The sequence below is a fragment of the Anas platyrhynchos genome, chromosome 2, assembly GCF_047663525.1.
Source record: "Anas platyrhynchos isolate ZD024472 breed Pekin duck chromosome 2, IASCAAS_PekinDuck_T2T, whole genome shotgun sequence".
Taxonomy (NCBI): Eukaryota; Metazoa; Chordata; class Aves; order Anseriformes; family Anatidae; genus Anas; species Anas platyrhynchos.
This window is the reverse complement of record NC_092588.1, coordinates 77,318,649-77,845,172: the sequence shown is the minus strand read 5'-3', so window position 1 is coordinate 77,845,172 and position 526,524 is coordinate 77,318,649. Positions and strand designations below refer to the sequence as shown.

The window sequence follows — 526,524 nt, the reverse complement described above, 5'->3', positions numbered from 1 at the left end:
ACGGCACAATACACCCAGTCGTCTCCTTGTCAAGGCAAGGTTAAAACTCCCCCCGTAGCTGCAGCCCAACAGCACTGCCAGTGCCACGTCTCTCGGCTCCAGAAGCAGAGCTCAGCATGCCATGGATATCCTGTGTTTCCAATGGAAACATTTTCTTCAGCGGCTTCTCTTGCTCACAGCTAAACTCCAGATCAGTTACCCTGACGTAATGAGGGAAGAGTCCATGGCCCGAGGACATAACGCCAGGAAACAAATGAGGAAAAACAATTTTCTTTGGTCCCATTGTACAAAATTGATAGCGGGGATCCTGTTCCCCAGGTGTTCCTCAAAAACTGCTTTTCCCTGCCCATTCTCCTTCAGTGACCCTTGCTTTAAGTATTAGCTCTCAGCAATATGGGATTATATTATCATGAACAGGCATGAAAAACAACTGTGTCTGAAGACCTCTTTCCAAAGACTCTCTCTTTGAATTCCTTCCCCTTGACGCCAATATGTCTGCTGTCCCCACCATTACCTCCAGAGCTCATCAGGAACTGAAGGCTGGAAATCAGCTCAGATGCTGTAGATGCCACTGCTCCCTGTTGGGTTCATGTGAGAGACCAGTCCAGGCGAATTTACCTCTGTGAAGAGTACAGAGACTGGGAAGGCTGCAGAGTGAAATTCTCCTTCTTTGTGGAACTGGTATAGCAACAAGCACTGCCCACCCAAGCTTTCTCCAAGCAGTGATTAGCTTCCGAAGACAAAACCACGCTATCTTCAGTAGTCAACAGCCCCTTTACAAGGATAAACTGAAGTCTGAATTTCTCCTTCCTATGGGTGGTTTCACTGACTACTTATGACAGTGGAAAATCAAGAACATTCATGGTTTCTCCTCAGGTTGCTCTCCATGACTAGGAACAGCTCTACACAGCCACCACATGCCCACCTTGCTCCCTGTCTCTGAAAGCCCCCTCTGCCACGTGTCCCATGCAGTGCCTGGACAATTGCTAGGTAGTTTGCGTGTGTCAGGATCCCTGCCCCCGAGGGGCCAAACAGGAGGGTCACCCTGGTCCTAGGATTATGACCCAAATTCAAGACTGAGATTGCAAATCTGATTTTGGACTGCTGGTTCCAGTGTTCTGATTTTAGATTTTTGCCTCAGGTTTGCTTGCTCTCTCTATTTTGTTTAATCTTTATTTTGGTTAAAAACAGTCAGCATTTCACTGCTTTTATAGACTACACTTGTGATCTGGAAATGAAAAGGCTTGGTAATAAATCTTCTAGGACATACTTCTGCACAGAATGCACTGCTAGGACATACTTCTAAAACACAGGGTAATGCATGCTTTCACACATTCTTGATTCATAGCAAAGTAATTAAATAAAGCACTATCCATTCATTTCAATGGAAATACTTAAAAATACCATTTCAGTTTAAAACATCATTGGTCATTTTCACACAACCACCGCTCTTCAACACAGTACCATTTAATCTCTGCCATGTAATTACAAATACTAGAGGTTTTGTGTTTTTTTTTTTCTATACGTTATTTTCTCCATCATCAAGAACACCGCTGCAAGCAGCACCTCATGGGAAACACAGTAAAGAATGTAAACCTTCTTGATTGCAGCTGCAGGCTCAGTTATGTCAGCAATGCTGCTCAAAATTATAGGTCACTCAGGATCCCACAGCATCAACCTGCCATTAATACGTACACGAGCTGATTTCAACAGGCTTGATGAGGCTGCCATCTTCACAGCCCCTGCAAGTCGTGCAGAAAGGACCTGATGCCTCCAGATTGGATCTCAGATCCAGTTGGATCAGATCCAGAGCTGCGTGCAAGATGTGAGCACATCCAAACAGGTGCCCAGAAATTGTGCCCAGTACTCCCAGAAGCTGAAGCAGCACCAGTGCATGAAGCAGGAAAGGGGCATGGGTGGGGGGGGGGAAGCGTTCTTTGACAGAAGACAAGGGATGACAACTTTTGGCACAGCTGATATGCAAAATAAATGAGGACAAAAGATGGTCCCTGGAGCTCTGTAGGGAAGATGACACGGCCTATTAAGTGCAAACCAAACAGTCCCATTTCTGCGATTTCTATTACACTTACTATGTAACAGGGAGATGGGGATTTGGGCTGGTAAGTGGCTTAGGAAAAATTACAGATTTCATTGACAGAAAAAATCCAGCCATACTAGATCGAATGAGTCTGTATGTGTCCTTACCTCTGAGGCACAGGTTTCAAGTGAGATTGCCAAGCAAGAAAACATTCAAGTCTGAGAGTTCTTGCTTGGCTCTCAAGATTATTCAGTCAAAATTTTTCCTAAATTAATAACGTGTTTGCATGACCAGAGTGTGCCATATGAAATAACCTTCCTTCAAACCCAGGCAAAAATTTCTTCTTGTCCAAAATGGAATTTGTCTAGGAGTCTCAAGTATAATAATAATGTATCAGGAATTAAGCTGAGAGGTTGCAAACAGTAAAATTACCTGTTCGAACATATGAAAATATACATGACTCCATCCTCAGGAGATCTTGCTTTCTTTTATTTCTTTTTAAATTGTTAATGTACAGGACTAGAATGATGGGCTTTCTATTTCTGGATGTTAAGCATATTGGGTTCCAAGAGCAATTAAAAGATGACTAATACATTTGTTCCCTTCTTCCTTTGCTCGTTGATATTGCTATGGTTTAATTTTCCAATTTGTCTACTTTTCAAGGTGGTTCTTTAACCTCTCCTAGGGTGTGCATTGGCTTTTCTTACCATATTCCCAGCAACCTGGCTCCACATGCAGAGGTTTGAGGATATTCAAAGAAGCAGAACAGAGCCAGCTGGAGGCCAATGGCTCTGTTGTGCTTGTCAATAGCTCATCTAGGCTAGTGAAAGCAGAGGGATTTTATTTTTTTTTTTCTAGTTCCTTCTCCCACCACAGAACTACCTTCAGGAAACTTCGCTACTTGGCTCTGGTATAGTCATTTCCCAAAGTGGATCTGCGTGTATAAACCTAACAAAAAACAATAAATAAGGGAAGCAATGACAGTCTTGAGCAATTTGGGGACTATTGGCTGCTGTGAACTCGGAGGAAGGAGAAAGTAAGTTTTACTCATTTTTCTTGGTGCTAGACTGACAGATGAAGACTATCCATAAAGACTGTTGGGGAACTCCTAATATATCAACTGGCTCTCATGTAAGTTGAATATTCCTACCTGGGTGCATCCTGAAATCCACGTGCTTCACCACAGGAGGAGTGGAAAATAGCCCTCTAAGTTCAAGAGTGTCTGATCATACATATAAATCAGTTTGTTTTTGCCAGGTAAAGAGATTTACCCCAAACAAGGAATCGCTCCAGATTGACTTAAAAGATCTAAGGCAGGCTATATATTCGTGTTGCTCCAAGGCTGATGATGTTTTGTACGATCCCATCTCCTGCTGAGCCTCTCCCTGCACTCCCTTGTACAGTGTGCGTATTCAATGGTGTTTGTTAGAACAAGACTCCTGGGAATAGAAATTGGAAGACATCCAGATATCTCAAGCTTGCAGGCTCTTTGCATCATGTCCTCTGTAAAACAAGCTTCCTTTATGGGGACGAAATAGGCAGTCCATTGACGTCTGTGTCTCAGGACAGAAAGAACACCACCACACAGCAGGCTTCACAACGGTAGCAAGCCCTGACAAATACAGCAACTCGCAGGAGGTACTATAGACCACTGGTGTCATTTTCCCATGGAGACTGTGGACACCCTCCTTGTTTCAAGAAGGAGGGCAAGAAGCAGCCACTTATGAGCCATATGATGAGGCAGCCCCTCCACTAACACAACCGTCACAATTTGGTAAGAATGGGACTTACAGTCCCCAGCATCACTGTAGGAAACAGCCTTCTTGAACACCAAGATCTCACTGTATCACTTCACCAGCTTAGTGGAAAAAGCCAAACAGTAAACTCTCAAGATGACTTTCAGGCTTAAGATCATAGCTATGAGCATGACTGTTCTGGAGAGAGGCTCAGGGTAGCTGTGCAGTTCCCTGCAGAGTGCCAGAACAAGCCAAATATATAGACATGATGGAACAGTGTAAAGTGTGATCCAGGCATTTAAGCTACCAGGCTGAAAATTCAGGCTCTACATCCACACGTGAGCACCAATGGCAAAAGCTGGGTTTTCAGTAGCAGTGAGAACTGCACATATCTCCTTAAATCAGCGATCTGTGCCATAGGAAAAATTAAGGCACATGAAACCAGCCTCCAAAGCACATGGTTCAGCTTACAGTATTTGAGATACTGTTGTTCTGAGAGGTGAAATAATTAACCTTCAGAGTTCAGCTACAGAAATTATTGTAAGAAATAGTCACCTATATGTGCAAAATTGAACAAGTTACTAGTGGCAACATTGGACACATAATAAAGCGTTTTTGAGAGTGAACCTCTCTTTTTTTTGTTTGTTGTTGTTCTTAGAATGAACCAAATTACAGATATAAAGGTTTATTTCTTAACAAAAACAAAACAAAACAAACAAACAACAACAACAAAAAAAAACAGAAACAAAATAACTAAGTTCCATTTTTATAGTGGCGTGACTCAATATCCTGAAGCTTAAATGAATAAGAAAGCCTTTGGAAATAACCAATTGATCATCAAAATACATTCTAAAAGTTGGTGTTTCAAAATCTTATAAATTCAGCTCAGCTATTGATTGAATTTGACCCCAGATTCTGAATAATTCTATTCTAAAATTTTTAGTTAATCTGCTGCTCACCAGAAGTGCTTTGTTCCTTTCTAATTATGAGTTCAGCTGGCAAGATTAACAGGTTCTGATTGAAACTAGTCTGTACTTAATCATATTGCATGTTTGAGCATCGGTTTCCTTAGGATGCTGAAGTTAAATTAAAAATCTTTCAGGCATGATTTCTCAATAATCAATCTTCTAGAAAAGGAGAATGCATCCACACCAAATTAGAAGGAAAGAAAGAAAGAAAAAAAAATGCAAAACCAAGCTGGGAGAGCAGCAGTTACAAAACACTGCGTGAATCAGCAGCATTATAGCTTCCTGAGGAAAAGAAGATGTATTGTCACATTTTCTAGCTCCTTTATAACTCCTAGTAATTTAGTGACCTCTCCAGCAAATTTCAATATGTTTGTTACTATTTCAAGGTCAGGGGAAGGGTGCAAACAGGTGGAGGTGTTGTAAGTAACCCCACATAGAGAAGAGAAGGCTGCAGTGCAGGCTTCTCCCTTGGTATATGAGGGAGAACCCCCCAAAGGAAGATGAACCGCAGAGATGCTGACCTGTGAATACAAAACCTTTGAAAACCAGGCACGACCAGCTCCTCGGTATGTAGATTTTTGTTCTACTTTCTGAAATATTTTCTAAAGACCAGAAAAAAAAAATCAAAAACACAAACTGCTGTCTATTTGCAGATGCCCAGGTTCAGCATGCTCAGCACTAGTTTGCACAGAGGCAGTCCCCTTCTGCAGGGGGGTCTCAACAGGTTCATGGCTCAACGTACCACAAAGCAATGGATGTAGCCTATAGATCACAACTGTTAGTCTTTTTACCTACAAGAAGTATCCAGAAGAGTATCCAGACCCTCCTGTGCCACCCTGTCCCCGACTGCCCATCACTCAACAAGTCTCCCACAGCAGAACCAGGCTCACAGCCTGAAGGAGCATGCGTTGTCATCAGCCTCCACAGCTCAGCAGATTTGCTCCATGCTTGTGCCCATTCCCCAGACAGTTACACCAGTCAAAGAGCACCATACTCAGGAGGCACCACAAGCAGAGTATTCACACCCCGCTCCTTGCTAAAATACAGATGAATAAAGGAGGTAGAGTTGCAGAAAAATGGTCTAGCTAGCCACAAGCAATTACCACCGGCAGTTTAAAGAAATAAAATAAAATAAAAAGGAAAAAGCAAATAGGCAAGCAACCAGTACGTGCCCTGTTTGGAGGACATTTTGAATGCAAGTGGAGAAGGCTGCAGCAGTAACAATGGGCTGCGGGAAGCAGCATATATGCGGTGTTTAACTCTGCACCTCCCAGGCAGCCTGTGGAGCGGTGCAGGAAGAGCAGCACATCTCCAGCCCTGTGGCTTGACACCAGGAAACGCAAGTCCTGATAACAGTTCAAGATGAAGATATCGTAACCTAGCTGGAAACATTCCCTTAACTCCCTGCCAAGGAAAATGGTCGAGCCCAGGCTATTAAGCTGCAATAGCTACCTACCCACTTTATTAGTGTGCACGGAATTTGTTTTGTTTGAATGACTCCCGGGGGAACAAAGTGCGGAAACAGGCATTACACTTGTTGCATATTTACCACTGAACTCATTCAGCTCCATTACAAGCAGGGGAAGATTTCAAAGCCTTTGCTGACGAGTCGGAAAGTTTACTGAGAAGACCTTATTCATAGATAAAAGCTGGCATTAGGTCAGCATTTCCTTTTTTTTTTTTTTCTCCATTTTTTTTTTAAATGGAAGAACTATTGAAGGCTTTGGAGAAAATCTTACATAATAAGATTCCATACCTTTCACTAACATCCGTATAAAACTTCAGTTAATGTTAATGTTAATTTATTGCCTTTTCCCCCGTAATTCCCAAATTAAATTTGTTTACCTAATGACATGTACGAAACTCTAAGCTTTACGTTCCCTCCCCTTTGTGTGCACCTTCATGCGCTAAGATTTCATATCCCACAAGTGAATAGCTCATAGTGCAGTGCTTCTCCTCTTCCAACCTGATAAGGACAGTTCCACAGAATAAATTAAAACCTATTAGTTGCAACACTCAGTGTGCAGTTTCCCATACTGTATCAAATTGTTGCTAAAACTAGAGCATTAGGGAGGTCTCAACATTCACATTTTACCACTGAGTCCTTAAGACCATTGAAAAGCCCTATAGCTGTCTGAGGCAAGCCTGACACCTGGTTACCACATCTTCTGGACTTTCAAGATCATCAGACTTGTCCAGTCTGCAAAAAGGCCTCAGCTTGGACCCATTGGGCACAATGCTTCCAAAACCTCGTAACGTGGAGAGGTTCAGAGTCACTTTGCTGGGAAATTAATAGCCGAGCAAATCAGTTGTGAGTCAGGATGTGCTCGAAACAACGGTAATTGAAATTTCAGAGGCAGCCTAAACCTCTCAGCACCTTCCTCTCGGATGCAGCACTTGGGTTACAGGGTCAGCAGCCTGGCTCCTGTCCAGAGGGCCTCTTGCTGTGCTCCCGTAGCCCTTGGCAGAGCACCAGCCCCAACAGGCATTAGCACCTGCCCTCCTTGCATCAATTCCTGGGGACCAGGAACGGGTATCGCACTTTCGGACACATTCAAGAACAATTTTGCTACCTTCCCCTCTGCTTTCTCTCCCCAAGCATGGTTCAGGCTGCACTCCACCTAGCTCAGGTAGTTAAACAAGGCCATTAAATGCACACACTTCAGTTTTAAAGAGTGGGGACAACAAGCCACTTGGAAAAGAAACCATTAATTCCAATTAGAACAACTGCAAACTCCTGTGCTTCTTTTATGTCCTGGGCCTGTTCTAGATCCATGCAAACAGCCAGACCTGCAACCCCAAGTTCTTAAAAAGTGGGGGAAAGAAACCTATGTGAGAGTGCAAGGCAATAGAAAATAAAACCTTTTTGAAATTAAGTCTTACCTTGCACTGATCTCTGTGCTTTTACATTAAATGACAGTAAATAGATTAAACACACAGAGCCCTCCACTCTAATTTTTATGACATCGGTAAAGCTAAACCCAGGAATAAAAAAGCAAGTAAATACTTTTAAGACGTGCACTCGCATTTCCAGACTTACTGTCACTGGACTTTCCCCTTTCTTACCAAGAATAAACAGAGCCTCTGAAACCCCATGACCACACGGGGTGACTAACAACGATAGCACGATAGTGTGAGCCTCCTGAGGCTGCCTCCAGAAAGAAAATGAACAAGCTCCATAGCAATCCTGCCAATCTGCTCCATCTTTCTCCTTGGCACTTTCAAGCTAAAGGGTTGATAAAATTTGAAACTGGGTTTACAGCTTTGGAATGGTCTCATTATTTACCAACGGGGGTGAGGGAAAAAAAAAAATTCTCCTAAGCCATAGCTTCTCCCTTTCACTTCAGAAATTGCATCTCTGCTCTTTGTTTCCCACATTCACAGGCAAAGAGCATCCACTTTCTGCAGTGTTGTACGTGTAGCTTTTTGTGCCTTTTATCCCTGCCCCATTGGGCAGCTGCCTGTGTGGCTGGCCTCGTTTCCCCACTCTGAGAGGCGCTGATAAGACGTTTTGCTCCTCCAGCAGCAGCTATCAGCACTCAGAGGGTAAGAGTAGCCACACATGTCCAGAAACCAGTTTCAAAACTGGAGCTGGAGGGAGTGGTTTGTCCCCCCTCCTCTCATTTCCAAGCAGGATATGAAAAAAAAAAAAAAAAAAAAAAAAAAAAAAAAAAAAAAAGCACCTGACTTGATGGACTAAAGCCAGGTTTTCTGGTCAGATTATTTTCTATTAGTGAACAATGACCATTTATGCTAAAGATAGAAAGCAAACACTGCAGAGAAGCAGATGAGGCCGGGGAGGAACAGCTAGGGCAGCCTTGAAAGGAGCCCATGGAGAAAAGTCCCCGCTGAATACCTCACCATGAGCCTGCAGATGGGCTTTGGAAAGAACCGCTTGCTGGACAAGTGGTCTGGTGTCTTCCAGGAGGAACAAGAAGTTTGTAGGAAGTATTGCCGTGGGCATCAAAAAACATAAAAGGCAAAAAAATAAGCACAAACATAATACCCTCCCAAATATATTTAACTATAAATGAAACTAGATTTTACTCAGAAATGGGGTTTCCCAGTTCCCGTTAAAAGCTAATGTTTCAGTAACCAAGAAAGGATTAAAGAAACACAGAACAATTCTAGAGAAGATTAAAGAAGTAAAGCAAGCCAAATGCTCTTCCTTCTCTTTGGGTCAGCCCAAGCAAAGACTGCACCATGTACCACTGTTAATTTAAGTGGGCAAGACACATCCCAGAGTGCATTACACAACAAACCCAATTTTCATTATTAATTAAAGGCAAGTGTGGCTATTTTAAAGGTGGAGGGACACCACACATGGTGGGAAATAACTGAAGGATGCTCCGTTCAGAAAGCAACTAACCTTGTGCCAGAGGAATGATGCACTTATACCCTCAAATCCCCACCACCTCACAGAGGACTGAATGTTACGTAAACTGCTGAGAAGACTTCCTTGTCCTTACCAGTAGCTCCACGTATTTGCTAAATATTTGTTTAAAGGTATTTGCTGGGAGCCCTATCAGTGGGAGCCAGGCAGCAGCGGGCAGGTGACTTCCCTCCCTGGGTGCCTGCAGTCAGCTCCCTGCCCTGTGGGAAGGACGGGTGATAACTGGAGGCAGACTTGTTGAAGGGCAAGTCTAGCACAGGAGAAGGCAACCAGAGGGCAGGGTTTATTCCCCGCACCTTTTGATTAACTTTGTCTTGAATACAAGGCACTGAAATCTAGTTTTCCAGAGCAAGGAGGAGTGGGGAGGCCTGTGAAATCCACTGAAAGCTCAGGAAAGTTTGGAGCGATAGAGAACAAGCAGAAAAATATATCCTTGCAACAGAAGGGGAGCTTCTGAAAGGCCTGAGGAAACCAATATTTCAAGTGTGACCATTTACCTACATCCTTGTGCAATCACTTCTGTAGATGAGGAAGAAAATCGCCTCAGGCAGGCTCTCTGCAGCTGCTGGCACCAGGTCAGGAGGGTGCCACCACAGGTCTGTGAGGGACAGCTATTTTCCCCAGCCCCTTGGTGTCACCCTTTATGCCTCACCCTACAGTGAGGCTTTGCAAAACCCCACAGAGATGATTACCACATATACCAATACTTTGTAGGGCCAGCTAAACCCATGCTATTCCCATTCTTCTGCTGTTTTAGAGCAAAGCAGAGCTGCATCCCAGCCCAGGAGGAAGTTTTACAGGGAGCATGGGGCACAGTCCTTCTAGAGCCAAGTCCCCCCCAGGCATCTGGTCACTAGACCCCAAAGGAGGAACAGAGTGTTAATTCCCACCCCCACAGCTCCCTGCTGCTTTCCCTACTGTATTATCTGTACAAAGCTGCACAGAGGAAAAAGCAGTCTGTTCGTAACTCATTTGGGAGTGAAAGATTAAAAAAAAAAAAAAAGAAAATAGTGACACTGTTACACACACTCACAGAGACACCTTTGTATGCAAAAGCGAGGGAGCCAGCAGAGATATCTCCAGCAGCTTAAAGCAGTCGAGCAAGCTAGGATGGAATTAGTAACAAAATCGTTGGGATGCAAGCTAATTGCACTGCCCAAAGATGGACCCACTGCAAAATGGTGCTGGTGTGTTTTCAAACACCCACCGTCCTTGAGCTTTATTTTATCCCTTCAGCTGAGGCAGAGTAGATGTTTCTCCTTCAGTGCTATGTTAAGATTAGTGGGATATCCCCGGTGGTTTGAATTAGACAGTTCCTAGCAGAGCTGGAAAGGAGTTGGTTAACAGCAAGCTTCACTGCCTTGTATCCTTGATGCTCTCACCACACTCTGGTTCCTCTGCTTCCTCTCCAGCCCTTCCTGTGCTGCATGGGCTTTGAGCCTCAGTGCTAGCAAAGTAGGAATAAATAAAGACCAGCCTGCAGAGCAGCAAAATGCAGGCGGATGAGCCAGCCAGCACCCCTCCCACATGCACCACAAGCCATCAGATGGGTGAAGCTAATGAGGTCCCACTGAGGTCAAGAGTTGCCCAGCAAAAGAGGGAAGCAGGGTGAGTCCCTAACCACAGCTGGTGTGACGATGGTCAGATGCTTTTTAACCAGGCTGTTGTAGCTCACCCAGCTCCCACCCCTCCTACAAATGAGGTTATAAATACCTATTTCATTGGCTGTGCCATAGAAGCAAGTTCCGTGTTTAGTGGAGAGTAAAATTAATCACTGTGTGAACAAGTAACTGAACTGTGATCAGACCTTCGGTTATCAGCTGTCTTTAATAGACAGGTGCTCAGCAATGAAGAGCTTGGCTTCCTCCAGGGCAAGCAGGGCGTGTTGCAGAGCCATATTGCCCAAGCTGAGGCTGCCCGGCCCCATTTTGCTGCAAAAACAGCAGGAGTAACATTTCACATGTGTATGCTGCCATCCTGCACCAGATGTCAATGCTTATTTTTTTTTATAGGCTTCCACCGCAATGGATCCCAGAGGCCAAATATAGGAAGGTTTCCTACAGCTAGCTATATACCTATCTCAATGTTTATTATGCTAATGACCCTGTTCTCATATTAGCCAGTGTAATCTATGAAACATTCAAAATAAAGCCTCCAAATGCCCTGGAAACTAAGACATATGATTAAGGCATGATAAGGGCAGAAGCTTTTCAGTGATCTACTGCCCCCATTGCGATCAGAGCTCAGTCAGCTTGTTAGGTTACCTTAATACATTTTTACTTTCTTTTTTTTTTTTAGTAAAGCTTATGCATTTGAAATTGTGCATAAAAACCCTTACAAGATGTGCTCTGAAAGCATTGCAAAAGGTAGTGAAAAGACTGAATTACTGTTCCTGTACTAGTCACTGGTCAGGTTCCTCATTAGACATGGGAGCAAACAGAAAATCAAGCAGACCATGAGGTAAGATGCCAAGGTATGTTCTGCAGAAAGACATTCTTTACTGAGACACTTCAGTGTCTGGAAGTTTCTGGCTATTGACAGGCAAAGCATTTGAGCAATCAGCTCAGCCATTTGTGCAGCAAGCCCTCAGCACCCCTCCGCATCATTGAGATTGCCACCTGCAGAATTGCAGCATTTCATCCATAATTCAGCAGCTGCTGCTAGCCCTCATTCACATAGATCACCTGGACATAAATAAGTAAAATGCCATATATACAAACCTGTGACAGAGGAGAGTGATAAAGGCTAACGAGTAAGCAGGCTTCTTGCATCCTGTTGTACTATAGTCAGACTCTGACCATTTCACCAGAAGCCATTAGGCTTAGATCCAGATCTCAGACAATTTTTATTCAATTACATATCAGAGAAGCAATTTCCCCTTTCTCAGCTAAAGTTTACCTGGACAAATGTCCCCTCCTCAACCTATTCCAATGAGTGTTTTTAGGATACTTAAATAGGCCAGCAATAGTTTCCAGAAAAAGCATTTGCAGAGAGTACGATGTTCCACCCCCTACAGCTGCCTGCAAGAATCCCCATAACCCACCTGTAGCTTTACCTCTTATCTCAGAACCAACATAACAAACAAGGATCAGAACTTATCACAGCGCTGCTGCCCATCCAACACAGATCTCTGGATCTGTAGGCTTTCTAAGCAACCTTGATATCAAGCTAGGCAGAGAATAGAAGTAGTAAAAAGTCATAGAATTGTTTAGGTTGAAAAAGACCTCTAAGATCATCTGGTTCAACCTTTAACCCAGCACTGCCAAGCCCACCATTAAATCACATCACTAAGCTCTACATCTACCTCTTTTGAAGGCCTCCATGGATGGTGACTTAACCACTGGGCAGCCTGTTCCAATAACTCACAGCCCTTTCAGTAAAGAATTTTTTCCTAATATCCAATCTAAACCTCCCCTGGAACAATTTGAGGCCATTTCCCCTCATCTTATCCCTTGGTGTTTGGGAATAGAGATTGATCTCCACCTCTCTATCACCTCTTTTAAGGTAGTTGTTAGGAGCAATAAGGTGTCCCCTGAGCCTCCTTTTTCCTAGAAGAAACAACCCCAGTTCCCTCAGCTGCTCCTCACAGGACTTGTGTCCAGGCCCTTCACCTGCTTCATAGCCCTTTTCCGGACATACTCCAGGGCCTTGATGTCCTTCTTGTAGTGAGGGGCCCAAAACTGAACACAGTACTCAAGGTGCAGCCTCACCAGGGCTGAGCACAGGGGGACAATCACCTCCCTGGTCCTGCTGGCCACACTGTTTCTGATACAAGCCAGGATGCTGTTGGCCTTCTTGGCCACCTGAGCACATTGCTGGCTCGTATTCAGCTGGCTATCAACCAGCACCCCCAGGTTCCTTTCCGAAGGGCAGCTTTCCAGCCACTATTTCCTCAGCCTGTAACGTTGCACAGGGAAACAGTATACATCCTGCTAAGAGCCTTCCTTGTTAACCAAGGCAATAATCACAGCTAGACTTTGTCATCTTCATTCCTGACCTGCTGCCAGCATCTCAGCATTGTGCTGTGCCAGGCAGATAAAACGACTCCACATTCTCACATTGCCTGCTAATCCAGGGAAAGTCTTCTGGATGCTACCCTACTCCAGAGAAAGACACTGCATAATGCTAACATGCAGTTTGGTGCATTGCAAAGTTCTCACTTTCTTCCTTAGAATCAGGAGCACTCGTGGTCATGCTACTAGCCAAGATATAGCCATACCCATGACATACCCATGAAGTTCTTACCTGAAAAGAACAACAAAACAAAACAAAACAAAACAAACAAACAAAACAAACAACAACAACAAAAAAAAAAAAAAAAAAAAAAAAAAAAAAAAAAAAACACAAACCAAAACCACCATCAACACAGCCAAACAAAAAATAGATATGCACACTAGTTTGATTACATAACCACATTCGAGTGGTACATTAATTAAGATTTTGTTTCCTTTTTGGTTAAGGGAAAAAAGACATGCTTTTATTTCTAGCAGGAGGTATAATTGTCACTTGACCACACAAGATTATAAGAAAAAGAAGTGGTCAGGAGTACTCTGAAACAAGCTTCTTTATTGTACATTGTGTAAGCAATTGCAAAGTAGCTTAGATACCAAAGGCTTTTGGAAAAGAATTCTAGAGCAAAAGCAAATTATAAATGCTGCTGACTGCGTTTTGGACATCTCAAAACTTTATGATCAGATTTGATTTATTTATGCAGAAAATAGCATGCTTAAGAGATACATATTTTCATTACTCACAGGACATAATACAGCAGCAAATATTCAACCACCCCTAGAGTGCTGATGATGCTCTTAGTCATACACACATTTTTTACAGTACAAATTGTCAGTACTTCTTTAAGGTACTCCAGGAAATTAAAGCATCTTTGAGTTCCACATCAGAGCATGGAGTTTCTAAGGCAACAAAATAAAAGTAAGATATTTCAGAAATCATTAGTTCAGCAAAACTGATCCAGGTACTTTAAAAAAAGGAGTTCATTACAGCAGAGGGAAGTCAAGAAGAACCTTTACTCAAGCTGGAAAGCCATGCTCACTTATCTAATTTTCAGCTTACCATAAAGCAATGGAGATTTTTAAGAAGCAGCTTATAGCCAGGCTATAAACGTAGACACATTTGAACACTTGTACACTCTATCAAGTTTGAAAAGTAATTTCAAACTTGATAGAGTGTACAAGTATATCTGAGGACCACTGCATCTCTATAGTACTAGCAATCTGGATAATATATTCTTCAAAAATCAGCAATAGATTTAAATGTTTTTTCCTTTCAGAAACAGAGGATGCTGCTGGATGTTCACCTTCACCTTGGCTGCTTTCCATTAACATTTTCCTCCTGAACCAAGAGATTCCTTTCAAATTATTTGATTGTGGATTCATTTTCTGTGAAGCCTTCAAAATAGCACCTGTCTTAACTTCAGACAAATTTTACAGTGGATGAGATTATCTCCAAGTTTCGCTTATCCGTGAATGCTTTGATCACACTGATTGAGTTGATGACTTTGGACCTAGAAGTTTGTTACTCATCATATAAGACAGAGACTTCTTACTCAAATCTAAGAGGAAGCTACCTGGAGGTCAGCAGAGCCCTGAAAAGGACACATCTTATGTCTGCCCAGCACCTACTTCAGCTTCTTTCCATCCATCAGGATCTAACACAGCAGGAAGCTCAGCCCACTGGCCAAGTCAAAACTCCTCCCAAACACAAAGCCTCAGCAAGAATCACCAGGAGCATGACTTCCTTATCAGCACACAATCCCACAGTGGAGGCTTTTCTCCCAGGCTGCAGGAGGTGGCCAATAAAGGACCACCGTAATCAGCTGCCTAGCAAAGGCTTAGCTGGAGAGTCCCCAGATTTTTCCTTCATGATCACCCATTACATAGTTTCACTTGGCTGCTCCTTCAGCTTCTGCCAAGCTCTTACCATCAGCATCTTCATCTCCTCTTCAGAGCTCTTCCAGGAGCAAATGGTTCTCTCATCCCTGCCTTACACTTTCTTTTAGAAAAAAAGAGAAACAAAAGCCCCATGTTTTAACTCTCCTGGTTCTTTTATCTTGTTACAGCTGCCTTCCTTAACTGTACAAGACTCATGGACTCCTACCAAGCTTTTTAATTATCACCCTCTTTCCTGCCCTATAGGTCTTTCACAGCCTATTCTTGTGGCAAAATTGCACAGTCTACTCTGAGCCTGTGGCATGTGCAAGGGGATGCAAGCCGGGAATCTGCTCTTCCTCTGAAAAATCTGGGTTTAGGTCATGGACAAAAAGAAACCATAGCTGGCTGTTTTTAAAATACAGCAGGTAAAGCTACAAGTCAACATAAAAACCACTGGCTATAGTGGGCAATATGGCAGCTAGACTGCATGCATCTCCAAGCATGTTAGGAGAGAGAGAATATTTAGTTGTGGGTAGTATCTGCCAAACCCTACTCTCCTTCAGGTGTCTATCAGGAGCAGCACAGTTTCAGCCAATTTTGTCTTGGACAGAAGAATAGATCAGCAGTGCTGCTGAATCTCAAACTGCCCCAGGAGCTTGTTTTGGTTTTGCCCTGGATTGGCCAAGATGCAAGGAGACTTCCAGACACAAAGACAGGAATCCACCAGGAAGGATCTCTTCAGCTCATAGCTTTCACTACCTGTTTGCATAACATTTCTGCTGCTGAGAATGGAAGAAACCATGGGTGATCAGAAATCCTGCCATAATGAGGCAGCTCCACAGAAGCCAGTGGGATGGTACCAGAATTAAATTATCGCAGAATCTAACTCACTGACATGTTTCTATGTGCCTTTCTGGCTACCATAACCAAACTCTTGCTCTGTTTTCTAGAGATTGTTGTCACTGGATTTTACAAAAACATTAAAAAAATAAAAACCATACCCTGGTTGCAATTTCTGCGCCAGAAACCCTTTATGATAAGTTGTAGCGATGTCTTTTTTTACTTTAAGAAGAAATTTTTAAGAAGAAATTTTATAAGTCATAATTAGGGTGATATGTACTCCCTAGATGCTTTAAAGTTTCCAGAATTAATTCTGTTTCAGCTAACGTTAAATACTCAAAGGCTTCCCATGAAAAAGCACTTGGTATTACAAGGAAAAAAAAAAAAAAAGAAAAAAGCAACAACAAAAAACAAAACACAACACTTCAAAGAAGAAAGCAGGAAACAAAGAAACACAAGAAACAAGCTGGCTTAATGTCTTGATTCCAGGTTTGCTTGTTTGCTTTTGTGGAAATAAACACTTCAAGCTAAAATGAGGCTTCAGTAACAGCCCTCTGTATCTGCAATCCTTCACCCCTTTGGAGATGATTGCAACCTACCACCTCTTCCATCACTGCCTGACCTTGAGCTTGGGTCCTCTGAACAGATTGCTGACTGCCTGACGAAAGGATGAAATGTGGTAGGGGAACCAGGGCAAGGACCGCTGCCTGAGAAATGCCTGCTCACCAGCGACCTGGAACAATCGCTGCACAGGCAGGTGCATGTCAGGATTTGCAACGAGATAATAAAAACAAGCTGGAAAATTGTCCTTAGCTTTTGTGTACACGTTGCAAAGCTTTTGTTCATCCCGGGGTAAAAGCTGTGGGTCTGTTTCTCATTCCAAAGGAATTAGCAGTCTTACTTTTCCAGTTTGCTCTGCCAGGACACAACCGGCGTAGGAAACGGCACAGACCTACCTGCTCAAACGTCCCTGAAGAAGTTCCTCTGCAGCTTGGCAGGCTCGTTTCCCAGGAACACCCACTGAGTATCTGCTTACCCTGTCACAGGGTCAGGAAAACAACAGTATGAGATGTCAGACAGAGCTTGTCAGGGCTCGTTGGCTTAGGAAGGGTTTCACTAATTCTCTTGGGCATCAACACCGCACCTGGTAGAGGCTAGTTTAAGTGGTGGAAGCATCAGCAGGGAGAAGGGGAGACAAGGCATTTGCCATCATTATTGCCTGAAGAAAATTCTCCTAATAGCTGACACTTTCACAGCTTGGCTGTGGGGAAGACACCAGATTTCTTACCTTGACAGAAGTAAGTAGGAAAGCTGTATTAAGAGGAAACCCACACAGAAATATTAGGAGAGACATGTGTGTCTCATGAAGAGCACAACCTCCCAAAATGCCATCTTTGCAGGAGTCAGTTGGCTCAAAGTGATCATCTGATGTCAGTTTAGTCTACATTTGGTTCTCCCTGGACACATTTCCATAACATCACAAGGCAGCTGGCACTAATTGGCACCTTGGTCAGTCAGGAAAGAAGCAGTGAATAGGGATGTGAGGAAGCAGGGCAGTCTCCAGCTGGGAGGAAGCCAGTGCTGTTTTATCCCAGTCAAGGAGCAGGTCCACCGGATTTAATTGGACTCTACATTTTAGACAATACTTGATCAAAAAAATAAAAATATAAAATGCAGAGGCTGATTTCTAGTACTACCTGTACTGACATGGTATTCAAGCTTAACTTTTAAAACATCAGAGAGTAACACTGCTGATTTACCCACCACGGATAAATGTCCTTTGTGAAGCACAAGGAAGGCAGCTAATTAGAAAGCCAAAAATGATTCCTGCTATGGAAATACTTTTTTTTTTTTTTTTTTTAGTATTACCAAAATGACAAGAAGCTACATATCTAAGGAAAGATACCCGATTTGAACATAGCCTTCAGTTTTATTTTTCCAAGAAGCAAGAAGTTATTAATATCATATGAAGGCTAAAAAGAGATTTGAAAATAATGGTTTAAAGTAGACCGTGCTCTCTCTGCTATGGTAAGCCAAGTCACGGTACAGGTACAGGAGCCAAAGGGCAGAAAATTAGAAAGCAGTATGGGTGTATTTTAGGAAGAAATTAGCCTGACATTCAGGAAAGCAAAGAAGGAGCTACAGCTCCACCAAACACTGATCACTCGCCCTATAACACTGGTCTCTGCGTATTGTAAAGTTCTCTTTCTCATGCCTCAGACTACATCCTGCATCACTTATTACTTAATGAATCCCTGAGGGGTTTAGATATTTAATATTGCAACATGAGAAGAAGTCTTAGACACAAAAAATTAAAGCAATAGTGCCTAGGCTTTAACTGAAGAATTAATCACAACAGGCCAGATTCCCTCTGGAAGCAGAGCTCTGCTCAGTGCATGAGGAAAAGGGGCAACACCTCCAAATTCAACAGAAAGCTCAGCCCAAGCCTGGCAAGAGCAGAAGCAGTCCAGGGAGCGCTCTGATTTATGCCGTTGGCCCAAATTCCTGCAAGGCCACCGTGGGCAGAGGATCAATCATGCCCACGCCATTCCCTGACTCACAGCAACAAAGCAGAAGTGAGAAATGGATCCAGGAGTTTGCTAGAAGAAATTTCCAGGCTAGCAGGAGATTTACCACCACCAGTCACTTGTAACTGGAACCTTGCCCGTGATCTACATGAGGAGGGAGCTGGCCTCTGTGTTGGACAGAGATATAGCTGTGTTGGCAAGTGCTCCTAGAGCAGACACAGCAGTGGAGTGGCTTTGCTGGTAGGCTTTGCCTCGGTTCTGCTGGTGGAACGAGCCAAACTGACAGCAAGGGGCCACTTTGGGGGCTTCTGCCAACAACAAAATGTCGATAAATAGAAAGAGAAAAAAAAAAAAAAGAAAAAAGAAAACTTGCCTCCTTATATACTGCTTTTGTCCATGTTAGAACAGCTCTAAACAGCACTAGTAGGCAAGAACTTGGTGGGCAATGCAAGTCTGTCCCTGAGGACATGTCCCACACTGCCTTGGTAAGAACTGAACCTCCACAAGGTCTCTTGGGGCTGCATGAGTGAGGCCTGAGAGGACATGAAGGGGTCACAACGATGGCTCTCTGGGCAAGGAGGGGTCTACCAGCCTGGGGCAGCACTGGCATTGCCAGTGAGAGCTCCCATGTTCTGGGCAGCTTCAGATTTGGCAGGTGTAGGTTGACAGTCAAGATACAAATGATATCATTATCTGATTTTCTTCGGCTTCCTGAAGAAGTACACATTTAAAACAGCATCACAATGAGGGCCTATCACACCATGGTTCATCTGAAATTGTTATCTCTAAAGCATATGTCACAATATCAGGGTGGAAATAAATTTAGCAGCGCTTCACTGTCAGCAGAACGGGGCACCACCGAAGAATGTTAACAAAAAGCAGATAAGAGAAAACTTCCCGGGAGGGAGTAGTGGAAGCGTTGTAATAGCAGCATGCAAAGCTTTGGGAATGGTAAGTTTGCCTGGCATGCCCATAGGACAACGTGGCAACACACGAGGCATGGGGCATCTCCACACATCATGGTTGTTAGCTTGAGGACCTTAACTCCACAAGGTGCGTCGAGCTATCTTCGACTATAAAGATAGTCATCAATAATTATAGGAGATGAGCAGGCACCGCCTGTTTCTCTTAAGCCCCACAGTGGGCTGGATCTCAGATCAGTTTCCATCAGTCAAACCAGCATCAGATGACATTTTTGATTTACACCATCTGTTGCAGAGAGCCCAATCTGCCTCTCCAGCTCTAAAAGCATAATGACAAAACCTAAAGTTCAAAGCCTTTTTAATGGGAGCGTATGAAAGAAAGCAGTAGTCAAATTTCATCAAAGCATCCGGCGGAGCAGAGATTTCACTCCTGCCTGTGGATGCAAGCAAATAATACTGCCCACATTTCATTAATAACTACCGGCTGCCCACCACCACCAGGTCACACTACCCAGGACAAAGATGCAGGACATCCCCACAGCATCAGGCAGCTGCTCCATCTACTGGATTAAACCCTCAGCTAAAGCAGCTTGGCTCTACCCACACATTCTGAACATAGGCCTTGGTGTCAGTCAATGAATCACAGCTATGAATAATATTAAGTAAGCCCCGGGGAGGTCATGAGTACTACAGAGGTCTCAGCGTTGTGGGCAAGCTTAGTCATTAGAAAGGGGAATAAGGAGGAAAAATGGTAAGGCCACGAGCAGGCTGGCTGGCCGCCAGTTATTCTTGGTTCAGTCAGGCACTTGAAAGTTAATTTGGGAAATAATGTGACTGAAGTCAAACTGCAAGCGAAGTTCCTTAAAACACAAACAAATTAGCATCGATGTGACTGTTTCTAGGTTTCTAGGGTACGCAGAATGTCAAGTGACTGATGATCCTTGCAACAAAGGAAATCAGTATTTGCTGAAACAGGCAGGCACTTCATGGAGTTGTGCTTTTGACAGAGCTGAGTGCTAGCACCTTCAGTCTTCCACATTGATAGACACAGTAACCCAGAAGGGAAAAGGTGTTTTTTTTTCCCCACCCCTGTATTTCTCTGCACCTTGTGCAGTCATTTTTACAAGAGCAAACTAAAGGCTATCAGGGTGAAATAGGATTATTTTTTTTCCACTCATGTTGTGCAGCTCTAAATGGCTGCACAAAAATGTAGAATAAAATGCTTTAGCCTTAGCTTAATAAAAAGTTCCATGATGAGATGGACAGAGTCCTTTATTTAAAATGACCCTCATACTTGGGCGCTGGGTGGGATAATTCAGATGATATGCTGTGTGTGTGATTTCATTTGTGTCTTTTCCTCCCAGGACAGATCACATTTCTTCCTGTAAAACCTCAAAAACCCAATGTGATAGGAACAGAGGTTGGGACAAGGCAGACTAATAATGAAAGTGCCGCCAGAGTAATGCATCTGAGTCATAACTTCATCAGCTGAGGCAAACTCTTCTATCAAAAAGTTTATGTAGATCACGCTAATGTGTACAAAGGTTACTGAGTCAGTATCACCGTTATGAAAACAAGCTTATTGAGGAGGAAAGATCTTGTTTTGGGAACAGATCAACAGATTCACATGTTATTCCCTGTTGTGATGGAAAGGCTTTGTGTGATGCTAGGTTAGCTGTCATTTCCCCATCTGAGATGGTTATTGTATTTTAAGTACAATGCCAGTGTCACAGCAAGATCACTTAGCATCCTGAGACAGAAGGTTCTGCATAAACTTAAAATATCATTATTCTTAAATGATTTACAGCACCCACAAACAAAACTATAATCTTTATCCACTATGATACTTTTTATACCATGGGAGATGTCACTGGAAGGAATCCTCAGAACATGAAATGGAAAAAAAAAAAAAAAGATGGCCTTCCTAAAAACTACTCTAAGTGGAATTATCTTTTGGATCCTAGATGCCCCTTTTTTTTCCTTTTCATCTGCTACTTTTCCTCTTTAGTGGGACACAGATCCTATCCTCCTTTATGCTATTTGGGTCAGAAGCTGGCATAAAGGACTAAACATAGGAGTAGGTCTTTCCTCACAAGTATCTGCTCTGGTGATTTGAGAACACAAGCTCACCAGCCGCAGGGGATCCTGTGCTGGCCATGTCACTACTCTCATTCCTAACTCCTGAATCATGGTGGGAGCAATGAGATTAGCCAAACGGACCAGAGATGATTCATACAGCTCCTGTACCTGCAGAGGCACATACCCATGCACCATTTTCCCTAACCCTTGTCCTTCTGCTCCCTTTTTCCCTCTTGTTTTTAAGATTTCCTTAATTGTGTCTGGTCCAAGCAGGCTGCAAGTGCTGACCCTCCATGTGTGTTTGTGGGTCTCTGGGCTGTCTCACAACAAATTATAATCGCTAAGAACCTTGCAGAAGCACAGCTTTTTCCTTGCTAGGGAAAAACTCCTCCCTATCTGAACAGTGAGTAGTTTGGGGCACTACTCAGCCACAAATCCAAGTCAAGCCAAGCAGATTTTACTCCTACTACCTCAATGAGTGACAGAGATGTCTATCAGAAGATATTTGAGAGGCAACTATTTCAAAACACAAAGGTTACACATGCACAGAGCTTTTTTGACATAAATAAAATGTCATTGCAGTCCTTTGCTCCATGCAATGATAAATATCACTCAAGATTATTAACTTTGCTGTATTGCCGTCGGTATAGGAGAAAATCCAGGGCGTTTCCATGTAAAACATGATGCACTGCCAGCGTCCTGCAGCCAGGGATTGCTTTGTTTCTGCTGGATTTCATAATTAAAGTAAGGAGAAGATAAAGGACTTTCCTTTGAGGCTTGCAAGCTCCTAATGAGCGTTGCAGAGAGAGATAGAGTCTGCTGCCTTTCTTGAACAAACAGTCTCTGTCTGTGCAATGTGTACACAGCTCAGTGAATTTACTGAGAGTGAGCTGGGAATACATCACACTGCTTCCCACCCAGTGCACTAACTCCTCAAACTGAAGCCCACCCTACCACACAGTAATTTAGGAAGAAGAGCCAAGCCAACGTGCTGCAGTTATAAGAAAGGCATTTTCACTTACTGTAGGTGAAGATAATATTGCTCACTGAGAGCAACTTTAAAAAAGAAAACAAAAACACTGCCAAACATAAGCCAGAAGGCTCCGAAACCCTCATAGCACAGGCAGATTGAGGGCAAGCTACCCTGACTCTCGCTCCTTCCTTGACCTAGGAGAAATTAATCTTTATGCCCAATACATCATCGAGCTCCTTGCTGAGAGGGCTGCCAAAGGTGCCGGTAGTGCTGATCACTGCATGATACGGATGTCTAACCATCTAGAAGAGCTCTCAGCACTTTGTGCTAGCTGAGGAGACAGCTGGGCACACAGTTGGTGCTGTGAAGTGCAATCCTGAGGTGCAGGAGCCCAGTAAGCTGTGTTTTGGGTGCTGAGCATGAGCAGACCAAGGGTGGGTGCAGTCCCAGGGCCAGGCTCGTGAGCTTGTATCAGGGAGCAGGCTGGGATGTTCTCTGCAGACAGGTATTTTGTGCCCATTTAACCACACCTTGTTTACACTTGCACACGTCAGTAAACAGCTGTTCCCTCTGCCATTAACATTCAAGACACTGTTGTGAAACCAATGCATCTGGGCACCTAAGGACGTTATCTGAGTTATCGTCTCCAAAGATGCTACAGGTTATGCAACCTGTGCTCTCATTATCACCATCTTAAAGCATTTGCTTATGTCTCCTGTCTTACCACAGCTCTCCTTGAAATGTTATCAACATTGAGAAAACACCACTGTGCGTGGCACAACCCTCACGATCTCAGGTGGGGACAGTGGAGTAGAACAGTGCACACACAGGCTGCTATTTCTTAGGCTGGGGTTTAAAAATCATTAATGCTGAACCTGTGCCCAGTAAAGTCTGTTCCAGATTAGACACACTCACACATTTGTCAGAAGGACATGGTGCACACAGTATCAAATTCTTACACATTATTCTTACACATATAGCTGGACCCAGAAGCATCCATCCAGGTGGTACAGATAAACAATAATTGATCTACCAGAGCCTGCTGAAAAGTAGGTGATGCACTGACATGTTTTCAAGAAACCTGAACTGACAGAAAGTAATTATAGCCTCGGGTGGTTGTAACGTTTTTGATCTGGTTTAAGGAATATCTTTGAGTATTTCCAGTGACAGCAGAGGAAATGATGACCTGCTGAGGCACAGACACAGCTCTTCTAGCAAAGCAGATCTAGGTATAAGCACGGGTATCTGATGCTTCTTCCCAGTTACTGGCTTGCAACCCTCCCTGATTCACCACAAAACCTCCCTGCCCCAAGGACTGGTTTACAGAAAATAGTTCCCACTAGTTTAACTACAGTCCGTTATTAAACTGATTCAGTTAATCCTTCAGAGACTCCTTTGGGGACACAGCTAAATTCATTTATAGCAGTTATGGCTTAGAGCAATTTACCTTTCAGTTGGTAAGTTAATTGTGATATCAATTTATAACTTAACTTGATAGTTTATTAGCTTGAAACTAAGACATCAGCTATCAGTCAACGTACTGTGTTTCCAATTGTGCTTTCAGGTGATGTTTTCAACAACTGATTATGGTTAAGTTAGTTAAAATATTTGTGCAGGTCAGCCCCAAATCCCCTGTCCCAATTACATGCTCTTTGCTTTCAAGCATTGAGCAACACACAAGTGAACGACCCGCCTGTCCTCTGGGAACAAACAGGTAGCACAAACAGGGCTCAGCCCAGTTTTAAACAACAGGTCAACAGGCAGGAAACATGTTGAGGAGTCAGAGAGGAATGGTGTCAGTGAAACATTTGACTTACAGGCTTTCCTTCCAGCCCACAGCTCCTCAGAGACCCCCAGCTTTAGTTAGGGCATTAGCAAGCACTGGGTTTCACGTGCATACTTTTTACTATGCTCATCCCAGCCACTAATTAGGGCCTTATCTGTGTGGTGCAACTATCCCCTAGGACAAGGCTATTAGCTGCTCTTAGGATACACAGACAGGCTCATGTTTTCAAAAGCTTGGAGCAGGCAACACTGAAAATGTATGGAAACAAAAGAGGTTCAACCAGGAGCAAGTTCTGCTGTTACAGTAATTGTCCCAAGTGGGCTTTTCTCCTGACCAGCACCTTCAGATCAATTAGGTGTGAAAACTAAATATATCAGTAGAATTAAGTTAATAACATTAATGAAGTATTTGTTCATATTTCTGGGGTGGGAAAGGAACAGCAGGGAGAAAAGTCTCTATGCCATCATCCCAAAAATAGGAGGCATTGAACAGCCCTGCTTGCTTTCACCAGATGATGACCTGCTGCAGACTCAGCAGGTGAAGCACTGGCAGCCCATTTTGGGGGTCAGGTGCCCCAGGCCATGCAGACACCACTGGGCCCAAGCTGCTGCAGGGCAGTGGGATCACTGCTTACACCCCACAGCTGCAGCTAGGACATGGGGCAAGGAGCCAAGCAGCTCTTGGAGCAGCTTTTTCTTACAGCCCTGTTCCTCCCTGGTTCAGGCAGGAAGTGAGGACTAGGTGATTAAAGCAGACAGAGACAGGGCAGGGCTACAGAGCACAGCACTGCACCATGCACTGAAGTCCTCACTTTTGTTTTGGCTTCGTTTCTTCTCAGAGCTGAAGTTAGCTTCTCTTTTCTTTGGGTTGACACCTTCCCAGTGTTTTTTGGACAGCCTGTGTCATCTGAGCAGAGGTCATCAGCTTCACTGGTGGTTTTTGCCTTCCAGTGCATTAGCACTTCTTGACATGGCAGTTTCAAGAGAGCAACTGATACGAACCTATTACTTTTTTAAAAAAATAAAGCTTTCACTATGCTGCTCAATAGCAATAAGTTGTCTATAAAATAGGAAGAGATCCTTATCATCTACCCACAAAATGCCCGCCTGTGTTTCTTCTTCTTTATCTGGTTCAAGGCAGGAAGGAAGGAACTGCCTGGACAAAACCCACTCCTTTCTCAGGCCAGCTACTCCCACATGGCACTCAACGTCTCTACACAGTCATGTTCACTGTAATGCTGAAGGCCTGAGGGATGGTCCCATTCCCATCCGTATTGGCCATCAAATGCCTCTCAAAGTCAATCCAGACAAAGAAGCAAGCCACCCTTCTTCAAACTCATCTGGCAGCTTTTCAGTGGGAGCATGTGAGATGTCTCAAGGCTGGGGCTGGACTTGTTTTCAAGCTTTGCAACCATTTCTTTCACCCATGACTTGTCAGAGTATAAATACTCAAACAATCCCCACAAATGAGCCTCCACACTCTTGCCCTCTAATTATATCCACAGCGTTCCCTTTTGCATCCAAACCCTCCCACATCCTTAAGCAAACACGCTGACACCCAGGCAAGCCTTACACAGCACTGTGGAGAAATCCCTCCCCATGCTGAGCTTCTCTTCTGCGGCCAAAGTCTGCTGGGCACGCCTCAGTGCTACAACCCCACTCACAGCTGGCTAATATTAGGGCTGTGTACTCTGCTGGTACAAAATTATTAAGCCAGTGGCAGATGAGCCTCAGCTTTGTTGTCTCTATCACACCCTTTGCCCACCCTGTGGAGGCTGCTGTCACCAGCCATGCACCGCTGTGCTAGTTTTTCTGAGACAGGAAGCATCTCAGCTCCTTCCCACCCACTGTACTCACATGAGCAATGTAACCCAAATAAACTGGGTGGATAAGAATGGAGGGAGAAGAGGTGATCCTGATGCAAGGCACTTGGGCACACTTACATAGTAAAAAGCAAGCAACTCTGTGCTGAACTCGATGGTGCAAACCACTTTAAGACAGAACAGGAGGAAGGAGAAAGGGCATTGCTCTCCATGCAAATGGGCTGGTAGAAGAGCTGTTTGCAAGGACTTTGTGTGCTAGTCCCCAGAGGAAAGCCACCAAGCAGGGCTAGTAAGACTCTCAGTGGTTTTCCACTGGAGACAGACAACATTTTTGCTGAAACGCTGTCAGAGCATCTGACCAGCTTTGAGCAATTCTTGCAGCCTAGCCCATGAGACTAGGATTTACAGAGTCTTATCTTTACCTTTTGAACAAATAGCAAGAGGCAGCCCCTGAGCAGTTCGGTATCCTGCAGGGCTGCTTGGTACCCACATTTGTTAGGTACAAAGAATATAAAGCATCAGGGAAAGCAGCAAGCAGCAAAAACTTCTTCCTGAGGCTCCAAAATGGAGACAAAACAACTGACGCTGCTGGAAGGGTATTTCACACTGGGGGGCAGCAGGGCTGGAGGGTGCAGGTAATGCTGAGCTGTGTGGGGCAAGGCACAGGACACAGTGTGATGCTTTGAGCTGTGCTCTGAGGGCATTGTCCACCATAGTACCCTATTAGCAGCACCATGGGATTACCAAAACACCATTTCAGGCCCAGTGGCCTTTCACGCAAAGGTTGGTTTCTGTCATGAAGAGAGGTGGCCTTGGTTTCCAACCCTATAAAAAAAATAATGACCACTAATAATCCAAAACCAGCACATGTGATGGGTTTTGCAGTTCAGAAGATCTTAGTTTACTGTATTAAAGATTCAAACTAAGTGCAAACAAAGGGAACATGGCTATTATAGTTACAGCCTCATGAGCTTGCAGGAGGCCTGGTTCGAGGTCTGTTTTCCTCTGTCAAAGAAGTTGCTGCCTTTAACCCAAAGAAGAAAAAAAACATTATTCCTTACCCAAAGAAAGTCTCAGCTGCCACCCAGTGGAATTAGCAATCTCTGCATTATACCAGTGGCTCCTATTGCTACCTCCTCACTCCTCCCAGGCTACAAAGTTTTACTGCCCAGCAGTAAGGCTTGGCTTGTTTGCAGTACCGCTTACCCAGAGATCATTGAGCACAATGACGTCTCACCGCTTCCATTTGTCACAGGGGAAACTGAGGCACAAGAGCCAAATGGTCTCCCCAGTCACACAGCAGGCCAGGAACAGAGCTAAGGCTACACCACACCTCTCCCTAATGGATATCCTAAACACAGGTGGATGCTGAGACAAAAAGGATCCTGCTACATCAGAGTTTGAAGCAGAGGGGACACTGCAGAGCAAGGGGTTACACAGTGGGGTTTGGAAATGGGGTTAAGGTTGTCACTTAACTTAGGCCACTAGTTGAGCAATTTATCTTTGTGGTCTTCTACATTTTCTTGTAAGTAAAACAAGCAAGCAGTCTGGTTTAAGAGATGCCTGCAGGGATGTTGCCAGCTGTCACCAGTTATTTTTCACTCTAGGAGAGCATGCTCCATTACTGCAAGAAAGATTTTGACATATGGTAGGCTCTAGAGGGGAAAGACAGAGCTGTCTGTACAGCTGGCAGTGCAATTCTCTGCAATAAGTGAGGAGCCAGGAAGTCTGAGGTACGAAGAGTGACGAGGAAGTGCTAGATAGAGGCATGCACAGCCCTAACCAAAATGTGAGCAGGAGCTGTCCTCGCACCAGGCTTTGACCCCTTTATGTGCAATGGGAACATGACCTACCTTTCAGGTCTTACAGGGGGCCTCAAGTCCCACAACCCCTCCTCTGTCCACACACAGCACAAACTTTAAGCCTCTGTGAGCCTTTTCAGTGAAGGAAAACTAGAATAGCTGGAATATTTCCTCCCCATCCTACGCAAGTACATTTCTGAGCTGCAGCCCTGTGTATAGCAGGGACAAGACCCAGTAAGCGCCACGCATGGGGATGGGTGGAAGGATCCTAGAAATTGGCAGTGGCAGCATGAGGGGCATTTATTTCTGAAAACAGTGTGTATGCATGCACATGCATATCTATGTTGCTTGGAAGATGAAGAATGCCAGATTCATGGGAGACCCAGATTCTGACAAAGGCAGCTCTCAGCTATTTGCAAAGCTTGACCTCCTCTGACCTAAAGTACAATGGCAGATATATATAAGCAGGTTATTTCTCAGAAGAGGAACACTTTGTGCCTTCTGCTATCCTCCTAAACAGCACTCGGCAAACAATCATCATCAGTAAGAAGTACATAGCTTTTCTAGAAGCCTATGCCCTCCTTGAATAGCTGGGTTTGAAAGGTGCATGTCCAAAGCCTCACCAGATAGCTCAGCACAAAGCGCAGCAACCTTTGGGATTTTAGGGATTCAAGGGAGAATGCCCAGCAGCCAGCAGTTCAGGCTACTCCAGGTCAAATGGGAGCTTTGTCTTTCAAGCCACTTGCTAGTTTGCTGAGCCTTTATTCCCTTTAAAAGAAAAGATGCAGTGGATACTGAACAGGAGATGAACACATGCACTCAGCTGTTTGTGAAGGCCCCCTGTTTTTTGGTTGGGTGGTGTTTTTTTGTTTTGTTTTGTTTTTTGTTTTTGTTTGTTTGGTTGGTTTTTTTTTTTTTTTTTTTTTTGGCAATTTCACTCTGCTATTGAAATTTCACAACACTGGAAGCCCACTTCAAACCAAAAGCCAACAGTGACCCAGAACCACAGAGTAATCCCAGATGCAGCACAATTCTCTGTTTGAGGGCATCATCAAGTTACCCCCCAAATCTCCCTTGTTAGACTTACCAAATTGAAACAATTTCAGAGGAGGGTTATCAAGCTTTATATTTTAAAGATGGAAGTGACCTACTTAGCTTCTCATCTTACCTATGGAAGAAAAGGCACTTTCTGCTGCTGTGTGAGAGGATTTTAAAACAGTTTCCATAGAAAACCTCCCTGAATAGTGTTTACAGCAGCAGCAAGCCTCCCCTGGCATTATCTACTTAACCTCATGCACTGCTGCATCAAATCCACAACTAGTGCAAATCATCGGTTGATCGACTGCACTAGTCAGGGGCTAAAGGATGTTGATTAGCAAGAAGAAAAAGATCTGCCATTAGAAATCCAGATAGTCTCACACAGACAGATCTAGGCACAGACGATTCCAAGCAGAGCAACTACATGAAAGTCCCAAGATCACTGGAGGAAAAAAAAAGAAATGTGTAAACAGAAGCCTTATTTACCAGGATAATTTTGTTATTTAATCAGTTGCTCTGGATGCACAGAAAATTAAATCTGAAGGATGTACTTTGCCAGGCAATTGCATCATGATGGACACCACAACCAGGAACACAGGCTGCCAAATCTTGCATCTAGAGCCATATAAGACAGAGCTAGGCTTATTCGCTTTCTAAGCAGGCCTTGATGGGTTAGATACTGTCATACTCTGAATAAGCAGTCGCAGCAGACCGTATGTACATAGTGCTATCTGCCTCTCCCTTGGGAGCGTGCATCTTTGGCTATCCAGTTGTGCTTCCATGTGCAATTTCTCCCAGAGCCCATGGAATGACTTTTGTACCTTTCAGTGTCCAAAGTGCACTGATATGCTCACATGTCAAAGCTTTGCATACTGACATTGATGTTGCCTTGGCTTTCCTGGCATGCTTGGCCTCCTTGTTTGTTTGTTTGTTTTGGAGTCCTTCTCCATCCCCAAGCTGCTGTGTGGGGCACTGAATTGTGTTAAGGGCACCCACTTTAAGAGCTTTTCTTTAGGACCCTGTGGACTGTCCTGCTCCATGCAGCAAACAGCACACGCTACACAGGCCTCAGGGAACCCTCTCCATCAATCCTGCTGCTCATGTCTGCATCCTGACAAGCTCCTTACCCTGGTGCTCGTTGAGTGTCCACCAAACACAGCCATTCTGAACCAAAACAGTTCAAGGTTAATGAACAGAAGGAGAGTGGGGTTCCCAAAATAACATCCTGTAACATAGTTATGAAGTGAAATTACTTGAAGTCTCAGGCAATTACAACTTCAGAGTGCTGCTACCAGAAAGTTCAGCTATGCACCAACATTACACTCTTATTTCTCTTCTGCATTAACCACATTATAATGTGAATACAACTACAGGTCTTCCCTAGGACTTTTTCCTTTCTCTCGAGGAAAATATGTATTAATATACATGTACATTGTCAGTCACTTCATGATTTAAACATCTGTTTTGTTTTACATGCCATGAGACAAGGTTTTTTATTTTCAACATTTTTCTCATGATCTACAAACATGTCAAGACGACAAAAGAAAGTTCATGTACCTTAGCATACCATTCAGCTGTTCCTAGCACTAACTATACACACTGATATTTGAATGAAAGTTATAGGTAATGTTGGTAAAAGATTTTGTAAGTGTATTTAAGACAACCAAATAGTTACACGTAATATGCTCTTCAAGTAATAGCTTAGCTTCAAACAAGATACTTCAAGTGTTTCACTGTCTCCGTGACAATTACCCCATTGGGAACATCCGCTCTTCCCCACTGATTAGATGGGAATTTGAGGCGTCTAGCTTTTCTCCTCTCCAATATCTTCTTGTTAGGCATGCAAAATATGCAGCTTAATATGTCCAGTATGAGTCCAGCTTCTCTGCAGTCAGAAGAAGCACCCAAGGGTTGGAAAATGCATCTCAGCTTTGCCAATGCACAAGAGACCCAGCTGTGCTGCTTCAGAGACTGCAACAGCAGGCGTCCCATGGAGGCTGGCTGCTGGGTACAGACCATGTCACTGTGGACATGATATATGAGGAATTTAATTCTGAGTGGAGCCTTGTTCAAAAGACATCTGGACAGAAGTCTGTGAGGATTTGCCTGCCCCTCCTTCTATTTTTAACCTGCTAGTCAGTGGGGAACAACAAATGAGAGCATTTCAAATGCAAGAGACAGCTGGGAAAGGATTTAGAAAACTCAGTAGTAGGTACCAGGAAATGATAGTTGGTGTTTGTTCACAATATTTTGTTTAGTACAGAGGAGTCATTCTAAGATAAAGAAAAACAGAGTTACTCTTTGGAAGCTTTTATTCCAGATAATGCTTCAGTCCTTTGAAGTTATGATATCTTGGCCATGAAGAAGGATTGCTTTGTATTAGAGCCAGTACAACGCGATGGTTTCTGCCTCAAAGAACTTATGCTTAATGAGTCATTAGCCTATTGAACAGACAGGCTGAAAACAAGAGTGCCGGAATAGGGAATTATTTGTTTTGCTGTTGAAAATGAGTGTAGTAATCAAATATCCAGCCAAAATTAGCAGCAGCTCCAGCTCTCAAGCCTGTGTGAAGGTTTCTGGTAAGGTTAAGAAAGTTGATTCTAAAGAAAGGCTTGGTTCAACAACTACAGCAGGGTGGCTTGTTTCTGGAGCCTGGGGGTATTCCTCACACTTCAGAGGAAGAATTCTTCCCTGTAGTGCTCTGCCCTCCTTGTAAAGCACCTGTACTCTGGTTCGCTTCCTTGTAGACAAGATCATCATTCCTACACCTGCCTCCTCCACTTTGGGTCAGTTGAGGCTTTAAAACACACAGATTCCAGCACACAGGGATTACAGCTGTCACTGACTTCTCTGCCTGCAGAGAGGTAGGAGCAGTCTTCTCAAACTACATCTCCTTTTTGCTCACCTTTGCATCATCTTGCAGCAGTCTCACTCACCAGAGGTTGTAAACCTCTCTGTTAGTCACTCAGTTCAACATTGCTCTTCGTTGTTATTCAAATAAATTTAGCAATGAAGTTGTAGTCCTCATCAGTGTAAAAGCACAGTTTCTGCAAAGATTTTCTCATGATTATAACTTGTCACCTAAACTCAGTTATTGCCTGGGTATGTGAGGCTTTGGAGTGCAGCAAAAAATCAACATACAATCATGATCTATTGGAAAGCCTGATGAATGCTTACAAGATACCTCTTACGGGTAGCCAAAATAATGTCACATTTACAAGATGGAAAGAGCTGAAACAAGAAGGATGACTTCATTGGTTGCTTCAAGCAACACGATCACTTCTCTTGCAACTCACACTACATTCACAGCCAATTAAAGCTACCACAGAGAGATTCCTTTCAAATGTTACCAGTCTAAGCTAATAAAGAGCAAACGACAGAACTACAGAAACAGGCTTGCTGTTTGACGAACAGCAAGGATTTCTCAACCTTTTCCAATGTTTAGGACAGGCAAGTAGTAACAGTAGAACAGCTGGGACCACCGCAGTGATTCACTAAGTTTATTTGTAAACTTCAATGCATAGACAGAGAAGCTTGATTTCTTCCTGTGGCACCAAGTGGCATTGGCCATTGCTTGACATCATTTACAGCTGTGTTCTTATCATTACCCAGGATATCTGTGCTGTTTTGCCAATGAAGCAGCAGCAAGACAGCAACGCAACACAGCAGTCAACAAAATTGCTCCTCTGAAAAGCCACTTACAGACACCTGAAACACTTGTTAACAAATAAGACTGAACCAGCTAAAGCATTTTGAATTTGGAAAGTCATATAGGATTTCATACACTGAAATACCATTGACCCACCTCATTCAGGACCATGGGAAGGACAGAGAAAGTAAAAGTCAACTCAAACCTCAAGGTCTTGTAGGTAATTTTCAGTGCAAAGTGAGAGGCAGCCAAGGAACAAAATGGCTGGGACAGAACTAATTGATTTTAGTTCCAGCCCAGTATTTAGAACCAAATTCTCTAGTTCTTCATTTAAAGTATAAAGGTTCTTCAGCATATGGGAAGGTTGGTGAAAAGTCAAATACATGTGTACAACTGCCTACATATATTTGACTCAACTGTTTATATTTGAGACTCTGAAGAATCATTCCTTCAGCCATGCTAGAAAATGCCAGTCCTAAGCACGTATTTTCCCTAGGAACAGCATTATGCTGATAAGAATGACATGGTGGACTCTTTCCAGATTGCCATACTGTAATTATTAGGGAATAATTGCAAACAAGAATGAAATGTAATCACAATATTGACTATATCACCTAATATGTTTCAAATTATACTCCTCAAACAGCTGCAATAATAATGTATTAGCTAGGAAGTAATTCAATATCATAAGAGTCCTCTTTTACAGGGAAAAATAGTAGGACAGCCATAATAAAAGTGAGAAAATAGAGCTCACGGAGCACAAGGTCCTACCTCTTTTGCACTCCGGAGATACCTCTCTGACTTTTTAAATGCAGCCATTTGTGCTGCTCAGTACCATTACCACCACCCCACAGGAGCCACACCTTGAAAAAATCAGCTTTTTCCCATTCAGTTTTGGCACCACATTAATGTGTTTGAAATCATTAAGAACTAAGCAGAAAAGCAAGGAACAAGGAACTGAGCTGACAGAAATACCTGAAAACATCAAAAACAGTCAATCACAGGTTACCAGGACACAGATATTAAACTGAAGCAAGTGTTCACTATACCCAAAACTGGGAAAAGTGAACAGTCTTTTGGGGATGCTCCTAAACCAGATGGGTTTTCCCACAAATACTCAAGGGACACAGCAGGACTGAAGACCCATGCTATCTTCCCAATGAAAACGTGGCAGCCCATCACATTTTTCTTTGAGGTAGGAATCAATCTGTGTACTCAAGCATGCACTTCTGACAAGACGAGGAGCTTTAGGGCAGACCAGGGTGTGAGACCATCACTAGTACTATGACTAGAGGGAGGACTCAAGCAAAAGCATTCTCACAGGGTGAGCACAGAAAAACTGAGGAACAAGCTAGGATGGGAAATACATCCACTGAGTAAATAGATTTTTACAGCTAGGCAGTAATGGTGGCGCTTATTTTATATGTTTAGTGAGCTACCGTCCTGAAAAGGGGTGTCTATCACATTCAGGAAGTCAGATCATAAATCAGACCTGGAATTCCTCACTCAAGTGACCAAAGCATGATCACTTATGTTTTTCTGCCAGACAGCCACATTAGGCTCAAAGCCCTCCAAACTAAGAAATGCAGGTTGCAATATTGTTATTTAGTAGGTTTTAGTAAAAGGCTGTCTGACATGAATACGGAAGGCATTAATATTTACAGCTGACTGGGAGCAAGCTTCTTGCCAGTTAGTGTCATTCATCTACTGAACACCAAAAGCTTGTCTCTCAAGTCACTACAGCTCATCTTTCTCTCCTTTAAACTTCGCTGCCTGTCTTGCTGTGACCTATTTTCTAGGGAACATATACTCACCTAATGCTTGAAGATCAAATCAAAACTAGCTACGCTTCCTTTGAACAGAGATACATCCTTTGCATTTGAAGTACACTGTATCTGCCTCCTTCCTGGCACTTGCTTCTAAATGGAAACACTAAATCTGATGGGAAGCCTAACTAATCTGAGAATCAGTCATCCTTATTATCAAAAGTACTTCTGGATTACAGCAACAAAAGCTCATTATTTTCTCAAACTAGGCTGGGATACCTCTACAAGTAACTCAATTGAAACCTCTTATCCGTAACACCGAAGAAAAAGCAGATGGGAATAGCTCTGCTATCTGACTTTCGATAAATTTGTACCTGGTTCTAACTGTGCGGATTTACTTGCTACTTCTAAAGCCCACTAGACCCTCACCAAGCACATTAACTTAATTGGTAAGTCGAACCCAGCTGGAAGAAATACCTTTGGGTCTCTTCCTACAACCAGCTCAGCACAAGACATGCTCAGCTCTGCTTCAGCACCTAGTAACTGCTCAGTCTTTCCACACCTTAAGGAATTTCACAGGTGTTCACTTTCCTTGCCCAGCAGCAGTCCATGGCCTACCCAACATATATTCTCCTCTCTGTATATAGCCTGGAATTACCAAGAGCTCATTTCATTTAACAGAGCACATTTCCCTCACTGATAGCTGTGTCTGGCCTGTGCCTTAGCAGGCCTGTCTCCACTATCTCCCCTCAAATACTAGAAATACTTTGCGTATGTTTTTTTCCTGGGCTTTATGCCCATAGAACTCCGGTTCCCCAAATACATGAAGTTATTTCAAAAATGCTCTCTCCCCAACAACAACGAAAAAAAGGCAGTGCATTACTACAGAGAGTCAGGGCAAGGCTAGATACTGCAGAAGGCTCCTTTAATGCCTTGTGTCATGGGCCATGAATCATTTCTAAAGCTCTTCTGGAGTTAATGGTCATCGTTCCGCTTGCTTCACTAGGAGCTGGATCAGGACCTTGGCTTTCATCCAAGAGCCCCTGCACTTTAAACGGCATAGCATTTATCTGCTGCAACTGGAAAAAGGCTGAGCTGACCCTGCAAAGATTTATAGCCAAGCTTCTGGGGAAAGAGGTAGGCACATTGATACAACAAGAGCAGTCACATTTTCTCCTTCTATCAGCTAGATATTTTTAAGCTCCAGAGGTTATTTTATACACTTAGATCTTTTGCAGCTTTTGAAGCTGCATTTTTTTTTTTTTTTAAATGTTTCAATTAGAAAGAAAAGGAAATAATTTTGTCTTTTTTTTTTTAAATGGGGTTTTGGTTCTCTTTTGACTTAGTCAATTTTTATTTATATTTACACATGTCTGTAAAAGCTAAAAGTGAGTTTGAGAAAAAATCTTTAAAAGTACATTTAAAGTATTTTTAAATTAACTTTTTTTTTTCAGTGCTAGAAGAAAAGTCAGAACTTTAGACTCTGTCAGCTTGAAAAGATGATATTCCTTTAAGACAGCACATTGCCAGATCCCCAAATCATCTCTTTGTTTGTCCAGTGTCCGAAGAGACTTGGCCTCAATGAGAAGTGTGCTGGATTTGATCAGCAACTAAGAAAGTCCTGAGAACAAGTTCCTTTTCCCCAACTGTTCCCCTTCATGCTTTTCTGCGCACATCATCTTAAGACAGACTGACCCAAGGGACTTGCTCTCCAAAAGTGATCATCAAGGTTACATGTCGTGTTTGTACAAAGCCGGATTCGCAGCTTCTGCCCTAGTGAAAATGCAGCACTGTGATCTGAAACAACTGCACGTGCTCTAGTGCTGATTTTTCACAGATTTCCTTCTATTCCACTACATGCACCTTAAGAAATGCTTTCTCTAAAAAATAATGATAATAAAAGGCTTTTTTTTCTTTTTGTATAATTTCAATGCATACCAGGTCACAGCTTGATAACCTTGATGTGATGACTTTAACATACAGCTACAGACATCCGGAGTATCCTTCTGCAAGACTGTCTTGACCTTTCAGTGCTTCAGCAACCAGCTTTCAAATGAATTATACAGATACTCATATTCAAAATATACAGCATGGGGCAGAGGGCTGACTGTCAGGAGTGAAAATTGACAGAGTGAAGTCACACTTGCTGTGTTTTGCAGTTTTGCCTTGAGATAACCAAAAGACCTTCTAACAACATGATCCTGTATAGCCAGGAGCTCAGAGTCCAGCTTATGAGTGAGAAACTCAAGTACTGCAGGTTCCTTTGCGTGGTCACTCCTGAAATGGAAGAAGTTTGATTCTGGAATAACAACTCAGTTTTAAAGCACAGGACTTCTCCAGAATAGAGTCATTTGTGTTCTGGGGGAAGGTGCAAGTCAGAAGAAAGAAGATAGCTGAAGGAAACTCATCAGCCTACCTTAATAATAACCAAACTCATTGCAGCAGAATAGCACTAAGGCCAGTCAACAGCCCCTCATGCAGCCAGGCATGTGTCCCAGCTTTCAAAAGCACATTGCTGTTTGCACACCATTTTAGTCCAATACAAATACTTGTCTCTAAGCTGCTTTTGGAAAAGCAGATGTGCGCTCCTTAGTCATGTAGGTATTACAGAAGTTTCTACTCTGCTCATATTAATTAAGAGGAGAATAACACTCATTAGAGATCCTAATTAGTACTAGAGTTGGCAGAGAGTTGGTGTATCATAAACATACAATGTTTAATGAGTACGTGGCAGATGTTAGTCATCTCATTTAACACACAGCTGGCAGAGGTTCCTCTCACAACAGAGTAGGATGGTAAAGAAGAACCAGCCACAGATATTGCTGTCCTTTGCAGAACCATTTCTGGGGCACTAGCTGACCCATTTCTTTTTTCCCTAGTTATCTGTTCCTAGAGGTTCACCTTGATCATTGTGGGCTAGCACAGCCCCACATACTGCCAAAGCTGCTGCATGTCTTTCAAAGATGAAGGCAAAGTATTAAGAGGTTTTCTGGATGAAATAAAACAGGTAAAACCCCACAGAGCCAGCCAAATGCCAGTAAGGAGCCACACATACAATTACTGCAGTACACAGTACAGCAGTCCCTATTCTCCCCAAATTTGGGGGAATTTATAGGGTCGTGTCCTATTGCTGCCAGCAGTGTGGGAAACAACCACTGCAGACATCTCTATCAGATCATTAAGACTTCTCTATCAACAAATCACATATTAATGCCATCAATAAATTACTGCCAAGGAATAGCCCCATCAAGCAGCTGCTGCCTCTCTGGGAGAGCCTCACAGCTGTAGGTGGCTGTTGTGGTGGCCGAGCACCAGCAGCAAGCTGCGCCCAGCCTCATGCTCAGCTGAAACTCATCCATCACTGCAAGTAGTTGCTTGACTCTTTAGCACTAACAGCATTACAAGACTACGATATTAAATATGAATAACTTATGCTGTTAAGCCACCACCTGCTAGAAATAGCAAGGAATTCATTTCAGTAATTTCATTGGAATATGAAAGTCTGGAAGTATTTTGCTTCAGGATGTGAATGTTTATTGCCATTTGCAGTGTTTTACTGCTTGGTAAGCTCCCCTAAATGGTTAGCTGCTCCTTCCATCAAAAACTCATTTTATTTTTCTTAAGTACTGCAGAGCTGTAGGAATTGCAAACAAGACATCTGCAACCTGGGCTTTATAAAAAGTCAGAAAATACATTTAAAAGAAATGGGGAAGCTTTTGGGGTGTATTTAGCCCAAAGGCTCATTTTAACAGTAGTTGAATGAGGGATTTTTTTTTTTTTTTAACAATTAATGAAAATTAAATACATTAGCACAAAGCATTTGATAATCTTGCTTGTAGCACCAGCTAGTCCCCTGAGTGCTTTTATCATCATCCATGAGATGCAGCTGCACTCACCTTGGAAATGTTTTTTGAGCAAGCATCAACTAACAGCCCTGCATTAACATGGTGAATAGCTACAGTTCAACCTTGTGGAGGAGGAAAACAAGAGAAGTCATTGCTAAGCCTAACTTCTCATGTACAGCTTTTCTTCATTTATCTGCTCTTTCTTTTCCTTTCCTCTTCACTGTAGACAGGTCTTGCAGGAGAACATGAACCAAAGTTGGCTTATTGTTGCCTAAAGTTGCTAGTTAGCACTCCTGCTAAACACATTTCAGTAAAGGCTAGATTATTTATTCCCCTAGCTCCTCTCTCCTGGCTACACATGCATACAGAGGCTCTGCACTGGCCTCTTCAGAAAGGCCTGCTAATTCACCCTCTGCTTTTGTAGTCTAGGCTCCCTAAAATTTTGTTGCAGAGGCTTCTTCAGTGACAATCAGGTGAAGAAGGCTTGCTTCAGGTTTACAGCAACCAGTTAATGTGTGAAAACAGCTTCTTCACACTAATACTTTTGTGCATAGTAACAAACAGGTTTAAAACATGCCATACTCCCTTAGATGTGGCCAACACTTTCTGGGTTCAAAAAACCAAGCACTGTACAGAGAGCCCCCAGTACTTGCCAGTGCAACAAAGGACAGTAAAAGCAAGGAGAAAACCATTGCATCCCTCTCCAAATCCTACATTTTACGCTTGCATTCAGTTCTTTCCTCCAAATAAAATGCAATAATAATCCTGGACAAAAAAGAGAAAGCACTTTTCCTTACACAGCAAAATAGCACAACTTAGTTTAATAGTGTATTTTGCAACACAGACGGTTTCCTGCCCTCCAATACTCGAGCCACGACAGAAATAACAGTGCTTCCAGCAATCTGAAAAGACCTAATGGTAAAGGAGAGCACTACATTTCACAGCAAGACAAGAGGGTTGAGAATAACATCAATTTTCCTCTATTTCCCATTGGCTTTTACCTAGGGTGGAATGGCCATTACAGCTACAAAGCACATTTCCCCTGTCCCGGATGTGCTGGTTTGTGCATTTGCTCTCTGCAGATTTCTCACTCCAAGAGCAGCTGTGTCCTCGTAACCATGGAAACTGCTCGTGGCAAATTCCCTCAAAACACGAAAGTAGAAGGATAGAAAGGAACAAAAATTTTAAGAAGGCTGTACACGAAGAGCAAGACAGCAGCTTATCTTCATAGAACATTCCCGGTGGCTTGGGGATCATGTGAGAGAGAAAGCCATGGTTTCTTGAAGGTGGAGGGCTGGCTGCTCACCTTCCTAACTGGACAAAATAGAGGACTTCATCCAAGGTTGCTCTGTAGCACTACAGTTGTACTCTCTGAAGACTTGCACCTATGTAGAGTCAAAGCTTTTCTGAACTTCTGGGGGAATCAAAGGACTCAACACTGAATTTTCATGGCAGTGCAAGACAACCTTATGCCATGCCTAGGACAGAAGTACATCAAATTTAAAGGAGTAACTTGGATCATCTTCAAAAGGAAAAAAATAAAGGCATGCACCTGTGTAAAACTGTAACAAAAAAAGCAAGTCACATCTGAGTAGACCTTGGTCCTCCTAGTTCAGGGTTCTTTCTCCAACTGGGCTTGTAAATAGGGAAGAATAAATACCCTTCATGCAGCCCTTCCACCCTAATACTCCCTACCTGTAACTCCCCCATGTAACTCTTCAGGCTTTCTCCTGCTCCAGTACATCTTGACAGGAGAGGACCTGAACTGCACAGAGGAGGGTGAGCCTTGGAGTCATACAATGGCTTTAAAAAAATTCTCTATTCTCTTTCCTAGAAGTAATAACGTTTAATCTTCTTTCCCATTACTACTGAGCACTGAGCTGTTGGAGCTATGTATTATAAACCCCCCAGTGTCACCCATAAGTGACGAAAATGATACCATAGCTCCATATTTTATACATGAGGCCAGGATTACTTTTATCCTGGAGTTACATTTACCTGCATTGAATTTCATCTTTTATTATTACTGTCTCAAACACAGCAGGTCCTTCTCTGTGCCTCAGTCTAACTCTGAGTCCCTCCAGATCACTTGGGTGAATACCACCAGACAGACCTAGACATTGGATAGTTTTTTGTTTTCTTTGTTTGTACACCTCAGCCCGCTCCATGATTAATTCAGACTTCAGCCTGATCATTTCCTGAGTCACTGATTAAAAGAACAGAGAATTTCTCTGGTTTCCTCTACAGCTATTGGAAAAATAATTGTTTCTCCGCAGCAGCCTTGTACACATGGCTCTCAGATAACCCCACCAACTTTCTGGTGGAGTTTTTGTTAGGTAGCCTTGATTCCTCCTCCTCCCAGAGGTTTCACAGCTGCTGCTCAAGGCCAGCTCTGACACCGTGCAGCTGTGTGACCTTGGGCCTGACTGCTGGGAACAGAGCTGGGAGAAGTCTTGCTGGGAGCCCCTGCTCTTTCCCTTGGTAAATGCATCTAAGATGTTCTGTCAGTCCCCTCCTGAGCTATGCTGTAGGTGTCCCCGTGCCCACCTTTGCTCCTCACCAGCCCATCCCTGACCCAATGACTTGACTTCCCAGCCCCAGGCCTCATCACCACCATGGGCTTGCCTGACCAGCTGGACTCCTGCCTAGCCCAGGTCACTGCCACCCAACCTGCTCTGCTCTCTGTGCCTGGGCACCGTGGGACTGGGACCCAGCCACGAGGGAGCAGTCCTGCCAACCTTGCTTCACCTTCATTCCCAGCTCCCCTTGCCCTGAGGGGCAGCCTCAGCCCCACTGCTCCCTGACAGACAGGCTGAGGAATCAGGAAGACTGATTCTTCCAGCCAATCTTCAAGTCTGGAGCATAATATATTATAATAATATTTTTCAAATCCAAGAGAACTAAGCATGAGTTGTTTTTGAAGAGAAGTGAAGACTCCAGTTTGTTCCACTGCTAGCTGAGGAGGCAGGACAGCTGTGTCCCCACATTTCCTGTGCATGACCTTCATCTTGTCACTTAGATGCTCCCTGAGAGTCTCTCTTGCTCTAGAAAGGGATAAAGTTTCCTCCTGAGAGCAAAGGAACCCTGCTTCTTCCCTCACTGTACCAAAATGTCAACAGTGACGGCCCTGGCTGGGAGGCTCTGGAAGTTTGCCATTTTCCTTAGTAAGCTACCAGGCTTCACATACAGAGCAGGGACAAGACTGACTACAGAAGAGAAGTTGGTCCTCCTCTGTGTATTAATACAAATAACGCACTAGCACTAGGATATAAAATTGGGCATCAGGTATCATTCCCAAGCCTTGTCCAAATATATTTAGAAACTCAAAGAAAGAAGGTTTTCATATAGAAGCAGCAAGAATAATCTTTACTAGAAAGTATAACAATTTAAATTGCTTGCATTGGTATAGCTAGTTTGAGCCTCAGCTAGCAGGATTTCCTTTTTAAATGGGTATTTTAGCAACAATTTTACAATGCCAAGCTGTAAAGATGAAGACCTGTACTTTTCTTCTCACTAAGCTTCAGAAAATTACTCCTGCAATATTGCTTTCCAAAAAGAGTGCTAACACAATTTTGATAGCTGTGTGTTGAGGTACAGGCACAGAAAGTGAGAAATAAAATTCAATTTAAGATCTATAGTGCATGCTTAAGCACGTTGCAAATCTAAACTTCTACAGGGTGCTAAGGGCACCTTGGAAAGGCAGGAGGTCAAAACCACCAAGCTTCTTGGCATAGAAGCCACACAAGATATTAAAATATCTATTCATACCTATTCTGCTCTGTAGCACTGCAGTTACATATATCATACCTATTCATTATACATTTGCATTTTCCAAACTGGCTAAAATGCTTATTTTAAATCAGATTTCAGTCTCACATCTAAGTTTAAGAAACACTGGTACTAACGGAATAAAATGAAAACAAGCATGTTAATTTCCTCACCTTGAACATTTAACATCAGTTCTGCATTTGACCGTCCCTACCTGGGTGCAGGGAGATCCATGAAGCATCTGCACAGAGCATGTAAAAAAGATTGCTAATAGCAATAATTGCAACAGGTCACAGGACACACTTCAGTTCTGCAGCTGAAATGGAACAAGGACTTTGAATTTTGGTCCAAAAGTCTCCCAGAACAGGCTTGACATTTCTTAGGCAACCGATCATAGCCAAAGGAAAGATGTTCCTGCCTCTCCTGTGCAGACTGTCCTCCCAGCACAGCAATCTGGTGATTGTCTCGGCTGCCAGACAGAAGCGGGTGCACTGTCACACCGGGCCCTAGGGAATCAGGGCTGCTCATTGTACATCACATCCTTTCCCCAAGGCCTTAGTCATTCAAAAGGTTTAAAGTTGCAGTGGACCTAGAGAGAAAATGAGACCTCCCCTTAGATATGCGGGGTGGCAAGTAAAAGGGGGGCGTCTACAGCAGGTGACTGAACAGCAGCCCCTGCTTGAGCCCTGTCCTAACACTCACGCTGAGGTGGAAGAGCTTGGCTATCTAAATACCACACAGCAATGGGCAGGGCAGGGGCACGTGAATCCTGATCTCAGCAGCAATTAAATTTCACCACTTTGTGAAGTGTGTGAGCAGCAAGGTGGAAAGGTAATGAGATAGGAATAATTCACTTGGTGGAAACAGCCTATGGACTAGAAAGCCAGCTGCAGGTTTCAATTGTTCAGGATAACATTTCCTTCACATGCATGCCCCATAAGCTTCCCTTAACCAGAAATTCAACGTTCCTAAGTACCATCAGTGTCTCTGTTCCCAAGCTGTAGCTGTGGTCCCTGCAGCAGCCATAAGCAGAAGGCAGCTATTTTTAGCCCAGCAGCCTGGAGTCCCATTTCACGGGTGTTATGTCTGAGTATGCTTCACAGACCAAAAGGGTAACACTGCTGTACGCAGGCAGGATATTTTCCCTCTTCGGGTAATTAGATGTGTTAAGGGAGGTTCCTGATGAGCACATCTAACTGCATATAAAGCACAAAAGATATCTATCTCCCTTTGCAGCTATTAGTGAATCACCATTTCGATGCCTAGTAAGCTTGCACATTAAACTCTAATTGCTTCCTGCTTCCCTCATTAACCTGAATTACTCTACCTACCCATAAAAATCCTGCTCTTCCAGGAGGTACTGCAGTGCCTGACAGTCTCGGATCAGTCTAAATCCCTGAATCTGGATCTGCAATCTCAGAGCTGTCAAAAGCAATAATTCCATCTTCTCTATTTATCACAGCCATGTAACTCTTCGGCAACTCTCTTGACTCACCGAAGTATATTTCTCTGCCCTGTTGCTTGCTTCATAAAAATCCTGGCTGGCATTGTGGGTCTATGGAAAATAATGTCTGTTTTCCATATAAACATTTAAAAAAGCTTAAGCCAAAATCTGGTTAGTTCACTATATATAGCTGTAGTATCAGTTACTATATCCCTCAGCTGGAGATCTTGCTCCTGTTTTGCTAACACCTGCTTACACGTATTTGCCAGCTTTTTCTCTCCTCAGTCATGTATCTAACCACCCATCCTCCACATCTGGCTTTCCTCCTTCATTATTTCTCAGGTTGTTAAGCACGGAGGAGACAAATCTAATTGGAAGTCTTCTTACAGCCTGCGAACTGCAGATCTCTGCATTGCAATACAAGATGGGTTAAACGCCCTTACTGCCTCCTGGATATGGGGAATGGGACTCCCAGCCCCCCCAACCAGTTCACAGCCAAACCCTGGGACGTTATAATGTTTTCCCGACTGTGCTCCAGTAGCGATGAAGTAGGAAGGAGACCAGAATTGTTTATTCCAAGAGTTCCCTAGCTTGCACATTGAAGATAACCAGCAGTCAGTGATTACGCAGCCTCTGCGGTAATGTCCCATCAGAAGAGAAACAGAAGCAAAGTTCCCAGTAACCAAGCATCGACCTCAAAGACAGTAAATTGATTACGTCTAGAAGCTACATGTGAACATACTTCATCATTTTAGACTAAAATGTGAAGAGCCACTGCTGTGGTTTAACCCAGCAGGCAGTTATGAATCATATAGCTGTTCCTTCACCCCATTGCCCCCATCTGGGTGTAAGAGAGAAACGAGGAAAAAAAAAAAAGTACAACTCATGGGTTGAAATAAAAACAGTTTAACAGGACAGAAAAGGAAGGGAATATACTGCTAATAATAGAATACACAAAGCAAGAGATGCACAATGCACTTGCCCATCACCTGCTGACCAATGTCCAGCCAGTCCCCAAGCAGCAGCACCCCCCTGCCCACCCATCTCCCCCCAGTTTTATTGCTCACCATGACACCACACGGTGCAGGACGTCCCTTTGGCCAGACTGGGTCAGCTGGCCTGGTTCCCTTCTCTCCCAGCTTCTTGTGCAGCCCCTGCCTCCTCCTGGCAGGGCAGCTTGAGAAGCTGAAAAGCACTTGACACAGTGCAAGCACTGCTCTGCAATAACTAAAACGTTACTGTGTAATTAACATTATCCTCATCCTAAACCCAAAACACAACACTGTAACCAGCTACTAGGAAGAAAATTAACTCTATCCCAGCTGAAACCAGGACAGTCATTAATTCTTTATAAGTATCAGCATCATATCAGCGTTCTCTAGAAGTTAAGCCAACAAGGAGTTGTATTCTCCAGACAAAACAAACTACACTATAAGCTTATATATCACACAAAGAAATATTCCCAAGTATCCATTTCTTTAGACATCCCTAGAAAGCACTCCCCTATAACAGAACAGTTGACATCTGTATCAGCACAGGCTTGTAAAGATGAGGTTTACCAGAGCAAGCAGATCCAGGGAACTCACTGCTGGGTGCAGCAAGGGGTCTCAGCAGCCCTCCAGCAGGCACCAGGATGCGCACCAGCCAACCCAGATGGCAGCCTAAGAGCTTCTAGGAGCCAGACTGAAGGTCCACACTCTTACAGAACAGCCCAGGAAGAAGCTAAAGGCTTCTTAAAGGGCTGTACTGAAGGAGAGCTGTGGTGAGAGGGTGTGGCGGTGCAAGCGGTCAGGGCAATCAAAGCCAATTAGTGCCCTCAGGGCCCTGGCACCTGCCTCTGTGTGCATTCCTAACCTGTGAGTATGAAATGGAGCACACCGTGAAAGATAGATACATGGGGGACTAAGTGAAACAGAAGCTGGAATAGATAGATCCTATGAGCTGTGCAGTGCTTTTTAAAGGACAAACACCACAGATTTTGTTGCTGCAAAATGTCTGTTTCTGCAACATTCAGCACACTCATTTTATAGTAGGGCTCCTGATCAGACACACAAAGCTCCTTCCAACAAGACCAACGAGGACCAATACCATTCCTTGCAGGGTAACTGGTGAGGAACAGCAATTTAGCACCCAGATAACACCCGTACAAGGGAACCCAAGTCCACTCTCACTCTGACAAAGACGACTTACTGCAGCCTCAAGACTCAAACGATCCCTGGAGATCTCTGCTTGCATTACAATCCTTCCCTTATTTCTGCATCCCTCTCTTCCCAAGCCATCCATGTGCCCCCTTGTGCCCCCTCCACACACACCCACTGCTTTCTTTTATATCTGAAGGTCACTTCAAGACCGCTGAATGCAGCATGTGGTATCTCTGCGTGCCCAGCCACCGTAGCCAGCTCCCTTGAGACAAAAAGAAACTTGACAAATTTCTGTAGGCTTCTGTGTTGGGAAGAGCTTATGTTCATGCAGAAGTCATGGATCCTGTTCAACTCAATTTTAATATCTACAAGGGAAAATAATGGACAATGGTTGTTTTGCTGGTGCTGGTGGTATTTTTTGTCTGTTTTGTTGTTTTCATTTTAGGTAATGAATTTGGCTTCTGGTACATGCAATTACTTCTCTCTCCAGTCTGATTAGTACAAGGTGATACAGCTAAGCAAGAGGTCATGATTACCAATGGATGGTTTCCAAACTAAACTGCAAAGATAAATGAAGCTTATCTACCAATGGAAATTACCGAAGCTGTTTACAGCCCCCCATGATGCTAGAGGCATTTTAAGGTTACAAGAGCTTTGTATGGAGGACCAGTGCCTCCAAGCAGTTGAGAGCCTCCTGTGAGATGCCAAGGGAGCCAAAGGAGGCTCAGCATCTCGCAGTCCTTATAAACCCATACTGCAATTGTGGCCAAACATTGTTTTTTTTTTGCCAGGCTGTGTCAAAAGTAGCTGCAACAGAACACACAAAGCCTCACATAGAGCTCCAACTTATGCTGTAAGAGATTTTAGAGAATAATCCTGTTTGTTTCTTTGGTTTTGTTTTGTTTTGTTTTAACTTAATTTGAAAACACATGCACAAAGCCGATGCCAGGATGGTTTTACTCAAGATTCAATGTGTATTTGGGTTTTCTTCTTGCATCATCTGTCTTCTATCAACTATTTTCTTTATCTAAAAGCCTCTGAAAACTGTTTAACAGACTCTGCACACTAGAAGCTGGGTGCTGAAGCTGGTGCCTGCAGCCTGGGCAGGAGCTGGGTCTAATCCAGCCCTTTCTGTCAGCAGTGGGCCCTTGTACAGCTGAGAGCTCATCTAGAAGCCATCAGCTTTTCAGTTCAGAGATGCAGTGAACATCACCAGGCAGCAGAAAATGAATTTTACTCCTGTGCAGCGTTTGAAAAAGCATCTTTAGAGATGAAGAAGCTTTTCTTTACAATCTCATCTGAGCAGGTTCCCATAAAAGCAGCCTTTCAAGTGAAGAATGGCACCTGAAACCTCAGTAGCACCTCCCATCCTGTGGTGCATGGTATCTGTCTGCTAGCACTGGGACAAAGACTAAGCACTGCAAAAGTCTGTCCTAGTCATCTCTTGCTGATGTGGAAGTTTGAACTGTTCTCTCTCTCACCAGAGCATGTGGGGTTATACACTTCAACTGTAAGAAGCACAGGCGTAATGTTAATGGGGCCTAGGAGAACCTAAGAAAGTCTGAATTCATACAATTCAATAGTAAATGCATCTGAGCAAGCTCCACAGCTTCACTGTTGCTCTACTCTTTTAGGTGAATGCGAATTCTCCAACTATTAGATAGAGATATATTGTATATAATATTACCTTGATGTTCTTCCCTTACCTAAATCCCCCAATGTATGTATCACTAACAGTGTTAATTATAATGAGAATGGTTTTAGAGCCTGAAGAAATTACACTGAAAATGGGAATGCTTTGTCTGCTATAAAACTTGGGAACAGCACTTCAGGGTGTGAATATTTCCATAAGGAAGCAATTATATTGATGAAAGCTGACTGGTAAAATAGTCTGAATAATTTGTGTATGTGTGAGGAAGGGAATTCAGAGATAGCTGACTGGTACAGGAATGAACATTACTATGGGATGCAATGGGAAAACATTCACATATACATTTTTAAAGAGCTTGGTGCTGAGCTACAGACTATTCCTGCTACAAAAGAATCCAGTCTTGGAATCCAGTGCTGGCCTTTTTAAAGGTATTTGCTACGACAAATAACAAAAAGACTGATGGACACTATGTAGTGCAGTGTGATATCTTTTATCTTCCCTTTTCATTCTTGAGATCTAAAAAACTCTCAAGATTTGGCAACATTACAATGCCAGTGTATTTCATGACCTGAAAAATAAAACCCAAATGAGTTTGTCATCACTGCTCTTCCCAGAAGATGTGTACCTCCTGGTCCTTCAGTAACTAGTAGCATACTTCACCTTTACTCTGCTCATGCAGCTAACAGCAAGAACTGGTACACATTATTCCCTTATAGCACGTGAAAGGAAGAAGCCAAAGCTGCTGAGAAAATAAAGACTGGCTTTTTAACAACACAGCTTACGTAGGAAGTGGCTTTGCGTTGTGGAGAGGGGTTCGGAGATTAAGTCCTTGTGTCATCATTTCTGTCAGAATCATCAGAAGCTAACTAATGACCCATGCCAAAAATTACATTTTCATCATTAGATTTCTGAAGCTACAGACCACTGAAATGAATGGCAGCACTTTGCATCCCAGCAGATATTTTCTGCAGGGTTGTGCAGGCTGGGCAGAGAGGGTTTTATACCTGCTGCAATGGGAGCACAGGGGAGGGGTCTTGTTTACAAACTGAAGAGAAAGTTTTATTTCAGCTACTCTTTTCTTAAGTGATGACAGTCTAGTTTTTGGAGCACGGTACTGCAGCAAGAACTGAATTCTGCGCCATAATCCGTGTCTGAATACACATTTAACCACTTGTTGCAATGGAAAATAATACATGCATTTCTGAAAAATCTCTGAAAATTTTCTGAAAATCCTGGCATCCAGCATTTTAGGGAAGGACTGCAAGGAATGTTTCTGCAGGCTGATTATGAAATTGTTTTCCTAGCACTGGCTGCAAACAAACCCCAACATGTGAGGTATGAGCTCTTCCCCCAGTCACAAAACATGGCTGGTTCAGGCCTTGCAGCCCCGTTCCTACACCCACAACGTGAGGGAAAACCTCTGCAAAGCAGCTGTAACTGCCCGGTCCCAGCAGCCAAGAGAGCCCAACATACGCAGCTGATTTGGTGAGAAGTTTCTTTCCACTTACTGCGGAAGTCACTGCACCACAACACTAGGGTTGTACTTCAGTGACAGCTTTTGCCCGTGTATTTGCACTTTCCGTACCTCCAGAGACTCGTTTATATACAACCATATAAACTGGCAGTGTAGCCTTGCAGACAAAAACATGTTAACTCACCACAACCATGGCCACAAGTCATTTAAACTCCACCGTTTTACTCCTTTTCATCAGGATTGCCCCATGGAAATGGCCACTTCCCACCCAGTTATTAGGAATCAAGGATGGGTAAAGCCTGCCTGTGCTCCAAAACCCTCCCCTGCCCCTGCCTGGGGATCAGCTCAAGTCCCCTGGGGATCAGCTCAAAGTCCCCACCACCACTGGCCAAGGAGCAAGGCAGAAGCTCTGGTGCGACCACCCAGCCATGAGCTCCACAGACACGGCCCATGTGGATGTCAGGTGGCAATGAGCTCCTCCTGCCTGATGGGATCCAGGAAGGAGTGACAGCAGCATGGTGACAATCAACCCTGGACAGAAATTAAGGAACAGCTAAGCACAGATGTCAGGATGAATTCCTGTTTCTCAAGACTTTTTTTTATCCTCCTAGAGAAGCAACTACAAGTCAAGAATCTTTCAGCCACCAAGGTGAAAGCAGCAGCAGCTAAGAAATTGTTGTTTGCTTTTTGTTGTTGTTGTTACTTGTGTTTTTTAAGCTTTTCACTTCTTTGAGATAAATTCTCTTCTGTGAGAGATTTTGTTGTGACACAAATCTGCTGACTTAAAAATGCCCCAAAAGGGCTCTGTAAAACAGAAAAATATCCCTGTAAATCCTCCACAGCTGCCCCAACGAACAATTGCAAGGATATTTTGTGGTGATTCCTAAAGAAGAACCACATCTTACCCAGGGAGTAAGTACCTAGGACTATACTTTTATTTGCTCCTCAGTACTTGATGGCTCAGCTGAGGCAGGTCCCACAGGCCCAGACCTCTTCTCACACTTGTGTTACGCAGAGGACATTGCCTGGAAAGCCAACAGGAGTGGCCCAAGCACCACACGAAGGGCTGGCAGGACACAGCAGAACACGTGCCTACTCTACAGGGCTCAATTGCGGGTGAACGCTGTGCCAGGCTGGCCCCATAGAGTAATTCAGAGCATTTTAAGACGTGAGCTGAAGGACAGCTGGCCTGGAATAGAATCCTGCAGAAATGTAGAAAGCTCTGAAGACTGTACCGTAACATACACATACAAGAAAGCTTCACTCGAAACGTAAATGAAATTTTCTAAATTTCTACTATTGCATTCAAGTAAAGTCTTAGTAGTCTTTTAACAAAACCTTGTGTACACATAATCTGCATCTTGGACTGTAAATGCAAATTTGTTTTTATTCCTCAAAGATGATATTGGTTCTACATCATCACCGATCTATTCTGAACCTATGAATTGACCATATGCATAATTCATACTCTGAACTTTTAAGTTGTAGAGAACTGGTCTGCAGGAGAAAATTGCAGTGGTTTAACCAAATTAGTGTTGTTTCTTCTTTTTACATCACTCTCAGAACACAGTAATATATGCAATGATTTATATTGCTTTGATTTACCGAATAGCTAGATTTTAATTAAGTGAAATCAATTAGGTAATCACCTCTGGAAAATAATTGATTAAAATGTCTTTTGAAAAATACAAGTTAAACAGTGCAACTTCTGTTTGTAAAGAATTTCCTTTGTCCTACACTTCCCCTTCCTTGAAGACTTCAATGTCCATGCAGCTTAGCTGTTTTTCATGAGGAATGTGGTTGTACCTTTTAAAAATTAGCAATACTTTATTTTTATAACATATAACTTAACTACTTATCTTTTCCAAAGCACTTTATCACTGAGTTAAAAATTCGTAGGAACATTCAAACAAACCAGGGGAAAATATTGCATCAAAAGCCAATGACACTGCGGTGCTTTAAAAAACATTACTCTAGAAAAAACTCAGGCATAAGGCAACAAAGCAGAATTACCCAAAGCACCATGGTAGGCTGAGAGCTGGACCAGAAATTGAAATCAAATATTTCAACTCCCAATCCAACATATTTATTTACCAGATGCTAACCCACCATGGTTAACTGAAAGCACTGACAGAAGAGTTAAAAATAATGAGATTAAAAACAAACAAAAACCCCACTATTTGAATTCAAGAGGCTGTGCAGAAAGCCTTTGGATGAGTGAGGACATGCACCTTTCTATTCTAGAAGTGTTATGTACAAGAATCTGCTTTATCTTTAAAAACTGTGAGTGCCAGACTTGATTTACCTTATAGTTGTAACGATGCAGCATTCCTCCACTAAACTTAGTGGCATTGAACAACATTTGAGATCAACAGTTACGCTAAGAGGTTGCACATGTATTGTTCATAATGCTGAGATGGCACATACTCATGGAGCAGCATAGAAAGAGTTCCCAAAACTCAGCATTTTTCCAAAACTGCTAGAGAAAGAATGAAAATTTGGCATGACTGTGAGAGAATCCCCAGAGAACAAGAAGGGGAGAAAAAAAAAGTAGCCACCATTTAAAGCTGCAGAAATTTTACTGAAGGCGAGTTATATTTTATTTCATTAAAATATATTTTGAAAACATACTGTGTAAAAGAATTAGGGTTCTCAATAATTTATTATTTACATTAGCAAATGCTGTTTGACTGTTATTCTACAGATAGAAATGAGAAGTCTGCAGAAGGAATTGTACCAACTTCTTCAGGACCACACAAGCCCCATTACAACGAAACACATCCAAAACACACTCCTCCCCGTTTCAATCCTTTCAAATTCACGTTTGCAATCAGATCACAAGAAGCCCAATGACAGGTCACGCTGGCGAGTGTTGAACACTGACAATGAGAGCTGGGAGTTCACAGCACTCCCCAAGAGAGAGCCCCCGAAGAGGTTTTAACCTTGCACTACTCAGTAGCCAAGATGCTGTAGGGTCCAATCCCTCTCTTGCTCCCACTGTCTTAATGCCACTGAAACCAAGAGCATTACGTGACAGGGCCTGCACCAGGCCCCCAGGCATATCCCAGAAAGCTAGACAGACTCCTCGAGCTCCACCGGCCCAGGAGAGGGTGTATGTCCTACCACTGTAGACACACTGTAGCTTATCATTCTTTTTCAGTCCAAACACGTTATAAATCTCATTGGCTTCCTCCCCATCCTCTGGGGAGAAAGATGCATAGGAAATTATCTCTCTGATGTAAACAACTGTAAGCACCATTCACATTTTCTGGTCCCCGTGACAAAATTCAGATCCAAGTGCCTGTCATAGCCTTGACCATTCTTAGCAGGGCAGCTCAGCTTTTCCATCAGCTTTCCGAATCTCTGACATCATCCAGGTACCCAAACATTGTGTGCAGTCCATTGCAATGCCAGCTGCTGTCTGCTTTACTCCTGGAAAGAGGGTAAGAGTAGTCATCTCTTCAGGGATTTTATAAAAACCCACGATTAAAAGAAATAAAGCAGTCAGCTCATGTGTCCTGTGTCCTGGAGGCACTCAATGGTATTTCTGACATCTCATGTAAGGCACCAGTCATCCAGTAGCTGAGCAAAAAGTGACCTGCAAAGCCTCCATTTAGCAGCCGCAGGGGGAACTGACAAAATTCAGCTGGTTTGCTTGCCTTCTCACTTACATAGCATAAAAAGTGTGGTCGAGACATCTGGTAGAATCCTGAAAGAGGAAGCCTCAACTTGCACTGCAAGCCAAGGAGCACGGGTGACAGCACACCACAGCACAAGTTTTCATGGCTGTATCAGTCACAGTTGCCACAGACATTGCAGAGATTTCCTCAAGCCCCAGGAAGCCTCTGCTGCCTTGCTTTCATGGAAAACGAGTTTGTTGTCAGCAGTGAAGCAGTTATCTCCTCACATGATGTCTCTGCAAGACACACTGGAAGGCCAGACTCCGAAGCCAGCTTTGTGGTGTACTTGCTGCAACTTCTCTGCTGTTGGTCCTGTCTGCACAGCCATGTTCACAGAGCTGCAATGCTGGAGAGAGCAGAGAATTCACCTGCGGACGAAGAGGTTGGCTGGATGCTGGCTGACTGCAACACTGAACAGCCTCAGTCCAGAATATCAGTCTCAAATGGGACCAGGTGGTAGTACGTCAAGTTGGTGACATAAGCCGTTGGGTCATCACTGTCTTCTAGCTCTGAGGTAAAGTCACTCACACTCTCAAACCTAAGGAGAAACCAAACCAAAAGGCATTAAGTCTTTAATATTTATTTTAAAAAGTCAAAGGAATCTGAAGAAAAGTACTGGGGGAAGAGATGGCTAGAATATCTGAAGACTGATCCCTGGAAATTTTGAGAAAATTTGAGAAAAGACATTTGTGAGGAGGTCATTTGGAATAAGGGCTGCAGGCAAGAATGCCTCTGCTGGCATCTCAGGTTAAATTTCTGAGTAAATATAATGCACAGACTTCTGGACTTCCTTTACACCTGAGAAATGTTACTGTAATAGTCTTTCTAATGCTGGTTTGCAGCTTCAGCTTTGCAAAGCTCAGTTTGCAAGGCAGAGATCTAGAGTCCCAACCCTTTTCTGAATGAAATCATCAGTATCTCCGTCTCTCAGCAGCTTGAAATTTAAACTTACTCTAGAAGCTGTCAAACAAGGTCCATGCAGATCAACCATGAATCATTAAGTTACAGTTTCAGCCTACATATTGTGCTAGTGTGGAGAGACCAGAAATGGCATCTTCTGCCACTTAAGTAAACCCAGATCCAGCACTTACTAAAGAGGGTTGAGACAGAAATGAAAAACTTTGCTCTCCATGTCCTTCATTACAAAGAAAACCTGCTTCTTTGTAACCTGTGGAAACGAATGGGCAAAAGAGCTTACTTTCAGTAAAACAGGATGGCTATTCCCTTCTAAAACTGTGCCAAAACACAGCCACACAGCACACTAGGAGAGCAAGTTCCACATCTCTTTGGACAGCAGTCTTCAGTGGAAGGGACTTTTACACTCCGTTCCTATGACACTGACTCTTCACAGCACTTGTCATGGTAGTACCTGAACTTATCTCATGACACCCGGTGACCGTGTTGAGTTGGAGGTGACCTGGATCAAAACCATTATTAATTGATTTTAATTTCCTAGGGCTCCTCTCCTACTAATGAATGAATGATTTCATGGGATGTAGCATTTCTTATCAGGCAATTCTGAATACCTTTGAAACTGGATTTTTATGAGTCTAGAAGAGCTTTCACTGTGGTATGGGATGAGCTCCATAGAAAGTACTCAGAACTTCTCCCATCCACCTCCTCCTCAACACAGCCCTGTGTTGATGAATCAAACACAGGACAGTGAGAACCATGGTGCACACGCAAATCATCCCATCCTCTCTGATTTTCAAAGCTACTTGTGATGAAGGAAGGAAGCAGCAAGTGAACTCTGGTAAAGTGAGTCATGAAACTGAGGTCCACATTCTTCCATTTTGTTCTCAGAGCATTTGGCAGCAACACGAAATGCCTCTGTTCCCACACAAAAGTGGAACAGACACTGCCTTTGTATGCAGACTGACCTTGTACCTATGAAGTGAAAGGCGATGCGTCCTTTCTCTCCATTTGGCTTTTCTATAAGGACAAATGTTTAGGACAAACAGGAAACAATGACTAAAGCATCCTTCCCACAGAGCCTTGGTATCCTCCCCATAGCATGAGATCTAGATTTTGATAAGCTGAGGATATCTGAATACAGAGATTCCCAAATCTGGTTTAATTTGCTTGGTATTTTCCTTCTCACTTCCTACCTCCTGTGTTACAACTCGAATTTCTGCAAAGATCACTCAGCACCTCATGCCTACTGACAACCAGAAGGCATCAACTTGTTAAAACCTACACTTTCCTCAGTGACACACATTCCAGTTCCAAGGAGGCTGCGATTTCTGCACTAAGAAAACATTTTACTTCTTCCCAGATAGCCTAGCAGTTAAGAGCAAGTCACTTCAGACCAAGGATTAAATCTCATCTTAGTTCAGGCCAGGGACCTGAAGAACTGTCAGATTTCTTTTTCGTACACTGTCTCTTTAGTATTTTGAAAGAACATGCATTCATTCGATAGAGTGAAAAAATGGAAACTAAAAAATTGCACAAGATGGAAAAATAATTTCTAACCTAGCTCTGACTATCGGGATGTGTCCCTTTAGGGGACATATTTTCTAACTTTTTTTTTTTTAGGCTGGCATACTTCAGCTCTCCGAATAACAGGTAAACAGAGAAAGCTTTAAAATGATTTGTTTTAAAACTGCATCATACATCAACTACTTAAACTCCTGCAGTTAAGTAGGACAACTGCAGATTTCATTCTAACTTCAAACTAGAAAGCCCTAGGACTCAGATATCCCTGAAACTCAGATATTTCAGAAGACACAAACAGGCATGGTGGGATAAAGAAACAGATAACATCTCCTACTTCCATCTCTTCCCCAAAACTCACTTTCTTTGGAAGCATCATGGGTTATTGGATAGCAGTGTCCATACATCCTGGAATATATGGACATGGACAGCTCTGTCTTTTCCACACTCCTGTCTGGTCATTCTCAACTCTTAATGATGAGGACCACCACTTTTTGAACTGAAAATCACACATTTTCTCCTGCAGTGCTGTCACTATGCTCTTTACTTACAAGCACATAAAAATTACACTGAACACTGAAGGTTTATACGTTCATTCCTCTACTCCCACCAGGCTGTTTGTTAGCTTCATGTGTGTGAAGGTGCGCAGAACAAATTTGACTTAGTTTCCTACAATTATTTCACAGGTGATGTTGTGTTATCTTACAGATCACCAGTGCTCCAGAAACAACAGGTTATAAAACACCAGTGAGGCAGACAGAATGACAAAGCCAGAAGAGGAGGCAAGAAGGCTATTCATATTCTTCTTTCCCTTTCTTATCAATTAAAGAAAACTAGACCATTACAACATGAAGAGCCCACAGATTTTGTGGTTCTTCAACCCTACCAATAAGGTTCTACAAGCAGCACACAAGGTACAAAGCTGTGGCATTCACATGCTGTGGGTAGGCAGAAAGGATTCCTTGCTGCTGGAAAGAAAAAATGGGCACAGGGTTCTGCAAAGCTCTTTTCCTGACAAGAGCAGGATTTTGCTTTCCTGGAAACATTTGGCATCTAACTTGACCAGCTCCCACTTACACGGGTTGCGTTGCCACCCGTGAAAGCCTCTCCCACGGACAGTAATATGCTTATGATGACAGCAGCACCATCCTAAAAATACACATCTGTCACTGGAATGAGTTTGCCAGAAAGGCAGCATGTCCAGCTCCAAAGCCTTTGCTGCCTGCTGCTGGCTGGAAAGACAGAAGTGCAAACAGTCCTCGCAGGGAAAGGTTCTCTCTCTAACAAAATCAGAGCTCGTATGTGCTTATTTACCACCTTTTCTTTGCGGTCTGCAGAGTACTGAAAGAAGCTTATATAAGAGGACTGTTTTATGGCACCTGGAGACCAAACGCACTGGGTTCACCACATTTTGCAGTAGTACGGTGTACTGGCAACTAAAAAATGGTGAAAGAAGAAAGCAAGTACTTCAGAACAACACAGTAAGCAACTCCAACTTGCAAAAACACTAGTTTCTTCTGTAAAAAGTTTCATCGTTTTCAGCTGATGGGCTGCTTGGTAGGTAGCACTGTAGGCAGTCCAGCAGCTGACCAGTGCAGCAGGGCCTCAGCAAACGAATGCTACCTGATGAAGATCCAAGTGCTTCTATCCAAAAAACACAAGTTTGCTTTGCAAAATGTCTGATTCAAGCACATCTGCAGCCAAAACCCACATGGAGTTTAATGTTGCTGAAAGGAAAAAGTTCCCATTTGAGGATATACAAGTCCACAAGGAATTAACTCTAATTTCAGAACAGAAAACATGGGTCCCATAAATCCAATTTTACAGAGACCAAAAGGGAACTGAATAGGATTCCGAAAGATTTTAAAACTTCCTTTCTGGGCTACTAACCTACACTTAAAGCACAACATAGAAAACCTTTTCTTTAAAAAAATTATCAATTTTTACAAAAGAGCTGTTCTACACAAATGCCATTACCTCCTAACTACTACTTTCCAGCTTCAATATACAGCTACAGGAAGAGCAAATTTAGGGTACCATGCACAACAGACATTTAACATTTATTAACTTCTTCATTTCTGATATAACTTCCTTCAGGAAGTTAAGATACAAATCCACAAAGCCAGGCTGTTATCCTGGATTTGTTTCTTCTATCACAGTTTCTGGGAAAACAAACAAATCATCCAGTTTTTACTATATTTTAGTATTTAGTACTATATACTGGCTTTAGTATCTTCTGACCTTCTATATAGGACAAACAAGGGGATGACAAGTAGATGACAGCAATTTCCAAACCCATACTACTAAGTTTTGCTTAGTCCAGAGCACATTTTTCAAATCAAGACTAATTTTATTTTTTTATTTTTTAAATAAAAACATTTTGAAACAGTAAAAATGGAAAGCCTTTTGCTGCCTTTTGGTAATCTGCTCCAATTATTTATCACTCTCAGCACTAAAACAAGATCCACTGTGAACTGTCAACATTAATTTCCAGACACTGGCCACATAGAATTATCTCCAGCATATCATTTCAACCTCATTAATATAAGCTTATGAGCTTAATGCTGTTAGCAAGGTCTAGGTTCAAAACAGTAAGTGATAAAACCCTGGTTCTTTTAAAAGTTAATAGAAAGGCTTTAAAAAAATTACAGTGGAGCCAGAGATACATTTCAGCCCCTGACAAAATCTCGTCAAGCTCTAAATCCTTCTGCAGACTGGCAATGATCACATTTCAAACGTGGCAAGACAGCTTTGTATTCAAAGATAAAGCCTCTATAAGGCATTTAGCACTCTGTTTCCATCATTTTGACTGCTCTAATGAAAATGTAGGTCAATGTTTCTCATTAAAAATATTTAAAAGCTTCATTACCTGCAGCTCATTGAAATATCAATCGCTTTCCATGACAGAAGTTTCTAGGAGCCTATTGCCATCGGTGCCCATCTGTCATTATAGTCACTGACTTTATATGTACGTGCAAACCTTTCTGGTTACTGGTCTCTGACCCCAGAATACCCACATGCTCTAACAAGCAAAATTTACAAATAAGGCTAATCTAACTTCACCCCTTCTTAATGAAATACACATTTCACCAACTCAGAGCACGTGGCAGCACCTGAGCAGCTGCCCAGCTTCCTTTTTTCAGGGATGTGTTCCCCCTCCTCTAAGGATGGTGTTTTGCTTCCCAAATATTTGGGATATTTCATCAGTAAGGATTCTCCAGCTTCCAAATCTGGGATCGAGCCAGCTCCTTCACAGTCATGCAAGAAAGAAAAAGCTCCTCTGTTCTCACCTGTCAAGGTCCCTATGACAGTCACAGCTTTTTGATACACAGAGGATTGAGCTCCCTGGGGTCAATAATTCTTAGACAGCCATTTTATACATTTTAATGTAAAGAGCTGTGAAGCCTTAGCAACCATGCCTAGTAATCTTTAACCAGTTGGAATGACAACTGCACTAGTCTTGCTCCCATACAGAAAATATTTTGCTGGCAAGGGGATAGAGGGAAAGAAACAGCCAAAAACTGAGAGTTTATCTCAAATTTGACAGCACGACTCATGGATAAACCACACTTACAAGTGTTCTGCTGAGTCTACGTCCAGGTGCTTCTCTTTTCCATTGGGTATACTGTGGTCGATGACTATTGTTTCAGTGTTTGCTAAACAAAATCCATTTGATCGCATGATTTCTGTCAGGGGAAGAAAGAAAAACAAGATGAGAGTCCAAAAAAAAAAAATAGGAAGCTGGAAAACAACTGCATGTCATATGTAGTTGACATGATTATGAAATGGGATATGCACATGACACTGAAAATCTGCACAGGAAAGCAGAAACAAAGAGTTTGTTTCATAGCTTCTAACACCTACAAACTGCCAGCATTTAAGTAGTTTTATTCACGTAAACAACTCCTAATAAAGAGAATTTCAAGCAAAACCCAGTTTCAGTCCCACTAATGCCAGTGGCAAAATCTGCATCATTTTTTAGAAGAGTGGTAGCCCATCTATATAGCTGCAATCTACCACTTCTCATAATGATATTTTTCCTGGACAGATTTCCAAGTCTTAAACCAGTTAAGCAGAAAAGAAAAAAATACATAAAAACAATAAAAACCCCACAACAGGAGATAAACAGGAAATTAAAAGTTACCCTCCAAATTAATTCAATCAGCATCTTTAAGTCATGTAAAACAATATCATCTGCTATACTGCCCACAACTCTGCTTACTCTCTGCTTACTTGTTTCTTACTGTGTAAGAAGCTCCAGTCCAGAAGAGCTAAAATTTACAGCTAATTCCACTGACTTACCACCAAGGATAGAGCTACTAACTAAAGAGTAGTATTTGATGCCAATGAGAAGTTAATCCACATCCGTATTAGACAGAAAGGCAAACTAGACAAATCACAAGGATTTTTCTTCTGGTCACACAATCTTAGATGAAGCTAGGGCCAACACAAAAGGAAAATGCTCTCTATTTAAATCAGCACCAGCTTAAGCAGGATGACTGATGATTTGCTTCAAAGTAAGAGGACCTTTTGTTATATCCTTGAGTTATCAGTACAAGCAAAATGAAATTCTTCTGTGGCAGTAAATATGGTAGAGAGAAGAGAGATGTACAGGGAATAATGCCTAAGACCTTGCCTCAAAAGCACCAATTTCAACTACACAGCTCAAGCAATGAGCAGGAGAGGGGAGCAGAGAGGAGGTAATTTTTAAGTGTACATTTGCATATTACTACCTAAAGGTAAAGCCAGAACTCACTTCCATATTTTGAGAAAGTAATCTTCAACTTTCAGTCTGTATTTTATTGCAACCCACTTCAGCAGAATACGTTTGGGGTGGTATAAACACTGAAAAGCAGCAGAATCACCTTCAGTCATGACTCATCTCGAGCCAACATCATACTGCAGAATAAAATTTACATCATAAAATCAAATTGAGCTTTCATCAAAGGACGGGGGCTTTCTTTCTTCCCCATCACCTACCACCCTGAACCAGACCATGTGGGGAACAGCTTGGTTGTTCACAGAGCACAAAACGCGGTTGCCTGTTTTTCTGGGTCTGCAGCTGTGCAGAAAGCTGCACTATGGCCAACACGAATACCGCACAGTTTTTTCCTAGTGTCCTTGACATGACCTAAAAGTTACAGCATTTCATTGCAATGCAAACTGCTTCGGACGTTAACATTTACTGCCATCTACTGACAGCACTTCCAGACACTGAAGCCATTCCCAGTGCACAACACTCAGATGAGGCAGAGTGCAATTTATTATCAGATTTCCGCCTATGTTTTAAAAATTTATTTGCAGCAGCCAGTTAAACGATAAAAAAATTACCACATGATGCTTTTGAATAGCCATATAGGTCTTTCTACAATCTTCCTCCAATTAATTAGGTATGACTCGACTACGAAAATTAATTTAGGATTAAAACAAAACATGTTAGTGTCCAGCTAACATGGTTTCCACAGCTCCTTCACACGCAGAAGGCCTCCCTGTACTGCGAGCCTGTCCCTCAGCCAGACACCCTCCCTGTGAATTTAGATTCATCTCCACCATCTTCTCTGTTGTACCCAAGCGTGGCATTCTCAGACATGCACAGTATGTGTGCCCCAAGGGGGTACACACCTTCACAACAATTAAAGGAAATATTTCCAAACAAGAAAAAAAAAATAATCAAAAACCAAAGCAAACAAACAAACAAAAACAATCAAGCCAGAGCAACAGAGCAGTTTTTAACCAATGCAATTCCAAATACACCTGTTCTCGATATTTACCTGTTTGCAAAAGGAACAAGGTTTAAAAGCGTGGCTGCTCTCAGTGGTACATTTTTAAAGCATATAGTTCAGGGATCCTTCATTTCATAATGGGCAGGTGCTAGGAGCCACTTTGCAGCCTCTGTTCTCATGGAGTAGAAACATATTCCGGACAAAAATGGTGAATATGCTCTCACGAGCCAATGTCCAGGTGTTCAGAAGCAAAGCACATAGCAAAGCCTAGGATGACTGATGTTAGGAAACATGCACATGAGGAATTTCACCTGTGTTTTCCATATCAGCTCAAGACATCATCCAAACCTCCCTGCTCTGAGACAGAGTGTGAGACGCACTTGTTGGCTCCCATCTCTCATGCCCAGGGAGCCATACCCACATCACCCCCTTGGCTGTACGACCCCAGAGGCTCTTCTCGACAAGCTCGGTCCTGTCCTGCACTGCAGCCTAGCCCAGGGGGCCCTTCAAGAAGGCACCAGCCCAGACAGGCTGGCAAAACCACGCTTTTCACCGAGGCTCTGTGTTACATGGCACTTTTCTAAATAGTTGTTGGTAGGTTCACAAGCGATTTACCAATTTATTAAGAGAATATTTAACCCATGACTAGTCTGTTTATAACCAGAGCTCAGGATCAGTTACAAAAAAAAAAAAATCTAAACAGTTTATGAGATCAGTCCTTAAGATGCAGTGTTCACATCCTTAGCATGCTGACACACTGACTAGTCATTAACTAATACATGGTTAGTACCTGCGGAAACCGATGTATTTAATATTAAACATCTTAGGCACCTTGGAGGACTATGCAGTATTTCACTCTTATTTCACCCACCAAAATAAACTCTTCTGGTGACAATAAAACTGCCACCTTGTGGGACAGGTCACAGACTGCAGCCTTCAAAAGAGAAGTCTGCAGTTCCCGCTAGGCTCAAAGGAAGCTTTTCATTGTAGTAATACAAAACCATGTAAGCCAAAAATCCACAGACCTTTTAACAACAGTCAGTAGCAGATTTCAGGGGGGGCAGACTGAAAGGATGGGCAAGTATAGAAGTGATACTCGTCTTCAGTTTACCATCCGGGCTTATAAACTTGCTGTCTCCAACTGTGACAGGTCTCAATGCACTTTTGCTCCATTTTCTTAATTCTTTTTTAAAGTCATTTATGCTTTCAGCTCCATGATATCCTATGACAATTACTTGCATTCTTTAACCGTGTTCCAGATGAAAGCAACATAATATTATAACCTTTCTTTTGTTTGTCTAAAGCCTGTTATCTACCAACCTACAGTTCTTGTTTGGTGACAAACACAGGGTAATCAACCTCCTTCCATTCACAGCTTTGTAGGCTTCCATTACATTCCTGCTGTCATGTCTTCTCAAAGTTAAAACGTATTTATTTATTTAACCTTGTCTGTAGAGAAGCTGTCCAATTATTTGAGCCCCTGTTCTTTATTTGTATGTTTTAAAATTTAATTATGTCCTGTCTGAAATAGAGAGACCAGAGCACACTGTATTCAAGATGTGGTGTTTTTTCTTCATTCTTACCTAATAATTCTGAATATTCTCACTGTCTTTTTTGCTAGCCTCTGAGCAGTGAGCTTACATTTTTACAGAACTGCGTAAAGAGCTCAAAGTCTCCTTCCTAAGTGGTAACAGCACTATCATATGCGACAATAGTGAGGACTGCCTTTTCTTCATGTTGTTTCTCTGAACTCAGCTTTCAGTTTCACCTGTCATTTTATTGCCTAGTATGTCAAGGTTAATTATATGTTCTATGTTATAAAGCAGACTATGGAGAACTATCTTTTGAATTGCTGATGGAGAAAGAACAAAGGGAACAGCAAATGCAGTCATTTTCATTCTTTAATTCCTGTCTTGACTGTAGGAAGCAAACAACTCTTACCTGATATTTTAACTGGACTTTGAAAGCTTGGCTGAATTTTATGGACGTTGTCATTCTTTAGAACTTGGTCCAAAGGAGATCTCTCGAAGAACGTGAGGACTACTTCAGACCTTGAATACTAAAAAAGAGAAAGACGTCCATTATTTTACCAGTAGTTTGCTTTGTTCCCCTTTTCCCTTTCCATCACACTGCCTGGAGATGTCATCACATGGTTCAGGCACTCAGCACTTCTGCAAGACACTCAACTTGTTGCTTCTTTTACAGTTTGGCAAAAACCATTGCTTTCTAATCGGCATGAGAGTGTGTGTCACCATCAAGGAGGAGTCAAGCCAGGCTAAGTGTGGAACTTGACTTACTCACCTTCCATGGCATGTTTATAATAGTCTTCAGAAGCTTTTCCACTTCATTGAGTCTGGCTTCTATGTCATGGGCTTCTTTTATTGTGATGAGCCCTAGAAACAAAACAAACAGATTGTGAGCATAGGCAAAAGCACATTTTCATGTGTACACACACTTCAGCACCCAAAAGCAGCTGCTCAAGAAGATGTGGAAAGACCTCAAATATTATGCCTTCCAGAAATAAGCCTTTTAACCCACACTGATCACAAAATGTGTACCCAAACTAAGGTGGGTGTAGTTACTAGCACAGTTGCAGGCCTGACACCAGTTCAGCTGTTTATGATCACATTTAGGAGCTGCAAGACAAGCAGAAGCAGAACCGCCTACTCCTTCACCCACAGTTTCACTACACAGCATTCCCAGCAATGATAATCAAAATGCCTGTTTTCTTCTTCCCAGAACCGTGATTCATCCTTTCTCTGTCAATAAAAGTTGAAAGAAAGCCCAAAGAAGCCAAAAAATGCAACCCACAGATCAGAGGAAAAGACTAAACACAAGCTAAACAAAAGCCTTCGAGAGCACTCTTGTATTTCCATGAATGCAAACACCAATGAACAGTCCAGGGAAGATTTCTCAGTGCCATGTTCTCCAAGTGCAAAACAACTGTTTGCCTTTCTTTTTTTTTCCCCCTAAATCATTGAATTATCACAGAGCTGCAGGAGGGATTAAAGAGGAATTTTTGCATTCTAGTGTCCTGAATGACGCATTACAATACTTCTAATTTTGAATTGCTCAATACAGGGATCTTCAAGTGTAATACTGTAGAAATTTCATATTTATAATCTGCAGAGCATACGTAACTTCTGTCTTTCCTGGCAAACTCAGGGAAATCTAGCACATCATATGCATGTACAGGAAAAATGAGGAGAAGCAAACCCCAATACCTCACATCCCTCTAACAGCCTTTTTATTTCTGGTCTTTGTAACTCACTTGTTCTAACCTAATCATCATTTTGCTTCTACGTTTGCACCGCTTTTCCAAAGAACAAGATACATATGTGGAATGAAATACCTAAGAGACTACTAAATTCAACAAGATTCACTGGTTTAAGAAAAAAGTAAAATATTTTTAAAAAGGAGCAAAAGAAGACCCAATAAATCAAAGCCATCTAAATAAAAAAACATCCAAAAGGCAAGCTGTTAGAAATGACCTCAATATATTGACATTGTAAGCACTAAGCTTTCTAAATACAGTCTTCTACATGTATCTCCACCTCTGTATTTAAAAGACGAGAAAGAGCTGTTAAATACACACAATCTCAAGCCAACATTCACGAAATGTTTCTGTCTGCATCAGTCCATGTTGCGTTACCAGTGTGACGTGACCACATACAAACTTTCCAGACAAAAAAAGCGTGACTTGGAAACTGCCAGCTCTCCTCAGATTACAGCGCTAAATAAAACAGAGATTGTCTCCGGAGCAGCCAGGTTTACTTGAAAGTCTTTCTATTGCTCAATAGTCCCTCATTTTGGCATTTTTGTCAGTGTCACTGCCACTTCTTCCTCTGGCACAGCTCTCTCCCTCTCCTGACTGCAGAGCGGTGCACACCCACAGGCATGTAAGCATGGCAGCGGCACATCCTGCTTTGGCTGGTGTATACCACGGCGGAGCAGCTTTGCATGGGAACTCTCTGAAAGGCTGTAAACACAAATTAACTCATCTGCATGGGTCCACAGACTGCGTATTAGCAGGGCTGTGCTTGACGCCTCAGACCTGAATTGCAGACCAGCACCCTTCATCTTCCTAACTGCTGGGTGTGAGCGGGCCTGGGAGGATCCGTGTCGCCCCTTCTCAAGTATGTTCCCAGCCCACATCTGACAGAAGCTCAAACCTTTCAAAAATAAAAAATTAATCTTTTTCATCCTCCTGAAAAAAGTCTGCCAACGGCCACACAGCTCAGGAGCCCATGTGTGGTGTTCAAGCCATGCTGTCCCCCTGCCACGGCCCACGTCAGAGAGAGCTGAGGGACACAGGCCCCCTTGCCACCAACCCACCGGGGATGTGCTCTCAAATCCGCCCTTGTCCTCAGAGCCTTCCCCAAATAAGCACTTGTTGGTGAAATGAGTATTTTGCCAGGAGAAGAGATGCTTTGAAACAAATGAAGATACTCATCAAATCAAGAGCAGCCAAAATAAAAAGAGAGAGAAAAAAAAAGAAAAAGTCCACCCCACCAACAGCACTGCACATTCCTACTCAGAGGGCAACCAGCCAAGCAGTGAGATTTTCTCTCATTAGTAAGCAGGCGAAGCATCTGCAGCTCTGCACAGCCTTTTAAAGCTTCAGTGAGGGAAGTTGGAGAAGACCAGCAGCCTGTGGCACTCTCGCAGCTCACCCAGTAGGAGGTTTTACAGCTTCTTGCCTTCCCCAGGGATTTCCAGCCCCTGTGTACTCCTTGCTCGAGCTGCTGGAGAGGCACCAGGCATGCAAACCCACGGAAACTGGCACGGCCGACTTCTGACACAGTAAGAGCTGTGCCTTACCGACGCTTTTAATATCAAAACCAAAAGGCAGACAGCGTAGGAAGGAGAGCAAGAGATACATCTGCCTGGACAGATGCCTCTGTGTGTGCTTAAGGACTACGGATGCACAGCTCTGCTGTGTAGAGCTGCTGACCTTACACGATCAGTCGCAGGGAACTGAGCTTGGCAGGGCTACAGCTTTCCTTTCCATACGTCTGCAGACACCGAACACACAGAAACCACTTGACTCGCTATATATATATGTTGAGCCCTGTAATTTCTTCTGCAACAGCTACCAAGTTTCACCAGGCCCTCATTTATCATAATTCTGAAAGTCTCTGTTTTTAAGAGTTAACAGATGCCCTGGCGGCTTTCAGTTCGTCACGGGCTGCGATCCCACACCCTGAGGGATTGCTTACAGCCCAACATCTGCACTACCCTGAGCAAGACACTGCCTGCCCACACAGCCGGCAGGGACGGAGGCCTCAATCCCTCCTTTTGCTCCCTTCCAGCACTCGCTGACTGCTTGCTGTCATCAGCCACAACACACGTGCCTGGGTAACAGCATCGTGGGTTTCTGAGGTGAAGTCTCCAGCGGCAGTGCTGGTTCAAGGCGTTTTCACCCTCCCCTGCAACTCATTTCCTCTCCCACGCTGCTGCAGCACACCGCTGCCTCTGCTTTGCCAGCACAATTAAGGGAATACCTTCAGCCAGCCCTGTCAAAGACTTCACCTCAGGAAATCCCAGCCTGTACAGGAGATGTAAGAGCCTGCGGGCCAGGATGCCCGCTGCAAGCTCCTTTCCCCCCCAGGCACCACACAGCCAACTCGAGCAGGAATTGGGATTCATGTAAAGAAAGGCCACAGTTGCACCGGAGCTTTCCATCTCTAGCCCTCACTAACAGCTTGATTAAGCACAGAGGCTGCCCTTTGAGTGGGGCTTTCTCCCCTGACTGCCTTATTTTTTCCGTTCTGAGGCTTTGACAAGGCAGAGGAAAAGAAAAAAAGGCCAGAAACTGGTCTAGGATCTCCAGACGCTGGAAACGTCTGAACAAACAGACACAACGCACGTGCCAGCTGCCTTCGTAGACAGTCCAGCACCTCCAGCTCTCGTTAATCCTGACACGAACACACCACAAGCTGGATGCATCTGGAGCACACTGCACTCACTGCACACACACTGGCCACGTATGCAGCGTCCATTCAGCAGCTACAGCATGTCCTGATGCCTTTGTCCCTCTGCCCATAGAGCTGAGAGACGTGCCTATCTTTCCATCAGGGACTTTCTGACCCCGAGAACCTTTCTTCAGGCAGCTCGCCCTGAAATAAAGAGAAAACATTAATAAAGCTACCAGTAGCCTGGAACCGGTTGTGCTTTCTTCCACTTGTTCAGTCATGCAACAGAGCTGAGCTGAAGGCTAGGAAATCTCTTAGTGAGGTCATGGCGAAACGCTGTTCTCATGCCTTTCCCTCTGCCCTGGCTGCTGTCTGACTGCTAATTGAAAACATGTGCAAACTCCTCCCAGGAAAACTTTGCTCTCTGTCTTCTTACCCATACTGTGCTTGGACAATTAACTATCATTTCAAGTGATTTAAATACTATAAACACCTATGTTTATACTATGTTTATAGGGCTTGAGGTGAATTGGAGCCCTGCTGGCTCCTTTTTTTTTTTTTTTTTTTTTTAAACCACAAAGCCTTTTGCTGCCAAACACCACAAACCTCTAAGATTTTTTTTTCACCCTGCACACAAGGGAGCCCACACGCTGGGTCACGGGAGGGACAATACAGACACACTGTGTGACCAAGGGTGGCACTTGCCTGTACCTGGGATATTTGGTTTTAGCAGTGTGCTGCTGTGCACACAACCCCTGGAACTAGCAAGCTGATTTTAAGGGAGGAGACGATCATTTTGACATCTCCCATGCCCCTTTCCTGAGCAAGAACCCCACACAGAGTCCTGAAGACGGGGTGAACAGGATTAGCCCAGTTTGAGACCAAGCACATGTAATAACAACACACCTCTGGAAAAACAGCACAAACAGCAGCTTGGGCCTGCAGCATCCTTCCTGCTCAGGGACCCTGGTGCCAGAGCAGCTGCAGGAGACTCAGGGAGCAAGCATGCAGCTGCTGTGTCCCTGGCACGCTGGGTCACAGCGTGGGAGAGAGGCCCGGAGCTGAAAATGAGCAGGAAACGAGTTCAGCTGAGGAGGAGAGCGAACTGGGAGCCAGTTAAAGATGTCAACACACAAGCCTTGATAGCCTGTTCTATTACTGCCATATGAGCCACCAAACCTGCAACTAATGATATTTTGACAGCCACATTTAACCCACTGCATGGCTTGTAATGAAATCACGATGTGGTCCTGACAGCTGATGCCCACGATGACTGCTTTGTCTCAGCAGTCCTCTAGTGAGTGAGTTCATGCCTAAATCAAATTTGCCTCATGCGCCATCCCTCAATGATGACACGAAGTCATCTGTTTGTCTGCAGACGTGTTGCTGTGTACAAGTTGCTAGGTCCGTGATCTCAAACTGTGGGCAAACCCTGTCCCTCCAGGCTGAAGGACTCCACTTGAGGCTTTTGGTCAGGAGAGGAGCAAAGAATGTCCAAGAGATCTCCTGCTTTCTCAAAATTAGTTCAACAAGTATAGGAGACTGAGCAAGGACAGAGGCCAAGGTGTACTTTTTGGAGATGTGTGCAGGATGGAATGATGACAGTACAAATGCCATGTATTTCGGTATCTACATGAAGATTAAACCTTTGCACTGAGCCCTCCTCACCCAATCCCCTCTCAGTCCCCTGCGGGAAAAACTGCAGAACGGATATGAAAGTGAAAAAAGGAGTAGAAGATAAATAGAGGCAGAAGTCTTACTGTGTTTTGCTAAATCCACACTGCAATAAAGATTTATGGCCTATAGGTGCTGATCCTGAGCCCACCCTTATCTCTTTGCACAGGTCAGTGAGCAGCAATTACGGATCCCAGATCTTTAGGGAAGATGCATAAGCTGTCTCACACAGATGACTGCCACTCTGCTAGGAAGATAGGAAAGAGCTTGTTTCACACAACTTCTCAATAATTCTGCAGAAATAACACCACAGGAATCCCTTCAGTCCAAAGGCTTGATAAGACCCGGAGAAGGGCAGATAATTAAGGCCAATCAGGGATATCAGCTCTCCAATTACCAGAGACCAGGATAGCCACTCTTCTGTTCTCTGCTGGTTATTTATGATGTCTTCTGGGGCATCTGGTTCTCATCACAACAGACAGGATCCCAGAGCTAGCTGTGGCTCTAGTCTTAGTCCAGCAGCACTGGCAGCTCCTCTTTGATGCTTCTTCCCTAATTATTCTGCACCCTTCTCTTGGGGCAGATGCACTTGCCCCTTCCTCTCGTGAGGAAATCCATCCATATTGTATGACAGGAGTCAACTACAGTCTCTAAAACCTTTACAAAAGGTTTACTATTCATGGAGTATCACTGACATGATACATATTGTTGGCATTGTTCATGGAGCAGTCAAAAGGACATGGTGGAGTTCAAAAGAGGGGTGCAGGGGGCTGGACGTCTGCAGTTTGTTGCACATTTGCTGCTCTTAATCCGGATTGCTGAGGAACAAAATAGGGACAGTGCTTCTGAGAGATGATTTCAGAAAATGCAAGTAAGCCACTCCATGCTTTTCTAAGTCTTACTAGGTAGCAATGAGCACATTGACATTGATATGAATCTGTCAGACACTGAAAGACATAGAGCTTTCAAAGCACTGCCTGCACTGTGTGCTTTTAGCTCTAACGCTGAGCACTTCTTTGGCAATTCATGTATTGCAGGTGTGAAAATACGGATGGCACAAAGTACTATTCAAACAGCTGTCTGGCTGAAATCGATCCTCAGGATCACTTGAGGACCCTGGCACACCCAAGCAAAGCACAGGAGGCGGGTTAAAAGCAAGTTAAAAGTCCAGACCTCCAGCTGACGGGTTTTCCACACGTTTTCCACACGTGTGTGTGTGTGTGTTAGACATGGAGAAACGGTACCTCCCAGTGACTGAGCTCAGCACAGACCTTCCCCGCAGAGCTCCCTGCCTGGATGCTTGATGAGCCACAAGAAACGAGATGTCAAAGAAGCACAAGATAAAAGTGAACAAAGCAGTCAGCACCTGATGAAAAACGCAAGCTCCTACAACCATTTTCAGTGCCAGCTCCTTATCAGGTGAGAACTGTCACGAGAAAACAACCTCATTTCCATTCCTTCCCACCAAAATCCTCCCAGACACATTGCCTGGTTGCCTCAGTCTGCCACAAAAAGGCAACTTGTGCCCAGCTTTGTTGCAACACAGCAAGCTTCATTTATCTCCATCATTACCGATGAACCATGAAATTCAGCCAATAAAAAAAAAAATTAAAAAAAAATGCAGAAGCCCCAAACTTAATTTCAGTCATAGAGCACTGCTAGAGCCTGATAACCGAGAGCAGCATCCTTTGTCTGCCAGACAGAAGCTCAGAGCAAGCTCCGCTAATGAACTGTTGACAATGTCAACAATGGAAAGAGCACAATAGATGCAGTGTATTTATCTGCATTGTCACCGCACCGAAACAGCTGCCGTCTGTGGAAAACCACTGTGCTGCTTGTGCAGAGCTCCCTCTTTGCATAAATCACCCTCCCAGACGGCCTTGTAAACAACAACAGCACAATGCAGCACATAGAAAACTGTACGTTAAAATCACAACGTTTACAGCGAAAAGCTTGGGCAAAGTCCCTGGGACAGGTCCTTCGAACCGCAGCCCTGGAGGAGCCTCCCATGTGCTTCCCGGACACAGAAAACAGCTGATCATCTGCTTCCCACATGAGGCAACCCCGCCGCAGGGCAGGCACAAGCCTCAGAGCTTGAGCTCAGCGTTAGTCACCCAGGAAGGACTGCCCAGGGGCTGCTACGGGTGACGAGTGAAGTCCTCTGTGCTACCAGGCGAGCTACAGGCGCAGAGTTTCCACAGGAAGCCTCCACGGCTGCTGGACGGCTTGTACGGCTGGACAAAGGTTGAGTGCCAGCACAGCAGAAGATAACCGAGAAGTTCCGGAGAGCTTTTCCAGGTAAACACCGCTGGCAGCAATCTGGTGAAGGTGAAGAAAAGGGAGTGCAGCTGGAGGAAAGCAAGCGGAGAAGCAGACACAATAACAAAAAGGAGAGCGAGGGGAAAAAAGGCCACAACAGAGCAGAATGAGTCAGAGGAGGGATGGAAAGAAGAAAGGGGAGGGAATGAGCACTTTGGAAAGGAAGTCCATCTAGGAAGAAAAAAACATGCAACACTGAAAAGCATTTCTGACTTGACAGCTCAGAGTATCAGAGCTGCACCAGGCATGGGGCAAACAGCCACACTGGAAGAGCATCTGGGCTTCTGTACCAATCACGAAAGCAACAGAGCAGTGGTATGGGGCAGCACAGCCCCATATGGGGCAGAGCAGGGCTGCCAGAGAACACCCTGCCACTCCAAAGGCAAACCAAACCCAAACTCTGAAAGGTTGCTAATGAGCTCACAGGTAGATGACTGCACTGACGTTGGATCAGGTTCCAGGATAAATCTTAACCAAGAATCCTTAGAAGTAAGAGGTAGAGAAAACAGAAGGGAAAAATAAAGAAGTGCTTTTCTAGACTTATACTTCGCTTCCAGCACCTACTGGGTCTGTTGCAACGACTTCTAAATCACCAACATAAAGCCAGCTCCTAAGTCCAGGGGCTGTCTTTCTCATCCAGTGATTTGAATACAAACATTGTTTATTCTGCATACAGAAAGGCACAGACAGATTAGTAACATCAAGAGTGAACTAGCCTGTGTTTGTCTGTGAGCCTCTCTGTGCATTTGCCTACAGCAAGGGCTGGGCACGCTTCAGACACAAATAAGATACTAGCAAGTTACTGGTAACATCACAGTGAATCACGTTAAGTCACCCTGCAGGTATGCACATATCTAACCTTGTTTACTAGCTCGCTAGTAAGACGCCTCGTGTTGCTGAACATCCTTGGCCCTCAGCATCATAACATGCTCCAGATGCAGGCACGGAGCGCGCCGTGCCATGTGCTGTTATTAGTTATCAAAGGCAAGACCAGGCTGCGTGTATGCCCTGCTCCCCCACGGGGACCTCCTCTTTTCTCCTGCCAAAGCAGGGGTGAGACGAACAGCGCACGCCGAAAGCAGTGCCTCCCATCTCCTCCTCTGCAACCACAAAGCACCCTGAGGGTCTAAGTACGAGCAGGGAGAGATTGTGGAGGGCAAGGAAAGGGGCAGGGGAGGAGAAATGGAAGGAGAAGGCAGGTTGTGCTGTTTGCTCTGGCTGAGCAAGAAAAAGAGCACACTGCTGCTCGGTGTTAGCTGTTTGCTGAAACCAGCTATAACGGTGACAACCAACTCTTCCTAAAATTGCTCACATTAAGAAAAATATATAAATTCTTCCAAAAAGAAGTCAGTAACATCAAATAGCTCAACCTTGCACTCCTCAAGCACATCCCCGTACTGTAACACACCGCAGCATGACCAAGCTGCGGGATAATTCTAGTTCTTCTAATGCTCCTTAAGCAAATCTGTAGGAGCGCTGCATTCTTTCACTGCAATGCAAATTTGGTTTGCAGCATTTAACCACTTCCTCCAGATAAAAGGCACGGCTAATATTCAGATTCTTTCGGAAAGCCCAAGATAAATACACCAACAAACACACATACATATGCATATACATCTGTATGCATATAAACACACACAGATCTATATGACCGAATGCTAACACGCACGAGGCTGTATCTCTGTCAGGTGTTTTTGCTGGGTTAAACACATCGAGCTTTACCACTGCTTTTAAACAGGACATGAAGAAACCGTGCTTACCCCAGAAGTTTTCTCAAGAGCGGACATGCGCCACGCAGCCTGTGCTTAGAGCCAAGTCTCTGCATCAGTGTCACTCAGTTAAATGAGATTTTTATGTTTCGGCTTCATGACGTTACACAAGGCTGTGGGCACTCAGTTTAAAATGCCGGCGTGATGAAGTGTTCTCCCGGCAGAGAAACACACTTGGCAAAGTAATTTTCTTCAGCCCAGGAGCAGCTTAATTTTAAAGAGTACTACTGAAATTGTGAGGCGCGCCGTGACTGCTTACAAACTATTCTGGGTTTTGATTCCGTCTCCGCTGCAGATTTAACCTCCACCTCCTTGCCAAGCCAAATAGATCACAATCTGCTTACATTAGCCTTCAATTTTTCAAACCCTGGCCTGGTGCTTTGGCTCATTCCAGGTCTGTTCCCGAGATAGGGGCAAACGGAGGTTGCTGGCTCCGGGTCTCGGGCAGGATCTGAGGATGTTTCCCTTTTTCCAGCTGTTCGTGGACCAACATCGCGTGTCACCTGGCCCTGCCGAGCACACCCCAAGCACTGACTGTAACCCCACCTGGCTGCACCTGCCCTGACGATGCTTTGGCGATGCACGAACCCACCTCAGCACTCCACAAAAGCCTCACTGCGCTTCGAGGCTCTTGCAGGAGGCGCCGAGGGACGAATTTAACGAGGGGCCGGAGCCCGGGACCCCCAGGGCCCGATCCTGCCTGCCCCCAGCTCCCCAGCGGGGCCCCATCCCCAGCGCCCGCCGCCTGCAGAGGGCACCCGGCCCCCGCGAGTGGCGGTGGTGCCCGGCCGGGAGGCGACACCACGGCCCCGGGATGCCACCGGCACCGGGGGGGGGGACACGACCCGGCCGGGGGGAGCCCTCCGGCTGAAACCCGGGGATAAAAGCAGGCAGCAAACGGAGGGCACCCCGCGGGTTAACAAGCGGGGGCTGAGCAGGGGGAGCCCCCGCGGGGCCGCTCCAGCCGCTGCCGAAACGGGAAGGGAGAAGGAAAATGGCTCGGGCCGCGGCTGCTGGGACTGCCCTGAGCTGCGCTGCACGAAGTTAGGGCAGCAACTGCGCTCGCTCCCAGCGCCGCGAGAGTCCACTGCCAAGCGCCGCTGACGGCATTTTTTTTCTCTCTCTTTTTTTTTTCATATTTTTCCTTTTCCTTTTTTTTCCTTTTTCTCTTTTTTCTTTTTTTTTTTTCTTTTTTTTCCTTTTCCTTTTTTTTCCTTTTCCTTTTTTTTTTCCTTTTCCTTTTTTTTTTCCTTTTCCTTTTTTTTTTCCCTTTTCCTTTTTTTTTTTTTTCTTTTTCCCACCCCCTTGCCGACAAGCTGGGGGGCTTCCCCCTTAGCCCCTCTCCCCCCAGCACCCCCAAGGGTGCCAACACCGACCCCCGCGGGGGAGGACCGCTCGTTTCCTGCCACGAAACCACCCCAAAAAACAGCCCAACCGAGACACGCACAACCCGGCAGGAGCTGCCGACCGCAGAGCGCCGCTCCCCAGCCCCGTCCCGTCCCCTCGCCCCCCTCGGAGCTGGAAGGGAGAGAGGGGGACACCCCCACCGCATCCCCCCCCCTTCAAACCTTGCAGCAGCGGGGAGCGGGACAGCTCGGGCCGGTCCTCGGGGAAGGAGTCGAGGAGGCGCTTGAAGAGGCGCCCCAGGTCGGAGTAGCTGCGGTGCAGGTAGAGGACGTTGCGGTCCGACCACTCGGTGCGGATCTCGTAAAACTCCTCCTCGTCGCCCCGGCGGCTGATGACGAGCCGGCGGATGCCGTTCACCCAGCAGCCCCGCACGTACATGTTCACCAGCGAGGTGCCCTCGAACACGGCCGAGGCCATCCCGCCGCCGGCGGAGGGCGAAGCCAGCCGCCCCGCCCGCCGCGCCCCACTTAAGGGGAGGAGGAGGAAGAGGAGGAGGAGGAGGAGGAGGAGGAGGATGGGGGGTGCCACCCGGCGCACCCCTGGGGCGGAGGAGCAGGGCGGCCCGGCCCCTTCCCCGCCGCCGCCAGGGGGGGAGGCTCCGGGCAGGGAGGTGGGAGCGGGGCTGCGGCCCCCCAAATCCCCCCAAAACCCTCCCAAATCCCCCCGTCTCCCCGCCGCCCCCGAAGGCCCCGCGGAGGGCGGCGGGATCCTCCTCTTCCTCCCCGGGACGGTTTCGCAGACGCCACAGACGTGACGAGGAATTTGGTTTTCCCCTCCCAGTGACCCTAGAAGTCTTTTTTGTTTTTCCTCTCCCTCTTTTTTATTTATTTATTTTTTTTTCTTCAAACTTCCAGGCCAGCTGAGGAAGGAAGCCTCCGGCTGCTGCATGCGAGGCTGCGGGCACCCAGCACCCCACAGGGCTCCCCTGTGCCGTGGGGAGCCCGAAAGGAGACATCCGTGGGGAAAGGGAAGCCCATGACACGGAGAAAGGCAGCAAGGACTCTTGGCAGCCCCATGAGCCAGCATCCCCATTTGAGACCCAGCTGTGCTGCCCGTGATGGGAAGCCCACCCTTGCACATGGGTGCCCCCAAGCAGTGCGTAATGCACCCCGGGGGTGCCTGTGGGGTCGTACAGCAAGGGAACATGGGGGGGAGACACCCGGCTGCCAGAAAATGCCTGGAGGCTGCGAAAAGGACGTGCACATTCCTGGAGGTGTAGGGAATGACAGCGCGGTGATGTGGGGTGCGTCATCTGGACGGGCCTCTGCGTGCGGGGCCTGCATCAGGGAGCACCCTGCGGGACGGGATCGGGGTGAGGTGGGCGACGTGGAAAGTCTCATATGTAAGGAACACAAACAGCAGAGCCCTGCTTCTCCACACAGAGACACACGTGCCTGCTCGCCGCAGCCTCGCTCCACAGTGAGGCCCATCCACCTCACCTTGGCTCACCACAAAAGGGTTTTCGCAGCCCTGTAGGGCTAGACACCCTTCGTGCCGCGGGTATGGGCTGCCCAGAATGTGCAATGTGGTTCCGCAGGAAAGGAATCGCCGCAAATCTTTGTCCCGCAGGAGGATCTCGGCACAGTGCTTTTTGTTCAGGACGGGCTTTTGTGATCTCTCCTCTTGTCCCAGCGCTTGGTGGTCTCCCCAGCTCTTCCATGGAAAAAACAAAACAAGAAAATAAAATGCCTTCTCTTCTGACAGTTGCTGTGGCAACCTGAAATAGCCACGTATCTGAGGGAAGTGAAACTTTTAGGAAGAGAGCTGTAAGACTATACCCCCCCCCCCCTTTCTGAAAGATGTCAGCCTTGAGTTGCTTCTAACTATTCGCATGCTTGACTTCTGCTCATTCCTACTGGTATTTTTTGCCTTTGTTATAGAATGAGTTTTGCTGTTGTCAGCCTGCCCACGAAGTGTGTGCAACTCCCAGACCTCCGAGGCTCTCAGCACCTCACCAAAGCTCTGGCCTCAGCTTGATTCCTCAGTTAAGAGGTCTTGCAGACCCACTTTTGCTGGGTTATGGGTGATGTGCAGTGTCCTGTAGGCTTGAGTCATTAAACGTTTGGTTCCATTTTTCTTTCAGTCTGACTGGTGGCACCCTTCCAACTTTATTAAAAAGTTCAGATCGCGCTAAACCCTATGTGACTGTCACTGCCTGCTTATGACAAAATAAGTCTATGCCAACATTTTTACATCCAAAAGGCTTGAAGTTGACATACTGGTGCCAGATCCTGATTTTTAGGATTATGAAAAGTTGAAGTATTCCTATAACTAATGCTGTACATGTAGAATTTGTAGGATCGGTTCCTTATTCCCCCAAGAGTACGATACTATTCCAGAAAAAGCAGTCTTGATCCCGTAAGTTTAGAAGCACAACATCCCCTTTTCGGAGTGAAAGGGTAAGCTGTGGTGCAGCTTCGAACTTGCCACTGAGCACTTCTGGTGGCTGCCTCGTTGCCTGTGGGCGAGTCCACAGCCCACTGGAATTTAATCTGCTTCTCACCTCAGGTGGCAGGGCACGCGTATAACATATCTGTCCTCTTGTCAACCCGGTACGTGTAGCAGTGTAATGCCGGCCAGGCACTAAATCTGGGCAGAACTGCTGCTCAGGAAGGTTGGCTTAGTAATAATCATCTGTTACTGTGTGGCGCTGGGAAAGTTTCGCCGGGAAATGCTCACACACAGAAAATAGATGTTTGCATTAGAATAGCAGTGTGCTGAGCAGGAAGGCAGCTCTTGCAAGATTTTCTGCACTCTGGAATGTAAAATGGATGAGGATGGATAGTCACAAGGGACACAGACATCTTGCAGATGAAAGTATCTCCTATTATCAGCACCTTCTATTGTTGCTATACTAATTGTATCTGTCATGCACTTTTAAAAGTACATAGAGGGCAGTCATTTGCATTTGACTAGTTTTTCATGTGCATGCAGCATGGGCAGAGGCACTGCGCAGCAGCTGCTCTTCAGCAGAAAACGGGGAATATGGATTTGCCCTTTTTTAAAGACAGGCTTTTATTGAAAGCCATTTTATTCCTTTTGTGTGTGACACTTTGGGTTACTATTTTCCATATTTAAGTTTGGAGACATAAGTGGAAATTGCACCTGACAGAAGAAAGATGCTGGTTGAGTATGTATTTTATTCCTTTGCATTTTTTGTGCTCTTATTGTTTCATTGGAGTCGTAAAATACTAGCAGGACGCATGTATTCTCCTGGGCCATTTATTAGCTTCATTTCTACCTACAAGTTTTTCAGTCTTGCGTTTGGTTTCACAAGCTGGTAATCAATTTCATTCATTTAAAATACATGCAGAGCACCTACCATATACTGTTAATCACCTTGCCGAGGTGACCCAGGCTCTTTGGAGATTAATCTGGCCAAAATTTCACCCCCAAGTCTTCAACAGATGCAAAATGATGCAACAAAATGGCCTGAATTTGTGAAGAGGCCGGCATCAAATCACAGTGTTTAAGAAGCCCAGGAGCAGGTAACTCTTCCCTCTTACATTTACACAGTGAACTATGGCTGGAAACACAAATGAAGATGATTGAGTCTGTGGTTCTAACCTCATACCATGCTGGGACATCTGCCAGCCCTGCTTTTTCAGGTTTCTTCATCCATGTAGTGGTAGTGATAGGGATACTAGCCTTCTGTCACATACAAAAGGCTATGGGGACTTCTGGTAGCGGTCCCCACACCACCTACCTTTTCTCCATGTGTCCTACACCCTCCAGTCCATTGCAGCACTTCCTTTGCCCTTACTTGTTATAGTCTCCACTAATTATTGACTCCAAGACTGCATCTGTATTTGGGTGGAACTTCATGTAAACATCCAAGAAGATCTCTCTCTGTTATTGTTTGAAAGTCATTAGGGTTTCCTTTTGCCATTATACCTTCAACCCCCTTAGCTGAGAGGCATGGTGATTCACCCTCTTTCTGTCCACATCCATAATCTATATAATTCACAGGATAGGGAACAGGCTTTTTGTGCTACACAGATAGATAAAGTCCTAATTTTTTTGGCAGTAGACTTTACAGCAAGCAATAAGGACCATCCACTACTGCAAAACATGGTGTAAGGAAAGCAGTTTTCACCTTAAGGAAAAAACACACTGTCTGAACCAGTGTCTTTTGTGAGTGCACCCCCTGAAGCTGGCAGGTTTCACTACCTTGGTTTAGCTCATTAGCCTCCCTACAAGGAAACACATTGCAGAAATAGCAGCAGCCACCAAGCAGGCAACGCACATCCCCACCTGCCAGGTGATCTGGGTGAAGCACGCAGTATTGTGGCATGGAGCAAGAAGAACCAGCCAGGAGCAGAGAGGGGAGGTATTTCCTTCAGCTGGCACTGCCACCACAACTCAAGCACTGGAAAATGCCAATTTGAGAAAGGAGTCTGCGTGGCTTTGGTTCATCACGCTGGAAACAGTCAGAGGCAGGAGGGGGAGAATGCCTGCCTTGGGGGGAGAGGCTCTCTGGTCAAGTCTTCCCTTGCTCAAAGAAGCTGACTTTCTTCGTCCTTGTAAATAAGACAAAATTGCACCCCGGGTGCCTGGCTCCATTAAGCATTTCTCTAACTGGAACAAGTGTTCAAGACCCCAACATTTCAACAAGCTGCTTAACACATCAAAAAGCAGGAACAGTTCCCAAGCCTGGAGTCACCAAAGAGCTCTTGCCTGGGGAATTTATAAAGCTGTTCCTGCTGGGAAAACATGGACTGCCTGGACTCCGCAGCGGAAGATGAAGTCACACTTCCAGCATCGGATTTGTTAGCGCGGGAGACCAGAACCTTTGCAAAGATGCTCAGCTCATTTTGCTCTGTTACCAGCGTAGGATTGGAATAAATAAACTATTCAGCTATTCCCTTTGCTCGGCAGTACCAAAGCAATCTGGAAAGCAAGAGGGACTGGAGCTTTATCCACTTACATGAACTGTGAAAAGATGATGAGCTTTGAAAAGCAGCCCACACCTCTGTAATGCTTGCAAACAGTGAGGAGTGGGCCCCCTTCTCCTCTCCCATGATGCACACCCTTCTGTTAAATTACTTTTTTTTTTAATGTGCAATCTGAAGGCCAGGCAGCTCCTTGTGTTTTAGTCTTTAGCTCGCATGACAAGATGGTCCCTTGGTCCCTTCTGAACACCTCTGGCGGGAGGGAGCCCCTGAATAAATGAGCTACTGACTGAAGCATCCTTTCATGCTCCTGTGGGGCGGTTCGACTGCACGAGGGTTGAACGCGCAGCCAGAGCACTGCTGGGGCTCTGTATTCGCACTTTGTTCTTCTCCTCTCTCCCCCAGGCTGATCCTGTGAAGTACTGAGCCCTCCTGGAGCCAGTGGGAGTTAAAAAACATTCAATATCCTTCCAGCTTTGGCTACTTCATAATATAGCCATTAATGTATGCACAGCCTATTTTTAGAGCCTGTTACATGTTTTCTGGGTAAAAAAAACTGCTTGAAAGACCCTTTCCTCTCCCCCAACGTTGACATTGAATTTGATTTAATAGAAGAGCCTGAAATTCTTTCCATTAAAAAGTGTATTATAAATGCTCACGGAGCTGTAACTGCAGTTGAAAGCTAGGTATATTCCTGCCAAGGGGTAAACTTGCTTCATCTAATAGGGGAATATTTCTAGGGGAACAATTTACCCTTTATGAGCCTTCTTCCTAGAGACAACATAGAAAATATGCCTTCACTATGTTTCGAGCAGAACAAAATAAATTAAATACACCTGCAGGTACACTAACAAAAAGCACCAGCATAAAAATAGCCAAGACAAAATTTATCTGCGTTTTCAGTCTCTCAGCCTAATGCAATCAACCAACTGGGCAATGCAAGGTCTGCAGCACTGGGATTTGGTATGGGTTGTAATGATCCCTTGTATGGCCTAAGACTGCAAATTCGTTTTGCACATCGGAATAGAAAGCCCTAAAGTGTTCAGCAATGACAAGCATTATTATTCTGAGCCTGCAGAAGGGGAGACAGCCACAGAGCAGAGAAAGCAGCTTGCCTAAGCCCGCAAAAAGAGGTTGTCCTAGAGGTTAAAATATTTGTAGCACTTGGCACATGGGCTTGTATGCAACCCTTAGAGAACATACTGTTTTGCAGGGGAAAAAAAAAAAAAAGCACGTTGCATATGTCCACTAGACTCATAAATGCAAAAGTGAACCATTTACACATACTAAGAAGGCATGGGTTTTTGTTGTTCTCCTTTTTTTTTTTTTTTTTAACCATGAATTAGCTCTAATGTTTTTCCTTTTTTTTTTTTTTTTCTCTTTGTAGTGAAGAAAAATTATCCAGTTTAAAAATGGTGTGCTGAGGATAACAAATTCAAGCTGGGCATTTTTTTGCTACTGTTGTTAGTAACTGGAACAAATTCTTCCTTTGCTCTCCCTGCACCACCCTAGGATAAGTAATTGGCCTTGTTTTAGATGCTGAAACCTCTGGCTGTATCCGAACTGGTGATAAGTCTCACTGAAAACATACGAGCCATCCAGCTGAACTGCAGTACCCTGCTCTTGTACTTAAAATTAAGGGCACGTTAAGTGCTTAGCTATGTGAATATGGAGCCCTTCAACACCTGCCCATGGCAAGGAGAAGCTCTCAATGACAGAAATGCACGAGGAAGTTGCAGCAAAAGGAATGCTGAGTATGAAAGAAATGCAGGATTGGACCCTGAGCCTGACGAACAGGTATGACTGAATTGCATTCATTCACGTAGCTGCATCCGTAAGATACAGCTCATCAGTGTTTATGCTTCAAATGCTTCAAGTCAAAATAAGCGTGAGTGATTTGATGTGTCTACATGGCGTAATTAGAGATGTAAACAACGGCTGCCGTTGCAGAAACTAGAGCAATATGCTAAGTAACTACCTGAGTTATTTCAGTCGAGCTATATTCTGCATCATTAGTGTAATTACAGGAATAAAATTCAAGCCCATCATACCTTCGGTAGTTCAGCTTGTGTATAACAACCTGTTCTTCAGTTTTTGTGATGTTTCTTTCCCTATCACCAGGGTGGCCCATGCTCTCCCCAATTTTTAGCTGTCTAAACCACAAAGGAAAGATCCACTAATGAAAACAAGGTTAATTATGCTTTCATCAGAATGTTTTCAGAAGGGATTCCTTCTGAGAAACACTAGACTGGGGACTCCATTCATTCTGCTCCCTTCTGCCACAAAAAATAAAGTAAAACCACACAATGAATGTCTCTATTTATGTTTCAGAGTCCTTTTCATGCCAAATGTGTCTATGTGAATGTACCAAACATAAATGGAGCATTAATAATATACGACTATTTTTCCTTTTTCCTTTTTTTTTTTTTCCTCCTATATTGCTCAGCACTCTATTTTTCTAACTCTTCCTGAGAGCAAGAAGGAAACCATTTCCCTGCCCCCTACTTCTTTGTTTCTTTTTCTTCTTATTCAGGAAGGGGCTTGTAGTGAATCCGCTAGGACTATTGTGCTATATTCATCGCTGTTACTTAGTGCAGCTCATGTGCGAGTCGAGGCTCTTTTCTCTATGAGAAAAGATATTTCCCTTTATAGCACTGTAAGTCAATTACTGTGTTGGCCTTATGTATTTTTCCCTTTGAACCAGACATATGATAAGTACTATCCCTAAAGCCCTTTTATTATTTATCATGTTATAAAAAACAGAGTACCTTGAACATGTGTATGGTTCCTGTATATGCTACACTCACTGAAGAAGGTTGTAGCACCTTCTTATAAGCAAAGGGCAAGATCTAATGGACAACTCTTGGTATTCTCAATATAAGGAGGTTAAGAAAGCACCTACAAAATTTTTGTCCTTGCAGAGGTCAGTGATGTTTTGTTCCTTAATAAATAAAATCATTAACTTTGACCAAAGGTTGACTCTCAACTGAACACACTGCGAAGCCTCAAAGGAACATGAAGAATGATGCAAGAGGCACACCGTGGTTTTAGTACAGATGGTTTTTGGAAGAACAACCTCTACCCATGCTAAAGGCCTTTGGCTTTGATTGTACAATTGCTCCAAGCATAAAAAAAACATAGGCTTTCAACACTAAAGGTATTTTGTTTGTTTTATTTTGAAGAAAGTGGAATGGAAAGCCAGTGGGAATTGTTCCCATACAATTCAGGTATACAGCTCACTGCACTCCAGCTTAAGTTTCCAGCACAGTCAGGCTCAAATTAGGCCAGTTAAAAACCTACAGAAGCCTCCTGGTTTTCAGCACAAAATATTGTTATGTCCCAGGGGACAGAACCAACGGACTGTACCATGGTGCACCGATCCAACTTATTTTGTGTGACAGGAAGGGTCTGTACAGTCCTTGTCAAAAGCACAAGTCCTTGGTTGCCCCTGCAAGCAGAGGCTATGCTAATGCAATATCCTACTGCAAGATTACTGTAATTCCACTGCCTGTCTACTTTGGGCCTTTCCAGTACAGTTTTAGAAGTTTTTTATGAGCCCAATGCAGTCCTTAGTCCAAGACCATCTCTTCAGTCGCTTCAGTGAAACTAGAACAAATATAAATTAATTGTATTAGAAGTTTGCAGTTGTGCATACAATCATTAACCACAGGAAACATCTGGAAATTAAGAGAGTTCAAGGAGCTCTCCCCAAGCAGGACTAGGTTTTAATGGTAACAGTTCAAAAAAACGTGACAAAAAAATTAAAGACGCTGTATAATGGGTAAGCAAAGAACGATGTCATACAGATGTCTCATGGAAAATACATATCATTAATAAGCAAAATTTTAAAAAATAACAAAAGAAGAAATTGAAAATATATAAAGCTGAAAGCAAAAGGTTTTCTGAAGAAATCTAGTAGGGAATTTAGCAATGAGGTCTGAAAGTCTTTCTTAACTTCAGTTCAGGGACTGAGTCAAAGAGTTCTTTGCAACCTCTGTAGATGGATGGGAACCTCTACATGAACAGAGGTTCAGTGCTGCAGGAAGACCATCATGGTGCCAGACACTTCTTTTATCCCAGACTACAGCAGCTTACACAGTATCATGATTTAAATGATTTAATTATGTACATAAATAAATGGGATAATAAAGCTGTATCTTACTGTAAATATGGCATAAATTGCATCTTCTGGCTGGTTTGTGGATCACTCTGATTCTTCAGTTGTTGCCTGGAAAAAAAAAATAAGGCTTGTTTTTCTTTTCTACTGCTTAGGTTTCTCTGTTTGCTAATTCTCCATATGCATAACTGAAGCAGAGGTGACAAAAACTGCCTGGAATGGTTACTTGTTGCTGCTAAACCAGGACTCACATTTTTTTCCTTCTAATATTTAGTGAACATCCTATGCTAGTTCTTCTGTTATCTCAAAGTAACTGCTATACTTAGGCCTACTAAAAAAAGTTAAGATTAAATGAGAGGTATATACAATTAGCTAGATGTTTCTTCTCCAAATGAGATGTAAATTCCACTATTAAGTGCAATTTTCCTTGAAATGCATACTTTCGGAAACCCATTTGACAGTGTAGATTCCCAGTGCACGCTTTGTTTCAAAAAAGTAATGGCTCTGTGAGGATTCTCTTTGCCTTTCAATTGCTTTTCCATAACATCTGTGATCCAAACAACACAATACTGCTTGTGGAGTGCACCTCCCAAACAAAACAATCTAAAATAAAAGCACTGCTAACATTTTAATAATAGTGTTTGCTCACAGGGTCACAAATGCGAAGAAAGATTTTTTTGTTGTTGTTGCTGCAAGAATTTTCTAATCATTCAGCCTGCAGGACTGTATGGGAATAGAGGAGGAAACAGCCTTCAGGAGGACTGTATGCAATGGAAAATGCCTTCTCCCTCAGCCATAAAGATATTCCCCTCAAGAACTGGAAGCTTCTCTGCATCCAAGAATTTTAGAGTGACATAACTGCACAAGCCCAGCTTCATCAGTGCAAATCTCCAGGAAGCTCTGATTGCACTGATGTACAGGCATGTGTCAGCACAATTAAACACAGGTGCCAAGTAAGCCCATGCAGAAGTAGGCACAGAATCAGAGTTTTATCACAAAATGCTTCAGTGGGGCCACAAAAGTTTTCTTTTCCTTCCTAAAAAGTAGGGGCCAGGAAGGATCTCAGGAAGACAGAGGCATCTGCATAGATGAAAAAGAGATGAGAGACCATGGAAAGACCTGCAGGGAATAAGAAAACTGACAGTCTAAACCCTCAAAAGCACAGCAGCTTTCTTGTCTTTTTAGCTGCACAGAAAAATCAATGCTAGGGCCCTATCCTGAAAGGAAACAAGAAACACAAAGGCAGAGCAGCATAACTATCTGCCATCTGCTTGGGGGGAGCTGTCAGTCGCATGATTTGCAATAGGTGCTGGACTGAAGCAAGCCTGTCCTTCTGGCAGGTGGGGCAGCCACAAGCTTTTGCCCTCACCTTGTCTCGGCTCACAAAAAATACGTTCTTTCAAGCAAGAAATTGAACATCTTCCCTCTTTAGAATGGCTTGATTCCCACCACATGCCAGAAAATAAATAAATAAATAAAAGTTTCCAAAGTAGTTAGGAACATAAGTACATATATATATATATGTATATATTATATAGTCAGCCCCTTGCACAGCAGCTGAGTAAAACAAGTGAAACTCTTCCAACTTCCTCTTCTCCCCAGTTTTCATCTTATAAAGGCATGCGTGGGGGGAAAGACTCAACTGCCTCCTAATTGTTCCCCGGCTTCCTGTCAGAAAAATCCAGGCCTAAATCCCAGGAAACTTGTCATTCCCTGTCTGAGGCAGAGCTCAGAAGAACAATAGCTGGCTACAATCAACAGCAGCAGAGACTTAAACGTTTGCATTGCATTACACTACTGAGAAGTGCCACTGTATAACAGCAGCACAGGACACTTACAGTAGACATGTATTAGTAAGTCTAAGTACTGAAAATCACCAACTAATTTATCTTTCAGCTTCTCTGATGATTGCTAGTAAGAATTATCTCCCTTTAAAAAGCACCACCACCAGCAAACAGATGGATAGAATAAAAAGGTCTACAAAGAAATTCATCATAGCACAGCGCAAAACCATGGCACAGTGCGGTTTAAAAAAGCTGCGCTCACTATTCCCAAAGCCATCATTTCTCATCTTCATTTCAGCTCCAAGGACTGATGATGCCATAATGCCTAAGATGGTGAAAAGAGGGTGGCCCTTGAGTCATTATTCTCCATATCCTTCTCAGTGCTATCTCACAGCTTCTAAATTTATTAGATTAGCAGTTTCTTTTGAGATAAGCCCAAAACTTGTTTATACTGAGGCACTAAAAGTAGTTTTCCAAAGCCATATTTGGTACTCAAATGAGTTGGCCTGATATCCCCAGAAAAAGCAACCCTTCTCTGTCTCCTGGAGCAATGGGAGTTGTCCAGCGTGGCAGACAGGGCCTGTACATCTAGCCCCTCAAATGGTTGTTACTGGCAGGCAAGAGGCCATAGAATATGACTGAGGGAGATAAATATCAGAGTACCTCATAGGCTCTATCCTTCCAGAAAGTCGCCATTGTTTTGAGCTTACTTTCCACCACTGTCAGCATAAAAGTATTAAAAATGCATAATTTATTGCAGATTGCTTCAATATAGCTGAAAAGATCATCCCTGTAAAGGTCTCCCTCTTCAAATCCTGCACAGATTTCCTCTAACAGCGAAGGACATTAAAAAAAATAGAAGAAAGAAGTAGGAGATTTGAGACTAACTTATTTGAGAAAAAGGTGAAGTGTCATCTCTTATTTTTCTCTCGTGTTGCCGACACTCACTTGAGTCTCTCACTCTACACTGGGAACATCCAAGATGTCACCCATTTGGAAACTTGAAAAAACAATTCTGAGAACAATGAACAGGACTGGAGGCCCAAATCCCGTTTGATTGTCTGGCTTTAACACAGAACTGCACATAGAATCAGGCCATTCTGCAAGAAAGCATGATGTACAAACATGGTTGTATAAGCATCAGTGGATTCCTTGGGGAGATCCAGTCAAAACACAGCACATCAGGTAAATTAAGGGGTCAAGCAGAACACATTCTCTGTTCTGGTCAGAACTGGGAGGTTTAATGATCTAACTCTCTCAAAAGCAGACTGCTTACTAGAAGCATCTCTGCATATGAATGTCTAGTCTACCCACAGGCAATCAAGCTTGACCAAGTCATACAGCTTAAAAATGTCAAGATCACCAAGGAAATTCTGTGGGGAAAAAAAAAAAAAAGAAAAAAAGAATAAAACCCTTATTGTCCTATTACCACAAGGCTTTCTTTCTTCCAGTGTTAAAGTAATTCATTTTGTACAGATTTAACAAACTAAATCTTAAAGTCCCTCCTAAACCAGACTTGGATTCAAGCTACGCCATGCATTGGTGTAACCAATATCAGAATTCAGATTTCCATTCTTTGTCATTCCATACCAGGCAGGTTCCCTTCTCCCTCAGAATAAAGCGTAGGTGTTAGTTACAGAATTAAGGATTCATCTCTATGTAAGCAATGAGAAGTGCATACTTTACAGTACTTTTTGCCTCATTAAGAATACCATGGTATTTCTGAAGAGTGATGGTGACTCTTAGAACTAGTGACCATTTTAGAGATGGAAGTGCCACTACGTTGCTTTGCTTTCCCTAATAGGATCCTGAGCATGCAGTAGAAACTCCCTGTGTGTGTCTCAGTCTCCCATGGAGATCATTAACAGAGATCATTATAATTTTCAATAGAAGCACGTCACCACCCTTCTCTTCTCAAGGACAGGAAAGACCACTGGAAGGAACTCATCACAGTTATTAGGCCACAGGCTTCTTATGCTCAGAAAGGGCCACTGAGCTCTTAACTCCTTGAAGAAAGGGTCCACAGAAAGCTACAGGGAAGGAAAAGTGGAGGCTGGGGCTGCCTGGCCAGAAGCTGTGCTGCTGTGAAGGCCCTGGGGGTGGTGGTGGGCTGTGAGCTGGGCAGAAGGCCCAGCATGGCAGCCAGGAAGGCCCACAGCATCCCAGGCTGCACCAAGAGCACCCCAGGCAGCAGATCGAGGGCAATAGTTATTGCCATTTTCTTGGCACTAAATTAGACTGGAATATGCATTCAGTTCTGGCCCTCAGGACAAGAAGGAGGATGATCGTGTAGGGCAAGTCCAGGTGACTGGGGCACAGGCCAGTGAGGAGAGGCTGAGGCACCAGGGCTTGTTCAGCCTGGAGAAGAGACGGCTTCAGGGACCTGACAGCAGGCATCCAGCATCTCTGAGAAAAGATGAGAAGGGAGATGCACAGCAGAGAGACAGTAGCCACAAATTGAAAAGGGTAGAAGGGGGAAAATTCCCCACCGTGACAGTCAGACAGCAGCTCAGTTTGCCCAGACAGGCTGTGCAATCTCTGTCCTTGGAGGTTTTCAGGACCTGACTGGACAAAGTCCTGAGCAACCCAGTCTGATCTTATCACTAATCCTGCTTTGGGAAGGAGGTGGGACTAGAGACCTGCTGAGGTCCTTTCTAACTTAAATCATTTTATAGAAAATTACAAAGCAATAAAAGATGCAAGATATCTACACAAACAAGTAAAAATCCGCCCCTTTTCACAGTAGATCTGCAAAGTTTTAGGAAGCAGGACTTTTCAGATGTGAGGTATAAAAACAAAACCAAATAACCTCCCTCTTTCTCAGTCTGTAATATTGAGCTATTACATTAAAATCTACTCCAGATATCGTTATCTGACTTGTAAACTTTGTTCTGACTAGTCGCTTCAGAGATTAATGCATTTGGGATTCAGAAGAAAGAAATCCCTCCTTTCTTCTGGCAGGTATTCATAGCAAAGCAAAGAAGGGAGTGTATTATTAAAGCTTAACTGCTGTTTAAGCTTTTGAAATAGGACTTTTGCCTGTTTCTTCCAAGAAAATCCCTTCTCCCTTGCCCTACAAACATAAAAAACAGACTAAATCCACCAGTGTCATCCAGAGAGATTCTTATCCTGTTTACACTGGCCTGAGTCTGAATAGTTCCCCAAGAAAGAAATTCATCTCAATATACACCACTGTAACTGAGAAATGCATGACCTAATGAATTTCATCATAAACAACCATACCAGAAAGAAGAAAAAAAAAAGCAGGCTAGGTGTTTTTTAAGAAGGCTGAAAAGGCATTGAAAGAAAGCAAATAGTGAATATCATTCTTTGTTGGCACAAGGCAAAAGTAGGAAGCTGCATAACACTCTCAGCTCCTAAACCTGCACTACATGTAAGCCAAAGGGGTCCACAGCAAAAGGGTTCTGGTGGGACCTGAGCCAGGGAAGCCTGCTCCACAGGGACTTCTGAAGTCCTCTCAGCTACACAAGAATAGGCATGAAATGTCCAAAGTGCTTATTGCATGTCCCATCAAAGGGCCAGACAAGGTACTGCCTTCTTAGAGAAATGAAAGGAGTCAGAAACCACTTGCAAGTCATACTGTTGCATTAACTCGTTTGACATTGAAAACCATGGGCCTGGTTTAATTCTTCATAATGACCTAGACTGATGATGACCAACTTGAGAAAGATGTTCAGGATCTGGTTCCACATGAAGAAAAGTTTTTAACTGGATCTGGGGTGTATTATAGGTTTTTGATCTAGAAAGAATGTCTTTATGGCAACTTCTAGGGTGAAAAGTAAGCTCTGTCTGAAAACCTACCTCATTTAATCCTTTGAAATGCTATACTCTGTTTACAAATTAATTTCTGCTCCTCTTGGGTAATGCATGTTTAAATACTCCTTCATATACATTTGTATTTTAAAAAGGATTCCAGAATGAATCCCTCCCCCTTGCAAGAAAAAATGCTTTGAGGAATTTGTAGGAGGATTAGAGCTTTAACAACATGTACAATAAAATATTAAAATCATATAATGCCCTTTAACAAACCAGTCTTTCAAAAAGTGGCATTTTCATTTGTTCTGGTCTTTGGAAGTTCTGTGGTAGAAAGCCCTGCCCATGAATTTTCTCTGCTTTGAAGTCCTAGCACTTTTGCAAAATAGGAAAAATTGAATTTGGAACATTGGGACTATAATTAAATGCCATCATTCAAAATAAGGGGGAATAAAAAGCACATGCTTCCTTGAGTCTTAAAGCTGTAATGGCCATGATCATAAAGAAGCTGGTAAAGCCTCAGGATAAAATTCGAGCTTTGCTGAAGTTGACAAGGGCTCTACTACAATATTTCACCCTTGGGATTTCACTTCGAGGACTTGAACCTGGCCTTGTGTGGATTTAGGTCTTCTAGTTTTAAAGATGGCATCGAATTATGCACAACTCCCACAGTTCAAATGAAAAAGACCAGGTGTAAAATTCTTCTTTTCCTCTGCCTCACACACATAAAAGGAAATGTTCAAGTCTTTAACTCAGTAAATAATACAGAAATTTTTGATAAATAGAAAATAAATTTCTGTATAAGAAGTTTGCAAGGTGTTTTTGGTTTTTTGTTTGTTTGCTTGCTTGTTTTTTATAGAAAGGATATATATATATGTTTTACTTCAGAGCAAATGTGGTATTTTTCACTCCAACCAAAGTTATGAACTGGGCTAATGAAGAAACTTATTATACATGTGGACTGCATTCTTTTCAGAAGAGTGCTGTTTTTCTCTAACATACTGCTCTAGACAGGGAAAGATATTCCAGAAACAGAGCTAGTGTTGAGGGAAGAAGGCCAATGATCAAAAAAGACTGTGTAAAACAAAGATTAAGAATATTAATTTTTATGTATTATAAGATCCTTGGAAATGTAAGAAATTATTAGCACTCAGCAGGTTTGATTCTTTCCTTCCTTGGAATTTTTCCAGCATGAATTTTTGGAGTTCCTACTATCAATCAGTGACAGAAAGAAAGATAAAGAGTAACATTTAAAAAGGGAAATCCCGTTGTCCAGTTTTGCTTGTCTGCAATAAACGTATTGCACAAAAAAGGAAGACAAAGGAAATTGAAAGATACTGTGTCTCTTGTAGTGGTGGGAAGCAGAAGAAAACTAAGTGTATTTGCTGGCAACCCCTTGTATACCATCCTGAAGCATGATGTAATAGCAGCTCTAAACTGCTTTTAAGAACAATTTCACCTTCGCTATACTGAATCATGAAGGGTGAAAACTTTCATGAATGGTGCCTTGTTCCAGCATACCATATAGGCATGCATAGTGATGCACTGAAGATCAGTGATCCAGGTCAGACATGATAAGTATTTACCACCAGCTTCAAAAGGAAGCACATTTTAACACTACTGCTATCTAGTCTTATCACCTGTATTTTGTTAACCATTCATACCCTGCTTGCAAATTATGTTTTGCGTCATGCTTGTAACCCTGTAATTCTGCTTGTATCAGGCCATCTGCCCCAGATTGTTACCACGACCTGCCCAGAAGTAACACGGTTTTGGAAAAGCTTTCTTAGAAGTCTCCCAGGTCATTCCCTTCCATCTCTCCTCGGTTTTGATGCAGGACTGTAACTACAGCCCAAGTGCACCTCCTGGCACATGGCATGCTGTGTAATACAGTACACTGCACTTGATGTATAATTTACCTACTGTTTTGCAACAGGTAATATTATGTTGTTGCTATGTTCTGTTGTGCCCCAAGAAAACCTCGGCAAAATATTACAAACATTTCAATATTAGATTTATTCTTAAAGTTGTTCTCCATGGGTAGTTATCATGCCCCATAATTTTCTTTCATTTTAAAATACTTTCAAGGAATTAGAACCCAAATGTCCTTGTTGTACCCAAAGAGAATTAAATGTACTGGAAATACTAATGCCTATAACATCATCTTCTCTTTTGCCATGTTTATGGTCATTCCCTGCCCTTTGATACACAAGGATTCATTCCCATGAAAGCAAAACTGGGATGGTATTGAAGGAAAGATTCTCTTGCAGTGCTTTAAATGACACATAACTATTATGGTCAATGACTGTGAGTAACAAGGTAGTCATTTAAGTGGCAATAAACCCTATTTTTGGTCAATCTTAACTCTTACGTGGCCATTTAGACTAATAAATGAAGTAAGATCTTTCCCAGATATCTGTTCCCCCCCCAAAAAAAGAGACAGAATTTTTTAGATAGGCACACTATAGTATTATTATAGTGAATAACACGCCAGAAGTGTGGTCCAAAAGATGCTAGGGAAGAACAGTATCTACTGCATACTTCATGTTGTTGTTTTCACTAAGATTATGAGGATTTACTATTTGTTTTGTTGTAGTGTAAGACATTCCAAGAAATAATAAAAAGATCAGCGTCTAAAAAAGACAGAAAAAGACTATTCTTATTTGGTGTGCCTAATTTAAAATAAGCAAACAACAACAAAAATGCTTGAGCGTGCTCTTTCCTAATCTTTCTGACATCACTGGATTTTGGCAGCTTGTGTGTTTTTTAAATCCTGTCTGAAAAAAAAAAAAAAAAAAAAAAAAAAAAAGGCACTTTCCTAATTGGAACCTAAATAGTTCAGAAGGCAAAACTGCTTCCTTGGAGTCCCCTCAAACCTCCACCGTGATGTGTCCCCTGCAAATACAACCGCAAAAACAATTTTTAGATTATTGGAACAGGACAGCATTCTGCTTTTATACACCTCAAGTATTGAGCATAATCAGCCTATTTGTCCTGCTTAATTTAGTCAGTCATAAATGCTGGAGTGGAGGATGACATCTGACTCACTTCCACAGTAGAATCATAGAATCATAGAATCATAGAATATCCTGAGTTGGAAGGGACCCTTAAGGATCATCAAGTCCAACTCTTGACACCGCACAGGTCTACCCAAGTTCAGACCATGTGACTAAGTGCACAGTCCAATCTCTTCTTAAATTCAGTCAGGCTCGGTGCAGTGACCACTTCCCTGGGGAGCCTGTTCCAGTGTGCAACCACTCTCTCTGTGAAGAACCCCTTCCTGATGTCCAGCCTAAACTTCCCCTGCCTCAGCTTAACTCCATTCCCGCGGGTCCTGTCGCTGGTGTTAATGGAGAAAAGGTCTCCTGCCTCTCGACACCCCCTTACGAGGAAGTTGTAGACTGCGATGAGGTCTCCCCTCAGCCTCCTCTTCTCCAGGCTGAACAGGCCCAGTGCCCTCAGCCGTTCCTCGTACGTCTTCCCCTCCAGGCCTTTCACCATCTTCGTAGCCCTCCTCTGGACACTCTCCAACAGTTTCATGTCCTTTTTATACTGTGGTGCCCAGAACTGCACACAGTACTCGAGGTGAGGCCGCACCAGCGCAGAGTAGAGCGGGACAATCACCTCCCTCGACCTACTAGCGATGCCGTGCTTGATGCACCCCAGGACACGGTTGGCCCTCCTGGCTGCCAGGGCACACTGCTGGCTCATATTCAACTTGCTGTCTACCACGACCCCCAGATCCCTCTCTTCTAGGCTGCTCTCCAGCGTTTCATCGCCCAGTCTGTACGTGCAGCCAGGGTTTCCCCGTCCCAGGTGCAGGACCCGGCACTTGCTCTTATTGAACTTCATGCGGTTGGCGATCGCCCAGCTCTCCAACCTATCCAGATCCCTCTGCAAGGCCTTTCCACCCTCATTTGAGTCCACAACTCCTCCAAGTTTGGTGTCATCAGCAAACTTGCTCAAAATGCCTTCTATTCCTACATCCAGATCGTTTATAAAAATATTGAAAAGTACCGGCCCTAAAATGGAGCCTTGAGGGACCCCACTGGTGACCGCCCGCCAGCCTGACGCAGCCCCATTCACCATAACCCTTTGGGCCCTGCCCGTTAGCCAATTGCTCACCCATCGTATGATGTTTTTATTTAGCTGTATGCTGGACATTTTGTCCAGTAGGATCCTATGGGAAACCGTGTCAAAAGCCTTGCTGAAGTCCAAAAAAATCACATCAGCTGGTTTCCCTTGGTCCACCATACGGGTGATCTTATCATAAAAGGAAATCAGGTTAGTTAGGCAGGACCTACCCTTCACAAACCCATGCTGGCTGGGACCAATGACTGCTTTGTCCCCCAGGTGCGCCTCAATACGTTCGAGAACCATCTTCTCCATGATTTTACCAGGCACTGACGTGAGACTGACAGGCCTGTAATTGCTAGGGTCTTCTTTCTGACCCTTCTTGAAAATCGGCACAACATTTGCCAGCTTCCAGTCTACCGGGACCTCTCCAGACTCCCAGGATCGTTGAAAAATAATTGAGAGAGGTTCCGCGATGACGTCCGCCAGCTCCTTCAGCACCCGGGGATGAATCCCATCCGGACCCATGGACTTGTAGGGATCCAGGTGGAGTAGCAGATCCCGCACACGTTCAGGGTCGGTCGGGAGTTTGTCATCCCCACCGTCCCGGTCCTCCAGCTCGGGGCACCCTGGGTCCCGAAGCCCATCATCGGCATTGAAGACAGAGGCAAAGAAGGCGTTAAGCGTCTCTGCTTTGCCTATGTCATCGTCTGTGAGAAGACCTTCCCTGTCAAGGAGCGGCCCTATGTATTCTTTAGTTCTCCTTTTTCCATTCACATATCTAAAAAAACCCTTTTTATTTTCTCTCACAGACACAGCCAGCTTCAACTCTAGGTGTGCTTTAGCCACACGAATTTTCTTCCTACAGACACGAGCAGCATCCCTGTATTCTTTCCATGTCACCCGGCCCTCCTTCCAGTAGCGAAACACTCTCTGTTTCCGCCTAATCTCCATTAGAATGTTCCTGGTCAGCCACGCCGGCCTCCTGCCCCGCCTGCCTGACTTGCGATATTTAGGAATCGCCTGATCTTGTGCTTCTAGGAGGCATCGCTTAAAGAGTGACCAGCACTGGTGGACATCAAGGCCTTCAAGAGCAGCTTCCCAGGGGACCTTGCTGACTAGTTCCCCGAGCAGCCTGAAGTCCGCCTTCCCCATATCTAGGGATGAGGTTTTGGTGGCACTTTTCCTTCTGTCACCGTAAATTTTGAACTCAACCACTTCATGGTCGCTATGACCGAGGCGGCCACCAATCACCACATCTCCCACCAGACCCTCTCTGTTTTCTAGCAACAGGTCTAGGAGGGCACCTTTCCTAGTTGGCTCCGTTAGCACCTGCACCAAAAAGTTATCATCTAGGTGCTTCATGAACCTCCTGGACTTGCTCGTGTCAGCCGTGTGGCACTCCCAGTTAACGTCTGGCAAGTTGAAGTCCCCCATAAGGACAAGGGGAGTTAATCTCGAGGCCTCTCTTAGTTCTGTAAAGAATAAGTTATCGGCGCTATCGTCCTGGCCAGGCGGTCTGTAATAGACTCCCACAACGACATCCCCTTTATTCGTTCGTCCCTTGATCCTTACCCAGAGGCTCTCAACTTTGCCATCGCCGACCTGAAGTTCCACACAGTCCAGCCCCTGCTTCACATACATCGCCACCCCACCACCTCGCCTACCCTGCCTGTCCCTCCTGAAGAGCCTGTAACCGTCTATCGCAACACCCCAGTCACAGGACTCATCCCACCAGGTTTCGCTTATGCCGATGATGTCGTAGTTGCGGGACTGGGCCAGGACTTCTAGCTCATCCATTTTATTCCTCATACTGCGTGCGTTTGTGTAGAAGCATTTCAGGTGCGTCTCCTTACACTCAGCACCTTGTGGATCGAACCGAAGGACCTCACTGGCACACAGCCCCTCTGATTCTAGCGTACCATCCCTTAGGTCTTCACCGGCGTGCCTGGTTTTAGCCCCTTCCCCCTTCGACTCTAGTTTAAAGCCCTATCTATCAGCCCTGCCAACTCCTGACCCAAGATCCTTACCCCTCTCCGAGAGAGGCCCATCCCATCCGGTGCCATCAGGCCCGGTGTAGCATAGACCTTCCCGTGATCAAAGAACCCAATTACCCAAGTAATTAATTGTGATTTCATAAAAGCATCGTTATGTTATTTATTCTGGCAGAGGAAGTTGAAATAGATAAATAATAGTTAGCAATTACACATATACCAACTATAGTCATGCTGTGTACTGGTAAAGCCCTTCAAGGAATCATACAACATCTCATTAAATATGATGATGGAAGATACATAGAAAGCATACGTAAAAAGGTAGTTTAGCAGAGACTAGCATTCCTACTTGCTAGGAACAAGTATAAGCTATAATTTGAGTACAACACTGACAGACACTCCAGAAGGTTAATTCAGAATAAAACACTGAACTAGAATAAAGAAGATCGACCTCCTATTCTCCCCAGGAACAGAGTTTCTCCCGAAACTTTTAACAAATCTCTTCTAATTTGTATTCTGTGTGAAATGGTTTTCTCTAGTCTAAGAAACTCCAGTGCTTCAGTATTTTCCTTATTTTATATCAGTGCCAAAGACTCTTCTCTGGGTTAGCAGAGACCAAGCCTGAGTGCCCTGATTCAGATCAAGAACTTATATGTGATCTTCTGAACTTCAGGATATTTTGTGCAGGTACAAATGACCAGTTTGGCTACAACATTTGCCTTTGATAATTGTATTCCTTAATGAAAAATCTCATCCCAATAACAGATTCTCACCTCTAACATTTTAGAAGCATTGATAGTCAGAAGTCACTCTTCAGTTCAATTTCTCCAGATGTAGGCAACATTTCTTCTGGTGTCTTTACAATGCACAGCACCATGAAGGAGGCATTCAGTTGTGCTCAGTCAAAACACACCAGATGTCAGCATGTTCAGGAATACAGCCTCACTTATGCTGTCTGCAGAGCAGAGCCAAGTTTAGGACACTACGGTCCTGAATGATCCTAAATATGCCGATATGCAGCAGATCATTAATCTTCGTAAAACTGTGAGACCAAACACATCTGTCAAACCAAACTGCAAACTGGATCAGGTAAAAGAAGAAATCCTGTGTTTGTAAAGAAGGTGGCTTCACCTTTCTGGTTTCATAGCATGACTCCACAAGCAATTGCATCTGGCTCCTGTTTGGAACAGGAGGACAGCAGAAACAAACCACGCTCTAATTTAGCGGCTTCATTGCTGAGACGGATCCTGTATTTAATTTTGTTTTAGTCAGCAGTGAATCTCCCATTTACTTTATCAGATCTAAAGTTTATACGTGTTTGCTTCTATTTGTCACTTCAAAAGCTCAGTTTGTCATAACTGGTTCCTACTCCGAGTTTCCCCTTAAGCACTTCAAATGCTCTCTGTCTAGACATTACTTCTATGTAGCAGGTCAGAATTATTTTCTCAGTTGTGCTCAGCTCTGGGCAATAACACCCTCCTGTGTGGTAAACTCTACAGAGCCCTACCCCTTCAAAACCAGAAAGGACAATAAGGCAGTATTTTCCTCACACAGAAGTAGCACCCACTTACCCCACGCAGATGTTGCAGACCCAAAGAAGAGCGTTTAAGGATGAGTTTTCGCTGAAACTCTTCCCACTTTCATTTGCCTGCTTTTACATTTTGAGATGGGTTACAAAAAGAAGCAGAAAAACGAGTTTCTGTATTTGGTCGGTTGGTTTGAAATCCATTTTCTCCTCATTTTCACATCCAAAATACTTTCCAGGAAAAGAACATAACAAGTAATAGACAGAAAGCAACACCAGCTTCCATTTTCTCCACCAGGAATTAGAAAGAACCCTATGAAGAAATTATGAGCTCTCTATACACACATACACACTAACTCTTTCATCTTCTCCATTTGAAATCTAGGACATTTAAGAGCATTTTACTACCCGAAATATATTTCCCTTCATGATTTTATTCATCTTTGCAGAAAATGAAGCCTATTTTCAGTCGGCAGTCCGTAACAGCATAAACATTTTAAGAGCTCCCTTGGCAGAACACCTTATCAGAAGTTGCTCTATGGGAATCAGACGTGGCATTTCCAGGCATTTCCTACCCGGCTGCGTGAACAGCTCCATAAAGGAAGAGATTCAACTTTGCCCATTCTTTATTTTTTTCCCCCAATAAATTTAACAGAAAGGTTGAAACTTCAGGGGTTGATATGTCTTCAGCCAAGGTTAGCAGGGGCCTTCTGCCATCAGCAGCAGTGATGTAAGTCCACCCTCACAGAGCGTGACGGTTACCAGCTCTGGAAAGGAGGCTGGAACATCTTCAAAGTCAGACTCAGCCTTGAACTCTGAAAATCGAGTGGATTCCATGTATCCATGGAATTGCATTAAAGCCCCGTGTTGGATGACTGGATGTGGCCCATGTACATCAGTAAAACTATTCTCAAGTCAAATCTTGGTTACTGGGGACAACAGAGGTATTTGGGTGCACCAGGAGTGCAGCACAGAACCAATCTGGGCATGCTGAGACATAATGAATGCCTCTGCGAGGGGGAGAGGAAAAATAAATACTTCACACATATATAAGCCAGACTTTTATCATTTGAAAAGAGTTCTTTTAAGGACACTCTCCAAGGACAGGTTTGCGAGTTTTTTGATAGCTGCTATGTCACTTCCTTCTTGTCCAGCAAAAGATGAATTAATGCATTTTGACAAACTCATACAACTCAGATAATTCACAGCCAGCCATCACATACCATACAATTTAAACCAGCATGAAAATAAAATAATACGAAAGGGTTGGAGTTAAGAACAACCTTTTACAAGTTCAGCTCAAACTTGCTGCCACCAGAGATGGTTGGTGCTCTGGGGCTTTCAATGGAGGCAGACGTAGCTTGCAGCTCTGGACACTTGATCCAAAATGAGCTCATTTTCAGGTCAGTAGTTCTGAAAATCTAAGTTTAACAGTAGAGGACATGACCACTATATCACCTTGTAAAGCCATAGTTATAAGCATATAAGCATAGTTATAAGCTTAAGCTATGTTTTTGATAGGAAATACTGGACAATATCTCCACTGGGCTTACTGGTGTATGCATTTGGAAGTCTGAACAAGGGAGAAAGATAAGGAAGATCTCTTTTACTGATGTATATTGGCCTACTGCCTCTGGGGAGTTCTGCAAGCTGAAAAACTGCAAATCACATCAACTGCAAACCTGGACTGGGTAATTTCCATAATGCAAAGAGTCAGCAAAGCTTACAACGTAGGAAAGAGGAGACTCATAGGAAACAAGACTTGAAAGGTTAAAACAAAACTATTAAAAAGGTATTTTTGGTACCTGAACATTCAGCTACACTTTTATAGCAAACATAAATGGAATAGTTTAGTTATAGGATATCAGAGGAAGAGCATGGAGATGCCTTCTCTGAAAACTCTACTATCAGTGAAGCATTTATTCTAATACATTCAGCACTTCTTTTTCAAACCTGTTATCCATATGCATTACATCCTTATTGCTGCTTTAAAACTAAAAGGGTCTCCATGAAGGGCTCAGATATCTTAAGTAATGGAGACTGATCAAAGTGAGAGCTACTAACGCACAATGGTCTACAGAACCAAGCTTCAAATGCTGGAGACATCCAGCTTCAAGCTGGAGGCATCTATGGGCAGAAACCTGTTGATTTGGGTTGGAGTGGGTTTAAGGTTCCCTGCTGAGCATATACAAGATGGTGTGAAACAGAACTGGTGGTACCTTGTTGGCAGGCTGGGCCACACCTGCAGTGTACAGATGCCAGAATGGCAGGCATTAATACTCCACTCTGCCACTGCTCCCTCCCAGGTGGTTTCCTGATGCAATGGAAAAGATGACGCTCTGAGAGGTTAAATGGGGTCAAGAACAACTGGGACCACTACAAGCCCCTGGCAGGATGGAGCTGGGAAGAGAAGAAAGGAGAAGCAAAAGGGAAAACATACATGGTCTCCCCACATTGAAAGTATGGAGGAGACTGATATATATATATATATTTTTTTTTTTTTTTTTTTTTTTTTTCCATGAGACTAGAAAGCATCAGCACTCACAAGCCCTGGTAGGCAGCTGTGGGACGAGCACTCTGAAAAAGAGGACGGTAAGACTTACAGAAAGTTTGCAGTTGCAAGAACTACTGGAATGCAAAAATTCCCCTGAGTGCAATGAAATACAGCCTATAGGAGCAACAAAGCGTGTAACCTTGCAGTTCAAATGAAAACCAAGTTATGTCAGTTCTTAGTAGGTGACCTCTCAGATGTATGTACACATACATAACAAGATGAGACAGTTGTGTGCAAAGGAAGAGCCAGCACTGGTGATTGAATATAAAATGACAAGCCTTTTCAAAATAATGGGTTTGTTTCAGATATGGTTTATCTTAACAGGCTTTTAAGGCAAACTGTTGCAGTCTGACTGGTCTCACCAAGGCCACAGAGCTGTAGAGATGGAAATCAAGGATTAACTCTGAATGTGGTTCTAGGTCAGTTTTGACAAAAACTTCCAGACAACTCTTCAGAGGTGGCAACAGCCACTCTGCAAAAAAATCCAGACCTGTGTCAAGGTTCCTATCAAGTTAGACTCCAGCTTCAAGAAACAGACCATCTTCTTAGAGTTTCAGGTCCTATTTTGAATGATCAGTTGCATCTGGGGATTGACATCTGGAAAATACACACATATATGCAACCGGGAAGAAGTACAGTGCACAACTTGACCTTCTCTCCAGGGGAAAAGAAAATAGCAAGACGCAAGAAAAATAAGAGATAGTATGCAAAATAGGGAGGAAGTAATTGCAATAAATGTATCAGCCCATGAACAGCACTTTCCAGTTTAGAGGCAAGAGAAGTGCAGTCATGACCAAGATTTAAGGCATGACACAATGTCAGAGAGGTTAATTGCCAAGAAGAAAAACACCAGATGTGAAACCCCAGCTCACAAAGCCACTTGAGTTTTGCCACTGATTTCAGTGCAGCCAGGCCTTGCTGCAGGTTTCTTTAGGGCAAGCTACAGTAATTTCCTCGTGCTGCAAAGGAAAACGTGGAATTTCCTCTTTCCTTTGCCTGAGACATTTTCAAGTTTACTGAATAAGGCACAATGAGGACTTTGCATAAACCAGGGTAAAGCACAGCCTTTGTGTAACTTCCTCTGAATTTGCTGGAACAGTATTTACACCAGGTCTCACTGGTAACCTCAGTGGATGTCTTGCTCGTGTTGACAGTCCCTCACAGAGTTTGTTTCTGCCACAGTGTATTATCTGGAAATCTCACGTCTCCATTAAAGACTGGTTTCCAAACATCTCCTACGTCAAATTCATTATGCAGCACTACAGTGTAGGACAAATGAAGACAGCACATTTCATTACAATGACTACATTTTACAGAATATGGCACAGGCATTAATATCTAGGACTGCTGCATCTCCTCTCCCGAACCCACCCCAAATTTACATTTACCTGACGTGGAAGCTCTCGAAGTAGAGCCCAACAGATGGCACAAAAATAGCTGTGTTCACTTCAAGCCGCGACTCCATGCATTTAGAAGTTGCAGCTACCTTTCTGCGACTGTAAAATGAAGGAGACTTTTAGAAAAGGAAGAATTATTGGTATAGTCCCACTGCCCTTCTGAGCCCTCTTTGGTTCCTCTTCACCCACAGCAGGTACCCCACTTCTCTTCTGAGCTGCATGCTCACTCCCTTTGGAGAAAGTCAGACACGAATTCCTGTCTTTGTATCTCCAACCCCAAATGGTTGCCTTTCAAGACAACCTCGAAAGTCCACAGCAAGTCCTTCTCTCTGTCTCTGGGCTTAATTCCATTTTGGTCCTCCATGGTCTGAAATAGCCTTTCTGCTCTCCCCAGGCAATGTAATCTCTTTAATAAATCTCCACCAGGGAAACATTTCTTGCACAACTTCCTGGCGCTTTCCTGCCCTGAGGCAGAAAATGAAAGAGAAACTTGCACGTTTTGCCCAGGATTGTAGTTTGGAGCCCCTACAACAGGATTAGTGCCCACACCACCACTGCGTTTGTTGTACTAGCTTTTCCTCTTGGTATGCTTTACATTGCTCCAGGGGTCTTTCCCTTCCCCTCCTCCTCTGGCTTGCAGCCAGCTCTCTTGGATAATTTCACAATTATCACCCCTGGGGAGCTGTGACATTTCTCTTAAGGAAGTTCCACAAAGAAAGCAAAAAGAACTGTGCACTGCACGGCCTTGCATTCAGCAGGCTTTGACATATGGCCTCTGACATGAGCCTCTGATCAGGCACTCGAGATCACATCCTTCCCAAATCCTTTGCTGTAGGCTTGTTCAGGTGGTTCCTGTCTTGTGGAAGATGAAAACAAGATATCAGCCTGCTGACATCCTCGTGGTCCATCTATAAACACTTCCAAATCAATACAGTTAACACTTGGGTAGTATAAACTTGTGTAAAGATGTTTATGTAGCATCCAGATTTTTGATGAAACAAATCTAGAAACACACGTGAGCACTAAATTCTGGAGAAATCCTGTTTTATTTTGTATTCATTCCTCCTTTGGGTTCCTCTCTGCTGTCTCTCCTGTTCTGTGTGATTTCAAATCTTTCTTATTTCTAGGAAATGCTCTCATCCACAGCTCCTGTCCTCCAGCCTTAGGGGTTTTTCTGTTTTGCAGAGCCACTGTGGGCCAGAGGAGGCAGGTGCTTCTTCTGGCAGTGCAGGAGCCATTGTATTTTCAGTAGTGATTCAGCCCAAAGTGAAGCCCACAAGCTAGGACTGGCACTGACAGCATTTGTAGTCATGGTATTGTACAGCCACATCATTTTTGATCTGTCCTCTCCACGGTGAATAACCTGCATGGGGGAACAGTGAGGTGTTGCAGCACTCAGTTTTCTTTTGTTTGTTTTCTTGCCAGTTTTAACACCTTTAACTTCTGAGGACACTTTCCTTGCGGCTCTGGATTCTAACCACAAATTCCATATTTTCTGTGCAAGAAAATCAACAACTATTCTTTGCTCCTGAACAGCTAAAAAGAGCCCAAACATTCCTTTCCCAATACAGACAGATCGATATTTCCACAAAATACTGATTAAGGAGTAGCATCCAAATTGTTCTAGGCAGAAATGAAATCTAGAAGAAATTTCTCATTGTGTCACCCACAGCTTCCTAACTCACGCACATCAGTGAAGGTACAGAACTAGAAGGAGTTTCCACAGCCACTCTCATTAGGAAAATCTTAATATGATTTTCATATCGTGATGTGAAATTGCATCTCAGTAACAAAACACACAATTAACTTTACACTATGGGTTATCAGAAGACCTACAAACTGCTTGTTTGTACTATAGTAAGGAAGAGTCAGAACTGCATTTGGGACTGCTGTCTTGGCTGAGTCTTTAAATGTGCTGATTTTTTACTTCTCTGGCTAATTTTATTTTTTGTTCAAGACCACTAACCTTTGAGGAAAGGAGTTTGGCTACCACTGTATTATTTACTGCAGTGTCTGCAGAGCATCATACAGTGTTGGCAAATATAATGCTACAGTGACAACAGCAATCCTGTAATTGAAAGAGAGTCACGAGGGACAACTATAATAAAAATCAGCAGCACAGACCTCTGGGTCAGCCAAGCTGAATTTCTTCAGCTTACAAGGACTTCAGGAAACTCTGAGGAAAGAATTTTGAGAGGTGCTTGGTTTTAATTTCTCTGCATTGCCTGGAAGCCAGCTAAATCACTGCTAACTGGTGCTGGGAAACCCATGTGATGCATAGTCAGCTTTTTTAAAATCTGATCTCTTCAATCCTCTGATTTTTATTTATTTATTTATTTATTTATTATTTTTTGCTTGCTGTGTCTCTCATTTGGAGTTCATATAAGTTTTAAAGAACCACAACCCTCACTTGAGGCTTGCAAGTGAAGAGAAGCAGCATGATCATGTCGCTCTTTTTTGGGCAACAGCTGTCAAGTGAAGAAAAATAACTTCTGTTCTTAAATATTTTTCTCTGCTTACTGTTTTAAATCAACATCAGTGACTCAGAGCCAAGTAAATAGTGTAGAAGGTCTATTAGGATGCAGCACTCGTGCCACAATTCTTATAAAAAAAAAAAAAAAAAAGAAAAAAAAAAGAAATCAGAAAAGACTGTCTCCAGTCAGTATTACTGCTATGCAATCAACAGCAGGGAGTCAAAGTGCCTGCTTCTTACCTGGAGGCTGAGATAATCATATCGTGTGATCTTCTTGGCATCTGCCAGCTCAATGAAATAATAACCCAGAGCTGCTCTTGCACTCTTCCATGATCTCACAGGTTTAGCCGCCAAGTAAGCTCTTGTTTTGACTCACGAGGAATAGTGTTGGTGCCAGTCTCCTTCCTCTGCTCCGACCATGAAGCAAAGGGAAAACACTAAGGTCTAAATGCATCAATCATTAGAGACCGCCAGGGTTTCCTTTCACTTTAGACTGCAACGCTCAGAGTTAAAGAATTTTATTGCTATCATGTCAACATGCAAAGCCTTTGGTCTGTGAAATCATTCATCCTCCCAGAATTTCCTCTCCTGGATTTATGTCCTTCAGCCAAGCCAATCCTCCAAGTATTTCACAATGTTGCAATTATCAGTGCCTCTTAGCATCAAAGTAAGCACACAATGAGGAAGCCTGTGCAGGTAACCACAGGAATGGCTCAGGACTCAGGAGAGCCAAGTTTGATGAGCAGCGCTGAGTGACATTACCTCCTGGAGGGGTTCAGCTGCCTTCCCAGCCTGTTGTAAACACGTCTTCCCCGCTGGCAAAAAGGAGGAGTCATCAGTAAGTGTTACCTCCTCTTGCTGCTATTTGCGAGCCTAATATAAACTTTGAGGCAACTTCATAATTTGCACCAAGAACTTAATTAACTCCAAGTGGATCCAATTACAGCAGGGAGGATTGAGCACAAAAGCAGAGGAAAGCACCACAGTCCTGTTTTTATTTATTTATCTATCTATCTATTTATTTATTTTAGAAGTAATTAGGTAAGGTGTCCATGGCGTTAAGAGGCCTAAATGTAATTTTCAGGTCTGGAGGACAAAGTCTCAATGACATGCAAGGGGATTTCAGTCAAGTCACAGCTTGAAGTGAACTTTAGTTGTCCACATCACACAGGCCTTGCAAAAACTGGTAAGACACCCAATAACAAGTAAACTCTGAGCATGAACTCAGCACTATTAACCTTAGCAATCTGCCCTTTCTTTATTTTCTAAGGGATTCTCCCTTTTATTTGTCCATGGTAAGGGGAACAATTATCTGATTATCCACCAGATCCACTTGGATATGAAACATAAAGGCAGAGTGGTCTTTTCAAATAGTGAGCCAACTAGTTACAATACAGAATATTTACTTTGGAGCTACAAGTGTTTGGAAAGGAAATGTGATTTATCTTCATGTATCCTTTAAATATCTTTACATATCCCTGTTGTCCCCAAAGACTCCTTGGAAAGCATTCCTTTATGTGTCTGGATGAAAGAAAAAGGGGGTGCATGAGAAATAATTTAGTCACTTAGGTGAGCAGATTATTCAATAAAACATTAAAAAGTCAGTAATGTCAGGAGAGTTCTGCAAGATAAACAAAGCATGGCTGTTTTAAGAAAATGGGTGTAGTTAGAAAACAAAAACATATTCTTTCAAATATGAAAAAATGGCCAAAGCATGTGATTTATAATAGATGAGTCTCAAAACTCTTTCAAGAAACCATCTCAGACTACAGAAAATTTGCTACCTCTGTGGAGGAATTTGGTCCCAGTTTCCAGAGGCACTGCTTCCACAAGAGGCATGATTTCAGGGCTCTTCTACAGCAGATCATAGATAAAGAGCAAGAAGTATGATAAAATATCCCCCCACAAGTTTCCCAGTGACTGTATGAAACATTGGAGGACTGCCCACAGTTTGTCAGTGGAAGCCTGAAGCCCCTTCGAGGCCTCTTATACAAAAGCCCTGCTAAAACCAAGTATAAAAACACATCCTTTGCAAAATGCTGGGCCATGAGAAATGCAGGCTGTTCCCTCCAAGGAACACCCTCAGCCATGGGCATTCACAAGGTACAGGCTGTAATTGGGAAAACACATAATGCAGGACTGCAAGAAGCACAAGGACCAGGTAATAAGATATAGCTACAGTTTCATATAAAGGCCTGGGCTTTTTTCAAAGCATCCTATTCCTTCAAGCATATGCTGAAGCCCTGAATAAAGGCCATTTGAGGCAGTGAAGCAGATCCTGCTAATGGAAATGCCACGAGGAAGAGGTATCACATGCCTTGGGAAGGATTAATTTCAACAGAAAAATGACAGCAAAAGCCAAACAATACCCATAAAAAGCGAAACTGGCAGAATACAGCTTGTTTCCCTGGGAAATAAACTTTTCATGAATGCTTAGAAGGCTTCATGTATTTCCCCAGCTCTGAAACAGTTGCTTTCTGTCAGGCACAAAGACCAGACCAAAATGATTGCCTCCATGTAACTCTGTTCCTGTCCCAAACAAATTATGGCAAAGTTATTCTGGGTAGGGAATTTGCTATAAAACGTAGCCCATCCACGTGAAGTTGGGTTCATTTGCAGACCCCAAGCATTTCTAGGGGTTAGATAAGACTGACTCACAACCTAGATGCAACCCCAAACAGGTGAGTTAACTTGAATTTGCTCTAATTATAACAGTTCCGGAAAAAGGCTGAGGGATACCACTGACTGTACATCCAAGGGAATGTCAGATTTGAGGTGAGAATTGTTGTGAGCAACCTGCTGCTGGGCAAGAAGGGATGGCACTAACCTAGGATGCCTTTACCCGTAGTCAGTAGGCAAAACAAACTGGGGCATGCTTCAGAATGACGAAGATCAGTCTATCATAGCCATGTTGTGAAGAAAAATTACTTAAAAAGTTAAAGCACATGACAAAAGGTCAGTATTGTTATAACAGTCGTGGCTGCACTGGGGATGCTGGTTTTGCAGGCTCGGAAGTCCCGCAGTGTAATTTCTATAGGAAGCATTGAATGTTACAGTGCCTGGAGAGAAAGCCAGTTGGATCAAACCAAGGCAAGTATGTGACAGTCAGGAGCTTCACTGAAATTTCCAACTCACCGCCTTTCAGATCCCTCTTATGTAAACTGGGGATGAAGTTTCTGTAGCTCATAGAAGTGTTTTGAGAACAAGCTAAGGTTTACGAAATCCTTGGGAAGCAGAGTGGTCAGAATATTATTTTATTAAATTCATCTTCTCACTTCCTGGGAATTGTTTTGTAACAAGACCTCAAACGCTCTTTTAACAACTGTTTCTTTACATTCACGTGGCTGTTCAATACGGATGCGTGTATGAATTTGTGCTGGTGAAGAAAGTTGAAAAGCTGTAGCCAGATCTTCATCTAGCCCATTATACGGCCACTCTTTCAGGCAGAGATCTTGATGCACTCATATTCCTCTGTTATTTTAATCCACAGCCCAGACTGTGCCTGCTGACAGCACTATAGCATAGGCACATAAGGGAAGTAAAATTGTTCTCTGAATGTTCCTGTTAAAAAATTTCAGAACAAGCATGAAGTAATGAAACAAAGAAAAAAATATCTGTGTGTTTGCCCACAAAAGAATTTTTCCTGGTTCTCTTAAAAGCGTTTCCATGGGATTGAAGAAACTCAGGCTTGGGGCATCTGAGCTGGTCGTCCACCCTCCATGTTTAAGCAGATGTCACACATCACCCATACAAAGCAAAAATGTACTTTCTAGGAATACAGAGGGTGTCTAACAGGGTTGTTGGAATGAAACTGAAGCTACTAGGAGGTAGCAAAAAGTCTATAATGAATTTACAGCCTAAAACCCAGACCATAGGAAATACTTTAAAGTCACATGTTACTGTCTGAGAGACAGGGGCAAAGCTCACTCATCTGGCTTAAGGGTCATGTAGCTAATGTTTCCTGAATTTTTGATGCCAACGATACACCCAAATAGAACATTTTTTTCCTCTCCCACACACAAGCTAATTAAAAATAGCCATGGTGTTACAGGACATCTGTAATTGGCCTTGTGTGGAAGCTTTGTATTCCGATGGTAATTACAATTATTCTCTTATTGCAGCCGACTTCAGCTTCACTAAATCAGCCATTTATTTTCTCAGCTGCCAGGGCGATGGGTGAAAACACAGGAACCATTCAACTTCTATCCTCCTCTTTCACACTGCTGTTTACAGGAAACATCCACATATTCTTCAGTTTTCATAACACATTTTACTCCTTTAACTCGGAACAGATTTCCTCCAATAATGTACACATTCAAGGCAAAATCCAGCTCTTTTTGGATGGCAGGCTTCAAATGCAAAATAACTATTTGCTGCCTTTTTTTTTTTTCCCCTTTAGTTATGTCTCCTCCTTCAAAGTGCTGTTAGAGCAAATCCCAAAATGTAACTCGTAACACCACTGAAAACGTCCAGCTTCCACATCAAGACCTAGTCATAAATACAGCTCAGACCTTCAGCCTGTGTCAGAACTAGGCTGTTTCACACAAGTTTCATAATAACTGGAATAGCTCTGCTTTTAGGGACTTCCCCTGAAACAGATTTTGCAGACAGAGTTCTAAGTTTGGTGTCAGTGTGAGCCCACAGAGTTCTTTAGAAATAGCCTTATTTACCACTCCTTACAGAAAAGAAAAAAACAACACTGAGACTCTTTGGAAATCCAGTCACTTGTAGGCAAAGTGTGAGATTTTTAAAGCAAAGAACCAAGACAATTGTTCCTGGGAATTTCACAGTGGCTGATTTTGCTGGAGACGAAAAAAGCATGAAGCAGGTATAGGAACCTGAATTCCTCTTCAGAAAAAGGTGACTAAAGCAGAGGAATGATGATGATGATGCTTGCTCACACCTGGATCTGGGCACGTAGTATGTTTAAAATAGTCAAAATATTTACATATATATGACATGCTATATTTATGACTATAATAACAAATATTCATGAAGTTTCTTGGGGGAGAGAAGTGACCTACACATTTGGAACAAAAATCATAGAACAGTTTAAGCTAAAAGAAAGAGAGAAAAAATAGGATAGTCAAAATCATTATTTGGACACCTTCAAATAACACTTTTTTCTACTTTGAAACCTGACCACATGAGATTTTGAAAGGGAATTAAGGGAGGTTCAAACTAATTTAAATGCCTCACCAAAACTTGGATGCTGCCAGAATATTGTATCCAATCAAAACAGTTTTTTCGCTAGCTTACTTTCCCAGGAAAAAAGGAAACAAATTGCTCTCCGCATAGGAAAACATGCCATGTGCAGCATGTGCAAGAGTCACCAGTTAATGTCACATCTTGTGACCTGACGTGACTAACCCACATAAGGTCTGGTGGTTTCTGACTGGCTGCGGCTGCTGTGGGAGCGCTCACTGGTCCTCCTGTGCAAGCTCTTGGAGCTGTAAGGGAAGCATCTTAACTCCCCTCCCACACACAAATCCGCCGGCTGCTGCAGTGTTTCCCTGTATAGCCTTATGCCAACCTGGACTGCTGTAACCTGAACATGCGCCTTCATTGACAAACTATAAGGCTTTCATTAAGGCTGTTTTAAACACTTGTCATTCCTGAGATTGCCTCCTAGTGAATCACCCATTTATTTTTGTTCCCCTGAGCCAGCCGTGCCCGCTGCAGCGGCACTGGAACTGCTAGTAGGAAAAGGACTCCTCGAGACATTCACCTCTTCTCGAAAAAAAAAAAGACATTTGCTACTCTCCTTTTCCTTCCCCTCACTAAACCACATCTTAAAGGCAAAAGAGGAAGTGCAGTGCCTGGGGCCGCTCCTGGGCACAGGGCAGAGAGGCTGTGGTGCCAGCGGGTGAGGACGGTGGGGACCAGCACCACAACTTCCTCACTAAGCCTTCCTCCTGCAAGAGCATCCTCTCCCCACAGAGGCTGCCTCTGCGATGGCAGGGCCTCGGCACCAACCAGTTTCCTAAAATACGTTTGGCAGGCAGGGCCTGAGAGCTTCAGTGGCCAAAATAAACACACTTATGACTACTGCAGGCCACCCACGGGCCATCATGGCCACACCTCTTGCACCTGCACTTGTGCCTTCCTGCTGAAGAGTTATGTTTTTAGCTGTGCCATCATTATTGCTGCCTGCTGCTGCTCTCCCTCCTTCCTCCTGACGTGGTCTTGTGGCTCTGCCCCTCACACTGCTACCCGACCTGCCCAGCCCCTCTGCTGTGGCTGTTTCCCTTCCAGCAGCATAGGGCTGGGCAGCTCGAGGCTGCTTCGCTTTATGCACTGCTTGTGCCTACTGCAAATGAGCACATTTAGGGAGGAATGACATACCTGATGGGCAGGCTTAGTGCCTACACCTCCTTCTTCTGTACCTTTTCCCACACCACGCTCCCCCAGGGCAATATGCAGAGCCTGGAAGAGTGACAGGGGTTAAAGTAGCAGTGGTTGCAGCAGCGTGCACATCCCCATCCCACACTGGCACACTGTCTTAGCGCTCCATGCTTTGGCTTTGCTCTCTCTAAAACAGAGCTGAACACCTCATGCTGCAGAGGCTAAAACAGGGCTCTTTCAGTCATTTCAATAAGAAAACCCTAATGCAGAAAACAGAACCAAAGTGGGGTTGTAAAATATGTTTGAGCTTGTTTTACAAAATAGTTTTTCACCAGCTTGTCACAAGGCGTGTTTTCTTAGATACTATGTCAGTAAAACATCATTACTAACAGCACATATACGCATGTTCCTTAAAAACTGTACACACTGGACTAGAGTAAGCAACTAATGCAATAACAGTGCTGGGACCCCATACATTTATGCAAATCAAGTTTAAAAAAAGAAAATATTTTAACATGAACATATACTTGATTTTGTTTCCACCAACATATGACCCAGTTTTAATTTTTTCATTGGGATATGTAAGAACCAGGCACTGCCATAGATTTTTGTGCTGTTCTTTTATTGTAGCAGCTGCAGAGAGGCCCATTGTCCTAGGCACTGTCTACTGAGCTACAGCAATGTGCTGGATTTCACCGACTCTTATCAGCAGTGCTACTGAGTGGTCCTTAAGCCAAAGCCACTTTGAAAGGAAACTATGTCACTGCAAACATGCTGCTTTAGCATCTCAAGATTTTCCAGCTAATCTCTTACGTGGTACAGAAGCACAGTCTCAAGAACCCAGGGATAAAGGATATCTGTCTGCGATGAGTGTCTGGCGGCTTCCTTTTCATTATCCTGGAAAATAAATAATTCTTTGCTAGCTTTGTGCTTGCAGAGTACACAGGAATTGTCACCTAGGCATAATCCCTACTTTCAAGAAGGAAAAATAAGAAAATCCGGCCAAGCAAACCTGCGCTGGCAATCGGCTAAGAAATATGAAGAAGATTAGACACTCCTTGCAGTTTCTGTGCTTTTTGCAGATGCACAATCGCCCATTTTGATGGGCTTTTTCTTCAATACTTTCGGCTATATCCCTTGCTACAATTTACATATCCGCATCTCCCACTTGACTCGTCGCTACCCGTACACCTTGCAAGACCACATCCAGTGTTATTTTGCAGGCCAGCCAAAAAAACAAACCGCTTCTGCCTCTGAGTATTGCTCCGCAGTGCTTCTAGCAGCAAGGGCTGAGTTTTTCGAGGCCCGGGACGGGATGCCGAAGCACTGATGTCATTTGCCTGAACCGCCAGGCCCTTCTTTTCCTGTTTCCCTTCGCTCAACAAACTCCTGAATCATTCCGGCTCCACCATGTGACTCAGAGCTTGTTCCATAAATAATTGGAAGTAGGAGAGAGCTGAGAGCAATAAAAACAGAACCTGAAAGTACTGGAACGAGACTCGTTGCCTTGGCGTTGTGTTGTGTTGTGATTTTTTTATTTTTTTTTCCCATAAGGAAATCTGCTCTTTAAAAAGGAAAAACGATGACAAGTCATGGGCTTTATTTAGCAGGAGTTAGTAATACATGCTTTGTTCCCTGTTACAGGCCAAGCTGATGTCACCACCAGCAGCTGGCTGATAAGTATTTTTCAGTATAGCTTCGTATACTCCTTGAACCCTCATACTGAAGTTGGGATGAGAGGATCCCAAGATGATTTGGATGAATAAAAGCCAGAGGAAAAAAGTTCCTCTGACGGCTCCATTTTGTCCATTTGCAGGTATTTATTAGGCACCAGATATCTCATTTGGAATTGCAGGAAGGCCTTGCAATCCCCTAGTGCATTCCAGCCAATACTTGGCAAATATTAATTACATTAACCTTCAAAAACTCCTGTGAAGTAAATCTGAATCTTCACCTTTCTTATCCCTATTTTAAAGACCAGACAACAAGACAAGGGCAAGAATAGCTATTTATGCTGACAGCCAATAAATCTGGACTTAAAGATGAGTAAAATAAAAGGACTGGTGTTTCACAACTGCCACATGATGCATATTAAACTAAAAAGGTTATGCATGGTTAGTATAAATTACAAGTATAAAGGTTAGTATAAACTAGAGGTTAGGTGAATTGATGAACTACATATAAAATTGTATTACCTAAGCACAAGGAGCAAGGAGAGGTACCACAGAGTTCTGACAGACTGTAAAATATTGCGATATTGCAAGGAAGCAAGCAAGGAAACAAACTGCATTCAGGGCCAAATATCTCACCGACCATTTAACATGGTGTGCTCCAAAACAAGAACAATTTGGACCTGTGAGAGATTTAGCTGGCCTATTTTCCCCTGTACACCGCTGATCTAGACAGTAGTGGTGATGGAAGGTTACTACACATTTGGGGCAGACTGGGAGCATTGAGATGCCCCATGCCACAAACATTCTCCAACTCACTAACGTCACGGTTTTATTGATTATACTTTGCTATTACTCCCATAGCCCAAATTGGCCAATGCTATTTTCTTGGAGCACTGATTTGTGTGGGCACTGTTTCTACCAGATGGGTCATGTCTGAATGTATCATGTAACCTGTTCTGATCTCTGCTATCTTACTAGTTTCTGTGTTGCACTAATGGATTAACTGACCCACAGCCCATGGCACACTTACAATACGCATGCTCATGAAAACAGTTTCAAGACTGGCAGGGCTGTGTTTGCACCGCAGAATTGCCAAAAATTGTGCAAAACAGCTGTACCTGTGGACCACTATACCTGAGGTTCCCCTTTTCCTTTGAACATCTCCAAACCATCCCTTTCATTATTAGCTTGTCCATGATTGCAGCTCTGTTGCCAATTATTACAGGCTCCAGAGCAAAACAGGAATTAATGTCAGAGCATCACTGGTAAATCTCTGCTAGGAAAGAGTTCTCCTTGAAGTGATCACAAGAAACAAATATATCAAAATAATAATGGAGCAAGAAAAATACAGTAAAAACTCTCTACAATATGTACTTATTCATCACAGAGGTCTTTTCTTCAACGATTTTGCCACTGAGAGCTTTAAGCCATTTCTTCCACCATCAGCCCCCAAGCAAAATTCAGGGAAACTGTCATACAGGTCTGTTGTGTCTCATTTGCTCACGGCTTGGTCATTACTTGTGAGTCAGAGCAGCTCCATTCTCCACAGAAAGGCTCTCGTCTTCACATCTTCTAAGTCCAGGTTTTCTGCCAAACTGTGGCACTGACACCCTCTGGGTGTAATTCAGCCAATTTTCTCATCCACTTCAAGGAGCCGTGACTCCACATTAAAAGGGTAATTTCTTCCCACAGCTTCAGGAACATCAAATGAAATTGGACTGCCACTTACCGGAACCCATCTGTCTTCTTTTTAGGGCTACCCAAATCTCCAGAGTATACGATCTGCTTTCTTTTAATTTTTTTTAGCCTCTGTCAACTTACCTTTTTACCTCTGTTTTTCTTCCGCAACACAAAATAATCTGTCTTGTCATCATCTATGGCTGGAAATTCACCAGCACAGTTTGATCTGCAGGGGAAGAGGTAATCCCAAATTTCCCTTGTGTGGAATATTTCAGGTGCACAGAAGAATTGCTTTCTTGAGGATGCTGCTGCTTGGACCCTATAGCAATTCTGCTTGCTGAAAACCATTCAGGAAAAAAATATCAGTGCTAGAGCAGGTAGGAATATCTGTTCAAATACCCAGAAGTATCTGTTCACAGTGCATTCTGCGATAGGTTTCTTCACACCAGTTTTACTCCTCCTCTACAACTGTACTGGCCGACTCTGCAGAGCAGCTTCTTTGCCCCTGAAAAGCTAACCCAAAGAAGATGGGCTAAAAAAGGTTTATCTCCCATACAAGTCTTTATGGGACCCAGCTCTTGGATCTGACTTCATTAGAATGAGGTGGGTCAGGACCAAAAAATCCTCTCAGCTTGGCTTTGGTGTCTGACTTGCAGGTAAGTGCTGTCCTCAAAATGTATCAGGCCCATCTCTAGAAGGATTAGCATTTTTTACCCAAGGCAAGAGTCAAACCAGGAGATACTGCAATCCATAGGAGAAGACAATTTAAAATTATGAAGAGGACCTACTGCTTAGGAAGGAAGAAATCTGCTGGGTGTGTGTCTCACTGTCATCACAGTATTATCTCCAAGATAGTTTTTCAACGCATTAATGGTAGGAAGACAAAACTAGTAGGGACCTGCCAGGTCATTCAGTCTAGCCCACTAATAAAAGCACCACGCCAGCCTTTCCCATTTGTAACCACAGCAAGTTCTGTCTTAAAAGCAGTCACGAATCCCATTTGTGGGACTACTGTTTGAATGCCTAGAAACCATATTCTAATTTCAAGCCTGAATTTATTCCTGGTCATTTGTATTCTGAAGCATCCATGGCTCCTTTTCTCCTCTCTGGTATTTACCCACCTGATACATTTCCAGACAGCAAACATATCCCATTTCTGCTTTTGTTTTGCAAGGTTAAACAAATCTTTCCCTTCAATTTCCTACCGTAAAGCGGAATCCTTGTCTGTCTGATCTTTCTCACTGCCGTATTCTGCATCTACCAGTTCCAATTCACCTTTCTTCAATGAGAGTGATCAGAACTATTTGTGGTACTGAAGTTAAAATTCATTAACTCAAAACAGGAAGAAAAGGGATCACTTTGGAAGACCAGCTTAAAACTTGTAAAAAAAAATACCACAAGTTAGAACTAAACTCTTTCACTCCTTGCATTTGTGGAGAAAGACTTGAAGAACAGCATTTTGTGGCTTCTTTTTAAAAAAAAAAAAAAAAAGATTAGATGGTCTAATGGTGATCACTGCTACTATCCTGTATCATTGTGTTATAATTTGATCCCAGTCTCAAAAGTAAGTTGGCAGAGGATAAATTGTAAGTTTTGTGAGATATCTACTGTGTCATGGTAACATTGCTCCTGTTCCTGAATGTGGGGGTAAAAGCTTGAGGCAACAAGCACTCAAGCAGAAGTCTACTTACTGATTTCAGTTTCAGAGAAGTGATTCCAAATTTCCAAGTCAATGAACCTTAAGTCCACAAAATTTCCTTTCTTTAGACAGCAGTAGAGTGTGGTGCATGGCCTACCAAACAGCTGTAAGACCCTATACATCCTTGCAGCCCCAGTGTTTGCCACCTGCTGAAATATATTCAATATAAGTCCTCACGTGACTCTTGTGACCAGCTGAAACTACTTTCTGTAGCCTTCTGCCCACAGAGGGTACCCTGGAGCAAAGTCTAGGGGATGCTTCCCTAGGAGCATCCTTGGACACACACATAAGCTTTCAATTAAAGTTTTTGAAAGACTATGGACATATTTTCTCAGGCCAGATGTAAAAATGCCCTCATACTGAAAATCAAAAGGCTCAACCTGGCAGCTATTCTAGTGACTTTGTTCCTGCAGTCCCAGGAGGGATTCCCACCAGTTGTGAAGGCAGCGTAATGTAACCACAGCAGATACTGTCAGTTTGCCACAGTAGGAGTCCTTCCAGGGAGAACGTGTGTCACCTTCTGGTACCATCCTGTCTTGCACGGATGCGTTCTGCAAGCAGGGAAAGAGGAAAGCCAAGAGATTCCCACCACCATCTGCTTTCTGTCCTTTACACCTGAAAATTTATGTTATGAGCAAATGAAAGAAATTTATGCAGGCACGGGATCCATAGCGCCAACAACATCCTCAGAGTATTGGCCTGACCTTCTCTGTAGGCTGTTTTTGAAGCCATCAAAAATCAGAGGGATTTCTTCTATGCTTTTAACAGAAATGTTCATAAAAGAAAAATATGTCATAATTGACTCAAGCCATTGCTCCACTTCTGCACTTGTTATTTCCTCCTTCTGAAGAATAGCTCTTGTCCTTGTTTGACCAGGTTCATTCCGATTGTACATATTTTGCAGATTAGATATATGCAGGCATAAGCTAGTGTTCTACTCATATACAACAGAGAGGAACAACTCCTTTGGGCTTTAACTTTTCCAACTTGCAGCCTTTCCAAGGCCTGTAGTGCATGCTCAGTTGGGTTGACATGACAATGGGAACAAGAGTTGTTTGTTTCTAGCTTTGTCATTTGGAGATATTTGTAACATATGTCTTGTTTATAGCACAAAAGATTTTCAAGGCGTCGCATGAGGATCAATGAAACACTTTCGCCAGAATTGGCTGAAGTCACCGAGAATTCACTGTCTCAGAGAAGGCTTTGGCTCTCATGCCTGCCCTATTTTCTTGCAAGAGACTCTGTACACATATTTATTGATGGGTGAGAATCGTTACAGAAGCAGAAAACAAATTTGGTTTTAAATTTTCTCACTAGCACTTTCTTGACCTAAGGCCCAACATACTGGGTATTGCCAGAGAGAAAAACATTAAAGTAGCTGTAAGTACAAAAGTTCTGGCAAAGGGATTGAAGCCAACTCAAAAGGCTGAGCCTTTACCTCAAGAAGTCTCTAGCAAGCAAGTACTGGGAGAAGATAGGGGTCATCTGACAGCACTTGATGTCTCAGGAATAGGTCCTTAGCTGGAGTTTAAACCTTCATTTCTCATCACAAAGATTTGTTAGCTCATCTGCCTTAGACCATAAAACTCTGCGAGTAAATTCAAGCCCGCTCACCATGTGCCTATGAAATTCCAGCACGGTTACCTATGCTAATAAGCAGTGAGCGAGTTCCCTGGCATGAAAGTAGCCTGCTCCAACTAGCGCTTCCCCAAGCAACTTCTGGACCTGTTCTGGTAGCTGGAGTGTGCCAGGAACCACACCCAAGCAGCACTTTGCTTGCAGCCACCTAGCACAGGCGAACCCTGTGCACCAGCGTCGATGCAGGCTGCTCCTCGCCAGTTGGCCCCAACAGCTGGGAACATTCCCGTGCACATTTAGTTTACTGGTATAAACCCAGCCTAAGTCCTTTTACGAAATGACAAGGTCAAATTGTCACTGAAAAGCTGTTACACATATGGTTTTAATAGTGTACAATTTTGCAAGTGTCTGGCATTTTCTGGGCTCGCTACACTAAATAGCGTGCTCCAGTTATATACACTGATGAATTTTATGGTGAACAGTGGAGCTGCTGTGTTGCAGGACTCCAGAGAGGCTGTGATGATCCAGGTCCTGTAGAATGACTAGGGTGAAAGAACCTAAAAAAAGAAGACTTTCTGAGGTGAAGTTTGACCGTGACCTAAGCTGCTATCACTAAACCTTTTCTACATGTGGCAATCTCATGACAATTTTCTGCTGTGTCATTGCAATTGCCTCCCACGGCTAGGCACGATCTGAAACAATTCCACATATGCAGCTGTGTTTTGCAGATCCCCAGGGGTGGAGAGTTTACAAGTCCTCTAAAAGAATACATTCTGGTGGTTGGCCACCTTCACAGGAAAATATTATCTTCATATGAAAACAGAATTTCCCATGTTCCTTCATTTGTTGCCTCTTGTCCTGTCATGGTCCACCCCTGAGAAGAGTCTGGCCCCATCTTCTCTCTATTGTATAGGTAGCTGTAGATAGCACTAAGGTCTCTCTTCAGCCTTCTCTTCCCCAGGAGGTGACAGACCCAGCTTTCTCAGCCTTTTCTCACACATCTTGTGCTTCAAGCACCTCACCATTTTTGTGTCCCTCCATTGAACTCGCTCCAGTATATCAACGTTCTTCTTGTACTGGAGAGGCCAAAACTGGACATAGTATTCCAGATGTTGCCTCACAAGTTTCCCTGCCCTTCTCACGGACTGAGGGGAGTCTGAGCAACCTGTAACACCCTGGATCCTCTTCCTGAAGGCAGGGGAGATGTTTGCCTTTTCCCAGTCATCAGGAACCTACCTCAATTGCTACAACTTTTCGAAAAGCATAGAGAGCAGCCACACAGTGACATCAGCTGGCTCCATTCTCACCTTGTGGTGCATCCTGCGTGGTCCTATGTACTTCCATACGTCAGTTTGGCTTAGTACTCCCTACCATATCTACAGAAAGTAAGAACATTCGCATTCCCGCAGACTCCGCTAGTAGGCTCAGGGAACCCGTAAGCATGAAATTAGATGATTTTGGTTTCTGTGCCTTTTAGACATCTATCTCGTCAGTCACATGCACTGAAACTGTAAGAGCAAACAAAGACATTATTCTACTCTTTATGCCCAAATGGGCCAAATTCAGATTGCACTGCAACTCTAATTCTTGCTCTTCTCAGTTTCCAAGGGCAAGACTTTGGAGATACTTTTTTCAATGTGTGATTTAGCATGTATTTGTAACCTGCTGTAGAATTCAACATCGAAAACAAAAAACTCGACAGCTAAAGGCCAACCCCTTACTCTCTCAAATTAGATACATGGATGAGCAAAGCCCAAACATTTTTTTCCTCTTCATGTTTATATCTATGTATATGATGCCAGCTGTGTAGATGAACACCAATAAATGCTAATCAAAATATGCAGCATTCTTTACAGGGGACTTTATGAGATATGATTTGGCCTTTAAAGCACTTGGTCTGGGCCTTTCATAATAAGGACAGCTGAGCTCCGTTCAGTTCACCATGATTGATGATAATTCTGATTGCTCTCATTAGCAGACTTCCTATAGCAGTAACAATCAGAATAAAACACCACTACAGCTTCATTAGGAGAGCCTACATACCATTTAATAAAACACGAGCCCATCAAACCTATGTGTCACAAGGGCAACTCTCCCTGTTAAAACACTTTGTTGGGTCAGGGCAGGAGACTACACCATTCACTGAGCATTTAGGCCAGCATAGGCAGATCCCATCGCCTGAGTAGTCCACTAAGCAAGGCATCAAGGATTAACAGGATTAATTACAGGACTTTTTATTTCTAACAAAGGTTCAAAACCTTGTGACAGAAGATATACTGTACCCTGGCTACTACTGAATTCAGTCTTGAACAGACTGTCAATATGAACTTTGTTATTCGGTCTGCATCTTTTGCTGTGACTCATATTGTGACACATTTGTCAGGGGAATACTCATATATACAGAAATACAAGCAGAGGGCAAGCAGGCACAGTATAATAAAGGAAGGTCAAATTATGGTTCCATTAACCTTGAGAGCATCTTTTTAAAAGGAGATGGAAAAACAAAACAACAAACAACCAAAACTAACCTCCAGCTAAAAATAGGAGCTCTTCAGCTGAGCTCTTTTGTACTAGAGCAAATATTTATAGATTGCTCAGAAATCCTGAATAATGGGGGTTATAATGGAGACTGACAGCTTCTTAGCTAAAATAGTGCTAACGGGTACCATGATGAGGCTTCTCTACCCTTTACCACAGGGGCCATTGTGCAAGAAAACTGCGGTCTCAAAAACCATGTATAATTCATGCTACATAATTAACAACTCCTCAGAGTAAAGCAAATGATCGTTCCAGGAGCTTAACAGCAAAGCAACTTAGTAAATAAATAAATAAAACCTACAGCTTTCAGATTTCTGTCACATCCATCAGGGAACTCTCAGAATAAACTGCAGAGAAAGATCTGTTAAAAGCAAAACAGAACAAAACAAATCCAAAAGCACGTTTTTGACTGGTATCCATCTGCAATTGGAAGTGATGAGGAATTTGGGGTAAAGGGACAGAGCAACCAAATTTTTTAAACTGTGTGTTTTCATTTAAGAATTACCAGTGTTCGTTTTCAAACTTTCCACTGGAAAATAAATGGCTCATTGTAATGCCAAAAAACTGTCAAGAAAAGAGCAAGAGTCCTGCAAAGTTCTTTGTCCAATCCAGCGGGGGAGCTCTCTCTGGTGACAACAGATAACCCAGAGCATGTTTACTCAGATGCTAGATTCTGTGGAGAAACGATGGATTCCATTTACTACTAGTGGCAATAATGAACAATCTCCTTTCCATTATTTACAGTCCCATCCTGTCTCTTTTTAGGGCATGGGATTTTGCAGGGGCCAGCTGGGTGGTCGAGGTTGCAGTGTCAGTCCAAGAGACTGAGATGTTTGGCTCTACAGCTTGGATTTGTCTAACTATAGAGATGGGGCAGAGCACCAGGGACCAAAACCAAAGCAAAACCTGGACATCTCTGGTACTCAGCATGCCCACGCTCTGCATTTGGGGCATCTGTTCACCTCCACAGCAGAACCGGAGCCTGTGACACAGAAGTATTAACAGCTACCAACATGCAAGGTCTGTATTAATCCCTATGACTTCTATACATCTGTGTCCAAGTGATTTTCCTTATGACTCAATCACTAATATAATTCTGGAACCTTTTATTCTGGCGACTCCAAAGCATTCTTTTTCTCTTAAGAAAGTGTTAGCATTTCTTTGGGGTGTGGCATATAACTTGGAGATAAATTTTGGCTGAGGGCTAAGGCTAACTAAGGAAGAGTAGGAATGACATTTTGCAAGAGACGAACTTTCTTCATTTATCTCAGTAATTACTGTGAACACCTGAGATTTTTAATTTTGAAACAACATAATCTAAAATACACCTTTAAATGCTCTAATAGACATTGCAAAGTACTGATCTTTACACTACCAGATTTAGAAAAGTTCAGTGAAAGAACTGGCTTTAAAGCAGTACATAAACAATGACTCTTATTTTGTTTCAGATAGCTGGAGGGGGTGGCCAAGTAACAGTTCAAAAACAGAAAAAAAAAAAATATTCCGGCTTTTCTTATTTTGCTGATAAAATAGATCATCCTCTTGGGTGAACACTTCACAGTAATGATTGCTTAAAGAACTTGTTAACTTTAAACACAACACCTCTTTGATTTTGCATATCTCTAGATTTTCTCCGAGCGCCAGTCACAGCAACAATGCATGCCAGCTACTGTCCCTTTCCTCACAAGTGGCTGCCTTCCAACAACCTTGGCTATATATAACTTCTTGAGTGCTTGAGGAATTTAGGGAATGAAAAGTCTCCAGCAGATTAAGTTGTACAGGTCTGTAGTAGAAGCTTGAGACCTATCCCTGCATTTCTTAATTGATAGTAAGTCAGGAATATACATTTTGCTGGGCCCTGTATAGTACATTACACCTACAAACCACCCAGACCATGGATTCTGGATGTCTCCTCCATCAGCTCCCATCCCCTTCACAGCTATTCATTTCTATTACTGCACCACCCCCTTACTGGAGCCATGACACTTCTTGAATAAAAATTCATATTTAACAAACGTCAGGTGGTATCTCTTTGCTTGTAGCAGTTATTCAGGATGTGGTAATACAGCCCACCTGTGAACAGCATAATGTGAACTGGTCAGGGAACTGATCCAGGTTTTACATCAAGATATTTTTAATCCGAATAAATTCCCTGATCTGATTCACCTGTACAATGAATGAAGAATGAAATAAAAAGGAGGAGACAGGTGGCCCCAAAGCAGACGCTAGCAGCAAGAGAAACATCTGTAGATACATTAAACTCTCTTCCTATGTACACAAGTGTCTACCAATCAGTTTTATGCCAAAATTGATGCCTTTATCTCACCTACTGATGGAGCATTTTGACATCCCCGTAGGCAACAAATTAGATGTAAGAGCAGCTTCCCACACAAGAACCAGGAAGAGCGTTCGAAGAGTTTATCCTTGCATAACCAGTGGCAGCAGGTTCAGATGAAAACAGGTTGATCAGGAGGAGGGCTCCATCATCTCTCGTGCTCAGCATGTGCTAGCAGAGGCCAGGCAGTGGTTAAGTCAATGTGGAAGGACTCCAGGGCATATCTCAGGATGCTGCATATCAACTCTGTTCAAGTGGACGATTCTCACTGCCCAAGTTGAGACTGCTTGTATAGCAGAGAGAGGAATGGAGAGAGGAAAGAAAGCTCCCTCATGGATGCACTCTTGGTCACTCTCTGGAGGTCCCACTGGCTGGATATGATGCCTGCAATTTTAATTTAGGCTTTTAAGCTAGGTGAACAAAGCCAGCCAAGGTGAATGTTCCGTATATGTCTCTGTACTTACTTCTGTCACTTTGAGGGCCAAAGGATATTAACAGAGCTTTTAACATTGCAAATTGCTCAAATCCCAGAAAAGCTATAACAAATGTGCACTCACAAAAGCCATTCGAACAGCGGTATGTAACAAATTGTTCTGAAGAAGAAAATCTTCATTTAGCAGTTGAAAAGTACATTTATTTTTGTAAACCATTCTCTTACTGCAGTTTCATGTAACTTTGCTGGACATCTGAAATTTTATCTGGACACTCTTGCATACACAAGAACAATTACCACCTTTTTTTGTTTTGGTCTTTATATCTGGTGGTGTACAGAGTTCATCTGGATCCCAGTGTGCATTTTTTGCCTTGCATCCCTCTGTTATGACTGCAAATGTAGCAGGTGCACCAGCAGGTGCCTCTCAGGCCATCTAGGGGAGTGTTACAATTTCAAAATACTTTTCCCTTTTTTGCTCAAATTTCCCATCCATTGAACAGAGTGACGACATGTATCTCTGGTCTTCGTTCCCTGTAAATATACTCTTCTTTTTCTTCAAAGATGCAGTAGGAAAACCAGCTTCTTAAATAGCTGGGCAAGGCCAACAGTTTTAGCAACTATGATTACTGGACATGTTTGGTTTTTATACAACAATTATATATTTTCATCTTGTTAGCACAATCTTGGTAATGAATAACCCAGACTATTCTTGTTTTGTATGATACTGTTCTCCTAAATTTCCACCGCATTACAGTTTCATGCACACATGCACATACACTCCAATACAAAATTTGCTGCTGTGATCCCACAAGCTAAAAAGCATTACAGCCAGTGCTGGCACCAGCAGAAGAGGGAAGGAAGTACAGCATATTTTTGAACAATGATGCTAAGCAAGCTATTAATTAGAATTTGTTATGTTCAGCTCATTCCAGAGCACTGTACTGAAGGCACAGTACAAATCTGCCCTTTCTAAAATATTTTCTCCTGTAAGACTCACATTCATGCAGAAGGCAGATGTGCATCTGTGGTTTGCAGCCTTTCAATAAATAAGTTGCCCTCGCAACAAAAATTTAACAACCCAGAGAAAGCAACAGATGAACTCAGTTTCTAAAAAGGCAAAAGAAATTTTCCTGATACGAGGATGTCACACATAAATGTACTTGAACAGAACATCTGTTGTGTATAATCTGATGGTAGTCTAGTTTTTGTACTGCACAAAGAGATCCCAAAACACGGGCAGATGTGTGGTTAAAGGATGGTCCCCATCCTGTGCTACACTCTCCCCTAGATGGAACAAAACCTCACTCCTACCAGAGCGCTGTCTCACTGTCAGCACGCATTTGGACAGCCTACGACCCTACGGCTTGTTTTATGGAGTACCAGCCTTGTAGCGGCCAACCTGAGCCTTTGTCCTTGTGAAATCATGCCAAAAGCTGCTCGGGCCAGGGACAGATGTCCTTTGTTCCCGAACAGATGCGGCCTTGCTTTTGTGCCCTTTCTTTCATGGCCTCCTGGCTGGGGCTGCAGCGGCACCCTGTCCCCTAATGCGCCGTGTCTGACATCTGCCGTGGCGGCACGGGGACATCCTCGTCGTGGATGTGGAGCAGCTGCCCCAGTCACAAAGGCGACTGAAGGGTCTCAGCTCTCTAAAAGCAGGACAAAATGCCTGAATTCACATCCCTAGGCCGGCTGTTTCGTGGACTTCTCTATTTTCCTCAAGCATTGACACAGGCTTCATACCTGTCCCCCAGCACTAAGCATCTCCCAGAGATTATCCTCAATACATTACTTCTTTCAGGCAGACTAATCTCGCCCGTTGTCTGGACTTGCACAATACAGCCTTCAAACAAGAAGTGCAAATAAGGACATTTGTATGTTTTCTCCTCACCCCTCCTACATGAACAGCCAAGAGACCAAGAGGGAATGGAGTCTTAGATCTTGGATTTGCTTTATACACTGCAATTGAATTGCTACCCAAAATGCAGTAACAAGACAGGAGAAGGATTCCTTGGGTGACATCTGGCTCCACAGACATGTCCTCAGAGATATTCTTTGAATTTCAGGGCAAATTGCTTCCTCCTCAGACAAAGGCTTTTCTATCTTTTCTAGCTGAATCGTTGCAGAGGTCTTTCCTCAGCTCGCCACTTGACTCTGGTTTTCAGACACAACCTCTTTCTTTGAGAAGCACTCAGAAAAACCTTCAGTGCTGCTGGCATTGACACCCTGTGGGAAAACCTGTCAGTGCCAAGGAAGAGGAGGCGATGTTTATTATATGCAACAATTGGGTGGCTCTCTGCCAACAAGAAATGAAGTCCAAGGGTCACATATGCTCTTGCTCTGCTCCCTATTCTGAATGAGCCCCAAGGATCCCCAGAAGGCAGCTGTTGCTATAGCCTTGTGCTGCAGGTTTTTTGTTGGTGTTTCGAGGACTGTTTTTTAAGTTATTTTGCTGGCCACAATTTACATCTGTTTCTCCCCAAGTTGATGGATGGTCAATTAACTAGAGTTTGGAGAAATCAGCAAGTTTTTGTTTGCAATCATGAATGCAAATCTTTCTCTGCCTTCAGTCTGAGCTGATTTGCAAAGACAAACAACTGAGATAAATACAGTTACAACACTGCTTGGTTCAGAATCAACAGAATATTCAGCTCTGGGAGCACTGCATGATTTTTAGGTAAAAGCATAGATCAGTCCAAATTTACTTCATGTTTGAAAGAGATCCATCGCCAGATGGGCCTGCCTTTGAGCCAGGGGCTGATACTGTTAGACTGTGCTTCCTTCCCGGGAGCAGCAGCAGCAGCTTCAGGGGAAATATTCAGAGGGTAAAAGCTGAACCATGAGCAGGAGCCTCCCACTTTAGTCTTCTGGGTTAACTCCGCTTCCTCGGCTTCTGCTTTGCATGATCAAGGGAAAACAGCCTCCAAATAGTTCCCTGATTATTCACCTGACTCCCCTACTCTTCAGCCCATGCTGTTCATCTTCAGCTTTGCCAACATGCCTGTTGGGACGGCCAAACTGGAAGACTGGTAAGGGGAAGGGTCCAGCTTAAAGGAAGGGAACAAAGAGTTATAACCCAGTCTGGTTTCCTGATCCCACTCAGAGTGGGATCCCAAGCCACTGTGTTAGCATGCCTGAGAGGGGCATCTGGAAAGGAGAATGGGAAGTAAGGGCAGGCAGAGAAGGATCAAGCACAACACCTTGCCAAGCCACGACCTGACAGGGACCCAGGCCCTGTAAGCCAGTACTGCTGCCGGAGCACCCCTCTGATCATGCCACACCACAGCGCAGCCTAAGAAGCTGTTCAAAATTCCTGCAGGCCTTCAAAAGAAGATATAGCGTCTGTAGCTTTGGTGCAGAAATAAAAACAGAGGGTATGTTTCATTGCCTGTCACCTTTTATGATTAGATAATGATCTAGAGTCCACTGAATTCATTTGAAAGGCTGTTACTGAGTGCACTGCTTCGGATCCAGACTTCAGATCAAATATTTTAAAGACTTTATCAGTTCTTCCACTGGATGCAAAGCACTGAGAAGGGAGCATGAGAAAAGACACAAAAAAGGAGAAGGGAACACAGAGACAGAAACAGCTGTACACCATTGAAACAGAATGTTACTACGAGATATAGTTTATAATAATTAGTTGATCAACATGCTACGCAAGGATTTTTTTCCATTTTGAACCAGTAGATGCACAGATGGGGTCTATAATAGAACTGGCATGTCTCTGGATTTTTTTTTAAGGCTGCATAATTTTACAGCCGCTACAAACATTTGTGAGTGTTGATATAGTGCTAAGAGTACTCAAACTTCAGAGAATTGACATTGTCAGACTGGCTTCCCGCCCACCAGGTGACATTGAAATTGCAGTAGGCCTTGTCTGGAGCCACAGTAGTGGCTATGGCCAGATTGTGTAGATCCACAAACTGCTCCTAAGTAGTGGTAATAGCAGTACTAATAGCAGTAGTAGCAATGTGACTGGAAGTCATTCAAGAAATGTAATTTTCCCTGTGTTTTCAGCCAGAGGCACAGTGACAGGTAGGTTCATGAGGATCAAGCAACAGATCTGCTTTTGAGGTAGAATTAGAAATGAGCTCTTCCAGCTCCAGTTGCAGTACTTCTGCCATATACGATACAGTTTCCATGTGAAAGAGAACATCAATGCATTATACCCATGTAGACCACAACAACAAACGATGTTCAAGAGCATTCCCAAGCACCCCAATGTGCTCCTCTCCACCTGTTAATTTCTCAAATGTCCTCTCTGTCCCAAATTTACCCCTTCCAGCCACACTCTCTTCAAACCATCGTCAGACACAGACCAGCAGTTGGGATGGTCTCGGGACCTTCTCCAGAAGGTGCTTCACCCATGACGAGCCTCTTCTGGAGGTGATGATAGCCACCTTGCCCAAAGGTGGCCTACTGCTTGGGCTGCTCCCAGGCACGCTGCACTTACTGGGTCTTCTCAGTGCCAGTTCTCAGGCATACAAAGCAGCCACATTTCTATGGCAAGTTCGAGGAGGGATCATTGCCTCTTCCTCATTCATCTCTGCCAGTGAGAACTGAAGAAAATGAATCAAGCAACACCATCAGGAAGAAAAAGCCTCAGAAAAGGAAATCTATGTCAAGAAATGTGTATTCTGAGCCTCTCCAAGGACAGTATACAGAATACATTTTGTTCTGGGATTTCCACAAGGGAGCAATTAACTCCTGGAGATTAGCAAATAAATATGTGTCAAGATTTTAAAACCTGGATGTGTTAGAAAAGATCAGCACTAGCAGAAGTCACACAAACATGCCTTCAAAATCCATCTAAGTGCTATCAGCTGAGCCGATCTCCACTAGTTCACACTAAGTACAAGGGGTCCCCTAAGCAACTCAACACCCTTGAAATACCTCCTTAAAGAGTACAGCTATAGCAGAAAAGACTAACTTTAAGCTATGCCTCTATCAGAGACACACACATTAAAATATTACACTGAAAGAAGCTATTCCAGCATTTGGGCACTCCTAGGGTTGGTCTAACTATTCTGCACAAGTATTGGAGGATGAGTCCTGATCCCTTAGAAAGAACCCAGTTATATGCCACTGCAGTCATATTTGTGAGTGTTTTTAAAGAAAGACCCTTATAATGCTAATCTGAGCTCAGTGGTTAAGCAATAAAACTGCAGTTTTATTGGCCTTTATTACCGCACAGGTCTTAAAATCTCTGACATGTAATATGGCATCTAAAAGTGACACTTGACACTGGCTTTTAAAAGCACAGCTATCTTAGACAGGAAAAAAATAGAGTAAAAAAATAGTAATAATCGAGGCAACCACAATCCAATAATCTAGTAATCAAGAGCATATCTGATGGGCCTCCTGTTTTGGATGGGCTCTACTACAAACAATTACCGACATCAGTGAATCAACAGCCCTAAGAGCTGAGACTAGTACTGCCAGCCACTGCACAGTCCAGCATCAGGATGAACGTCTCTGATCCAGAATATGTTGCAAATTATGAGACATCAGGTAAAAAAGAAAAAAAAAAGTGAAAAGAAAACAACAACAAAAACCACAACAACAGAAATCAAGCACTTGAGCAGCTAGCATAGAAAATGCAATGCCATGCTAGTCGAGGCACTCTTTTTTTCCAGTATGTTTGTCATTCACATTATTGCCTCCTCAACAGCTGGTAGCTGAATTCCCATCACACAAAAGCTTTTTGGAGAGAAATCCCTCAGAGACAGCCGACTTTCCCATTTTTTCTTCTTAATTTCTTTAGCTCTGGAATGCCCACCCACAGTTTTGGCAGCCTATTGCAGCTCTCTATTCAGTATAAGTTCTTTTCTTGCTCAGCTATTTACGGCTCCCAAATACTGCAAAATGTCTGCAGGGCTCTTATTAAAAATAAATAAATAAATAAATAATAAAAAAAAATCTTATCTTAGTAGTGAGACCAAATTTGGATATCCAGAAATATTTCCATATACATCCTTTTTTTTTTTTTTTTTTTTTTTTTAACTCTCTGTCCTGAGTGCCTTCAAAATCATTTCCTACAATGGCTAAACACAAAAAAAAATACCATCACCTATAGCATCAATTCTCATTTTCAGGTTGTGAACCACCATTTATCCACAGTGCTTTTCCTCAAGAGATGCTTGAGTGGTCCTTAGAGGGAAAGGGTTGCAGACATACTAATGTTGTTATAGTACAGACTAAAAGGACTCTATGACCATCTTTTGGCATTATAAAGTGCTTTTGTAGAGTGTGGGAGTTCTTACTTATGGAACAAAGCCCCGTGATAACTCATGAGAACACTTCATAGTTCCATGAAAGGATATAACCAGAAATAACAGCTGTATTTGTATTCTAGGTTACATTCTTCAGGTTATTCATGAACCTTAGACTTCAATAAGCCTTAATAGTTTATATATATATATGTATGTATATATATATAATTTATTTTAGTTTAAAAATATTTTATAATAAATCATAATATTTTTATGTCTCATCATTATACTGCCACCTCAAAGCATCTTATGGCACAGTTGTCTCATAGCCCTGGAAAACATTGTCTTCATTGCAATGCCAATTTATTGCACTTAACGCAATTGTAAAACAGCACATATGTCTGCTAAATATTTTTCTTAGTGAAGTAATAAATCTCCTGTAGCACAAACAATAAAATCTTTTTAATAGAGTGTATTTATCTTTTGACATTTTATTATATTGACTTGTGAAAAATAGAAGCAATATCCTCATTATTTATATAGTCAAAGTTGAAGGATGCTCGGACCACTTCCTTCCAGGAAGAAAGGATGCTGAATATTTGATATATGTGATTAGCTGCAGTGACCTCTTTTAGCATTCTGTGTTGTTAAAAATCATTGAACCTTGCAGAGGAAGAGGAACAGGGTGTTTAAGAGCTGACACTCATTTAAGATAGTTTCACAAAGTCATTAAGTTTCTTGAAGGAAACAGGTAACTTAAACTGATAGGGAATTTTTATCACAACATAGGTAAAAGTCACCAAACAAAGCAGAGGGTCATGAGAAACTGCTCGGGGTTTGAAGTCTCTGCCTGACTGAGGCTCTCTGGCTATTATTTTAGAAAATACATTTGTAAGAAAGAGGCAACAGAAACATCTCTGGATGTCAGATTTTAAGACTACAATAATGTTGAATTTCCTCCAGCTCAGCCCCTCAGCAGATCTGCTGGCTGCTAGAAACAGTGCAGAAATAGACTCACAACCCACCCAGCTCCAGAGACATCGCTTTAATGACAGATGAGTTGCGGGCTCCTTCCATCCAGACCCTAACAAAGCAAGAGTGGACGGTGCTCTTTGGGATTTTGGCTTGGGCTCTCATCCAATCTGAACAAGTCAGGCAAGAAGAGACTAATGCTGACACCAGCGCAAGTGAAAAGGCTGGGATCGTAATTCAGTATTAACTAAAGCACCTTGCTCCTTTCCTGCACTGCCCTGTTGAGCTGGAGCTCACTGCCTTTCCCCAGCACCCGGCAGTTCATGGCCCCTCAGGGAGGCACATCCCAGCTCAGCTGTTGCTGGGGCAGACTGTGAAAATCACCCTCATGGGATGCACCAGTGTCACTGCACCAAGTACTTCTACAGTGAGTTTCCCCTTTTGGAAGAGTTTTGCTGTAAGGCAGAGCAAGGGCGTAGGAAGAGTGCACGAGGCAAGCTGCAGCTGTGGCTGTGCCTCCCCTTCCCTCCCCTCCTGCCCACACAACAGCTTCATTGTCACAAGCAACAGCAAGGTGCAGGACACCATTTGTGCTGATCCCCATGTGTGACATGGCTAATTTTGACCTCTCATAGAGATATCGCATTCTTAGGTATATTTAGCTAGGTCGAAGACCCTATGCCCACTTGAAAAAAACAGTATTGATTATAAATAAATGATAATACATCATTTATAGCAATACTCAGAATCAATGCTGTCTTGCATTGCTATGGCTACCAGCTACCCAAGATTTACATTGAAGCACACTAGAAGATGAATTTTAGCATCATCCCACCACTTATGGGATATTTTACTATGTATTCCTAGGGTAACCAAAAGCCAACAACTGCATTCATGGAGTCCAGTACTGGCCAGATGTACCCATGCCACAATACATAAAGGTATTTATTAGCCCAGTGACATAGAATATTGTATGAATCATACAGCACGGGCAGAGACAGAGCCTCCCAGAGCTACAAATGGTCCAGCTGAGAGCAGAGCAAGGCTAACGTGACATCCCTACCCACATACCCAAACTGCTGTTTGCCAGTAGGCCTTGAATAGCTGTCAAGCTCTCCCCTTCCCCTTGAGAGTGCCTTCCACAGGCGTGCTGTTACGGCCAGCAGCAGCGGCCTCACGCTGCAGAGGATGAGGAGGTACGGGTAGGCAGAGAAGCTGGCCAGCAGCTCACCCACCGAGACAAAAACAGCAGCCAGATGCCTCAAGCTGTGGGGCCATGTCCAGCCGATTCAGCCACGTCCAATGAGCATCTTGCTAAAATATGGGGGATGCTGCCTCAGAGGGGCTTCCTGCACAAGTAGGGACATTAGGTGCCAATCCTGTCCACTCAGGACCTTTCTCAAGCACTGTGCTCCTTTCAGAAGGATTTACTGAAAAGATTTATAATTCATCAGCCTTTGCGGCTTGCAGCATTAACTACCGCAGTTCTCGAAACCACAAAATAAATTGAATACAGATGAGCAGAAGTGGAGCCACAGACAATGAAAGAGCCCAGCAGCGGAAGAAAAGCGTTAAATAGAAAAGAGCAATTTAGAGACATTCAAATCCTGTCAGTGCCCACTAAAGAATGACAGCAGCGGCCCTCTTTGGGGGACGAGAACTGTGCCTGGAATAGCATTTCACGAGGCAGGAGGTTCACAAATCTGATTCTGTTTGGAGACCTTTAATTGGATTTGTGGGGTAGGGAATCCAAGGGCACAGGTCACAACACCATCCTGTTTTCTGGAAGAAAGCCCCTTTTCAAAAGCTGCACATACAGACCACAATTTGCTTCATGTTTGTATTCCCCAACACCTTACAGTAAGTGAAGGCCTGTTTTCGCCCTTGGCTAAAAGAAACAACAACGATGCAGGAGACATTGTGGGGAGAGTACTGTGAGGTATGAAACAGCAATGACCCAGGCCTGGCTGATAGGTCTGCACGGACAGAACAGGGAACTATTATGGCAGCACCATTATATACCACTACCCTGTCCATACTGCTCCACTTTTGTTTGCTCCTAGCTTTTCTTGGAAAGGAAGAGGTTTTAAGAGCATCACAGAAAATTCATCTGGTTTTTCTTTTTTGTTTGTTTGTTTTTTTTTGTTTTTGCACAGCACGTTGTAGCCAACCTATGACTCCTGCATGGCAATAGATGTACAACAATTTGTTTTGAAGTCAACTTTTGAATTTTTCAAAGCAGAAAAAACATTTCCCTCTCCTGCCGGGAGCAAAGCTACATATTGCTGATCACAGTGACTCTGCACAGTGATCACTTCCAGAGACAATAAAACAAACTGTACTTCAGCATTTGCTGACCATAAGGCTGTAAGAGTTTCAGCCATAAGCAAGCTGCACAGTTTCTGTCACAGATGTGTAAATTCCAGCTGCAAACTCTTAATGAACAGTTATTCATTTACCTCTTCCTGTTACACTTCTCAAATCCTTTGAGCAGGAGAATTACTTCTTCACTTCTACAGCTGACCCAAATCCAAATGGCTTCAGAGCTCTGAACACGCACGTAACCTTCAAAGTCTTATCTAACCACCCGAGTCCTTCTCACATGTCAAGAAAGGATCTGAGTCCTGAGACAGAAGCTGTACATTTTTGGAGATCCATTTCCACTACAGCCAGACGTGGCAGAAAGCACTCTGCACCAGAACCAGGCTTATGAACCTCCCTTCGCTTCTGCCTCAGAAGCCTGCAAAGTTTTTGTTAATTTCTACACTGAAGAACTTTTACAAAAATCTCACCTCCTTTCCATCTCTCACTTTCCTCCTTGAAATAAATTGGCTAGCTCATGGCCACCTTCTGTGGATGTACTGTGTTTTTCTTCCAGTTTTTTGCCTTACAAAACATCCACATTATTTTCCACATATACAGCAGCAGTCCCAGACTTCTACTAATGACAGAGATCTGACCCAGGACCCTTAGCTTGGTTACCTCCAAATGTATAAAATTTAATCAATTTTCTCTCCAGAAGACACAACTAACGTGGCTGCCCCCATCCTCCTGCACCTTGTAACTCAGGCCTCCACGTCTGGGAGGAGCTCCTTCCCAGCAACGGCATCAGGCTCCTGTGCAAAAGAAGCTTCAGGAGTCCATTATGTACCACACGAGCCCCGGTGGATGGCTGGGACTACAGTGGAATTTCAGTTTTTCCCTCTGCCACATCGTAAAGCCATTGCCTACTCCTAAATGTATGGTACTTGCAAGCTGCTTTTGCCAGGGGTTAAATCCAAGTTACTGACATACCACAAAGACTTCTCTGTGCAACAGTGCCAGAAATGTCTAGGAATTCTGCTTGGCTTCATCTGTATCTCGCTGGATGTTGTACGTGTTATATTTTCATACATTAAGGATTTCTATAGAATTTGTCATTAGCCATAATGGTTTCCAGGAGAATCGCTGGCTCAGCTTTAAGAGTGAATAGCTTCATCCCTAGTTTAGCACTTCTGTCAGGCTCGGATCAAATCCAGACACTCTTTCAATTTTTCTTTTAGTGGATCATCTACACTTAATCTTAGCCTCTGACAAACAGGATTAAGAAAACTCTCTATTTTTGTTCAAGGTCCCAAACCCATATATAAACACTGTAATTTACTGCATAATGGCAGCTCTTTCAAGACATAAGTATAAGTAGCAATAACAATCGTGCCTTTTTTGAGAAGCTCTTGTTTCCAGAGGTGAAAAACACACAGCTGAAGCAGTATGTGGGTGACCTTCACATGTCTGAACTTCACAATGCCCTGAAAATCCTGCTGCTGAACAGGAGGATCAACACGGTCCCTTCTCACCCAGAAAATTGAATGAGATTAGATAGAACAGCAACAATTTCTCACCTGAACCATCCTGCAAAAGACATTTGCTTAATTGCTTTGCAGATTTCAGAGGTCAAATTCATCCACTGAGTTGCAGGAGGCATGTTAGGGTTCAGTTTGATTTCAGTGCAGTGAAAAGCTTTTGAGTACAGAGTGTGTGCAGAGGTATTGAGATGAAATCACAGACTAGGGAAGGCTTAATTTGCTAAGATATTTCAACAGCAATAGAATAAATTCCTAAGAGTCTACTACATTCTGTGATATGAGCTGGTGAAAAAAATATATATTTTCCATGAAAACTTCAAAAAAGAGGAGGTAGGGGTTTCTGAAGTGAAATGGTTTCTGTTTTTAATTTAACAAACAAAAGGATTTTCTGCTGTAAAGACTTTTGAATGAAACATTTTTCTTTTTAGTGAAAAACCCCTTTGTGGCCAAAACCAAAATTCTAGCTAAGAGAGGGGAATAAAAGGGTTCTGAACAATTTCTGCAAATATTCTAAGTGCAGCTTTGCCTTCTGATACAGCCATGGCAGGATAGAAAACTATATAAACTGTATGTTTTAAAAAGGCATACGTTTAAATTTCACTGTCCTTATTTCCTTTGTTGCTGAGCTTGCAGAAGAAAAGATAGAGAGGAGGAAAAACTTGTGAAGCTTTTCTGTGCTCCTTGTGTGCTTGCTTAGTCTGCATCTCCCCACTCAGGCCCTGACATGGGCTGCAGCAGCTCCAAAGGGATTCACACACATGGCACTGTTGTGTTTTTCCTTCCACAGTGAAGCAAGGACAGTGTGTATAAGCCAGTTTTCCTTTATTCCCTCACTGTTCCTGCAAAGAGCTACAAATAGAAACTGTTTACCTGAGCACTGTGTTGGAAGGGTGAACACAGACCTAATAGGAAAGGAGAAGGGGATAAGGGCAATATTTTTTTGTTTGCTTGAAAGGTCAGTGAACTTTGAAATACAGAAAGTATTTGTTATAATGATTTATTTAGTACTTGAGTACTTTAACCTAAGAAACTTTAAACAAATGAAGAGTTTTATACGGGGGGTAATAAGCCTCTAAATAATATTCGAGCAGGGAGTATTTCAGTGAGCCACATAGGAATGAGCATAATAAGAGTTAAATTGTTCCTGGTCCAATAGGAGATTTTTCTTAAAATGAATGCAATGAAAGCACCCTCCCCTGAGTATCATTTGTTACTCTGGAGCCAAAATCCTCTCTTATTTACACATAAATCTAGGGGCCTTATTTGCAGGGTACCAGTTGCCTTTGACTCACTTCCCAAGGCACGCTGCCTCCATCACCCCAGGTACAACACAACATCTGGTGTCAGGCTGTGGCTCTCAGTGGATGTGTTCCAGAGATGTATCGGGATAACCACGATCAGAACTTAATTTTCATACTTAGTGCTAATGAAAGCCCGATGTTGTGGAGGTTTATGTATCAGTGGAGGCCAGCAACATCTGAACAGGGGTAGTTTAAATTACCATGTACAACAGCGTTCAGACTCCTTTCACAACAATAAAAAAAAAAAAAAGCCATTTGAATCTGACTCAAGGAAGGCAAGGTTATTACTCATATCCCAAGGAGATACGGTATGTGTGATGAACTGGAAATGCTATTAAAGAACAGATTCCTGTTCTGATAGGCCATGTAAGTGCTGTTTTCACTGGTACACTGTTAATTACACATTCACTCTTTCACGTAATGAAAAGGAGTCTCATGTAGTGTCTACAAAAGCGGTTTGCAGATTTGCATAGAATGAAACCAGCAGTGACAAATGTCAGCAGTACCATATACTGATGCCATGAATAATGCATAACACAGAAATGTGAATCTATAAGTAGAGAAATAATCAAAACTGAGGATCTTCCCCCCACACACACTCTCTCCAGGCTTATAAGGTCTAATTTTCTAAGCACTTCAAACTCAAATGGTTTCAAGGGTTCTGTTTCAGACAGAGAAAACTGACGAATGGCCACGGCGGCTTCCACTTTTTGATCATCCATTCAGGTCTGGTCAGTCAAACATTACCTGTTGGCTTATGTATCTGCCCAAGGCACTACCTGGGGCTCTGCTTGGCTGTTCCCAGCAGAGGCCAGGATTTACCTGCCCGCTTCCCTCCCCCAGCAGGGTTTTCATAAGAACGGTGGGGCTGATCAGAGGAAATGTGGAGATTCACCACTCTGCTGCATTACTTTTGCTCCCAAGATTTTCTGTGTCTGCTGAAAGCCTCCTGAAAGGCAGCTTTGGAGCAGTAGCTGAGGGTGGAGAAGCAACCCCTGTGTTTAGCCTTACTGTATCCCCAAACACTACCAGCTAGGTTACTGAGCTGCACTTTCTGACAGCCTGGCTGGGCAGATGGTACCCAAAAACTGCCAGAGCAGAAATTAATGCTTCCCCGCTGGCTACAGGAAGCACTGCAACTGCCTGAGATGAGGGTTTGCTTTGATAATCATTTGCTTAAATAAGCAGATGCCCACAGACTTCAGAAGGCATCAGCACATGCTCCTACAGTGGAGCCAGCATAACCAGCCCCTGGGGGAGAAACAGAAACACCCCAGATGTCTGCAAGAGGGACACTGAGGAATGCCAGGAGAGTGAATGTCACAGCCAGTCTGCAAGGATTTCAAGGAAGAGACCCCAGGCTGAGCAGTTCTGTAAAACACCTTCCTCTGTTGTGACTAGCATTTAAACTGGAATTTGAATAAAATCTGACCTGGATGAGGCAACACTGATGTAATTCTCCACTGTGTAGATTCTTCACTAATTCTCAGACTAACACACCAACAGGACGGTCACCACCTCTCTCCAGCCATATCAATTCTAGAATAGGAGGGAAATATCATTTAGTTCACAGCCAAAGCATTTACTTCATGGCAAGTTGTACACATTTTATTCAGCAGCATCTTACACAGCTGGATATCTCCACCATTTATCTTCTTCACTACACAGTTTGTGTATATATGTGCAAGCATTACGTAGTTTTTAATTCACACTCTTAAGTACCACCTGTCTGTTTTCCTACATAGAAACCCACATTAAGAGTCCCAACAGGATTTTTAATCACGTTTCCTGTGCATTATGCACTCAGATAGACTACTTAATCATTTGATCATGTGCTGTTTAATCCATGTAAACCTGCTCTTGTTCCCTCTACAGAAAAGATGGTGTCTGGAAATGCAGTAACACTGTAAGACAAACTGTGATCTTTGTGGTTCTGGCTGTGACTATACACTTGAGGTGAAAAGTCCCTTGCAAATTCTTTCTCACTGTTTGCTGCACAGTTTTGCATCATTTTGTCCAGTCAGAACAATTCTTTCCGTAGAATTAAAATGAGTGCTTCAATTGGAAAAGACTGAATTGCAAAACCTCAAAGGGAGCAGAATTAAATTTACAGGGGTGACATGCTTTGAGGCATTTCTAGCCATTTAAGAACTCTGCAACCTTACTGTCCTTCCAGTGACTTCAGTGACTTTTCATTTATTTGTTTATTTTTAATCAAGAAAACTCCAGGAAGGAGGGCAGGTTGTTTCTAATACAGAAATCTAATCATGTGAAGTGAGAGTATTGGGTCTGGAAAGCCAAATACCTTTGCCCAAAGCAGATAAACAGTGATACAGGGTCTTTGGCAGCATGAGACAGGACTCTCCAGGAACCTTGTTTTCTTCCAGAAGCATCATCACAGATCACATAGCTTTTATATATAAAAATGCAACACTCTCATGCATGCATGTGCAAACACAATGGAGTACTGAGAGACTGCCTATTCAGTGGGCATTGCCATACAATTTATGTACGCATGCATAGGCAAAGCTAATGAAACACAGAGACAACTTGGTTTATTCTATGACTAATAATAGTATATGCACAAAGAAACAGATTTTTAAGAGACTGTTAATTCAATCTTCTGAAAACTTGTTTCTTCCCAGCCCCAAAGACATACCAGTAACCTAGAGATAGTATTTCAGTAAAAAATCAAGCCTATGCTTAATTTCAGGCTTATGCCAATGTTCTGCTAATCCAGTTACAATCAGAAGCTAACAATACAGGTGGCACTTCAGAATGCTTTCCTTACTCATAGCACCAGTTTCTGTCAAACACATTTCCATAGTCTCTTGCTGAGGCCAAATATCAGTATAAAAAAAGCTGAAAAGCTTTTTTTCTTCTGGAGATGAAAATCAAACATTTTTTTTCTTTATCCTTGAAAAACTGCTAAACTTCCAGGGGGAAAGAAAAAAACCTGTTGATGTACCAAGACCAACCGGGACAACTATGAGCCAGAGAAGGAAATGCTGGATCAGAATATCTGAAGAGCATGAAATGATACTTAGCAACCAGCTAAGGACTTGCATCATCTCAGATGCCAAAACAAACTGGCCCAGACCAGAATACTCTTTTCCCATATTTCATCAAATAACACTTTTACCATTCCTAGTTTTCAAATGGAAACTCTGCATTCCCTCCCCATCGCATATTTTTACATAAATAAGGAATAGCAAGGAACAAAAATATTGCAGCAAATCTACACTAAACCCAGAGAAAATGTAATTTAATAGACACTGCATAGTGTTAAGGGTATTGAAGCATTTCATCTTTTTGCATAGTTCTAGCACCATGCTCTGCAGCATTACGTATTGGGCACACGGCTGCAAGGGAAGAAGAGTGAAGCAAAAGACTCGCATATTTTGAGATGCTTTTCACTTCAGAGGTTGGGATTTAATACTGTACAGCTCATTTTCAATCACTGTAAGTTGTCAACCATCCTTCTTTTATCATCTTACCTGCAATGGGGTCCCAGACTGAAGGGACACAGGCCCTTCCAAAGAGGTAAATGGTCTGGCAGCAGAGGCGCCTTCACCATTCTGCTACCACTGATGGTGTATTTATGCATGCACCTCATTTGGCAGCTGCTCGATGTTTACTTTGGAATTGGTGCTTTCCCAGTAAGATTGGTACAAGATCAGCATAAATAACCAAAGAAGGACAGAGTGGAAATGAAATCCCAAATACTCAAAACTACCCTTACATTGCATCTCCTTACTTAAAACCTCAACATGGGCAGATAAACTGAGCTGAGAGCAGATACATGAGCAAAATTACAACAGCTCATTGGGTCCCTCCAGCCTTTGCTGTCTGTAGAGAGGCAAGCGTGTTTCACTCCCAAAAGCTATGGATCAGAAAACCTGAGCTTGAATCAGAACTACTTTAAATCCCACTGGGCCAAGGTGGTACTTCATACTGCATTTTAGGTCAGGAAGTAACTCATTTGTAACATGCTACTTAACATTTCTTGAGAAGACCAGAAGAACAGGCTGGCTAACAAGAAGTGAGAGCTGGGAAAATCAATGACAGTTAAGATTGCTGGAGCCCTACACTGCTAAGTCTTCTCCTGCACTGTTTTGCCTTGGGTTATGAATGAGCTACCAGGGGCCGTTCAAGAGCTGGCTGCATTGTATCTACCTCCAGCTTGCATTATCCATTTCTCAGACTAATGAGAATGACAGAGTTCCCCCAACCAAAGTAGTTCAAGACTATGTTATGCCTCTTAAGAAATATGTACTTCTAAATGCTGCAGGAATAGCTCAACCATCTGGACAGATTTTGTACCTTCAAAGCCAGTAAACTGGAGTGACCCACCTCGACTTTCTTTAGGGGTACTTTCCAATTCCAGCTCACCTGGAATTGGAAAGGTGTTTTTTCATCATGTTCAGTTGTTTCAGGTGTTATTTCATCATGTCAGCATAAGCTTTGCCAGTTCTTTTTAAAAAGCACTTCTGGCTGCTAGTTTTAAATCGTGTATTATCTTTCACTTGATGAAGTAAAATTTATCATCTTCACATAAAACTCCCCTTTCTGTGCTAGGTAGCTAGTTACTCCTGCTGTGTAGTGTACATTTTCTGAGTTAACCCCTTTTGTAAGTCCCTCCATAAATGACAAGGAAGAGAGCAAGTCTGGTGAAGAGGACTTACCAGGCTGCCATCTGGAAATCAGATTTTAGAGATACCAACAGTAAAGAAAGAGTCCTGCAACTTGCATAGTTACTTGAATTTCTATAAATCTATATCAAAAGCCCCCTTCTCTTTTGGAGAGTTAAGTTCCCAGGCTGTTGGTCTCAAGGGGTGAGGAGCTGGTTGACTGTTTTTTCATGCCAGGAGCGATGAAAACTGAACCCTGTACATTTAAACACTTTCCGTTGTTCGTGAGTAAACTGTGAGCTAAAGCCATAATTGTGATGCAGGCCAAATCACATAATACTTTCAAAATTACGTTCATTTCTCCAGGGTTTACTAAAGGTAGCATGACAAGCACATTGATCCAATGGTAATATTCAGGTTCAAGTCTGGAGTTTTCAAATACCAAAGCCCTTTTCACAGTAAGTGTGTGGAGTTGTGACATTTTCTACAAAGCCCATCTAACAACGTCAGAATTTGTATTTTTAAAGCGTAGAGAGCTTCCTCACGCTCTGGAGGTCTGCTTGTTCATCCCGTGATAAGACTGCAGAACAGTTCAGTGATGCCAACCTGATCAGTGACACAGCAGATGGCAAACTGTAGCGAATTCTCCACAACAAACTTTTCAAAAGTGCTGTCCCTTTGCTCCCACAAGAGACACTACAGCAGAAAACAGAAAGCTTGAAGAGCAAAAGCAGGATTTATCCCCCAAAGGTTATCTCCTTAAGAGATGCACGGGGGCAGTTCTAGACAATATTATTTTTACACATAGCTGAGATGACAGTTTTGATCAGTAAGAGAAGCTCATAATTATCCTACTGCTTACCTCATATCTTAGCTGGCACTCTTTCCTATGGAGGATTTGGACATGTAGTGTATGATCAGTGGGAGTTTGCCTGGAGAAAGTTTACTTTTCTTGTCTGCTTTTACTGGATGATATTGGAGAACGCTCTCCCCATCCTTGGATCAGGCCCTGCAACCATTTACCGTACTGCACTAAAAGTGATTAGTGAGCCTCGTTTTCCATCCTTTTGCATTCATGTCATTAAAAATGGGTTTAAGTGTCCCAGATGTGCTGCAGAGCAACCAAGCCGCAAGGTTTCTGCAGCTGTCTGTCAGAACCAGCACTGCTCCCACCGCAGCTCTTCCCAGCAGTGTTGACGGCAGCAATTTTCCTGGTGGTGCTTTGCTTCACTAGTTCTCAGCCCATTTCAAACCACATACACCAAAACTTCTTTCTCTTGCGTTTTGGCTCTAGAGATTTTCCCACTCTTCTGGTATTTTTCTCTCCAATATCTTAATCTGGCAACACGTTCAGGGAGATGCCTTAAGAAGTCAATATGAAGGGGCGGAATTGATAAAACTAGCTTACTCAATAGGATATTAAAAATCGAAAGGCTGCTTTACTAATCACGTTTCAGTAGAAACCTGTTTCAAATTCTACTAGTAAATGGCTACAGTCATCAAATACATGGCTGAGCTGAGCAGCAGGAATCATTACGAGCTATCTAATAAGAATTTATGCTGCACTGACTGGAAGGCAACAAATCCCAGACACATGCAGGCCATGCTTGGAGGGGAGGGATGGGAATCCTTCCAGGCACATAAACCAGAGATTAATGCAAGTCCTAGTGTACACACTGGAACAAATCTGTCCCAGTCTCCCCATTCTGCCATCAGTACCAGTGACTAGATTGTCCAAAACTACAACAAATTACAGAAAAGAGAAGTTTAAGCTCCCTAAGAATTTCTGTGCTGGAAGCATTACTGCAAATCATACTGCAAAAATAAAATCAATAGCTAGAAAAAAATAGCTTTTCTTTCTTTTTTTTTTTTTTTTCTTTTTCCCTCTGAGAGCAGCTTGATTATTTAACATTATTACTAACTCAGTTTATTCCCAATTTCTGGTATCCTCTTTTATTTTTAAACAGGCAAAAACTTACCATTATTTTTTCCTGACCCGGGGAAAAACTTCATCAATACAGAAAGTGAGGGAGAAAAGAGCTCTGTGAGATGTGGAGCACCTGCTGTTCCCAGGGAGAGATGTGGTTCTGGGACTAGGTCCATGGATGGGCTCCAAAAACTCTGGGATTTAGATTGCAGGATAATCATCTATACCCAGATGATATGCAGTATTGCTTTTCGTTTTATTTTATAACATTGTTCAAACTCAAACACTACATCATGCTTTTACCCTGCAAAACCCTGCATTTCTACTTCCCTTGGAATTATATACATCATATATTTTGGTAACTCCTGGCAAAAAGAGCAGGAAAAAAAAAAAAAAAAAAGGAAAAGAAAAGAAAAGAAAATGTCTTAATGAGCAAAACAAATACTTTCTGAAATGTATTTTTCTTCCATGTTGTGCTTGCAAGGAGGGGCTGCAATTACTGCTTCACTACTGCCATGATGCACAGGCTGTTTTTGGCACCTTTAACCTGTCTTCCACAGTTTGCTGAAAAGCTCAGATTCCGCGTTTGCCTAAAGCCTGCTAATTATTCACTGGTGTGATAAAAAAGGCAGGCCTCAAAGGCACTTATCTGATCTATGTTAATAGTACCTGTTGCTGGAGTAACTGTTTCAGCCATATGCAGCCATCAGTGCATCCCCAGAGTGGATGTAACTTTGAACAGCAGGACCACAGCATTTGCCAACCCTCCTGAAAGTCACCCTATAACTACGTAATAGCTATACTGGTGTAACTGCATTAGGACTGGGAGATTTTCCTGGCCCAGCTCCACTGGGCCAAAGATCACAGTTTTTCACGTCCCTGGCTGGTTTTGCTGTGCCAACAGAAATCTGCAGCATAGGTCTGGCCACAGATCTACACGCAGTGTGGTTCTCCAAAGGGATCTTATTCAATGTCAAACAGCACAGCTATATTTACAGCATAGAAGGAGATTTATAAACTACTGTGCTAACCTGACACCATCCCCTACTAGAAAGGGAATCTCAGGTTCTGTAGAAGACACTTCACTTGAGACCATCACCCTCTTTGCTTTTACCAGTGCAGAATCAGCACAAGCCCACTAATTTCTTTTGATAGGACACCAACTTACCCCAGTGCAAGAGGAGAAGACAACTGGGCTCTACATTTGATGCTGCTGCAGTGTTTGGTGCTAGTGATGCTGAATTCTGAGCAACTTTCCTTCTGAGGTGATGCGGTTGGGTGGCTTTCAGCTAGAACATCTACACTAGAAGATACATATTTTTTCTACTTAAACTGTCCAAGCGTCTAGGGTTTTTGCCTCATGTTAATGAAGACAAATTACTTTGCAGTTGCCATGTGATCTAGAAAAATGAATTAAAGATTATGAGGGGAATTTGCATCAACATTTCTTTCACTGTCATGATTTGTACCAGCTGGAAACCTGACCTCAGAAATCCATGCTGATGTACATGTACGCAGTGCAAATCAAAAAGCACAACACAACGCTATCTCTCACAGTCTCCCAGCAGCACTGCTTTTGTCATGCTAACTTGGAAGACACTGCACTGACAAAGTTTGGAGTGTGTTCCCAATTGGAGTATGCTCCCAATTTTTTTTTAGGTGCCACTGCATGGAGATGTGTTTAAATTGTTCTCTCTCTTTCTGGATGGCAGCCAGTACAACACACAAATTTGGGCAGGTTCGATGCAGCCAATGTTCTGGCTAACAGTGTGGAAGCATTTCATAGAAGAAAATAAAAAAAAAAAATGAAATGACTTACTGCTAATGGCTTACTCCCTTTTGCTTTTTAGCAAATGACATCATAACAAGCCCAGGAGCGTGTAAGTCAGAAGCCAAGGCCAAAGAACCTGTGTGGTTTACCTTCTCTTTGAAGTGCACATGCATTTCATTTCACTACCCCGCATGGAGAGCGCAGCACTAGAGCTGACAATACTGTGTCCTGAAAAGAACAAAGAAAGATCCTGAGGGTGCCACTGATGAAGGATGTAGAGCTGCACTTCCCTCACAGAGCAATTTGCTTCAGCATTTGTCTGTGTTGTCATTGTCTCACCCATGGCTGAGTCACAGCAGAGCTCTCCAGGGTTGCGATGGAAAGAGCTGAGCATTCAGCTTTTCTCTGCCCTCCATAAGCTTTATCCGTTTTCATCCCTGTTCTGATTTATTTGGAGCACAACACAAAAAGACAGTGGGGTTTGTAAAATGGGTAAGATAATAGAGAGCAAGTTTTCAATGTCCAGGAACAAAGGCAGACTGCACTACACTTGGGAATATTTGTGAAACAGATGAAACAGCCAGAATATTCTCAAGAAACTATGTTAGACTCAAAAAGTTGACTTAATAGTTATATTCCTGTTTCTGACACTGTGCCTCTATCCCACCACTACCAGCAGTGTTCTAGCTCAGACTTTATAGTTTTAGAAAAGTGACAAATTAGTTGCCACCTGCTGACATTTAAACTTACATAGGGCTACAATTCCAAGTAACTGTCTTAAGACTTGTGTTTCTGCTCAGGCAAGAGTCTCACAAAAGCACAGAGGCTGGCAGAATATGTCCTCCGTGATGAGTCTCTTACATTTCTTCTTCACTCATCTTTTACCAGCTGAACAGTAGAAGAATAACACCACTTGTGTCCAGCCCTTGCTACCTAAGTAAACTGGGGTTGTGGTTAGTAGCAGGGCATAGGGACAGATGGACATCGGAAAATTAATTTAGGGCAGAAGAGAATCAAAGCTCTGAGCAACTTTCCGATAAGGCACAAAACCAACAACTCTCAGAATGGAATTTATTTGAATAGTTGAAAATCATTTAACTCTTGTGAGAATGGGATGAGACTCAGTGATACAAGAGATCTTCTGCAGTCCTGTATTTCAAAAGTGATTGTTTTGTGATGATTTTACATGTTGATTTAGAACTTAACTGCATATATAGTTAAAGTATAATACCGATGTCTATTCCTTTACATCAGCCGTGTTTTCCTAGTTACGTCTTGCTCTAGCATGTGGCGAGCAGGAATAGACATTGGCTTCACTTCTGAATGACTTTTAAAGGATAGAGGAAGAATACATTTCTTCCATGTAGGACTCCTGCCAGCAGTTCTGGAAGCTGGAGTTGTTGTCCTTATGCTTAGCAATACAGCTATACAACACCACTTCATTTCACTCTACGGAGCATATGGTCTGTCTAGCATGTACTTGAACCACTGCCACTTCATTCCAGCCTGGCTGCTCTGTAACAACAATAGAATATGGGTTTCAACCCATCCTTTTTTCCAGTAGCATCTTTTCTAACCCATGCTACTCATCTCCCAGCTACAAACACAGTTGCAAATAACTAGGAAGCTCAGGAGAAAAATGGCCTGCCAGGACTTAATCACTTGAGGCATATGGGTAAAATGTTTCCAAAAAAAAACCCACCTTAGTACACTGTGTATAATTAATGTTTAGCCATAAAGTGAAATGGTTAACTTAAATCTATTGATCAACCTCAGAGATCAAGGATTAAGCCTATCACTGTGTCTCTGTGGTACAGTTGCTGCGTTGTCAGCAAGAGGGTAAAGAAGTGAATGGGATGACACCCTCATGAGCCAGAAAGGGAAAACCAAACAAAACTGGTGCAACTATTTACACAAGAGAAGCATAATAAAATGACCTCTCTGGATAAAACTGATGGAAAATATAAGCTTAACCGCATTTGTTTATTACTGTATTTTTTTTAACAAAATCTTATTACTTCAGAGGGCATTTTAAGAGAGCAAAATTTGGTCAAACAAATGCTCTGCTGATGGTTTTCAATCTCTTGTGGTGCTAACTTTGCCAGCAAAATTAACATTGTGGAACAGTCCTGTTCCTTTTTTATGCAGGGCAATGAATCCATCAGAATTACTAATGACATGAGAAAAAATCCACTGTAGAAAGAAACAGTTGGCAGTAATGAATTTAAATTCATCTTCATAGTGAGAAAAAAGGAAATGTGTTGTGATAGGCTGACATCTTAATGAATGCACACTTCGAGTTTGACTGCTTGACTTTGAGTAGGGCGTTTGAGGATCTCCAAGGAACAGCATGATTCGACACATGCTTGCTGGTGAATGCAGGAGTTGTAAAAGGAAAACTTAAGATTTTAAAAAGCAGTTTCATAAATTAGCTGCTTTACAGCTTGTACTGTACTAGCATCTTCACAGTCACACTGGAGGAAAAAAAAAAAAAAAAAAAAAAAACTTTTTGGTGTTGCCATTCTTAGATTATCATATGTTTTTACTGTGCAAAGCAGAGAGGAAACAGGATATTGTCCTCTTTCTGCAGGTTCTGTGCCAGCCAGAAAACACGCTATAGACTGACTCTGACAAGGAATTTATGAACAGTTTTTTGACCGCACTGATTGCAATTACAAAATGAAAAGAAGAGCCGGAGTAATAGGACGGCTAGAGAAAACGCACTTCCACTGGGGCTCAGAGCACTTGACTTATCAAAAAGGAAATAAAGAATGATCTGATTACAGTGTGCAGACACACCTTCACGATGAAAAATAGCTGGTCCCAGGGGGCTGTCTAACCTAGCGCAGAAATGCACTGCAAGAATCAATAGTAAGAAATTAAAGTTAAAAATAGCTATGTAAATTCAGAAATAAAATAGGCAACATTTTAGCTATAAGACATCACTAAGACTGATTACGAACAGAAACAGCAGATTCCTTTTTTTTGTTTTTGGGTGATATAACCTTTTCTTAAAACACAAGCCATCCCTTGTCTGACACAAGTGGGCACAGAGAAGTTCTGTGGAAGGGACTGCAGAGAAGAGGCAAGGTAGGAGATCTGACACAGGCCCTGTCTGTGCTTCTTGGGGCCAACCACCCTTTGAAATCAGTCACCACCAACCCCCTCGCTCTACAGTTTTGCCAAGTTTCCTATGAAAATAAAGCACCACTTTGTGCTCCACACAGATGTGGGTCTGTCCACTGCCTCTTACTAAGCAATTCTGGAGCCCAGTGGCCAATTTGAAGTAACTTCAACAGAAAGGTAAGGGTGCTGCAAAATACTAAATTGCTAAACAATTTGTGAAAATAGACAAAAGCGAGAGGATCTCATTTTCCCCACAGAGGAACTGGCCACAGCATTAGGCACCAGAGAATCCATTTTTAGTAGTGAAACATGTGGTGGGTAACGCTGCTTTCCTTACTCATTCGAATGCCACATTCGCCATTAGGTTGCAGGGACTGCTCTTTTTTAAATGCCATTGCAATTATCAGACAGATCCCCCCCAAAGGAAGATTTTTAATATGACTTTTGGCTACAGATGGCATTTCATTTGACAGAAAATCTAACCTGGAAAAAGATCCCTTTGCAGATCCTTCTGCAATATCAGGTGTGCAGAGAGCAGAGGCCCTGGCTGTTCGAGTGCTCCCAGCTGTGGCCACATCTAGGAAGCTCCCATCAAAGTGGGATTAATTACACTCAGAGAATAACTTCTGCTTCCATTGGCCCTAGGATGAATCCAAATGCTTAATTTTAGACGGAACACGCGATTTCTTTGGCTACTAAAGTTTAGATGGATCACACACCTGGCTCCAGGAGAGCTGGAAACCTATACCAGATCAGTTGGGAAGATTCAATGGCAGGCAGAGTGCAGCCTTTTAGGAGGGTGGGGAGGAAAGGCATTGCCTACAGACATGGTGCATGAAACCCTGGCTTCAATCTCGGTAACTTGACATTTAACTATAACTGTCATCTACAGGAAGGGAGGTACAACAGAAGAAACATCATGCAATGTCCATCCATAAGAGGCAGGTATTTACCTGAAAGAAAAATGCCCCAACTCTTCAACAGGACATGTCTGCCTCTTTTATTAGGAGACAGATTGTATTAAATGACCTGTTTCTGCCTGTTCCTCGAGTTGTGACTAAGGCAGGATTAATTGTATCCTGTGAAAGGTGTACTGCATTGCTCATTTGCTGTTAAGGAAACAGAAATTAAAGCTGCCACCTGAAAATGGAGTTGCTGCATCTCCACGCAGGGGTTGGCATGGGAAGAAAAGGCATTCCAATCATCAAGACATCATTTCCGAAATTCAGACAACAAACATCTCAAGACAGTCATACCAACTAACGCTGAGGAAGTGATGTTTTCTGAGTGTCAAATGCTTACGTTATTCAGTTGTTTTTTCCTTGTATTTGTGTGTGAACAAATAGCAACAATAAACTGTAACACAGCTATTTACGATTGCAAGGCATTTTCTAATCCTGTCACACTGACCCTGGACACACCCACGCCTAAAATTTTGAGGAGAGGCAAAGAGACACTGTGTCAAGCAAGTGAATCAGTAGCAGCCCTCTGAGCAATCCCATTCCAGCCCATTGCTAGCACACAGAGCCTCACACGTAGGGCCAATGGGGATACACAGACAGGACAGCAAGCCCCAGCCTCTTACCAACACATATTGGCAGGAAGTAGTAAAATTCCAGCCAAAGTATTCCTCATGACACAAAAGAGGAGAGCTACAGATTCCTTTCCCCAGGGATAAGAGTTACTAATAATCATAGCAATGCACTCTGTTCTCCTGCTAGACTTGAATCGACAAGGCTCTGAGCCCCACCTATAAAGGGCAAAATTCCTCGGCTCCTGCTAGCAGCTATTAGGCAGTGCAATTCTGAGCACAGCAAACGAACACCGATTGGGTGCAGTCAGCACTTTTTGCAGCAGATTAGGGGCATACCTTTGAATATGCCTGGTTAGGAAAACAAATAGAGCTTCCCTGGGCTCTAGTGGCTTGTCCCTGTTGGCTGGGTATTGCTCACTGGGTGTGGAGCTATCAAGGAAACGACCCAAAAGAATGCTGAGTGTCAGTGTATGGCAGGGAACTTTCACCTACCCCTCCTCTGCTGGTTTGTCTGGTGATTTGTCTTCGTATGTCGTCTCTTGTCACGTGTTTTCTGTATCTAAGGCTCTACTGACAGCTGCCTGTTGTGAAAATAATCAATACACTGTACATGAGGGAAAATAATCCATAAACTTTTTTGGGATACTTTTCTACGTAGACTGCTGCTGTGTTTGCAGCCAATTTGTTTCTGTTGGCCTTTTATATTTCCTGTTATACACAGAATACCCTTCAAGAGAATGTCAAGTTAAAAACATAGCATTTAGATTTCCAATACACTCAAGAAATTATCCAAGACATTTCAAGAAATGCAATTCAAGAAAGTACAGCGTATGTATCTCTAAGCCCTGTTTAGGAATGATCAAGAATGCATTACCTTGCGTTATGCTTTAACTACTGGTCCTCTGAGAAATTTCAGGTTGAAGCAATTCCATCTGAGTCACATTTCTCCCTCCTAAATTTTAATTTTATTGGCTATCCTGAATTTGTTTTCAAGAAGAATCTTCTTGGGGAGGGAGGGAAGGAAGTTAATCTTTCTTCTCTATTTTTCCTGTTGTCCTAAAAGGGACAGATATGTTTGAAAAGGCTGATGCATGAGACAGAACTATTTTTCCAGATTGCCCCAAGAGGTTGTGGAGCCTCCATCATTAGAGATATTCCAAAGCTGTCTGGACATGGTCCTGGGCAACTGGCTCTAGGTGGGCCTGCCTGAGCAGAGGGATTGGGCCAGATGACCTCCAGAGGTCCTGTCCAACCTCAGTGAGTCTGTGATTCTCTAGCTCCTGCCCTGACTTGCTTTGCAACCTCAAGTGAAAGAAAAAATTAAAAAAACCAACAACTCTTCTGCCTGATGATACTGCCATCACCTCTAAAGGAAGGGTCCTGACCATAATGCTAGAACACCTGAAACCACTGCTTCAAAGAGACTAATTCAGTAACTGTTAGCCAACATGAGACTGTAAACACCGCATAATGATGAGAACTAATTCCTGTTCTGTCTAACATGGAAGATCTAAAAATTCTCAGGAATAGAAATTAGATCCCTGATATCTTCATGCATGTGTATAACGCTTTTGCTGCAGTACTTTATAAGCCCATTTCCAAAGGGCTTTCGTCTTCTGCACTCTCATAGGAAACACAGAATACGAACCACTGTTCTCCTGTGCAAAGAAGTGATCTGAACTGCCATCTGGTATCTAAACACTAGTATCTACACATTAAAGTAGGGCTCCTCGGACTTTCCCTGGTTGTTGTTGTTTTGTCAGAGCAAATTCCAGTCAACTTAAGTCCTTAACTTAAAGGTTCCCTCCTCAGGGTCAACATCTGGATTGGACTCTGAGGTAACCCAGCTCTCCTATAGCTCAATTCATACCAAAGCTAGGACATGGGGTTGCTGTGGGCACTCCAAGCTTAGGGTCTAGTGTTCCTACAACATTTCCTGGAATCAGCCTTCAGTTACTATTGGAAGGAATCCATGTCACTTAGGAGTGCTACAAATTTAGGCCTTATTTAAATCCTCAATTATTCCTGGTAGAAACACTCTTAAGTTCATGTTTCTCAGGCTTGTCCACAAACAGCAGGAGATTGAGATTGCCCAAACTGGACAGTAATAAAATAACATTGGCACTGAACTGGTATTATGGGCCACCCTAATCTGCCTCCCCTTTTTTCTACAGTTTTGCAAGTTGAGGAAGGAGAAGGGGGGCTCACTCACTATTCAAATATATATATATATATATGAAATTAAGAAGAAAAAAGAATCTGCAAAATTCCTCTTAACACCGTTAAATCAGTTTAAAACAAGATTGGTAATGACATGTACATAGAAATGATCCAAATTAAATAAAAAAAAATCAATCTAGCCGAAAGCAATCTAATAGCCTTCACACAGACCGGTATTCCCACATTTATGCACCACTCAGGTAACTGTCAGGCATCTTCACTAAACCTGGTAGGATGTTCTGTTCAGAACAGGCCTTAAGGTGTGGTTTTAAATCAATTTAATTAAAACAGTAGAAAAAGTTGTGTTCATCCTCTGAGATGTGATTAGTGTTCCAGCCATGTATGAGCCTCACCACAGAAGCTATGCATACAAGCCTAAACCTGCGGCTAACATCAGGCACAATGTGATTAATCCCAGATTAATCTGGCAAGAAATAAGCATGTTTATTATCTGTTGTATAATTCATCCCCTACTAATACTTAAATTTATTTTCAACTGATCCAATGCATGATCCTATTATTATTGACCAAGGAAAATGTGTACCTAGTCTTGTAATTGCCTTAGCAAAGTGTTTTAGGCAACTTTCATAATATATGGTGACAGAAATTCCCAGATGGTTAGCTAGATATGGCATTTGTCTCGATTTGTACATAGGAACTCATTAGCACAGGTAGTACTAACAGAAACAACCAACCACAAATTTGGGGAATGTGTTGTATGTTCAGTTCAGTACGCAAACAGAATCTGCCCCTAATGGATTACACAGAAATCAACAAGCTTGTAGAGACAGGTATTGCTATGTGCAGTTTCCAATTAAAATATGCATTATTTATAGCAGTAGAAGCCTTGCCTCACTGTAACAAGACAAAGAGTCCTTTGTCAACTCTGCTACAACCCCTAACCTATGCTGAGACTGCACTCTGTGGAACAAGCGTTCTATGCAATGTCTGCCCTGACAGCAAAGGGAAAGAGAAGGAAACAGAAAGCAGGGGACAATTCTTTCAGGAAAAAGCACATTTCATTTAACAGCTTCATAACAGTTGCACAGAAAACTTTCTTCTCTTTCCCCTTGTACTCACATAAGCTAAAGCTCAAAAAAAACACACACAACACTTAGCTTTACTGGTTTACACAGAAAGAAAGCAAAACATACTAACCTAGGTTATTCCTAGACGAATTGTGCTTAGAGCCAGAAGTGGACTCATAGGATCTGTAATACACGTTAATTGAACTAGAAACTGATTTCTAAGCTAATGAAATTGTTACTATTTTATATTAATAAGTGATAGGTTTACATTATAGACACTTCAGAATTCCATTAATAGCTATTCCTGAGTTATTAGGGTGTGTGGACTTTTGATAAAAGGCCAGGATTCCAAGATACCTTACACAAACAAGAAACATGTCAAGATTACTACTTTTTGTATCTGAATTTTGTCCCCTTTCCAGAGAACAAGGAGGTACTTCTGACAGATTGTGTCATATGCTTATTAAAGATCACTTACAAGGACACACCAAAATATTTCACTTCACTGCAGACTAAGTGTACTGCCTGAGGCTAGTATAAAGAACAGATTAGAATTTGGTTCTATAAATCATACCTTGTACATATAAAAACTGCTGTCAGCAGTCATTCTCTTCAGTACACTAATGATGAATATTTCTGCCCACTTACAATAGGCTAATAAATATATATATAAAAAAAATGAAGTGCTTATTTTACATTCATGATCCAAGCTCAATTAATTTCCCAAGCCTATTATACAACTACACAAATAACAGAGGCAAAAAAAAAAAAAAAAAAAGAGAGAAAAAGAAAAAAAATCAGCACATTAGAAATTCTAGTGGGCATGCAACTGCACCATGCTCAGCCTGCAGCTCTGCTGCTCCAAGCTGTACCCTTGCCTGTTTTCAAATACTAGGGTTGAACTTGGTGCCTACATGAAAGATGCAAAAAAACAGACAGAATGCTGCCAGAAGTAATGTCTAGTAATTTGGTAAGTGGTATAGTCCACCCTTCACAATATTACTGAATGAATTCCCTAGAAAAGTAGGCACTGTATTGCTTACACCACAATTGTCAAGGTGACATTAAAATGAAAGCTCAGTCCACTTAACTATTAGAAGTCCCCTTGTGCTTTTTGCAAGATTGCAACTGTTGATCTGAACTTTGGCTGAATTCCAGTTTGGTTAATTAAATTCCACACATCTACATCCACACATCTACTTCTAAATGCTATTAAATAATGAACATGCTAAGTCAATGTCCTCTGGGTCTAACATCAGCAAGGATCGAAATAGTTCCCTGGTGCAAAGTTAGGGAAAAGCTTCTGAAATACTTCTGAATAAAGAACAGATATTTTTGTAAATGAGTGCTTAACCATTCAAGTAAATTCAAGTTAAAGAACTATCAGAATATTAGAGCATTTTGAGTGGTTTGTACAAAGTAAATTGTACTAAAGAGAAGTAAAAACTTCTCATTAGTAATTATGTATGTGTTTAGTTGCAATGTCCAACTATTACAACTCTAGATGAAGAGGAACCAAGTGTCTGTGTCAGGTATGTGTTTCCAAGCTTTTCTTTTTCTGTTCTGACTTCATGCCAGGAAGATGTGCATCAGTTTTTAACAATATCAACATTTTTCTTTGGAAAAAAAAAAAAATATATATATATATCTTTTTACATGTCTCCTACCATTTGCCAATAGCTATTCTTCACATAACTCCTTTTACTAATATCTTGCTGTAAATCAAGGAAACTAAAACTTACCTGAAGAGAAATTTCTACCCTGTCGAACTAGTGTACTCTATGTTTAAGAGAACAGTATAGGCACACTTCAGTCAGTGTTTGCTTCTGTCTAGTAGGAATTGTGATGTTATATATATATATTTTTTTATTTTTAGTAAGAGTTACTTTTCCTGAATAGCATTCATAGCTAATAAGAAACTCTACAAAACCACCATAGTCAAAGTATGTGGACTCTTAGAGTAAAACCAGTCCTCTAACAGCCTAAAGTTGGAAAATATTTTCTTTCTAACTTGATATTCTTTAAAGTGAGCAATTTCAATGTGGTTGAATTAGGCACAGATGTATTTAGCCACTGAATTTTCAAGTCAGGTTTATTTGATGTCATATTTCAATAGTTTATATTTTTACTTTAACTTGGACTAGTTCATAATAGGTATATTTTGTTTAAAAAAAAATCCAGGAAACAATTTACTGACTTATGAGTATTACTGTGTCAACAGATTTTCTTGAATCCTTTAATGTTTTATATAAAGAGACCAATATTAAAAATGAGAGATGTAGCACAGAAACAACCTGTAGGGTTCACTGTTAGTTCAGGCACATTTCAACACATTCTGCCTTCAAATGTCAAACTCTTCATTTGTAATCAAGCAGAATATATCAGGAAGATGTAACCAGAATGAAAAACCAACATATTCACCCTTTACAGAACACAAATCTCCATGTTCCTTTCAGCAAATTAGAGTTACAACCTGTATCGTAACATGCACACATGTTTGGGGGATGACCATCTTAAGCATCTTATTTTAATATGTTCACCCATGCTTCTAATTGCCACAAGAAGACTGTTTCTTCTCTTCTTCCAGATCATCCCTGGCTTTCAGCACAAAAGTCTGACAATGCCAACAGCTTCTTTATTTGCTGGGATGCTCTGGTGGAAGCTTAAGCATGAAGAACCTAACATTCCATAAGAAGTGAGTTGAGGTGGTCTGGGAACTGATTAATGAGGTTCCTGCACCCAGATGATATTTCTTAATGTGTTTTCAGAGAAGTTGTTTGTCAGGGAAAGAATACCAGCAAAAACTACAGCCAAATGTCTCACCAGTGCTATGTTGGTGTACATGAGAAGGTCCAACCTTGTCTTCTGAATCCTGTAAAAAATTAAAAATATATCAGTCATTAGTGCCAACTGTGAGCATTGCACAAACACAGGCAGTCAGTCTCCAGTTCCAAAATAGCTGAACAGTAGGTTAGGAGTGAGTCATCCCTAAAAAGATTGCATGGCTCTGTCCAGTGACAGAGCTAGCCTAGAACGCGGCTCTCCTGACTTCTAGGCCAAAGATTTCAGCTCCAGCGTGCTCTTTTCCTATAAAAACGAGGGTTTCCAGACCTAAAATATGTCATTTTAAATGAGAAAAATGATCTCTTTCACCAGATCTTTTGCCTACCACTGCAAAAAGTTAGTGTAGTGTGCACCATATTTTCAGCAAGATTTCTATTTTAGTTTCAGTTGTGTACCTGTGGATACCTATATTCTTTGAAATTAAAACCTCTGTACAGACGTTAGAAACAAAAACTCCTAGAGGCACAAGTCTGCCAATTTATTCTTTTGTCTTAATAGAACATGTATGCATTTCTATAGTGAGGATACAATTACTCCGGTTTGCAGCTACACAGAGCATAGCTGCATGCATTTTCACATGGGCGTGCATCTATCTGCATGTAATTCCAGCTCAACATAATGAACACGGCTAATCAGTCTGAATATAGTTTTGACCTTGCACTTGCCATCCCGTTCTATCAATTTTGTGTTACAAAAAGGGGGCAAATCTCAAAATAAAGAATTTAACCATAACACAAATTGTGTCAAGGATTCATTCTGTATTAAATTGTGAGGTCTGCTACATACTTACTATGTGTCTAAACCAGTGGGATTATCTCCTGGTCCTAATCCAAACCTTTGTTCTTTTAGACTGGTGTAATGCCAAATCTAGGATCCAAAGCTTGGTTTTCGCACTTCCTCTGTACTAGGCCAGCCTAGGATGTAACTGTGTACAGACTGTAAGAGAATCCAGACTGAGACACGTGGGTTACTCTCAGCATTTGCTACCAAACAGCAACCAGTCAGAATTCAAAGCTTATAAATTTGTAATGTAAGAGTCTTTGAATTTAAGTCCCTAGCCCCCAGCATATGTTAAGGATCTGTTTACTTTGGCAACAGCCACAGACAGTGCTATGAGCTAGGAATCAAAACCTACAGTAGGATTCATCCCACATAATGTTATCTAACAGGCATATTATCTTCCAGGTTCCCTCTGTACAATTAACTACAGGCAGGCAGTAAGTAGCGCTACTGGGGTGAATCAGCCCACACATTTAAGCGTCTATTATGAAATTAGGATGTCTTGTGTGAATACCCATCATTTTCCATTGATTATAGAAGGGGAACTACAGAGATGTCAGATTAAACAAGCAATGAAGTAGACTAAAATTAATTCTTAGACTTGGAAATGCACCCTACTAGCTTAAAAAAAATCATGGTTTGTGCTGCAAATATTTACCAGTTTTCTATATACGGGGTTGTAGTACTTAAGCAGCGGTGTTATTTATGTGGATGGAACAAGCAAAAGACTGTGGACTTAACTCTCCTCTTCCTCTCACACATAACAGAAGTGTAATTGGTTAATCTGGCACATGAGAAAATGTTTTACAGCACAGACAAAAAAAAGCTTTGGCTTTCAAGTTACAGTTTATGGAAAAGATTAAATATTTTCCCAGACATTCTTATTAAATCATCACAGAACTCTTTAAATCTCTATCTGCATTATCATCAGGAACACATAATTTTCAGGAAATCCTGTTGCAGCCTTTGACAGCAAAACTACCGAAAACGTGAACCTGTCGGATTCTGTGCCATCAGAAGAAGTCATCTGACTTCAGTCGCTGAGTAATGCAGATATCTCATGCTAATTGACTTTTCTTCTTCCAGATCACTTTGAGCTTTTAATATGACAAAAGCCTTAAAGTAAAAGCACTCAACATGTTGTAAACAGCTCAGATTCATACACATATGATTCTGTGAACATTTCCAGTCTAGAGTTCATTACACAAACATTCACAGATTCATATCAATAAATTTTAAAAATAAATTTTGGTGTAATCCTGAATTTTGATGAAGAGTTGCCACTTGAGATTTCACTGTACTGGCATCTATATGATTACTGAAAAGAAACGTCTCTGCTAAACACAGAGCACAAATAGTATTAGCTCATGAGAGCGTGAATAATGAAATTCTTTTCTAATTGAGTATCAGTAAATAATGCATTTTTATTCTCAAACTAAACCAAAATACTACAGAAAAGTGTCATCTCTTAACATTTTCAGATTTCATTAATGCGGTTATGCCATCCTTAGCTTTGCTTACATTCAGATTTGCTTGCTCATGATTTGTTTCTACCTTTTACACCTCACTTTTGAATACAGCCCACTGAATCAGTCAATGGGTTCTATGTGGGTGTAAATCATATGCCTGGGGACTGGTAAAGAGTTGTTGGCTTTAGGTGCTCAGTGTTTGTTTTCTACTTCTTTTGTATTCCTCCATATTATTGAATTCCTCCTACAATTCCCAAAATAAAGGGTGTTACAGTGTACTGCCCTTAAAATCTTAAGGCTATCACAGACCTGACAGAGATAACTTAGAACAAAACAAAGCCTTAACTATATTTACCCAATTGAAGCAAACTGTTTCCCAAGTGTCAATTTCAAACATCCAAACTAATTAGGTCTAGAACACTATGCAAGCATTTACACTTACCATTTTGCAGACAGGAACTAAAATATTTTACATTAATATGTATTTTACAGAAAAGAAAATAGTACTTTCAGGCAGTGTTATCATTTACTCTTACAGACACCGATTAAAACATTTATGTCCTGATCCTATGGACTTTCATAATGTTACAAGTTTTTAGCTTATTAAAGAACAATTCTATTAACCTTAATAAAAACAGTCCCACAGCAAAAGTTAAGCATGCAAGCATCTACATTATGACGACTAAAGTGCATCCAAGCAGGCTGGTGGAAGGGAACACGTTAATTTGCAAGCAACAAAGTCTTTGATTCCTGTAAGTAGGGCTGACTTACTACAAATACATGAAAAAGTATATTGCAAAAGAGACAATACTATGACATATTACAGAGTTGTTTAATAAAATAAAATAAAATAAAATAAAATAAAATAAAATAAAATAAAATAAAATAAAATAAAATAAAATAAAATAAAATAAAATAAAATAAAATAAATAAAATAAAATGATTTTTAGCAGTACCAGACTTAAAATGACAGTCTGCTGTTATGCTTAGCTCTATCCAATAACTAATGTTTATCTGATAGGGAAGGAAACCGGATTTCTCGTGCCTACCAGAAAAAAATGAATGAATAAAGAGGTTACCAGTGTTCTACTCTATAGTCTGTGGAGTTCATCACTGACATTCCTCTCAGTTATCCCAACTACTGTTTTCTCCTGTACATATAATAGGACATACTTGCCATCTTCTTTCCTAAGAATAAAAAAACATCTGCAAACAAGTAACTGGGACAGACCATTTGATTTTTCAAATTCCCTTCATTTTTTAATACAAATATTGCGTAATGTTTACAAGTCTGCATTTCTACCCAGCTGCCACAAAAGTTAGGAAAAGGCCTTTTTTCCTGTTATTTCATTACTCAGTTGCTGAAAAACTCTCAGCAAAGAAGGAATTTTCTTTCAGCTCAAGGTATCCTATCACTTCTGATATATGCATTTCCCAGTTTTACTTCTGGCATTAGAAGACTCTTCAAAAGTAGCACTAGTTTTATAATCAGAATTACAATTATTATGACAGATAACAGAGTAAACCAAGTTTTCCTCCACAGAAGTAACAAACAAAAACTTATCAAGCCCTCTCCAACCACTGTGTGCTTCAAAAAGCAACTTGTGTGACTTGTGGACATTAGCTTATCCTAGTTTAAACCTCTGGAGTTAAAAAACAGAGTAAACAGTACATCCTTTAGCGTACAGAGTTTAAACACACAAAAATGTAACATTTAAACAGTCTCTAAGGCTGCTAAGCACACACTTTCAACGTGTACTTCAGCTACACTAAGACTAGCTAATGCTCCCACTCAGCACATGATGCACTCTGCCAACACTGCAAAATGAAATGTGTTAGCACTGTCAGAAATGTGATCATTTCCTCAATTGGCAGGGTGGGAGCGTGGAATCAAAACACTACGAGCAAAGCTGCAGACAAAAGCAAAGCTGCAGACAAAATCAGTGTGAAGAAGCAGAATTGTACACACCTAGCACGGTAAATTAAGACACGTGGCCACTGAATGAATACACACAGACACCGTCACCTTCTTCGATCAGGTACTTTTGTATTTGTCACATTACTGTTCCACACATCTTCCAGAATGGTCTATCTAGTAGTTATGGACAGAAAGAGCTATAAAGAAGGGACAGAAAGGAATTCCTTTAAACAAAAAAGCCCTCATAGAGCCAAGCTCCCTACAGGAATATATGTAAATGCTTGACTTGCTTTTATTAATGGGTAGGAGTGCATACCTTAAAGTCTTTCCTAAGAAAATAAACACCACCAACCAAAAAAAAAACAAAAACAAAAAAAAAACCACTGTATATTTTCAAAACTAGTCTGACAGAGTGGTTATTTACACTTACCAACTTTATGAACAGAGTAGACATTCGCAAGGCATCTCACTAGTGTGTGTCCGTAAATGCTGCCACTTCACCACTTTCATCAATGGAGTTGTAAGGGCAGATTTCATATTTGAAAGGCTTCTGGCCTACAGAAAGCAAACGTGAAGAATGTAGCACCTTCTATGGGAACTCAGAGAAGGGGGAGGAAAATGAAATAAAATAATAATAATAATAATAAATCAGTGGATTAGCATTTACAGCACATCCTCAAACCCACAGCTCATCTTTCACGTGAACTCACTGCTAATGAATCGTGATCTTACATAAAAGTCTCTGCAGTTAAAGGTTATGGCCAGTGTTATCAGCAGGAGACCTACCGCATTTAAATTTGGCTTCCACCGTAAGTGTAATCAAGAAAAACTGGCTAGACCCATTTCCAAATTTAGTTTTGATCTTTTCTTCTGAATCAAAGTTCGGCGCGCTGACTTTCAGCCTACTCTGTCACGGAAAACCTCCACAAAACAAACAAACCAAAGAAGCACAAAACACAAAGCCACCCCTCGGAATGGCAGCAGAACAGGAAGGTTTCAAGAGGCAAAAGGAAATGACATTAAGGGAAAGTCATTTTGAACTTAATGAAGAAAACACACAAAGAATTTTCTCGAAAGATAGCAAGGACAACCATTTAGGTCACAGATGCAAAGATAAACTATGAATTTCAATAACAAAAGCATTGCAAGGTACATTCTTAAAGAACTGCCCTCCTCTTTCATCTGCACACACACTAGCAATTTCCAATTCACAATATTTATGTTCGTATTTTTCTGAGGTAACGGAATTCCGAAATACTATTCTTACAGTGTAAAACCTGAAATGCACCTAAACAGAAAGAAAGCACAGATTTTAAAAAAAAGGAAATAGAATTGCAGAATTACAAAATGGTTTATGTTGGAAAGACCATTTGGTCCACCCCCAAATAGGCAAATTTATCAAGCACAAAGCAAGTAAATAATTTCAAGTTAAAAAAAAAAAAAAAGTGAACATATTTTAAGAACTGAAGTCCTAACCACAACCCTGGTACAGTAATAATTCTCAAGACAGCATTTTAAGGCAACATTATGACAAGTAACTCCAGTTACTTGTACAGTTTATCTAGCATACAGCACTTCAGTTTTATTAGTGTTATCTATTAAGAATTAACGCAGAGGATATAACATTGTGTACTCATTACAGGGTCAGTAACATACGGAGATTTATTTTTATTTTTTGTTTACTCCCAATTGTCAATGGAGAAGCAAACAGGAAAAGGCCGAGGACATTTTCAGCAGCAATTGTCAATAGCCTGATGTCCGGATAACAGACCAGTTTTTCCACAGGTAACAAGCAGCTTCCCAAAAGTCGTTACATGCATTTGCAGAAAATTACATAGCAAGTCAGTGGCAGAACAAGAGATAGGGAACTGTTCTGGGTTTGCAATCCTTCTCCTAGACAGTGATTTTATTCATTTTTTTGGCAGCAGTTTCATTTATTGAGGATGGTTTGGGTCACGTGTCTACTCATGCACCTGAATATCTTTAACAGTGCTAGGCCACAGCATCTAGTCAACTTCCCAGCTGTCATCAATTATCTCACCTTTAGATATCACGGTCTTTTCCCTCTACCTTTTGAAGCCAGTTGCCTTCCACACAGGCTAAGAATACTGAGCAGAGCACAGGCCTGCCTTTCGAGAGGTGGCATACTCGCTGCCGCATCGACGTGGAGCCATCTGTCCCAGCAGCGTGCGACGTCTGGCAGCCTCCTTCACGCCTCCGCTACCTGCCAGCCAGCTGCCTGCCCTCCCCTCCTGCCGTGCTGCCAGCGCTGCAAGAGGGAGCAGCGCCCATGTTACCCAAGTCAAGGCATGCCGTACTCCTGCCAAACCCCTGCAAGAGCGTTTCGGTCCTTAAACCTGCCAAAAAGTTCATCTTCTTGACGTGGGTGAAAGTGGATGTCTCCTATTTGTTATGCTATGGGATGAGTTCTCCACAGGCGGATTTATCTCAATATTCTCACAAGCAGGTAATTGCCTCTCCACTGTCCTGCCCACCCACTCACTTTACAGAGCAGATTTCAGAAGGCCATTAATGCAACACGTTCCTGTGCTATTCTTCCCATTAAACTTACTTACAGATCTCACAAAATGCTCAGCTCAAAAATGGAGAAAGACTTCACTTTTTGAATACCTGCAAGATGGAGCAAAAGCTCCAAGCAGTGATAGAAAGTATGTTCTGTGCAAACTCAGGATTTCTAAATACAAATGCCTTCATTTTGGCGTGATGACAGACTTGATATAACCGTGGTAATACAAAGTGTATGTAAACAAACTACTTGACTGAGATAGGAAAAAAGCAAACACAGCATCAGTCAGGCAGAGGCTGGGCCTTCCAACAGGCCCAATGCTGAACTTTGAAACAGAACTCTCAAGTAGGAAACACACCAGAAAATGAAAGGGAATATAGCCAAGGCAAGCAAGAATCAATCTATAATGTTAAAAAGAATCTTGAAATACACAAAAATGTGCAAGTTGATTTCAAAAGTTTTGCAAAGGCATTCCCATTCTTTTCTGCTTACAGTGCACCAATAGAGAATAAGAAATCACCATCTCATTCAAGTCCACATCCCTCCGAACTAGCAAGGACGCCTTCCTCAGTTAATGTGCCAGGGATACAAGCTGTTCTTGTCTTTGTTATACCTATACCTTGTCACAAGTGTCTTCCGAATATAGATCCTAAACCAGGATTTCCTAAAGTAAACCCATATTCAGGGAAGCAACACAAACATATCCTTAAGGGATAGGCCACAGAAATAATTTAGTTAAAAATTTGCTCGTTTTGTTAAATCAGGATCTGATTTTGTTTGTTTGTTTCATATTCAACATAAGAGGAAGAAATACCAGTTGATAAAAAATAAAAAATACCCCTTTTCTTGAGAGATCCTTTCCACAGCATAAAAGAAGCACTCAGTTTTTGCCTTAAACAGCACTCAACATTTGACTGTACAGTTGTTTTTTTTTTCCTTAAGTAGTTTAAGTGGTAAAATAAAAAAGACACACATGTAATCCACCTGTACAAATTCATATATGCTGTATCAGAGAGGCCTTAAGACTTGTTTAGGACTCATAGTGCAGGTAGTGAAAGGCTTTGATGCCAGCATGTATTCCCATGTGTCCCTGCAAAACTAACTTTGAGAACACTTCCTGACAGAAAGGAAATGAACCTTGTCAGAGTTGGAAAATCGTCATCTATTTTTCCTGTATAAGTGGTCTGAAGGGATGATATTTCTAAGCTAGTGTGTTAATTCAGGTTTTTGATTATTATCACGAGTATTTGAGCTTATAACTTATATAGGAAATACTGATATAATTACGGGAGGGATGAGAGCATAAAGATTCCTATCAGACCTGTCCACAGTCAAGTAATTCAGTTATTATTTTATGATCTTTCAACTAGTTATTTATATTCCCAGAATGACATAGCTTCCTGTGTTGAAGGAATTCACTAGCAGCCAATACTGTACAGCGCAGCAGGATCTCATTGAATTGTTGTATTTTCCTGTTTGAATGGTCTGCCTACACTTCTTAGAATTTTTTTCTCTGCGTGAAAAATACAGACCCTACCTTCTCTATGGCATGACCTGTTACACTTTCAGACCTGCAAGTAGAATTTCTCCAAATGGAAAAATAATGTGTGTCAGCATTACGTGTGCTTGTAAACAGAGGATTCCTAGGAAACAAAATCATAAAACATTTACAGATCATAGCTCTACTGTTCCAAATTCCTCGATTTGCCAGATTCTTCCCCACACCATGCTTGTAATACCTCAAAACCATTTAACTCTATGCCTCAAGCATTTAAAGTTCCTCAAAGCTCAGCAAAAATACAGGAAGCACTGGTTGTTCACAAATTCAAGTCTGTAATGCACATCTATAAAACAATAATTTCAAAGGGAGAAATATAAGCAGAGAACAACTTTAAAATCCCTGTCCTGTGGAACAGGACAGGTTTGAAAGGTGCTTACACCTCTATCCAGATTATTGATGAACATAGCAAAATGAAACAACTCCCTTTCAAATCATAGCTGTAAATAATTAACTACCAAGTAAACACTAATTCTGACTACATGCACTACATTCAAGTTATATGTAATAAACAGGATTACTCATCCTTTAAACACTCCATAATGAAAACACAGTTATTTTCATGACACATTTGTGAAGGCCATTGAAGTCCTGCCATCTTACAAACAAAGTATTTTAGAAAACAATGAAATTAGTTTATATTATGCTCAAGACTTCTACTGGTAAAAGTATTTCTGCTAATTCAAAAGAAAGACTGAATCATACGGCTGTTATTTTATGTAATAGGATTCAAAACAAGAAAGATGCAAAAGGGGACTTGGCTTAATCCCCAATTATTTGTGTAGCTTAATACTTTCTTGCACCAGAGAAATAAAGCTTCACACCAGAGAAATAAAGCTTACATTGCTTAAAGAATAAAAGCCCTTAATTTGCATGAGGGAACTAAAGTACTTAGGGGAATTGTTGAAGTGTTTGATACATAGAAGGTGTGAAAGCTAAAACAATAATCTCAGTAAAACCAAGGGCCTATATGGAAAAGTCTGGGATTTAAACAGTGGGCTTCAAGATGAAAGCCAACTCTGAAAGGCGAGCAGTACAATTCTGAATAACTCTTTGCATTAATTTTTCCCCTCTTCCCTAAACATTTGTGTTCTCTCATGGGGAAAGGCTATCACAAAAAGGCTTTCACATTGTGAAAGATCTAGATTCTCAGCTCCTACAGGATAGACAGAACTTCTTTTAGCACTATGAAACAGAGACCAAAAATGCAAAGGCTGATTTCTGTAATATCTTTGTGAATCTAACACAAGCACGGTAGTTTTAATGTATATAATGTGCAGATTAGCAGACTGGGAAAACATTCTTTGTTACCATTTCTATTCATTGAAATCAGAATTAAAAGTGTACTTTTATGCATTCAAAGGATGTCTTTTACGGTGACATAGCAGAACAACCTTTCCCTATTAGTGGATTAAATGCTTTGTAGAAGAGTAGAGCTATTTGGATTTTCTAGCTATTTCAGTCACTCCTTAACAAGTTTAAGCAGAGATGCCTTAACAAAAGGAACAGCTTTAAATACAGACTTTGGAATTCTGATGTTGTGGACAGTGCCCATCACATGCAGTGTTTATGGTGCAAACTACCCACAGATACCGGTGTGTCCTTTTTTCTTTCATGAGAAAAGGACTGTGTTACTAGGAGATCTTCATGGGCTAAGGACCAAAAGTCCAAACGAACCTGGAACTGTAGTATGGCTTTTTCAACCTTTCATCCTTGAGATCTCAATAAGCCTTATTTGAAACATTGGGCAAGTCGGGCACATTAAGAGCAACGGGGTTTTATATTTTTGGAACAGAATGGATTATCATGAGTATACTTCATCAGATTTTTAGGCTCGATAAAGACCCCCCACACACACATTATGACACTTAGAAAATTAACAAAACAGTCAGGCAAGACTGTCAAGAATCAGTTTCATTCTTCCCAGTTAGCCTTTGAACACTGATTATAGGTAGCTGATCATCACACAAGCCACTATAATTTTCCTTTTATAAGAACTAGCAGATAAAACTCAGCAACTGAAGAGGTTAGACTGCCCTCTCTCTGCCATTTTTTGCTAACTACTTCTTCTGTAATGTAAATAGAATTATGGCCACGCACTTTCAAGAAAGTCAAGACATTAGGTATGCCAACATTTTCCCATATAGTCAGAAAACACCATATTCCAAACTGGTAATATGGTATGTCTCCGTAAAGTTTTAGGTTATAAAAACTGTACTTCATGGCTGCAAGAAGGCAATAAAATTTGGTTATACTGTTCAGTAGCTCTACTGTTCCCTGTGAATTGAAGCCTTTAACTTGCATACACCGTTGGAAGAAAAGAAGAGCCATCCTCTTACTGCATCAATATGTGAATTAAAATTATCTCTACATTTAATGTACTCTCAGCCTTATTTTCTGATGGGAGAAAAACGGCCAAGTGAGCATTATTTTGAATTGTAACGTTATCTTAATTTAACTTGAATGTAGAAAATACCAGATATTTGAAAAACGTGAGCAAGACTTTGGTGACTAACTTATAATGACATGGAGTATGTCATGGGGTTCGGTTGTTCTACTATCTTGTCCTTTAAAATATACACACACCCAATGTCATAGTCAAAAATCTTAAGCCTTCACATGGAGCTACCTTTTTTTCCTAAAATTGTATAAATTCAAATTAGATTTTACTAAGTAAACTCTATTGTCTAAAACTGAAAAGAATGAAGACATCTAATTCATGTATTACAGCTATCCTTGTATCTCATGAGTTAGGCAGAAATTATAATTTTAAACTGGATCTCCGACAAGAGTAGGTAGCCTAAGATGAGGTAGGTATACAGTCAAAGAGGAACACTGAAAAAGCCCTTGAAAAAAGCCAGGGTTATGTTGCTCTTTTGCTGCCCCCTTGTGGAAAACAAAACAAACATAACAAGAAGACAGGAAAATAGCTGGTCCCTGCACACCGTTACCTCCATTTCTCAGCCGACTCAGCCTTGGGACAGCAGATCTTTTTCATTTTAAAGGCTTTGGATTATTTTTTTAAGTTTTAATTTTGAAGCATCAATAAACACTAAAATAGATTTCCCAAACGAGCTGTTAATTTAGGCATAATGAGAGACAACTCTAGGAAGCAGGGAAATTGAGGCTGCTTGCTTTGGCACTCCAGAGCTGTGCACAGCAGCACATTCTGCGCATTCAGAGGCGCAGCCAGCACAGCAGGATTATCTGTATGCTATTCTGCCATCAGCGATTTAACCTAAGCTCCTGAGCACAGCACTGAATTGGCTGCAGTTCACAACAGATTCTGCTGTACGGGAGCTGCCACAGATTCTCAGGCGAATCTTTAGGGGAAAGCCTGTGGCTGTCTTCTTATCTTTCATCACGGATACTTAGCAGTTCTGCTAGCATGCCTTTCAAAGAGGCTGTAAGAAAGAAACAGGGTTAACTCGAAGCTTGTTTTGCTGGACAGATAGAACAGCAAAACTCATGTGAGAATGAGGTATGAAAAACTCAAGTAAATTCCTTATTTGCTGTATTTGGAAGGATTGTTCGGGGATAGTTCCAGAGACCCCTTCTGCAAACACACTTTTTACTTCTGAAACAGAGGTGTTACACATACGTCAGATAACACCACATTTCGTACATAACCTTACACTAAATCTGAGTTGCCGTAGTCCACTTGTTAAAACCAACAGTTGTAATGATGTAAGAATGCTTAACCTTGTACAAATATACTTCTCAAACACTTCAAAATTGAGACAAGTTATGTCAAAATACCTCACTGTGAATGTAAGAGCAACTTGTCTGACTGCTCTGTTTGCACAACTTGTTATGGCTGGAATGTGCTTTGACTATGACAAGGCTTGTTAACAGACTGCTTAATTAAAAAAAAGATGCCTATGTGAAAGGTACATCATCAGCATGTCAGTCTATTCTGTATCTATTAGCAATGCTGCTAATTCATTAAAAGTAATCAGGCCTTTGACTATCCAAGCCCAAATTCTTTTTCTTTTTTATTATACCAATTTCAGTAAGCAATTAAAACATGTATTTATTTCTTTCCACGTGAGCAATAATGACTTCAAAACAGGAAATCCAGATTCGTTACAGACAGTTATTTCAGTCCTACCAAACAGCAGGGTAAAGAAGCTATTTGGGAAAAATCCGTGAAAATGTGAATTATTTAGATTACTGTACATAACTTTAAAAGTCAGAAAGTGGTTTGTCTAGTTAAACAGTAGGTGTGTATTGTGAAAAAGTTTTCTAGTAATATAACAGGCATATAATGTATGGTCACACATCACAAATAAAACAACCTCAAAACCAAACTCACATACATAGAAGAAGCCTGCAGAAACAGAACGTTCATTAAGTCCTTTACCTAAGTAGTAGGAAAACTATCACTAGAATATTGTGTGATGTTAAGTCATAGACAGGTAGCTACCAAAGGATCTTTTCTGAACAACATCAAAGCTTTCAAATACTTTCTTAAGTTCTCTTCAGAAGAGAGGATGCACTTGAGATCAGACAAAGTCTTAGTGTGAACTCATAGCTGCAGATAAATAGAACTCTGCATTAAGTGACAGAAGTGATTATTCAGTAACTATGCCTATTACAAATGTACCATTGACTGCAGAGAAAGCTGTACATTGTCACAATTTTTTTCATCCAGTTTGTGTGCAGGACTCTGAAAAGCCTCACATGTGCACAAGAGTACACATCTCTTGGCACTTCAATGAGCACATCTCAGTGGTCTTTCTTACTGCTTGAATAAAATGCAAGCTTTAGAAACACCTTTCAAACAACTCCTGCTTGCTTTATTCAAAAAGACTGGTACCATCACAAAAAAGTAGAAAACACGATTATTTGGATAGGGTACCTTATTTTCATTCAGGCAAAAAATCTTTGTTGTAAAAATAGGTGAGTAAGGAAATAAGTGTGCCACGTTATCAATTGTTCCAGGCTGGATGCGTCTCTGGGCAGCCTGCTCTAGTGGTTGGCAACACTGCCCAGAGCAGGGGGGTGGAAACTAGATGACCATTAAGGTCATTTTCAACCCAGGCCATTCTGTGATTCTTTGATTCATTCATTCTATGATTCTGCAGTAAAGATCTACAGAATTAACTGGAGTATATCAAGCAGAATAGAGAGTTTTGCTATAATACAGGCCATACCTACTGCAGGTACTGCATGCAAATTCACTTGAATTCTTCTTTCCAGTTGCTTTTGTGTTGGACCACATGGAATTATCTTCAGCCTTCATCTCTTCCTCTCTTTAATTTGTGTTTTCTAATGGATTTGTTTGCGATGTCCATTCATCTGATGTCTGGTTTTGAATACTTGACCACAAATTGAACACAAAAAGGCTGGAGAAGTTTTGTGGTTTTTCACATGTTCTTTCAGCTCTGCTCTAGATTATCAAGAAAGAACTAAGTTAAGTAAACTAATTCAAAAAGAAACCCAAAAATACAGTATCAACTGATATTTTACATTACCATCAATGACTGAAAAGACTTAATTTCAGGTAAGATACTTTCAAAAGTATCTTCAAAAGACAGTTTTAAAGGGACTTTTGAAATACTGTAACCTTCATAAATCAGTCCACTAAGAGAAAACAAAAACAACCAAACAAAAAAAACCCTTCTAGGTTACGTTTGTGAAACAAACACACAAACACACACAGAAGGGGAGAAAAAAAAAAAGCTTCCCAGAAGAGCCGAAGAGCTAGACAAGCCATTTGATTTTTAACTGTAGGGCAGAATTAGATCTAAGTTGCTGATGTTGAGGAAGTAAATGGTCTATTTTATGTTTGCACATATAAATAGTAGATGACTTCCAGGAATGTTTAACTGCCATTCACACACACCCTGAAAGAACAGACTGTCATTCTGTATGCACACTTCCTTCACAGAATTGCTACAGTGCTGCTCTGCACAAAGAGAAAAAGGAGGTGAAATAAGCACAAGTGATAATGACAAAATAAAAACACTCGGAAAGTTTCTGCTGTCTTTGACACGCTTGTTGCCACAATAAACATCCTTGCTTTTTTAAAAATGAGAAAGTAAGAGAAGAGAGCCACGATTTTCAAGAATCTCATTTGATCTGAATCCATTGGGTTTATCAAATTAAATGTTTTTATCGTACAAAAGCTGTATCTAAAAATGCACATTTAAAAAACTTGTGCTTTCTAGGTCTCCTCAATTGTGAACATTTATAGATCAAAAAACAACAGCAAAAACTTTAACATGTCATATGTCTTCTTTGAGATTGTATACGCAAGTAAGCATTGGGAACAAACGCTTACCTCACCCTCTATGCAGCGTATGCCAGCTCCGTGCTCCAGCAGGGTTTGGTGATCAATACATCATCAACCAACGCAGTGTGTATGTTAGGATGTCCTGATGGAGGCAAACCCGGCAACCCTAGAGGGTCTAGACATCACAGGACCTAAGGAACAAATCCGTGCATGTAACAATGTGCTTTGTGGTCTCACAGGCTGGTCAGCAAGAGCCTACAGCACATCTTGGGAAAGCCAATGGATTTTTGGTAACTTATTTTAATACGTTAAGGCAGATTCCCAACATATCTCCCTCAACACTAAATAAATCGAATATTAAAACACAATAAAACCCCCAGCTCATTAAGTTTGTTAAGCCAAGAAATAAAATAATTAGGAAGTGCCATAATCAAAGTTGCCTTGGTAACCTTAATTTCATTGCTTTCTGCCTATACACTCAACACTCACTAAAAAAAACTACTAAAGCACTATTCATTCTTGCACTGAATTTGGGAAGGATAACAAAAAAGAAAGAAAGATTGTATGCAGGCAGGCAACTGAAGATTTTTAAAATGTACCTACACACCCACGCAGAAGATGAGTATCTGACTTTGGAGCTTTTACTGTGAGTTTTTGCTTTTAAACAAACAAACAAAAAACCAACCAACCAAACAAACTTCTTGGTATGGCTCAGGCTTTACTTTTTGAAACAACGCACTTAAGAAGTTCCTGATTTCACAATGGGGATCACAGAATCACAGAATCACCTAGGCTGGAAGAGACCTCCAAGATCACTGAGTCTAACCTCTGACCTAACACTAACCAGTCCTCCACTAAACCATATCACTAAGCTCTACATCTTTGGGTCCGCTGGCATTGCTGAAACCCTTACACACACTAGAAACCTCTGATGTTTGAATTAATCGCTGATAATTGCAATCTTACCCTCTTCTATTAATGCTGGTCCACTTATTTGAGACTCAAAATCCTTTCCCTCAACTTCAGGCTACCCTGTATCCTAAGGCACTTTCATTCTCCAAGACTTGCCACTTGTTTTTATTTTACACTCTATGTGCTGTGCCCAGTCCCAGTTGCAGTTTCTGTGTTTGCAAAATTGTGCTCAAGTTCACCTACCCATCTCATCCTGACCTCTAGCAACTTCTCACAGGTTTTACAACTCCACCGGTCTTCAGTATCCAGCTTTTTTAAAATGCTCTCTATGAATTAATTCAAAACATTTGGGACCAAAGAAAATCGTCAAGTTTTCTTAGTCCTCCCTCCTTAAAGGACAAAGCACAATTAGCTTCCTACAGTAAAGTATCTTCACTGCTCCTTGCACTTCCCAGAGGCTGTGAAGAGGCCAAACCAAGACAGGTTTTTGCATCAGGAGCATGCCTTTCAGCTCTTCTGATGGAAGATACCACCTGAAAAATGCTTAGAGCATTCCTGCAAGCCATGGGTCATTAGGGCTTTTCAAATAAAAGCCACACTCTTACTGCTTCCACTTTAAAACATTATGAACAATAATTTTTTGAGGAATTACCTTTCTTTAACATAATGTTGAGGAACATTTATCAGCATGAGGAGGAGCTGTTGTTAGATGCATAGCCTCTACCACTATTACAATTGAAATTAAACAGTCAGATTTGAGGGTGTGAAGATTCTGCAAGAACGCCCAGCTCCCTCAGCAAGGGACAAAGCTGGAGGGTGTCCTCAGAAAGTCGCTTTGTGATTTAAGAAATGCAGAAGTTACCTATATTTGATGGAACTAAATCAAATATATATATTGATTGATAGGCTGCTAAATAGTTCCTCGTCAGATTCACCCAGCTTCAGGTAACCTCATTAATCGAAGACAGCAGTCAGAAATCGGAGAAGCAGGGACAGGTTTCTCCACACAGCCCTGGTCCAAACACCACAGGTCTGGGAAGCTGCAGGCTGAGTTCGGAGGAGCTGGAGCTGCTAATGGTACAAACTGCAACGTGTGCTTCTGGCATCGTTCAGTGCACAAGAGGAATCAGAGAGAGACCAAACTCTTTGCCAACATGGATCTAATTCGTGGTTTTAACAAAGCTGGCCTTCATTCACAAGCATCCAAATTCTGATGATGTTCCAGTCAAACTGTCACCGAGTTAAAATCAGAAAAGTTTCACACGTGAAGCACCCCTCAGCTTTGACATTTTATACAGCATGGTCATCTCTCCACACAAGTGAAGGATCCAGTCAGAATTATGAGATAACACAGAGCCTTTTTTGTATAAAGCTTTCAAACCAATCTTACCTGTTGCAGATTGGAAGAAAGCTCTCACAGAGTAAGATGAAGCAGACCGAAGATAAATTTGCTGCTATTAACTCATTATTTCTTATAAACTAACAGGCAATCAAGCAATTGCTTAACCAAGCAATTATCAATTGCCAAAAATGATTAGTTTTGGAAATTACCAAAACAAGTCAATCAGGAAATCAAATCAGCAGAAAGAAATGCAAAAAGGCAAATATTTCATGGTGCCCTGCATCTCAATTCCCTGTATCTTCCTGCGCTCTCTTCTTTCACTTCTGTGTACTAAACAGTTGGTCCACATTAAACACGTGTTAACATAAATGTTTCAAACTTAACTCCTGCGTAGTTTTAAAGTGTTTTGTGGTGTTTTTTGTTGGTGGTGGTGTTGTTTTTCTGAGCTGTATGAGGCTGAATTTGCAAAAGGATGACAAGCAGCTCTCAAAGATTTCACGCCACAATTAAACATGAGTTAGCAAAAGACACCACTGTAGCAGAGTTGTTTTGATGTGAATTATGGAACGCCTGAAAAACCCTGAAGGAACAGATACTTAAGAAACAAGCAAAATACCCACGTTTCAAAGGACTATTTTTAGTGGTGAGATGCAATATGCTTCACATGCCCATTTTCTTCAAAGTGCATCTGCTGACAGTCTAAATTTGGTCTCCAGAAAGAACTTGATTGGAGGTTGTGGGTTTTGCATAGAGGATTTCTGTTTCATGGTAAGTGGAATCGAGACCACTAACTGTTTCCTGTAAAGCTTTTAATATAAAATCATTGAATTTCATAGCAAGTTCTAGACTCTCTTTTAAAATTCAAAGACCAAAAATGGTGACGGGCAGCAGCATGATTAGTCTCAGGCCTTTTGCCTCTTCATCCCTAGTACAGACAGCAGACTATCGCTATACACCTTGTGTAAGTTTTGACAATTACTTTTATTTAAATGGGAGGCTAAAATTAAGAAAACTTTCTGCGTATGTTAACAGTGAATGGTTACAACTCTCAGAATTCATTGCTCCTTGAACATAATGGAAATTGTGAAACAAGTAACCCAGAAGACATCACCCCAGGATGTCCTCTCACTACAGCTGCAAGGGAGGTGGATTTTTGATCTCTTTTTCACACAGACTGGAAGGAAGTTATCCTTTAAAAGATACAACTGTCGATACAAAACAGCTCTCCTTTGACCTAAGAAAGTATTGTTTACATAGGTACTCATGAACCTTTCCACCCTTATAACCATTTCTGTTTTGAAACACTGTGGCAGAAGTGAGAGGGGCTGTCACAATTCCAGCTCTATCCTACACCCTTCTTCCCAACCCCTTAGAGAGTGGACTGCAGTCTTGCTGCCTGCTTAGTTACATATAACTAAATGGAGACACTGTGCTGTTGTGAGCAAAGAAGAACAATACTCATTCTGCTTTTAGCTCTAAAAATGACTTAAAAAAAAAAAAAAAAAAAAAAAGTTACTTTTCCTGCAGAAATTCTGCTACAACCTTCCCTGGAAATTTTAAGCACTGCCATTTTAAGCAGTTAAGTTTCAGAACGACCCTACCTTTCCCAAAGATAAACAAGAAGACTTCAAAATTAGACTGCCGAGCACACTCTAACCTAAAGCCTCCAAACCCAACACCACAATGCAGATGCAAAGTCTGGCGTGGCTACGAACACAGGAAGCCCTGTTATTCCACATTCCCCACAAGCAGAGGGTTTGCTTAATCCGACGGCTGCCACAAACTCCGAGCACTCCTGTGAGCCACCACCTCGTTTCATAAAGACTTGCAGTGCCTTGGCAGCGGCCTTACTGAGCGATCAGAACTGAGCCAGCAGTTTAACCCGGGCAGCAAGAATTTGGTCTGTATGAGCAGCAGCAGCCAAGGCAGCCTTGCTAAACATAAATAAGAAAATCTGCAGTCACCGCAGATCACCTGCAACACTGAGCAGTTAAATGGACACCCATGGATGCAGATTTTGCACAAGTTTACCCAGTGTCTTGAAGGTAAGCACTAAACGCACCGCTTTATTGAGAGGAAAGCACCTGCAATTAGTAACAGAAACAATTTAAAGTTTTTCATCCCTTGCTCAATTAAAGAACACTTGGTCTGATGACAACTCTTGTCATCAATGTAAAAAACATCAGAGGAATACTGGCATCCTGTCCTTTTCTAATTTACGAGATCCAGATTAAGTTACTCATTTATAAAGGGAGATAATATTTACCTATTAGTTGTTTCACACAATTTAGCAATAAAAAAACATTAATCTTGATAATTTCCCAGTAACGTTACAGACCCATTAAAAAACAAATAATCTACAAATTACGGCAATGTGACAGTCAACTAGTCCTAGAAACTTTCAGAATCTACACTATAAAGTGAGCTAGGAATTTGGAAAATGAAGGAGTATCACCAAAAAGTGGACATTTACAACACCTTTTAGAATTTTTGCAATTATTTCTTCCATTTTTTTCAACCAGTATTAAAATGTTTTGCCTTGGTTTCTCATGAAAGCATTTGCACTTCACACTCAAACTCTGTAATAAATTTACACATGACCAAATTAAGTCATGTGCACTGACAACTTTATAGCTGAGGCAATTGAATTAGAATTAAAAATGTACTTGACTTACTGATAAAATCACATTGGATACATTGAATGTAGACTACTAACAGCAAGCTACACGAAGACATCTTCTCATTCTCAAATGATGATAATGATGAACACTTTTCGTGCTGAAAGAGATGAGGATTCCTCTGGTGGTGTTTTGTGCGCTTTCCAGGTACTCTATGATATTAAAAACACTTTCACAGATGAAGCACTAGTAGGTTACTTTTATGTGCTTGTATGATTTTAATAGATTTTCTGTTAAGACCCACCGTCAAGTGACTACAATCCACGTCATGATGCCTTTCCTGGATTTTATGAGCATCTTTTGACTTCAGTACTACACTGCATGTGTTGCAGAAATGCTGTGTTGTCTCAGAATTCAGATTTAAGGTGCAAACTTCTTTCATAGGAAGAGCTTACCATGTTATTATCACGCCTAGCTTTCTTCTGATTTTGGTAATTTTCAGGCCCCGTTTCATCTTCAGGTTTGTTTTTTTTACCTCCTCAACTACAGTCAGAGTTCTGGATGTAAACACAACACTGGCCAAAAGTTGTAACAGACTGTGCTTTTTTACCTTTGCTGTTTCTGGATTTGCTGAAGTCCGTGATATATGAAAGAGAACCAGGCACTGCAGGCCAGGGCTCCTCAAGCTGAAAATGGCCTGTTTCTTCTCCACAAAGGTGTTCATTATGAGTGAGCGGCATGAAAATTATTGCTCAGACTCCCTGGGCTCATGTCACATCAGTGAGGGTTTGCATTTTGACGCATCTGACACATGGGTAATAGATGGATGATTTTACATGATTTTCTTTGCTTTATTTTCTTGGTTAACTTCATCTCCTATGCTGTACGACTCATTTGCATCTGGGTCTGTTTTAGGACGGACTGAAGTGTGACACGCTGCATCTTTTTCATGTACATGAGCCAGGCCCATCCTGATCTTACTTTTGATGCTGATTGTGAAGAAACATCTCCAGGCCAGCAGTCTGGGCTTGAAGACCCTCAGAGCGAGCAGCATACAGCCGGGATGTTTCGTTTCCCTCTGGGAGATGTGGGTTCACTGGTGGGGCACACTGGCATCCTTCTCAGAAGGGGTGGTCAGGGATTGGGATGGGTTGCCCAGGGAGGTGGTGGGGTTACTGTCCATGGAGGTGTTCAAGGAGAGGCTGGACGTGGTGCTTGGGGACACGGTTTAGTGGTGACATTGGTGGTAGGGGATGGTTGCACCAGGTGATCTTGGAGGGCTTTTCTAACCTCAATGGCTCTGTGATTCACCGTCGGACCTTTCTGTCAGGCATACCTACAGAAGACAGAACAACGCAGTTCAAGTAGTTAAACTCCACATCAGGCCACAACACCCAGACCCCAACTCTCTGAAGACAACCCCAAGAACGCATTTCCCCTCCGTGAAGCTCCCCCCGCACCCTCATTCCCGCACCATCCCCCCCCCCACACCGACCTCACGGGGCCGCCGGGCGCCGCCCCCGGCTGCTGGGGGGCAGGGGCGGCGCTGCGGGGCCCGCTCCCCGCCCACAGCCCCGGCTGCGGCTTCCGCCCGCCGCCGCCGCCGCCGCCATCGCCTCGGCTGCCGGCCCCAAGCCCCGGCCCCATCCCCGGCCCCGGCTCCTCCCGGCCGTGCAGGGCGCGCGTGCGCGGCGGCGGCGCAGGAGTTGGGACGTTCAAAATGGCCGCCGCGGCCGAGCCCCAGCTGCTGCGGGCGCCCGAGTAAGGGGGCGGCGGGGGGGGGGGAGGAGGAGGGAGGGGAGGAAGAAGAAGAAGAAGGGGACGGGGGTGAGGGGAGCGCTGGTGGATGGAGGAGGGAGAAGGGAGAAGGGAGGCGGCGTGGAGGGAGAGGGGTTGCTAAGAGGCGGCCGGCGGGGCACGGCGACCGCGAGGAGGAGGAGAAGGAGGAAGAGGAGGAGGAGGAGAGGGAGGAAGGCGCGGGGCCGGCACCGCGTGGGCCGCGGGCTCGGAGGGCGCTGAGGCGAGCCTTCCTCCCGCCTCGGCCTGCCCTCCTCCTCCTCCTCCTCGTGTGGCCCCACGAGGTGCTTCCGTGCCTGGTTTCTGCCCTCTGAGGATTTTATTTTTTTTTAATGTTTTTATTTTTTTTTCCCCGGTTAATTCCGGGAGTAAAGGACGCGAGTGTAGGGGTGTAAAACAAAAAATAAAAACAAGGGCGCTCGGAGAGGCAAAGCGAGGAAATGAGGCGGTGAGAGGGAGCCCGAAGGTAGGAAAAATGGGCGCCGCCTCCTCGCAGAGCTTCCTGAACTCCCTCTGGTGCCGGGGCTGTCACACGAATAAGTCCTGACCCCTCTCAGTTTGAAGCTTCTGGCCCCAAAATGTGCAGCTACCTCTCTGCCTCCTGCTTTGTGAGGTGTCCCTAAAAGCTTTCCCAGCTCCGAGCTGTTCACATGCAGTGAAAGTTTGTGCGTGTTCCCACGGCACTGCTTGAGGGAAATCCTGCATGTGAACTGACCGAAATACCTCACGCTGACAGAACTTACCAATAATTGAGTGTTTAGGCGCAAAAGCGAAGAAAACGGGCGGTCATATTAGCAATCTGGTGGCCAGAGATGCTGCCGTGGGGGTGCACCCCGTCTGGGGCCTCTGCTACCAGCTGGCTTTTGCAGAAAGTGAGGCAAAGATCTTACATAACGCGGTGATACATTTGATTAAAAAAAACTTCCTCCTGGCTTTTGGTGTCACCTTATCTGGAGCAGCTTGAACAGATTGTTTTTTTTGTTGCTGTTCCTTAATATTTCTATAATGTACTGGAAGGACATCAGTGTGTTAACGGGGTACTCTCACAACTTCCTGTAGCCAGCTTAAAGAAATCCTAAAAGATGCACGGTTACCTCGGTACTCCCCTTGCCACCTTTCTCTTCCCTTTTGCTAACTCATTGCACTGATGCTATGTGGATTGCAAATCCAAACTGAGAAAGTTTTAAATTTAACCCTTTTTTCTTTTTTTGGTATTTTTTTGTGCCTAATGTGACATTGAATGAACTCATCACGCAGTTTGTCCTCTTTCTTTTGGATATTCTCTTGTCACAACGGTGTCAAGTGACAGGAGGGGGCAGTTAAGAGGAATACCCTGCTTTGCAGTAAGCAGTAGTAGTGGTGGAGATATAAAAGAGAAAACATACAGTGTTCAGACTTAAGTTTCTATTGGAAACTCCAGTATTTTTTTTATCTCCCAGTCCGTCCCCTTGGAAAGTGAAGGAGAACACTTCAGAGCAATAAAGGGTTAATGGTCTTAGCAAATTATTTTGGTGAATATCGCCAAAAAGTTGGGTTTGTTTTCCAGTACTTGAATTTGCACCAACTCAGGTAGGAGAGAATCCTGTACTGTGCTGTTTATGCATCCTGTTCTTAGTTAGGAAAACACTGATCTCATTTATAGTGAGGTGCTGTCCTTTAGATGTCTTAGAATATTTCTGATACACTTAAACTACTGGATTGCTGGGCATACGACCCTAGCGGAGTTCAGAGGATGTCTGTACCTTTCTGTGCATATCCCACCACTGCTCCAGGCCATCGTGGTCAGAGAACTTCTTGTCTGTGAGTGAGCCTGAGAAAGATCTGTATTTAAATGACTGAAGTGTTGGTAAATTCCAAAACTAGTGCAGGTGGGGTGAGTTTGTGGAAAGGTTAATTTAGCTGGCACCTGTGCTGTGATTTGGCCATAGATTTCAGAAGGCAAATATCCATTGTAGCAGAGCTGATAACTTAATTGATGTTCTGAAGAAGGTATTTGCTAAACACTGTGCAAGTCTATTGATAATCCAGTTTTGGCTTCTAAGGAAGGTAACACATGGAATGCCTGACATGTCAGGGCTGGATAATGTAACTTTTGAAGGTGTTGTACTAATTAAATTGCACATTGCTTTTACTAGCTAATTGAATTGAGGTTTTTTTAGACACTACCATTCTAATTTTAATAACCTGCTGTATACTTATTTTCTATTTTTTTTGTCCAATGCCATCCTGCAGGTCTAAAGATAACTGCTTTTTTTTTCCTCATGAAGCCGATAGTCTTCTATATACGGTTGGAAGGCTTTTCTGAAATTAAACTTCCTTAATTTCTTCTGTCCTTGATAGTGTTCCCTGCTTTACAAATATAAATAGATCATAAAAACAGTTTTTTATTTTCCGACAGGTGCATACACATACAGAAAGGAGTAACAAGAGAATCAGTCTGCCCTGCCTGAAGTTTTGCACAATGGTTTACTTAGGTGGTCAGAATCATCCCTTGGTATAAGTTTTGATCTTGGAAGCAAAACCGTGGCCTGCCATTTGAAAGTACTTTTAAAAGGCATAGCTTGAGTTAGGCATGTGAGTAGAGCAGCAAATAAGAAAGATGATTTGCTGTACCTTCTTTCTGTGGTGTTTTTTGTTTTGTTTTGTTTTTTCAGTCAGCTGTCTGTTCATGATGAATCTGCTGTTATAACCTCGTTACAATGGCTGTATGCTTTTAATTCTCTCAAAAGCAGATAAAACCTACTTCTATCATAAAAGGCTAGCAAAGTAACATGAGATAAAGTAAAGGACTTAAGTGAGTTGCTAATACTAATCTGTATTTATTTTTGCAGGGCTGAGGATACTAATGTGTCGGAGAAAAGTACAAATGAAGAAAATGGGGAAGTATCGGAGGCAGACCAACCTCAGAACAAGCACAACCGACACAAAAAAAAGAAACACAAACATCGAAGTAAACACAAGAAACATAAACATTCTTCAGAAGAAGATAAGGACAAAAAACACAAACACAGACACAAACATAAGAAACATAAACGGAAAGAGGTAGCCGATGCCTCTGACAAAGAAGATGGACCAGCTAAAAGAACTAAAATTGATTTTCTAGCTCCTCTGGAAGACTTGGAGAAACAAAGAGCATTATTGAAAGCTGAACTTGAAAATGAATTAATGGAAGGAAAAGTCCAGTCTGGTATGGGATTAATATTACAAGGTTATGAGTCAGGATCTGAAGAAGAGGGGGAAATTAATGAAAAAGCGCGGAATGGGACGAGGCCTGCAACAAAGTCAAGCACCAAGGGGAAACTAGAACCTGTGGAAAATAAAGCTAGTTCCAAGAAAGGAAATAAGAGTGAATCAAAAGAAAGGACTAGGCACAGGTCTGACAAAAAGAAAAGCAAGGTAGGAGTTGACGGAATCAAAGAGAAGACAACTAGAAGCAAGTCAAAAGAAAGGAGAAAATCCAAAAGCCCTTACAAAAGAAGTAAGTCTCAAGATCAGACAAGGAAATCAAGATCTCCGATGCTTAAAAGGCGATCTCAGGAGAAAAATAGGAAGTCTAAATCTCCCCCAGAAGACAGAAATAAGGCTGATGATAAAAGTAAATCAAGAGATCGCAGAAAGTCTCCGGTTGTAAATGAAAGCAAAAGTCGAGATCGTGGCAGAAAATCCAAATCTCCAATAGAACTCAGAAGCAAATCCAAAGATAGACGATCACGGTCCAAAGATAGAAAATCTAGGCGATCAGAGACTGACAAAGAAAAAAAGCCAATTAAATCTCCTTCTAAAGATGCTTCTTCAGGGAAAGAAAACAGGTCCCCTAGAAGACCTGGCCGAAGCCCAAAAGGAAGAAGCTTATCTCCCAAACCACGTGAAAAGTCGAGAAGAAGCAGATCCCCTCTCTTTAATGATCGTAGATCTAAACAGAGTAAATCCCCCTCTCGAACCCGGTCTCCAGGTAGAAGACTGAGGAGTAGATCAGTAGAAAGGAAAAGACGAGAATCAGAAAGGAGGCGTCTGTCTTCTCCCAGGTAACTTGAAGATGTCATGAACCGTTGCAAAAATGCCTTATGGGGTGAACTGTCTTCTAGTTTGGTGTTTCTCTTTTATTTTGAAAATAGTTATTAAAAGGGGAATCCGATTGTATGTTACAAGTTTCCTTTGTATGTGGTTCAGGTTTCAAAAATATTCCCCCCCCCAGACATGCAGACTCGGTGTTGGTTGTTAATATACCGAGTTACTTGCTGCTCACACCAGTACTGTGAGCAAGTTTTATAGTTCAGGTTTGGCCTTTTATCACTCTGTTCCATTCAGATTTGAATTTCCAATTTGTGTTTTAGTTAATAGGTTTGTTTTCAGGAATTCCTGAGAAGAGAGCTCTCTCTCTTCCCTCTACTCTTAAATGTCAGTGGTGACTGACAGTGGGTAATTAACACCACCACACCCCCCCCAAAGTAGACATACTGTCAGCACGATGTAAACAAATCTTTAGTATCAAGATGTCCTTCTTAGTTGTTTTTTTCTTAAGTATTTTGTCACTCGTTTGCTATAGGTACAGTAGCGTTTCTCTGTATTGATCTGTGTTACTGCTGAGACTGAGCTCATGTATCATTGCTGTATTCTGCATACACCCAACTGAGGGAGGACAGGCAGAAACCTTTTTAGTGCACGTTTAGCATTTGTTTTAAAAGGTGGTTTAGCCTCTGAAAAGAAGTTACCTTGAGATCTGGTGTAAACCATCAGGTAATAATTCCTAGTATCTCCGTCTCTGAAGCCAACACGGCCTGGATGGTAAGTTTCCAGAGAACAACAAAAATGTATATTCTTCTGGAAGATAACTCGTTAAATGCAAAAACAATTCAGCAGGCAAAAGCGTTCAGCATCGCTTTTGGATGATGAATAAGTTTTAAATAGTTATAAACTTTTTAACATGGATTTTAGCTTCACACATTCAGAGAACTAAGAAGTATGAACTCACACCTTGGAACCGCTCAGATATAACTTGGTAATTAGCATCACGTAAGTGTGAAAGTCATTCTGCCTGCATCACCAGGGTTACTCTAGTTTCAAGTATGGGTGTCTTCCACAGGCACGGTTACCAGCTTGCTTTGGCTGTGCTGTTGATAAGCAATAGTGCAGGTGCTTTGGAGAATGGCCCTAGTGGTGTTAACCAGATTGAATGAGTATTGTAAATGCAACCAGTTTATCTGACTGCTTCTCGGTGAATGGGCATGCCGTTAAGCTTCTTTGATGTGGTATTTGTCTGTCTTAGCGTTTTACATCTTTCACTTTTCATTTCTAATGACAGCTGGCAGTGTAGCCAGTTTGAATTAGTTGTCTCAACACTGCTTCAAGTGATGCATGTGTCTAGAATTGTGCTGTCAAGTTTATAGAAAGGTAACTTTGGTAATGCTGTCATGAGTAGGGGACTACTGAGAAATACATGTACTTTCTGCTGGAAGTATTTGCAAATCATCAGGAGATGTTTTTGCGGAAAGTCTTGAGCCAACACTTCTATGTTGGAGTATTAACTACCTGTAACTACACAGGCTGCCAGAGAAATTCATCTTTGACAAGCATTTCTAACCACAGATTGCCAGTAACTTTATTTTTCCTGTTTGTTTCCAGCGTTCTAGTCATGTAAGATGCTTAGTTCTATGACTGAAATTCTTTTTCTTACAGATATTTTGATATTTTGGCAGTACAACCACTTTGTTAATTAGGAAGCCTAGAACTGTCAGTTTATCCTCTGATTATTATTTTTTGGTAATACTGTTCACAAGAACACAGCCTAAATTAAATGGGATAAAGAGATCAATCAGCCTGCTCCATCGTTGGATTCTTGCAGAAACTGGCAGAACTTCTGTATGCCCTTAACTTTTTGTGTCTCACCATTCACTCCTATGCATCAGTTCTATATATGTGTCCCTTACACATAGCTAGGGTATTTGAACCTGAAATAATAGTTGCAAAAAATAAAAAATCATTACAGAATGGGTAGAATTAATCTTTCAGACCCGAGAGACTTTGTTCGTTGATGGCGTACAGCAATAACTTGTCCTGATTCAATTTAAAAGAAAATTAAACGAAATAGAATAGCAATGGTTTATTTGAACAATGGCATAGAAATATTTCCAAGAGTTTATGTTGCAGCCTTGTCAGAATAGCTGTCAAATACTTTTTTAGCATTCATTCTTTACAATTTTGGGTCAAGGAATACAATTAAGCTTTTAAATATAGTTGGCTCATCAAGGATGTTTTTCTTTCTTAAATAATTGTGCGTCTATGTAGACAAGAATGAACAAATTTTGAACAGTACATGGCGTCAAACTTCTTTAAATTTGAGAAGGGTTAAGTGAGAATTGTAGTTTCCAGCTGCTGTACTAGAACGTGTGAAATGCTGAAACAGTCCAGTTCTAGTGCCCAAATTGAGGAAGACGTGGAAGTCATTGCTGTGGAGTAGCTTTGTGCTAAATTTAAACTGTATTGTGAAGTTTCTGAGAATTTCAATAATTAGTTTTTGGATTTTCTTTGCTGCTTAAATACAGCTTCTGATAAACATGAGAACAGGCCACTATTTAAGTAAGACCCAAATACGAGCTCTGTTTTAAAACCTTTCTCAGCTTTGTCATAGCAATTGGGCTTTGTTTCCAGAATTGTCCTAAACTAGACCTGTGTATGGGCAAGTATTTCCCAGCGTGGGAAGAAACCTGCAAGGAGGGCAGCCAGCTCTGCAATGCATTTTTATCCATTTTCTGCCCTCAGAAGCCTGTCTGGTGGACCCTCAGCTGCAGTGAGATACGTAAAGCGAGCTTTTAGAAGGAATTGCAGGTTTGTTTTTTTCACTTTGCTCCTAATTTTACTACTGTTCTCTCTCTTTACTTTTAGAACGCGGACCAGAGATGATATTTTGTCCAGACGTGAAAGATCAAAAGATATCAGCCCACCCAGCAGATGGTCTCCATCCAGAAGAAGGTCTCGGTCACCCATTAGAAGGAGGTCTCGGTCACCTCTTCGGCGTAGCCGATCACCAAGAAGGCGGAGTAGGTCTCCTCGGAGGAGGTAAAGATACCACAGTTCCATTTTGTTTCTTAAAATGGGAATTAAAAAACACTGAGCATCTCCTGAGAAGAAAAAAGATTTATGCATTTTCAGTCCACATTTATGTCCTAGCGTAGTTGAATTAATTTTGTGCTCCACAAATTGATTTGTTACTTGGAGTTGCTGTGTATCTTTGTTTCTTGAATTGATTTTCCTCCCTTTCTTTTAAAAATCAAGAAAACAAAACCAAAAAAATAACCCTCTTACTGTTACTAGGGATAGAGGCCGAAGAAGTAGATCTCGCCTTCGAAGGAGGTCCAGGTCACGTGGTGGCCATAGACGAAGGAGTAGAAGCAAAGTTAAAGAAGACAAATTTAAAGGTAGTCTTTCTGAGGGTATGAAAGTTGAACAGGAATCTTCATCGGATGAAAAGTAAGTTTTAAGATCTAACTTAAGCTTCTTATCTGAAAATACAGATCTCATTACATGGAGAATGAATTGATGTTTTTATTTCATGCTGTAGTCTCTGGCTTGTCACCTAAAACCTTAATCATATGTTTTAGTACTTATAATCTTGTCAAATGACTGAGATGCCCTAGAGTATCAAAATCTGTTGTCTAGTGGGCAGGCCAGAGGGAATGATACGTGGTTTGGTTGCTAAATTCAACTTGATTAATATCTTGTGAAAATCATTTGGTCTGTGTGTATCTCAGCTTATTGCTTGAAAAACTGTTAACAGCTGAAAGGATTGCCACTAGCAAATTGTTTTTGTACTCACTAAATACCTAATTAATCCAACTGAATAAGAATATGCATTCATAACAATCAGGTTTGCAGTTACAAATAAAATACTGAGTCCCAGTGAGATAACAAAAGGCACCTTTTCTCAGTAAGGAGATGTATTAAATCCTAGTGTGTGAGGTTACACCTTTGCTTTCTGAGTTAGCTGAATAGCCTTTGTTTAATATTTTATCGTGTGTTTTCTACACTAAAAACTGCATTTGATAAAATTCAGTATGTAATCTTATCTTTATAATGTTATATAAAAAGTAATTATATTTTTATAGTCTTGAAGATTTTGATTTGGAAGAAGAAGATGAAGAAGCAGAGATAAGACAAAGAAGGTTACAGCGGGAAGCAATTGTTCAGGTATGTGGTTGTATTATCACGTGGGTTCCCCCTTCATGAAAGTAAATAATGTATTTAGTTGTACATGTGAATTTATTCCCATGAAGGTCTTGCTCCTTGTAAGAAGGTGGCAGTAGTAACAGGTATGACGATGTTGAGTCCCCTGAAAGGGAGCTGAGGCCAAGCCAAGGGGTTGTAATTCTAAACCACAAGTTGGGTGTCTTTTTTTTTTTTTTTTAAGGATGGGATTTAGCACATGGTTAGAATGCAGTAGGCAAAATGCTTTAGCATATTTATTTGTAAAAATATTGCTCATAATTAGTGCTGTTTAAAATAAGGTCTATGTTACAATAGTCACATTTTGAGTTTTATGCAATGCTCATTGTAAAAATTCTTTAGAACTATGATTATTTTTTTTCTTAAGGACTCTCTTTCACTCTGTGTGCCGAAGTGGTTTCAGAATAAATCTGGAAGCATTGACTTTTTGTCAAGCCCAAGGAAATCCGTTGATTTTCACTAAATTCAACTTTTACAGAAATATAAAAGCCTGAAAAGACAACTTTTTAGCTTGATTTTTTGGCTTCAGCAGTAGTGCATTTAGCAGAATGAGTTTTCACAAACTGTATCCAGTTCTACAAATCTGTTGCCGTTAGAGATGTAGGTGATTATGAAAGCTTAACTTTAGCACAAAGCGTTCAGAATGAACATAAAAAATAATTGTGATAAACTGTGATGCTGAGATTAATAATTCTGTTTGTTTAGAAATACAAGGGCCAGGGCCAGCCAGAAGACAGTAATATATCTGTGCCATCTGAACCAAGCAGTCCTCAAAGTAGTACGCGTAGTCGCTCAAATTCGCCAGATGACATCCTAGAAAGGGTAGCTGCTGATGTTAAAGAGTACGAACGGGAAAACGTGGACACGTTTGAGGCATCAGTGAAAGCCAAGCACAACCTCATGACGGTTGAACAGAACAATGGTAAGAATCTGAAATACCGCTGTATAAAACTGTGTGTGAATGCTCAGCTCATAAGCAGAATGCTGCAAAAGAGCCATCGCTTGGTTTCTTTTTACACCTTCATAGAATTCAGCCTGTAGTGTTTGGAAAAACTGCCTTTTTTTTTGTCCTTTGAAATGGGATTGCTGTAAATCTTCCAAGCAGTCAAAGGTGTGTCTCTAGTTGCCACACAAATATACTTGGGCTAGTTTAACTACTCAGGTAATGGCAGCATTATGCTGTTTAACCTGCAAAACCCTTCAGGAGATAGTTGGACAGTTTAGCTTGCATTTTGTATCATGTACTAGATACATCTTTGGGAAATAAATAAGCTGTGTCCTAGTGGATGGTGCCTTGCAGTAGTAAAGCTGCATTTCTCTGGGACTGGTATCATGACAAACTGCTCTGTAGTTTGTCCTGGTGTTCCCTTGAGCAGTATGTTTTCAGATTATTCTTGTGCAGTGGAGGTGGAAGGAACCATACTAAGCACCTTCCCTCTGTTAAGCATAGCACAAGTTGAAACTGAGTCTTTTCTATGTGTACAGTCAATAGTACCTTGTTCCTTTTTTTATGAGATATATGTTTTCTCATTTTGTCCACTAATGTACAGGGAAATACAGCTGTTAACTACACAGACATTTTTAAGATACAAGAGATTTTTTTTAAAAAACTGATCGAATACGCACATGATGTCAAGGATTTCTTTTATGTTGGTAGGATTCTGGATCAGGGGTGGCTATAACAACAGCAGGAAACAGTGGATCATCTGTTTTTTGTCAGAGCTATTTTTGATTTATATCCTGCCCTCCTATAGAGGCATGATAGTAAGTCGCTAAGGAACTAGTTAGTAACTCATTGTAGCCCAGTGAAAACATCAGCAACTCAAACGAAGAAAACTTAAGGCAGTTGCTGGAAGGATCTACACCTGGAAACAATGGTGTCAGCATGATGGATGAGCAATTGTGATGCTTTCAGATTTCAGTCCAGATACTTTGTAGGAAAGTCTGTAGGCATTATGAGAACTGAAGAATACCGAGGTAAAGGGTTTATTTTTCTCCATTGCTTGATATCCTAAACGGAGTATGTGTAATTCACTATGGTCTTGAAGGAATGCTATCATAATTTGTGTTGCAAAATAGTTTGAAGGTTATTTACATTCACTAATGTGTGCTTAATTTGTATTTCTTTGTTTTTATCTTGTCAACCAAGTAAAATGTCTTTGGGACTTTAAAGATGATTAAAAGGTGAGAAAGGGATAATCTTGCCCACATTAAGATTCTCTTATGTTTCTCTCTTAAACATAATTAACTTTGTCCTTAACTGTAAGCTACATGAGATCCTTTTTGACATGGTTGAAGAAAGCACTAACCGAAGAAAGGATTTCTGGGCTTTTCAACTTTTACTAAAATACTTTGTGATTAGCAGAAACCCCTGAACTTGTGTATTAAAAACATGTCAATTTTTTAATACATATACACACTGTCCTTGTCTGTAGGGATCATGTACAGTATTTATTCTTTCTTTCTTTCTGTTATGTGAGTTGCTTGAAAGCTGTCATACTTAATTTTTCAAGGAGGTGTAAATTTTTTGAGTGCTTTGAAGAACTTAACCAATCTGAGTTTTGTATTTCTAGGATATAAAATGGTATTTGTTAGTAAAGCCACTTGTTTGCCACCATATCGATTTTGAGATTATATTGTAAGAATATCAAGTCAAAAATTGTATTGGTAACAATTATAAGTTTGTCATCTCTTTCATGTTGAGTAACCTAAATTTCCTTTTAAGGTTCAGCTCAGAAGAAACTGCTAGCTCCTGATATGTTCACAGAATCAGATGATATGTTTGCTGCATACTTTGATGTAGGTAATTCTTGGAGATGAAATGTATCGTTTTTTCCCTGCTTGATTTTTGTTGAGGAGTTGCTGTTGCTTGAGGTTTGTGGGAATGCTGATTTGTACAAGCACGTGTAACTGAGTGGATAATGTGTTCTTTTGATCAGCTGAGGCAGACAAAGTGGTTGTTAGTTAATATTTCAGTGGGGGGTGGAAAAAAAACACACACACAAAAAACCTGCTGAAATTAAGAGGATTTTTGCCAGAATAAACAGGGATATAATCTGCTGTTTAAATGGGGCCTATGATTGCACACAGTAACAAACTTATTTATACATTACTCTTTTATGTTCATGTTAGCATGCTGCAGTGTTCTTTCTTCAGGGAAGTGTATTTTTTGCAGAGATTTGTGTAGATTTGATTAGAAAGTGTCTGTGTAGTGTGTTTTGATTTGCTAATGATGCTGTACTCTGTTGGAGTAATGTAGTGGCTTGTTCTTGGATGAAGAGTTGCATTTCCTGTTTTTACTTTTTGCACTATTCCAGCAGCTTTTCTGTAAATGTGCTGAAGTGGCATGCAAATCTTGCCAGTCCAGCGAATAGTTTTGATACTAGTTGTTGCTGATATGCAACAACTTGAAATATGTACAGGTAACATTTTTTTTCTTAACTCAGATTCTCCAGTTAAACTTGTTTTATGGCAGACATAGTCTGTAAGTTTTGACAGAAGTATTGGTGACAGAAGGCTGCCTTTGTATCACTATAACATACAAAAACAAACAAAAAAAAAACAGAACACTTAAACCTGGAAAAAGATAAATACTTAAAGAACAATGGAGGTTTTGTTCTTTTAAAAACTTCAAAATTGCAAGGAGGGATTTAAATAGCTTGTAAGTAACCAGTTCCCCCTCTAAAAAACTGTTGCGCAATTGAAGATGTTTTGTACTACCCATTTGGATTTTTGATAATATATTGCCAAATCTGTTAAAAGATCTCAACAGCAATTGTAATAATTGTATGGTCATAAGTATAATAGTATGGATTCTGTGAAGTGGCACTGAATGAACAGAAATTCAAGGCTTAAACTATTAAAATTACCCCTCAAATTGCTAAACTTTACTGCAAACATACTGAATGCAGTGTCTTATTCAGATGACCCAAAATGTGTGTTCTAATTTGATTTGTGTAGAATCTCTGTAGGTAATAGTTGAAACTTGGCCAATTTCTCATCTTTAATAATAGTTCTGTTGGTTGTCCCCACCCCCTTTCCTTGCAACAGTCTTCAAATGCTTGTATTTAAATAGCCTTTTGTGTTCAGTAGTTTCTCTCTCCTACAAGGTAAGTGTGTTTGTAGTGTGGGGAAGAGCACTGTTTCAGTAGGATAAAAGTGCCTAATCACATCGACCTAGTTTGTATTAGTATATATTAAGGAAAAATATATGAGTGTGCAATCAGAGCTGTTAATTTTGTTCTTTCTGTTTCAGAGTGCTCGTTTAAGGGCAGCTGGGTTTGGAAAAGACTTCAAAGAAAACCCAAATCTCAGGGATAACTGGACTGATGCCGAAGGCTATTACCGTAAGTTTTATTTGTTGATTTCCGACTATAGATAAGAGAAGGATGCTAAATGAAAAAGATCCTCATGTCAGTGTACTGAAACATTCTAACGGAAATGTTCTGCTGTGCCTTCACTGAGTGTGGCATGCCCACAGTAGTTTTCTGGTCTTGCACACTTGTGTAGCATCGAGTTACTCATACATTAAATAAATAAATAAAAAATCAAAGTAAAACTAAAACCTGTCCATAGTTAGAGCCATGAGATCACCCTCACAAAGTAAGGGGTGCTTGCCAGGATCTGAAACAAAGAGAACAAGCATCCAAGAGAATACAGATAGCAGTTGTGGTAGTTGTCATCTGCAACTCAAAATGGAGATAATTAAGTGGGCATGTTTCACTTCACTAGTCAGTATTGAAGTGTGAAGGCCAAAATATTCGTATAATGGATTAAATAAGCATGCAGGTTTTAACCTCAGGATTGCAAATATTCCAGGCTTTGAAGCACAGTTCGTTCTCTGTAGTTTCCACAAAGCTGGGTGATATAAAACATTGTATGTTTTGTATGTTAGGTAATTTAAAATTGTACCATTTTGTCCTCTTTATGAATTATACAGAATCGTTTATTTTTCATAAAATGTTTTATGATGCATGTCACTCACAACTCTTACTTTAAATTACTTGATTTTATCCTTCAGGTGTTAATATAGGTGAAGTTCTAGATAAACGTTACAATGTCTATGGTTACACTGGTCAGGGAGTCTTCAGTAACGTAGTACGAGCCAGGGACATGGCAAGAGCAAACCAAGAAGTAGCGGTTAAAATCATCAGGAACAATGAACTTATGTAAGTAATGTTTTTGCTTAATAATGCCGTAATAAAGCACGTGAGACTGCTGGAAGTTTTTCCCAATGTGATTTGAATCTTCCTTTGTTTCAAGTGAAGTAACAGATTACAGCTGTGATTCCAGCCTGTTCTGCTAATATGAGCCATGTAATTGGAAGCGCTTGAGGACTGTATATCTGCACTTTACAGCTATCACAGGAGCAGGGTACTTGAATTTTCATCAGGCACTATCTCATTTGCAAAGCTGCAGGGTATGGTGGCAAGAAAGAAGCTTACAGTTGTTCATGTGGTCTGCCCAGCCCTAAGATTTCTGAGATGGGAGCTGTAGACTGTCAAATGTTGCTTTGATGGACCAAATCCATTTGGAAAATTGTGGGTTGGATACTAATCAGTCATTTCTAACTTACAAGAAGACCTCTAAGTTAATTATCTTTGCATATTCTTTGTCTGCGTGCATGCATATAAGACAGTGATGGAACGCTGCCTGTAGGACAAAAATTACTGGAGGTCTTTTAGAATGAGTGAACATTAACTAGGGTGATGAATTAAACTGCATTATGTTATATGAAGACTTGTCTCTAATAGTCACTTTCAGCATCTGCTACAGTATTGTTGTGATCATGTGTTGTCTTCTTCCATTATGAGCAACTTAAATGAAAATCTTTTCCACTTTTTATGCATTTTATGTTGGAAGTTTTAAAAGTTGTCTTGCTGTCTGTATAACTGGGGTATTTTGAGCTATATGAATACTATCTAGAAATGTTTAAGAAAAAAGGTAATAAGCTATTTGTTTGGTATGTTAAGGTAATTCGGTTTGTGTATGTACTTGAGTGTAGTCAGTTTAGTTTAAAACTTTTTAAATAGTGTATGTAGTTAAGTAGTTTTTGTTTGAAATAGTGTCATATTACAGGACACAACTAGGAGGGCAGAGGAAAGGATAAGTAGGTTAAAAAGTCACGGGTGATCAAAGAATTGAATGGGTAGACAATGACAGCAAACCACTGCTGTTGTTTTTAAGCAGTGCTACATTATGTAATCACGAGACGCTTCTCATTTTCTGCCCATTAAAACAATGCAAGTAAATCTGTAGATTAAGCAAGGTACTAGAATCTCATTTCGTTTTCTAATTCTGATTTTTTGTTTTCAGGCAAAAAACTGGCCTAAAAGAACTGGAATTTTTGAAGAAGCTCAATGATGCAGATCCTGATGACAAGTTTCATTGTCTAAGGTTGTTCAGGCACTTCTACCACAAACAACATCTCTGTCTGGTATTTGAGCCACTGAGGTAAGGTGACAAATGGGTGGGGTTCTCTGTAAAAGTGAGGTAGTACTAAGTGATCTTTAACTTGGCTATTGTTCTAATTTTGACACCTTGTTCTATTGCCAACATTGAAGAACACTAAGAACCATAATCTGGAGGCACACACTCACAGTCTGCTGAACTAGTTCAGGTTTACATAGTGTCATTGTGAACTTTATGCCTGGTCAATATTTGAAACAGAATAATGCATTATTAAAGATGGTTCATCTCGCCGGTGCTCCTCTTAACTGCTTTTTATGAAAGCTAAGACAAATTTTTGACTAATTCTTTACAAATTTGGGTTGAAAATGCATTGCCGGAGAGGTTGAGTATATGTATGTTCTATGAAGAATGCATATACAACAACCCAAGAAAGAAAATAAGTGGTTCGCATGCTCACTTCTTCAAATAATTAGGCTTCTTTGACAGGTTGATTGTAAACACTCTTTTTTCATAGATATACATGCAGTAATTCCCATTTTTACTTCGATATTGTTTGTATCCATTATTTTTCTGTCATATTTTAATTCTTGCTATAGATATTTGAGGTGAAGATGAGTCATTTGCTGAAGCAATACAAGTTTATTGAAACGTCTACTTTTTTTCATTAATAAGCCATGTGGCAAACTACTATCTTGTGATGTACTGTTTCTTCGTAGCACACTTGTACAGTGTTTCAATCCAGTGATGGCTTTGTCCAGGAATAGTGCTCTTTTTATGTGCTGTTCATCATCAAAACACTGCGTCATCAACTTCTATCTCTTGCATATTTTCGTTTTCATTCATTTCTCAAGAAACTCGGTACAGGGGCAGTACAGTTGTTAAGAAAATGCTGTTCATGTGCAAAGTAATCCTCTCAAATTAATCTGGATTAAAAATATATTCTGAAGTGATGTCAGTCCAGTCTAGTAAGTAGAAATTACGCAGTACAGGATGGATCTGATTGCTCAGCATCTTAGTTTATTGCTGTAGAAAATAGCAAGGTATATATCTGAAGTTGAATGTAACTTTCCCCAAAAATGTCTGAAGTTAACTAGCTTCTTCATGTTCGTCATCTTAGATTTTGAAGGCAAGTATATTTTCCTTGCTAAGTTCTTTACTGTTCTTTCTCTTTCTTACAATAGTATGAATTTACGAGAGGTGTTGAAAAAGTATGGGAAAGATGTTGGTCTCCATATTAAAGCTGTGCGTTCCTACAGCCAACAGTTGTTCCTGGCTTTAAAACTTCTTAAAAGATGCAATATCCTACATGCAGATATTAAACCAGATAATATTTTGGTAAGTAATGCGTAATCAAAACCTATTTTACACGGACAGTATAAAATCAAGATGTGAAATGAATACCATTTTGTTCATTTGGGTTAAGTAAAAATTTACTTCACCTGAAAAGGTTAAGAAAACCTTTTGAAATAAATTGTTATGCTTTGAAATGAAATGCTATCATGGTATAAATAAGTTAGTAAGAAGTATAATGCAGCATCTAAATAACATCTTTCAGGCAATCTTTCTCAAACTAACCTGCATTCATTGTATCTTTTTAGAAAGTAGATCTTCCAAAGACAGCATCCTTTCTTAGGAAAAATCTTGGGACTTCTTTCATCAGTAGTTAAGTGTTCTTGCTTTCTGCAAAATCAAAATAATTTGGTTAAGCTTGGAAGTAGATTCTTCTGTTCGTGTGAATGAGATGATTGGGAAAAGTCTTTCATGTCCTCTTCTTTTTTTCCTATTAAACATTGTGGTTAGCAGTGTAACAGGTACATCAGAAGAATCAAGTGTGTTGACTTTAATTTTCTCGTTGGTCACCCATGTGACAAACACAGAATTTTATTTTATTTAAAATGGTCAGTTCTTGCCATCTCTGCAGTAAAGTTTACTGATTGAACGTGAGATATGCGAACAGCACTCTGTTTTATGAATGGTGCTCTGGATACCAGAGGTGGAAGTCTGAACTGTTACAATTGGATTATCTAGAATTAAATCCATGGCCAGCAATATTTTTCCATACTTTGTGGAGAATGGGATAACTGCATGTCGTTGGTGGCCTCCTGACACCTTACTGAGCATTTGTAGTCATTTCCAGAAAGCTTTTTTTATCACCAGCTGTGAAATAATGTTTAACAGATTTAAATACTAATATAGTGGCTGACTTTACCGAGTAGATACTTGAATGTGATGATTAGGCAGCAAGGAATATGACTGCATTTGTTTTAATAATAAGTGTACCCATTGTTATGGAAAATAGTAGTACTTACCTGAATAACATGCTGGCCTTGACAATTTTACATATAAAAATTGTTTCCTACGACTACACGTTCAATTTCTATGGGGTTCTCTCTGTATCTTAAAAATGTATGCATTCTGTTCTGAAGTGTACTATTTTTCATTTCATTGCATTTATATTTATATTAGGAAGTTCTAATACTCCTTTGGTATGGCTTAATTGGGAATCTGTCAGGGAAAAAGGGATTTCCATTGTGTGCATTGCCATTTCAAAACTAAACTTTTGATACCCAGAAGACTTGCTTTCATGTAGGTAATAATAAAGGATTGATTAAGTAAGGTGACCCAAATAAATAGTCTATTTCTTATTATTTAAACTCCAATATGGAATTACCTGGGAAAAAAATGGAGATAAATATCCATATATATATATATATATAAATAAATAAATACATAACAAGTGATTTGTTCACTAATGACTACAGAGTTTAGAAAGATGTTTCTCTTGTAACCAGCTTAATGTGCATGTTGCGTTCATTAGGGATAGGGTGGTGCAATTAAGCACATTCAGGTTTTTAAACAACTTTTGATTGCCCTTCATGTGGCGTGTCTTGTCTCAAGTCGCACTGCAGAAGTGTCTTGCTTACCTCCTTAGTGATTGACATGCCTTTGCATCCTGGGCTGATCTTAAGTAGGATATTGTCTGCCTGTTCAGAAGATGCTAACTTTAATTCTCTAGGAACATGAATAATATTTAGAGGATTATTGAGGGATTACCTTTTCAAATAACTTTTGTACAGTTCAGATGAAGTGAAGTGAAGCTGGTGCCCTAATACCTTGGGAGAGTTGTCTGGGCACTGTGGCAAATGATGTACCTTATTTAATAACTATTTAGAAAGTACTGCGATAATGGTATGTGGGATTTTATTGTTCTTTGCATTATTTCTTAAATAGTTGCTAATTTAAGTGATGTTCACTCAGTAATCCTTCGCATGCCATTCAGTGTCATGCCATGATTGTCCAAAGCTATGAGAGTTTATTTCTGACTCTCTCAGCAGATGTCACTATTAGTGTGCTCTGTGAAGAAGTCTTAAAACAAGCAGACAAAAAAAATTGGGAATATTTTCTGTTTAGTTTTTGATCATTTTACAGATGGAAGCTGCTAAGTAATGTGTAAATACACAAAATTGATGCAGAAATAATGAAGTAACTTTGGAAAAAAAAGCAACATGGTAAGAGAAAAAATATATGAAACTGACCTTTTTAATGTTTCTTAGGATCTGAAGACATTAACTGTCACTTTTGGTTTAAGAAGGTTTGATGGTTTCCTTAGAATACAGAGAAGAAAGATTGAAATACAGGAAGAAACTGCAATTTAAAGGCTGAATGTTTTTCTTATCTCTGACTTAAATGTATTGTTACTTTCACGGTACTGTTGCCAACTTTGTCTACAACTAGTGCTAACATGTATTTATGTCTAACTTTTCAGGTGAATGAGTCTAAAACGATATTAAAGCTTTGTGATTTTGGATCAGCTTCACATGTCGCAGATAACGATATCACGCCATATCTAGTTAGTAGATTTTACCGAGCTCCCGAAATCAGTAAGTAAATTTGGATTGGTTACACTTATTTTAAGCAGCAGTAGTATATACCAGTAGTAGGAAATGAGAATTTGACTTGAGTTTACTTTCTGCTTGGTCTGAGCAAAACACCACTCTGGAAGTATGATGGCAGTCAAAAAATTCAGACTTGAAAGCATATGTGACTCTTCGTATGTGTTGGTGGTCAGCTCAGTGAGGACAGGGAGAAGTCATTCTGATTTGTTGTAGTTCTGTTTTAATTCAGAGGTACTGTTTGGACTTAGCGGTTTTTGACTGACTTAAGGTATAGTGATTAGTTTGGGTGTAAGGTAAAAGCCTGTCTTTCTAAAATTGGGAAGCATAATGAAAAGGCTTGCATCCTGCATTTATGATAATTAAGGTTCTTATTCCTAAGAGGAGAAGCACCAATATTGTTTCCAAACCAGATACTTTTTTCATCTGTCTGCTATTATATCCTTAAAGCTGCTTTTATGGAATTAACTTACATTGGTCTGTTTCAGTTATAGGAAAAATCTATGACTATGGTATAGATATGTGGTCTGTAGGCTGCACATTGTATGAACTTTATACAGGAAAAATCCTCTTTCCTGGCAAAACCAATAACCACATGTTGAAACTAGCCATGGATCTCAAAGGAAAGATGCCAAACAAGGTACGGAAAATAAGTATATGACTCTTAATTAATATCTAAAACTGCTGTTATGAACAGCAGAACATATTTTCTATTTCCTGCCTGAATTCTGCTTCTTATCATATACATCTTCTCTTAACAGCAAGTAAATATCAGACATCCTCTGACTGTATAATTTATATTGATTTAAAATCTTAAGAAGTGAAAGTGTACAGCTTCTTTTTCATAGACTAAGTATAAAGTGAAAGCAGAAAACTTCTAAGCACTGACCTGAAAAAGATACGTAAGTCAATGGAAGATGCTCTCTCCTTTTGCAAGTGGCTTGAACTGTGTTTTTTATTCAGTCTAGTTATTTCTCACTGTCCTTTTGCTGTATATTTCAGAAATGCTAAATTACTCATGTTGCAATCAGTTGGTAGGTGTTGATGCTAATTATGGATTTGATACTGCGTAGATACCTTACCTAAAGCTCTTGCTTTTCGCTAATTTTTCAGATGATTCGAAAAGGTGTGTTCAAAGATCAGCACTTTGATCAAAATCTCAACTTTATGTATATAGAAGTAGATAAAGTGACGGAAAGGGTAAGTCCTTAATGTGTTCACTAGAACAGTATTTCAAACATACCTCGATAACTAAAAGTCATGTTTTGTAAACTACCAGAATGTCCTTTCACAGCAGTGCGTACAAGTTACATAATTATAAACTGGTAGAATAGAAGCTTCTAAACTGGTAGAATAAGAAGTTTCCTGTGATTCAATAACATGTTTTAAGAGAAACATTTGGAGGTTGAGATGGAGCAGAATACTCCCAGTGGGTCGGTACTGAGTCCAGTCCTGTTCAGCTTCTTCATTAATGGTCTGGATAATGAGGTAGAGTGCACCCTCAGCAAATTCGCAGATGGCACAAAACCACAGGGAGTGGCTGGTACCCCAGAGGGCCACGCAGCCACCCAGAGGGACCTCAGCAGGCTGGAGAGATGGGCTGGCAAGAACCTTGTGAGGCTCAGCAAAGTCCTGCACCTGGGGAGGAACAACTCCAGGCACCAGTACATGCTGGAGGCCACCCAGTTGGAAAGCAGGTCTGTAGAAATGGACTAGGAGTCCTGCTGGATGCTAAGCTGAATGTGTTAGCAATGTGCCCTTGGCAGTAAGAAGGCTAACGGTACTCTTGGCTGCATTAGGCAAAATATCACCAGCAGGTCAAGAGAGGTGAGTCGTCCTTTAGCTCTTCTCAGCGTTGGTGAGGCTGTGCCTGAAGTACTGTGTCCAGTCCTGAGACCCCCCAGTACAAGAGAGACCTGGACATGCTGAGAAATGTTTAGCGTAGGGACACAAAGATGATCAAAGGGCTGGAGCAACTCTCTGGTGAGGAAAGGCCACGAGAACTGGAATTACTGAGCCTGGAGAAGAGGAGGCACAGGGGTGTGACACAGAATCTTATCAATGCATCTAAATACCTGAAGAGAGGGTGCAATGGAGATGGAGCCAGGCTCTGTTCAGTGGTTCCCCAGTGGCAGGACAGGAGGCAATGGGCACAAACTGGAACACCAGAGGTTCTCTCTGAACATCAGGAAGCACTTCTTTGCTGTGCAGGTGACGGAGCACTGGCACAGGTTGCCCCAAGAGGTTGTGGAGTTTCCTTGGATATCCTCAAAAGCTGTCATGATGTGGTCCTGGGCAACCTGCTATAGATGGCCCTGCTTGAGCAGCAGGGTTGGACCAGGTGACCTCCAGCCGTCTCTTCTTCCAACATCAATTTTTATGTGATTCTGTGAAATGAGAGTTTAATCTTTGTAGGTAGAAAGGCTGTCTCCGCATAACCTAAGCTTTAATTACTAAATAAAATAAATTCTGCCTTCATTTCGGAGAAGGGTGTCAGACTTGAGTGTAATGCAACTGTGTTGCACAGAAAGTAGCAGTGGCCTCCTATGATTTTAACACGCTGTTTTTATTAAGAACGGCAGAATTAGTGGTCAGATAGGGGACACTTCCTTCCCAAGGGGAATTTTTACCTTCTCTGTCAACAGGGATATTAGGTTCTGGTATGTACCTGCCGCTGGCAAAAGCTGCAGTTTGGCCTACCCCAGTGGCTTTACTTCCACTTTTCCTTTGCCAGCCCTGAATACTTAGGATGCCATGTGATGATGATGAAGGGTGTTGCTGATGAGAGATAAGATAAGCAGCTACTGTTTTTGCAGGGTGAAGTTGTATACAAGGTATGGGGTTTGTGTGTGTTACGTCTTTTCTACAAGGTTGCCACTTTTGTGTTTGTAGGAGAAAGTTACTGTAATGAGCACCATTAATCCAACCAAGGACCTGTTAGCAGACTTGATTGGGTGCCAGCGACTCCCTGAAGACCAGCGTAAAAAAGTACACCAGCTCAAGGACTTGTTGGACCAGATCCTAATGTTAGATCCAGCTAAACGGATTAGCATCAACCAGGCTCTGCAGCACGCCTTCATCCAGGAAAAAATTTAAGCCAGATGAAGAAGTTCAAAGGGTTTGAGTAATTAAGATACAAAGACTGAAGAAATTTCACAACAGTTATTAATGTATATAAACATAAATATTTCCCCTGCAAAGTTGAGGAAGAAAAGATGCATTTGAATTAACATCAAGGCTGATATTTCTTTTAGAAATGTTAGAGTAATTCTGTTTTTGTGTCTTATGTGAGAATTTTCACTGTAGAACTGTTTTAATTGCCAAGACTGCACAGAAGTACAATGCTAATGTATATGGTTGCAGTTCGTATATATTATAAAAAAGAAAAAAGCATCTGTTTAAAAAAAAAAAAAAGCAGTAATACTGGGTGGTTGATTTGTTTTTAGCAGACTTGGCTTCATTTTTGTCTTTAAAAAATGGCCAGCATAAATGCTGTTTATATTCACGTTTTCCTAGGTGTGTGTGTGCAGGCCACAGCAGCATGCCCTTGGTGTAGTCAGTGCCGAAGGGGGTCTGTTCCTTCTTGAGCCTGCCCGCAGGGATGGTCTCCTCTTTTAAAGCAGGTTGTGTACAACTTTCAGTACACTGAAGGTAAGCTAACCCATCAACATCACCGGTGTTTAAGCTGTTATTTTACTGGAACAACTGACAAATGAGAGACAATAGCATTGTGGCAGAATTCCCTGCATGTTTGAGAAATGATCTTGTTTTATTTTCTGGCATTGCAACCGTGGCATAGTTACAACTTCCGTTCTGTTCATCACATTTAAAATTTTGAGAGTGCGCACTTGATGGATAGAGCGCCTTCAGTGTACTGTTTCTTATTACTTTAATTTTTTTAATCAACTTGCTATAGACTTTGTATACATTTTGTTAAATACAGTTCACTATGACATAGAGCCAATACTTACAGAAGAGTTTTCATTTAGTAATTACATACGTTGGGATCTCATTCAAAAGACCTTATATCTAAAGGATAGATAGACAACATAATGAAACTTTTTAACTATTTGTATGTCATTTTGAAAGTGTACTGCTTTATGCTAAAAGTGTTTCATTTGTTCATTGTTTTCATTATTTGTGATCATGTTGTCTTTCAATACAGGCATAAACCTTCCACTCTTGAACAAAGCAGCTGCTTTTTAAAAGCGGTAATTGCTTCTTTACCTTTTATTTCTTTTGTAAATGAAGCTTTTCTTTAAGAAATGTGACTTTAAAGTGTTGTCTCTTGCATAAAACAGTTGACACTTACTTATTGTAAAGTGAAGATTGTTCTGCTGCATGTAAAGTGGACCATGCAGATTTCTGTATGTTTTCAGTATGCATCATTAGATAATAAAGTCTTTTGTGAACAAGGCATTTGTAGCCATTTTTAAAAGAATCTGTCTTCAGTGATGGTAAATCAGGTAATTTGTAAGAACCACCCCTGCATTTTCTATTAATCATTTAATTAAAGGGACTATTAAAAACTATGATCTTTGGAAGAGCTATAGGCTATATTAATTAGATATATAATTATCACTGCTTAAAAAACAAAAGAAAGCAAAAAACTCTACAGATACTGTCTGTCTGCTTTCATTGTAATGAAATTATTCCTGTAGGACGTGGGATTAAATTCAGGCTTTAACTAATGTTTGTGCTGTTTTTCTCACTTTTCCTTTTGATGGTGCTGAAAGAGAAAAAGGAAAGCGAGTCACAGGCCACTCAACGCCTACTCCATGGGGTCTGATTTGCTGAGACACCAACTTCACCTTCCTAACAAGGTTATTTCTGACAGCATGTGTAGATAAACATTTAGCAACAAGTTAAAAACAGCTTGAAACATTTGAGTTGGTTATACAACTGGAGGAAAACAGAATCAAACTTTTCAGGTCCTTACTGCTGTTTTAATGTTCTCTTTTACAAAATTAAGAGGTTCCTCTTTACGTTTTTATTAATATATTCTGAAAAGGTGTGATAAACCCACTGGTTTCACATATTTTATAATTCTTTGAATTAAGAAAGTTTTTTTTATCCATCTAGGTATACATTGACAAAAATCATGCACTCTTAGTGCACGCAGGAATGGAAAATGAGGCAAAGCAGTCATTTTGCTGGTGGGGAATACCCCACCAAGGAGATGTAATGAACTAACTACAAAAGCAGGCAGGAGATGGGTGGTTTTATATGCCTATTTGGAACCTTCAACCTGTCTCTTCTCAATTTTTTACTATAGAATTCTTTATAAAAAATAATCAGACTTTATTTTCACCTATTAAGGTATCTCATTATGTACCAGAAATAAATTCAGCTTTCACACTTAATGAAGTACTAGTTGCTTGCTAGTTAAATGCAGAAAGTAACTTGCACTTCCACAACGTAGGCAGCACTTCTGAGGGCAGTTTTACACAGGTAGTAAAAGCTTATTTTTTTATGTTGCTTTGTAATTTATTCTTAAATTAGGAATATAAAACAAATGAGTTGGTGATACAAAAAGCAGTAGGAAAGATGCACCTTAATGCCTACAGAACTGTTTTAAGCTACTCTAGAGAAGCATAAAGTTGCTCGTTCACTTGTTCTTTGTGTTGTAGGTGCAGCTCAAAGGAAGATGATGACTACCAGAAGACATGAACAAAGGTTTCTGTCCTATAAAAGATATGAAAAATACTCTTCATATAGTTCTGTCCTAATCTTTTGGTTTCCAGCATTCCGATTAGAATTGATTAACGCTGCTGCGGTATTGATAATTCCTGAAGCACACCTACTGTATGCCTACTGTGCTTGTTTTGTTTCTGGTTGAAGAGATTTGTAATTGTGATTAAATGTAGGTAAATAAGCATGACTGTTTAATGCAAATTTCTTAAAATGATAGAATGATGGCTACAAAACCTGTCATTTAGGAAAGCCTGCCATTTGCTTGTAGCTAGCAAATAGCTGAGCAGGTGATGTACTTTTTTCTTTAGCTTCAGCAGGTTCATTAATTCTGTCAAACTACATTGTTGATGCAGAGATTAGCTGACAGGCATTATTAAAAACAAGTGGATTTCAGTCCTTCATCCAGTATCAGTTTCAAGCATGTATGCTGACAACAGCAGAAGACCTTAATTCTAACTTCAAAGCCTTTAGAATCAAAAACTTCCTGACAAGGTTAAGGAACCTCTGCAGTTTTAGGCAACACCTGTCCTTGTAGGCTCAGGTCTTTGAGGACAGCAGAGAAGCTGCTGGTTGCCACAGCAGTCAACTGAATTCCTGTGGCTGCAGCTTTGTACAAACAGAACAACAAGGCTTTCTTATTACACTATTCTTCAGCTGATCTAAGAAGGGAGGATAGTTCATCTTTTCCTCCTATGTGTGAAGATACAATTTGTATCTTTACCTGAGGTCCTGCCTACTAAAAGTCTGGTTAAATCTACTGTGCTAACAACTTACTGTGCCCTCGTGGCAACAAGGGACTTCACCTATTTTAATATGTTTAGTTTACCACACATCTAGAGAAAAACAAAATACTAGTTCTTTGGATTTAACTCAAATTGATTTAACTCAGATTCCTTGGGAGATGAAATGCCCTGTCTTTTTTTTTCTTTTGTGCTGCAACAAATTAAATATGCAGTTAGATTGTCTTTTTATTACCATGGTATATACTGCTTTAAGTAAGAAATTAAAATCTGTTTAAGAGCCTTTGATAGCTAGAATATAATATTCTGTAAAATATCTTTAATAATACTTTATCTCCATACATAGGGTAAGTGGCATTAAACCTCTGAAGAACCTTTATATGTATAATGACCCGTATAAAGAAGGCAGACCAGTTTGTGAGACTACTGGGGATAGAGCAATCTTCTACAGTGTGTGTCAGATTGTAACGCTGCGTGGAGAATGCTGGGAAGTGGCAATTACTTGAAGTTAATAAAATATGCTTAAAACTTACTTGGATCGGATCTTTTCTGTTGTGTTCACAAGTGTGGAACTTGCAAAACTTCTCAATACATGAGTAATTTTGAAATGTGCAATTTTGAAATATAAACAATTTTTTTTGGAATGGGTTTGTCTGCTTTAGGTGTCAGAGGTAGTAAAAGCTTGGGGGATGCTGTGATACAGCTGTTTTTGTTTTTTTTTTTTGGAGAGAATGAATGTAGTGTTGATAGAGATGACTGCTCAACTGCTTGGTTGATGACGTGGCTGTCATGTCATCTTTACATCACTAGTTACAGGAGATGGGAAATTTCTTCAAACTTTTTCAGTGCAAGCCTGAAAAAGCTTAAATGAAGGATACAAAAATATCTTTTCACGTAGCTTAGTGTTAGCTTACCTATTGATAGATCTTGATAAGAAAAGTGAGGCTAGACAAATGGGAGAAGTGCTGATTGGTGAAATGAGATGGAGTTGCATATTTTCACATTTAACCTGTAAAACTATGGATCACATCATCAGTTTAAGTATATCTTTGTTATTACGAGATTATGGAAAGATAGTTGGTCATCCCTTTGAAAGAAAGTTTCTTAGCCTCACATTTTAGTTTTGCTCATCCAAATATTTAACTAAAATCTAGTTTAAACTTGTAATAAATGAAGTACACATTATCATTTCAACTGTTTCCTCATAAACTGATTTTTGAGTGCAGCCCCTATCTTTCTACAAACTATAACTTAATTATAAGTTAGCAAAAAGATTAAAAATATTTTATAATGCTACAGCCTGTTCAGTTTAAATTTGTGAGACAAAATGTGAAGCTCCTTAGGGCAGGTGGAAATAAATGCTGGAAGAAATCAAAATATTGTTAGCACATCAGGCTAGTCAGCTTCTCTATACTACTCCTTCCTATCACTACATTTTGCTGCTTCTGTTCAAAAAGTCAGTAGTAAAATCTAATGCTAGTTTTATTTTCTTCCAGTATTTTTTTTTTAAGTTAGAGCCATCATCAGCTGTGATCACAGGTGAAACCATTCTCTGTTTCAATACAATTTATTAAAACAATTGTTTCCCAGCTGTTTTTTCTGGCTTCTTACAGAGAGGATACATGAAGATAATTTGTTCAAATTAGTTTGTCAATGATTTTGTTGGCACAGCAGGCTGCCCTGTAAACTCCATATTTTGCTGATAATCTATGCCAGGAGTGTAGGAGATTTCTGGGTAGATACTGATACGGTCACAGTCTATTTTGTAACTAATTGTTCATGGCTCATTCTTAGAAGTGTTGCTTTTCAAGTGGGAGTACAAGAAACATGGCTTTTTTGTGTGTTCTGGAGGTTAGCGTTTTATTTTTCACCCCTCCTATCTGTTACTGTCATCATTTTACTAGTACAAGATACAGATATGTTACGCTCAAGTACAGGCACATACTGACTATGGGGGATGGTTTGGAGAAGTGACCAAGACGTAGTTCCACATACCAGAGCATTCTTCTGAAATACACAGTTCATTGTCAATCTGAACCACTTAATCTCAGGTTTCTGGGGTTCATTGTCAGTCAAAGCATCCCATTTCAGTTCTTGATGATGCATAAAATGTAATCTAAATTCCACATGTATTTTGTAACTAGGCCTAACCCTACTTTTGTGGCACTGTACAATTACCATAGATAATACTGCACTGCCAATGTATCAAGAGGTGCAAAGGGAGATATGGTACTGCCATGCAGTTGGTTACCATTTGCCCCAAAGGCTACAAAGTAGAGACCAGTATTTTTAGATTTGTTTCATAATGTAGGTGAAGAGGACCAGCAGCTATAATCTGTTTCTAGGACACAGGAACAAATCTCTTCAAAACAGTGTTGAAGAGCTTTCCTCAGAGAGGGAGATGGCATCCCCAAAAGAACGATAAAGCCAGAATTTCACTACACCTTGCACTTAACTTACAGAAAGGCAAAACCTACGCAACTTGTGGAAGATTGTTAAAAGAAATGAGCAGGGGGTACCTGTGAAGACTACTAAGATAGATACACACTACCACAGAACCGGGCTGATGAGAGTTACTGCCAACAGTAATAAGTGAAGAAAGTCTTTGAAAACTTACTTAGACCAGGAGCTGCACCAGGCCTTTCTGTTCGGATTTCTCATGGAATCTGAAGCATCATCAGGCAGAGGGGCGATTTCATAACAGCGAGCAGTCAGGTGAATTCCTGCACTGATGGAAAGAATGGCAACTACTTTAAGTAAGTCATCAGGTGTCTCAGGAGAATATTGTTTTTTGGCATTTTGTACATCCTTTCATCTAACAGTACCATGGCCTCTCTTAACCCTGCTGCTTCCAAATAAAAAATGGCTAAATGTATTTTTTCAGTCAGGACAGGCTGGAACTACAGGCACTTTATTCACTGTGTCCTGACTGGAGCATAAGAATTTTTTGTATTATCTTCTGCAGATAAAACTGGAAGGAAATTCCCAGAGAGAAAAAGATAAGCCTGTTTTCCAGGCTGCTGGAAGTTTCACTAGCATAATAGGAAGCCAGCAGCTTGTATTGAACAGGCTGGTTACTCAGAAAGGCTACGAAATTTCTGTTCTTGGAGACGGTCAAAACTGAACAAGATGCAACACCAAGCAACCTAATTTACCTCTGTAGCTGACCCTGCTTTGGGCAAGACCAGATGGCCTACAGAATAACATAGACTGGAGAGGATTGCTATGATTTGGGGCTTACTTCTGGCCTTTGTAAAAGCTCATTTACTAGCAGTATTGTTTTTTATGTGAAGTTTCTTGCAAGAAATGAGGTTTTGGTTCTAAAGTAATAAAATGTTTGAGCCTTATCCTTTCATAAGTACTGCACCTTGCTGTCACCTTAATTCTCACCTGATGAATACATATCCTCATGAGAATAAACAGGAGAATATTCTTCCATTAAATGAAGGTGAGATGAACTCTTGAAAATAGTAAGAGAAATGCTGAACATAATGCAAGCAGGAGCAGCAGAATTTATATTCACGATTTTTGACAAAACCATTTCGTCTGCAAGTACTCTTGACAGTAGCTTTGAACTGTCTCACTTACCACTCTGAATTTATCTGTAATCTTTCTGCTCCTAAGCTTGTTCTTCAGTGAAGAAGTTGAACCTCACCTGCTACATTTAAAAGATTTACATTACCTAGATACATCTAAAGTTCAGACATTCTACAAATCTATCTCCTATTAAAATAAAGCTCATCCTAAACCATTATCCAGATGAGATCCTCTATACAGAACACTATGTAGAACATGTGGACTGTACTCTTTCTGTAGGAACAGAGTTCTCATCTAAAGCCAAGCTGACCTTTACACCATAACCGCTTGTGTATCTACTAGACATCTATAATGGTGACATAGATAGTCAAACACATTTTTACAAAATTTACTCTGTATTTAAGTAAAGATACTGTTCCATTCAGACTCTTGAATTAAGATTTTTTATCAGGGCTGAACAAGAGGAAAGCTTGCAATCGCATTTCCTTTTAATGGCCTTGTACACTCAGAAAATAGCAATTCACCCACTCTCTCTGGGAAATTTTAAGTTAATTTTGCAACACTCAAAATGCCTACCTATTTTCTTCCCCTAGAAGGCCTAAATTAAGTAATTCTTTGTTTCCAAGGAACTGGCAGTGTAAGTTTAGGCACAGAATTCCTAGCATTTTATAGAACAGCCAGGCAGCATTGCAAGACAGGAAAGAGCTGATTTCAGGACCTGACTCTAATTGGTCTTCTAGCTCATTAATGCTAATATACCACACTCATTTCTATTTGCAAGTAATTCATCTATTTTGTTTCATAAGGGCCTAATAAATAAATAAATAAACAGCTGCTTATATTAGAATCCCAAATAATATCCATCTCATGCTTTTTTCCTTAAGGTTTTAATTTGAAATAATCAAAAAAATCTCTTAACATGTGGTAGAATATGTAGTAGTTACATATATATGTATACATGTATATATATTTGTATATATACACATATATGTAAGAGCAATTTAAGGCATCCCAATGAAGAACTGCATAAGCAACATCTGAATTTTAAAGTGAGAGAAACGGCAAGACTCATGTGTTTGGGAATTTTCTGTACACAGAGAAATCAATATAGTCTAAAGAGATACTAATGGAAACAAGCTTCTTAAAGACAAAAAGAAGAAATTAAGCATGTCATTTTCCCAGTCATTTCCCATGTTGTTTTCCCAGTTTGAAGAGGTTTTCTTGAAATAGTTATCACAATCCTCCAAAATCCATGAGTTCACAGAAGCACATTCCAGAGTCTGAGACAGATGTAATCATGTACGTATTGAATTTACAAGGCCATCCATTATTTGGTCTCAGATAGTCAGAGCTATCAGTAAGCTATCTTGCAGGTTAATCTATTTGTACCAAGGCAAATGCGAATAATTCCTCTGGAGTCTGAAAAACTTTGAGCCCACACCAGTTTCAGAAAGTTGGAATGTGAGCCAGAGACCACATCTAATCCATTCCCCTATGTTTCCACTGTTTTAATATCATTATGCTAAGTAATAAAACTGTAATTAACACAACTAACACACAGCCTGTATGCTATGTTTTATTATTGCTTCACAAAGATATGGGGGGAAAAAAAAATTATAGTAAGGGAAAGCCCTTTGGAAGAAAATTAAATAGTGGTTTGTTTACAAAGAGGTCTTAGAAAATGTCTCAAGATCCTGGCACATAAAACAGATGAAATACTTTTTTTTTTTTTTTTAATAACACAGCTGTACTCAACTCCCATGAGTTATTTCCTATTGCTTCTCTTACTGTTTAGAACATGTATCCACTTAACTTATAAACTAAACTAAAATAGCAGTGCTGAATGACACTCACTTATAACATGTAAATAATTCAAGAAATTATTACTTTTCATACGAGCGTATTTCTGCTTTGGCATGGCAAGTGAGAGGCCCTACCTTTTTGACATGACAAAAGTTTAGTCGTTATTGAGCTTTGTCTGAAGAGGGTTTTTTTGCTCCTATATTGTTCATATGCAATGACATCTTCCTTGCAGAAAGGGTAGAGGTGGCGGCTGTATTTGGCTTTAACTTTGAAGTTGCCAAAACAGCTGAATGAGGGCTTTGTTCAGCAACAGAGCAAGAGGAAGGCCTCCTCAAGAGCATATGGTTTGATTTTAAAATAGTGGTGTCTTGGAGCTCTCTGGAGTATTGTGTGGTGCTCTCAGTTCCCGCACAGCTGAACTGCTTGCTGTGGGTGTTCCACTACACACCTGCTTGTCCAATAGCGCTGGCAAACACATTTTGAACAGCTCAAACATGTACAGCATTTTCTTGATTAAAACCTGACTGAAGACAGGAAGACTGAGATAGCCCTGGCTAACTGACATGTGCACTTTGAATAAATAGGTTGAGTGCTGATTGTCATCAGGGCAAAAGCTGTGAGGTCTTGGTCTTCTCTAGGGACAGATCAGTGCCTCACTTGTGGTTATCCTACTTTGTAAACACTATCGTGATTAATGAATGGCAGGGAAAGGAGGGGAAAGGAATATTTCCTTTTCACATCTGGATATTAGTTTTTCAGTTCTATAGTTTATGGCTTTTTAATTCAAATCTGTGCTTATATATAAAAAAATATAAAATGAATATTAATGTATAGACAAATCATTATTTATCTTTTCATTCTCAGATACATTATGTTTTCTGTTGAAAGACTCTCCTCTGTGTTATCATTTTGTAACTCGATGCTACACTTGTAAACAGAGGGCTCTAAGCTGGCAATTAGGGTTTCAGCTCTAGTGTTGGAAAAATACGCCAGTCTCGCTTTGACCAGCAGATTACTACTGGTGTCTGCTGAAGGTTGGTGTAAGATGCTGTTTAATGTTCAGTCACACTACTTTCCACTTCATGATTAGCAGCAAAAGTATCGTAAAATAATAAATAAAAACATGAATGTTATTTAAACTGTTATTGCATGTTCTTCATTTTCTACATGACAAGGGGTGTCCCAAAAGGAACATCCATGCTTTTAGTTTACACGAGCTATGTTCAGCTCCAAAGATTGAAACCAATCCTTTTCTTCTAGACTCCCACCAGAAGATGTGCACCTTGCTTGCTTACTTTTCTATCCTCCAACAACTACAAAAGGCTGAGGGAGGGTCTTTTTAGTACTGTTTCTACTAGAATAACAACATATTCTGTATTTCTGCTTTTCTAATACACCAATTACAGAACAAAGCAAACACTAGGCCATCACTACACAAAGTAACAAACTAGTGCCAGTGTATCACCTTCTAGGTTTCTCTGATTCTTTGCAGTTGATGTTTCATGAAAGGAATTTTACTGTGGCAAAGCACAGTCTTGTTCTGAGTGTATGTTGCAATATTATGAATAAAAAATGATCCAGAGTGCTCTGACACTGCAAGATATTGGACAAAATTTACAAAAAACACAACAGTCTGGTTTGCTTTAAAGAGTATTCTGGCTCCAATCTCCTTTGTCCCAATAGCCAGAGGACGCCTACTGTCCCATGATGATTAGAACACTGCCCAGAAGAAAAACTTAAAATAATATCAAGTTGTTTATCTACAACAAGAAAGAAAAAAGGAATTGAAGCTGGAAAGCCACAAGGGAAATTGTGGTTTGTTTTAAGCTGAGTTTGCACAAAACACAAGTTAAAGGAGTTAAAAAAAAAAAAAAAAAGAAGTTGTTTCTTGGTTTCTCATCCATGATAGAAGTAAAATATTATTTTTACTGAGCCTTTACTGAGTACTGTTAAGCCACTAGACTTCCATAATGTTATATGGAGTCGAGAAATAAAGACTGGCAGAAGCCACCATTATGGTTTTCTAGTTCCCAGTCTACTCCTGGGGGAGACAATCAAGCAGATTTTAATTGCTTTCCTGATTTTCTACAGAAGCAGATGGCACAACTGCAACAGGAATGCCCTGCAATGGGAAATGCAATCTCACAGGGATTCTCCCTCAATCTTTGAAATGCAATTTACAAAAAGCTCACAAAAGCATTTGGAAAGCACAAAAACGTATCAATGTGCTCTCCGCTAGCCACAGCACAGAGTAGAAAACCTCAGGACAACTTCTCACTCTACCCTATTAGACTCACTGTGCTCTCTGTTTTCCAACAAGCACAAATGAAATTCTCACAGCATTAAATGTGGAGAAAGAAAGTGGCTTGGGAAAAGGAAGTGCTTAACATAAGTATTCCTGCGTGTATTTGGGGTTCTTGCCTATATGCCTTATGTTCTTGCCTTGATGGGTGTATTAGTGCATACTAAACTTCAAAACAACATACTTCAGGTTTTGCTGAAGTAAGTTAATCACTAATAAAATAGTTCTGAGGTAAACATTTTGAAGCAGTTATACGAGATCTTGGGATCTCATTTCAGCATCAGAATACAGTACAGTTATCACTGGAACAAAATAAAATTCAGTAGTATTAGGAGTAAGTGGAAAGGTGCTTCTCTCTTGAAATTCACCCTGGTGGTTTTGAATAACCCAACTCACCAAGATGCTTCTGAATCTTGGTGTTAGCCACACACTTTGTAAGAGAACGCCCTCTTGAGACATCCAACTCATTCATGAAGATACTGAGCGAAAGCAACACCAGCATAAACTCCTGTCAGATCCCAATCTATGCCCTCTCACTTTGATAACATGACTACTGCTTAGTAGATTGCTTCAGCTGTTTCTACAGCTCTATAACTGATTTAATTTAGGTCATATTTCCTGGAATTGTTTATGGCAGCTGCATAGCAGAGCAGTACAGAAGCCTTACTAAATTTTAAATTGCATTCCCTGCTGTTCACATATACACCAAGCCACACTAACAATGGAAATTAGATCACTTTGGCATTGTTTGTCCTTGACAAATACGGACTAAGTTTTGTTCTGATTTATTATTGCAGAGCAGGGAGGAGACTTCCAAGAAACTCTCTCCACTAATGTGATGTTTATATTCTACCTTCTGCTACTTGTATAATAGCAGACCCTGATATAAAAACTTAAGGTGCTATATCACAACAGAAGAGTAAAGTCACACTTTCTTAGAAGATCAGAGCTAATGGTAAATTGTGATCATGCCTTTGCTTCTGCTCTTTTGTTGCTCAAATATTTTAAGTTTTAAAATGTTTCTTAAATCTAATCAATTTAGAAGTCAAAAGGAAAAACAACATTATTCAGCAAGACAGAAGACAGCAAAAAAAAAAAAAAAAAAAAAAACAAAAAGGGCCTTAATTAAATTGGAAGGAAAGGAAGAGGAGGAGGAAGAGCCAGACATAAGCCTCCTTCTCTGCTGTATATTACTCTTTTAATAATGGCAACCAGTAGCAGGCAGAGTATACACAGAATGCATTGAAGAAATTACACTAAGAATAAATTTAATGAATTGTATATCTAGGTATCTACAGGCATCCTCAGGGTGTAACTACAGTGCAAAATAACTTATGTTCTAAAAGAGACAAAAGGCTTTTATGTTAACATACTGTTTGTTACCTCCCAAGTATTCTTCATTAACTCTAATTAAAACAAATTTACATCAGTTAACAAAATCCCTATGAGCACTCCAATTAGAAAATATATAAGTTGATCATTACCTGTTGATATTTAATTCCACACAGTGCTAACATGCATTGCTCTCAACTGTAGCTTGGCTGGATAGCTATGATGTTAGCTATTCATTTTAATTTAATGTAAGTATTAAAACATTATTTTACCTGCTCACAGCAATACTCCTTCACAATGTGTCTTCCTCCAGGCATTAAACATTCCTTCCTTGCTGATATTTTGACTTTGCTAAAGTAAGGAAAAAACAGTTTTGTTTAAATATTAGTGACATGTTTTAGAATGAACACAATGTATACGAAATAAAACATGATAGCTAATTTATTTGGCCAAAGTTTACCTGTACTGTGCCACTCTTATTTTCAGATGATTTTAAGTCTGCGAATAATTCCAGGGGAAGTCTCTAAGAGTCCTTCAAAGGAATAAACTAACAACTGGGGGATTTAGTGCACCTTCTAGAAATCATTAATTAATCTTCCTGGATCTTTTACTCCAGATATTTCTACCTGTTAAAATACACATCTCTGTTGGTTTCAGTGAGCTGAACTCCCCCTTTAATAATATGCTTCAAATGCTGTGTCTTCACCTTAACAAGATGAGGATTTGAGGTAGGGAAAAATACCTTCTGTAAAACTAACTACAATAGTTGGAAAACAGAGGAGTATTATTGGGGCATGTGAAGAAAGAGCCATATGCCAGAGAAGTTTTCCACGTTTTATACTACACAAACTACTCTAACCAAGTAAAGTACCTCTTCCTCCAAACCTTATTTTCTTTACGTTCATAGCACACTATACCTCTGATACAATATAGGTATATGTAAACTTTGTATTCATGAAAAGTGCTGGTTTGCAAGGCCCAGGAAAGAACACCTCAGCCCAGACAGAGCATGTAGAGGGGGAAAAAAATGTACACCCAAAACTTTGATCCAGAGACTAGCTACTGCCTGACCAGATACTATTGAATTTTCACTCACACAGATTTACACTGTAATTCCAAAGTTACAAACAATATAACAGTAGCAATCTTAGCCTTTTGCTCCAGTCTCCTGCAGCCTTCAAACTAAAAACCTTGAAAAGCTCTGCAGTTGTATTTGACTCGTGAATGGGCAGCAAAGTCAAATATGATTCATGAACTACATCTTCTCATGTTGTGTAAACTTCTTGGTGAGAAGCCGCTGAACTGCTGTCACAGATATTTTCCACTATAACCAATTAAAGTAATATCGTGTTAAACACTATATACAAGCTGCTTTCAAGCATATACATCTTGATTATTTTGAACGAAGAAGTAGTTAGTGTCTTACAAAAGGATTTCTTTTTAATGTTTTAGATGTTGCAAGCTAGACTTATTCCATCTACTTAAGGCTACAGTGTTGATACTACATTTTACCTCTTACAAACTATGTGCAATGTGTTTTAAAGTTCACTTGGTTACAAACCAAAGAGAAAAACTAACATTCCAGGAAAATTGTGCAAATAGTAAAATTTTGCTTAGTTACTACTTGAAGATTATATAACATCTACTGTTGTCTGCAAGTAAGTTAGGAAGGTTTATAGATGCAGGAAACCTTTAGAGGACAATCATGGTTTAGAGTTTTCCATCATAAATTCTAACTTACTTGAAAAACACAGAAGTTCATGTTTAGATCAGAGATCTCTAACATTATATAAGTGTTTAGTTTCAGCTGGGACAATGGAAAGGCACTTTGATACAGAGAGTTGTTATGTGATATTTACATCTGAATCATAAATACAATGTTATAAAAAACATATATACAAACATAAGAGTTGGCATTTGATGCAGCCTTAACATCCTGAATCTTTTATAATAAAACAATACCTAGTGTAAGCTTTGAACTAATAATTTTCCAGACTTGTGTTCAAATACCTTGCCATTGGTATACCTTCATAATATATTTGATTATTTACTTGTGACTCTACACAAACAAGGAAGCAGATCACAAAACAAATGTATAATTATGGCAAGTGTGACCTGAATCCTATTGCACACTGCCTGCACCCCCATGTTAGCAGCACAGACACCATCAATGGCAATACTTTGAAGGGAAGGGAGGGAACATTCCAGAACATTTGTTAGAATCCTGACATTCTAATTATAATAAATATCATTAAAACATGACTCCATTTCAGCATAAGTTATCTGAAATTGCTATTTTTGTATATATTTTTATATGGAGTAAATAAAAATTGTTTGAAGAGATTCATCAGTCATATTTTGTTGATAATAATGGAATAACACCTATAAAATGTGTAAAAGTGGCTAAAGATGTTGGTAGGCAAAAAATATATTTTGTGAATAAAAAATTTCAAAGTAAACTCCGTAAGAGATTTGAGACATTATATAAGAATAATTATATCTTTGATTTTCCAATAAGATACCTAAAGTCACCCAGAAAGTACCATTCCCTACAAGTAATGTTGATTTATTCACATTATTCAGTCAGAATAGAAAGAAAAACTATTCCAACAGATCTAATTCATTACAAAATCAAAATTTTTCTTCCATTACCATGACATATTAGCATTCCCCAATCTAGAAAGCCCTATTTCTGCTCTTTCATCTATCAGGTCACAGCAGCCTATGCCACCAGCACTTTACCGCAAAAACCCCAAAAACGATACTTCACGGATTCAGCATGTGAACCACGAGCTCACAGAGCTGTTCTCCAACCCAAGATGCCATTAAAAAATAAGTAAATAAATATCATATAAGCCATAAAAACCTTGTCAAGACAAAGACATGCTTCACCCTACCTGAGCCATCTCCAAGTTCGGGGGCTGCCATGGCCCTGGACCCCCTCCTCACTCCCACGCAGTGACCACCATTTTGTGCCCAGCACAGGGCCTTGCACTTCATGGTGTCCTGCTGACACCTGTGCTGGTGCAGCTCCTCTGGGTGCACCCATTGCCTCCCCACGGCTCCTTGCTGGCAGCCCAGCAGCTGCGTTGTGGCATCCCTGAGCCTGCCCATACCACCCAGCCCCTCACCCCAACACCATCTTGCAGGCAGCCATTTTGTTGGCGAGGATGTGGGCAGCCATTTTGTTGCGAGGAGCTGCAGGGCCTGGGGTTGCATCCTTTTTTTTTTTGGCCTCCTTTTTGTCAACACCAACTCATTGTGATCAAGAGGCACCATTTGCTTTCTCCACCATTTGCTTTCACTGGCATGATTTCAGTTTAATATTCTAACAGATGCAATATATATATATATATATATATATATATATATATAAGCAGTCTAACTTGCTCAAAGTATGCAATATTTCTAAGCAACAGATTTATATAAATTTAAGTGTATTAGATAAAATATCAGTGCACGCAGCTGCTTCCTGTGTTTTCCATTTTGTATTGACATTTGAAAAGAATATGTTAGTCATAACTAGTCACTACTTTAATTTGCAGCTTGGTCATACATATTGACTTATATACATCAGTAGAGTTGTTTTTTCCAATAAAGGACAGTTGTCCTTTGTAAAGTCTTCAAGACAGAGCTAGTGTCTTGTTTTTTGTTATTGCCTACTCTTAAACATATGTACACACATTACAGAAATGTTGACATTACAGATGCTAAGAAGAATCTCCACAGGATTCTGCTGAATTTCTGATGTTGGTTTGAAGGAGACAGCAGTTGAAGAAATGTAAGCAGATGGGTTGCCCCATCTTCTCCACTGTATCAAGTATGTTTTTCCATTATTGATTGCTTGAATTTTCTTTGCACTTGCAAAGGAAGTTTAGAATTAGTATTTGTGCTCAAGATTTTACATTAGATCTACCAAAGATGTGTGTATGTTTATTAGACTACAGAAACAAGTGGGTCTTGTTTTCATAAGATAGCAGAAAACAAGGAGCATTTTGCTTTTGTCAATCAGCATCCTTGCTGCTGCTGCCAAGACTGACTTTCTGTTAGTGTTGAGTTTAATAAATTGATTACTATCAGCAGGCTTCTGAGGCTACCTAAACCCAGTTGTGAAATACCTCATTAGATGGACTACATGATAAAGGGAAGTACCCAGGCGATACAGCAGGTTCTGGTCTGCAGCTCCAGGCTGTTGTTTCAAGCAAAAATTTCTGCTAGCAGGGTTAGTTAAATACAGATTTGAGTTGAGAAGCATGCAGTTGGCAGGGCCACCAACTTCTTTTATCTGGTGTGACCTCCTCTTTGAAGTGAAGCAGATCACGAGTCTGCCTGACCACCCAGGCGTAATGAAGTAAGTGAAAGCCCAACAGTGAGAAGCAAAACCACCATCTGGATTTGCCATGACATGTGATCAAGATGAAGTCAAACGGTGAGTTATAATGTTCTGCCTAGGGAGTCTGACATGTCTGTACCTGTCATATTTGTTCGGTTATGTGATAAAAGCTTATTTGCACACCTACAAATGAGCACACAGAGAGACCACCCTCATCAGCTGTAGTGATGGCAAACCTGTGAGCCTGACTTCACGTGTAATAGGAGGATGTCTTTTGTAGTCAAATGTACTTTGTGACAGCGTGTACCATTATGGTCAAGAGAAGTAGCCTCAGTTTGGGTTACTGAAATAATAAAACATCTTAAAGAACTCTCTTTTTAACTTTATTTTTTTTTTTTTAAGATTATCTATCTCTTTACTGGAGATACAATGTGGATAGTTGTATGCGCGTAGATTATAAACGACTATATAATCTATAATATATAAATATAATATAATATATAAATATAATATATATAATATAAATATAATATTTGTTTATATAATAATATATAAACAAAATAGCATTTACCTATATTTAATCTCTCCTAAATACCTTCTTTGATTAGGACATGTAATTGTAGCTGCTGCTTGAAGTACAAGAAAACTCAAAAATATCTCCAGTTAATGTCTTACTTGATACTAGAACAGTTTGCTTTTAAAAATTGTTTAACAAAGTGTAGCAGCTAGCTGATGACTTTGTTATATTTGCATCTCATTCTCACCTGGATTAATAACATCTACTTTCACATTTCCTAGTCATGACAGTTAAATACTGTTTCACAACATAAACAAACAACAAGTACAAAATTCTCACATTGCTGAGCATAAAAAGTATTTTTTTTTTTTACCTTGTTTCTCCTATGCTTTTGCTTCTGAGCAGGCTTTCAGTTGCTTCCATTGTTTTGACACAGGATCAATCCAGTATGAAGCTGAGCTGTGTATTTTGTTCTCTTGTTGCTTAATTTTGCTGCTAAAACCTAAGTACTTGAATTCACTTTCCTTTCCCTGTCACCTTGTGCTGTGGCTCTCCTCCTGCTAAAGGTCAGGGTAACTGCCTTCAGAAGCATGTTTTACTCCACTAATTCTTGAGAGTGACACAGGGAAAGCAGTGAAGTCAGCTTGTGTCAGCCACCCACATCACACGTCACACGTGTATTTGAATGAGGAGTAAGGAAAGCAAAGCTGTTGCTGAATAATGTGGCTTTTGGCAAGGCTTTCTGCTAAACTTTCTGATTGCAGCTGAATGCCACTTTGTTCACTACCTTTCAAGGAGCTTACAGAGGACTAACATGCTATTTTAAAGCTCTGAATATTTTCAAGTCCCATAAAGAAATCGGGGAGGGCTACCTCTGGGGAGACTTGAGATCAATTGGAATTTAGTTGCCCTGGATTAAAATCCCATCTGTGAAATCATCCGATGCAAATTATGTCTCAGCATTGATCCAAGCAGAAATTGATAACAAAGTTACAAGTGATTTTAGTGATATCATTCTACTGCCAAGCTACATTTGTAAGTTAGAGAGAGGGTGGTTGCCAGCCACACCAGGTTTCCAGCCGTAAGGGAGCATACCAGCATCAAGGAGGAGCAACAGTAATGGCAGGGAGTTTTGTACTTGATGCAGGGGCAAAACAGTCAACACCACTAAAGCCAGGAAACAAAAATGCAAATTAGTGGATTCTTACTGATTGAAAAAGGGAACTCACAGACATAGGAATTTTTAAACATTTATTTTCTTGCTTTCCTTATTTTTGCATGTTTGTTGAATTTAAGTCCCATGTCTGTTTCATTCTTCTATTTTCATAGAAGAACTGCACACCTTCCTACCAAGCTAAACTTTCATAAAAGGGCACAGGGAAAAAGACCTAAGGTAAGGGCTTAGTATTTTCTGTTACAGAAAATGAGCATACTTCATGCAATATGACCAGCAAGTCTGGTGATACTCACCTATCTAAGGAGAAAACAGACTGACGCACATGGCATTCTGCTTTTGCACAGGGATTTGGAACTTTATTTTTTAGCATAGTCTAGCTGGAATTAAATCAATCTGAATCACAGGAAGCTTTTCATAACTAGAAAACTTTGGGAAGAGGAAGGAAGAGTCTCGCCCTATATGTGTGTTGGTAGGCGTGTATCATGCTTTCATAAGCAAGAAATTTTTTCAAATGAATGAAAGATCAGATTCTAAGCAGAAAGATTCAGCACCACTAGTCAGTATTCAGTATATTGGCAATACCAAGGGGCAGGAGAGGAGTCTGGAGGGAAGCTGAGTCTGGGAAGGAGGAGTGGTATTTTTCCCTAAGTATTTTAGTAATCACATTTTTGCTTATTTCTTTCCCAATATCCAAACCAGTAATTAAATATTTATGCCACTTGGCACAAAATTAAGTTAAATTCCTCAAGCCTGTTTTGCCCATGATGGACCTTGGCAAGTGATTTCCTTGTCCTTATCTCCACCTACAAGCCTTCTTGCTCCTGTTCACGGTTTTTTCTCTGCTGTCCCGCTGGGACAGGGGCAGTGAGCAAGCAGCTGTGTGGGTACATGGCTGTTGGCTGGGGTCAACCCACTGTCATCATCCGGGTAAGTGCAACAGGAGCAGAAGATTCCCAGAAACGAGCTTACTGAAATACATTTTCTGATGCTTGGAAGCCATCTACTGGATAGGTAAAAAGAACACAACATCCTTAATCAGCAAAAAGCTAAATTTGATAACTCAAAAGATGATAATTTCCAGGATTTGTAGCACACAGTGTATGAAAATCCCCAAAATTACTGCCATAGGGAAAGCATTCAGCTTAACATGCAACTTGGCTCAAAGGATACAGAGTTATTAGCAGCTACTTGCTATAGACTTCAGCAGAAGCTGTTCACAAACCTGCACAAGTGGATTCAAATTAGTTGCCACCACATTTCAATAAATAGTTGATTCATGGCCAAAAGCTCTGCTAACGTGGAAAAAGCTCTGGTTAAATGTCCTCTGAGGCATTACATTTTGAATTATGCAAAACTGGAGTATACTGGAAGATGAAAACATCCAGCACCTGCCCGACTTCTTTCATATTTCCAATTTTTCCAAGCAGTGAAGCAGGAATGAATGCCATGAGTTAAGGCAGCAGCACACCTCCAACCCCAGCTGCCACACCAGGCTCTTCTCCTAAATGATTTTAAAAGTTCCTTGAAGAACCATGTCCTGTCCTCTCACAAAACCAGGTCCAAACTGAAAGGAGCTTCTCTTCTCAAAGGGAGGACTTCAAACTCTATGAAATTCACCAGCCAAGACAAACAGCTACACCTGGTGTTTTTAAATTTGCTTCAACTTAGTAGACACAATCTAAACATGAAGCTATCTAGAGATGAATTACAAGGGTAGAAAAATCCAGGTTGCCAATATTGCACTATGGAGTTAACATGAAATATGGACTTTTCATACATTTTTGATACGCAGTTGTTTAAAAAGATGTCACTTAGAAACAAGATTTTTCTTACCCACTGTTTTAACAAAGATACACACTGCTTCAGCTACTTGCTTAATATTCTTAACATACATTTTCAAGTTTTGGGAAGAATCCAAACCCGCCCCACCACTGAGGTTTCAATTCACTTTGTCTTGCTAAGCCAGCAGTGATGAATTATAAACACATTTTGATGTGTCACTTTTAGTTTTCTACAATACTGCAGTTAAAAAAAAGGGTAATGTCTCTCCACTTGTGGCTGTCATTCTCACCACAAGCTTAAATGTTTTTGCCTTGACTTAAGTCATTCTGATCTGATCTTCTCTCTCATACTCATAACTGAGACTTTGAGGGCTCATTCAGTGCAAAGATCCACGTCTTGTTACCCTATTTTCTTCATGGGGAAAGATGAAACTAAGTGCAAAAAAGCTAGAAAAAATATTTTAAAACTTTTTTTTTTTTTAAACCAAACAAGTTGACCTTGATAGGTTTCTGAAAGATTAATGATCAAATTATTTCACAAACAATTGATTCTGAATCACATTGATCTGAGCTTCCTGTTTAGGTGTATGGTAAGCGGTTCATAGCTCCAAGGTTTGGACCTGCAATAGAAGACCATTTATTCCAATGACAACTAGATAAAATAAAAAATACATACATCATATACAAAGGATCTACATGAGACATCTGTACGCTGTGTTCAGTGGCTTGTCATTCCCAAATTTGTCCCATTTCTACAAATTACAAAGGAAAGTTATTGGACACGAGTGATTTTAAAAAGGCAGGCTTCCAAAGTTCAAGAGCAGAAAGGCAGTAATCGCAGGTTCAAAAGATGAAAAGGGCTCTTTGATCACTTGACATCAGTAGAACAGAGCTCTCCGGTACATGTCCTAGTGCTCAGCTTTCTGGATTCCTACAGCAAGCTTGTCTGTAACCACTGATTCAGGATGCTTTTTTCATATATACATATTTACATTTATATACTTATATATACATATGTATAAAATACATATTTCTTTGCATATATAATATTTGCTTTATTCGTAGTTAAAATGAATTATCAGAAAACACGATTAAAGTCAGTGCAACTCCAAACCAGTCTCAATGTTTCTCAGAGTGCTTTCTGAATTCACCTGTAAGACTTGCAAATATCCTCACCTCAAATTTCTCCTCCTTCACGTCTCACTTCTGCTGTTGTCATGATTCAGCCAGCACCACTGACATCTGATGTTTCAGCACATCCTTTCTGGATTCCTGGAACAATTTAACTCCAGACATCTAGACCAGGTCTTTGTATGCTGGTCACTGCCAGCTCCCATTACAGTCAGCGAGGAGGAACCATGTTCTTCTGGAGATCCATTCCTCTGATTACCTGCCTGTAACTCCTCTGCCATTGCCCTCCACTGACCTTGCAGAGTGCCCAAGGTGACTTAGATCACATGTAAACATCCAAACCGGTGAGATAAATTTCACTGTCTTTGTTAGATCTTTATTAATTCCCTTCTATTAAGGTGCTTGACATTCCATAAACATACTTTTTGACAATTTAACACTTTCAGCTATCATGCTTTTGCATTGCTATTCATAAATAATAGCAAACAATTAAAAAGCTCTCTATAAAAATATACAGTTTTTGGTATGTCTGCTTGTACCAAAACAAGAATAAAATATAGATAAGTTTATTGATAGGTGCAAGTGTTATACATACTGTTGATGAAAAATAGACAACAATACCCTGCGCCCAGGCATTATAACATTTCTCCACATGGAGCAGAACCAAATCTGAAGTGGGCAAAAAAGTGAAAATTTTCAGTGAAAAAAGTTGGTTTTGTTTTGTTGCCTGTTTGTTTTAAATAAATACTCGTCATGCAGATCTTGATGAGATGAAATTCTTATACATATCAAGCCTTTTTAATTAAAAGCTACAAATTACCGAACAAAACTGAACTTGGAAAAGCTTCCAAGAAACAAACCTGCTATAATACAGCACTCAAGTGTTTGTATTTATAAATATATATATATACACACATATACATACAAATAAAAGGACTGTAAGGGATAAAATTTCATTGCTTTGCACAAAGGAGCAGAGTAATCTTTGTGCACTCCAAACATTACCATTTAGTCACCACATTCAACTGCTGTAGCTCCTGCAGGCCCAGATGACATTTTTGTATTCTTAATTACTACTAAAGGGGCTTAATTACTACTAGGAGCTTCTATTTTCCCCTGCAAGAATTAAAACCAAACCTACCTACTACTGTACCTCTAGGACAAGGAAAGAGGAGACTTCGTTTCTTAATAACCCCCACTTTCTCAATATAACTGATACCTATGGGATTTTAAATATATTTCACAAATATTTTGCAAGATCTACTATATCATTTTAATATTTGTTCAAGTTAAGGTCCCTCATTTTAGAAATAATCAAAACACAATTGAGTCTTTTAGAAAATAGAATCAGGCAAAAGGTCCCATATAATAAAGTAAATCTCATTTAGTTGTCCCAGACAGATTTCTTCAAACACTGGAGTCTAAACTTTCATCTGGCACTATATTCTTGTGTGTGTGGTTTTCTCTCATTCTTTGTAACACTTCTTCAGTTTCAGATACCAGTACTGAGTGCAGACAGCTTAATTTCAAGTGTCTGAAGTAACTGCAGTCTGCAGCTGTTTGCTCTTTCTGTCTCTGGAGGGAGACATTGCAGCAACTGTGAAAGCTGGATGTGATCTGAATTAGCTACACAGTGGCCCCAGTTTACAGCCTCACATGCTAGGTAGCCTCAAATCAGTGCAAGTTTCATGTCCTGGAGCATAAACTCAGGACCCCAGGAGTTGCCTCCTGTGTGATTCATCCATCCTAGCTAGACAGAAAAGGGAGAGGCAGGAATTGCTTTAGGAACTTCAGTTTAAGCCATCCAGGTATTGTCTGAGTAAACCACTAGCCTAACAAAGGAAAACATGATGTTACCTTTTCTTTCTTGGTCATGCAGTCTAATCTTTTGTGTCCAACAACCCTCAAATATGACATTTTCCCCCAGACAGTATATAACAATACATTTTATGCTTCTTTATGGCTGACTGGCAGTGAATTGAGCTGTAATGGGAAAGCAAAGTGTTTACACAATAAACCCACAAATCATTTTGTAATCATCAACATGCATATCTGCTGCCAATTAGAAACCTAATTCACTGGAACCGGTTACTCACTATATTGTACAAAGAAAAAAACAAAACACAGTCATTGGACCTTCACGTTCTGATAACAGGGATGTGATAATAGCGGTCATCCTCAGTCAGGAGGGAAATCTCATTCCATTCCCTTCGGTACTCATCTGGATAGTTTACCTGAAATTCTTCAGTATTAAACCTATGCAGTCTGTAAACTCTAATCTTCACTTCAAGTAAGTATCCAAGAAGAAATATTTCAACCTAAAAATAAAACAGGCCTGTAAGACATGTATTTCTAGACCTGGATTATTCTTCATTTCAGTTTTCTAAGTTAAAGCAAATCACCTTGCTTATTTCAAAACAGCAGACAAAGAATTAAGAGGGTCCTTCTGTAACTGAAGTAAGGAAATTAAAAGATTGAGGATATTGTCAGTGTCCCAACCATCTTTCCACTGCTCTTTTGCATGCTAGGGTACTCTGGCTAACACATGCAGTTTTGGAAGCATGTCTTCCACCTTACACAATATATAATCTGCTCCCAAACTCGGCTCACACACCTTACTGGGGAGCAAGAAGGGACTAACATTAGAAGATTGATACACCTTAGAAAATGGGAAGCCTGCCACCTTGTGATCACTTGTTAGCGAAATAAAATGGTGAAAGGAAACGTTTCTTTGTACTTCGTGCATATTACACTTGAGAACTGGCTCTTCATCCACACTACTTGCAAAACCTGCCTTAATCTGGAAAAATGCTTTGGAAAAAACTCACATCCTTGGGCATAGCCAGACAGAGCATAACATCTGTAGCTATATAAAACTGAAGAGGAATTCAACATCTAATGATTGACTTGATAACTGGAACTGATTACGAGAAATAATTTCACCCATTGTAAAGCTCTAAACTATGTGCTCACAGTACTTATTTCTGGCCCAGCAAGAAAGCTGCCAACCCTGTTTTACTTTATTGCATGTTTGTTTGGTTTTTCAATCTCCTTGGGAGATAAATGCCTGTCCACAGTGCACTTCCCTACGTCCCAAAGAAAAAAACAGGCCAATTATCACAGATAATGTACAATATATTCCATCTCTGATGTCTTTAGGTGAATAATTGTGATTTGTTTTTCATTTTTATCATTACCTGGTCTAGGCAACCAGAGTCACCTATGGAGTTCAGATGATTCATCATGAAACTCAAAGGGTCAGACGAAGTATCCCGAGCAAGGAGGCGGCTAAAAAGATGGGGTATGGGTTCTTCCCTGTTCTTTATCTGCTCATAGGCTTCAACAACTTCATAAAGCATGATGAATTTTATGGCCTCATATAGTCTGTGCTCCTTGCTCTCATCAGAAAAGAGGGTGTTACACAAGTTTCCTCTTTCTTCGTGATCTTTAGTACCACTTATTTCAATCCACTAGAAAGCACACAGAAGAACAATAATTACAGGTTCTGCAGTGAGATTTCAAACCTTACTCATTTCATTTTCCATTTATCCAGCTGAACCTATTTTCTACATAGAGCTCCAAGCATCTGTATGCTAATGATAGGCTACGAGAAAGCAAATGCAATTCCCCCATACAAAAGCCACTCGCTGTCACACTAGAAAATCCAGCTGTGACTGTAAGTAAAGAGTCTGTAAGGCATGTAACTACTAAAAGTACCCGAGAAAGTTGTAGAAAATCTGCGTGGGTCCATCAAACACACACTAAACCATAAGCAAAGGTTAGCTTAAGTGATGTCTCCTGGCCTGATTTTAACTTACAGCTTTCAAAATTTAGTTATTTTCCTACAGTATCCTTTATATTAAAGTTATGCTAGCTTAAATTCTTTAGATGCCACACCTAACTCAGAAGCAGATCAGTTAAAATGAATTTATATAAACTGGACATGCCAGCATGCCATTATGAACTATACACATCTGTATGTCTTCAGTGTTCAGCTTCATGAGGTCACGTAGGGCTATGGGTAGGTCTGCTGTTTTCAATGGGTAGGAATTTCTTACAGAATCACAGTATCATCTAGGTTGGAAGAGACCTCCAAGATCACCTAGTCCAACCTCTGACCTCCTTAACTCCGTGTTACTCTAGAGGGGTCAAAAACCAGTGCTCACACCTAGAAAAGGGGTTGGCCAGGAAACTGATAACATTGGACAGGACACCAAATCAGAAAGCTTGAAGCAGCTGCCCTGGGCTTAGCCAACAACTGGGCACTCTGCTGCATCTTGGTCAACTGAGGCAAGTCTGGAGTGAGGAGGCTCAATCTCCTGAGTTCAGGGTGCAAAGCAAACCTCTTGAAAAAGCATGCTGGTGTGTGACTAATATTCCTCAAAAGTCTTCATATATTTCTGGCAGAGCCCACTCTCCCTGCATCTTCAAACCATAGCCACAGCTGAACTGCACCTATAAGCTTTGGACACCAAGAATCATTTACTAAATCCGGTTATTCAAGCTCCATGAAAACACACCAGATTTCTTGTAAATCCTTGTCCTTTCCCTGCTAAATAATGAAGCAAGCAGACAGTTAAATGCAACAGAACCCTAACTCCCAGTGCTGGCTCTTTTCACACCTCTAAATGTACCATAAAAATTGGTTTGTGAAAATAAGTGAAAATTCATCCCACTGGCCAAACTGCATCTTTTTTAACAACAGAACTGGGAGTGAGACCTCACGGTCAGTAACAGCATACTGCATAATAAAGCTGCTCTGCAGCAATTTGTAAACTGTATGGATTTGTTTACCATGCTGATTTGAAATGTTTTTTCTGAACAAGCATCCAGCTAAATGCTTAGTGCTATGGAAATAACACGGACTTACAAAGAACCACAAGAAGATAAAAAAAACAAAAGCCAAAAAACTAATACAAAGAGCAACTAGGACAAATACAAAGAGCAACTAGGACAAGATGGTAACTGCACAAGAACCACGAGACATGTCCCAAGAAGACGGGCAGCTGACACTGCAGGCAAGAGACAAGGACTGGTTCTCAGTTTTAATTCCCTCTTTTTATTTCTGCTTCTATAGCTAAATAAGTCTAGTTAAGATTTTGTTGTTTTAAAATGGTTGGTTACTATCACTGATAGTGTTTAAAACTACACAGTTGTTGCTGTAACTAGGTGCTTTGGCTTACAGAGAGAACTTATAATAGAACTCGATAAATAAAACATTTAATCGAGAGGGGAACAGAGGAAAGTCAAGATAGAGAAGAAAATGCACCATTTGTTTGTTCCATCCAATTTGGGGAGGGAATCTAGCAGGATATCCTATAGCACGTAGTTATTTTTATTGAAATTATGAGGTATTGCATGAACCACTTGATGACAAGGGCAGCTAACCATGCAGTAAAAGCCGTGGATAGGATGGCCTTTCTAACTTGCTGGGAGATCCCAACTACTTAGCTTGCAGAATCCCCCAGAAACTGAATTCCTCTGCAGGAGAAATGGTGGCCTGCCCAGTAGCTGAGCTCTCTGAACCTGGGAAGCAGACTGCCACAGAAATAGGTAGTGAAGATCCCTAATTCAGCCTCAGTCCACTTCTCAGTGCTTTTATGCCTCCCGAGCACCTCCTAAATACTCACATTTGTCTTTAATGTTTCCATGCATTTGCGTAATTTTCCAAAAGCATTGGGACCTGTATATCTTTCTGGACCAAAACTGTACTGCTGAATCCAGTTGCAACCTTGAGAATACAAAAGCTTTTCAGGGAGCTGGAAGAAAAAAAAAAGAACAAGAAAATTAATTAAGTAGAGATCATAACCATAACAAGAAGTAGAACATAAAGTTATATAAACTTGCCTACAGAGATTGCAACACATTTTAGTTTATGATGTGGTTCTACCCTCTGGTTGTACAGCTCAAACAGAAAATAGAAATAGGCTTCAGAACAAATCAAATGTTAAGGAAGTTCCACTTGACTGCCAAGTCCTTATGAAACTTTTAAAACAATGCCAGCCAAAAAAGAAGAAAATATGTTCTCAGCAAAATATATAGCCCACACTCCAGGAAAGCTGGATACATCCAAACTCAGTAAGGTTTCTAGGATTCCAGACACTTTCCAGCTGGCAGATGTGCCCCCACAGGCAGCAGCTATCGATCCCACCTCCCCACTGCTGTCTCTTGACAGAGCTCCTGGAACCCAGTGCAGAGTTCACACTGCTCCAGCAACACGCTGAGCAGCTACACTTGACGCTTTCTTCAGCTGTGCTCCCAAACGAGCTACTGGATTTTACATGGATGTGAATGAGGGAGAGTCAAGTCCTTTAGTGTTAAGGGAGTGACATCTAGCAGAGCAGCAGAAATATTTATCCTACTTTTTTTTTTTTTTTTTTTAAATCTCATGTTCATGCAACTATATTTAGATCAGGGACTTCTTTTCATAGTTCAAAGAATTTGAAAAAGTTCTCTTTAAATTCCAATAATAATTTTCCTCTACTACCACAGCATACATTTCCCTTTTACCATTGAACAAAGCTTCCTTCTGCATTGCAAGGGCCCCAAGATCCTGTTGATTTAGGAACTTAATTTTACCTTTAAGATATCCCTCTCCCTCATCCATGACGGAAAAGGAATGCCTTGGCTGAGTATTTGAAAAAGTACTGCTCTTAGCACGCAATAGTTGTCCTTCTTGACCTGTCGCAGATACTTGATATGACAGTTCCAAAACAATTCATTATATGCCTAAAAAAGACCAACAAGAAATGTAGCAATAAACATTTTAGAACTTGGATCAAACCCATGTTCAACTGGAGCCCAATTCCAAACTATTCGTAAGAGGGAACTAGGGGAAAGAGAGGCTATATTTATAAGTTTTATATACACAAAAGTGGCCTAACATCATCGTTTTTGTAAACACCTTTAAACTGGCACTGCCCCTTAAAAGGGATTCTGCACTGGTGATGACTTAAGGCTAAGGAAGAGTGGCAGCAACCCCAGCCAGTACCACTTCTTGGCTGCGCAGCCTCCCCAACCCTTCCTTTGCACCAGCTGAGATAATTGTAGCCTAACAAATTCTTCCTGCAGGGTTAGCTCCCTGCTGCTTCGTCAGGTTCAGGTGGTTCAGAGAAGGATCGGATGAATGCCAGGGCCAGCACAAGAGGTGCACCGGGAGCACATGCTAGGAGCAGGTGTCAGCAGGGAGTCAGGCCTCTCCTTAGGTCCTTTTTAACGAGCTTCCTCATTTTTATGCAGTTTCCCTTTCTGAAGAAGGATGCAGCTGTAAGGACTGTAAGACTTGTTGGTCTTGTAAGGATTTTAAGGCAGATCCTATGCACTACTCAGGTCCAAGGCAAGGGTTGCTTCCCTTTCCTAAAGCTTCCTGAAAAACTGTCCCATGAAACAGTCGCTGGCAGCACCTTGAAGCTGAACCCCCTAGCTCTTGCCCAGGGCAGATATTCAGTATATCTCCTAACTACTGCATCTCCTGCCCCCTCTGCCTCTCTGATCTCTCTCAGCACAACTCCTTTTGTGTTCTCACCATCGTTAGATAATCAGAAATACAGCCCGGTGCCGTATTTGTGCTGAGCTGGTCTGGAATACCACAACACGAGGATGCAAGGATACAGCGTCCCAGTTAGCTGATTAACTAGGATTTGACACTAAACTTTAACAGCTTTACCACTACTCCACCACCCAGACAGCTACTTCAGCTAGAAGTGGTATGAGAAAAGTATAGCTCCAGCCCACAGTCTCCAAGCCTCCCTTGGCCACTGACACTTATCATAGTTGAAACAGCGAGCCACAAAATAGATATCTGCTCCTCTTTGCTCCTGGAGCCCCAGCCCCATCACAAATGAGGGTACTGGAGGACTGCTGCAACTGCAAGCACCTGCCAGGGCCCTTCAGAGTGCACCACGGCTCCTGGCGTGCCCCCTGCCACATTGCCTCCACCACAGGCCACCAAGATGCAGCTGCCAGCAGCCCTTTGCATGTGTGATACCTGGTGTCTTCTGTGAGCAATGCAGCTGCTGTTTCTGCCTATGGGGGTGTAAGCACACATACAACACAACCTTGTCACCTTGGCTCATAATTAAGAAGAAAACCTACTAAGCTGTGAGAAACGCCAGCTAAAATGATGCAAGGTAAGAGAAATAAAAACCCAAGGAGAAGAATAATGATTAAGAAGAATGCAGCTGGCGTCTCGGATGCAGGAGGCGCTGCCTAAGGCCAAGTTATTTGGGCTGCAGTGCCTGGGATCATATTTTCGTGCTGTTGTAATGGGAGCTCACCCCAAGCACTTACAGCCGCTGCTTGGGTGGCTGGTATCGTGGGGAAGAATTTGGAGATGTAAAACTAAAATCTGATCTGGATTGCGATCTGTTCTACTGCAGTCTTTACTTGGACTCATGCTAATGTTATCCATCTTTCTTTTCACTTAAAAAAGTGCTGCAGCAAGCTCTGGTAGTTGCAGCAGCTGCTTGTTCCGCAACTGCTCTTCTTTTCTCAGGTACCTCTCCCTCATCCGCACACAGAGATAAAATTTAAACTCTTACCTCCCTCATATGTTTGGCCTGCTTGGTTTCTCCCTTCCATTCTCTTGCACTATAGCCAAGTAGATCAACTTCTGCCAACACACTGCGATTCTCTAAATCAAGATTAAGTCAGGGATTAGTTACCTTCTCTTGTTCTGCTTTTAAGGGGCAGGGGGATTCATGAGCAGAGAATGACAACAAAAAGATTACTTATGAGTTTTCTTTGAAGGTAGTCGCTCCACCTGAAATCCAAATGAGAAAACAGGTATCAGAAAGGAGTTGTCCAAGGAAAATACTGAAACAAGCAACAGCACTGAAAATCAGCAGTCTGTGTAATAAAAACCTACCGTTTCAATAGCTGTGCTAAAAAGCCATACAGCCTTCTGCAATACCAAAAAACAGTGACGAGGAAAGACATGCTTAGCATCAGCTGTATTTTCACTTTTTGCCACATGAGACACAAGGATTGCTTGGTAGCTCTTGTCCAGGACTGCACCTCATGCCTTCCTACAACAGTGATAAAGAGAGAAAGAGAGAAAAAATAAGATCTTTTTACTGCTTAACAATACTTGTTTCTATTATTATTTTTTTTTAATTTCAAAAGGAAAAATCATCCAAGCACCGTATCATTTCAAATGAAAGCTGAAATGCCAGAGGCACAATACGTTTAGTAACTTACTTGGTTTTTCAAGTCTATAGGTTTTGGGGTGCACACCATTCATGCTTCCAAGATTTCCTCCACACAACAAGGGCTAGATATATAGCCAAAATAGAGTGGAAGGCTTCACAAGAAGACCAATACCAAAGCAACTGTTCAATGACAACAACAAAAAAAATTGTTTCAGGACGTGCTAGACCAGAGTCTTGTGCTGTCGTAACTTTGCCATTAAGTCAAGATTTTAACGACCACAGGTTCCTGGGAGTTGTAGTCTGCAAATGTGCCGTATCAGGCAATGCGTTAGCTGACTAAGCATCCTATGAATGCCACAGGAATTAAAGGAGCGTTCCTGGCTCAATTTGGGTAAGTTTAGGAGCAATTTAAAACTCAGGAGAAAGCTCCTCCCCAGGGATTTGGTAGAAAGCTCAGGAGATGATCATAAAGAGGGATCAATCACACTGTTCTTCACTGACATAAGCCAGGACAAGTTGCTGCTGATCTCCTGGTATTATTGGGAGGGTTAAACAAGGGTTGGGTACTCTTCTGTTAATCAAAAACCCTAGAATTGAGAGAGGGTAGGGAGGCTGAGGAGCTGACAAATGCAGTGTCTGCTCCCTAAGTGAGAAATGTATTCTCTGGCTGAAATCTGAGCATAGGAAATTCCCAGATTTTATGACCAACAGCTGCTGTTAGTAACTTCTTCACTGCTTTTGTACAAAATTTTAAGAAAACTTTTTTTTTTTTTTTTAAGGCATCTCCAGAGAAGGCTGCAAAGATTATTCTCTAGAGAGTTCCTGAAGGGAATAATTCATTCAGCATAGTTTTATGTCAGTTGAACTCCTGCCCCTCCTGGCTGTAACAGGAAATTTAAGAGGGGCTTAAGTTTTCCAAGGAGCTTAAGCCCATGCACCGCCGACAGATATCCAGTCACAGAGTTACAGATGAAGTCAAGCCTTGGCGCTGAGATCAACAGCCACAAGTACAGTTTTATGAGCACTGCAGCGTGTAGTCGGAGCACGGCTGACATTTGGCCTTTCCCAATATTCATAAGCTTTAAGAAACTTTATTTTTAAGAAACTTTATTACAGGATGTCATACGCACGCTGTCTGGATGCAAGACCCATAACTAGTGTCTACCTTGAACAAGAGGCAGGTCAAGAGCTGTAAATGTAAAGGTGTTCATAAAGAGGTAATGGGAAAAAAATTTTGGCCACCAGTACAAATTTACACAAAACCCGTACTGCTGCAAACACCATTTATACAAGACAGACCCCTTATCTACTACTCACGTGCTGCACTAACAAGTGCTTAGCTGGCACAGCCTGTACACGCCGAGGGGGAAAAGTGCAGACACAAACCATGCACACAACCGAAAAGACCAAAAATCCAAAGCTGTAGGAAGTGTTTATGACTGGTCCCAAGTAACAGACAGCAAAACATCAGCTGCATGGGTCAGAAATGTCACAGCTCATGGAAACACTGGGATACTCCCACTTTGAGCACACACTGCTGATGGAAACCAAGAGATGCCTTCTTAATAAGCACCCAAACTGCTACCAAGAGAACAAAAACAGAACTCGTAGAAGACAACGCTCCCAGCAGGATCATGTCACAGCAATATATTCTCTCTGCTTCTTTAGGATAGAAGTTTCAGCATTGAAAAACCTCATTCAGCCATAAATACCTGAACCTCTTGCTGACTGAAACCTTAAAAGCTTACAGATGTTATTGGGTCCACACAGTCAACCAGAACTTGTGAACAGCAACTTCAACATACGGTACCTAAAGGAAGATGCAGCAGCCTTTCATTTCAGTATCTAAAATGAGTGTATGCTCCCTCTTTTGATTTTGAACAAGCTGGTACCATAAAAAGTGGAACCGGTTTGTGTGTTCAGCTGACACGCTCTGCTTCATTGGGTACTAGAGATGTATGTGAACAACCCACTAGCATGTAAAAATTCTTCCTCACCTTCCTTTACAGGAAAAAAAGATGAGAGAAGTGCATCCGCATGAGCTCTTACATTAAAACAAGCAAGCTAAGCTTTGGATGGCATTAAACCTGCAAAAAGAACCAACCTGTTGTTGGGAGTCCAACAAAACCCCTTTCGAGGCACAGGGTTAGCAAGTGCAAGAGCCACTGTTATCCAAGGAGACAGCTTCCCATTACAAAAAGCCCAATAGGAGATGGGAAAATCTGCAGACAAGTGATTTGGAGTGTTTTCACTACACTTTTATTACAGCACACCCTGGTCCTCATAAACTTTCCCTCCTGTCATGGGAAAGCTGCTGTTCAAACAGCACTTGGTGATTCAGTTACCACTTTCAGTGAACACGTCACACTTTGAAATTTAATTACTTTTTTTTATTATTCAAGTGACATCTAGAAGTGTCAGCTGGATCACAACGTGCTGCAGACAAAAATACATCACGAACAAGACACGGACTAACAAAGAGAGCAATTTAAAGTAGATCTTTCCTCCCCCTCCCAAACTCTTCAGAAAACGAAGCGCAATTACATTAATAACATGCTGGGGAGGGGCAGGAAAATAAACCCACGGATCTTTCAACCCAGTCCGTTCCCTAGGATATGGATGCAATTCCTGCTCTCTCTCTCTGCAGACAGCTACAGCCTGGCTGCTCTGCAACACGACATCTCTTTGGAGGCTGAACTCTGCTCCCACGCGGGACAGCAGAGCCCCAGGACATCTCCCAGAGCTCCAAGGAGAAACTGGGATGAACAGAGGCTGAACAGCGCCGGAGCAGGAGCTGATAGCAGTGTTTGTCTTACCAAGTACGTAACGCGCCGTGTTTTCTTTTCGTGCCACATCATCAACTTCCTGCTAGTGCCAAACCTGCGGGTTTTACCCTGCCGAAGTCAGCAGGAGAGACACACAGAAGAAAAAACGCCAGAAAAATGGCGAGTAAGAGACATCTGCAGCATCTGCTCCTGCTGCCCACCCATACCACCCTCCTTTTCACTCCTCTCCTGGATCCAGTGCTAGAAAGAGAGCCTGGGATTCCTTAACCCTACGCTAAAAAGTGCAGAACTCATCAGACCCTCTTCCAGCTTTCCTGAACCTCGAGCTGAGGAATTTCTTAAATACCTCAAGTAACAGAAGCAAGTCTTGACACCAGGAGGTCCAGGTTTGCCTGCACTCCTGTGCTGCAGAGCTGTCTTTGTGGCACGTTCTGTTTTCCCAAACTATGTAGCACAAGTACCAGGGTATGGCGTAAAACTTGCTAACTCCCTCTTTTATGGGAACAAGGTCCCACCGATCCTTATAAAACAGCCGTCCTTTGAGTGGCACACGGATCCGCACATGCACCTCAACCCTTTGAGCCAGAAGAGACAAAAAGCTATTAATTATACGTATTTAATAGCTATGATGGATTACATCCTGTAACAGCTGAAGAGCAAGAAGCACGCCTTTCTAAGCGGTGCCGAGTGACTACTTTGATTTCCCAGTTTATCATCAGCACCGCACCATAAATAAATAAATAAGAGAAACTACCAAGCCCAGCACAGATCGAACATGTGGTATTCAATAACCACCTCATTCGGAAACCCTTCCTTTACCAAGCAAAGCAAGGTCAACCCGCTGAGCAAACTTTCTTCGGCTGTTCTCATGCAACGACTGGAGATTAGGATCTCTGCTCGGGATAAGAAGGGAAGGAACCATTTACAGGCAAAGACAGGAATCGTCAGCGACTTACCAGAAGTTAAACCGTGTCTACTGACCGCATCTCAACTTCTACCCAGCAAAATTAAACAAAACCCCAGCCCCAAGCTGTTACCAGAATCATGCAATTACCTAGAAAACCGAATTGTTTCTGTAGCACCGAGGCCCATCACCGGCAAGGGAGCCTCTATTTACACAGCTGGTCCGTGTAGGAGTCTCAGATGTCCTCTCAGCCCTCGTCCCCAAAGGTCTTTCAGGAAAAAGGCAGGCAGCCTCGTTTGGCTTCCCTGGTCTTTAAGAGGAGCTGGGCTGTTGCTGTTAATGTTCCCAGCCCCCTCTGACAGCCGCCTACTCCCGCTCTGCAGCAGCAGGCACGAGGAGCTCCCACCAGCGGCGTGATGATCTGAAGCACAACCCATTGTAGTTACCTTCCCAGAACCAACCTCAGCTACACAGTCAAGGTATTAATGCGTGCCTCAGCCCACACACACCACTTCTTCTCTACAGATTCCTGCAAGAACTAAAGGAAAGGTCAGTGCGTGATCTCCTGGATAACTCAGTTTCCTTTTCTTAAGGCACAGGGTGCCAGCCGGGACCTTCAGACGAACCAAGCTCAACACCACTTCCATCTACGTAAGAAAAAAACAACACATGAGAGAAGCCGTCAGAGATTTTACAGTCCAGAGCAATATGCAAAAAGCTTTTACACCATAAAAAAACCCGAACTATTTCTTAAAATCTCTTTTTCTTAACCATGATTTAAAAATAAATAAAATCAACTTCCTTTTAAAGAAGGAGCCTCTGAATTTTCTGCTGTGCTGAGTCCTCCTTTTTTTTTTTTTTTCTCTCTCTCTCCCTCCTGTGGAAAAACATCTGTCCTCATTCAGAAACGCGATTTAGTGCCTATAAACTTCAGGCCGAACTGACGTAAAAGCTCTAAACCCATTCTTTCAAGGAAGCCCACTCCAAGGGTGCTTATTCTGCCTGCTGTTGGGCTGCACGTTGAGTCATCCCTAAAGCCACTCACATTTGTTTCTGTTTTATCTATTTGCAGACACAACTCCTCAAAATGGGTTCTCTAATGCTTTTTTTTTTTTCCCTGTGCTCAGCCCAAACGGACAGAGCAAAGTAAATAGTTTCCTCCTGCATGTCTCCTTGCGCTTAAGTTTCGCTAATAGGCCGGAGTCATATGAATGCCTTGGGTTCTTCTGTTGATTTGTCTAGAGAGCTGAAGCCTCTGTCTGGAAAAAAAGCTGAAGTCTTACGTTAGCAATAAGAACAGGGTAGCACCATGACAAACACCACCAACAAAAAAATGAACTGGTCTGAGCCTGTTCACCCCCTGAGCACCATCAGGAACAGCTGCTTGCTCTTACAGGCAGTGCATCCATTTGACATCAGGGGCTTGTTAATATCCTGCTCCAAAAACCAGCCCCTTTGATCAGGTTGCATCCATGCAGCTCGTCAGTCCCATCAGCATCCCTGTGACTCCAAAAGCCTACCAAACTGCACGTAACGAGGTGCTACGCAGAGCCGTGTGTTTTTCGTAAGGATTACAAAGCAACATCTCCTGGCGGCAGGTCAGATCACCATCCCCGTGCTTTCCCAGGAGGTGTGTGCAGAGGTTATCCCAGCACCACCATCTGTCTGCCTGGGAGTTCGGCTCGCCTCTCTCCCCGTTCCCAAGATGGATTAAAAACAGAAGAGAAAAGCAACAGAAAGCAAAACACCAGTCGTCACTTTGAATACAAGTGACTGGGATTGGTCTTGCATCTCCGTCCTCCTCTCAACATCCAACCTGATGAAAGCCACAGCTCCAGCTTTCTTCTGCAGAGCCCATGCTGTTGGTGTTTGCAGCAGCACCTGGCAGCTAGGTTGGGAGCTCCACGTGAAGCACAGAGGATGCAGCCCTGTAAAAATACACTCGGGTGTCACCCTCACATATCGAGCTCTTTTCGAGGGGGTGGCACTTGGCAAAGGCACGACTTCTTCTCGCTTGGAAACTGAGGAAACGATACACAGAATTTCAGGCCATTTTCCAACCTTGGAGCGTGGCAGCGCCGTGTTTAGAAGATCTCCAGTGATGTGAAAGCGCCTATTTTTAAAACCTCACCCTTTGGCAGGCATGCCACAGCTCAGATTCGTGCACAGGAAGTGATACGAAGCGAAACCAGAACTGCAGGGCGCTGAGGAAGCCAGCAGGTCGCTCCAGCGCAAACACAGCAGGGACACGCAGCGCTCCGGGCTGCGCTCAGAACAACACCGGGAGAAGCTGGGGGGACATCCCTGTCACACAGCCCTAAGGGAAGCATCCAAGTCTGCAGAACGACAGGTGACTGAGTTCAATAAGACACACAGCTTCTCTGGTCAGCCTGATAAATGTTAGCCAAAAGCAGTCTCTGGGCAGCACAAGCAGCCTTGTCAGCCACACGGTGCAAGTGGCAGCTGCCCTTGCTGGTGGCACGGGGACAGGAGCTCGGGACACCCCTCCTCGCCTTGTCGGGAGCGTCCAGCACAAGCCATAGGGAAACCCCGAATGCTGGGCTCTGGATCCTGAGGCTGCCAGAACTAGACAGCATTGTCCTCAGCAGTGAAAAATGAGGAAGAAACCATAATGACAGAACAAGGCTACAAAGAAACTAGAAGTTGCTGAGAGAAAGTTTTTCAGAAAATTCAGGAAGTGCTCTCCTGCTGCTCTGGAGTACTGGGCAGTGTTTGCCCTTGCCGGATCCTTCTCGAGACAAGGACAGCAGCACCCCTGTCCCCACCTTTTCTCACACCGGGATGAAATCCCGACTTACTGCAGGTTTAGCTGACAGCTGACCCAGCCGTGAGTTACACCGTTCCTTGGAAAACAACCTCCCCTCACACCAAGCCACGCAACGCACAGACTAAACTCTGTCTAGCACCTCGGTACTGGCACGAGATCCCTAGCCACAAACAACCCCTCTTATGTCGCTGAGCCTGGTACACGCAAGTCCTGGGCTTTCCATCGGGAAACAATTATGTTTTAGCTAACGAGCAGCTCTCTCTCTGCAATTTTGGAAGGCGGCATGATGCAGTGTCTGCTCTCTGGTGTCCCAGCCACGCACCCAGCTCTGCCGTGCCGGGAATCCCAGCACCAGGGCACATGGGCCAAGTCCCCTGTTCCTCTGCCAGGCTCCTGACACGAAAGCTGCATCGGCCTGGGAGTGCAGGCAGGATGCTGCTGCACGTCTGCTGTGCTCCCAGAAATTCCCTCGCAGAAAAAAATGGATCCTTAAATGATGCAGGGTTAAACACCAGACAGCAACTCTGACGAGCATTTGACTTTAAGGAGCACTACAACTCTTTTAGAAGTCAGAATGGCTGAATAAAAACACAAATATAATAGGACTAACGGGGCCCCATGGTAATTTTAAAGAGTTTCCCAGCTTAAACTAAAAGGAACCTAAGAAGCTCCTTAAGACGAACTTTATGCTACCTAAATCACACTCACAAACTCAGTTATGTGGGTGTAATGACAGCAGCAAATCTGCACAACCTTTTGATACCAGAGCACTGGTTATTCCCTCGTGTTTTCACAACAGCTGAATTACAGCCATCCCCCTCTGCCCTAGCGTGATCTGGCACTGTGACTCCCACGGCTCAGCTGTGTGGGGCCAGGAAGCACGGGAGGGAGGTGTTTCTCAAATCTCTAACTCATTTGCCTGGGTAATCACGCAAGGTCAATCATTTTCAGACATTAAGCTCTGGGAAAATTGCAGGCTTTACCGAAAAAAACTGTTAATGTTTGTTATTATAGCCTCAGTAGATAGGAGCTGAGGATTTAACCTGGAAGCGGTATCTAAGAAACGGGGTGGACAGAAAGTCCTGATCCTGAGAGGGAAAGCCACACCACCTGGTCAGGCAGCTTGGTCCAAAAAGTAAAACAACATGACAAAACGTATATCCCAACAGGAAAAAACAGAACTATGAAAAAAAAAATAAATATATATATATATATATATTTTAGAAGGTCAAACCTGAAAAGCACCTGTAATTTATATGCTGACCAGCATCTTGCTGCTTTTACCCTTGAAAAACAGTTCTAACACTTCACCCTTTATGTGAATTTATGTGATGCTTAAGCAACACTGTTAGTAGATCGTATAAATATGCAAACCAGCAGCTTTTCCTCATGGTGTCCCCTTTGATTCCTTACTAAGCTACGTGCCCAGCAGTAACAGCATGCAAGAACAAACTTGAGTGACGAGCCAACAGTTTCGTGAGTGTTAAAACCGAAGCGAATCGTTCTTTCCTGTGTCACACGCTTTTTACCTCTTTTGTTTCATCACTTGCAGAAACTGGAGCGGGTCAGAGGACGGAAGTGGGGATAACCGTGCTGCCACACGTTAGTTAGCAACAGGGCACTTGGCACCACGAAAGAGTAAAACTCACCCACTCAGTGCCCCCGAAAGCCGCTTCTTTCTCCACTTCAGAAAATGGAGGTGTAATAATTAAGTCCGCGGGGCTCCTTCAGGGAACAGATGGCTGGATCCTGTGGAAGGCGGCACAAAGCGAGGGCTGAAGCGGTACCCAGGAGGCTGAAAGGTGTCCCGGCACCTGCCGCCCACGGCATCACTCGACGGGGCTCCAGAGGACGCGGTGCCGAGAGCCACACGCCACGGGTCCGAAGGGCTGCATGCATCTTCCCACATGCTCCTTTCTGATCCCCTTTTCCCCAAACCCTCACCTGCCTGATGGGCACAGAAGCCAGCGGGCAGCGTTTGGGTTCAGATCCGGCACAGCAAAACCCAGACAAATGAGAAGAGCAAGAGCCAAATGCATGAAACCCGCAGGAGCCCACGGGTGCACCCATCACGGAGCGACACATACCGTCACAGCAGAGCCACCACAAGCCACACACACCTCGCAGGGACTCCCACGGGGTCCCCAAAACACACAGCCCCCACACAAGCAGACCCACTCCCACAGGCGGCGCTCCCTCAGGAGACCTGTCCCTGCCCCACAGCCACCTCCCCGCAGCGCTCCCGATCATCCCACTTTTCGCCTGAAAAACGGCCTCGCGGGAACCAAAACCACAACGACAATAATAAATAATAATGAAATAAGGAGAAGGAACCGCGCAATCCCCCCCACACAGGCCTCACCGCTCCCTGCCAGCGCCCGGAGCCCGGCTGGAGGCCGGCGGGTGGAGGCCATGGGGCGGTGGCCATGGGGCGGAGGCGGCACCGCCCCGGGCGGGCAGGGGGCGGGACGGGGGCGGGGGGACGTGGCCGGGTCCCCCCCTTCTCTGTCCCCCCCAAACTTGTGGGGTGGTTGTTTGGTGTTTTCTGTCAGCAACAGGACCCCCCCAAGGGAGGCCAAGTTCTGCCTGAGGTCAAACCATGATGTGTAAAGGCAGCTTGGTGACCTCAGAGTCATTTTGTGCTTTGTTTTTTTTTGCTTTTTTTTTTTTTTTTTCTACCATTAAAAATTCGTTTCCTCACTAATTCATTCATTAAGCAGGGTGGAGCGCCTTCGTCCCGAAAGAGCTTCCCTGCCAGATCCCTTCCCCTGCAGCAGTGCCTGGGCTGCAGCCCGCCCCATCCCCGGCTTGGGGTATTTGCATAGAGCAGAGCTATTCCTTTTCTGGTTACACATTAAAAAGCAGTTTTCTTTCATCTCCCCCGGGAACTTTGCAGGAGAAACAGAAGGGAATTGTAATGGGCTGAGCCAGTGACGCAGGCTTAAATCTTTCACAGAGTTATTAGCAGCTCGCTGCGGCCCGGGGCTGGGACAAGCTCACAGGGCTGCCTTCAGGAGCTTAGCGGGGCTGGGGACAAACCTGTCAAGTGCAAGCTCACAGAAAGCCACGAGAAGGATCACACAAGCAGAAGAAAATCTAAGTTTTAAAAGAAAAATAAAACAACAACAAAAAAATATGAACAGACAGTAAGTACTTGATTTCAAAGACACAAACCTGCCACTTGCACAGCACTCTGTGCTGCTCCATAGAAAAATCCTTCTCAGAAATAATAACAGTAAAATAATAAAAATAAAATAAAATAAAATAAAATAAAATATTCCTGAATGCCACCTCGGCACCCACAGGCTTCAGTCTCCCCCTCTGGCTCCAGCTCCAGGCGCTGCTCCCCCCCACGCTCAGCAGGCCGGTTTCAGTGCCGCTTCATGGTTTTGTGCTCCATCCAGGCCCAAATTTGTCCTCTTTCTGCCCATTCTGACTCGTGTTAGTGTCTTGGGATTTAATAGATGGCTTCCATGCGCAGCTGGGCGTGATAGTTAATGTTTATCTGGCTGCTGACTCACTGGGGAAGCGAGGTGAAACACACCTAGTGCTAAAGCTGCGGACCAAGGCCTGTGTCAGTGAGCCCTTCCCAGCTCCTCTCTGCCCTCCCCTCAGGGCATCTGTTCACCACGTCGGTGCAATCTGCAGAACAGCCTATGTCTCTCTGTGCTGCTACAAGGGCTCAGAAAGCTTGTGAACTTCCCCAAAACACCCTGGAGACCCATGCAGGGAGCTAGAGAAGGCCCCATTTAGAAAGTGTGCTCGAGTTTTTTCTGCAGAAGTAACGCCTCCCTGCGGAGCAGGCAGCAGCTCCATGGGGACAACGGGGAAGCTCCAGGAGCTCAAACTGAAAAGCTGAAAGCAGCCTGAGCCTGAGTCTCATCCTCCAACCTTTCTGCTTATGGCCCTTTGCACATATTCATGATGCTCAGGCACGGCTACGTGCCAGTGGCAAACCTCTACTGCTTCAGGATATTTATGATATTTCCTGCTTTTAGGGGAGTGTTATAAACTTGCCCATAACACGAACCTCACCTTGGTGCGTTTCTCCAGGTGATGGCATCTGCAAGCTGCAGCATGACTTGTGTTGACCTCCCTCTGCTTGTACCCACGTGGGACTCCAGAGCAAGCACAGCAAAAGCTTATACTGGAAGCCGCACTGAGGGAGTATGAAGACATTTTAGCTGTCTCTGCTTAAACTGACAAATCATCAGCAGAAGAAACTGCATATTCTGGTTCCTGTCTACAGATGAGTGGCAGGATTATAACCACAGCCCAAAGAACCTGAACAATTCAAAAAGAGTGCTGAAAATATTCACTGAGACAAAGGCAACGGTATCCAGCTCAGTAAAAGTGAAAAATCTAGGTACAGAGCTGATGAGAGCTTCAGCCTTCAGTTTTTCAAGTCCATTATTAACAGTCAGGAACAATTTCCCTGTATATTATAATTTACTACTACTACTCAGGTAGGTATAGTCCAACACAAAGGTAAAGGTAGCGCCCATGCAGCTATGATCTCCATCACAAAGGCTTCCTATGGTTGATCAGCAGCTTGGTGAGATGCCAAAATTAGAGGCACAGCTCAATGAACTTACCAACTGTTCTCTTCGAGTGGTTAATTCTGCTTCTTTTTTCTTGCTCAGCAAACTGGTCTCTGTTTTTGCTTGCAATCCTGTCATGTCGCCTCTGCATCTTCTCTCCGGAGTATCCTCCCAGCTGGGTTTCTCTCCCCAGCTTCTCGTGCTGGGGACAAAATGAGGCTTTACAGGCTGAGCTCGTCTTTACAGATCAACAAACGGTGAAAGGATCTGACTTCCTGTTTCATTTCCGTTCAAGTTTTCAAAGTCACCCAGGCTGTGTATGCTTCTCTATATCCAAGCCACAAGAAGAAAAAAAAAAAATTAAAAATCAAGCATAACTCAGCTATTTGTAAAGGTCAAGCTGTTACCTCTCTGTGCATCTTCCAAGTTGTCTGAGTGTTGGAGTGAACCTCAAACGGTGATGAACCACCCATGCATGGGCTGTATCTCAGTAGTAATCTTCAGAGAGTCTGTCTCGGTGCTGCCTCTTCCTTTCAACTCCTAGGTCATGTTTGATTACTACGTCTTTAACATACGCAGTCAAGGTACTTCTGTAGAAACACCGGGACTGTGAAGAGGTGCTCCACACAACCAACCCATCTCCCTTAAGATAGAGACCATGGGTAAAAGGTGGGGACCATGGATAAAAGTAAAGTTTACACAGATGATACGATTAATTCACACCATAGATACGGGGTTTTTAATAAGAGTAAGAAAAGAGTCCTTTGAGAGATTCTTTCCTATCCCCTTCTCACTTGTTTTAAGGTAAATGAGGCCAGTGGTTTCTCAACAGCCAAAGGCTACTAATTCTTTCTTAATTACACTGTAATTAAGTAATGTAGGAAGATATATTGCAATGCCGCAGCCTACAAGTTCACTAAATCCAGTCTTCTGCTCTGAAAATGCCCACAAGTTCCTATTTCAGACATGGAAGCAACCATTTGCTTTGCCAGATTGGTCGCCTGTTGGCTGTTGCACCACATTGCAGATGGATTTAAAAAAAAATGCTGGAATGTGTATGGTTACTGACTCACATTTTCCCTGTCACGGGAATGTTGATTTCCCTGCCTACATTTTTATTTTTTTTATTATGCTATTTTTGTTAAGTTAATTTTGAAAATGTGCCTCCATTAACATCCTTGGATCAGGAGCATTTGCTTAAAACAATAATGGATATTTGAGAAAGTGCAGTTGGGAAAGTGGGTTGTATATCTGTATGATATGCCCATATTTGTATGGATATAGGCAAGTATTTTATGGAAGGTGTTTTTTTTTTTGTTTTGTTTTTGTTTTTTGCTGTGTCCACCTTCCTAATTCGTTTTGCCTGGTAGGTTGTTTTGCCCCTGCCAGAAACAGTTGTGGATGGTTAGCACTGCTTACTCAGTCTCTTTTCTTCAATTTCCACATCCTTTATCCCATATAATGTACTTCTCAACCAAGCATGGCTGACTGGTTCACCTGGATAACTATTTATCAACTCTGTATGCTTTATCCAAGCAGGAGAAGCATGGATTCCCTCAGTTTCCTGCTGTCCTGGGGCATGAATATTTGCATGAGCTCTGCACATCTTCTATAGTCCTGGGAGCATCTTTGGAGCATGGTGAAAATACTGGGGATTCTGAACTGTATGATGCAGGGATCCAGGAACTTGGAGAAGTTTTGGAAAGTGAGATCATCTCTGCTCCAACAGGGGCAGGGGACAGGCAGAGCTCCAAAAGGAAGCAGAGGACAGACTAAGACCTTCAGCAGCCCTTCCTTGCAGGAAAGCCTCAGCTGAGTTTTGCAGCTGGACTAAGTTACATACAAACACACCAAAATAATAAAAAGCAGGATAAAATCCCTCCTCCACACACCCTGTGCTTTTTTTTTATTAGGATCATTGATAAGATTTATGCAGGGTCATGGTGAAAAGGGGGAGAATACCCCAAAGTGGAAGATGGCAAGCTCGGCGTGCCAGAGGCAGTGAGCACCTGGGCTAATACAACCCACAGGCTCGGAGTCGCTGTGTTTTGCTAAGTAGCCAGTGTTTGCATGCCTGCGTATTTGCACTCTTTATCATGTTCACAAGCTGACGAGGAAATTTCCTTTGTCCACCCCCGCACTTCTGTGGCTGGTGTTATCAGCGTGCCTCTCCTACCCGTGACATTCCCTTGTGGTTCTGCGAGATGCAGAAAGCGAGCTCAGCGTTTGACTTTGCCACAGCTCAACAGGCTCCTTGCCCTGCTCGCAAACAATAGGAAAGCTCTCGGTCCTCCACCAGCAGTTTGGAAACCCAAACGTGCTGTGTCAGAACATCACCCAGCTACCTGAATATTTTAAGCACCAATACTGTAGAGATGCAACGAACAGAGCTGTCCCAGAGTTGCAGGCAATTTCATCTCTACTACTGAGCTCCAAAGCCAGCTGCTTCCTTTCTTTCTGTCTCCTCCCTTCCTTTTGGAAGCTAACTAAGGTTCCAGAAACAAAAACCCCCAAACTCCAATTGTAGGTAGACATTTTTGTCCCATCATCACAAGTTCTCCCACCCTCTTCTCTGTTACCTGGAAGAAAATGACCCTGTTAGGAGCAATTATCTTCATCGTCAGCAACTTTCTGCCACAGGCAGGAGAGGACAGGGGCAGGAGAGGTGCTGTCCTGTGCAGGTGCACAAGAGGTGACTTAGTGGGATGAGGGGTTATCCTCTTCCTTCTGAAGACTATTAATGAACCTAGCATCAGTACCTGCTAATTTCTGGGCAGATTAGGATTTTGGAAGCATCAAGCAAGTTGTTAGCACAGAGATGCCCTCTGTGCCCTGAGTATGGGCACAGGAGATCAGCACCTTTGGGAAAAGGAATCCCTGTTGCAAAACCTCTGACAGGCCTTGCTTTTGGACAGCTCTTTGTAAATAAGATACTTCCTACTTGTGATAAGAGTCCGTAGCATGGCTTCTTTCTCCTTAGAAGTCAGCTTGCAAAGACTCCATATTCTGCTATTTCTCCATAAAGAAAGAAGCAAAGCACAGATTTTTTTTTTCTAGTGTTAGTGCCTGCCTTTGCAATGACTAAAGATATATGTTTCACTGTCATAAGTGCTTAGCTGCAAATAAAAGTAAGTATTTTAAGACCCAGCAGCTGTAAGTGATGCACTAAGACTCCAGAACCAAATCAGAGCACCCTCCTCCTTGTATTTCCCCTCTGAAGTAGAAGGAGCGAGCCACTTTCTGTCAACTCTGCTAGGAATTGCAGTTTTTGTGTTAAAACAGCAAAACCGGACCACTAAGGGAAAGAAAAGAGCTCATTCTTTTAAGAGGAAGGAGCCACCCCAACCCAAAATGTGAAATGCCATCAGTGCAAAGAATGAACTTCCTTCAGAGGGAAAGTTAGCAACAAGCAGGAAAATGAGCCAGATGTAACACTAGGCCACAGAGAGAAAGCAGCAGCCTGTGCACAAAGGAGCAACAGAGCTGATGGAAAGGTCATGAAGAGACAAGGGCTCGGGAATGGCTCCATTTGCCATTTTTTTCTGGCTCTATTTGCCATTTTTCTCCCCATCTCCTAACAGTCACCACCCACGGGGTGGGATGCGAGGCAGGAGTCCAGAGGATGAAATTCTGTTTTTGCACTCGCCTGCATCATATGTATCTTCAGCAAATCCTTCTACCACCTGATAAAAAAGGGGAAAGGGAATAGGAAGCTTTCTCCATCTGAAAAGTGAAGCTTGAAGATTAGCACTGAGAAATACTGAAAATGCCACGGTGATGGAGACTGCTCAGCTGGGCATTCAGCACCCGCTGTGTGGACAAGCAGCACCCTCTTCTCCTTTTTCAGGCAGTGGAAATAAGAACAGGATCCCCCTGCTTGCAGGGGATGCTCAGCACCCTCCTCTTGCAGCCATTTGACAGAAGGAAAGTGTGGATTTTGGGTAGCAATTGAAGAGCAAAGCAGTAATCTCCCTCCTAAGCTCAAGAGAAGAACTGTCCCTTGGATTCTGCTGTTATCTCCTCCGTATCATTTGTAGAGTAAATGATATCTTCTGAACAACCTGGGTTTATGTTACATCAGAATAATGGTACTTTCTGTAGCACTTGTAGTTGACAGCTTGCAGATACTCAAAGCTCCTACCAACTTTTTATGGGGTATTTTACATTTAAAATGATTATCAACTATACTATCACGTAATTAGATCCTTATGTCCCAAGCTTTGTTTAAAAAAGCTTAAGTGATTTCTACATATGTTAATAAACTTAACTTTAGCAACAACAGCTTAAAGGCATGACAAATTTTCTGGGAGCAGAAATGAAAGGGAGACCGTCTAAACTTCCATTTTTGTGAAGAAAGGAATCTGCCATAGCAGAGAGACAGCAGGAAACCAATGAGGAACAGAATGTACAACCATTGCTCCTGTTAAATATAGCCTCACAGCTCTGAGACGGTAAAGAGCCTTGCTCCTGGACTCTCTTCTGCTAATAAGTGTCTCATGTTCCCCAGATACCTCACCTTCGGGTTGTTTCAAAAAGCTCAGTATGATTTATTTCTCCATCCACTGTAAGCTATTCTAGTATGCCTTGGAGCACTCCTCTACAGGTCATACAAGCATAATGGCGCTGGATTTCCTTTCTTCTCTCCTCTGCTCCTTTTTCTTCCTTTCTTCCTTTCTTCCTTTCTTCCTTTCTTCCTTTCTTTCTTCCTTTCTTCCTTTCTTCCTAAATTAGATCTAACCTAAGTATCAAATGCACACCTCCAGCTTCTGCTAGTGAAGCTATTTTTCCACCAAATGTATTTTATTCCTCTATATTATTATTATTTTTTTTTATATTTTATTTTTCTCAAGTGAACACGGGAGCAGTCCCTACTCCACTGACCTTCGAGTACTATTCTGGCACAAAACGTACTAGCATGACTCAAACAGCATGACTAAAACGGCATCATGGCAAGGTAAATATAATGTATTTGTACTTCCTTTCAGTGAAAATATTTCCAGGAGACAGACTTCAGAAAGAGCTACACCCGGTAGTAAAATACTTTATGCTCAACAAACAAACACAGAGCGCTGTTACAAAGCCCAGTGGGCAACTCAGCCAGAAACGAGCAACTACTTTTAAGTGGCAATATGTTGGCTGCAAATGAGCAGCTCAGTAGGCACCGAGACATTTGTATAGTCAAACTAGTGGGAGGCCTAAAATGCCAATGATACGGCTGCAGGTGGCGGCAGATTTGGAGAGCTGAACAGCCGGTGGCTCTGTACAGAGACCTATAGCCTTTGAAAGTTTTTTTTTTTTTTTTCTTTTTTTTTTTCTTTCCCTCCAAATCTAACGTCGTATTTGGCTTGTTCTTGGAATTAATTGACACATTTCAAAAAAAGCAGTGTAAACGTGGCTGACAGAGTGGCAAGCATGCTCCAGCCAGTTGCCATACCTCATATTTTCCTGGTCAGAAACCAGTCTGGGGTTTAACCCTGCAACACGGAGACCTCTGCTGCCTTCCCACCTCCACCACCTAACTGCGGCGATAGCCTTGCTAAGCCAAACACCACTGTCCAGAACGTCTGGAAGGGTTTTGACTTTTGATACAGGAGCTCCAGGATGTGAAGCCAGCTATCTGGTTAGGAACAGGAAGCTGAGATATGCGCATTGCTCTGACAGATGTAAGATCTAATGCCTGCTCATTTGCCTCAAAAGGAGGCTAGGACATGCAATGTGCTTGAAAAAATCTTTAGGGAAAAATCAGGAGTTCACATGAATTTGTATACAGTGATTTCCTGTTTAAATGCTGGATCATATGGACCACACGTATTTTCCTCCCAACATAACTGCTTTCAGCACCTGAGCACTTTGTGTCTAGGACAGGGTACTTTGGACATGGGGATGTCCCCTTATGGTCCCCTATGTATAGAAAGGAAGAACTTATAAGGGGAGAAATATAAACAGACATCTTGGGGGATTGGATCCAGCAGAGCTTCTTCACAGTAAAATAACATAATTTTCAAGTCCAGTGGCTGGACTTGAAAGACTTTTTTTTTATTATTTTTATTTTTATTTTTATTTTTTAAAAGCCTCAGTGACTACAAGAAGTATCTGCAATAAGGCGAAATGGCAGGTGTTCCATGACAACACTGCAGTATGACAGAGGAATACAAGAGCTGCTTATGGTTGAGACAACCCACTTTTATACTGCAGATGACCACCAGCATTTACCCAGGGTATATCCCTCATCTAATACCCCTGCATACAATTGTAAAGCTTTTCTCTTGCACCTATAAAATATATCAGAGGGAAAAGCTCAAATAACATCATAGAAATTGATACTTCACCACCTAACGTGGGCAAAAAGTCAATATTTGACATCGAGCAAAGTGAGCCATGGAAAATAAAACCCTGCATTATGTAGGAATAATAGCTCTAAAAAAAAACCAAAAACCACTTTAGAACATGAAGCTTCCATGGCAGTGGATTCCACAGCACGCACATGTGATTGTAATACTATATATATACATATTTTTTAAGTCACTTCACATCTCAATAGATTTATCACAATGGTTGTTTCCTAACACAGGGTCTGATGTGTGATAGAAAAGCTATAAAAACAAGATTACTAGAAAAAGTAGGTTATCTAGGAATAGATTTACAAAGCTGATAAAGAATTTCCGTGAAGCACTTCAGTACAGAAACAGTTCACATCTGAACTGATGGAAAAAAAGCATTACCATTTCCTCCTTATTTTTTTTTAAACTGAGAGATGGTGTCCTGGCCTTGTGAAAGGTTACCCCTCTCAACTCTTGAAGTTGATTAACAGAGAAAAATATGTTTCTTGATTATTTGTCAAACCAAACTTTACAAACTCAAGAGGAAGATTCAACTTTAATCAAGTACTTGCACTACTTACCCTGCCACACCACAACCGGAAAAGTCACATCATGCAAACAGAAACAGATGTTCTCTTTCACAGGCAAATGCCATCCCTACCCATCCATAAATCCTCTGGAGGCTGAGCAGGAGTCATAGCCAGCTATGTACCAACTATCCCAGAGCATTCTTACTCAAATAGACTCATAATATCTTTATTAAATACCAAATAAAGATATTTTCCCCTCCCTGAACTTTATCTCTGCAGTCTCTCTGGGATATTAGCTTCCAAGACAAGAGGCGAAGACTTCTGGGGAACACTTTTAACTTGTACAGTGAGTTATTTTGAAAGGATGCCACCTATTCTGTGTGCTGTATCTTGCCACCACTAGAACCACTAGCTTCTCAGAGCTGCTGCAAATACTTTTTTTTTGACTCAAGGTTTTGATTACTATTTTATTTGAACATGTTTCCAAGCCAGTCTTTCTTCAGGTGGTGCCATCCTCCTCAGCAGCCCTCCAGTCCTGTTCCAGAGATGTCAGAAGTTGGCTGCGATGGCTTTCCCACAGCTGAGCTGCTGATGGCAGCACACCGAAACGCCAGCTGCAGCCCAGTATCAGACAGCGAGCACACAGGGGCAGGAAGCAGTGATACATCAACTCAGAGGAAAAGAGAGAAAATGAATTAGAGAACATCTGCTGTGAAGTTCCATGTGAAGAAGCAGGAGGTGTGCAGGCAGGCAAGCCGTGGTTTCTGTAGGTGGCCTGCTCTTCCAGTGGTCAGACTGCAACGTGCTGGCAGGGATCGGGCTCGAAATTAAAGAAAGCCCCGAGTTGGCCACTCCTACTCCTAAGGAGGCTTTGAAACTTGGCACCATAGCAAGACATTGCAGTCAATTCCTTTGTGTGTCTGCCTGCTGTCTTCCACTTCTCTTTCTCTCACTCTCATTTTATTTCTCCTCAGCCTCCACCTGTCCTGGCCCCCCTAAGTACTTTTTGAAATTGTTGGCTGTCTTGACTGGGTGTAGCACCCCAGCTTTTCCATGGCACTAGGCGGAACAAGGTAATGCACTTAGGTGGCCATGTGGAGGACGGAGGCTGTACCAGTGCTCTATGGCAGAAGGAACAGGTAAACCAAACTCCTCTTTGACACCAGCGACTCACTCAGCATATTAGGAGTATTATGGGTTACCTTATGAGTGTCTCAGATGTTGGAAAAGCTTTAATGTCTTTCTCGTTAATTATCACATAATTAAACTCAGAGGCAAAACCCTAGGAAACCAGGCTTCCTTTCTTTGGTCATATAAACAGTCCCCTATGCCCCTCTTCACCACTGCTGTATTTCTATTGAGGGGGAAAGCAAGGAAGGGCAGATGTCATTTTGTTAGTTTGCAAGCCCTGAATTCAGAAAAAAAAAAAAACAACAAACAAAACTAGGGATTGTGTATGCAGTCAGTACACCCTGAAGAAACGTACACACTTTGTCAACATACGTGCATTTTCTTGCATGGAAGCTAAGTAACAGCATAGTGATTATGTGCTAAAATGACATTGCAAATCCAAAGACATTTTTAATTGCTATTGTTTGAATTGGAGAATGGTCTCAGCAAAGAGAGCAGATCTAACTTGACAATCTTGCTGCAGGCCATGAAACAGCCAGGGAGCCAGTAAGACAACTTCCCCAGGGCCACATCCTCACATCATTTGGCTGTAGCAACCACCACGTATGGGGATGGACATGAATGGCTGGATTTTCTGCAGAGTAAAAACCAAAGCTGAAGTTGTGTGTGAGTTTTGAAGCAACTCAAACATAGAAGTGTTAGAGGGAAACGAAAAAAAAAAAAAAAAGATAAATTAATTTATTGACTCCTGGCAAGAACAACACACAGCTCCAGGCCCTCTTACCAAAATGAGAGATTACCTGGATCCAGTTCTCAGACCTGAATCTCTCTCATGCTATCGGAAGAAAAAAAAACATTGCTGAAAGGTGAAGCTGTTAGGAGCTCAGACGATTGCCTCATCCATAGCACAACCACAAGGCTTACAGCTTATTAAGGAATCAAAAGTTTAACAGGAATTATGACAAGATTTTTTGTACCTAAAAATTATCCTGAGAGAAAACAGAACTACTTGACCAGAAGCGATTCCTCAAGGCACAACAGGGCAAACTTCAGGCTGCTGCCAGCTCTTCCTCAGTACTTGGAGTTTCAGTGCAATGGAGTCCAAGGTAGGCTTGGACAATTTCCTCCCACAGAATGAGAGGAACTGGGTCCAATGGCTCCAGGAGCTGGCAAGAAAAGTCTCTTGCCAGGATAGACTACTGTGAAATAAATTCTTGAAAAAGTCAGGGGAGCTAGGCTGATCATCTGAAGGGTAAAATGAAGGCCAACAGCAGCCAGTTTCTGTGTTTAATGTAACAGACCTCAGCGCTGAGTTCCCTCAGAACAATCTCACCCTAAGCCAGTGGTAATAACTCTGCTTGGTTCGGGGAATAAAATGATAATAAAGATAATAAAAATATGAAATCTTTCCTGAAGATAACTCAAAGAACTCTTTTTTTTTTTTTTTTTTAATTATCATTATTATTATTTTAAACTTCAGACATCTCTACCGTGTTTCATCACTTTGAGCTATAACCTGGGGGGAAAGCTAGAAAATCGGTGCTTTTCTCTAATACTAGTAAGTTCATAATGGCTTCTTTTATTGGAAGGCATAAATTGGCTGATGAGAGTTTATTATGAGCAGGCTGGGTGCTGGCTCTCCTCACGTTACTCGAAGAGAAGAATAGGCTGCTCTCAGCAACTCCAGCTTTCCCCCTACTGCTCATTTCGCTGAAGCTTTTTTGTGTAAGGAAGCGACCCAGGGAAGATGAGAAGGGTTCCTATTTTGAGGACAAAAACACCACAGTGTGTAGAGGTGGTTTAAACAAATACAGAAACAGCTTTTGTTTGTTTTTACCCACCTCCACGTGCAAATGAAACCCTATAGCAGAGAAATTAATCATGCCTGCACACACTAAGTCCACACACAAATGGGAAAGGTATATAAAGCTTTGCTCATCTTCTGGACTGGATGAGAGATGACCTCACTCCTTGCATTAATGCCTAAAACACAAATACACAGCTGTTTGTAGCAAAGAGGGGCTGTCCAACACTTCCCTGAAGAACAGCTCCTCATACACTTCACTACCTACACCCACTGATCAAGTACACTCTGTTATTTGTCTGAAGATTTTGGGAATCCTGGGGCTTAAGCCTGCGTCAGCCCTTGTTTGTGTCCTTGCTTACATTCATTTCTTGCTCCTCAGCCCATCTTTTACACGGAGTCCTATCCGGACTGCCTCGGCAGCAGGGTTTTAATGTTTCTGACAATATCATGAAGTACATTACATGGAAAGAACATCCCATTGTATTTTCAGGCACCTAACACCGCCAGTCAGGTTTGCACAGGTACTGAAATCTTTGCAGGAAGCCGAATGCCTTTGCTGTGCCATTCTGGAGGATCTGTTGTGCCCTGGCCTGAACAGGCTGTCGGATCTGGAGAAACAGACCGCCACTTACCTCTCTTCTACTCGTTATAAGGTGAATAGTCCCACCTGAGAACGAGGGCAGCTTGTACTAAGTGACATCTGTACTCACCTGCAACAAAAGCCAGGCTCTCCCCATGAGCACAGGCAGGGAGGTGATGGGTAAGGCAGCACCAACCGCGTCCCCCACCACGGAAACACTTCCTAGCCAGCTTCCCTGCTTACCAGAGGCATCACGGCTTTCCAGTTAAGGCTAGTGCAAAGCCCCACTTTGCTGCAAGATGTTAGCTTCCCTCAAGTAACTGGGCTCTCAAATTGGTGCCAGAAATGGTGAGCTCTGGTTCACAAATGATTACAAGTTCCACAGCCCTGAGGGGGACACTTCCCTGCTGCTGGAAACACCTACAAGCACGTTACTTCTCTTGGGTATGCCACCTGCGTGACTTCTCCCCTGCTAAGTGTATTTTCAGTCAAGAAAGAAGCATTTTAGAGAACTCAAGGATACAAACCCTCCTACAGATCATGCTGCCATCTATTTCCTTGCCATGGAAAAAGCTTCCAGCAGCTCACGCTTGGCAGTACATCTTCCCTAAATACTCTGTCTCAATGTAAGTTGCCTCTCTCAGTTTTCTGTCTCAATAGTAAATTGTGAGGTATAAAGGAGCAGTTTCATCACTGACACACAACAGCAGAAAAAAAAAGTGTAAATAAGTCATGTATACCATGCAGTGACAAGCAAAAACAATCTGCATTGTTTCTTGACCTTGGACTTCAAGTTGCAAATGTGTTAACAGAAAATGGAGAGTGCTAAATACCCGAAATGAAAAACCTTTCTGCTTCATCCCTTGTGGGATGTGAACAGAGAACCCAAATCTTTATGGATGAAATAAACTTTTCCTTTGAGGCCTTCCAGCTTCATTATGAAGATGTGGGAAATTTGTTCCCTGGCTTAATATTAAACCAAATTGTAATCCTTTGGTCTTTAATTGGGAACATCTGGAAGAAAACTCTGCTGATCAGAATTTACTGGCTAATAAAGACTGTAATGAATTTCCACAGTTAGAGCATTATGCATGTTTTATATGAAAGCAATCAGGACGCTACAAAGCACTCAACACTTAGAGCAAAGGCAAATATTATTTTGTAAGGCATGAAATAAAGATACATCATTGCAAATTAAAATGAATTCTATGGCAATAAAACAACGTACTTTTTTTTTTCCCCAATACAGAGCCAAATTAAAATATAACCAAACCTACTTTCAAACTCCTTAAAGCAAGAGATCAGACAAATATGTCAAATATGTTTAATTTTTTTCAAAATAACTGATGGCAAAATAAAGTATTTACATCACGTCATACTGTGTAAACATGTAACGTCACTGTACAAAGAAATATACATGCAAAATAAAGCAAAAAATTTAACTAAAACAATAAAGGAAAATAATACACAAACATAATGATATGAGGTTGGTACGAATACACATCCAGTTCTGAAGTCAGTTGTTTTCTTTTAAAAAGTTTCTGTACAACTTTACAAAAAAAAAAAAAAAAAAAAAAGAATAAATAGAATACAGTGGAAGCCGCAAAGCTCAAAACTAACCCAAGCTAGGTTATGGCTTAAGACCCATGTATCTAACTACTGTGGGATGTCGGCTTGGTTTCTTTAAACATGGCATTTCACACAAACATAGATGACAGCACACCCATATGAACTCAGTGATGCACAGAAAACCATCTCTGTCTTCTTAAATAGCTCACGTTAATATTACTTCAACCTTAAAAACAGTTACTAAGACAATTACATTACGTGTCAGACTCTCATCATCTGACCACTACTTTTTTTGAATGTAATTCTTCACCAAAGAGCACAAAAGTCATTTGTTCATTTCACAGAAAGAAGTAAACAGCTTTGAAAATTCTTAAAAAGTAGCAAGTGTTGAGACTGATTTTGGGAAAGTCATACTTTGGCATTTTGAATATAATAATAAATTTTAAAAAGTGTCACCCTATTTCTTAACCGGTTGGAGATTTGGGATACGAATCTCTCTCTCTCTCTCTCTCTCTTTTATACAATCCTTAAAACTGACTAGTCTTGACTAAATTCTACGCTAACCCTCATCTTAAACTAATAATGACAGTGTGGTACAACACCCTCCCCTGCCCACCCAAAAACCCCAAACACACAAACAAAACCATAAAGCTCGCCGTACTAAGTATGTGCTTTTTCTATATATTTATTACAGTTACAACAGAGGTCCTCATAAATAGTTGCATAAAATGTTAAAGCCACAACATTGCACATGATATGAAATAAAACAAAATCCCAAATGAGTGCATTTACAGTATTTCATCCTGCTGTATACTGCTTGACAGCCGGGTTGGCAAGCTGGGCACCAACCGGACGTCCTTTTCAAACGGGACAGCAAACACTGACCCAAACTGAAGACCCGCACAGTGGTATACCACCATTTAGGAAGGAGGGGGGGAAAAAAGGATAAGGAGGGAAAAAAATTACAGACCGAAGGCAGGTAACAGTCTATATACAAGTAAGGCCTACATTTTATCAGAGCAAAACGATTCATTCTATTTGTATGCAAAAACTTTGAGGTTGGATGCACTTAAAAGCAGAGTCTGATCTCAGTGCACTGCTACGTGAGATACATACAGGCGAGGCAACTGGAAAGCTCTAGGACCAAGTGAAAACCAGATGTTATAAATGGAAGCCTTATCAATGGGCAGCCATTTGGGTGAGTCTTCTCCAGGCGTGATTTCATTTTTGTTTAACACCAGTGCTTTGAACATAGGCATTTCTTCCTTGAATAAATCTTGAAAACGGTAGTTAAGTTCACTTGCAAAATTCAACTCTTGTTTATTAAAAAAACTATTTTTTTTTGCAGAAACCTGAATAAAATACTGTTACTGTATCACTCGTGACTGCTTTTTTGCAGAGTACAGTGCTATCGTCCTCCACCCCAGTGAAGTCTGCATTGCAAGTCCCACGCGCCACCTCGCGTGGTCCCCTTGGAATGCGTTTGCACACGAACATTCGCTAGCAGCTGGTTGGCTCGGGGTTTGCTTTCCTCAAAATTCAAGTCAACAGCTGATTGGCAGGAGGAGTCTATCTCCAGTCTGATTGATTGGCAGGAGGAGTCTATCTCCAGTCTGATTGATTGGCAGGTGAAAGAGAATGAGAGAGAACTTCAAGCAAGGTCAAACTCTTGGCAAGAGCCTGCTCTGTAAGAAGTTTTTAATGCTACGGATGGGTCGAACATCATTCTGGTGTTTTCGCCGCTCAATGAACGAAGTCAGTCTGGATATGTCAATGCTGTCAGCACTTTTGCTATTCCCCAGCTGCAGCCATTGCTCCTGGAGGGCCAGTGCAGCCGAGGGACGCTTAGCTGGATCATCCTGAAGCAGGAAGCATACAAAATCTTTGGCCTTCTGGCTAACTCCTTTGAAGTAGTCATCTGGGAAACTAAAGTCTAAGCGGCAAATATTCAGGCAAGTTTCCTCTACACTTTCATCCAGGAAAGGAGAGACGCCACTAAGAAGGACATATGTGAGCACTCCAATGCTCCAAACATCTGAAGTGAGGGAAACAGGATTTCCGAGAATAATTTCAGGAGCTGCAAACTCTGGGTTTCCAAGTAACTGGTGGATATAATACGTGGTATTGAGCTGGACCGCGTCTCCAAAGTCAGCCAGTTTTATTGTTGGCTTAGAGGAACTCTGGTCCACCAAAATATTTTCAGGCTAGAAGACATAAAAGCAAAAGAAAAAAAAAGAAGTATTTTTTCAAGTCAATCCAACACACATTTGGTGTTCCAATATTACTGTTTCCTAGCCTGCGCTGTCAGCTCAAGAAAGTAACAAACAGCTACGAATGATGAGGATCACTGCTGTAGGCAGCTCTGCAAAGCTCCTAGGCAGTCCTACCAGTCCTTTCTCCAGACTGACTGGCAGGCACTCTCTTGCCAACTGAAGTGTACCATTAATGTGCTTTAGCTGCTGGTATTTTAACTTTTGCAGGAAATATAGCTCTGCCAGATAAGACTGCAAGCGTTTGCAAAAACAGCTCTGCAAAATTTCACAGAAAACTGTGTTTGGGAACTTAATCTTACGGTACAGCAATTATAAATAGAGGGTGGATAAACAATTACTCTATTTGCTTTATGACACAGAGAGAACAAAAACCTTGCATTTGAACTTCTGCTGCAAGTTTCACTGGGAAAAATAAAATAAATATATATTAAAAACCAAAACAAAGAAATCGTGCTTGACAGCAATTATTTCTAGCACAAAGGAAATGGCCAGCAAGCTTTAAGAGGAAAGTGCAGGGAATTCAAAGCTTCTGCTTTGATGGCTATGAGTGATTTAAAGCATCTGGGGATAGTGTTCCTCCCTGCCCCCCCCCCCCTTCATACAGCTACCAGTTTCCTAGAAGGAAGTTTTTATGCCTGGAAAGGCGCACGCTGCTGGAAATTCCATTCACTCCTTACCTTTAGGTCCAAATGTGCTATTCTGCAGTTGTGAAGATACTGCACAGCTTCCAGAATCTCTCCCAGGTAGAGTCTGATCTTCCCCTCAGTGAGGTTTCCCCATCGCACGACGTAGTCTAGAAGGCGACCTTGGTCAGCCCTGTTGGAAGGTTACACTTTAACGCAAGTCTTAAAACGTTTATATTTTAATATTGTATACAAGAACTAAAAGAAAAAAAAAAAGCCCACACCATACAATCAATTTTGAAAGTTATATTAAAAAAAAACCTTCATAGCAAGCGTCCCCTAACAACCACAATTTCATGAAGTAACCATCACTGTTTCTCTTGTCTGGCTTGAGTTGCTCTATCATACACTTTTCTGCCTGCCAATCGCAATATTTTGTCATTTACAGCTCACCTGCACCTAAAGTAAGGTGAACTAACTTTGGACTGGGAGCAGAGGGTAAAGGCAAGGAAAAAAAGGAAGAAATACAGCATGTTATCTAGACTGAAAGATCAGATGTGTCCTGCCATTAGGCTATGGGAATTGCTAGAGCCTTCAAAATCTAGAAGAGTGAAGACTAGGATATGAAGGGAAGAGCTGACATCAAACTACCAGATCACAACATTCCGAATTCACTTCTGCAATTGCTTGACATAAAATCATTTCTGGAATTCCAGACTAAGATAACCTACATGTCAGTTTAATATGCCAGCTTGTTTCCTCCCAAATTTATTATTAAACCTGACATTTTAGTTACAGTATTAGAGAACCACAGTATTTTGCTTAGGTGTTGTCAAGCTTCCCTGAAATCTTAATGTTTCTTATTCATAAACCACTATAAACACCCTGGAAAGTCAGCTGTAGAGACTGCATTTTACGCACATTTCTAATACTAGTATGTAGTTGGTGGAGGTCTCAAAGGTATCGAGAAGGCCAATGAGCTGGGGATGCTGGAGATTCTGCATGACTCCAAGTTCATGGGTAACCTGGTCTCGCTTCATCAACTTCTTATTCACAAACTTAGTGGCTACTGCTCGCTTGGTTCCCTTCTGATCACACTTCTTAACGACAGAAAATCTGCCCCTGGAATACAATATTGAAAGGAAAGGATTAACCGAAACTTGCAGTAAGGAAATGCTTATACCTTCAAAGATATAAGATCAAATTGGGAGATACTAATTTGAGATCTCTAATAAAGTATCCTTGCAGAATAGTCCTGGCCATAAACAAGATTTAAAAGTCCATGCATCTTCAAAATATGTCAGTATAAATAATTAGCTGCAGATCTGTTTTAACACACTTGCAAAGAAGTCAGGGTGATATCCAGCTTTCAAAGGTCCATCCAATAAGTGAGACAAATGTATATTCTGCATGAGCTATTTCATATTTTGCTCATTTTCAGATCTTTTTTGGCTTTAATTTTCATACCCTAAGTAAAGTTTTGGAGTGCTTCACTGTAGAAGCAGCTTTAGTAAGGCATACTAAAAAAATGAAAAAAAAAAAAAAAAAAGGACTGTAGCTTTCCAAAATAATTGAACACTCATCCATGAATCTATGACACTAATTCAGCCTAACTATGTTCTATTTATGCAGTGCCATCTAGTGCAAGTAAGATTTTGGCTTCCTCATTTTTATTTAGCTCAATGTAATTATGTCCTTCTAGGATCATTTAAGTATTTTAGAAAGACAATTCAATTTCTTGAATCAGAAGTTCATATTTTGACATCAGCATACAGAACGCACCTGCCAAGCTCAGCCACTTCACTGTAGAGGGAATCAAAGTTGTCTTTCCAGATTACCATGATTCCATCACTTCCAGGACCTACAGAAGAAGAAAGAAAAAGAGAAGGATAGTAAAGGCAACATTTAATGCAGTCAGAGCCTCCTTAGAACTAAATGGTTGTAGTTATTGAATTGGGTAACTGGTGCTTTGAATGTAATCATAAAGAAAAGAGCAACAAGACAGGCCTACCTAAAACTCGTAGACTGGCGGAAGATGAAACCGAACCCATATCGTTTGCAGCTATACACGTATAGATACCATCGTCTTCTGCAGTGACGCCAATGATTTTCAGTGAAGCCTCTCCTAAGTCACTGGGAAACACAATGGCATCCATGAACATTGTATTCAGTTTACAGACCTTAAACTATGAAAATTAGACAAAGTGAGAGTGACAATGTTAAGATTTCTTGTTGTCCTGCCCCTGTACTCTACTGACAACTTCAACCCTGTTCCTGCCATTTCAGAAGGGTCTAGCAGAATCCAAACATTTTGTGTGTACAAATTATCATGGAACATCCTGCAGACAATAGAGTTTTTTTAATAAAAAAAAGCATCCTCACTGACACTGTCTCAGTGCATCCTAGGTTCCTTTCCCTACTCCCTCTATTTCTTAGAAATTAATTAGAGGCAGTATCAAGACAACCATCCATCATTACTCTTTCTGAGAGGTTAGTTTCCATCCCTGACTCCCTGGAACCATATAGGAGCTGGTTTAATGTTCGTACTTTCAGAGCATTAATTCCTTGTAGGAGTGGGCTCCACCTTCAGTACACGGTACACCATACTGTGACTTCAGAGACCTCAGAATCTGGGAGTATGAGGGTATGAGGAAACTCAGGAAGTCTTTTTGAAGTTTTCCCTCAGCTCCAGAAGAGGCAGCAATAATCTATATCAGACAGGAGAAAGATTCTACAAACTCTTCCATAAGTTTTCTCATTGCTCAACTGCCCTTTTTATTTGATGGTTTGTCTTCAGATGTCTGCTTTTATCTTCCTCCGTGCAATTCTAGTACTTTTTATACCATCTACCATATACCATTTTTAGTACTTTCTATACCATCTACCACTGACAGGAACAGTAAATAATTCTATTTGCATAAGTCTCTTAGAAATGTGAACACTTGGCATATCTTGCCTATGCTTTTCACCTCTAGGCTCAAAACATTGTGCTATTCTTTCACAACATGGCATATTTTCAAGATTTTCCATCATTCTTATTGTTTGCCTTTGGATCCACCCCAGTTACTCCAAGTCATTTGAGTGACTAAAACAAAAGCTGTTTGCCTCTCTCTTTATTCTGCTATTTAATTTCATGGGAAAGCAATGTAAATTTTAGGAACACAGGAAGATGACTCTCCTCCCTCAGCTCAAAGAACATTTCATTACTAGTATCTCCAAAAATCTGTCAGCCACAACCAGCATGATTAACTGGATTCTGCAACAGTAACAGATCACTGTGAGATAATTCTAGTGAATCTAGCTCTTAACTCTTGTCTCACAATGGTCCTGGATACAACAGCACAGCTGCCACAATGTCCCTGTCTCTCCACAACAAAAATTATACCAAGTGAAAAGGAAAAAGCAGCTCCAGTAGGACATAAAGAACAATATAACATACTAACAGGTTTGCATATGCATTGGGCTGTATCATACAGCTTCTAATATAACTATAAAGGAGGAAAGGTTTCACAAAAAAAACTTCATTCTGAAGTGAGAACGTAATTTGTAAACAAGACGTCTTCACACTGAAGTGACTAAATAACACTTTCAGTAAATGAATAAAAAATAAATTAAAAAAACTTTACTAACAGGTAGTTTCACATTCCAAAATGCAGTAACATCTGTTATTATTCAGCTCTTTGAATTACCAGTTAAGTCTGCTCAGTTCTATCACAGCAAAGCTGTGACAAAGATATTTGTTTCCATGCTTTGACACTGAAGACAGTAGCACTGCAACGTTAATATGAACCAGAAGCTCTTCTTTGCAAAGTACTGTCATGATCATTCCAAAAGCAGTCATTTGCCTCTAAAACGATGTATGCTACTAATGAAAAGAAAGGACTGGCGATGCGGCATGTCACAGCACTGGAATGCCACAGCACGCTGCTCTAGTTCAAGCACTGGGTCAGTGTGAGAGAACCACGGTGTCTCTTCTGTGGTAGCTAATGAGAAATATCAGCTGAATTTTCTTGTTTTTAAAATCAACTGAATATGACATGAGGGTACCCCAGATAAAGTTGAACAACACTTCCGGAAAATTCCAACAGTGAAGTATTCCTGTCTGAGGACAATCCCATCTTTACATCTCAAAGCTGAAAGCTATCCTGCACCAAGGAACCAGCTTCAGCAGTTCCTGTTCCTTCGCTGGAGTTTTGCTTTTCCTGGATCCAGGAAAAAGTGATTCAGGATTCAAATTTGAAGTGTACCACCTTCCTCCAGGTGAAGAGAAGTCTGCTTTTTATCACAAATCACCTCAGTGATCCTGTTAACAGCGCTGTCCAACAGAAACTGCTATGCTGGCACAGCTGAGGGGGAACGAACTACAACCCAGGGATAGAAAACTCATAAGCCAACTTTAACACAAGTACAAGGGTTAGCTAAATATTAATGAGCCCTGTAAGATTAAAGTAGCCTTCTGACACTGGGGTTTTATCCATCAAGATCAGCTTTGAATCTTCTTGCCACTGGCACCTGGAAATTTATGTGACAGCGGCAGGCTGAGAACTGAATTGCTATCATTGGAATCTTTCTGTGTGGAATCAGACTATCATCATGAGCTAAAGTTTGTTTTTTTTGGATGCCCAATGCTAGGAGGAAAAAGAGGATATAATTAAGGACAATACCCCAAACATATCAAAACAAGTAAGCTGCCGAGGTAATTTAGAATAATTTTCCCTTTTAAGACAAAGAGATATACTACATAAATCACTGTACCTGTACGAAATGCTGTGATGACCGTCATTGCTCAGTGTGTTATGATCAGGACCCTTCCAAGTAACTGAAGCCTTGGGGCGACCACAGACTTTACACCTAAGCACGATGGTCTCTCCTGTCTCACATGTAACCTCACTCAATGGTATTATAAATTCTGGGGGAACTGGAAGAAGAATTTTAATAGCATTAGGTCAATTGAAATTCATCAATTTGCTTTTCTATTTCACTCTCTCTTCTATTAGACAAAGTATGTTGTACTTACAGTTTCCAGGGTTTATCTATCCCTCTGCCCTTGGAGCATGTCCACATTTAGGGCACTTGCTGGGGCTCTGTAGAGCTAGTACTTTTTCTCTGCATGAACTTGGACATGACACTACTGAAATGCTACGGATAACCCTGAAATTTACCACAGTGAACCAAACCTTCTGGGTCAAGTCAGCTGAATAAACCCAGAAGTAAAAAATATTTAAGGATGTGCTCAGCTAGGATATCTTTATATTCAGCTGTGTTTGCAGAAGCGAACATAAAACACCTTCTCTACAGTGTAGTGGTTTCCCTTTTTGCTTACAGGTGAAACTCAAGAAATTTGGCTCTTACTCCAGAGTGCCACTGTTTTTCTCCTGATCAACCTCTGTACTGGAAAGACCCTGCACATTCCCTAAGATGCAAGGTGAAAAATGAAGCAGCAGAGGTCTCCAACTCTTGACCTTCTTATTTTGCAAATTAAGCAGTGCCCAACTTCCATACAGTCTCAGTGCACATGCACTAGTACAAATACTTCTGAGCAACATATCATATGATCCTTGTGTTTTACATTGTTTTGGACATGTAAACAAGAACATCTTCCTTTAATCTTAAAAAGAAAAAAGAGAGATGACATTTCACTAACTGCCTCTCCTGTCCCAAATGAGGCTACATGTATTTTACAGAAAACACTAATTCCTGATGTAATTCATGTCAAGTAAGTTCAAAGAAAATAAATCAAGCTTTAATCAAATTACATGTACTGTGACTTTTAAAGATGAAAACAACTTACCATCATAAATGTAATTGGGGTTGAGAAGCTGGAAAGGAGAAATCAAAGAGTTAGTGTCCTTATAAATGTATAATAAATAAAAGAATTTTAGAAAATAAAGCACAGTGATGGGCAGAAATTAGTTGTACCCACAAAAGTCCAATAAACATTTAAATATCAGATTTTCTGTACCACTCTACTTTTTCTGCAGTATCTATATGCAATATCATGCCTGTGGGTTCAAAAATCCTATCATCTTGTTTTGAGATTTGATAAACACTGACCATTAGAACCACTGTTGTTTCCAATTCCTTCATGTGAAATTCTATCAGAGCTAGAACTAGAAGAAACTTTTAAAGAAATTCCAACACAACTCCTTTTGAAAACTACTACTTCTTTGTCACATTTACCTTTACAGAAACCTTGTTGGCAAGTCCTTCTCGGGATTTGCGGTAACCATTTTCTAGCTTGCCTTCCCTTTTGCCGTCTTTATCTTTTTTCTCAGATTTCTTCCTTAAACGGAGTGCTGTGTGCCAAGATGTTGACTTCCTGAATGTGGAACAGTAAGCTTTTATAAATTTTCTTTTCAAACTCTCAATTATGTGTTATAATCTCTAGCTTGAGATGACATTGGAAAAGTATCCCAGAATGTTATTTCATTGTATTAAAGCATACTGAAATGAAATACATTAAGTATTCCATAAGAGATGCTATTTTTGGCTAAAAATGTAAGCAAGCTATTCAGATTAGTCTGTAGTTCAGTATTTCTTGAAATCTTTGCTGCAATCATAAACTCTCCATACGAAAATACAAATTGTCAAACAAACTGAACAACAAACAGCACAAAATCCATCTCAAATACAGCCTATAAAAGCTTTACATAAAACTGCTAAGAATGTGGTTGTGATATTAGATCCACTATAGCAGAGTTGAGAGAGATCTTTTTAGCACCACCAGCCATTTTAAGTAGGCTTGTGGCTGGTGGAAAGGTGGAAATCTAGGAACTCTGAAATCTCATTTCGCTTGGAGCAAGCATTATAATGGTTTTCGTAAACAAAGATGTCTAACCTGGCAACTCATCCTATTGAATAAGCTAGGAACAGTTGCTTCTCTTAAGGGAAGTATTATTAATCTTCTTTTCCCAGAAGATTGTACTACTACAGCTTTCGATAAAGAATACATGCATTTAAGTTCTTTCTTACCACTTTTTATTTTTTTTAATATTTTTTCTAAGAAACCTCACATGTACTCATTCTGTTTGATGTTCATTTATATCTCAAAGATAACTTCAACTTTCAGTTTATAAGTTTCAAATTGTCTGAACTGGTAGGTTTTCTCCCTCCTCCCCCTTCTACCCACACCCAGGCACTCACTTGATGGTTCCATCAGGGTTGTCAATGATGACTGCACTGGTATGCCCCAAGACATAGCCGGGAATCCAGCCCTCGGCTGCGGGGCACTGATCAGTGGCGGCTCTGAACACCAAAAACATGTTCTGTTGGTTGCTGGCTAGAATCTGCACGACCTCTCCTTGGTAGACATTTATCTCATCCTCCTTCACTGCCGTGTAATCGTGTGTCACCAGCATGGTGGAGATATTGCTACTGCTGCTACTTTCACTCTGCAAGTGTCAACCAGAAGCACAAAGAGGAGGCAAAAAAAAAAAAAAAGAGAATCAAGTTTAAAGTTTATAAAGGAGAAAGGCTGCTCTTGGCCTGCTACATTTCAACCATGACCTGCGTAATACACATAGATTAAGCTGTAGTCAAAGAAAATAAATCAGATTTCTCTTATAGAGCTGCTTGTATTGATTTATCTTGTGTAAATTAGTTTGATTTTTGAACACCATTATGTATAGCAGGCGCAGAAATTTATTGCTTTTATTTTTAGTAAAGATCACCTAATTTTACTTCTTCCATTTTTCACAGGATCTCAACTAGTCCTCCTTTCCAGCTCTGACACTAAACCTGACATCTTTATCAGGTGACAAAGCCACATTACATCACATGTGACAATTTTTCATTAAGTCTTATGGATGTATAACAAACCAAGACTTGACCTCATAAACACTGGAAACTAACAACGAAACATGCATAATAGTCTTTCCTAGCACCATTTGTCAGATCTCAGACACCACGAATCCATGGTAACTTACTAAAGTAAGACTCTTTTTGCCCAAATACATACATTTCTCATATTAGGTTTAATAAATAGAGGTGTGAAATCTATTATCAGACTATGCAACCTATCCCCTGAAAGAAGTGATTTCCTTCTTGAAACAAGTTAAAAACGAAGTCGATGAGGTATGTATGTGTATGCATCTGCCTTCTGATTCTGTGTTCTTTCTTCAATCTCTTTCAGCTTGCTATCAGCGAGTACTCACTATTGCCTAGCAGTAACTGAGCTGAAGAAGGAAAGCAGCACCCAGCTGTAGCTGAACGCTACTATGGCTCATATAGCACAGCCATGTGGTAGCATCATGTATGTGCACGCAGCACGTAGGAAGCTTGGCACACAGGATTAAAGTAGTATCACCTTTTTTTCTCAAAACTCTAAAATATTTGTCTCCTCAGTGTTGAGGAGACACAGTAGGGGTCAGTTACAGCATGGTGCACTGGGAGCCCCCAAGCCCACAATTTCATCCTATCTGCTAATGGCCACGAACAAGTCACTCCATCTCTTGGTGCCTGAGCTTCCTCGTGGGCGTGCTGGCTGACTGGTGCACTGAGAAACAAGGGTGTTCAGAAGGGAGCTTTGATTACTCATTCCTACAATGTTCAGCACATCAGTGCTTGGGTTTCCAATCCCTTTCCTGTTTTCTCTATTTGGATGATGAAGCAAATATTACCTGAGAGCAACATCTCCCCTGGACTGTACCTCTACCAAAGGATATTTATATTTAATTACAGGTGCTATACTTCCAGTGGTAAGAACAGTTTGTCTGGCTTACAGGACTGTCTACATGTTCTTTTGTATTAACAAGACCCTTCCATACTTCTGGCAAACTGGGAATAGTAGAACCTTAAAAAATTCAGAAGTCTTATTTTCAGTCACTGTTTAAACTAAGATTACAAATTCATACATTCTTCTAGCTAGATGAAAAAAAACTCCATTCAGAGAAAGTTGCTTTTACTAATTCCTTCTGTTAGACCTACGGGGAAGAGGAGGGGAAGGCTGAAGTAGTAAAACCAACCTATACCCAAACCTTGCCCCATACTCTACCTCTGAATATACTGTTTCTTAGCATGCAGTAGAATTTGTATGCAGGACTGGCTTGCATACATCTCTTTTTAATAGTTAAGCCTTGAAGGACCACTTTAAAGTCTGAATATTTCTTACTGTCGCAAGGACAGATAAATCTACTAAATAATTGTCTGGTAAGTACAAAGTAACTTTCTATCTTGTGAACATGTTTATATCAGAATTTATTCTCACCACAGAAAGACAGCCCTTCCTCTGCCTTGCAAAGAAGTAATTATTCTTGCACAGGAAATTTTATTTTCCTACTGCAAGTGTTGCTGGTCATCACTGTCTGCAATTACTGGATTACAGAGGATATACAATCAAAATCTAAGAAACTGCTCCCATATTCCTGCAAAGCTAGCAAGAACTACTCATTTTTTTTCTTAGGAGTAACCTTTCCATGCATAAGTAAGCTGGTGAAGAAAACTTAACCATGCGTACATGTAAATATACACAAGCAAATGGTTAAAATATGCCTTGCCAACCCATCTTCTCCAGCTTGTTGAATGCAGTGTGAAATCCTGCTAAAATATGGTTTACAAAGTAAGCATTATGAAGCTTAATTATCAAGCGCAATGTAGTTGTAAAGCAGCAGAAGGCACATTCAGACACTGTTTTACAGTAAGATAAAAACAAGCAAAGGTATCTTTGCTGACAGTATCAAAATTCAAATGTTTTGAAAACTTAGTGCCATTCTTTATCTCCCTCTTTTTTTAATGTAATTACATCAATTAATACTATGCAAGTCTTGATTCACATGCTGTGCAGTAATTGTGAGGAAGTCCGATTACCCCAGCTATTATATTATCATCACATTTTGCTAGACTGAAGATACACACAAGACAGAGCTAAACCAAATGAAAAGTTGAAAGATCAGGATAAAAATATGATACATGCAAAGCATAATTTGTTCTTCTGAAGCTACTATAAAAGTATAAGAACTAAGAAGTCAAGAAAGCTCTCTGTTTAGTTATATTTAGCAGTTCTATAAAGAAATGCATGCATTTTAAAAAGTACAGCAAGTTAGGTTGATTTGCAAAATTGGTACTGCATACGATTTGTGAGAGAGTAGAAAAACAAACATTTGTGAACACAACACTTAGTGAGAAGAAAATCAAACGCACCTTTATTAGAAATCAAAAAGGCACCAGAGCCTGCCTACCACATCCATGGCAAGTGCCTTGACATTTTTGCTTATATTTGCACATGCCCCTGTGATTGCTGTGTTGCATTTCCTGGTAGATGTTATTACAGAGAATGTGGATTCTGTTGATAGCCCAGCTTTCCGCACAAACACACCAAGTACATACTAAAAGGTTGAATCTCCAGATGCCCTAAAACAGTTCTTCTTATAAAGCAGAAGAGAAAAGTGGAGCCACTATTTGTTTTGATTGTAGTAGAACAGTTGATTATTTTAGCTAGGTTTTGTTTGCCTATTTTGAGTGGACTGCAGGAAGCTTCCTTGACCAGGCAAAGAAATAAAAAAGAGAATGCTGCACATCACCTAAGGCTGAAAGGAGGAGGTGGGGGGTGGAAATAAATACAAAATAAAAATCAAGCAGCCCAGGGACTGTACCGTAGACATCTCAACGAAGTTAAAACTCAACAGGACAGTGCTGGCGGATTTGGCGTGACAGGGAAAAAAGCCCCAAGGCAATCTGCCAAAATCTCAAAGTCAGATTTAAATGCTGGCTGCAATGCATACCCCAAGGTGCTCTGGTTGCCACGCTTCAGCATGTTAATTATGTGCCTTCAAATTAGAGACGAAGAAGCAAGGACAGCAAGTTAGTAAGTATCAGCCTAGTGATCTATATTTTCAGCAGAGGCAGAAATTGCATCTAATGTTAGCAGTGTTTGTGTGTCTGTATACATATCACTGTCTATGTTTTTATGTATACATACACAAGAGGTAGATAATTTTGTTTTTTAATGTGCAGAAGACACTGGAACAGTTGATTATTTCAGAGCAGTACAGCGCCGGAGAGCCAGAAGTTAGTACGGAGAGTGATGGTAACGCACAGAAAGGGAGCATGGGAAGGTTTTAGAAGAGCTCGCAGGACAGAGGTGCTCCGCTCTTACCCCATTACTCTGGGTGGAGTGAACTGACTGCTCGCTGGTCGAGGAGCATGTGCTCATGCGGTCTGTGTCCTTGCTGTGTGAAGAGTGGCGGTGAACCTGCCGCTGGAGGGAGTCATTGTCCCCAGGGAAAGTGAAGGAGCCAGGGCGGCTGGCAGGGGATGCTGGGATGGAGCTCCAAAAGGAGCCCTTCTGCAGGGGGCTGCTGGGTGGAAAGGTTTCTTTGCCAAAAGGAGAAGGGAAAGTCGTGGAGAGAGGAGAGTTCATTGGTGAGATGGCTCCTGGCCTTGGCTTCCCCAGCGTCAGTGATCCTATGCTGTTTCTTGAGCGACTTTCCTCTGAGCTTCCACGTGAGTCTTTCTGGGCTCCGTCAGCTGAGCCAGAAATGTTTCCCGCTGTCTTCCTGGGACTCTCAATAACTTTCATCTTGGGAATCTGCTCAGCTTCTCTCTGAGGACCGTCCGGTTCTGCACTGGGAGGGTGCCTGTCTGGCTGGCTCAGGCCAGTTTCTAAGGAGGTGTTGTAGTGTGGCAGGGAGAGATTGTGAATGGACATACCTGACATCTTGTCTGCCTCTGCTTGGGCCGAGGCTGCAGAGGAGACCAGGACTGGGGAATGGTGTCTGACAGGCTGGGGGATCCGGGATGGCCGGCTACGGCTGGAGCTGGGGATTCCACTAGAGCTGCTGGGGCCGCTGCTGTTACTGCTGCTGCTTCCGCTGCCGCCTCCACCGCTGCTGTGGTTCCTCTGGTACTCGATTGGGGACGTCAAGGCTGCAATGGGGAAAGGAGAGCAGGTGGTCAGGGAAAGGAGAGCAGGAAAGGGAACAAGAACAGCTTAAAACAGACACACTTAGTAGCAAAAGGGGAGCACGGCTCAAATATGATGAATTCCCTTAGCAATGACAGTCATACTGCAGACATCAAGTCACTGTTCTATATTACACCTTCATGACCTGCTATATTTAATCTTCATTAAAGACAAAAGAGGTAAATCCAGGGAAAAATGTTTTCCTTGTTTTCCTCTAGATGACACTGTCAGTCAGCAACCAAGAGGGAAAAAAACAAGTGTGATTCCAATCATCAGCTCATTTTTCTCTATACATCTCTTCAAAAAACCTGCATCAGGGAAACAACTGATGGATACAGAAATATAGCAAGAAACTTCTGGTGTCACAGCAGACACTACCACCTTCTACTGTTCTCCTGCAGAATCTGAATGCTGCTGCCACGGCAAGGTGCGACAACAATGGCCACCAGAATAACACAAGCAAAATACATTTTGAACGGATGCTTAAAATTCCACTTGCATTTAGTCTTTAAAAGCTTGCATTTGCTTAAATGGGGTACACAAACTCTCCACATCAACGGATGGTGCCAGTCGTAATTCACTCCTACAAAACATTTGGAAAATTTCACCGAGGGAACACCATGTAAATTCAGACTACCACTCTTATGACAAATGCTAGCATCTGTTCTGAAGCTAAAATGTGGCACATAACCCCCAACTGTTCTGCATTAGCTCAGGAAAAAGGAAACTTGCAAACAATTTCAAAGCCAAGAAACAACAGATGAGAGAGAAGTCACTCAATTATGAACTTTCAAAGAGAGCAAATCATTTACCATTTAAAAAGTTGCGCTGGTTTTCCAAAATTTGGTTAATTTCATGGATCCATAGCTGTCGGACTGCTGGGCTGGCAGAATGCAAAACAAAGGTCTCCGTGACATCGCCCGTTCTTGATGTTAGTGCAAATTTACATGGATCGCTGTCCACATTTTCCTCCAGGGAAAGGCAACTCACCTTCACAAAAAAAGAAGAAGAGAATTTCCTTCATGCATTTTTTGAGAAATTGCTTATTTGATAACTCAGAGTCAAATCTTCAAATGTAATTAAGGTGACCATCTTTTTGCTCAATACCATTAAATGAAGGATTACAGTAAACTAAGGATTAACATATGTCATTTTTGGCACACCAAGGATTAATATATGTCATTTTTGGCTAAAGCAAAGTATCAACAACAGTCTTATTCTACAGCAGCCTTTGCTCCAGAGAGTGCATCCGACTGATGCACTGCACTCTTATTATCTCTACACAGACACTATGGCTTAATGTTCTCCATCAGCCCTTGCTCTCCCCTTGTGTTATTTAAAATGCTGAGCCCATTCTGGAGCTCTACTGATGGCCCCACTGAAGTCTTCTCCCGCAGAGACAGCAACACCGTGGAACAGGCTGCCTGCCCAGGGCAGAACAGGATGTGCAGCTGGTACACGGAGCGGCAAGGCAAATCAGAGGAAGCAGGGTCCACACAAAAAGCTTCATGAGAAGGGCTGATGAGCAATACCAGCAACAGCTTTTGTTTCTGGAAAGGTTTGAAGTGGGGGATTTGCTTGCAGAAAAGCTGATACATCCAAGAAGGTGACAAATGGGGACTGACTACACATTGGGACTGACTGCAGCTGAAACTCATCAGAAGGCATACTTAAAGACTTTTCCTTATTTGCAATTACTTTGCTATGTGGTGTACACGCAACGTTTTGTCCAGCAACACCTGCTTTTGCATGCTTCACGCAGGAAGCATCAGACAGCTGGAATCCAAATACTTCCATTTACCATCAGAGTGAGCATAAATCCAATAGGTCATTTGAGGAAATGACTGACACCTTGCTGTGCTTCCAGATTCCCCTTCTAGATGCCATTAGTGACTCCACACTGTATTAGGAACCGTTACCTTTGTGTCCCTTGCACAAACTCTGCTAAGATTCACACACAACAGTTACCTTGATACTGTTTTTAAACAAGAATCCGGGCATGGAGAAACCTTTCTTTTTATCTAGCGGCTCACTGAAAATGACAATCTGCTCAAACAGGAAGACCCGTCTCTCCTTGCAGCGTGGCAGAAGACCTGTGTCCTGGTCTGTAACCAAGAATGTGTCCTGGAGCAGGAGCTTACCCTGGGCTACAATTTTACCCTATAAACAGAAGCAAGTGGAAACATAGTTAGTGCAACCTTTCATTTTAACCCAATAAATCTTTTTTTTTAGCAGACGCTCATGCTAAAATAGCTTTGTACATTTTCCAATTTCTCAGTGTCACTGACCATTATATATTAATTGATCCTACAATACACAAGATACTCTTGTGACCTCTCTCAAAAAACAGCCCCTGCCCCCCTTTAAATTCATACTGCAGTTGGAGGCTTATTAGTAACACTGGTAAAACTCAAAGGCTTTCATCTCTCTATTCTTAAGATATTCCTTCCTTGCCACTTCTCACACAGTAACTCATATATACTTCCAGTGTCTTCCAGAGTACTGAAAAGGGGAAGAATTCAAGTTCATACCTGCAGAGCAGAAAGGGCTTTTTTTTTTTTTTTTCAAATGGCTTTGCAAGTAGAACACATGACTATGACCTGGCTGATGCATACTGCTTCAACAGCCAACTTTCTTCTAGCCTTACCAAAACAAGAAGGGCTACAGCTTCTTCAGGTATTTTACTGACCAAAGCAAACTCCTCCTTTGTCTACATTGCTGAGGTCTGCTCATCTGCTAACAACTGATGACTTTAGTATTTCAAAATCATTAGTCAATACGTGAACCGTAATAACACAAGCACTTCCCAGATTTTGTAGACAGATTTCTCTAGTGTGACTGACTTAGGAGGTAAGCTTTCCAAGACGAAGTCCTTGGCAGGGCTAAGATATAATTCTGCATTCACTACTTTTTGCACTAGCTAACCATATGGTGAAGGAGCACCCCACCTCTCCTTATCCCCATCAACTCCCTCCACAATATTAATGGTTAATTTCTAGAGCATCTGACAGAAGCTCTAAGCAAAATCCACTGAAAAATCACAGTCAACTTACATCAAATCCTTGCAGGCGGCCAACATTCATCATGTCATTACACCGTTTTGGTACTATACACATGACCTCTACAGCTCTCTGTTCAAGATAAATAAAAAGTCAAAGCTTATTTTTCCAAAACCAAGTTAGCAGGATGAAATTTAGTTTCATTTGCTATGGTTGATTTAGAACAGAAAGTAATGTGAAAAGTAAGCACTTATCATAGGCACAACCTCAAGAAGATAAGAAAAGGAAAATAACTTGCCAAAAAAAAGTATAAGTTCAGAGTTAAAAGCATTTAAATGACTGAGAGAAAATGTCTCAAATACCTCTAGTTCTGTTGTATCAAGGTTAGCTTTTTTAGAATATTTGAGGAAGTCCTGAAAAAGGAAAAATCAATAATGTAAGTTTTTGCTCATTAAACCACACAGAGATATCTTAGATACTTGCTATCCTGTCAGGATGAAAGACTACAGAACACATACACTTTTTTTTTCTTCTTAAAGCTTCTTGTTGGGGGGCTTCCCCCTAATATATATATTTTTTAAGATTTATTAACTATTTATTTTAGATTATACAAGAACATGTACTAACTTAATGACACCTGTGATAGACACGGTTGCTTTTCAGTAAGCATTTACACGGTATTAAAATGGTTGCACATGTAGATGGAAAAACTGGGAGGAATCCCAGTAACTAATATCACATTTAGAGATGAAAAGAGGTGGGATATCACTGTCATCATTGCATAAGGTACAAATTTTAAACATTTCATGTCACTGACTTGAGTTCATCTGGTCTTTAATATTAAAAAACAAACAAATGAAAAAACAGTCCAAGCGATTTACTTCAATTTTTAAAACTACCTGAGTATGTTCAGAAAATAATCACTCTACATTGGAGGAGCATAAGCAATATTTAAAAAAGGAAAACATATTTAAAACATACATTAAATCATTCACTTTACCTTTAGTAACAGCTGGTATTTCATAATTCTCTGCACAGGTTTTATTAGCAAGTCCGTGAGCTGAAGTCTGTGGCCCAGGCGTTGCTTTAGATCCTGAGGGATGTAAAACAAATATTTGGGGGCTTAAAATATTCTGATACTAAGAAACATAGCAGCATATATCACTATTAATGGCTACCAAAACAAAACTGGTAAAAGTCAGAGCAGAAGTTGATTTGCAATTAGCAAAAGGTGGAGTCCTTCCCTTTATCTGTATCAGCTCTACTTCCAAAGTATTCTCTCCTCCCAGAATCTTTATTTATTTTTAAATGATTGTTCAGTGAAACAGAATTTTTCAGTCACAGGTTGTATATTGGCCATTTCTCTACAGCGATCTTTGGTCATCCAATATTACCACTTCATATTATATACACAGTTAACCACCTAGGCTAGGGATAGTAAGGATAAGACTACTGATTAATCAATATCTTAGAGAGGAAAACTGAAGTTCAGATATGAGATTAATAACTGGCTTTAGGAGCCTGTATCAGACTTGAGAAGTGAGAATAGAAATGGGCAAGAATTATAATTCAAAGGAATAACAACAACAACCAAATGTGCTTTTTTTTTTTTTTTTTTTAACTAGCAGATCTGATAATGCTTATGATTTGTACACACCCTTTACTTTACATAAATCCTCCCTCAAGAACTTACCTCAAAAAATGTATCAATGTATTCTGAGACAATGTGCTCAGACTTTGGTTTGTTTTGGCAGTAAACTATGTACATGTGCAACCTTCTCTCCTAGAAGAACAAAGATACAAAATGATATGTTATCAATGTTATCATCAGGAAAACGCGTGCCAGATCAAAACAGAGTATAATTTTAAGAAGTATTTTAAGAAGTACAACTGTTGCAATGTATAAGCATAAAAAGGTCCTTTTGATGAAAAGAAGCAGCTACACACGCAGAAATTACAGATCTGAAACCAAATTTATCTGGATATGTCATGATTTTAGAAAGAAAACACAAGTAAAAAAATGCCTCAGGTGTATAGAAATGATAGCTTAGCAAGTCCCATAATAAAAAGAACCACAGAAATGGTTTATTTTAGTGGAACAATGTTTTTTACCAAGAATAATGTAGGGAGCCTCCAAAATATTGTATTTTTGATTTTTTTTATTTTAATGATCTCATTATTACTCTAACATAATAATGTCTCCCTCCTATTCTGCTGTACAGAGCAGTTAAGCAAAACCTGTCTGTCTTTTACACAGAAGATGTCATACTGGAATTTGAGTGTGGGAGTAGGTGATGTAGCCTGGAAATGGTGGTGCTAGTATTTTTGAACTCTGATTCTGTATTTTGTGTGCACGTGTTTTTAAGATGGAGGCAACAAAGAAATAGAAAGAGCATAACTTTGACCTTTAAGATTCATTCTTGGTTACCACCATGCTGGTTAAGAAACACAGACACAATATGTATTTATTATCTACTCCAAAGTCTTCCTTCTCATTTTAACAGGACTAGTTTGCTATTGATGCTTTGCTAGTCAGAAAATTATAGAGCAATGACCAGTGAAGACAAACAGAAAGTAAAAAAAGAAGAAATAAGAAGGTGCTTGAAAAGGACACAGGACATAGATTAAGAGCAGAAATAGAATTTTCTATTTCTAGGAAGTTCTAGCTAACAGTCAGGGTTTTGCCAGAGTATGTTGTAATAGGATCATAGCTTGCCCTTCCATCTGCAGTAGTAAGTGTGCTTTTCAAAAACAATTCAGTTACAAATATTCCAGGAGAAAGTAAAACAGCAATCAGAAACAGAAAGAGTTACTCCCTTCAAGTTTCCCATTTTACCAGTGTCAGGATTCTCCCCTCTCCCTGTGCTTTTTTTTTTTTTTTTTTGTGATCCCTCAGAAATGAAACAGCTCATTCCTCATCATTAGCTCAGGAATTAGACCTGACTTCCAGTGTTACTGTTCCATTAATGCTTGGTTCTGTACTCTTTTGCTACCTTGGTATTGACTTCAGACAGTCCACAAGGAAAAATCTGAAGCCCACTAAATGTGCTTAAATCCACTCTTTCCCCAGTCTTTGCACACTTGTGCAATCACATATAGCAGGCAAGTTTCCCTTCTGCTACCTGGTGTGATTTGGAGTACCTTGAGACCTCATCTCAAATAGATGCTAAGCTGTTCTTCTACACAAAGAGACTTCACTCAAAAGAGGGTAGGAGAATGATTAGTAGCACGTGAAGTCTGATATCTAGTTTCTAGATAACTAGTTTATATTATTTCCTTCCAAAGCATTACCATATCTAGATGTATCACATGGCTATTCCTTTTAGCAAGCAGATGAAAAGCGGTGAAAAAAAGGGACTTGCATAAAACTATAAAGGGTTCAGTGTTGGATTAAGATTAAACATCATGAATGCCTGGCACTCATGATTTCTTCCCCAGGTGAAGAGGGAGGAATCTCAATCACTAGTGAGATTCTTACTAGTTTACTTACAAGCTCTTACAACCTCTCTCTCCCTCTTTCTCTTGCAGTGAGAAACATTTTTTATTAACTTATGTAACCATGTTATACCATAAATCCTTAATAAACACATTAGACAGCAGCAACAATAGGGGTTGGCCAAAAAAAACATTTGCACTTACATGCTTAACAAACAGGGATCCCAGCTTTTCTGGATCTTCAAGGCACTTCTCCAATTCTCCTAAAAAGAAGCTGAACATAAACACAGTAAGTATCTTCTTCTGATAGCACATACTATGGCAACAGGTGATTGCAAGGCAACATAGTCGTATTACAATACATACTTTGCATCCCCAGTCAACAGCTTTGGGCATTAACCTATTTCCAAAATGACAATATTAACAGTGTAGTATTTTAATCCATATTCCAAAGGGACACATATGCCAAGATGGAAAAATACTGATGTTTGTTAATAAATTTTTCTTTCATATATTGACTGAAATATTCCTCCTACTCAGTCTGAGTGCTTGAGGTTGCCAAACTAGTATTTTCTAGGTAGAACTGTTCACCAGGTGTTTTTTAAGTTGCAGATATACTTACTCTCTGTGCCAGTCATAAATCTGATGAATGTTTCCAAATACAATCTTGTCTTTGCCTTTCATGTCATCAGGAACTCCATCTTCCTTCATAAGTGCCATGTAACCCTGCAACAATCCAAGGAAACTCACTGAGTATTTCAACTTAAAGTGAGAATTGCCTTCCCATCTCCCTTTCCCCAGACACGTTCAAAACTGCCCATGACAACAGCTTGCTTAGGACACATATCCAAACAAGCCAAAAAACTACTCTATAACATAACTTCACATAAAGCATGTCTACAAACAACATGAATTAGTTTGAGGTTGTCTGTGCAACAGTGCCCAGAGTGCTGGAAAGATTAGTTCACCTTAGATAACTTAGACTGTGTGAACAGGCTCAAAGCATATTGAAAATTCAGCAGTTCCACCCTTATTCATTTGAAGCAGCTGCAATGCTTTGCACAAGTCAGAGCCACTGAACAAGCTTCTGTGCTCCTTTTCTCAGTGTTTCTTATTTCAGGTCATCCAAACTAACCCTACACTAAGATATGTGGAAGAAGAAAGCAACTGCACTGCATATAGGACTGCATTACATGGACTAAAATTTGTGGTAAGAGCAAACTGAACACCAAACAATTAAATGTCGATTATATTAGCAAGCATTCTGGCCGCAAGATAGTTTCATTTAGCATTTCCAGTAGTCTTGTCTTCTGTTTTCTGATCTACATAAACTTGTTTCACTGTGCAATCCCACTGGCTTTTTAAAATTTCTTAATATTCATTCAAGTCTACTCCTTCTACTTCTTCTAAGACTTCTATTCCTAATTAGCCAGGTATTTTTTTTTTTCAGTTTGCCAAATTCATGTTTTGATGTCTGATGTTTTCATTAGGAATTTTTTTGTTAGTTATGAAAATAATACCTGTTCATAGCTTTCTAATGCTCCCTTTAAATAGTGTATGATGGCTATTACAATAGCAGGAAAGGCACACATTCATTATAGCTGCTTATTAAAAAAAAAAGCCAAACATCTTTATAGCTGCTTCTGTGGATAAAGTGAATAAATATGTGTTAATTGACCTTCATCTGCATAGTGGTAAGATTATAGTTTTCAATATTGATACAAAATTCACCATCAGAGTAACATAAAGCTGTTACCTGAAATCATTTCAGGTCCTTTCTCAATAAATCATATGAAAAATAAAAGACACTCTTTGATGAGAGAGGAGGATTAATTTCAGATTACTGAAGACATTCTGTACCAGTAACCTCCATGCACAACATAAAGACATTTTATATGCACAAGCATTTTATCTCGTGTATAAAATATTAATCCAGTATAAATGTTTAGCGCACAAAGCCTGCAGTGTTTGGAAATGATTCAGCACAGACCTCATACATACAGGGAGTTGCCTCTGATCTAGCTACAGGCCTGCTAAGCAGCTTTCTTTTGGAAATGTGTAGATCCAGGGGAAGAAAATGCAAGAAACCAATACAGATAAACAGCAGTCTTAAATCTTTCTGCAAATTAATTTAAGCTGATCAAATGTGGTGCTTAAATACAAGCACACAGTAAACTGTTTTCAAACTGGTAGCAGTATCATACAGTGTCCTTTTTAAAATCAAGTTTGTCCTATTTTTCATTTTCTGAGAACATTTTTCTCTTCTTCAGATGTGAGCATCAATACCTAAGGTGCCATTTAACTGTATTAAAAGAATGTCTTGCCTGAAATCACTCTTCAGTTTAAGACCTACTGCCAGAAGTACAGCAACATACACAACACTACCCACTTGAGTAATGCCACTACCATTACCTGAGAGAAGTTGCACACCTACTGAAGTGTTAATGGGTTTAGGGCCTAAATTAACTCTTAACAAATGGATGTAGCAACAAAACAGTAACAAAAGGAAAATGGAAGATGCTTGTGAACTCATGGATATTTAAAGTCCTCCTACATGCACAAATAAGCTCTTAAGAATATTAAACACGCAGATTAGAAAAGTCTACTCAGTTTGTAACTGTATGCCAAAAAAAAAAGTCACATAGAACGACAGGGAAAGCAAACAAAAAATTCATTTTAGCTATCTTAGCTATCAAAAATTATTTCTTCAGCTATTGATGGTGAAAGCTCTGTAAGTCTTTTTGCTAGTTCCATAGTCCATAAGAATTGCACTGGATAACACAACGGATGGATGATGTTTAACTATCAGTCTTACAAAACTTGTTAATCGGATAAAAAAATAATTTGCGGCACTTGGACAAGAACATAACAAGATCCTGATGAAAATGATATTCATGAATGACAACATTCAATGGGAATGTTCTCAAAAGGCTGTCCCTTGCCCTAGAGGTTACTATTTGTAGGCTCTCCCATAGTCTGGCAGAGACAGATGCTTTTCTGGAGGAGGATTCAGAGCTAGAAACAAATTTTGGCTACACTAGAGGAAAATTTAGTGCCTGTCTTTTTTTTTTTCTTCCTTCCATTAAAACAGAGTTTAAGAACTGACCCTTGTTGAAATTCACTGGTATATGCATTCTCCCTGCTCTTCCATTTGCATTTTACTGGTAGCTCAAAATCACACACCTTCACTAAGTCTCATTTCCTTTCACAAAAGGGAAATCTAGGAAGTCTAAGAGAAGCCTAGCAGCAGGAAAGGGGGTACGTCTTGCAAATCCAGTATAGTTGTTCTACCTGCTTAGCTACAAGGCTTTTTTGAATTCAGCTGGGCTAAAAATAAAATCATGTAGTCTAAGATACAATTACACCAGAGGTAGTGATCTTCAAAATGACAAAAGAACTACAGTCTTCAAAAGAACAGTAAAAAGCACACAATAATAGGAAGAAAGAAGGAATGAAATCTGATGTGGTATTTCTAATATATTAAAAACCTGCAGGAGGGAAAATTCTTAACACAAACATTCAGATGTTCAGTTTCTTCCTGTGTTTTGATTTGAAAAAAAATAAAAACTGAGGTTTAAGCAATACAGTTGATTGGTACCACATTAAAAAAAAAAAATCATACCTCAACTACATAGCCCAGATCTCGTACATAATCTCGCTCTGTCTCCACCAATTCCTGCAAGACGTAGCTACAAGGGAAAGAAAATTGTGAAGACACGTGTCATTAAAGAAAACATTCTAAAAGAGGATTAATGACATACAACCTTTTATACATTTGCAGTCACATATTCTTGATAAGCAGAGCTGAAAGGGAAGAATTAATGCACATTCTTTCTAAGCAAGATGATTCTTTGACTTTGGAACTGGAGCAGGCTTGCTTCTGTTTATCAAAAGTCAGATGTTTTCCTACACGTGTCATTAAAATTAAACATTTAACTATTGTTTAAAATAAAATGCTATTACATCTATGGTCTGGAGACTCTTAAGCATATGAACTGAGAGTTATTCCTTGCCACATATTTAAATAATTTTTGAAACCAGGAATGTTTTTGTTCTACCATGGTAACAGTTTACTACTACAAAAGAAATTCAGAGTCCTTGGAGGAATGGTGTGGGGAAACAGAACACGGGGAACGACCAGTTTTTTGAAGCCTAACAGACCTCTGAATATTCAAAGATCAGTATCATTCTGCATAACTGACACTGATATTCTAGAAGTCAAACACAGGTGTGACACATTAAAATTCACAGGAAATTTATACTGGGACTAGTGTTTGAGAAAAGTTTTTTTTTTGCACAATGTGAGTGTGTGCTTGACACCTAATGTGAGCCCTGTCCCTTCCAGATTAACAGTTTCCACTGCCAGCTCAAAAGGAACATTCTTTACACACTCCACTTCTCCCTTTAAAACATTATCAAGAATAGAGCAAAAATGAGGTCTTACTGTCGTCTTTTTAAGGAGCTGGATTTCCTTTCTTCCATCTCATCTATGGGTGATGAGGAGGAGAGAAGAGAGTTATCTGAGGGGTTGAAGGATGGACTGCTGCTGTCACCTTGATCTACCAATAATGAACTTGGACGGTCTTCCAGGGCCTGAGAAGGCATTCAAGAAAGAAAGCAACAGTGATTTATTTCCTCTTTATTCACAACATACATTTATGTACAGCTGTATATGGGAACCTGTGAAAGATCAATTACTGCAATGTATATTGGCAAAGGACATCTCAAGCTTCTAGAAAACCAACCAACAGCTTAGTTTTCCAGGACAGATAATCTAAGCTCCCATAAGCACATCGTAAATACATCAGTCTGTCCTTCACAGTAAAAGAATGGAGTTCAACTTGTTTGATCATGTGTTACGATCATGTTTGACACGTGTATATGTGCTTATTGCTAGAGGTTAAATTGTATTTGTTATATTTTAGTTCTTTGATATGCAAGCTACTTTCGATAATAAATAGAACAAACTTCAAGGGGATTGTTTGGATGTTCAATTTTTTATATCACAACAGAGGGGGTATTCTTTGTCAAACATTTTATATAGCCAGCCAAAATAATGACTTCTACAGTGCCAATGCTGCTTTTGAGCTTCAGGACTGGTCAAATCCTAGGAAGGAAGCAGTCCCTTCTGCCATACACTGTCTCCCATGCATGAACTCCTCAGTCTTATTATTTGTATACGAGATGGAGAAGCCATGGGAAAAATAATGTGAACACATTTCTGATGTATTTATTGGACTTCTTTAATTTAAGCCTATGAACTTGGATCAAGCTATGGTTGTGTGTCACATTTTCCTTGCATGCGATACAGTCTTTAACACAAGACATGTTGACTTCACTAGGGTGGGGTTCAACTGCATTTTTTGTTGTTTGCTTACAAACAGTAAAAAGCCCATAATGATAAGACTGGCCCCAAAAACAGGAGAAGCTTACCCTTGGCTAAAAATGTGAAATGAGAACATCTCCAACAGGGACTACATTAATCTATATCCACTGCTAGGTTGCCCAAAAGAGACAAACAACCAAACTTTCCATTTACAAAAGGCTGCTTTGAATTTTTCCATAGATTACTTCTTAATTCACCCTTCTGGTGCAACAGAAGTAAAAACAGAAGTTAATACTCCAAAAAAGTGCAGAAGTTACTTCATGCAGCAACGTAAGTGAAGGGTTAAGTCTTCTTGAATGAATGAGTAAATGGAAATTCAAAGAAATTCTGAAATTCAAAATTGCTTAAAATGAGGAAAAAAGAAAAAAAAAAAACACAGAAATATCAACTTCTGGTAACACAGGCTTGCCAAGTTGCAGTCCTTGGTAGAGTTTCCACAGTGGCACTTCTACTAAGCCCAACGGCGTCTTCTGTATGTTGCAGAAGGCAGACTTAAAGGTATCAATGGAATCACAGAATTTGTGAGGTTGGAGAGGACCATCTAGTCCAGCACCCTTGCTAACATGGTAGGCTAGAGCATATTTTCCAGGACTGTCCAGTTGGATTTTGAGTATGAAGGAAGAACTTTCTGGAACAATCTCTATAACCCATTCCCTGTCAGTAAGCATCTCAGGGACACATACACTTGAAAACACTAACTTGAAAAAGCTGACACAAATTGCTACTACTTAATTTGTTACCAAACATTGCAAAGCAAAGAAGGAGCCAATAACATACAAAAAAATCCTCCCTTACTCTTTTAGGTATTTCTTCATTATCTTGTTGTCTAAAGAGCAACTAGATAGCATAAACATTTCTGTTTGAGAGTTAGCTTTGTTTTACTCAGCAAGTAAATTTAGTTTCAAGTATTCTTCTAATAAAGGTCTATCAGGCAAATCAGGGTAACTCTGGGTATTAGCATTCATTTTTCTAATAGGACATTTTTATTCTATTTTTGCTAAGAGGACATACATTTTCTTTGTTTGTCCTCATATTTATTGTTTTTTACCTCTCTACAAAGCCACTCACCTATTGTTTAACTGCTTTCACAGAAAAGGGTGTATAAAGTGACCCATACACCAACCCAGAACGTGACGCTCAGGATGGGCATGGAGTTTTTCTCTGAATAGCAAGTTGGGACTTAAAGACAATTAAAAGAAAACACACATCTATCAATCAGCCTCACCATTTTGCTTTTGACAAGCTCTTCAATTGCACTGACGAGCTCTGCAGCACTGGGTGTCTCGGAGCTGGTAGGCCGCACCAATAATCGAGAAGATGTCTGTGCAATGACATAAAGGAAGGAGAATCCCAGAGTTAGTTTGGCACTTGCTCAAGAACCAAGAGACTTCCTTCACCTCTCTGTCAGACAAACGTACCCAACAATAACTGTCAGTGTAACGTAACACTAAAATCATCCCAACTTAGGCAACTGGAATTGGAAATTTTAAGTAAAACCCACACAAGTTAAATGTCAAAATACTTCATGCCTTTCATTATAATTACTGGGATAAAAATTCCTGTTCCTACATGCAATAGAAGTCAAGGAAATATCCTTCATCTTGCTAATTATGCCTGACAAATGGCTATAAAAATCACCTGAGCTGACCCAGTGAACAACAAACAGTTAACATTTTATTGCTGGTTAAACAAAATGACAACTGCAGAAAACTAACATGAACCAATAGGGCTTGAAATATAAGATGAAACACCAATTAAACTAAGAAAAAAATACACCAGTAACTCAGGGGCATCTACTTTGCTAAAGGAGCTGGAATACATTGCCCAGATTCAGAGGGGAAATTGAGCTCACCATTCCTTGTGCCATCCATTTTCCCCAATGGTATGTGTAGAGTACAGAAGATCTCTGGCCTCACAAGCTATAAAATGCCAGTTTATAGATACAACTGAAGGCAAAAGGTGTTCACAGTAAAGGATTCTGGGGGAGGGCCATTAAACTCAGTCTCAGTAATTTGCAAACAGAGTTGTTTGCACATTACATTCATCATTAAATAACTGGAAAGCGGAAACAGGGTGTAATATGAACCTTATTTCATATTACAAACAGCACAGTGAACGTCACGTAGCACAGGGTAAGCTGTCCTGCAAATGTTTCCAACAAATTGGACAAAGAAATGGCATGTATAATGACTTCACACAGGAGGTTCCGCTCAAATCAAGTATGGGTGGGACAAGGTTCTCCTCAAGTCAATACAAAAAGCAACGTACAGATTTGGGGTAGTTTGCCTTGTATTCGCCTTATTCGGAAAGGAAAAGAGGGGTTGGGTAAGCAAAGGAAACACAGACAGCTTTAAATGGAAAGATACGGGAACTGAGCCAAAGCAGAGACAGAACACAAGTCAACATAATGCTGCGTCAGAGTTTACAAAGAGAAAACAAAAAGCAAAAATAATTAGTTTCATATTAGTATAACTGATCTTGAAACTTTAATACTGCTTATCCAAAAATTAAACGCAAACAACTTGTAAACTGCCATCAAATGCAAATCCATGAAGTGTGCAATGATTCTGCCAAACAGAAGAATGCATACTGTGCAGGTGAGCTCTTAGGGGAGAAAATGGTTGTCATGTAGTGATATTAGACATACCAGCATGGCCTAGCAGATGATACTTGCATGCACACCAAAAACTAAGGCAGCCCACAGCTAGCGTGTCTTTTAGGCAATCGTATGCTCCTGATACCTGTAAACATTTTTTTCCCAAAGCTGTGCTGGTATGCAGCTTTGCACTTTGGATGTGGAGCTCAGCTCAGCCTCACAAAACACTGTCAGCATTGCAATCAGACTCTGGTCAAGGGCCCTTCTCTCTGCTGTGCTCTGGGAGTATATCAAGTGTGACCGTGGGTAAAACTTCTGAACTGCTTGGTTTCCAGTTCATGTGGTATATCGCATATTATCCGAAAAAGAAGGAGCTGTTGGGCTGCACAGATGAAGTCTGTCTGTTGACCTTCTTCCTGATGTATTTGCTCTGGGAGCAGAGCACAACCCTTGCCCAGAAAATGAAGAAAGATGGAGGGAGCAAATGAGCACGTACAGGTGTGAGATGCTGCTGGAGTCCACAGCGGGCTGGGCAGGACAGGGAAAGCCCAGAAAAGCTGGAAGTTTGCAGCATGAGTGTTGATCAGGAGCCACAGAAAGGAAGAAATGTTTGCAGTGAGGTGCAGACCAAAGCCAAGCCTCTGAGGTCATGAAAAGGAGCGGACATTCCTCGGGATCCAGAGGAGCTGAGCAACCCAAGAAACCACTGACCATAGCAGGAATGTGAAAGACTCCACCCAGAAGGCAGATGGCAGGGGATTTGTTTGTGAGCTTTTATTAATCAGTGACTCTGTCAATAGAGCCAACTGAGTTCTGCTGGGTAAAACTTGGCTCTGGCTTCTCACTTTTGTGTATATAAAAAGCATTTGCTTTAGGTACTGGAAATTGGTGTTATGTCTCAGTGTGTGGACTTCAGGGTGGCACACACAAACTCTAAGGCTGCTGCGTGATTTGCTTCCCACCATGCAGATACTGCATCAAAACGATGTGCCTCAGAAGAAACAGTTTTATTTTGAACAGTTATGGCATAGCATACAACTGCACCAAATTTTAACTAACTTTTAAGGTTTCTTTAGAATGAAGTTACAAGCATACCTCTTCAAATTAATGTTCCTGCTGTATAAAAATAACTAATTATAAGCAAAAGCCACTTTTATCTGGACAAATTTTTTATATGGCTTTCTTATAATTTCTTTCTGTATCACTGAAGGGACATGCAAATATGGCAGCTTCTCAGCAGGAGCTTCAATGTACTTTCACCAACAGTATTTTTATTCTATTCCTTAATCTCAAAGAGAGATTATTGTTTTCTAGCCCTAAAATATTCTCTCAGGTCTGAAGGTCAGCAAGATTTTAAAATTCCTGTTTTGTTTCAGGAGTGTTTCCCAAAATATTAACATTCCTCACCCCAACTTGTGTATTATAATATTCCAATTCAGAAAACATGTAAGAAATAAGCATAGAACATGGAAGCCAGCCAGTTTAATCCTACAAATGACAGCTTCGGGGATGATTGAGATCCCTACTGAAAAGCAGTCAGATAAAAGGAAAAAAAAAAAGGTCAACGAGATCAGTCAAAGCTGTCAGTGACACCTTCATCACTCAAAATAGTGACGATATACTCACAATATTCATCAGGAGTCTTTACACTATATTACAATGGTTAAAAATTTTAAACAGCAAAATGGGTAGACAATTGTAATGTGAATATTTGCTGTGCAAGTCCAGACTTTCTATTCTAAAAACCTTAATTTCCTGGCTTGACAGTTGTCCCCTAAACATTCAATCTATGTTGAAAATTGAAATAAACCCTCTAAATGTATGAACTTCATAACATTTAAGAAAAACTGGTTATATACATAGAACTCCTTCATGAAGTTATTACCTATATCCAGAATTTCACCAATTAAGACAGAAGTTCTAACTCTCAATTTAAATGTGTTTTTGTTTGTTTTAAAACAAACAAACAAACAAATACCACCACCACCACCACCAAAAAACAAACCCAAAAAAGCCCAACAGCTGGATTATTACCCTCACTTAGATATTAATTTTGTGGCACAGATGTAAAGGCACACATTTAAAAATAAAAAATAATAAAAATATGCTGCTATACAAAAACAACTTGAAGTCAATGCCAACAGCTCTTTCTGTTAAGGTATGTACATTGTTTTTTGTTTTTTTTTTTCCAAACATGAGGCTATCCAAAATAGTACGGTTTAGTGAATAGTCTATGATCTAAAAAGGTTTCCAATATATAACTGTTCATTTCTCCAGATAAACTTTACTTGCACATAATATTTTAACTTGAGTACCAAAGGTACGGTTATAAAGCAATGAAATTCTAATCACTAAATATGTCATCTGTTAAACAGATGTAAATAGGTCTGCAAAAACATCAAGCTTCTCATTTCTACATAGAAAGGTCCAGTAGAAAAATTTTTGCACTTCTGCATTTAAAATACACAGTTTATTCACACACTTTCCACAGGAAACCCTTTTAATATTGTCTCAAGTTGCATGTTGATAGTTTTTGTCTACCATAAAGATGTATTACATACTCTACAAAGACTTTTGGAGACAGAAGAAAGATTTTGGCAGAAGTTGTCTCAACATGCGAAGCCTTCCCTGCTTCCTCTTCCTACCTTGTCGTCCTGCGAATCGGGCTGGAGAAGACTGTGTTGCTGAATTGCCATGGGAGGAGGCAGTGGTACAGCATCTGCTCCCTCTTCACCTTCTTCCTCTCCACAGCTCTGCATGCCTGAAGAGGATGACTTGGAGAGAGTGCCACTGCTCAGCCCTTCGTTCCGACCTCTCTGTAAATAAAATTAAGACATTCAAGCTCCATTGCCTCCTCAGTAGCAAGCTTGTCTTAAGACAGTTTTGTAGATTCACCTGTCTCTCAACAAGTCAAGATGATCCTACACACACAGGTCAACTCTTCAACAATGGAAAAATAAAAAATGCCTATGCCAAAGATTATGTTTTCAATGTCTGGGGCAAAAGCAAATGGATTGAGATACTGAGAAACAGTCAGCTTGTAATTTACTACAGGAAGGTGTTACCAAAGCAATGCTTGCTTTCCAAGTTTGGTCCTGTAAAGTTAAAGTCACGTTTTTCTAATTTAGTAACTCAAGGACTTTGTATTGGAAGTACTGACCTTCGTATTGAGATGTCTGAAGGCTACAAAAACATTAAAAGAAGTATTTTGTCAACCATCCTTTCTAACTGAAACATACAGCTCCACTTTAAAGTAGTGAAAGCAGATTGCCTGTAATATTTTTACAGTCATGTTGGAAGACAGTCCTTCCAACCACACAAGGAACTATAAATAAACCAAAGTTTAATGCAACTGACTTCACAGGATAATTTAAGTACATTTAAAGGAAGACAGTATAGACAGTTATTGTTCTTTCCTCACTTTTAAGAGGAAACCTGGTCGTAGATTTTCCCTCACTCACAGAACTGCAGAATGATGCCCTCAAAACAAGGCTGCAACTGCACCAGAGATAGTCTCTTTGTAGAGTCTGGCATTCAAGGACAGATGCCAATATTCTTTCCCAAACCACATCTCCCACTTCACCATGCTACCAAGTCAGTAGTCTTCTCTTTCCCTATATTCACTGTGTAACTTGCTGATGGTCCAAGCTTGCAGCAAAATACATCAAGATGAAGAAAAATGAGAAATAATTGACTGTAGAGTCAACTGAAAAGTTAATCTCTATGAGAAAACAAGTTATAGAAGAGTCACAGAAACACGGCTCGGGCAGTTGCCCTGAACACTCACCTCTTCAATAGTTTCATCTTGTGGGGTTGCTGCGCTATCATCAGAGTCCTTCTGAGAGCCTGCATCGGCACTTTTGCGAACCTCTCTACTCTTCTTATGTTTGTGGGCCAGTTTTTTGACATGCCCATCTGCTTTTCCACTGCTGAGACGCCTCACAGGACTGGTAAGCCATTTTCTCAAAGTGTTGCCAGGGCGCTTGGGACCCGGGGAACTCTGTGCTCCAATCATATGGGGTTGAAGCGATGTTACTGAAGCAGGAGGACTGGCATCATTGCTGGAGACTGAAAGGGAGTCTAAAAAGAAAAGAATAAGGAGAGCATTTTAAAGATGAGATACTTGTAAGGGAGAAATGAGGCAAATGACTGGTAGCTCATTTGTGTAAACCCTCCACCAGTTTGACTCAAAAAATAGTGTAAAAGGCATTACTATCTCGTGCAAATCAAAAACTGATGGTAACATAGCATTAACCGTCAAATCACACATATGAAAACTAGTAGGCTACTCCTGCCAGCTGTTCATGTCACTTGAAACTACACACCAAGCATAAACCCTATTAGAAACCTGCACTGACTTCCCAAAACTGACATGTAACTTACTATGCTTAATATAAAACATGCTACTAGAGCAGTTTTAAGGACCCTAAGGACTATCTGATAAACTCAGATTGGACATATGATAGAATAGACAAAATTACTTTAAAGTAAACTGGCCTTTAATAACTCTAGAGCTATCAGTGTCCACGCTGCACATGGCCACCCACTAATAAGCACTTTGTTTACAGCAGTCAAGCAAACATTACGTAGTTCTGACTGACTCCATTCTTGTAATTCATATCAGCACTATTGATACTTCTTTGTTAATAGATTATTCTTTCAATATATAACCTAATTTTGTGGGATGATATGATTATTTTACCCTTTAATGCATATTGCTTTGAGCACGGATACAAAAAGCAAAGTTTTACCTCAGTGAGACAAGCAAAATTTTGTAAATCCCAAATTTCATTAGAAATGCTCTAGTTACTTTATTCATTTATTTATTTATTTTCCACCCTGGAAAACAGGGAAAGAAGAATCAAGAGAACAGATAAATATCTGTTTATTTTGTTTATTTAATTAATTAGTTTATTTTTTTAAGTAGAGAACAACTATGTTTAAAGGCCCATTTCTTCAAGTCTCAGGATCAGCAGTATTTCTTAGCATGACAATGCCCGAAAAGTTCTGTAGTCAAAGGATATAGCAATAGCTATATGCACATGAGGCCAGTATTATTTTCCCACCAAGGCACTTGGACCATAGACTATGCTTATGATAAACACTCACTGGGTGAGCTCTCGCGAGACTACATTGATTTTTCCCATGCAGCACAACATTTCTTTCCCCGATTGTTCTTTTCCCTAAAAGCATATATATATATGTATATATGTATTTTATATAAAGAAAGACACATTCTCATAATGCCACTCCTATGAATATTACCTACCACCAGCATATTAACAAGACTCTGCTAGGTTGTCAAGTATAGTGTTTTTTTTTTTTTTTTTCCTCCCATGTGTGCACTTTTGTAGATAGCTAGTTTATATAAAGATGACATAAATCATGTTTTGTTGAATGTTTCTTCTGCTGGGAATTAAATGCAGTGTTTGCATTCCTTCTTGAAGTTTGACACAGACGTTCAGGTCACCTCTTCTGGCAGCTTTTCCATAAGAGGCACATTGCCAGGCTGACCAGAGGTAGTTTGAATCTTGTTGGATAATAAGGTCACTGTTAAAGCAATACACTTCACTGCAAACACACAAATCCTGGATCACTTGGACCTACACACCAGTATGTGAGCCTGCTCTGTTTCCAGAGAATATTAAGAGCAAATTTTGTCTTGAAAGCCACAGCTAAGATGGCGAAAGAGACATAGAATGTGAATATAATAAGACAACACCTTTTTCCATAACTGTTCATTGTGTTTCAAGGAGGACTATCTTAAAAAAATGCAAAATACTGAGGGAGAAAAAAAAGTGACATTCCTTTCCTTGGAAACCAAAATTGTGATCAGTCTGTTTATAAACATTCCAGTTTGCTCCAATAAATCCAGATCTGCCTGCATTAACAGGCATGTGACTGTTAAAACACATAGGCTCTGGTGCTAAGATCTGCTCTGTTATACTGAATGTACACATCCAGACCAATAACTACTTTTTTGGTTTTCCATAAAGAAAATAAGCTTCATAAAACACACTTTCTGTCCAGCAACCTAGTTACTAGCACTTCAAATCAGAATCAGGATACATCTACAGAATTACTCTCTATAAGTGTGCTGCACAAGACTAAGCAGACCTCCTGTAATGCCATCAACCTCGTCTAAGGCCTTAAGAATGGGGACCATCAAAAAGCAGATGCAGAATTATGTTAGTCACCTTTTTCTCAAGATGTAGAGATGTGAGTGTTACAGAATTACTACACACTTCTTTCTGGTGAAGCAGGAAACATATGGAAGAAATTAATTACCTATAACCACAGTTCTCAACTTGCAGTCTGAAGATCTCTCTAAGGCCTGTGAATTACTGTATAGGGGTCATCAGCATGTATGTTCGAAAAGCTAGCACACTAGCCATCAGCACCCACCTCACTACAGATTTCATTTTTTAAATAAAGTTGTCTGTTTATTAAAAAAGAAATCCAAACAAATCTCCCTATCACCTGCAAGCTCTCCACGGGAATCCAAACAATCTCCCTGTAAACCTCTGTAAGAAGTTAGACTGCTCTTTCACCAAATCCACCTTTACCTTTATTGTATTGTGCATCTTTTAATTTTTTTTACCAGATTTCTCATTTCAGAAATCTAAGCAAGTATCAGCTGATGGATACATCAATAACTCTCTGCCATGGAACACAGGAGAGCAGCAGTGGGGTTCTTGTAAATAAGTTTCTGAAAGCACAAACTGAATTCGTGCTTTCAAGACTTTGAGGATGTTATAAGCACTCAGCCAGTTTTCTTCCATTTGTATATAATTTTTGGGTCCCAATAAGGGTCCATAGAAGTCCATCCACAAATAAAACCTAGTATGTTCATTTGTTTAGTAAAAAAAGCAATTAGGCCTTCACATAGAAGTTCACCAAGCACTAACTGTTTTGTGTTTTTGTATCTGTTGGCATTTCTTTCCTTTACAATTACTCCCTGCTAAGGAAAAGGCAGCGTTGTGGTGCAGTAACAGATTGCGTAAGATTTATTTTTACATAAACATGCCTATCCCTAAGCATCTAACACGCCAGTAGTTAATAAAACCTTTTCTAAAACCTCCTCAAATTTTTGCCTATCCTTTTGACAGTCAACACATGAAATAATGGATTTCTCATAAAAACAAACAGCACAATGGAGAGCCCCTGGAAGTGTGGGAAAGTAGTATTTTTGTCTGAATGCACTTTTGCTGTACCACTCCTACTCTTAACTCCAGGCAGCCAACAGTTTGTGGGCAGGAGGAGTGAAGAGAGCAGGAAGAAATGCATACACTCCACTCAAGTGGAGAGGATCTAAAAGACAAAACAATGTCAGCCAGACATGTTTCACAGCACATACTTTAGCCATATCCTCCCACACAGCATTAATTTTCATTTGGCGTGTAGCATGTAACTGCTTCTCCTCTTCTCTACTGCAAGATTTAATATAAAGTACTTATTGAAGTATTATTAGGGCTTCAGGGAATCATTAAAGTGGACGGAGTGTAAGCAGTACACCAAAATGATAGCACTGCTCCCCTTGGACTATGAAAGCACTGGGGGATAAGAAAAACCCTAAAATTAATAAAAAATACTGCACTGCCATAAAAGCATCACCCTAAATATCAAATTCTACTTTAAAAGTGTTGGAAAAAATAAAAAGGTTTAACACCACCTGTATTAACCCAAATGGAATGTCAACCCACTGGTCTCTTCAGAGATGAGACCTGATTCCTCCCTCTGGCCTCCTTAAATTTGCAGAAAACACCCCCACAGTCCCATAGATCAATGTTAATACTCAGTGCAAATAAAACACTGCAGTGTTTTTCCAGGGAGACCTTTTATTGTCCATTTTCCCATCCTATCCCAGCTCACAGGAGTCCAGATTCTGCAATTCCTACTCCTCTGAGTTTCCTCAGATCGGTATTTCTAGCCAAGGGTCACAATACTTGGGCACAGTCATGGAAAAAAAAAAAAAAGTTGTTCAAGTTCATACATTCAAGTGGACACACTGTCAGGTTCAAACCTTGGGGAATATTCAGTATCCAATACAGGAGGTTTTCAAGAACACAAAATGAAAGACCTTTAATCTTCACTCTGTGAAAAGCCATTTGGGTGTGTCTTATTTTTGCCTGGCCCATCACTATATACCATATCTATCTATCTATCTAATCAGAGATACACACTTTGATTGATTACTATGCTTGGGAATGTTTATGCTAAAATTGGCTTTGTTTCCTTCATGACTACATAACAAATTGTTTTTCTAGGGTTGCTCAAGAATATTTTATCACTAAAACATGCTAAGAGGAAAAAAGGAGTATTCAAAAATTAAACCAAGAACAACATGGACTTTTTAAACCAAAACAGATGGAATAAATTTGGGGTATGCAAACCCCAACTGTGTTTCAAGTACAGTAAACTTTCTAGTGAGTGTCAGATTCCCTTTTAGAAAAAGATAAATGCAACAGATGGCCATCTTGGAGAGCAAAAAAACCCCAACGCACATAACAATCACACATAGCAACACCAATCCAACTAGAAACCATCAAACTTAATTAAACCACCATTTACTCAAGTAGAGACAGCTTTATAATTCAATAGCTTATTAAAAACAAAACAAAACAAAACGAAGGGATGTTCTTTCTTTCATAATGTATAGCCACAATAAGAAAAGAGGGCACTTAACTTCCATTTCTCTCCGAGTAAAATCACATATGTTGCTCTGTTGCTAAGGTCAGAGAGTTCACTGAGAGTCCATAAATATATTTTTAAGTAAAAGAAAAAGGGCAGGCAGTGGGGGTTGTAACCCCCCTCAACCCAGAAGATAAAGTTACCTTCAGTGAACAGACAAATTTTTCAAACTTAAAGGGAAATGGCAATTTTTGTTCTAGTCCCAGCTTTCTTAACGCTGGAAACACGCACATCTGCAATTAATAAACTGTTTTTTTTTGTAAAAAATAAATCAGCCATATTGAGCTAGTTGATGACTTGAAAGACTCTGCTTCATATTAACTATTTCCATATTGCCATTTCTAGACTTTCTGTATTTACAAGGAGAATAAGGGGCTACAAAAACCCGACTTCCTTACCTAGGGAATCAAACAGTCTCCTTGATGCCTGCTCTGCACCATCTAAAACCAAAATGCTGCAAACACCTCACCCACTCTGGGGACTATGAAACAGAAACAGGTCAAGGAGTTTAAAAAAAAAAAAAAAGAAAGGAGCAAAGCAATCTTGGTAGGCCCCTACGTGGTATGCCACATTACCACTGCAAGTCCAGTCCACTGCCATGGCCTGTACAGACTGAAGAGACCACATAGGGCAACAAGTCAGCTATCTGTAAATTGTGATGTAGGTACATTACAAGTACGAACATTACAAATATTTGGGGATGAGAGCTGCTTGTTGGTTCAAAAAAAATAAAAGATAAAATATGTAAGTTGGGAGCAATTGGAAGCAACAATCTCCAAGCCCGTATCTACCTACAAACAAGCATGTTCCATTTTGAGCCAAGTCAACAGGTAACTTCCTCTGAAGCAAAAGATGACAAAAGCCCATAAAGCCCCAATCATACAGTCATCGTTTGTTACTAGATGAGATGGGGAAGGCTTGAAAAAAAAGAAAAAGAGTGAGAAGCTTATTTTACTTGTGGACACGCATGCGGTTTCTGCCTGGGAATTTCTTTTGCAGTAAGAGGCAGTCAAGGTGCCATGTACAAGACCATTCAGAACTGCATGCATGCCAGGAATTTTAGTTCTCTACTGCTGGGTATCCTCCCTGGACCCTTACTGCACAGTTTTTGTAAACCAATACTGGAACATATCAAAATACACTGGATGTGTTTCAGCTTTACCAAACCACCATAAAAGCAGTTACCATTTAAAGACAATACAGTTTTAGTTTATTAAGCTTGCAAATGTGGAATTTCCCTGATGTTCTTCGGGAAGCACTAATTTCACTTATGATACAAAGATAATTTTCATTAATTGTCAATTTTCATAGAATGCAAAGAAATAGTATTCAATACATAAATGCAAATCCAGATACAAATGAGACTGAAGAAGTGGAACAAACACACTGCCTATGAACTTCTGGTCAGCAAATCTTTACAGCCTTTTATTTCAAGTTATGCTCTATGCTGAAATATATTTTCTGGTATTTCCAGTGTGTGTAGCTAAAAGAAGATAGCTCAATTCTTTAGTATATCTTCCCAGATTAATGATTTGTCTGTATTAATTGTGACTGACGCACATACATGCCCAGACCATTTAGATTTAAATATATTCAATAATTCAACCTTTCAAGTTATCAAAAGATGATTATGTTAATATCAGACAGACTAGAATTCTAAGCTTGAGGCTAGATACTAGTCAACTTCTTTTAATGAGATCCTAAGCTGCCCCATGAGCACGTCTGCAATTTTAAAAGAAAAACACAGAAAACGTCCAGAGAGAGGTGGAGACAGACATTGTCAGCTTAACTTCCAAAGGTCTTTCTGAAATTGAAAAAAGTCATCCAACAAACATATCTGCGATATCAGTAGAGGAAGGAATGAAGAAAATATCTGAGTAAGTGCAAGAAGAATATATTGTGCGTTTGAGACAGAAAATCAGTGTTACATGCCTGAAGGGTTTAATACACTGTTTATGTTATTACTGTTCTGTCATCTCATATTCTTTTCTTTTTTCCAAATATCCTTTCCTACCTTCCTTTCTACCCTGTTCAGAAATTGAGGTTTTAAAATTTTTAACAATTTCATAGGCGTTATAAATTGCTCGTGGGGAGCACTGTAAACACACCACTGTTAGTTGTGAGCTAAACATCACCACTGAAAAAAAGCCTCCTCTTACAACTGCTGGATGGTTTTGCATCCACACTTTTTTTTTTCTTCTTCAGCAGGAAGAAGGGATAATACTATGCCAAAAAACACTTTCTCAGGTGAACAGAAGTAGTTCTGTTTGTACTCCCTGGAATTAAGACCACATGGATAAAAAAAACCCCAAACCTAAATTTTGTGTATTAGTGCAAGTGCTAGGTAGTGCTAGTGAAGGAGAGTGGATTTTGTAGGGTATTTCAATCTTTGCAACAAGCTGTTATTCAACACTACTTTTGAAAAGAAATCTTTTTTTTTTTTGCGTCACAAGTAGGAAGCACTAGAAGTTACTTATACTACTGAAGTTCAGCTTCCCAGTTTGTGAAAACCACAAGCTTTTAATAGATTAATCGGCTTCCCTGTATGCAGCTTATATTTTAATGATCGATGTCTTGATCTAAACTCAACTCTTTCAGCTCAAACTTAAAGGCAACTACATCCACGTGCCTGGCAGGACAGACCAATGACAGGTTTATGTTGGTTGTCAGTTTGTCAGTCAGGTTCTCATCCTATGCCAGTCCAATAAAGTCTGTTAAGTGCACAAGCAAGATATCCTCTATCATATCTCTACGGATCAAAGTGATCATTTTAGTATAATTAATTATACTAAATTATTCATCTTCCCCTAGATGAAGGTTGTACTTCTACTATCCGTAATTGCACAGAGCTCGCATGCTTTTATGCAAGAGCTGATAAACCCATCATTAGAAGCCCATGCTCTAACTTTCAGACACAGTTCTCTTCTTTTCATGCACAATCTCCAGTGGGTTTCTTTGGGACATCAGTTAGTTGCCTCTCTCTCACAGCTCCCTAGTGCCTTCTACATATGACATCATTTTACAGCACCATGATGGAGCACTTGACACACTTCCTCTGCAGAGCTGTAACAGGCAAGATTTTCACTAATAGATTTAATAATTACACACACAACTCCCTCAGAGGGACTGACACAAACTACGTAATTAGAAATATTAAGGTACCACCCTCCTTCCATTAAATAGTTGTGAAAGTTCTCCAGTGCAGAGAAAGAAAATAAGAGAAATACTTATTTTCTATGTCAGAAAGCAATGTATTTTTTCCAAAAAATCAAATGTAATTTTCCTATATCCCTTAAAATACAGCTTTTAAAATCAAATTGTCACTGAGATGTTTCATAAAGTCTCAACTACATCACTCATTTTCAAAGCGTGTGTGCTGGAGTTTTACTGCAGAGAGACATGCATTTTAAGAGGTCTTCTTTACATGCTTTTTTCCCCCCAGATGCCTTGGCATGAGCAATCTCCAGCTCCATTAAGATGACCAAATGAGAAGACTGGACGAAGGCATGGCCTGTTCCCTTCTTCCTCCAGCAGACTGGGTGCCACAGGAGCGGTGAGTGCCAGCAGCTGCCATGGTGCAGGCCCAAGGCCCTGGCCTGGAGCAGAGCAGAGCCACACACAGCCCTCGCCTCTGGCTTGCCCCAGCTCATGTCACTGCTTATTAGTTCCAGACACCAGCACAAGGAGCTGGCAGAGGGCACAGCACAGCTCCTGGAGCTGTGGGAGCTGGCAGCATCAGCTTCCTTCCCACTGCTCAGAGCTGCAGAGCTCCCAGCCTTTGACAACATCAAGCAGCTAGCTGGTGGGGAGAAGCAAGCTCTGAGCCAAAGAAGGGAAAGAGTGGAGGCAGAAGCTCTGGGCCTGGGCCTCATAGGCAGTGCTGGCGCTTAAGACACTAGGCAGAAAGTTTTGCTGGCTGTTGACAAGCCATTTGTCTCATGCACGCTGAGTGCAACCTACTTTTGAAGAGCCATGCCGCGTGATGTTAGCGGCAATGATGTGGCTCTGCGCTTGGTGGAGAGCTGTGTGTCACTTACTACAAATGGAAGCCACTATTTACACAAGATCTGTGACAAGCAGTTTCCGTTTTTAATCAGGGCAACTGCACAATCCATTTCTGCTCATCTGTTACTGAGCTGCAGCGTTTTATAATCCGCTCCTTTATTTTTTGCTGCAAAGTAATGTTGCCATCTGAAATGGATCAAGATAAATGCCACTCCTCGAAATAGTTATGAAGCAGCACAGCAACTTGTCTGATATGCCACGTGCAGCAGTCCAGAAGAGGAAGACATGAACAGATATGAAAAACGCCCTATCAATGCAGATAACAGAACAGGCAACCAAAAGGAAAAACAAACAAGAAAAACATTCATTTATCAAGTCTTTGGCTGTACTGAAAATCATAGAAAGATATGGGGGAGGAGAAGAAAGGAAGCATGCCTGCAGAAACTGGGAAGCTCATTAGGAAGAGCCTCATCTCAGACGTTATTTAAAGCAGTACATGACATACTTTCCTGTGCAAAAGCTCAACAATGCAGAGCATCCAAACAGAAGGAATTTATCCTATTAAGATTTTAGAATATCTTCACTCCTCCAGCAAAAAAGCCGCGTATTAAGTACATTATTGCAAGTGAGTTCAAGCAAATCTGATCTCAGAAGGAAGTAGGGGATGCACAGCTCTATTGGTGCAATTTTGAAATTGAGAAGATACATACAGGTAGGGAGGAAATTAGCTTCTCTTCCCCTAGCAAAAGCAATAAAAAACAAACTTCACAATTATGAAGACAAAAAACTGTCACATATAAAATCAGCATAAAATGCTGCTAAACCAACATCTTCTTTTTTTTTTTTTTTTTTCTCCTTTTGTCCAGAAGATTGAAAAAAACAGAGCAAGTATAACCTCTGCCAGATATTTACACAGGAGTAGACACCAGGGAAAGATGAAAGCAGATGTATTTTATTCTCCACCCCCCACTGATACCTTAAAAAATTCCAACACATGAGAAAACCTCCAAAAATTCCCAATTAAAATTGTGAAAATATGTGGTAAGAGTCAATAAACAGGTACTTTGAATCACAAAGTGTAGATACTGATAATGATTTATGATGATATATTCAAGGCTGTTAATAAAGCCCATAAATGTAAATAAAGAGACAGTACACAGTAGTAATTTTAGCTTAGAAGAACTAGTAACAGAAAAGAAATAATTACTTCTATATAATTTTATTTCTTATAAAACCGAAGTTATTAGAACACTCATACTAAAAAAAATACTTATTTCCTCTTCTCTTCACTTATTGCAGTTACATGTTAACATAAATACACATACTAATCCAACACTGATTTTAACAGTCTCTTTTTTTTTCCTCCATCCTCTTGATTCAAAGCAGAAGAGTTCATTAGAACAACCAGCGATTGTTTGGAGCCACAGCTTTAGCAACAGCTGTGCAAACACATCAATCTCAAGTTAGGAACTCTGCCATAAGCTTAATAATAATATACTCATATCATTTAGCTTTGGGGCTATTACAATAACTGTGGTCATTTTCTCTTTCTAAATACTTTGTTGTTGTAGCTCAAAAAATAAATTAAGAAGGTAATTAAGTGAATTGGAAGGAGAGAGAGAACTGCTAAAACCATGACAAAATCTGTGCTCCAAAATTAATGTATAGAAAAGATGTTTCCTTATCCAATTCACTTAATATAGATATAAACTAATTTTACTAACAGTGTTTTGTGTTGTAAAACCTTAACCTTTTTAGTGCACAGACTACCTGGAGTATTCACGAGCACACATACAGCCATGCCACTGCTATCAGCCTCCACACTGCTCAGCTAGATGGCCGTAGGTGCTGACAGACAACTTCCTCCGGGCTCAATCCCTGCTCAATAACGCCATTATCAAGAGCAGACTTAGATGACAGTGATTGGAAACTGAACTGTTTTTAGACTTTTTATCTACAGATGGAAATGTAACCTGAGCAAAGCAGCAAGAGCACACATGATTTTAATAAAGGTTAGCCACGCTGGAAGTATTTTTTTAAAAAGACTCGCAGTCAAGGTTGACTATTGATGATAGCTATTAAAATTGTAACTGCAGATTCCTACATAGATGCCTTTTCAGGGTGAAGCATGGTAAGAGATTAGGAAAGGGGGAAGATGCTCCTCTACAGCTTCATCAATCTTGGATAAAAAGAAGCTGAATGAGCTAGAACGGGAAAGATAACTCTTGTATAAATGTATTTTAAAACAAGCAGCCTATAAATTAGCAGAAGATGTGACATTTTATCTTAAAGTGCAATTAAAATGTATGAAACCCAGACTACACTGAATACTAAAAACAGAATCCATCATTGCCACGTTATTAATTTGATTACAGTCTCTTCAGAAATAACATATGCACTGCTGAGTTTTCTTTGGCATGATAAAAGCCCATATTGCGCACACAAAAAAAGCTGCTTTTTGCCGTGCAACTGTTGTTTTTATTTCCTTCACAATTATTCCCAATAAAGGCTCAGAAGAAAGTTGATGTCATGAACTCTCAGTCATCTAAATCTCAGTTCCTAGAATCATTCCCCAGCTCCCACCCATCCAGTACTACCTAAGTGGCCACAGGAGAACGTGACAGCATCATGGTAAAGCTGTCCAAAACTGCTTTGCATGTAGGAATCAAAAGGAAAAAAAAGGGTGGGGGGTAAATAAAAGAAGCAAAACTACTTCTTTTGAAAGGCAATAAAGTAGAATTTTTATTTGCTTTACTTAGACAGAAAGGGCAGGGGGGAAGAGATTGGTGTCAATAGTAACTTCTACACAACAAAGATCATTGTTAATCACCTTTTTAAGTTATAGACTCAACCATAAGCCTAAATTTAGGGGAAACATGAATTATTTGAAGGAAACCGAATTTAATTAGCTTCCATTCTTTTCTGCATTGATTTTTTTTTTCTTTTAATCAGGTCCCCTGCTTTTCACACAATGAATGCACCTCAGCAGCTGACCTCTATGAAGTTTTCTTCTTAGAGCAAACTACCTCATCAAGTAGGGTTACGTGTTTTTTTTTTTAAACACTAATTCACAGAAATGGACTGGAGGTGCCCAATCCCACGTTCAAAAACAAGGAAAAAAATATGGTCTAATAAACATACTTTCCTATTCTCTGAAGAAAACCAATCCTTACAGGGAATTGTTACATTATTAACATGGTCTTTTCAAAGCAGGACATGGTATACTTACACCACCTAAATTCTGTTCTTCTCATCACCTCTATTAAAGGAATGAGTCAGAGCAAGCCTTGGTGGGCATATTCAATGGATTTTTACAGCTGCTAGCAGCCACATTCAAAGGGAGATTATGAACATGTTGTTTGTTACCAGTCTAGCAATGAGCACCTTGAGGGAACTTTCATTATGTAAGGTGATAGCTTATTCTTATCCTGCTGCTTCACTGAAGTAATTCATTTAAAATAGAGCTGTAATAAACCAAGAGACAAGTTGAAATGTGAGTTGAGCCATTTCTGCTTTGCTCAGGTTAAGCCCATCCACTCAGATACACACTTTTGACCCTGATACCAAAAATACCTGCACCAAATGCTTTGTTACAGGTACTCTCAGAGAAAAACAGATTTGTTGAGGAGGTGAAGAGGCAGCTGCTATCTTCCTGTATGGAATCAAACTCCAACCTTCTCAAAATGTATCAATATTCATTCTGGAGTCTTTCTCTGCATTTGGGAAGCCTTCTTCTTGGTATTGAGTACTTTTTTCCCATCACCTTTTTGGAATTAAGTCTAGAAGTTCTTTCCTACTTCAGATTTTGAATATTCTTCATTAACGGTAAACTGGAATACAGTCATCTTAGCAGAACCCAAAAATGCCTAAATATATGTATATATTTTTCTTATTACAACAATGGAGTTACAAGTCCTCATTACATAAAATTTGCAGGACAAACCTAACAACATCTCCTTCAGAACAGTATACATTTTCCTTTTACATCTTTCAAAACTCTTTTAAACTAAGGGCTGAGTAGCCAGCTTGACAAGGAGTTGGTAGTCACAGAGCAATTTAAGTTACTACATTTTCATGCCGTACTTATAAGAGGTCAAATAAGAAAACACTGCAGTAGAGGGAACAGACTCCCAAAGATCAGAGGCAGAGCAGGCTGCTTGGGGCTAATTCTATCCACACTGCTGTTCAGTCTGAGCTTATTTCATAAAGCAAGTAATACATATGAAAGTTACATGAATCAAAATATGGCAAGTTTGACTGAAGAGATACATCCAAACCATAGGGGAGAAAAATTTGGTGTGACTCAGATGAAAACATGGATACCTGGGGATCTTATGACCTCATTCAGAGCAAGAAACCCAAGCCTGAAATCTTCAAGTTCACAAGTAAAGATGACAGCTGTGAAAGGACATCAGTCTTCCTGCATAAGCTCCTACATCTGAATTCATTTTAGGGGGACAAAGGGAGGGGTGTTGAGGGTAGCAAGGGAGTGGTACAATGTTTTCTGCTAGATCAACTCCCTGGTCTGGCTGCCTGCGTGCTTGCTCGTGTTGACACGAGGGAAGCAGCTGGATCACATGTGCAAGCACAGGGTAAGTAAGCGGGCAGTATCTGACATGTACTTCAGTTTTTACTACCCAAGAAACAGCGCAAGATAACCCTCTTCTAAGTCTTGAAGCCTGAGGATTCAAAAAAGCCCTTTTGCAAGAACAGCGAGGAAGGACATACAGGTCAAGAAGCAGCACCTTTGCATACTGAACTATGCAGCTGACACATGAGCTCAGTTTCAGGAGGATTCGTGGTGCATGCTCTTTTGGTGGAGATGGAAAAGCAAACACAGCACATACTTAACAGCTTCCATCTGTATTCTAAAAGAATAGATTTTCAAAGTGTAGAGGTGGATCTACGCCAAGAATTACACCAACCCATTAGTAATACTGGACTCTCCCACTGCATCCTCTGAGTCTAGTCCTCAGAGACCTCTTATCCTCTCTTGGACACAGTTTGCGAACAATTACTCTATAGTAAAAGCATCCTGTTTTATGGATGAATGATTTCTGAGGCTTGATATACCATAAAATGTTATGAAAGGAAAAAAAAGCTAGTTTGATTCATATACATGATTTCTAACCATCTATTGCAAGCTTAATAAATAGATTTCTTCAAAGCTAAATGAGAACTCTCTGTACTCCTACGACCACCTTTCCTCCTCCAAACCGGCCCCCAGATGGTTAATAACTTCAGGATAAATTTTGGTTCTGTAGATTTATTCCCTGGACTTCATCCATGAGATTTGCCTCTCAAATTTCCCAAGTGAAATATAGACTCACGTGACCCACTTAGGGACTGAAATACATACATGCTATTGTTTCCTCTAGCTCATAAGGTAACTGAAAAAAGATGTTATGATTTCTAATACCCAGTTCCAGACAAACTACTCAACTCTCTCTCCAGCCAGATAACCATAAACAACTTCGATATTTATCCACACTTGTCTCAAATGCAGAGCATTTTTAAGTTATGGGAATGGGTGGAATTACCATGAGAATTGGTTTGCTCCCAACATCGCCACTACTTACTCCAACTGATGTCAGATGAAGGCAAAGATACAATATGTATTTATTAATTTCAGTAGTTTCTTGCCAGTTCATTACTTAAGGCCTTATTTTCTTTCTCCCTCAATTTGGACTGCATTTTTTCCTCCTCAGGCTTCAGGAAAAAGTGGGAAAAAGATTTTGCATCCTTCAACTGAACAGGAGTACACGGTTATCAATTGCACTACATGCATCCAACATGCTGATGAAAAATAAACTGAACAGGCTTAGAGAATTTTTAAGGAATTTGAAAAGTCAAAGACTTGGTTGAAGTTTTCTATCAATAAAATCACGCAGTAGATCTAGTACATTGTGCATATTCAGTCTAAAACCAAATTATCAGTTTTAGGTTTGTAGTGGCCGGAAATACCAAAGTTATAGTTTTACTCATTCCAGTTCAAGCAACAGCATACAGTTATATTGGGGGCATGCAAGTATGTTTGTTCGCCTATTATGAAAGGCTATTGAGCTTTTTTACAACATGGTTTGTTTACACGGACATCTGTTTTTAAGAAACAGTAAGAGAACAATGAAAAATGCTTGTGAAATCACGTATGCTTGCCCAACAAGACTTTGTACATGTCTATGATCTTAATTTATATAAAAATTGACTACACCCAGCATTTTACAAAGCAGGTTTTCTAAAAATACTTTGGAATTAAAAAATAGATAGATCTAAGCCTGAGTAACCACTGCAGCAACAAGAGTTCAAAAATGAAGCAAAAAAGTGAAGACAGGAAAATGCAAAGCAACATTAAAGAGGAAAAGACTCTTGCCATGCCATTAACAGACTTCCAGCTGAGAAGGCAGACACAGCTCTGGGTAAACTATTGCTGTTGGCCAGTTTGCTGCAAAGCATTCTGCCTATCAATTATTATTTGCAATCGACTCCTTTCATCCCCCCCACTTCCAAGATACCGGGTACTTGTTTACATCTGCAATAACTGTTGTTTTAGAAAGTGATTACACAGCACTGGGGGCTACAGAGCAGCTTTCTGAGATCAGAGCTCTGTTGCCAGGATCAGAGCTGATAGGCTGCTAACACAACTCTCTTTGGCTGGTACTCTGACGCCCTGCTGTCTTTGAGGAGCTACTGAGACTTACATGCAGCCCTATGAGATTACTTTCCATGACACCCTTGATTCTGTATTTGTTATCCTCCTGCCATCTTCCCTCTCCTTTCACCCGTAAAAGCAATTTTGCTACTAACAGATGACATAACTGGCCTTTTGCAGCTTATTTTACATAAAAGCTCACAGCACACAGCAACAGGTATGCAAGACTTGACCCTAGCTGCAAACAGCTGAAAAAGAAGCATCCCAACAGCTACCTCAGCTCCAGACACTGACGCTCAGCACTGTTTTGTCCTGCAGACATTTCAGAGTGCTACGCACGAGAATCAAACTTGTTCTCCAGCAACAAAGTGGCAAGGACAAATATCATTTCCTGTTAATATTAGAATGGAGAAGGAGATGCAGACCCAGCAACAACTGAGTTCAACATGAATATCCCCAACCTTACCTGTGTTTCTGCAGTCACGATGGAAACAGCATTGCTTTCTTCCACATTACCCATTTCAGTAGCAATGATGTCTCTAAACAAGTTGCATACAGACCAGTTTATTTCCCAACCACCCTTTCCTTTCAAGCTCTATTCCTGAACCGTTACTTCTCCACAGTAACTTAGTAAAAGTAACTGAGAAATATTAAACACTATTATTTTTTGGTTTAGTAGCATTATTCTAAGAAAATTTCTAAGCTGTTAAAACAAATTACTACCCCTGTTAACATCTCACAGAACAAGAGTTAGCATTTCTCACTTCCACATCCCAACTAAAAATAATGAAGCAGTACATGCATTTTACATTCTTTTTCTGAAAGAGCTTACTGTACAGCATCCCGGCAGGTTACGCAGCAGACTCATTTCATAACTGCTGCCTTTCCCATGCAGGTCCTTTCTGTTATACTCTGCACTTTTTGATTGGGGTCAAGAGGGAGGGGAGAGTAGAGGCAGAGAGAGAAGGAGAAAAGCAAACATCCTACTAAGATCCTATGACTGGAAAACAATCCCAAGACAAACAAACAACCCTCCTCCCCCAGCCCGTTATTTCTATCGTACTTATCTGTACCTAAATCCAGGATCCAGTATTTACAGCCGCTCGGCTGCCCGTTGCTGCAGCAGGTAGGGTTCACTGAATGAAGCGATCCCAGCGTGTCGGTCTGCTTAATCCTGTTTGGCATGGCGAGGAGTCAGCTGTTCCAATACCCCCAGCTTACAAACCCCTACTCGCCTGCACCCCAGGGATGTGTTACGGCTCCTCCGGGAGGTGTTCACACAGACAGCATTGCAAGCAAAGCCAGCAAATCGAGGAGGTTGCTATTATCTCTGCAGCCTGGTCTAGCCCACTGCCCTGCTGTCAGAGCAGCTCCTCTCTTCTAGGGATGCTCTCCTCTGACTCACTGAGCACGGTTCCAGTCTTTAAATTCACATGTGGGAATAGCCAGATGCAGCAGATTACACTTTACCGTAACTACCCTAATTGAGGCTCAAGTTCATCTTAAAAACACAGTCAAGCAGATATTTTTCCTCCCAGCCTCCAGAAAAGATACAGCCTGGCACCTCTACAAAGCTTTATAGCAACTGGAAGGCACAAAGCCCACCTTTAACGCCTCCTTTTTATTTTACAGCGCACAGTTAGGTTTCAATGCTTTGGGCTAAAGCAACAAGAAACACAAAAAAGACGGACATTTTCCGGTCAGCTACAGCATGCAGCTCTTGCTGTGTAGCTCCCATTTTCCTTCACGAAATCTGCACTGAATTACCCTTACCTTCATCTTCTCTCGAGCCTAGTTGGTGACAAAGAATAAGAAGTCAAACACTAGAAAATCCACAGCTTTTCATTAACTCATTTAAGGTCCTGCCCTGGTTTAAAGCAGATTTCAGATCTATGCAGTTCTAAGCTCATATTCTGTGAGATACATTTCTAGTTTATCATACTGTCTGCTTGTTCAGTAAACTGAAACTGCATGTTTTTTTTTCCCAGTCTATGCATTCTTCACTTAGCATACCACACAAGCATTTGTCCCTTAGGATTCATTTGTATTTCTTAACTAAACACTTGTAAAACCTATAGAAGATGCTTGGTATCTTCTCCTGAACAGCTCATCATCTAATTTTAGAGGACACACAAAAAGCTACAACCACTAGATAGATAAACATCTAGGAGGCCAAAGAAAGGATTAAATTTCTGTAAAAACAGTAATGAAATGCTTTCATCATACTGTCATGAAAAAGGGCCATAAAGAAGTGAGATTGAACAAACAGTATTGCAAAAAAAAAACCTCAGCATGTAGTGGGAAAAAAGAAAAAGCATTAAGGAGGTTGCCAATGATAACAGTGCAAACAATTGCATGTAATGAAAGGAAAGGTAGGAATTTTACGTGGAGCTGAGAGCACATAGTGACCTAAAGCCAAAGAAGGCTCACCATCGGCACTTAACACAAACTGGATACACACATTAACCTGTTTGCAGTATGAAGGAGCTGTGTGCACCCTCCACCTAAGACTAAAATCTTGTTTTCTTCTTACTTCTAAGAAAAGCCATCCTAAGCTCTGAATTAGTTTCTCTTTCATAGCCTCCTTCACTGAAACCATTAATTCTGAATCCTTAATATTTTTCTTCTGACCCAAGATGTGTTTCAAATGACACTGAATTCCCGAGGGGAGGGGAAAAAAAAGAAAAAAATCTTCTTTTCTGAAGATAAACGATTTAGTTATTTTTACAGTTTGCCACCTACAGTGAGACTTCCACTAAGGCTAGTTTATTCTTCATGAAATTGTAGAACATCTGAAAGTGATTCTAGTTTCTAGTTGTTGAGTAAGAAAAATAATAAATGAAACAATCCTTTTCCACCACTCCCCAGCAGTTCTCACACACATCAAACATGCTAAATAATGACTGGCCATTCTTCCTGTAGTTAAACTCAAAATCTTTAACATTTAGAAAAAGCTAGTGAAATCACCTGTATAGCTTTGAAATACTGATTTCCAGAAGTAAGAAAGCTTTTGACTAACACACAGCAAAGTTAGTGTGTGCGTATATATATATATTTCTATATATACATATATATATGTGTGTGTGTGTTTTAAACTGCATATAAACTGACCTTATAACAGCAATAACATATGCAGGAAGATATTCGAAATGCTGTGGAAACCAAAGCATTTGCATCTTACTACTGCAACTAGTCCTTCCTTTTCTCTACTCAACTCAAACACCATTATTTTCACGTTTTGCTTTGATCCTTTCTCAGAAGAGAATTCTGAAAAGTAAATTATGGTGGCGGTAGGGGGGAGAATGACCACATGAACAACTACATAATGCGTATCTCACAGGTTACTTGGTAAAGAGGAATGCATCAAGAATATGCACTTGTTATCAATAAACAAAATTGCCATAAAAAGCCCCATAGCACCACGAGAGTGGAGACAGCACACTCCACATGAACATGCTTGCCGCGTGGTTGTGGCTACCTGTAAGAAACTGATTCAAAGACATCTCAGTGCATATACTGAAACAGTAGCTATAGCTAATGAACTGATGGGGACCATTATTTAGTACCATTATCATCTTAGATTAGCCTGAAATACCCAAAGATGTACCACAAGTATCAATCTCCATCTGAGGCAGTGACCTGTATCAATATATGTATTTTGAAGCCCAAACAAGCAGCCTATTAATGCTTTTCTGTGGTTTACTTCAGGCTCTACTACAAAGCTCTCTTTGTCCTTTAGCTCCATCAGCTTGTCTGTATTCCAGAGCCTTATTCTGCCTTAGCTCTCCTGGTCTGCTAGAGAGCTCGTTCTGCGACTCCTCACCTCAGACACTTTTTGTAGGAACTCATCCTCAGTAATAACGAACCAGCCAGGTAGCCTTAATTCAGCAGACAAGAAAATACCTACATGCAGAACACCTTTAGGCAGAAACAAGGCTTGGGCACAGAAGAGCTCGGACTGCGTGACACGCATAGCACAGGGGCACAGAGTTGCCCCCACCACTACCCTCTGCTTAAATATTGCTAGAAGTCAGCTCAATGGAAGAACAAGCTCAAATTAGATTCACGAAGAAAAACACTCAAATAACAACCCATGCCATTTGGCAGCATCTAAAATAGCACTTCTTAAAAGACAAAATTAACTATTTCTTTTTTCACCTTCGCTGTTGCAGAGCTGAAAGGCATTTTCTCAGCTGAACAGCTTACACTGTTTTCTTCAAAAAAGTAGACAGTTATCAATCCTGCTGATAACTGATGAAAGGCCCTCCAGACCCCTACCCTTAGCAGTTTAAGACTTCACTGGTGAACAGTTTTTCTTTGATCTGTGGCAAAAGAAGCGTCCTGGTGAAAATCTTCTTGTCAATGGCTATTTCAGTCAAAACAGTCCCCTTACTTTCAAGACAGCATTTTGAGAAAGAGACTACATCCCAAAGAGTGAACAGAGAAACTAAAAAGCCCAGCAGTTTCTAGAAGAGCACTGTATATTCTCAGGAGATTGAGTAGTGCATACCTTGTATGCCACGTGTAAGTGAAGCATCATGCCCCTGTCTATTAGACAGCAAGGGAATAGGATTAACTATCTGCAGTTAATCTTGGGACTCCCTGATAGACATCATCAGACCGACAAAAAACAATTTAAGTTAGTAGGTTTTGCCTGCTCACCCAGAACAGAAGGAACAGCTCATCAGTCTCTGCCTCTGCTGGTCAACAGCTCAGCTTGCTGCAACTTCGGTGTCTCAGCGGTACTAGCTGCAACCTGCTGCGTCTGAAACCATTTGCCATGGTATGAGCCCCCGGATGGAAGTGCTACTTCATTTCTGGGTACTATTAGCCTTGCATGTAAGGATGGAAACATTCATCTCTTTTGTTTAAGATGACAACTGGAGTTAAACTGACTGCATTTCTCTAAAACATTTGCATGGTAAGAGAAACAACATCTTAACTGACATTAAGGCAAGGATAAACAGCATTCCAGCCTAATCCTCCTAAGGCCTCATTACATTTTGCACCATCTTGGGTAAAACAAGCAAAACAAGAAAGGGAAGCTAATAAAATGCAGAAACTTCATTTTTAAACACTTGTTTAAGTTGAGACCTTGAAAAAAAGTCCAAGAACCAACTTTTTTTTTTCCTTAACACCTATTTTTTGCAAGGAAAAAAGAGTTTCTGAGATTGTAAAGGGGGGGAAAAAGGCTTCAAAATACAATTCTGTTCTCAAGCAAACTACACCTGTCTCTGAAATCTTCCCCCTCTTATTCCAGACATTCAAATTAAAAAAGTAATTCCCATATTTTGAAATCTGTACTACGAAGATACTTGGGGAGAAAAAAAAATCCTGTTCATCTTAGAATTATAGAAGCTAGTTGAAATTAATAGAAGCATGATTCTTTCTTATTCAGTTCTGCCAGCATCTAAACGTCACAGTTTCAAAATCATTTTTCAAAGTTGTCTATAAGGCAATTCTTTTTCACTATTTAGAAGTGCACTGTTCTCAGAATTTTGAGTCATGCTTCCGCATGTGGGAGAGAAAGGACTCGGACTTCTCCAGAACTGTGCAGGACCAAAGACCACCCAGACCTAGGAGTCAAAGTTAGACATAAATCCGTAACTCTTAAAATTCTTGCACTAAATTAACATTGCACAAACCAACTGGAATTTTATTTACACTGTGCATTGCCCATTTTTAAAAATAATAATCAGGCGGACTTTGCATACAAACCCTATCTTTGGCAAGTTAGCATCTCTATCTCACAGCAGAATGCTCCAACACAACCAAGAAACTGCAGACCAGCAGAACTGCATCGATAAATAAATCTGAGGTTGAGCCTTCATAAGGTGAGTTCCCACACCACGATTACAATTCTGAAAGGCAGCTAGCTTTGCCTTTTCCTCACCGTACAATGTGCCCACAGTTTAGAGGCTTGGAGCACAGCTGCGCCACTAGGATCTGGTTTCTTCAGCTCCACACACAAAGATCATCCTGTTCCCAAAACCCAGCCTCGCTGCTCCTCGCTCTCACAGATAACACTGCCGGTCTGCACGGCGTGGAGTCGTTCTCACAGCGGCTCTCTGCGTTTACATTCAGCACGTTGTTTCCTGTTCTTTCCTACCCGTGCTGCCAGCTGCCAAAAGCACTCTGTACTGAATCAGTCAGAAATTGTACTCTGCAGTGAACTGTGTCAGCATCCCTGATCTGGGATTTCTAAGAACTCCTTTCAATCCAATTTCAATTAAAAAAAAAAAAAAGAAGCAACATTAGCTTTAACTCAAAAACATATCTCATTAGCTAGTAAACGTGGGGTAAGTATTTTCTGATTGATGGTAAAGAGATATTTTCAGCTGGAGGATGAATATCCCTCTCCTTTCTACATCATGGGTAAGGCATTTGTCAAGAGCAACTGATATCAAGACACTGAAGTACTCAGGCTTTAATTAAAACTGCTGGGAAATGAACCATTTATCCAACTATTCAGTCAGCAAGGCCAGGATCTAAACAAGCCCTTCCTGTCTCCAGCTTTGCAGAACATGCCCTAGCTGTTGCTCATGCCTGCAGTAAGAAAGAATATCGAAAAGCATATGACATACAAAACTCTCTCATCTTACTCATTAGGCCGTTCCTTTCTCAAATTTTTAAGCCTGTTCTGTGCTGTAGCCAAGGAACTGGAGTATGTATACCCCTCCCAAGAATGCAGAGGCCTTTCAGAGAAATGGTGAGACATTCAGTGTCCCTGGCTTTCTGTTTATCTGGAAAAGCTTTGGGAAAGTTCTGACTCCTCAACAGTCACCACTGCAGAATGCCAAATCAGCTTGAAGGATCCCAGCCACTGTCAGCAAAACCACAACAAACCAGCTTCAGATAATTCAAACAAAATCTTCTGGGTGAGTCCAAGGAATGTTGCTCCACATACATGCACCACTTAGCAAAGGGTGGGAGGGGAGAAGAAATATGCCATGCCTCGTCTCTGCATTGGAGAAAACAGAAAAAGCGTTCCAAGCGAGAAATACTTGCAGTCCTAATGAGACATATGGAAGAAATGCTGGATTTTGACATTAATTTTATTATCCAAGTCACCCTTAAGCATCCTTCTCACTGTTTTGTTTACTTGGATGTTTTGAAGTAGTCTCCTCAGCCATACTTAAAACACCCTTTCTCTTCCTTCCCCCCTCCTAAGAAAAAAAAGGAATCAGCTTGTTGGCAAGAAAAAAAAAAATCCAGTCAACACAGTGTTGTTCACTTTTCCAAACCAGTCGTAACTGCACATACAGGAATTGGGTGCTTCTTAACATAAATCTCTGCTCATTATCTTAATGGGAAATGCATGCAGACAAAGATAAAAGGAAAGGATGAGAATATATTTATCCAAAATTTTCAGAATATTGAAGCACATTCCTGACTTAACATGAATTTAAGTCACACCAAAGGAAAATGAACATGTCTAGTAACCAAATTAGGTCATTAAAATTAAAGAAAAACATTTTTAATATTTGATGCACAATCCCCATAAGAAATATTGATACTGAAATTCCACGTGTACATGGGTATCCAGAGAAATTGCTTCTGCAATCTGCCTGGGCTACCTGCTGGTCAATACTGCTGATCGAAATACATTTCTTATTCCACTTCTGCTAAGTTCAAAGTGTACAGAAACACATTTTTGTTAGTTCCAAAAAGTTTTCATCAAGACTTTCATCACTTTTCATCTCTGCTGAGTACCAGCCACAAACCAACATCTTGCTTTTTCTGGTAGCAGGGCAGGCACTTGGGCGCTGAATACACCTGAAGGACATCTGGATTTCAAACACTAGTGTTTAACTAGTGTCTAACACCTTGCATACTTTCACAGATACTTTTATTATATAAAAAGATATTTCAGTAAAATGAAGTAACCTCCAACAAGTCCTCTGTAGTACATCTAACAGCTGAACAAAATCAGAAATGGGAATTTTCTCTCTTTATGTATAATCAGGATTTCACATGCTGCATATTTATCAGTTATAACCAGAGCTTTGTTACTAACCGTATTTAAGTATATTTGGAGCCTAGCCTTACCACAGTGAGAAGGGGAATAAGGGAGCAACAAGCCTGCAGCAAAGGGGTTCATTATTCTACTTTGCCTATCAGATATTAAAACACAGAAACACTAGAGAACAGGTACTGCCAAACAATTCCCCAAATGTGTATTTCTGCCCTTTAATTAACATTTTTTCTAACCACTCTGAATTTTAGATGTAGAATAATTCAGTCCTGAAAAAGATAAACATTTTTGTTTGGGTTACACAGTACATGTTTTACCTCCATTGAAAAAAAAAAAAAGGTTAGGTTTGAACCAAAAACCAAACACGTTCACACAGTTCACAAAATTGAAAGGAGTATACTTTGTACAGCTTGCATCATCACCACTCACCAGAACGGTGATAATGTAGTTATGAAATGGCCAGTCTGATTCTAGACCTCAGGTATTTCAGAAAGTAACTAGTCAGTCGAGACAACAATGCCTCTTCAGCACAGTAATTAGAATTTAGGTGCAAGAAAGTATTTCTAATTGCCAGTTCTCCTTTCTGAGCTAGCTCCTCATGGACATGTGTGCCATCATGGTGGAAGTTTTATATCAGTCATACTTAATTTTAACTGAAACTCTTTTTAAAAAGGTAATAGTGCCCTTCAAAGGCTTGAAGTTACGACAAAACTGTACTATCTCCTTCTGCACATATCTTCAGGGCACAGCCTAATTGTAAGTGCTTTTTCTTTAGATGTTACTCTGGACCTGTAACCAGACCTCTGTGTCTGAGTTTACCAACCTGATTCTGGCACAATTGCAGTTAGTCCTACCACATCGTTAGGATGAAAGGATTAACATACCTATGCCTGTTCTACTAAATCAATCGGCAATTAGAGCACACATATTTTATTACCCTTGAGACAATGTGAAAAGTTAGCACAAAACATACTAGGATAGACCAACAACCTAGTCAGGCCATGATAAATATCCTCCTTCAAATGACTAGCGATAGATAAAAATCCTAAGACAAATGCTTAATAAATTTGGTGGTTTTCACCAATTGAGTTTTTCTGTTTAATACTGCCCAAAGCAAACATTAATCCACTCATTCAACCAGTTATTTTATTTATTAATTAAAACTTTCACTTAATATACTTTTCTACCAATGAGCCCCATTTTCTTTCTCGTCTTTTATGATCTTTGTCTTCACTACAAATCCCCCACCTTTAACATTCTAATTATCCCCTCCTATTATTCATAAGGGGACATATTACCTTTTAAGAGCTTTTAGGTCCCATCAGAACAAATGGACAGTCCAGTACAAGGTGGGTGCTACTACAAGTGAAGATAATTTCAAAGCAGAGCCAGGGGAATTAAAGAAAAGAACCAAACCAAACCCCCAAAATCTGTAAGGAGGAGGGTTTTACTTTGAATTTACTTATCAGTTTTACACATGCTTAGCCACTAAATTATGTTGTGCCTTAGAAAATTCTGCTCAATCACTCTTTCACCGAGAAAAGGAGCAGCAAGAGAGAGCAATCTCACAGTTTCCCAAAAGAGCAACAACATGAACTTAAAACTGAAGACCTCATTTACTTCCATGTACCTTAAGCGTTTTTGTAGAAAGAAGACCATTCAGCCTCACTAGTTCTTTACAGGTGGCTTCCTCAGAAGCTTTCCTCCTCTTGGCATGTTTGCAGGTTCTCACACACAACTAGATTTACCTTGACTTTGTGTTTAAGAAATCTCCATATCATGTATTCCTTAAAGCTTACATTAAGGAACAAACACATGTCTAATCAGGCTATGATCACACCCAAACAGAATAACTCAGTTTTAAAATAAATATTTTTTACTATTTGTTTCCATTTCTTACACCAAATTAATGTATTTTAGGGCAAAACCCATGCAATTCTGACATCCCTGCAGACTCTAACTGGAGTCCAGGAATTGAGACCACACTTTGAACATAACAAGTCCATGCTAACGATTCCAACTTTTAACACAGGATGAGCCAGGTTGAAAGGGACCTCACAAATTCATCTAGTCCAGCCTTCTGATCAATAGCTGTATCACCAAATGTGCACTCACAGCAGTAATAAAATATTGTATAATGAAGTAGTGATTTGAAACCAATGATCAACAATTTACAAGAGGTAAAAAGCATCTGTTAAACAACAACAAAAAAAAACACAACAGTAACAAACAAACAAACAAAAACCAACAAACCAACCCTTCTGATATAGCTGCATTAAAAGTGATGAGCATTTCTGGTTTAGCACATGCAACAGAGACTAATTTACTCTTTGATTTCAGGAGAAGTGAAATGAAGTCAACAAGATGCATACTTTCAGCAGCCTCCTCACAAAACCAGAATTGGAGGAAGTCACTGGGCTGCAAAATCCTCCAACTTCCACCTGCAGGCAGGGAAGACGTCAGACGATTACGTGACGGCCTCCTGAAAGGTGCACAAGAACATCCACTCTAGCCTGCTCCCCAACTATTTTCTCCTCCCTCCATTTTCTCCTCTCTTCACACAACACAAATACTCTTTCCAGCACCAACTTTAAGAACACCAACCACAGCAGCACAAGTACCAGAAAACCAGAGAGCCAGAAAAGGAACAGATGACCTTATGGACAGCCACATTACATAGTTCTGTGACAGAAGAAAAACTGATCTAGTCGAATTACCCAGTCTTTCGGAGCACCCTCCCTGCTGAGGAGCCGTCTCCCACCCCAGCGCCCTTCCCCTCTGCCCTGCCAGGCTGCTCCTTGCAGAAGGGAAAATCTTCCAGGCTGCTCTCGGCAGGCCAGCACCAGCTCCAAAGCATTGCTTAATGCAAAAGAAAACACGGGGCACAAAGGCACCCTCAACGAGTAGTTTCTACCTCTAAAGCAGCTTTTTTAACGATTTGTTGCACTTCAGACAGTTATGGAAAATAAACACTCCAGGATGCTCAATTGCAAAATACTAGCAATGCTGCAGTGTACAATTTTAGCTTGCACTCTGGTCTGCCTCAAAATCCTGGTTAGGCAAAAAAAAGCTGCTGTCAGAAAAAGGCTAATTGCAAGTGAAATAACTCCCTGGGGAAATCTAAAGCCATCAGAATTGCTGCTTTATATCCACCTTCTACCTCCCAGAGATCAGCTGTGCAAATACATCTGTTCTGAAGCAGATACTTTTTACACAGTGATTTCCTTTCCATCTGCGATTTATAAGAGAAAATACATTTGGCAGATCTCTGGGACCAAAAGTACATTCCAGCCCGTATTACAACGTTTCTTCTTTTGCTCAGATATAATAGCGAACTCCTCAACTGGGCAAACAGCTTTCACTACCTCTGTACAAAAATCCCAGAGACAAATTAACCACGTCCTTATGCCTGCAATTAGAGTCAGCATGGGGAATGCAGATACATCGGACAGGTCTTCCTGGACTGGGTTATGGTAGAATACCTCTTAAATTAGAGGCAGATTTATGCTGAAATCACTCCTATGAGTGCTTTGAGCAAATGCAAACTTGATTTATAGAGAACTCTCCCAGCAATTCAAACCGTGAGATTCAGTGAATCTTCACAACCCATGCTATCTAATTTAGGACTGAACAATGCCAGGGAAGCAATTCGTACAGACTCTGCTGTTTGTTCAAGGCTGAATTAGAATACTACAGCTATAAAACTCAATGCAACAATTATGATCGAACAGCCCACAGGTAATTGCTGACATTTTACTTAAGTTTACTTATCCTCAAAATATGGTTTTAACCGCAAACTTAACTGAAAACTGTGAGGTGGGAAAGGCAGGATAGAGAATTCTTGTTTTACTTCTACACTGCAGCTATTTTATTTACTTGGACCAGAGCATGAGAACATGTTTTTAAAAAAGCCCCAACTCCCCCCTTCAAATTATCTTTGCAACAATTACACTATCGATGCTTCTTGGTAAAATATTTGCGATTACATGGAAATCTATGATTTATTAGGCTTTCAAAACAACTGGTAATTGTGAAGTTGGACTTCAGCTAATAAAGTGCCTGCACCTTTTCAAGCTCAAGTTCGCCTGGTAACTATCTTGAACTGACACCGCAGCAAGACATTTATATTTTCTTGCTAATTTAGACTAGCAGAGTGTGAAATCCAGCTGACTGCCCAGCTCTGTATCCTGTGAGCTGCTCCTGAGGCTTTCCATCAGCTGGTTATCTGGATGGGCAGCCTGCTATTTGGAAATGCTATTAGGAGACAATTGATTCATCAAGACATGGAATTCTTAAATTAACATTCAGCATCTCGTATGCTGTACCATATTCCTCAGTATCGCTTTCTGCATGCGATCATATCTGCCTATGCAGCAGGAGCTAATCCCTCGCTGTACTGTGCCCTGGAAACTACAGCCTGCACCTTTTGCCCCCTGGCCCCAAGGCAACAAAGCAGAGCAAGCAACATACCTAGTCATTGTTACGAGTTGCTTTCCCTGTTGGCCTGGGTTGTAACTTTTTCATTTCCTGCAGCTGCAAAGGTTGTCAGACAGTCTCTCAGAGGCAATGCTTTGGCTCTGAGCCACACGCCCAGAGATCTTTGTCCTTACTCATGGCCCCTACTTTGCTTGCTCACAGTCTTAAAACAGCAAATCTCCCCCTTCTGCAGCCTCCCTCTGCTTTTAAGCAAACCATTGCTGCTTAAGCCATGTTTTTTCTTCCTTTACTCCCACTGCAAACAGGCAGTCCATCTTCATTTGCTCAAACTGGATTCCCATTTTACTTGATCAAATTCTGCTGCTGTGCTGTTAGAACTTCCTCTTCCCTCCTAGCAGTATTTGGGCTCCACATGGAAACACTCCATTTCTCAACTGTAACTTTCAAAGTTCTCCATCACATACGAGATGTTTCACCTTTATTCTCTCCCCTTTGCCTTTCACCTAAAATTAATCCTCTGAACAGAGGGACTCCAGTTTTATGACATCAAACTTAAATGCAACAAATCTAAGACTGTTGCAGTGCATTGTACATCACACCACTTTACTAAGGTGTCAACCACCTTTCATATCTGAGCAAACCTGTACAGATACTCGTATTTTAAGTTGTAAAGCAGGCGGACATTGTACCTGTCAAAAGACCTTTGTGGCCAAGTTTTGAACCAAACAGATCGCAATGACATTTGGCAGTGAGATGTGGTCCCCCCCATAAGTGTAACTTATAATGACAATGTGTAACTGTAAGCCTCCTGAGCAAGGGTTTGTTGCTCCTTGTTGCTCTCCAAACAGTGACATCTGCAGGAGGGATATTTGGGACTAACACAAATTCTTCAGATTTCAGAAGTACTCAGAGTTGGAAAAGATGGTGAACTTTCTGATGTAAACAGGTAAAAGATTTACAAACAATTTTCAATACCTGCCAATTTTTTTTTCTGAACTTACAAGCTTAATTCTGTTATACTAAATCTTCTGTCCCTTGCTTTTTTACCCAAAGCCTTGTGGCTACATAAATGCCCTGCAAACAAAGGAAAGAGAACTGTATATATAAAAAGAATGTTCAACAGAATGAAAAGAAACCTTGTTAAAAAAAAAGAAGAGAAAAGCACCAAATAAAACAACAGGAACATTCTTTCTCACCCATACCCAATAACATGTGGGGAACCATTGGAAAAAAAAAAATTGTTGCCGTATGTATTACTTGTGAAAAACATGTTCTTCCCAAGCTAGTAATTTATTTTTTTTAGAGTGCACCAACTGTTATTCAGCCTCTTCACTACCCACTTGTTTGTCTTTTTCCCTATTATAAAAGGGATTGAGATTTTTTAAAATGTGCTCATCTGTAAAAATGCATATTAAATTGATTAAATGACCCAAATAACTTATAAAAATAGATTTGATATCCAGCAGAGCAAGCAAGAGGTCTGGAATCTGCAATCAACTCCCTGTAAATGACTATCCATCCACCTCAAGAAAGGCTTTTTTCTATGTAATCCTTCCCCATACTATTAACTACTATAAAATTCTTAAGATTAAAGATACTGTAAATATTTTTTTGTACCCCTTGATACCGATTAGATGTTTAAAATAACAGACATTCTCAGAGGACAAATAAGATCTACAAAGATCTGTACGCAAATGAAGAGAGTCACTTTCTGGGCTGTCATCTCATCTTCTAACATGAGAATAAAACAACATTTTTCTTTCGTGGTTAACAGCCTGTGGACAGAAACTGAATGACCAAGATCAGCTGTCTGAACTAGGCTTCACTGAACATACAAAAGATTATTAAAGCAGAAAGTATTACCCTACTTTGGATGATCCTCACTTCAGATAATTTACGGCATTAAATAACCCAACACTTTTGTACTTAGTGATGAGATGTGACTTTATGCAACTTAAGGATCAGCTGTAAATTAGAAGAGGTTTGCCATTTCAGAACTTGGATGCTCACTTCATCTCTGATATTACATGGCTTTCCAGCTTGTTTAGTCAACAGATGGCACTGCTAAAAACTATTGAAAAGATCAAAATTTACAGTCTGTAGAACTTGAAATATGAGGCACCAGAAAAACTTTGAATATTGTTTCGCAGAAACAGCTGAAGTTAGAGGATACTACTAAAGATCTACAGTGTTCAAACTATACTGAAAGGTGTGCAAAAACTTTTCACTTAATCCATTTTTATAAGCTAAGCACTCAGCATTCAAGCAGCTATCCCACCGCTTTGCTGATGGTGGGTCATCTCCCCTTTTGCTTTAGGATTACGTAAAACCTCTCTCTTTCTCTGAGCCTTGTACAGCAGCTTGAGATGCCAGCCATATGCAAATGCCAGACTCATCTCTGCTGCACATCTCTTAACCCACGAACTGTATAGAATTACTCACACCTGATGCTCAGTCAGTGTGACGTATCACATACATTTGCAGACCTAAAAACTCCAGAGGGCAATATCCTCCTTTGTTAAATCATTCAAATACTCTGCAAGTTTTACTGCATTGTAAACAAAGAAATAAACAAACAAAAACATGTATTAAAAAGGCTGAAGTTGCAGAATCAATCACTAGAAATCTAGGAAATTTAAGACATGTTAGCCCAAGTGCATGAAGGTCTGCCTTGAATTATTTAAGTCATTCACTTATTCTTTCTTATGAGGGTGTTTTGTTGTTGTTGCTGCTGGTTAAGGGTTTTGTTGTTGCTTGGAAGAATTCATACCTCAATCAATGCCCACAATGAACAATACTTAAAAACTGAGATCATCATCTAATTGTTTTTCCACTCTTCTGATTAGCATATTCCCCAATGTCTTGTTTACAGATCTTTAATCAAATCCAGCACTTGAGAAAGAACAATTGCTTTCTGAGATTGTCTCAGGTACTTTTCACTACATGGGGGAAAAATAATCAAAGCACTCCACCAACTTTCGTTAATTTTTTTTGTAACCCCTCTGTGCAACGAGTGCTATCAACCTCTTTCAAGTAATAAAGAGCTGAGTTATAGACCAAAGCCAAAGCATCCTGCGGTTTCAAGTGCACAATCTAAAGCCTTTTTTATTTGCCTCTCCAGATTACTTAGCGTTATATAATAGGCTGCATGTTCAAGACAGTTCAGAGTGACTTCAGTCACATGCACGGGAAACTTTACAAATCAAACATCCAAGTCCTAAAGCCTGACACCCAGTAATGTGGGAATAAACAAGTAGCAGCTGCTTCTTATCAGCTGGGGTTTAGATGGCATGCAATAACATCACACAGGAAGCCTGTGGCAGAGGCAGGAACAGAAGTCACTTGAGCTTGCATTCAGCCCTGCAAATCATGGCGATTCTAGCATTTGCCTGCTCCTGTTCTTCAACGTCCATGATCAATAAAATTAATTAAACCTCTTCTTTTTCAAATCAATATGTCAATCAGAAACTAAATTAATTTCACAGTGCATTGCCCTCTTTTCTCCCCAAACAAACGCTAAAGGAAAAAAAGCAATACATATTACATCCACTGAAAGTAACCTCTCAAAAACAAAAACAGCTCTGTGTCTCCCTCAGGAGTCTGACAGGCCCAGTGTTCTTGATATACCATCTATTGTCCAGTACAGCCTGCCTCAATTAATAAAATTATCTGCATTCAAAGGTAAAGTCCCTAGCTCCAAAGGAAACTGGATTTATCAATTCTGTATTTAAAAAATAAAAAATGCCTGTTAACATTTCCATGATTTCACCCCCTTGTACAAGGAAGAAACGTTTTAGTGATACCCAAATGCATTTTCAATGTTATCAAAATAACTGCAAACTTTTTCTTCCCAAATAGTTATAGGATACAAGAATTCAAAGAAGTATTACAACTAAATCCTTCAGATGTTTTTATCACCCCACATTCAGGAAGTTCCTGCCGTGCGTGTTCCTCATGTAAAAAAATACAAACTCTCCCTTTTTTAAGCAAGCATATTAATACAGGGTCTGTATTAACTGAGAAAAACTGTCACGTGCTAGCTGGGATGGACTGAATAATTAAAAAAAAATATGAGCATATTTATGAAAAACTCTCCAAAGACAGAAGTTTGTGTTTCAGAAAACAGGTTTTCCCCAATACCATTTTCTTACTAATCTTGCTCCTTGCAATAACAAACTTTTTGAAATGCATCTTTTTCCACAGCATGTGCCGCAACACCTTCTAATGAACTGGCTTTTATTTATTTAATTATTTAAATCCATACTGCTTTCTGGTAGAAGGCTTCAAATTCAAATGGTTTCAAATGAAGCAAGCAAACATCTTTTCCAATAACTACCTACTCTGTGAGCCTGGGAAGTTTACTAAGCCAATGGACTACAGCATAGCAAAACCTTAAATATCAAACAATTATCAGATTTTTACTGCACTCTTCAGGGGCCCATTCTTCCATTCAGAAACAAAACTGAAGTAAGATTTCAGAATCTAGCTATGCTGGAAAAAGGAATTAATTTTGTCACTGCTTGTCTGGAAAACTCATTGAAGTAAAATACAGAACTCCAAATAATCAGTGCCAGGGCACATGGGTGTATTTACCTCTTCCATCACTGAGCCTGACTTTATCACAACTTTTTAATGCACAGTTTCTAAGCGAGCTATTGTTACTACATGCAGGAGATTTTCTTCTTCCCCACTTTCAGTGCATGACAGGAACAGATTTTCTTATTATTGAAGCTTGATCTAACATGATACGTAACTGTGTTTACCACGACATAATTTGCCTAAATCTCTTCCGTGTCTTCAGCCACATTTTCACAAAAAAACTGCTGTTTATTTTGGAATAGACAGCATGGCTGTAGGTTCCAAAAAAGCATTGTGTTTTATCTAACTGAAAAATTAGAAACCAAAGCAGAGCAAGAACACTGAAGTTCCCATTTACGAGGTTCTCCTTATTACCCCAAACTCATGCTGCTGACTAGAGACTTGTTTTTCATAATTTCTTACCTTTGTGGTTAAAGATCCCCTCCATCTCCATACTACTGCGAGAGTGAGCAATGCAGAGGGACCCGCAGGGGACCAGGCCTTCTGCGGCTGGGGACCGATCCGTGGTTCGAACCAGACACCAGTCAGGCTTGTCATGGGGTCGCTCCAGGACCTCCACGGTCTGCCCACGGCGGATCGTCAGCTCATTACTGTTGCAGGCGGTGAAGTCATGGATTACCACCGTCAGCTCGCACCCACCAGACAACTGTCAGGGAAAACAAGAACAAGAAGCCAGATGAACGCTCGTTATCAAACCATCCGTCACATACCGTTACCTATTTAGGATTCCTGGCAGGATTTGTGTTTTGGATGAGATAGCAAGCTTCTGGGGCTTTCCACATCAAGAAGGGATCATCTCAAAATCAAGCAGTTCTGATGTTTTAGTACAGATTTTTAACTCTGCTTGTCTCTTCCTGTGTTCAAAATACACTGCTTGTGACAGTGTTGGGCGGAGGATTTAAGCAGTTTTTCTTGCTAGACTGCTCCTTACCCTGGAAGTTGAAGTAGCAGCCACTTCAGAATGTTTTATGGTTGATAATTTGCAGCAAAAAGACAGATATTGCTAAATACAATCACTCACGAGCTTTATCATCTTGCAAACCCAAGGCAGAAAAGTGATCTTTTTCAAATGAGCTTAGTGTCCCCGTCCCATGCCATTTACAGTTCTACATATATGCAGGTCACAAAATCACTTAGGATACTCCATACATAAATATAAAAATCAGCATAAACTTCTTCACATAAGATTCTCAAATACTTAACTATCTGATACAAACCCCACATTTACTTGTAACTTCCGCCTTCTTGCTGATTCCCCAAATAAAACCACACAAACTGGAATTAAAAGCATGCAAGCTCAGGGTTTCCCCCCCAACTCCAAAACGCTTTATTATAATTTTTTTGCCTAAGCTTATGTTTCCTCTCTTTGATTGTTTCAGCTGCTTTGATCTGAAAATTATTATTTCAGCTTTGCAAAGTTCCCAAGATTGCTCGGTGCCAGAACACCCATCTAACTTAACCAAACAGCCTGGGAATGCCTTCTCCTTACACGAGGCAGCAGTGTTCCTGGCTACTTCAGATTTTCATGTCAGAAACCTTCAGGATGCTGTAGTGCAACATTCATGTTAGATCATGGCTGGTATGCCCCTTCTATGAATTCAGTAGCTTGGATCAAGCCAGTGAATTCCTCCAACTCAGGGCAATAACCCCGCAATGCTTTACATGTGGACAAAGGTGGACAAACACTCTGTGCGAGTTCCAGCTCTAGCTGATATAGAGGCGTGTGCCTCTATACCAACATATTGAACCATTCTCACCACATTATTTTTGCCTATTGCATTTAGGCTTTTAAATGCAGCCTACGTCCTACGAGCTTTAGGAAAAGGAAGTAACAACCTACACTGTTATTTATTAGTTTTCACTGAAAGCCTTTAACTAAAGCAACAGCCAGAAACTTTGCTAGGATAACACTATTGGTTATCAAGCATTTTAGAACAGATGACAAAAAAATGCAAAAACCCAAGTAAGACTAAAAGGCTAATTCTGACCTTCCCTTACTCAAACAAACAACAGGATGTAACTCCTAGTAGACAGCCTGTAGTAACTCCAGGGCTTTCCCATGGTTTCTGCCTGCTAATCTCAATGGCTACCCTTGCTTGTGCCTGCACACAAGGAAGGAACAAAGTTTTCTTTGGGGAAATGCAGGGACTAAGAGACGAAAATTGTTATACATCTAGTGTTTAAGGATGGTAAATCAGGTTGCATCCGTTTAGATCCAGGCTAAAAGTTAATCAAATTGTTTACTACTACACCTCTCCAGACAGTCCTAATACCCAAATTATGGTAGTTACATCTTCAAAACATGCTACCTTCTCCCTCATTAAAAACTTCCTTTTCCCTCCCCCCCACTTCTCTGTATTATATTAGTTTTTAATCCATGCAAAACTATGCCAAAGGGGAAAAAGTAAGAGCTTTCCCTCGTTTTCTGGTATTGATTTATATTACAGCCTTCTTCAGACAAACTAAGCAACAATTGAAACCATCTGTATGCCTGATGGGGACCAAGAAAAAGCTGATGCAGTATGACTTCACAAGGTGGCTAACGCAGATTGAATTTTTCTCAGGCAAGTCCATATACATCCTCAGTCAGTCCAAGCACCGAGACAGTAACAAGTGGACACTTTCCAGAAACTCCATTTAGCCATTGTATTTTCTCCTGAATACCTACAAGAGCACAGCTCTCGTGCACAGCTCTCTTCCTTGTCTGACCCTTCATCTCCTTTAATAGGAGATTAAAATATACTTTAACACCAGCACAAAGAACATCTGATTTTGGCTTTCATGTAGATATTATTTCTTCTCCTGATTGAAAAAAAAACAACAAAAGCAGCTAAGACTGTTTGTTTGTTAAGTATTTTATATAGCATTAAGCTAAAGGAAAAAGCAAACAAACATTGATAGTAGCTATGTCAGAAACTACCAAGGTATCAAAAAAGTCATTAAGACTGTGTAGGAACTGGACGTCCTAGCTGATGAGTATTGCACTGAAACCAACTACTCCATCCATCACACTTCAATGTGCAAGACACTTCCCACATGCAGTTGTTAGCTCCGCACTGTTCTCAAACACACTGACATTGTTAGATGCAACTCAGCACAGGACTTCTCTGCCTGAAGCACCTAAGCCAGTGCTGTGCTCTCCTGAGCCCACCTCCAAGTTACCATCTCGGACAGCTGACCAGCACCAACCTTCACCTCCCCTGGGATGACAACCAGTCTTTCTCCCCAGAGCTGTAATGGCCAGCAAACAGCGCGTTCCTCTTTGTTTCAGTGCTTGTTTTCTTTCCATAACATGCTTTCTGAAAGCAGTTTCATCCTCTACACTGATTAAATGCAGTTGGACAGCAAGGAGTGTTTGGGATTAAGTACATTGCTCAACAGCTGTTGTTGGACAGCTTTGGCAAGGCTCTCCAGGCTAGCTGGAGGGAAGAGAAAGAAGCACGGAAGAACCAGGAGACTGTCTTGCACTGAAAAGAAGGGAGTTACAAACCACCTAAATCCAAATTTAGGCTGAACAAGGGCTTTTTATGCTTTATCCATCATTCTCAAGAAACCCTTTACGTAAACTGAATTAATCAGGCATGATAAAAATAAATGAGGCTATGTCTGAAACATGGAAAATGGAGAGACAGAGACAAGATGAGAAACAAAAGCCAGACAAAAATAGAACAGCAGATTAAAAAAGTGTAAGGTTTAATTAAACAGCTTATCATGGGACAGTGCCTTGCTGTTGCTGAACTTAATGTTAGCCATCTAAGTTCATCTCTCTGGGGCTTTTTAATCAATGCTGACTGTAGAGAGGAAAAAGAAATAAAAGCATAACATGCTGGTTATGTAGATTCTCAGTGAAGTCAGAGACACCACATCAGAATTTCATCTGCCATCAGACCCTGTGAAGATCACTAGTGGCTGAGTTCTGCCAAGTACAATGACAGCCTTTACATTAGGCCATATTACCTCATCTCAGGGCTGCTTATTAAATTTACTTCCACATGGTAATTTCACATTAAGAGAGAGGAAAGAGCAGCTAATAAGATTTCTCAATTATTTGAAGTGTGAAAAATCTGTAACCTCTTTTTAAAAATGGAAACAAGTGCACTGTGGGAGTAAAGAAATAGGGGAGAAGTTTTCTTCTCATAGTATTTCACTTTGACCAGGCAGCTGCTCGGACCTGATTTCTGATGCTGAGGAGAGGTATATTCTCAGAATTACGTCTGCTTCTTCGTTTGTTGTTTTTACTAAAATTAAAAATTAGATTTGTTTTTTTTTTTTTTTCCTGCTGGCAGACACTTTTTTCTTTTTTTTTTTTTTTCTTCTGTGTTCTCAGCTGGTAGAACTAAATACTTGGTTGTCTCCCACTGCTTCAGGCCTTTTTCTATTTTCTGAAGTACTACACGCAAGTTTAAAGAAGCATGTGAATGAAATACAACTTCACACAGACAACAATACAAAGTGATACCAGCTGGACTCAAAAGACAATTCATTAAAAATAAAACATTGCTGCACTGACCACACAGAGTAGCTAGGCTAGCTTGATACCTCCTATTTAGGATAACATCCTATGACAGCTTTTCTTATAAAAGCCTATCTCTTCTCAGCTACCAAAATAGTAGTTTGGATTATTTTGTATCTCTGCCAGCTCTGTTAACACAAGCATAAAAAGATCCATCAGATCTATGTTGTTTCCTTCAGCTTCCCCATTTTGTTTCTTATGCATTGGATTACATTCAAAACAAGATTCTAAAAACAGATCCAAGCTCTGAGGCTAGGTAACTGCTGAAGGCTGGAAAGAAAGACTGAGTGTCATCTCTTTTATTCATTAGCCACCTAAAATGCTGGGTACACAGCTACAGAACATGAATGGAGGGAATATGCAAGGTAGGTGGAAAAGGATCTTAAGTCCATTCCTTTCTCTTCCTCTAAAGCACGATCAATTGCATCTATGTGAATCATGACTAACATTTATCCAAAGCTTTCACAAATATTTCCAATTATGGACATTCCCTAGCCTTCCAAACCAGGCTGCTCTAGAGCTTCACATTTCCATAGACACTTGTATATATACAAAAAAGTCTTTGCAACATGCAATCTTTTATAAAGATGATGTCCTTTAATCTCATTGTATCCATTAAAATACAGGTAAAAGACTGGTCTGTAAGTCCATGTAGTTTTTACACACTTGAAGACCTTAAGTTTTTCTTCGCACCTTTTTTCTTTACACTCATCAGTCCTAACTCTTTTGGGGCTCTTGTCTTACACAGTAAATTATGTTTGGTAGACCTCTAATCAAATCTTTTGGCTTTGCTGGAACTCTTCCAATGGCCCACTAATTTGCTAAAATTCTGTATTCAAAACTGGATGCAGTACCTAATAGAAGCCTTACAATTGCTGAGTAAAAGAATGAGGACTTTCTGACCATCAGTATAGGGCTGCTTCGTCCCATTTCATAATGGCATCACACTTAAAATAATACACAGGTGGTCAGCCTCTATAACTTCTAGATCTCCTTCTCAAAAAACTGTTCAGTACCCTCACCATTTTCATTAATACTTAATTATTTCCACCCATTCACATTAACTCAAATGAGTCCCTATTAAATTAGTATTTTGCCAGTTCATTTCTCCCTTTACCAAGATGATTCTGAATGCTAATTCCTTCTTCCAATACAGTTTTCAGATAACATGAAGCTGGGAAGGATGTCAGCCTTTATAAGTGGTTTACTGGATCATTACTGGGTCATTACTGAAAAGCAGAATGCAAAACTACAGCCAACAATCAAAAGTTACAATTCTTTGCCCAATAATAAGCCCAAAAAGCCAGGGTGGAGAAGAAAAAAGGTAATGAGAAAGTTATTTTCTGTTGTTAAGGCATTGCCAATTAAGTCACAAAACAGGATGCAAAGAAAAAAGTTCATCTGGACAACACTCAACGACTTCCAAGGCCAAGGATTTTTAGTTCTTTCAAAACAGATGTCTGAGCAGGCAAAAGAGAATATTTTATTTTGGATAAAAGATTTCACACTTGATGTTCTCCACGTATAACAACTTAGCGCTTCTAACCAAAACATTATTTAAAAAGAGTCAATTGTCTGAACGTATGATTGGATAGAACAGAAGAAAGGTTTTACTTGGTTGCTGATTAGTATGAGTTGTTTGGTATTGTTTTTCCTTAACCACAATAGTGGACATGTGAACACAATAAAGTTCAGCAACAACATAATAAGTGATAAAATGCTAAACATTTTTACCACTTGCTTAACATACTGAATTAGCTGATAGTTTTAATGCTTCTCAGTTTGGAATCTAAGCTCAGTTTGGGACATGCTCCAAAACTGACTGAGAAGTTCCACTGCTCCAACTGACTAAACACATTAACAGCACCTAAAATCCCTATAATTGTTTCACTCCATCTCTGTATGGCATTCAAACACACTTTAAGCTTCCAATCTGAAGAAAAAAAAAATTCAGTCAATTTTAAATCCCAAACAGACTAGAGCCAATGAATTCTCAACATATGAAATGAAAGATTACTTCAGATTCAGCAAGTATCAACATATCCTACTTATTTCACTGGCTTTCTGCCTGTTGCTGTTCCTTAACAACTTTTATTTATAAACAGATATCTTAAATTTCTCATCTTAATGTATTTAACAAATCAAAACACAGAAATATTAAACAAAAATATTTTAATTCACACACTTCAAAAAGTGCATAAACAGTCAGTTCCTTCCTTGGACATGTATAGGAAAGACATAGCACAAGTAACCTCTAGGTGATTTCCCAGTTTCCAGTATGGATTGGTCTGTTCTTGTCAAAGAAAAGTCTAACAAGAATTTTGTATGTAAATTTGAAAACTCATAGCTACTTTAAAAAAAAACAAAAACAAACAACTAAGCTCACTAACCAACTTTAAAACATAACTTGTCAATAAAATATTTAAAAGCTCTCTCCATCCCTCTTTCCTTCTATTTCTCCTCCTTTTAACTTATAAATCCCGTTGAACAGGTTGTTGGTAAGATTCTTCCTCATGTCAAACTGAAAGACAATCCTGGGGGCATTTCACTTTGCCAACTTTCTTAGTAATTCTTGTATGATGCCTGAAGTATTGATATGAAGGGCAACAGGAGACCATCCATATCATTTTCCTGTAAATAAGTACATCATAAGCAACTGAGGATGGGCGATTGCTGTACATAGCAGGGATGGATTGCATCACCTCAGCTGAAATCGAAGGACAATCTAGACAAACAGCTTGATATCTCAGTCAACAATCATGGAAATCAGAGAGATTGTGTCTTGGCTTTGAGTATGATAGATCACCCCAAATCTACACTAGTCATGGACTGTTAAGAGCAGAAATAGCAACACAGGTTTTAAGAACACATTGAAAAACTAAAAGCTATTTTTCAGTATAGATAAGACTTTTTTTTTTTTTTTGTAAATCACTCTATAACTAAGAATGCAAGGAATAAAACAGCAAGAGAGTCACTGAAAGAGTGTCTTCTTGCTCTAAGCAACCATTTTTCTAACAGATATCCATAGAAGAAGAACCACCAGAACTACAGACCAACTTCGGTACAAATGTACCAGGTCAAAGCAGAAGCTATTTTTGACTAATATGAGAACAAACCTAAGCCCTTCATACTTATTTTTGTAAAGAAGAGGAAGACAGGAAAGAGAAAATTAAATCACAGAATTTAAGTGATACACAAAAATACGGAAAACAAACTCTCTTTTAGATGACTGTGGGAATTGTCAAAATGTTTCTCTGAGAAGCTACTCACCCTGCTGCCCTGCAATATACTGATTATTTTACCTGTATAATTTGAGTGGCTCATCAGAAGAATTCTACTGAATGAGGTAACAGGCAAAAAATCCGTAAATGTGCTTTCAAGTAATTTACTACTCAGTTTCTATCTTTTTTTTCATTCTCCTATTTGATAAATATCTATTAGCCATCTCTACCTCCCTGTGAGGTCTTAACACTTCTCACTTGCCAGAAATCTTTCAACTCCAAAGTAATACACACATGTTTCATATAAGAATTTTTGCTCTTTCGATGCCTATCTTTCTTCTACCCATGAGAAACTTTGGCTGTGTTATCCTTATGGGACAACCCAGCCAAAATCTATAGGCAAAGATGGAGGAAAGAAAACACTAGTACTAGTATCATATGATACTTCAACTTGTGGGTTACTCCTCTCTAATAAGGTGATTTTCATTAGTTCTCACGCAGACACTGAACGCTTACTGTCTATGCATGCTTGCTTCACAACAGTAACCACATGGAAATCACCAACCTCAAGAGAGTCAAAAACCAGATGGTATGCCTTCAGAAAAGCTGAGACTGCCATCATGAAAAAAACTGTGCACTGCATTAAATTCTATGGAAAATATAACTTCATTTTTAAACTGTGACAAAGCGTTGGACAATCTGCAGAAGAGAGGGGGCAAAATATTTTCAGTTTGTAAAAAACAGAATATATGTATGACCTACTAGATTCAAATAATCACCCCTGATCCCCCACTGTATTCAAGATACTTACTCTTAAATAAGATATTTTACTCTTGCATACAGCTATTTTTAAAAGATCAAATGCTTCCATGCCTTTTCTCTGAAAGTACTAAGGACTACTTTCAGGTGCTAACTCACACTAAGCTATGAATTGTTCTCTCTAAGGATAGAGCAACACCTGGGAAACTTACCTTATCGCTGTCTAATGTGTTCTGTGAGGTTCTTGAGGCAATTGAAATAGTATCAGGTTGGCTGCTACCATCTCCCTGACTGTCCAGGTCCTCGCCGTCTCTGCAAATAATTCAGTTTTCATTACGATATTAGCATTGTGTTTGTAATGCTCATACTTACAACTCTAAGAAAGGGGATACTGTGGCAATGGACCCTAGACAGACAAAATAACTGATGCAAAAATCAAATATTCAGCATTTAATACTTTGTTCTATGCTTAAAGAGAACAGATTCTTTTGTTCAACATCTACATCAACATCATGGAATTAATGTAACCAACCAGCCAGAGCAAGTTTTCATGCCAACTCTGGCAAGAAACAGCCACTTAGCACTCTGCTTGCTAGTTTTGTCTAAGTCACTCATTTTAAGCTCTGTCAAAGTAAACCAAAGACCTGAATACGAGTAACACACACAGAATTGTGAAAATCTAAAATGCACAGCTATCCTGTACTGCAGTTCCAAATTCCTTCTGTAATGGCTAAATCTGCACTAGTCAGGGACTGTGCAGAGCAGAAACCTCAATACATTCAGCACTGGACACAATTCAAAACTGGACACTATGGCTCTTGCTTTTGTCCAGTTCACTGAAACCTATTAGAAATTCAACACTGCAGAGGAAACAGTGCTGCTGAAACAGCATACTTGAAGATCTCTGACTTTTTAAAATATTAATTACCTTCTTCCTTTCTGTTTTGTTGTTGGTGCCGTTTTGGGGATGTGGATTGGTTCCTTCAATGCTCCTTTCAGATGAATGGTCCTTTCTTGTATCACTTCCCGGATATGTTTAATCCAGTCCTGTTTATTTTCTATACTGGATGCCTTTGATATGTAAAAGAGACAAAAATACCAGACTGGACTATTATAGCTGAGAAAATCCACAAATAGTCTAATGAATATCAAAGGCATAAAGAAAGACTGTGTGAATCATTTTTGAAAACATGAACAGAGAAATGGAAATTCAAGCTAGTTGTCTTCATTTTGAACAAACAATACTACTTTACACTTATGAACATTGTTAATATTGTTCATATAAAAACATTTTATTTAAGATTTACATTCTTCTTTCATAACTTAAAGGCCCAAGAAGGCTAAAGCCCTATACATACCTCATGATAGTGACAGTGGATTGATTTAATTAAAAAGAATTCCAGTAATAACACCTTGAATATTAGTATTTTAAACTCCTGGTATGTTTTAGGTCAATTCTAACTTTATATAACAATCTGCTATCACTGAAAGAAAACTTATGTTGTGACGCATATACTTCCATAACATATTTTATGTATTACTGTTACCACTTTTGAAACCTATATGGAAGAGGAAAGCTAATTTAGAGATTGTATTTTAATGACTGTCTGCAACATATCATCTATATCGTTGAGATACCTCAGAAAAGATTTGATATCCAGTTGCTCAACGTGTAATCAGACTGTTGAATCCAATTTAGCCCCGTTACCCCGCACCTGACATTCTATTAAATATAGGCATTGGTGTGGATTAAAAAAAATATTGTGTATGAAGTCTCACTTCTCTTAATTGCTATCTTCTGAAATAATTGATTTCTAATATATTATATACATTCAATAAACAAGGAAAAAATCAAAATAGAATTCTAAAGGGGTGGAAAAAACTGAAGGAACAATGAACAGTTAGGAAACATGTTTGTTTTTTTTTTTTACAAACAAACCTATTTAGAAACCAAATACAGTTTTGTTAAATCTTTTATTTACTGTTTTCATGGAATTTACTTATATTATTAGTGAGCTAAGGCCATGCTACTTTCAACCTTCAAAAACAAATAAAAAAATCAACAAAATTGTTTGAAAAGCTTCAGATACCATACAAATTATCTAAATACCTACACTCAAAGTACAGAAAAGAATAGGAACACCTTAAAGTGATCTTATGGAGAACGATCCCTTGAAAACAAAACCCTTTATACTGTTTGTATTGGTTTAGTCTTCCAGTAGGCCAACACAGATTCCCCTCTGCTGTCAAGTCACTTTGGTTATATGTACACCATATTTGCTTCCATACAAGGGAAGACTATTTGTCAGCAGCTGTCACTAAACGCAACAGAAGTCATCACTTGTTGCATTCCTAACAAGCAAGAACAATAACTACTTGTTGGTATTACAACTTGGTATACTTGGTATATCCATATAAATTCACTTTGGTACTTGGTATATCCATATAAATTCACTAAACATATTCACTAAAATTACCTTGAGAACAATTTTGTTGTCTGAAGTTGGTGTCCTTCCAACCCAAAGAGCAAACTTGCAGGGATCTCCTTCTACGTGTTCTGTGACACCCAGTTCAGAAGTCTGGAATTAAGAAAAAAAAGTTAGAACATGGCAACTTTTTTCTCAGGAGACACAAAGGGATGCTAATATAACAATTGACCTCTGCTATTTGAAGAGAGTTTTGGAAGGTTCAGTCTAGCTTCAGAGAGAATTGTTTATTCTTGGGAGGGGGGAGGGGGCTTCTTCAAAAGCAGTGGCTGTAAGATATCTTTGTTACTTTATTTTTTTCAGTAAAGTAACTATTAACAATAGCATTTATAACCTGAAATACCAAATTGCTTATTCCACATTTTTGACTTGACAAAAACAAAAAAAGCTGGGTAACCAGAAATACTTGGTGAAAGCCAAGTGTTGGCTTCTCTCCTTGCTGATTTCCATTAGAGAACACTCATCACTTATTGATTTTTATGTTTTTTGTTTTTATTTAAAGATAAGATATGCTTAAGAATTGTCTTGATATCTTCTACAACTATTTTCTGCCAAGCATGTTCTTTATAGTGTTTCCTTCACAAGTGAGTCCTTGTAGTGTGAAACTGATGAAGAAATTCAAAAATTCAGTTTCCCCTGAGAATTTTGTGGAACAACTACATTAACGATCAGTCTCTGGGAATGTTTTAATGTCAGACCTTTATAGCTAATTATCATCAAAAATGTTTTTGCTTTCCAACTGGAATAACATCTCAATCATGCGAATTTGCTTCCACTTAAACATCTCGTATAGGCTTTGCTCCAAAAAAAATTTCAACTGAGAAATATAGCGCAAACCACAAGAATCCTTACTCCAAAAGATAGCTGACAAGCTTTCCGACATTATTAGAAACTGTATTTTTCCCCTCACATGCATCATCTGTAGCAAATACATTTATTGCAAGAGGTGTTGGATGCACTGTACGATACTGATTTGTTTTTTGTTGCTGCTTTTTTGTTTTGGTGTCTTTTTTTTTTTTTTTTTTTTAAGAGAAAAACACCCACCCTTTCATCTCTGTCATCTCACTTGGTAAAATTTTCATTGAAATACTAAAAGTCTGTGATACGTTTTAAACTTGACTCACCAACAACTCCTGTGCCTGTTAAAAAGCTTATAAAATACTTGATGCAACATCACATTAATCAACTCTGAGAAAATATTTATTACTGTACTGCCCATTGTAAAGTCTGAGAGACCAGGATAGTACAATTAATTTTTATTTTTTTTAAAGCTCTGTAAAATTAAAAGCCTTGGTACACTTGCAAATGTTATTAATTCAGGAACAACTGAGACTACGCGATAGAGGCCTGTACAATAACGAGTGGTGAAGCAGACAGAGGTTGGTCACTGTCCCTTTCCATACTGGTGGGTGTCAATCAAAACTAGTGAGAGGGAGTCAGGTTCAAGCACAACACACAGAGGTTGTCCTGTACCTAACACATAGCTAAGAAAAACATCTGTTTGCCAAAGAGCACTGGAAACGTCAAAAGTCTGTATGAGGTCTGTGGACAAGCTCATGAAAGAAAAATCCTTTTGGGGTTACTGAGTGCACAGAAACCTCACCCAGGCAAGGAAGCACCTAAACTGCCAATTACCGATGGCTGGGAGAGTTATTTTGGCAAATTACTTGCTTGCTTCGTTTTCACTTGCTTGCTTTGTTTCCATATCCCTCCTGAGGCACTTGCTTTTGGCCACTTAATGTCTTTTCAAAAGAGTTCATAAACACATTCTTCTACTAATACAAGTCATGCCATTGAATATCCTGCACTGGGAAACCACAATAGTAATCACATCCACAGTATTACAGATGACCCTCACTTTCTTAAAACTGCCTTCCAGAGGTGGAGGACAGGATAATGTGCAAGAAAAATCTTTCAAACAACATGCATGCCTTCAACATCTCTAATAATGCCTTTTCTAAAGATCAAACTACAAGGATTGCTATTGTAAGTAATCTGCACTACAGGACATTTTGCAAACTAGGATATGAAGACAAAAAGATAAGCTTGTATTTTAAGAATGGGGTACAGTATCAGTTTTCAACATTTCCAGGAACTTTTCTAGACTCTATACAATTACTTGTTCTTGCCGGATGAACTGACACAACAAGCTTATGGGACTGATTTTTCATCTCTGTCTCCTTTCCCACGTAATGCTTTGGCAGCTGATATTACCTCCAGTACACCTGAAGTTTTTTGTATTTCAGGTTCTTCAGGGCACCAAGGAAAGACGTGACCAACAACACTGCTGCTGTTTTGTTGCCTGCCAGCTACCTTATATCAGGAAGGACAACAAGTGTTTGAAATGAAGTGACGGAACATGCAAAGTAAGACAGAGAAAAATCGTTTTTTGAACCAACCTGCTTTACCAGTTTGGGCACAGAGGTGGGAAGAGGGAAAGGAGGAGTAAGAAGGTGCTGAAGCAGGGAAAAAAGGCTCAGTATTCATACCTCCTAGACTTGGTCATATACCCCAATCAGATCAACAGAATAAAAAGCTCTTTTAGAGCTTGATTTTGAGAGGTAAAGTTATTTCAAATTCTTTTTCTAAACTATTATGAAAGGCAATCTTGCATTGGTTGGGGGCAAATCAAACCAAGGGAGACTGTCACTTGACTACCTAAATTTACAGAGCGTGAATACTGCTCTCACCCAAGTCATCATATAAGATGTGTGAATTACACTTGTAAAGCATACATGCTATAGATGAGGAATGCAAGAGGGTATTTTTTTGTTATTATTATTACTTTTTATTTTTAAATGGAAAGGAAAAAGAATCTCATCTCTACATCCTTTCAGTGGACCATAAGAGCTTTTTATTTATTTATTTATTTATTTATTATTTATTTAAAAACAAAAACAAAACAAAACAAAAAAGTATTACTGAGACTACCAGTCTCAGTAGACATTCTGGAATTAACTTTTCCATAACAAGGAGTACCTGTGTTTCCAGAATGTGTAGAATATCCACCAGAATGGATGGATACACATGTGTTACAGTAATATCCATGTTAAACTAGTATAATGAATGCATTCTGTCCACCACTTACATCCTTCTGCTTTCTAAAAATGAGCCTTAAAGGCTCTTAAAGAACCAACACACATGAAACAAAAACAGTCTGGCCTAGTCTTGATTTCCCCATCCTGACACTGACACATAGTCTTCAGCAGTCACCATCAACCTACTCTGTCTCCTGAAAAGCATAACAAAATAGCAAAGTTAGAAGATTCAGTCTGCACGTTTTAGTGCAGTATAATAGTTGTTCCAGTTCTTCAGGCATGTTTAAATTATCTGAGCTTAGTCATAATCATCTAGCCAGTTTTCTAAATATGACCACTTATTCTTCCATACTTACAAACAGTTTACTCTTGTAAATGTACTTGCTCCTTCCACTTGAGTCCTTTACTTCTTTACTGAAAACCAAGGACATCTCAAAAAGGAAAAGGTGCCTCTCTCTTCCCTTTCGAATTAGAGTTTTGGGGTCCCATACTTGGAAGGATTCTTGAAGGATGAGCTCTCCCTGAGATTCTATATTTTCATCAAAGCCTAAAAACCCAAGGAGAAGAAAAGTTCACCATGAAAAGTTGATAATATGAGGAAATTAAAAAGCACAGCTTCAGTTCATTAAGCAATTCATCTGACTTTTTTTTTCCCAAATACAGCTTGGAAAAGATAGGAGACCAAGGAAGCAATAGTAAAAACAAGCCTTGATTTTAACATTGTAATACGCTGAATGAAACTGTAGCTCAAGTTTATGCCTAAATTTAGAAATCCAACTGTTAGGAAGTTTATCGACTCTTCTGGCAGTATTTCACCAACAAATAGCATCTCTTTCTGTTGACTTCTCTTAACTTCTTCCACAAAAAAAATGATTTTTCCTACTAGGTTTCCACCATTGTAGAAAGTGAACAGCTTGCAAGGACAAAGAGAGCAGATCAGGTTCTGACACGAACAGGATCCCAAACACCATCTTTTCTGCTGGTACACCTTCCCTATAGTGCATGAAAGAAGTATGTAAATGTATTCCAACAGAGAATGAAAAAAGATGGCAGCTCAGAGCTGCTGCCAGGTGATGAGCTTGCCATTGATTCACTCCACAATCAAGAAATTGCAGCTGGATTACTCATTTTGATATATATAACAAAGGTGAAAGTTGAGAATACCAATGAGTTTACTTCCACTCTAGTGACAGCATTCTCCCAGTTTAATACAGAGCTGTAGAGCTACAGGATAACAGAAATTAGTCTATGATACTCTTCTGAGTGGTATAAAATTGCATTTTGAAGAAATAGTGCTTGCCAGTAGTCTCTCAACAGAAAAGCACTGGCCTTGTCAGGAGAACAACAGTTCCTTGCTATTCTAAACAGAGCAGAAGTATGGAGAGCATCAGAGGCAAGTTGCTTCAGGATGTTCATTCAAAAACCTCCAGAGACATAAAGAGGAAATGTGCTCACTCACTCTATTTGTTTAACATGGGATGACTCAACTATATACGCATGATTTGTTATAACACCAACTTATGTAAAAGATTAGGATATTCTCCAGAGTCACATTCCCGGTGTTAAACGATTATTGCCAATGCTGGTCAGCATTTATACTAACAGCATCTCCTCAACAAAACGTTTGGAGCTGATCCTGCAGACTGACCAACATTCCTGTTGTTTTAAATCAGGGAAGAAAGGTGATTTTGAGCATTCACGTGACCAAGGATCACATGTCAAACCAAGATGAGTTTTATAGTAACTTGCATGGTACTGCATTCCTATGACAAGCTCCATTACGAAGGCACAGAGGAAGATAAACAATATTGACTGAAAACACTTTACAATAAGTCTTTATTCTGCAACTGCAAGCCAAGGTGGCTCTGCTTTTATCTCAAAAAAAATTACTTTGCCAATGAAAAAAAGTTTTATTACTATGATGGCACCATCATACATGATAAAACGCCAATTACAAAATGGATTTTGGCAGAAAGTCGTTCTCAGAACGTAGAAGCAATTACATCCAACCTCAACTGTCTGCCATGAACATGATTATGCTGTTCTGGCTAAGGCTCAGGCTAAATTGGCTTATGCTGACATTTTACTGCCAGAAGGTACATTTCATTTCAACCAGAAGTCTGTGGAACAGGCAGCAAACAGATGTGAAAACCAAGAATTTCTTGGAGACTATTATTTGACACATAAATCAGAAAAATCAACCCTAATACATGTATGACCCTCTTATAAAGAAGGATACTAGTTGGAAAACGTAGATGAAGCTACTATATCTGACTATTCATCTACTATATTTTAGGTGACTGGTGGAAAATTTTGCTAGCCTATGTATTTTTCAAACCTGCAGTGGCAGAGGTGTAGATCAGGATGAAAGATCATTTTTAAAGCATTAACAAAACTGTACCAGTTGTACACAATTGATTTTCCTAAATAAGTTTACATTTTATATACCTCTAAATAAAAAGTATATAAAATACAAACCCAGAGATATAAAAATGTTCATATTCTTCAGATCTTCTCAACATATAGTAATATAAAAAGTTATTAAACAAAGTTAATATACATCATACGACTGAGTTAAAAGGCCAGTTTGAATCCTACCTTCCAGCATGCTGAGGTGCATGGCATCATTGGCTCGCTTTGGCACACTAAGCATCACCTCCAGGCCATCTTTAATCTCACCTTTACCTTCTTCACAGCATGTGAGCAACTCCTGCAAAAGAAAAGCAGACAATCTATCCTGTTTCTACACAAGGCAATCAAATGCTACTTCTAAAAAGCAAAAAAAGCAAAAAATTACTTTTTGCAAGTAACATCTACTTTGATATTTTGTACTTCTTACTCTTCCAATGACTGATAGCATACGTTGTATTTATCACCATCTTTTCTTCACAGAGCAGCACAAGCATTCTGTTAACCACCTCTGATTTAACTAAGATTATCAGGTTAATAATAAATCTTTAAAAATTAAAATAAGGACAGTATTTTTTTTTTTTGATAAGCCATGACACAGCTATCGGATGTAGTGCTACATCAACGCCCAGAACAATACAGATGCTGAGTCATGAACCTAGTGGAAAGCCGGATAGTACAAAAGGGTCTGCATGTCAATCTTTACTCCACTGCTCCAAAGACCCTGTCTGTACTACTGCTGATAAAAGAATTTACATTGTTTCATTTCAAATATGCAGTGATCTACTCTATTTTGCATCATTCACACAGCTGAAAGCATCCTACAGGCAAGTTTTTTTTTTTGTTTTTTTTTTTTTTTTGTGTTTTTTTTTTTTGTATACAAACAACCAGTAAATAATGGACAAGTTAGAAAAAGGAATATACTGAAATGTAGTAATTTAAGGTGACTCAGTTCAGTGCACATTCAAGACTCAACGATATTAATGTACGAGTGCTTGAGCAGATATTCAAATTTCCTCACATACTTTGAGCGTTTGAATAGTATCAAGATCAAATGTAGCTTACATAACCAAAAGGGCACATTATGTTCTCTCTGTAATTCAAAAAGTCCACTTAATTCACTCCCTCAGGTTAAATTCCTTTTAAAGAGAAAGCCAGGTGACTCCTGCATTGCATCGTTGCACTATTTTTATTTAACTGCCAACACTATCAATCATTGCATCAAAATTGTACAGCACCACACTTAAATTTCTCATGACAACACCACAGAAAAGTGAATGTAACTAAATATCCTCTTGGAGAGGGGAGAAGATTAGCAGTTTCAGCACTGTTTGCAAAAATAAACAGAATTTCTGAAGGTGTATTTTGCCATCATTCAAGATTCAGGCTCTTTATCCTTCCATGTTTCATGACTCTTCTCTTATAGAAAGAAGAAAACTCAACAGCCATCAAATAAATCCATTTTATTATGCAGCAAAGCCATCTGGCTCTGAAAAGCCTGGTGAAACCAATCTATCCATTCCTTCAATAATGCATGAGCTAAGACATTAAATAAGATTTAGAAAGTAATTGCTGAAATCAGTCGCTAAAACTTCTAAAACACAATAACCTATTTATGCAAGTTATTAACTTAATCAAACTGCATTTTTTTTTTGCAAGGGAAGAAATTGAAATATCACAGACTCCTTTCCATCCAACTCAACCAGAAATAGCAAGGAATGTTTTTCAGAAGTTTTAAAAAACAATTATCCATGGCAGTTCTTGATCGGAAAGGGGAGACAAAGATCAGTTAAGTTACTTTTGTAGGGGGCTATTACAAACTAAGCAATGCCATCTAGTAGAGATCTAGCACAGCTTGAGAATATTGCTGCTTAGCCAATGAAACATCTGTCCACTGAGTGAAAGTGGTAACCAAAGGTTTCAGTTATTTTAACAGCTACTTTGTACTTGATATTACCAGGCAACATTACAAGTAACAACTTAATACCATTGCCATAGCTAATGGTTAGTGAAAATTTGTTGCAGAAACCATTACAAAAACATACTTGTCCTCACTGCCGTGAATGATTTTTTGCTCTGGAAACCCAAAGGATATTTTCTAAGTAAACATTAGTAGAGAGGTATCCTTCTGATTTACAGAAATCTGGAAAAAAAGTTCCTTATTTATGCCATCTTTCTTTTTCAGTGTTTTCGTAACAAATATTGCAGCAAGAGTAAAGCTGCCCAGGATGCTGTAGTCTCAGAGAAAAGAGTTAAAAACCCTTCCTGATTTCAGAAACAGCTTTGCCTGCTTATGAACAGCAAAATCAGGTTAAGAACTTTGAATTAGTACTGACCTTTAAAAGAAGCTGGTATTTTGTTATCCTTTGAACAGGTTTGATAAGGTAAGAGGAGATGGAGTTGGCCAGTCCATGTCGCTGTTGTATCTCCTAAATGAAAAAAGGAAACGTGAGGACTGTGAGCACCAACATGCAGATATAGCTTGTTCTGAAGGCTATGTAACATACATTAACTAAAATTTCTATTTTAGAAGGAAGAAAGAAGAAGAAAAAAGACAACTGGATGACAACATATTCTAGTCACAGGAAGTGATTTAGTTGAGAATTTACCCTCTCACTTTATGCAAACAAAAGAATATTACCTCCAAGGGTGCCTCTGAAGTATTTCAACAAGCTTAAATCCAAATAGCAGTGATTAGGAATATCGAACAAGTGGCACCGCCTTATTATTATTTTTATAAACTGGAATTTGTGGGGTTTTGTTACTTTCAGGACAGAAAAGAAAGAAAATCCGAGAGTTCTAGAGAACAGTGAGGATTACTGCATGCAGACTGAGAAAGACGTTTCTTGTCATCATCTGCTAGTTTTAACTAACAGTCACAGAGCTTTTTTTCCCCAAAAGCTGTTACAAATCCACAAGGGGGAGCAAGAAGTAACATTTTCTAACCAAAGGAAAGAAGTTACGCAAGAGGTTAAAAAGAAACCAGAGCCACTTATAAATAAAGATGTCTTTGGCTAAGCTAAAGGAGGAAAATAAAAATGGCATGATAATTACATGGGATAATTATGGAATTCAAATACCGATCATGGATGAACTTCAAGGCCATTGCTTGCCTTTTATGACAGAACTGTATGTATTTTAACCACGTTATTTCTAGCAGCAGGCTTATGCACTACAGCTATAGGCCTTTTAACCACAATTACAGCATCAGAAATTCTCAACATAGGATTCACATGACATTTTCATGTGGCCCAGTCATGACATCACCAGGAGCTCTTGAAGTTACCTGTACACAGTCAGGTCTTCATTTTTCTAATCCACCTTAATTGAATTAGGGGATGGAGCGCTGGATACACTGCTAAAATAGAGGAATTGAGGACGTTCCACTGGAAGCAGTGGCAAGAACATATTTCTAAAACAATTTTATTAGAGCTTTTGTTGCTTTTAAAAATACTATCATAGAATCATAGATTGGTTTGGGTTGGAAGGGACCTTGAAGATCATTTAATTCCGCCCCCCTGCCATGGGCAGGGACACCTCCCAGAAGATCAGGTTGTTCAAAGCCCCATCCAGCCTGGCCTCAAATACTTCCAGGGATGGGGCATCCACAGCTTCTCTGGGCAGCCTGTGCCAGGGCCTCAATACCCTCACAGTAAATAATTTCTTCATTATATCTAATCTAAACCTACCCTTTTCTAGTTAACACTATTACTCCTTGTATTGGCACTACACTCTCTGACACAAAGTCCCTCCCCAGCTTTCCTGTAGGCCACTTTTAGGTGTTGGAAGGCTGCTGCAAGGTCTCCCCCAGAGTCTTCTCCAAGTTGAACAACCCCAACTGCCTCAGCATGTCTTTGGAGGAGATGTGCTGAGCCCCTTGATCACCTTCTTGGCCCTCCTCTTGGCTCACTCCAACAGGTCCCTGTCCTTCTTGTGCTGGGGGCCCCAGAGCTGAACGCAGGTCTCCAAGTGGGGTCTCATGAGAGCAGAGCAGAGGGGGACAATCACGTCCCTCACCCTGCTGGCCACACTGCTTGTGATGCAGCCCAGGATACAGTCAGCTTTCTGAGCTGCAGGCACACGTTGCTGGCTCACGTTGAGCTTCTTGTAAACTAGCACCCCAAGATGTTTTTCCTCATGGCTACTTTCAATCCATTCTCTGTCCAGATGCAGGCCCTTGCCCTTGGCCTTGTTGAACCTCATGAGATTCACAACGACCCACCTCTCAAGCCTGCCCAGGTCCCTCTGGATGGCATCCCTTCCCCTCCTGCATGTCGACTGCACCACACAGTGTGGTGTCATCAGCAAACTTGATGAGGATGCACTCAATCTCTCTGTCCATGTCACTGACAAAGATATTAAACAGCAGTGGTCCCAGTACTGACCCCTAAGGAACACTACTCATTACTGATCTCCACCTGCACATTGAGCCATTGACCACAACAATTTGAGTGCGACCATCCAGCAAATTCCTTACCCACTGAGCAGTCCATCTGTCACATCCACGTCTCTCCAATTTAGAGACACGCATATAATGGGGGGCAGTGTTAAATGTTTTGCGCAAGTCAAAGTAGATGATGTCAGTGGCTCTTCCCCATCCACCAATGCTATCACCCCATTGTAGAAGGCCACCAGATTTGTCAGGCACGATCTGCCATTAGTGAAGCCATGTCGGCTGTCATCAGTTACCTCTCTGTTTTCCAAGTGCCTTAGCATAGTTTCCAGGAGGATCTGCTCCATGATCTTGCCAGGCACAGAGGTGAGATTGACTGACCTGTAGATCTTTTCTTCCCTTTTTAAAAAATGGGGGTTGTGTTTCCCCTTTTCCCATCAGCAGGAACTTCAAGGGACTGCCATGACTTCTCAAATATGAAGGACAATGACTTAGCAACTACATCTGCCAGTTCCTTCAGAACCTGTAGATGTACCTCATCAGGTCCCATTGACCTCTGCACCTTCAGGGTCCTTAGATGTTCTTGAACCTGATCTCCTACACTGGCTGGTTCATCATTCTTCCAATCCCTTCTGGGAGCTTGGGCCATGTGGCTGGAGCTCTTATCAATGAAGACTGAGGCAAAATAGTTATGAAGTACCTCAGCCTGCTCCATATCCTGGGTGACCAGGTCTCCCATTTCATTCTAGAGAAAGCCCACAATTTCCCTAGTCTTTCTTTTATCGCCGATTTTTTTTTTCATCAGCAATTACAGTATTTAATAAGTTCTTTAAATTTTTGTGGTCATACGACCATATCTAATAGAGATGACCTGATTTTCTGTAATGTGTCTACTCTTGTACAAGCATTGAAAACTAACCAGAGGCTTCACAGAAAGACTTTACCTTATACTGTTAAGAATCCCCCATCTCCTTAGTGAAAGGCTTTTGAAATTAACACCAAGAGCTCCAGGGATATTATTATTAATATTATGCCCTTCCCTCTATTTCCATAGCTAATTCTACAGAACAATGGTGGTGTCGCTACGCATCTAGTAGCTTAGCACAGGGGAGGAGGAAACAATGTAGTTGAATCATCTGTAAATATGTATTCCACAAAATTACCAAGGAAGAGCACAAAGTCCTTCAGAATGACTGAAATCCTCCAAAAACTCCAACAGCTACCATATTTTTGTCCTTTCCTAAATGGAATGTTACATGTAGACCAGGTAACTTTGGGACTGAATTAGCAATGTGGTTGGTTTAGCAGCTCTGAACAATGCCAGTCAACTGAATTACTACTGCATTCAATTACAAGTCAAAGGCACCCCAACAAATTTAACAAAGATTGTCGTCTTTTTTATGTATGGTGCAACCTAAGCAAATCAAAATGCTAAGATTTGCAGAATGTGCTAGTGAGAACTGAAGACTCATGTCTTGGTTGTTGCTGCCAAAACCCTGTTTGCAGTTCTGAACTGCTGTGATATAACACTGACTTCTTATACTTGATTTAACAGATTTATGAAGACCAATTGAGCAATATAAATTAACCATGTGAGATATGATTGATTTTCTTAAGATGACAGTAAATTTTAGTATTAAGCTTGCATTTTCTTAAGAAATAAGGCACTCAATATAAACATAAATATGAGATTCAAACTAGAAAGACATATTTTTAAGATGGACATGAAGTACTTACATCAAAGTATGCTCCCGCATGTTCTAATATCAGCTGGGTAGAATCAGGCTTATTTTTACAGTAAGTAACATACATTTGGAACTTGTCTGCCTGCAGACGGAAATGTAAATTTACATGTTATCACAGAGCGTAACTGCTGTCTCAAAAAGTTTTTACAGTTATCAGAGAACATTCCATCTGTCTCAAGAAACTAACCAACATAGGATTATTTTCCTACTTAAACTGGCAGCATAGGAAAATACATCATACAAATGCGACTGAAAACAATGGCAGCATATGCAAAAGTAGATTATTCATACCTAAGACAAAGATAATGAACTAAACAAAAACCCAAATGGAGGTTTCGGCAATTCACATACACTTTGAGGGCAGCCAAGTACTGGCACCTGATAGCAGTACCTTAATTATTTTCCTGTTCAAGATAGACAATTTTTTAAATCCAAATTTCAAGGAAGAGTTACTTTTACAGAGACTCAAATTTAAAAGAGACTTGAGAGTAAGTATCTACTCTACCCCTCCATGCTTCCTATCTCCCTTGTTACTTCTAAACACAAATCTGACTTTGTTACCCATGTCACGAAGCAGTGTCCAACATCTTCTGGTAACTGTTCATATTTTTCCAGCTCTTTGAGGAATATACTATGGGTAGAGAAGAAAGGAACTGTATAAGGCACATGAAACACTTTCATTAGAGCAGTTGACTTTGATCTATTGTCTGTGAATAAAGATAGAAATCTTACTGTAATTCATACCAACAACATGAACTAACAGAATCAAAAGGAATGGATGACAAATGTGTAATATCAGAAATAATATAAATTAGCTATTATAATTCAATACAAACTCTGATGTGAAAGTTCCAAGTTGCTCCAGCAGACTTACGCAGTTAATACACGTACACATCAGTTTCAGGAAAAGTTTAGCCTTCATCTCAAGAGAAATAGGAGGCTGACTTGCTTTTTAAATACTTACGTTAACTAAAGAAACCGTTAGCGCTATACCAGTGATTTCTACCTCTTCATGACAACTGGAAAACGTACAGCAATATTTTAATGCATTCAAATAATTTCTTAAAAGCTGAAAGACGTCTGAGACTGAAAAAGTCAGTTTCTAGTGGTGTACCTACCTGGTTACAAAAAGCAACAATTTTAACAATTTAACAGTATGATAAGAAATTCTTTACATTTTTGATGGTAAAGAGTTCATTATTCATATGCACCATATTTTCATTAGGAAATCCCTCAGGTCATCATGTGGATTTACCACTAATATGGAAATGGGAGATAAGTCACTCACTTATTGTGGAACTCATAGATTTCCTGCATGTTTCCAAAGATAATGTGTTCTTTGTTTACAATACCAGGTGGGATCTCTTCAACTCCACTTGTCATTTCCCATAGATACGTCTGCCCAGAACAAAAAAGATGCATGAAAAAATCATCAAAAAGCTGAACAGAAGCACTCAGGTTATCTGTAAGCACACACTCATGCAGAGAAATTGGTGAAAATCACTTAGCATCATCAATTCCAGTTGTCTGTTGTGTCACATGTACCTTGTGATTCTGACAGGCAAATCCACGTTTTAAAACTGACAATTTAACACAGTCCTTCAGATTACATCATTTAAAATGCATAGCGCTCTTGACAACCTCTAATGCTTCAGGATATTCCTTATGAAGGTCATGTCTGCAGTCTGGAAGTTCATGTTTTGTGCAAGAGCTAACGCTGAACATTACTAGCTTGAGCATAACAATTACTGGGCATTTTTCCATAGAATCTCTCTGAATTTCTATTCGATAAGTCAGCGAGTAGCAGAACATGTGATACACATAATAAGGGAATTAACACAAGCTCTTTTCTCTTGCTAGCAAAGCACATAAATTAACCCCCTCCTTTTTCCTGTCCCTCACCAAAAAGAGGGAAAGGAGAGGAGGAAAGGGAAAAGAGAAAAAAAGTTTATGAATAAGGAAATTATCAAATACTAAAACTCAGTACTGACAAAAACAAAACATATAGGATGAATTCTGAAATGGCTGATATCAATTGTAATTCTAAGTTTCCTATTAATCGCAGAAAAAACAATTTAAGTCTTATGACAACAAACTGATCCCCACATTTTTATTTTTTTTTTATCAGAAAGAAGTAGAAAGCAACAGATTGAATCCTGAATTCAAAAACCAGTGAAAGAAGAAAACTTACATCCATGCATTCCCGGAGGTCTCTTACGTAAGCCTTTTCTGTCTGAATTAGTTCAGCCATAATAAACCTTAGGTGACAACAGAAAGACTAATCAAATCTCAGCCTGTTTAATCATTATGAATATATAATAACCAGAATACACATTTCTCATCAGGTTTTGCTTTTTCTACTGTTCTAGGAAATATCTGGGAAGTGAAATGCAACAAGAGAAAACACATGAAGGCAACATAAGAGATAACATTTCTCCATTACTAATCAGTGCAAAAAGAAATGGGGAAGGAGATGGAAGTTTTGTCAAATGCTTTTCCATTGCTATATTGATTAAACGTAAACTCCCTCCTCCCCTTACACATATAATTCACATTAATTCTAAAAAGAAAAAGAAAAAAAGTTACAAAGTGTAACATGGCTTTGGAAGCTTAGCATTCTGACATGCTCGAATTTTCTGTGAGAATGAGCATTGAATAAAAGGCAATAGGAGCTAATGAAGAGTATCACTCTCTTTTACTATTTATCTGATTTCTAAGCTCCCAGACAAGCCACGACAGTTGCTTCATTATCAGGATTGATTTATGCACTCTCATTGATTAAAAATAAATAAATTCATTACTCTTTCCTGCGGGCAGATTTTCGTTTTTCTTCATTAAGCTCATGAGCAGCATCGCGCAGTTTCACCTCTGACCCAGGGACACTGGCTGGGATTATATCCAGCTGCAAGCTTTTGCTCTTTATTAAAGAAAGGAAATATTAATTAAGGCAAGAGACAAGAGAAAACGATAACTAAATCAAATGCAAGCAAAGTTTTTTTTTTGTGTGTCTATCATCACACTCCAATTTCACTTACCGATTTATTGGAATCAGAGGAAATACCCAGAGCTTTCTCTAAAGAGGTCCTGTATTTCTCCATGCGCAGGGAAAAGTCTCTGTACCTCTTATCCACTGCTGTGACACATTTTTTAATCTCTGTTGCATGAGCATGCCCTTTTTCACAAAAGCCATCAGCCAGCTGTATCAACAACTTCACCCTCTCTTTGGTTTGCTATGAAAACAGGAAAATATCAAACAGTTACGAACTCTACCTGTCATGAAGGGGATCATTTTGCTTAACTTGCTACTAAGTACAGGTGGAGAAGCCATGAAAGGAGCTAGCTTCCTCCTCTCATCCCAGAACTTCTTTAAACAGATATCAGTTTCTAAATACAAACGGCACAGGATGAATACAGAACTCCTTGGGTTTTACTGTTACATTATAAGCTGGTTACTTGTTTTTCTTTCAAAAATGTGAATTTCCATATCTAACACAGAGACTAAATTCTTCTAGAAGAGCTTTGCAGAGCACACTTATCTCCTTGCACTAACACAAAAGGATTTTGATCCCATCGGAAGTATTTTCTTCACTACCACTGAAGCACTGGTATTGGGCCAGGCCCACAAGATCTCAGGAAACTTCCTCTCTTTTTACAAGGGCATCAATGAAATGCTGTGATAGATACCATTTTTGTTATACACTTTACAATTTAATGGATACAGACTATATTCTTTACATTTTTTCATACCATGTTTTGCTCTCCCATAGTCCTTAGATTCTAAAAGAACAAGAATCCACCACCAAGACTGTAACTAAGTGCGTTTCCCAATTAACATGCTACCTAACAGTATGCACTTTCTTTGTGTAAATCATAAATTATCCATAACATGACTTTATACATCCACCTCTCTTTGATACGATGTCAGAGTAAAACATCCTGCCAGTGCCCTTGCTAACAGAGAGTTAAGCAAAGCAGTTAATAAGAACTTGACTTTTTTTTTCCTTTTTTTTTTTTTTGGTGTTGTTGTTCACCCTTTCTTTTTTTTTTTTTTTTATTTTCTTTCTTTTCTTTCTCTTTCCTTATGGTCACTCATCTAAGCACTTTTTTTTCCACCGTGGAATTCCAAGTTTAAGAGCAAGCCAGGGCTAATATTTCCTCCCAGCCAGTAATGAAACTGGTTGAAACAAGTAGGGAGTGGCACTAACAACATCCTCTCTAAAGGGGCACCAGCGTCATCCACTGACTGACAGAGGAAGTAACGGGGCAGTGGTGCTCTGCGTGCTGGATGGAATCCAACAGAACAAAGGCTGGAATGAAACTCGGAAGAAAATCTGGGTTTGAAAAACAAATATATAAGATTCTCTTTTCTCCCTTTCCATGACCAACTCTATCTCCAAGTCTCTTTCCTTCTGAGGTAGTCCTTTAGAAAAATGAACTCTTGTTTACTTTTTTGGGCTCCTTGGAAGACTGGAGAGCCAAGAGTTGGAAACAGGTGACAGTTGCAAAATGGAACACAAAGACTGACAAGTTTACATAATCTCAGGTACTTTGGTCATGCACTAACTGTTGTTTTTACACATGTGAAAACTACTAAGCCTCACTCATAACATCTCCATCTCTGCATAGGCCTCCAGAAACAGAGAAGAAAATAATTCTGCCACAGGTCAAAAAGTTGCAATAGAATCACAAAATATTTTAATAAAACAAATAACCTTAGCAGTAATGATTTTTCACTATCTGCTGTTCTTCTACTATGCTACCATTAAATTGTAGATGAATAACATGTTCTGCTGTGTTTTACATCCTAAATGAACATTCAGTAATCCACGGACATAAGAATGTAAAAATGGAAATCAAAGGACCTCATGGTTCCTGTTTTTTAAAGTCATTTTAAAACTATTTCACTACAATTCTGTCATAAGAAATCAATTGCACATAGGGCTGGCTGATAGAGCTCTAGTAACATGGTGATTATTTTCTGATTATTTTTTGTTTTATTCCATTCCCAGAAGAAATACAGAAAGACAATGCAAATACACTAAGCTTCTTCATTACATTCTTACTGTGTTTTTTTGTTTGCTTGTTTTTTAAATGGTACATGGTTTATTTATTTATTTTTATCCTTGTGGACAGAGAAACTGATCATAGCTAGCAGCTCTTTAAGGATACTTTTTTTTAGAGCACAGACAACACTGAACTGAATGGGTGCAGCTGATACACCAGTAAGAAGGGATACCAACCAAAAGGACCTGGACAAGCTTGAGAAGTGGACCCTAATGAGGTTCAACAAGTCCAAGTACAAGGTGCTGCACCTGGGTTGGGGCAATCCCAGATGCAAGTACAGACTGAGAAAGAACTCACTGACAGCAGCCTGCAGAGAAGGACTTGGGGAATCTGATGGATGAAAAGTTCGACATGAGCTGGCAGTGAGTGTTTGCAGCCCAGAAGGCCAACTGCATCCTGGGCTTCATCACCAGAGGAGTAGCCAGCAGGTGGAGAGAGGTGATTGTACCCCTCTGCTCCGCCCTCCTAAGGCCCCGCTTGGAGTACTATGCCCAGGTCTGGAGCTCCTAGCACAAGAAAGATGTGGACCTGTTAGAACAGGTCCAGTGGAGGGCCACAAAGTTGATCAGATGGCTGCTCTTACAAAAAATGGCTGAGAGAGCTGGAGATGTTCAACTGGGAGAAAAGAAGGCTCTGGGGAGACCTCATTGTGACATTTCAGTACATAAAGAGAGCTTTTAAAAAAAGATAGAACTTTTTGCTCATGCAGAAAATAACACAACAAGGGGGAATGGTTTTAAACTAAAAGAATGGAGATTTAGATTAGAGGTTAGGAGGGAATTCTTCACTCAGAGGGCGGTGAGGCACTGGAACAGGTTGCCCAGAGAAGCTGTGGATGCCCCATCCGTGGAGGTGTTCAAGGCTAGTCTGGGTGGGGCCTTGGGCAACCTGATCAAGTGGGTGGTGTCCCTGCCTGTGGTAGGGGTGTTGGAACTAGATCATTTTTGAGGACCCTTCCAACCCAACACATTCTGTAATTCTATTTTACCTTTGCTGTGATCTGAAATTCTTCATGTTCTTTTAGCAGCTCTTGAGTGTGCTGGATACTGGAACCAGTGGAAGTATGTGTGGATAAATAAAACTCTCCGTTGTCATGAATCCATTCCAGAGCCTAAATAAAGCAAGAATGAAGGAAAAGTAAGAGAGAAGGCAGTATACTTTTGGCAACAGAAACCAACCGTAATCAACATTTTACAAACACAGCTTGGTTACAGGTAAATTTTGCTCTACTCCACTTGAAGCAATTGCGGCACAAATGGAGGCACAAACTCTTAATACAGGCTGCTACGGCAGCATGCAGAGGCACATGCACTTAGAAACTTCTTGATTCTGACATCTTAAGTGTTCAATGAGTTTAATACTGTTTGGCTAGAACACTGACCGTCAGTGTCTGAATGTTAAAGACTGTAAGGGTGTACCAGCATGCCATTTACCCGGTCACATACTAGTGCAGATGCTAGCCTGAAGAGATGGGCCTGCACTCTTCAAGTGCCATTGATGGAAACAAGCCAACGACTCTTGGACTGGGATCAAGAAGAGGTGAATATCAGCTGGCCACCTGCACAATGTCTCTTGTCAATTCTAACGTCAAACTTTGCAGGTGAAGACCGATGTAGACAAGAAGCGCATTAAAGTTTGATGCTATAAACAACGTTTATTTTGATACTTCTTGCTTTTCACTTTTTAGCCTCTTTTTTTTTTTTTTTGTGGGTTTATTACACAGTGCTGGAATGGGTGACAAACAAAACTTTCCCTCTGCAAGTGTCACCCTTTCATTACTTCTTGGCAGCTCTCTAGAGTCACGTGACCCGAAGTTAATATTGATGTTAATTCCTACAGTTTAAGTCAGCTTATTTCATGTGAAGGTCAGGACTGTATGCTGGAATCATACAATCACAGAACTGTTGAGGTTGGAAGGGACCTCTGGAGATCAGCTGGTCCAACCCCCTTGCCAAGCAGGATCACCCAGTGCACATTTCACAGGATGGCATCCAGGTGGGTTTTGAGTATCTCCAAAGAAGGAGACTCCACAACCTCTCTGTCCAAGCTGTTCCAGTGCACTGTCACCCTTACAGTAAAGAAATGTCTCCTCATATTCAGCTGCAACTTCCTGTGTTTCAGTTTGTGCCCACTGCCTCTTGTCCTGTCACTGGGTACCACTGAAGAGTCCAGCCCCATCCTCTTAACACCCACCCTTTAAATACTTGTACACATTGATAAGATCCCCTTTAAGTCTTCTCTTCACCAAGCTAAAATGATGTATGGAGATGCACATCAGCATACATGAACTGGAAAAAAATCAATTTAGAGACCAGGTGAGCCCTTAATTCTGGGATGATCAGTCATTCTATCACTCCTTGCAAACTATTGTGGTATCTGTTTCCATAGCAGGGAACATAGTTCTGAAAGCACAAATCATGGGTTCTTCCAACTTCCAAACAAAAACCATAACAAAGACAGCAATATTTCCCATTTATGGTTAATCAGTGTGGAGTGCCAATAAACATGGCAGTGACTAAACTGAAGGTTGCTGCAAAATGGGATTTACAATGAAAACGCTGACAGATCTTTATCTCTGGTGTTTGACCATTAGTCAGTAATCTCTGTTCAAAAGCACGCAGGTCATGTGCTTGGCAGAAGTTGAAGTTAAGGTCATTCACAAACCGGGAAGAGGGGTTGGAGTGGGGGTGTTGTAGTTTTTAATTGTTGTTTTAAAGGCTTATTCATCTTTAACTTCACTCCAGGATTTAACTTGCATTACTTGCTTTGTGAAGTCATGAAAGACAGACTTCAGAAACCTTTCAAGATCAAAACAGACCACTAGTAATTAAGCCTCTGCCTACACTGGCTGTCGGAAAGAAATATAAGATTAGCTTTTAGAGTCCTTTAAAATATGTCTAACTATACTTTGCACTATGGGCGTTGCATTCTTTTTTGTGGAACAGGAATAGATTAGCTTCCTTTCTTTGTCCTATATCCAGTTAAAAAAAAAAAAAAAAAGAGTTGCCAATCATTCCAGTTAGCAATTTTGCCTTGGAACCCCCCAGTTTATTTTTATGGCTTCCATTATGATTAGTAAAGGGGATTTTTTTCAGGTGTAATTTCTTAATGGTTATTTCCAGACTGCTAAATTCAACAAAATATAAGAAGTTGGACCTACCATGCAAATACACAAAAATTGCGAAGACCTTTGCAGTCATTCAATTACACTATTTAATGAATTATCCCACTTCTATTTTCTAGATTAGGTTAATCTAGATTAATTAGATTCCCTCCTACCCCCAACCATCTGAGAAATATGTTGATGTCTGTTATTTCCCTGATCAAATTGCGTGTGTATGTAAAAGTTAACAAGCATAACAATTTGTCAACACAAGCTTGAAGAAATGAGACTAGGCAGTATCAGATCAAGCTGGCAGAAATAAAACACTACCTTTAAATTACTGCAATAAAGACAGGCTGCCTCAGCAGATTTAGTTGTTCTGTATTAAAGGAACAACAAATAATTCATCTTACTTTCTACTTTAATTATTGATCTTTCAGGCATTTGGAATATTGAAGTTAATGGCAAATTTGCAATTACAGGACATGCCAGTTTATGTCAAACCTTAATCACTCTGAAGAGAATTTTTATGTACAACCCTCACCTGTTTGGCACTTCTTTCAAACACCACATACTGTTGGCATTGATCAAGACGCCTTTTACGCATGGTCCAATAATGCAGCACACGGTTTTCCCGCTGGAAGAGCTCATTCAAGATATCTGAAAGGAATGCAAACAGTTTCAACAGAGGTTATGACAAACAATTTTGAAATAACATACCAAAATCAGTGGAAGTAGTTTACACTATAGAATTGGTAATGGTGTTACTCTCTGTTACTCTATTTTGCTCTTTTTCATAATGTTCATAAAATGTTGGTGCTCCTTTTTTGTTACTACTTAGAGAAACATTAGTTAAAGAAACCAGAGATGTAATTGAAACCTATTAATGACACCTTTTCTTCTATCAGATGCTTTTCAATCAGGGATTGCCACTGTTTAAAAGAGCTCAAAGCTTAGTATGACAAAGATAGTTCTTGAAGGGTTTTCTCAGAAACAGTGAGCACACACAAGCAATCACAATATGCTTAAAGGCTCATATTAACCACAGAATACTTTTTTTTTTCTGAATATACAAGTTTCCTATACAGTGTTTTTACAGTTTAATATATATGGGTAAGTATATAAGCTTAGCTCACTACAGTAACAAATGCCACACATTCGGACATTATATGGAAGAACAAGAAAAAAAAACAAACATGACAAAACAACAGTGTAATTGAGAATTATGACTTGCTCAAATATCCACGTTCATTGAGCCTCGACAGAATTTCCAGGTAATCAAATAATTAACTCCACAATCTGCTATTCCATTTCTGAGTATAAGAAACTGTCTAGCACTGAGAATTGGATCCAAATTATACTGTTAACCTGCAATTCCATGTGTCTGCCTTATAAATTCTTTGATGGCAAAGCGTTTTTGCTTACAATATGCTGTGGATCTTATCCGAACTCTGCTCCTTTCATGCTTATTGTTTTTTATTTCAAATAAATAAATCCTAGCAGTTTCTTGTTAAGCTCACTTTACCCACTGTTTCTTTCAGAGCAGCAACCCTAGTGGATTTTGTAGCTACTGCAAACCCAGATGGCAAGCTGAAATACATGGGAATGGGGAATCACAAGATTTCTGTCAGGTGATTCTGTTGGAAGTGCAAAGAACCCACAGGGAAGCCTCCGCCATTTGAAAAGAACAGGAGAGACCACAAAAAAGGCTTATCCTTCACAGCAATGGTTTTCTTGTTTTTCTACTGACACCCAAAACTGCGTATTTTCAACAAATGTGAAGTCTTAGGGGCTAGACCTCTGAACATCTTTGTGTCCCCCAGCCTCATGGTGCTGGTCCACCACGTCTTAACTTGCAAATGCTATCAACTCAGAGAAATGGTTTTACAGATAAGCTCAAAGGCAGCCTGAAGGGAAAAACATCTCTCCCTACCTATGGGTGAGCTGGGACCAATTACAATCACCTGCTACTGCCTTCCTGAGGATTACGAAACTTGGCTACACTGCTGCCAATATCTTCCTGCTTGGAAATACCATAGTTGCATTTGACATGGAGCGCTGAGATCACCCAGAATTTGCTTTTCGTTGGAAGCTGGTAACTGCAGCCAACGTTATATTCCTGCTGGGCAGGCTACCCTCAAACATGCCTCAACTCATCTGTCCCCTTGCCAAGTCATGAGCTGAACTGCTATATGCAATGCTGCCTCACCTGCTTTCTCAGTTTTATTTCTGCCTTAGGCCACCTCTGAAATGCTTGCACAGAACATACACCAGATTTCTGGGGGACTACCATTATGTAATGTAATAAACCCAAATGGACAGCATATAAGAAGAGACGTCTTGATAATGATGCAAGTGAAGTAGTTCTGATACACGGCAAGTTAAGGTGAATTTAGCTAATTGGAACAGCACTTGTTCTGTGAGGACATGATACAGATGGCAAGCCAGTGAGAGGCATTTGGCTGAGTCCCATTAATGTTACTGCCATTAATTTCTTGGACTGAAAAGGAATAGAACACATATTATAAAATAACAATAAGAAGTTATAGAATGTCAACTTTTTATATTATGTTTAGATGAGCAGTTCAACTTATTTTGAGCCTTCTGAACAGTTGTTTTCTTTAGTTCCATCATTTGTTAGGATACCAAAGTAGTTCCTAAGCTTTCAATTTATTCTGACTATCAGCTGAAATCTCTTGGAGCTCATCTCTACACATCTTGCACTCTCTATCAGATTATCTAAAAATATGAGCAACACTAGACCAAAGTTCCTTCATCTACGTTGTTCACCTGTAACCTGTGAAGGAGGGGCAAGGAAGAAGCACATGAAATTAGCAGCAGAAAGAAAAATGAAGATGCTCTGTTTCTGAGCTTACAGCTATTGTCACTGGCTGTATCCACCTGCCACAACAAAGTTTTGGGCCATTACTACTTCATAAAGATTGGCTTTGGCATGGTGTCTGATACAGAATTTGTATAGCTGTAACGACATGTCAAGAAAATTGTTTACACTGGTATGAAGGGACAGAATGACATCTTTCAGAGTTCAGTATCATTGTGATTACTGTTTCCCAGGAAGAATGTGTTTAGCTAAACTTTGCCTATATTAACAGATTGCTTTTCTAGATATTTTAACCTGCATCTGGGAACAAGGATCAAGTCTGCCACTGAATAATGTATGTTAATTTGCTTTTTTGTTTGTTTTAAAAAAAGTTCAGCAGTTCTGCAGAAACTCAAGGGTTACTCCATTTTATAAACAGTTCTTTTTAATGCCTGAATACTATATAATGAGCACAGTCTAACACATTATTTCATTTTGTTGAAACACAGGGTGCATCTGTTCTGCAGGACCATTACACACACTCATACTCAGATGTATTCTTGAAATAAACACTCCACTCTTTTCAATCCTATCTATTTAGAAAAGAGATTAAAAGAGACTACTGTTCTGAAATGTAATTATTTTTAAGAACATTAGCTAAGACTTCTCTACTTTTCCCTCATTTGAACATATTTATCTTTCTCAGAATGACTGTTTTCTGCACAAAACAGCTTCTGAAACCAAATCTTAAAAGTTTCCCTCCAAGTCCTAACTTTTTTTTTCTTACACTCAAGAAACATTATAGCTCAACTTTCTGCTTCCTTCTGCTTTGATTTTGTTTTCCACTACTAAGAGTAGAGCTAATTGACAAATGTCATTAAAAATTTTTCACTATTGATACGACCTGAATCTGCATAGAAATTTTGTCTTATGCAGTTTTATAAATGTTGATGTCTTCAGGATAGGGGGAGAAATAATCCTTTGTCTTATCTGCACACGTCCAAAGTTTCAACAGACACAATCTAATTATTTCCCTACAAATGTCCAATACTTTATTATCTCTCCAAGAAGAAAAAATCAGCACAGGGAGATTTTCAGTTTGCGTACCATCAGATACACAGATGAGCTTAACAAACTTTTTTTTTCTGTTATAGGAAACTGAAGAAAGTCAGCATGTCCTTTTCTGGTAGAATCAAAAATAATTTAGAGTGGAAGTGACCTCTGGAGATCATCTGTTCCAACGTCCCCCTCAAAGCACGAGTAACTTCAGAATTGTTCAGGGACGTGTTCAAATGAATTTAAAATTTTCCCAAAGACTCCACCACCTCTCTGGGCTACCTGTTCTACTCAGTTCTTTCTCACTCCTGCTTTAACACTTTTTCCTTATATCAGAATTTTCTATTAGGACCAAAAATTTACATCAAGGTCCCAATGCTGTGTTCCTCTCAGTTTGGCTCCACCTTCTGCGCAACTCTCTTTGGATATCTGCAAACAGCAATTAATTAGGCAATTTGACTTAGACTTCTCCGCTTCTGAGTCTGTAGCACTGACATGTTCAGCCACAGGTTCAAAATGCATCAAGCAGTATATGACCAGCAAATAAGCTATTAAAATGCAGTATTTATTTCTGAATCTCTCCCTCTAATCTCTGTTCTGCCTACTTCACCCACCATTTATGCATACCCTACTAATTTCTGTCATTTTGCCACTTTCATCCCTGAAAACCCTGCAGATTTCTGTCTCTAGTCCATTCCCCACAACACAAGTTACACCTCAAAGCTGCACTATGTTGAATTACTCCTATCAAAAGCCAAGCCCCACATAATGGTTCTTTCCTGCCTCATCTCAGCTACTACTTATCTGAACAAGAAATTTAAACATGATGCCAGTTATCCTATATTTCATCAAGTTCCTTTAAACGATTCAACTATATGAAAAGCCCAAGGGCATCATTCGAGGGATTGCCTTGTATCACCCTGGCATTCCTGAGGAACTCACAAAATGCACCACACCAGCAGACTGAGTAAGTTTCAAGTGATCAGCAGCTCCCTTTTGGCTTCAGACCAAACATCATCACATGGAAGTTTACTATCTCATTCTCTAAACAAAAGCAGCACATCTGAGTTTCAAATTGCAAGAAGATCAAGCATAAGCAGGAGATAAATAAATTCAGAGCAAATTCATTTGGGTATAAGAAAATTTGACGACTGTCAGCTCTTTCAAAGTGTGAGAACAATTTTAATTAATTCCTGTTAAGCCTGACAGAACCATTTCCACTTGTGCGAGCTTCAGTCCCCCAGCATCACACACACCACAGCACATGATCATTGCGCTCTTTGGATGGGAAAAAAAAAAAAAAGAAGAAAAAAGGATAAGAACAAGAGTCCCCTTACTTTTGACTTGCTGTTCAGGTGCTTTAATGTGTGTCACCATCCCTGGCATGTTGACGCTATTCCTGTGCAGGTATTTCAGGAAGACATCGGCATTCCTCCGGGCCAGCGTGCAAGCCTAGAGAGTCAGCAGTATTATTTTCTTCCAAGATATACACATATGCATTCAAAAGAGATGAAGAGCCTTCCTCTCCCCCTTTTTGTGTATATCCCCCCCTTTCCACATTAAGAAACGTTGCCTATTAAATTCTTCTACAAGTAAGCCAACCCAACCATTAAAATTGTTTCCCCAACAAATAATCCTTACTTATCTGGCAGGAAAAAAAAAACACACCTAAAAACTGAAACAAAAAAAACAACCAAACAAAATGCTATTAGTATTTATCTGAAGATCCTGGAAAGCAATTACCTGCTTTAGAGCTTTCAGCATGACTCAGAGCTCATAGTTTGTTTTGTGTATGTGCCACTTGAAATATTTATTGCATAAACAGAGTGCACATGCTTATGACATCACCTGGATATTCTAAAACATCCACCAATACTTTAGACAAAAAGTAATTGCTTTGCTGAAGTGAAACCAAAAGTGCTAAAATATTAAGATGTCCTTTAAAGGCCTTGAGAACCTTGAGTCCTCTCAGCTGTACTGCCAACGCTCAGCTCAGCTGCCTTCTTCATCTTAATGCACATCAAGTACTATATATGGTCTGGCTGCCTTATTTCTAATAATCAGAACATTAAATGCTGCTTTAAATTGGTTACATGCAGTAACAAAGATACCAAGTAATTCCTCGAATTATTTTAACCCAAAGACTGGAAATTCACATGCCCACTGCTGAAAGATGTGTTTGACAGCATACTTAGAGTAATGCTAATACATTTTTGAATGTTCTCATCTGTGCACTGAGAACAAAAAGGCTTTTAGTAAAACTAAGTTATATACTGTGAAGTCTTTCAAGGCGATACTGGAAAAAGCCTTTGGTTATAGGCTTAGTCATGCTGCTTTGCAAGCATCCGTTACACTTTTATTCGGTATGATCAATAACTCTCTTCATTAGGGCATTAGCTAGAATAAAAAACCTTTAATTTATCTGCAGACTATTACACAATCCCAGCTACTTCCAGATGCTTGTCTAGTAATTTTCTTCTTTTTGTACTGTAGTCCAAGTACAACTAAGAGTTGCTCTGATACGCAGGCAGTAATGACAATATGTGACTGCCACTTCTTTTCCAAAGCAGCAGCTTTTAACTATTCTTTACAATGACAGTTGCTCAAAGCTGTGATTCCCAATTCAACTTCAGTCACAGTGGGAGACCTGACATCTATTGAAGTTCCACAGGAAATACATTTACAAGGCTGGCCACAGTTTTATGCACTTGGCTATACTCTGCTCTTCACCGTCAGAAGTGGTTAACATGCCACTTACCACATCTTGTGGTTCAGAACATGTACATAGCTTAGCTTTTAACTAGACACTGCTCCATTGCTTTCCAGGCACGTTTCCTCACTGCAATAGTCAATGTTTGACTGCTTGTTTTCTAAGACACAGAAGACCACAATAAGTGACAAGACCTACCTTTAGGAACGCCTCCTTCTGTTCCAGGTGTTTGCTTATCATGGGTGTAACATGATCTGTTTCAGAGTTGGGACCCAGTTTATCTGCTCCCCCACACCAGTCCTCTTCTCGCTTATATTCTTGCTCCAGGCTTTCCAGCACGCTGCACACCTATCAGGCAGGAGGAGTCCAACTTGAGTATAATTCAGTCCAACAAAAATTTGAAATTCAGAACAGTAAAAATGAAAACTGATCTATCCCTTACATATATCTTAGGCTCTGACATATTTTTACTGGAACTTAATGGAAGATAACCAACTTTGGCTTTAGGATTGCAAGCATTGGCCTTCTTAGGCAGCATTGCTCAGGATGCTCTCTCTGAAGTTGCTCATCTTTCCCAGCCTCTGTGACTGCAAAGTTCAGGATAAACTTCAGACATGATTGCAAAGGAAGAAACCTTGCCAATATTACCACTAACTCTTCTGCTGACAAGTCAAATAAAGCTGATTTTTCTCTGACTCTCTTACAAAACACAGCATTAACCATCTGCAGTAATTCCATTAAAACCTCTGTGTAACTTGCTTGTGGTTTAAGCAAAACTTCTTGATACAAGCAGTAATAAAACTAAGCACTTGTATTCCTGTTTTATTTCGGAAATGTTTTACAGGCATTTTTCTCAATTAAAATAAGAATCTGGGGAATATTAAAGGTCAGAGAGACAGAAGAGGCTGACAAAGATTTGAGTCTTCACCAATAACCACTGCTCTTTGGTAATCTTTGAATTTTTCTAATTGAAGCGAGTGTAGCCAGACAAATTACACTGTAGCCTCCAAGTAGTTAGAGCAATTTGTCTACTACTCAGTTAAAACCATGATTTCTGTTACTAAGGCAGCTGGGAAAATAATTTGCTTTTTGAATTTTCTGTATTTTATGACTGCATTTCATTGTTATCAAATTGGTAAACATAATCAAATACAGTCAACTGATTTTTTTTGACACTGCACTGAAGAATTTACCAAGGCTGACACAGCTCACGTAGCATTTCTGTACCTGTTCAGAAGTTTTATAGAAGGCAACAGAGGCATTCACAAGCTTGAGACGGTCCTCCATCTTCAGCATCAGTTGTTGCCAATGGGAAGCAACCTTCTCTGCACACTCCCTGATCATATCCATGTCATAGTGATTAGCCTGCAGCATTGCCTCTGCCTTCTGCTGAACCTGTAGGGCACTTTGATGCGTTTTCTGACAAGAGATGAAAATTCAGGGGTTCAGGAGAGCATTTGAGTTCATGTTCTTGAAGACCTCAAAGGGTCACATTTCCACTGTGTCAGTGACACTTCTACATGCACACACACATACTCATAAACTAAAAATAACTGTCTAATATTAGTCACTGCATGACTTCATTATGCAAACACAAGGAAAATAAATCCTATGGAGATTTACCAGCAAATCAACAATGATTAGCAGACTACAATAAAAGCCGACTGCAAAGCATTAATCACACATCTCATCTCTATGTCACAGTAAAATTCTTTATAACCATGAATTCCAGGTTGATTTGCTTTCCCTTCATCATAAGAAGGGGAAAAAAGATGAAAAAGATTTATCTTATTTTGGTCTGATTGCTATTTCTGTCCTCACAGCTTTAAGAAAGTCTATTGCAAATTAGTAGTGAACAAAGATGCATGCGTATAGGACAATAAAAAAGACAACTCTATCCACTCATTAGAAGAAAAATTGCTTCACAAAATGGCGCAAGAGCATTAAACTATTATTGCAGGACAGTACTTCTGAAAATGAAAATAGTTTTCCCAAAGGAACATAACATTGGTTACATTTTCATCAGAAGTTTTTTTTAAAAACATACTATATACAATGAACGTCACCACAAATCCCTCAATAGAGCATATAAATCAGTATTACTGTGTTCCAGTCAAACTTAAGATCTCTGTACAATTTTTGCACAGAGATGACCAGTCCAATATATTTAGTTTGAAACCAAAGCAGGAAGAAGGACACTTCACCACACATAAATTTCAGTAAAACTTAACATTGAACAAAAATGGAAACATTAAAAGACCATATCATAATACAACGAATAAATGGTTGTTGTTCTTTAATCAGAATACATACAATTAATGTGTGCTGTTTCATATATTCTTAACTTTAACACCTAGTTTTATATTGTTGTATTCTAAAAAAGGGAAACACCATTTTCAGTAAAGCTGCTGTTAACAGACTTACTTGATTTGTTTTTTAACTTTTTTATTCTTCTCAAAAAATTACTATTTTACAATGCTGCAAAAAAGGCACCAAGAAGAGGTGGTCGTCTGGCATTGCAGCTCCAAAACAAGAAAAAAGAACAAAATCCCCACCTTCCCAATAAGTGTTTTTATCTCTTTGCCATAAGATGATTTCAATACTGCAGCGTTAACCCACCAGTATGAAAAGGGAAAGAAGAGATACATCTCCTTAGGACAACGCTGTTTACAGAGACTCATGAACGGTAATTGAGGACTTCTTGGATATGGTCACTGAAATGGTGCTTTTACCTCTATTGCATGTTGAAACTGCTCGTGTTCCCTCTGTAACTGTTCTGCTTCCTGCAAAGAGCTAGCAGTGATAAGGCCAGCATTTAGCATAGACTCTCCATTTCGGATCCAGCCCAAAACCTGTAACAAAAAAGACCTTAAAATACGCAATTCCACTGCCAGCCAGCAAGAAAAGCATCATTGCTAGGGACGAAACCATTTATGGACACAGGTGGTTCTGGAATTGATGCCTAAATCATTTATTATACATTTCCAGTGAGCGATAGATATGTAATATAACACAGGCAATGACATTCACTTTAATTGCCTATTTCACTTTGCTGACAACTTGTATGTTTCAGTCAACTATTACATGTTTGTAGGTTCATTTTTTACTGAAGCAAGGTCATGCTTCTGAATGTCACTTATGCCACCTGGAAAACAGATTGAAGTTACAAGTAATATTTGCTGAAGAGCCAGTGTCAGTCACATAAATTGAGGGCATGCACCTTCATAAAAAAAGAGCAAATTATTCAGAATATTAAGAAAAACACGACTCTTAAGTGTCTTCTAATTGCTTGAAGGTTTTTGTTTTCCAGGAAGTGCCTTCTTGACTCGTCCACTAAAACCACAAGAATTCCAGGATGGGGAGAAGACTCAGGAGGCCACCCAGTGCATTCCTTACCAACAGCAGCAACGTTTCCTTAAGGCCTGCCTCCCACCAAAGATCTGTTCCCTGTTCATTACTCAAGACTCCAATAACAGGCATCCCACACTTTCACCAGACATTTTTATCACCTTACGTCTTCTTCCTAATGTCTAGCTGTCAAAATCTCTCTTGCTTTAATTTCAGTTTATCTAATTTGTCCTGCCCAAAATATACTAAAACAAACAAACAAAACTTTTCTCCCTCTTGGCATCATTTTCCCCCATCTTCTTTGTCAATAATTTTACCCTAATTCCTTCCTCTAGACAACACTCCTCATTGACACCAGTCTTCAACCACTCCCCTATGAACTTAGCCTCCTAATTTTTCTCACTACTCTTTTATGAGCTCTCTCCAGTTGATAACCATCAGTTCTATCAAAATCTTTCAATTACTGAGTAAAGCTGGACATAATTGAGGTTATTCACTGTTGTCTGTGAACTTTTCTGCAGAATTACTGCCCAGCCAGTAATTACCCCTGTGCTGCATTTGTTCAGCTGATTATTCCTGCCAGTAAATCACGTTCTGCATTTGTCACTAATAAAATCCATATCCTTCATGCAGCACAATTCTCCAATGCATCAAGATTGTCCCGAACTGTAATTCAGTGTCTTCTGATAAATTGAAGTACCTTTTCCAGTTACTTTTGCCTTCATCTTCAAATTTAATATCATAATCTCTACACCAACCTACAGATTTTCTAACTACAAACATAACCTTCTGGCCTTGAAACAACCTCTTCTGCTGCAAGGAAAGGCTCCCAGATCACAGCACAGGGCAGGTGAAGAGTGCCATGAAAGAAGTTAGGTTAAGATACCCGGGGTTTTTAAATACTCAAGGGAGCAAGCCGAGGCAGGCCTCAAGAACAAGAAAAGGGAAAACATCCTAGGAACCAGATTGGTCCAGAAGACTTTAGACAGAAATTAAGCTTGGAAGAAAGAATTTTTCTTGAAGAACATAGAGGGTGGTAGATTTTTTTAAATCACTGTTTAATTTCTACTTTGTCTTACAAAAGCATTTCTAAACCCTCTTTCAATCATACAAATTAATTATTCCAGGCATAACGTAATAAAACGCGCCACCTTTGTGTTAAAACACATTTAGCCTTCTCCAGAGAATTTACAAAGAATGAGAGTGTTTAAAGCAGCACTAATTCAAAGCTCTTCTTGACTTGGCATCCTATCACACAGAGGAGACAGCTAGCACAGAACTTGCTATTTCAAACACAAGGATCTTCACTCCTGCTTATTGCAGATTAGGATGGAAGTGCAGAAGCGGGTGGGACTCACAGGAGGGAAGTTGCCAGCAGCATTTCATCCTTTCCCTTCTCTCTGCTCTGACTGAAAGGGATAACGTAAGTACCAGTAAACAGCAAGCCTGTTCTTTTTCCAAGGCTGTTGCATTGCAGTGTTTGTTGGCGTATTCCCATCACCTCACTACCAGAATGGACCACACATCCCAAATTTTCCCCCACCTAGTCTTCAGCAGGCTAGAAAAGCATCAGCAAAATTGTGGAAATGAAACTAAGAGTTTGGGACCCTTGAAAGGGTAGTTCTATAGAAAAATGCTTGTTCTCAGTTTGGTTTCTTGTATTGATTTTTTACTCCAACTAGACATGATCACAAGACACACCTGCTTCAGCAAGCAGTCCTGTGTGCATTTTCATATCCATATGGCCCTGTATAAAGTGCCAGGATACTCGCCCTGAATAGTACTCTTGGAGAATCAGAGCACAAACACTGTGGACTGTGTTTGCACCAAGCTTTAAGATCTACATGTATGAATCCAAGGCAGCTCAAGGCATTCTTGAGGATTCAAGCTTGGACTACACTGTTATACATGTGAATATATAGACATATCCAAGAACATATACCATAATCACAGCTGCAAACAGTGCACTGCAAAGGTTTAACAAGAATAGTAAAATCAGTGCTCTTTGGAGCTTGGTAGAGAATTTGACCAATGTAGATGATGCATGCTAAGACAACCAAAGCATTCATTCTACCCAGTGGTACATGGGAGCAATTGCACCAATAAGCAATCCAGCAGCTATATATTTTAGGTGATCAAAGGTTTGGCTGGCAAACATGCAAGTGTAGTTGTGGTGAACCAGATGTTCTCTTAACTATTTCTCTGCCTCTACTTGTATTTCCCTACCCTGTATAAAGTGATTGCATTTTCCTTTCCGTGTTGTTTTTTCTACATACAGCTGTAACTTTCTTACTTTAGTGAGCACCCTCTTCCTCCTTACTTCCATGGTGTAGGAAAACCTCAATCTTCTATCTGCTTTTGCCTTTTCTTCACCTATTAAATATCAGGTTGAAAAGTAATTCTTTGTAGGATTTCTTTAAACCTGTTTGTTTGCTAGCCCTTCCGCTTCCTCCTTGAGGTTTGATGTACAGAACTTCAATGACACAAAGCAGAACTGGTACTGTAGTTGAGGGAGAAGTAACACTGGATGTTTTTATCTGCTTTTTGTGCTCAAAAGCAGCTCACCTAGTACTGAAAAGACTTGATTAACTTATAAAGGCTTAAAAAAAAAATAAAAAAATTAGCTAAAAACGAAGCCAGGAGACAGTTTTCTGGTCTCAATTACAACAACCTGAGGGATGTACCCTATGGAAAAATTCCTACAATATTCCAATCTAATAATCTGTCACGACTACAAGCTAAATACATATGTGTAAAATGTGAAACTACAACAGCAGTCGTTTCAGTTTTGGCAGGAAAAAAAATCAAATGTCAATCTTATTAAAAACTTAAATATGGAGACAATATCCCATCTACATAATAAGTATGCTTAACCTCTATTCATCAACAATAAATCTGTTAGGAAATCACAATAATGGGACTAGAAAGCTGTGTGCTCACTGCTTCAGGCAATAAAATACAAATAACAAAACAGACTGAAGGGGAGGTTTACTGTGTCATTTTCCTCTCAAGTAAAGCACACCTGCTGTGACCTGCTGAGCTATGGAGCTTTTCCCAGTTAAAAGGAAAAAACAAAGATCATGCTTCCTGATATTTCATAAAATTAAGGTAAATCAGAAGCGTTTTTTTGGAAAGGCAACTGAAATCACCAAAAGTAGAAGTTACTAGACCCAAAACATTCCCCAAAGGATCAAAAGAAATCTTGTAAGACAATATAACATTGTTTTAGTTCATTTTTTAGGCCTTCAAGCTAGGCAACCATTGCAGATTCATTGGTACAATGAAAACTTGGAAGAGGAGTCTTTAATACATGAACCTGTCAGCTAGGTGTTCATGTAAGCTTGTTTGAAAATTCACATCTGTTTGAGCTTTTAATTCAAAATAAAATCCAAGTTGACAGTTGATAGATATGTGTTCTAAGAATATAAAATAGAATAATGTTTCTCTCCTAAAACCCACTCTATTATGATGAAGTAGCTGGCTAGAATAGCATATACCTCTCTATTAATTATGAGATGAACTGATTTTTTTTTCCAGTGCTTTTTAAAAAATCTAAACTTGAGCTTCACATTCAGTCAGGGCTAGTACTGGCTTGGAAAAGTTACAAACATCTTACAGAATGAATCCACAAACCATGTACTAAGTGTAACATGGATATTCTTCTACAATCCATTATATTCATCTTCTGCTTGTATCTGCCAAAATATGAAACATTTCTTCTGCAAATACATTTTAAACAGGTGTCTCTTTCTTGTCATATTTAACTTGTACGCAAACAAAGTTAATGCAGAAAGGTATTCAGTTTCTTGTGGGAGCATCCAAAGGAAATAACCATTTTATAGTGCTACATTCTGTTCTGTAACCAAATATTATTTCAGTTCAGTGGGAATTCATGACTTATCTTTCTTAATAATCTATCCCATCGTTGCCTACTGATGTACCATAATGCAATGAGACTGCCTCAGCTGGTATTCACATTCTTTCTTTCTAATTTTTAATTTTCTTTGCAAATTTGCACTCTTTTCCTTCATCCTCAGAACAGCTTACAACTGAGTACAGAAACTATCCTAATCCACAACAACTTTTATTTCAACCATTACTTGTGTGAAAAGTCACCTGTAGTTTGCATTTTACGGAGGTGAACAAGTACAAATATACACACAGGATAATTCAGTAGATTATGCAAAGGCTTTAACTAGAAGGCCATATATTTGATTACTACCATAGACTGCACACAGTAGACACTACAAGTTCTCTGCACCCCTTTAATTCAAGACCACACTGAAACTTCGGGTGTTCCACCACACTCACCAACAGCTTCCTGGAAATACTTTGCGAATCCACTATTCACCTGTCTAATGATAACCAGACCCCTTCTGTATTACTTTGTAATCTGTGAAGTTTATCATTCACAGTCGCATAAGGAAGATGAATTTTTCTAAGAGCTTGTGACAAATGGAAAAAAAAAAACAAAAAACAAGTTGTACTGGGAGTCATTATGTGACATATTAAATGCAACAACTTCTAGCAGACTTCTGCGAGGTCTTCAAGTCTAATAAGGTAAAAGTATTACTTTCTAGTGTTATTTTATTATTAAAACACTAAGCAAACAAACAAACAAAGAAAAAAAAAACACAAAAAAAGAAACCACGCTATTTTCACCTGCTTTAGTGGCTTCGCCCATGGCATCTCAAATTCACCAAAGGTTTAGGTGTTTCTCAGGTAAAGACCTCAAAACTTAACACTTTATTGCCATGATAAGGAGAATTCAGTTTTCACCTCTAGGAAAGTAAACCTCATTACGATGCCACTATGTGTAGATGCAGCAAACAATACACAAATAAGTATTAGGGCACTGTTCAGGGAATATCACTGAATATTTCTATTAATCACCAAACAGAAGATAAAACTATGGTTTTTATCCAGATTCAAATTACACTTCAAATACATGACTTGCATCGATGTACAAAGAGTGTTAAAATTTTTAAAATTGCTTAATATTAACAAAGGATGAAATTTCTTTAGGTGCTTAATTCAAAGTTGTCCCTCCCTACCTCCAAATACAAGAGTTCATATAACAAAGTAATTTTTTATTTATATTTATGGAACTGTATCTCTCCAGGAGGTCTGAAAATAGCTCTTGGGGGTTGATCCCCCAGCTCAGGGCACAATTAATTCGTACCTGCTTGACCTCAGCCTGCAGATGGCGCAGCTGTACGCACTGTTCCAAGTGCTTGCGATGCTGCTCGGCGGCTAAATCCAGCTCCTGCTGCTTCTCATGGAGAAATTCCAGCAGATCCTGAACACGAGTTGCCATGTCTACATCTCTGTCACAAAGCAGCTCAACACCTGTAATCAGCCAGACATTTATAAAAGATGTAAGTCTTCTGAAGACAAACAAGACATTTCCTCTATTCTACACTTTTCCAGTTACTTCTCAAAGTACATGTATAACCTAATCTTTAAAGCATTTGCTTAAACAATCAGGTTTTGCATCCTTTTAAAAATGCAAAATTATTATTATTATTATTAAGAAGCCTGTGACCTACCCCAAGTGACTGAATATAGTTAAAAACATCAACTGAAGGATTATAAGAAAACACAAAGGAAGAGTTCCTAATGGAAGCTGAAAATCGTAACTTGGTTAAATTCTTCCACATAACTATAAAATTAACTCCCTACTATTTACTCTAATTTTTACTGGCTTCCTGCATTGAATCTGTTACAAAACTAAACGTCTCCAGGTGTTGCCAACTCCTAGATAACAATTACATGCCATAATTACAACATATATTCATGAATGCTATTCAAATGATTTGAGCATGAAGAAGAAAAAACAGGTCCACACTTCTCCAGTTTACATTTAACCAGCATGTCTGTCATTTTCAGACATCCCATGGAGAGACAACTGGATATGGATAATTCTTGTAAAGCCACTACCCTGAATAGCATGAAGGAGCCATCTTACCAGATGCCTGCACTTCATTGACATACTGCAGCAGATCCTGTCCTTGGTGGATGACATCAAACGTCAAATTATTCATGGTCAGGGCTTTGTCTGCATGATGCTGGAGCCTCTGTTCTGCTATTGTAAGATCTTCAGTGTCGAAGTCATTCATCTGCTGAGAGAGCTCATCATTCCAAGACTCAAGGTCTGAAATTATCTGAGAGAAAAAGTAGAAAGACAATGTTCACTTATCAACACATTCACTTATACAATGCATTTTTATTTCCAATGTTGCAACTTAAGATAGAGTTCAGAAACTTGAGTCACTCATTGTTGGTTAAATTCACTGATCAGGTTTAATATGGTTTAAACATGGGTTGTTCCAGCATGGGTTTTAAATTTTAGCAAACAATCCAGAAGAATATATTTGAGAATCAAAACACCTCTCGTTCAAACAGTGCTTGCTTTGTCAAGCACCTAACACCATGGATAGCCTCGCATTGTTTAAAGTAATTCGTTCACCAACACATCACTTGTGAAACAGATTAAAACATTAAAAAGGTTAAAAACATTATCTCCACCTTCAAGGGAAATTGTTGACTTAAAACATCTTTTCAGTTCTTCAGACTACATCAAGTACTAACTCATGCACGAAGTGCCAGCTCAGCTTTCAGTTACACCATTCTCAAGCTCTTTTACAAAAAAGTCAGCTTTACCCCTCTGAGAGAAGGAAGCGCCAGGCTCTGTGAGCACCTTCAACTTCTAACAAACAACTGAGAAGCAATACCTGTCACAAAAGGCAAGGTACTTAGCGAATGGAACAAGAACAAAAACTAATCAGAGTTAAATTTCTATGCTGAAATAATTCAGATATGCTAATTCTGGATTTTACTCTCAGCCATAAAACGTCCGGAGAAGGCATTAAGGAAGATTTTTAGTTTTAACATGTGTCAGAACAAAAAGTCTTCCTTGCCCATCCACACATGCATGTTTTCCAAATCACATTCCAAAACTCAGCTGAAAACAAACTCCTTTCAACTGGAATACCAAACTGCTTTCAAGGGTAACAGTTAATGCTTACAAATTATGTTGATCAAAGTGTCTTACGGCACAGGTTTGATGCATCAGTTATTTATTTCAGACAGGCCAACTGGTTACCATTAAGCCTGCAGTCTGTTGTTTTTTTTTTTCCTTCTCAGAGTTTTCAGCAGAATTTTGCCACAAATTAATGCAGATCATTGGGAAAGCAAAGTTACAGATATCAGGAACCACATCTGTCTTAGCTCTCGAGTTCTACAATTTCAGCAGTAGGACAAACTGACATGAACAATGTTAAGTGATGGAGAGGAAAACACCCATTCATACAGCAAGGCAGAGCAAAAAGAGAATCTGGCCAAAGCGGCACTAGCAACAAAACTGTTGTCTGCATAAATATTTAACCAAAGCCATTTGTTGTCAGCAGGAGTATGCCACCGAGCTTTCCAAGTGGTTCATCAGAGCTGTGAAGTTACTGAGACCGTTAAACTACAACAGAAACTCCAGGGAAAAAGAACGAAAAACACATGTAGAATAAAAACAGAATTAAAAAGAAAGCAAAGCCAAATCATCTGTCGAAATTTTCTACAGTTTCTTGATGGTTTGTTTCCATTCTGCTCACATGGCACCATAAAAACTAGACATGTCAAGAAACTATTTTAAAATTGTGGCATCAGCGACTACATGGTTTAAAGGTGTTCTGCAAAAATGTTACTTCTAAAAAAAGTTTACACTACAAATTCAAGTTCTACACCATGCCGTGATGGAGACACTCAACAATTAGGATGGCAAGTTACAAACTCTAATCTTGGTTGTCCAGTTCTACCTCAGAGGAAACAGGCAGAAGTTCATATTTCAGGGGTAACACTGAAAACAAAATCTGATGGATAAAATCTGATGGGTAAAGGAAGATATACAGGATTAGGCCTTTTGCTACTGCTTAAAATTTCTTTCATCTCTCTTCCATGTACTTCAGACATCACACACAATCTACTTATGCATTATGACTGGCTTCCCCTCCAAACACACACGGAGGCTTCCCCTCTTGCAAAGTCCTACACAACTCCCATTTGTTTCCCTTCTACTTGGTCCGCATCTGACCTGTCTCATCACCTCCCTCTGCTCTTCATCTCCTTTTAACTGACTTGAAGTATTTTGCAAGCTTCAAGTCGTCCTGACAGTCCAGTCTGAGAAATTCCTTACTTCCAACTCTACAACTTACTTCCCTTCTGACACTGTGCAACAAGATACTAAGTGAATTACCCCATGAAATACAAAACAGGGTAAATAACAGTGAGATTTTTTTTTTCCCTGTGAAAATCTGTTGCCATAGCTTTCTTGTCTGTAAAATGGGATTAGTTTTCTACTTTCTTCTAACACCTATCAAGTCCAATGACTGTGGCATACTTTCTAACTTCTGTTACAGAATACTTCAAACTTCACAACAAGCTTCCTAGTGATGGTGTGCTTACTTTTCACTGGAGACATCACGGTCACCATGAAGTTCATCATCATGAGCATACTTTCCAGTAGCTCTCAGATCAGGGTAACAGTGTTTGTTTTTTACTAAAAATAATGTTTTGCTTCCTGAAACCATCCACTGCATAATGAAAGCTCTCCAGAATCAGAGTTGCCATCTCATTTTCATCTAGTTAGCAACATTCATAAGTTACTCTCAAGAAATAATTGTTGTTAGACTTGGCAAAACTGAAAAACTTGAGTGTTAAAGAAGGTGGAAAAACTGTCTTTCCGAACATCATCTTCTACTGTCTTTCTAAACATCTTCAAAAAGTGGATTTGATTTACTGGGGCTCACTTGTGTCACTGTTTTAAAACTGAAGCCAATGCACTGCTCTTCAGAACACAGTCCAACAACTTACCTATCCTACTATCAAGTCGAATGAAAATAAAACAAACTTAGAACAGGAGATTGCTGTGATTAAGCTTCAATTTTTTTGTATTAATGGAATGGTTTACTCTAAGTAGATTGCAGCCACTGTGTCTTCTCAGACTATTCCTACGATTCACCTGATACGAACAATGAGTAGTTTTAAGAGGTCAACACTGTGTTATCACCTCAGCCAAGAGGTTTCAGCGATACTGCCTCCACCGGGGTTCCTAACAACAGCAGTAGTCCTTGCATTCTCTCAGCAGTAATTGTGTGGCTCATGATGATCTATTTCAGCCATTATGAACCCACTGTGTGTTGAGGGCAGAGTTAAAAACAAAAAGAGCATGTTAAGCCCTGTCTGCTCATGTACTTCAGGGCTTCCCCTGGAAGTTCCTCCGCTTTACAAGTAACACTTAGAGACCAGGCTCCTATTTTGTTTCTGAAGTTTTGTCAAGCCATTCAGCATTAATTATGCAGAACAAAGATGAATGACTACTAGACAACTAGAGTAACTGAATTGCAAATTAATATTGCTCTCAAGAAATGGACAACCCAGCAAAAATACAGGGCAATTAGCATAGCATTTGTTCAAAAAGTTCCTAGCACAGTCTGAGCTGCCTGACACACCTTTGTATTTGTTACAACCTAGGGAGCACTGACAGGAAAGAAGGCAGGGTATAACACAGAAGAGATGCAGATTCTTTCACACTGCATGGGAAAGAAAAAAAACACGGGTCTCTTCTCAGAAGGGTGTAACCAGCATTCCTCACAGCAACTGAACACTAACCTGGACCTGGAAAATTTTATCTACTAGGGAGAAAGAAAAAGGGAGAACAGAAAAGGGAGAAGAGTTCAGTCTTTGTAATCCAGCACTTTGCACACTTGCCTTTTCAGCTGGATGACTTCACAGGCATCTTGTAAGTATGATCCAGAAATAGAGCAGAGATAAAGCTGTGGGTTGAAAAGCGTGCAGTATGCTTTCTGTGGAGCCCTGACATAGGCCTAGAGGTATTTAAGTCATGGACAAGTGAAAAAAATGCACACAGATGAACGACAATTTACACAAACCAAACCACACATGCATTTGGCTCCATTCCTTGCCACCAGGGTTACCTTGCTACTGATCAGGTCCATACACAGCTTCCTTATGCTGCAAATACTTGTTCACCCTAACACGAGACTCTTCATATACCTTATTTTGCTCCTTCCTGCCTTCAGTTAATACAGGCATTCACAACAGGGCCCAAGTTGCAGGATAAAAGTGACTAAAAGAAAGAGCATTTAACTAGTGAGGGGAAGCAGAGGGACAAAAAGAGGATGACTGACCCTGGCAGCAAATCTCCCCACTGTCCCCAGGAGCACGGCTGCACAGTATGAACCTGCAATGCCTACAGGAGCCCTTTGTTCCACTTAAGAGTGTACTATTTTGCAAGCTCTACGACAAGCTAGCGACACTACTCGCCTCCCAGAAAAACATTTCTCACAGGATGCTCCCCTGAATGAACTGCCCCTACAACCAAGTCTTAAATCACTGGGCAAAGGAGGATGTCAAAACAAAGCCTGCGAGTTCATAGCTGGTGTCTGGCTCCTCCTCGCTATCATGTTACTTCAGCTCGGCTTCTGCTTTCGCATGGCTGACCTGGAACCAGTCCCTGCTTTTTCTTCCCGGAAGTTTCCAAACAGATGTCTGCCTTCAGGGAGAGGGAAAAGAGAAGCATGCTTTGCTGAGGAGGCAGAGACAGCAAAGCAATCAACATTTTGCCGAAGATGCTCTGCAGCCAGGGTCGTCACAGCCCTATTTCTTCCTAGGAGGGCTTCTTGGCAATCCTAAAGAAGTACAATTTTTGTTTACAAGCCATATAAACAAAACATACCAACTCTTTTAACACAGCAACTGGTGCTTTACTTTGTGTTGTATGGGCCAAATTGTAAAGCTTGCCAAGTGTCAGCTGCAGAAAAAGTAAAACCAGTGAAGCTAGAATATGCAGCTTTCCAATGCAAAATCCCACAGACGTCACCACACAACACACACAGCAGTACTACTGTCTATGTGATGTCATCCTGCACCAAAGGACTAAAACACATCTGCAAAGCAGGGATTCTGCAACTGGCTCTTTGGTATTATACAGCTCTGGTTTAGGTAACCTACAGCAGAGAGCAGTCACCTTAACAACTTCACTGAGACCTTGAACCTAACTCATTCTTTAATTTTCTTAGCATGCCTTTGCCCCCTGCAGCTGCCATTTCCTTGACACAAGTGTTCTGAGAACATTGTGCAGACCCCATCGAGCACTGAGGATCAGCTCTGCACTGATTGTAAAGCTGCTGACAGTGCTATAAAAGAGGATACCTTTCATGTTCCTCCACATGTACCAGTCATTCAATTAACCATTGCGATCACAATTCTGCCAAGCCTTTCCCTTGCATACTCAAGATAGCTACCCTCACATCATCTAAATAGCAAAGTCCCTGCAGACTAGTTTCACCTCCTCAATGTGAACACCAAAATAGAGAAGCTTCTCAGTCTTCCTTTACAGTAGTTATTATTACCATGGAGCACACAGTCTCACTTCCTCCGTGGGCACAAATCAAGGAACTGCGTCTGCCTGTGCCTGCACTGCACATGACAATTTGCTTATCTAAACCAGAATCCAGCAACGATATCTAATCCTGGTTTTAAGAAAAAAAACTTGGAAGCTATAACTTCTGATGATTGACTCTTTATCCTTACACCATCCACATCTAACAGCTGCAGCTTTTACTTATGTAAACGGGAAGAGATCGAGTTAGCAACTCCTGCAGCATTGTAACTCCTGGTTTCCTGAGTCTCAAGGTAAACCATTATATAGCCAAACAGGATCACGTACCAATGGATAACCACAAACTTTCTGAAGCACCAACTCAGTTTTAGTCACTGTGTACAGTGCTCCTGGTTTTACAAAGGTTGTATGATCAGCTTAGCTGAAACTTTATAATGCAATACTATTAACATAAGCTCCATGTGAAGTTTTGTGTCTGTCTGCATGCATGTCCCTGCACACGAACAGAACCCTTCTGACTGGCACAGCTGCAACCCTCCTCCAAAACCTGTACAACTTAAAAAACGCCTCCAGTTTTGCAAGGGTGTAGCACTACAACTACTTTTTTGTTATTTTCAGAGATGGAAAAACATCTCATTTGAGAGAGGAAGACAGAGAAGGAGGTAGGGAGAGAAGGAGATTGCAAACAACATTCCCAAAGGTTAAAACAGAATTCTGAACACCATTTACAGTTGCCAACTGCAAAAAAAGGCTGCTTATTTGGAAAAGGAGAAGAGGGATGTTACTACAAAGCAACAGCTTACATGTTTTGTATGGAGCCATCTTGCAAGTCTTCTAATTCACATTACGTGTTAGCATGCTAGTTATGTCGAGGCAGCTTGATATTTGAACCACATTTGCCAGATGAAGCAAACGGTACACTGATTTCACACAACAAGACACACGACACTAGCTTAAACACACACTGGGAGGCAACCAGAGTGGGAATTAACATCAGCAAGCTCTGCTCTCTTCTGAGACTTTCACATACAAGACATGAGTCTTATTTCAGGTAAGAACTATCAGACCCTTGAGCCACATGCCAACACGACCACACAACCATCTCAGCATAAATGTTCTTCCACGAGAAAGGTGCTGTACAACGCCAAGAGCAGACACTCACATCTATTGCATCTCTTTCAAATATGCGGAGCTGCAGAAACAGCTCAAGCTTGATCTTGCGTTCTTGAAACAGCTCCTCCATCTGAGATTGGGCCTCATCCAGCTGCTGCAGGACTGTCTCTATGTGGTTGATCGAGCTGTTATGGGGGGTCTTGTTACTAGAAATGGCCGAATCCCTATTCAAAGCAGAGGGGGTGGGGAGGAATAGAGAGGGGAGATTGTTATTGAAGAAAGAAAACCACACAATTTGGATGCTATACATGACCATGAAATGCAAGACATCCTTAGAAAAGGTTAGTACCAGTCTTATTACTTGAAAGCTAAGTCTGTACATTTTGTTTATAAAAATCCAAATTCTATTTTAGTACTTGAAAAAGCATTAAAAAATTAGATGGCTTTCATTTTTGACTGATTCAACACCTAAGGACATTCTGTTTACAGGAAGAACAAAATTTAAGACCAGAGAGAAACCCTTTTTTGTGAAAAGGAAGTGCCATAGGATAACTATTTACTTCATGGGATCTTCCTGGCAGTGAAAAATCATTGTAAGATACTAAAAAAAACAACAAATATTTTACTGTAGTATTAAAAAAATGCTGCAAATTCATATATGATAATATGAAGTCTTGTAGCAAACAAGACGTGTAACATGTACACAGTATAGGGGCCCTAAATTTATTTAGATTATTAATGAATTGAATGGACTGCAAACTGATGATCTTCACTATGAAAATGTTACATATTGGACTGCAAAACAATTTCAAAAATCTCTTTATGAAAAGTCTGCTACTGAGAACTCAAAATACTGTGGAGTCCTGCATGTCTGACTACAAAGGCATACGACTGCTCCTATTACAAAGGTAGCTTATGTAAACAAAGTCTCCACTTTATGAAGGTAGTGTTTATAAGCTGAGCTTCCTGTAAACAGAGGGTTAGAGACCATCAGTACAGCATGAAACATAACTAGTCTTAATATTTACAAATTTTATTTATAGGTCATAACTTGTAGTCATTATCTGTACTCTCAAAATAGAAAGAGCCGTGCAGAATATCAGAGGTTTGCCAGAAGAGATTTAAATAGAAACTTGTTTTACCTTAGCTGCTGTATGAGATCTTCACCTTCTTTTATGACATTGACCGTAACCTGCAGAGTAGTCTGTTGCTGTTGACCAAAACGTTTAATCAGGTCTTGGACAGCCTCCACAGACTCAGCATAGACATCATCAAGCAGTTCTTTCTGTAGCTCTTCAAGCCATGTCCACAGCTAAAGGAGGAAAAAAATAAAATAGAAAAAAAAAAAACAACAACAAACGTAAGCACCAGGATCAGGCAGTCACTATTCCAAATCAATCAGGAGAAAATAGATTGGTTTGGGGTAAGGGGGAGAAACAGGATTTGTTCCCCTTCATAGAAAAATCCCGTCTTCAATTTAATAAAAATGAGCCTTTGTTTCAAATAAGGTTTTCGTGTCTTGGAAATACCAGAAAAGCTTTCTCTGTGTTGCTAAGTCACCCTTTCTTTCCTATTTTCCTTCTACGGTACTGAGTGTATCCGACTGAGCAGCAGAGAGTTCATAGCGAGAATCCCATCTGCAGCTCTGCGAGAGTCGCGGGGAGGGAAATGCTATGGTAACACTCCCTGAGAGAAGGAAGGAAGGAAGGAAGGAAGGGAGATGTATTGTAGCCACCATCAAATTTACACTGCCAGGCTGACACATGCACACAGATAGCATGACACTTTTCAGTGGCCTTCAGAAAAAGGAAAAAGAAAAGGGTATTTCAGCAAACAATACACTGAGAGATACCAGATGTGAGAAGTTATTTTTCTATCACGATCTCTACAGCTGTGGTGCTTACCCTGTTGCTTTCAATATCACACCATTACAAACAAAAATCATCACGAGGAGTTACACCAACAATTTTTTTTTTTCCTCTAACGTATGCACGTAACCCTGTTCAGAATTGCCCACACATTGCAGTAGATGGAAAAATCCCTAGGAATATGCCAGCGAGATATCATTACCGGTCACTTGAATCCTACTGTGTTCTTTCCACAATTTTATGAGGCAAGCTGTTGCATCCTAAGCTCTGTGTGGAAATTATTCACCCACAAACCAACTACTGTGCAAATGATAAAAACACTGCTTGAAGAGAGGAACTGTGCCTGTGTCCCCTACAACCCTCCTGCGAGTGCTTAGAGCACAAGGAAACAGCTATTCTCACAGGAAGCATCCACATCAGGCCCTCCCCTTTGTTTTATCATCACATCTCAAACTCTGTGATTTCCAAGAACAAGGATTAAAGTCTGCCTTCTATCCTGAAAAGACAACTCTGTTCTGATTGACAAGATTGAGATCTTTTGTCTACATTTTAATTTAATAAATATTTTAGAGATATAAATAGGCTTCTTTAACCCCGAACCTAATTAAGAGATTAACAGTGTTAAAATAAAGTCAGTAAGTAATCAAAATGGCTTAGCTTCAAAGACAGTAGAACAAATGCTTTATTTCTTTGCTTAACATTTTCTACAGAAATACCCATTTTATGCTGGTGTCTCTTACAGTGTTAACCCCATAAGGGTTTGTTAACTCCCAATGGATTTACAATAAAATAAAAAATTCAGTGAAGGACATTACAGCTTTAAAACCAAATGCTAGGCTTTTGTTTTTCTTTTGTTTGCTTTAATATCTTAGAGCCTTACACGCCTCTACTTCAGTTTTGAGTGAGCCAAGTTCTAGGCTATGCTTTCACAAACCAGGAAATATTAACGATACTTAATCAAACCCTTTTCCCCAAATTTACTAAGAAGAAACACCCAACGAACAAACAATAACAACAACAAAAACCAGAACTGCCTATTCATCCACACTCATCTTCTGACTGCTCATATGCTTCAAAGACAATGCCTGTCACACATTTGAATGCAACTCTGCAGTCATAAACACCACAAGCTCGAGTCACAGCAGTCTCTCTTAATAAAAGAGCACGAATCAATGGAACTTACCAAGTGCATCAAAAGCCCTACTCAACATTCATTCCAGCAGCACAACTCAATGCAAGATCCAAAACAAATATTTTTTCAAATGCGTATTTAGAAATGCAAATTTCACTTCAAGGCAAACGAAACTTAAGAGCAAGAAGCCTGATAGTACAACCCACAAACTTTACTCAGATTTCGATGGCCAGAAGATATGCTTTTATTCCTGTCCTAGTTTATAAGCTTTGTCTAAATTACAGAACTAGGATGCAGAGTTTGAGATCTTTCAAGAGAGCTGGTGTGCACACAGTTCCTGCACCTTGGAACTGTGCAAATATACACTGCAGAAAGCATAACACTGCTGCTGACTACAAATGGAATGCATTTGGTGTTAGTTAGAAGAGCTTTACCTCATGCTTACTGCACTGCCTATACAAGGCCCAGTTTTTAGAGACTTTTATCACAGACAAACCAGAATTAAAGCCATTTTGGGTCTCCTGGACTGTATCCAGCATGCCCCGTGGCTCCCTCACAAGCACCTGCGCTGCAGCTCACGGGAGGTCTAAGCACCACTTCATGTTTTTCCACTACGTCTTTTGCAGCTGAGCCTTGGGTCACATCTGTACAGGGGACACTTTGCCTCTGGGATTCCTGTTCTTCACAAATGCTTCAGCCATTCCTGTGCCTGGTGGGAGAAGACCTGACAGGGTCAACAAAACTTATCAGCGTTGGACTGGTGATGTATTCAGCCCGGGAACACTTCCCTGAAAGCTCACCCTGGGTACCGGAGACAAAGCCAGCACAGAACAAGCACAATTTGCTCTGCGTAGTCGGCCCAAAGCATCACCACCTACCTGGAGCAGAAAGACATGGGTGCTAGCACAACAGCGTGTCGTTCTGGCTGGCGTGGTGCCTGGTTGCCAGGAACAGAGAACCAGTTTCTCCGTGCAGAATCAACACAGCATGACTGTAAGCATGGTATCTTGACCCCACGGTGCCAAGGAGCTCAGAAATACATTGCATTTGCCTAGTTCATTAGTCGAATCACCCGCTGCTTGGGCAGGAAAAGCATTTGACAAATGTGCAGAAAGAGCGTGATGGTAATTAGCATGCATAACTTGTCTAGCTGTGATTCATAAATTGTTCTACTTTCAATAGTATAAGCCATTTCTGAAGCGACTGAAGAGCTTTGTGACACTTCCATAGGAAAAAAAAATATGTTCTAATACATTACCACCAGGTAAGCTTTTTGCACTTTTCCACTATTTAAGTTTCTGCCAAATAGTTTCACCTTGAAATAATCTTATCTGATGCAGTCTATATGCAAAAGTTAGAGTTAAGCCACCACAGGTGAACAGAACTGTCAGGTTATCAAAACTGAATACAAATGTGTGCAATTTATTGAGAGCTTAATTCACAATATCTGGAACAGTGTGCTGGCTTGTGTAGAGCTTTAAAACCAGCATGAGCACAGCGAACACTGAAAGTTACATAAATTACCTTGTTTTCAAATACAAAACTAAGGATGAAGGCAGTACGAAGTTGTACAGTAAAGTCAAAGGAAGCCAAACAGTTTACTGTGGGGAAAGAACAGATACTGGAGCTTATCCATACATGTTCAGAAGTGCAGAACTACAGATTTTATACTGCAGTGATGCTCTGTGGCAACTCATTATTCCATCAAATAGTGAAAGCAACAGGAATCTGATAGGAAAAAAAAAATCATCACTGAAAAAGCATCAACCTTCTCCCAAGGTGGATTTCTGAGCAACATTTTATCATGTTTTCCAATTCATTGTAAAAGAGAAACCAAAAAGTCCCCAGACAAACCACTAGGCCCTGTGACCTTAATAAGAACTTTATCCAGTGGCAATACAGCTTTAATGTACAGTGAGAAAACCATATAAATAACTAAATCCAGGCACAGAATGAGGCTCTTCTGCTCTTTTCATCTGCTCTCCACATCTTATCAGAATTAAAATTAGAGAGGGAAATCAAATTCTGAATCCCTGACAGGCAAATGTTTCACCCAGCACATTTTTTCTTGATCTAAATATAGCACAGACTAAGAAACATCTGCTTGAACGAGCCTGCATCCTGTCCTACCTCTTTCCTAAGTTCTTGGGAGCATGCCATTAGTCACTGAGATGGTATTACTTTAATTGTCTGCAACATCCTGGAAGTTTCAGTGTTTCCATCATGGGCCTCCATCCATTTAAGTCCCATCCCTGCCATCCCCTGAAAGACTGAAGCGAAATAAGACCTTACAGGATTTTGCTGAATATAATCAGAGAACAATTATTTGTGAGTAAGTACCTTCCCAAGTCCACACTTATTTTATTAAGCAAAGTATCTGCCACTTTCATTATTTTCGAATCAGGTAATTTACTTGTTTTTTTCATTTTGGTAATAGCTTTTGGATATGCAGTCAGTCTTTTCAGTAGGCTAAACCAAAAAAAGGCGCACAGTTTCTGCATTTAAAAACCATCAATTCCTCTTTTTGCCTCTGCTCCCTAGCACAGTGTTGCAGTCTGCGTATTTCCACAGGTGATTTTTTAAGAAGATGGTATTTGTACTGGGCCAAACATTGCCATAATATTCCCTGGCATGTATGTCTGGGCATGGGAGTCTGATGTCTGCCTGAAAGCTTTGGCCTTCAGGACATCCAGTTGGCAAAAATTGCATCTTAAGAACAAAAAAAGTTGAGGTGTTAAAGCCTTGGTAGGCTGTCTTCCAAGGACCTTTCTGTGACACTTAAGATACTGAATACACAGATATTTCTTGAAAATTAGATTTAATTATATTTAAAAGCTTCAAATATCCCCATCTGTTCTACAGTTATAATCATATATATATACTTTAATATATATATATTCCAATTCAGAATAAGTTCATCCTTGAAGCATCACCAAGTTTCTTACATCTCCCTAAAATTACATTAACTACCAGCATCCTGTCACCAGTTGTCCCATTACTTAACTGAACAAGTATAAAAAAGCCCACACCATAGCTTTAGAGGTCTATTTCTGCTTCACTTTTCCAAAGCTCTTAGTACTATTTCAATAACACCTGGACTGCAACCCATAAACTTGGGCCATTTCTTTCAAGCCAAAGTAGCAATCAGCATTGAAAAACTTGAGAGAGGCGATTTGTGCTGGATCCCATCAAGCCAATAAAGCGTAATACACTCTAATGTACTGCTGCTGAATGTTTCTCTCTTATTTCAGATTTAGAAATTGTCCTGCTCAACTCTAAAATCCAAGAATACCAGCATATCAACATAGCCATCAGAGGCTGCACTTCCTGTATTTTGCCAGACCAGCTGCCTGGGAAGGGAACACTCCAGTTCCTAGCACAGGAGAGAGAAGCTTTCCTATGACACCCAAATTTAAGCTGTAGACCACCAACACAGAAGAACCAATTCCTTGGAAGTGACAGAACAGCAGGTCTGTCACCTCAAGGTGCACCCCGGGATGACATGTATGAAACCCCGTGCAGGCAGACATCCTTCTGTGCCGGATAATGCAAAGGAGAGTGTATTTCTGGCACCGAGTCAAGAGAAAGTGAGACCATATCACTGTGCTTTTTTGAATCAAGTGCACACACTCCATAGCCTGATGTGAGTCAGTCAGCAGCACTATGGTCAGAGCAAGGCCTCCTCAGCTTTACCGTGCACTGGCAGCTTCAAAATGATGGCACCTTCCTTCAGCAGCTTGCACTGACTACTGTTTTACCCGTTTTGTTCAGGAACCATGGCTTTCTGTATTTGAAATCTCTGCCAACTCCACTTCCCTTGTCTTTGTTCCAGCCCCAGTATATTCTAGTGTAAAGTTTAGTTTGAGTAAGATGAAAAAAAAAAAGAAAAGATAAATCTTCTTCTAACACTATTAAACATATTGTGTATACATAAAAAGTGCTGTGAGCTATTTTATAATCAACTTGTCAAAACATACACAAAGGTTATATGCAAAAGTCAACAGGCTCTTAAGAGATCATTTTCTTCCATGAGCATTCAGCCCTTATCTATATTCCCACACTTCACTCTAGTTAGGAAAATATCTGTTGCTCTGCTTTGGCACTACTACAAACACCTGGTTTGGCCGTAATTTCAGTCTTCCCACTTATAGATGTTGAGGGAGCTGAGAGAGAGAGAGAGAGCATGGAACAATTTCAATTCACACCAAAATTCTGTTCAACTCTACCTGGTGGCAGATTTCACAACAAAGACTACTGTGGCTTTTGCTCTTATGTTTTGCACACAAGCTTTTATGGTAACCATTTATTTAGGAATGTATCTTCTACCTGTGGGATTTGTCTCACATAACATCTCATTTGACCATGTCCTTCCCCCTATTATTAAACACCAAAGTGGCAAAGGCCAGAAGAGATTCACTGTCTAGCAAGGGTGAACAGTTTTGGGTGATCAACTGCATTTTATCCATCCCCAGGCTGGGAACCTGGGCACAGTCCGTTCAATACAACGACTCTGATGGGGATATTTTTGGTCCCCCACACTTCTAAAGCTCACCAGTGGACATCTTTAACTTCACTTCCTGAAAAATCTGGCTTAGACTGAAATTTCTCACTGTTTGAATGGGAACTAAGAGTCAGTACTCACAATTTTACAAACTTAAATCTAAAAATAGCGTAGCAGCATGGAATCAATGTACATATAAGAAATAACAGATTTGCTTGGATCACCAATAAGCAAAATGGGTAATGGTGAGAGCATTACTTAACATCTCATTTCTGCCTTCCCTGAATACATCCTTTTTTGTCCCATTGAGAGATGTGGCCTACTGAGGTTTGTTCATCAGGCGTCTGAGAACTTCTACGCTGTTTTCTGATGTTTCTAAGCCACAGGGAACTTTACCAGCTTGTAATAACCCGGCCACAGAACTTCTGGAAATGTTAAACAGAGCCAGCACTTCCAAAGTGCATCAAAACAGGCTGCTGTGCACAGATTACACAGCTGCTTTGTGCAAAGGTATAGCAAAAGTCTGTTACTTCTAGGATGTGTCAAATGGATCTATTACGTTTGTGGCAACGGGGCTGCTTCTGAAAGCAGAAACTGGTTTAATAAGTGAGAACAGAGCAACAGAACGGAGCAGACACAGCAGGGCTGACGCTTCCCAGGGAAACTGGGAAAAGTTGCAGGCAAATTCTGTGTAAAGGATAAAGGTTACACAAAGAAACGGGGGGGGGGAGTATTGGAATGCTCTTATCCAGATGAGGAACATTCATTCAGTGTGAAGTATTTCCGGGGAAAAGAATAAAATACAACAAAACATCCCACTTCAACAGTCAAGATATTGGATGTCTTTTGGAGCGGGACTTCAAAGCCTCTAAAACAGCCAACAGCTCTGAGTACCAGCTTTTGTCGGCTTTGCGGCTCTGTCCAAGCTGTCACACACAAACAGGGTTTTTATACTTCGTGCCCATTTTGTAGTTGAGGAAAACACAAAGACAACACTCACATGGCACAAATTCACCCTGAATACTTGAAGAGCGAAACATATTTTTTTTTTAAAGCAACTGCAATGTCTCTGTTCAGTTCAACAAACAGCATCTCACCCTGCTACGTGAACTCCTCCCTTTGCCAGTTAAGCACACGCATTAATTTCATAGCTCAGCTATCCAGCAGAAAGGTTACATTCTTACAGGTATGCACTAATTTATGCAGCGACTTCCCACATCCTGTGGGAGAAATGCAATTCTCTTGCCAACAAAGCATGGATGACTTTCAGGTTTAGGGCATTTTTATCTTCCATCTGCTTTGCAATGCCTTCTCAGCACTCCACACGCGTGTTTGATAACAAACAACGTGCTCTTGAAAACAAAACAGAATACAGAAAGCACAGGACATCTCTGAGCTGGCTGTTTCTCTGCACATTAACCAAAGGGCTCATCTGCTAAACATGAACTGCCAGACTTGCTGTCCTCTGTATTTTTAAGTAGTATGCAAATAAGTAAGATAGTCTTGCTTACGTAAATAAATACTCTTTTTAATTTTCCCTGCTTTATTAAGTATAGAGGTCAGCCACACAACTATAAATAAAAAAAATAAACAAATAAGCAAACATTTAGACATCAACTACAGTGCCTTTTCCCAAAGTCCAGGCTGCAAAGAGGCTGCCATAGTAACAGCTGTGTGCACTTACAGGGTCACAATAACATCCATTTTTAAGAAGAAATAAATCAAGATGCAGAGTATCTTTTTTCAGTAAAACATTATTATCTAGGGGAGCAGTGGCAACACGCCAGCACATCTGGATCAGCCTCCCAGAATTTCTCAACAGTGACTCACAGTCCAGTATGATTTTTTTTTTTTTAAGGACCTTCCTCACAACTCCTTTTATAGTCTTAATCTTTCATCACTACAATCAACTGTGTCCATTTAAATATCATTTAAGCTGCTCTTCTTGATGCTCAGAAAAACAGGTAATGAAGACATCTACAGAAACACCAAGCATGGCTCACAGCAGCTGATTGCTCCTGTGCTTCATAACAGGTAACGGAACAGCACTAGGTGCTCAAGAAAAATAAAGCAAAAAGTTTATTAGAGTAGTTTCAGAAGAATAGTTTAAGATTCAGCACTTACGTTTTTTTTAAACAAGCAGGGTCCTGGGAAAGTATTATCGAGAAAGCATCTAACAGAAAACTGATGGGGGAGCTATGTCCTCATATCTAAAGCTAAAATGTAATACAATCCCGACCTTCTTCAAAGAGCAACTGCCTTGTGCATTTGTTTCAAGTGCAAAGCAGATGATTCACATACAAAAATCTCCCGTTCTGATCCTCTACAAGGTTTTGCTTAAGAAAATCCTTTGAACACCACACTTTCCTACTGAACAGACCATTTCTTTACGTAGGGTGAAGGGGAGAAATACATATACATTGACATGTAATGATCCACAAGCCTTTCATATTTTCACCTAATTTGAGTAGCAAAAAGATTTAACCTAACAGAAAACAAATCCACAGTTGTCAAGATTTGCCACAGCCTATAACCAAAAACCCTTACTGAAGCCTTTATTTTAGCTCTAGTTTATTCTACCGTCCCCATGAGCTTGTAAACACATATGGTCTGTGTCCCTGAATGAGATGAGAAAAACTGATCTGGCTGAAAATTAAGTGTCTTTGCCTGATGTATTTTTTTCCTGGTTTATCAGTTCCTCAGCTCACTATGGAACTACAGTAACTTTTACACCACTTATCAGAATGGTTTTATTTATTTATTTGAAACAGGTTTGCTGCTGAATGCTAACTTACCAACTCATTATGTAATGTCTGGCATCAAAGGTAACAGAACCTTTGAAGGAGACTAAAACACGAGGCAAAGCATTGTCAGTATCAGCTAAACTCTTTAGGTTGAGAAGAACTGTCAATGTAAACGAGTAAAATGCTATGTCTAAAACTGAAAAAAACAGTCTCTCTGAGCAGCAGGATTGCCTTAACTAGCCATTCACTTCAGTCTCCTGAACTGTGTCCATCTAACCACGTGCCTGACAACTCAGTTGCTGGATAAAAAAACACAAGTGCGCAGCAACGCTAACCTTCAGCTGCATCAGTCCCCTGATCTGATCCCCTTTCCCCTTGACTGAACAAGCAAGTACACCTGCACAAAAAAGAAGGTGAAAGCTGCTTATGGAAAATAGTAATGATAATAACAAAAATAATAAAGAACCACACCAAAAAAGCAACCCGGAACTCACTGTGCTATAGGGGGTTCATTACTTCACATGACAAAGGTTTACCAATGAAAGTAACGTCGGACAATAATGAGTCTAAGTCTTAAAGATAGGACTGTGACTTATCAGCAGTTTTACCTCTTTAACATGAGTGTGAAAGGACACAGACATGTCCAGCAGGATCTTGCGTTGCTCCACACGCCTAACAAAATCCTGTATCCTGTCTTCGAGCTGATGGGCAGCTTGATAGATTTCCTCTGGATCACACTCTCCTGTCTGAGCAAGCTGCTCGGCTGCTTCTAGAAGTTTATCTGCGTTGGTATATGTGTTCTGCAAAGAAATAAGTTAGTGTCACAGGATTAAGTCAAACAACAAGAAGACCCTTGGAATGTATTTTTCTTTCTTATTTTTTAAGGCAGTAGAACATGAACTTACTAAAGATTTTGTTGTATTTCTAGATACTTTTTCATTTAACTGTTGAATTAATTTCTTGTTTATGTCCATTCAAAAGTCTCCTTGAGCCATAACTTAGAAAACTACTTATTCTTCTTTGGTATTAGTATTTTACATTCACAACAAGAATAAATATCAATCTAAATGTCTAATAACTTGTAAACTGGCCTGTTTCCACAGTGGAAAAAATCACAACAGTAATGACAAGGAGATTTTTCAAAAGTGTATTATCAAAGGTGAGAAAGTCCTAGCTGCTGACAGAGACACTTGGCATCAAATTGATACATCCAGCAGAAAGGTGGAAAGTGACCAGGCACAGAAACAGAAAAAATTATCTTCATCCTTACAGAAATGAGGTATCCAAATTATCCAAATATATCCAAAGTATGTCAGCTGGGTCACCATTTGCAAAAGCAGCAACAACAAAATAAGATTTAGAAGTAGTCTATGGCGGAGTGTTGGAGAGGAATATTGTCCCAATGTGTCATAGGATTAACTAAAGCTGATCAGTCAGTCACAGCAGAAACAGAATGGGAGAAATCTGCTATCTGATGTGCTTAGCGTGCTATGGTCCAGAGAAGAGTGAGAGAGAGCTGTAACAACTCTTAAAGCTTAGCACTTGCAGCCTGCATCTTTATGATTCTCATTAACTCAAAACAGGAATTTTTCCATACATGCTATAATTTGGGCACGCTATTTTTGAGCCTAACCTTGGGTTTTCATGCATGAATTAGAATGGTTCTCAGAATGGACTCATCAAGAAGGCACAGTAGGATGGTAAACTTTGGTGAATATAAAATCAAAGTCAAATGTACAGTAAAGAGGCTTTGCTGATGTCACCTCATGAGGTCTCCTGACAAGGCTGTACTACAGAGTATGTAAAAAAACGTTGACAATATAAACTGAACCTTTTCTTTTCTCGCTTCCCTCACCATTTTCTCTCAACTCAATTTGCTTGCAAGGATAAATTAAGCCTATGTAAATGTTTTTCTTTGCCATAAATATTGTATCACACCTCTAATTAATATTATGATATTCAGAAAATTTAAATCCAAACCTGGCCCTTAAACTTAACTAAGAGGCAGAAAATTAGAGTTCTCCTCCAGGGTCTCAAGCAAATTGCATAAAGCAAGCCCAGGATGGATTGCACGACTCAGTGCAGCCTTTGCACATTTGGGGGGAGTTCCCCCTTCATTTATGGTATCTATGCAAGGAATTCAACCCATGCTGTTCCTGGATTTTGACTATGTGCACCTCAGTCCTTCCTTAACCTTCAGCTTTTTAATTGCACCGAGGCAGAGAACTCCTCCACACTTTCCCTGGGAAAGCCTGCAGAGACGAAGACAAACCCACCCTTTTCAGAGCGGAGCGTATTACTCAGCGCTCCAGAGCTGCAGCTCAGGCCGTGCTGGCCCAGAACGGGCTCTGATCTGTGCTCTGCTGCTTTGCTCTCCCCAGTCACAGACTACACGTGTTCCAGGAGCAAGGCTGAAGATCCTCAAGGCACTCCTCAACAACAAATACTTCATCAGCCCCGAGAGCCACACCCAGCTACAGATGGCTAAAACAAAAGTTTCCCATTTTAATGAAAACTTGATCTCGCACATGAAGCGTTGTTTATGAATTCCAGGAGGATCTTCCATGTAACAGGCCCAGGCACAGCAAACTTCTCTTCCTGTAAGCTGGATGGTGAGCTACCTGGGCTTCAGAATGAACCCAACCTAGAGGCTGCTTTCAAAGCAGGTTGCAAATCTCAAGCCGTGACAGCAGACGCATGCCTTATCGCTAAAAATCCTCTTCCAAGTAGAGCTGGAATACAATATAAATATTTATCTTGGGAGATAGTAACTGCCATCCAGAATAGAAACCATAGCAAATACGAGTGCTCTCCTAACTCATGCTGCTGCCAGCTCTGTGCTTACTTCTAAACAAAGCTTGGAGGAAAAAGCAGAACAGTGAAGATTTTGGAAGTGTTGGTAGCAAGGGGCAGCTGCCAGTTAAAAAGTTAGGCAGCAAGGGCAGGAGCTCTCCCTCAAATCTGCTTATGCCCCTTTCCTAACCTGACAAAGGAGCCTTCATGGTGACACATTCAACACAGAGGTTGGAAACCAATTAACATTTCCTCATAATTTCTCCACTAGTACAGCCTCCCCAAATCCCAGAGGAAAAGAATCTACCTGGTAAGAACTTTAGGTCCTTTAGTCCATCCCTCAGTGCCCCAGGGCATGACCAACTATACTCAAATCTTTAATAAGCATTATTTTCTAAAATACTGCAAAAACCCAATAACGGAGATGCCTCCCTTTCCCAAATGATGTATCCTATAGCTTTTCCTAGTCTTCCTGTTGAGAAGTCTTCTCTCCATATTCTTCAGAAAAAAAACAAGCCTGATATTTTTAGAAAGGATAGGAAGTGACAGAGCACTGAAAAGTCAAAATTAAATTTAAGAGATTAATGCATAAATGAGTACTAACAACAATAAATACAACAGGAGTGTGTGGAGTCTAGTGCACTGTGGAGGGGAGGGAGAGAGACATATTATGGACAGAGGGAGATTAACAGAGGTATACAAAGCATTAAAGGTAGAGAAAATTAAAATAGATTACTCATTAAATGCAGTGGATGCTATCACGTTTAAGCATCAGACAACACACTTAAAATGAGAAAGCAGAAGTACTTTTCATCTAAGGAGCAATTAAATTGCATAACTCATTGGCACAGGGACTGGCATACATTCCAGAAGCATAAATTGGTTCAAGAAGCAGCTAGCCCAATTAAGGGAAGAGAAGTCCATCAATGACTAAACACCAGTTCTGATGCATCCTTCAGTTCCAGACATCAAATAGACCGAAACAATTGGGAGAGTAAAGATAACATTTTTTTTTTTAGTCAGGTGATGGCCACAAGACATAGACCTTCAGTTTGATGCATTACAGCCATTCATGGGTACAGTAAAGTGAGAATCAATTCAAGTAGAGAAGCTTTCTTCCATCCTTAAAGGAGGTGGTACTGTTGCCAGTAGGAAACTTCTAGGTGTATTCGAGTAAAGAAGTATCATTTTTGTGCATCTCTTGCACCAAGCAGACTGAGCTCTTAACTCAGATGCAGTCTACAGATAGAGAAGAGAACTTAGCTGTGGAAAAATGTCACACTGATTAATTCTTGCCATAACATTTTCATGGGTTTTGAGTGTGAAAAAGCAGGCATCAATCATAGTTGAAAGAAGAGAAGCTGACTTCAAATTTCATGCTGAAATGCATAGGGAAGTACAACCGCACTACTGATCTGCATTCAGTGGTCTAAGCTGCAAATCTGTGCCCATACGTGAACTGGTTAAGTCAAAAGCTGGACTCCTGGCACTGACTAAATAGTCTCATGGATATGAAGGTGGTCATGGGAAGTGGGGTGGGAGGTGGAGAAATGCTAAGTAGAAAGTGGATAGGGCAGGCTACATGTGAAAAGAGCAAAACTATGTTTTCCTACAGTGGGTACAAGTCAAAGTGTGCATGTGTAGCATGAATGTCGACACATGAGAATCTGGGGAGGATTTCCAGTCAGATGAGTTTTGACTATGTAATGTTTCTGCAGTGGTACCAAAAAGTGCAAAAATAGAGACAAGCCTTCCTTTCACATGAATTTTAAACTGAATAATTTTTAAGCCTACAGTCCATTGACTCTGGAACATCTTTTCTATTCTATAGACAGCTTATTTTAACATCTCTTTGAATGCTGCTGAAGAATTGGCATCTCATTCATATTAAAAAACAAAACAAAACAAAAAAAAGAAATGAGGGAGGAAGCAGAAGGGAAGAAAAAAAGAAAAATAGCTCTAATCTGGAGTTAGTCTTCGACCAGGAACATTTCAGGATTACTATTGGCTTGCTGCATTTTATAAAATTTTGCTGGGCCGCTGGCAGATCACTTGACACTGCTTCCTCTCAACTAGAGCTGACTGAAAATCTCCGATGATGCCTAGGGTCCTATTAAGAAACAAATAAATGAAGTACCTGGACCAACCAGAAATGCAGGTAGAGAATAAATTAACTGAAAGTTAGTAACAGGGACTTCAGATTGCTTGCTTTCTTATACTTGAACATAATCTTTCTTATAATACCAACAGCAAAATGTCTTTTACAGCCTGCTTATATCCACAAGTAAGAGAAATAATTCGGAGGGTGTGCCTCTCTTGGCAGTCACTATAAATTGAAAAAGTTTAGAGATGAAAAAAAAAAGATTTACTTATTAGATCATTTCATCCACCCTTCTGTCAGCGGAGGATGGTTCCCCATAGTATATTTAAACTCTCTGACCAGTCTAGTTTTCAGTGTCGCCAAAAATAGAAATTCCACCCATCCCCTAAAGAGATCATTTTAAACTCTAGTACCATTCAGTTTTAGGAAGCTTTTGCTAAGTATTTGCTGTACAACTTCTTTCTAGCTTAAATAAAAATGCAAATTAACAAGATGCTTTTTTTTTTTTTTTCCCATCAGTTTACATCCCACTTATAGTTCTACACACTTCATCCCCTTTGGTTACTCAAACATTTTATTCTTCTTTGCTCAAATAACACAGTATTAAGTATGAGATCATTTGGGTTTTCTGAAGTGTCTTACACAAATAGATTCTTGCTTGTCTGACCCAGAAAAATCAGTATGTCTCTATGGAAAATATTACAGATTTTACTTAAAATGAAGTATTAGGCATGCATATGGAAAATCCAGCATGTGAATGTATAAAACTAACAAAGCTTATTATTTAGCAAAAGTTAATAGAAAATCAATATTAATGAAGCTTTGTGATACAATTCCAATTATAGCTGCCACTGGACTGCTCTAAGACCATATTTACAATTTGTTTTTAGTAATCAAACAGGCAAACTATGAACACAGGCAAATGAAACAGGCAAACTATAAACACACCTCCCATGCATCTACCATACCAGGTGTCACTGCTAAGCTACTGCATGTCACTTCAGAATTTTATAATTCACTTTCTGTTTTGAGTGAACGACCCTACCTTAATGAGATTATGATTGATGAACATTAGATGTTTATTATCACAAACTGTTAATTTTGAATAGACACTGTATGTTACTAATGGGGAGGATTCAAGCCTTCAGCTTCTTGTAGATGGGTTTTACTAACCTCACATCCCTTTTCTAGGCTGCTACTCAAACCAACCTCCTTGTTGTGCTCCCTGAATTTCTTGGAGCCTCTACTTCATTCAGCTTGACTTTTTTTTTTTTTTTTTTAAAGTGCTACAGAAAAGTGTGTTTTGAAGTTATATCATCAGTTCCACTAAAAGCTGAAACTAGAGTCTTCCCACAGAAAAAACATTGGTATTAGTCATTCAAAACAAGAGGGCATATACAAACTCAACTGCATTCAAAGCAAATAACCTAAAGGGGTTTTCTGGCACACCTGGTTTCTTAGAAGCCTGATTTTCATTTTATCCCTTTTATTTTTTAAGGAATGCTTTCAAACAACTAAGTGAAAATAAAGAAAATAAAAGAATAATAGCAGTTCTTTCAGGCTTCAAGGCTCCCACTCTCTGTAACACTGTGGATTTTATTTTTTTTTCTTACTGAAGCTGGAGTGCAGAAGGTAAATGAATAAAAGCTTGTGATAGAAACAAAATAGGCCATTCTTGGAACGGATTTTTTTTTGTAGTAGTAGTAGAGCTCTCTGTCTAGCCCTTCAGTTCCAGATCAAAAGGTTTTCATATATTTCAATGGCAAACATACAGTACTGCAAGTCTTAATTTTTTTATTTTTTACCTGTGCGACCTCTTCAAAGTCTTCGTGGCGTTTCTGCAATGCCCTAGCTCGATGAAGGGATTTCCCCACTCCGGTATGTTTGCTAAGAAAGGCTTCTCCATGGTTTTCAATCCAATCCAACACCTGTGGTGCAGAAGAAAAACACAAAAACTAAATGAATGCACTGAATATCTTGTTGCAATACAAAGACAACCGTTGTGATAAAAAGACAACAATTCAAGAAACTAAGGAGATTTAAAGGGACTGCATATAAGGAACTGTATTGATCGATTAAAATGCAGTATTGCCATCAGAAGCCATTAGTTATATCCTCTTATGAGCACTCATATGAACTTTTATGATGGCCCAAACTAGCTGAAAGTAGGTAAATTGTATGACTTAGGATGCATTTGAAGTCTATCAAGGACAGCGTAATTTCCGCACATTCATAAATTTGACAGCAAATCTGATCCAATTGGCGGACCCCTGGCGAGTTGTCTCTCTGTAGCCTGTGCCTTCAGCTGACATTTTTCTGTAATGTAATGCTAATGGCATCTGCACGTTCCCAAACAATGCTGGTGAATAACAGTAATGTCTTATATTAGAGGAGCAGTTGCTTCTTCTACTGCATATTGTGAAGACAAGAAGAAAAGTATTTTTTTTAACTAACACAATATAATTGATTTGAAATCCTTATGAGATGAATGACGTCTGCATTCAGAGCACATGAAGAATTCTGCCCCAGTTCCGCGGAAGTATCTCCCCAAAACATCAGATAGACATAACTGTGTATTGTAAATTCCATAGCAGAAAATGGGAGGAATGAAAGACATTTTAAGGACATTAAAGCTTCTACCACAATGACTGGTCTGACGGCTTTATAAATAGTAAGTTGTACATGCAATTAGTTCCTGCCAGTTAACACAAAGCATTACTGCACACATACCAAGTTTCTGATGAGCGAATGAACAAAAACATCTGGTCTCTCTCCAAACTAATACATCTTAGCCATATTTTAATTCCTTCATTAACTAGCATGCATATGGTATTTAATTCTTTGGAAGATACTCTGAGGTTCAAGAATGCTGTTCAGAATTAAAAACAACTCCATATGAGTAATTTTTTTTAAGTCAGCTAATCACTTTTATACAGTATTTATGAAGAGGTGTGGAATGCTTCACTTAACATTCACCTCCAGCATTCTTTTACTTTATCATAGAATCTCTGAATAGCTGAGGGTGGAAGGGACCTCTGGAGATCATCTGGTCCAAGCCCCTGCTCAAGCAGAATCACTTGCCCAGGACTAGGACCAGGTGACTTCTGAATGTCCCCAAGGGCCTCCACAACCGCTCTGTGCTACTTGTGTCAGTGCTCGGTGATTCATACTGTAGCGTTTCCTGACGTTCAGACAGCACCTCCTGTGCACCAGTTTGTGCCCTCTGGCTCTTGTTCTGTCACTGAGCACCACTGCACAGAGCCTGGCTCCATCCTCTTTGCACCCTCCTTTCAGGTATGAATGCACATTGATGAGATCCCCCCTGAGCCTCCACTTCTCCAGGCTGAACAGTCCCCGCCCTCTCAGCCTCTCCTCACATGAGAGACGTTCCAGTCCCTTCATCATTTCCATGGTCCTTCAGTGGTACTGTTCATGGTAGTCCAGTAGCACTTTGCCTAAAGCAGCCCTGGATACCATTAGCCTTCTTTGTGGCAAGGGCATACTGCTAGTTCCTGGTCAACTTGGTGTCCACCAGGATACTCAGCTCCTTTTCAACCAACCTGCTTTTCAGCTGAGTGGCCCCCAACATGTACTGGTGTCTGAGGCTGATCCTCTCCAGATGCAGGACTTCACACTTTTTGAACTTCATGAGGTTCCTATCAACCCATTTCTCCAATCAGAGAAATTTAAAAATGTAATATTTTGCTTCCTTTTGAAATATACTTGCCAGAACGCTGTACCTTCTCTTTCTCCTTATCTGCTGGTGTCCTTAACTCTGATTCAAGGAACTGGGTGCTTCCCCCACACACACTGTATTTGCCTCGTACTAAAAGCACTTGACATTTAGTACAACTGAAGAGAAAGATAATTTTCTTGCTTTCGTACAATCACAGAGTTAAGAACTATTCCTGCAACATCACTCATGGCTCTATTTGATACACACACAATCCCACACACTATTCCCATACAAGACAGCCATGCTTTCTTTAGTACACAAAATGAAATCATATTGTGTGCTTTTGTCATTTATCTTGACTGCCAGAATCTTTTGTGATTTGTAAATCCTCGTCCACTCGACACCTTCAAGACAACAAACAATCCCATAGTACTATTTGCCATCGCAAATCACCATCACTTCACTGAATATTTATGGCATGTACATGCTTGTTTTTCCAGGTAGATATTGCCAAATGAATGTTTATTGTTTTTTCATTCAATGTACAATTTCACTTGATTCTTTCAAGGGTAAGAATTGATTGAAGAAGGTAGAAGGAGCAGCCAAACATGGCCTCAGTCATCTATAAAGTTTATGTTACCAATGCTTTTGACTAGTTTCAGTACACCACTCTGCCCTTCTCATTCTAAAAAGAGCTGAAGAGAGACATGTTTGGATGAGAGAATTAGACTAGAGTCTAGGGACTACTGACACTTACAAGCTAACAAATGAAATCAACAGCAAAATCTGCCCCAGAAACCTGGATGAAAAGCAAAAAGCAGTACAGTGAGAACTCATTTTGTGACAAATAATGCTCATTTAAATTCTCAAGAGAAGAAATTGCCACAGAAATCCAGTACAGAGACGATAACTTAAACCAGTAAACTATAGAGGCACTGCTGCCCCTAAATGAAACCGGTATGAATACAAATATTATTATGTGTTCAGCCTTCTTACCTTGATTCTTAACAAAACTGAGGTAGCACTGTGTTTGGAAATTTCACAGCATGTAAAAACAGACTCAGACGTAAGAGCATTCTCTTACCCATCACTGAAAACTCCTACGTACCACTTTGACCAAAGGACAATACCATTAGCTGACACTGATAATAGGCATTTGCAACTTAAATGATGCATCTTCTCTCTCCTCCTGGAAGAGGTAAAGAATTATCCTATATATCATACGAACCCACTAAGAACTTGTCTACTAGTACTGGAAGTACATGGAACACACTCTAGTAACGCAGTAATACACAGGAATTTAAGACAATTTTCATTGAAAGGGTGAATAATCTTACTCTCAACTACAGCAAGCTGCTTTAGTAAATTGCAATTAAGCTGTAACTGCAGTCTCAGCAGAATCATCCTGATGCCCAATGCAGGATCTAGAAAAGTGCTCATCCTTAAAGCACTGATACAGAATATTTAAAAGTAGTAATTACTATGGAAAGATGGCTTCATCTTGACAAAATCATCATTGATGGCTGCAATATATGTTGTGGATATCCTGTTTGCAGAAATAAACGATAGACATCTGATCTTTTGCAGATTCAACATGCTCATTTTCACCTATTTTTCCCACATTATTATCCAGTCCTTCCCTCCCCACTCTCCCTTTAGCTACTTTGCACACTTACATTTTTCTGATCTCCACTGCTTTACTCGGTGCTATTTTCCAGACATAAAATTTAGAAGGGGAGGGAGGAAATCTTGGAATTTCTAATCTTCAAGTAGTTAAAATGTGCAAATACTCTCTCCCCAAAACAATTATTTCACACTGGCACCGCCTCCAAACGCGACAGTAGAATCATGCAGTGAAATCAGGAGTATTTTGATGCCGAGAAACTAGAAAGCATTCTTGACCCGCCCTTCATTAGTCAAGACTGAAACAAATGACTGTTAAAACAAAAAACTCAGTCTGTGGGGATGGCAGATCAAGGAGGAAGAAACAGCACATTTATCCAGAACAGACTAAGATGACATCCAAGGTCAGTGGGGACGTAATAAATAAATGATTTAAATCAACTTTTACATGTGTGTTTTACTAATTTCTGACTTGCAAGCCACTAATGTTGTTTTTCAGGCCCTAAAGTTTTCCCTGTATGAGTGTAAACAGTATCTCTATACCAAAAACATTATCTTTATTTTGACCTTTTAAGACTCAGCACCATAAAACCACATACAACAATTCTACTACAAGTCTGCTTTTTTTTTTTTTTTAATTTATTTTTTTAAATCGGAATTGTCAGAGCTGCTTCCTTTCCTTTCCTGATGTGAAAGGCTAGTTTATATTTTCCACTCAGTAAGCCTGTCAATTCTTAAGCATAAAATTATAATTTTGTTAGCGTATTTTATATTAGAAGGATTATTTTCAACAACTGAATGCAACAGCTTTAAAATTTATTTTTTTTTTAATTAGCATCCAATTTTTGGCAGTAATATAAATTAACTAGAAATTAGATATCCTGGCATGTTTCTGCTATTTAATGTGAAACTCAGAACTCTGTGCAGTTTAACACAGTCATAGGTTTTCACATTCCACCTTTCAGATCTGATATAATTTATGTGGTACCTATCATTTTTATTATTTCAAGTGCCTTGCATTACTGTTTGCTCCAAGAAATTAACAGATGATTCTTGGTGTATGTAGCTAGCTAGCACCATCGTGTTTTTGTTGATTTGGAAAGCTCCACAAAAAACTCCGTCCCAATGCTGAGCAAAACGGGGGGGGGTTAAAAAAAAAAAAAAAAGCAGTTAAGGAGGAGTAACACAAAATAAGGTACACGGCCTATTTGTCTTCCAACTCAGCTCTGTCACTCACTTAACACTTTCATGAACCGATTTATTTCATTAACCTGGTAGAAAACTGAGCCAGGACAGGGGTAAGGAGGAAATCACTGACTCATCCTAAAGGACAGTTATAAATTCACTTACAGTGCAACTTGGTTACTTGCCACTGTGTTTTATTTAACTATAAACAGTGGAAAAGGGCTACACTTCATTTACTTTGTCACGGAAAAAAATTACATTTAGCTTCCCTGACAATGATGAAATAAGATTTTCACACCAGTTATTAAATCATGCTAGACAATCTGAAATTAATTTATTAACATTTGAACAAAGATTAGCAAGCTTGAGAGAACACGCAAATGAAAACTAAGATATTTGAGAAAGTTTCTTTGGAGCTCTACATAATCATGCCAGAATTGTCTTGGATATGCATTTAAACAACGCTTCAAAACCAAGTAATTTCATGCACTGAATACAGTCAATGAGTGTTCAGTTGAAGAGCTAACATTGCTCAGACAAATTAGATGATCTAGTAAGATTTGTTTTGGTTTTCTCTTTCAAGAAAAAGGAATCTTTATTGTTCAAGATCATCTACTTTTTTTTTTTTCCCTGTGGATTTTCAAAGCTAAGGGAGCTACAAATTGCCAAAGCAAGACTATTCCAGGGAACCTTCGTTATGTGCTTGCCGTTTTCTTTAAGAGCTCTGCTACTGGCTACTTTTTGATGAGTTTATCTGGTGTGGATGTTGATTTATTATTGTCTTACAGCATGAAATTAGAGAATGACGAGTTGTATTTCAAGAGGGAACATTAATCATAATTCACATTATGATCAACTAAAAAGCAGCGTCCAAAATACGCCAGTATATAGTTAATTTGAAGTAATGTAACAAAAAGCTATACCTCCACATGAAACATTTCACAGTCCTTAAAGTGGATGGCTAATGACAATTACAAGGATCAACCAAAGGACAACACAGTCTTTGACAGGAACAGCTACTGGATATTAAGGGAAGGACTGAGGAGCATGGCAACCGTGTTCTACTTCGCTGAACCAGGGGCTGTATTTCTGTACATAAAATTCACTTCTAAATCTGAAGTGGTTGATAGAGATGCACATTAACACTAGAAGATGCAGCTTCAAATTGTTAAGAGGTCATCTTGATACCTTAACGCAAGATCTGCCTTGCATAGCATACAGAAAAAATGGGCATAACAAGGAAGAGAAATTTCGCTAGCCAGTAAGTACTGAATAATAAACCTAGAGGGAGAGTAACCCTCTTGAATTTTTTGTAACAAGAACTTCTGGAATACCCATAATCCGCACGTGTAACTTGGATAACGCATTCCTGATACTGAAAGTCATACAAGTAGGTAAAGCTGTGTACTTCAGTGTTTTCAGTCCTGTGACTGTTTGATGCTAAACGCACCAGTTCTGAGAGCTGACGGGTCTCAGGCAGAGGAGAAATGTCCATCTCCTTGCTGAAGAAGCAGATCATGACTCTACCATGACCTCAGTCTGACAAAGGGTTATTTGCCAGCTTTAAAGAAACAAGCAGTCTCAGAGCTCAGTCTTTCACCCAGAGCCGTGAATTAGGATGTAGAGGAAAACGAGAATTTCATATAAACATTTTATGACTCCCAAGATAATAAAAGCAAAGGCTCAGCACAGTAAGGCTCACTGTAGCATTTAATGAACACCCCAGGAAATAAACTGCCTGCAGCCTAACCTACAGGCCTGAAATCTGAATTATGCACCCTGCAAACAAACGCAGGAGGCCACTTTGCCTTGGTTGTCTAAGTAGGTCCTCCCTGGACTGAATTCAGAGTAGTTGAGCAAGTTTCAGGGCCCAATCCACTCTTGTTGAGACTAGACTACAGATGAGAGGATCTACTTTTTCCATATGAGAAACAAACTACTATTTTAATTCCTGTATCTGAAAATTTCTTCAGAATGAAGGCTGTTAAATGTAAGAGGTGATTTTGACAAGTCCACTTCCCTGACTATTCACATGCAAGTACCAACATCAGACCCTCCAGACCAACTACTGTTGATATAATAAACTTGATGAGGAGCCCCTAGGATTTATACAGTGGCATAAGAGTGTTTTCAGATTGGTTCTCAGTGATTTTCCTGACATTCATAACATTAACTCTGCTTTTTTTTTTCATTTTTTTGGTCAGCTGACGTTTTTCACACATTTCCACATTCTTTGTCACAGCTCAGTGTTGAGAATTTGGAAAACTGCTTGTCTTTTGAATATTTGCCTTTTTTAACATTAAAAAATAATGGATGTTTTAAATAATTTTACACTTAATGTTTAAGTATTCTTTAATCTTTTTTCTTTATTGTACAGGAAAAGATAGGCACTATGTATAGAAATTTGAGCAAACAAGATTGCTTACACACACCCTACCCCTACCTGATTAAAATCTCTTTGTCGATGACTGCAAATGGAAACCAGGCTATTTTCCTCCCAACTGCTTACACCCAACATTTTCTCAGTCTAAGTACGTGAAACAGGTAAGTACATGAAATTTGACTTAAAGTGCAACTAATTTGGAAGAAACAAGATTATTTTAACAGAACATATGACTGGTTATCTAAAATTCACATTCAGAAGTTCCTGTCTGTAAACACCTTCACACTAAAATGAAAGAACATGATTAGTAAGTATTGACCATATCTTTACTTTTTATAGAACAGATATCAAGGAATACATTACTAGTAACTCTGTTAACTGCCATCGAAAATAAACATTTTCTGTTTACTAAAAATCCATTAACATAGTTTTTCTTTTCTTTTCTTTTTTTTTTTTTTTACAGCTTTACTTTTTTAAGCTAAAACCAGGTCACACAGAGATATTAATGTTTGTACTTCACTCCTAGCTTTTATGGATGCCGTAATAATAGCAAAAACATGACAGCTAATAGCCATCAATTCAAAAACAGTGACAATGTCAGAAAGTAATCTTATCTGTAATTATTCTACCTATTTAGCACAGTATGTTCAGGTTCTAAAAAAAAAACAAAAAAAAAAAACAACATACCTGTAAAGTATCCCTGAGAATTTGAAACTAAAACCTTGTTACAAAATAATACAGTTAATTTATTGCATGTTACTACTACAACTCTTTTCTGTCATCAAGTCCAGAATTTTACCTAGAATGTGAATACCAGCTTCCAGCACAAACTTAAAACAGCTTCTGTCTAGAATAAAAATCTTTGTCATCCTACCTGAATTCAAGTAAAAAAAAGAAGGTAATTTAAAAATAGAAAGAAAATGAAGTGGAACTAATTTATGAACATAATTTCTACCTGTAATAGCAAGTGTCCTCTCTTAACACACAGAACTCGGAATCAGTCAATCGATCCCATGGATATATTTGATTGTTGAATTAAAGAACATGGGGTCTAGCAATCAAACCCACCTGTCACTGCAGTCAGCACCCAATAGCAACCTGACAGAACAGAAATGCATTTAGAAAGCATGAAGTAAAACCTACCTGTTGAACATCCTGTTGAAAAACACATAGCTGAAGCCGCTGGTGCAAGCGGACCTTTCGATGCTGCCAAATGTTTTCCAGTTGGCGCTGGTGGTGCAGTACTTCATGGATGACATCCAGAACGTGATGAACTGCTTTTGAGTAGTTGGCAGAAGCAGTGAGAGAATCGGAACTTCCAGGAGTCAACGGCCTCTGAAGTTTGTCAAGCAGCGACTTTCCATCTTGGCTCACCTGACCACCAGGAAGCACAAAGAATTACTTGTCTGCCAAAATCTCGCTACTCTACTATTTCATTTCCCCTGCTCCCTATTTTAGATTTAAGAACTCGGGGAGCAGCACAAAATCTTTATTACTATTCCAGGCGTGATTATGTGCAGCTGTTCTAAGAAAAAAAAGAAAACACACAACTGCGTTTTTATATCTTTACTCTATGAAAGAAAATTTAAAGAAGCAGCACTCTTCTAAGTAACAGCCTGTCTTTTGATAAGAGTGCCTTTCCTTTACTGTGACTTTTCTTTTTTTTTTTTTTTTTTAACAGTCAAATCTCACTATGAAGCTCTTTTAAGCTTCAGCACTCTCATCAAGTAAGCACCAAAAATTATGCAATTGTCCAGAACTGTCTTTCCAGGATCATCTCTCTCTTCTACGTTGCTGTGAAGGGGAACAGGGAAGTTACCTTCTATGAGTTAATATTAATCTGATGAATGCATTTAGACCAACAGATATGGACTTAGGACAGAGTTTCGTCTGACATGATTTACAGCTTTCAGCTTATTACTGGTACTGGCAAGCCAAAGGCAAACTGGTGTTAAGACAAACTTAACCTGAACAAATTACTTAAAACCTTTCCATGTAGCACAATATGTTCTTTTCCAAAACGTGTCTAACTACTGAAGCTGTAAGAATGCTAGTAATTTAGTTACTGTCTTCTCTAATTCAAACCATGGGAAAAACATTTAGTGTGCATGCATTAAAATGCAATAATCCTTCCTTATCTGGCCATTGTTGATGTTTAACACTTGCAAGGCTGTTGAAAGCACTTTTCATTGCTGTTAGCTACTCCGTCACTTTTAGCATGAAGCTCAGAGAACTGTTACAGTTTGGTATCACTCAGCTACCTGTAAAAAACTTTCCTAATTGCTCATCTAATAGGAAGGGAAATTCGTCCAAAACCACAAGAGTGGGATGTGAACAACAGTCAGAATCTGTCAAATCAACACCATGTCACAAACAGAAAATTGGCCAAGGCTTTTTCCCAATGGCTATTTTCATCAATTTTCACTAAATTTAGGCACAATTAAAGACTGCTGTTTAGTAGTCAAACAGATCTGAAAGGAAGTTCTTTTCTAATAAGTAGTTTACAAGAGAGTTTATTTCTCATTTAAGCTTTTTCATTTCAGCAGTAGCTATGAATGCACAGAATGAACCTCAGTTGAAACAGTAGCTCTCATAAAGTCCAGTCAGGTAGAAAAAAAAAAAAAAAAAAAGTGTAGTCCACAGTAGCTGCTATTATAATAATTATTGTTATTCCCTTTCTATATCCAAAACCATATTTGAAGGCAACAGACTTCAATTACCTATCAAGAGTCCATGAAATTTAGAAAAAAATATGTGAAAGCCCCTTGATCTGATTAGTTTATTAGCTTCACAAACAAATGACCATGCCTGTTTCCCCTTTGGATTAATACAGTGAGACTTTCTTCCTTCCCAGGTAATAACTACCCTGAGATTTCAGCTAGATATATGTAACAACATTTAAGGCACAGCTATTGGATTTTCAACCACACTAGTCATCTAGGCTCATAAACTCAGATAAATTACTTTTCTAGTAGTATACAGCAATTATCCTCAGTAAAATAAGACTCAGAGCTAGTCTTAAAACCATTTACTCTGTCTTCTACTTTGCAACCAAATTGCATTGTCAAGACATCACAATCTAAAAATGACTGTTATAATTTCCACACTGTTCCTTTCTCCCAACTGTTCATTCATCACAAAATGAAAGGAGATCTGTGCTGTAACAGAAATGAAGTCATACATGTAACAATAATAAGCAGTAGTTCTAAAATATCTTTACACAGAAAGGTAACTCTATCGATCTCCAAAAAAAAGTGCACATTTAAATAAGAGGAAATGAAACCACCTGTCCAGAGGAACATGACTTGTACATACATGTATGACTACTGTTCCTGCACAAATTTTGATTTCTAAAGAATAAGCTATTCCTTTACCAGATGGGGAAAAGCAATAACCTAAAATCAGAAGAAAGGTGCCTATGTCAAAAGCTGCAGCTCTGAAACTCTAGATAAATTTACAAAATGTTTGTGAGCAATCCTATTATCTCCCCATCTCATTTATTTTTATTATGCATCACCAGGAAGTAAACAGTATTTACCATAGTAATCCACAGTAATTATTTACACTTAACAGCAGACTCCAATTCATTCACATTCCTGTTTAAAAACACACCAAATAAGAACAAAAACCAACCAAACAAAAATCCCAATGCTTTAACTTCAATGCTTTATAATTATTCCAGGCAGTCCAAACCTTTTTATTCCTTGCTGCATTCTCATGAAGCACGCACCGCAGACTGCCTCTTGCCACACTCACCTACTACAAACATGCCACGTCGCTCTCTCGCATTTAAGAAGAGGATCCTCTCATTGAACAAAGGTTACAATAAAAAAATAAAAAGCTTTCCTATAATGTAAGTTCTCAAGAATGAGTTAAAACATGTGGCAAGATCATAACTTTTATCACCAAAGATGGTAACAGGAACAGGGATATCAGCATGTGTTTTACACGAGACAACAGCTTGTGAACTCTGGACTTCTGACTAATGGCAATAAAGTTTACACAGGCCCTAAGATGGCAGGCATGCAAAAAATCCAGTATACTAACAATACGGACTGATCATCAGTACTAACCTTACATTCCTTTACTGCTAAATGAAACGTGACCACACGTAAGATTCAACTGCCCATAACAGAGTTGATTCATCACAAAGTAGTTTTGTCTTTTTTGTCAAGTATAAATCGCAAACGTTACTTCATTCCTACACCACTTCCTTTTAAAATGTGCAATCTGTGGCCTAAGCTGTCTTGTGTCCATGTCCCGTGTCGATAACTTTATACCATGATTTAATCAAATGCATATTTCCACTTAAGTTGCAACAGAAACTGCTTTATTTGATTCAATCAGTTCCATATAACACCAGAAATAGTTTTATTCTGTGATGCTGATAACCTGGGGGGGAGGGAGGGGGGAGGTAACCAAAGCTCAAAGTAATACAAAAAATACCTGTGAGCTAATAGCGAAGTCTATATCCATTTGATTTCTCTAAGCTAACTGAAGAACATAAGAGAACTCAGTTTGAAGAAAAATGATGTATACATCGGTCATTGTTTTTAGGACACCTTCAGAATAAGCATTTAAGTTGTATTTACAAATAATACAAATACTAAAAAGCATTCTCAAAAATACCCCAATATGTTCAGAATCCAAGATCAGAGCAGCAGCATAGGATATGCTAATCTTATGAAGGCTGATTACACAGGCATGCTGGCTCACTGAAGTGCCTTCAAGGTTGGCAAAACTAAGTATATAGCTTCTGGTTTGTCAAATGATGTCCTCAGATGGTTAAGCCCTTTTTGTCAGACAGTTTCACAGACTGATTTTCAAAACACACTTAAAGCAATCCATGCCAACGGGATACTTTCCTAGCTTGTTTCCCTTCAAACATTTTAATGACAGTATCATACTGCTATTAGAAGGTAGGAATATACAACTGTAAACTAAACATACTTAATACACTACATGGATTATTTGTACCGTGTTTGGTTTCATCTTGCCTTTAAATTTCTTTGAGAAGATTAGGAGGAAGACTTAAAATTTAACTTTAACTTTGAATAATAGCAGCAAAATACAGTGAATCAAACTAGGGGGAGAAAGCCTGGCATTTGAGTTTCCAACTAACACATCATGCAACAGCCAATGCCAGTTTATGACCCAACCTTAATATTACACCATATTATCAAGTCAGCAACCTGAGGAAACAAAGAAGACGCTTGCCTCAGAGTAAGCCAAGGTAATATGCTCATATATCCCTTGATGATGATGGATAGCATCTTCTAAATCTTGCAGTTCTGAGGGAAGTTCCACCTCTCCACAGGCTTTACACCATGAATCCACATTGCTCATATACTGCAACAGAGAATAGACATCCCACTTAATTTGGGGTTCTATCAATAAGTAAATATACTTTAGAAACACACAAAAGGACAAATATCTGTGTGACAGTCACTGAGAAGACACCTGTTAAGTGAAAACTCTTCAATGCATTTATTTCTGAACTGCCCAAAATTAAGATTATATTAGAATAGAAATAAATTTTCAAGCCTGACGGTGCTGCTGCTTCTAGGTATATATACAGAACTCTTTCAGCCCTTCACAGACAGGCAGGCTTAATTACATGTTGGCAGCCTTCAGCACCAATTAAACTGTTGGCACCGCTGATACTTCAAGTTTACTCTTGCTCCTCTTCTCAACTTTGCAGCTAAGAAAAAACTTCATTTCACTCTGCACCTACCATTTCAGATGCATGAAAGGTAACAAAGATCTTGTCTACAAAAATAGGTAAAAACATGCTACAGACCCTCTTACCTGTCAACTCCCTGTGCAGATACTCACGGTACATTAATTAAGCCATTCCCTCATTTTTTAAAAACCTTTAGAGAAAACAAAGTTATTTTGCACTTGTGCACGCTCATATACACAGACTTAATGGTGAAAGCCAATTAATGGTTCACTGAAACACTTCCTAGTTGTCTTTTGTTGGAAAGAGCGTCAAGGAGGCAAAGCATGTTAGAGCACAGTAAATTCACACCTTAGTCCCCACAGCACTAAGTTCTCCATACAGAGCAGCACTAAATCCATTTGGCAAGCTACTACAGTAGCAAGCACGTAAGGGATTTACAACTTAAGCGGGGGTCTCTTAGGACTAACACTGTACTTTGAGCACACAGCTATGTCAGCATAGCCGCTCAAGTCAAACCTTGCAGGGGAAATTGAGGATACTGCGACAGAATCTCTTCTGCGGATAACTCAAGTTATCTCTGAAGCTTAAGCTGCCCTGACAGAACAGAAACTGTCATCACAGCTGTATGCACTTCAAAAGTTCTGTCAACTTATTTTTGACAGCTAGGGGGCATGGATTTTATACCCTTGTTACACTAGGAAAGGAAAGAGGAAAAAAGAATCTGTTTGTTTCTAGGATTTTTCATAGCTGTTACACTTAGCTTAGCCAAACACATGTGACAGCTTGTAAACTAAATTTGTCTTCTCTTTGTGTGAAGTTCTCTAGTCTCAAAAGCTTTAAGAAGCCAAGGCATTTCTCTCATTACATGTATCTTAATTCCTGGGTCACATGTAGTCTTTTGAGGAAAAGTAATCCACAGACCACCTCTGGTATTCCATTAGTGTTTGACTACAGGAAGAAAGGGTGGTGAAGTGTTTATTTCTTAGAAACTTGCTTAATTCTCATTTAATCAAGGGACAGTTTTAACAAATCTCTAACGTTAGGCACTGAGCATTAAAAGAGCTCCATGTAGGACCACAGAGCTGCATCTTTTGTACCAGTCAGCATGAACTCACAGTTGGGTGCAGTCTTCTCTGTGTCTGAGGCAATGACACTTACCTGTAGCTTGCAAGGGAACACATGCATTCAAGAAGGGTGCGTTATTTCTTTCGCTACTTATTTATTAATAATTTCTATGTAGGTCAAACATCACCAGTCTCTAAAGGGGTCATTCCTCTCACTCCAAACTCACTCTCCACTGTCAACACCTAATGCATCAAGGCCAGGTATCTTACAAAGCAACTATGACAATCCATCACAGTTAATCAAGTGAAAACTGCAAAAGGTACAATTAAGGAGAGTAAATGAATCCCTGAACATACTGCAGTATTTTCTCTCATTCTTCTCTTTCCCCTTCTTTAGATTTATGTAGTACTGAAGAAGGGAACACCAACTACTACCACAGTTGTCCACAAAATTCTTTGCACACAAAAAATGTACTCTCCTGACTTCTGATTAAACTCAATTTTTTACGAAACAGGACGATACTTCAGTCTGAGGATATATTTGTTCATGTTTTACCATCTTTCTCCCACATGTAAGACCAACAATGCTTAAAAATTAACCTAAATAACCTCAGCAATTAGAAGAGCATCAATGCTGATCAACTATCATGATGTGTCTAACAAATGCTTCAAGCTGGTTTGTGACTTTTACAGCAGAAAACAATTTCTTCCTCTTCTTTCTGTGCAGCTTCTCTTTAAAACCTGCTAAAAATATTTATTATAGTGGCATTAGTTTATATACTTTACCTTAAGCTCTCTAAGGTTAAACCAATGTCATCACTAACAATGAGAGGCACTGTGTGTTTGCATCTTAGTATGTTCACATTTCTAATCTCTGGGCATTTATGAAGTTGAATTTCTGCATAGTAGAAAATGGAAAAAAACACTTCTTAAAATAATAAGGTGTGCTGCTTCTCTCGATTTCTGCAGTCGTCATCAACTCCCAACTGGTCCATTCAATTATTCTAAATTAAAGTTATATCAGACACGAGACCTTTTCTTAGATCCAATCTAGCATTGCAAATGGAAAGAAAAGTATCTATGGCAGCTGTACAGCATACCAGAGCTTCAGTCAGCCATAAGCATTCAAGAACCTCTGCCCTCCAAATTCACCAGAGACATACACAGTAGACAGTCTATAATATCAATGGGTGACTCAACAGCACACGCATAGCAACTCCTTCAGAACTGAATTCCCTTGAGGGGAAAAACATGCTTTCACCATCAAGACGATTAACTTGAGGATATTTATTCCTATTCCCCTATATATACCTCCTCCCTTGCAGTTACACATGGTTAATGACTTAATTAAAATAATTGGTATGGGCCTACAGCTGAATTTTTTGTTTAATTTAGGAGGAATCTCTTACGGGATACTAAGTAAACATCTCCCACCACAATTTCAGATTCAGAAGACTTAATTAACTTCTCAACTTTCAGGCCAGTTCAGCTTGGTTTTCTACAAGCAATTATTAGGAGTTAAATACTAACAACTCTAGAACTGATTTGGGAACACTTCTCTCTCATTGAGGTAGAGTGGTGAAGTAAATAGAACAAGCAAATGATTTCTGGAGATAGAAAAGGCATTATACTGATACTGATTATATTAAATGTCTTTCTTCCCTTCCTTCAACTCAAAAGCTTCATATAGTTAAGCTTTTATGTCTATTTAATTTTGACTCATGTATCTAATTTGGCTAAGATTTATCTCGCTTTGTTGTTGGCGAGGCATTTTGAGGAGAATATAAGGGTAGCAGGCTGTCCTACAGACAACAAGTTTCCATTGGAACATCAGCTGAAACTGTCAGAAATGAATGCTCTGGCTTTCTAACTGACCTTTTTAAACACTCTATTTACTTGTGATTTGGACAGAAGTACAACTGAATTCACCATTCCAGCACGAAAACTTGTGTTGGCTCCCTCCATGTTCACTAACCTGTTCAGCTTTCTGATGGAAGATGGAGGACATATCCAGTAGTGTGCTACGTTCATCCAAGGCTGCAGCAAACGCTTTCCATTCTTGCTCCAACTGACTAGCGATCTGTTTTATTTGCTGTGAAGCGTAATGACCAGACTCAACCAGGCGATTTGCCACTGACATGATGCGGTTTATGTTTACATACACATTCTGTGGAGAAGATGAAGGGAAAATTAGTTTGCAGACCACTTAAATATGTAAGTATACTTCTATAAAATTATCCTTTAATACACCAATGCTTAGTAGACTGGTTTTACTTGATGAATTTGTACATGCCTGATTTTGGAATCTAGGTGTATACTGTAGCAGCCGATTGATATCACTGGTAAGAGGGAAGGACAACTTGAAAAGACTAGGGAGTCTCAAGGATTAGCTGAAAGTTATGTTATGTGAAGACCCATTATTACTACAAAGAAGAAAAGCTGACCGTAGATGTTCAAGCCAACAAGACACTTAGACACAAGCAATACAGGAAATTCAAAGTATCACCAGCATGCATTTGATCTCTCTCAATGGTACGTACATGGGAACAACATTCTAAAAACACTTACATCAATTCTGGAAGTACTTCGACTTCTAGAGTAACAAAACACAGAACTCTGAGTTCTAAAGCATTCAACATTTTTAGATACGATTTTCCTGCCACTGTACTGCCTCAGATCTTAACACTGAAAACTAGACAAATAAGGTCACTGACCAGTAAGATTCCCTAGCTTACAAGTACTGTTAAACAATGGTTCTTAGTCACTGTAATTTTCTTTCCTTCCAACTCACGTATGCATGTTGACCTGAAGTGTCTAAAAGCCGTTCTTGATTCTGTATGAACAAACAGTGTTTTTCAAAGGAAGCAAACAAGTGTTTCCGATTTCTTCAAAACCAGAAACAAAAATAGCTTCACTACCAAACAGTTTCTAGGTAGGTCCTTCAGAGCCACACGTACACAGTGCTGGGTTGACACTTCTTTTAACAGGGCTGACTCTCATATACCTGGAATAAAAGTTCTTAGAATCACAGCATTGCTGAAGCTGGCCATTTCCTCTGGAGATCATCTAGTCCAAACACCTGCTCAAAGCACAGTCAATCAGAGCAGGTTGCTCAGAGCCACGTCCAGTGGGCTTTTGAAAATCTCCACAGGTGGAGGCAACACAATCTCTCTGGGCAACCTGCTCTAGTGTTTAATCATTCTCACAGGAAAAAAAAAAAAAAAAAAAGTTTTTAACTTATGTTTAAAGGGAATTCATTGTATTTCAGCTTGTACTCATTACCTCTTGTTCTGTTATTTGCTACCGTGCGGAAAAGTCTGGTTCTGTGTTCTTTACTCCCTCCCATCAGGTATTTAAAAAACCTTCTGAGTGTTCTCTTACCCCTGGAAACCAATCCCAGCTCTCTCAGCTTTTCCTTGTCCAATAAATGCTTCAATCCCATAATCATCTCTGTGGCCCTTTGCTGGATTTGCTTCATCATGGGTTGGTCAGCATGCTGCCAAAGATACTTTTGCTCCACATAGTCAGGTAGCAGCCTTGAAAGGGTCCCATGGTTGTAGAAGCCAAACCCTGCTGCAAACACCAGCTGTGTAACCAACTGTTGACCTGCTCCTTCTCAAGTCCTACTTTCTCACCACCAGGACTGAGGAGAACAACATCTGGGCCCCCAAGCCCTTGACCACTGCCCCCTAGTGCCACGTTCGATACTTTCCAGGTCACCCTGGCAGTACCACTGGTGCTCACGTGGAAGAGCAGCAGGGGGTAATAGTCTGAGGGCTACACAAGCTTTGGCAGTCTTTCGGCAACATCCCAAGTCCAAGTCCACAACAGGAAGCACACTTCCATAGACAGTCAGGTTTGCAGATGGGGTCCTCTGTCCCCTGCAGAAGGGAACTCCCTTTGCTCTCACTCACCACTTCCTTCGGTGCTCCTGTGTGGCTCAACCTCAGCCAGCACAGATGTTTCATTTGACACAGCTCCTGGCTCCTCGTCAGCTATGAGGTCAGGGAACCGATTCTACAGCTGCAAGTCTTGAGGCGGAGCAGGAACCTTCCTCCCTGTGCCAGAAGCCATCACCATCCAACCTGTAACATCACGGCAACTCCCTTTTCCCAAAAAGACAGGCACAGACTCCGCCTGAGCCTCCCTTCAGTGCAATTAGCAGCTTGGGCTCTTCAAGCTGCAGAGTCATGGAAAAGACCTGGTCAATCTCTTATCATCTCTGATGCTCTGCAAGTCTGCTGACCTCCCCCAGCAGCTCCTTCACTTGGCAGCACAGCTCCTTAATAACTGCACACCTCCTATGGGCAAGGAAACCACCTCTGGCTGCCCCACAGCCCTGGCAAGAGGCCACAGGCACTCCCTGCAGCCTCAGAGCTGCATCTTCCTTTTGGAGCTCCCACAGGACGGAGGCCCCTGTGGCACATCACCGCTGCTGAGGATGTGGGTGCTGTGCTGAGCACAGTTGCTGGTCCTTTCTGTGAACTGCAGTGCGAATTGCAGCTGGCTGCCTCCACTAACAACTCACTCTTGCCTATATCCTAAAAATTTACACGAGCCCAAACTGCCAAATGCTACCAGAAACAATGATTGGGCAGGAAAAAAAATAATCGTTCTCTCTACATTCTTTAAGGCAATGTTTTCCCTCCTGTCTGTGCAGTGCTTTCTGAAATTCCAGTAGGCAAGAAAAGGCACGGAGCAGTGAGCTACTTGTCAGCAGCAGCACCACAGCCTGCCCTGGTCAAGGGTTGGGTAACACAGCATCGTGAGCCAAGGGAGACAGAACAATGCAGGCAAGAACCAACTGCGACAGCTCTCAGTAAAGGCCACAAATCAACAATGACAGAGGAACAAAACCCCAAATTTCTTGAAATCTGTGTTGTTATATTACTGCGGATAGATTTGCTGGGCAGCTTGCGCTGAAATCTGCCTATCCTCCTACCAGTACAGGAGGTCGGGGGAGCACTGGACTGGGGACACCCAACGCCACGTAGACGCTGTGCCCGAGGTGGAAGCACTACTTGCTGGCACTGAGCTGCTGCCCAGGGCCTGACAAAGGAGTGAGTGTCGCAGTTCCCCCAGGCTTTGCTCTGCTGACTTGTCTGAGAGGTAGTTGGCACGGGTCTCTGATAGTTGTATGTGTATATATGTACATATGCAAGGGTGGGCATAAAGTTTTCCTAACAGCTTGCACCTCAGTTGCTCCACTTAAATTGAACGCAGGAGTGTTTTGTTGTCTTTCTTCCCTGCACAATGCTACCTTTTCATTGTTATCTCTCACGCCTCTGCTTTCCTCTTAAGCACACCTGAACAACCATAGGAGAACAGAACTGTTGTTTCCAACAAATTGTGGACAACTTGAGAGCACTTGCACCTACATGTATTAAAGTGTAATAGCATAAATGCTAGACTGCTAAATGAATCCAGAAAACAAGTACGTGGGACAATGGCATGAAAAAACGTGTCAAAAGAGAAGAGCATAAAGGCTGTATTAGACTGCTACTTTAAATAGCTATGTATCATAATAAAAGAATTTTGGTAATTCTGGAACATTGGTTGACAGGAGCACACTGATGAAGGACAGGGCACAAAAATAGGCAGCTAAGTACATCAAAAGCAAGCTGTGGTTAAAATGCATTCAGCTTCCCGTGGACATCTGGCTTCACAAATGTGGAATACCCCCTGCAGTAGTACGAATATGAATTAATATACTGACAGTTGAACACTTTCCAAGCTATGCATACCACGTTCCTTTCCTCAAAAAAATCCTGTAACAATCTCAACAACTTTTTCTGCTATCATATCCTGTACTAACTGACACATCTATATCTACTAAACACTTAAATTCCAGTATTTTAGAATGCAGCGATCCAGGAGAGCCAGACTTAGTTAATGAGGAAAAAGAACTCCAGAGAGCAATTCACTACAATTGGAACGTCCAACTAATCCTTGAAGGTTTACAAATATTATTCCATTTTCTAAAGGGACAGGCAGGTTTATTGTCGTTATTATATAACAAACACATATTTTGTGCACAGCTTCAGAAGCACCATTCCAAGCAATCTTCCACTCATTCCTTTGGTTCCAGGAACTGACTTGTTGTTATTCATTGCATGGATTCACATCCTCATTTCAGCTACAGAAACAACAGCTATCAGGTAGTAACTGTTACAGACTTTCTTTTAGCCATCTCGTTTATATCATGTTAATCTGCACAACACAACTGAAGCTTCTAAATACTCACCAGCCATCTAAAAAGCAAAATGCTAAAGCAGTACTTCAATTCCTTCATTGTATTACACACGAACAATGTAGCAAAACTAAAAAGGGAACATCTCAAGTTACAGCATTACAGTGTGTACAGTAAGTACATTAATGTATGTAGTACAATTATTTTCTCTCACAATACCCTTTAGCCAAGAGCTGAAAAGACACCTTATAATATCTGGAAAGCTCCTCAGCACAGTTATTCTCTACAAGGTGACATGATTAGTAGCCTAACACAAGCTGTAGTGCACTGTCATTCTTTGCTGCATGCCTGAAAAGCGAGTACATGGAAAAATATAGGTGACAGCCTGCCAGCTTGACTGAACTTCGGTTGTACTGCATACAAAACATAGCTGGCAGATGCCCCGAAGGCTTTATTTTATTTCCTGATTTTCCTAGACCCATTTACAAAATGTTTGTTTAGTGCTAAGATTCCTAACAGGAGTTTTCTGACACAAAGAATATTAAGCATCCAGTGTTAAAAAGAACCACCCCAGTGACATGGTCCATAAGCATCATAACTGGCACCTCTGTAATGTACTGCAGTGAGTTATAAACTAATCATCTGCATTGAAAATATTTTAGCACTGTCCTAGCAATGGAATTTCCAATTCATCTACCACTTCACCACACAAGTGGCGACTAAGGCAAGGTATAGCATTGATGTATAAAGTAACACCCGCTTTAATGATTTAAATGTTTTGTAAGCCTCCTCTTTTGTTATCTCGCTTGAAGCAACAGTAAAGGCAGCTGCAGAACAAGCACAAGTCACTGTGTCTCTTGCCTTGAACAAAAATAAAACCAGCAACACACAGACTACAACGGAGGAAATAGTTAACCCGTTCTTCAGCTATGTGGGTCCTCAAAATATTCTCAGGTAACCATTTAAATGTTGCTATCAGGATTGTAACAAGTTAAATATAATTTCATCCTGCTTTAACTTTTTTCAAAATTTTCATCTCGCTTTCCTGTATTTTTCATGGTAGACCCAGGGAAACTGAGGCTATAGTCTGCCACCATCACCATTGTTTCTCCTTTGCTTTTCACTTATTTTCCCCTTCTCACAGTAAACACCCATGCCTTCATCCTGTCCTTACAGCTGCGTCATTCTTCATCTGGATGCTCCCCATCACATCAGTAAGTACAGTGATCTAAACCAGACCTAGCTCTCTAGGAGGACTGACCGAAACAAGGCAATTTCTTTAGAAATCTTAAGTTCAGCACCTCCAATAATTTTTAAAAGTGAAACAAGGTTTGCTCCTTTGCAGTAGCGCTTTTAGCAATTGTATTTCTTCAGTTCATAATCCACTGACATGAAGATACCTGAAGGTGAACATACCCTTTCTGTTAAGGATTTTAGATTGGTTGGAGAGTTGAGAGACTTCTTGTTAAACCTCCAAGTATTTTTACTGAAAGCCCTGCCTGAGCAAGCTATTAGTTGAAAAAAGAAAAAAAAAATTAAAGAAAAATTAAACTAGGGTTTAAATTTGTTTTAAAACAAATTTTAAAATCGGGTTTATGTGGCAAGGTTTTGGTAGTGAGGGGTTGCAGGGGTGACCTCTGTGAGCAGCTGCTCCACGTCAGATCAGAGCCAGCTCCAGCTGGCTACAGAGGGACCTGCTGCTCAACAGAGCCGAGCCAGTGAGCAATGTTGGGTGGGCCTCTGGAGAGCAGATTTAAGGAAGGGGAAAAAACTGCTGCACCACAAAGGCTGGGAGGGTGAGGAGTGAGAAGCAGCCCTGCAACCCCCCAGGTGAGTGCAGCAGGAGGGCAGGGTCGCTCCAGGCAGGCAGCAGCAGTTCCCCTGTGGGCTGTGCAGGGAGAGGCCCCCGGTGGAGCAGGCTGTCCCCCTGCAGCCCATGGAGCAGATCTCCACGCTGCAGCCCCCCCGTGGGTGGAGGAGCCCCTGGTGGAGCAGGTGGATGTGGCCTGGAGGAGGCTGCGGCCCATGGAGAGCCCCCGCAGGAGCAGGCCCCGGGCCGGAGCTGCAACCCCCTGTGGAGAGGAGCCCCCGCAGGAGGAAAGAGTGACTGTGAAGGAGCAGCAGAGAAAATGTTAGGGACTGACCACAGCCCCCATTCCCTGTTCCCTTGCACAACTCAGGGGGAGGACATAGAAGAAGAGGGTGGACGGGGGGGAAGGTGGTTTTAGTTTCTCACTGCTCTAGCCTGCTAGTAATAGGTAAGACATTATATTGATCTGCCTGTGAGTCTGTTTTGCCCATGATGCTAATTGTTGAGTGATCTCCCTGTCCTTATCTCAACCCTTGAGCCCTTTCCATCATATTTTCTCCCCCTTTCCCTTTGAGGAGAGACAGGGAGAGAGCGGCTGTGGTGGAGCTCAGCTGCCCAGCAGGGTAAAACCACCACATAACAAAAATTGCATAATTCACAACCTACGGTTTTGGTCTTTTGTGCTGAAGAGGACTCAGGGGAGTTAAGAATTCACATGGTGATTAAGTCTATCTTAAATGACAACTTTGTCTGGTTACAAAATGTATTTTAAATACAAGGAATCAAGAGTGAAAAATATCAGTAGTACAAAGCAGTAGAAAGAGTCACATGAACTGTCAGCTAAATTGATTTTACCCCACCTGACCTTCTTAATGTTTTCATTTTTACCAGTCCCTGTGGCTGGACTGGAGCAAGCCAAGGCAAGTTTGTCATCCTTGAAACTTTTAACTCTGTAATCCCAGCGAGAGCCAAGTGTTACGTTCATACTTTTATTTCAAGCTCCCCATTCTCTCACCAGTGCTCATCTCTGGCACTTTCTTTTTGAGTGAAACTGATTATTTGATTGCCACCTTGATAAAGTGGTCTAGTGTATGCCAACAGCCTGTTCTGGGAACAGGATTAATCGACTTACCAATATGCTTATGACTGACACAGTAACCTTTGACAGTAGACAGTCAACCTTCAAGGAAAGCTTTTTGATTGCATTGCTTTCCAATCATTTTGGCCCTCACCTATGCAGTGAGGGGCACAGTTAAGCTTTAATGAAAGCAAAGCCCTTTGATCCAGCAACTAAAATAGAAGAAGATATACAAACAGATAACATCCTCCTCCTCCTCACCCATATCTCATATGACTGCTTTAGCTTCCCTTGTGTCACAGAAAACTTGCAGAAAATAGCAAGAATAAGAGTGGACACAGTATCAGTCCCTCCTGTTCTTCCATGATGACTAATAGTACAATCACATCATAAATTCTGCATTTTAAAAACTAGACGGATATTTTTTTTGTATTTACAACTCCTATAATGTCTTATTTGCAAGTTTCTACCCTAAAAGGTAGTAAAATTTTGTTTTGAGAAGTGAAGCATTGGTTTAGTCATCTGAAGAGGAACTTGAAGTTAGAACTGAGTATTGCTTAGCTCACATAAATCTCAGGACTTGTCAACAGCAATTTGTTGTTGCTGAAGGCACGACTTTTAAATGATAGCGAAAAAACATAGAATCATTTAAGTTGAAAAAAACCTCCAAGATCATCAACCACTGCCCTACCACCAATGCCACCCACTAAACTATGTCCCTAAACACCAGGTCCAACCTTTTCTTGAACACCCCTGGGGACCACCCACACCTGTGAGACCACCCTCCACCACCTCCCTGGGCAACCCTTTCCAATCCCAGACTACTCTTTCTAAGACGAAATTTCACTTTATTTCCAACCTGAACATATCCGTCTTTAGAGGAGAGAATCACTAAGATACTGTTTTTCCACACGGTGCGGGAAGATGGGAACTACTTGCCCTGTAAAGAAACAATCTTGCCCCTTATCAGTGCACAGCTTCTTGATTTCAGTAATGGGAGATCACCTACCAACCTCCAGCTGAACATGCGAACTGTATTTCAGACAGCATCCTTTCCAGCCACACCAATGTGTGTGTTGAGTAATGGTAACAAAACATATTTCCATCTTTGACGTGCATCACTGCACCTATCCAGCTTTTCCCTAGGACAGTTTCATTGCCACAAGAACCAGCCTGCGTGTTAAGCTTAAGACTTTTGTGAACATACTCCTATGCACATGTCCATCACAAACTGAATATGCAAGATGCCTAGATGTATCACTTGAGAATGAAGCTGCTGAAAGTGCAGCTAAATTTCCTCCCCCAATATATTCTTCACCTGTTTGTTTTTACATTTGGTTTAAACTTCCAGCTACTTTGTGCTGTAATACTGAAAACTGGGTTCTAAAAATGGCAGAAAGCCATTAAAAGGAAAAAAGAAAAATTCAGCAAACCTTCTTTACCCTTGATGTAGCCAACTCTTTTTGATAACAGGAACTAAGTAGTTTTCACAATGGTTTGCAACCAGGTGGCTCATTTCAGACTGGAAGACCAGATTAAAGTTTTGGCATCTCACCCAAAGGCTGATACTGTCTCACCCGAGCTCAGCAGAAGCAGCTGCAGAAGCTGCCCTCCTGCACCTCTCGGAAAGCCAAGCTGCTACTTGGGAAGGAAGGGGAGATGGGAGAGCCAGCCATTGATGGAGGGTAGCACCTGCTGCGAAGGGAGCATGTGCCCTGCAGCAATCACAATGTGTTAAGAAAAAAGCAGCTGCAACATCAATTATCAGGGTTAAGCTGTGAGCAAGTGCAAGAGGTATTTAGCTGCTTGGGCAGCATTTATCCTTTGAACGGCCCTTCCCTGCCTAAAGCGAGCCTAAAGAAACTGCCTGGAAAGCAAGATCTATCAGGGGCCAATTAGGGCCACAATGAAAAGCCTTCAAAATCTCCTGCATATAATAATACTTAGTTGCTACTCCTCCTTCCTTCATGCCATCCAATTGGATAAATTTACATTGCTGTAGATGTGTTAGAAGTTAAATTCCATCTCTAGTGCTAGAGCACTCACTAAGAGATCGTAAATAAGCTCTGATTACTGAAGAGTTGTGCTGACTGCAGCAGCAAACAAAACAGTAGCTTGGTGAGCACAGAACGCATCTGAGGAGAGGTCAGGGAGAAACTGAACGTGCTTTGTAGGAGTTAGGATTGCCTGATATTTTCCCACTAAAAAACACATGAAGAATGGCCTGTCAAATTTCAATCAGCTCATGTCATTTTTTCAAGTCATATTCAGCATAATTCCCCCCATACTATACGTGTTCAATTTTGGTTAGTTAACCAAATAAAACAGAAAACCTGAATGCTCCTGAAATCAAAACCAAGGGCTAATTGTTTTCTCATTCTACAGGAAAGAACCACTTCATGGGGACTATGCTTGCCCCAGATTTAAACTGCTCCTTACATGCTTCAAGAAATCATTGTGCAAGATGAGAAAAAGCCCTGTGTAATTGACACACTTGACTATTACAAACAAAACAGAGATTAAAAGCAAAAGATTAAGAACAGGGGGGATTATGCTACATCACTCGAGTGCTTCCTAGTGTTGCTAGCATCTAAACAGTAAGGACTTTTTTTGCTTGTTTGTTTTTAAAGACAATGAAGGAGAAGAAAACAAGCCACCTAATTTGAAGAAGAAGTCACAGTAACTAACATCAGGAGAGGCTAACAGAACAAGAATAATTTAACCTGTACAGTATGAGCCCAAGAACAGCCTGGAAGGATATCCAATATCACCAAGTTTCAAAAGTCATCTCATGTCAATGACACCTACTGTCCTCCTCTGAATGCCCTTCTGTTGCATTTTATGTGCAGAGCAATGAACAGCAGTAATTAGTTACTCCATGAAGCAGCAAATTGCTATGCCCCAAGAGTGGACCTGTACCTTCCAAACCTAAAGGTCAAAGTTACTTCCATGCATGATGTTATACATGCATAACTTCAATACAATGTTCCACAATGTTCGCTTTATTCTTGGCAAAAAATAAACCGCTGCTTTTATTTATTTGTTAAAAAAACTTTCACAAAGATAGCTGAGTTGCAGAAGAAAACTTACTTCTCTACTGCTGTCTCCTACTGCCTTAACTTGGTCAAAACTAGACACAAGAGCTGTCTTACTATCCCTTTAATGATTTTAGCAAGACAAATAACCAAGGGTAGTTTACTTTGACATGCTTTCTTTCCACAGTTAGTAGTCCTGTCCTACAAAAACACCCTCTTGCAAGAGTTGATTGTTTCAACCATACTTTAATTCAATTCCCATCCTCGGACTGCCAAGGATGTTAATTTCTAACAAGAGTTCTAGTGTTCTTCTTCCGTTGAGCTGACAGACAGGGACTGGATTTAGGCCCAGGCTCCTGAAGTTACTTATACACCTCCAACCCTCCTAGTGAAAAACGACCAAAATATGCTTGAGAATTTAGTCCCCATGTCTGAACAGGGCATTCATGAAACTGATAATAAGCAGCTTTCACTCACTGCAGGTTAGAAACTGAATTTTTAATTGCACATGATGCCTTATCAAGATAATATTTGACAAGAAAAATATTTGCTTTACCTCCATGCCACTGCACCAGAAATGAGACGTATGTGCTCTTAAAAATAATAAAAATATTTTAAAAAAAAAGGAAAAATATTACACTGAGCTCAGCTACTGATTAGCACTTCTCAAAACTTTTTGTACCTGAGATGCAATCTATTCTGAAGATCCTGAGTTGTTGTTTTTTTTATAGCGTATTATATATAATTCCCTGAAATTTCCTAAAAGATGCAGAACTGTACTCAAACACATATCCCAGGTTCTAAGAGTTTGGATGCACATATTTTAGAAGTTCCAAGGTTGCACTGAATATTGCCAGTGGTCCAAATAATTCAGTTGCTCAATCACAGTACCTCCGTCCTTGGCTACCTTTTATTTTCTTCTTTTGTTATGCAACTTCACTGCTCAAATGCAAGTTGTGCTAGTTGTAATAAAAGGAATGATTTGTGCGTGTGATTTATGAATTCTACCTTAACTAAGAGCAAATGTCAGTGTTGTGAATTGAGGCCCATTCTTACCATACAGTTCATGGCAAAGTGATTGTGCTGTGTCTGAAGTTCCATAGCGTGGGGATGACTGGTTCCGATCTCCGTGTAGCTGTTTAGAAACAGACCTTTGTTGTGTGTGATCCAGTCAAACATCTGCAAGGAAATGTTAAGGAAAAAAATCACTGATTTTTATGGAAGAAATCACATGCAAGTAACATGAGAGATACATGACAAAGACAACAGAAAGAGCTGCCATTAAAATTAACACTGATTGTCTTTCCCCTGTAAGTTACTCTACATTTTAAAGAAATCAGTACTGAAATCTGACTTTTCGGACCAACGTCCTCAGCTGTTGAACCTTTTCCTCAGATGTTTATCTCAAGCTACAGTGAAGTCAACATCATTACTACAAAGCCATAGTAAACAAACAAACTTGGAGCACAGCCCTATGTTACAAAGCTTATACATTCCTTAGTGTCAGCATTTTGTGATGTCAGCAGTTTAGTAATTTAAAATGAGAATGTCAACTCATGGAAATAAAGTATTTCAGTAAATTTGATATTTTTAGCTCACAACTTTATGGCAGATTTGAAAATAACTTTTCTACTGCTAAGCAAATTAAAAATAATAATAATACTTGAGCAGTACTACACATTACTTTCTTCCAGAAAAAAATATGAATAAACTTCAAAGATGTGTAAAAACAAAACAAAAAAATAATATTCAAACAAAGTTTGGGAAAGGTTTTATCTACCAATGGCCATTACTGAAGGTGCAATAGGTATGTTAACAGTGGCATTGGAAAACAAAGTTTTCAAAGACCAAGCAGCACAACAAAAGACTGAGTTTTACAGTTATACACACACAACGTGGTCTTGAACTCTTTGCTATATTTCAGCTCAAAAGACCCACCTACACTCTGGGTTAGCTTAAAAAGATACTTCTGAAAGAAATGGCTACAATGAGTAGTAAGCACTCATTTAAAGATCTTTTAAAGTACGCAGGCTAACAGAGCAATGTTACCAGGTCCAATATTCTACCCAGGTGCATGAAAAATCAAATTATAAGTGGACAACAGTATGGTAAGAACTGCAAACAAACAGAAAGTTTTAAGAGTTTAGATAACTGAGGCAGATGATCACACACTCCTAAAATTTTTGGTTTCTTGTCTAGAATACATTGAAGATGTAGATTAAGACAAGGGCCTTAACCAAAAAGCGCTTGGGATACCACATAAACCATCTTTCAAATCTTTTTCTAGTGTTTGATGGGGGAATCAAGTTCCAAGAACACTGGCTGCTGTCAACCTCCTTTTGAGGTGCCTCGTACTTGCTGCTATTTTCGAAAGATGGATCTATTGAATCTATTACAGATTCTTGGAATCAGGAACACAGGAAACACAGGTATGAGCCTATACAATCACATGGCAGGACAGACATCAGTTCCATAGGCTCACATATTTGAAAAGGGGTTTCTTAAAGCCCAAGTTACATATGCAACTTTTAGATGAGTAAATGAAGAATGTACTTTTCAATACCACTTGAGCATCATCAAAATGTATTTTGTTAATGCTGTAATTAAGTGGCTGAACAGTTACTAAAATCATTTTGGGCCTGAAAGAGCAGTATTAGATCATTGGCTTATTATTTCCTAAATAATTTTATGACTCTAAATTCACGTGACTGGATTTTTTTCAACTCCTTACATGACCCTACTATTTTCAGCTACACTCAGTAAACATTCGCTTTAAATGGTCCTGAAGTTTCTTTTTTAAACACAGCAGAAAACATTAGGAGTCCTGCTGTGAAAGTTCCTGAGCAGAAATGACCAGGGGACAGGAAAGTACAGGGGAAGAAGACAGGGGAAGAAAACTGAGGAAGACAGAGGAAGGAGAAGTATTTTATCTGCTTGCTCTGTTTTCCCAGACATCTGCTTATGACCACTACTGGAGAGCAAGATACTAGTTTAACGTAGACCTTTGGTCTCACCCAGTTCAGACATTCTTATGTTAAATACTTTAAGAAATCTGACAAAGACCATACTTACCACCGGACTGGATAGTCTAGTTATTTCTTCTCCCAGAGAAAAACTCCCCATCCTTCCTTAAAGCTATTTGTTCCATGGTAGCAAGTTAGCGATTGCAAAACCATTCTATATGAAAATAGATCTTATTTGAGCTCAGCTAACAGTGCACTGCCTGCTATGGTGGTTCTTCAGATTTCATGTCAATCAAGAGCTTTATCCTTCAAAGGGACTGGTTAACCTGAAACACTCTGAAATCAGTCAGTCCCCCGTTAATGACATATGATTGTCAAAAAAGATACATCAGTTTTTAGCCTGGGACCTTAAATCTCGCATCAATGAAGCAGTTTGCCATGTCAACCTCTTCAGACTTTGTCAGCTACCTGCCACTCAAATCCCAAGGGTCACTCAAAAGGAGACTGATGCAATCCTTAATCAGCTGTATTAATAAAGCATACATCATCCATCTTCATTTGATGCCTGAAAAAGCTTCTGTCTGGAGCAAAGCTTTAAAGCTTTTAAAGAAAAAGCTTTAAAGTTGCTACCACTTAAATTTTTCTTCCATGAAAGTTACCTGTGTTCTTTACAGCTTGGAATTACTACTCCATCCACTCTACTCCAGAAGACTAAGATTCAGTATCAATAAAAAAATCCCTTACTTCTCATTAAAAGCGTAGTGACTAACTTAGAGTTTTGTCTTTAGAAGACAGAAATTACTCTTCTTAATTATCCTTGGTACTCTTTTCAAGTCAGTCAGTCGTTGTTCGTGCCCCTCCCCAATCTTTCCCTCTCCAATCCCTTACCTTTTCAGCATCCTGCTCAAACAGCCTGAGCTGAAAACATTGGTCCAATTTCAATTTCCGCACATGCCACATCTGATGCAGATGCTGCCGCGTCGAGTGCAGCCTGTCCAGCATGGTGGATACTTTGGGTAAAAGGTTCTGTAAGTCTGCATTCCCTGACCCAGAGTTCTTTTTGGGGAAGCTATCGCTGCTCTGTATTCGCTGGAGCAGCTTTTGTCCTTCCACATCAAGGTCCTCAATAGGAGCCTTAATGACTTTCTTTTTTAATTGCGAATGCTCCTCTATCATATTGCGAGCACCTTCCAGGTCCTGAGGCATTTCCTTTTTCGACAATATATCTTGCAGTTCCTCCAGTCTGGACAGCATATGGGTTGCATTGCTAATGTAGTCCTCAAAGGCAACTCTGATTTCTATCCACTCCTCATGGTTGTACTCCAAACAGCCATCGAATTCTGGGGTTAGCTGAGAAGGATCAACTACTTTGGTAAGGCCTTCCAGAGACACCATATTTGTCTAAAACAAGAAAAACAAACAAATACGGTTAGTGAAATGAATTTGACATTTTCTTTCAAGTTTTTGTTTCTCTCTGTTTAAAAAGTTGATCATGATTTATGAAGTTCACCTGACTTAACTTTGCTTATACATTTCTTTTCCAATGCCAATTCTGAGGAGCCTCCTGTCTTGCAGGTATTTTCACTCAGCCAGAGAAATCTTACTTCTTACCCCACTACACTGAAGGAAAAAAAACAGCAACCACTTTTCTGGCTACTGTTTTGATTAGATTTTGATTTGGATATTGTGAGCAGAAGTAGGATAGCAGCAAGGTTTATTTGGCTGCTTTCATCTGCATGGAATGGTGGTGACAGAATGATTACCACAGTAAAGACCAAGACAAAATAAAGATGAAACCTAACACTTTTACCCCCATAAGGGGTAAAACCCTAAGTCCATCTTTTTCATGCTCAGAAAAGGTATGTATGACAATGTGCACAATTATCTAGTTTCAGCTTATGAAATAAACTACATTTCTTCTAGAACAACTGGCCCCATCTACCCCTCTCTTATCTGGAACATAATTTGAGACTGCTCAAGATGCTGATCAGTACTGAGCACACTTAAACCATGAAATAAATATAAATTCATATACGATAGGGGAAATTACCTCAAACTCAAACTTAGAGCTGCCAAAGTTAGTCCTCTGTTTCTGCCAGAAGTTGTCTGGCTTGATTATCAGTGCAACATGAATACAGCATGGGAAGGATTCCTGTAAAATCTTCAGCAGAGGCTTTATGGAGTCCCATTTTGACCCACGCATATCTACAATGACGGTGAATCCCCTTTTACATACTTCCTCACTGCAGAAGAAAGGAGAAAACGTTACCAAGCAAGCATTACAAATTTGAATGCAGCACTTCTACTGCAACACACTGCCTAATGAATGTGCTCTCTCCAGCTAACAATCCCATCCCTAGGGCATCACTGTTGACTATCTGATGTACACAGCAGTTCTCATGACAGCATTGCAAAACCTCTCAGGAAGCTTGCTGTCACCCCACTGCCAAACCCCTGGTGGGTGATAGCTTTAAATTTGTTGCCGATTAGATAATCTGCCTTCACCTCCTCTTTCATTTTCCTTTTTTATATTCACATGAATATAAACCAGAATTCAGTCCTCTCTCCTTCACCCAACACACACACTCACCGTTTACAGAAGCACCAAAATTTAATTAATTTACAAATGACTCCATGGCACACACGCACACTTTACTGATGACAGTGTTCGTGTTTTTCTAATGATCGAGGGGTTCCTCTAGAAGACAGAAGTTGGTATGCTGTTCTTCCCTACTGCTTCTGAAACATTTTTGAACTCAGATTTTGTTTCGTATTTTCTAAGAGTTAAAAAATGTTAGTTTGCCGAGGGAAAACCTTTACTGACAACTACTTCCATAATGGGGTCAATCTGTGGATAGCTAATTGATAAGAAAGCATTTCATGGCTGTGAAGAAAACCATACTAACCTGTTTCTACAAAATTTGATCTCAATTTTGCTGTCCAAAAGTTAGCAGACCTTATACAAAAATTTCCTGGCCACTTTTCTGAAGATGTCAGATTTCATTTCTTTTCTTCATTACTTATTGTACACTAACTACTTGCTGCTGATCAAAAGCAGCAATCACCACAAGCACCGGGAATTCTGATTTTGTTCCAAGAGAGCCTACTACAAGACCTTGTTAACGTGGAAAGGGAAAATATTTTAAAGCTGCGTCATAGCCAATGGACTATTAAGAGGGACCAAATGTCCGCTGTTTAAGTACATTAGTCACTTACAGGGATGTGACTAACGTAAACGGAATTCTGGAGTTCATGTGTTAAGGTTTTTAGAGTGTCCAGGAAGTAAGGATGCTTCACTGGCAGTATTATGAGAAAGATGAGTTATGACCGACTCTGGAGGGCAGAAGAGCTTCTGAAAGGAGTTGTAATACAGCTTTCCTTAGGAGAGTAGCTTTTTGACGTTAGTTTAAAAAAAGAAAAAGTTTAAAAAGGGAGTTTATCAAGATAAATGCTGGCTCTCCCACCTGCTCAAAGGTACACACACAATTAAAAGGACAAAACCAAATATTGTTTTGAAGCTAAGACACGCCCATTATTGAAAGGCTGCATGTTACATGAGAGCTGCTCAGCCCATCCCTATCCAAGTACACAAACTGGCTACTGCACAAGGAAGACTGCTTGCCACTAATTCACGAGATGTACATTTACTAGGATGCACAAAGCAGCTGCTCACCATGTGATGCAGATGTGTCCTCCACTCATGTGGCCCCATCAGCTGACAAAAGACAAATCCCTCTTGGCTAAGGATCAAAACAATAAAAACTGTTCTGGGAGGCTTTGGTCAGACAAGGTTCTCTGTTTGGTAAACCTGAACTGCACTAATAGCTGGTCAAGTAAGTGTTGATGACTTAAACTTGGTAAAATTTTAAAATCAGATAAATTTATAAATTAGTGCAATTCAGAGATGGAATACTGCCCTAACTGTTTTGATCCCTTGCCAAAAAAAACGACACCTCTGAATCTTCAGCTATGTAGGATAACTGTACTGAAATCATTTGTTGACAAAGTAGCTGTCGGGGCTATTTGCACCAGTTGAGAAGACCCAGGACTTCTCAGTTAATGAGTTACATGACCAGTCCCCTAAGACATGATGTGTGTGAAAATCAGTCTAGCTTTTAATAAAGCTCCCTTTATACTCAAATCTTTGCCATGTTTGCAGAGATATAAAATCCTGTACAAAGTTTCTATTTTAAAACTATTGATACTAGATTAACATACTCCTTTTGCCAGAATACAACTGTGTTTTGCCAGATTATCTCCACAAAACTCTCTAGAGCCTATTTTGATGCTATTAATGTCTCTAGTAACTTGAAGATCTAGAGGGCCAGAATACATCTCAAACATTCAAATGCGAAATCAAATACTTTCAAAGGTAAAAATCTCAAGACGACTTCTCCTCTCCCTTCCTCTGTCTCTCCAAATCTCCCAGTTTAATCAAAAATAAAGAAAAAACACTAAGTACTCCTAAGCTTAAAAGTTAAGTAAATACCAGAAAAGTTGAATTACCAACAATTACTCCTAAGGAAAGCCATAAACACTCTCAACTAGAATTTGTGAAGGTTTAGCTTTATTTTGTTTGCTTTGTTTTGGGCAGTTGTTTTTCTTTGCTTAATGAGAACACATGTCAATCTGAAACTGCTACCTGATTACATCAGGTGCAAGGAAGAGTGCAAACAAATTAACACCTTACAGAAATATGGAAGAAAATACATTCAGGCATGTTGTCCTGGAGATTTTGACGACTACTGCTGCAGGTTACGTGCAAACATTTTCAAGCACAGTTGGAGTTGCTCTAGTCTGTACCAAATGTTGGTGGAATCTGAGATAAACCTACAATCAGTGTCTTAAGCTCATTTTTCTCCTTAGTTTTACTACTCAAGAACAAAGTTCTATCTGAACAATTTTTTTTTACTATTTCTTTTAATATATATATTTAAAAATATATATTCATATACACATGCACACATACAAGCACTAGATTTGGTGATAAATAACACATTGTAATACATAGTTTAATTTTTTACAGTAATATCAGTAGTTTCACAGATCTCTCCACAGGTATACCTGAGACCTGTACAAGCAAATTTACATACTTTTCTCCTGGCTATTCCTAAGTTATAGTGTCCTGATTCATCATGTCCAACACAAATAACAGTTTGGAGTGTTGTGCCGACCCCAGTCCACACAAGATACATTGTGAATGATGACCACCATGTTTCTAATTATTGATGCACTGAAAGCCTTTGAGTTGTGTTCACAATTTTTCCCCAGTGACAGCTATGTAGCATGGCAGTACTATTTCCAAGACAAACTACTTTCAGCTAAAGCACGCCAGACATTCTGCCAACAGCCTTCCTTCTACAGGGCAGAGTAACTGTTTGAGCCTCTTCAAAAAACTGTCTGAAAACAGTAACTGACAGAACTTGGTACAAATTTGCTCATTTTCTTTAATCACTCAGTCTCTTAGCTTCTAAGTGTACTGAAATATATTCACTTTGTTTTGTTGCACAGCATCAGAGCATATCAAGGCTCATCATCACTTACCTAGGAATACAAGCTAGGTAAGAAATTAGTCTCCTAAGGTCTTCCTGCCGTATTCTATCATGATTACTACGAGCTGGAAACGTTAGGATGGGGCCTCCACGCTTATCTCTGCCACCTGAAAAACAAAACGTCAAAAACAAATCAACACAGCTTAACACCATTCTTGTTTGCAAAAGTAGTCTTCATAATGCTTTTGGAAAGCCTAACTTCTACACTTGAATGAATAACCACTTCAAGATTTCAAGTTAAATGCTAACACTGTCATTCAGAGACCAGCTTAAAATCGCATTTTGGGATTATCAATGAGTACATTGTCACAATTCCTACAATGAGGAAATACCTGTCAAAGAAAAAAAAAAAAAAAAAAGTGAAACGAAGACTAACGATAGCATTACAATTACATATTACCATCACATTCAAGTCTGATGGGCAGTCTGACATCTCGAGCACTGGTGCTTTGTTACATATTTAATTTTTGAATCAGCAGTCATACAGATTAAATTTAATTGCAGAGTTATGTTACTCTGTTGGCTAGCATTTAGACAATATTCAGTGTTAACTTCATTACTAGCACCACATTTAGGCACAGAGTATACCAGAAGAACATGAGTGCTGTTACATCGTTTTACCCCGTTGCGCTGCACAGATTCTGAATGGTCAGTTTATAGTTTTTAATTGTTAGCAATGCAAATGAAGGTAATTCTGAATCCACTCAATTCAAAGGGTTTAAAAAAACTGAGGTGGCTCCACTTAAATGTATACTTAAAATGAAATTTTATATTCAATGCCTTGCTAGTGGAAACAAAATGTTACATTTAGTAAATATTAGATTCAAGTCAGTAGCCTGTCTTTATCAATGCTTGTACAATAGCAGTCATTCCTACAAGCTGAATTTCACATACATGTTCTCAACCACAGATGCACGGACTATTTTCTCCTCTCCTGTGGAAATGCAGAGAAACACCATTCAGTACTCCTGAGTGATTTCTCGTTGTAAATCAGCTCCCCATTGTAAATCCATATTATTAAACAGAGTTTTTATTAAGCAGAGTTTTAAAAAATCATTTAAAAAGACAGACCAAAAGTGAATGAATAAATTCAGTCACTCAAGAATCCATCAGTATCCTCTCCAGAGCACTCTGTGTGTAGTTGCTAGAGACCCTAAGCCTAGATGCCAAGGTCTCCAGAAAACACCTCCACTGGACATGTTCCCCCCAAGGCACCAATTGAAACTCAGATCAGAGAAGAGCAGCTCTGGATTTCTGTCAAGCTGCAATGCCAGAAACCTAGACGTAAAAGGGAATTCATCTTACGTTCCATGACGCTCTTAAATGGGGTGAGAGAGTGAAAACAACTTCTTCTAAAGAGAGAGGGTAAGTCTAGCCTTGACCAGCCCAGCCCATTTGCCAAGAAGAGCACACTGAGGATTTTGTGTAGCAAGAGACAGAACGAAGACAAGACAAAAGCCACAGAGAAAGGCAGTATAAATGATCAGACCAGGAGTCTAACAGCCCAAGCCTCTGCTCAGCTCCACAAAGACCAGTGGGCTTCAAAGCTAACAAACTTAGCTCAAAGCCTGCTGCAGCCCTTAATGCTCTCTCTCCTCAGCTACAGATCTAAAAGATTTAGGTTACAGTTAGAAAATATCACTAATTCCAACACCACAGAAAAAGTGGGGTTGATTGCTCAAAGTCAAAATTCTTCCTTCAAAATCAACAGCTAGCAGTGAAAAGCACACTGAATCTTCTTAACACTCTCCAAGCTTTTTATACAAATGCCTTGTTATACAAAGTCATCTCAGATCGTTCCCCAGGCCCTTCCCACAGATCAAGTATTATATCATGTTATTTTCCAGCATGGCAGAAGAAAGAAACGCATACTTTTAATGTCTTTCTGGATGCCTCTGCAACTGACTCCCAGCTCCACACATACACCACAGAGGAAGTAAGTTTTTACAGTACAGTACATAAATTTCTGATAAATCATATCCCAAAATTTTGGTACATTGCAGACAAAATTTGTCATGCTCATTTCAGGTCTAGATGAGTAATGGATAAATTAATAATAGCCTTGATTTTTAGCAAGACAAATTTCACTGTCCAGTCTTGAACCATATGCTAAGATACTAAGTATTAAGCAAAGAAATCCCTAAGGCTTTAGGATACAACTGATATCTTTTTAATCTATTAAACACAAAGGTTTTTTCATCCTTATGCCTGGAGAGCCAAAACATAGGCCTTTTCCAATAAATAACTCTGGTTTCCTTTCTGCCTGATGCTGCTGTGTCATACACAGTTAAAAGTAACAATGTATGAGGCATCAGGTGGGAATTTCCTGTCTCACAATAGCTTTTCTTCAACTCAACCCCCTTATTTGTCCTGGCTTAACAAAAACCATATTAAGCTACTGCTTTCATCAGTCAGACTTCCATTATTACCCTTTTCATTTATACAAAACCCTCATGCTACTGAGATAGAATATCTCTGTTTATACCCAGATGTGTCATATGAGTAGCCAATCAACTCACATGAGTCAGCCAACATGAATCACTTCTGTCTAGTGCACATCGCAAAGAGAAGTCTTGTCGATGGTCTCCAAAAGACATCAGAACCAAACAGGCTGAGCAATGCAGTTTTTGTTCAGGAAATACCTTTTTACCCTGTCTCAAAATACTTAGGCAAAGCTAAGCAGTAAGCTTGTATGGAGAGGGAGGTGCAGGTCTCTTCTCCCTGGTCACCAATGACAGGATGCATGGGAATGGCACCAAGCTGCTCCAGGGGAGGTTCAGACTGGACATGAGGAAAATGTCTTCACTGTGAGGGTGCTCAAACACTGGTACAGGTTTCCTAGAGAGAAAATACTTCCTTTTAAGAAAATGCTCCCCTTGCTTAAGTATGTGTGGAGATATAAGAGTGCCCGTACTCAACAGGCTTCAGCTTGAACAACAGATTGTATCCCAGAATCCATCTTTACTTCACGGTAACAAGCCAAGAAGGCTTTTCTGTTTCAGACAACGAGATGCCCAATACACCAGCAGATTATTGCCCAGTTCGGTGTAAGTCAGTTCAAGGAAGTCTTTTCTTTCCCTCTCACTCCGCTTTTTTGGAGAACCGCTCCGTTAGCAATATTATAAAAACAACGAAGGATTCAGAGGGACGATGCACAATGCATTTGCATCCTACACTCACCATGGCAGCAAAATAATCGAGTTCTGTCGTTACTTTGTCCAGTAGAAGCTAAAGCTGTCCAGCCTGTGAGCGATGTCAGGACAGTTATTTCCAGTGCAGCATTACTTCAGTACCAGTATGTACACAACGAAGGTTAGTTTGGGGAGCTTTTTGGCTTTGCTGTTATCAACCTACATATGGCAAGACGCACACCACAACACCTGACAGAAGTATTTGTTCTGCACCTCACTGCCTCCTGTCCTAGCACAAAATACCTGCAGATCTGCTTCAGATTTGAATTCTCATTCAGAGACTACATCTCCCCTTCTCACACTGTCATCTCAGTCATTAACTTCACCCTGCTTTAGCAGTTTGAGCATCGCAGATATATGCTAACATACTTTAAGATGCAAACAGAGCCCACAGATTTTAACAAGTCCAGATGAGTAACCACATCACAGTCCTCATTTGTACATTGTTTATTGGGAAGCATTTCGTTTAAAGTTCTTTGAAAACAGACAAACAAAAACCCACTTATCCTGGCCTGTGCCGCAAATAACTGAGACAAGGTGGCAGAATTCTCTTCTGTCTAAATATATCGTCAGATGTGCTAGACTATGAAAACACACTTCTTTTTTTTATTTACAAAAACACATCATTAACAGATCAATAAAAGGGGCTAAACTGGATTGCAACAATGAAGAAGAAACCAAGAGTGAATCACATCAGACCCACTGTGGTTTGTGGTAGAGAAAAAGCAATGACAAACAGTCTTTTGAAAAGTGATGAAGTGCTCAGACTGTGCAAAGAGAAAGAAAGAAATAACGCTGAGTAGGCATGTAAAACGTATCCACTTGAAAACAAATGGGAAGAATAAATGCAAGGACCGAAACAAAGCAATACAGAATTACAGCCTAACTCAGCCTGAAGAGGCACCTGTTGGAAGCAGAAAGGGGAGGTCTCCAATACAGTTTAACTGCATTATGGTGCAGTTGGAGTAAAAATGATAACTCAGGGGAAGGTATCTGAAATCAAGTGCTTTAACTCCTAATGCACTAGGATTTCAGATTCTGTCAAAACATTATTCCAAGAATGACTTAGGAAATACCTATGGTCGAAACAGTCTGGTGCTCAAAACAGGAGCAACGTAGGCAGAAATGCTGCAGTAGGTTCCCAAATTCCTGGTGGAGCTGGGAGTCTCTGACTTTCCAGCAATGACTTTCAGACCTCTTATTTCAAATAAGCTGCTCTCAGAAAGTACTCAATGAAGTCATCATTGTATAAAAATCAGTGTCCTTAGTATTCCAAGAACACAAAGGTGAATATACTGCCATACAGACCATTCTTACTCATTTAACTTTGAGAAGGCTGGCCTCATTTGAGAAAGCAGACAGACAAAAGATGGGACATGAACCAAGAATCAAAAGCGCTCTTTTTTTTCTTCAGACAGTGCTATTTATGTGACTTTCCTGCTCTATAGAAGAAGCACATTTCTTTGCACTATTGATTGTCATACTTTATTTCTCCTTAAGAAGGCACTTGAGAATCTACTCTGAACATGTTGCAACAGCTCTACCAGAGCTCCAACACAACATTGGAGAAAAAACTACAGAAACCATAGTGATGTTTGTGGATCTTAGCTTTAATGGGAGTATTACAGGTTTTAGCAAAGACAGCTTAGTTTTCTTTAGGCAGTTTTAGTAAAGATACTTGCAATATCTTTTTTCCTACTTAACCAGTTATTGTACTTAAAAATATTAATACTCAGTATTAAAGCAAAAGCTGTATTTTTGAGGAAAACATAGAATGCACATTGAAAGCCTCTGTAAATCAGTAGTTCAGTGGGTCTCAGGTACCTTTGTGTTCCTAGACTGAAGGCTGGACAGATCTTATTCCAAAATGGTTAAGCCCTAGAGGTGGTGTTACTTTGTTTGTTGGGGGAAGTGGTGGGGAAGATATTAATCACTTGCATTACTAATATATCTCATTTCAATTGAGAACCACTTGCAATGGAAATGTGAAACTATGGATTTTGGCAGGTCAGCTCCAGCCAGCCTCACTGTCCCCAGCTGTTTGCTCCATTCTTCTGTCAGAAGTTACTACCTTCACACGGGCTCACTGGCAACCATTTCTGCCTACATCTCATCTCCTCTGGTTCACAATCCGTCATCTCCACTGAAATGCATCTCCAGCTTTCATTTGGCTTTTTTACTTTTACTGAATTAGTGCTTTTTGAGAAGGGCATAATGTTACAAAATCACATTAGAGAAAACCTACCATCTTTCAGTGCCCTCCTATGGGGTCTAAACTAAGCTCTGGACAATCTGGAAATTTAGAAGTCTTGGAATGGAAACGGATTAAAGTTTTCATAAAATGCCATAAAGCAGGGACAAAACAGAAGGGCAATGAGGGACTGAAATTCTGTGTTTAAATCTGTTTTCTCTTTTTTTCCTCAGAAAATACCGTTTTAAGCACACCTTCACCAGCATTACAATCCATAAGGAAAAGAATCAGGAGTTTCTGGACTACCAAGGAAATTGACCCTGGGCAGTCTGTTATGTCAGTCACTAGAGTTACCAGGACAAGATGTTTTATAAAAACGTCTTTCTTGTTTTACAATGACACTTGACTCAGCAGAGCGGACAGAATGCAGTACTGTGAACTCCACACTGTTCTCGCAAGCGTCATCATCCACGCACAGCAAATCTCTATAAAGTGCCGGATCAGGGATTATTTTGTGTACTTTAACATTTACAGATATGAGTCTTATTTCTGGAGTTCCTGACAAATTATTTATCCTGAACCTGTCTCCTCTGAAAAAAACCTTTCAAATATGAGACTGTCTTCTAAATCACCTGACGCTAAGATTACGGCGAAGAGCATGATGCTGATTAATCCCAACAGATTTGGATGTACTTACTTCAGAAAGTCACACCCAAAATGCAGTTCACAAGAATAAGCACCTCAAATAGCCATCATTCTATCAAGTTACTTATCCAGTTATAAAATAAATTATAATATTCATTAATCTGAGCTCCACTTTTAAATCCTCTGCTACTCCCTCTTAAGTAATCAACTAACTTCAAGGTGTATTCTAGAGGTAGCTAAAATTAGATGCGAACTCATTTTACCTTGAAGATATTGTATGTGCTTCAAAGGAGATGCACCGAAGTTTCACCTCTGCTACACAGACATTTCTCCCATGCCTCAGAATGACCAATAACAAAGCCAACTCTGCAAAACTCTCCAACAGAGGAACAAGAACAGATATGACTACAGTCCAGGTTGTTCCAAACAATGCTGCTGGATATGCAGTTACAAGCAGTATGCTCCACATTCAACGAAACACATAACTTCGTTATTGCAGATCCTGTCGCTCATGTTACATTTGGGACACCTAGCTATATTAGTTGCTTTCCTGTATTTCTGTGATTTTTGCAATGATATTTATAGTATTTAAATGTTATTTTGTATATGACTAATAACAGTTATGCATTACACAACAGAAGAAAATAACTGTACCTGAAAGGTATGCAACTTTTTCCTTTAAAATTGGCAAAACTTCCATAGCCTTCATTTCATCATTTTTGCGAAACCCTGAAAAATGAACAAGACAAGGTGATTAGTCAGAAATTCGGAGATTTAGCTGCTACATTTAATGAAAATAACTGTGTAACATTTACCCTTGGAACACAATCTCAATGTTATGATGACAGGAATTAATATAATCTTATAAAAAAAAAAGGCTGTGAAAAATAAACCATAGAGCTTTTAAAATTATTAATAAAGAAATCACCACTTTGACTAGCTTAACACAAACATCGTAGTATCCTAGCAAGGATCCTTAGAAAACGGGACATGGGAATTAGCCTTTTCTGTCAGTACATAAAAACTGTCACTTGGCTCCTGTTACTTTTAGGCATTCCAACTTCATCTCCCACTTTCTGCTCCAGCAAAGGAGTAATATAAAGATCATAAGAGTAGGTTCCTTAAAAGCAGGTACCAGCCATTTTATATATTATTTTTTTTTTAAAGCTAACACAGCAACACCATTTAAATCCAACGTTCGTCATGTTACTTCCCTAAACAGAATCAGAGATCAAACTACAGCTTCTCTGCTGCCTGCAAGAGTAGTATCTCGTACCAGAGCACACTTTGCCTTATTAACTCTGCACACAGTTTGAAATGGTCCCTAGGATGAGCCATTACTGTCAGTTTTGCAAAGCTGTGTACCACCAGTTTGCCCTTTTCTTTTCTTCTATTACATTTCCATGGACAGATTATAAACTTTCTCTTCACAACAGAGATTGAGGAAGCATTATATTTATATTCTTAAATTCCATATTGATCTGTACAATATGACATTAGCTGCTTCTGGGCCAAGCTGGTTCATCGTACACAAACTAGGTGATTCTGTACCCACACTTTAACTAAATGCCCCTGTGACTTTTCCCAGTCTCTCAGGATTCACATCTATTTTTAAATAAACAATGAGAGATTAAGCACCTCAAAGAGCCATCATGCCATCAAGCAAAGGTTACTTATCAAGTTATAGAATACATGTATGTTATGATATTCAGTAATCTGAACCCCACTTTTTTCTTATTTTTTTAAACAATTACAACAACAAAGTTATGTCTGAAGAAGGTCTGTTTTCTGGGGGGTAAGTGGGAAGCACTTATTTCTTTACCACAGCTGAAACCCAGAAGTGCTGGTTGCTGTTTAGTAAGAATAGCCCCAAGAGCCTGTTAGAGCACAGTTGTTGTGTTCCTCAAAGCAACAGTTTGAGTTATCTAAAAGGTAAAATAAGCTTCTTCGTTATTTATAGTTTCTGGGAATTCTTACAAGAGTAGGCTCAGGTATGCACGTGGCATTATTTTCTAAAATGAACTGTTCTTTCTCTGTGCAATCCCTCTAGCGAGTGCAGCAAAACCTCTGAAGCAAGCTATCACTTCTCAAAAATACCCAAAATGTTTCATATCCCTTTGTCTCAAGCCTCTGAGCCTTAACAAAACAGCTGCATGCTTCTGAGCTAAAACCTGGAAGTAACATACGAGTGCATGAAAAATACAAGACTTATAAATACAGGCATCATACACATCAAACACTCAACAGGTTTCCTGTTCCAGTTGGTAATCCTGAGATTTCTGTGCCACTGTAGCTAGTCGCAGGCACTATCCTTCAAAACCTACACCAAACCAAACACCTGAGGAACACAGCCAGCTGGGTGTTTATAGGTCATGAGCTATGAGGAAGGACCAAACCAAAACATTCACTGTGAAGAATTGAGGGGAGACATGGTAGCAGCACACAAAACACATGCGAGTCCACTGGTGGCAAAAGTAAGCTGTCCAGAACCACAGCAAGACATTTATGGCGTGGGACGTGAAGTTTTGTAAACGAAAGAAGAGTGAAGCAGCACAGGAGATTGACTGCCTGTGGACCGTCAACTGCTGGGGATGTTTTAAAAATGCATTAGACATGTCTGTCAGAAATGCCACGAATGTAGGCCATGGCAGAGTCCCTCCAGATCACTGCAAGTGTTCAGCTGGAATATTGCCTCACCACCCACTGTGAATGGAGCAAAACTAAACAACTCTTCCACTCAGTGTCTAGGTTTTCTGTTGTTTTTGTTTTTCCTCATGACCACCAAACGGGATACAAGCTCTCAGAGAGGCAGGGCTGGGAGCGGGACGGATCCTCAGGCAACCCCCAGCTGCTCAGAGCACTTCTGAGCTGCAGGCATCAAGCAGGATTTTGCACTCACACGGCTCCATGGTTGCACTTTGGCTCCTAGGAGCTTAAGGTGGCTCAAAAGGGACCTCTTGCCATCATCCAGAGTACTGGCTGTGGGTTAGCAATATTTTAGGGAACCTGCCTCCAGTTGTACACGTCCTCTGTTTTCATCTGGTAGGAACTAAAGCTGTCATCAAGAGTCCAAGAAAACTCTGGGCTTAAATAATTCAATCTAAAAAGACAGCAAATACCTTTCTCCAACCTGAAATTTATATTTGTGCTTCAGTTGACTGCTACAGCATACAGGCACACTTCCAGAGTTAAATGCTTTTTGTAACCTGCTCCGAGCTACTCCGCTGTAAGCTTAATATCGATTTAGCATGCCCGGCTTTCATATGAACCGTGGCAATTCCTTTGCTTGACAGCGAATTTAGAGGTAGAAAACGCTTTCTCCTCACCTAAACAGCACGCAGCAAGCAGCGCTGTGCCTTGCTGCCTGCCTTAGCTCCACATTCCCCCAGACACCGGGGTGCTCCCACCCCTAAGCCATCTTGACTCCGCCTGTGCCGAAGCAGGGAGCAGACACCAAGCTCCCACCCCCGAGGAGGGGCTGGCTGGGAGGCGGCGCCATTTGCCGCCCCTCCGCCGCCTGCTGCGGCAGGTGACGTCACCCTCCGGCCGGGCGGTGACGTCACCCTCCGCCGGGCGGTGACGTCACCCGCTGCCGGGCAGACAAAGGCTGCTCCCCTCGCTGGACTGTTCCGTGCAGCTTCTCGCTTTCACCGGCCCCTTTGTGCTAATGAAGTTTCTTCTTGGCGTAGAAAAGCTCAAAGCTGCTGCCAGCCCACTTTTAAGCAGAAAGGCACCAAGATGCTGCTGCCTTCAGCATTTCCTCTGTGTCACAGCACGAATGATATTAACTACAAGATTTTCATACCTGAGCCATTCCTCCCCGCAACTATAAAGCCATCATAGTCACATTTCAAGAGAAATTGCCTTCAAGTTAATTTTAAAAAAAAAAAGCAAAGAAGCTGTAAATACAATAAAATGAATTCATTCATTATCAGACTCATTCATCCAGATGTCTTTTTTTTTTTTTCTTTTTTACCATAAAAGATGATGACACTGATATTAACTCCTGAAAACGAATAGGTTTATTCAGCTTTCCCTATCAGTTAACAACTGTATATGACAAACCACAGGTTGAAGTTTATTTATAAGTTCCCTCCCTTGTTTTCCAAGCGTCCAGAAAGAAAGAGAGCACAAGGCAGGTCCCTGTTTCTCTTAGTCTGCTATGGAAAGGTTTTAAAATTAGTCAGTTTCTAAAGATTGTTCTAGCCTATATAAAGAAAAAAATACTTCCAAGCAAAATCTGAATAGATTGACAAGCAGACACTGTGAAACCTTTCGCATCCTCACGCTGAAGTTGATACGTACCAACAAGCACAGATTAAGTCAGCAGAAACATTCAACTCTTCCCAGATCTTCAATAAGATCTGTAAAAATGGTTGCTAAGCCGAGCACCACCGTTTCACAGGTTTACAAATGCAATCAGACTACTGAGGTACAGGTGAGAAAAGAAACTGAACTTTCATAAAGCAGAAAGGGGCAAAAATACATGTAATGCTGATTGAGAATACTGTCCCATCAAGAGGAAACAAAAGGTAACTAGTGTTAATACACGTGTGGGATTACTGGCAGTTTCTCTTGATTCTAACATGGAATTTTAAGTGCTGAATTCAATTTTGTCGTATGCTTAACTATAAATTCATACTTTTGTGTCCAAGTACAGGATTCATAAAGCGATTGGAGCTGTCAGTTCACCAACTGCACTGTTATCACTTCCCGATATAGACGTTGCCTGTATTCATTTCTGCTCAGCAATCTCACACCATATTTCATGTTGAAAAAAAAAAATAAATAAATAAATAAAAAACTCGGAGAAATTATGGCAAAGAATACAACTGTGTTTTCTTCCAGCTGACCAGTTACAGCAGGTATAAAATGGGAATTCATCTCACGGACTCTAACTTTTAAGAATGGCTGCCACTGCATCTTTAGAAACATACATCTTCTGTTTGGGGAAAAAATGAAGAATTCTATCAGTATTTTATTTTTTTAAATGACGTACAGATCATTAAGCAATATTATTAACCTTAGCATTCATCATTTACTCATTCACGCTTCTCAGACAGGATTGTAAAGCCTACAATTAACTGCAAGGGCACACCTTAGAGGCATAAAACCAGAGGAGCGTGACTTCAGTGTTGTTCCCACAGCCTCTTAATAAAAGTATTAAGATTAGTTCCTGCTACCTCTCAAATAAAGTATTTGTTGTAGCTAATAGCTGTTCTTATCACTAAGAAATCTGTCCTAACAGCTGTTCATATCACTATGAAACCTGTCCTTAATTTAAAGCAATCCCAGTAACACGATATGAGCATCCTTCCCACTTCTCCAGCTCTGATCAGGCTCAAAATCGTGCTCATCAGAAAACGTGACACCTCCAAACCCCGAGTTTAATCCCAGCAGCTCCCAGAAACGTTTCACTGCTGTGTTGTTTTGCATCCTACGTGCTGTCAGCACAGGCTGCACCGAGCTGCACCACACCAGTGCAGAGCTGCTGTGCAGTGCTGCCACACGGCCAGCTGGGGCCTCACAGAAGTGAATTGCTTTAGAAGCTGCCTTGAAGGAGGAAAATGGGAATTACGAGCCTGCGATGAGCTGCTGACACTGCTCTCAGCTGGGGGCATTTTCAGATTTCGCTAAATGCGTGGGGTTCTCTTTCTATTTTTAACCCTTCTCTGTTCAAAACACACATCGACGAAAGGCAGCGCCTTAGTGCCTCACGCAGCGCTTTTGCGCTTCCTGTGAGCCAGGCATCCGGCGCCTTTATCCGTTTTTTTCCCTTTATTTGCTGAAAACGTGTGCGCTTCTCCCGCCCCCCCCCCCCAATCACCACAGGGCCGCCCCGCGGCCCCTCCCAGCCGCCAACGGCCGGCCGCGCGCAGCTGCCCGCGCCGCACGTCCGCAGCCACGGGCGGGAGCGGGGGGGGAAGGAGGCGGCGCCTCCCGCCCGCCGCTGCCGCAGCTCCGTCATGGCACGGGCAGCGTGAAGCTGTTTTTTTGGACAAATAAATGACAAATAAATGAGCCTCGTGCCCGTTCTGTGCACTGGTCCAACCCCTCTGCTCAAGCAGGGTCACCTAGAGCATGTTACACAGGCAGGTTTTGGGTATCTCCCGAGAAGGAGACTCCACAGCCTCTCTGGGCAGCCTGCTCCAGTGCTCCGTCACCCACACCTCATGCGGCGATGAAACCTCCTGGGGTTCAATTTATTACCCCTTGTCCCATCACCACTAGCCACCACCAAGAAGAGTTGGGCCCCATCCCCATTACACTGTCCCCTGAGGTAGCTGTGGAGGGTGGCAACATCCCCTCTCCATCTCCTCGTCCCTAGGATGAACAGCTCGCTTAGTCTGTCCTCATAAGACAGATGCCCCATGATGTCAGTGACACAGGCAATGTAAATTATGATACTTTAATTAAATGCACACAAATTTGCCTAATTTAAACTGGATTAAAATGGGTTTGTCAGTCTACAAACCTGATTCACTCTACACAAAACTCTGAACACTCATGGCTTCCTGGAAAAGCTCTTTAACTAACATTTTAATTGCATTAAAAAGCAGCAATGTACTTTGGCATGCATAGGAATGCATTACTTCAGAAGTCTACAATGTATTTTAAAAGCACTAGGTAAGATTTCAACAATGTTCCTGTCTTCACATCTTTGGTTTCTTGCACAATTAAAGACACACAAATTGTCTCTGAAAATTTCAAAGTCTAAAACCAATTAGCAGTGCTAAGTCACCTGGCAAGTGTGGTTAGAAATACTAACCCTTGCAGTAACAATAACACAACGTGAAATTAGATTTCTTAAGCTGTTTTCACCTTTACTTTAAAAAATACATAGATTTTTCCTTCTTAGACCATCTCATAAGGTTAACATGCAAGTTTATGGCAGTAGTACAGAGGAGCAACCATTGATACATTATTTAGTTTGGCAAATATTTTTATTTTTACACATTATTAAATGAGAGGCACTCTCTACTGAAGTGCTTTTGGTACAGAGCCACTTTTGTTGTAGTCAAGTCACGCGGCAGCATTCTTCGTTGCTTTTGAGCTCCAAAACTCAGAGACATGAGAGTCTGGCAATTTGAATGGAATATCTACTATTATTAAAAAAAAAAAAAAAAAGAAAAAGAAAAAGAAGAAAAAAAAAGAAAAAAAGAAAGAAAGAAAACTTGAGAAATTAAGTCACAGAGGTTTACCTAGCCATAACCTTTCCCAGCCGAAGTCCTTTGGCTTTTTCAAAACGTTTGAACAGATGATGGGCGTATTCTGGACTCAGCACATGGAAAAGTGTGTCGAGTCCAACATTGTTACTGAGCATCCAATTAAAAGATTGCAAGACTTGGACTGCAACTTCTCTGTAAAAGACTTCCTCAAAAGCTTCAATAGCTGATACATCACAACTGCCTTCCTTCATGCTTCCCTAACCAAGCATAAATGTATACGGCCAGCGTCTCCTAGGACGTTTGATTTACAAGAGCATTCCCACTAAGTCCTTTATGCACACGGTTTTCCTGTTATGCTTTTACCTCCACTACCACTGCATCCCCCAGCCTTGCTCCTAGCTAATGACAGGTCAGTTTGTCGGCACTACAAACTGACCTGTCAGTTTGTCTATCACAAGAGTGATAGAAATAGATGGAGCATTTTATCTGCTGTCCATTTACTCTTCACAAAGGGCATCAGGAGGACTAGTCTTCTGCAGAAGTTACTTAAGAGAACTTGAAGTACACAGACATCAGCTTGAGATGTCTGAAGACCCGTCCTCCAGCAGATGCTTTGACTCAGGATGCTTCTGTCCTCATGAGGAAGAGGCAACACTTAGACCATTCAACTCAGCTGCATGCAGAGCATCCCAGGCAGCCCAAATCACTTCTAATGTCAGCCTAGTTCTGAACATGGTAACTGAGAGCATGAAACCCAGATGAACTCCATGGCTTTTAACTGTTCAAAGACACTGCCACCAAGCAAGCATGCAGCAGTATACATTTATCTCACAATGCATTTATCTCAGAATGCTGATACTGGTAGCAGCAGCAAAACTGCCTTGATTTCAAGGCAGACTAAGAAGTATACTGCCCTTGGGGGGAAACAAACATGAAGTAGTTGAGACTCATAAAGAGCAAAATTTTGAAATAACAGGACTTATTCCGTAACTTAACCTTAAAATAACTATATGCATGATGATGCTAAAATCCAAGTTAAGCGTCATAATGCAGTTCTTGACTTGTCTCGATAGTTTTGTTTTTATTATTATATTATACAGAACGGTAATTTAAGAATCAAAATCAACAAAGCTATTTCAAGTTTATTTGGATGTACAACAAGATACCTCAAATGAGTCCAAAATGCTTTCCAGACAAGGCCAATATTAGAAGCATTAACTGCCCACCAAAGCAGCCTGTTGTTGGCAGATGTGAGATAATCCTGTCCTTACACAAGGCCTGATTTTGACTTCTTTGGGTAATTGATTGCCATTAAAATCACTTTTCAAATGGCTCTTTTATATCCAGATTTGTTGAACTGTTATTCTTCAAGCTCTTGGCTCAATGACCTTCTATGAATATGAGCTCTCTAACCTAATCAGATTCTTTTTCTATCTTTCCAATTAAAAGTAAAATAATGCACATTACAGATATCAGCATTTACAAAATCTGATTTCTCATAAAGACTTCCGATTAAATGTGAAAATCAAGTTCATGATTTTATTTTTTTATTGAACTAAGCATTGAAATAACTGATGATTATGAGCAATAGCTCTTCACCTGCACTGACCATTTGTTTTGCAGTATCTAAAACTGAATCACTCAGCTAAAAGGTAGAACAAGAATTGCTCGAGCCTCTGAACAGAAAGCAAAACTTTCCAGTCTGCTTTATTTTACCATCTCAGCATCTCAGCCTAGTGATGTTACTTTTTAATCTTTCAGCAACTACCAGCTGATTTCAAAGGAATTTAAGGCTTCATTATATCATGCAGTTGAACTCTTTTTACCAAACATAAATGCAAAATGATGCAATTAGGCTGGGCAGGATGTAACTCGTGGCAGCTGGTGAACTAACCACCAAGACCTAGTGGAAAGTTACTTGTAGTTTTCCAAAAGGACACACTTCACTTCAAGCATTAAGCCTTAATCAAAGTACTAAACTCCAAGGTCCAATACAAAGCTACAATATTTTGATTTTCCAGTACAGCCTTCTTTTTAAACAGGTACCAACAGATCATTAAATGCTCGTGGGGATTATATGTGCGTGCATGCAAGCTGTGACACAGTGAAAGTGAAGGAAAGGGTTCTGCCCAAGAACAAGTGCCATGCAACCACACTATCAAGGATGTAATTTGGCCAATAGTCCCTTCTGGTGGCACTGGTAGCTTAAGATAAGCTGAGGATTCTTAGTTTGATTAACCACTATCGCGTTGGTAGTCAGAAGAGAGGCTACCACACATTTAACTCTGATTATCAAGTACAGCTGTCCTTTGACGAGCTGGTTAAAAATAAAAAATGAAGTTCAATAAATAGAGATCTTCCTACTGAAACGTAAACGTTGTCAACCAGGAGAAAACACACTTGAGGAAATTTTCACTTCTAGAGCGGGGGAAGGAGAGAGAGATGGGGAATTTTCAATATAAATAGATTTTTTCGAGGCCTCAGAAATGAAGGCTATTCAAGTGATCGTGTTCTATCAGGAAGAGACCGTCTTCACCAACACTGCAAAGACACCAGGCAGGCACGTAAGCAGACTTCCAAATCCATATTTAAATCAGGACAGGCAGCTGAGCTAAATACAAGGTATATGAAAATAACCTGTTCAAGTCAAGAGTAAACAGACTTATCTGTTCAAGTCACAAATATCTGTAATTAATTTTGCATATTTTGTCTATTGTTTAAAAAAAAGCACACAATTTGAAATACTCATCTTTGCCTTCCTTAAGAGAAGACTTACTGGCCGTTATTGGTCAACATCAAGGCACTGAATCCACGTGGGTATTTGTACCTCAAAAATGAAGATACAAAGCCATTAATGAGCATCTCTCTTACTAGCATACTGCTCCATCAGAGAGCAAAAGGGTACGAAATGTAAAACAGAATAAGCTACTTGGAGAGCTATTTTACAAAAGCAAAACAAAAAAAACTTTACAGTGACAGCCATGAAAATCACTCAGACACGTAATGAATTAATAAGAAACAACTGAATTTAGAACAAAAAAAAATCAGTAGCGTGTTTACAAGTTTCTAGGATTGACAAAGTAATCTGTGACTGAAGATGGTATCTTAAATCAGATGCCTGTTTAAATGAAAGAAATGCAATTTAGTGTTTCAACAAACACCTTGACAAATTGTTTAAGGAAATGTCAGTATTTATTTATTTTTTACCTCCAAGTGTAGCTCTTGCACTTTCTCCTACAAAACCCAAATTAAATTAACCAACTTGTAAATTACACAGAAACAAATTCAAGGATTTCAGTTGTGAAACAGTCTTGAACGTAAAGACTTTATTTAATACCTCCTCTAAAAGCATTTAAATTGCTGTAACATTTAAATGCTGTAGCATTTAAATTTCTTGTAACAAAGTGATTGACAGAAATATAATTAACAGAAACCAATATATCACATAATAAAATAAACGTATACTGCTGATTTCTTTAATGCCCATTATGCTTAAACTTACAATCAAAAAAAATAAAAGAAAGTATGATCTACACATTCAAATACGTGCCTGGTATCTCTGCACACTTATCAAGTATTATAGGATGGAAGGATATTACTGAAGATTAAGAGCTGGCTCTGGCACCAGCCTATGGAGCTCATCTGGTTCCAGAATTCCAGCCTACCAAACAAACACAATCTGAAGCTAAATGAACCAACCACACCTGTATGTTTAATTTCAAGCATCAGCAACTCAGCTGTGAGTTTGAATTTTAAAATACTATGGCAAATTCAAGCAAAACATATCACACATCAACTAGCATCTTGAATTGGGAAGGCTCTTCAGAGGTCCTTTGTGTTTCCAAAAAGAGAAAGAAAATTTTGAAGAACAGCATCATGGAAACCCTGCATTACAGTAAAATTAACCTAAAGCAGACGGCAGCACTTGTAGGAATGCCACTGGAGATTAAGGTTGAATTACAAAAGCCAGAATTACTCCATTACAGTAGTCAGCTACAATGCCATCCTCTGAATTTTTTCCTTCCAGAACAGTGGTTTTAGAACAAGGAAACGCTGTGTTGTTACTGGCTCAAAGACTGTTCTTTAATGAATAGTTGTCAGGTGAACAGTGCTATTTTGACACAGAAGGCCATTATCCTATCTGTGTACATCCTTATCTCCAGAATCGTCTTCATTTACTAGGAAGTGCTATTGTCCTGAATACACCATAGGCATTCCTTTTTTATAATGAGCTCAGTATCCGCATTTATGCTCCCTTCAGCAGATGACTAATATTACGAGCACGCTATTTTGATTGACGCCTAATACCATAGCTGCCATTATCACTTACATCATGCTAAAACATGAAGTGTTACCCACATCTATTTGGAGAGTAAAAGAATACAGAATTGCTTTGACACGTTGTCAAGAAGCACTGTCAAGCTTCACCCACCATAACTATGTTTTCTGTTTCTCCATCTTACAAGGTCAGTAACTAAAGCACAAGTAGAGAGGATTCTACCATATTATAGCTACACATTCACTTTGGATATTATACAGTAACATGCCATTACAAGACAAAGTTCAAGGAATAGTCAACTTACCATTCAGAAGTATCAGTACACCTGTTTTTTGGTTTGTATCCCACTTACAAGAACACATTGTTCGTACCCCAAAGGTTTAAAGTGCCCGTGGCCAACAGAATGGATGAACTAAACGGTGTTTAGGAACAGCAGCGAATTAAATCCTTATCCTTTCATCAAAAAAAAAATAAAAATTAAAAAAAGATTTCAAAAACTCAGAGTTCAAGTCCCAAGTGAATCTGATGTAGTTTCCATAACTGCTAGGCTCATCTTCTCCAAAAAGGTCTATTTTCAAGTCAAAACATTTTTCAACCAGTCTTGTTTGAGCAGTCAGACGAAAGAAAAGAAAAAAAGAAGTACAATGCATGTCCTAAATCTAAGTCATTTTTGCCAATGCGTATCTTCTGCTTGTACAGTTTTGCTTGACTGTCAGTTTGTTTAACAGTTGCTCTGCCTGGATTTACTACCAAATAGGCTTTGACAATGATTGCTATTTAATCCTATGTAATACCCAGATGCAACTGTTCCCAGATAGCACGACGGTTTAAAAACACAGTCTCCCTGACTACACACAAGTCTAGAGTCATGCACCAGAAACCTTGTAGCTGCAAAACTCAACAATAAAATGGACCACTCTATCACAAACAAAAGCTATTAAACTTTTTTTTTTTTTAATAAATGTATCTATGATCTATGAAAAGCAAATAATTATAAATAAGACATAATTCCTTACTGAAAGTTTCAGTTTGGTAATCTGAAATTTATAATGTTTGTACTTTAGGTAATGACATTTCAATAAAACCAAGTAACAAGGTTAACAACTAAGTGTCAGCACTTTAACCATCTTTGAAATAGTACAACACAAATGCCAAAACCTGAAATACCCTTGGTGCAGTACAATTTAAGCTTAACAGTTAGCTTTCTCTCTGACCACTCATCTAATAAAAAACTATGGTTTCAATTGTGTTCAACTTCTACAACTAGGTGGACAGTCGTTAGCCATTCTCAGTTTTTTTCTGCTATATTTAGAGCTGTCAGCTTCTAGGACCATTCAATGAGCAGTATATATATAATTTCTCATTGGAATCATCTGTAGATTTCGTCCTTTTTTTTTTTTTTTTTTTAAATGACTTCTAATATATAATCCCCATAGTACAATAACAGCATTTGTTACATAAAAAGCTTCAGTATACACAAGAATAGCAAGGATAGCAAGGATATGCCATAAAAATCTGGGAGATACAACAAAATATGGAATTACTTCCTTAATTGCTTCATCTCAGCTCATATTAACATGAAATAGAATTCTTCGATTATCCCTGAACATCCACATCCCAGTTTCTGAAATGCTTATCCTACTGAAGAAGATGCTGCCGTGATCTAAATGGATATCCACATACATGGCCTTAGAAAGTTAAAGTCTATGCAACATATTTCAAGTTTGTCTTGATCACTAAAACGCTAGAAAATCCTTCCCAAAAGAAAACAAAAAACCTAACATCCCCACAATATTTTCTATTTAATACTCTACAGATATAGACAAATAACCTGAACAATTATTAACTGTCTGATAAACTTATTTTTAGCATAATACATACCTAAGATTTAGATAATAAACTACATCAGCAATTAAGAAACACTAAGCATTTGTAGGGTGAGTAACAAAGCCTGCCTACAGCACCAGCTGATAAAACTTAAGACAAATTACAGTAGAGAAGAACAAAATAGTCTGCTTGATTTCACCTTGAGGATATCAAATGCTGCATTATATCACTACTTGACAATCTAATCAAAAAGCCAACATAGCTGGATAGTAATACGACTGATGGATTTCAATGTCTTAAAGCCAGCTCTGAGTATGAGAAGAAAAAAAGTGGGGTGGGGGGCTCCTTTGGGATTGAGTTATCAAAAACAAGATACTAAAAACAAACGTAAAGATGGAAGATTAATTGCCATTTTTCAAGACTGACCTATGGTGTGTCACAATAATACAGGGCACAAGAAACCCATGCCAGAGCTGGAACACTTCCAGACAAATGTACTCAGCATCTCTACTCCACGACAATTCAGGTGAAACACCACATTCAACCAGACTACAACTTCAGCATTATTAACAGGCTGCGGTCTTAATGCTTCATGAAAAGCTGAACTCAAACTTGGCTCCACAACACCTAAATTATCCACTTTAATCCAAAGATAAATGAATGTGCTTATTTGCTTTGAATTAGACATGGCCACTTTAGTACTTAAAGAAGAGGACCACTATTAAGTCAGTCCTCTAGTTTTAATCTGTAGTGTTAGTCGCGGGTGCTCTGTGTGGCAGAAGCATTTGGGCAGGCAAAAACTCCAGCCTCCCTGTCAGCGAGTCTTCCACAGGTTTGTTTAACAACTTGCATAGCACAGCTAGGAGCACCCAGGAATACATACAACTTCCAGATTTGTGCATGTGTTTGCCAATACTTCATGAATCTTGCCTTTTGTTTCCAGGACTTCCAAACAAAACCAGATGATTTTGTTAAAAGAGGTAATAGCAGATTATTATTATTTTTTTTTTTTTAAAGAAATAAAGGAAGACAGGTTCCTCTTTTACTGTTTTGTCTGTGCTCAGCACAAAACCAGAATGCCTCCCTGACATCAGGCGTATCAGAAAGCATGCCACCGACTATTAGCTGCAGGAGAACATTTGATCTGTGCCAAAGCAAGAGCATCAACCTGCAGCACTGACAGCCTTCCTGACAGACCCAGGACACACAGTCTGTCCTAGCTGAGGGCCACCGTGATTTCACATCAGTCTGCTACACAAAAACGACGAGCCCCAACCCCCCCTTCTTCTTCAGGAAACTAGAGTACAAAGGAAACCACAAGGATGCTCTTTTAGCTGTTTCCAGACAACGTGCTTATAACATGACTCAAGCACTTGAAAAGAGTATTTTACCATGAAACACTACTCCATACATCGACAATTACTTCAGGAGGTCTACGCCAACTATGTAAGCAATTCAGCTTAGACTAGGATGCCAGGGGTTACTGCAGAACATGAATGCAGCTGTGACAGACGAGTAAGTATCACGACTAAGTATCCATGTGTTGCTAAACACTGGCCTCCCCAGCATCACACGGGCAAGAGTACCACAGCAACAACTACCCCAAAAAAATCAAACGAGGACAGCCCAAACACACGGCCTAGCTCCCAGCTAAACACAGCCTCACAGGGGACTCGCTCACTCGCCACTGCAGGCCCCGTATATCCATGCTCAAAAAATTACAGTAATTCATTGTTGCCACGTCTGAAAATCAGTTGTAATTCATGGTACCACATATCTCATGCTTCATCTGAGGAAAATTTCTCACATTTACCATACAGGCTGTTAACGTAGCTTTCTTCAGAGGCCTACATGCATGAAGCCACCTGAAGTTGATCAGAACCACTCTGGATGTTCAGCACCCCCCTGTCACAGCCATTAACTCTTGAACTTTTAACTCTCTTAACCCAGCAGCTTTAGCTCTGCCCTTAAAAACTTATGTTTACATTCCAGACTTTTGTAGCTTGAACATGCACAGGAAGGTGTACAGGATAACAAGGGCTTGTAAGCAATTAAATTGAGTGTCCTTAAGACACTTGGTTTCAACATAACATAAATACTTGTTTAGATTTGTGTTTTTACCTACAGTTGTTCACTGCTATACTGGGATTCTGGCATAATAAGCAGTCCATAATTTCCCCTCCAGCTGCTTCTTTTCTAATTTATGTTCCTTTTCTTTCTTGAGATTGGTTCCCTTCACCAGGGTTGGTCCTGCAGCGATGTCTATAATGCCAATGGGGAAGCAACTTCCCTGCTCTGCCTCAGTTTCCTGAGTGATAAGATTACTCCACTCACCAAATTGCAGGAATTTATGACTCACTTCAACATCAGCTAATAGTTAATGTTGTCCTTACTGCTATCTTTAGACTTGTATTTCACAAAATGGTAGTGGTTGGAAGGGACCTCTGGAGGTCAAGTGATTCATCTCTCCCGCTCAAGCAGGGCCACCAAGAGCCACTTGCCCAGGAAGCTTCTGAAGATCTCCAAGAAGGGAGACTCCACAGCTTCTCTGGGCAACCTGTGCCAGGCTCTGTCACCCACGCAATAAGGAATGTTTCCTGATGTTCTGACAGAGCCTCCTGTGTTTCAGTTTGTGCTTTTTGTCCTGGCACTGGACACCACTGTAAAGAGCCAACTATAACCTACTACACTTTAAGGTCAAAAGATACTAGCAGATATTCAGATTCTCTCTACATACTTTACATGACATAAATCCTCTAACTCAAAATGAGTAATCTGAAGTACTAACAAAGGTGTCTGAAACATCTTAGGACCTTGAGAGAGAAAGCAGCTCCTGACGGCTCTGTTTAACTTGAATACCAGCTCCAAATACAGAACAACTCAGATTGGAAGGAACCTTACTTAATACAACCTCCTGCTCAAAGCAGGATCAGCTGAGGTCAGACCAGACTGCTCAGAATTTAATCCAGTTTGGTCTTTAAACCTGCAAGAGCCAAATTCCACAGCCTCTCTGGGCAACCTTTCTAGTGCTTAATTATCCTCACAGGGAAAATCTCCCAAGTTCCAGTTTATAGCTGTAGTCTCTTGCTCCTCCGCTCACACACAAAGAGGCTGTCTTCATCTTCTCAATTCCCTCCTTCCAGCTATCAGAAAGCTACTGTACTAATGACTGTCCTCTGAACCTGATGATCCTGACAGTTTTCACTCCACACGCAGCCCGGTTGTCTAGATTAGAGCATCCCAACTTGAATACAAAGCTGTTGCTGTGGGGAGACCACGTCAAAAGGCTTACTAAAATTCAAAATAGAGGATGGACATCTGCTGCTCTCCCCCCTATCCACAGATCCACTCACAGTTCATCACAGAGGGTGATCAGGTTGGTCAGACATGATTTATCCCCAGTAAATTGATGCTAGCTATGCCCAAGCAGCAACACCATCTTCACAAACCCACAGCTGGACTTGGCCCATGATTTTCCTGTGTATCAAAGTGAAGCTGACCAGCCTGTGGTTCTCTGGATGACAACTCTTGTTCTTCTTTACAATTTGCCTTTCACCAGTCATTGAGAAACTCGTCCCATATCCGTGGCCTTGCAAAGATGACAGCACGTGTTCTGATGTCAAGCATGTATCTTGGCACCCTAATATGTATATGGACTTGACTGACATGGGTCATGACTTCAACAGCTCCTTGACTAGAGCCTCTTCCACTTCTCTCCAAATCCTGTCTCTAGCTAAAAAAAAAAAAAAAAAAAAGATCTTCAGCTCTTCTTCACGGGAAAGAAGTCATTGAGTAACCCTGCCTCATCTACATCTGTGGTCACTGAATTCCCTACCCCATTCAGCAACAGGCACACCTTTTTCTTGTTTATTTTTCTGCTGCTAGGGTAGAAGGAGCAACTCTTACTGCCCTCAATGTCCATCTCTTATTTCAACTCTGGCTGAACTTTTGCTTTCCTTTGCATTACTCCTTGGCATTTTTCCTGCAGATACTCTGATATCATGAATTTTCTTGGACTTCACCTAATTCATTGTCTCAAGAGCTTTCCCCTTGAACTGATTGCTCCTGAAATCTAATTTGTCGTTGGACCTGGCAAGGAAGGTGCAACACGACCATCTCATTATGCACTGAGACATTCCTCGTTGCCACTTAGTTTACACAACCTGTTCCTAAAATCCCACTCTGCAGATCAGCTTTCTACAGTTCCTGCGGAGTGCCAAGAATATGTATTTTATACATTTCCTAAAGCCATCTCATATTCTTACTTGCTCACTGAAGAACACCTAGAATACAGTTTGTCCTTAAAATGGAGAACAATTACAGAAATGGTGAGATAGCTGATACCACTGTATTTTTGGTATGATGGAATAACTCCATCTTACTTCAGCTGGAGTAACCTCTGGGCAGACCATGCACAATCAAATTTTGGGCTCTTATTTATAAATAAAATTAAATGAGCATATTAACAAAGTAACTGTTAGGACTACATATTAGCATCCAAAGTTCTCAGTTATTTTCCTCTAAGTAAACATCTCAGAAATCATGCTATTAACCTTCCTATTACAAATCCAGATTACTACAGCAAGTTTTTAAAAAGGAAAAGATGCCAACAATATCATAGGCCTGTAATTTGATCACTGAAGAAAAAGTGAGAGGAAGCACTGTCACTGTAAATATACAGAGGAGATCCAAAGATAGCTTTTATTGACCATTAAAATCATAACAACATTTTTAACAATTAAATCTTGAGCTAACCACACAGCCATCAAGTTTAAAACATGTATGACAGGTCAATCAACCATAAGGTTGTAATAAAGCATCCTAAATCACTGTAAGATTATTCACTTCTGTCAAAGCAAGCCCAACCATTTAGCCATTTGCATCCATCTCCCATTAGTAGTCTTCTGCCAAAGGTTAACAGAGAGAACAGCAGCTCTCTGCTATTTCAAACATTCTGACCAAGAGAACTGGCAAATCCTGGTGTGAGATGTTATTTTCTGCATATTTAAGTTTAACAAGCCAAAAATCCCACTGATACAGTCATAGCCTGTTTGGGGAGCTGTAATGGATTTTTATACAAATAAGGCACTCTGCTTGAGAGGTTGAAGAGCACAATAAATGTAAGGGATAGCTAGGTCAAAATGCTGCACTTGTAAACAGCAGCCCACAAGAAGTCACAACTGGAGGAACGTGCTGTCTTCCCAGACTGGAAGAAAAGCAAAAGCTTAACAAGGTCTTCTATGAGGGGTTTTGACAAACAGGCAAAAGATTCTTACTTCTTTAAATACAGACAAATGAAGTCAGGTGCAAAACTGAGCAATTTATTTGGTTTTGACCAGTTAATTCTCCTACTCCTGTAAGTAAAAGAGCAGTAGTAGCCCAAGCTGAATCAACTCTGATGCTGCCATTCCTGATCACATTGCCACTAATCAGCACAAGTATCACAAAGTATAATTTCACTGATTCTCCTCTTTAACAAAGCACTTTAACGTAATGTGATTATGATGAATTTGCTTGCACTTCATTCCAGTAGCTTTATATTCTTCTTGCCAAATTGCAGAAGGGAGAGACTACAGCCTTCTGAGTACTGCAATTCAGTACCAGGAAAATCCTCTCATTGTTGATGAGCAAATACCTCGACTAATTTATATTCAGCAAGTCTGATTGTTATAGAGACAACATGGCAACAGGCTTCAGGTGGGAAACCCCTCCATACAGGAAATCACTCACAAGAAGTGTTTTCTCAAAAATTATCATTGTCAAGCTAAGCAGATCAAAAGCTACCTCAGGTTCATCTGCCCCTATACAATCAGCTGTATAGAAAAGACAAACTATTATTTATTTAACTTCAAATAGCATATGAATATTTTGTTGTCTGTTTTGCTAACCTTTTAAGTCAAGAGAATACCCTAGTTATTTTTGATGTGTTCAGAAACAGCAGCAGACTCAGAATTTCTGTTCTGATTTTTGTACATCTTCAGTTGTACATATGATTTCTAACTATAATACAAAGATTTACTGATAAAGTGGTCGTTAATGAAGGAAAAGTAACTCTCTTGGGGTAACTAATTTGGAAACAGCTAGTAAGTATAGCTGGAGGCCATAATTTAATGGCATGCCTCACGGGGTCTATACTGGGGTCTAATCCTGTTTAACTTCCTCAGTAATTACCTGGATGACAAGGCAGAGCATACCCTCAGCATGTCTGCAGATGACACAGAACTGGGAGAAGGGGCTGATACAGAGGGTCCTGCTGCCACCCAGAGGGACCTGGACAGGCTGGAGGTACGGGCTGATGGGAACCTCACAAAGCTCAAAGAGAAATGCAAAGTCCTGCACCCAGGGAGGAATAATCCCATGTACCAATATACGCTGGGGCCTGACCAGCGTAGAGAAATGAACAATTAGTAAAATATATGAAAAGTAACTAATTAACTCTTAAAGGACTGAAATGAAACCTTAGCTTTTAACTATCTTCAGGCTCCTGAACAGCTTTACCTTCTCATTTCTGGATGAAAACAGAATAACTGAAAAATGAAGAAATGGTTCCTCGCTTCAGACCAATGAATATAATGACGCCCATCCAAATAATTCTGTTTTCTGTAAGATTATTTCTATAGCTATGATACATACACTGAATGTTAAATGATACAGAATGCAATGCTCTAAACATCTTCTCATATTTTTCTTGCAACAGAAACTTCAATGTATTACAGCATTCTGCACTTATTTCAGATTGTCACTGTATGCTTGTTTACCTTTCTGTATTAATCCTAATTGTACCATTTAAACAACAGACATTTAAATCTCTCCAATTAAGACAAAACATTTTAGATCCATTTTTAAATATTTCCGCTGTGATGTATTTAAATTACTCTGAGCACTAGAGTGGACCAACTCTGAGTAGTTACCTTGTGCAAGTGTCCATACTGTCTGCAGCTACACGTTAATTTTTTTTTTCTTAAAAAAAAAAAAACAACAACACAGCCACTACATTTTCGCTGCAAGTCTTCAAAAGCAAAAATCAGGATCACCACCTGACATGTACTGCAGAAAGGTACGTAACAATTTAGCACGTTCTCAGCCCGGCACTTCCAGCAGTAACTTCACTAAGCTTAGCAGACTGGCCCAAGGCAGGAGCTCACCTTGTTGCAGTGGTTCTGTTGCAGGGCCTGCCAGTTTAATCATGACTACCAGTTCAATCTCTGCACACAGACAGCCACATCAAACTGCTGCTGTCTGAATTCTGCTGGATGATTAGACTCAGTGATCCACTTCAAGTCTACAGACACGTAAGCATGACAAACCAACAAACCAGCACATCACAATCTAGGGTTCCCATCTCATGGGGAAAACTCAGCGCCTAGGTTAGTTGTGTCCCTTGAAAACGGACAAACTACCAGTTCTGCCCTGCACAACAATCCTGAGAGCAACATACATTGTGTTTGAACGTATGTAGAACTACCCGAATGTCTTTTCTTTTCAGGTTTGGGACCTCCACACCTCCCAGATACGTGGAACCCTCTACACTTCAGCAGAAATGTCACCATCATCTATCTACCTTACCTTCTCATCCACTTGCATACTAACCTCACTTCATTTCTACTAAACCATGATGGTCCACATTGAGGAGTTCAGTCCACCAAATCGGTCCCAAATACATGTATTTACTCAGTTTACTAAAAATAAACAAAAAATTCACACCACACCTCCATTTGACTTGCCACTGAAACACAACTCTCTAACTGGAAATAATCTTGTCCAGCTAAAAATTCTTCAAACTTCAATATCAGACCGGATTCACAGCTCTTCTAAAAACTGTTTGTCAATCGTAAGGATGCTGTAAATGCTGACCTTGTTTCTTGCATTTAGTATTTCAAGCAGCCTTGATGTTTAAGCTTCAGTCAATAACATTTGAGTATGATACGATTCCATACATATAAAGGTATTATTTAACCTTCAACAAAGTATTTTTATGGGGCTGATACGTACTTTTTCTTGGTCCCACTGAGTTTATATATATTTAACTATGAAAATGAGCTGCTAAACCATGCTCTACAGTAATGCTGCAGAATCAAGAAAAAAAGCCAGCATGGCAATGCTGTTGTAGTGGAGCAACTGAATTTGTCAATGACTTCCCTTGCCTTAAAATCTTCTGTTAAAATGTTTGAACTATTATTTATTTATAAGTTAAGAAATTTCAGATCAAATTGCAGTAAGATTGTTTCTGGAGATGTTAGAGATGAAAAAAATCAGCAGTATTTTTGTCACTGATGGTGGGGGGTGGTGTTGTTTATCCGCTCTAAACAAAGAGCTCATTAACTAACAGGAACATCTTCAAAGCATCTGCTCATAGAGAGAGTATAAGTGCAGTCCAAAAACAACTTACAAGTAGCCCTAATTCCCCCCGCCCCCAACACCCTCTTGAAAAAAGTTACACTTTATGGCTGAGATGAAGTGAAACTCAAGTTTTTGTGTCAAACTCCTACTCAGAGAAAATCAATTTATGTCTAGAGGGAAAAATTGCAATTAGAGTTATTTACGTGTCTTGAAACACACAGAATTAAGAACACTTAAAATGAACTTTGAGAAACTCATTTTTGAAGTGTGAAATGCCAACCACAACATATATAGCAATTAATATTCCGCACTGCATGTCAGATTGGCGTGTATTACTAATGCCTAACAATTCTGTGTACACTTTAAAACCTTTATATAGCTCTTCCCCAGTTTTTCAAGGCAAGCTTCTAAAGCATACAGAAATTCTCTGCAAAGATACCTGTCTGTTTTGTTACATTGAGCCAAATGTTTACTTAAACTTACAACTTCCAAGCTAAAATGCCTTTGCTATCCTTTTACCCTACCAAATATTAGCTACTGCTCAAAATACCATGTTCAGTGTAAAGATCTGCTGATTGCCTTTTTTTTTTTTTCCAACAGAGGAATTCAGCTAGAATCTCCAATATTTTCCCATGTTTTCGTGGCAAATACTGAACTTCTAAAAATAGAGATCCTTTGTAATAGTTAGAGGAAATGATGGCGAGAGTACAGATTCTTCTCTGAAAAAGGACTTTTAAAGCCAACCAGAAGACGGGTGACAACGCATTGACAACTGTATAAATTTCATGCCCACAAATTTAGCATACAATATAATCTGCAACAAATTAATAGAATTTCGACATTATCGAGTACATCAACAGCCTAGAGGTTAGTTTAGCCTGCATGGCCACCCCAGCTACTGGCCCACATTACGTCAGTTTCATCAGTCTGTGAACAGATGCATGCACTGTAAGCAAACCTGCAGGCAGAAAGTCTTTAGACATGCTAGACTGTCAAGGGAAGAGATTGCCCTGCTCTGCTTTGCAGTCCACAAAAGTGTTTAAACATGCCAAATTCTCATAGAAACATATCTGAGTTAACCTCAACTCTGAGGAATCTGTGCGAGAAAAATGATGCAAAGAGAAATCAAACGACTGACTCTGAAATTCACCCATACACATTTTTCCCTAAGTTTCCTCTTGCTAATAAATCAAGTTTTTTCCTTGGCTCACCATTGTGTTGTAGCCGGATAAAGGTCTGCTGGAATCCCACTGAAAGAATCATGTGGTAACAAGAACTTGAAGAACTGTCATTCATACAGATCAGTAAAGACTTGTAAAAAAAGGTACATTAGTATAACGTACATTTTTATCCACCTACAGCCAGCATGCACCTTTCTAGGTATTTCTGCACTTCATCAAGACAATCTGTGTAAACCCTGTTTAAGCCAATGGATCTCATGTAAAATTCTCTGATATATTCAAAGATGAAAAAGCTTTTGGCTACGAGCTACACAAGGCAATATTTTACAGCTTGGCTGTACATTAAAATTCATTGAGACGGAATTTACTGTCTACAGACAGGTGGAAAGCAGCTTTACAAACTTAGAGTTTTGTACCTCTTGCCTGTTTTTGTCATTCCCAAAGTTCTTCCTTCTTACGTGTTCTTACATTCCTTAATTGATAAACCACATTAATTTATAAACGGCATTGTATGTTCACACATTTGCTGCACAGAGGAAAAGGGTTCACATTTTCTCCATTTGCCTTGAAGCAGAGACCTCACAGTCCAGTGGCACAGCAACCAATCAACCTGGAGAACCCCAGTACAAAACCAAAACTTAAAATTATTTACCTAAATTTCTGCCAGGGACAAAGTTGGCTTTTGCACACATTATTTGTCTCTTTGCTCCAAAGTCAGGCCACAAACCACGTAGATGAGACTGGCCCTTCCATGTTTTTCCAGAACTGGCCATTTATTTACTGCATAGCATTAAACACTGACTTCTCCAGGGACTTCCAACATATCGGTCACCTGTTTTGTTACACACGTGCCAATCAGACAGAAGGAACCGGCAGCAAGTTTTAAGTGTAACAGAGCAAATGGAAACCCACTACGCACATAATGAAGCCCAGCTAGAGAAGTCCTTGCCTCCTACTATTTTTAAATGTCTTTTACACTGCAGCATGTTCTGAACTGTTCCCGTCTTCTATAGCACGAGCTTACACCTTAACATTATATCTAAAGCATGCACATTCTCCAGGTGGCAGTAGTCACTGTTGTATAGTTCATTTAATTTCAACTTCAGATTTCTTTTTAGACTTGGATTATCCTACAAATAGTTTATTTTTCCTCTTAAGATCTGGCCAGTCAAGGACTTGCACAATTAAGCTAGCTAGCTAGATTTGTCTTTAATCTGCTCAAACTAGCTTGAAATGCTTCAAGTAAAACAAGACTGAGCCTATTATGCTATATATTGGCACCTCAGTGACCAAAGTAGTACCCAGTTAGGTTGAGATCTTGTTTCGTTTGGAAACCTTCTTTATCATTGTCAACATGCCCATCTGGAGACACAAGCTTCTATTATTCCCAGTTTAAGCCATCCACAGCATTTGTTTTTGTGGCTTTTGTCTAGTCCTCACAGCCCTCCTAGATCATTTGATGCACTGAAGTTGAGTTATGCTTTTATGAGGATCTCAGCTCCCTTCACAATTACAGGATCAAACCTAAGGTTTGATCTTCTCTGTAACCAGTCGGATCATTTTGAACAGCTATTATCTAATTTTGTTTGATCCACAGGCTAAGTTTACTCATTATGACTGATCTTTAAGCTGTATTTAGCACAAAATGAAACGGTGAAGACATGAAGATATCTGATTCAGAGGGAATAAGGCTGTCACAATTCTCCTTTTCATCAACAACAACGAGGGCACAGTTCTGGGTCACTACATACTGCTCCGATATCTTCCCCTTCTCCACCCTGACCTGAAAACAAGGCTTCCTAGTTGAAAGAACTGTCCATGAACCTCACACTTGAGATGAATGAAGTCAAAGCTGCCAACTTCCTCCCTGGAGTCCTCATGGACATTAGGAGACCGCTTCAGCTCAGAGCTCAGGTAAAATAGTGAATAGTACTCTCATAATGCACATGTAAAACTACAGTACTAGTAATAACATTAATTATGCTTTCTACTTCAATAAAACAAAAAAAATAATTGTCCTTCATTTGGCTTGAGATAGCTTCCCTCTTTGTCTTGTGTACTGATTCAAGTAGCTTTCCAGCAACACTCAGGACTCCAATCTTCTCACGTGCATTTGGTGTGCAGTTGGATCCTGTCACTTACCTTCCCTGGCAGCTTTTTGTTACCGCTGGAAGAGCTTTCATATTAGGTTTCATCTGTAATTCTTCAGTCTGCTTAGACTGCATTTACAGATGGGATTCCTCAAATACATTTTCCTTACTTCTTCAGTAACAAATTCCTTTCAGAAGTCATTAAAAAAAAAATGACTTTTTGTCTTAAACAAAAACCACCACACCCTAGAAAAATCTGTTCAGCTTCTTCAGCAATGCTAAACACATTGGTAGATGGGGCTTCATCTTCAGACAACACCCTATTTATTTGAGGCATCTAGTAGGAAAAAAAAAAAAATCCTCTGCTATTAGCTGTCCCTGTAGACATATTTTCTAACTGATAATACTCAGATCTTCCTTTTTGCAGAATGCTGGCAGGATTTCAAAAGTGAGTCAGTCTCTTAAAATATGTATCACATCACTTCAGGGATACCATTCAAGAGTCCACTTAAAATTTACATGGAACATTCTTTCTGAAACCTATTTCCAGAAAGTTAATGCACTTTGCCAGCAAGGCAAGTAAAAGTGTTTCAGCCAGGGGCTCTCAAGGAGTTCCTAAGCACCAGCTGAAGAGATGCAACAACTCAGCCATCAGCAGGCAATTCAGCGAGCCATTCATCTTCCAAAGATCACAAGGAGATGGTTTTTTGTTGGTTTGAAACATACTGCTGTTGTTTTGCAGATATCTTCATTGGATAACTGAATAGCCACATTCCTGCCAATTACACGCTATGTATTGCTGCCACTCAGCCAGGATATAGCAGGCTATCAGTTCCCTAATGTTACTTTCCATATCTCAGTGTTGTCCTCTCATGCTTTCTCCATACCAGCCCACTGACAAACCAAGCTGTTCCAGCTTCATCTTCATCCCTTGATGTGTCTCCACTCCTCAGTTACTGCAAAAAGCATGAGTACACTGAGAGCAAAAGCCTGAAAACCCTAGCGCCTTACCAGAGTTAAAAAACAAAATGGCAACACCATTTTGTATTTGGACACTAGCGGTGCTGGAAGAAATTAATGACAGTTGTGACTGCTAAAGTTATCGGTGACATCTCGAAATCTTCCCTGAATGCATGATTTGATAGAAAAACGAATAGTTTGTTTAGCTGAACTCAGCCACAAGGACTTCACCCTAATAGAAATGGCTTAGAAGAAATTTTAAAGGAAGAAAAAAATGAAATGTCTGCTGTCTGCTCCTTTCAACAGTGCTCTGACAAGCAAAGCAATCCACACAAGTCAACAATTCAACTTTCACCTAGACAACCAGAAGGAAAGCACCCAAGGAAAGCCAGAGGTCCCTTTGTGGAAGCAAAGGAACTAGGAGCAGTTGTGGACATTTTGCAGCAGATGATCAAGACTGAATTAGAAATACCCTCTGCATGCCACGAATAGTTTGAAGGCTGCAGCAATGCTTACGGAGGGCATCTCAACCCCTATATCCAGGCACAATAAAGTCACTGATGCGGTATGGCGTTCTCAGATGTCCAGCCTCCTCCAGCTAAAATGGGATCCAGCTGATAAATATCAATATTTTAAAAAGAGAAATCCATGCAGCCTGCTAGAGCTGGGATTCAAGCCTTCAGACAAGCCCCATCACAACACTTCTCTTTTCCTTACGCTGAGCGATGTTGCAGACCGGGCTGGTGGATCCCTAACCCGACCTAAGGAGCCCGTGTCCCCAGCTGCTCATTCCTGCCCCGGCACTGCTCCCGCTGCCGTGCCAACAGAAGTATTTGTGCAGCTGCACGATGAAAAGCAGCAGGGAACTGATCCAGCCAAAGAGCGATCTGCTGAAAGGACTTGGGGGAAGAAGGTCTTGAACTGACTCCGTTTGGTTCAGATCCAGCATGAGCAGCCAGGAAGCTCGATCTGGCACCGCTTCCGAGCTGCGAGCTGAACCCTCGCCCAAGGTGAGGGTCCTTTTTGTCCTCCTCTCAACGGGCTCTTTCTGCCGAGTGCCAAATCAGCTTGAAGACTTCTCACCACCCTAAATTCTAAGAACTGGTTTAGTCGAGGCCCTGTACTCTGGCCTCCTACGCTAATCGAACGGTGCCAGCAGCTTTCTGGCCACTGCTGCACAAGGAGGCTTTAGGAGTGCTGTTCTCTGCAGGTGACTTCAGCTAGGATAAATATCTAACCAAACAGCAACCCAAAACAATGCTCACAACACACTTGCAGCTCTCCCTGGCAGATGACTGCAACTATTCAAGTAGCAATATTTATAGCTTTATTTTTTTGGAACTATACATTATCCATACAATCATGTATTTGTAGCCAGTAGAAATCTTAACAATTTGCAATCAATCCGCATATTCAAGTAGTAAAAAAAAATAATTATACATACATATATATGTATATATACACAAACACACATTTATAAGCTCCCCACACACACACATGATTGAAAAAATACTGCTATGAAAATAAGAGCATATGATCACAGGCTGGGGGTGAACGATCACAGAAACAGCACCTAAATGGAGCCCACTAAAGTTGTAACCGTCTTTGTAAGTTCTTAACCAACTTGCAGCAGTCCCTAAATCACTTTGAATCACCAGATCTCTACGTAAAGCTTAAGGTCAAAATCTACTACTATGAAAACATGCTGTTGCGTTTTCCCACGTAACTGTGGTCCTGCATGCTACCTTTCCAGCTGAAGATTACATGCAGCACAATTAAAACCAACACCTATTGAGAAGCTTTGAGCGTAATTTGTCAACACCTTGTAAGAAACTTAAAACCATAAAGTTGAAATATGATTTTTTTCCAAGACCTATAGGCAGAGTAGAGAAAGCAAAACATATTGGGGCATGTGCTTATTTCTTTATAGAATTAAATCAAGCTTGGGCATCCCCACTGCAGTCCCCATGGCTTGCCTCAGTCCTCAAACCATCATCACACCATTAGCAGATACTCAAAAGTCCTTTTACCTCCTCACACATCTGTTGTACTGCAAGAAGGCCACCAAGGCTTGACAAGCTGAGAGAAAAGCCACAGCAGAAGTTGTTCTCCTCCAACATAGAAAGAGAATCAGGAGTAAGAGATGGGAGTAGAAGAGCACAGCACGATGACGGCTCAGCCCTGCAAGCAGCGCAGTCACCTCCAGTATGCTCCTACCCATCACCAGCAAAACAACCGGCAGCATCCAAGGCAAGGTCCATCAGGGCAAGGGAAGAGCATGCTCTGGAAGAGCAGGGTGTGTAAAAGGTGGTGGAGAGCAATTTGGGAAGAGGCAGAAGAGGTCAAGCATGAAGGAGGTATGTTGAAACTAGAGGTACTGGGACTTGAGCAGAAAGCAAATACTGAGAGAAGGCTTAGCAGCACTCTCGCTGCTTGGCAATATACTGAGGGCAGAACAAGTTAAATTGTAAAGTGGTGGCTGTTTCCTTGGGCTTGGGGCTTTTTTTTTTTTTTTTTTGCCACTTGAGCCAGTCTTATAGGCTTGCAAACTAGTGATTTTCACCATTTGAAATACACTACTGTATTCTTTCCCTTTTCCTGATTTCCAAGGCACTGTGCAAGCTGCAAGTCTGAGGCAAGTACCATTCTCCTACTCTGCATGAAAACATTCATATTTCTGAAAGGCTAGGTAGAAAAATCCCAGATTATCTTGTCATTTACAACAATCCTAAAATCCTTCACATGCATACTTCACACACATACTTCATACGAAGACTGCAAGACCACCTTTCTTTTGAAAGCATGGAGAAGTTTTAGTGTGACAGAAGTACTGCTAAGAGCAATAATTTGAGTTACACCCCAGGCATGTTCTGCTAACAAAACATACTACTTCCCTCTTCAGACTAAAATAATCTTCATGTAAGCTGTCAACTTTTCAGTTTCCACAAACCAACCTGAATCAACCAAATCTAAAAATGTACTTTGCATAACATACTCAGAATTTCCCTCCATTACAGTAAGTTATGGTTCCAGTCTTATTTTATTCATAAACTTCAATTTAGGTTGTGCATTCTAGTAACATCATGTAACCCCAGCAACGTGAGTGGCATAATGTTTTTAACAGCAATGTAAAATTTATTTATTTTTTTCATCATACTACAGAGAACAAGATGACACTACGCTGAAATTTAACAGGTTTCACTTTGTCCTTTAATCTATTTAAATGAAATCTTTCTTCAGAAGAAATCCAGTATCCTGGCCTATGCAAGTCAACAAAAGGCTAATTTGTCCCAGTTAAAATTGCTGTGCTCACTCAATTATAAAGCCAGGCACAGAAAGCTAAGCAGCAATCCAAATGGCAGGGAACAAGGGGGAACCCACCCCCGCACCACATGTCTTCAGCCAAAGAAATGAAAGTTACCCTATTAGAATAGCAATATGAACAATAAGACATTGAAATGAAGAGCTGCAATTTACTCAGGCAAGCATGGCTTCAAGAAGAGACGCTTCTCAGAGCAATAAGCAAATAAACCTAGAAAATCACTCAGTGTTATGGCAAAGTGTGACAAAAAGTTACCTTAGCAGTGGAAAACTCTTAGAAGTTTTTCTGCCCTGTTACAATTTCAACTACAGGATCAGAAAAGCAGGTTTTCTAATTGCTACTGAGGCACTGCAGCTGATTTCCCGTAGACCAGCACTGCTCTAGAGTTTCTAAGCCACTAACAGTTCAGACAGCTAAGCACCTTGAGTGAAGACACCACACGTGTGAAACAAGCTGTGATAATTATTACAGACCCAACCTCAACCCTGTTGGATTTCCACCAGTTCAAAGAGCCACAATACCTCCGAAGCCTGAGGTTGCTGAGAAATTTTAAGCCAATAAACTATAGCAGACACAGCACGGTCTCCCCATTGTGCAAGCATCATCCTATTCCCACCCAAATCCTGTTTTATGGAGGTTACTCCATCCCCTGCCAAGCCCTTCCAGAGGCTGACTGTGGCATATACCTCTGTCTCACAGCTGCCTGTTACCGAGGGAGTAGACGCAGGGGAAAGAATCAGCAGAGCATGTACTGAATGTCATTAATCAAAAGTGACCATCTAATGGCATTTGAATCTACAGTCATTCAATGACCTAAAGCAATCAAGCCACTGAAGGCACTCTGAGTTGTTCATGTAGCTCATTACACCTCCCACGTAGTCTCCTCTTCCTGTGGAAACCAGGTAGGATTCCCCTACTCAGCATCTTCAACTCTACCACATCTTTCGGACGGAATTTGGGTGCACCATCACTGCTCCTAGCTGCCTGCACAGTAATGCAATTAGCACATCCTTAACAACAACCCACCAGATGATAACCAGCCCAGTCACACAGAATCCCTTTTGAAAGCACTTGTGAGCACTTCTGACTGCTCCAAGTGCTACTTATCACAAATACCTGCAACTGGTACTATTTGACCAACCAGCTTTGAAACATGAGCAAGCTTGTTGCTGGAGCTCTCTCTAATAAACTTCAAGAAACAAGGGGTGGGCAGAAGTCTATATGGTGACAAGGGAAAGGGAAACTATACCCTATAAACTGGAATGCTAGTTATTTGGTTGCAGCTAAAAGTAATTAAACTCCACTCCACCAGTCTCCTACTTCTTTCTACAAAGCTACCTACTTCCTTTCTGCTGTTTGTCTTAACACCCAGATAGTGACAGTCAGATAAAATAAATTCCTCCAGTGATAATTTGTATCATTTCTATCTTCAACCCACAGGGCTTCTGCTGCATCAGTAAGTCCAACTTGAGAAAAACATTAGCTCATCCAAGAGACTAAACATTAACTCATCCGAGAGACTGCTACCGGTATGTAAAATGGCTCCAAAAAGCATCCTCGGCAGGACTCACTTCCCCTGTATGAAGGCAGCCCATCAGTCTCCTGTATTGGGTGTTACATGCGCCTACATAAGCTGAAGAAAAAAGCAAGTGGCTTAGATTAAGTTGTACCCGAGCTAAACTCTGCCCTTTGCTTTTTTGTTGAGACAAATTGTTTAAGAAATCGTCCTAATGTCCTCTTGTCAGATCTATGTTTTCACTCCTCCAGCAGTCCAAACAATTAGCTATGCATGAATTCCCTTCCTTTGAACAGGACAGGTGATTTGAGCTGGCACATTATCAGTATTTTCAGTATTATCAGTATTTTCATGTTCAATCTACCACGATTCTGTACATTTAAGCTACACATTGAAAATCCAGGTAAAATAGGTAGTAGAGAGATTGAACATAAAATGTATACCTTATACCTATGAGCTGCAAGAAATGCAATTTACATGCATGTCTGAACTTCTCTTTCAAAATTTAACCCTCCTCCTCTCCCATTTTTCCCTGTCTCGTGTTCTTGCTAGCTCAACAATATTCAGCATACACCATTCTGAATCACCAAGCAGCTTTTACGTACACTAGAAATTACTGGACTCTGAAGTGGAACAAACCACCACGAAGCATCGATCCCACGCTTGTGAGGTCACGAAATGAACAACAGCACCATGTGGATGCCTGGCAATAAAGCTGTGTTCTCTCCAAGTGATCCTTGATGGAAAAGGGGAGCTTGCATGGCCTGGAAAGAGTGCATCACTGAAGACAGAGAGCTCCAAAATGTCATTTGTTTTGAGCCATGGAATTACAGAGGAGAAATAGGAGTTATCCAAATCTCCCTGTAAGCACTAGTAATTCTTCTCTCATCACTTGTTTTCTGTAGCCCATAAATTTCCAGAAGACTGTTTCAGCTCAGCTTGAGCAGTCTGGCAACTCTGGCATACGTAGCACTTTCATTTCGTAGGTAATACTATGATAAGAGGCCATGACTGCATAAAATTCAGAGAAATTACAAATGTACCGTGGTAACACCACTTTACTTTCTCACATGTATATTCACTCTTCTCTGGCTACGAACTACCAAAGACTGCTATGTATTCCTTTCCTCATTTTCTTCAAATAACTGCCCCAAAACCTGCCACTATTTGATGGGTAAGAGACAGACATCACACACTCCAGTATCACGACGCTCAAATGGATCACCTTGAGAAAGGTCAAGACTCTCTTTTCAAGGGGTCCCCATCAAAAGGTCCCCATCTTACTTAAAGAATCTCATGCAATAATTCTGAACAGCAACATTTTTTTTTTGATGCTTTTCTTATTCTTTGCTCACAGATGCCCAAAGCCCTTGCACTTAATTTTCTGACTCTTCTTTCTCAGTGCCATCTGGAGCTGCTCAAACTGACACTTCACACCAAAATCCCTAAGCAGTAATAATCAGACTTGTTTTCAGCTTCATGTTACTTCAACATACTGACACTAATACATGCTTGCACATCCATATTAACACCTCCACCACCACACTATGATCAGGTGTTGTTAACAATCCTGCTCTTGAAAGCCTTTTCCTGATGCAAGACAGAAAAATACACACTACAGATAGACACGAAACTCTAAACTTGGTCATAAAAACACCACTCTAGTTACTTTGACCACTTTTGGTTGTGAAATCACAATTGCTCATCTGTGTTTTTCTCTACCTTTCCCTTTTAACCAGCAGGGATTTAAGGTACTATTCATTCATTCATGGCTCTACTTGTACGTTGTCAGTTCCCTTCTATTTCCACGTTGCATACTCTTACATGTAGATACAATCACAGCAATATTATCTTTATTATTATTATTATTATTCTGTGATTTCACAGAAGCCTTAATTCTTCAATTCAGTTAAGCAGCAGTCCTGCTATGAATCATCTCTCAGACCCAACCTATTTTCCTAGATTTTCCAGAGCATCTCTGGCTACCTCTCTTCTTTTCACACATTACTTTACTCTTTTACCATTAACCAGTTTAACCAGGCTTACAGTTTTACAGTAACGCTCCTGAGACAAGAGGTAGAAGTATCAAGAACAACAAGACAATTGAACTTTTCATTCGGATTTTAGTTGTGGGAACCATTTCTGGTTATGATCTGATCTATTCCTACTCCTGTGCTGCCAGCATGTATGCTAACAACTAGCTACTCCTGAAGAAAGGCTATTTCCCATGCAAGTTCAGTTTGCTGAAATCACCCCGATCTATTTTAGAAGTAAAAAACATTACATATTTATTACCTATTCAATCCGGATTCCATTAATGGCACAGCTTCATATTAACACCAAAATTCCTTTTCAATAAACTTTCCTGCTAGCACTAGAAGCAGGTTTTGTTGAACATTTATATGGAAAAAGTATCTTTCCAAAATCAATTTTGAATTCTAAGAAGTCTGTCAGCATTGCAGCAGGTAATTCACATTCCCAGATCCATGTTAAATGAATCCACAGAGCTTCTTCCATCTGTGAATGACATACATACTCATGGCAGCACCTAAGAATATTTACGAAGTTCTTCAGACCTGTGACATGAGTCATGCCCTCCTGCCCCCAACACCAGCCACTCCAACAACTCTCACTTTATAGCAATAGGAAAACAAGTCAGCATTTACCTTACAGGTTTAACTGGTCCAAGCTGGGTAAACACCAACATTATGGTAAGTTTTTCAAGGACAGCATTCAGTAATTCTCCAAGTTACTTTTCTACAACTTTACAGCCAATGTCCCTCATTTAACTGTTCTATTTTAGCACCTCTCCTTTCCACCGGCTCACAAGGATTAACTTCAAAGGATGAGCCACCATTACAGGTGAAATATAATGGAGGGAAATGGCTCATGCTTTTCTCAAAATTTAAGTTATAATCAGAAGTTCACCATGTCCATAGTCATCTCCAACTTCTCGAACTTTAATTCATTAGCTGTCACATTTCTTAGATTAACAAAAATGATACACACGCCAGCACATACATACATGCTTCTTTTGGTTTCTGCAGCTTAACATCATACATAGATACTTTTTGTCTTCAATGACCAAGATATTCCTAAGCACCTTAGCTATCTACTTCAGTTTTGGTTTTGTTCCTTCCTTTAAATGAAGTCATGGCTCACATATTATGGGACGCTTTCACTTTATTTGGATGTCAAAACTCATCAAATTAACTCTGTTTTCTATAGGCTTTTGATCATTTAAATATTTAAGTGAGTCAAGTTTCAAGGCTTCTTCACAATCTGTTTTCTGGATAACATGATGCCCTGCTACTAAGCAGCCTCCTCCACCATTTTGTCATGTGCATCTCACCTCTCACTCAGTCTGGCAGTTTACTTTCTTCTTTAACATCAGGCTTTGAAAGGATTCTATTTGAAAGGAAATTTCTGAGCATCCCACCTGCTCCTCCCTGCACCATGCAGTTACCTTATAGAAATAACTCCTCAATTGCAAGATAATTTTCAAGTGTTACTCATTTAGTGGCTGAAAGTTCAGTGTTCCACATCAGCTGCTAAACCTCTCTCTGTTTCAGGGAACAACTGCATAAGTTAAGAAGAAGGGGAAAATTTAATCACCTTCATGTAACTAAGTCTAACCTGAATAAAAATGCATTTATTTACCTACATACTACTTAAAGCTTATCACTTAACTCCTATCTGGAAAATAAATAATACAACAGTTTGCTACAAAATGACTAAAATCACTTCAATTATATTCACCTCCCCTGGAAGTAAAATTAAGATACAGATTAGTTTCTACAAAAATTGTGCAGACTTATTTTTTTCAGAGCCATTAGACTGAAGCACTCAGAAAGATGTTTTAAAACTTTACTCAGCAGTATTTTAGTATTGTGATCATTAAGCTTGCTAATGGAAAATAAGTGCACAGCGTTCAAAATCTGTGCATTTTTCAGTGATGCAAATAAGCCCTCATTCTGCACTTTAAGTGAATTACCTACTTTCAGTAAGTCTAAGTTTTGAGTATTAACTAAAACTGAAGATTTTAACTTTGCTGTTTTCTGGGGGGCCATCACAAACTAGTATCCCTGGTATAGTGTTTAACCTTAATTTTGATTCATATTTATTTCATTTCAAGACGAAGACACACTGCGTTATTTTTTAAATGTATCCTGTTTTTTGGGTTGACTTTCAAGTGTCTCAAATTAACAGCAAACTCTATAACAATAACAGACAATAATTCCCACCTGCTTTTTCTTTTTTTTTTTTTTTAAATCCCAAAGGCACTTGGGGAACAGATCAAGTTTGAAACAACACAGATGCAATTCTGTTTAAGAATTTGCCCCCTAAATTTTAACATCGAGTCAGGAAATGGTTTTCTTTCATCTCTCTCTTCTCGTAAGTATTCATTTTTTCACTTCCAACGGTAAAGAATTGCTACTTCACTCAGCTATAGCATTCCCTTAGCCAAAGCAATTAAAAAGTCCAAATCACTGTTACCTGTGCTTATCCTGCAGTGTTATTTGCTTTATTTCCTTAACTCAGATGTATTCCAAACGACACAATGAAGTAGCAGGTGCTGAAAACTAACTGTTAGGATTATTTGGCAGTCAAATCACACAGCCACTATGCATCACCGTGTTGTTGGTGCTTCCACTATTACATATGAAATCACTAAGGATTAATCTAGCTTGCAGCCCAAAACATCTAGTTGTGTGTTTTTACATAATTTTAATTTTTTATACAGTGTCTTAAAACTGAATCCTTGGGTAAGTAACTGAAACACATGCATCCTTACATTCAGTGTACTAAAGTTCTTAGTTACAGACAGTTTGCTTTTTATTTGTGTTAAGTATACATAAGCTCCTTAGTAGAATATTACTAGAAAACATACTTTAGTCAGGCCACACCAGCATACAACTTCTTGAACAAGATGAAATAATTAGAAAGTTTTGTTTTTTGTTTTTTTTTTTTTTCTCTTGTGTGCTTCAAAGTCATTTCCATGTTTTGATTCTTCAGGTTTAGGCAATAATTATATACCTTATATAACTATAAAGTATCTGACCAGTATTAGAAACAATTTCTAATATTCAAAACACTGACATTATTAAATGCTTTTTAAAATGTCATTACAAAACATACTTTTTCAGTTTACTGTTAGTAGGAGCAGCGTATGTTCCAACTACAAATGTTTGAAACAACAAGCATTTTTTGCTGTAAACCCAAGCCCTAAAGCAAACTGGGAGCGGGGATTAAGTCACTGCCATTAAATGAGAACTTATCCACTCAGCAGTGTTATTTGTGTGCTGGCTGTAGCAGTGCTATTGCTAGACAGGCTGCACTAAGCCACTGTGCAATTAATACAGTCAAGTATTACATCCACTGCTAACATCCTAAGCAGTAGATCAAGGACAAGAACTAAGCGTGCCCTAGTTTTTCACATCTGGGAGCAGGAAAAAAAAGGCAAGTTCATAATTCCAGGACACACAACACAACTCAAACTCCTGCTGCCTTTTTTTAAGAAGCAAGCGTGACAAAGCTACAACAAACTTGCACCACAAGATGCAAACCAATGCAGATTGATATAACAACCAGTGGTAAAGCTGGTTTAGGATGTTCTGATTAAAGCAAAATTTGATTGCCTAGACCAAATTCAAGAGGTATCACATAGTAACAGATTAAAAAACCACCACCACCACTTCTTGATTCTGAGAATCCTTAGGCCATCACTTGTTAGCAAGAACAAACTGAAGCCCTTATCCAGGCTTATCTTTTGCAAGCCTTTCGGATTCCCATGCAGTTTCCAAGTGAAAAGTCTTTTACATAACTGAGTACAAAGATACTCAATTCCACAGCTCTGCTTTTTCACTCTAGGTGTTTTTTTTTCTTTTTCTCTTTTTCTCCCCTTTTTGGGTATCTACCACTTAAATATACAATACAACATAAAAGAACAGTTCAGTTGGAAGGGACCTTCAAGGGCCAAAGCCCAATGGCCGGATCTCTTCAGGGCTACCCAAGAATTAAAGTATGTTATTGAGGGCATGGTCCAAATGCCTCTTGAACACTGACAGGCTTGGGGCATCAACCATCTCGCTAGGAAGCCTGTGCCAGTGTTCGACCACCCTCATGGTAAAGACATTTTTCCTCATGTCCAGCCTGACCCTCCCCTGGCACAGCTTTGTGCCATTCCTGTCCTGCCATCGGTGACCAGGAGCAGAGAATGGCGCCTCCCTCTGGTCTTCCCCTGCCTCAGGGAGTTGCAGAGAGCCACAGGGTTACCTCTCAGCCTCCTCTTCTCCAGAAGAGACAATTCAAGTGTCCTCAAGTCCTTCCTCTGGACACTTTCAAGGACCTTAACATGCTTGCTGTATTGTGGAGCCCAGAACTGCACACAACATTCAAGGTGAGGCCACACCAATGCTGAAGACAGTAGGACAATCACCTCTTTGGACCAGCCGGCTGTGTTTAATGCACCCAAAATATGCTTTGTCCCTTGGCTGCCAAGGCACACTGCTGGCTCGTGTTGTGCCTGCAGCCACCCAGCACTGCTGGTCCCTTTTTGAGCTGCTCCCCGGCCATGGACACCCCCGGGACCTCGCAGGCCTCACACTCCGCTCAGCATGCGGTGACTGCCGCTGCTGTTACAAGACGCAACTGTAGTTCCTTTGACATCTCAACTTTAAGGCTAACAACATCAAAATCATAATTAGGCATTTAAAAGCAGAAGGTTTAGCTCACTTCACTGAAGTTTCCAACCTCCACACCTGCTCTGTGAGCTCTCCTACTCTCCTTGGCCTAGGCAACACAAGATGTGTGTATATACCCTCTCCTCCTGTCCCTTGAGGTGTGCTTGCCGAGACGCACGGTACACACACATTTAAGACACTTCCCTTTAATAGACAGTGCTTTAAAGACAGTACAAACATTATTCTAATTAAATAGCCTTCAAATTGGTCTACACGCATTGCACTCGATCAATAATGACATTTTAGTTACTCAACTTGATTTCAACAATTACAACTAACCAATACATCATGAAAGGATTGTGTGTTGCCTCTGGTGAGTACCCAACCATGTCAGCAAAGGACTGATTTCATCTGGTGTTTAAAATTTAATATTTAAACAAAGGCGCTTACATTTTCATGGAGTATAGTTAGGGGCAACTAACGAGTTTAATTAATGCTTCAGATGATGTCAGCATGCTGTGAAGATAGACTTAATCAGTGCTGCTGTTACTGAAACAACAGTTCAGGTTGAGCTACACACATACCAAGTTTTCACTCATCATTTACATTCGAGTCCTTTTCTAAAATCTGTCTTCGTATGAGGAGGCACATCCTCCTCTCTACCTTTTATCGTAGTAAAAGAAAAAAAAAAAAATTATCAACTCTTCACCCCAAGCAATCAGGCAAACTGGAAGGAAAAACAAACACAAACAAAACCAGGTAAGTTCTGTACTGCTATGACTCACATGAGCAATTGTAATACTGCTTAAAAAGCACCTTCACACTGGAAGGCCTGGAAACCACTCTCTCACTTTAAAAGCATTTAATTACAAGACTTGTTACCATTTGTTCCTACCAGGCACTTCCCCACTTGCACTACTTTGAGCTGTTTGACATACCTAATTAGTTAAACCCTTTCTTAGAAAAACTTCAGCAAGGGAATGCAAAACAAAATAATACGGAGCTTAACTTTACTAATTCCAACCTAGCTATAAATATTATTACTAACTTGAAGTAAATGATTAAAATAAATAAAACAGACCGCTTTATAAAGTGTGCTAATGTTTCTTTACCTACTTTACATTCAGGCTGTAAGTACTTCTTCACTGAGATGAAAGTCTTCTGTTTGGGTACACACACATTTCAGCAGGAGACATGAACAAGTTTTTCAAGGATGCTACTACTAGGAAGAACACTTTAGTCCAACAGCATAGTATCAGCAACAAGCATTTCCTCAGAAAAGCTACATCAAGAGAATTAAACCACAACCCCAGTAAGAGCTAACTAATCTAACCTATGCCTTAACAACTCATTTACATAATCAGCAGCTTTCCCAATCTCCACAGACCAAAGAGATGATGTTTCTTTCTATAATTGTATGTATTCACAGTCAAGCTTAATCAAAAATATTCCTTTGCAACCAGAACAGTAGCCCTGGCATTAATCTTCTTTTTATGAGAAACACAGCATGATTAAAGATAATAATGGACTTTTCAAAGTTCTTTGTGAACAAGTATGGAAAAGTAGAAATAGCAAGCTACTTGCACATGAAGTACAAGCGATTTTGTTTGACATCCAGAAAAAAAAAAAAAAAAGAAAATCTAAGTATAAACCTGTGGTAATAATTTTATCCATGCATTCCAAGTTTTTTTGCAACTTCATAACTCAGGAATATCATATATCCTGTCTACTGAATTTCCTGTGAAAAATCCCCCCACTCCCACCCCCCCAAAAAAGAAGAATTTTAAATAGAAGTTACTTCTATTTTACAATTGTTTTTTTTCCTCATTTGCTTTGTATTGTACATTTAGACAGCACTTTCCAAAGCTAGTGGCATACTTGACTAAAAATAGACAGCAAACTTCTCTTTGAATTTTAATTATCTGCAGCTAATCAAGCACTGTCATTTTATCACCAAATACAGGTGGTGTAGATAAAAAAAAATGGATTTGGATGAGAACTTGTGAGAGATTTCTTGGCTTCTCCTCTATAGAAGAGAAACAGCCTACAGATTATTGAAACTCAGTTTATTGGTATTCTCATTCATCATTAAGCTCCACAATTAATTTGGCAAGACTACACTGAACGTAGGTAACACTGTCTAAAGTATACGGTAGTTTGAGCAGACTACAAGATTATACCTGCCTTTGCTTCTCTATTATTACCTCTTGTATTTTAAGAACATTTATACTAAGCTTTGTCATTACGAGCTTATTATATTTATTGCTTATTATCACAAATCACATTATCATTATGATTATGAAATAGCCATAAAATATATCTATTGTTATTTAAGGAACTTGGCATTTACAACAAATAAAAGTGAATTAATTCAACTTTTTTAGAAAAAGTATCATCTAAGATGAATAATACACACAGTGCAACACCTGATATTATATGATCTGATCATATTAATCCCTGTGAAGAAATCTATTTTTAAGTCTGTATCATATAAATTTCATTAAAAAAGCTCATAATGCTTTATGTGTAACATCAACTCTTTGGAGCAGTTTTACAACTAGGTGTAACTACTGGAGAATGGCCAGTTTTGCTTTATTCCTTTCATTTATTTCTTTCATTCACACAAGACACTCTCTCCACCTTTCATGGGCACTGACACAATGTGCTTCGCCAAGAGAAGAAAACATTTCCCTAAGCCAGGTTTACTATCCAAACTCCAAAGAGTTGACTCAATTGGAGGAAAATGAAATAAAATGGAAAAATCTTGCAAGTTCAAAGCTCACCCTTCATTAGGCCAACCACTCCTACATCCTTCCCTTCCTCAAAGACATCCATGTATTTAGATGTATTTACATACATATGTGCCAGTACTCACAAAAAACCTTCTCCATTCAGTCTCAGCAATCAGTTTACCTCATGCACTACTGTGAGTAGGAACAGTAAGATTTCACAGTACATCCTTCTGGAAGCTGAGGCCATCTGCAAGGATTTCAGAATTGAGTAGTACTATCAGAGTTTAAATATCAATCCCAGTCCCAAGAACCATTTAAACATCACTAATAGGACTGCCACACGTGGCATGACAGTTTCACTTCACCCTATTTCCAAACAGAAATAAAATTGTGATAGTATTGGTCTAAATGAAGTTATACTACAACAGCTGTCTTTGTATAGATTTTTATCAGTTACAATGAACTAATCAGCTTATTTTACAATTGAACATTACCTTAGAAGAGTATAGAGATCCCTTTGTTTCTGTATTCTCTAATAGCATCACTGTCATGTTCATAAACCCCTACAGATGCGACAGCGTATAAACACTGAAATGACACATTAAACAAGGCAGTGATATTACAGCTGTTGTGCAAAAGGGATGAGAAGCCATCCCACTCCTCTGCAAATAAAAAGCATACCTGAATACTGGAAGTTTTCAAGGTCAGTTACTTCAAACAGGAGTTAACAGCTATGAGAGACAGGATTTGAAGAGACTAGAAATAAACCACCTTACTTTTAAAGATTAAAAATTAATTTCAAGATTTCCTTAGACTTGAGTCTTGCTTCCTGTTATCAGGCAATCCAAGGTCACTAACACTTTCACTTACATTCGCAACAAATGGCTTATAAGTACTGAACTTTTCTTACTTGGGGACGTGGTTTAACTCAGCCCCTAGTGCCCAAACTACATTGGCTCTGATTTGGTGACTGCCTCAGCTTAATTTACAAGTTATCTAAGCATTTTATTCATCTTATCTTCAAGGATATGCTCAATGTAGATGAAGGCAAAAGCATGCACATGGGGAAAAAATAAAGAAATAAAGAAAGCAGATCAAATGCTCAAAATTAGTGGGAAAGGAAGAGAGGACACTAAAAACAACATCATATAGCTGTGTGTTCACATCTTCAATACAATCTAGTTCCACCTTCTCAAACAAGATACAAAAATGAAGGAAAGTTCAGCAAAGACCAACCAGTATAATTAAAATGAGTTATACACGCACACACACAAATGGATAGAGTAAGACTCTTTGGCACGGAAAATTGGGAAACATGAGAAGGATTTGATAAAACCCTAAGTGACCTGAACAAGGCAAATTAATTGTACTTAATTGTGTGCCAACTCTTCCAACAGAAGAGATGGATCTATTAAGCAAAACTAGGTGGTAGCATGTTCAAAACAACGTAAGGATGCCTCTCCTCACACAACGTGTAGTAAAAGCTATGAAACTCTACCACTTGATTTTAAAGATAGAAGTGTACATAATCCCAAGGGGACACTCAACAAATTAATAGCTAATAAGCTCCGCAGGTCACTGAAAATACAAAAATATCACTTGTCTTTGGAAGACCCAGAAGGATGCTGAGGGAAGCACCACAGAGGTTTACCTTAACCCTGTGGAGTATTTATTTCGTAGGCAGCTGTTTTGGTCACCAGTGGAGGTAGGATAATGGGACAGGTGCACATTTGGCTTGACCCAGAGGGATCATAGTTCCTCGCGTTCCTGTAGCCTAAGACATTTCACAGAAATTTACAGACAGGAGTTTCAGCCACTAATAACAAGTTTCGTAACTTAAGAGCACCCACTGGGATACCATATATTATAACCTGAGTAAGTAGCATTCTGTGATAACTCGTCTGCCATTTATCATCTAAAATGAAAGGTAACCGAAGATTGTTCTAGTCATTTTACTACTACCTGGAAGACACGTCTATGTTACATTACTCAAGTTAGTGGAGCAACAGCTCCTCTCAATCAAATACTCATCGTTAATATCACAGCAACGTTTGGTCTTTTCTCCATTTTAATCCATTAGTCAAAAAAATGACCAGGGATAAGCGATACTTCTGAGAGGCTCCGCACTCAACTCTTGGCAGCCTACAACAGAACTTACACTGGGGGACAGGCAGAGCTCACATGAACCAAAGCGGACGTTCCCACCAGAGCCCTGCATACTTGAGTAAAACCTCTGCTGAGATCTGTCCCTTGGTATCAACATGCACGCCCGCAGGATTCGGCAGCTCTGTCACCAAGGGACTTTCTGCCCTCGTAGCACGGACTGCAAAACCGAACGGTCGAGTGGGCTGCAGGAGGGAAGAAAAACATCCCAGAAATACTCCCTTCTCTCCTCTCTTTATAAACACAACTCCAAACATGGCAATCCTGACTCTGTAGGGAATGTTTTCAATCATGCCTGATGATTTCGATTTTACAAATGGTCTATTAGCAGAGCCACGCAAATGACTACAACTGCTTACCCACCAGAGGAGGAAAGAAGCGCACTGAAGTTTGGAGCACTGGGGGCTCGCTAGAAGACAAGAAGGTCAGAATATACTGCAGCCTGAGGTACCCTTTTCTCTCCATAGATTTTTTTTGCTTTCTAAGCCAACTTGAGAAAAATTGTTGCACTGTCTCTGAACAGAGGTACAGTAAAGAGAATGGGTGAGGGTCTACTGTCTCCTGAAGAGTCAGGCAGGCTTATCCATACAAGCCCCTTTCACTGAGAGGTTACAGGCAGGCTTCCAGTCACAGCATTTTCCTTTCCCTGTGAAGGGAAGAATTCACTAAAGTTCACTGTCAGCCCAAATTGTAACTGTGCCATTAGACAACAAAGTCAAAGCTAAGTTCTACAAACAGGTTTATGAAACCAACAGCAAGTTGTGAATGCGCCCAAAGAAAGCAAAGGCAGGCTGAATTCCTTCCGAAGACAAGACTTCCCTTCACACCCCTGACACTGGGATGAAAGAAAAGAAAAAAAAACAACACACCACAACACCACTATTTTCATGCCACAAGACCATTTGTAACACGGCCATCTTAAACATATTGTTCTTTTCTTAAACGTTCCTTAGCTATACTCACTTATCCACAATTCAAACTAAGTCTATTAATACAAATATTTATCAACTACCCACTAAGTCACACCATTATTTTAACCTCCCTCTCAAGAAACAAAGCTGTACATCCAAATCTGCTTATAGCTCATGAAGTTAGGGTTAAAGTCCATGAGTAAACAGATGGTGGCTGGCTGTTGATGCATCAACATACAGGCACAGAAAGAATTGCCAGAGGAACAAGGTTTGCATCGTCCCCCTGCAACAATGACAGTATTAAGGTACTAAATAGAGCGTAGCAAGATACATACTACAAGTAAATTCTAAAGATGCAAATGTATTGCCAAGACTGTACATAGTTCTGACTGGGCAATCTCACCAACAGCATCAAAGACCGACAAGTTTTACAAATTCAACACTAAGGCTTTCTACAGTAGAACTAAACATGAAACTTACACCTGGAGCTCTGAATCTAGAGGAGCTGTTTAAAGTCATCACTTCCAAACTTTAGGATAGAAAAAAAAAGCTTTTTTAGAAAGTTAATTTAATTACATTGTCATAGAATGTTAACTTATAACTCGTGATAGATTAAGAAATAAGGTGCATGCCTGTCCCACACCTTCTCTCCAGAAAAAAAAATCACAAATGCAAGTGAACTCACTCACAGCAGGTCTTGGGAAACCCAGATTTTCACTCTAGACTCCTGACACCCCTTGCTGGGCAATGCGAACAAATCCAGCAGCCAAAAGATTTGGGGTCTTGAAGTTTTTGAAGTTGGCAGCAGCCCTTGAAAGAGCCTGGATCTCAACAAATCCTAACTACTGGCAGTGACCTTCACTAAGCCCTTTAGCACATATGCATTAAGTGCTCCACACCAGGATTTTTAATCAGAATTGATCAGTGTTGCTTACACCTCTTCTCTTCTGGAGTTATCCTGACATCCTCCTGTTCCAGAAGACACCCACAAAGAAGACAAATGGGAGTGCTGGCACCTTCTCTGAAGCGCAATCTTGCATTCCCATAACCCAGTGACATTTGAACTGAGCTACAGCAAAGCTGAGACAACACAAACAGCTGAGACTTGAGAACATACTCAGGTAACTCTACTATGGTGATATAAACCCTGGCAGGTGGGGAAAAGAATTCAAGTCCAGCTAGCACAGCAAGCCTATTCAAGCACCATGTCCTACCCTGATGCTAGGTTAATGAATAACACTCAACTCCAACATTTATCTAAGTATTCGGAGAGCTAACAGTTTATGCCCATCAGAATGGGCATAATAAATCCCTTGGGCAGAGTCACACTTCTCCAGCCTGTTCCAAAAATGTTTCACAGATGGTAATGAATTCTACAATAATTTTTAAAGTCTCTATTTTTTAAGAAAAAAAAAAAAAAAAGTATGAACAGAACTCAACTACTGAAGACAATTTAGTTACTAAATTCCTTTCTGAACAAAAAAAAAACAAACAAAAAACTTTGGAGAAGCTTTTGGGATGAGAATAGTTTCTCCAGCGCATCTGTATTGGAGAGTCAATTCACATGCCTACTTCTGGTTGTCTTCTTCCTACAGGGTTTCAATTGCCGCTTGACTTTGAGCAGCTCTACAGAGAAACGTTTTGACATTTTCAATAAACACAGGAGTGGGAAGTGTATAGCTATCTTCTCATTCGTGCCTCCACCATGTTTTCTCTAAGACTGAATGTGTGGATGAAGAAAAGATCTAGTCACATAGGATAGAGAGGAACCTTAAATATCTACCCTTGTCTAGAGCATTAGTGAGCAACTTTTACACACGCAGAGCTCTTCACAACTTGAAGCACAGGTCCCAGTCAAAACTAGGACCTGCCCTGGGGTGGTGCTGACAGGTAATCGAAAGGTCTCACTAGAGAAGCGAGTACAACTGCAACGGTGGCTGTGCCCCACGCAGCACCATGTCCCTCATCTCTTACCGGTAAATTGAGCAGCCAGCTCTTCCCTTCCTTCAGCACTCCAAGTCCCGGCAGTCCCAAGGTATTTGGCTACCCAGAAAGCTTGGCTGCCCTTTGTCTGAAGCACGATGCACTCCTTTAGAGTGATCACTCAACTCCCACGGTAAATGTAAGATTCTCTGTCACTAAAAGGTCTTTGTTATTTCATTTGATCATCTGCTCAGTTTCAGGACATAACCTGCTGGCCCTCTTTGGCTGAGTCTTCATTAGCTTGTTGTGCAGCACAACAGAAGAAGGTCAGTACAGCAAAATCTCGGTGCTGAGGACTCGTGTTTTGCAGGAGGTTTTACTTCAGACTAGCTGTTTTCTGGTTGCGTTCACTTGGTATCTATTTGTAGAGACAGCATGCCTTTTGGCTTAGTTTTATCTGAAAGGAATCCTGTTTGTGCACCTCCAGTGCTCCACAACAGAGAGCAAATAACTATAAAATGGGGCAATCACAAGATGCACTTCAAAAGCACACTTTGATCTGATCTAAAATACTAATGAGAAACAGCCATTAAAGGCTCTAGACACCAAATCAGACTATGCAGTACCAGGCCTACAGAATGCAGGGGAAAGTAATCCTTTTTACCCTAATTTCTGTACACTGAAGAAGCATCTTTTCCATTATATCATACCACCAAGATACAATCTGCCTATAATTCAAGGTTTGGACAGATACAGATATTGCATCTACGGTAGATCTGATCTATGGAACAACGCAGTTTGAAGCCTGAATTGTGCTATCTTTTATCTGAAAGGAATCCCGTTTGTTAGTTGGTGTAAGGTATGGTACCAAAAATACCATAAAGTAGGTTTTCAGTGGATCTAGAAGCCGAGTGCTGGAATAAAGCAAGCTGCACAGTGAGCCCTACTGATTTGGGACCACATGAACAGCTACAATCTATATTGCAGTCCTCCAATGGAGTAAGATGCTACTGACCAGAGTATCAAAGTAAAGCAGTTTCAGAAGCTTGCCTTTCCACTACAGGAACACAACTCTAAAAAAGCAAACAGATCTTGTACACTAAAACAGATTGTTTTTGTTGTCTTCTTACTACAGCGCACAGGCACTTTGTGCACGTACTACTACAGTTATTTTTGGCAAAGGTCAGATCAAGATGGCAATCTGATTCAGCTAGGGACTTCCTCAAATTGCAGACACCTGGAAGCTGTTTATATCTTCCATAGCTGGCATCTAGAATTTTCTTAACTTTAGAAACAGGCTACACAAATCTGAATTTTCATGCCACAGAAATAGAACGGAAGCCACAATCTCTCTTCTGAGAAAGCCACAAATGAAATAGTTCCCAAGGGAAAACTGTAATCATGAAGGTATTTTTCCCTCATTTTAATTTTCAATTTCAGCCGGCAACAGTAGAACAAAATGGACATGTTAGACTAGGCCATTAAAAAGCCAGACTCTTCTTTATGAAAACTTACCAGGTCAAGTTACACAGTGCTCTTCCTCAGACTGAGACAAGTGTTTATTTCCCTTTTAGGAGCTTTAACTCAGTTTACTTATTCTTTTTGTGATGCACAGAGCTCCAGGCATTTCAGCAGCATGGCAAACCAGTGACTAACTTGAACTAAAATAACCATCAAGTTTTTCTGATTGCAAAGAAACCATTACAATTTTGATGCAAGCCCTGCTGCAGCTGACAAAAGATCAGGAGTGGAAGCAAGAGCAGTTGCAAAAACACATGTAGTTGCAGGATGACTTTGCGAAGTAAGACCCCAAAGTTATCTATCCCTGTTGGTTATCATCTGAGCACAGACATCGATTATCTCTGCAAACACAAAAAGGACAGTGCCGCTTTTGAATAGCAGTAGCAAGGCGAATAAGCAATTATTGATTCCCGTGTTTGCCAAACATTTTCACCCACTCATAACGAGGAGAGTTTAAGAGGATTTTCACTGCATAGCTGGTAATAACACAACCAGCCTCTCCAGCTCATAAAAGGGAAGTCAGAGCACAAGCCAGATGCAGAATTCTCACAAATACTGATTCACAGCTCTAGTCACACTCAAAGTCACGTATGAAACAAGCAACGCAGTCATCCAATAAGCCAAGAAAGGGAAAGAGAGGGCAATTATGTCTCTGTTTAACAGAGCACCATTTAAAGTATTCCTTCTGATTCAGCACCAACCCTTGTGATCAGTATTCTTGGCCTACCATCAATGAATTTAATTATACAATTATTGAAAAAATGCAGTGCTCTCCCTTCCCTGCTTGCCCACAACCAGTTCAATACCAGTCACAGAAATTAGTCAGAGAGAAAACGTATAGTAGCTACCTCAAATTTTACTTTTGAAGCTCAAGTCAGAGAAGTGCGTGGATATTAGCTCAAACATTACTGAAAATTAGGCGTTTCCTTTAATTAAGCATGTAGAACCTAATCTTCTGTATCAGCTGATAAAATGCAAGCTGACACCACGTTTCCTAGCACCCCTCGGTTACTTCGCTGAGATTCATCTCAACTGTTTAGCTGGCAGCTGTGTGCTTGGATCCAGATCACCTAGCACAGCTTGGCCTGGCTGCTGGATCTTCCTCCACCGCTGTGCTCCCACAGGCAGCAGCTTCAGCCCCTCCCAGGTCCTGCCTTCTTTTAGCTCTCCACGCATCGGATGTGCTTTCACATCTCTGCTGTCCCACAGCCAATGCCTTCTTAGCTCCTCTTTTTTTTGCGACCTCAAACAGCTGCACTGATCATTGAATATAGATACCGTGGTAATAAGCACAATGTTCCTACAGCTCAAGCTGATATATTTTAAAGGCAATGTTCTCAAACAGGAAGGAATTCAACACAAAGGAAAGAACAGGATGTTGAACCCATATTGTTCTACCGCTGACACGCTTGTTGCTGGTTGTGGGACGAGATACTCTTCTCCCTTGGTGTCAGCTTGGGGCTTTTTCCTCCTGTACAGGGGAGCTGCTGGAGGACAGAGCACAAGAGGGCACCATGTGAGGAGCATTCAGCTCTCCTCCCTCAACTTGCATTGTCTTCAGCAGATAAAGTATGCCTTCACCTTTGTCATTACAACGTAAAAATGAGAAGCAAGGTTCAACACTAACAATCCCTTAATGTAATAAGGATGTGCCTTGTTTTCTAAGTTGACCATTTCAGAAAGCCTTTGAAAGAGACAATGTTCTTTTCAACGCTTCGGTGTCACTAGCAGTCCCAAGTGGCAATTAATTTTGGATCCTGACTGATGCCCTAATGTTCCAGCTATACCAACTACACATTAGGCAAAGGACTTCCTTCATCAAAGGACGGGAATTTAATTGAGGCTATAATCAAATAGGTCTCTGAAAGCTTAAGGGAAAGGCAGAGATGTGGTGACTAAAAATGTCTTTAAGAACACAAGTACAACCTCTTTCCCCTCGGGAATTCGAGCTGTATAGCCTATATTCAACTCTTTCTTTGACACGCAGGAGCCAGTCAGACCACAGGATCCTTGCAACTACAGACCGTATCACCTTGGCTTCCAAAAAAAAAACCAAAAAAACAAAAAACAACTTTCACACCTGCACTAAGAAGCAGGACAGCAGGCAGGCAATCCCATATATTCAAAGAGCTAACGAAAAAGCGCAGTACTATCAGACAGCGTGCCTCAGCAAAACTTGACTAATCATTTCTAGCCTTAGAAGCAACTACAGCGTAAAAGTCAGATCACAGCACGTTCACTGGGAGAACCACCAGCAGCACAAGAGAAACAACGGCACTTATTTCCAGGTTTTACAGTTAAGCTAGGCCTCAGAAGGGCACCTGTGATCCTCTTCAGAACCGTGCATTGCTTGCTGTAAGTTACTGCTCTCATACATTTGTTCCTTCTTATCAGCATGGTTTTTCAGTCTACTTTTTTTCAAGCGTACATGAACACAAGCCTCTTTCTACCTGTGCTTCTATTCCATTAACCATTTTTTCCACTCCTACCATTATAAGATACCATCCCTTTGGCAAGGCCAATTCTAAAGGAAAAAAAATAAAGTTAGCTCATTAGTACATAGCTATCTTTATAAAACCTATTCTGTTAATTAAGAGCCATTTTCAAGCTATCAGCCAATTAGTAATTTCATACATTTGGCTACCTGACAATTTCCTCCACCAGATTCAAATAAAAATCATTACTGTGACATTTCATCTTTAAAACACAGACTGAAAATACTTTCGATGGATTCAGAACCCTGACCAAACACGGCACAAAAGCAGGACAGACAATAATACCATCACGTATGCCTCTTAAATTAAAGGCAGTGAGCAAAACGTATGGGGTGTGATTTGCTTATTTCTTATGCCAATCTATTTCTCATTTTAGAAACATTAATGCTGTTAGCATGAGATAATCTGCACAGAAAGCAGCTATTGAAGTAGATGTTATCTGGAAAAAATAGCTCAGCCACACTCACTTTCTGCGCTAAACTGAAGTGAGTTACAAGTGTTTTAAATATCACAGGGAATGACAATTCTAATTGCACACTGCAGGACCAGATCCAAGATTGCTGTCAAAGCAACTTCGCAGAATATGCTAACTTGGAAATTACTGTTAGCCCCGTGAGTAAACTGGAGTTAGCTCTTGTTTCTTCGCTCAACCTCAGTTTTTCAGCTATGTGAACTGCCCTTTTTGGAAACCCATCTTTACACAAACGATGTCAGCTTTTCCTTCAACATTCTTGACTACAAGGCAACAAGCAGAACGAAGGTGACTTAGCTGCCTCTTCCTAGGTTCGGTTCAAGGCAATTAATGTTTCTCATCTCACACCGCTTCACCAACAAGAACTTTTGACCACAAAGAAGAAAAAGTCCCTGGGAAGACGTCAGCCTGAAATTAGTCACAGTTCCTTTTTATTAGAGAGCGTAAGTTTCCCAATTCAGGAGGCTTAGATCTGCCTGCTGAAGCAGAGGAGACTGTCAGCAAAACAACCAGTCACCACCCACATTTTCAAACAGCTTTATTTTCCTACAGCTATGACATTTCTCTAATTAAAAGATGCGATTAGCAATCTCATCTGAACACAGCAAGATGATTACCTAGAGATACGGTTCAACATATCTTCGGAGATCTGTGTGGCCTCTTACACATATCCTCTGCAGTGCTTCTTACAAATCAGAGGAGACAGTGAGGGGACTGACCACAAAGCTGTTTGTGTGCCGGGGTCCTTGTGCACCTATGACTGTGCCAATGTATTTCAGGAACAACTGAGCTGCTCTTTCCGCAAAGGCCCGAATAGTACTGCTGTGGGTGGCAGGAAGAGTGAGAGACAAAAGGTCATTTTTAAGGTTAACACAGGTTAACAGTAACTTATTCTTGAATTACGTCAACAAGACTGCGCTTTACAGTACAAAAGTAAGACCTTCTATGAAAGTTTTCCTCTCCTGGTTCTTGCTCTTTTCTTCAGGGTATGAAGAAATGTTAGGCCTATCTGGGGCACGGCCTATTAACAGCTTGCCTCTCCTTTTAGCACACTATCACTGTAACACAAACATGTGAACAGCACAGTGCATAAAAGAGGCAACCCACTGCCCCATTCCTTCCAAGCATTGATCCTCTCAACAACCTCTCAGCACTAGCAATTTCAGGTTTTCTGCAGCAGGTACCCATTATCTCCCTCCCATTCTTCCGCCTAGCCTCATACTTGTCACGCTCTATTTTAAAACAACAAAACCTTCCTTTTGGCCTCGAAATCACTATTTGCTTCAGGGGAACAGTGCATTTTTGTCAAATGGCCTGTGAAAATTTAGGCTGCCTTGCATCTATTACTCTGGCTGTGTACATCAGTAGGCCATTTACTGCTCCACTATTCCTGTAAGACCTTAGCCACAAGAGGCAGAGGCTCTGGCAGCAGGAAGGTGGTGTGGTGGCTTCCAGTGTTTTTGTGAACAAACCAACCCTCACCCTGAATTCTACCAGTTCTCTCCTTCACCTTCCTAGATTTCTCTTTGATCCCTCATCACCTTAAGATATGCTCCAGCCCGCCCCAAAGCCAGGCCTTGCTGCCTCCTCAAAGACTACTTCCTACATCAGTGCCAATCCTGAGAATATTTGGGCTGAACAGAATAAGGACAGCAGAGCTTATTCTCTGGAGGTCTACTTCAACCACTGGATGCTCAACAGTTCACACCACAGGCCTGCCTCACTGCATATAAATTGCTCAATTACTCCTTAATGCGAGCAACTGTTCATTTCTCCCTCCCTTTCTCCACAATATCAGCAGTGTGACTGAAACCTCAACTTTGACTCAGATCCTGACCTAATTCTTCATATTTGCTTCAGCAGGAGGGGACACCCCCATGAGGAATGCACCGAAAAAATAACATTCAGGTTGGAAAAGACCTTCAAGATCATCAAGTCCAGCCATCAACATGACCTACTGAGGTCTATTACTTAACCTTGTCCCTTACTGCCATGTCCACACATCCCTTAAAAACCTCAAAAGATGGGTGATCTAACACTTCCCTGGGCAACCCATTCCAGCAGAACTCATTCATGCTTGTTGTTAAAGTGGATGGCAACGCTGCCCTTGTGTTACATGCTGTTCAAAAACTCAGAGAACCAATGTCCAGAACAAGGACTCTGAAAACAACGAATACCAAAATTGTAACTAACATTTCCAGATGTTTGTCACCTCTGACATGCAACGCCACTACGGAGATTTCCTCTCTGATAACAATCTCCCTAGCCATTTTTCAATAAGGAACCCATTTAAATGCTGCACTAGCTTTAGCTTACTATGAAGCAGCAGTTATTTTACATATTCATCCCATTTCTGTTTCACCAGACAGGAGTTACATGGCTTTTGCACAGCAACATAATTCTTTTCTATCCCAAGGGGAGGCGTCCCTTGGTCTGCATTTGGGTCCTTTCCTCAGAAGTTACATGACAGCTCAGTTCAGAAAGTTTCTTATTAAAGCAGAAATGTTACTGCCTGCATGCTGGCAAAAATTCTAGCCTAGTAACTTATGTCACTTATCACCATGTATATCCACCTAAGCCCTTCAGTGCCATGTGTGCTTCTGGGGAGGGGTTTTGCACATGAAGCCTAGCCTGTAACGCCATGGAAGTTTTCCCTCATCTCAACACAGTTTATGTCTTTTAAGATCTTAACTACATATAGGCTTATGCAAGCATAACATAGCATTTGGTTCCTTTTTTCTTCTTAACATTTGATGGTTTTTTAAGATCTTGCTTTACTTAGTTTATACAAGCATGACAGAACTGACCTGGTGCTCAAGTGAAACAAATCAAACCAAGATTTTTTTTGAACAAGCTAGCAAATTTAACATTTTAGTGTATTCAGGTTGTTAGTCCAAAAAAATAAAATAAAAAATGTTGCCTCCTAGTAAAGTACTTAACTTGTGTTTGTAAAGAGATGCTTTCCTGCAACCAACATCTCTCTTTAAGAAAGCAGCTTACATATCCACCCTCCTTCATATCATATGCACTAATGCCCTTCTACTCCCAAAGTAACTCTGATATAACACAGTAATTCAGCACAGTCTGCTAAAACCAGTGTCATCTATTGTCATGCACTAAGGCATTTCATAAAAACTTAAACCCTAAATAAAAACCCTAAGCAATGACTTAATTGAGCTAGCACCAAGCTTGATAGAAGCAGCCACAAAAAAAAAGCACTCAGAAACTAGGTAATGCAGCACAAAAGCTGCCTGTGCAACCCTTATTATTCAATGCAGCACACATGCTTTAACACTTGCTATGCATCACTTTTCCATATGACCCCCTACTTATCTCTGTACACATAATGGACCTCCTACGGAGATGAACACTGATGCCTAGTGATTGAGCTCATTGTCTGCCAGACCTCTGTCTTATTTATTGAGCAAGAGGAACAAAAGAAGGGATCACACACGTGAGGACAACAATTAAGACAGTAAAAAGCCACTCTGGAAATAGATGGCTATCCTTCCTCTAATCTCTCCTGCCCTAAGAAAAGTCTCATTAAACCAGGGGAACCCAGAGCAGCCAGTTCTGTACTCACCTCTGAAGTTTTGTAGCTGCAACACAAGTCAGAACACAATGTGTTTGCAGAGGAGGTAACCGGGAGTGAAATTCCGATGACAAGTACCGGAAAACACTGCACGAACAAAAATTCAAGCCTAGAACAGCACGCTGCCTGCTAGCGAACTCACACACACACACACAAAAAATTAAAAAAAAAAAAAAATCGATCTTTTTGTCTGCTGTATCAACACACACAAATCCTGCAGCACATGCAGACAAAGGAGTTGAGCTCAGGCTGCCTGGACAACTCAAAAGCTGTCCCTCAGTGTTCTACCTTACTATCAAGGTATACCCAATGCTTACCTTCCCACACTCAAATACAGGACTCTACAACTTCATTTTCACTGCCTAAAGACCATCTGCAACGCTATGGAGAGCTCTATCTTCTTGTTCCTTGATGTCCCTCCTGTTGCCTCAGTGGACGTGAACTGCAAGTTCAGCCCTGGCACAGGTTCCAAGTCATAAACTTGCCTACAAGCAGAAACATCACTCATTAAGTTCGCAACTCAGCTAACCAGCTGGTCTTTCAAAGAGTTTTTACAGCTTTAATTTCAGGACAGCGGTTAGCACAGCGAGAACAGCAACATGGGCAAATCCACTTCAACACCACACTACAAAAATGAGATTTTAAGAACAGTAGCTGCAATGCTTTGCTACATCCCAATATACTTCATAAATACAAAGTTCCAGTTGGCACACTGAACCACTACTGTAAGTAGTCAGGTCATTTTTCTACAAACTGTTTATTGCCTTAACAGATAAATTGCTGCTTGGAACAGATACTATTTTAGTTATCAAAGACAGCAAAATTTGTTCAAAACAACCTTGAAAAAACATTCTTAAGCTCCTCTGGAAAACCAAACAAAAACAAACAAGAGCACAACTATTAATGCATCTGTCAAGTAAACATTCTTCAGTAGGCAACACACTAAGAAAAGAGAAGACACTAAATAGAAAACCTTACCCCTCATCTGCGGGGGAGGCAGGAGGGAGTGGAGACAGCTACTGCTTAAAGTTACAGACCCTAGTGCTACCATGTTTACCCATATAGTAAGTGCAGGAGGAATTTTAGTTATGTTTACAAATAGAGTAACGCTTGTTTTACCAGCAAAGTACATGTCCCCCCTAAAGGGAAGCATTGCTCCAGAAAAAAAGACAACTTATCTTGACTTTGATGGCACTTCTGTGCTCATCTAATTTCAACTCCCTGCCATGGATAGACACCTCCCACCAGACCAGGTTGCCCAAAACCCCATCCAGCCTGGCCTTGAGCACCTCCAGGGATGGTGCAGCCACAGCTTCTCTGGGCAGCCTGTGCCAGCGCCTCACCACCCTCTGGATAAAGAACTTCTTCCTTATATCTAATCTCAATCTACCCTCTTAGTTTAAAAACATAATTCCTTGTCCTATCACTACACTCCCTGACACAGAGTCCTTCTCCAGCTTTCCTGCAGGCCCCCTTTAGGAACTGGAAGCTCTCCCTGGAGCCTTCTCTTCTCCAGGCTGAACAAACCCAACCCCCTCAGCCTGTCTCCAGCCCTTTGATCATCCCCGTGGCCCTCCTCTGTGCTCACTCCAACAGGTCCATGTCCTTCTTGTGCTGGGGGCCCCAGAGCTGAATGCAGGGCTCCAGGTGGGGTCTCACAAGAGCAGAGCAGAGGGGGACGATCAGCTCCCACACCCTGCTGGCCACACTGCTTTTGATGCACATAGGATACGGTTGGTTTTCAGGGCAGCAAGCACATGCTGCCAGCTCATATCAAGCCTCTCATCAGCCAACACTCCCTAGGTCCTTCCCCTCAGGGCTGTTCTCAATCCGTTCACTGCCCAGCCTGTACTTGTGCTTGGGATTGTCCTGGCCCAGATGCAGGGCCTTGCCCTTGGCCTTGTTGAACCTCATGAGCTCTACACAAGCTCACTTCTCAAGCCCGTCCAGGTCCCTCTGGATGGCATCCCTTCCCTCCAGCGTGTCGACTGAACCACACAGCTTGGTGTCGTTGGCAAATCTGCTGAGGGTGCACTCAATCTCACTGTCCAACTCAGGAAATATAATTTCCACAGCGGAGCTAAGAAAACAACAAAAACCCACACAGTAAAATCCACAATCCACTTTTCCAGAGAATTAAACTGGGCTATAGAAATAATTGAGAAATGGTTATTCTTCTCAGTGCCGTCTCGTATTTAAGGCACTTGGAAAGCTCTCTCACAAGGCTTGACACAATTCTTTACCCGAAGTTGTCCACTATAAAGTTTAACAAATGAAAAAACAGAAAAGGGTTATACTACTCGGTTATGTAAGTTACAAAGGTACAAATTTGGATTTATATTTAGTTCTTCAATTCCCACCCAGAGTTCAACTCAGTAAACTGATCTATATTTAGCTTTTGACTCTTTTGGACATTTCCTTCCTTCATCTGTGTAAATGCGTCACAGCTTCTCAAATGTTTCCCTTTGGCTAGGGAAGGATGCATCTGATTCCAAGCTTAAAAAAAAAAAAAAAGAAGTTAACACACACACGCCAAGTGGTTATTGTTGGAGAAGCTACACCCTTATTACCCTTATTCCGAGTTAAGGACAGGCAAATCCGACTGCAACCTTTGCAGCATACAACAAATAAATGCTACTGCGTTCTGCACCAACAGACAGCAGCACATCAGGGCTATCCTCTGCAAGAACTGCCACGAGATCCAAACTGTATTTTATCACTTTCTTACAAGCAGGCTTGCCTTAGCTCTGCTGACTTGGTAATTCAACAGACAAGCAGTACAATTTTCCCACAACGGGAACAAAAATGAAGTTCAGGTTTTCTTACTTTTTGCTAAGCCACCAAGACAAGAAATTCAGTCGAGTGAGTGTTCTTGTTTTGATTTGAAAAGCTAAATTTGGAGAAGCTGATGTCTTTATCTATTTACTGAAGCACCAAGAAGCCAACCAACAAGTTGCTATACTAGATACGAGATTACAGCTCACATAGTCCTTCCATCTGAAAAGGTGTCACAGTCCTAATGAATTTGAGGTTGGTTTGCCTTTGTTGTCCTTACAGAAGCCCAGCTCACAAGAAGCCCTGTCAGATAAGCACGGCAAGGCACTGATTTCCTCTCTGAGCTCTGCAGGCCAGGACAAGTCTAACAACTATCCCTAACTGCAGAAACAGCTACTTGAGGTATACAAAACGTGACTCTAAGGGGTGCAAAGCAGAGCATAAGCTAATACTGTAACCATCACATTTCCGTTGTTTTACGGCCACCCTGACGTGCAATTGCAACCAAAATGGGCGTGCTAACTGACGTCATCAAAATAGATAAATAAATTAAGTCGGGGATAAAAGCTTAGATATTAAGGATGTATTTTTTTGTCAAAAATGACAATCACGGTTGTTCAGTTTCTTTAGCAGAGATACCATACCCTATTTTATTTCTGTATAGTAGCAGAGGGAGGCTTCAAAAGGGTGGGGTTTGACGTCTAAAGTCTGATCAGCTTTAGAACAGGAACCATCCACAGCAAACTTACGTATCGATTCACCTTGCTTTGCTGCAGCTTTCTACATTTTTCCCATGCTTTCAACTGCAGATAACCATTTCTCCAATTCCAGAAGAATTAGAAAAAGCGAAGACATTTCAACCTTAACCCAAATATTTTTTTTTTTAGAAGAGGGCGGAACATTTTCACGTTCTCAGAAAATGATATCATCTTTGCTTCCAATGCTACATAACTTAACATGTCCAGAAGTTAGTAGCATGAAAAACATTTGGAAAGCAAAGGTCTTACAACCTTAGCACTCCACTAGAAAATTCTATTCAGTAGTGTACAGCCAAGTCTACACAATGGCTACAGCATAGCACATTGTGGAATGTAAGAGGCTAGCTAAGTAATGCCTAGTATTTAAACACTCCATTTATTCTAACTCACTTCTCAGGATGTTCTTGATGTATTCTCCTGCTGTTCTTATGTATCCTCCCTTTATTGTCTCTTGTCAAATTTTAAGACACGTCACCCCATTTCATCCATGAATTTAACATCTGCTTTGGCTCTGAAAACAAGCAGTCCCCAAGACTTCAATTTTTGACAATTATTTTTTTCAAGAAATCTCAGCAATAACATCTCTTGTTCTTTGATGGCCTCAAAGTTATTTACCAGCTCTGTGACAATCACAAAGCTTAGAGAAAACCTTTGACCAAATGCCTTGCCAGACTATCTCAAAAGGCTGCAGGTTTCACTGATGCACAACAATGCAGCAATTTCTTACTTTTTTTTTTTTTTTGCTCTTTTAAACAAGAAGTGAGGTAATGGGCTATATAAAAATAAGTAGGTATTTAACACTTCCTTGTGAGCCTTATTGGCCATAGGGTACTTCCCTGTTAATTTTTCTTATTTTTTTTCACTTATGAAATCTCTTTTCACCGCGATCCCAGACCCTCAGCCTCCAATTGCTAAACACTTGCATATGAAGCTAACTACAGAATGCACTGTTAGTTGTTCACATAGTCTGCAGACACCTTAAGAATGACTATTATTGCTCATCTATGTACTAAGACAGCAAGGAAATATGAGTGATTAAACTCTGGCTATTTTCATGGCAGACCAGAACACAGCATATTAGTCACAATAGTGCTGTTAGGCACCTACTGCCCAGAATACTTTCCCCAACTTTTTGTTAAGATTCATCAAACCAACTCAGTTTTCAAGCCACACAGAACATTGTGTTTGCCAGCATACACACACACACACACACACACACTTATCTATATATTTATTCCCAGGCAAATTAGTTAAACAAACCTTCCTGAATCTGAGCCTCACATTCTGACTGTTGCGTAAGTTGATAATATTAACTTGACTCCTACACAGATTTGTAGGAATGAATTATCTGTGCACCCTGTTGAAACGCTTCCACATAAATCATACCAGACAAAGCAATCCACTGGCGCATTGCAACTGCTGGAGACCTACAGTTTTCTTCTGATCATTTAAATCTTGCTTCCTAACCATCCACAATACTACTAAGGAATTTACTCACCTCTCTGCAGAGGTCCTCTTATGGGGAGGAAAAAAAAAAAAAAAGCAACATTATAAAACACTGAAGAACTGAAATCAGTATTACTAAGTTCCAGGTTACAAACGCCACATTCAAAGTAGCAGCAAGATGCACAGGTGAGCATTGCACACTAGGAAAACCTGTTTGATATATGCAGGGTTTTTTTTTGCCTTTGTTTTTTAAAAATCAATCATTGCTACAGGCATTTATGCATGGCAGTAGTAATGATGTAAGGTGATGAAACAGATTTGACAATGCTTTGACAAGACTCCATTCAACAACCATGGAAAACAGCCCTATTTTTTTAAATAAATGCCCAAAGACAATTAGGCCAGCCCCAGCTCCTCTGTGCAACCACAAGCATCTGGGATCCACAGCTCCTGTTTCAGATGAGTTAGAACATCCATTTGGCAGACAAGTGAATGGAAGAGGCTTGGTGTCATTACAGCTGAGCCTGTAGGCTCTTGCCACAGACTGTTTGGTGAAACGTTGTGGACACAAGTCATTTTTGACCCTCTTCTTTGTGTATCAATATACCAACCTATTCTAGAGATTCAAAAGCGGGTGCTTTAATGTAGTGTCTACTGCTAAAAGCACTTGAGTTGTTGTTCCTTGTCATTTCAATTCCTCCTCCTCACTACTGGGAAAGTGATCTGTTTTCTCAAAACAGCAGTATCCTTCCTGAAGGAACATGACTCAGCTTTGCAGATCATGCGTATTACTTCACCAGTAATCTACTTTTTGATTTCACTGCACCAAGAAAAAAAAAATGTTAAGTTAGACAAAGTTCTTTCTCTAAATCAAACAAATGTCTTTATGAGAAGAACCAAGTATGCAACCATTTTAGTGATTAGTTCTAAAATAGCTTGCTATGGCTTTAATTTTTCATTTTAACCAGTAGCCCTTTTGTAGACCTCTTCTTTTTAGACGATACTTGTTTCTCACAGCATCAAGAAGAAAAATTATTTCCCTTTGTTCTAATAAAAATCATCATTTAATTTCAAAAGAACGTCACACACCTACCAGGGCATTTCCAAAGTTTGCATGTCTTTCCTGTTTTAACGCTTTTGCTGACCATAAACAGCTATTTCAGAGTGATCTCATCTCCTTCTTCAAGCTGCAGAGCAAAATCACAGTGCAGTTTCAGCCTATTAATAAACTGACCAAACGGTCTGCATCTAAAGAGGGCTATTTGTTCACACTAGAACCATTTTTTTTAATTGAAAAATAGTAGAGTGATAGTAGTATTTTCTCTTTATATTGGGATAGGGAAAGCCTTTTCAATCCTTGTCAAGATTTTATTTTCACAACCGTTTTACATTGAAAAGCTTTGGGAAGCCACCAGAAAGCTCAGTTTGAAGTTTCATACTTGTTCTGCAGAACACATCCAGCTGGAGAAAACACTTTGAGAGAAGCTTACCAGCCACCTCATCTACACAGCAATGAAGCGCTGCAAACAGTGCAAGCCTGAGCTGCAGGAAGTCTCTTTTCTAAGCTTAGTTCTGAGTGTGTCAGTGCTTCATGCCTGCTCAAACTTACTCCTCTCAAGAACTGGCCTGGCTTTTCTCTAGCTCCCATTTACCTTCCACTTCAAACGTGCATTTAGTTTATCAACTGTCAGCTGTCACAGATGTTACAAGTAATCCCGTTTCCTCTTGGTAATGATCATGACTTCTGCCTCTCTTGCACACACAACCTAACCTCTACCTTTCCCCGTCCTTCAGCACCCCAAGAGGTTTGGCTCTTCCACACCAAACGAAGTGGCACAGCAGCTGTTGCGCCTCACACCGACACGCGCTGTCCTCTCACTCGTTATTCCAGGAAATGTCAATCCAACAACACTATTCCCAGGGTAACTTCTCCATTGTATTGTTTCTGTAGTTATTTTAGTCCTGCAACTACCAAGCTGGGACATTTCTCTGTCTTTCAGCTTTTTCAGCTCCCTCCCTCCCCCCGCATCTTATTACAATGGATGTTGTGGAGCCCAACTGAAAACTTCACAGGAGGTCCCACTTCTTCCCCAGCCTGAATCAGGCAGCCCAAATGACAGCAACGCTGCTGCAACTTCCCCACTGACCAGTGAGGCTCATAGGACAAAATAAGAGTCGTGAAAAGCAATGGCCAACCTGTTTTGTAGCTCATGCTCTCTGCGGACCTCACCACTTCACAAAACCCCCAACGTACCCCAGCTCCTGACAGCCGCAGGGCCCCGAACGAATACTTGCAGAGAAGAGCACGGAGATGCCACGTGGGGTACCACCGGTTTTCCCTGCCAACACTTGGTTTTTGGCTTCCCTATTAGACTATTTTTACTAGATGTTTGCAGCTACTCTGTAGCTAGCCCAGATGCCATGCCAAGTAACCCACACAACCACAGCTCTGACTGCACTCACTGTAAGTCAGCCACTACGTATCGGCAGGAGATGGATAAACCTCGGTAGAAAGCCGCTATCTGAACCCGACACGTTGTGTGTTCTGCTCCACGGATTTAAGCTGAAAATTGCCCTTGGTTTTAAAATTTGATGCTTAGTATGAAAGTTATGTTGTCCGTGATCTACAAGGTAGCATGTTTCTGATTAGCAGTATTCATGGAAAAGTTTGCTGCACAGCATGCATACTTTCTTCTTCATTTCTCCCCCCATCCCCCCTCTTTTTCTTCCCCTCTTCCAAAAGATTTTATTTTCTTCATTAGCATTTTTAATATTATCTACTACAGACAGCCCTCCTAGCCACTATTACACTTGGACACTAATGTAAAGCAACAAGACGAAGTTGTGCAAAACACGGTGACAAGGAAGAAGCAAAATACAGTTCCTCACTTTAAACTTGAAATCCTGCATTTCTCAACAAATCCTTCGGTTTTTATCTTTAGGTTATTATTTAAGCGCTATTCACGAAAACTAAGCAAGCCACAACTTCATCATTTAAGAGGAAGAAACAACAACTAAATGTGTTTATGCTATTAACACTTCCTATATGGTTTTACCTACTCAGCCTAGCCTGCAACAGGCAGGCTTGTACTCAAGCCTTATGCAGACTGACCAAAGTCTCTCAAGCAAGCCACTAGTACTTGCAGAAGTCTTCAACCTGATGTCCATAACCATGACAGAATTCAGCATCCCATTTTCCCAAAATACTCCCATAAACATCTTAGTGCCCAGATATACCTCAAAACAAAGTTTGAAGTTTTCCTACCGTTAAGCTTACAATAAGCAGCAGCTACAGGAAAGGCTAAGCACACAATGCTAGAATCAAGTGCCATTCAAAACTGTTCTGGCAACCACCTCCTTCTCCAACTTCCCGTCGGGGAGAGGTGACACACCAAACTTCAGACACCTTTCTCCTCCAGACCCACTCCTCTTCCATCTCAGAGACCTCCTCCAGAGAAAGGACTGCTGCCATCTGCAGAGACTCATTTTTAACATGGCAAGTCCTCCACCTTTGTGCTTTCCTAGATCAAGTTCTGAATTATGATTGACAGATGTGCTTGGATTTGATCTGGCAAAGACAGAAATGTCTGAAAAACAAAGGAAAAGTAAGACACTCTGGACATCTTGTCAATAGGGTGCATAACTACTCAGGCTTAGCCAGAGCAAGGTCCCTGAGAATGTAAATTTTTCTGCTTCTGCAAATGTGGTGAGTGTTGCAATAAGCAGTGGTAACAATCAGAATCTCCTCAGGGGCTTCAGAAATGGTACCATCGGTCCGTGCATGAATGAAGTTACCGCACAGCTCTCCAAAGGCTCTCAGATGTAATTTATCATACAGGAAATAATTACATCCACTTGCATCACAAAACAGCAAAGAGTTATCAGTTGGCAACTTGCTTATTTGTTTTTCCACTGAGACTTCTTGCAGTCCCTTATAAAGGTACTTGCTATATTGTCTAGCTAAGAGTTGCCTAAGTGTCTGCAAGCCTTTTTCTCTGCATTGTCTGGTATTCACAGGCCTCTTCAGCATCCCAGGAAGGTAAATTTAACTATGATGTACAATTACTATCTCTTATACCTAGCTAAGATGCTAGATGGAAAAAAAGTTTTGTTCTCATCGCCTAAAAACAAAATTAATGAACTTCAACTTGCAATAACCATTTGGCTTGGAGGACGATGTTAAGTTTAATCAAGCTATTGTAAATGGACAGCTCTCATTCTTGCATCACAGAGATGTCAGCTGACTGGTGCACCACCTTCCCAAAATATTATGGACTTGAAGCTCTAAGGATGGAGATTTAAAAACAGTAACAATGAAAAGACAGCATAAACAAACAAGTCTTCTGTATGTTTACTGCCTTGCAAGCCATGCTTTGATGACAGTCTCTCAATTTCACTTCGTACATTTATTTCCTGAAAAGTATGTTCACATGATTTTTAGTTAAAGCTTTGAATACATTTTGAGAGGTTTGTACCTAATACTTTGATGCAGAATAGATCTTGTATACTTAACACATGCATCAGTACCCTGCTACCCAGACTCTTAGAATTATAAAACAAAATTGTAGACTAAGAGATTTTATTCATCAAGTTGCACAACTTTAGACAAAAAGGGACACTTGTCTACACATCTTCAGCTCAAAACATATCCTCCCCATCAGTTACACTGTCATCTCTAATCTCCATTTTACATATAGTACAGAAAGGCACTTCCTACAACCACTGTGTTTTCTCAGTCCAAATGTAATCGCTTTGCTTGGCACCATCTCTGCTTCTTAGCGGTTTCACTCTTAATCGCGCCACAAAGAAGGTGACAGATCTAACAAGGTGCTCTTGCCTTTTCATCTTCAATTAATAAGATCTGGATAGCAAATACATAACAAGTAAGCTGCCTCCATTGCTTCCAACTCTGATACATCTAATTTTAAATTGAAATTCAAGACACCTTATCTTTATGTTTTCATACTACCACCTCACTTCCAGTCCAGCTTCTTCCTTCAGTAATGTGTCTTTGTGTTTCAGTTGCAACCAATTTCCACAACAACTCAGAGGGAGTTTACATTTACATAACCAAAGCAGAAACTGGAAACATGCACATTTCAAGTGAATATGGCCATTGTTCAATATCCTAATAAAACATCTTCCAAACGCTGAAATGCTGTTCTTCAGGCTACTTCAGTTCTGCTTCAGGCTTTGTCTTTCAAAAGGACAGGAGGAAAGCTAACACCCCCCCTGGCTGTACAACTGACCAATTTAACTGACCTAAGATTAGAACTGATTGTTCAGGCATTGTGGTTTTCATTTGTTTTTGGTTGTTTTTTTCCCCGCTCCTGGAAAACACTGTAACATTTTTACTCATTTTCTCTTTTAAGTAACAGCTACAGCTTTGCTGACATTCTCTGCAAGTGACAGGAAAAAGGAAGCATTTGTCATTGTAAATACTGTAAAGAGAAAAATATTTTGTCTGCTCCCACGTACACCAAACTAAGCTTTGTGCTTGTTCATTGATCGCTGTGTCCATTGTGTTTCACCGAAATAAAAAAAATTGTACCTCCTGTCCAAACAAAGGGAAGCACCACGATCTTTTAATGGACCCTTTTCTTATCGAATAGTCGATCATGTAGGGGTACAGAGTTCAATGAGCTCTTCGCAATACCAAACACCCACAGAGATGCCAGGACCTTTTCCAGTGTGTGATGCTGCCCTGGCTGAACCACATCACCTCCACGTGAAAATAGAGAAATGTGAACGCCAGTTGTTAAATATTATAAGAGTTCTTCCATAAACATGCGATGTCTTTCTCTACTGCTTTCAGATTTTCAGCTGCTGCAAGACTAAGCTCGGTGCAACTCCCCTGCTCTCAGAAGCTACCAGCATCACAAGTCCTCGCTGCACCACTTACGAGCTCATCAAGTCTGTGTCATCCCCCTGCCCACACACCAGCGTGGAGGCTGACTATTAATACAGCTGGCTGGGTCGTCCAGAGCTGCCAGATTACTACACGACGCGTACCTCTTTGTAACTACGCAAGCCTACTACCGGGACCCAGTATTTCGATTTTAGCGTGAAAATGGCGTTTTGAGAGCGGCAGGGCTCAGATCAGCCCTTCTTCCACACCACAGCCCACCACGGCCAGCATCTCGACAGCGAGTTTTGCGCTCGGCGCTGTCAGGCGAGACAGGTTTCTGGGCAGCACCAGGCCCCTCGGAGCCTCGACCCACTGCCTCGGTCCATCTGTCCGCACAGAGGTGGCTCCAAACCCCGTTTTTGGGATGCCTGCTGCAAATCACACCTCCTCCTTCATCCCCACGAAGCCCAGCACGGCCAGCACCGTGCACCCATCACGCTGCTTCCCACTTCCCTCACTGACTTTCCTTCAAAAAAAAAAAAAAAAAATTAAGGCAGCCTTCGTCAGCATTGTTCTTACAGCCATCGGCTTTATTATTTATTGTCATTTTTTTTGTCCACCACAGGCAAAAAGCGGCAATCCCCCTCCATCTCTCCCGGCGGTGAGTCTGCATTTTCCTCTCACGCCGCTCCTTTTTTAGGCAGCCCAAGGGAGCAAAGCGCCCGCCCCGCCCGGGGCTGCCAGGGGGGACGAGGAGCCGCCGCCGGCGAGGAAGAGGAGGAGGATGAAGGAGGAGGAGGACGAGGAGGAGAAGCAGCAGCAGCAGCAGCCGCCGCCCGGGGAAGGGCCCCGAGCAGCGGAGGGAGGCTCGGCCGCCGCCGCCCCCTCCCCGCCGCCATTACCGGGGGCACGGTGGCGGCCTCCCTCCATGTTGCACCCCGCCGGGCTGTCAGCGCCGGCCGGGGAGCCCCGGGGGCGACTGGCGGCCGTCCCCCCGCCGCCACCACCGCCTGGCCGGGCGCCCTCCGCTCCCCCCGTGGCCGCAGCCCTGCGGCACGCCGCTGCCTCGGCTCCCGCTCTCCTCCTCCTCCTCCTCTTCATCCTCGCCGCCCGGTAGCGGCAGCCGCACCTGTCACCGGCGGCGGCTCCCGGCCCCCAGCCCGCAGCGGCGCCGTTGTCCGAGGAGGAGGAGGAGGAGGCAAGATGGACACTGCCGAGCCGGGCGGCGCGCTCAGCCCGGCGGCTCCCACCTGGCCGCGGGGCCACCTGACAAAGCCGGGGGCAGATGTCGCTGCCCCCCGCCATGCACACACAGCCCCCCCCCCCCCACACACACACCCCCCCCCCGCCCCGCTCCGCACTCACCGGATCGGAAGAACGCCGCGATGTCCGCCGAGTCCTTGGCCGCCTCCTCGGCCCCTTCCCCGGCGCCGCTGCCGGCCGTGGCGGTGGCGGCGGCGGCGGTGGAGGAGGAGGAGGCGGCGGCGGCGGCGGTGGCAGCAGCAGCGGCGGCGGCGCTGCTCATGGCTGCGGCGTGCGGCGGCTCCTCGGGGCGAGACCCCCCCGGCCCCGGCGCCGCCGCCCCCGGCTTCAGCCCCGGGCGGGCGCGGCTCTCAGGGCGGCGGCGGCAGCGGCAGCCGGAGCGGGCGGTGCGCGGCTGCGGGCGGCCACGGCGGGCGCAGGGACATGGGGAGGTATGCGCGGAATGGCAGCGCCGGGAGCGCCCACCCCCCGCAGCCACCTAGGAGGCGGCGCGGGCATGCACGGAGCCGGAGCGCAGACAATTGCGGGAGGAGGAGGAGGAGGAGGAGGAGGAGGAGGAGGAAGAGGAGGAGGAGGAGGAGGAGGAGGGCGACGACGGCATGGGGAGGGCCAGCAGCGAGGAGGAGGAGGAGGAAGGAGGAAGGAGGATGGAGACGCTTCCAGCCTTTCTGGCCTTTTTTTTTAAAAAAATTATTTATTTATGGTTTTATTTTTTCTCCCCGCGAGGCGGAGGAGCGGCAGCCGCGCTAGCGCCGGTGCCCGCAGCAGCCGCCGGCCTCCATCTTGTTTGGGAGCCGGGAGGGGAGGGAGGGGAGAGAGGTGGGGGGGGGGGGGGGGGGGGGGGGCGCTCGGGATTCTCCGGCTGCCTCCGCCGCTGCTCGGCAGGGGGCGGGGCATGACGTCACGGCTCCCGCCGAGCCCGCACCCCATTGGCTGCGGCGCGGGGCCGGGGGAGCCCGCGGGGGGGGGGCGCTGTGAGGGGGCTGTGGGGTGTGAGGAGGATTGGGGGGGGTATGGGGGGGGGGGCTGAGGGGTCGCTGCTCGATTTGGGGAAAAATGAGGATAAATGTTGATTTTTCTCCCCCAGAGAAGTGCCTTTAAAAGACACTGAGGCAATCCACTGCATAAGATTCTGACTATCGTGTGTTCAAACAATGATTGTAGTTATTTTATCTTCCGCTGCATTAGGTTCCAACTGTCGTGCGTTCCAACAACACCAGTAACTGTCTTCAATTCTTTTAATTTTTCAGTGATTTTGGGGAAGCTTTGAAGCGTTTCCTGTCGTGCACCACCCCAACAAACAAAAAATAAGCCAATGGTTCGTGATAGAAAGTGCAGTTGGGTGCACTGGTCAAGCACGTCCTGGCACCGTCGTGTGCTTCTCGTGGTATTCCCTCACTGTAACATGAAGGCAGGGCTGAAGAGAGAGTGGTGAAGAAGGCAGCTGAACACTTGCACAAATTTATACAGCCAAATAACATCTCAAAAGCTCACGGTCAATGGTCAGAAACACTGCAGAGTGTAGCTGAAATGCTCATAGCTGAATAGTCAGGAACATCACAGAGCATAGCTGAGAAGCAGCACAGCTGCAAGAATTAAACTCCTGAACCTTCTGTAAGCATTAGGAGCAGAGGTAACTTCAAGAGAAAAACGTGGTTCTGTTGGTTTATCGCAGTCAGATGATGTGGAAGTCGTTTTCCCAAGGTTTGTGTCTGGGCAAAGTTGTGTAGCTCGATGAAAAAGCTTTTGTGCAACTACCCTTGCCCTAATTTCTCTTACAGAGACGAGATTAGTTTGACTGAAAAGATTTTTTTTTAATGTTTTTCTTTCAGACAGCGGGCACAGGAAAGAGTTCCAAATTAGCACCCCACTGGCAGAAGTGGTTGCAATGTGAATTCCTTTCTAGCTGGCCTAGCAGCAACCACCTAGCAATAAAACTACTGGAACAAGTGCTCTTTAGCAAGAAGTAGCCTGACCTGGGAGTAGGAATAGGGTATTTTACATCAGCACTGAGGAAATTGTATGAGAATGAGAGAAAACGGGATAGGTGAATGAAAAGACTTAATATAATGAGTAAAGAGAATACAGGTCTCCTGGAACTTCCATAGTTCAAGTTTTTGGTGACTCGAGAACAAGATGGCGTAATAATAATTGTAGAAGCAGAAGCAAGGTCACAGGTCTGAAGTTTACTGATTGCCATTTGTAACCAGTTATTGCCAGTGTTAGCTTTGGAAGACTGGCCTGTCCAAGAGCTGTTGAAAATGAGATATTGACCACTTGTTTCCACCTAAGTTGCTTATCCAGCATACTGTACAACTGATTGTCAGTGGCTGCTAAAAAGTCAAGGTTTGATAAATTTTGCAGGCTGTGTGACTGATTTTTTTCCCTGTTTTCCCTGTTTTCCCCATCTGCTGAACTGCAGGTGGTGATGCTTTTGTTTTTCTTTAATACATGGATGCTCTAAGCTGTGTCTCCCACTGGAAGAGCCTCTCATCAATACAAAACTAAGAGAATCTGGAGTGGTTCCCAGCTCCTAGGATGTAGTTCCATGCATTGATTGAGATCAAACAGCCACAATTAAAGTTCTTTACCTGCACCAGAAATGGTCCATACAGAGAAACCTTCAACAGCCAAATAGATATCCTTTGCAGCATTCAAAGGGATTGTAGTACAGTTGTTACAGTCACATTCATGATGCAACATTTACTGAAGGATAATTTATAATAAAAAGACAAATATAGGAAAATGACATTATGACCAAGTTACTTAACTCTTGGAATAAAGCAAAGACTTCATTCACTGGTATCCATTTTAGATCTCAGATTTAATATTTTGACATTAGGGAATCAAGGTTCTTAATTCAGTTGTTCTTGATCATTTGAGTTATAAAAATGGGGGAAAAAAAAGAAAACTAAATTTTTAAAAAGGTATAAATTCTCCATGTGGAGAACATTGCATTTTGAAAAGTTGTGTGAGTTTGCCTACTTTGGAAGCCTGGCATTGGAGAACAGCATTGTTCTCCATCCTCAGCTCCTACTTTGCTTATCTCAGATTTTGTCAGTCTACAAATGGTTTTGCACCAGTTAGGGTGGTAAATACAGTACAGGAGAAATACTCTTATTCACAAAAAGGATACTTTAAAGGTGCTACAACCTGCTAAATATCAGCACTGCTAAGGCTGAGATTCAAATTAAAGTGTTTTATTTATTTATTTTTTAATTCCTCACCAGGAGCTTAAAAACTAAAGATGCTGAAATCATGCTTAATTTCTATACCTACTTCATATATAAATATGAATAAATATAAATATACATATATAAGTTATTTATTTTTTTGAAAGTAAATTGTTCAATAAGTTTTACACCTGGGAAAGATAAATACTCCAAAAGAAGTGTTGTTTCATTTGTTTGTCCTTTATGTTTCTTTGTATGGGGTCTTACTTGGGTTGAACAGTCACTCTAAAACCAGTATATCAATGCACAAAGATCTTTATTCCAGGCAAAGAGATCTATTGTGAGGAAAGACGCTTGCGCCACGTCTAGCCTTCAGTATACAGGCTGAGAAGTGCCACATGTCACCTCATGTTTCATCCCTAAAAGCATATGCAGACTGGTTACTGGTCAAGATCTTTTCCTACACCATTTGCTGTCCACTTAATGAAGAAAAAGAATTGCCTCATTTGGTAAGACAATGAAGAAAGCGGGGCAACAGCTTGATTTAAAATCACCAGCAGTTATAAATTTTCAGGAGAAGTGAACTAGAAACTCCTTAGAGTCCCTCAGACTCCATCAGACAGGATACTGATCTCTCTGGGTGGTCAATATTATTTGTCTCATTGCTCAAAACCAAAAAAAAAAAAAAACTTCAATTAAGAGAAGAAAAAAAAAAAGAGCCAACAGCCAGGTTTTTACATTAAATTTCACTTCCCATAGTTGTTCACAAGCTCTACCACTCCACCATCCACATTTATCTCACCAGCTAATACATAGAACATAAAAGTGTGAGGGACATGGACAGCTCTTTAAGAGAAAATATACGTCGACTTCCCTTCAACCTAACTGGTCTGCAAGAACTGCTTCTTACAAACTGCTTCTTATTTTTCTGCAGCAGGCTTTCAGGGAGTTCCACCCAAATGTATAAAACAAGGCAGAAGCATTTGTGGTAACTACTGGAGAATGCCGTACCAGTTGCTGCTGCGCTCCTAAGATGACGAGGCTTCTTTTAAGTTTGTGGCAGTTGAGGAAAGCAACCAAAGTTATTAATGTGTACCACCTCCAAGTTGCTATCTGGATTCTAATCTGCATTGTGCTTGTGTTATAGCAACATTTGTCAACTTCAAATTATCCTTCAAGCACAAGATACATCTCTGTTATCTGTAAAGTAGCACCGAGGCATTTTCCAGCAGTTATGATTATTATCTCCCCCTTTCCTGCAGAAGCATCCGTGTCTTTTCGAAAGTGCACTGCAGTTGTCTCGAGCAGTATTGAGTCTACATGCTCCCCTTCCTTACGCTGTAAAACCAAGTTCTCATTTCATTATACGAGTTCCATCAACTTTTGAAACTTCTGCCTTTGACTTTTCATCCATTTTTCTACTTTTCTGAAAAACAGTTAATTTTTTTTAGTATCTGATAGAGGATAAACTGCCTATCAGCTCTATAAAATATCGCCAGTCTCCTTGAAAATATTTTCCTCATACTTCCACTGGTAAGGCCTTTTGCATTCTTACAGTTGTTGTAAACTTAGAGCAACGCTGCCAGCACACACCAGGACATAATGTTTCACGGCTTAGTGCCTGCAAAGAGAGGCTTAGTGCACTTCGGTCAAAAACTACGGAAGGCCAGGGTTTGGTGGTTACTACAGCTAAAGTTTTCCTGCTCATGTGGTCGTGACCGTCAAATCTTAAGCAAAGAATCAAGCAGTTTTTTAATAACCTACAGACCTACTTGTGCATTTCCGCATGCCATTTACCAAAAAAGTTAAGCATCCCGATTTTATTTATAACCAAACCACAGTTGTTGTTGTTTTGTATGTGTGTGTGTGTGTTTTTAATTCTCACCATTTCAATGATGTGATATCTCTATAAAAATCCAGCTCCCAGTTCTGCTACATGGCATGTACTGACTTGTCAATGTCAAGGACACTTCTGTTATGTGTAGAAATTACACCACCCGTCTGATATTTTATAGACTACTGGTGGTCTATACGCCATCTGTTGACTAACCTCAGCCTAATGAAGTGTTGGTTTTTCTTTTTACACTTAGGCACTTGTAACTCTATGTTATCGTACAGTTATTGGCGGCTGAACCGCTCGGCTGCATCTCAGACGAGTCATTCCACTGCCTTTGCTGTCCACATCTTCCAAAATGCATTTTCTCACCCTAAGGAAGCATGCATATATATAAATGGACACACACAGGCACACCCTGATTTCAGATTTTCTATCACTAGCATTGCAATTTAAGCTACACTGAGCTTTCAGAGGATATTTTCCTACATGTCCAAGATTTTCTAGGTAGAAATATGTGCGGTACTTCAGAGACCTGCTGAAACAATTGAACTTATGGCTGAAAACAACATGCACATTCAGTGTAAGACCACAGCCCAGCTGGATCATGTCCATGGTCACTGTTGGAGAGTCTCCAGAAGAGGGCTACAAAGATGGTGAAGGGCCTAGAGGGGAAGACAGAGGAAGAGGAGCGGCTGAGGGCACTGGGCCTGTTCAGCCTGGAGAAGAGGAGGCTGAGGAGAGACCTCATCACTGTCTACAGTTTCCTCACAACAGGGAGTGGAGGCAATGCGTTCACTTTAGTGACCAGTGATAGGACCTGCAGGAACGGTGTCAAGCTGCAACAGGGGAGGTTTAGGCTAGACATCAGGAAGAGGTTCTTCACGTAGTCACTGCACCAAGCCTGTCGGAGTTTAAGAAGCGTTTGGACTGTGCTCTTAGTCACGTGGTCTGAATTTTGGGGTAGACCTGTGTGGAGACAGGAGTCACACTCAGTGATCCTTATGGGTCCCTTCCAACTCAGGATATTCTATGATTCTATGTCCAGAAATCCAAATAGCAGGACAATGCATGCTAAAGACTCTATCGATGGGTTATTTCCCCAGTTTAAGCAGTTATTCTCAAGACGGCTCAATAACCGTCTTGAATAACAGGTTATTCTCAATAATCTGCTTGTAAAACAATTTTCCTGAACAGAACAACAGGTCAAATTACATATTCCTGATCATTTAACACGTTTATACCAGTGTTTTCATCCCTGAACTCTCAAAGTCTATGCTTTGATTAGGTTATGCTTCCAGGTAAGAGAAATGTAGGATTATTTTTGTTGTTTTGTTTTGTTTTTCCTGGTTAAAGATACTGGCAACACTACATGTGTTCACCTTAACTGATGAAGAGTTAAAGATGTCTACTCAGTCTTTCTTTAACTTTAGCAGCGTTCTATGAAAAAAGCTCAGAGAACAATTCAACACTATCCTCTTCTTAATTCCACCTTGCACTGTTTCATTGATCCTAACAAGGAAACCATCCTGTTGCCAGTCTTCATAAGTTTAAATTAAGAATTATTAAGAATTAAAATGAAAAAATAAATAAATAAATAAGAATTTGGGCTCCAACTGAAACAATGAGGACTTTGTGTGGCCGACTTCAGAGAAAAAAGATGTAATAGCTGTTGGTTGCACTTCAGAAAGCATAAACAGCCTAACACTGCAAATTTCCTTCTTGGCCTTCCAGGATGTTGCTCTTTTTGTTTTGTCTTTCTAAACTAGGTAACTGACCTGTGCAACCTCATGGCTTGTGTCAGATCGTTTTAATGGTTGTGAATGTACCATTTGGTTACATGCTGTACGTACCCTTAAAGAGAGCACTGCTATACCTCTTGGTGATGGAGGCTCAAACAATAACTCACCAATTAATCTAAGCAATTTTGCTAGTGATTGCCAACAGATCAGCAGACAGCCTTATGTTATGTCACTTTCTTATACCAAACATTTAGACACACCCTATACTACACCTATGAGAAAACTGTTCACTTAGTATCAAAGCAATATTAAGTCCAATAGAAAATTATCCTTCTGCTTTAGCGGTTTGTTAATTTTACGGGCTTGTCTGCAATCAATTGTCAAAATAATGTGCTAGAGCAGGCATAGAGCAGCACATAAGAGCCATGCATAAAATAGAATTGTAATCTATGAACTTAGACAAAGTGAAAAGTCAATCAAAAGTGAAGTTTAAAACAAATGGCATCCTGCTTCAAGAATTATCTCTTAGAAGAAGGCATTTAAATCAGTTCTGCTGCTTGTGTACTTGTGTTCGTGTAACTTCATCAGCATGCTGGTTTAGAGTTGCCCAGATTGGAAAGCATCTTGGATGCCTATGTCTGTATCACTTCTGTCAATCAGTATCTTCTCACAGGGTTTGAAGAAATTTGAGTAATTGCTTATGCAACAAACAAACCAAAAATGCATAGTTTCTTTTCTATGCACAGAACTGAATTGCAGTTTGAGTCATTTAAATCTGCCAATTTAATATATATATGTACGTATTTACAATACTTTTGTACCTGGTGCTAGGCAGTTAGCTTTCATAGCAACTTGTGTAACTTATAAGTTTGTTGTTTTTGTTTGACTGAAGTCTTCACAGCTTCGTAGTTCTCCCTGAATGCATTCAGTCCTTGCTGACTTCACTGCTTTGAAAGGCAAAGAGTAAGTTTGTCAGCCAGGTAAGATTTACAATTGGACCTTGAGGTTTTCCAGGTTCACTTGAGAGTTCATTAAAGAGACATTTTCAAGGGGTTTTCAGTCAAGGTACCAGTCAAGGCTGTTCTGCTGCGCTGGTGCAAGCATTTTTAACTAGATGGCAAGAGTGTGCAAACACGTCCCTCAGATTTGTTTTAGTTGGAGAGAATCGGTTTGCTCAGAAACAGGATTTCCAGATTCCCAAGGAGATTTCTTGAGACTCATGGCTAGTCCCATCTTGCCCAACTATCACCCCAGCTGATCTCTTGTATCAAAGCCACATTTTGCAATTTTATTTCTTTATTTTTAGATACATATATGTTTAAAGATTTATTCCTTCTCTGTGTTTTGTCAAGGGTTTGTCTCCAGATTGGTTATTTTAGGATATTCGTCACTTTCTGCAGGTATTTCACAATTGCCTATGCACTACTGTCTTTGTGCATAGTATGGGATATTCTCAGATCAGTAAGTGAATGGTTTTATTTAGGGAGGTCAGCTTCTAGGTAAGGATTCGTTCGTACCAGTCAGCCAAAATTGTCATCCTAGTCAGTTATGCTATTTGTTAGACAGTAGCAGCAGATGTCATTTCTGACATTGCTTGGTCTTCATGAATTTTGTGAGGGTACACAGCCATGAACTGCCAACCTTGCCTTCCTCTAGGAGCTGCTGCAGTGGGAAAGAGCTGACCAATGTGGAACAAAGTTTCCTAGTGTTTCCTGTATTCATAATCAGAAAGTCGAATTCCTTGCCACGTCTGGGCAGCCACTTGGCTTTCAGCAGCAGAGAAGCAGCAGCTGCAGCAATGTTCAGTGGACAGAGGACAGTAAATAAATTGTTTTTATTTTTTTCTGTCCTCTCCAGTTTTTCAATTAGAAGACAAACCCTCTTTTATTTTCCTTCATCCTGCCTGGTATATTCATCTTCCCTCATTATATCACAGTAAGCTAATTGAGCAAAATGCAACTGTTTGTTAGCATTTTGCTCCTCACATGCTTGCTTTCTTCTCTTTTCTATTTAGCAGCTAATTTCACGGGTAGTCCCAGTTTCAGATTTTCAATAGAATAAGCTAATTAGAGTGGAACTCCTGGGAACAGCAGTGGCAAGTTTTTGATATTCGCCCTGTAAGGTATCCAGCACATACTGCTATTGGCATGTTAACTCCAGTTACAGCCAGTTGCTTCTGAAGATGTTCAGCAACTGGCAAACCATTCAGGACTTACGCTGTCGCTGGGTCTTCCACATTCCCTCCGGGGGCTCAGCTGCTGTGTCTGAAGATAGAAACGCAGAAGGGCTTCAGCTCCCAAGTGTTTCCAGTCCATAGCCTCTTTGTGAGTACACAAGACCAAAGATGTTATCTATCTATGCTTTCATTCCTGAATAGATAAAGGACTGCTTGGTTTGTGCATGAAGCAAGTTTACAGATCAGATGCTCAGCATGGCTTACACTGTATTCCTGCCTCCCAGTTCTCAGAGAGGAGAAGATAATGTGGGACAGGAGCTGTTTTCAGTTGGCAGCATTCCCAGGAAATGCCCACAAACTTCTGGGCCTTGGCATACTTGTAGGACACATACTATTTCTGCATTTTGCTAAAATGATCGATGCGGTTTAATAACCAAAAATAATCCTTTGACAGGTAGACGGCTACACCCAGTCATTTCAGTTGCCATCAATAAAGTGTATAGAGTTTTACCAGTTATCTCTTTCATGTTGATAAGAGGTGCAAAATGACTCTTTGACAGTAAATTTCTAACAATAGAGTAACCAGATTGGGAGCAAGAGGCATGCCATATAGTTACCCATTTCAGTAACTTTACTAAGCACATTTTTTAACCTAAACATTAAAATTTAAATGATCAATACTTCTTGATGAAAGATTGCATGTTGGGTCTCATGAAACAGTTACCTGAAATTTTGCTATTCGAATCATGTACATGAATTACATTCCTATTTACTGGTTTCTCATAACAGAGCTATTTCCTGTGTGAGACATACCAAGTGTATTGGCCCAGGTTTCCCCTAAACTTAGATATTTCTCAAATAGCTTTGGAGATTTTCACGGGTTTATGAAGCTTTTGATTTGCCACATCTGTAAGGGCTTCACGAAGGTACCTTCCATAGAAGCGACAGCAGGTCATGTGAGTACTTGTCATTGCAGCATGCAGCAAAGATTGAGACCAAATTGTGTCCTCTAGCCAAATATGAAATTTGAGCATCTTCATTACACTATGGAGATGGTGTGACAAGCAACAATTTCATTATAAAAGCAACTTTTCCATGTTTGGGTATTTCAGGTAACATGTTGCTTCAAGCTCCATGTGCTCATTTAAAACATTCTTCATAGGCTTTGATTGCTGGGTTGAGCCATGAATAAATACCACTGCTAACACAATCTGCCTCTGTGTTTTGTCAAAAAGAAAAAAAAAAAAAAATTTTTTTTTTCATCTTGCTGCAATGCATACTACATTTTGTCACTTCACTTGCATTCCATTTTTTTTGTCTGTGTGGAATTTGATTACTTTGAATTATTGTCTGATTCTGCAGTTAACTACAGTGACTAACCTCTAAGCTTGTGTAATTATTAAAAGTCACATTTAACAACAATGTGATATAAAATTATTGTTATGCTACAGGGAAGAGCAAATCCAGTCAGACATCATGGGGTTGATACTAGTTTTATTAAAGTATTAGCTCACCTAGAAGTATGATTTCTGATTTAACTGATTGTGCTTTTTAGCAGGGATAAATACAAAAGCCTTGAACAAATCTAACAAATCCAAAATTCCACACAATACATGTAATTTCTTACAAACGAAAATCAGATTAGGCTATAAGAAGATACAGTAAACCACAATTGTGATACCTGGAGGAAAATATCTGCTGTGATGCTATTTTCACTACCAAGTGTCAGTCCATGAGTAAGTAGAGCCTAAACTAACTTAGAATCATAGATCATAGAATATCCTGAGTTGAAAGGGACCCACAAGGATCATTGAGTCCAACTCCTGGCTTCATACAGGACCAACCAAAAATCAGATGAGGTGTCTGAAAGCATTGTCCAAATGCTTCTTCAACGCTGTCAGGCTTGGTGCCGTGACTGCTTCCCTGTGGAGCCTGTTCCAGTGTCCCACTAACCTCTCACTGAAGAACCTTTCCCTAACCCCCATCCTGACCCTCCCCTGTCCCAGCTCCATGCCGTCCCCTCGGGTCCTGTCGCTGTCCCCAGAGAGCAGAGCTCAGCACCTGCCCCTCTGCTCCCCTCGTGAGGGAGCTGCAGGCTGCCATGAGGCCTCCCCTCAGCCTACTCTGCTCTGAGCTGAGCACACCAAGGGACCTCAGCCTCTCCTCATATGTCTTGTCCTCTAGACACCTTCACTATCTTTGTTGCCCTCCTTTGGATGCTCTCTAATAGCTTTATGCCCTTCGTGTCCTGTGGTGCCGAAAGCTGCACACAGTACTCGAGGTGAGGCTGCACCAGCGCAGAGCAGAGTGGGACAATCCCTTCCCTTGACCAGGTAGCAGTGCCATGCCTGATTTACCCTGTTGACCCTTTTGGCTGCCAGAGCACATAGTTTACAGAATCACAGAATGGTTTGGGTTGTAAGGGACCTTAAACAGCATTTAATTCCAGCCCCTCTGTCATGGATAGACTCATGTTGACACATGTGCAACTTGCTGTCAACCAGACTACCCAGATTCCTTTCTGTGGCGCTGCTCTCCAGCCTTTCACCTCCCAGACCATACATATAGCCAGGGCTGCCCTGTCACAAGTGCAGAATTTGTCACTTAGTCTTGCTAAATTTCATGCAGTTAGTGATTGCCCAGCCTGCTAATTAGTTAAGATCTCTCTGCAAGGATTCTTTGCTCTTGAGGGAATCAACAACTCCTCCTAATTTAGTGTCATCTGCAAACTTACTTAGTATACCTACAAGTCCTACATCTAGGTCATTTATAAAAACATTGAAGAGAAATGACCCTAATATGTACTCCTTGGGAAACCCACTAGGAAGGTCACCAGCTTGGTGTAATCCCATTTACCCTTTGAGCACAATCCATCAGCCAACCCATCATTTTATGTATTTTTCTAGCTGTATGCTGACATTGTATTTAGAAGGATATTGTGAGATACAGTATCAAAAGCTTTAATGAAATCCAAAAAGAACACATCATCTTGCTTCTCTTGGTCAACTAGGTGGGTAACCTTGCCATAAATGGAAATTAAGTTAATTAAACAGGCCTTTCCCCTCGTTGTCATTGGCCATGACTGATGACTGCATTGTCTTTCAGGTGTTTTTTTTTTTTTTAAATCCCAGAATAATCTTCTCCATAATTTTACCAGGCACTGAAGTTAGACTGACAGACTTGTAATTACCAGTGGCTTCTTTGTTGCCCTTCTTAAAAACTGGGACAACATGTGCTGGCTTCTGGTTGACTGGGACCATTCCAGATTCCATAGAACTTGCATAATAAAATGGTTATTAATTATTCATTTTTATTTTATTATTATTATTTTTTTTAATTTACTGGCTTACTTTTTATCATATTTTACAGAATTTAAGGGAGCAAGCATGTAGCTTTATCCTTTTGAGGTGAAAAAAATTGCATTTCTGACCACTTCAGTCCCTGTATCAGTTATTAAAAGGATTACAGTATTCACAAGCTCTCAAATTCTTTGCATCATTGTGGGTTTCATTTTCCACTGTCATATCTTGTGCTGTATTTGAAAAATATAACTACTATTTATCACAACCTTTCTGTTTTAAATGTGTTATATGTAACATCCAAAGATAGAGACACTTTTATTAACTTTTCAAGACATATGGTGGGCTTTTTTAGGTGTTTTCCTTAAGAACAATATCAAGAAAAGCAATGAAAGATTTAAAATAGTTTTCTACATATATTAATAAATATTTATATACACATCATTTTTCAGAATTATGTTCCTTTTTTTTTTTTTTAACTACAGTAAGAGTAATCTGGCACTTGCTCCTTTTATGCCACTTTTCTGTACTATCTTTAAGCCAACAGTTCTCTTCAACTGTGATTTCTTTGGCAGTATTCAAAACTAGTTTTCTTCTTTTTCATACATAATGACATGAATTCACTCTATCACCATTCATTCATGAGGCACATTCATTCCTTGAAATATATTTAGAAATATTATTGTTTCCCATTGATTCATCAACAATATTTTTATTTATAAATGGTCTTCAGAAAATAGTAATATCCCATTAATATTTTCATGTGTTTAAGCATATTAATATTTTCATATCTAAGATTTTAGATTACTATAAATTAGGTAATAAGCTAAATATTGAAATAATTTCAAAGAGTGAGACTTTGCTTTTATTAATATTGAGGTTTTGTGAACAAGGCCAGTCAGAACACTATGAATAAACAAGACAAAACTATACTCCAAGTATTATCTGTGGAGGAATAAAGTGGCAGCTGAAGCTGAAGACCAGTCATAGGGATGCACAACTGCTTCAGAAAGCTGTCAATAGTCTTTTCATAACAGACTAACTGAACGAGCTGAATAAGTACTGGTATTCGTAGTTTCCATAAAACAAATGGTTTTAAATTACAGAGTTGCCTGTTTTTTTCAATGACTGCTGACTTTGAAAGTGTAAGCGGTATGATCACAATGGAAGGTTTCTTCTCTATTCACTAAGCAATCCATTTGCCATAAAGAGTGAAAATACTGATCTGTAATGTCATCCTCTATCTTGTTTCAGAGAGCAATACATACCGAATGCTGGAGAGAAATAAAGAGCTTTACCAATAGCCTCGTACTGCTCTCATAAATCCTAAAACTCAAGTATCACTATCCTGTAAAAGATATTCACATTGTGACTATTGTACTTGTAGGAAGCCAATTGGAAAACTCGGTAGGAAAAGCTGGTATCTTTGATCAGATGAGCTGGTATAACTGGAAAAGCCAGACAAGGTTTTAGACACGCACATTCTTCAAACCAACTGAAGTAGTCTTATATGCCTTAACTTTTTTTTTTTAAAAGACTTTCTTCACACTATAAATTTAGTTTCTCTTACGTCCTAAGAATATTAAGATGGCAAAATTATACTTTAGAATGTTATGAGGTCCATAAATTATTTCTTTTGATTGTATTTGACCATACTGCTTTTTCATTAAATAAGTTATTTCCTTTCCGAATTAGAGAAAACAGGAGAGGAATAAGTCCTTGCTCTCTCCATTCCATTTACCAGATTCAGCCTGGACCATATTTTGCAGTTATCATTCTCTCTATATTAAATGGATTTAATCATTTCTGTGCATTCCTATGTGTATGTCTTTCATGCTTCTAAACATTTTTTTTTTTTTTTTTTTCTGGACTCCATTGCTTCTTTACCTTTTGTATCAGATAATGCACAGAAAACTGAACAGATTTCTGATTTCTTCTCAAGCTGGGGTTTTCCTGTGTACTCATGCAATAATATTATAAGTTCTAGTATTAGTAGTAAATGCATTGGTGGTGTAATCTTATTTTAGTCTAAACCGTGAGTTGCAATCAATCCGTCTAAAAAGATCATGTAGCAAATGCATTTTTTCACCTTTATAATACCCTTATCATATACTTGCAAAAAAGTGGGGATTTATTGCATTAAGGTTGGTGGGAGAATAAAAGTTTATTTTTTTTAGTTCTGAGGTGAGAATAGTAACACAATAAAAAAGTTTAGAAATTAATACCAAAAGAGAGAGAGAGAAAGAGAGAGAGAGAAAGCTAATGTATGGACATAAATCCATTATTCCAAGAATATATAAATTTAGGAAAAGGTTAGACAAATAAATGGAAGAAATGAAATAGATTTAGGTCTCCCTGCCTTGAGATAGTGCTCTAAATTGGATAACCTCTTAAGGTACCTTCCAGGCCTATAACTGTGCAGGATTAAATGTGTAATTAAAAAATCTAGACCTCCCTGCACACGCATTAATCTAAGTCATTTATGAATATTTACATTTTACGAGTCACTCTCTTTCAAATTGCTAATAAATCGAGTAGATAAGAAAATGGTGGTCCTAGTAGAGAGCCCTTCCTTGTTGTTATCAAATAGCAGCATGAAGAAGTTCAACAGTGACTCCTCTTTTTTTTTTTTTTTCTTTTCTCTTTCTCAGCTTGCCTTTTTCTTTTTGCTCTTCACTGTGCGACTTGCTTCTTTTCTCCTTCAAAGGAATTTATCTAAGAATTTTTCTACATGGAAAATAATACTGCATGTGCTAACATGTCGATTTATACAGTGATTTTTACACCAGAATGATTCCTTTTGTAAACTGGAATACAGTTTACACTATATTGCTTTGTAAAGAGTTTTAACTGAAGTGAAAAGTTTTCTTTTAATCTAGAACAACCGTGGCAATGCAAAGATTGATACCCTTTTAATGGCTACATATTGATTTAACAATGTCACTATAAAACATACAATGATATAACTGTTCCTATAGAAACAGATGAATATGTCATCGCAGACAGAAGCTTTCTTTGTGATATGATTATTTGGATCGGTAACCTTCAGAAAGTTAGACATACCTGTGAACTGAAAAGTGGAATTTTAATCTTCTTCTGGTATATGAGTGTACGCATTGTGATTGTTTTTAAATATATATTTCAGTAGACCATTGTGGGTGCATTCCTTTGTTATAAATAAAAAAATAAAATAAAATAAAAATAATTAAAAAAAAATCATAGAAGAAGAAGAAGAAAACTATGGGTTCCTAACAACAAACATTAAGACCCTTACAAGAGGTTAAATTGAAGCTTTGAAAATTCAAGTTTTGTCTATAGGCAAACATAGATTGCGTACATTTAGGTGCTTTCAATGTCTATTACTAATTTTAATGCTCTTCTTGATCTATTTCACAGTAAACTGTGCTGTTTATTTTCCTGTCTTAATGGTTGAATAATTTTCTACCAGTTCCACATGTGCTACCCGACCCAGCCTCTGCCTAAATCCTATGATTCAAGAAGCATTCAAAGCTGGATGCATACTTCCAACCCCAAAAACAATCTGTGTGAATCATGTATCTGTATCTTCTAGTCCACGTCTCTTCAACCTTTGTAAAGTGAAAGTTTATCTTTCCTTTTTATATAAAATCTATGGGAAGCTTACAAAGATGCTATACTTTTCTTCACTTACAACCAAATTGAATTATTTTAAACTTCATATATCATTTTAGTACTTTTATTTAGTCCCATTTTCTTGCCTGCTTGCCTGTAAATGCATCAGTTTATCCTATTATTTTACATTTTTTTTCATATGAACTTCTGATGCCTTGTGATCTGCCTGATGCAATTTGAGAGCCACTATTCTGCAAGGAGTAGTGAGCAGAGGCTGAGGAAGGCTCGCTATGTGGTCTGCTGTCCAGACACCGAGGAGATACTAGGTCAGAAGCCATCACAGTGGCTTCTTGGTCACCTTTGTCTTTCTGCATTTGAGAGCAAGCCCAAAGAAGATGTCTAAAGAGCTCCAGAAATAATCTGCCCTGAAGTAACAGCATATACATAAATATTTCCTCCCTTTGCTGCCCCTTCTGTAGGTGCACCATATAAAGAGGTGATCTTGCTCACCAATTACCACTAATATCGAAACCATTTTTCATGACTTGAGTTAGGAGATGTTGGAGTCTACTCCTTGGTGAGTTTTTAACCAGTGATTCTGAATTATAGCAGAGCTAGATGGCATCTGATAAGGTATAGATAAATGAAGTAGAAGTTCCAGGCAGAGGCAATTTCTGCCTTTAATAAAAGATCCCAGAGATGGATCTTTCATTTTAGCCGCTTTTCATTGGCACTACTGAGACTTAGTTCCCTAAAACATAAATCGGTACTTTCTCTCACGGCCAAAACAGAGGCAGCTGAGGCTTAAGTATAAAGAATAAAGACTTCCTTAGATTAGTCTCGTGTGGGTGCAATGCCACGAAGCAATGGACAAAAACAAAGGGAGAGCTCAGCCCCTCGCAGCAGGAAATGGAAGCACTATGGCAAGCAATTCCACGCTCCTCTCAGAGGGCTCTCTCACAACAGCTACCTAGCTGACCAACTTTGCACAGTAAGGACCATTCCAAAACAAATACCTCTCTTCTTTTTACAGTTCCTGTGGTGCGTGGCAATGCACAAGCAGAAATTAAAAGCAGTGAGGCAAAACTGGAGAACTAGCGTCAAACCCCACAGGCAGCTTGATTGTGGAGACTTGAACAACTGTTAGCTCCTTCCCTAGGTTCCCGTCTTTCTACAACTGATGTACCTTAGGCACTTTACAAGGTGTAGGATGCTTTACCACCTTGCTAAGGTCTCCTGCACATCAGGCAGGTCAGTGTCATGATGTGGGCTAATCCCTTGCTTTCTACAAATCCAGGGCTTGCAGGAGGTCTCTGCCATGTGACGGCACTCTTGGACAGCAGGAATGCAAGGCAGAGGACTTGGCTGGGCAGGTGCTGCCTTGGTTAGACATGATCCTACAAGACGCTATAAGCATTATCTCTTCTTTCCTGGCAAGTGAAAAGGAGTAGGTAGGGTGAACTGCATGTGTCCATTCTCCTTTGCAGTCCCAGAATGGGATGGTCTTGCCATTTGACAAGTTAGACCCCAACCTCAGGACGCCTTTGGTGCCCTCACCTCTCAATAGCTTCTGGCATGTGAGCCAAAGTATAAGTGCTGCTTCTTCACTTTCTGTTAAGGATTAATAGTAGAATGCTCCAATGTTTTCTAAGTTTAATGATGGGGCCACAAGTGATGATCTGAATTGCAGATGGCAATGGTTCCTTCCTCTCTGATTTGGCTTTGATAGTTCCTTTGATGTAGAAGAACTGCGAGCCTAATTTGCATAACATTACTCCCACTCCTATCAGTGTGTTGATGAGCTATCTTTATTAAATTTTCCACCATTTTGGGATTATTTACATACTTCCTGATTTTATAATGAGATCCTGTTTAACTACACAGGGAGCCTACTGATGAACATCTGGTACCTTATGAGTTTTGTTACTCTTAGCATGGTGCTTAAGATTTTGCTCCTGTTACAAATTATTCCACTCCGTCAGAAATGACTACCTTTCTTAATTGACGTGCAGTGTCTTGTCAGGGAAATGGCAATTGGGGATGATAAAACAAATAGCATGATAATTAAGAACAAGTTGAATTGGTGGCTTTGCCCTTTATTAATATCAACATATGGAATATCTCCAAAATAAAAACATAAAAATAATTATGTTTGTGTTTTTACTGATTCTCTCCTTGTTACACTTTTCATTTTTATTCTGACTCCAGCTTTCTTCCTCTCTGCAGCAGAATGTCATCTGGAAAAAGAGATCTCTTACTGCAGAGTGGAAGAGTGAAGATCTGTTTCCACAGATCACTTGAATATAAGGAACATCTAATTTTTGGCGAGGAAATAGATTAAACTTTTTGAAACTCTCTTAAACTTCATTAAATGCACACTTGCCTTTCTTATTTTCATGAACTGATTTGGTTACATTTAATGATTTTATTGAGATTACCATGTGACATCACTCATTGTCCAGCTTCTGACACATTTTTCTTGTTCTCTAATATTTTGTTCTTTGGTTTTAAGCAGCACAGTGAAAAAGAGAAAACAAAACCCAAATCTGTAAGCATAACAAAGATTTCCTTCAAAATTTTTTTATTAGAATTAGTTCAGGAGTTGGAGTCTGCTTTATTGTCCAAAAGAAATAAAAATTCCTAGGAGCTGTTCTATTCTGCTTTGAAGAGGTCCCCCAGGCTTTCCCTTGGGACTGGAGAGAAGGAAGATGCTAGTGCACCTAGGACTAAGGTCTAATACTGGTTAAACTCTGAGGCTTCCCCTGCAGTTCAGCTAGCAACAGGGGCGTTACTTGTGCTTGGTTAGACACAAGTAACCAGGCTATTCAAAATACATACCCAGGAGGAAGCCCTCATTCAGCTATAGATATACATGTATACATGCACTAAACATATAGATATATACATGTACTAAAACAACAATTCTGGACAACAACATCAAAGAGCAGCAAGCTTTAAAGTTTTTTAGTATATTTCTTTATCTTAGCAAAGACAAAGTTATTTGCCTACCTTGCAAAGAATCATTTTTCTACCCCAAAACTTTTGTAACTTTCTATTTCACAAATTGCCAACTTGCCCATCCTTTAACTCCCAATAACTTGATGCTTGTGAATGTCCAGAAGTAGCTATTAGTAATGAGTTATTCTTGCTGGAAATAATGTATTGGATTCACTGCAAAATTTAAAAAATCTTCTCCACACCCATTTTAAATAGCAGTCCCTTAATGTACCAAATAATAAGTTTACTGAATAATGCAAGAATAATCCAAGAGTTAGGTATGCAGTTAAACCAAACAGTAAAGAATTACATCACTAGCTATTTCCTAGCACGTCTGCTTTGTAATATGTAGAACATGCCCAGGTACAAGAAAAAAGGTATTACTTGAATATCTAAAAGGTACAATAATTTAGTCTATGTGATTTATTTTGATTGGAAATATCTCCTCATTTGCCTCTTGCAAAGTAACCATTAATTTACAATTTGAGTCATGTCATAAAGCATTACTGTTTCAGATAATTTTTGCATATCTAAAATGTCTAACAGACAGCAGGTTTTTTAATTAAAAATAAGACACTCTATGTAGTTTTGTAATATATTTTAAAATGGAAAGCCTTTTAGATTGTGCTTTTCCTTCCTTTAAAAGAATGTTAGGAGTTTTGAAGGGTACATGAAGAGGATCACTTTTTATTTGATGAGTCAAGTTTATAATAAAATGGCTCCAAAGACCAAATAAAAAATATCTGAGATGACAGAAGGCAGGATATTAATATATTGATATAATCTGGTTAATAATACAATATGTTCCCAAGCTTAGAGTTTTTGAGAAACTTTGAGGACTAAGATGACTTTTTTTTTTTTTTCAGGTATCATAAAGTTACACAGTATGTTTTATGGTTTAAAAGGTGCATTTAAAAATAGGCGATATAGCACAAACACACTTGTTACTGCATTGCCCTGGTGAGGCTGCAGAGTGAATCCATGATCTGCTCCCCTCCTGAGGAAACGTCCTCTACACAGAACTGGGCATGAAGGACCCATGTGGCAGCTCCGTGTCCAACAATGCAGGAGGCAAAGACACACAGAAAGTGGAAGGCTTCAATGTGTGAACATCTCAGCAGTCCTCAGGTGCCAAAGCAGCCCTTAGGGCAGCAGGTAGCTTGTTTTGGTGGCCATGTTGATACAACAGATAGGAAGGCTTAAAACTCCTTAAAGCCATTTTGTCCTCTTCTTACACCCGCAGGCCAAGGACAAGTCCAATTTTGCTGGTGCCACCGTGTTCAGGCACATTGTGGCTGAGTTCTTTAGTACTTAGCACGTTCCAAAAACCTCCCTCTTTTCACAGGGCTGATTCAATAAACAAAACACAATAAAAGCTACTGAGAAGTCTGGAGCAGGAAGGAAGCTGGCTTACCACTCCTTGATTTCCCATGCTGCCAACGTTATAAATTGCCTTTTTAAACAAGGTGGCTGCAGATGGCCTAGAATTTCACTTTCTTTTCTTCTAAGTATAATTCAGAATATCAGTCCTTAAACCATAAACCTTGACATCAGAGGAGGAGGGGACTGAAGGGTTTCATTGCTGCTGGGAAGATGCTTCTTTGGGAGCATCATCCATCTTGGGTGATCACTCAGGGGTGGAGGAAAACACCCATTCCTAGAAACCTGGTTACAAGATTTCCTTTAATGTTTCTAAGGACAGGCTTTCTAATTTACACAAAAACCTGATGTATATTTCAAGTATTGCTATAAAATTCCCTTACATCAACCCTTTTTATGCTTCCTGGCTTCCTTGCTCTACCTGCCACTTGAGCTTGTGCATGGTAAGGTCTTGTATCACTTCCCAAATGTGTCTTACCTTCATATGGCTATGCTTTCCATAGAGCACACTTGGTATGGTTTGGTTGGTTTGCTGAACAGCTAAGTGCTTTAAAAATATCTATGTCGTATTGAAATACGTTTTTTCCATAATCTAATTGCATTGGTCCCTCCCTATGTTGTGTTAAATCTCAGATCACTGTCTAAATTTAATTTAATTCAAGATTATAGTTGAGGTACATCAATTGTTTTTAAATTTTCATGCAGATTTCTCTGGGTGCAGGTATGAATGAAATGTGTGATAATGACGAAAACTACGCTGATTGTGCTTGAACCGTTCAGAGCAGTGAATAATTACAGCCCGTATGGTGCCTATCTTTACTCTGTATTAATACACACAGGCCTGACCTGAGGATGTGAATTCTCTATGGGGATAATTTCTGAAAGCAGATTTTTACTTCTAGCCATGCAAATACCTCATTGTTCACCGGACATTTTGAACTGTATATTAAAAGACACAAGCTAAAATCACGGTCTTTGTACTGAAAGGACGAGCTCCTTTATTCAGCAGATTTTAATACCATCCAGAAAAGCAGGGTCTGCACACCATTTGAGAGTTAGGCCTTTGTTTCTCAAAATCTCATGTGCCTCTGGGACAGGAAGAAAGCCTGTGCAACAGGTTTCTGCACCCTTGCCGACTTGTTCAGACAAATTAACTTGTTATGACCAGTTTTGCTCAGTCTTCCTGAGGGGAGGCAAAGGGGTGTGGAGTGTCATAACGCTGCCTCGCTTTTCTCAGTGAATGTTTTTGCTTTGTAGCTTGATTTGAATGGAGGTTTTTTTTTTGTTTTTTTTTTTTTTGTTTTTTTTTTTGACACTCGTGAAGCTCCCCCTTCAATCTTTGCGGTTGCGTAGAGCTCGTGCACTGTGAGCCTTGTCCTTGGAGCAGGAGCAGGCACAACAGAGAGCTGTTTCCATCTCCCTGGCAAAGGGCCCTTGGTCTTGGATGCGCATCCGTGGCCTCCTGGCTGTCAGACCCATCCGTCAGGATGGCACGGAGCCCATTCTCAGCCGTGTTACGTACGCTCACTGTAACACAGGTACTCAGCAGCTGTGGGCTTAGGGCAGGCACTGCACAGCGTGGCAAATAGTGCCCAGCATACAGGAAATAACACCTCTGGGCTGTTTGTAGCTCTGCATGTTTATTTCGGGTATATGTGTTATGTAGATAGATGTCATGGGGTATGTGGATAGAAAAACATGAGTCAAAATATTTGTATCTGGAAGCAGGAAATTAGACTCCTAAGTCTGTATGTCTGTATATATATATATATGTACATATACATACACGTGTCCATGTGTATGCCCTGTTTTTCAAAGAGCAGGGTACACTGCAGTTCGCTGTATAGAAACAGATACTCACTCAGAACATCTGAAAACCAAACCGCTTGAAATTGTGGACTGGACAGACACCTGGCACAGAGTTCATTTTGCAAGCAGCTCTCTTTCAGAGAGTTTTCTGTAAATCTTGGTTATTTGTGATACCACCCAGGATAAGAACATGGCATCCTGAAGTGAAACACTGAAGGGACAAGCTCAGCCTCTTGGATGCACAACTGGGGCAAGGCATGGAGGTGTACGGAGAAGACGACATTTGCTTGCAGCTCTTTGGCTGCATTGCCTCTAGATCTCCACTCCACAAGCTTGCAGGCAGATTCGTGTTATCTTTTTCAGATAATGGACTGCGGACCTCCAGCAAACTTTCTCTTCAGAGCTTTGTGTGCAACACCGCTCTCTGTGCACTCTCGGTGTGAGGTCTCCTGGCTTCTGGCTCTGTGTGAGGGTGGGTTAACAGTCTCTGAAAATGTGGGCTCAGTGATTAGCGTGCTGGCAGCAGAGCGGCAGGAGGTCTTGCTTGCATCCACAGGGCCAAACAAAGGTCTCTTTGTAGGGCCCGCGGCTGTGGGAGTGTGGCAGCGTAAGAATACACAGTTTGTCATCAGCAATTATCTGGGTGTCATAACCGAGGATCTGCCACAACACCTACAGTTCCGACACACAGTGTGCCTCTGTTGTGCAGTTCGTTCTCATTGACCCATTTTTCACATTAAGTGTCCTTTGCAACGATCTGGCTAATTAAGAGGCTCCATACACCACTACGTATAACGGGTATACCAAGTTCCCTAAGCACTATTAAATGCTGGAAGGATGGAAAAGAGCAATAGAGTAAATGCAAACCAATCACATATATCCTTCTGTGTACTTATGGTTATACCTGTAAAGAAACATGTGAATTCCCTATTGTTTTAAGGAGCCCTTTCTGAAGCACAGAGAGGTTCATTTATCGCCTCTCAGCTCTTCACAGACGACTGTTGAATAGGGAGCTATGAACGGTCACTGGTACTATTTTCAATTTTTCCTCTTTTTCAACAGTCATTTAAAAGAAGAGGTTTATTCATTTATTCAGTTAAATTCACCAGGGATAGCTGCACTGGAGAAGGGACTGAAAGCTCCAATTCACTTTAATTTGTCTGTTTGCTTACACTCTCTATCGGAATGCAGTAGCAAACAGCCAGAAGTTTTTTATTCATGAACATACTCTTTGAACAAGGACGTTTGAAAATAGACATTTAGTTCTCTAACCATGAATATAAGTTTTGGTTCCAGTAAGAGAGAGACAATGAACTGTGTCATAGATGTCCCGCAGAATTAAGTTCTTTGCGGGCCTCGGTGTGGAAAAAAGTGGAAATGTAAAATCCTGTAGCCCACACCATTGAAGTGTTGACTTGTCGTTGACACAGTCACTGGGGCTCTGCTCAGAGCCTGCTGGCGAACTGAACTGTCCTGGTGGGCCCAGGGTTAGGCAAGTGCTAAATCTTGGGGAACTCATTCAGGGCTCATTCTTAAATGTCGTGTTGATTCATGTCATGAGAGTGCTAGTAATCCAAATAAATTAACAAGAATAAAAAATAAAAAACCCACAAACATTCAGCCTACAACTTCAGTAGTTAACACACCTAATGACACTGGCTTTGACTGTAGGCAAAGGGATGATGGAAATACTTCCCACAGTGTTGATGCAGCAAGGCAAAACTGTGGTCACAAACACAACACATAACCAAAACCCAGGAAAACCCCAGAGCCCAGCTCATAGGTCTGAGATATCACCAATACTCTCCACTGAAACATCCCCAAATGATCTAGAGGATGCATGGGTTTTTGTCTCTATTTGCAAGGCTCAAGTTGGTGCAGCTGCCATATAAAACTTCTCCCCAGCCTGGCCCTCAAGCCATGGCTTTGCTGTGTGGCAACACACTTGCTGCAGCTCTGGGGCAAAATTGCTCATCCTCAGCTGAGTCAATGCCTGCAATGCCCAGGGGGTAAGAAACCAGCCAATCTCCATGGTGGGTGTCCAGAAGGTCTTTCTGACCCCAGAAACAACAGATTGCAAGTTGCCCTAGCTGCACCTTGATTTGTGTAAGTACATGGATGAACTATCAGAATGAGTTTCCTGCCCCCCTCTTTCCCTAAATATGTGATCTACAAAGCAATGGCATTTCACTAAAAGGTGTTAAGAGTGTAGCTTTTTTGGAGATCATATGTTGTCTGATTGAAAGATTTCAAGATCTATTTATCTGTCTGTGTCTCTCTCTATTTATCTATTTCGAAGTTCTAGTTTTGTTTTGTTCCCTTTTTGCAAGCAGAGAAATTGAGTGATATTTGCTATATAAATTTGACATATAAATGTGTGGTCATAATACTGCATACATAATTCTCTGAATAATGGCATATCATTTAAAAATCAGAATTATGAACTGCAGTATAATTATAAAAATTAGATACCTGTTTAAATAAATATATGCTGTTGCACTTAAATTTTAATTTCATTTCCATGTTTTCCTACAGCTTAGAAAGCCTTTCAGAAATAAAAATGTATTAAATGTATATTCCTTGTCCAGTTTTCCCCTTTTTCTTCAAACAATATTACATGTATAATGCAATATGTGTCTCTCCAATTTAACAGCTTAAAGAAGTAAGAGCCTTCATAGTTGTGCTTAACCATGTTAACAATATTCCACAGTCTGTGGAGTTACTGTCCCACAAGAATTTTTCTCTGGATGCTAAAATAAAGGCGTTCTTGTACATAAATGAAATATTTGTTGTTGTATAAGGACACAATCATTTCCTAAACATGCAAATTAAATAACCACTCTAGCCTCACCTCATGTACAGAGAGGGTGGGACACAAGTCCCTTTGTACCTATGTGTCCCCACCGATGTGCCAGAATCTCAATACAACGTTACTACTATTAAAAAATCTGCTGCGTTTCTCTGAATCCTGGAAGACAGCAGGAGCCAAAGAAGTGAGCTGTGTTATTCTGAAAGCCACTCATTATCAGAAACATCTCCTGTAGTTTTGAGCTGTTGAATAAATTACAAAAGTTCAACTACTTAATTCAAACTTTTTTTTTTTTTTTTGAGTAAAGCAAATATTTATTTGCTTATCTACTTATTTATTTGGTATTTTTCCATGGCTGTTCATCACAGATATTTTTGCTCCCTTACTGTTGGGCTGGCCATAACATTTTGTTGAAATGTAGTGAGAGCATCTGTTCCTGGACATTTTTTCCCCTTGGCAGTGGTGCCAGCTCCCTGCCCTCAGCCACTGCTTCTGTTCCCCATCCAGTCCCTTGGCCTGTGCCAGCCGTCAGCGGAGCCGTGTGTTGCACTGGATGAATGCATTGCTTGATGTTGAAGTTGACATGTGCACCCTGGTGTGGCCCTCAGGAGGAAAGAGAACAGTAGAGGCATAGACTGTGGAAAACAGTTACAGAAGACAACTGCAATTTCAATATACTTATCTTTTTCACCCTTTATTTATGCTTTTCCTGACATTTTTGACCAGGCAAAGCACAGCATATCTTATTGCATAAGTATTTGTGTAACATATCACTTCATGATGAGAAGTTCAGGCCTTTATCTTCTGTATTATATCTCAACAACTGTGGTAATTTTGTGCCGATGTAAAAATAGCTTCCAAACATAAAATGAGTATAAAATTCTAATTCAATATTCTTCTGGAAATGCGTGTGAGGCAAAACAAAAAAATAACTGGTAACTCCCACATTCAATATTTAAGTCCTCCTAGTGTTAAAATACTGTTGTTATCTATACTAAAATCAGTTTTTATTTTGGCCTTGGTGTCAATTCTGATGTCACTGCCTCCAAGAAAGCCCAGTAGCATAACCCAAAAATACAGCATTTTCTGAATGCAGAAAGTCCCAAGTTGAAGAAGAATCACAAAAGGAGAAGATGAGATGGCTCAGCCACTCATGGACTGATGTATCTGCCTCATGCTTTGCCACAGGGAAGACTGAGTTAATTACATCTATAGAAAGGTATACTGCTCCTGATATATGAGGGCAGAACACATATGTCTAAATCATGATTAATACAGGTGTGGAGGCAACATTTCTTGCAGGCAGAGTTTGACCAAGCAGATGGCATGGATTCTTTCAGAATTAGTTTAATCACCTTCATTTGTTGACACACTTTTAATTTTAACAGAATAAATGATTAAGAAGAATTGCTATACAGTCTTACAGGCATGAAGGATGCTGGAAGACAGCAGAAGCAAGAAAATGTGACACAGAAAATCACCATTTGCTCATTTTTGTCCTAACTTGATAATTGGGTAAGAAAAAAGCCCAATAAAATGTCTGTTCCTTTGGACATTGGGACAACCCTTTTGCTGGTAAAAGAGGGTGATCTAAATTATGTCACTGACATAAATGAATTAAAGAAGTCACCGTTAAATGTAAAGACTGTAATTTATGACTCCTAGGAATCTGCAGTGCTGTTAAAAAGGTAATAGTAGGCACTGGCAGACAGACAAGATCCGAAAGGGCACAGGGCAGAAGATGATTGCAGCTAGGAAGGGAGGTGTGGCTGTCCAGAAGTCTTACATAAAAGCAGCATGCCAAGGAAAAGACCAGCTGAGGTGACTTTCCCATTTTATGATCTTTAGAGAATCAGCTTAAAGAAAGGAGCTAAAGTATATCAGTTCTTTCGCATGGATAGGAGTATTTCAACTTTGAAAAAAAAATATATTGCAACATTATGAAGCTGAAATATGAGATACTTTATATGGGTTGGATTCTCCTTCTATGTTGTTACTTAAAATGTGTCTTGCAACAAGTAACAAATATATATTACAAATAATATATATATTATAATATAATATAATAAAATAAAATTATATATATATAAAAATAGCTACCTTTGCAGCTTGACAGATGAGGATGTGACCCTATTGTGAAGATCACACAGTTCCTTTTCTTCAGAAACGTGGAGTTTCCTGGGACATCCCGCTCAGGCTCAGGAAGGTCACATACTGACCACAGCCTCAGTACATTTGAAGCAGCCTAAGCAAAGACATTAAAATGCCATTTACTGTATTTCTCTTGTTTTCACAAAAATCAGTCTCCCAGCATGAATCATTGGTCTATAGATGAATCACTTTAAGCGTATGGCTTTAAAAAGTCCACTAACAAAAAACAAACAAAAAAAACTTTTAGGGTTAGGCCACTATGTTTTCTAAATTTTATTTTGTCACTTAACATCATTTGCAGTGAGTTGCAACATATTCATTGATAGTAGCTTGGGTAATTTTCTACGTCAGTTTGAACCAAAGTTTCTGGTCCATTATTCTTGTTAGCCAAACCTTTCCAAAGCATATATGCTGATATGAATGGTCAGGCATGTTTTTCTTAGTGTTTCATAGCACTGCTTTGCTCCTTGAACCAGAAGAGCTTGTATGATCACCTCTTCTTTTTTTTTTCCTCTGTATTTTTCCTCAGTGGCCAGCGGTCAGAAATTACACATTGACTGATAGAAAATCTAACTACTGGGATTTCAGACAATTTTCTTTTTTCCTTATTTCACACCCTTAATATATATATATATTTTTTTTTCTGAAGGAATCTGTCTACTGCCAGAGCAGGTATCTGGAATCAAAGCAACTACTGGCTCTATTTTTGTGGCATGTTGTGTACTTTCAAACAACCATTGAACATAGTCTGGGTTTTTCTCTCATTGTGAAGGAATTTCTTTCTGTTTGTAATTTCCTGCCATGAAAGATTTCATGCAGATAATGGTTTTCAAAGTATGCAATCGCTTGCGCAATTTGAGACGATAGCTTACTAGTTTTTGTTTCCTGTCTCAGCCAAAGAACAATAAGGAAAGCTCAACAGAAGCCTAGCAAATTTTGGACCACTTCATCCTTCTGTTGCTGCAAAAGAGAAATAACCAAGTATGCTAGAATATAAATTACATTAATTCAGTCAAAGTACCCTTATTATTTACTGACCTGCTCTCTTAATCTTGCTCATCGCAAATTCCCATTTTTAAGTGGAAGCTCAGAACACACCAGAACATGGGGTGGGGCTCTATTTAGTGGTGGGGTTTTGAGAATCGTGCTTCTGGTCAGTCTAACATGCAGAGCCACATGACAGATGTAAAGCTTCAAAATAATGCTGTTTTGTATATTTCTATATATGATAAACACTGATATTAGATTTTTAATTGTATTGTCAATGTAAGTGTTGCCAGCTTTATGAATGTACTAGGTATTGTTATATTCATACAAAAGTATTTATGAGCCCAAAGTGGTTTTATTTTCAAAGCCTGTGTTCTGCTCACTTTGAGATATTGCTGCCCAGAGAATAATTTTTTATGTGCACTGAGAGGGCAGGTCTATACCCACAAAATCAAAGAGAATTATGAAATGTAATAGCCCATGGAATTCCAGTTCTGCATTGGTGTTTCAAGTGAATTGCCTGTCAATTCTGCAGCCCTCAAGACTTCATTGATATTCAAGAATGTTTAGGCAACAAATTATGGCCAGTAAGTCTTTGTATATAATGTTAATATAATCAAATGTCTATACTTCATTGCTGGGTTCTGTCCCGTGAACATGAAACACAGTGTTATATTTAGTGGTGTGCTTTGTTGTGATGATAGCTATATCCTAAAGGTATACTGACATTATTAATGTGCATTTATTTTCTGGTCAAATAAAATGATCTTAGCTGGTTAAAAAGAAGAAATTAATATTCTACTAACTCAAGACTCAGTTTGACTTGAAGTTCAGCAAGGCCAAGTTCCAGATCATGCACCTGGGCCGAGGCAATGCCAAGCACACATACAGGGTGGGTGGAGAGTGGATTGATAGCAGGACTGAGGAGAAGGACCTGGGGATGTTGGTTAATGAGAAATCGATATAAGCTAGCAATGTATGCTTGCAGCCCAGAAAGCCAACTGTATCCTGGCTGCATCTAAAGCAGCGTGGCCAGCAGGGTGAGGGAGGTGATTCTTCCCCTCTACTCTGCTCTTGTGAGACCCCACCTGGAGCCCTGAATCCAACTCTGGGGCCCCCAGCACAAGAAGGACATGGATCTGTTAGAGTGAGCCCAGAGGAGGCCCACAAGGATGATCACAGGGCTGGAGCAACTCTCCCACAGAGACAGGCTGAGGGAGTTGGGGTTGTTTAGCCTGGAGAAGAGAAGGCCCCAGGGAGAGCTTCCAGCAGCCTTCCAGTGCCTAAACGGGGCCTGCAGGAAAGCTGGGGAGGGACTCTGTGTCTGGGAGTGTAGTGATAGGACAAGGAGTAATGACATTAAACTAGAAGAGAGTAGATTTAGAATAGATATAAGGAGGAAATTCTTTACTATGAGGGTGGTGAGGCACTTGCACAGGTTGCCCAGAGAAGCTGTGGATGCCCCATCCCTGGAGGTGCTCAAGGCCAGGCTGGATGGGGCTTTGGGCAACCTGGTCTGGTGGGAGGTGTCCCTGCCCATGGCAGGGGGTTGGAACGGGGTGGGCTTTAAGGTCCCATCCAACCTAAATCATTCTAGGATTATGATTCTATGATTTTCAAAGTGGTCTTAGTCTAGGAAATAACAAAGTATTCAGGTATAAAATCAGAAGTGATGATAATAGTGACAACTAGAAGGCAAGGAACAAATTAACAGATTAAAGAAAGAACTGGAAATTATTATTCATATAAGCTTTGTTTTGTTATGGTTATGTACTTTTTATCAGCAATTCTGAATACCAAATACTGGTGAGATGGTCACATTAACCGTAGGGTTTCATTCTCACCCAGCTTTCTGAAAAGATCCCATACAGTGTGTAAACAGGTTTATATACAATTTCGTCATTTGAGGTAGTGTCTTTATGTTTTTCTTGATATAGAACAGTCCTATGTTTTTGAGAACTACATATTAGAAAATGCTGAATTTCCAATGTATTTATAGTTTGGTGGTGTGGAGCAGTTACAATGTTTTCTTCTGGATGGGAATGTTGAAAGATGTGAGGAAGAAAATCTTTCCCTCTCCTACTGCCTCTTTTTCTCTCTTTCTTTTCTGACTTCAAATCTTTTAATTCCTCCCAAGGTGACTTCCTCCTGTTTCCCACTAAACATTTTCTATAAAACTCCCTTTCCCACCAGACATGTGCCAGAGGATCTGCCTCATTAGCCTGCCAGCTCTTCTTTCTGCTGGGCCTTTCAGCTTCCTCTCTCCAGGCCCTTCCACTGCCGTCTCCACCTGCTTACTGGAAGAAGAAGCTGTGATGTAAAGCACAGGTTTTTACTCCCCGTGCAGTCCTGGAGGAGCCAGAAAGGTGTGTGGGACTGACTGCATGGCCAGCCAGAAATACTTTCTGTTTGAGTCCTGAAATCTTGTATACCAGGGGAGAAGACAGCAGGAAGCTTCTACCATTTGTTGATGGACAAAGCCACCATAACACAGGAAACAGCTGTGTTTGTCTGACTTTCCAGAGGATGAAGGAGAATCAAGGGAGGAACCAAACAGAACTTTGACTAAGTCCTAGATAGATTTTTTGAAGGGTCTGAAAATTCAGTGTTATGAGACCCTCCCAGTGGACCTGGCCTAATTGCATCCTGAGTTTGTACTGATTGCCATCACTAGTGTGTGCCATGATCTCAACATCATGAGTACACAATCACGTACTAATACTAGCAGCTGTTTGTGTTCATTTACTCCCTAGAGAATCAGCCCAGCTTTCTATTTGGAAAGAGAGTAGTACATTATACTCATAGGTGAAAAGCTCACTGGTAAGCTCAGTGTGTTACAGAACTCACTGAACATAAATTGAGTTTCCAAATGGTGCATTAGAAGAATTTTGACCTTAAAATTCATTGTTTTCTGCACCTACAGCCTTTCAAAGCATTTATCTGTGATATTGTCCATATTTCCCAAAGAAAGCTGTGTGGTTAGAGTCTTACTCATTGCGTTAACTTCTGTTACACCAAGGGAATTCAGCAGTCAATGGCTAAATTGTCTGCACTGACTAAAGCTTTCAGAGGTCTCTCTTCTGCTTTCTGCCCTACCTATTGTGTGTGCAAGACATGGTCAGTGCAGCTCTGCTGCAGGGGCTCTCCCGTGACTGCTCTGACCTCCTGGGAGGCTGGGAAGGACATGGTGACTGAACCAGGAGACACAGATGAACATTTCTCAGCGAGTAGGGATTTTGTGCCATCATGGTCAGAGAAGACAGGGAATCACAGTCTGAACTGGTTTGTGTTGCACACACAAAATACTGCAGATGTAGCTACAATAGGTTGTATTAATTTTGCAAGGAGTTAATCCAAAATGTGTTCATCCAAAATGCAATTCCCAGTCTGTGAAGACAAGAATAGAATTTAAATTCTACAGCTAAAGGGGGAGATGGGAGCAGTAGGAAACATTTATGGGCAGAACAAACTAGACACCAATTTTCAAATTTGTATTGCGTAATCACACTGAAATTTCGCTGGTCCCTCTATCTTAAACAACCTCTCTGGGACAGGAATCCTCAGGGACAGCTTCTCAGTGACTCATTCCCTTCCCTTCAAGACTGAAAGCTGATTCAACCTAGCCACAATTTTTCTGTCAGTCTCTAACCTTTTCAGTGACCAAGGGAGTCATTTTGGCCCCTTGCCCAAGAGGGGTTTGGGAGCCATCTGGGGGAGGCGAGCTGCATGCCTTTCACTGCCATCAGAGGCAGGGCAGCATTCCTCTGCTCACAACCCGCACCCATCTGTCCCCCATCAGCTGGGCGATACTAAAATAAATCGGGAGTGGGCTGATGCAGAAGCAGTGTTACAGAAGGTATGTTCTCCACAGGAAATGTGTAAACAAATATTTGGAAGATCTAAAAATACGAACAAAGAGGCCTCCGTGACACAACAATGAACCTTGCAGCACTTGTTCTATGCATGTTTATTAAACAGCAAAATTAAATTGCCAAGTAAAAGTAGTTTTAAACAATCAAAGCTATAGACTCTTCAAAGTAGCATCCTTAATATTAAGTTTACTGTTTAGCATCTCGCTCAGTTTTTGTATAGCCTCATCTGCTTAAAACAGATAGATTAAAAATAACTATTATTGCAAAGCATCCAAAGAGAGCTTGCTTGGACTCCTACACCATGTTCTCTCTTGGCCTGACCTTTGTTACTGAAAAAAATCAGGCTTACATCCATATTTTTCAAAAATTTTTGAAAGTACTGTTGAAGATGACTGTATCATCCAGACTTGTGCCCAGTGTTAATCTTCTGAGAATTTTATATGTCCTCAGCAGCGGCAGCCCCTCTCCCTTACTGTATATGGTCAGTAAAAAGTCTGGAAGAAGCATTACAGAGGCAGTGCCGCAGCATTTTTACCGGTCCAGTATTTAATATCACTGTTTCTCCCAATTAAAGTACAGAAGTAACTCATATCCTGTTGCTATGGGCCTGTCCAAGACATTCTGATGTTTATTACTCTTTTCCCTGTGTTGAATCTCTGCCCAGTTATGTGTCATGAGCAGATTCCACTCCCTTATGGCCATATTCCTTCACCCTGGCCAAAGATGTGTATGTGAGGAATGAAGTCACTCCCAGTTGTTACTGGTCTCTGTGGCACACAGCTCTTCATATTTCTCTATCCCAAACTCTCATTTTACACAATTGCTCTCTGCCAAGCTAGCTCTTTAACTGACCCTAGCAATATAATTATTTTATTATCTACTTTCTACTGAGGTCTTAACAAGCTCTTTAAAGAGGTTGCAAGGCAAAAGTGCTCTAAAACACCAGGTACATTAGGAGCACAGTTACTCAGTTTTGTTTTTCAAAAGCAGTCTGAATCATTAAACACCCTCCTGTGACTTTACATGAAGTACCTCCAGTTAAATTCTAACTTCCTGAGAGTTTCTTGATTTTCACTGTAACCAGAACTTTGTCCTCTTCGCCTTGTTGACTTTTCTTGTACTCTTCTCTAGTGTGATCTTTCTTGGCAATGAATGGCTGAAATGTTAGTCATGGGATTTGTTGGTATGGTCACAACCATGTAGACATTTACATATTTTTTCCTTTGTTAAAATGTGATGTATTTGTTTTATTTTATTATTATATATATATATATATATATTTTTTTTTTTTTCAGAGGCTTTCTTTAGCAACTGGAAAGAAAAGCAATCACATTCAGACTCTTATATCCTCCTATGATATCCATGCTAACTACTGTAACACTAACCATGCCTGCTACCAGCCAGTTTTCCTAAAGAAAAGGCTCTCCACCCCTCAGGAACAACACTTTGATTTCAGGGCTTCCTCTCACTTTTCTCAGCACGAACACTTTTGGATCAGTTCTTCAAACATTTCTCCGCTGCTTCCATTGCTCTACAACACCTCCTTGCTCCAGCTGCCGGGCCCTTCTTTTCAGAGAACCTGTAGGGAGAGCCAGGAGAGCATACCCTGGCGGCACTGCTGCTGCTCTAAATTGTTATCAATGCTCCCGGTGCTTCTACCATGCGGAATTTGTATGTGTTTACCCAGCACAGCTCACACACCCCCATTTCCTAAGGGTATGGTAAAGTCATTCACTTGATCTTCTGCCTTCAGAAAACCGGAATGCATTTTTTATTCGTTGCTTTCGAAAAAAAGAGATCAGATTTATAACTCCAACAATGGGATAGTTTTCCTTTCTCTTCTTCAACTATATATCATGAGTTATTTATCTGCCTGGAAGCCCAAACATTCTTCATCAAAAAAAAAAATCCTGTCTGTTTCTGAGATTGACCATAACACCTGTGGCAATTTCCAGTTGCCAGCTCTTGTCTTTTCCATCCATTTCATAATTACAATTTCTCATTATGCTTACTACTTAGACCTCTTGTCTTGATCTAATTGTCATTCTCTTCAACATTTATTTTTCCTCCTTTGAGAAATAAATGTATGCTAATTTTTGCTACCTGACACTCATACCCAAGAGAATATATTTATATATATGTACAGTTCTATCTCTGTATGTACTGTTTAATAATATTCATCCATCAGTAAATTACTGGTTTATCTTCAGATAGACCATATAAAAGTTCCAGGAGTTTTCATCATCCAGTCAAAAAATACAGAATAAATAATAAGCATTCAGTTTGTGGTTCATCCTGGCCACTCATATTGGATGTTAAAAGACAAGTGTTTTGTTTCATCACCTCGGTTGTGATCATCACTGAGGTGGGCATTCAGTCTCTGCAGTCAGGCCTGCCATTTCCATGCCTTGATTGATGGAGGAGCAAGTGAGACCAGGGAACTCCTGGCATGCCCAGAATGGCATGCGGATGCACAGGGCTCTGCAAGGGCACATCTTCTTTGTTTTTTCTTGACCGATTGCCTTTCAGGAACAAAAACAACACACCATTTCATGTCAGCCTTACAAATTTGCCTAATAAATTACAGCAAAGTATATAATGGTTTCTCACATAGTCAAATGGGAGCATGTCTATCTGAGACAAATATTTTGTCATAGTTATGTTGTGTTTGATTATGTTCATTAACATCAGAGATGTGGGTAGTTACAAAGTTCCTCCTCTATGGAGAACTATTGGTCTTGATTGATTTATGACACAACACAATATAAGACTTCCTTACCTTGGCTACTGTAGGCTAACAGCTGCTATAGAAATACCCTGATCTGATTGACACATGTAGAGGTGGAAAAAATGGGTAGTATCACTATCATCATCAACAAATCATTGAATTTTTTTTTTTTCACGGTCACAGTGCATGAAGAGTAAAGCAGCCATTGCAACTGAACACTTGTATCATACTGTACAGAAAGGTAGATTTCGGATTTATGGTCATGGTGATTGTTATAAAGTAGACTCAAATGCAGAGCATCTTCTAGCTAGGATTAGACGTGTTCGAGTGTTTGGGATTATCTCCCCCTCTAGTGGCTGTTGTAGGAAAAGATATAAAAACTGGGATTATTCAAATTAACTATCATTACTTCAGGGGTTCAGATGGAAGTGATTTAAATACTTAAATACATATCTTAAATACTTAAATACTTATCTTAAATAGATTACATTATCTATCTACATATCTTAAATACTTAAATACATATCTTAAATACTTGACAATGATTTGAATATGTCACAGGCTCTCCTGAGTTTATTTAGACACCGAAGCAAGAGTATGGCATGTGAATAAACCTTTCATTTATCCCAGCATTAGTAAAGAAACATCTGGAATGCTGTTTTTCCTAGAAATTAAATTTGAAGAGAAAACACTTCTATGCTTATTTTTTTTTTTTTTTTTTGTATAGCTAATATTTCTAAAACATGCACAATAATCTTCAGTTATAGAAACTTGTATTAGTAACTGACTATTTTAGTAAAATAGATTTCTATTTTATAAGAACCAACATTTTTCTTAAACAGCCTGGCATCCATCTACAAGATGTGTCTAGTTTGCTGGATGAGGGGAGAGCAGTGGATGTTTATTTTGATTTTACAATGACACGCTCACTCTCTGTGAGTGTGTAGATGATACAACACTGGGAGGAATAATATACCAGATGGCTCTGCCCATTTAGGGGGACTTTAGCAAGCTGGAGATATGGCCCAACAGGAATTTCCTGAAGTTCCACAGAAGGCTGTACCAAGTTCTGCATCTGGAGAGGAGTAAAACCGTGCACAGTCCAGGGACTGACTGACTGGAAGCAACTTTGAAGAGAAGGAGCTGTGGGTCCTGACTGTATTGGGAAAAGTGTCCCCAGCAGGTCAAGGAATGTGGTTCTTCCTTTTTACTTTCCCCTAGTGAGACCAGATCGGGAGTTGTGTGTCCATTTCTTGGGTCTCTTTTGCAAGAGGCACAGTGACATGGTGGAACAAGTGCAGAAAGGACCATGAAGATGATTAATGGACTGGAGCACCTTTCATACCAGAAGAGACTGCAAGAGTGGGGACTGCTCAACTTGGAGAGGAGAAGGTTCAGAGGGATCCTATCAATGTATATAAATACCTGAAGGAAGAGTACAAACAAGACAGAGCCAGGCTCTTTTCAGTGGTGTGAGTGACAGGACAAAAGGCAATGGACACAAACTGAAATACAGAAACTTTTGTTAACGTATGGGAAAAAAATTGCTATGAGGGTGGCCAAGCAGTGGAACAGGTTGCTCAGAGTTGTTGTGAAGTCTCCATCAATAGAGATATTAAAGACTCAACTGGATATGGTCTTGGGCAACCTGTTCCAGTTGACCTGCTCAGAGCAGGGCTTTGGACTAGACAATATCCAGAGGTCCCTTCCAGCTTCAACTATTCTGTGATTCTGTGTGACAGCAGCACCCTCAGTACCCTTATTGCTATTAAAATCTCAGTGAGGTGGCTGTGATAAGATATATTTGTCCTGAGAGATAAAAAATAATCACATGGAGAATACTAGTGCTAAGGAGGAGTGCATAATATAGAGATGTTTATAATAGGCAAACTGTACGTGGAAGATTAAAATCAAAAAGGAGTGATGCAGAATGAGCAAATGACCTAGTAAACAAATAGTGGGTGGCCTAGGGAAGATGACAATGCCTAGTGCCCATTCCTTAATAAATAATAAAAAGAGGTATGTATGGATACAGCCAGAATAGGAAAGAATCAGATTAAAGAAATATCGTGAAATACTGGTATAATTTAGAGCTACTCAGGAAAACAGGAAATGAAATATACCTTTGAATACTGAGAACAATCTTCCAAACAAGATATCATTTTTTTTGTTTGTGTCTTTTTTTTTTTTTTTTTTTTGAGTACTATTCTCAATGATGATGTGTAGAGTCTCATGGACATAAAAATATCAGACACTAACTTTCTTTTAGAAATAGGGGAAGAAGAATTCTTAAGATTACTAGAACAAATCATTATGCTATCATTTTCTAGCAGTTCAGGGGACAAGAAAGGGAAAGAAAATGTACAACATGGATTTTTTACAAAGAATCTATCTCAAATCAATCCAATTACCTTCCTTGTTAGTTCAGCTGCTTGGCAGGCATGTATTCACCTAGTGGCAACTAGTATATCTAACAGATCCCTAATTTGTAGTGATGTTCCCAACACAAATCTTGCGATATATATATTGTTTATATATTTTTAAAGAAACAAGACAGACGTGATCTAGTTTACTGATTTTTTACTGATAATTTACTGATTTTAATTTACTGATAATTTAATGATGGAGGTCAGCAGCTGTTAGAAAGACTGTGTTAAAAG

At 40.5% G+C, this 526,524-nt stretch overlaps 4 protein-coding genes and 2 long non-coding RNA genes across 14 annotated transcripts; 1 reads left to right on the top strand and 5 right to left on the bottom strand.

Annotated features, from left to right (window-relative positions):
* Positions 1-41,412: 41,412 nt before the first annotated feature.
* On the bottom strand, positions 41,413-44,830 carry LOC106019568 (uncharacterized). Its single transcript, XR_001194479.5, has 2 exons — positions 44,354-44,830; positions 41,413-42,431 (listed from the first exon to the last, which is right to left on the bottom strand). It is a non-coding gene; the product is annotated as an uncharacterized lncRNA (long non-coding RNA).
* Positions 44,831-51,112: 6,282 nt separating this feature from the next.
* On the bottom strand, positions 51,113-74,175 carry PXDC1 (PX domain containing 1). The gene is made up of 5 exons (XM_072034978.1): positions 73,634-74,175; positions 62,690-62,781; positions 62,330-62,447; positions 58,240-58,351; positions 51,113-52,770 (listed from the first exon to the last, which is right to left on the bottom strand). The coding sequence occupies exons 1-5, from the start codon at positions 73,887-73,889 to the stop codon at positions 52,653-52,655; spliced, it is 696 nt and encodes a 231-aa protein (XP_071891079.1). The 5' UTR covers positions 73,890-74,175; the 3' UTR covers positions 51,113-52,652.
* Positions 74,176-172,712: 98,537 nt separating this feature from the next.
* Positions 172,713-198,397, top strand: PRP4K (pre-mRNA processing factor kinase PRP4K). Of its 3 annotated transcripts, none has more exons than XR_011807719.1 (19): positions 172,713-172,871; positions 175,739-176,932; positions 179,790-179,963; positions 180,219-180,374; positions 181,010-181,091; positions 181,833-182,049; positions 183,853-183,926; positions 185,383-185,473; positions 186,148-186,295; positions 187,443-187,580; positions 188,720-188,873; positions 191,305-191,419; positions 191,920-192,071; positions 192,545-192,631; positions 194,324-195,082; positions 195,597-195,642; positions 196,168-196,254; positions 197,062-197,107; positions 198,212-198,397. XR_011807719.1 is itself a non-coding variant. In XM_072034977.1 (15 exons), the coding sequence occupies exons 1-15, from the start codon at positions 172,831-172,833 to the stop codon at positions 194,525-194,527; spliced, it is 3,027 nt and encodes a 1,008-aa protein (XP_071891078.1). In that variant the 5' UTR covers positions 172,713-172,830; the 3' UTR covers positions 194,528-195,848. The 3 variants fall into 3 exon arrangements, 1 of the variants encoding a protein (XP_071891078.1); XR_011807720.1 differs by lacking the exon at positions 172,713-172,871 and adding exons at positions 174,843-174,953; positions 175,306-175,481 and having other exon boundaries at positions 194,324-195,642; XM_072034977.1 differs by lacking the exons at positions 196,168-196,254; positions 197,062-197,107; positions 198,212-198,397 and having other exon boundaries at positions 194,324-195,848.
* On the bottom strand, positions 188,861-211,406 carry LOC140001923 (uncharacterized). The gene is made up of 4 exons (XR_011807723.1): positions 209,737-211,406; positions 207,112-207,190; positions 200,483-200,593; positions 188,861-189,218 (listed from the first exon to the last, which is right to left on the bottom strand). It is a non-coding gene; the product is annotated as an uncharacterized lncRNA (long non-coding RNA).
* Positions 211,407-216,128: 4,722 nt separating this feature from the next.
* Positions 216,129-236,227, bottom strand: OTULINL (OTU deubiquitinase with linear linkage specificity like). 6 transcript variants are annotated; one of them, XM_027451716.3, is made up of 10 exons: positions 233,768-233,902; positions 233,055-233,154; positions 224,977-225,107; positions 224,645-224,804; positions 224,508-224,539; positions 224,319-224,410; positions 222,358-222,507; positions 221,409-221,537; positions 218,976-219,248; positions 216,129-218,096 (listed from the first exon to the last, which is right to left on the bottom strand). In XM_027451716.3, exons 3-10 carry the CDS (start codon positions 225,017-225,019, stop codon positions 217,917-217,919), a joined length of 1,059 nt encoding a protein of 352 aa, XP_027307517.1. In that variant the 5' UTR covers positions 225,020-225,107; positions 233,055-233,154; positions 233,768-233,902; the 3' UTR covers positions 216,129-217,916. The 6 variants fall into 6 exon arrangements, with proteins under 6 accessions (XP_027307517.1, XP_012958268.2, XP_012958267.2 ...); XM_013102814.5 differs by lacking the exon at positions 233,768-233,902 and adding an exon at positions 233,350-233,712; XM_013102813.5 differs by lacking the exons at positions 224,977-225,107; positions 233,055-233,154; positions 233,768-233,902 and adding exons at positions 235,441-235,564; positions 236,001-236,223.
* An 11,397-nt stretch (positions 236,228-247,624) lies between these two features.
* TRIO (trio Rho guanine nucleotide exchange factor) lies at positions 247,625-489,707 on the bottom strand. Of its 2 annotated transcripts, XM_038175340.2 has the most exons (57): positions 489,419-489,703; positions 424,705-424,779; positions 418,016-418,130; positions 414,522-414,714; positions 413,360-413,872; positions 410,565-410,687; positions 399,371-399,562; positions 395,866-395,997; positions 391,792-392,022; positions 383,587-383,709; positions 377,496-377,687; positions 367,785-367,954; positions 366,692-366,866; positions 360,085-360,280; positions 359,299-359,465; positions 353,501-353,620; positions 351,996-352,187; positions 350,967-351,116; positions 349,396-349,510; positions 344,726-344,841; positions 342,067-342,189; positions 339,050-339,244; positions 338,816-338,931; positions 338,206-338,272; positions 337,303-337,412; positions 336,576-336,645; positions 336,007-336,096; positions 332,213-332,305; positions 330,066-330,177; positions 327,824-328,014; positions 324,421-324,522; positions 322,872-323,014; positions 322,156-322,255; positions 313,853-314,096; positions 280,882-281,174; positions 279,740-279,910; positions 275,724-275,819; positions 273,557-273,705; positions 272,735-272,801; positions 269,735-269,838; positions 269,317-269,386; positions 267,371-267,460; positions 266,678-266,770; positions 266,040-266,090; positions 265,732-265,809; positions 264,647-264,838; positions 263,491-263,668; positions 261,872-262,641; positions 257,923-258,170; positions 256,960-257,098; positions 256,571-256,598; positions 255,535-255,697; positions 252,791-252,912; positions 252,562-252,640; positions 251,701-251,901; positions 250,834-250,972; positions 247,625-250,087 (listed from the first exon to the last, which is right to left on the bottom strand). In XM_038175340.2, the coding sequence occupies exons 1-57, from the start codon at positions 489,576-489,578 to the stop codon at positions 249,545-249,547; spliced, it is 9,270 nt and encodes a 3,089-aa protein (XP_038031268.1). In that variant the 5' UTR covers positions 489,579-489,703; the 3' UTR covers positions 247,625-249,544. The 2 variants fall into 2 exon arrangements, with proteins under 2 accessions (XP_038031268.1, XP_038031269.1); XM_038175341.2 differs by lacking the exons at positions 247,625-250,087; positions 250,834-250,972; positions 251,701-251,901; ... (3 more) ...; positions 256,571-256,598; positions 256,960-257,098 and having other exon boundaries at positions 258,033-258,170; positions 262,426-262,641; positions 489,419-489,707.
* Between the last annotated feature and the right edge of the window lie 36,817 nt (positions 489,708-526,524).

Coding starts and splice junctions, on each gene's coding strand:
- PXDC1 (XM_072034978.1), bottom strand. CDS start 73,889: ATGGCCTCGGCCGTGTTCGAGGGCACCTCGCTGGTGAACATGTACGTG. Junction 58,352..62,329: donor AAGTCCAGTTAAAATATCAG/GTAAGAGTTGTT, acceptor TTCCCCTGACAG/AAATCATGCGATCAAATGGA. Junction 52,771..58,239: donor GTAGACTCAGCAGAACACTT/GTAAGTGTGGTT, acceptor GTTTCTCCTTAG/GTTTGAGAGTGTGAGTGACT.
- PRP4K (XM_072034977.1), top strand. CDS start 172,831: ATGGCCGCCGCGGCCGAGCCCCAGCTGCTGCGGGCGCCCGA. Junction 179,964..180,218: donor AGTAGGTCTCCTCGGAGGAG/GTAAAGATACCA, acceptor TACTGTTACTAG/GGATAGAGGCCGAAGAAGTA. Junction 191,420..191,919: donor TTACCGAGCTCCCGAAATCA/GTAAGTAAATTT, acceptor GGTCTGTTTCAG/TTATAGGAAAAATCTATGAC.
- OTULINL (XM_013102813.5), bottom strand. CDS start 236,084: ATGACAGGATTGCAAGCAAAAACAGAGACCAGTTTGCTGAGCAAGAAA. Junction 221,538..222,357: donor GGGAGAGGGATATCTTAAAG/GTAAAATTAAGT, acceptor TTTTTCTTCCAG/CTCCCTGAAAAGCTTTTGTA. Junction 218,097..218,975: donor ACTCTGGTTGCCTAGACCAG/GTAATGATAAAA, acceptor TTTTATTTTTAG/GTTGAAATATTTCTTCTTGG.
- TRIO (XM_038175340.2), bottom strand. CDS start 489,578: ATGAGCAGCGCCGCCGCCGCTGCTGCTGCCACCGCCGCCGCCGCCGCC. Junction 424,780..489,418: donor CGCGGCGTTCTTCCGATCCG/GTGAGTGCGGAG, acceptor TTCATTTTTCAG/GGTTTCGCAAAAATGATGAA. Junction 264,839..265,731: donor GCCGCCTGCAAGGATTTGAT/GTAAGTTGACTG, acceptor TTCTGTTTATAG/GGTAAAATTGTAGCCCAGGG.